Genomic DNA, 576,716 nt, shown 5'->3' with positions numbered 1-576,716 from the left:
GGTCTGGATAAAGATACAGCAGATTGACCTGCCTCAGGTGCTCCTCTTTAGGCTCCTCCAACTACACCCAAGTTGCTTTTCCCAATTATCAGTGAATTTTATTTTTGATTTTGCATAATACTTGCATGCCCTTTCTCTAAATGGTTATGTTTAAATATTTCTTGTCTGAGGGAGGTGGAGACTGATCTTAAAGAAATTAATTGAGTTTTTGCATTAGTAGCTATTCCTATTGGTCTAGGAAGACCTTGACTATTTCTTCCTGTTACAGTGGAGAATGTACTCTTGTTTACACTTCTGCCTCTTGTCAGAGCAGTTTAGACCAGGTAACTAAAATGATAAATTTTCCTAAGAGTATTAGTGTGCATGACAAAAATATAAGGGTGGTAGATGTAGAAAAAGATACAGGAGAGGGATAGCCATGTGAGGAGGAAGGGGAAGAAGCTGCAGAGGCTCTTAAGAGCTGTGGCCCAACCTTAAATTTATACAGTGTATTTCTTTGGAAAATGAATGAGATGAGTTGTTTAACACCAGTATATAGCACCCAGGAGGTAGTGTAAAGAAGTATCTTTTGGGAATCTTGTAAAATAGAGTGCCCTGGGGTTGTCTTACTTGGTGGTGCTGAACACTTGATTCTTTTTTTGGGGTGTTACAACTGAAGCTTTCAAAGGGCACAAGGAAGGCCTTTTCTCATCCTGCAACAAGGGGATCCTAGAGGGAATGATCTGTTGAAAAGATGTAAATTATAAACCTGCAAGCATGAAGAGTTGGGGTTTCTTAAACACTGTAATGGTAAGTAGGGATGAGGTACCGCAGGACTACAAAAAATTGTTCTGCTGCACAAAAGTGACAAGATCTATGGGGAGACTGTGAAACACTATTTCCCTGGATTCTAGAAAAATGTCTAAATATAATAGAAGATTAGTTGTAGAGTCTTTGACAATTCATGCAAATAATTTTTAAAGGGGAATTCTTTCCTAAGTGAATAATTTCATTGCTGACCAGTAAACTTCACAGCCACGATACTTTAATTTTCAGAAAATCTCTCTACAGAATATAGTTATCTCAGTATATCTTTGTGCCCTCAGATGAGGCTTAACTTCATCTTATCCTTGATACCAATTAATAAATCGTTCACTGTACTGCAGTGGCTTACTAAGAACTGGTAGCTGCACAAGCGCAGCTCACAGGACAATCTGTTACTTTGAAAGTCAGATAATAACACCTTCAATAATAGATGGTAACACCTTCACAGCACCTGTCTATGCAATATGCAATTTGTTAGATGTAACTGAATAGTGGTACTTAAATTTTTACACCTCTGTTAAGGAAAAAAATAAGTCCAAATGGGATGAGATGAAAAATAAAAAGATTTTAGCCCAAAGGACAAAATCCTTATGCTCATGCAGTTGGTCTGTAAATTACTGTCTTGCTGTGGGTTTTCATAAAAATGGTGTTTTCTGGTCTACTGTAGATTTTAATTGCTCTGAAAACAAATGTGTTGTGCCTGCTTGTAGACAGAGTATTTCATCAAAGTGCAAGCAGGCCCTATAGCACAATGTATAGGTAGTCATTACCTTTTGAGGCTCAGAGCCACCCGTGACCACCTGCTTTCTCTCAGCAATATGCCACGGTACCTCCAGCTGCTAATTTTGTTTTCAAAATAATCTACTGTTTCTGTTTTGTTAGGCTCTTCTCCTAATTTTGTTAACACAGTCAGTGCAATTAAGGGAAAGAAACAGAATATGATTTATTAATAATGCCAGATACATAGCGGTCTGTAAACAGGATCGATTGCATATTTAACTGATGCAAATCTTTGTAGATTAATTCCTCCCTACCACATACCTCTAACTTTCTTTTACCTCTGCTTAATACATTAACAACACTTTTTTTTATGAACTGGGTAACTTACAGCAGTTATCCTACAAGCTAGTGCATTTCTTGCCTGGGTAGCAATTCCACTGTAAAAATATATTGTATGAGACTGAACACCACACGTGTGTTGTGAGACTCTCATCCTTAGTTGCACACAAACATGATCTTTTGTCTGCCTGCGCAGGAGAGGGAAGATTTCTCTTCCATAGGCTGGCACACCCTGAATGCTGTTCACCTAGTGCAAGATGAAGAGTCTAACTGTTGGTGCTCCTTCAATACTAAATGTTCTGGCTACAGAAATATCTTTGAGTATTAAATTAGCTGTAGCTAATGACAGGTGATTCTCTTGAGCTTAGCAGAGCAGTTTGAAATCCAAATTTTATCTTCAATCCCAACAGGGAAGCTTAAGGTGTGGGAGTTATGGCCAGCTAGCTAGTTAGATTTGAAGAAATCTTTCAAATAGACAAAAGGGACTTTCAAACGGCAGAAAAATTATATGTACCTTCATTCTTGCTTCACAGATGGAGAGGATGCTGTAGCTTTTGCAGACCACTGTGCTGTGGGGAAGATGGGACTGGTGCCCCAAAGACCTTGCCTGTTGTTTACACACATGCTTCCCCATTGCTGTGTCGTGGTGTGTGCAGTCCTGCTGCGGACAAGTCCTTGGTTTCTCAACCAGAGAGAGGAAGGATGCTCAAACTCATTGTAGCAGAGAGCTTGTTCTTGCAAGAATACTGCCTTGCATCATCCAGATTCTGCATTTTGCCAGAGTTTTCTGCGTAAGTGAATGTTGCTGTGTTTGGATCTCACACTGCTGGATGTTCAGCTGCTAGTTTTAAGCTCCTCTGACTGTTTGTCTCTGGAGCAGAACCCAGACTGGAGACCCTGAATGACACTTCCTCCCCTGGCACCGGCTTTCCGTTCAGCGTGTTAGACTGGTGGATCCTGGGAATGCTCTGATCCACCAGCCTCTACTCCCTCCATCAGCTTCCCTCCTTCCTTTTTTCTCCTCACATATCGGGTACAGACATGAAGTGGCAGGACTCTGACCATGCCACCAGGCCTCGACTGCCCTGAACAGCCTCACCTGGGGCCTCCTCCCACCCCCCGCCCCTCAGGTGTGGGTGTCCGTCCCGCCCCAGCTGTGGGGTAGGTGTGCTGACTTCCAGTCCCCTCTGCCCCTGGGTGGACATGGGGCCCATGCTGTAGCCCTCTCTGGATCTTTTCTCCTCTCTGGATGGACCCAAGACTGGGTTCATTGCTCGCCGTGTCCAGGACTGCTGATGGACATTTGAACATTGGGCTCAGACTCTGAGGGACGCTGCCCTGTTGGTGAGGGTCCTGACTGTGCTGGGGCCACACCTGGCTCCCAAATCGCCTTCCCTGAGGGAGTAACTGGCCCTCGCTGCTCTTGGACAGTAATCCAGAGTTTCCCAGTGTTGACTACACGGTCTGCTGAACCAAAAGAGGGGGAGGCCTCATTCTTGACCTGGAGCAAGGCTTGGGTAGCTGGTAAGTAGATTGCTTTGTTTATAGTACACATGTAGATCTTCTCTCCCAGGACTGAGTTGTCTGAAGGCAGCAGGGCCAGGAGGTGCTGCGGTGTAGGAGTCACCCCTGGGTTTGCTCCTCATCATCCATCTGCAAAGAATCTGAGCAAGAGGGCTGTCAGGCCCACTTCAGCACAAAGCAGCCCCGCTGCACCCAGTCCGGGTGTGATGGTGCTTGTGCCCTTGTGTTTCATGCCTCCTCCCATCTTTCAACAGAGTATATGGTTTTCTTCAGAAGTGTTTAGTTATTAACCTTCAGCAGATTTGCCCCTAGTCATTAGGAGAGGCTGTTTCTTCTTGGTGAAGCTCTGCTGCATTTATTGTTAATGTGTTCACACAGAAGTGTGAAACACTCATGAAAAGAAAAGAGGCTATTGAGTGATGAGTATGTCCTTTTCCTTTGCTTTATTTTCTTTTCTCCATGTGCCTACCATCTTCATCTTTAGAAAATTGCCTACTTATCTCCCAAACATAGTTGCATTCTTTGCTTAATGTCCCTCTTCAGGAACTTATTCTGTATGGAAATTACCCTGTACAGGAAATCATTTACCTTTAACTGTCATCCTTTGCAATTTCCTTACTTTTTAGATTGTTTTCTTGTGGGGTTTTGTTGTTGTTGGTTTTTTTTGTTTGTTTGTTTGTGTTTTTTTTTTTTTTTTTTTTGTTTTTTTTTGTTTTTGTTTTGTTGTTGTTGTGGTTTTGTTTTTTTTTTTTAATCATCTCTTAGAACAACGAGGTTGGAGACTGCTGGCATCCAATAGCTTTGATAAACTGAGTGTCAGTCTGATGTGCTCCAAGCCATCTGCTTCCTGGGATGGCTGATTCTGGCCAGTGTTACTTCCAGCTGTGAAGGAGCTGCAGCCCCAGACTCTGCTTGGGAAATCAAGGGCATGAGGACAAACCCCAGCAGGGAGTTAAATTAATGTGAAATACAACAGTACCCATTTGAAGACGCTACCAAAATGGTCAGCCTGCTGCGAAGTGTTGGTTGGAGTGGCTCAGACTGGAGTTCAGGTTTTTGTGACTGTGGTTATTTTTGTTCCTGTGAGATACTGATTAATTTTTTTTAATGCTGATCAGAAGAATAGGTTGATTTATCATCTTAAAATTCAAAGGCATTGGAGGAGACTAAAATCCTTCTATTTCCAAAGCATTCCGGTTACGAAGAGCAGACCTTCAGATAGCTGTCTGAGGGATTGTATGTCTTTTCTTATGAAGCTTTTATTGGAGAGTGACCCTCCATAAACAGCAGTCCTGGGTGAGCTATGGTTGCCATGGCTGAGGTGGAGAGGTGCGAGCTGAAGCCTCTCTAGTCAGCATGAAAGCGTGGGCTTCTTTGTGTCACACTGAAATACATAACCAGAGGTATTCAGAGTTTGTGCACTCCAAGCTCACTCTCTTATTTGCTTTGTGATACCTTGTATGTGTCCCCATGCTTGCAGAAAATCAGGGGAGCAGTCTTAAGGCATTTACTACCTATCACAGAATAAAAAAAAAACCTCTTCCCAGAGATGATGTCCTGCTTTGAATGAAATGCAGCAGAAAACTCAATCAAGCAGAGATAGAGATTTGGGAGGAAATGTGGTAATAGTAAAAACGTATGTCATCTTACACTATATCAGATACATACACAATGAATAGTTAAGGAGCAGCTATTCATAATTTTGCTATTTTTTTATGATCTTCTCTTCCCCAAGTCTACTGTTAGCTATTACTTTAAAGATAAGACTGCAGCTTATGAGCTCTGTAATACTTGAAACTGCAATATGTGACTGCTTTCTAAATATGATGCTTTTCCTAATACCTCTTGAGTTGATGTTTCATCATTTCTCTAATGTGGGTGCTGAGTCAGAGCAAAAAAAAATGTTCAATTTTGGATTCCCAGTTTGATTTTTCTTAACCCTTCTCTACTGAGTTACTCAGTTTCCCTTCCTAGTTCAGCTTCCAGGTGTGAGTGTTGAAAACCTGTGTAAATCAGACCCAAGGATATGGATTTGGGCATCTTTTCCAAAACACTTGAGATTATTTTCTCTTCTGAGCATATTAGAAATGTGAGGTAGCAGGGATTTTTTGGAAGCTAATGACAGCTAACTCAAAACAGTTAAATCATGAAGTAATGTGGGCCTTGATGGAGAGGCTAATTATTAGGGACCAGGAGCTCAGTAGGATCTGGATACAGTCTCAATGTCTTGGGCTGGGTATTGAGATGGAGGGAGTCAAAGATATTTCTTGGCAATATGCCTGAGTGGCAGAGAAGTAAACTGGCAGATTCGTCTCTTGGGTTACAGTCACCTGACATTTCATGTGAGAATGCTCTTTTTACAAATCTATATTGAATGTGAGTGTGCTCCCATAGGGAGGAGGAGAGAAGATGCAGCAATTTCTGTAGGTGCTAACTGAAAGAAAAATTGTCTTGGCAGTCTCACTGTGCAGTTGGCAAAGGCTGCATGCCTCTTCTCTGCAGGCAGGGATTCAGGTACAGGTCCCTTCTTGTTTAGAGCTATGCCAAATGGAGCATGTTTGAGTTTGCTTTCCAAAATGTGAAGAGGCCTGCAAAACAACTAGATGAGACAATGGGATATCTTTAATCAGGGAAGGAAAATAAATATAACTTACATCCACAGTAGTTCAGGTATGGATAGGGAATCTGTGAGGGAGGCAGAGCCTTATTATTCATGTTGGCCAACAAGTACAGAATGAGAACTGATGGCTTTAGTCAAGAAAATGTATGTTAAGTCTTCAAATCAAACTTTGAATGTTTTGTCAGTCTATTCCTACAGCAAGGCAGTAATGCACTGCACTGTGCAACTGAAAAGTGACTGCTTCTGCTATGCTTTAATATTAGGAGAGTTGACAGTGCCAAGTGTAATTGTTAAAGCATTTACCTACACTGCCATCAGTTAAACTCAGAAAAAATTTGTCTGGAAGTACAGGACTGAGTGAAACTTCCAGACTGGTGGCAAGACAGAAAATCTGATAGTCTGTTTATTTAACATCCAAATTATTTTATCTAGCTAGGATGCAGTCTTGATGATGGATGTAACTGAATTCCTTGTGTTTCCTGTGGTTGCACTGTAAAAAGCTAATTTAATATGGTGGAGGGGGGGAGGGAGTGAACTGTTACAGATGGGATGGTTAGATGTCAAAGTGCCAGAAGGAAGGGATACCAGAATGGCAGGTGTTGATGACCTCTACGTTAGCAGGCTCTCAAGATCCTGGCACATCCACCTGCAGCTTTTCAGGACACCTTGATCAGAAAAGAAGGGGCGGCCTAAACAAGGAGCAGTCCACACCTGGGCAAGAACAGCAAACACTCTTTAAGACACCCAGACAAGGAGATAAAGGGCTTAATGATGCAGAAAGGTGAGACAGAATGGAGAGAAAAAAAGATCACAATCGCTGTCAGCTTCTAAAGGGTATGAAAGGAACATCCAAATCCAGCACATACTCAGCAGTCTTTGGAGGTCACAGGAGACAGGACAAGGACTCCTTGGCCTGTTCCCTGCATTGTCTCCAGACCATGTGGGTAAACACCTCTTGGTGCCTGGGTGCTGGCTGCCCTGCTTGGACACATGAATCTCAGTGCTTGTGAGAAAGTGACTGAACTAGGATTTGGTTTAAGATAAAATCAATTACAAGTGAATGATATTAAAATCAAATAAGCTCATGCACTGAGCTTTGCTACAATATTACAACATCATTTCCTGAGGAAAAGCTTGTTGACATCAGTGCAAAGCTTGTTAAGGAAAAGACTTGCCTCAAGTTAGAAGGAAGGTGCTAATACTCTGTTGTCTTGTCTGGCTGTTTTGTAGTGTTTGAAAGTTTAAACGGTGTGATAATGAACTCTACCTAACATAGGGAACTAACTACCTGACACCGTTAGCATTAGGGATGTCGAAGAGGGCCAGTGATAGGCGGAAGATACAACCATTTTCACTAGGCATAATATAGATAGATTACATGATGAGTATATATTTGAATAAGTTTGTACTTGGTCCTTGTTTGACTCCAGAAACAAGACAGTAGCAAGGCAATTTTGAATATTTTTTGTATTTCTGTAATGGTACTATGCCAAGGGCACTGTCAAAGTTCACAAGCAGAGCTAGCTTGACTGTTTATTGTGAACAATTTAGGAAATAGCCCTGGGGTTAAGTACACTTCATGGACTTCCTGCAGCTTACCTTTTTAACAGGTCAGGCTGTTACCCAAGAACAAGTGGGAAGGTAAAGTCCTTTTTAATTTTTTTTCCCTTTTTTTTTTTTTTCCCCTTCATTTCTACTGAGCCAAGGTCAGGTAAATAACTGCTACCAATAAAGTGAGAGAATATTGTTCACTGGTGGCAGTCACTGGCATCCTACTCAACACACTGTGTAAATGTCAGGCTTTATCATAATGGAAAGTTAAAATTGGCTGCAGCAACTGAATTATCTGTAGGGAATCTCTGCTCTTGGGTCTCTGCATATATGAATTACGAAGAGGAAAGTTAAAATAAATGGAGGATTTAGCAATTTCTGTGCTCTTGTCAGAAGCTATCCTATATGCTTTCTTAATGTAGTAACATAAGAATGTTTCTTAGATACTTTTAAGCAAAGTGCAAGAAAATTGTTCATTACACTGTTTTGATCTTGTTGCTGCTGTTTGTACTGAATGAAAGAATGGTCCTGGACCTGTCACTTCAGGCATCTATCCAGTGTCTCTTTTTTTTCTCTCTTTTATTCTCTTCCCCCATACCCATCCCCCCCCCCCCCCCGCCAATGTTTTGGACATTTCAGAAGCAGGGTAGTGCCACAGCAGGGTAACTAGAGGCTGTAATCTGAATACATTCTCCCCCATGACAAGATGAAATGCTTAAATAAAAAGCATTGTTGCCTTTGGGGTGGGGGGAGATTTGAGGAAGAGGACTAATACCAAAAATTTGAAATGCTGCTTGGAGAAGCCTGTCTTTGTTTTGGTTGCTTAGGAAGTTCAGGCAATTATAGTTGATACTGGATGTCTTACCTGGGTGGGATGAATCTAGTCATCCCTGCCTTTTTGAGGGCAGAGGACCCATTTATCATTTGTTTCAAAAGATCCTGAGCTTTGTACAATCTCATTGAAAATAAGAAAGAAGATGCTGTTATGGGCAATAAAACATTAGGAACAAAACTGTACCAAATGTTGAATATACCTTTTCAGTTTCCTATTTCTCAATCATACCCAGTTTTCACTCATGTATTTTTCAGCATGTCTTCTCAGTGAGAATCTTCTGATATTTTTTTTTTTTTCAAAATCTTTATCCCAGATTGTTAAAAAAAAATGCCTTCCCTGTGATGAAAATAAAGTTCCTTCTTCTGTCAAGGCTGGGCTTTCATAAGCATGACTGAGCCATTTTAGATCAAAACTTTCAGCAAAAATACTTGCCTTTGGGAAGGCCAACCTCAGAAACTTTTTGTATGGTATGAAATCTGGGAATATGCATTAATGGAACTTGGTGTTCACAGGGAAAACACTCATGAAAGAGTGACTTGGCCTACATGGGGATATGCTGCTTTAACAGGTTTTTGTTTGAAAAATGTGAAGCTGTCAAAGTTGAAGTCCTTTACTTAAATGTACATGACTTCTGGAGGAGTAGAGGCATATTTCTCCTGCAAAGCTCTGCCTCCTCCTAGGTTGAAGAGACCTGAGCTTGGAGCTTCTGAGTCCCTACGGCACAGGCTGCCTGGAAGGGAAGGACCTTGGGGCATCTCCTCTGTGGTAGCAGGGTGGGAAGCTGGGCGGGCGGGCACAGGGGGAGAGCTTGCCTGCCCGGCACGCTCCGGGTCCTGGCCTGGCTGCAGTGTCCAGTCCTGGCTCTGTGCCGTTGAGCCGAGGGCCCCCAGTACTGAAATGCTGCATCTTCTCTTGCTTTTCCATCTCTTGAGTTTTCACTGTCTGACCAGGATCCCCAGACCTGGCATACCAGTGCTTACTTTCTGCAAAATTGTCAGAACACGCTAATAGAAACTCTTCCATGTCCTGTTCTTTTGTATGAGTGAGTTACCAGCAAGTCCCAAAGACTTTCAAGCCAGTCTGCTTCCCCGTGGTTGTTGCTGTCCCTCTCGGCCACGGTGCTGCCGGGCTCTTGGCAGGGAAGGTCCTGAGGGAAGCTAAACCTCTGGCTTTGGACCCTATGAGCTGCAAGCAGTTTGGCATATGCAGTAGTGTTCTGCTGAAGTCAAAGTTATTACGTTGATGTCTGCATCAGGTGAGGATTTAGTTTTTTATACCTAATAGTTGGGTATGTTTTCTGGTGTGCTTGGGCAAGCAAAGTGAATTGAGGTGTGGTGGTTTTCTTGTGTTGTTTGTTTTTGGTTTTTTTTTTTTTTTTTTTTTTTTTTTAAATCTTGCCCATAGACTTTGGGTTCCTTCCTATTCCTATTTGAGGCATTTAAAACAGTACTAGCTTAACAGCCTCATGCGAAGGGGTTGTAATTTAGGGTGCAGGTCAGACTGCTGAATTTCCTTCTATCAGTTATTATTTAGGAGCGACGTCTCAGTGCTGCACTGCAGTGCAGACACAAGCAGGCATGGTTCAGTTGGCAACTTGGCATCATTAGCTATAAAGTATAACATTGGGCTTTGTGTGACAGTTTTAATCAACTTCTCCCTCAAGGTCACCCTTGGCTTTTGAGTTATGGGAGTCCCAAACCCTGTTGTGATTTATTTTGATGAAGGTAAGTCAGTCCATGTTTTCTGGCAGTTTGGCTGTTCTGTGATCTGTAACTACATTGCTTCTAGTACTAAAAATATGCTCTGGACAAATATGTGTGGATGGACAGCCCAAATAATAGCCATCCATCTTAGCAAATGGCATTAGTTCTTTTATTGCTTCTTTCAGCTGACTTGTCCCTTCATAATAGGAGAGACTCATTATTCCCATAGGAGGTACAGAAAAAAAACATTTTTGTCAGAAAAACTGTTAGCTTTCTGATTCAACACTTAGATGGTTTGGGAAGTGACAGGGGGATTTGTAAAGATTCTTGGGCAGCTCAAGTCAGAGTGAGGAAGGGGAGCTGGGTGCCTGACAGTGCTCTAGCCACTCAGGCTACAAAATTCAAAACCATTTATATCTGCTCTTTTCCCTGGTGCTCCCATTTCCACATGCACATACAGCAGGGATCAGGAAGGTGCCTTGCAAGGTCAGAGTGTCTGCCTTGGGGACAGTATATGGCTTGTATCAAAAGGGTTACCAAGTGGCTGCTGTTAAAATAACTCGGTGGACACTATGGTGAAAATCTAATTGTTACGTGTAGGTTATAACTGTGGTATAAGGATGAAACATGAGTTTCTCCTGCTGCAATTTCGAGGTAGCTGAATATCAGGGTTGTGCCTGTATGGATACCCAGCACACTTAATGAGCAGTTCCCTGGGTGGTCCAGCAACTCTGGAGCTAATCCCTGCAGAGAGGATGAGTCTGCCTGCCTGAAGACAGGGTGGTTGACTGACCTCCTAGCCAGCCTCACAGCAAAGCAACAGGCAGTAGCTCTGTAGACGGGACTTCCCAGGGACTCTCCCAGGTGGCTCTTGCTGTGCAGAGACTAACTGGTAGATGCTGCTTCTATGCTGGGATGTGCTGGTTAACTTCCCGAGCAGAGAAGCCAGGAACTCCTCAGGGTTCTCCCTGTTGGCATCTGCTGTAGACAAAGGTGTTGACCAGCCTGTACAGAGGTAACTTTCAATGTTCAGACAAAACTGCTCAGTACGAGTGGTCTTGTAGAGCAGTCTTTGTTCATGGCTAGGATAGCTAAGAGATGGTTTGTACATAATTTAAGGTAATGAATAGATGTTGATCATGTGTATGCTGAAGTAGTCATGTAGATATGCTAGTGGTATGTCAGAATTATCCAGAATGCTTCAGGAAGTCTTACCTCATCCAGCTGAAGGCACCTTTGCAAGCACACTTGCAGTGGAGATACTCATCACTAGCTGGACAGCAATCGACCATTCTGTTCTAGAGGTTTGATTCTATAAATAAGCATTACCTAATGCAAATGATACCAATAAATTAGGTCTTTTTAGCAAGCACTCTTGTCTGTTCTATGCAACAGCATCCATTCAGCACAAGTGGGATGCTTCCCTTGTGTTGCTGCTGATATCTACCCTTTACTGACTGTTTTTCAATGTGCTGGAGTAAAATCTTGTAATGTTAGTGAAAGATGTTAGTAACTGTGAAAAGTGCTAACTTTTCCAGACCCAAAGTTGATGTTGGCTGGTACAGCTTTTTGGCAGTGGTTGTTTTCAAGCCAATAGCAGTGTGGGCACTAGTTGCAGGGCCAGGGACCTGCAAGAGGCATAATTCCTGACACAGCCACAAGTGCTGCTATGGCTACATCTGCCTGTACATATCAGAAAGACACGAGCCCTTCAAAACTACCTAGGTAACTGACATTGTTAAGTACAAAGTCCAGATTACAGCTTAAAAAAAGACTTTGAATATAGGTTTTCTGCACTGCTATTCCTTAGAAAAAGCCCTTCACAGAAACCTTGCCTTTATTTATAAAACAATTTCAGCTAATGATATCTGGCTGATTCAGATGGTGTTTCAGGATTCGAATCAAGTCAACAGCTTGTCTGTGACTGTTTGTCAGAGGATGTATGCAGGCTATTTGCTGCAAGATGATATTGAAAGAAAAAAGTCATCACCACTGAGGTGATGCAGGAAGACTGCCATCTTTCTCCCATTACTTATGTTCACCAAGCTAAAAAGATGTGTTGTTGTTTTCAGTTCTAACATTCAGAATATTCAACGCTTTGTCAACTAGCGGCCAGACAAATTACTTTATTGAAAGCAGGCAAAAGCCCACTTCGGTGCAACTTAAAAAGATTGTTTCTGCCTTGGCGTTGGCCACCACATCTCCCACACTTCACCCAAAATGCTTCACATTAGAAGATTAAAACTTAAGCAAAGGGTGACCTTTTACTGAAGTGTTTCTGCTTATTGCTCCCACTGAGCCTGTCAGTCCTATAGCTTTCCTGTTGATTGCTATAGCCACTCTGAAATGGTTCTTCTGAGACTCTGCTGCTTTGCCTGCACCCTTCAATTGAAGGTATTTAATCTTCTTTTCTGGACTTCTGCACACAAACAAAGGAGTAGAATTCATACATTTAAGTAACAGCTATGGGCCAAAACAACAGGATTGCTTTTACAGAAAAAAATTACTGCCTTTATCGGGGAAAGGAAAAGACTTCAAATTTTTAAGGTTTTCCAGACTGGTTTGCAGACTACAGCATTGAGAAGCCTTCACTACTACTTCTATACAGTGCTTTGGAAAGAGTGACCTTGCCTTCATTGCTACATGTCTAGACCAAAGTATTCAGAAAATACCTGTGCAAACTCTCAAGCCTGTGGTCTTTGCACTTTTCTGGGTGCTCCTTGCAGCCTGACAGAGTTGTTTTCTTGATCGACAGTTGCTCTTCTGTGGAGCTTGGCTGTCTCTGCCATCACTGTGGATATTTGATATTCTCATCAGAGAGTCAGTGTTGTAAATATGCAGGGGTTCCTGAGTCATGAGGCCGTTTTTAGACTTTTACCCTAATGGGCAAATAGCTGATGCAAGTGTACTGCATGGTGCTTCAGAGCTGGGTTCTGCTCATTTGCAGAAGAGGTAGCTCTTCATTCAGCCTGCTGTTCTCATACAGACATTAGTGCATTAAATTAGTATGTATGTATACAGAAGTCTCTTGGCAACCCAAAAACTAATGCTTCTAACACTTCTCTTCATGAATAAACTTTCTCTAAGCAATATTTTATTGTCCAACTTTTAATAAAGTCTAGTGAAGTAACAGTAAAGCTGAATATGAAGGTATTACCTTTCGCCAGGACATCAAATATGTATAAAAGTGAATTACAGCTAGTTTAATACTTCAGTTTGACAGTTAAGCTATACTATAACAATACATGCGTATGGACCATTCACATATGGTATTGTAGCTGTAAATTACGCTACATTAAATCTTCACACATCCAGTGGGAGATTTTTCCCATCTCATCTGTCCTGAATATGCAGAGGAGTTTGGTCCAATTAATTTCTCCAGCACAAGAATTATGAAGGATCCTACTACTGCTTTTTAAATAGTCAGATTTCACTAGAGATTAGAGCTTCAGGATACAGTGTCTTGAAGAATCCCTCTGGCAGTATCTGAAAATAAACATCAATGTCATGTTCTTTCTATTTTTAATGCACTTCACTATGGAAACAGATCTGTGTTTCTCTGCTGTGTGTATGTCTGTCCATTTCCCTAGTAATTTTGAACTGTTGGATGATATAAATCAGATATGACAAAGGTAAAGGTCTTAAAAGATAATTAGCTTCCTGCAAGTTACTTTACTGAAAGTTACTGTCTGGATAGAGAGTGGAGATTCTACTTTATGCCTTTATAAACTTAGTCTACAGCGTATGTTTAACCTTTTTTAGATATAATGAATTTACAGTGAAGGGAATGTTTCTTTCATACTCTAAATGTGAGTAAGACTGGAGCTGGAGCAAGCTGGACCGGTTTCCATCTTTTCCAACACTTGCTGAACTGTATGCTTGTGGTGAAGGAACTTGGACCTGGGCAAAAAGAGCACAGCAACTTTGCTTTTTGTGAGTGGTAATAGATGTTGATTGAGTTTAGGGATTAAGTGATCGTTTTTGATTGAAGCAGTCATACCTAACTACTTGTGCATTATAGAGCGTGATCTCAGTATGACAAGCCACCCAGGCTGGTTAGCTCTGCTGATTGGCATGTGTGGACTGATGTGGGGCAGTTAGGACAATTTTGTTCCTTTTGTTTCTTTATTTAGGAGTGTAAGCTTGTGTACCTCTGCATTGTTGATGGATTGTGTGGTGTACACCTATCCTCATATCCATTTGTATTCCCTAATGCACCTAATGCCCACTGCTTTGTTTCAGACCTTGTCTGAGGTAGAATGAACTGCTGAATTTGTGCTTCTTACAATCAAGGTCCCTGTTCCACCCACCAACACTTCTGACCTTATTCAGTGGCCCAAGAGAATGGATTTCCTGCCCAGTTTCTCCTCCAGACGGTGTCTGCAGCCAAATGTAAACTGGGGATGACTTTAAGAAGGTCTAATATTATCATTTTGATTAGCTTTTAACTATTTATTAGCCTAAATGCTGGTTTTAATGCTGTTAATCCCATTTTAAAAATAATCCCTGCAGCACCAGAGTTGCAACAAAGACACTCTAAAATTGGCCATTTTTACAAGCATCTTCTGGATTCACATCTTCTCTTAATGGTTTGCCTATCCTTTGTACTCACCTGAGTAAGAGAAAACAGGAGGCATATGAAACAGTCCAGTGCTCCTATTCACCTTGTTTTACAGCACAAGAATAAAGCAATGCTTGCTGATCAGAAGAAACATGCTTGGAAAGAGTTTGGGAAACACTTATCACGACAGATAAACGGTGTGGAGCATTTGCTGTCATGGGAAATCATTAAGGCAAACAGTGTGGCAGGACTCACTGTCTTACATTATTCCACTGCTATCGGTATCTAACATTTGTAGCTGCAGCAGGCAAATCAAATGTTACTGTGCAAAGAATACCAATAGCAGAACTGGCAAAGCTGTTTTGAAGGACATCCTTGAGTAGTTTAAGATGGTTAATTTAGGTTTTGTACTTGTAACTGATAATTGACAAGAAATAAAAGGTAAAAAATGGTTTGCCATGAGAAGCTTAAAATCCGCACTTGTTCCAGCTGCTTTTCCCCCTCATTTTCCCATTTCCATCTCCAGGTACTCCCAGGAGTTTGATGGACAAGAACTGGAAGGAATGAGACACTTTTTTTGGGGGGAAGGGAAGGGATAATGGAAAGAAAGTACAATCAACTGACAGGGGGTGCTTTTGCCACCTCTTTCTCTGACAAACACTTCCAAGCTCCTGATGGACTGTCTGCCTCAAGTAGAGAAATACTTGATAGCAAGTTTAAAGGAGATGGGTAGCAAAGGGCCCTTTGGTTTTGAAAATCATTTATTGCTGTGCTCCTTCCCCTGGGTTTTTGTGTTTGTGCTTGTAAGCAATGCTGCAGAGCTATGCTGAGCCATGTGGAAAGGGGAGAACAGTCTATTCCAGCAACGCTTTAGTAGGTGGGTACCTTTCACAAAGGTAATATTTAGCTCTGGTGCAACAGGGGCAGTATTCTACCAGTACGGTATAAGTATCTTGCAAGTCAAGACCTTCTTCTCTTGGGGTGTTAGCTTGAAGTCTTCATGTCTGTTCTTTCACCATAAGGCAGGCTTTCTCAAACTGCAATGTGATTCTGGGTGGGCTGGCTGACAAATTTTATTTGCTCTCTGCTTACTCTGAAAATAACTTTCAGTAGATTTTTTGGGGAGGTGATAGGAAGGAAGAGATATGTTTATTTGCTGGCCTTCTCCAGTGCTATTTAAAACATTAAATTTCTCTGTGGTGTAAGCATAACTGGATCTAATGTCTGAAGACATAGCAGAGATGGATGAGATGCAAGAAGATTAATTATCCTTTAGTATGTAAGACTTACATACCTAACCTTTTGCCCTTAGTGCTATCAGTTACCCTGAAGAATAGGATCTCTGAACTTCTCGTATAGACTTTGCTATAGAAAAATGAAACAGAAGTGCGTATTTAAACATGACGTAGCAAGAGAGAAAAGTAAGCTATCTGTCTTTTGAAGATGAAGCATCTAAATAAACAAAATAGAAAATTGGGTCAACTATCTCCAAATACAAAATATTTGAAAAAATTAGAAGAAAGGCATTAGGCTCACGTTTGAATTTGGCTACTCAAGGTAATGATCCCTACAGTGTTAATGGAGGGTTTCTGAGGACACCTGACTTTCCAAGGGGCTCTGCATCTATGCATCTCCCTGAAGTCTGTCTTTCAAAAATTAGGACAGAGAATTGTTGCAGATTCCTTGCAGGTGAAAAGCTGTATGGGTGTGGGTTTTTTTGTTTTGTTTTTTTAGTCCTCCTGCCTTATAAAACATGTTATCTGGAACTATAAGCAATGTCTTTTGCCACTTCTGGTGGGATCTTTGTAGTTGTCACTGTGCTAACGTACCTGTGTCACCTGTCACTGACTTTCATCTCAGTCATGTTTGCTACAAACTTAGAAGTTGTGCTTAAGGTGGGGCATAGAACTTAAAACGTTTCCTGCTTTGTGTTGCAGTTTCTTGAGTAAGTATAATGTTAATGCTTAGGAAATTGAGTAAATTCATTTATTCTAAAATTTCAGTGGGGACCCAGGCCTTGATCCTGCTTTGAAATTCCTACCTGCAGAGCTCATGACAGTATCAGGACCTGTGCTTTCATAAAATTCTCTTTGTCGTTATTGGGAAGGTGTCTTCACAAAATATCTGCATAGATTGGATAGCTCCTTAAAATAATTGGTTGAATATTAATTTATGTGGCTCAGTGCAATTACATTAATTATGGGGAACTCATTAGGCACTAATGTAAATATTAGAACCTCTTCTGTAACATTCACTGTAATTTAATGCTAATTCACAGAACCATTATTAAACTGTTAATAGCCAGGACTGCAGTTCATTCAAGTATATAACATCTCACAAAATCAGTAAAGCATTTCAGTTGGTGAGCAACATGCATTATAGTCCATATACATGCTTTTGAACATAGAGTCATGAGCTGTTTGGAGGCTTCCCATCACAAGTTAGAGAAAGCTCAGTGTAAATTGTCAGAGATTTCTTGGAATATTAGCTAACCTGGCCTCTCTGGTTCTTAGAACCTCAATAAATGCCTGGTTCTGTGGCTAAACAACTTTGCATCTCATGTAATCTGGAAGCAGAGATGATTACATCTCCTATATAATTTTAAAATTTATCTTGCTAACAAAGGCAGTTTCCCAATCCTGTGTTTATTTTGTAACCATGCACTTTTGATTTCCTTGGCATAGGGATTACTAATAGTGGAGCTGTTTCTGTTCACATACACAGCTTGTAGTCATCTGATAACACCAGTGCAAAAGGGGACGACCTAGTTGTTTTCCATTAAATATTCACATCTGTTATTTTGTTAGTCAAGGGAGGCAAAAAGGTGGAAATGAAGTCAGTTTGAAATAACTGGGTGAGGGCCAATGAATTCCAGAGTTTGGAAAATGCTATCTTTTAATCCAGTGTTCTATTCTGAAGTGACAAAAACACAACCCAAAATAAGTGCTGGCATGAGATCTGTCTAGAATTGAGACACCTAAAGTTGCTGTCCTGAAGAAGTAGTTGACGTCAAACCTATGGAAGGGATTTAAAAAAGAATCTTAGCTACTTGGAACTGTGCTGGTCTCCAGCCTCAGCAGCCTGAGGGGCTGTACCCAAGTCTGCCTGGGGTGTGGAACCTGGGTGCTTGTCCCTGCTAGTGCCCTGAGGAGCACAGTGGGGTGGGTAGCTGTGCTGGTGGAGGGAGGCCACTCACAGCTTTGTTGTGGCTCCTGCTTCTCCAATTTGCTGATGCATATTTTTTTTATATTTTATGTTTGGCTGAGGGATGCAGAGGGAGGTGAATTTGACTGCCTCACCTACCTGAGAACATGTATTCATGTCCCCTGTTGGGCTGCGCAGTGCTGAAGGCACTCAACTACTGGCAGTTTGGCCTGGAGGCGTGCCCTACCCACCCCTATTGAAGAGTTTGGGAATCAGTGGTTCAAATGTATGAAAGGCATGAGGGCAAATGCCTGACAGGTTAGAAACAAAGGTTCTAGTCATCACTTCAGAGTAATTTATATATTCTCTGAAATGACTTCTGGTTAAAATTCTTGCCCCCCTCCCCATCCCTTCAGACACATGGAACTCTGAACCTCAACCTCCCATCGCGGAGGAGTGAAGTGTTGCACTGTCATGGTTTGATCTCAGAGGGCAGCTGAGCACCACACAGCCGCTCACTTCCCCCTTCCACCCCTCCTAGGACTGAGAAGGATTAAATAAGCAAAAGCTTGGGATTTGTGATAGGAAAGGGAGGGATAAATCACCCATTATGGTCCCAGGCAAAACACAGACTTGTTAGGGGAAGAAAAAAAAACCATGGATTTATTCCAGACACTGACAACAACACATAACAGATGGAGTAGGACAGTGAGAAGCATTACCACATCTTGAGAACACCTGCTGCCCCACCCCTCCCTTCCTCCCAGGCTCAGCTTTGCTCCTGATATCTCTACCTCCTTCCCACAGCACTGCAGGGAATGAGGGGGTGCAGTCAGTGCTGCTGCTTCTTAAATCTTGAGGGGGGAGGCACTTCTGGAACTTCTTCCCCCTGTTCCAGTGTGGTCCCCCTCTCACAGGAGACAGTCCGCCACAAACTTTCTCTGACTTGAGTCCCTCCCACAGCCTGCAGCATTTACCTAGCTGCTTTGGCATGGGACTCATCTTTCTCCAACTGGAGTCCTTCCCACAGGCTGTAGCCCTTTCTGAGCTGCTCCAACATGGGACACCCCCACATGCTGCAACCCTCCCAGTGCTGAACTACAGCAGCGGGGGCTGTAGCCCGCAGGGTCCCAGGTGCTTTTGGGCACAGACATCTTAATTGGACCTGTGGGCCCCCCCCCAGATAGTATATCAGTGTCAGCTCCAGCGTAGACCTCCATGGGTGGTGGGAGCAGCCGCCCTGCCATCTCACCACAGCATACAGGGGGGTCTCTGCTCTGGTATACCCCCACCCCTTTCTTCCTCCATTCCTCCACTGACCTTGGTGTTCATGGAGATGTTGCAACTCCTCCTCACAATGCCAACTCCTCCTCCCAGGTCCCTTTTTAAATAAGTTATCGCAGAGGCGCAGCTGTTTGGTTCGGCCTTGGTGTAGAGGTGGGACTGGCTTGGAGCTGAGGGAGCTGTGAGAAGTTTCTCACAGGGGCCGCCGCTGTAGCCCCTCCCGTGCTACCCAAAAACCTCACCACTCACTCGAACCCAGGGCATGCACACAAGGAGAAGAGCCTGCCTGGCAACTGCTCTTTTGAAAGGAGTGAGGAAAGGGCCTTCCTTCCCGTCTTCCAGAGAGAGCTGAGCTATGGGTTCCCAATGCAAGGAGGTTTTGTTTCTTCCCTGAATGTGGGTGTTGGAAGAATAAACTTTGTGTTTCAAACTGACTCTTAGCATTTTCCTCATCAGTGAGCTGAAGACATTGAACAGCAAATATGCTTATGCCCGGTAGCACTTCACTTGCATGTCTTGAGCTGGGCTGGAAGAAGCCTGCACGCTACCTCTGCCCAGACAGCGTATCAGGAGTGTAGGTATGTCTCTCAGGATCATGATGCTTGCTTTTCTGTGGTGATATGCTAGCTGATGCACAATCTAACTCCTAGGGCCTTTAACTGAAATTTTTTCTTCTTCAATGGGCTACATTGCTCTCAGAAATAACTTTTCAAGTTCCTAAAAAGAAAGTCACAGTAGCAGCCCTGCTGGTTTAATAAATATAGAATTAAAAGAACAGCGTTTTAAGACCAGGGGTTTTTATCTTTGTTAAATGATCAGTTTGAAATAACTTTACATACCATCTTTAACAGCACCATCTGGTGGCTCTCAGGTAATGTTAACATCAATCATGCCTAGAACTGTTTCTTAGAATATTACAGACTATGAAATGTTTGGTTTGTTTTATTATGAATACCAAAGGAGGTGGGTGGATTCTGTATGGGTAAATATGGGATAAAAGCACAGACCTTGACAAAAGCATGTTGCTGAAGTCCCACACATTCTGAATATGTGGGGTAAACCAGTGCAGAACTCCAGTGTTGTATGTGCATATGTGCATAAATATTTAACTTGCATAAATATTTGAGTACTAGAAGAGGGATATTTTCTCATTCCTGTAATATGTTTAACGACTCTTACTTGCCATACAAAATCTGTTATTAAAGATTATTTTATGCTTGCTTCTAATCTCCTTACATGTATGTAGAGTCAGGAGAGATCAGTGAAGTCAATGATTGGAAGAACAGCCTTCTGAAGAGCATGGGGAATTTAAAATATATTGAGGGCTTAGGAGTGTGAACTTTGATTTTGATTTATTCAGTCTCAGCAAACAGAGAAGGTGGATATCACAGCAGTGAATGAGTAGGTAAAAAGACAGTCCATATTCAGCCAGGGAAGCTTCAAAGCACAACCAACAACAGAATCTCTTTCTGTTATGAGCCTTTGCATAGAACGCAGTACTGATGAAGACTTTCTGGAGCTGATGGGTGATGGCCATAGAAATGCCGCTAGAATTCCTGCACAGGAATTTCTGAGTGGGCAAAGTATCCTGCTTGTCCTTGCCTCCCCCAGTTGGTATTCAACATATCAGTGTTGTGTGCTACTTTTCATTATTAATGTATGAGTAGCATTAAGTGTAAGGCCACAGAGATTTAGAGCTTTGTTCTCACTGTAAAAACAGCTGATGATTCATCATGGAGCTCTTGCTTATGTTTTGGTCTCTGCACTATCTAGAGAATCCAGTTCCCTCAGTGTTAGGTGATCCTTCTGGCTAAGTATGCTGTCAGCGATTACTACTGTTGGGTACAACAGGCCTTGGCATTAACAATTTAGCACTGGCTTCACGATCAGAAGCAGAACTTTTGCTTGACCATTTGCAAAGCAGTTTGCTCACAGCTTCCAGGGCAGAACCCTTTCCAGAGAAGAACTTCCTTATGCCTTCCATTTCCTTTGTCTTCTGCTTGCTACCATGAAATAAAGATGACCTGGAAAATACAAAGCTCAAGTGTTCTCAATTGCTGATTATTATTCCTAAGGAATGTAGATTATTTAAAAAAGAAAAAAAAAATCCATTTGGAATTTGTATTGGTAAAGACCAAATTAAAAGATTGCAGGAAGCAGCGTGGCACAGTAGGTAACAAGGTGCTTGGCCTGGCTGTTTAAAAAGATGTGTGCTCTGTAGCTAGTGGGGGCTAATAGGCATGACTGACCACGTCACTGTTGTTTCATCCGCGCCTATTCCTGCCCTCCCCATGTTGTCTGAGTTGTGCTCTCCTGACAGTAGACAGGGTTTTTTTCAGTGTCTTCCTTATTTTGTGTGGCCTAATATTGTAGTGAGCATGATGAACCGCACCCTCAGCAGCAGATGCATTGTCCCTCCACCTCTGATTGTTGCAGTGGAGTGTCATCTCTTTACAGCAACATGGAAGGTACCCTTGTCTGACAGAACTTGGAGGCATGGCAAATGTAGTCCATATTTTTTCCACAGAAAAAGTATCTATTTTGTGCATTTCCACTGAGCTTTCTGCTTCATATCTGGAATGAAAGTGAAATAGCAAGTGATGAAAATAGTGATGAAAATTATGAAGAGGATTTATGCATATAATAATTATCTGCAGATATTAAAGCTTTGCAGTATCCTTTTTCAGAGATATTCATATGAGTCAGTGAGATCTGATGACTTGCTCAAGGTCACATAGCAAGTCTGTGGCAGAGACAGAAATAGAAACTGCATCTTAAGAGTCAGTACAGTATGATATTCATGGGCTTCCATTTGTACAGACGCTGGTTGTTACAAACACTGTAACATCACTGTATGATGTAGCAAGGCCAGAGGCTATGAAGAAGGAGGAAGGCACACCCAGAAGTAAGCTTAGCTGTGCATATTGGGTTTAAAAATTCTCTATTGCATCTTCAAAATTGGCATAACTATTAACTTCAGTAAAATTAATGTCATATAAAATGTACAGAAACAGTGGTTAAAAGGTTCTGTGATTCTTTATGTCTTGGCGAAGAAACCAACAAACTCTGACCCCAGGCACCCTTGATATAACCATCCTCACTAACTGGTGATGAGTAGGATGTGTGCAGAGCTGAGCTGCCTTTCATCTCAGGAGCCAGGAAGCTATGTTTGTCCTGGATAGTTTACAGGAGCCACTCTCTGTGGTATCAGCATTCAGGGCTCTCCTATTGCTGTGTGAAAACTCCTCTCACTTTAGGCCCTGTCATAGTGGCATAAGTTCTACTTTTCTAAGCAAAAAACTTTGACTTACTGCTGATTAGTGCACAAACCTGGTTGAGAATGTCAATCCAAGAGCAGAAATAGTATAATCATGTCCAGGATCCGTGCAGGGGAAACAGAAGCCAAATAAGCTATTATAGCCGTGCTTCCCTTCACGAGTTATGTGGAAATGGGGAAATTGCTCATGACACCTTCTTAAAAAGGAAGCTGAAAGTTACAGATGGCATGGATGTGATATTGGAGGCAGAGAACAAATGTTTCCCACCTACTGAGAAATACTCCAGAAAGGGCAGAAAGGAAGCAGCATCACTTAATAGCATCACGATGGTTACTGTTGAAAGCAAGAGAGAGTTCTCTAAAAGCTTCAAGCTTTATCTAAATGAGGAAAATATAAAGGATTATAAAAACTGACAGGTTAAATGTAAAAATGCAATAAGGCAGACTGAAAAAAGAGTTAGAGTTCCGTTTGCAAAAGGCATCACAACTAGTAAGAAATACATCTTCAAAAACATCAGGATCAGGGAGCCTGCCAGAAAAATCTCTAGGGCTAGTAGATGCTCAGAAATGACAAATGAATTCTTTGCATCTGTTGCTCATCGTGAATAAATGGTAGTTCCCTGTGCTGGAACACTTCTTAAAGAAGAATTCATCAGAAAATCTCTTTCAAATTGAAGAGTTGGTAGGGGAATTTATGAATCAAGTAGAAGAAGTTGCCAAGTAATTTGTTATTAACCCATGTTTTCTGTAGGAATTCAAGAATGAAATAGCAACACTAACTGTGGTGTTGCATGAAAGTGCTCTGGTACCTGAGCAGTGAAAGATGGCAAATGTGATACAACTTTCTGAAAATGTGATACGGGAAACCACAGGCTGATGAGCTTGAGATCTGTACAAGAAAAAAATGTTAGTTGATGGTATAATGAGAATGTAATTACTGGATACAGGGATAAACTTCTTGCAGGGAGAAAAGTCAGCCTGGATTTTGTAAGGAGAGGTCAGCCTGTGCAAAATGTTGGAGCTTTTCTAATGAGTTAGGAAACATATCTGTTCTGGGACCAATGGTAGTCAGCATATGCATAAATGATTCAGTAAGAGTTGAATACTTGATGTCATTCATTACTGTCCTGAATAGTTTTGAATTATCACTGATGACTGAAGAATTTGATAAGAACCTAGTGAAACTGAGTGACTGGGCAGTGAAACATGAGAGAAATGTGGTGTAGATAAACAAAGTGATGTATATGGGAAAGGAGGGAATCTGGATGAGAGAGAGGATTAGGTGGGCTCTGAGCTGGTTCTTGAGCAAAATGTTGGATTAGAACAGAAATGTCATTTCAGTGTTTAGGAGTGGTCCAACACATATGTCAAATATTAGATGTGCTAGGACAGTAATAGAGAGCAAAATTGAAGAAGCATTAAATGCTTTATATGATAATACTAATGCACAGAATTTCTTCATCATGAATACTATATGCAGTTATGGTTCCTTTATTCCCCACCCTGTCCCAAATATGCTGAAACTGAATGAAGTGGTGAGAGGGCAGCAAAGATGATTAAAAGCTTGGAACAAGCTCTATAAAAGAGGTGAGTAATGAGTCTAGGGCTCTTCATCATGGAAAGGAGACTACCGAGGGAAGCGGTGATAGAGGGCTATAAAGTCGTGTGGCATGGAGAGAGCGGGTAGAGATTGACCTCTCTAATTCATAACAAGAGCTGGAGGACATTAAATTAAGCTGGCTGGAGACTGGTTCAGGGTAAGAGTTGTTATTTGCATGACCCATTCTTATGTTCCTTCCGAGTTACCTTGTTTTGGCTACTGTTAGAGGCAGCTTCGTGGGCTGTGTGGGCCTTTGTACCTCCTGCTGTCATGTCTTTTGTTTGGCTTGGAGTCATTTGGGAAGCCACTGCTGCAACTGTTAACAGCAGAACGGGTCTCCCATTGCTATGTCAGCTCAGCGTCTTTAGTACTGATTCAGGGTCAGAAATCAAGCAGTTGCAAGTTGACAGCTGCTTATCCTGACCAAGCAACTTGTGTTAAGATTCCTGCAGTAAATTTGTTTTTTGTCATTAATTCAGAGCGACTCCATGCGTGTGGAACAGTGGGGAAGGTCTGAACAGCATCTTCACAGCCACATGTGAGTAGCTGGACCCCAGCCCCCTCAAAGCAGAGATCCAGCCTGCTTGTGCAGGCTGGCTGGGGCACAGGGATAGAGGCAGGAAACTGTAGCCTAGGCAATGAAATGAGAATGTTGTGTTTGGGTTTGCAGTGAGCTGTGTTTTGGTTTCAGCAGTATTTTGAAAAAGAAACATTGTAGGCAATTCTAAAAGACTACAGAAACCAAAAGATAAAAGTGAGTGTCCCTCATGTTTTTACAATATTCAAACAACTGCAACTAAAGCTAGGTCACTGCCAGCCTTTATGAAAAAGGTTATGCTTTTGCATTCCAAGCAACAAAGGACTAAATGACAAAGAACATGCTGACCCTTTCTATGCAACTATAGAGAGGAAGAATAATCTTAGAATGTATTGAAATTTTTCTTTGAAGAGTCTTTTCACGTTACTTTTAGACATGAAAGGTAGGAGCATGGTACAGGTACAGACCAAACAGGTTAAGGGAATAGTTGAGAGTATGTGTCCACACATGAAAGTTGCTAGGAATGGTGTGTTTATCTGAAGGGAGTGGTGTTCCTTGTAAAGAATGATGCAGTGGAAAATGTTTTGTGGAATTGGTAAGTTTTATGTATCCCGAAAAACCTCCAGAAGTTTGCATTCCTGAGTGCCTAGCTCTCACTGTTTACTTCTACAGATATGGTTAGATTGTTTTTTAGGGTACATAGGTGTACTACTGGAATTCCTTCTTGATATCCTTCAACACCTTGCTGGTGTTCCCTTTACTTAAAGATGCTCAGGTAAAGCAGATTGCCTGGTCTCTGGTTAGTATGCAAGACTGATCTTCTTACACCTTACAGAGTTGCACCTGAGAAGTGTAGTCGTCATGTGGAATTAAGGTTTCCACAAGCATAGTCACAGTACCAAGTAGTTGTATGTGTTGCCATTTCAATATGAAACTAACTGAATTATTTACTTCCAGGAGATGGGCACTTGGCCATTCGGGTCACACTGTGGCTGCACATGCTGTGTCACTGACCAGGAATAAGCCCTTAAGGCTTTTTTCATTGCTTAAATCAATTAGAAATATTTAGCATTAGTTCTGATAGTACCCAGGCATCTAAGAAATCATCCACATTCATAAGCAGCAAACTGGCTTCCCAGAACAGAATGTAAAACATCCTGAAAACAAGAGGAGGCAAAGATGATCAGTGAAGCAGTGCGAGTTTACCCCTCTCCTACACACGCATGGTAGGAGGGAAGCCACTGAATGCAAATGAAAGAAGCCCCAGTAGCAATTACAATATTCTGCAGCTTCTTCAGAGCAGGAGAGTTAGTCCCCTAAAACAGGGAGAGAATGAACAACCTTGTTGTCAATGTATAGACTCAACACTTTTAAGGCTCAGTTTGTCTACCCCGTCCCTCATACTAGTTTCATGTAGGTAAAGATGATTCTTATTCTTTACCTAGATTGGGATTACTGAATTCAGAAGGTTAGCATGCTGCTGTGTGTCTGATCTCTGGAACTGGTGGGACATCTAGAAAAGTACTGCTGCATATCCTTGAGTTCTCATTTTATGTTAGTTCAAGTAGGTGAGAGTCTCTGCTCTGAGGGAGAATCATAGGATTATTTAGGTTGGAAAAGACCTTTAAGAGTGAGTCCAGCTGTTAACCTAACACTGCTATGTCCACCACACGTCCCTAAGCCCACATCTACACGACATTTAAACACCTCCAGGGATGAGGACTCCACCACTTCCCTGGGCAGCCTGTTCCAACAACAGTTCTGGTGAAGAAATTTTTCCTAACACCCAATCTAAACCTCCCCTGTCGCAACTTGAGGCCATTTCTTCTCATCCTATTGGTTGTTACTTGCAAGAAGAGACCAACACCCACCTCGCTACAGCCTCCTTTCAAGTGGTTGTAGAGAGTGATAAGGTCTCCCCTCAGCATTCCTTTTCTCTAGGCTAAACACCTCCAGTTCCCTCAGCTTCTCCTTGTAAGACTTGTGCTCCAGACCCTTCACCAGCTTCATTGCCCTTCTCTGGACACACTCCAGCCCCTTAATGTCTTTTTTGTAGCAAGGGGCCTAAAACTGAACACAGTATTCGAGGTGCAGCCTCACCAGTGGTAAGGAAACCTGCAGGTTTGTGAGAAGTGATGGCTTCTTACTGCTGACACTAAAAACCCCTTTCATTGTTCTTGGCAGGAGGCATCTAGTCACTCTGTAGCAGATTGCTGTACCCTGAACTTATTTTTAAACTCATTCCCTTCAGAGTAACAACCTCCTGGGACTCTCTGTGTCACAAATTCAGCCAGTGTAGAAGGAATTCTGCAAGTATTTTCAACTGAAGGTACTGTATTCATGCTGAATCTCAACATAAAGAAATGTGGGATTTAGCATCAAAAGACCCTGTTCAGTCATCACTATACTCAATAGTATATTCAATAACCTGTTGGTCCTATATCAGTGGTTTAGGCTTTAAGGCCTAAGATGCAGAGAGTTGATTAGTCCTGGCTAAACTGTCATGAACAGAAACTGAGAATTGTTAAGTGTTGAGCCTTAAGATTATTACTTTAAAAAACCCACAAGAATTCTTCTTTATTTAAAAAGAAAAATGGTATTTTATCATAATGATGGTTTTGATGTGCTTCTCTGCTATGAACCTAGAAGTGTAGATGAAGAGTGCAGATCCCTACCAAAGGTCATGACTTCTCTTGCTATATTGGAGATGAGAGCTGAGGTCTGTTTACTCCAATTCTCCTGTAACTATGCCATCTATTTCAGATGAAGAAATGTTAAAAATATAATAAATTGTCTACCAGGAATAGTTGCATGCTTTTTCTGAATTCCTGTTGATTAAAAATGGGCTTCTTTCCAATGCAGTGTGCTTTTTTTCATTTAATTTCTTTCCCACATGATAGAACTTTAAAAAAAAATCTTTAATAGCCTTGAAAATGCTTATTCATAACACTGCACAGTATATTTCTAAAATATGAAATGTAATCTTGTGACAGTAATTTCCAAAGGTATTGGACAAAAGTGGGTTCAATTTTGGCACATACCAGTTTCATTAGCTGAATTTTCAGGCAGGAAACAAATATGGAGATACAGGTATTAAAAGGTAAATCAGTGCAAATTATTTTTTTCTAATTGTTGTTTTGGTATTTTTTTCTTTTGTTGAGAAGACTAATGTTAGTTCCCCTAGATAATGTAGAAGCTACTTGGGAGTTACAGGAATAAGAGCGAGCAAGAGCAGGTTCCATATACCTTTAAATATTTGAAAGAACATTTTAGTTAATCATTAACTACATTATTTTGGTGAACGTGTAAATATATAGTTTTATGTATAAAATTAAATGGATCAGGTAGTTGATATGACATGGTAAATTTTTGGTACTTTGGTCCAAAGTACCATTTCCTGTTAGGAAAATTAAAAGAATTGCAGTAAATTCTGGATAAAATAAACCAAACCATTGTTTCTTGAGTGCTCAAAAACTGCCTTTCAGTGGTAATAAGAAATTACCCTTCTCCCTCGAAAGGTTCAGAAAAAGTTGTCAGCTGCTTGGACCAAGCTTTCCAAGGAAAAGATTTAGCCAGTGGAAATGGAAATAAGAAACACTAGAAATGTTGATTATTAGACCTAGAAAGATCAGATTCAGTAACATGTGAACTGAATACTAAAACACTGGCGTAGAGCATACGTGGCATGAATCATCCCAATTAAATGGAGGAAATTACTTAGCCATATGAAAAAAATTATTCCCTGACATTAAAAGCTACTAGTTTGTTTTACTTTTTTTTTCTGGCACTTTATTATTCCTGAAGCTTTAAAGAACTCCAGCCTCGTAGTTCCCATGATGAGTGTTCTAATTATGAACATTAAGAATGTCTTCTGATTGTTTTGAGTTAGCTAATAACTTGATATACTAAATAAATCAAGAAGTTCCCAATCCAAATGTAGCGTCTGGCTTTGGAAATAGAGTGTGCTCCTTCTCTGCTGTGTGAAATAGATCTGAACAGCTGGAACAAATGTTCTTGTCACTAAATTATAAATTACAGCTGTCAAGAATAAAACATTTAGTTCTCAGCACTCAAGAAATAGATTTTTAAGAAGTCTTCCCATTTATCAGTTTAGCCATTGATTATGTGTGTAAGGTCATTGAATCAGAGCAGTAATGAATGGGATTCTTGATTGCTCAAATACCAGACTAAATGCACCCACAGTTTTACATCCAGGAACTTGATAATACTTAAAAATGCCTCAAAGCATTTCAGGAGCTAGTGCTATATGTAGCCACTTATGTACTGCCTTTCTGATCACCAGGAACATGTTTGCTGAATATGAGAAGATCATCAATTTGCTTCCATGAGCTCTTGTCAGGTTTTCAGTGTGTCAAGTATTGCATAGTAGCGGTTTAACTTCCCAAAGGTTGTGACTGCCTTGGTGGCTTATGGAGTGGTAGGAGATCAAGACTAGGGTCAGATTGAGCTTCCTAGTGTTAACCATTTGACTGACAGCCTTGTTTCCCTTGGTGTAAGAGGAGAAAGGTTGCTGTACGTGTTCCAAAATAGATACGATCTACCACCACATTCTGCTGCTGTTCCTCAGGCTTGTCTTGAGATGAAACCTGAAATAAGTATATAGATTTACCCAGTTTATTGTGGGTTTGTTTTCTGTTTTTGCTTATTTGTTTGTTTGTTTCATATTGGTCCTTCTACCTGATATTGAACAGTTTTATTTTCCACATATGGTGATGGCTTTTGTTTTCACTAGTGTAGAGGAGGATACTGTCTTCAACCTTTTCAAGTTTTGTACCCTTGTTTTCACAAATCTCATTTAATTAAGGTTGTTTTCAGAAGAAGGTTTAGGAATAAGTGCAGGGTGCTTGTGGCACTGCTGTGCTTGCATGCTGTTTCTGTGTTCAGGATTTCTGTTAGTGAAATCATCAATTCAGCATCTTTTAGATGGCATTTCAATGGAAATAGTTAAGATGTGCAAACGTTACAGATCTTTTTGAAGAGATATGGGGCTGGGAGGAACTATAAGGGAGTTAAAACTATGCTCTTGTGCTTGCAGAAATGCCTGAAGACCATTTTTCTTAAAGATGTGTCCTGGGTTTGACACCTACTGGTTCAGATGCTTTTCGTGATGCTTCCTCCAAAGTTTTTTTTCCGGGTATTTCACGGAAGTCTGCATTGGGAATATTTTTCCAGTTTGAACACTGACGTGCTTTCTCTACCTGACTATCCGTCTCGATAAAATTCACAGGAACCGCGTTGTCTTTGACTCCTATAATGCTATTCAAGTCAGTCTTGAAAAACTGTGGGTAGGCTCAAGAGGGAGAGCCAGCACAGTCTCTGCATATGTTTCATTAAACAGAAAACCAAAACCAACTAACAGCTGTAAAGACCTTATCCATGGTTTGAAGTTGGCTATTGTTCTCTTTCCAAATGCCCTTCCCCAGACTGTTAATTCTCCATAACTGCAGAATTTGCATTGATAAGGCAAAAAACTACTTCTACAGAAGAGATGTAGATTTAACAGATGTAAATATGTTTGAGAACGTAATTTGTACTAAAATTGGTTTAGATTCCATTTCATCATAGTATGAAATCTGAGAGATGTTTGTGTCAGCTGACAGGCACTTTCTGGCTGAACAGTAGCTGGTGAAGAAAAGAGGGAAGTGCTTATGCATCGGGTGTAAGTTGGTAGCTCAACAAGTTTATTAAATGAATTAATCCTCTTTCTGCCTGAGGAATATCAATGAACTCTTTAGTTCCCTTCGTCACCTACTCAAATGTATTTGGTAAGTATCTTTTTGTATGCTGCTGGCAAAGTCTGAATTCAGCACTGTTATGGGGAATCCAGAAGTTGTGATCTGGTGTTTTTTTTCTACCTCTATTGGAAAACCATGCAAATATTCTCTGCACAGATTAGTTTCACTTGGAAATCCACTTTGAGAAAATGTTTCTGGGGTAAACTAGGTCATTCAAATTGCAGAAAACAAGAGAAGTATGTTGACCAAATGGGCAAAATGAATTTGTTAGGAAATTGAGTCTGGACAGAGGTATCTCTCTGTCCAGATGGTATCTCAGCTCCTTAATTTAGCTTGAATAACAAATAGTATTTTTGTTTCCCTGGTATGCAACGCAAATGCTTTTGGGGACGTAAATTGTGTTTCAAAGCTAGAGTGATTGCAAAGTTTAGTACAGCTTGCAAATTAAAGATTCGGTCTTATCCCTGGTAGATATCTATTTCTTTTGCCCGAACCAGGACAACCTAATACTGGCTTTTGGTGGTATTACTCTACCTCTTGCTTTGGTAGTCAGAGACACTCGCAATTGCTATGTAGCATGTTCATTATGGGGTTAGATGCAGCACGTACAATACTCTGAAATTATCTCAAAGGCCTTTATATAAAACATTTATTTGCAATAAAATTATTGCTATATGGACTAAATACTCCTGTCTTCCAATTTCATATTGTGCAAATTCGCATTTTGAAATTTACATTTTGAGCACTTCTTACTGGACTGATGTGCACATATACACACACATATATATATATGCACCTTTTCCCATGCAGTTGCAGTCTCATTCTCTGGTCTGAAAACAGTATTTACTAGCAATAAAAGAGGAAAAGAACCCAACAAACTGGGTAGCGCTCAGTGTCTCACTGTAAGCACTCTTCCCCCATATAGTCTCTTAAGGTTCAGAAACCAGAAGACAAAAAGATGAATTTTTAATGCAAACAGGAAAAATGTGAGTATATATTTATTTTACTTGTTGCTGAAGTGGTAGAAATGGGAAAAGATTCTTTTTAGATTTAAAAAAATTTTAGGTCTCCATCCTGCTTACTCTTTGCTTTCCTAATGAGATCACCCGTGACAGTAGGAAAGGTAGGTGTGGGTTCAGATGGGAGCTTGGGCGTACATGGAAACAGCTCTCACTTTCTTCTAGTTCTGACCAGAGGGAAACTATATGAAAGAGACTTGAGTGCTAGTTTCAGAAGTAACTTACGGATGTGCCTAAATTAACTAGCCTACTTACAGATCTGTATTTGTTTCTTGTCCTGTTTCACCTCTCTTCAAAATCTGAAATTTGTACATTTAGTATAAATTATGTGAACAATTAATTTCTTGATCATTTCAGAACCATGAAGAATAAAATGAGGGTACAGATAGCTGTACCCAGAAACATTTGACTACTAGTATCATTGGATTTGTGCTTATGCTCCCTGTACACTAAGAAACTCTTCTATAAATACATGTTTGTAGAAGTATGTGATTTCTGGAATCAGTTTCAGGCCTTCTTTTCTGACTGTTAGTAACTAAATAAGGGAATCCAGTGGGGATGGCTGCCCCAAACAGCTACATGTTATGTACAAACCTATCAATCTTTTAAGCTGTAATGCCATTTATTTTCTTGTAGTATGCTTCCTGAACTGTGATGTATATACTCACTATACTCCTGTACCCTACTTAAAGGGGAAACTATCCTGTGTCTATATAACAGAAGAGGGATGGGGTTTTTTTGCTGCTACTGCATTTTAACGTACTAGGAATTTCACATTTCTCTTCTTCATATTTTCTTTTGAAGTCGATTATTTTAAATTAGCTCATGAAATGTTTTGAAGAATAAATGATTTCCTTTTTACTTTGAACTAAAGGAAAAGTAATTAAGTAGTGCTGAACTGAACAAACACCCATTACTTTTAGGTACCACAGACTTATATCCCTATAATTTTTTTATAGGTCAGTCAAGCTGCAAATTAGCCAAGAAAGCCCTCAGGTAGACCTTCTGCTAATTACCTGACATGGCTGCCTGCTTTTAAACCAAGAACTAATGGTTGAAGACCTGTGATGTAGTGAAGAAGGAAAAATTAAAAGATACGAGTTTAAAACAGTTCAATATGAAAAGAACTGTTTGTGTCACAGTTGTTCTGAACATGGTCCCACCCTGAAGGCAGATTGTGGTAAAGGCTGAAAATGTTAACTTAAGAGAAGATTAAAATAACTAGATATATTTCATTTGCTGAAATGGCAGAATATGCTTAGCATATGGGTAATAGTAGATAGCTGTCTGCCTTTCCTCAATGCAAGTTGTTCTAGGTTCAAGCTGTTTGGACATGGTCAAAGAGAAATGAAACAAAGTACGTAGTGTGGTCCTCTACACTGTTAGCTCACATTTTCCTTCCTTCTGTCTGTCCATTTTCACAATCTGTGACTTGGAAGTCCTGAAGCATGTTTTATAGCTAGATGAACAGCTGGGAATACTGTGCGTAGTGTATACAACTTACATTTGTGACTTTTTTTCTAGTGAAGAGACATTATCAGCTATTGTGCCCACAGTGTGTTCTCATCCATTAATCATTCTTATGTCCTCTTTTGCAGATGTCCTTGTAAGGCATCAATTTTATTGGAATATAATCTGGAAAATTTTCATTTCATTTAAGAAGTAGAAATGTTCTTTTCACAAGTTCTTTAAACTCTCTTCTTTAGTAATGCTATGTTTTAACTGTGATACCTGAAGGTAAAATATTCCTGAATGCTTTAAATGGAGAAAAACTAGCAGCTGAAAAAACAGGAGACTTTTCCTGCACAAGATTACTGTCTGTTCTAGCATCGTAAAAAAAGAAAAAACTATCTGAATGTTAATTGGCTTAGTAATGTAACTTCAGAAGCATGAGTTTCAGTCTTCTATGTTCTGCAGTGTCCTAAGCTGACAACTAGGTCTATAGAGAAGAAAGGCCTAAAAAGGTTCAGTCTGTGCCTATTACATATGAACATTTGAAAATGAGACAATGTACTAGTGAATTGAGCCTCGATCGTTTGTGTTCTCATTCAAAAATGTGTTAGGTCCAGTGGCAGTAAGTTTGCAGTATGAAGTGTTACATGCAATAGTATGGTGGCTACATGTCCCAGTGTGACTTTAGGCTACTATAAGCAGCATACATGCCGTGCATTTGGGAAGCTGCCATTCTTTAACACAGAGATCACTGTCAAGGTTTACATTAGGATGCAAGTTGCAGGAAGCATAGCTGGAACAGGAGGAAACTGCTTTCTGGGATGCTCTGTCATGTTGAAAGTAAAGTTCAGTTGCTGCTGGTTTAACCTCATCTATCCCGTTCCTCTCCCTCCACCCAACTTCCCACCATGTCACCCTGCCCCATGTCAAATGGAGCAAAGGCAATAGCAGTAAAAACATCAGTGCATTAGGATTAATTTTCATGCCTCAGGGCTTATTTGTTGTTTTGGTTTGCCTTCGTTGTATTGCATGCTTGTTTGACACCGTTTTAAGCTCTTAACTGTTCATGTTATGTAAATCTACCTCTCTGGAGGTGCTCTGGGTCTGGTTTTGCAAGGTGCTGAGCACGGACCTTAGAATAGCAATGTAAGCAGTTGACCAGCTGTAGCTGCAGATATGGTTCAGATACGGAAGCATTTGCTACTTTAGAGCCTTTTATTGCTTAAAGGTGTGTCTGTAAGGTGGTCTTGGTTTTAATTCCGCTTAACATGTCCTCCTTTAATGTGGGGGGGGTTTGTATCTTCAGAAGAGGGTCAAATAGTTGGCTATCATTATAGGTTCTCTAGTTCATTAACTTTCCATTAATGGTGTGTAGAGTGTGTCAAGGAAAAATGTTAGTTATAAGGTAAACATGATTGCAGTTGAGCTTGAGGTTCCCTCTTTTGTCCTTTCTGATGAATTGGTCTATACAGCATGAATTTTGTACTAGTCTAAACCTATGTATGTGTATTGAATAAATGCATGTAAACCTTAGTCCATTTTAGATTCAGTGGCCCTTCTAATCCACTGACACAGGGTTCTATTCCATCCCACTAGCTATATTGGCTTTTAAATGAACAGGACTTATCACTAGCAGAAGACTTCCTACTTGCATATCAACACAAATTTGAAGATTTTTTTTTTTTTATTTCTTATGGGCATAGAGACTGTTAACTCTGTTTCCTTGCAGTAGTGGTTCCTGTTACATAGGATAGCTATTTTTTCTGATTATAGATACCTGTCCTAAGACTTTTTTGGAGATTTGCACTTGAGAAGATCTGCCAGGACAAAATAAGATATTTCTACAGTTTTCATGTCTGATAGATTCTTTTTTTTTTGGAGCAGTTTAGTATAGGAGTTGAGGGAAGTATTCCTTAGAATGCATTGTCTCTTGCTGAGTTTGACCTTCACTACACTGCTGGAGAGCAGTGCAATTTTTTAGCTGTTTTCATTCTGCTTTTCTTCCTTGGATGGTAATAGAAGTGAAGCTGTTTGCATGTCCAGCCTTAGTTCTCCACAGTCTTGATGCTTTCCTGCCATTCAGGCTCCTGCTGAGGTCAGTGTCCCTGTGCCTGTGTCTTCAAATCTTCAGTCTGTTGGCTTCTAGTTTTGACAAGCAGATAATGAAGTAGTTTTGCTTTCTGTATTGCCCTCACGCTTAGGAGCTTGTGCTGTGTATTGGTTTGCATAGTAATTCTATCCTAATTTTTAGAACTTAAAAGCTTGACAGTTCTTGCAGTCTGTGCTTTCTGCAGAAGTAGACTCCCTTGTAATCATCTTTATTATTAGAAACTCTGTTCAATCCGGTGGAGGAATACTTAATACAGCAGTGGGTTTAAAACTAACAGTTCGGTACAATGCTGGCACTGGCCTGATCAACACCCGGTCATCTATGTAGGGCCATGAAATGGGGGAGGGAGGACTTATTTTCTCTTCTCCAACTCTTAAAGTTAGTGGAAATAAGTGCCTGAAGTCTGCTGGCTATTGCATTGCATTGTTAAGAAGTGTGATTTAAGAAACACACTTGCCACAGTAAAAAAAAAAGAGAAAGGCCGCTGCTTAGCTGTAATATCCCACACTGAAAAGAACCCATTCATTTGCTTGTAACTACTGTTCTATGAACTTAAAAGTTTCACTGAATTCCAAGAGTATTAGAATTGGTGCAAAACAAGGCAAGTAAGTTGGAGTTTTCAGAACAGTTGTATGTAAAAATTTCCCCCCCACCCCACAATTAACTTTTTAATACATTGTGAAGTTTTTTCAGTTTTAGTTCAAACTAAGAAATTGTAGCACCGTGTCACTAATATGTTTAATTTGGATGGCAACTGGAGGAAGCGATTGTTGGTACTGTTCATCCTGTGTTCAGATAAGTCTTCCAAAGCCTGAATGCTGTAGTTCTCACTTAATTTACTTGGCCTTGGCTAACAAAGCAGGTCCAAGACCAACCCTTTCACATGTGGAAATACGCAGTTATGAGTAAGTTGCCTGCTGTTCGGGTGTCAGGCCTGTGTTTGGTCACAGAGTGCAGTATCTCTGTAATCAGGATAATATGTGGCCTTGCAGTTGCACTCCTGATGCTAAAAGTCTCAAATTGGAATATCAGTTATGTATCCCAGTAACTATTTCCTTTCTTTCTTTCCAAATACTTTGGAAGATTGCTGCGTTTATGCCTATAAATGCAGTACAGTAGCTCCCACCATGGGCAACTGCAAGGCAGGTCTGAGCGTATGTTACACTTCAAAATTTCATCCTGATTTATTACTGTGGTTATACATTCTGTGAACTGAAGTGAGCATTCCTGAGCTTTGCTGATGATCTTTGCAAGTCTGAGTTTGGGTCTAGGCTCAACACGTTCTTTCTGAGGCAGTTGAGGCAAGGGACCATTTTAGTCTGTTGAGTGGGCACTGGTTCTTTTTCCTTCCACCTGTGAACCTCTACAAGTGTTGCTCATCACTGATTGATAGATGAGGCTCTGAAACAGCTATAATTAAGATACTGTTCACACTGCCATAATTACAAGATACAGCCATTTTATTAACCATGATTATTTATTAGTCACAGCAATCAAAGCTACATTTCGATTAGTCACAGGAGGACCTGACAGAACATGGATGTTAACATTAAGTACCCAATGTGTTAATTTGTAAACCTGTCATATTTGTCATTGTGATAGTAAATGGTGTTAAACTGCTTTTTCAATAGATTCATTAGTGATAACCTTTTGGGTTGATATATTTGCCACAATTTTGACAATATTTCTTGATTTTTTTAAAAAAGCACATCAAGTATGAAGATTTAAATAAGGCTCTTAGAAAGAATTGGGATTTTATTAAACACAAATTAGGAAAATTCATTAATTGCTTTGGGTTATTAAATTTGGCACCTAATGTATCTCAGCCACTACCTCAGATTTCGTTGAGAAATATCTATTTTAGTTCTCAAACAAAATCTGATCTTGTAACAAAGGAAAAAACTAGACTTGAGAGGCCCTCAACAGTTTTGAAGTGTTTCCAATTCTGAAATTCTTTGCCGTGCCATTGTTTCTTTATCCTCCTCCACCAAAGAGAACATTTTATGTTTAGCTGGGAGTTCAGAATTAGCTGTGTGAATTAACACATGATAACTTAGTTAATGATCATGTAAGAAGAGAGTGTAGCTCATGACTGGATTTTAATTTGGACCTTCATTTTTTGGTTACTTTAATGACATACCTTCCATGGCAATGTATGGTTCCTGAGATAAGATTTCTACAGAGAAATCTTAAATTGCAGTTTCTTCTCTGAAGAGCTGCTGTAGTCCTCTTGATTAAACAATAGGGTTATTTCAGCTGGCATTGACTATTGCACTTTCCTGAAAATCTGTTATCATGCAGGCTCAGGCAGCAAGGTTGAGAAACACACAAGAAAGGATGCTAAAATACGCCAGTGCATCAAGGTGAGTTAGCTCTGTAATTTAAGTACGTTTGCTAGCAGTATACTAAATCTGATAGCACAATTAACAGTAGTAATGGGCATGTGGCTGCAAGGCCTTGGTGTGGGCTTGTCCTAAATGTATACAGGACTGACATAGTTAACATCAGCTGCGAGCTGTGGAGTTCGTACTACTGCGTTTGACAGTTAAGTCTGACATCTAGGTTGGTGCTGGCACGAATATGCCTATTGCACTGTGCCCATTCTCATCTTGTGCTGGGTAGACAGCCTGCGCTCTAAACCAATATATTGCTTCATATCCCTGGCAAAAGGTGCTGGACATACTTAGGTGCTACAAACCACTTGATTGTGCTGGTGAGGCTTTTTACTACTTTAAAATAGAAGTTTATTTGCACATACCACTTGTAGAAACTGAACAGCAAAATCTTTCCTGGGACTTGCAGTCAACGGAACATCCGCTGTTGTCTTTATTGAGCACAGGAGTCCTTCTGGCACTTTGATTGTCTAGCAGCAGGTTTGGATTTTACACAGGTAAAATGCAGTAAATGTTTTGAAGCCTAAACTTCTCAAGTTGTAAATTTACAGCTCGTGGCTTGTTAAGCTGTGACCAGTCAAGTGGTGACAGTACAGCACTTTCCTTTCAGTAGGAGGCAGAATGTTTCAGTATTTTCTAATGCTAATGTGGAGCAGGTCCCAGTTCTCTTGCCCGTGAGCACAGCGAAGTTAGAATTTATGTTGAAAGCTGCAAGTAGTGCAGCAGCAAAGCAGAAAATTTCCAGTCTCAAGTGAACACACACGATATTAGTTCCATGTCTTGATGCAGTGCTTCAGAGAAATAGAAACCAGGAACAGAAAATGATAGACCATATGATTTGTTTCCTTGCCAATACAAGATGGTTCTCTTGCATTTTATTGAGACTGGTTTCAAAACTCTTGAGGAACAGAGATCACAGCAGTTTCCTTGAGAGAGCTCCAAATGCTTTTCATCTGTCGAGAAGCTTTGCTTGCTATCCATCTTCATTTCTCCCTTCTAGTTGTACCTTTGGGCCAGCCTAAGCTTCTTTATTGTTGTTTATATGCTTCGTTGATATCTTCCCATCTCGTCATTTGACAAAGCTGTACATATTCATCTTCTTTTCTAACAAAATTTCTCCAATCTCCTAGTAAATTGAAAGGAATTTAGAAAACGTTTTGTCAAAATTTGTTTAGGGATTGTTGGAAGACATGAGGAGAGGGGAGGGTATCGCAGTCACTTTTGATTACACACTTCGGAAAAGAAGGACATGTTATGACCAACTCTGCCTTGATAATGAAAGTTGCACAACAGTTGCAAAGGGAGTTTGGTTTGGTTTGTGTTTTTACTTTGTCAGTTTCTAAAAGTTCGGCTGTTCCTACCTAATGTTGCAATTTCTATTTTATGCTCAAAATCTTATTTATGGGCATGGGGTATAATTGAAATCTTGAGAGTCAAATGGTTATTAGTGCAGATCTAACTGTTACAGAAAAAAATAACAATGCAGTTAAGACTGTTATACATGCCCTTGTCTGTCTCTGCCCCTTTTCCTGAGTGGTGTGCTCCCCCTTTCACTGCTCCTTGGGGTCCTAATGTTGGTGCATTCATACTGGTGCTGGAGTCGTGGAATCCTTTGCCAGGAGGAGTAGGATGCTCATATTGTTGTGTTGCTGCACAATAGCTGCTGATCCCTCTAGGATCCACTCGAGATTGTTTTTATATGTTTGCTAACATATTGTTAAACCTTCATCTTTCTTCACTGGTCCACAGCTCTGGGTTAGATGCAAATTTATTATATATGGCACCCTTTGCATATATTAGGTGCTGTATCTCTGTTCTTGTTACCACTAAAACTAGTTTTGTCCAGCTACAGGTCTGTATTTATTTTGATTTTTAAACTGCTCAGTGGTGAGTTGTTTCTAGATGTGGGGTCTCTGGTGACAAGCCTGTGCTGCACTTCTCATTCCAAGTCTGTACTCCTCTACACCACAGCCTCCATCTCCACAAGGCCTCTGCTATCACACTAGGCCTTCCGCTCTCTACACTGTGCTGCTAGCACACAAATCAGAGGTAGAAGTGATTAGTCATACGTAACCCTGTCAATTAGAGAAATTGTTCTCATGGCTAAACCAAATAAAGCTGAGGAAGGTTAAGAGAGGTGTAGAAGGAGCAGACCTGGCAAGCCTCCGTCCTGAGGCCTTGCAGATGCACTGGGAAGCTTGTGGCCTGTTACTGTATTGCAGGGATGTGTGACTGCACCAAGAATGCAACGTGTGGTGTTGCAGACCTAGTTCTTAAGCATCTGAATCTCTCCAGATATCATCTAAATACCTAGCTACTTAGATCTCACCCCTGCTGTGAGTTTGAGGCTTTTGTATATCCAACTGGGATACCCTGGAGACTATTTCCATTACATTTCAAATGTCATTTGAAGGTTGAATGCTAATCACTCCCTAGTTTTGCCTTACCTTTTGCTGTAAATGTAACTGCATCTTAAGTTTTGTCTTCTACAGGTTTCATCTTTGCCTGGTGGTATTTTGGTTTGATTATTATTTTTTTTTTCTTCAACAGAAGAAATTCTGTAATTCTTCATTGTATTCCTGTAGTCTGTTTGAAACTTAACTTCCATTTTCAGCAGAAATAGTATTACTGTAAATGCTGGTTTAGTTTGTTTCATCATACTCCATAGACCGCTTCCAGAATCCTATAGAAGGTGCTAAATTAAAGCATTAGTTACTCTACTGATTATGGTTCCATTTAGAAGTTTTAGCACAGTTTGTTCAGGTTTGAGTTTTTTTAGTGTTTTAGTCTAGTTTTTTTGAGCCTTTAACTTTAATAATGATCAAACCCAAATTCTGATGTGGTTACAGGTAAAAATTGCAGCTATGGCAGCACAATTACATTAATACAAGTAATGCCATTTGTAATTATATAGATCCCTCGTATGGTTATATTTATGTGACTGCCCATATTAAAGGAAGGAGATATATTTGTGTAGTTGGTATGAGTGGTACTTTTTGTAGGAGGCACTGCTTTAAACTTGTGCGTACATAATTACATTATATACATTATATTTTATGCAAATATAAAATGTGCATACTAACTTGCAGTGGTGGAATTAACATAAGAATACTGGGTTAGGAGGGAAAGTTTAGGTAAATCTCATTTCATAGCTATAGTAGGTTTGGCCTGAAGTCTAGTCACTAGGGTTGAAAGTCTGGCCTTCAGCTCTCTTTCAAAGGGGATTCTTAATTTCCCAAAGGCTCTGTAAAGACATAGTCACACAAAGACATGGGATATAGAACAAAAGTAACTGTTGATTTAGCTGTACATTTACTGAAAATAGCATATGGAATTTTAACTCCTCACTTGTTCTCTCCAAGGAGCGTTCAAGGTGTAAGAGCATCAAGAGATGTTTTTGAAGATAATTTCTCCATTCCTAAAGATTTTAGGTCTCTTTCCCTGAACTGCTCATCTAGTTTCTCCGGAAAGCTTTGCCATGGGTATGTATAGTAGTATGCACATGTAGTAGTACCAAATGGTACCTTTTTTTGTTCCAGCTACTTTATTCAGTGTAGGAAAAATTTGATTTTCCAGTTTGTCATTATGAAGAAAAGTCTGCCATATGTGAAGCATACACAAATGAAGCTCAGAGGAGAGAGCATTTTTAACACACAGTAAGAGTGTTAAAAGTAAGTTTTTTTGAATTATCCCATTGTCAACATGTTTTTACACTATAGCAAGGGGCTGAAGTCTAGAGAACTGCTGTAGATGACAGGACACTTGCCTGTGACAGATCCATGACTTCCTACCTTGTCCTTATACAAGTCCGTTTATCACATGCAGCTCTCAGTAGGGCCAGGAATTCAAGTTTATCTATGGTAATTTTATAGGAGGTGTGCTCACCTGTTTCTATAATTTTCTTTGCTAAAGCAGCAACTCAGATGAGCAAAATTTGAGGTGTTCACTGTTTTTCAACTTGCTTTTGTTTAGCAATATAGAATTCTAGATAAATGTCCTTGATTCAAAGTGCAGGAAATAAGTATTCCCTTGAGGCAGTTGAACTGGGGAGCTACTGAAATGAAGTTAATCCTTTGGAACAAAGGCATGGTATTATCAGGGAAAGATTCTCGTTCATTTCCTATGTCTCTTGCTTGATGGAATATCCAGTAATCCCGTAAGGATTTTAGACTTCTTGGCCTAGCTTGAAGTAGGTTGTAGCTCAGACCTTTTGTAAGACTACAGGGTGATTGGTGAGACTGAATTAGGAATATTATAGGTGTGTTGTGCTTAGTGTTGCTCTGAACTCCAATACACTCTTAAGATCTTGCTTTACTAAGGTACATTTACAGCCATAACACTTCCTTGAAGGAAAGCACACGGAAGACATAAATGCAGCATGGGTACAGGTTAATGTGCCTTGGAAGACAAAAGAGGACCAAAAAGCATGGTGGGATTACCAAGAGTAGAACCAGGTGTGAATCATTATTAGGAGCACAGATGTCACTCTACAGAAAAAAATTCTCTGTAGCTGTCTGCATCAACAAATGACCTGCTCAAGCCGTGCCACAGATTTGAGGGGGTTTACATTGCCCTGTGCTTTGAGCTCTCTGTTTCTGACCTTTGGCCCCCAAAGAGAAGGTAAAGGAAGAACGTGCCAGAAACAGCTCAAGTCTTACTCTATTCTCTGAACTGCTTGTTATTCTCATCATGCATTGAGGGTCTCTCCTCTGGGGATCAGAATAAAAGAAAATAAACCCGTCACTTGGTCAAACCTGATTTTTCGCTATGTAGGCTCTTTGTGATGCTGTGGTCTCATCACATGTGCACAGTCGCTGGGGTCTGTTCTCAAGAGACCCCGTCTTGCTTTTCGTTCTTACTTCCTGCAGCGGTCAAGGCAGGTTTGCGGTCTGGAGCAGATTCCTTGAGGGGTATACTTGGTGTTTTCACTAAGCACCCTTATTGTTAATTTGGGTTTATCTACTTGCAAGTATATATGCAGCATCTGGTAAGAACCTTTAAAACAGAGAAATTGTTCAGCTGAATATGCAGATCTAGTACTTGGAGCCTCACTGATAGAGACAGCATGTCCATTATGCTTGTGGATTCAAAGATACTAAGCAGAATATCTGTGTACAGCACATCTACTTTTCCTGGATGTGAGAGAGTAGTTGCAAAAATAGTTGTGTGACGTTTGTAAGCAGATGAGGAAATTAATTATAGTATAGCATCTTGAGCTCTGTATTTAGGGAAGCTAGAGTTTAAAGTTTCTGGACTCTTAGCTGTGGCACAGCTGTGCTATCAGAGTTTTTGTTTTGCCGTTAATACACTACTCTGTGGTACTTGCTCAGCTTACTGAATTTAAGGAAACTGAGTGACAGTTCTGCTGTTGGACCAAGGCTGTGTCTGAGAGGCCAGAGTCTGGTGGCTGTTAAAATAGGCCCACTCTTGAAAGAAAGCCGTCATTCATCTTCTCAGGATCTGGTTCTGTCACGTGAAGATGGCTTTTACAGTCCAAGTTGTTCATAACCCACTTGGACTTACTATTCTGAAGCGTCCATAAGGGAGGGCCAGCCAAAGCAAGTGAGTCCCAAAGTAGATAGCAATTGTAAAACCATACCCCAGCTCACAGAAGTGTTCCCTTCCTGATCAGCCTAGGAAGCAGATGGCTTGCTTGTCAGATCAGTGGGATTTGTCTAAATTGACTAAACCTTTATTTAAATAGATGACTGTCATACACCATTATCTTCAGTTTTCAAGAACTGACAAATAGAGAATTAAATGCAGTATGAATCTCTTCAAATGTATCTCAAAGATATATTTGAGGTTTTCAGCTGAAGCTTATTCATGTTAAAAACTGCAATGTGTAGTAAATAAACTTGGATTTCAAATAGCTACAATTCACTCACTGTTGTTTGATTATATAATTCCCATAATATGGTTTAGTCCTTGACTGGGTTACTTCATTTGGTATTAAAGCATTAATTTTACATTACTGGATACTCCAGTGACTCCAGACAAGTTCTGTTCTCAGTTTCTATCAGTACTCAGTTACAGCCAAGACCAAGTTCCCTTCCTGTCAAACATTTGTACACTCACGAAGGAGAATGAGCACTTTGGAGGTAGGAATTTCAAAGTGAGTGAGAATAAAGGGCAAGGAGGTTAAGTGACTGTCCTACAGGCAGGTAGCAGCTCAGCAGCGGGGCATGCAGTTGAACATAGGCAGAATAATTTCCAGTCCTGAGGGCTCTCTAGCATCATGTTATCTGTGAATGTCTGTGCTTTTGACATTTCTGGATTTGTAAAGTATGGGCAAGTAAATGCAATGAAATCAAAGTTCAGTTCTGATTCTTAATAAATTAATTTCCTGCCTAAAGAGGGCAAATAGCTTTGGAATGGAATGACCTGAATAAATTCCTACCCGAAGGCTCTTCTAGTCTGTGAAATGAGCTGGCAGTCCAGTTATATTTCCTAGCAGAGGTCAATTGTATTTGGGTTTCATGCTATCAAATTCAGCAGGAAATTAAAAAGGCGTGGGAAGGGTTGTACCTTCCATACTACCTAGTTGCTTCAGACCTCAGCTTAAGGAGATAGGTATCAGCAAGGCTACAAGACAGTGCCGTTAATCAAGGTGTGAGTTTTTTCCAGGCAGAGGAAAGTTTGGTGCTTTTGAAGAAGTCCAAAATGTTACCTTGAATCCCTGAGTCATGCTATTCATTGCAAGAAATTCGTACCTATTACATTTTCTATATGTAACTGTGTACATTTGAAGTTGATAGAGGCAGGCCGTATGAAGTTTTAAATGCTGACAATTATGAGGATGGTCATTAGAAAGGTCTGGTTTTATCTGCTTTTTGGTTTAAAGCTTGCATACAGTGGCAGAAAAATCAACAGAGTTCTTAACAAAATGCTCATTGAAGTCTCAGTCTTCTGGCCAGAAGAAACTTAAACATACTTCAACTTTTCTATAATAATTGAAATGTGTTGCTAACATCTTGCCACTTCTGTCAATATATTTCTCTGCAAAATGGGTAATTCATCCCTGGTTTAGTTTTGCTAACAAATATGCAGTCTTTGAAAAGTCAGATATTCAGGCTTCTGTCTTGACATTGCTTTTCTCAACTTTTACAGTAAAAATGTGTCACTCATTTATTTGTGCAACAAAGTTGTATCTTTTGAAGTGCTTACTAAACTGCAGTTGACTTTGAAATGCTGGAAGTGAATGCTGCTGTTGTAGATGTCTGTCAGTCTTCCCCTGTCAGTCCCAGTGCCTTTTTGGCAAACTGCAGGAGAACTAATGAGCTGCAAATGCAGAAATAGGAGTATGCTTGTAAACTGTAGAAATTTGATTATGCCTTGTGCTTCTGCGAGTTTCTTTAAAGATGGATGGCTATAGATTGCCAGCGTTATTTGGTAGGGATATAGATTATTTTAAAGTCCATTGTGCAAAAGGAAGTTGTTTGGTTGGTTTTTTTTTCCCACTTGTGTCTCTGAGGAAAGCATTCAGGTAAGTGCAATACAGAAAGCAGAAGATACCCAAACTCTTGTTGACATTATAAAAAGGATGGAAAAGATGTGATGTTCTTTTTTTACATAAACAGCTCATGTTTTTCAGGGGATATTGTGGTCTGTCTGCTAGAATAGAGGAATACTCACTAAACCATGCATATGCTTCTTAAATTAGGCAAATGGTATTTCACAGTAGCCCCTTATCTGGCATTGCTTATAATTAAGACAACAGTAAACTGACCTACAAAACACAGTGGAGGAAGGCTAGACTGTTTAATTTGTTTTCAAGATATTTTTCTGAATTATGCTGGTTACTTTTATTAAGAGGAGCAGAACACTGCAAAAGTTCTTTTTCTGGGGTTTAGTTTATGTCCCTAGCAGGAATCACTGTAGAATTGACAGTAGACCCTTTTTAGGAGACACACAATTGTGACCTGTGGTGCTTTCTCTCAGCCTTTGTACCCCAGCTACACTTTCTGTAGTGTATGGAAACATATCCTCATTCCCACACGTGGGCCCCTGACCCTGCTCTCCTTGGCTGAGGCTTTGGGCTGTTACTGAGCCGGCTGGAAGTGGCCATGACCAGCATGGGGCAGTTCTGGTGGCCCACACATGGGCCCCGCCAGCCTCCTGCTCTCCAAGTGCTACTGGTTCTGCCCAAATTAGGAGCTTTTCAGGTGGGGAGCACCTCTTCTCTCTCTGTAAGAGTCTGCTTGAACTGAATGCAGGCCTAGAAGCAAATTCTATTTAAAATGGTTCAATATTTAAAGGTTTGTCCATCATGAACCATCAAGGGCTGAAATTCTGCTGACTGGGTGGCACCCTGAGTTGAACCTCTGACAGACCCCGGAAAGCCCGGGCTAGCGGGCGGCTGTCACGCTGGCAGGGCATGGCGCTTCCTTCACGGCTCCCGCCGGGGAAGCTGCTGGTGGAGGAACATGGGGACATGTCTCTCGTGGGAGGAACGTGGCAGGAGGGCTGCCCATGGCCATCCCTGAAAACATGCCTGCAGCAGAATCCCTGGACAGTCTGGGCGTCCCACATTCTTAGGTTTGCTCCTTTTGTAGCGAAATTTTCCTTATGTTTTTGTTGCTCCAGGTAGTTAATATTGCTCCATAAATATGGAGCACCAGTGAAGTTATATGTGGTAGTTTATCAAATTAAAAAAAACCACCCTGTGCATCCATTAATGCAATTGATTTTTAAAAGAGAATTACTTGTGGTGGTTAACCTTAGGCACGCCTGAATGAATACCATTTCATACCATTATGCTTGTATTTCCTTTAACATTTGTAGGTTGTAATGAGCTTGAAGCAGTAAGGTTTCATATGGCTGAGGAAGTTACTAATGACGTAACATGGGGACTATAGCTTTTTTCCTCTCTTATAGGAGGCAGGTAGAATAAGATCCTGTCCTTTAAAGTTTTATCTGGGTTTTGAGGTAAACCACAGATTTACATTTTTTTTTTTTCCGTAGTGATGATCAAGAGAGTAGACATGCTGCATCCAGTGTGAATATTGACAAAAACTGATTGCAAATGGCAGAAGGGTTTGCAGTGAATTTGAAGGTTGAGCCTGCGCTTCTTAGTAGGTGGAGAAGGATTCAGAGGATGGTGAATAAACTGTGTGTACCAGTGCTAACTGAAAGCCACCAGAGCTAGAAAACAAAAGGCCTAGAGGCCAAGCACAGTCGCTAAGTTTTAGAAACTCTAGAGTATTGCAAAAGTTGGTGTGTTTCAATAAACTACTGACATTTTCCCCAATGGGAGGCAGGAGGAAGGTGATCTTAGTGCTTTGGGACTGTGACTAGTTTCTGAAACACATGAACATATGTGTGAAGTCAACATGAGAACTTTTGGTTCATACAAGTTTTGCAAAGAAAAGAAAATTGAATGCTTAGCAAAGAATCAGCTCACTTAGGTTTTTCTTTCTGTTTTTGAGGTGTTCTGATTTTGTTTTGTTTTCATAAGACCTACCTGTTCCTGCTGGAAAACCTGTTTGTTTTGTTTCAAATGGAAACAGGAGTTGGAAGTCAGAGGAGGAAGAGAACAGCAGGATTTGAAAGCAAATTGGTAAATTCAGCCTACTGTTGTGACATGTGTTTATGGTGTGTGAGTTGGACCTACAGAGCCTGATTAGCACATTCCCAGCAGATAGAGCTGTTTGCACCATAGGAGGAATGGCAGAATTAACGTTAGCTCGCTGTGTATACAGCGTGTCGAAAAAACATGAGCAGGGGGCAATCATCAAGCTGTTTTTAATGAATCTGGTAGCGGTCACTGTTTTGCAGGGAGAGCAAAAGCAGAAGCTAAGGGCTGTTGTGGTTTTAAGGCTTTTCAAGAAGCATCAAATTGAACTTTGATTCAACAGGAAGAAAAATATCAATTACAAATCACCGTTGTTCCAATGCTTGGTATTTCAGCTGCTGGTTAAAAACATCCAGCTACAAATTGGGTAAGAAATATTACAACTGGAAATAGGTTTTCTAATTACTGGGTATTGAATACCCTTTCTTTAAGGACAGAACTATTATGAAGAGTTGATGAAAAAAGGATGTAGAGGTATTTTTCATGGTAGAAGTTGGGAGAGGTGTCCTGGAGAATCCTCTTCTAGCACTTTCCCCTTTTTGGATGTGATAAGTTTGAGAAGGAACAGAAGTGGAAGAATAGAAGGGTTATCTGAAAATCAACCCACGTGCACATGTCAGGAACACCAGGCTGCAGCTGCTCTGTAAATAGTTGCTTTACTAAAGATCCATTTTAGCTTAATGAAGTCGCTTGTTACTGAGCACATGGTATGTGGAGAGCACCAAGCTCTAAATTAACTAATGATTGATCTGAGCTGTGTGTTAATTTCTTCATACTTTTGTCATTCCTCCTACCAGTGTCCCAAACACAATTAAGTGTACTCAGATCCTATTTTAGGACCTGCTCTTGAGCAATTATTCAGAGCAAATGGCTGGAACTTTTTTTTTTTTTTTTTAAAGAAAAGTATCGCAATCCCTTTAAAAGCATGTCTGTCATAATAAGAAACTATACTGCTGTTCCTTTAGGCAGTAAGCATTGATTAAAGTGAACTGGTATGAAGCATTAATGATGCAGATTCTAAGCTATACAGTTCGTGAAGGTTATAGTGTAATACATAGTGGTATTATGCATAAATGGTAACCGGAGAAGGTGTGCAGTAGCTCTTTTAGGAGGGAAGACTACATTGTTTCTGTGACAAATGGTAACACCAGCAGTGACAAATTTTACTTGTGGCAAAATGCTAGGAAAATTGATAACTAACTAAGAGAAGCTCATGTGACAGTTGTTGTCCAGGTTTGTCTCACAGCCTGATCTGGAGCGTATCATGTTATGATGAGTGACTGGGAATTGAGTAAAACTTTTCCTGTATAATGAGAATGTGATTTAGGTGCGTTTGGTTTGACAGAGATGGAGCTGTGTGAATCAGAGCGGATGCAAGGGTTGTGTAGAGGAAGTATTGCTGAACAGCCCAAAGCAGGCTCAGTGTGATGTTGTAAAAGCTGGGACTGTGACCCGCGTCTTGGACAATGCTTCATCACTTTAGCAACACGTGGACGGGCTGCATTGCACAACTGAGTGCTTTATTCAGAACATTACAAAATCCAGATGTACTACAGCAAGAACTTTCCTCATTACACTTTCTGTTTTCTAAGAAGTTTCACTTTATTTCAAGAACAAGCTCTATTTATTAGATTATTCAAATAGCAGAGTCATTCTGTGCTTACCATAGAGCTTTCATCATGGTATTCCAGTGATAGAAGAGATTGCATCCTTCTTCAGAGGTGCTGCCTTTGGCAGTTTATATTAAACCAAGACCTACTTTTATGAAATGGGAAAATGATAAGATTTCTCGGTTATGAATGAATATGATTTCAGTAGGAAAACCTCAGTATGTCTTTGTAGAGGAAGATGAAGTATTGTTGTTCTGTTACAGCTCTTTGAATGGCCAAACTGATAACAATGATCTGCTTGATGTGGTGTTTGTATTTCCAAAAGCTTGAAAAAAGTCTTTCACTGAAGGCTCCTAAAGTAACCAAGCTGTTACAGAATAAGCATTTGTAGATGAATGTAATTAGATATCCTTTGTAAATAAACAGGTTAAAAAACCCCAGACAGTTACAGGTGTTATTGACCAGATTTCATTCCTAGTAGTGTAACTAAGACTTGTAGCATTCACTGTGTTCATAGCTGACCTGGAAAAAATACCGATTTAGGGAGGAAACAGTTTGAGTTATTGCAGAGTGTTGAAATGACACTGATGCTGTGAGCATAAAGAGTTGCTGAAAATATCATGAATGAACAATACATTTCCAGATGAAACTTGGTGTTGATAGTCAAAGAAAAGTGCTGAGGGGAAAACAGTCCTGACTATCTGTGTGTTGATGGGTTTTAAATTAGCTATTATTTCTTATGAAAGAGATTTTCAAATATTTTTGTGTAATTCTTAAAATACCAGCTTAATGGTTAGGTAGCATGCAAAGAGAATATTAGAAAGTTAGGAATTACTTATGAAAAGACTAGAGAATGCAATATGCCACTCCTGGAATGCATATCTTGAAGGGAACAGAAGAGTGCCCAGAATTCATCTCAAGGATGTATTAGGGCTGGGGAAGGTGCAAAGAGGGGGAGCTCAGAAGTGTGAAACAGCTTACCTCGAGGAGAGGGGAAACACCAAGGTCTGTTTGCTTCACGGAAGGGACAAAGGAGGAGGGCATGGCAGATGTCTATAAAATTCTGGGCTGTTGAAAAGGAAGTGAGGACATAAATGTTGTGTGAGAACGAAGTCTATCCACTGAAGTCTCAGTCTTCTGGATGCTGAAAGACAGTGAAATGGCAGAGTGGGGCTCCAGTATGGGACTGCTGTATCATCCCAGATTGCTTGGGGTTGGTTTGGTGCCTCCTGCCTACCTTGTGAATACCGTCATACTCCTCGACTGAATGATCAAAGTGAAGGGCTGGGTAAAAGCCTGAGCAGCTGGCAGTGCACCTATAAGAGTCTGTTACAGTGCACCATATTTCACTGTTACCTGAGTTGTCTCTACCATCTTCTGTTTATCAGCTCGTAAAATTGTTGCTTTTTTATCACTGTCATGAGCTCTGAAGTAGGAATGCATTCCTGTAGTGCAAGAGGACAACAGCTTCTCTTTGTATTTAAGTACTACTGTAGTAATCATTAATGTTGATTGGTTGTTGAGTGACCAAGCTCTTAAAAACTCTGGATGCTTTTTCTATACTTTTCCCTATAGATCTCTTTGCTTAATTCCATGGGTGCTTTATTATTACATCCAAGTATTTAAAATGCATTGGGACACCTTTTAATTAATTAATTAATTTAAATATTATAATATATGGTGATCACAGTCTCAAACACTGTATCTGTAAGTAGATGCCCAAAGCTAAATTTATATCAAATAATTAATAGTGCAATGGGTTCTGCAGAGCAATAACACTCATGCTCAAAATCAAGAACTCATGTGGCATCTCTCAAATACTTTGAGCAGCAAAGCAGAGCACAAACCTTTAACTTCTGCTTGTAAGATTGATTTTTATTTTTTATGCCTCAGTCAGTCTAATTAAATGATTTTTTCATCATGTCACCAGATGAAGGCAATGGACAGTGCCAGTAGTGTTGGTAATGCATTACATAAGGAAAAACAGTTGCAAAGACGTATTTTCCATGTGTAATTGATATTAACAAGACTGTCAAACCTCTTTTATTTGGGGTTATGTTGTTGTTTATGAGCAGGAGGATAAAGGTTTCTTTGTCACTAGTCTTACATACCTGATGGCCCAATGCACGGAAGTGACTAGCATAATCTGTGTTTTGCCTGTAGTTTGCCTCCCAGAAGTTTTGGACTGTCTTTAGCTGCCACTTGGGACTGTGGTGTCTCATGCTTTAGAAATCACTGAGCTAAAATTAAGCCCACTGAATTCCATAACCTCATTTCAGTCCTTACTGCAGGATTAATATTTGGATTTCTGCTTCAGTTTGAATTTAGCACTTTCTTACAATACTTTAATACTTGCTTACAGTGAAACATTTCTGTAAACAGTTCCAGCAAATCGATTAATCATTTCCAGAGTACAAAAGAGTAATGCAGCTAAACTGAACTCTCTGTCTTCTGCTCAGATTCAGTTTCCTCCAGGTTTAATGTAACCTGAAGGTAAAAGCTACTGGATATCTGCACTCTGGGAACACCTCATTGCTCCTCTCAGAAAGTGGCTTTCTTGTCTGAGGTAAATGATGTAATAACAAGAGAAAAAGTGGGCTTGTGTTATAGCAACAAGATGCAGTTTCTTGTGTGTTTAAATACATTCTTGATAGCCTAGTAGGTTTATGTTTCCCATGCTTCTGCCTCATACTTCTCTCTGCGGTGCATATTTGATGTTGGGAACAATCAAATGTATCAGACTATTGGTAAGCAAAAGTAGTATAGAGAGGATGGTATTTCTTTTCTGCCAGCCCCTCCACAAAACCAGAAGTGATCCTGGAAAAGAAATTCTCTCAAAAAACGAACCCAGCCTTTGAAAGGGAGACCATGACACAGGAGAAATGAGAGCAAGCTCATGCAGCTGAAGAAACAGGGCTAGAATTTGGGTCCAAGGTTTGTAATGATGTATATAAATAATAATAATAAATAAATAATGTAAAAGTAGTTTAGCTATGGACCAAATTAATCAAGGAGGGTGGCTCTTTTCAGTCTGTGTTTGAATGAACATTCTTAGACTCAGTAAAATCCTCTACAAGAAGATTATTAAAGTAAATTATTTACATCTTTGTCAGTTATTTACCTGAATATAGAGGGACTATCAATCCTCTGAGATAACTGTTGTGCTGAGAGCAGAGGAGGAGGAGAGGAAGATAAAGTAGCTTCCTTTTTCCTTAACCCATACCTGCTGGTGTGACAAAGCCATGGGTGCCCTGTAGAGATGATTTAGGATCATTTAAGTAACATTTAAAGTTACTTGCTTGCTACAATGCCAGAATGATAATAGTTCAGCCCCCTCTTGTCAGAGAACATTTGCCTTTGCATGTAGTTGGTACCAGAGCTGCTTGTGCATGACAGTCACTAGGCTTGCGGTTTTCTTTTTATCTGGAGGTTTAAAATTTTCAATGTTGGGGTTATGCAGTAAGTGCCAGTGTGAGTTTAAGCTTGTTTTCACTGATTTGAAATATCAGATAAAGCTCTGTGCAGTAAAATTAAGTAAATGTGGAGAAGCATTAAAAAAAAAAAATCCCTACAAACCCTTAGAGTACTTAAACTTACAAAGGATTTAATTTGTATTATTAATAGAGGGCTTATTTCAGTCCAAGTCATAAGTGCTGGAACTTACTAAATCAGATTTGTACATGTTCTACCCCTTCAGGAAGGTGGAAGTCTGGTGGCTGCCTTATTCTTGAGGCTGGTAAAGATGTATAAAGATGCAAATGGTAAGGGTATTGTTGCACAGATAATTCTTAGCATCCTAGCTGTAGATGATCGTCACCAAAATTGAAAAAAAAAAAAAAGTTTTAGATATCTAATGATTTGTTATGTTATATTTAAACATAATAATTAGTTTAACCTTTAGTGTGAAAGATAAGCCTTAAGTGTGTTTACCTGAAGTGCTTCTTTCAAGGCTTGTTTCTTACTAGTGATCTTTTTATTTGCTTCTGTTTTCAAGCATCTCGAGATTATTTTTTTTTAAGTGGGAACAAGATAGAGGAAGGAGAAAAATTATTTCTACTCCAGGCTGTTGCAGTTGAAATACATCTTTATTTCTTTAGTGAAGCAACTTTATGCAAATAAAAGCTACCAGCAATATAGTACCCAAAATAAAACAGCAAGCACTAAGTCAAGTAGGAAAGTTGTAAAACAGTGTTCCATTGCTGAATGTTAAATATTCAAATAAACACTGTAAAAACTTCAGGAAGACTTTATGGGGCCATAGACGCACAGTGTAAAATCATTCGAGTGATGTTATCAAACCACACCAATTGTTCAACATATTCTTATCAGTCCAAGTTGAAAGTGAGTGTCTTAAGGAGGGGGGGAGTACTTAAACTATGGCATATGTGTAATTCATCTCTCAAACTGCATGCATCCTGCTGCTTTCCCTATGACACCTTTGCATACAGAATCAAAATGGTGATTAAGTGCACAAAACATTGATGACATAAATAACATCTGTGCAAACATACATCAGTATCTGGATGAAGGATACCGTTTATTTCACCTAAGCGTGCCGTTACTGCCCTGGGTGCATGCTATGTGTGCATTTCTAAGTGCCACAAGGGGAATTCAAGAAGCTCTGTAATAGGACTACATGGACGAAAACTTCCACGACTGCCTGCAAAAATATGGAAGAAAAGGGCAGAATAATAGCAGAAGAAAAGGTTTAACATTAATCCAGAGATCTTCCCCTGGATTAGTTTGTTTTGTTTTATTTTGGTTTTTTTTTTTCTGTAGTTGAAGTGTATTTAATGGAAAAGATGCCTTTAGGGAAGACTTCAGTGGAAGCATTAGTAGAATTTTTAATGTTTTAAAGAGCTGGCCTTATTCTCTAATGGCCTAGGATTCCGTGTCATTGTATTTCTATTGGTGGAAGTAGACTTGTCTACTAACTTGTAGCAGGGGATGATTTGGTGGTGATTTTTATCTGGTGGTCAACATGCCTGTGGTAAACATAACTCCCAAAGCTTATCGTCCTCATGAGGAAACATTTATTTGAAAATGTATTGATGGATAGAAGAGCCTTTATGTGTTCAGATATATTCTGACCACCTTCTCACTGAGTAATACTTTATTCTGTGAATAGTCTCATTGAAATCAATGGGACTGTTTTACAGGACAAAGTAAGTGGGAGTGAGAGTGGCAGAACCAGACTGGCAGACTCTGAAGTAAATGAACAAGATATTAGAAATGAAAACCACCTGTTAAGTAGTCTCAAGATAAGATCTGCTAATCAACCACATTGTCAGCTGGAGTAGCTGAGGTATTTTCATCTGTAAACTCTGCTTGTGCATGTGTCTTGTTTTTGTCTCTCAGCTGTATACTCATCTCACCTTATGTAGGAGATGACAAGGAGAGAAGACCATCTATGAGTTGTCTTGCAGTGCCTTGATGTTTTTTACCACAAAAGCAGACGGCATATCTAGGTAGCCTGAGTTTACTGAGTAAGGTTAACTGTAAAGTTAATCTGGATCCAAATACAGAAACAATGTGGATTTTACATGAAGGATACTGTGGAAGCTTGAATGTAAGCTGAGATACTGAACTGTCCAAAACTTCAGGAATATTTGGTAAAGTAGCAGCTCAGAAAGTAGGAAATGTTCCAGAGAGAAATTGGACAGGTATGATTCAACAACAATTATTGCAGCAACAGTTATTTAATTGGCTATTTCTGTAATCAAGTAATTGTTCTAATAGCTCTTTTAAGAGTTTGGTTTAGCTTTTAAATAAACTGAAAGGAAGAAGGATGGAAATCCCTAAGTGTAATCAATATTTTATTTTAAGAAATAGAATCACACCTTGTATTTGTTGTCCAGGACCTGAGTTACAGGCTGAAACCTAATTTGTCTTCTGTTTTTGGTTTTGGCTCACACAAAGGTTTTTGTTGACAGAGAATAAATGATCTTGTGGAAGAGACATTCACTTGGGACTTGCAAGATCTGTGCTTAGTTCTTAGCTCAGTGCCAGTATTCCTTGAAATCACTTAATCTGGATGTGTTTCCCATCTGTTCTGCTTTTCTAGGTGGCAAGCTTTTGTGACCATGTTTGCATACAGACAAATACAGGGGATCACAACTGTTACTCAGAGCTTCATGTTGTGTTGAAATGCACATGCCAGTGTAATTAATTCCTGGTTTATATATTTAAGTGATTATATCTTAATTATATACAAGTGCGTATTTTTCATTTTCAAGGAATGGTAGGGTACAGCATTTACAAGTGTGTTCCTCCTGTACAAAAAATTGATTAAATAAGCCTGATGGGAATGATTTAAGAAGGATAGCAGATATGGAGGACTTGTAGGAGGGAGCAGAGCGGAATAGTTTTGAGTCACCCACTTCAGCTATTTATGTCTTTGTGACTTTGCAGTTTAATTTTCCAGCCACAATAGCCTGGTCAGACATGGCCGGGCCTCTTGCTGAGTACAGGATGCTGGAGCGCAGTGTTGGAGAAGGTTGAGTTGGAATGGAAGTGCTCAGTTATGTATTAAAAGCCATCATTGCTAGTAATGAGGAGTCTCAAAGAGTTTATTCTGGCAATTAAAAAGGTGGTAGCTATGTTTTCCTGGGTTCATTAGACAAAGATGCATTTTTGCCTGATTTAAATTGATAAAGCTCTAGTTACAGCTACTGTCTCAGATAAGCTGAATATTCAGACTGGAGAATCTCAAGTATCATTGAGTTAAAATCACAGGCTGTTACTTTAGTTGCTAGGGAGAAAGAAAAACCAAACCCAGAAATTTGTCTTCATCTCCTGTATCGCTAGATTGACCCTTCCCCAATCCCTGCCTTTTGTAAACTGCCTTTGTTCTAGAGTTGTGCTCTATCGTGTAGAAGTATAGCTAACCTTTGATCTCATGTGATATGTCAACTGCTGGCTTTAAATGGAAGGTTTTTTTCTGAAACAGACATCCTATGCTGCATAACTTTACTTAAATCCAGTTTATTTGAAGACAGATGGTGTTTTAGATTTACTAAGTAGATACTAGGGCTGTGTGATATGCACACTTTTTGGCAAGCTGCCTTTCTGATCTGTCTTAAAAAACTGTTTAAAATATATATTCATTGGTTTTGTGTGCCCTGAATCCCCTCATGCCTGCAAAGGAATTGTTTGTATTTTTGTCAGGTAATGGGGGATAGTGGCTACTAAAATTACGAGCCATACTTCACATAAACTTACTATTAGAAATCCAGGCAAAAACTTGTAGACAAGAAAACAAGCTACATGAAAGAACAGCTTTAATCTGATTTTATGTAGGTTTCAGAAGCTCTTGGTAGCAGAGACACCTTCCCTGTGTGTGCTGTTCCTTGTTTCCTTTCGCCTAGTTACAGGGAATAGCAATTTTATGTTAAAATAACTGAAGACTCTCAGCTCAGTTGTGTCCATCGCTTTCAGACTTTTGTACAAACCCCTGCCTGTAGGTTTAGGTTGCAGTCCCCTAATATGAATTGTAATTCTTTGGAATGGGATTTTTTGGTGCCATTATGGAGAGCTTCCCTACGGCCTGGACTGCAGCAGAGAGCCAATGTCGTTAGGGACCGTCAGTGGGACAGAGAGAGGCCAGCACTGAGCATTTTATTGTGTGTTTTCTTGCTGTGGATCACTTCTGTTCATTGGAAGTGGTAGAAATTGAGTGAAATACTCAAGGATCCTATTTTTTTAACTCAAATATAAGATGACTCAAAATGTGCCTTTCAAAATAAACATTAAATGATTTGATTAATGCTAAAAGATAAAGGCAAAACTTTGTCTGCAGTTGTTTAAGAATGGCAAAGAATTGGTCACAAGGATAAATTGATAGTTTTTCTTCACTGGCAAGCAGCACAAATGATGTCATGGAAAGCAGTTTTGGTAAACAACATTTATCTCCGTTTCTCCATTTTCTGTGCTTAATGACAATTATTCATGGCAATTAAATATTCATTAACTGATTTGAAAATACACGATATTAACTGTGCACTAACATCTATTAAAATTATATTTTTTTCACCTTTTTTTTTTTTTTAAGTGAAAGGAGAAGTGGTCTGAATATACTTCAAACAGATGACAGGCCACTTACAAGAAACTTGCTTCATATGTTTTTCATCCCAGGATCTCACATTTAATAGACTAAACCTCACAGTTAATATGCCTACCCTCAAGGAGGTTTGAAAACAATTCACTGTGAAATATAGGGAGCTCTCTGTGAATGTGGTATTAAAAAGGGGAAGGTGTTTTTTTTTTTTCCCAAAACTTCTCAGTCTCTGTATGGGGCATACAATTCAGTGAGGAACAGGTGCTTTGAAAATACTAGCCCACTGCATACTGAGTCAGTTCACTATATCTACATTTATATTTTAATATTTGCTGTTGTATTAATAAATATTAACTAGCATATTTGGTGTAGGTGGAGCCAAGTGCTGGCTGCTATTTAGTACACTCCTCCTGAATTGGTATTTGTGGATATATTTGTGGATATATTTGATTGTACCAAATCCAGCATGGTGGATGCCTGTGTATATCAATGTGATTTTCATGTCTTAAGTCTTCCCTAAATCTAGACTAGTTGCAATAATGTTGACTCATCAGTGCAGATACCTCTAAGGGAGATGCTTCACTAATTCAATCTCATTTTATGCTAGTGCTTTTGTACATGTGGGATTATGTCATCATAGCATCACTGCAACACTACAAGTCAAAAAAAAAAAAAAAAGAGGAACAAGTAAAATAGCGTGAAAGGAAGGTGGAGAACGAGACTGGAAGACAGTACCTGGTGTGTAAGGGACATTTCCCACATCTTCCATATAACTAAGGCAGCAATATCTGCCCTGGTCTTGGTATTAAGGGTGACTCTAGGCAAAGTAAAAGTCTAGGGTTTTTACTAGAAAAGGTAAATGAAATAGTTACTGGCATATGTTATGCTAGAGTCTGAAAGGCTGTAGAGGTTGCTAGTATGGTATTGTCAAGGAAGGGCTTGGATTGTGTAGGACAAGGAGTGCTGCTGACAGAAGCCATGATTGCAACCTCTACCCTCTGCTTGCATCTCCATCTCCCTTCACGAGGAGAACCTGTGAGCCCAGGCCTCTTCACCCTCCTGCTCTGCATCTCCCAGCTGCTTGTCCTGCTGCAGGAACGACTGGACTCCTGCCAAACCCCAGCCACTCATTTCAGAAGGGACAAGACATAGGTTTGCCTGCTATGAGGGAAACATTTACCAACCGAGATGACAAGATTTATTTTTTAGTCTTTGTGTTTTGCATGGGTAACATCACAGTATGCAGGACAACATTAATGCTGGACCGTATTTTCTTTCAACCTACTTTAATTTCTCTTCCTGCAACAAGAGTCAGTTCGTCCAAGTGTGGCTTTTTCCAAAAGTCATGAGATAGGATTTGTATATGGTACAAATATTTTTGTATACGGTATGAATATGGTATATGGTGCTTCATTCTCTTCAGATAGGATCTACTGCAGCTCTGTTTCATATGATCAGTGCCTCTGGTTTGTAATCTTGTAAAAATGGCTTGATCTTACACTTGAATACAGTGAGCCTGATGTGCTTTGCCTTGGTCCATCTGTGCAGTCCAGTTCGCCAGTAGAAAATGGAATAGAAGGTGGATATTAAGGCTGTGGTAAGTGAGGAGTTCTGATATTTTCTTGCATTTTAGAATTGGCACAGAGATTGGGTAGTTGCCTGAAGGCAGTGAAGGTTGGTGGCTTTCATAGTTGAATGTCATTAAATGTATTTGATAATGGAATTGATTTTGGGCCAATGGAATTGCTTCAAGCCTCTTGCAATTGATTTGCTCATTGTGAATAACACATAGCATCTGGATATGTATTGGGATAGGTAATAAAGTGGAAGTGGGATAATTTACAGAAAATCCAGCTATTAAGTAGCCTTAAAATATAATTTCAATAACTGCAATGACTTTAGTATGTATTTATTTATTCTATAATTTATGAAATGACAATTTATGGACTAAAGAAAAAAATAATTTAAGATGATTGAGTTGGTGCCTTATATGTTACAGTAAGATCTGTAGAAGCCTAGTGTCCATTCACCCATTGTCTTGACACTGTGGATGGAGTGGCAAGTTTGCAAACAGTACCTAGGGGTTACAGAGCCTGAGTAGCAGCATCTCACGTGCACTTTGTACAGATGATGGTTGCTTGACAGGCCTCAGGGACGTGCAGAGTATGTGTTTAAATGGTATGCTTGGATTTTCTTAAAATTCTTGGGTAACTCCTAGTGCTTCTAGTAAAAAATAACTCTGCTATGACAATGGTGAAGGCCACATGAACTCTTAATTTGGAGTTGAGTTCAGGTAAATGACTTCTGTTCCTTCCAGCCTGTCTCCTGGACTGCAGAGGGGCGGTGCAGTTCCATGGTTCTACCTAGACTGAAACATCAGGAAAGCAGGGAGGGGAATATAACCCCCAAAATTGTTAGTTCTTCTGTAGCAAAGGTGCCTAGCTTAGCTGAGTCTCTGTAGGGCCATTTGCATGCCAAGGAATGTTTGAAAACAATTGTTTTAAGTTTCGACTAGCATTTAGAAGTACAATATTGTAGTTTAAATTATAGTTTGGGAGGCTAGAAGAAATTAGTTTTAAATCTCTGGCATTTTAAAGATTAACAACTTCAAGGATATTTTTTGTTCTGTCCTCAGTATTAGCTTAGAAGCTAAATTAAAATGAACAAACACCTCTCAGATTTTAAAGTTGTTTAGACCAAATTTTGACTAGTAAAATTGTCTGATGTTTTGTAAGTACGGAATTAAACAAATGCAACTTGTATGCACCTCCAGAAAGGTTTAAGCAAAATAACTTCAAATATTCAACTTTATGGAAAGATCACATCATATTTCCCTAGATAAAACTGTATGAAGAGCAGTAGAGTTGTGTTAATTTTTACATCCACAGGAAGTAGCATATTGCTTCACATGGTCTTCCCTGTCAAGTCACAGTCATTTCCCAGAATGCCTTTGAAAGTAGAGAATTATCCATCAGAAAATAGAAAATTGCTCCCTTCTAATTTCATAACAGAGGTAATTTGAGGCTTTCTATATAAAGGCAACTTAAAAATGTAGTGAAGACAGGTGTACATTTTGTGTTCTCCTTGCATGCCCAAAAGCCCTATGCTCTGGAATTCTGATGGACAAAATGTCTGTATGTCTGTCAGCTACACACAGTTGCAGTGCTGTCATGACTCACTTTCTTTTATAAGAAATTCAAGGTTTAGATTCGTTTTCAGGGATGTTTTTAAGTACGCCTAGGATTCAGAGGGACCTATTTGATGGGGCTAGTCAAAAAAATTATCCAGTGAAGTAATTTCCCTAAAGAGCAGCTTGTTTTGGCTGTCAGTCTTTCTTCTCATCGTAGCTCTTAATTTATTTGCCAAGAACATGCAGTGGTGATTTTTTTTTTTTTTAAGTGATCTGTTTAAAAAAGAAACACACACGAAGAAACTTACTGGTGAAAGTTTCTTTCAAAGAGTTACCAAAGGATTTATTGCACATTGTCAGCATTCTGTACTAATTATTTCATATATCCTTAGATCTTCTGAAATTAAGACTTGAGTCCCGAATTCAAAAAAAGAAAATAATTTATCAAAATTTTCCTAAAATGATGAGTGATATTTTATTATTAGAAAATGTAAAAATGTTCTATGTTGAACCATCTTCCCACTTCAAACCCTGTAAGGTATTTTCAAGTGGATTCAGAATCATTCAATACATTGGATTGTCTGAGGAGTTATTAGCAAGGCAGTGGTTTCCCACATAGTTATTCTTAAGTAGGGGTGCCACAGTTGTGTTGCAGCTATTACTAAGGTTCCTTTTCTTTACATGAGCTCTGCTTATCAGCCTTGGCTAATTTTCCAAGTCTGTCTGCCTGCCTAGTCTTTGGAAAGGTTTTTGTTCAATGTATTGCCACTAACAGGGCTGTGCTGAAACAGATGATTCTTTAGTGGTTAATATAAAGAACTCTCTGATCAATGGGAAGTCTCTTAACCTCTGTTTCCTGAGCAGAATAAATTTGTTCAGTTTCTTGAAGATGCTTTGGTGGTCTGGAGACTTAAAAAAAAAAAAAAAAAAAAAAAAAAAAAGTTTTATCAGGATGTTACCTGTTAAAGCAACAGAACAGGAACTTAAATCAATTAAATAGTAATGCAGAATACAAAGAAATAAATTATTTTAACATAAAAATATGCAGAGGAAGCACTATGTAAAAAAGATAGTAATCTGATTAAAATAGTGTGCACAGAATTATTTTACTGTTACATTATGCTGGAGGGAGGATTGTGATGGGAGGCAAGCTGTCAGATAGTGTCCCTGACGGTTCTATAACACTGAGTTCCAAGTTATGGAAACCTAGTGAATATGGACACCTGCTTTACACCTCTGTCCTGTATTGCTTTTGACAATCCATCAGACTTGGGTGGGATTCCTGTCATCATCTCTGTGGTTGTGCTTAGGTCTGTTCTCTGTATTCAATTACCCACAAATGCTTGTATGGATTTAACTCATGCTGTGGGTATGATGATCCCAGTTTGCACAATAATCTCATTGGTTTAATAGGATTTTTAAAGAATTTTTTGTTCACCTTGGACTTTTTAGGATGAAATGGTAAGGAACGCCCCCAAATGTAGCTGATCCATGTACTCAGTTATTCTCTGGTAATTGACAACTTTTCAGCTGACTGTTCAAGATAGACTCTTGAAATATTTCAAGTAGTAAAGCTGTTTCCCATTGGAATAACTTTGTGCTCTTTATTGATTAGGACAATATTGTGCCTTGGGGTTTGGCCAGACAAAAACCTTTCCTCTTTTTAATTGTCTGTCAATTAGCATGAGAGCAAATTAGCATTTATGTAAATGTCCATCAAGATACTTCAGTTGTAAAAGTGCAATTTGTAAGTGCTAGAGAGGGCCCAGGCCTTGCTCCTGTTTGGCCCCTGAGATACTGCAGTGCTTTCAGAGCTGCAGTCTCTTGAAAAGCTTTGATTCCTGGCTTTTCTTCAACTTCCCAACATCCAAACCCCCTCCTGCAGTTTTTATGCCAGTCATAAGTGTGTTGGTTGACAAAACAGAAATGGATAAAGTAATACAAGCTCCCATGTGTAGATGTAGTTAGATGCACATGTGTAACTAGATCTACACTGGCAGTTAGGATGGTTTCATTATCGGTGTTCCTATACTATAGTAGTATGATATGAAAAATCTGTAGTCAAGAAGAAATGTAGAGGCAGCAATTCATATTGCTAAACAGTTCTACCATTAGCTGAAATCCTTGGTAATTACCTAAAAGTCAGCTTGAGTGTCTCTAGAGTGCAAAAGGGATGTATGCATATGCATGTACATGTAAGTATACATATCCACAGAGAATTTTAAAGATATTCTTTTTATCACAATTCTGCTGGTGATAGCACCCTTATAAATGAAAATAATTTGTATTGCTTTGTTCTGTTCATAAGTGGTGATGAAATAGAGCATCTGGAACATGTCTTGCATGTCTGGTCTCCTCCAGTGCTGTCCACAGCAGGTGTCTTGGGCTGTTCACATCTAATTTTACAGACTGTAGCCAGAAGTGAGTCTTGAAAGATAAAAGCTACTCATGATTCAAATTCAGTGTATAACATGCGCTGACCTGCCTGCTAACAGCATCTGTATTGCGTAGTGCTTTTTCAAAGCTGTATTCAGTTTACAGATTGTCAAATTAACTAGATCTTGTATGGAAGACTATATGGATGAGTGCCTTCACACAGCACATACAGGACAACCAAGTGACCAAAACCAGTCAACACGGGTTTATGAAAGGCAGGTCTTGTTTGACTAACCTGATCTTCTATGACAAGGTGACCCGCTTAGTGGATGAGGGAAAGGCTGTGGATGTTGTCTACCTGGACCTTAGTAAGGCCGTTGACACCGTTTCCCATGGAATATTCCTGGAGAAACTGGCTGCTTATGGCTTGGATGGGTAAAAAACTGGCTGATGACCGGGCCCAAAGCTTTGTGGAGAATGGAGTTAAACCCAGCTGGTGGCTGGTCGCAAATGGTGTTCCCCAGGGCTCAGTACTGGAGCCAGTTCTGTTTAATACCTTTATCAACAATGTGGACGATGGGATCGAGTGCACCCTCAGTAAGTTTGCAGACACCACCACGTTGGGCAGGAGTGTTGATCTGCTGGAGGGGAGGAAGGCTCTACAGAGGGATCTGGACAGACTGGATCGATGGGCCGATGCCACCTGTGTGAGGTTCAACAAGGCTCAGTGCTGGGCCCTGCACTGGGGGCACAACAACCCCGTGCAGTGCTACAGGCGTGGGGCCGAGTGGCTGGAAGGGTGCCGGTGGAAAAGGACCTGGGGGTGCTGGGCAACAGCCACCTGAACGTGAGCCGGCAGTGTGCCCAGGTGGCCAACGGCAGCCTGGCTTGTGTCAGAAATAGTGTGGCCAGCAGGACTAGGGCAGAGATCGTCCCCCTGTATTTGGCACTGGTGAGGCTGCACCTCGAATACTGTGTTCGGTTTTGGGCCCCTCAATACAAGAAAGATACTGAGGATCTGGAGTGTGTCCAGGGAAGGGCAATGAAGCTGGTGAAGGGTCTGGAGCACAAGTTTTATGAGGAGCAGCTGAAGGAACTGGGGGTGTTTAGCCTGGAGAAAACGAGGTTCAGGGGAGACCTTATCACTCTCTACAACTACCTGCAAGGAGGAAGTGGGAATCGGTCTCCTCTCAACTAACAAGCGATAGGATGAGAGGAGACAGCCTCAAGTTGTGCCAGGGGAGGTTTAGATTGGGTATTAGGAAAAATTTTTTCACCAAAACTGTTGTCAAGCATTGAAACAGGCTGCCCAGGGAAGTGGTGGAGTCACCATCCCTGGAGGTATTTAAAAGACATGTAGGTGTGGCACTTACGGACATGTTTTGGTGGTGGACTTGGCAGTTTTAGGTTAATGGTTGAACGTGATGATCTTAAAGGTCTTTTCCAACCTAAATGATTCTATGATGCTTTTATACTTATCTCTTTATTTGAAGCACTCGGTTTTGACATGTTTCCTGACCGGTTCCTTAGCTACAGTATATGGAAGTCTGTCCCCTAAGCATGACAGTTTTCTTACCTGCAGGTCTTCAGTCTCTATTGTGGGTCTTTTTTACTTTTTTAAGGTTAGAGTCAGCAGTTGCTGTTAGAGTCAGTCTTTCTCTAGGGTCTGTTTTACTCACATCTTTAGCAATGTAATTATACTTCACTATATCTTGTTCTGCCATTCTTTCCCTTTATATAGAATTAAAATATCTCTATATTTTATGGTGCTTTATCTCAAACTGGTTTACAAAAAAAGGCTAATATTATCACCCCCTTTTGCAAATCAAATACTTAAGGGCAATAGGGACACACAAGGCAGATCTTTTGTTATCATCAAGTAATGAGGAATAAAACTAAGAATTAGTGTAGTGATGCAGTCACTGCATATTGCTCTCTCCTTGATATCAATGTCCATAAGTAGCTAGATCAATACTGATTTAGAAATATTTTAGTTTTAATCTTTTCATATCTCTTTCTTTGGAAGTTTGTTATCTGAAAGCCATGAAGTAGTCTCTCAGCTCAGTTATTTTTCTACCATCGCTCAGTTTCTCCTAATTAAGCTATTTTTATGTAATCAGGTTTATGTTTCCATATAAGAATTCCAGAAAAACCACTAGATCTTAAATTCAAGATTCAAATGATGGATTGTGTGTCCATTCAAGTCAATGGAAAAACTCCCAGTTACTCCATAGTACTTTCATAAAAATGACTGACAACATAAGACTACTAAGCAATATCTTTCTTTGAGAATATTTTTTTGATTAGTCATTAGGAAAAAAGTAGCTTTGATTGGGTAGAATGAGATACTGTAGAATCTGAATCAAACTGTTTAAACTGGTTTTAAGCTAACCATAATTTGTTATTATCTAAGATGATTGTAAATGGCTTCCTTGAAGAGGAATTCAATCAGGGTAGATGGATTAGACAAGGCTGTCCAATCTCTGACTTGCTGTATCAAAATACTACTGTCTCAAGTCAATGAAGATGGAGGAATGTATCAGTGACAGGAAAAAAGTTCAATGAACCGATCATGGGTGGGTTGGTTTGTTTTTTAACAAATACCTCTCATTCAAAATTCTGACCTTGAAGTTATGTATGAAAGCACAGCACTGTGTCTTTTTAGAAGATCCTGTGAGATGAGCAACATCTGAATTGTATATCTGCCTCTACAAATCTCCCTTCTAGAGTATTAAGAACAAAAATAGGTAATTTTCAGGTATATTTTCCAAAGTACACAAGCATGTTCTCAATCAAAAACAGTGTAGATTAGAGAGAGATATGTGTATAGAGATAGATAGATATAAATGTGAAGCCCTTATATAGGTAACATTATACAATCAGCAACTTCTGCGGATGGGAAGGCTATGTGCAGTGTTGGCAGTAAATTCTTAGGCTGGATACGTACTTACACAATACAAGTTTTTCTTACGCAAGATTATCCACTCCCACCCCCCCTGCCCCGGGCAGGGCCCCCTTCCCCCAGCCCAGGGTGCTCCCAGCCCCGTCCAACCTGGCCTTGAACCCTTCCAGGGAGGGGGCACCCACAGCTGCTCTGGGCATCGCCTCACCACCCACACAGGGAAGGATTTCTTCCCTAGATCTAATCTAAATCTGCCCTCTTGCAGTTTAAAACCTTTACCCCTTGTCCTATCCCCCCACCCCCTGATCCAGAGTCCCTCCCCACCTTTCCTGTTCCCCCTTTAAGCCCTGGGAGGCCGCTCAAAGGTCTCCCCGGAGCCTTCTCTTCTCCAGGCTGAACCCCCCCAACTCTCTCAGCCCGGCCTCCCAGGGGAGCTGCTCCAGCCCCCCCAGCATCTTCGTGGCCTCCTCTGGCCCCGCTCGAGCAGCTCCGTGTCCTTCTGCTGTTGGGGGCCCCCAAGCTGGCCCCAGCACTGCAGGGGGGTCTCCCCAGAGCGGAGCAGAGGGGGAGAATCCCCTCCCTGGCCCTGCTGCCCCCCCTGCTCTGGCTGCAGCCCAGCACACGGGTGGGTTCTGGGCTGTGAGCGCACGGTGCTGGCTCACAGGCAGTTTTCCATCCACTAACAGCCCCAAGTCCTTCTCCGCAGGGCTGCTCTCCATCCACTCTTTGCTCAATCTGTAGTTTTACAGATAAAGAATATAGTTGCTATGAAGAACAGGTAGGCAGAGTGTCTTTCCAGTAATAGTGCTGTAGTGGCTAACTCTAACAAAGCTTTGCTGTATGTAAGGACCCTTACATTCTGTCGTTGCCCACCTGATGCATTTGGAGCACAGATTTAGTGCCTTCAACTGCCAACAGATACTTCAGAAATGCATACAGTTTTGCTATTATGATAAAAACATCCCTGAATTTAGTGGTGACAGCCAAGCCTAGTGTTCCATTTGAGTTCAGCACATCATAGTTTTCCATTAAAAGCTGATGCTGTCCAGGGGACTAGTATTTCTATTCATTTGTTCCCTAACTTAGTACACACAATTCCAGTGATGTCTGAATTCCTGTGTCACAAACCAATAAGAAATTGATAGAAAACACTGTGTAGCTATGTACTTTAAGTGTAGAAATTGATGTGCTGTTGCAGATAGTCTGTCATCTGTGCAAAAGTGAACATGAAATTTTGCTTAAAGTGTTCCCATGCTTGGCTGCTTGAGATTTTGGGCTGACTGTCAGGTTGGTGGAGGAACACAAAAACAAATTTATTGTGTGGTTCTGTCTATCCCTCAGATGAAGAATAATATTCTGGAGCACAGATATTGTATGGATATGGGGTGCAAACATAAACTGGGAGTTACTGTGTTAGTCTGGGTGGGAGGAGGGAAAAGTGAAAAAGTTGCCTAGCTGCTATTATTAAAATCACTGTATTCCACACATTTTCCTGGAAATTTGTGTTCAAGCTGTGTCTGAGCTATTGGTTGGTCAGGACATTCTACTTTGGAACAGGCAAAATACATCCCCCTCTAGAAAAAGAGTTTAAGAGCTCCATTTGAAATATCTCAGAGGTATTCCCCCCAAGGGGGAGGAGATCTAAAGGCTTTGGGGATTTGCTCCATCTCTAGCACTGTCTAGCTGAGAATTCTCCTCCATTAGCTCAGCCTTCCAAGTCCTGTCATTCAGCCCTGTTCCCGTGTTTTTTCAGTCTGGGAGAGGAAACCAGAATGGAAGGCTTGCTTGTTTATCTCATAAAGACTACATTTCCACCAGCACTGTATCTTTTGGAAACACCCCAATATCAGCAAACACTGATCTTTTATTTATCCTTTCCCATGGATAAATTTTATCTTAATTTCTTATTTTCATCTGTGAGCACTACAGAGGGGGCATCATGGAGCATTTATAGACCATGTACCTGTATCTCCTTTCCTGGAGTACTAGAGAAAAACTGTCTGACCAGCCTCTCTAGCTGCCTAAACTTGTGCTAGAATCCCACCACCATTGGATTGTCTCATGTTGTAAATACGCTAGAGACAGACCTCTCCTGGTCCTTCAGGTCTGGTTTTCCTTTTAAGCTGCTGACCAGTGATGTTTCAGTCCTAAAAGAAAAATCAGACCTGGAGTGGGGAGTTCAGGGACTTGTGTCCCAACATTGTGTTAGACGGAAAGATCCTGGTGTGAAGATTTAGCTGGGTACATGGTTCTCCTGCTTTATTTTTTGGTCTGAGAGTTAATACTTTTGGCCACATGCCTAGGAGATGTGGGGCAGCTCACTGAGAGTGAGTGTACTCAAGAACATGAGATGTTACTGTAAGCAGGGTGGTGAGAAGTAAACACTCATTTTGAATGCTGTAAGGCAAGTACTAGAGGTAGTGGTCCTTTCGTAAGACACTAAGGTAGATTTTAGATTTTCCAATACTCCTATATTCAAAATCCAGACCAAATATACTCATTTTTAACTTTGACATTTGCCCTTCTGTGATTACTAATACCGCAACTGTGTTGTTCTGTCATCATGCATCATTTGGACACAAAACAGGCTTCCAAATCCTCTTTGCTGCAAGGGAATTGACCTTCTCATTAGTTGGAAATAACACTATGATAGGTAATCAATATTTAGTTGAAATACCAGCATTTCATCTTAGGCATTACTCATCCTTATTTCTGGAAAGCATTCAGACTAAAAGCAAAATGTTTAGACTCAGCTGTGTATGGCAAATCTGCCCTTATACATACAAATCAGGTGTATACAAATGTTATTTTGAATGTACAAATTGCAGGTTTGCATCTCTGAAGCTCATTGTGTGTCAGTCTGACCTTACACTCAGGAAGACTGAATCAGAACATAAAGCAGTTGCCCTGAGTGCTGCCAGGTTTGCCTGCTGACAGAGACTTAGAACTGCTGCTGGGATCTTTATGAAGAATTCATTGGCTAATTTTTTTTTTTTTTAAGCTGCTGTAGAGTCTTGGTAGAAAATCACTGATTTTATCCTTGCACTTTTAAAAAAGTGTCAGATAAAAATTGATGCAAGTATCGATTAGCATTTGGAATCGTGAAGTCAATTCAGTTTTGGCATTTTAAAAGAAAATGCACTTTCACCTACCCATTTTCTGTAATATTGAAGGGAGAACCAAGCAACTATCTGAAAATGTGGCTTCAGCTTTTAATGGAAGTGTGACCTAATATGCCCTTGTTTAGCTCAGGTCTGCTTGAGCTGTAATCAGACTAAAGGTTTTGTGACTATGAAAGCCTCTTTGTCACTTATCTCTAATGAGGCTGTGTAAATTCTATACCAATATATGTGTGTTTCCAGTCAAACTGAAGACCCTTACACAACATTGCTTACACTCTCTGGAGAATGGGTTCCCTTTAGATTTACTGGCTATGCCCTCTAGGTTTACACTTCTTGGGTTTGGGTTTTTTTTATGTAAAATTTAAGAGATACAAGCAAATACTGCAGTTATTGCAGGAGGACTCTACAGGACTGTTTCTTCTATCCTGCCTGCAGAAACAAAGGAGTCAAGGTAGCTGCTGCAATGTGTTTCCTTTTACCCCACCATGATTCAGGTATCTCCTCTATTCACAGCTTAATCCTGAGAGCTGCATAATCAAATTTGTGTCTAGGTCTGCTTATGAAAAGCTAATTGAAACAGGCTGTGTATTTAACAGCTGCAATTAAATGTGGTGGAATGCTTGAAACAAACCCCACCTCAGTCTCCCTTAGCCTAGGGTTGCTGTGTGTGTATCAGGAATGCTATAGGCCGTAGCATCAAAATTAGCTTTTTGCTTCTTCATGGGCCCTTTCATTTCTTAATGAGTATAGTAGAGTAAAAGTATACATAGACTCAAGTCTTGCTCTGGTACCAGTGAGGAAAACATTGGCAGATAGAAGCCCAAACCTTGTAATTGCTGTTACTCGTATGGATGGAAGTTCTCTCATGGAAATTATGATAACTGTGGTTCTGTGGTGTTCAGGGTTACATCCTCAACCTGTCTGGTGTCAGGGTGGGATCTCAGTGTAGCACAAAGGCAGAAGAATCCAGGCCTTAATGTGGCATATCAAAACGGTAAGGTATGCTTTGCTTTTGTTCTGGCAATGCCTGTGGTAAATAGAGGAAGAGAACGTAATGGTTATGTGTTTTTCTCAAGAAAAATGCTGAGGCCATCTTTAATTGAGTTTTTGAGCATAATCTGTACTGGAATAATTAAGCACCAAATAGTAATAATTAGTGCAGGTTAATAATAATACAAATTTCATTGGCAGCACTGAGAGAAGCTGGTCCAAAATGGGTCTCTTGCAGCCCAGACACTGGCTGCTTTGTCAGTCAGTATTATCCTGGAAGAGCAAGCCCAGCTGGGCACTAATGGAAAGTAAATCAAAGATGAAGCAGTGGGCATGTTTTATGGCCATTCTGACCAAATATAAAATTAGCTAACAAGTAAGTGTAAAATTATTTGAGAATAAGGATCAATCTATGTATCTGAAGGTTTATGTTAGTTAAAAGACAACATTTTTTCTCTCTTACCATTCATCTTTAATTATCTACATGCAGTGAAAAGTACCTAAGCATGTGGGAAAAATACATAGCTGATAATATTTGATTCAAATGAAAAACAATAAACCATACATAATGGCTATTGCATCTGCTAAGTTTAGATTTCCTTCAAATGCTGTGAGAATTGATCAAATTAAAGAAGAAATCATGCTTCATTTTGTTTGCTCTTCTGACACAGAATTTCAAATAGTTTGAAGGGATAAGAAACCCTAAACAAGTACACACACCTAAGGAGCTGCAGGCTGCATTTTGTTCCTCAGTAGTGGTTTTATGTGTTTTAAAATGGAGTTTGGACACTTTATTTTCAGGCACGTCTTTTTACTCAGTGCAATAGTGTCAACATTTTAGTGAGTGATACCTGGTTACCGAATGCAGTAATGGTTCCAGATGCACCGCTTTTTATATTCTGCAGTTGTTTCAGTGAAGAGAAGCGTGCGTTATTGTAAAACGACTTTCTGGGAATCACTGCTTTTGTTCATCCACCAGTGGAAGCCTCTGATAAGGCTGAGTTTATACAACAGTAATACAGGATTTATGATACATGGGGAAAAAAATGTCTTATTAAGGCAAATAGCATCAGAATCAAAGAGATTAGTATTCTCAAAACAGTTTTGAGTTTTGAAGTGTAAATGACTACTGAAGTAATACAAAGATTGGAAACAACCCTTTAAAATTTGAAGCTCAGCATAACTTAAGATGTGGCTTTATCTGAATAAGGTTGGAAGTTACACAAATTTAAATCTGCAAGATGCTGATGATTTTGCCAAACCTCTCTTAAAATCAAGTAACAAAATAACCCCCCATCACTTGCCTGTCTGTTCAATGCTTCATTGCTGTTGTGGGTGATGGACGTGCAACTGTTTTGTGGGAAATACTGGAACCATTGTAACTGTGGTTTGATCAGTGACTTGGCTAAACTCGTCTCTCCAATCAAGAGTCACGACCTAGATATCCTGACTTCACTAGCTTGTCAAAAAACAGATAAACCAGGGTTGTTTTTCGAGGGGAATAGTTTCCTGGTGTGCATTGCCACAGCTTTACTCTTCCAAATGAGGCTGAGGCGCACAGCTCTGCAGCAGGGCTCCTACCACAGGTGGCTGGTTTTGTTTCTCATCTACTTCTTCAAAGCATCTCAGCTTTACCTGCATTTCATCCTAAGGTGGTAATACCATTTTATTCTTCTGTTAGAAGTATTTTTGACTGTTACGCTATTGTTACTTGTTTCATTTAAATTGGAAAATTTTGTTTTAAGGAAGCTATTGCAAACAAAATAGTTCTACCATGAACTTATACGTAGTTCCTGATCTTAGCCTCTGGATTACTCTGGGGAGGCTGTTAATGAAAGGCTAGGTTCATGTGTGAAGATACTCCTTTGAGAGGCGATATTTTCCTCCCGATACTATTAAAAATGATTTGGTTTTATCATCTTTTATCTTCATACTCAGTTGTCTCCCTTTGTATATGCCTTTGGCAGTTACCTATTTATTTAATTGTTGTGAGGTGGGTTTTTTGGGGAGGATCATGTTCTGGTTTTCTGGGAGTTTTTTGCCTTTCAGACACTGGTATCTGTTTAACTGAATTTCAGATATGAAAATAAATCTGAAAAAAACTCTCATATATAAGACAATTTTAACTATTTTTTTTTAATAGTCCAAATTTTAATGGCTCATTAAAGATTATGAAATATCTGGTCTTCAGTGATCAATTATGCCTGTGTATATTTGTTCTTAAATAAAAGTAGATACTGTAAGAGTGGGCTGCTGCTTTTAAATTTATCATAAGTGGCCTTCTGTTTTTAGATTACACTTGCTCAATTAGTCTATCAGCAATGTTATAGAGCAGAGAAATATGCACGTTTTTCTCAATGCCTTGAAGAGCAAAGGAAGCATAATATAAAACATTAGCTTACATTGATGATGGATAATGTTGCTTCTTGTGGTATCTTACTCTCACTATTCGAGTGCAGATTTTGCAGAAAGTGAATATGATCCCCATTTTGCCAGAAATACTCAGTTTATCTCTTTTGAGCATATTTTTCTAGTGGTGGGGAGAGGGAGAATGCTGAAGCTGCTATATAAACCTAACTGAAAGCTTCTTAACACAGCATAGGTATCATTAAAAAAAAATAAGTACAAATTTATGTGTTATGAAAGTGTTGCATGTTGTTGTGCTAGATTGAATATAATGGATTTTTTTGTTAATCTGTGTCACAAGTGCTAATTGACTAAAGTAGTACTTTTATTCTCGAGACATCTTGGCTATTTAGTATAAAAATACATGTTTACAGTATTCTGGTCATATCTAGACAACTGTTTCACATGGGTTCATAATGGAAAGAGATTCATCAATAATTCAGGAACTATGTTTAGTTGGTATGGTAAGTGCAAGGACAGCTATAGAAAGAATATTATTAGAGGGGGGCCAATAAAAGAGTAAGAAGATCCTGGAATACGGGTATAATCATGTGTATTCTAAAAAGCAGCCAGCACTCAGTTTGATATGCAGTGGATGTCACCTTTGCAAATGAAACACTGGGAGCTTCCTTAGCAATGAATATAAAAATGTGAAGATCAGTTATGCAGAAAAAGGAAATTAAAAAGTAACTTTTATACATAGGTGTGATTAAAACTGTAGAATAGTTTCTAATCCTTTTGGGACAGGTATCCTGGCGTGTCATTTATGGATGATAGACTGTCCTTAGGATTCACTCCAGGCTTCAAGGAGTTATAGTTCATACAGAGAGTTATTTTTTTGTTGCAATTTACAGACAATTGACATGAAGACTAGTCCTCTTGGGATCAGAGTGGCTGAGGATGGGGAGGAGAAGAAAAGAATGGCTTTCATTTGCAGCTAACATTGTAGTGCCATAAGGGGCCCTAAGTATATCACACTGGAATAGATTTTTGGGGAATTTGCAATGAGGTATAGTGCATCAAGGAGAAGCTACAATACAAGCAGAATAGAGTACTTTATCTTATAGCATCAGGTGCGACCCAACAGAAGTCATTCCCTGCACTTTTAATGGATGCTTGTTGCATGGCAAGTAATTCTAGGCAGAGAATAGATCTGAAGGTTGCTCCAGTCAAACCACTATCTGAACTTAAAATGATAGAATAGATTATGTTGGGGTGCCATAAACGTATTCTCCCACATTCTGTAATCCCATGTCCTATAGCATGTCCTTGCTGGGGAAGACTGACTTGAAGTTGCAACCTTTTTGAATTTCTAACATGTTTCATGTGAGTATCCCTTCTTCTGCACCAGGATGTTGGAAGAGTAAAGGATTCATATGACCCGCTTAGCTGCCTTTGTGGAGCTCTAGGTCAAATTATGGTATAGAACCATGCCTTGTTACTGAATGTTAAAAGTGTTCTTTGATACATCTACATAGATGTCCTCCTCTTTAGGACAGCTGTGTTTTTACATGGGGGACAAATGGTATTTAAGAAGCTCAGAGACTAACTGCTTTCTCATTTGGCAGTAGTGATGAATGGAATTAGATCTCAGGTAACCTAGTTTGTAACCCAGTATTACCTGTAGGTACATAGGACAGTTAAGCATTAATTTCAGTACTTGTATTCATGAGAAGATGGGAGAGCTTTCTGAGTCATATGTCAGGCATACTAAAAGTGGGAGGCAGGAAAAAAACATTAGAGCACAGCTATAGCTCAGAAACTGTTTTCTGATGGGAATTGTTAACATCACAGGGATTAGGTAGTTAGCTATTTTTAGATGCCTATAACTTTTAGAGGCAATTTGAAGCAGTAGATATCACCTAGGGCATGTTTTTGTGCTGCCAGAGCAGCACCTTGAGATAAGCAGGACTTCTCTCCGTTTGGAATCCTTAATTTCCTTCAGGACAGAGGCTGCACGTTACGACCTCTCTGCCAAACAAGTTGTGAAACCCCCTCCGAGAAGGAGAGCCAGCTGGGCACTTAGTTGAGTGGTAAGAAGGGAAGAATTGGCATCAATTACTGCAGCAGCAAGGAGGCACATTCACAGATGTTCATTTACTTTCTATCTCCTGCAGGGCTGACATGAAAAGAAATAAAGGTTAGAATCAACAGAGGAATACACATTTTTAATTAAAACAAAGATGCAGGATATGTCAGGAAATATTTTTATTTAAAATTAAAGGGGGGGAGAATCAAGTTAATTGATCAACTCTGGCTTCCTGATGCCACTTTGATTTCCTAAAATGATGATGAAATTGGCTTAAATAACTAGCAGCAGGACCTGGACCCGTCCTCAAATGCTGTCATTCTCCAGATGTATAAACATGTGCTAGTTGTAGACAAGAGAAATTCAGAGAATAGAATTGCTCCAGATACTCTGCCCTGTTCTTTGAGCAATGCAATACAAACAAATCACAGAAACAGCACTCCTTGGATTTACATTGTCATGAATGGAAGAAGAGTTTGGTCCCTGTTGTATAGTAAGAAATATCACTTTAGTGATGATGGCATCTGTAGTATTTGTTGGTACTGTGCATTCCACCTAGCTGCAAGCAAGCAAGCAAACTGGCTGTTGCATCTCATAGTAGAATTGGTGAACCTAGTACCTGTGACACACAGGCTTATCTGTAAATAAATCAGGGTTTGACTAACAGACTCAGATTGAGATTAGGGTCTTCAAAGCGATCCTTTTAAGTTTGGCTGTATCTGCTCTATTTTAGACTAATTTGAATTATCAAAGCAGCACAGAATAATTAAATTGTATCAGGAAAACTACCATTTTGATATAAACTGGTCTTGTGCTGTAGCAGTCCAGCATTATGGAAATTAATCTGGATTTGATTGGTCAGAATCGTTTATTTAGGCACCAAAATGAATCTGGCTTGACTTTCAAATGTTAAGTAGAGTTTACTTTTAGAGAGCACAGCTTATTACTTGTGAGATGAGCAAACTTCATATGAAACTGTAGAGACAGACTGAATAAGGAAACCACTAGACTTCTCATTACATTTTTGCTGAAGTCGCTGCTATAGTTCAAATTAGATCACTTAAACCAGAAGCATATAGTTTTCTTTTCCTTAGACTCTCAAGTCTGTAGTCTGAAATGGAGTTTAAAAACTTGTCATCCAGATGTTGTATCAAAGTGGAGAGGTGAATCCAGGTGCTTCAAGCCTCATATGGTGTTATAACCAACAAACACTCCTTACCAGGATATGATCTTCCAGAAGTTTAAGTAATGCTTCTCTTTGGCTGAGTGTATGTGGGAACAGCACAAAGCCAAAGGGCAGATATTTTTAAAATGTTAAAGTGCAAGAGATATACTCTTTTACAGAACTTCAATAAAAATTCATCACCCCACTTGCTGAAGTTGAAAAGAGTAGCCAGATTATTAGAATTGATTTTCTAACATTTTATACTGTCATCCTTTAATTTCTGTTGTTTTCTTTTGGCAAGGTGGTATGGTTTTACCCCTTAAAAAAACCAACCAAATAAACACAAAATCCTGCAGCAACAAAAATCCACTTCATCAGAAATACTAGAAAGTAATTGCAAGAGTTACAGGATTTGTTTTTCTGAAGATGAGTTGCTTTATAACATCCCCAACAGAACTTCAGAGTTAAATACGCTTGAACAGCACTTGGCACTTGTTGTTATATTAATGATAATTGATTCTCAAACACACACAAATCTATACTATGGTGCAAGCTCTGTGACATCCCCAAATGCTTTGCTTGAATTGCAATACCTGAAGTACTCCAGGGTTTAAATCAAAATGTAATTATTTTGTTCCTCATAAATCAGCATCCCTGAAGATAATACCAGCTTGTATAAGAACCCAATGGCTGTGCAGCCATTCATCTTCTGAAGAGTCAGAGTGTTTGTAATAGTTGTATGAGACGTTAGTGACTCCTTGGACTCAGAGACTACTTGTTTTGTGCAGAGCAATGGTATACTTTCGCTATATTGAAAGTACATACCCTAAAAGTTGAACAGATCTCCAAAGTGTAAAACAGCTGATTCTAAAAGATTGAGTACTTTGTCTCTCTGCAGAGGTAACTGTCTTCCTCCTTCACCTGTAAAACATGAAAAAACATTTTCTATTTATGCTGTGAGAGCATGGCTGTGAGATACCCTGATACTGTACGGCGAGCCTGAGAAGTATATAAAATACAGTACTTTGGGGGTTCTATTTTCATGCTCAGCGTACTCTGTTCACATCTCCCCGTGTTGATAGGGGTTAATTGTGTTTCTTTGTTACACAATGTTGGCATATACTGGAAGTAACGAATTTGGAATTTTAAGACATCTCAATATATTGAGTAAAACTGTCTCTGTTCTTTTAGTCATTGACACCCTAATAGTGTACAGATTTCAAAAACCTGATCTGTTGGCTAAAGCAAAGAGTCTTTTCTAAACCTCTTGTGTGTGTTTGGTGTTGTGAGGGTGACTTCAGTGAGTTGTCATTGACAATAAAAACTGAGCTAAACTCTCTGTGTGAGTACTCTTTTAAATTGCAGTACAAGTTTGCCTAGAATGCATACACATTAATTATGTTCCATACCAGAAATATTAAAAGCCTATTTTATTTTTTTAGCGTAACAAATTCTTAAGGCAGACCCCATGATGGTTGCTCTAAAGCTTCATGCTTTGAAATGTGTTGTGTCATAATTAGTTTTGTGCATGCCCACATAGCATATGCTTATAATTAGTGGAATCCATATGGCTTTTTACATACACTCAAGCTAACACAAGACACATGGACTTCAGGAGGGTGAACTCTTAGGCTTGGGTTGCAGGAAAGGCTAAGCCCAAAGGTACAACAAATCAGACCTTGTTTAACATGATTACCATCTGACCTGACTTTAGCTAACAATTCTGGTGAAACGCAGTTTTTGAGTCCGAATGGAAACCAGTGACAGTAACTTGAGAATTCTTGTGCAGTGAAGTAACTGAGATTGTCTCTGCTGGTCCGTTCCTATGCTTCTGCTTCTTTCCTAAGGTTATCATAAATACAGAAAAAATACCTGCAGGCTCAAAGCATCTCTCTCAGCAGTGCATGCACCTGCAAGAGTTACTACTGTCACAATACTCTCTGGCTGAACCGTGCCTCTTCATAGTTGTGGGCTTGGAATTGTGTTCTGGCCCTGGCAAAACCAGTGGGTTCTGAGAGCCTGGGCTTGGCGCTGTAACTCCTGGAGCATTTTGGCTGATGCTCTCCGATGGAACTAGTGCTAGAAGCATATAAATCTTACCAAAATGCAGTTATTGCCAGAACAGCACAAGTAGATCTTTAGCAGATCAAGTTGCATCTGGATGTGCTCCTGGACTGAAAAACAAATTCTCTATGGAAATAACTTCCATCAGCCTTGAACTTCAAATTCACATATGATTCTGGCTCTGAATTCAGCAGGGAGGAGGACATAAGTGGAAAGCTGGTGCTGTAAGTGCTTTGCTCTGTCTCAGGCCCTGCATCCATGCCATCAGCGTTGTGTGACTTCCCAGTTTTTCGTTCCTCCATTTCCTCTGACTGCGGAGCGACTCCTGACGCAGAGCAGGTGTCCCTGAAGGCTGCTAATGGTACTTCAGAAGCTGTGGTCCCTTCTCTCACTGACCACATCCTTTCCTTACTTTTAAACTAAGACTTTTACCAGCTGCTCCTAAGCAGCTGGAATGTATTGCTTTCCGTAGCCTTTGATATTTAGGAGCAAGGCCCTGAAAGAAACCTAGTACTGGTGACATTTAGTCAGGTCCTGACTGGAATGAGACACAACTGCTGTCAGCTCAGCCATCTATCTGCATTACAGGTTTTGTAGGAAATACCATATCCACAAATGAACATTATCAAGGGTACAAAGAGCAATACTTGCAAGAATTGACATGTGCTTCCTGCCTTCATCTGGTTGCCTCTTCTGTTTATAAATGTTACTCCTATCCAGAGGACTGCCTGGCTTGCTTCATTTAAGCCTCTCCATGAGATGTCTGGTACTATGCTTTATTTATTGCATGCTATTCACACCTTGTTCTGATTAGAGAAGTATTGATTTCCTTATGGGCTTTCCTATGGTACTCATCATTTTGAGATGAGTGTTTCACAAATGCTAATTGATCCTCAGCTTGTCCATTATGTGACAGGATGGTGGGTATTCTCATTTTCCAGATGAGAATCTGAGCTGAGACTCAGATTAAGCCAAAAAAAAAAAAAAAAAAAAAAATGGCAGCTCATTTCTGTTTGCCTAATTTGATGTGACACTGCCCTGGCTTCTCACAGCAGTCCAGATCATGTAACAATTCAGATGTTGACAGCCTGCAGTCCTCTGACCCCAGCTGCAGCTGTGAGCATTTAGGGCTCCTGCCTTTCAGACCCAGGGGTCTCAGAATACCCAAAAATGAGCAATGTGATTAGTGGCCCCCATGGGAAAATTGGTTAAAACTCTGCATTTGGTCTGTAGGAACTCATACAGAGTGTCAATAATAATTGGTGTTTTCTGGGACAAGAGGCTTAACCATGAGAAAGTCCTTTTTCTCATTGCTCCCCACTCTTTGCAGCTCCGGTTAACCCCTCGTGTCCCACAGCCACGTCTCCTGCCATGTGGTATGGAGCTGTTCCATAGATCCTAACAACCTTCCCTCTCCCACTGGTAGCAACCATGTCTCTTTCCCAAATTCCTTGATTAAAATACACTCAGAGCAATTGTCCTTATCACGAGAAATTGTTGTGAGGTTCCTACAAAGCAATGCATTCTGTTTGTACTTTTAGAGGTAACGGTATTAAAGCCTAAGACGTTAAGCCATGTACTGGGCCTTGGGTAGGGATGGGAATACAAACCTGGTTTCCTGAATCCAAGCTGAGTGTTGTCTACGTCGTGTGTATCCTTGCTGTCACCTAGAATTACTGCAATACAACACTAATCCAGCATCAGCTGTTGCTGAAATATGCTGAAAATCCATACAAAATGCCTAATTTCAGGAGCAAGGTAGTTTTTATCAATGTGCTCTTCTTCTGGTGAGCTGAATTTGCATAGCCTTTTTACTATTAAGTTCCTACCTTAAACAAGTAATAAAAATGAGGCCATAAATAAGGTATTCCCTATAAGAAGGAAGCCAATGCAGCCCTTACAAGCAACCAAGCAAACTTTATTCAGAACAGCTATTTTTGAAGGCAGTTGCTGCATTCACCCTTTGTAGTGGTTTCAGGGGTATTGTCAAGCAGCACAGAAAGGTGCTGCGTATCTGTTTAAAAATGTTGTCTCCTCCAGCTGTATTACTTGGACAAAAGAGCGAGTTTGCTGGTCTTATCCCTCTAGCCATTTGTGCTCATCATGAAACCACTGTGCAGTTTGCTGCAAATGGCAAGCTGTGCTGAAAATAGCAGGGGTTGCTGCAGATAAGGATTAAGGTGCCTTGGTGGCGGGAGGGCAATGTGAAGAGGCTTGCTGCTTCTCTTGCTTGTTACAACTAGCTTTTGCCAAAGGCTGTTTATTCCTGTATTTCTTGAGCATTTGTTTCAAGATTAATTGAGACTCATCATCTGAGACTTAGATTTATTATGCCTGTTTAGATGAAAACAAAACAAGACTTTTCTTGGATTTATAGAGTTGCTCTCTTTTCCTCCTAACTAGCAAGCCCTAGGTCTGGCATCTTTTAATATGAATAAAAGGTAAATAAAGAAGTCTTTATTTAGCAACTGCAGTTTGCAGAATTTCTGACATTAAAAATGGATAGTCATTACCAATGGAGGCTACTTTCTTGCTTCGCAAAAAAATTGACCATGCTCTGCATGTGTGTCACGGTAGGAAAGAGGTCAACTCTACTGGTAGCTTTTAATTGCTACAGCATACCATAATGCCCTTCTTTTTCCTTCCTTACATGTACTTTTTCAACTGTGCAGCAATTGTGGACAGAATAGTGTGTATAGTAAAGAAAAAAATAAATGAGAGACTCTTTGTGTAGCCTGTCACTTTTCTGATATTTTGGGACAAGGATATCTCCTCCTTTATTTGGGAGAACGATAAATTGCCCATCTGCTGAAAGACCAGGGGCCAAAGTTGCACACTTGTATTTGTGGAAACAGAAATCTGTTCCTTCTGGCCAGCTACAGTCTGCAGCAGGGAGGAGTCCCTGGGGTCTGTGGGGTGCCTGGGACAGGTCTGTTATCTCTTCTTGGGGAGGGCGACCTGAGTGACAGGAGGAGGTGAGTGGGAGCAGCGCTGCCAGGCTTCTCACAGAGGCTGAAGCTGTGTCACTTCATGAATGAGTTGAGGGCAGCTTGGCAGGGTGATCTTGTTTTGATTTGATTTTTCTTAAGAGTTCAGTGGGAAGCAAGTATGTTTGTCTCTAGAACAGTATACGAATTCTTCCCACATTTATGGGGCTCTGGTTAGTGCTGACCATGCAACTAATGCAAAATCCTTCACTCTGAGAGACCTGTAAAATTTTTTAAAAACACATTTCACATTGAAACCTTGCCCTCACCAAAGAGGCACTGGTGGTGGGTGGGAGCCAGTCTGGTTATAGCACAGAGCTGATACAATTCAGATGTGAAGGCTTTGAGGGAAGAGAAACATTTCCTTGCTGTGACACTACAATTCTGCATCTAGCTTTAGGTACCTGATGGGAGTTCTTTGTACTGTTTCAATAAATGTAACTTTGTTTTTTAGAGCATCTGCAGCATAACAAGTTCGTTGACATTATATCGAAGAATCTCAATGCTTTCCCGCAGCATCATACTCTGGTTTGTGTTTAGTTTTCCCATAATGTTGTCTGCCCTTCCATGAAAATACCAAGAAAGGGGGTGGGAAAAGGTTGGGATTTTCCAGATGGGTTATTAGTGGAGAGCTTAAAATGCTATAGGAAGTGATATCTTCTTGAAGCCACGAGGGAAGGCTCAGCATGAGGTCACTGTGAGCTCTGTAGCACTCAATAACATAAAACAACTGTGTGTAAGTGTTGCCGTTGAGGCTCATTGCTCAGCGCCGGGGTCCCGGGCGCGTGTGCCTCGGCTGCAGCAGCGCTGAGCGTGGCCGAGGGCTGTTGTGCCAACTGAGGCACCCGGTTGTGTCCCCCAGCCCTCCCCCCTCATTACTCCATTTACTGATACGCTTACCTTTACTTGGTCCAGTGTTTTTCAAGTTTCATCAGATTAACTGCAACATTACAGCATGAGGGGGTTTGGGGCTTGTTCCTTTTTATTTCATGAGAGCAGTTTGTGTAAGAACCTTTGAGATGTCTTTGCACAGGACATATTATATGACGATTGGATGAAGAGCTGCTTTTTTTTATTTCCCTTCCTTGTTTTCCAGGCACTACACAGCCTTTTTTCTCCATATAATTCCTCCCGAAGCTCAGCATGTGAGTGGTTTTCATTTGTAGACTTTTAGCTTTGTTCTTCCAGCTTTCAATCTTTGCTTTTTTTCCTGTGACTGGCTGTTCAGTTTGGCAGATTTGCATCAACATTTTAAGTGTGGTTCTAGTCACCTGGACTGTACAAGTGCTCAGAAGTAAATGACTGTTCTGAGTGTGTTTTCTTGTTGCTCCTAGGCTGGTGCCTGCCAGCTTGTAGCCCTCCCAGGGTGTGAGGTGCATGTTGCACCCAAGCTTTGGATGAGAACAGAGTGACAGAAAGAGTAAGATTTTTTCCATAGTACTGAAAACCATTGATTTTATTCTGATAAATCTTACTTTTCAAAAAGAAATTAAAAAACCAAGACAGATGTATTTAAAGGTTTACAGGGTTTATTTCAGTTTCTGTCCTGCTGTAAGGACAAAGTAGGGAAGGAGAACAGGGAAAGAGTGTTAAGAGGGAAAAGGAAGAGCAAACTTTTTCTCCTTGTAGTCTTTTTCAGCTGTCTTTATATTTCCAATACATCCAATACATTTCTTTTTTTAGAGGTCATTTTTTCTGAAGCCTAGGAAGAAAAACATCCCCTGTCCTTTCCACTGAAATGATCTCCCAGTGTGGAACTACTATTTGAAAGCCCTGTCCTTCCATTAACAGCCAGTAGTGAAATGCAGAACAGAGCTGTAGGCAATCTCAATTCACTTTGCTCTTTTTTTCCAGGAGGCAATACTTAAGCTGTCAGTGGCAGGAAGATATCTACCATATTGTGTTCTCTTCATTTTGTCACTCAGGATAAGATTTACCCTGTGTAACTTTAGCAGTGTAAACTCAGGTTTCTAGCTTTGGTTCCCAGCAAGAAGAGGGGCACGTTTAAAAGCTGATTTATCCTCTCCTAAAACAGATAAACAGATGTTTGGATGAGTTGAAATCACCCTTAGGAAAAAAACTTGTCTTTCCCCACTGACTGTAGACGAAACAGTAGAAGGAATAGCTTTGGCTGTCTTCCAAAAAAACTATATCTTGCCTAATTTCAGATACTTCTCTCACATTTAGTAACTCTTCCAGGCTGTTGTCAATGCGTCAGAAAACCCGCTGAAACAACACTGGTGATATTCATTATTTGCACCTCTGGTTACAGGATGAGAGGAAAAAGAAACACCTTTTCATGATCTTCTCTGGATGATATTTTTTCCTGGTTTTGTACTCTAGTAAAAGTACTGCTGCTGGTTTCATCGTGTTTCTCCTCCACCCATAGCTCAACACATGCATTTCTGAGTTAAGAGGTTTTTTTCAACTTCAGTTTTAGATAAGTAAGAAACAAACAGGGAATTTCAAAGCACGGGGGAAAAAAAAAAGGAGGGTAGGGGTGAATTTAGACAAGGTTTTCTCCCTGTTTTCCTACATACTTTACAAAACTTCTCCATCTTTGGCAAAGTTAGGGACAAAAGAAAAATGAAATGCCACCTTCTGCCACTAACTTACTGAAGTTGGCAAAGCTTTGAAAATGGAAAAGGTGAGGCAGAAGGAAGAGAACGGGAAGGGGGATGTGAAGGAAACACAGTTTCTGCACAATTTTTGTTGCACTGAGACAAAGAAGGAGAAAATACAGGGGCAAAAATACCAGAATTCCAATTCTTAGTTTTAAAAAAAACAAGTGGAAATGTAATTATTTTTTTTTCTTTTCTTTTTCTGAAGTGGTTTTGCAAAAAAAGTCCATATTAGAAGAAAAAAATCAATAAACCAATTTTATCTTATTTTACCTAGTTGTGACTGGTTTTGTGTTAACAACATAATATGGCAGCAGTCTTATTTGTATGCTGCTGTGGATAAAATGTATGTATTTTTAACGATTTTGGCACTTTCCTCTACTGTATCTCAAGTGGTCTTACTGAGCATGTTGGGTTTAGAACACAATGACTTAGCAAAACAAAGAAAAAATCCATCCTTTTATGCAGCCCAGGGGGGAATGCTGCCATACTCAATATTATTCATCTCTCTTGTGAGTTTTTCTGTGTGTTGGATACCTTGACAAACACCATCCTAGTCTGGAGGGAACTAACAGCATCAACACTTCAACACAAGTAACTTCTAATTCAGTCTAACTGCCATACTAGGCAGAAATAACGATAATGTTTTATAATATAAACTATAATAATTACTCATTTGAGTGAATCATAAAACTGGCACTGCAGCTGTCTGGATGAATTCCGTGTAGTGATAACATTCAACTAACTATTCTGAAGCACACCCCTGGTATAGGCAACTATATTCATATGAATTTTTACATCAAGCAGTGCAGTTCAAGTATGAAGAACATTTCCATCCATTTTTAGGGTGCTGGACTTCTGCTTTACCAAGTACAGGTTTGGAATTTGCACTTTGTAGAGACTGCACGGACCACCATGTGTTACTGCTGTCTTCTCTTGCCCTGTCCAGCTGTCTTTGGCCCCTGCTCCACTGGATTTCCTTAAAGACTGCAAACACTACAAGATTGCTTTTTGTATTAGGACACCCTTCAAAAATCAAATAAGTGATTTACTGAGGGATCATAGTAAAGAGAGAGGGTAAAATAATGCACAGAGGTAGACACTGTTTTGTGTAAAGACAGCTTTCTCTGTCAGTTTGTGGGGTCTCCTTGGCCCATTCACTGTCTAGCTTTTTGCCTGTAAGATATACTGCATTTCTACAACATTTGCCCCTCTAACAGTCTAATCTCTGTCTAAGCGTGTGTATTATTGTATCTCTTTTCTTAGGTTCCAGGCTGATCTATATACACTTTTCTTTGAGTTCCTAAACACAGAATTCTGCATTTTTCAAATCAAAGATGATATTAGTTCAATAGTTGAAACATAAGAAAAATTATTATATATTTGTCATCTTGTTTTAGTGTTGACAGAAGAGAACAATGGTAAACAAGAGTCTCTGTAAAATTAAGTACAGGGCCGTTGTTTTTCAGGATAATGAGACTCTAACTCAGCATGCTAATTTTAATGGGCTATCCTCAATAACTTAAAGTTATTACATATATCTAGAGGCATATATCTGTCTAAGTTCATGTTTTTTAATATAAACTTGGGTGGATATTTGAAAAATTTTAGCCAATGTGAACAAGACCAGTTGTAATACAAGAAGACTGCAAGTTATAAATGTGTACTTTGCATCTACTGCATGAATCACTTTGGAAAACAGTGTAATGCTATTGCTAATCAATTATATTACTATCATCTTTGTGTTCTCTGAATTTTTTATTACTTCATATTTCTCGATGGTCAGAATGAAAATTTATTAATTTAGCAAGTCAAGAGTCTAAACAGCATGTTCTTCCAGGGTAGCAGGTAGAGTGTACTAGTCCATAATGTTCTACTGCAATCAAGAATTAGTATTCAATTGTTTTTCTTCTAAAGAGAACAAAAAAATCAGCAATGATAATTTTTATTTTCTTTGAATGAGTTCTGTTTAAAATGTGACTCATCATTGAAACAGAAGGAGCTTCTTCAATACAGAGTCCCTAAACCAGTGTCACAGGGGATACAGAACAAGAATGTTTTTGAAATCTTGACAATTCTCCCAAAAGGATTTGTTTTTCTTGCGTTCTGTAAGCATGCAAGAGAAGTATGAGCTTTGTATCTGCTAAATTGTGTTTTGTGATAATGATATTATGGCAAACCAGAACCTCTACTATAGGAAATAATTTTGTTGATGATCTGCTTCCAGAGCAAGTGTCATCATGCCTTTGCTGAAAACACCACTCTTCAAATATTCCCTAAGCATTTGTATCAAACTAAACCAAAACCTTTACTGAGTGTTGTAAGAATAAGCACACTTAAGTGAATTTCTATATTCTTTGAACAGTACAAGCAACTACTCTGATTCTTTTTATCATCTACTTGCACTCATATCGATTTAATTTTACAAGCCTTCCCTATAATTAGAAAATCTTTCTGTGTGTAGAGGAAGTAACGGTAATCCTTTAGTGGATGTTGTGCCTGGCAAAAGTCTTGGAAGATATTCTGAGGTGTGTATCTAAAGCATTAGAGAATTGTACCTTCCAGAGAGCATCTCAAACATTTCTAGTTCTGGAGAGCTTTGACTTGAATTGTTTTTTCACTTCATTTTATTGAGTAAAGGTTTTGTGCCTTTCTGTCTTTTGGGACTATAACCATATTTCTAGTAGACAGATAATTGTAGGTGTTATTTATGTCAGATTGGACTCAGTGGCTAACTCCCAGTAGGTCATGCTGAAGCAGTGTTATCCCTCACACACAAATTTAAGTAGTTCCCTGGCTAGCTTGTCTTCAGGATTAAGAGAGGCTACCCTTGTTAGGGGCCAATGTGAAAAGATAACCGATAATCTTTGGCATCATGCTTTGTGGCAGTTTATAAATATCTGGAAGGAATACCAAAACATTTATGCTTCTCTCTCTCAAACTTCAGGAGAAGGGAATAATTCAGTCAAAAAACCCTCCATATGTTCAAACTCAACCCTAAAAGGATGTTCCTATTTTGCAAGTAAATTTAAGCTTTTATACAGTGAAGTAGCTTATTTGCTTATTTGTCAAAGCCATTGGACTGGCATGTCAGAGATCTGGGTTATTTTCTCTGCTAGATTGCAAGTTCTTAAAATGATGTTGAAGTACACCAACTCTATTCCCATCCATAAAACAATACTTTTTTTCTGTCATTGCCTGCTGGTTTCAAGACAAGGTTTTCAGAAGTATGGTTTGTTGGGCTATTCCTGTACCTACTAGCATGTCAATGGCAGGTTTGTCTTTAATAAGTGATAGAGGAGATAGATCGGTGCCAAATGCTCTTGAAAAAAAAACCCAAAATATTACAGTAAGGAGAGAAATTCCTCTACTTACTCTAGTGGTTTAAGCCCAGAGGGCAGCTAAGCACCAAGCAGCTGTCCACTCACCCCTTCCCCCTGTCAGGAGCGAGAAGGAGAAAATGAAGCAGAAATGGCTCAAAGAATCCATCTAGGGACAGGGAGCTCACCCATTATGGTCACAGGTTCCCCTTCTGAAATACGCTCTCGCAGAGGCGCAGCCACCGTCGCTAATTGCCTCGGCCCTGGCCAGAGGTGGGTCTGGCCTGGAGCCGGGGGAGCTTTGAGAAGCTTCTCACAGGGGCCACTGCTGTAGCCCCCACCCCTGCTGCCAAAACCAAAACAGAAACAACCCAGCACCACAGAAACCCAGCACACTTAGAAATATTTAGTGTTTGTAAATGTGCAAACATTTAGTTTAGTCCATGGACAAATTTTGTAAATAATACTTTCCTCTGAGGGATTGCTGCAGATACTTAAGAAGTAGGAAATGGGTCGTCACTTCAAGCTCTCCTTGAGCATCAGAAATTGGTGCTGTCATGGTCCAATGTACTTAAATTCTTTCCAAACAATTTGGGCATCTTAAAGAGAAAACAAAAATAAGGATTGCATGATCCACCTGTATTTTAATCTTTCTTCTCCTTCTTGCATTTAAGTTTTTAAAAATTAGTTACGTACTTGGGCAAATTCCTTTTTCACTCTTCTTAAGCAACTGGATGGCTCTTTCTGCTAGTGATTCATAGCTTCATTATTGAAATGGCAGCCTAATCACAGGACTGAGAGCCAACTGTTTGGTGTTGCAGAGTGAAATATTCAGATGAACAGTGATGTTTAAAATCAGAAATATTAGTATGGTAGCTAGAAGTTCATCCTCTACAGAAGAAAAGGGGAATGGTTGATTCCTGTCTGTTTTCTTCCCCTTTTCTACTTCTTGTTCCCTCACTGACGCACTCAGAATCAAGTTGTGCAGCAACCTAATTTTATATCAGATCTTTCATTTCACTCCTTGCCATTATTTAGGATCTAGTTGCAACTGCATTGTGTATGCTTAACAAATAAAAGCTTTCAGAGAACATCATTCAATTCCCACCTCCTGCTAAGGGTTTTCGAAGTGTAATACATCACAGAATCAAAATGACTTTCACTAAAAGTTCATGCTGTTTAAATCACACCAAATGTTATATTGAGCTGTAGCATACATAATTCATGTATCATTAACAGCTTCTACAAGTCTTGGGCTGCATGGCATACCAATGAATCAGAATGTGTGGGTATTTTTTGATACCTGCCTTTACTTAAATTGTATTTAGAAGCAACAGCATGTAATTGTACTAACTTGGAAAATCAAACAGGCGTGTAATAAATTATGGTTTGTGATTGACATGGTAAAGTAAGTCTCTTTCCTTTACTGATGTTGAGTAAGCAAGTTATTTAGAACAGGAAAGACAGAATAGATTTTTGTGCTGCTATTAATGTTATAAATAAAAATCTATTTTCATTGTTTATAATGTGAGAATTCTGCAGTCATTTAATTCATTACATGGCTGATGAATCAACAGTGTCCTTTAGTAAGACAGACATGTCAGTTCAGCCGGTTTGGATCTGTTTCACAAGATGCTAGCTTGGACAAGTGAACATGGTCAGGAAGATGGCCATGGGATTACTGATGTGTTAGCCTGTTACTTATGTCCCTGAGAGATGTTTGGCTTCTAGTAACACTCACAGCTCTATGATTGCCTATATCTGTTATTCCTACCATTATCCCCCTTCTGCCACACAGGAGTCAAAGGCTTTGATTCAAGGAGGTCTGTTAGTGCCAACCGGAGCACTCTGAAGCTGCTAAAATCCCCATGTCAGATCTAGGAGTGTGCTGCAGCACCTGACTGAATCAGAACCTTAGCTTTATCTGGGTGTAGGGATTGTAATTCTGATTAAGTATCTGCAGGCAGAGAAATATCCTGTATTGTTCCAGACAGGAGGATGTTAATCTGATGTTCATCTCCAGTAATGGTGCTGGACAACCCATAAACAGCAGAACTGCTTTGTGATCTGTGGCTGCCAGCAAAAAGAAACTTTCTGTCAAAGTCATGGCAGACCATACCTTGCAGTCAGTGATCTCATGCTGGATACATGAACTTGATGACTAGGAAATGGAGGTGGCCAGGGTCTTGCAAAACATACATTTTTCTGAAGTGGAATTACAGATGTTGGTTATAGCTCCTGACTAACTGACAAACAAGTTAGAGGTTTTCTACAAGAGGTTTCACACTTAAATATGTGACTATTTTAATAAGTGTATTCTGCTCTTAGTCATTGATATACCAATTTATTTAAGCAGAACTTCAATTTAAATATGTATTTACAGTAGATTTGGGCTCCAGGTACTTGTCTGTACCCTTGTATTTAACAATCTTTAATAATAAATTACAATTTAGGAAACTTTTTGACTGGTTACCAGGAGGCATTTTTTTTCCAAAATGATGACATTTATCAACCTTCAGATTCCATTGGAAACAGCCCCGAATGGATGACTTCTTAAAATTAAGTAATCTGCATTTTGCAATTGGTACTATTTTAACCTATCTTGTACTTGATACAGTATTAGTGTTATGTTATGAAGTTTTATTAATAGTATGTTCTGTCATGATAATTGTTGCTGAAAGTTGAAGCGTGGTGTTCACCTTCAAGAAAGTAGCATGTCGCCAGTCTACTCTAGCTGACCTTTTTTTTTGATTTTTAGGACATCTAAGAACCAAATGATCAGTAAAGATTCATCAAAAAGTGCAGCTTCTAACTACTTACTATGCCCGAGAGTTCCCTGCTTGTTATTAGCACTTAACTTCCAATGAACTCAAAGTTGCAATGTGAAGGATACGCGGATCTTCCTGCCTTTCTGATTTCCCGTTACGGTAGCTATGAAACAAGCAGCCCTGATCTCAGCATCAGCTCACTGGTTATCTTGTTTTGGTGGCACTGGGGTTGTTGCCTTGGTTTTCCTCCTAGACTTTTTCTGGTTTGATTACCCTTGTGACAGAATTTGACTGTGAGAATTAGCATGTGTCTAACTATAGCCACAGCACACGGAGGTTTGTGGGGGCTGCGTCATCTTGTGGGATACTCTGGATGTTAGTGATCAGTCAACACCTTGTGATGAAGGTAATGACTGAGGCAAAGTTGCACAGAACTGTAAGGAATGTTTTCCTGAGTGGGCAAGTTAGTGATTTAGAAAGCTTAGTCTAGCTCACACAAAACAAATGTGCCTGGAGCACGCAAACCAGTAGTTACATACCTTTGTGATCCTTTGGGCATAGAGCATAAGGTGACTGAGAAGTAAAAACTCAAATGGTTCTGGTATTAAACCCCTAAATTATTTACTTCTGTGAAACTGCCACTCAGAAAATGTCCACGCCTAGAAAAATAATAAACAGTTAAAAATGTTGATACCTTCTCATTCAGTAAATGCTTATGCTAGTTTACTTGTCCCTAAAGCTTCATGCTTTTAAAGAGGAACTGAATGAGTATCACTGTTAGTCTGGGCAGAACAGAGCAGCTGAACTCCTGTCACTCCAGGGTCTTTGTTCCTTCTTTCTACTCAACTGTGGTTAAATGAGCTACAGCAAATTATACTCACCCTATCAAGAAATCTGGAAAAAAAAAAGTTACCTTATGAAAAATTGTTTTAGTTAAACATCAGGACCTACCAAATATTTTTACCAGGTATCTGTGGCATAACATGAAAAAACTGAGAATGTTCTTGTGAAACATGGTACAGTTTTAATATAATTAACAATTAGTGTGACAAACAGTTACATTAGTATTTCATTTACCTTTTAAAAATAAATCTGAAACTTAGTTTTAATGATGATTTACCACTGTTTATAACCAGAAAAAATGAAGCAGTAATGTAAGGGCTAGTAAGATACTGGAAAGCAAAGCTGGGTGAAATGTGTGAATCATGCCTAAAAGCAGTGTGTTCTGAGTTGTTGGCATTTCTAGCATGACTTCTGTGTTACTCTGCAAATAAGTAGCCCTCTTGGGCACTGAACTTTTTATTCAGGTTCTGAGGTTCTGACTTTGTATGATTCAAACTGTATTTAAGTCATGTCTGCTTAAAGCTGCAATGAGGTGTAACTGGTCTTGCTGTCTGTAAAAGCAGATGTACTCAACTCCACCGCTGGGCTCGGGAGAGCCGGGGAATGTGTAGCACTCTGGCCAGCGTGCCGGTGTGCTAATGCAGAGGGCAGCCCCGCCGGCACGACAGCGGGTCCGTGGCCAAGGGGTTAGCAGAAGGCAGAGGCTGCACCTGAAAGCGCAGCTATCCTCTCCCTAGTAAGCCTTGCTTCACCTCCTCCTGTCTGACTTCCCGTTATTTATGCTGTAAGCAAACAGACGACATGGTAGTGAGTTCTTTGTCTGGCTGGTTACTGCTGAGATGTGTGATTACCAGTTTAGATGCATCATCTCAGAATTTAAACGAAACTTTAACTGTAGGAAAGTACAGTATGTATCTACATGCAGGTGTGTACAAATACAAAATGGTTTTTAAATGCTTTGAAGCACAACTCCTAAAGATATGGCCTGTATTTTAAAGATGGAGAGATGCTGACTAGGGGTTTGCACTGCAGGATGAGCTACAAGAATACATTTGTGTGCTGAGGTGGTCGCTGCCCTGAGGACCAATAGTTTAAAATACTGGGAGAGTTGGGGAAGAGAAAAGGAAGCGTTTATGTTCATTATATAGTTTGTGTCTTCATCAGCTTTGGATGTGGTTGCATAAGTGAGAATAGAACTAGGATTTTGTGCATTTTGGAAAGGTCAATCTTCTTCTTGCAGCCCTGATATTTGGGCAAGCTTGCTTGCATGCTTTATCACAGAATTATTTTCAACTCAGTTCTCTTCTCTGTTGCTGTTTGAAGACACTTGTTCCAGCTGCAAAAAAAAAAAAAAGAAAAAAAATAATGACGAGAGAAATTGAGACATTTTCACCTAGCAGGCAAGTCCACTCTCTTTTTTTTTTTTTCCCCACAATACCTGCTTCTGTGTGTGCACGTGTGTGTTGTGTTTGGGGAGGGGGGGTGGTGTCAAGAAAGCAAAAGTTTGCCAGGAAAGTAACATGGGTGTCTGGGAAGTGGATCTAAGTGTCCCGATGGCAGACTTGCCTTTCCTCACATACCTTTTGCACATACCCGTTTGGGATTTTTAGACCATAATTTGAAGAACACTGGTACTGTGAAACCCACTAATGAGATTTTCTCAGTTTCGACAAGAAATACCAATCTCTAAATTTGGTTTCGACAAGAAATACCAATCTCTGACTTCAGAAGAGAATCAGGGGCAGACGTGTTTATTGTGAAGGTGCTCAGCCTCTAATGACATTTGAGGTTGGATCCAGTGCAGTTGTCACATGCCATAGGCTGACCCTAGTCTTAAATGCATGGCTTTGGGCTAGGTGTGTGTTGTTGTTAGTGTATGTTGTTAAAGCACACTATCCATGAGGAGGGGTGTGCTCCTGCCCATTACCGTGGCGTGCGCTCTGCACTGAGCGGTGTGGCCATGCAGCCGCTCGGCTCCTCCCCTGCCCGTGGGACACTGGCCGCTGCTGTAGCAGAGCTAGTGAAGCAGCCACCTCGGGGACACCTGGGGACAGCCCAGCTGGCTGGTGGGAGCAGGACCCCGGGAGGGAGCTTCGGTGCTCCTGGTCACACCGACTGCTGATAGAGTGTCTGGAGTGCTCATTACTGTGGTCAGTGCTACTTGGAGACAGGCTTTCCCCAAAGCTCACCACGCCTGATCTCACTGTTTCACTCCCCCCATTAGGCAATGATCAAGGAAATAGAGAGGATACTGTAACAGGGGAAGGAGTAGAAAAGCTTCCTGGGCTGGGTTGGTCCACCGATGCTGGCTGGTTTGAGCCAGTAGCCAGGCCTACGCATCCCCCAGGGAAAGGTGGTGCTGTCCGTTCGTTGCAGCTTTCTGCTTCACAGGTGCACTCACGCTGCTCCCATGGGCTTCTCCCCCCATGTCATACCTTACGGAAAGAAAACTCCCTTGACTCTGAGCTGGTACCGTTGTATCAGTGGTGGTTGATGAGATTTGCAGTTGTTGGGAGCAACTGCTGCTCGGTTTTCTGCACAGTGGAAGCAGAGGTGACAATCTGACTCACGGACCGTGATGGTAATTCCCCAAAACACAAGCCTTCTGCCAGTTGGATGACAGACCATTGGGGGATTTGGTGGAGCAGGAGGTTAAAGCCAACAACCAAGGAATGGCTTTGGAAGCATAACTCTACGCTGAGATGTTAAGTACGGGCACGGTTGCAATCTGAGAAATTCATGAATGTCACCAACACAGTCTGCTGAAGTGATAGCTATAAAGTGAAAGATTTAAAGGAGGCAATCATAATGGTTAACAGCGGTGTGAAAAAGCTTAAACATGTTCATAAATTTCAATAACTGCTGAGCAATATACTGGATTCATCTAGGAGAGATTTAATTTGAAAAATGCTAAATAGGAGATACAAAGACTGGAAACACAGACATTTCTCTTGAAGATGGAGTCTTTTGGTGAGAAATTTACATTGTACTTCAGCTGAAGTGATATTAAATGCAAGTACAATGTGGTAGAAAGGGAAATATAAATTAAATTATAGAAAGAGTTTTTAAATTTGCACATTAAGGAAAAAGGCTTTATTTTGTGTTCTCGCTTCAGAGGGTATTTGTGTCTAGATCTATAAATGACCATGCATGCTGAACAAAATGAGGTAAAAAATTTTGGTGTCAATTATATAGATATTTAATAGAAAATAAAAATGACTGAAGTCTTATCACAGGGAAGATTAAGCATATACACTTGTGTACAAGTATCCAGAACACATACATCATTTAAATGGATGCATTTGATTTAGAATACAAATACTTCAGATGAATTTTAAATTTTCTGTGTTTAAAGTTAATTGTATTCTGAGGCAGAACCTTTCATTGCAGATAGTTTTAGCAAGATGCATCAGTGCACTAAGATTTTTGAAATGGTGAATACCTTCTTTGTGTTGCTAATTGCAGCTGTGCAGTCTGCAGATGAAGGATATCCAGCATCTTATTTCCAATTTCAATCATTTTATTCCTGTTGATAAACAGCCCTTATCTTCTTCCCACACACCAGATAGATTTTACATTATTTTATAAATGAGAATTTTCCATTGTGCTGCAGCATATTGTTAGCAAGCTTGAGCTTTATTAAAAAGAAATAGAAACATAGAATTTGGAAACTTTCTCCTCATTCAAGTGACTTATTTTTAGATGTACCAATGCTTCTTGCAGTAATGATTAAATTAATGAAGGTTGTGTGGTCTGAAGCGGCAATACTAGTCATTACCACGCTCTGCTCTAAACCTCGCTGCACTCTTATCTCAGTCAGAACACCAGCCCACTTCAGATGGGCGTGGAAATGATCACAGCTCCAACCGCTGTTCTTCTGAACTGGGCGCCTGCATTTAAGAAAGACGGAACACCAACTGCCCCAGTCCCAATCGCTGCCTGACAGGTATGCTGAACATCCCAAGCCCTGGTGTCCTCATTTCCTGCGTTACGATCACAGTAAGAGGGTGAATGTTTGTGAGGTTGATCAGGGTTGCTGCCCGTGATGAAGGAGGTATGTTCTGCTCTGTGTATTCAGTCCCCTCCAAGAAGCATCACAGCCCTATAGATTGGTGTGTTGCTTATGGAAATGCCACCTCAGAAATGGTTTTGGATCAGAATCCATCTTTTGAAGTCGTGTGGGAGCTGACTTACAAGATTTGGGGAAACATCTGAGTAGTCATCCCTGTAACAACTAGTAGGTTTGGAACACTGAGGACCTTTCTTTAAAGCAAAAAGGTTGTGTTTTCAACTTGTGTCTCCCTGCAGTAGGTAAAGGTACACAGCTATTTTCTGATTTTGGGCTAAATTTCACTATCTGTCCTTGCTGGTTTTATGTATCTCCCTGATGCTAAGACAGCATTTGTTTAAAAAGAAGACAGGAATATACACAAAAGTGTACACTTTTAGCAGAGAGTGGAAACCTGAATGGCTGAAGTTATAAGGCAGGCATTATTGGGGCCAGCACAGGTAGTGTGAAGCAAAGGGAATTTCCCTTCCTGTGGTCACCAAAAGCTACTCCTAAATTCTGGAAGTCATGAGTTCCCCTCAATTGAAACAGAATGTGTTCTCCACGTCTGAGTATTGAAGGAAGGTGATAACAAAAACATGTTGTTCCGAGAGTTTGGAAAGAGGAAATATATCTACTGTCAGAAAAGTGATTAACCTGGTAAGGAACTCAATACCAATGTTTAATTCTCAACATATGTTACATTTTTGCCATGACACTTTATATTCTGAATGGCTTTACTAGTGCAGTTTCATTTGCTTCACAAACCACTCAAAATACAGGGAGATTTCTAGAGAGTGAGAATAATGATTTCCAGTAACAGAATGAAATATTTTAGCTGACAAGTTCAGTGGCATGGCTCTGTGAATCCTCCTACATTCCTTGCCAAATACCACATCAATTTTGTTTGACTTCATGCAAATCTGGAGGGAGAGGAGGGGCTCTTATCTCTCTGTGTACTTACATACACTCTATATGTGTGCATAAATATTCCCAAACACGTTTGTGCTGGTGTCTCAGCAAAGCATATGGAATTTCACATTGATTTGTGAACTCTATAAAACACTAATGGAACTGATGCTTTAGCTTTCAGTCAATTGGGAGAGACTCAGTGATGGGAAGCTGCAGGCAAATTCTCTCTTTGCTGGTCCCAGTAGTGCCTTCCTTGTAACTTCAGCTGTTCTGGTTTCCACTGTCCTCAGATTCATTTTTTTCATTTGGAAAGCCAGGTAAACTCATTCATGATACAACTCAGAAATGAGTTCTATCTCCCTACATCTGATACACTTTATTTATTTCTAAGCACAGCTCTCTAAAAGGGAAAACCAGCCACACAATTCCATGCATAATGTGTACACCTACAGTGCTGTAAAATGCTTCATCAGGAAGAAACGGGGAACATCGCTCTTCTCTCCTTTTTATTGTGAAATGAACTCTACTGCTTTCAACAGCCTACACATGCAGATTTGTTATCTCTGTGCTCTGCTGAAAATGATTCTGCATTATATATGTTTTATGTGTGTCTGTGGGTATGTCAGTGGTACCTTACACTGCTGTTTATGACAAAACCTCAGGACACCTTGATATTCGGAATCAAGTTCTATTATAATAAGGTCAGCTGCTTCTAAAGAGCTTTTCATCACCATGTACTTTTTACAAACTATTTTGGTATATCATTAGTCCAGTCACTGCTGGAGCAGTTGTTTTTGTGGTAAAATTGTGTTATTTCACAGCACAGTTGCCTGATTGTCACAGACAGTAGCTAAATGATGAAATTAAACAAGCAGAAACTTTGCTGGAATGTAGATAGTGATCAGAATTACTGACCTTGACCTCATTTGTGAGAAGTTGTGAGATCTCTAATGGCAAACTATCTTCCTCACTCAGTATCAAATTATTTTGAAAAAAACCCAATACCCTACATATGCAGCAACACGATGCCTTCCCATGCTGCACAAAGGTATTTGTGCCATAGTGAATTCAGGATAGGTGCTACCAATTGAAACATCATCTGCTGCTTTGAACACACAGAAGGCTGCTTTTCTCTCTAGAAGCTGGAGGAGGCAGTAAGATGGTTTGTTGGGGTTTGGTGGATTTTTTTGAAGAGGTGAGAACAGAAAATAAACTGGAGCCATTCAGTACTGAACGGGGACCAGTGTGGGGGCTGTAGCTACTGAGGTCTAGGGGACTTATTGCTGGACTGAATGCTGGGCTTTGCAGAGCAGCTGTCTGGCTTCAGGGGTTTGGCCTGATGCTCGAGGCAGAGGCCACTGGATCTAGTCTGACTTCTTACCGAGCGGCCTTAATGCTAAGGATGCACTCAGTGCACTTGTGGTTTCTAAAGCTAGAGCCAGGCTTTTGACATCATTTCAGAAACTGCTAGAAGGAGTGTTTTCTGTTGGCTTAAGCAGAAGTGTCCATGTGCAGGGCACTGTTAAAATGAAAGGGTTCAGACTGGGTGAAATCCAGGCTGCTTTTCTGCATACAGACCGAAGTCTATGTGTTGGGATATTTCCTTGCTATCCCCTGTGAGTTGGTGGAGAGGGAGTCTGGCACACAGAAATGAAAGGGACCTTCTAACCGTTGGGTCCAACTTCTCTCCTAGCTGCATTTCATTGTATTTTTTCTTCCTCTAATCACTTTTTTTCATTCTGATCATTTTTTTTTCCCCTGGACATAGTCCCCTGTGGGAACCTTTATCAGCTGAGTGAACTGCTGCACACATTTCATTAATGCATAAATGAGCAGGCTGAGAGCATCTTATTGATCAGCAGATGCCTCGTTATCTGTGGTACCCTTGCTGTGATGCCCTGGGGGACAGGGGGACTTTCTATTGTGAGTATATACACTATTATTTCCCTTTCTTTTCTTATTCTATGTGCACAAATAATTAAATATATGTGTCATTAGAATTTAGTGTTTTCATACTATAATCTCTTTTCCATTCTTCCTAGTAGAATGATGTATTTCAGAATCTCAGTCTCACCTTTGAGGCTATGTGAAGGCTTCTGAATTTGTTCTGTACTCTTACTCTTTGCACAAGCAAGTCTGGTGCTAGTAATGATGAGATTTGCGCAGCAAACATGGAGTGGAAACCTAGCACTGCATTTAATATGCTGAGGGTTTTGAGGCACAGTCCAGAGTCTTCAGAAGCCAGCTGGACATTCATTGCTTCCACGTAGAAGAGATTTTCTTTTAAATATATTAAAAAAAAAAAAAAACAAACAAAAAAAAACCCAAACAAACTATCTATTTTTCCAGTCCCTTGTGTTTGTTGCAAGACCTATATACCTGCTGGGAAAGAAATATCAAACCTGAAACTCCATTGATCATTGTCACCAGGAAAAATACCCTTTTCAAAGTGGAAGGTGGACGTGTAAAAGCACCAGTTCTGTTGAAGATATTGCTTGGTTTAGTTTCCATGACCTTTTGCCAAAGCTACAGTGGATTTGAATGTTCTTTAAAATTCTAACATCTAAAATCTTCACTGATAAAACATTAGGCATTAAAAGCCTCCATCTTTGCCTGCCGCTATCCTTTTTCCTGACACACTCATCTGTTATGGGCTTGCTGATGCCTGTATGGGATAGGCCTGATGAGATCTTTGCAACTGATAAAGCTTATTTGAACTACGCTTCCCTGGAGGCACAACTTGATAACCAAAATAAGTGCAGAAGTGGACCCAATTCTTACCAATTCCTCTCTTTGAACAGGGAAATCCTCATGACGGTGCCTGGTAGACCTGCTGCTATAATGGGAGAGGCTGAATCTCCTATGTGCAGCACTGTTTGCTTTTTCACAGTACTGGAAGCCATGTGAAAATCACACTAATTGCATTTGGTTCATGTTTTCAAGCTTTTCTGATTTGCAAGAGCTAGAGGCTATAATGTTAAAAATGCCAGCATGTGACTCCAGTGGTTGGTATTTGGTTCTCTCTTAGTTTGCTAGTCTTGATTTGCCTTACTCCAAGTTTAGTCATGTTAGAGATGTGCTCAAAGCCTTCAACTGTGCTTTTTAATTAAGCTGACTTAAAATCCTCTTTTATATCATAGATAATAATGGCAGCAATGATTATGAGAATTCATTTCATTCAGTTGCTTTTAGCAACTTTTTAACAAAGTAGAAAAGTTAATAGGTAAGAAATAGGTTCACAATACAAATGGAGAAATCTAATACCCAAGCCGTATACCCAGCTTGCCAAAATTCAGCTTGAAGCCTTCAGCTCCAGAATATTGTATTTTGAAAATGAGCTTTCTTTCCAACTCACTGCTTTACATAGATTGCGGAGTGATCCATTTGTGGGAAGTCAGCATTGGTTCCATGTGCACATTGCAAAATACATGGTACAGTTCACTGCAATGCGCACTTTTGCCTTACAACTCCAGTTTGCTGTCCAGAATATTACAAATAAGAATTTCCAATATGTCAGGTGTACAACACTTATAGTATTTCTTTCCTTTTTTTTTGATTTTCTTTTCAGTCTCTGTTCCTCTCTCACTACAAAAGAGCAAGGGAACAATCCACAGTGCCAGAGTATGGCACAAGTGTGGGCACAGTGTTTCAGCTTATGACATTCTTGTAAAATCTCGTGGTATGTACACATCAACTTTCTAGGAGCTGTCAAAAAAAGATTTCCAATTATAGTATTTGTATACTTGTCACAAGTACACATAAATTTGTTTTGATTTTAAGTTCACCAAGAGGTGCATTTTTCAATGGGCCTGCTAGTGAATGGCCTTTCAGTTTGTATCATTCATCAATTTACACATCAATGAAATATGTCTGCCTTTGACTGGGTTGTACAAATACAAGATAGTAAGTCGAAAGCTTGCCTTGTTAACTAGAATTAAAGTTAGCAAAATATACATACTGAAATGTTATGTTTTGCTATTAAGTCAAAGTAAAAAGTGAAAGGTTAATATTCGTAAGTTATATTTAAAGAGCATGTTTACCCAAGACTGCAGCTGGGGAGTATGTAAACTTAGTCCTTTCATCAAAAGCTTCCAGCCTGAAAGGACAAGGCAAGTGAGAGGATTGCAGAGAAACAGAGCTCAAAGAGTTTTCCTCAGGCTGCTGATTGCAGAAGGAATGGGGACAGTGCTCTGGAAGACTGTCCATGGGCTTTGTATGAGCAAACAGTTTCAGCAGGCGGAGACATGAGAGTCAAAAAAGTCTGTAACACACACAAGGGATCAGATTTATCCCTGTGGAGACCAAATTCTTGAACGCCTTGCAGAAAAACCTTCTAATACCTGATGATTCTTTAGATGAACTATACTGTGGTTCTCATTCTTGGTTTGATGGGTTATCCTGTAAATCTTTGCTACAAATCAATCAGGTTAGATTAATTCTTTTTATAGGTTCTTATGAAGCATGCTCTGCAGGGTGTATGTGTGAAACTTCAGTAGCTTCACATTAAGGTGACTTTTTTTTAAGGGACATGGACAAACTAGCTTTAGAACTGGAAATGAAACCCAAACTGATGTCTAGTCCAGAGCTTTACCAATTAGACTACTATCACAAAAAATATTTTTCAATTAATGCTGTGATCTGGTCTATCCTTTATTTTAAGTTTTCATTTCCTCTGGAGTTATGTTTCCACAAAATTTGCCCTGGATACTTGTATAGTTGAGTTCTAGTAGCTGCAGCTGTCTGATTTCAGAGTGATAGTGATAAACTTGCTTTTGCAGGTGATGTTGCCATGTGTGGGCTCCTGGAGATAACCCAGGGGTATCCCTGGCTGAGATGAAACCATATGCACAGCATTGGGTGTTTCATTGCTGTTTTAATATTCCTTCTGCTGAAATTTTCAAACATACTGCACTCAGGAGGGAAAGATTTTGAGGATATACGTAGGTCTATCTCACTGTTCCAACAGATCTATGCATTGCATAGGGTAACACAGGAGAGGTTTTTAAAATGTCATCTATGTGATAAGCTCACTTTTTGATATTTAATCTTTTCCTCTATGCTGGGTGTCACAGAAGCTGTAAAAACTCGTGATGAGAGAAATGGACAACACAGGAGGGGATATAACCCAGAACAGTGGGGGTTACAAGACGCTAGGCAAAGTTATGGGTCAGGATGCAATAAAGCCCCATTTTATATACCAGATTCAGTGATCTGCTCTTCATTTAACTTTCCATACAAGGTAGGTGACAAATACAAATCCTGATCATATCTCATGGCTCTCTTTACAAGCACCCAATTTGTGGACCAGGACATTAAATTTATTCCATGCTAACTCTGAACACTGACACATTTAAGAAGGCCTAAGAGTGACTTTCTGCTAGGTACCTTATTCCATTCTAATAATAGAGCAAGGTATCTAGTATCTCTACACTTCAAGCTGCTGTTTTTTACAGTTCACTTTAATGATCTGGCACTGGCACTAAAAGCAGCTGAACCATGGCAGCCCACGGCTTTGTGTGAACTTGCCTTTTTTGCCGAGAAGCAGCACACGAGCCTGGAATCTGCTCTCTGCTCACAGTCAAAACACGGGTGTCCAGTGCTGTGTAATAATGGAGGAGCAGCTCCCAGGGCTGGGTCTGGCCCACACCGACTTCCCAGCTGGGCAGTCCTGAGCTGTTCTTCACCCTGCTAGTTTAATGGTAAACTTCTAAAGGAGCAGCTGCCACTGTTCTCCGTGTGTGATGTCCGTGCCAGGTGACTCTTGTCCAGAATGACACTCGGGATGACTAGGTGTGCTCATTTTCGTGTAGGATTTGATAGGGATCACATGACTGTGCTATGAAGGATGCACGCCTGTAAAGAAGTCACATAATTTAGATTCTTAACTTTTTAATGAGACAATGGTAAAGAAGCCAGGGTCCCAAGTATTTTGCATTCAGAAATGTAACTGCAGATTAATAATGACAGTAGTGTGTGAAATATTCTTAGGGATTTCATTCCAGTTCACCTTTTTCCTCTAGTCTGACAGTGATAACACTTGTAAAGCATTTTGTAATAATGATCTTTCAAACCTCTAGTTAATAACATCATTGAGAGAAACCATCTGTCAGAATAAAAAATGTCGTACTGTGTTTCAGGCTTGCAAACACTTCTTGATTTCACCACAGAAAGATGATGGGAAAGGAGAAACGTTCAGTCTGATATTCTGCTAAGAGCCTGTATTCTCAAGGGTATACTGTTGACAAAGAAAAGCTAGAAGTTGCTTTTGGTTTAATTTGAATCAGCCACTGGAAATAGGGGATAATATGGTAATGTTTGAGCAAGAAAGGGCAAGGTTTATAGAAGCACAGCTCACATCTTGCGATTTGAAAAGTTCTTGCCCAGCCCATAGTTATTAATGCTTTCTCAGATGGTCTCGACTGATTTGTGGAAACATATTTCCAAACTGAGCAGGAGAAGGTCTTGATGTTCAAGTAAAAATTGGTTGCATGTGCTTAACAGTAATCACTGTTTTCAAACAATCCTATCTACCCCTCTAGAGTACCCCTAAGGTAGAGCCTTTGCATTCCTAAATCAGAATTAACAGGAAAGCAAAAAATAAAATAAAGCATTTGCTTAAATATACCAACAGCTGACCTACGTTGTATGTGTCCCTTCATTGGTAAGAAAAGACTTGATACCTATTCCTCACTTGTGAATTATCTCCTACTTCAGCTATGAACTATCCACTATACATAGTGTTATGTGCACAGTGTAACTTTGGTTGAAGAGTAAATGGGAAAACTTATAGCTAGTGTTTTAATATGCTTGACAAAGCAGCAGGACACTCTAATTAAAATGACACAGTGCAGCATAGAATGGGACAGTTTCCTATAATGAGCAGCTTAAAATGCTGATGATAAGTGCTCATCTATCACTGTTTCTGCATACCAAACAATTGGTAACAAAAACAAGCACTTGTTTAGCAGCAGGTGCTGTGCTGGTGACACTGCTGAAGAAAACTTAAGATCTTGTGATTTTACCCTTGAAAGCTTCCTTCTTAGACACTGTAAACCCACCTTGTTTCTATGCTTTTCTCTTCCAATTCATCCATAAGCATTTAATGCCATCTATGCGACTACATGCCTCTAAACAAAGCAGGCCTGCTGCTGCCCTGGAAATCTATATATGGATCCACCCTGTGTCACACTGAGCTTGCAGTCAATCACTAGGTCGTCTGATTTAGACTCCTCAGAGACTTTGCGATCAGTCACAAACAGTGATGAGTGGGTGCCTTATATGATGAGGTACTTTTTATTTTAAAGGAATGTATGAGAGACAGCTGTAGACCTCTGAGGGACTTGTGGATGTGGAGAGAACTTTGTGGAGTATTCCTAAATTCCCAGCCCTCTGTAAACATGCTTTAACAAAAGTGTGTGATCAGCCTTAAATCATTGTTAAGCACTCAGCTTAGCTTGGCATAAATAATGATATAATCAATATTTAAAGATGCTGCACCATTCAACATAGTCACATTTAACGGATTTTGGAGCCTGTATCAAGTTTTTTTATGGTGTTTGGGCATTTAAGTCTGCTTTCCAGGTGCCTAATTATTTGGGAATTTCAGCGCTGATTGGAATAGTGGCTCAACACCAGTAAGAAAATGGCCTAAAGCTTTACATTTCTTAATTTCTTACTATGAATCATAATCAGGGAATATGCAATACAGGCACACAGAAAAAGGTCTGAGCCTTTTACTGCAGAAAGATATGCTCCATTTCTGTAGTGTATCTGTTGTGCTGGTCAATCCATAACTGAAAAGCAAGACATTTTTTAATTGTTTTGCAAGCAGAAAACTGACTCTTCATAGACACTGTGTAGTTTTAGATCCTCTTGAGGTTGTCAATTCTCAGTTCCTGTTTTGAGGATTCACAATTCAAATCCAGTTTCAGGCTACAGTTAAAGTGAGGAAAAAGACTATATAATCTTTTCTTCAAAAAAATAAAAATATTTTTAAAATCTGTGACAATGTCCATGTGAGTGAAGTCCTCCATGTGCTAGTGGTGGATCTTGGCTAAATAGAAATACATCCGTAAACAGACTTACACATGTGTACATATATACATAGATTTACAAGTGGAGCAGAAAGAAACTTTCTGCGCTACATAGCAAACTAATGTGGAAAGGAATAAGTATAAACTAACTGATTCAAAGAATTCAGACTGTTAATTTCTGGTAGTAAATGTGAATATACTTAAGTAACATGCATTTACTATGACAATAGACTTATGCATGAATGATAGAGAAGTATTGTGACAGTATACAACTGTGTACTTTCAATTTATATAGTATTAGATACTAGTGTAATTTCCTCTGAAGGAAAAAAAATCAGTGTCTTGCATTATGTTTGAAAATTAGATTTGTTAGCAACTTGCAGTGAGGCTGTTGAAGCTGAACATCTAAGTCACCTTCATGTCTTGGAAAAGGTCTGTCTTGTTTATAGAACCTGGTTCCTTATTCCGTGGCTCTGATACAGGAAGCTCGTCTGGGAAAGGTTAGCTTCCCGTAGGATGGTGAGATTGCAAATGCCTTTGGGTCAGTGCCTGAATGGTTGGTTTCTTGAAGGGGGAAAAAGCCTCCTGAAGAAACCCCTATATATCTGCCTGGCACATGTAGTGGCGGGCGCTCAAGTCAGAGAAGGCATCCCCTGTACCCTGTGGATCAGCTAGGGGTATTGGGAAGTTGCATGGTGATGACGAGGGCCTCAGAGTTGGCAGCCCAGCAGCTCCAGCTAGCACAACCCGTAAAGAGGCAGTTCTGGTGCACTGGTAGTGGAGTGAGAGGGAGGCAGGGGCACTGGGCGGTGGGAGGAGCAGGGGCTGGAGCAGCTTGGAGAGGAGGCAGTCGGAGGCAGCAGTCTGTGGTCCTGTATGTTATAAACATAAAATATGCCTGTTTGGAGGGGTAACCTTGGTCAAATCTGGTGCAAATGAGCCTTCGCAGTAGCTCTTGAAAGGCTCGTTCATTGTAGACATGAACTTGAGCTTAAAATTGCTTGGAGTGTGGTAGCGTTCTGTGGTAGCCGCCATTTTGTTGAGGGGGAATGATACTCCATGCAACTCACAGGCACAGAGTCTGTAAGAGGCTTATGCTGAGCTCTTGGAGGTGTTTTAAAGCGTCATGAAAAATTATATGACAGTGTTTGAAAACAGTGGTGTGTGCTGGTTTATCTTTGTGATCCTGCACGCAGTCTGGATCTGTTCTCCTGAGGAGACACCTTTCCCTCAGGGACAGCACCGTGAGGGGGCTGAGGCCTCAGCTCCCTTCAGGAATCCAGGAGGCCCTTCCCGGAGCGGCCGTGATGTCCCATGCGAGAGGTCACATCTACTGAGAGGCTGGTCATTGCTCTTCAAAACAAAACAAAAAACAGGGCTTTTCAGGCTTGCCTTGAGGGTAAAACTTGCTGAGGAGATTTTTAAAGCATGAGGTTTGGGTAATGTAATTTTGGATTAATGGCAGGGTGGGATTGTGTAAGAGCCAAAATACTAGTGACAGTTTTAATTACCTCAGATTTAAGCACCTTGATGATCAGTAGAAAGGTAAGAGGTCTTATTATTTTGGTTACGTGCGCCAGGTTTTCAGACCTTTGTCTAATATTTGACTAAATTAGTTTGAATCTTCTAAACATCTAAATTTTCTCTTTGCTTTTTCAAGGCAGTGACTTTTTCTCTACTGCTGCCAGACATTTGGGTCGAAAATGAGAACTGTCTGTGTGCCAGGAGTTAGGGAGCATTGTGTAGTTGATTTTTTTGGTGGGGAGGTAACAAGTTGATGTGGGGTTGCTTCTCCTGGCTCCTGACTTAGCAGCATGCTGCCCCACACGGCAGTACTTCTCTGGAGAAAAGGTGAGGTAAAAACTTAATTCCATTCCACCTGCATCCTTGACTGATGCCTCAGAAAGGTGGACCACCCACAGGACAGGATAGTGCTTGTTGGGAAGCAGACACTAGTTCATTATTTTGGGGATATGAGTTATAGTAGCTATACTTCCATATATTTTTCTCTGAGAAATTTCAGGATGTGGAAGTTGTTTTCAGGGGAGAGAAAACTGTTTCTTTCATGAAACATGTTAATTTTAGTAAAACTAGATTGACAGGAAAAAGAATGGGCTTACCTCTGTTCATCATGGTTTTCATAGCTCTAGGAGTGTGATAAGGTTGTGTGGAATCGACACTTGCTCCCAAAAATATTTGGGTTCATAAAATTATAAGATTCTTTATATAACCCCAATGAATTTTCTCATTTATAGAGTTGAACACCAGAAGAGGCTCTTTTGTACAATACGTTTTCGAGTCTCCTCTGTCCCACTTCCAGACTCTTGATAAGAAGACATGAATCAAGCGAGGTTTTCCATCTTTTATTGTTATTATTTTTTTTTTTAAATCTAGTTAATTACCCTCAGTGTTGAAGGAGAGTTTGAACTTGTTAAGCATAACTTTCTCCTGCAGTTTCTTGTTATGCCACCTTTGACCAAATTAAAGAATTCTTCAGTACTAGATATTTTTCTCCCCCAAGCTGATCTATCTTCTATTTTTTAAAATTACTTTTATCTCCAAAGACTTTAACCCAGTCTTTCAATGAAGTTGTCGTCTCTGAAGTCTTTTCACGTATCTTAAAAAGCCTACTTTGAAAATGTGGGCATGAGTAGATGCAATATTTTGATAGCTGTTCCAGCTCTGCTGTGTATGAGCCTAAAAATATCTGTTGGTTCCTCCCTGCTGATGTTCCGTATACCTATGATCGTACTAGTCCTCTAGCAGCATTTAGGGGCAATAACTTTCAACTGCTATTCACTCTTGGGACTGTATTACTTTTGGAATCAACTTACAGCTCTCTAGTGTATGGATTCTCTTCTAAGTACGTCCTGTATTCTTAAATACAAAGTAGTGCTAAAATACTTCGTTTTTTTAATTTTATATAGTTAATTGGACCTATCATACTAAATAAGCCAAAGCACTCTGAAAAGCTACCCAGAATTTTATTCACATCTCATTCATCTGTCACCTGCCAACCTTTCTTTCAGTAGATTAAGATGGAAAAAAATACATTGCTTAGCATCAGTTGGTCATTACAGCTCTCACATTCCAATACGATTCCTCACTGATGATGAATTCTTTAATTCTTTTCATTATCTGTAATACTTTTAATGTTGATATTGTATAGGGTTAGGGTAGTCAGAATGTTGTGGCATTCAAGTACGTTACCAAAATCTGAGATGACTGGTTTTTACCATTTTCAGCTAAATTGCTAGGTGTACCTCATGTTACAACTTGGAATATGAATGGGATAGTTATTAAATATTTTATCTTAAATACATAATTATATGGAGATGGTAAAACCATAAGTATCAACCTTATACTCCTATTAGGATTTATTTTGTTTCTGATTTCTTTGACAAGAAGAAGTACTACTGAATATGATCTAGCCAGAATTCTTGCAAAACTTAACGATGTCTGTTTCAGTTCACTTTAGAGTTCAACATGACTCTTACATTAATTAACTGATTTTTTTGTCCTCAGAAGATAAGATCTCTAAGGTTGATTTTTTAAGGAGTAGTTGAGATAATTCACTGCAATATACTTTCTTAGGTGAGTGATTAGTAATAATAATAAAAAACCTGCAGTCCTGAGAATTCTGTGTCCTTGTAGGGAGTACTTCCTGCAGGCTTTGTGCCTCATCAACTGTCAGTCATTTAGATGTAGAGTGCCTTTTGAGCTCTGTACCTTAAGCAGCTGTTCTGTGCCACCTTGGAAATAAAAATAAAATGATCAAAGAGAGTCAAATGGGAATGCATTATCCACTGTATCAGAAAGACAGGTTTTCAAGCCTATTTAGCCACAGTGGGTAGATAATCTGGCATTTAGATAACCAATAACATTCAAAATTAAAATTACATCTACAAGAACTGCAATTAATATGAAGATCAGTCATCTGAATTGTCACTAAAGGCTATTTAATCCTCTCACACTGGCTATGCATTTGGTGTATCTCAAGAGGTGTACACCCTGCAGATTGCAAACAGAAAGGGTTAAATTTGCAACACTTGATTTCCATTAGTTTTTACTACAAGAACAGGTCTCTTTGTCCCACTTTCTCATCGTTGTCATGAGAACAAGACAACATCATTTATATCCCCAGTGTAGTCAGTAGCAAAACCATAAACTTTTAATGCACTTATAACCATATACTTTAACCTTTTTAATATGCAGTGGTTTCATTGGTTGGCCTTTCACCTTTCCTTCATGGGTTATTGAGGTGATAAACAAGGGAGTGGGGGAATAACTGGTGACTCAAACTTCAGAAAACTGAAAATGTCACTGACATATATTTTAGAGCTTTTCTTTGGTATGTATGGCACATGGAAATGCCAATATGATGGAATCAGTTCAGACTGATCAAATCCCTTTTTGCTGCTGCAGATCAAACCCGGAGCTTCCTTCATGAATCTCCAGGGGGACCAAGGGCAGCTCGACACCTGAGCAAGCAGCCAGGCGTCACCTCCTGCAGGTTTCCTCAGCGTATGAGCGGTTGAGGAGGGGCTGGAAAGCGGTATTCTTCACTGCTTGCGGTTGTTGTAGCCTCAGTGTGCTCTGGGCTGAAGTGCATGCCAATGCCTGTATTTGAACACAGACTTGCTCTTGATACAAGTGGTTTGAATCCAGGCCCACATAGGTGTTTGTATTGGACGAGCTTGGAAGCGCAGCAGGAGGGAGAGGGCAGGTGTCCCGGCAATCTCTGCGAGACACCTCTGCCTGTGGTGTGGGCTTGTCTCCAGTCCACCATACATCCTGCTGTGGCTTGCTGGCATAGCACGTTGGTGGCATTTGTCTTCTTTCTAAAGAGTCCTAAAGTCATGTGTAGTGGCATATTTATTATGGGGTCCCTGTACTGTGGGATAGCAATGGAAATGAATATGGGGTACAGAAGGTGTTCAGCTTTTGATTTTCTAGTTGGGGCATTGCTGGTGCTTGGCTCAGTAGCATGGACAGAGATACTTGCTGTATGCCTAGTTTGTAGCAATTCAGCTGTGAGGGTACTTTGAGAGTGTGTCTTTCCCTTAAGAGTCACTGAATCTGCTCATGCCTTGAAATTGCTGTTAACCCTATCCTTACTGGGCTCATGTCACATGTCAAGTGCAGTGGTGGGGTGGTACATGGGAGAGAACCATTGCTATTCTATGTGTGTGTAGTGAGGTGGCTTTAGATGGCAAAGACAAATAGTCCGAGCTATATAATGACTGCAGAGTAGGTACCTGGATTTTTCTGGCTGAGAATCCAGCTATAGAAACAGACCCATGCTTATACTTTGGGCTTAAAGACAATATAAAATGAGACCTCTAGAATTTGTCCGCTGATACAAGAGATGATGTGTTTAGTTCACTCAGCTTAGAAAAAGCTATAAATCAAAACAGCCAGGTTTCTTTATATTTTAATGTGGACAGCTGCAAGAAGCTAGACTGAAGCTCAAAGCTGCAGTAACCAGGACAACACAAAGGTTTTAACAAAATTGAACATCGATAAGGAAGGAAAAAAACTGCCCTGCCGTGTTATCTTTAAATTTGAATAGCTTAAGGACTGGCAGAAGGTTTCTTTATAATTGTTTGATTTGCATGAAATACTTGACCTTTTCTGATGAGTTACCAAATATCACAAGGGGTTTTATTTTTACTTTTTGTAAAAAGCATTTGATCCACTTCATCAATTTTTAATTTTTTAGAAGCATGACAGCACGGGATCATTCATTTAAAGTCAGGAATTTCACAGTACAAATAGTTGGACCGAAATAAGAGCTCACAATTTTTACTGCACCTTTTGTGACTGGAATGTTCTGACCATTCTGATGCCCCTCAGCATCATGAATAGCAAATTGGTCCTTAAAGATGCTTACATTTGCTTTGCATTAACAATGTAGTTTCTGATTTTATTTGGAATGTTTCTTTATGTTTACATATAGTGTGCTATACTGAATGCCACCAGCTACAAAGTACGTGAAATCTTATAGCTCATCTATTTCATAGGAAAGGGAAGGTCTGTAACACTACTTACGCTTGAGGTGCTGATACTATTGGTGAACAATGGACAGAGAAGAAGATATATGCCAAAAAAAAAAAAAAAAAGTATGTGTCACAAGGGCTCAGAATGAGTTTTGTGGCCACAGCAGACTGACACAGAAGGCTAACAATGTACAGAAAGCCCTAAAGCCAAACAATCCCTAATCTTGCAAATGATCCCATTCCCACTGATGTTGACTATTTGCCTGCAGTAAGTTACAGATAGCTCTTTTGAGAAAAGATACTTAGCTTCCCTTCTTGCTGGGTGTCAGTCTTATTGAAAGAAAGATGGAAGTTAACTTTCCTCTGAGCTTTCTGTTCACATTTAGCTTCTTTTCAGTTTTCTTATCTCTCCAGACTGTCAGACTGAAATATGGAATAGTAAACTGCAAACAAAAACCCTTGTTATTTCTCCAAATCTTTCAGCACAGCCTGCCATTAAAGCTTTTACTGTACTGAAGACCAATGATTTAATATTACTGCAAAGCTCTGTTTTCTCTAGGTATACTTTTTATGGAATAAAACGAATACTACATAAATGATTATAAAGTTGCCTTGTTGGTAAAGCTAGCCTACTTGTTAGTTGAAATGCTCCAGTAAACTGGCTTACTGATCCAGCCTGCAGCTGGAGCTAATGAAATACTTGTCTAGAGCACGTAAATGCTTTAGAGAACCCAAAATGGATGAAGCAGGTTCTACCACATTCATAGGCTTTGGAGAGTTGCATATATATTCCTTCCAAGAGAATATATATGTATACATTTTTTTTTTTTTTTTTAATCCATGGTCTAAGTCCAGAGTATCTTTAGATAGCTGCACAAGCCAAGCATCTCCCATTCAAGGAGATTAATTTTTTATTTTTTGTGTTAGGTACAAGTGTCAGTATACATGCAACATCCCTGCTGCCCTACACCCGACCCCCTGTCATACTGGCATGGGGGCAGTCCGACAGAATGGCAGGAGCTGCTGTGCTCAGCTCTCCAAGGTCTCACACCTCCTTATCAGCCCACGAACAGTTGCCCAAAGTTAAATTAGACACTGAGACTGCAAGACACATTTTGAATTCTCGCAAGAACCTTGCATGTCTGGGCTGCAGTATTTCCTTGTGGATGAATTTCCTTGCGGATGCAATGAAACATGCAACAAACATCGATCTTGTTTCGATGAAAGCCCACTGAGTTACAGAATGGCTGCTGTTGGCAATATTCTGTGGCTCTGCTCAAAATGTGGTGGTAGTACTGGAGTGGTGCTGGTAAGCACTCAGGCTACCTTTGTGGACTGTGTTCACCTGAGTGATTTGTTGGGGATTTTTCCAGCTTAGTTTAGCATGAAGTTTGTTTGAATCTACAGCTTCCATTAAAAACTAGTACAAATAATCAAAGAATACATAGAGTGATGCTGTGTCTGTTAATCAGTTCAGCTGCTCCAGGCCTCAATCCGTTCCCTGTCTCTGTTGACTGTTGGTTGCTCAAATGAGAAAATTTTAGTATCCGGTAGTGTTTGAGAGTCAGGCGTACATTTTGTCCAGAGGATCTCTTTTACTCCGGGTGGAACAGTTTCTAGCATAGTTGTCCTCAGTTCCTGTTAACCTTTTACTCATTGGTATTTGGAAACATAGGATGTGTCTGTGACTGCCAAATTTTAGAAGAGTGCTCTAACCCATATTTTGTTTGTAGAGAAAGGGTTGAGACACCTAGTTCTATAGCCACATATTATTTTTCTTTGCTTGTGTTTTACTAAAGTAAAAATAATGGCTGCTGCAACACTCATGCCAAGTCTGCTTCTCTAGTTTGTGTTACAGGTACAGTGGGTCTCTAAGAACTTGCACAGAGATGTATCTGTCCTGTGGGGTCTGATCAGGTCTGGGTGGTTCGAAAGAGATGCAACTTGACATTTGGGGTACAAAATATTTTGCTAGTAGATTTTTTTCTGGACTCTGTATGTGATTTTGACAATTGCACTATAAATGGAGCACAGAAGTCTCTTCCTCAGGTTCCTTTTTAGACAACCAAGTTCTTATGAAAATCTGGATTGACATGACTTGCTGTCAGCTGCCATGTGCCAAAGTCAATTAGTGGCAAAGCTGAGATAAGTTGCATCTGGTTGAAGCCTGTTAAGAAAGTTCTTAAGACTGAATCTCCATGGTCTTTGTTTGACTTGAGCTCAGTTTTGGCCCAAATTTGCTCTTTAGTTACAAGACTGTCCTCATTTGTCTCTACTAATATTTTCACTGTACCTTCAGTTAGCATGAATGCCATATTGAGTGCTGAATGGGAATGTTAATAAGTGTGTGGACCAGAAAGTCAAACTTATATTAGAAAACTTGCATCCTGAATGTGCAATTTACTGTGATGTCAAATATTGCATATTCTGTCCAAATGTTGACTCTTTTCTTCATAAAATTCCACTAAACATTTGGTATATCTAAGTAAATATAAAATTACCAATAAACCTAAAATAATATGGGTCTTAGCCCATATAATTATACACAATTTTGTAAATTTTCTTCATTATTGAATGAAAGCTTACCAAAGGGGCCATATGCGTCATGTGCAACTCTGATACACTCAGATGAAAGTCTTAACAGATTGTTGAGCCACGTTTCAGCCTGTCCGTGCCTGGCAGCTGCCATAGGCTGAAGGCAGGCATGTGCTGCTGCCGTTCTCTCCTGGCAAACAGATGAAAGAACAGTGCTGCCAAGCCCCTTTCAATGGGTGGTATGTCCGTGGTATATATATTGGCCCATGCCAAGCTATAGATGCCACTCTAACATCTTTAGTAGAGCTGTGCTGTTCTGTACTAGCAGGGGACCTAGTCCTTTGTGGCTGTATACCAAGGCATGCTAGCACATCAAGTTAATAGCCAAGATTAGGGAAAATGGGATAGAGTATTTCCAGGCGTTCTTAAAAGGACTGCAGCCTCTGTCGTTACTCTGTGCTGCTGTCATGTTCAGATAACATAAATCGCCTCATATCACATCTGTAGATGGTGAAAATTCTTGGAACTCACAGTCTAAGCACACACTGCATTTGGCAATCTTCTCTGTTTAGTAAAGAGTTGGTAATTTCATAGGCTAGAAAATAGTTTTTGGAATGGAAATGACTCTGTTAAATTCTGTTCTTATATTGTCATTTGTTCTTCATTGAGAATATATTTGTTGTCAGGCTTGCCGTACAGTCTGGAGGAGAGAGCAAGCTGATGATTTCATTTAATGGCAATCAGTGTGATCCAGCCGAAATCCCTTACTGTATTACAGACAGAGGTTTCTCATTAATCTGACAAGGTTTTCTCCTATGATAGATCTTTACACATTTCCCCCTTAGAGGCTTTTTTTTTTAACTTCGAAGAATTATCTTACAAGGGTTTGTGTATAAAGGCTAATATTTCTTAAACTCCTGAAATTAGGAAATTGGAGTGGTCTCCCCCAGTGCTGAGGCCATGCCTTCCATGGACTATTGAATGGCTCTGCCCTAGCCTGAAGGTCAGTATCAGGTAGGCTTGGTATAATTTCTGTTTTCTTTCAACATCTGCACTGAGGAATTGTGTGACCTTGACAAATGCCATTAGCTCTCTGTGGCTCTTTTCCTTCTTGTCCATGTCTCATCTTTCCAGCTTGAAAACTTCCCAAGGCTTGGATTATTTGTGCAGATACAGTGCCAAGCACAAAAGGCATTCTGGTGTGGGAATTAAGATACAGACTTTAAAGGACTTTGCATTAATCACAGGGTGATGGAATCAACAGATTATATCGATCATACACTGGTCTACCTTATAAAAATACCCATTCTTCACAGGCACAGCAAGACTAAAGAATGTGACCTGAGTATAAGTGCAGTAGTGATCGGTGCCTTAGCCTGCAGGCTTTCTTGGCGGCTGTGAGGCTACTCCATGCTCAGAGGAAAACCAGTGAGTGGTAAAAAAAGGACTCTCTAGTTGCCCCAGGGAGAAGGAGAACCTTAATCCATCTAGTTCCAGCTGAGGAATTTCTTTGGTGGCCTTATAGCAAGGTGACTTGCTAAACCACATGCTAAGCTCATCATTGTAATAATCCTTCCCACATTTTAAATTCAGTTAACCATCAGGAGTGGAATGAAATCTTGATCTCATTGAAATCAGCAGCAAAAGTGCCAGTTAATTTCACCAGAAATTCACACCTAGTCAATAGGATTGCCAAGTACTGGAGTTGAAACTGACATTACAGACACTTGGAAATTAAGCTGCTTTTATGGCATGTCATGCCTTTAAAGAATAAATGCCAGTTAAGGCGATAAGTAGAAATGATACATAATCCAGCAAAGCTGCTGAGTTTCTGTATTCTTAGTGATGTCATTAAGGTTTTACAGGTGTTCACTGTCTAAGATGTGCATCTAGTGCTTGGTAAGTACATCATGGCTGGATACAGGACAAGATCCAGCAATGAAGAAAAAAGGAACAAAATATGTCTTAAATGTACATTTGAAAAGAAATGTGTTGCAGTTCACAGACTTTTGAAATAGTGGTCACTGCAGAAAAGGGGGTGGGGTTTTGGGGCATGTGGGACTGTCTCTGTTGGAAGTTATGCTTTGCATATTTTACAAACAACATGAAACCTTGCGCAGAGTTGATCAAAGCTTAAATGTAAATTAAAGCAGTATGTTTTCTGGGGGAGCATGTATGAATAATAGAAGATGTTAGCTTGTGGAGAGCCAGCCATTTGGTAGGTGCCATAATTTGCAGCTAGAAAAGGAAATTAGAACATGTGTGGGTCCACTTCTTTGTCATTTGATGTTTTTAATAATGTTATTAATTCACTTTATATTAAACAGTCACCGAAGATGAGGTGAGTGACTAGACATTAAATTAGTGGACTATTTTTTCTGTTCATAAAACCTGTTTAACACTAAGCACCAAACCCAAAAGATATTAAAGAACTGCAACTCCTTCGTTCTGCACAATATCATTTTAAAATAAAGTTAATCTAAGTCATGATGTGCATCTATAGGTTTTACAAGAGCCTATAAATTTCAGGAAATTAACTTCCTCATAATCACATGTTCAAGCTAGTCTTTTTGAACAGGTGTTTTATTTTTAGGTTAATCACTGCTGAATTATTTTTTTCAGAAATCTGTTCATGTTCAGTTTCTTCCCCTCTTGAAAGGAGGAAGAAAGTTGCTTTTATTTTATTTATCAAACTGGAATTTCTTTCAGTCGCTTGTATCAGGAAATGCTTGCTGCTAACAAGTATACAGGCATACATCACTGGATATCTGCTTTCATGCTAAGAAGCTGATCATTCAATTTCTATGCAGATCAAAGAATTTGTCATAGTTTATTTTGCAAAACAGAGGGACTAATTTTGAGGTAAGGTGAACCAAGCATAATGGTATTGATTTAATTAGAGTTGGGCAACTTTCTCTTGGTTGAAGGTCTGGCTTAAAAATCATAACACAATTACATGAGGTCATCCTGCAGATGCTTTTAGAAGGTCTCAGTTGATTCTCTTTATTGATACTACTCCTTTGTGTGCTCTCTGACATTCCTGAGTTGACTTCTGAAAGTTGAACAAATATAAACTGTATCCAGCCAGTGGCATTATGAAGTTGTCTCTGACACTTTTATAAACATGCACAATTCTAATTTCCAGTAAGTATCAGATTTGTCACCTTGGTTGTTATATACATCTTAAGTCAAGAGCACTTCAACAGCAGTTGCTTTCTGCTGATTAATATTTACTTGCATGGTCTTGTCAGCTAGTACTTGAAACCCAGAAGGCACCAAAACAGAGCTCAGTTTCTGTAACCGTAGACGATAAATCACTGTTCTGAAGTTATTGCTGCAAATTTACAGAAAAAGATTAATACAATTTGCATAAATCAAGCAGTGACCTTATACATGCCTTTCTGAGAGAGTTTTTGCAAATTATAAGAACACTCTTCAAAAAAAAAAAAAAAAGAAAAAAAGAATTGTGATCGCTTCCCTACAGTATGACTTTCAGTCTCAGATGCTTCTTGACTCAGTGGTTTTCTCTGAGAATGGGAAAATTAGTTTTAAGCACAGAATTGGAATATAGTAGGATTTAAAAGGAAACATGGACACTGGGATTGTTCAACACAAAGGGAAAGGCTTACACAACACACAGCCATACATGAGGGGTTTTTTAGCAAACATCTTTTTTTATTCCATTGACAGCAAAGCCAGTTCTCTTACATGTCCACATGGAGTGGATTTGCTCAAAAACTTCCACAGATAAAATGTTCTTCACTTGCTGTCAAATATAAATGAAAGCAGGAGTTTTGTAGCCTCACTGCTGGTGCACATTACCCTCTTTCACCATTACCTCCTGTTATTTAGTGAATTGAGATATCTGCTGTCTGTTTTCTCTCTGACTGGGACTTCTTGTGTCAAATGTCTCGCTGCAGAATGAGTTTGGTCTAGCATTTCACAGGATCTATTTTTGGTGGTATTCTCCTCCATCTCACCACCAAATGAGCTACTTTCCTTTTTGGTGAAAACAGGGGTTAATGACCCCTTTAATCAAGTGTTGGATAAAGAAAGACTGGGATATTTTACTGACTAGCGGTGCGTTCTGCTGCTACTTTTGCATTACAAGGTGACATACTCAGTGCAAGAATTCAACTTGTAACTGACTGAAATGACAGTTTCCAGGGTGTAAAGGAAGAATAAGACGATGAGAATTGGCTCCAGAAAGGCAGCATTCATCCATAGTTCTTCTCTTTTTTTGTGTCACTAAGCTAATAAGGAGAATAGCTGAGACCCACAGACTGCTTCCTTTTCTATTGTCCCCCAGAGTGTAGCTTGTGGGACTGGAAGAGTGAAAATTAAATTACCTTCTCATGCTTCAGATGAGTTGGATACCAAGGGATGCTTGAATGAAGTTCTAATCAACAGCTGGTTTTCTGTGTGTAGTCAGAGAGGAGGAAAAAAAACGTGAATGCAAGATAATTATAAAGTCAGTCTCTGGCACAACAATTACTGTAAAGGAGAAGTCAAAGAGCAACCTGCTTCGTTGAGGCTTAAAAGATGGTGTCGCCAAGGTTTACTGATTCCTGACCTTGTTTGCCTTGTGTGCTGTTATGAGCAGGTATCAGGGAGTATGGCTTGTGTGTGTCCTTTCAGTTCCAGAGATCTGGGAGGCTTATGTCACCATTTATTTTGCAATAAACATTCAACTTTCCATTATGTCTTCCCAAAATCTCTTTGTCCTTATTGACCTTGTTTGGTCCTTGCTTAAGTACATACCTGTCAAGTGAAAGACCACATCTATGTGTTTATAATTGTGTAATAAAACTTTACATGATTAAAACTGTAGTGGCCAGAGTGACCCTGAGACATGACCATCTGCTTATGCCCTTGCAAATATTCTGCAACCTGTAGTTACTTGGGGATAAGCTAAGTACTCTAGGTGTCTTGGTTCTTTGTAGGTGCAGTGCAGTGCCTTACTATCTGTATATGGCCAACTGTTTCTTAAAAACTGAAGTTGAAAAAAATTGAGATTTTAGGATGAGCTGAAAATTGGACCGTAGGCATGTTTTGGTTCACTGTTCCTAATTCTTGGCTTAAGCCATGCAAAAGGATTATTTAATATGGTAGAATATGAAATAAAGAGCTATTAAAAATTGGTAGTGTATTTTGAGTCACTTCTGTAGCAGTACAAAGTGCAGCCTTTGAAAAAATAATATGCAGGGAAGTAGGAGCATACAGTTCATCTTCAGAGTGACTTTAATGAAGGAGAGGGAACTTTCCACACGGGAACAGATGTTGACTTCTGCATGTCCTGTGGCTTAGTAAACCTTAGCTGGACTTGTCTGGGTCTCACAGAAGGTTCTTCAGTATCTTCAATAGCTGCTCCTTACCAATCCAGGGGTTCACATGCCAGGCTTCTAAACTGCTCTCCATTGCAACCACTTCTGAATATATACAGTTGTGAAAGTACAGTAGGTCCTTAATTACCCAGAGGGATTGGGACCATATTGCTTCTGGATTACATTCATTCACAGTTCTGAAGTATGTTTGTTGCTTGTACAAATATGAGCTCTTCAGATATGCTGCTAAGGTGTTTCCCTGAAAATTAGTGCATTGGCATTAGACAAAGTTCAAGAAAATGTGCACATTAAATGTGATTAATACATAGAAATAAAAACCAGAAGCACAATGGCAAAAGGAAAAGCGAAGACAAACAACAAGTTGTCCAAGTCAGTGAGTAGAAAATAGTTATTTTCTGTTGTGCTTGGGTTTTAACTATTTGTATTCTTCAATACTTTAATGGCCATCACAAAGAAACTCAACTGAAACACTTACCTGAAAGGCAGGCACAAATCGAATCATGTTTAACTGGTTGAAGATGAAGGGTTATATTGGGATGTTTTGGACAATGTTATTAGAAGATGGCAGAATTGACAGTCCAGATAGTTTAAATATATGTGAGGGAGGCTTTCCAGACTCAGAAGTCACTGGGCCTTTGCAAGCACATCGATGTAGTCCATCCAATAAGTAAGCAAGCTGGTGAATTATCAGTGCAGTTTCTCTCTTATGATATTTCTGGAAAGTCCCAGAAAAAGTTGACTGTTAAAACATGGGTGAAATAAATGCTTGTTCTTTCTTGTGGTCACTGCAGGAGGACACTCTCCACTTAACTCTGCCAAACCTTGGCAGATCTTTCTATGTGCTTAATAAGAGAGCATAGCAAAAGAAGGGATTTAAAAACAAACAATATATGCCAAGACATAAATCTTTATTTTAGAAAAAGTAGCATAAAGTGAATGATGGGTCTGGTACATGTTAGGAAAAGGGTTGCAATATTAATCATTTTGAAGCTGACCCACACTAGGACACCAATCAAAGTTAATGAGCTGAGTGTACATTAAAAGGACAATATAGAACACATCTGCTTTAATGACATCTCTTCTCTGCTTTTGACTGCACCTTCAGGTAACGTAGAAATGATGAATGAGGCACTTAGATTAAAAATCTTGTGGATTATCATTAACTGAATTCAAATCAGAAAGACAAGCATTGCTTATCATAGAAATGGACTTATGGCAGATATGACAGCCCTTACCCAAACATTTCAATTTACTAACAGAAGATTTTTTTTTTAATAAGTCTTTATTTAAACAGTATATACTGAATCTCTTCTCTGGTTACCAGTCTGAAAGATATTGATCAATACATCTTTCTTTCATATCCTTGGTGGCTGAGTTTTAAGCTTTTCAGAGAAAGTAAGAAATAATAGAACCTGCTTGTTGACATAGAAGCAAAAGAAAGCAGTAAATGTTCTGGTTTTCTGTTTTTTTTTTTTTTTTTTGGTTGGTTGGTTTGGGGGTTTTTTGTTTTGTGTTTTGGTTTGGTTTTGAGGCTTGTTGGGTTTTTTTAGCTAGAATTGTGCAGCCATAAAGGTGAGTAGTGTTAAATGCAAGAAATTTCATGCAAGTGATTCCAGGGACTGTATTTTTTGTCAAGAGTGAGTATGTGAAGATGTTGTGTCTGTCTGTCTTTCATTTAGTCCAAGCTGGAGACTCTGCCCTTATTCAGTTGTGTTACACCCAAGCCTCGTGACTATGGGTGGGATGCAGCTCCTACACTCTTCAGTGCTTCACAGATTCATGGTAAGAAGAAAGGGATTTACCTTGTGGAGTGTATAGTCTAAATGAATGCAACAGACAAACTACTGGAGAGGCTGTTTAAATCTTGTAGGTCATTTTATGTTTTTATGTTGTTTATGAGTTCTCATTTGGCTTTGCTGTTCTTCCCATGCAAAAATAAGTCAAGTTTTTGAAAAACTGTTGGTTTTCTCTTTTTTTTTTTTTTTTTTTCGGTTGTTGTTAAGTTTTTAGTTTCCTTTCTTAAACAACTGTTCAAAGATATTTGAGTTCTTAATGCCTCAGGAAGTCTGGAAATGCCTCCCAAGTAGTTACTCCCAGTGTCTCTCCATTTAGAGTTTATTTCCTTAGGATTTGTTCCTGTACCTTTAAAGCCAAGAAGAACTTTATGCAGACGCTTCTGCCTGTGAATGCCATATAAATTATGTAGCATAGTCTGAGAGCCTTTATTAAACTTGAGCTGGAGATCTGAAATTGGGAATTAATGGCTTTTTAGAGTGTGGATTGTTGTATTTCTTCCTGAGGGCAAACGTTATATGGCTAGATTCATCCTGTGTCTTCTCCTGCCTTCGGCAGTATAACCATAGGCCGTTCTGTGGGGAGATGTCTTGAAAGAAGACTAGTATTACGGGGATCCCTGCCTGGGAGACATGTAACTGAATAGCTGATTCTCATTCATGCTGTGTTGTAAGAGACGTGTGCTTTAAACAACAGCAGGAAATACTGCAATGGCAAGGAAAGAGATGTACCCGGTATCTACTGATTCCAGAGAAATTGCAGAGGTGCCACTTAATTGGACAAGACTTCGCGGCACATGGTGGCTGTTTAACATTTACTCTGTTTGGCTGGGATTAAACAGGATCATGAGTTTTTAGACATAACAATATCATTCTTGTTTAAATTTTAACCTACAGTTACTGGTATTATATACAGTTAAAAACAAATGAGAGCGTATGTTCTTCTAACTAAAACTTTCATCTATAGTCTGGGGTTTTCCAAAGCACTGAAAGTAGTATCTGCGTTTTTAAGGGCTATCAAGACTTTGTCCAGAAAACAGAGGAAACTGCTAGTGCATTCTGCTACAGAGTTTTGTCTGGCTGAGTAAAAGATTTGGACTACAGCTCAGCAACCTGCTTAATCTTAACTTGAAATCTGGACAGACTGTCCTGTACTGCGGCTCCTCAGAGTGATGAGAGGCTCCACTCATCCCCTAGTGCTAGTTTTTTTCCAAGTGGAAAGCTGCACTGGTAGAAAGGCAAAGTAAAGTAAAATTTGGAAAACATGTTTGTAACTGCTTTCTTCCAGGAAAGGGGTGTCCTGTGAGAGCTAGGACCTGACCATGACCTTTGCTTTGGTTGCTCCATATCATGGCTAGTGATGTAAAGTGAACTGCAGCCCGGGTCAGGGAAGGGGAAGGTGTCCCTCTCAGGCCATGAGTTAGTGCTCTGGCTCTGAGACTAGCCTGTAGGTGTGAAGGGACATTGCTGGAGGGGAAACGGGGAAAGGGGATAGCAGAATAAACCTGAACAAGGTTTATGCTAAAGAAAAGACCTCGGAGGACAGTCTGGTGCCCTGGAGAACAGCTGGGAATGGATGGAAGCACTTCATCTCAAGCATCCTGGAGTAGTGTCTGACCAGAGAGGTAAGCTGCTGCCCAGCCAGTCAGCAAAAGGGCCTAGTATGGAGTGTTAAAGGAAGAGGGCTGAGAAATTTATGAGTTTAGCTAAAGGGCAGATAAGGCATAACCTCACCTCTCTGAAATCACAATGGTTTTGTAATAAGCAGAGGTGCTAAGGAAATGATGAGTTCAGGTCTACCAGGGAATGATTGAGCCATGGGAGAGTCAATATCAGTTAAAAAAAAAATAATAATCAGAAGGGCATTTTTTTGGTCTAGCCTTAGTGTTTCTTATGCAGGTGAGAAGACTTCTTACATTACCAATTTTTTTTTTACTGAATGACTCTCATGAAGTGATGGAACAGCAAGTTGCCATCAAGTCTAAAAAGTCACAGAGACTTTTAGTCTACGTTGTAAAGTCAGGCTGTGTGTACAGAGTAGAGTTAGTTGCATGCCTTGGTCAATTTTTAACAGCATGAAAGATTTAAGGGAATTGTTCTTAGAATTTCCAGCATTATAATATGAAAGCACAGGAAGGATAATGATATTTAAACATGGCTGTGTGTAGGCATAGCACCCTTTACTGCACGCCATTAACTGTGGATTAAAGGAGATGTAAGACTCTGGCAGTAATGAGAGATTTCATAGAAGCCTTATGGTTTTCCTGTTCATCTTGTCAGTAAAAATAACCAAGACTTGCTAGGGCTCACTGGTGGTATCTGTTACCATGGAGACTTGGGTTCAAGTTATTTCTAGGGTACAAAAACCTGATGAATGTGGACCCATACCAAGTCTTTCTCCTTTAAAGCAAATACTTTGTGTAGGCACAGTTAAAGACTCTAATTTGCAGAAGGGCTCATGCTGTAAGAAGCAGGAATGTTAAGGATCAGACCAAAGGTCACTGGGAGCTCAGTTCCTCCACCGATGGGGAAGCTAAGCAATAAAAAGTTACTCTTGATGAAGTGCCTTAGAAGGTTGTAATTACTGATGTCTGAGGAAAAGCAGTGCTTAACAAAAGCAAAACTTGAAAGAACTATTGCTCTGCAGATGATATTAAATAACACACATAATGGACTAAAAGCAACAGGGAGCCAGAATCATGTCTTAGCATGGCCTACAGAATTATTATGCCAGATTTTAGTGTCTTGGGGCACTTCACAAAAAGAAAGATCCTTGGACTGGATTTTTAGCATCAACTGCTCATACACAGAGTATATGGCACAGTCTCCCCATCTGCTTTCCTCTTCATCTGGAGAATACCTGCTTATATAAATGAGCTCGGTGCGTTAAACGTGTCCCATTCATATATGATGCGATTTTTGCTGTTAGAACTTACTGCTAATCACAGTAACCTTAACTTGAACCTGCTCTCTCTTGTGGCAAGAGGAAGTTTTCTTCCTGACTTCTAGCCTCTTGCTGAAGAGATGAAGAATAATGTTGATATTGTGCAACTTTCAACTCCGTGGTTTTGATGTGATGTGTTAAACTATCAGGTACACATAGTATTCTGTTCAGTTTGTCCAGTGCTTTTAAGTTATACCAAATGTTTTCCTGTCCTATCACAGCATGTAATTTTAGGCTGGTTGCAAGAAATGCGCGTGCGTTATAAACTAATTTATATTTGTTAGTTTTAAATCACTTCATCAAAAGTGACAGATGTGTAGTGTTACCATTCTCAAGCTGATAAAGTGTAGCAGTGTATCCTAGTGAGACTGTTCATGTAAATTAGGAAGAGTTTCTGAGGCAAATATCCAGTTGATTTTCAGTTAGCAATCGTGAGTACTATTTTTTGAAATCTATGCAAGGAATGATCAAGAAGAACATCTGGTTTTGAAAATGGCAATTTAAATTTCAAATAAACTATTTACATTTTATTAACCTTATTCTCTGAAAGTTCCTGGGGTCTGATACTTCTGATTAGGAAAATGATCTCTGGACCCACATTTTGTATTTGGTATTCATTATAGTAACAGCCCTAATGAAATTATCTTTTATTAATGTGGATGCATGTAATGTGCGATTACAGAGGAATTCCATTGTCATTTAGCAATGAATTGTCCTAGCATTCCTTTAAAGTCTGGGATTTCACCAAAAGGCGGGCAGAACAGCATCTAAAATAATTCTCAAAGGATCAAATTGAAAAGTCACTTCTTTTAATCAGGAGAAGCTCTTTTTTGTTTTCAGCTTCTTTGCCAATATAACTTGCTAAAAGGCTCACTGATGTAGGGGTAGACTTTCAAGCAGATTTATTCTATTTAAAATTTAGGCTCCTCGGTGACTTGGATATTTTCAAATACTCTCTCATTGGTGTCTATTAATCAGTGCCACAGTATAATAAGTCTTTCAACATGCAGAGAGCTTAGTATTGTTGATCTTTTGGAGGACTTAGAGTTACTATATGTGTATGTCTATATATAAAATACATCCTGATACTTCAGCCTGGAGCTTACTCTGCAACAATTGACAACATTGTCCAGTAATGTTGCCAGACAGTTCCTGTGTTAAGGTTTTACTGATTTGTAACTTTGAATGGCAAGAGATTGAAATTTTCAGTGTAAGATATTTGCTAAAGACTGATTTTTTGACTGATTGGGGTTTTTTTGGGACAGGGGGAGGTGTTTGTGGCACAGAGCCAGAAAAGCTTAACCATTGTCAAGAATGAAGCTGGGACATAACACATATTCACTTCTGCTAAAATTCTGGTGACTTTTCCTTTGAAGAGGCCTAATGCCTTGACTCTTTGAGGCAGGAAATTGAAATCTGCTAGGGATTAACCATTGGGTCAAGGATTTGCCTTTTGATTTCCTCCTGAAATTGAAATTAAGCCTGTCTGGGGATTTTTTTAAATCATTGTGGCCTACAATATGCCAACTGGGTAATGGCTTCTTTTGTTAGCCTCTGTCTATCCCTCTGCCCCAAATCACTACACAAACAGAGAGCTACAGAGAGCGTGATCATCTGTGGCTTCCTTCTGATCTTTCCTCCACACTAAATTTGTGTAATTCTTGGAGTCCCTCCTGCTACCTTGCAACGATAATCCTAGCCTCTGTTTTCTAATGTGATACTCCTTCTCTTTCTCATCTAATTCAGTTCTTTGGCATTCTCATAGGCTTAACATTTGGCAATCTTTTCTTTAGAAACTTTTAAACAGCTCTCATCAAGAGTTTTATATATCATGACAAGTTTATAACTTAACCAGAAGTTTTCAAACATGCTTAAGGAATGTGGGTGTTCTCATCTCTGATGACAAACCTTCAGGAGGTTTTCAAAATGTCAGGCTAGATTATTAGGAAACACCAATGAGTAAAGACAGATGACATGCCTAAGCAAAGGCCAGAGCAGAGAACTGTGAAACCTCTTTATAAAGTTAAGTGGGTTAAAGAATATATATCTGGTTAGAGTTCAATTAAGATTGCCACCTTGGCAGTTAGACTGTGGTGGGCAGTTGTTTATCACAACATCACCTAAAGTTTTGTTGACAGATCATCACAGTTGCCTTTTTCTATTTAAGAAATTCATGCCTGGAGCATCTGATGTGAAGTGTATTGGAAAAGATATGTGCAGTGCATCTGTCTGTACTAAGACAGTTACTAGTCCATGCTTTCAATCTAATCACTTTCAGAAGTCCTAAAAACGAATGTAGTTTTGCAGAAGCATTAATGTTTGTGAGATGCTCAAATACTGCATTTATGGGAGCCAAATGCCTAAGCGATTAGGCAGATACAACCATTTTAGAAAGGCAGAGAATCAGAACAAAGTGCAATAAATGTTTAATCATTTGTTTTATTTAGGTCTTTTTATTTATTCACTATTATAATGCCTGAGAAACTTAAAAAATACTGAATATTTTTATTTCTTGTGCAGTCATAGGCACATTCCCACCTTATGGGGAAAGAACAGAAGCCAAAATGTCCCCTATAAAACTTGTTTCAAGCTAATAGAGGAATTCCTTCCAACTTCAGTGGGCTTTGGATCCCATCCTGGGAGATATTATGGGTTGCCCCAAAACACTTATGCAGTCTGTGAGGGAGCCAGAAGGAAATCCAGTCTTAGTTCACCTTATTTCAATGCCATTTCCTCAACCACTCTTAAAATTGTGTTGACCTAGATCTGGTAGGAGAGGTGCAATCTAACTCAAGAGCACTTCCACTGCCAGGACTGAATTCACTCCAGTTGTCGTGCCAGTGTAACAGATGATCAAATCCTGCTGGGCATGTCTGTAGGGTGCAGTGGAGTCTGGTGCCCAAGTCCCTGAGCTCATGTCACTCCTGCTAGTCAGGCCTTTTGGTGTAGCCCAGCGCCGTCTCAGCTGGCCAGCTGAGCTTCAGGATTGCAGTGTTGGGCACAAACTGTTGATTTCTGCCAGGATGCCTTGCTGATACAGCTGCCCTGGAAGGTGCTTGCTGTGGGATGTAGCCAGGGCAAGAGGAAGCACTGGCAAAACCAGTATGTAATCCTCATTTCTGTGAAGGATAAGGAAGACTGAATGGTAGCTGCATGTGGAAGGAGATGAAGCTAATCCAGGATGTTGGAAACACTGTTCTTCACAGTCCCTGGTGAATTGACAATGCCTGACCCTAGTTTCATTTCAACCACTTTAATGGGATTATCCTTCTTGTAGCCTACAGGAAATGAGATGGGCCTCAGGTTCGAGACATGTGGCAAACTCATATAATATGAAACAGTATTATTGCTATCTGTATTCCACTTATACAGTTTTGAACCAGGAAATAATTTTTGTCCCTGAAGTGCAGAATATACTGGTAATAAGCTGTGGTTGTCTCGTTACTGCAGTGAATAGCACCATCTAGGGATCAGGATGGTTTTAAAGTTGTCTTTTTAAATTGTGCATGGCAAGAATGGTTTGAATGTTAGCCGTACAATGTACATACATTGTTAATATAGCCATGGTTTTTTAGATTTTTATTATTGCAGGTGCACATATAATGTTTCCCTCACTTTATCTATATAGATGCATAATAATTCACACACACATAATATTGCCCTCGGTTTATATACATATATGTGTGTGTGTGTGCCCCCAGCAGTACAAAGCTTAAATGAAGAGTATATCCATATTTACAAACACAGATATATGCTTGACATTTACAGAATTCTTTGGAGCTGTTGTTATCAGCTGGTGTTAATGCAGCAACTAGTCCCTCCTATGCTGTAACAGGCTTTTCCAAATATTTGTGCCAAAAATATAGCAATTTACCCAATGGTGTGTGGTACGTTGCACTACAGAGAAAATTGGAAACACCACCTTTGCTGCTTTCAAATCTCTTCCTATCTTGCCTATGCAAAATGTGGAAGATAGAGATAATAGCTACTAATTTTCATTATGGTGAAGCTGAGTGACTTTGGGAGAGGTCAGAGCTGCTGTTTCAAGACAAACTTGTATGTACAATAAAGCCATTTCTGTCCTGGCATTTAATGAGAGTGTCTTGGCCAGAGCTGGGATTATAATCTCTTGATTTAAACCTTTTTGGCTTTCTTGATCCAGACCAATACTTTGAAAACTGCCTATTGCTCAGTAGATCGATTGATACATAAATAAATTAGGAGACATAAGCAAATAAAATAAACCAGAATCACAACTGAGGTAGCTGTAATAACAAACCTGGATTTTATAAAATGATCTTTTAAACCCACAAAATTTATTGTGCCCAGTTCAGTTCATTTGTTTGCATTTAATTTAAATGTTTATCTTTTGTGTGCTATTGAGAATACTTGGCCTCCAAGCGGGCTCTGTTCAGGCTTGTTACTGAAAGGTGGTTCAGATTTTCTGTGTGCAGGCAGCACAGAACTGACTTCATTTCAACTGCAATGACCTGCAGGGACAGAAAGGCCTGTTACCAAGGCATAAAGGTCTTCAGACACTGTTCCTACAGACTCTGCTGTGTTTCACAGAGCAGGGGTGTTCAGACCTTGATAGATTTGGAGTGCTCTCTTCTCCTGTCATAAACCGCTTAAAGGAATACTGTCAGTCTGCGTGCATCGATAGGTCCCAAGTAGCCACAACCACTGAATGCATAGAGGAGGTATGATTTTCCTCCAGCTGTTGTCAGACTAGTTCAGCTTGTCTGCTTATGCCCATGAACATATCAAGTTGCAGCAGAAACCCAGTGCATGCAGGTTAAGCTAGCCATTGAAGTAATACTTATTCTGTGTGAATTTATATTTTAATTTGAGGAGAAAATATAAACTCCTAATATTGTTTCGGTGAAGTAGCTGCTTTGCAGATGTATCTAATTTTTGTTGAGCTATTTGCACTGGTAAATATTAACGTTTGACTGTATTTGTAAAATTATATTCATTAATTCAAATTTCATGCAGTCTTTAGTATACTTATGTAAACAGTGTTCATGTAGCATGTTCTTATTATGGATGCATCTGAAACTTAATGCAGCTCATGTTGCTATCTCTTTTAGTGCTTTTTTTGGGTGGGAGGGTGGTTGGGGGTGGTGGAGAAATAATGGCTATCACAATTGAATATGATACCTTTGGTTATTTTCTTTGAGGGTCCTGCTCTTGAAGAAATAACACTGGGTCAGTTTTCCATAAAATTCTATCTGGCCATGACAGCCTTCTGTTTAAATCAGTGGTACAACCCAAGCTGAGTTAAGATGCCAAGTGAAGTTTTTCTTTTTGCTTTTTTATGCACTTCTATTTCAATGAACTGTGATGTAAAAAATTCTACCATTAAATGTGAGCAATCAGTTTTATGATTTTACATTACTATTAAGGCACTAGTTTACCACTTCAGTACTACTGTACTATGTACTTCATTTTGTATTTCTATATTTTTGCATAACCCATAGGAATCACTGATGCAGTAAAAGTGACTGGCTTTCCAGTCTCTCTGCAAATAACAAGAGTTTTTCTTGCAGACTTGACTTGATTGAATATCATTGGTGTTTAATTTTTTTTACATCTGCAATGTGTTAGACATTGACTAGTCAAGAATCATGTTCCCATCCAAACAGTGCTCTAAGTGCTGTGCCAGAACTGTCATGAGTTCACTCCTCACCATAGTTGCCTGTAATTTCCTTGTGTTGCAAAGTCATGGAGCTGGAAGAAATCTTTTCCCATTCCTCTGTAAGATGCCTGTGATCATATAACCTCTACCTGATACTGGGAGATTAGGGATGGAGAAGCTGAGGTGTTTACTTGAATGCAGGGGCTCCATTTCTAAACTGCTCTTAAAAACCTTCATTACTGGAAACTGTACAGCCCTTTCAATCATTCTATTAAAGAAACTACACATTAATTTTGAAAGAGCTACTACTGACTCATGCTAAATTTAGAAGGAAAGTTGTTTCTAAATACCATGTTTCTTCCTTTTCCTAGGTAATAACCAGAACGCGGCCCTGGTCCTGCAATGAGTTCTTTGACAGATAGAGCTGCATAGTTCCAGGATTTCCAAGGACACAGTTACTCTAATAAAAGGAAGTGATTCTACTTCATTTTAGTGGAAGTCGGCAGCTTGACTGTTCCCACTGTGTGTCATCTGAAAGGTGGCTTGTGCCGTCAGGTAAATCAGTGTTCACCAGTTTGCTAAAATAAGCTTCTCTAATTTTGGTATCTAAAGTTGTCTAGTGAGTGCTGTCCAGTCTTGGGAAACAAGTACAGCCTAAACTTAAATGTGTGTGAGAGCAATGTTGCCTCCTGGGGTCACTGGCCTCTTTACTCACAGGTAAAACATTGATCTGAGAATTGCTAAGGAAAAAAAAAATTGCCTTCCTTGGATGTTTTATAAGTGTATAGACCTCCAATTGCTGATGACAGACTGTACAAGTGAAGTGTGGCTCCTTTGGAATCACACTATTCTGTAGCGGGCTGGCATGGCGCTCCTAGAGGAGCTTCCCTCCTCTCCTTTGGAGCTAAGCAGGGAACAGATTTCCTCTGTTCCCCTTTCTGTAATGAATTGGGCCCCCAGATGTGTGTCAGTGCTGCTCTGGAGGTCAGTCTGAGGGTAAGCTCTCTCCTCTCAGCTGTTTGTCAGAAGTGCTTTAGTATCAGGAAATTAGAGAAGTTGAGGTGTTTGTTTGAGTGCAAGAACTACAACATTTGGATCCTTCTACAATGTGAGTATTAGAGAAATGGATACAGTAGAGTTAGAGCTCAGAGTAGTGCAAAGGCTTCATCAGAAACATGGAACGTGGAATGTTTTAGGGGAGGCTATATGGACAGAGAGAGCTAAACAAGTGTGAGGATGAAGTTAGAACAGAGGTCTGCATTGTCACAAGTGCTGTGGAGAAGGTGAATGGGGAAATTATACACTGTTCCATACAGTACAGGAATCAGAAGGCACCTCTGATGCAATAATATGAGCATGTTTGAAACAAATCAAGAGAAGGCATTTTCTCATACTTTTCATAGTAATAGTTGTGGAATGTTGACAGACGCTATAGAGGACACTGGAATTGGATTTAGAAAAATAACTGACATGTTCAGGGTTGAGAGTTTCCATGAGTTTCCTTGAGACAAGAAGCCTGAGGGTCCAGACACAGCTTCTAGAAATCCCTCAGCCACTGATTCCTGGAGTGTACAGTGAGGAAATAAACATTCTATAAGTTTTCCTTAAGGAAAGAGTAAGTAAAAATTTGCTATTAGCCACTCGAAGGTAAAGTTTACAAGGTCAGATAAATCCATAGTCAGACCCTGAGTATCTGCTCTTGTGTTTGCTGCATCCTTTGTATTCCTGCAGCGGGCTTGTAGTAGGACAAAGCTTAACTAGCTACATTTATTTCCATTTGTTTTGAATTTCTGGTGGTACTACTCAAGATAATGACTGCACACGAAATCAGGTTATCCTATTAAACACAGGTACAATGGTTTCAAAGGTACTCCATGATATTTGTTACTTTATATTGCTTCTTCACTTAAAAGACGGCTGACTGTTGGAGAATGGGAAGCAGAATTCTGTCAAATGTGTCTGCCACACTCTTGTTCTTCATTATTACGCTTTGGAAGGGATTATTGTGCCTTTCCATGCCAGAGTACTGGCTCAGAGCATAGTCGGCATGTCCCATTTGTATCGCAGGGCTGGCTATTCCTGCAGCAGATGCAAGAGAAATTCAAGGTTTGCTTGCAAAAATATTACCTTTTCATTGCTGGCAGAAGCTGTTCTCCATTTCTTATGAGCTTCGTCATCGAAGGACAGGGCTAACAACAAGTGATTGTAGTCCTGCTGTTCCTCACTGGCCTGCTAAAGAGGACTGCCCCGAAGTAGAGTCAGTCCTTGTGAGTCAAATTATGGAGCCCTGGGATGATCTTTGTGCAGTGGAACAGGGAGTTACAGAATGTGTGCTTCTAAGAGATGTCTTGCCTCTGCAGTGACCCCTCCTTAGCAATGGAACATAAAAAACATTATTTAGCCCTAATCAACATGGTTTTATTAGCCTGATAAACTATTCTCAGGAACTGTAACTCTGAATTGGCTGTTTAGAACTAAAACATCAGTCTCAAAAATTGGTCTAGACCTACTATAAGAGTCAGAATTTTCTGCCTTTTTTGTGGCTTGGGGTGGAGCTTGATCATTAGCTGATTCCTTCAGTCTTTGAGAAATGTGGCAGCTGGCTATGAGATCCCCTTCGATTATTACATCTTTTCTGTGCAAACATTTTAACAGCTGTATTTTCAAAGCATTATGCAGGGATTCAACCACATGACTTGTGCTAATAACAGCAGGAAACACACAGCTAAATCTCCATCTACTCCTTTAAGAACTTGTCTTTAGCTAACCCAGGGATATCTTTTGAAAAATAACACTTATTTTTAAGTGTTTAAATTACTTTCTTTAAACTACAGCTGCTTATTCAAGAAAAGGGTAAGCCTGCTCTTTTTGTATGCCCCCACTTGGATGAGCAATGCCTGCGAACTACCACTTACAGCAATGTCAGTTTTAAAACTTGCATCCAGGCATTAGCTGGATGTTCTTGGCTGAATGTGTCTTCTTATAGTTATTAAAAGTCCGCAGAAAATAGATAATTGGAAAATGAAAGACTGCTATACCTTCTTTGTGTAAGTAAGCAAAATAGGAAAGGTGGCTTTACAGACACATTTACAAAACCTCATGCAATGAGAGGAGAGGAGTGGCTGTGAAAGAGCCTTATGCAGTTAATGGTTTTTATTGGTTAGGATTTGCAAATCATTTGGAAACTTCCTTGGCCAGAACCTGCTGGACATGTACCTTATACAGTGAGGCTTTAACTGTGGAAAGGTAGAGGTGAAGACATACAGGAGGGGAGAGTGAGGAAGACAGCATTAGGTTTGTTCAGCAGGACTTTTCAGGATAAAGATGTAAGTGGCTGTAGGAGATTGGACCAAAGTCTGTTGCACCCATCACTTTATCTCTGGCTATTGCCAGAGGTTGAAGTCTGTAAGATAATATCAAAACACACCGATGATGCACTGCTCAGACTTTCACTGAATAGTGTCCCAGCCTCCAGCAGTTTCAAATTCAGGGTCTTCCTGAAACAGAGATGATATCTCTGGTTTTTATAATCCACATTAGATTGCTTTTCTGTTGATATACTCAGTTAGTTTTGAACCCCTGTAAGCTTTATGGCATTTGCAGTGTCCTGTAGCAGGGAAATTTCATGATTGACAAGTGTTCAAGGAGGGAAGCCTGGTTTATTTGGTTTTCAGTTTGCCTTTTGCTAATTTACTCTGATTACTTAAAGGTAAAAGAGGTGGTAGTGACTCTGAGTCCTTAGTCATGTATGTAATGTTAGGATTGGTTTTTGCCATGTGTGTGACTTCATGCTTCACTACATATAATTTAGTTTCCTAATTGTTTTCATATTTGTTCAGTCTTGGAAGGTCCTTTTGCAACATTTGGTCTTTAATATCCCAGACAGCTTTGTATCGTCGCCAGATTGCACCATTATTGACTGTGTTTCCAAATCATTTATGAGTATGCTGAACAGCGTGTGCCCAAGGTTGGCAGCACACTGTATCCTGAAGAGAACCAGACAGTAGAAAGAAATGGATGCTAAATTGCCATTGCAGTCAAGGAGGACTTGGTGGATGCAAAGCAGAATAGTAAAAGCAACGTAGAGCCTGAGTACCTCTGACATGGGACCTTCTAGGTGCCAGTAACTCTAATGATGGGATAGAGGTGGCCATGGGAATAGCTCAACAGAGTGACCTCGTGGCCCTGCACCTCTCTTCTAAACCAGCAGCCAATGCCAAGCATGTCCCTTGTCTCAAGTACCTTAAGACAACAGTTCCCAAACTAGAGGCTGCAACCTTACTGGGGTCAGGGATGTTGTGAGGTGTTGGTGATGATGCTGAAAGACCCTTCTTTGCTTCGTTGTCTGTTTCAAGGTAAGAATGGTAGCTTTTCTTTTGCCCAGAGCATTGCCATGACTCCTAAACAGGTGACAGGCTTGTTGGGGCAGTACCTCTCCTCTCTTACCTGAGATAAGAGCGTGACCTGTGCTGGTGGTGGAGTTGGGCACCCTCTGACTTAGCTGTATCATTGCTCCCTCATTCACAGCTGCTGCTTGACAGCTTTCTCCCCTATATCCCCACCCATCCAGAACAGCTCTTTACAATGTGTGCAGCAAATGAGGGAACTGAGAGGTGAGCAGGTGTGAAAGCTCAGGGCTGGTGAATCTTTCTGAACAATCTGTGTTCATTTGTCATGTGTGGACGTTGTAGTAAAGACAAGGACAATGAGATTTATTACCAGAAGTAATAGAAACTTCAGAAGCATAACCCAAAATTGTTTCTAATATACTTCCAGATTAGATACAATCAGAGCTGGAATGCAGCCTGTGTCAATATGTCATTTTGTGAACAAGAAAAAAATCTTGAATATAGATGCTGCTTATGGATCAACTGTTACCGTGCACAACCAGACTTTAAAAGCAGATTATTCGGACCTCAGGCAATTTATGGTTTGTGTACTTACCGAAATCTTCATCTTTAAATGCTAGTGACAGAAGATAGGTGTCCATACACAGCAGCTCTTTTCCTTAAATTCCCTTTCACACAGTTTGACTGAGTAAGTCCAAATGTATTCTCTAACATTCAAATGCAGGACATTATTGTATAACAGGTTTCACTCTCTCGTGAGAGGAGGAGAAAGTCATGTCCTTTTCCAGGGGATCGTCTGCAGGGGAATAGCTAACCAGTGTATGTGTCCAGTGTTGTCAGTCTTTTACAGTATGTCATTGTCTTCCGGGAGGTCTCTGAACTGCATCGGGTTGGATAACTTGTGGAATAGGTCCTGAATATAACATCAAAAGATGTTCTGGGGACAAATACTTAGCTTCTGCTTTTCTTTTGATTGAAACGGTGTGCCAACAGATACCTAAATAAAGATGGCTTTCTTTGTACTTTCGTCTCTACCTTCCTTGCTCAAATTTTACACCATTCTTTATTGATAAAATATTAGTCTGCATTTTTGTCAATTTTGTAAATTATGAACTTGCCTGAAATACACAGCTGTAAATATGTGTCTTCCCTGGGTTTTTGACTAAATATGTGACAGCAATGTGAGTCCCTGCTCCTAAATTTAGCAATAGTGGCTTGTTACTAATTTCAGAGATCAGCAGTAGAATCTGCAGGGGACTGTTGCACAAACATCCTGCAAAATCAGTATGCCTTACATAAATTTACCAAATCCAAATAAACAGAAATATACCTTCGTTATGGTCACATTTGTATGCATCTGGTTGTGTTACAGCTAGCTGAACATTTATATTAGAATTATGCATGTGCAGTAATGAACATTAATCATCTGTGTCACAAATTAAAGCCCTTCAGCAGTGCTAGTCTCTGTTTTTACTCTCCAGCTGCAGTCAGAGGTTGTAGCTGATGAAGAATTCGGTGTGTCAGTTAGCACTGAAACCTGCCTGTGACTGTGTCTTACTGCATCATGTTCCTGCACTTCTTGAAGTGTGCTAGAGAAAATAGTGAAGTTACTCATTAGTAAGGATTTTTCAAGGCATTGAAATATAGTTCAGAGATTGTTACTTGAATCTCTGTGATAATCACAAGGTGTTTGTATGTGCCATCTGAAGTTCTTTTGCAGTAAGGATTTAAGTTAACAAAGAAAGGAGTATGTGAAATCAGCTGTACAGCAGAATGAGAAATCAAACATATGCCCAATTTTGAAGATGCTTGTAAACAACATGAGTATGATTGCTTGAAGGAATGACAATTAGTGCCCATCAAGAAGGAATTGGTGTAGTAAGAATAGCTTCGTTGTTAAAGCTAGAAAGATCACAAGCTGATAGTGCTGTATTCATTAATTTTTCTGTTCCCCTTATAGGGTAATATTCAGTTTTTCAAGTGTAACAGGGTATGAAATTGATTGAGGGATACGAGTTTCTGGTAGGGAAAAGGTTTTTTCGGTGTGTATAAGAATAAGGTGGTTCTCCATTATAGGCACTCTTTAAATTTGACCAGGTAGCCTGCCTCACTGCTGCCTCACGTTTCCTTCATCTTCGTGTGGAAGGTACAGTCGTTGGTAAAGTTGCTTTCAGAAAAGTGTTTGGTGTAATTACTTCTAGTTCTAAGCAGTAGCTAGAAAGCAGAGATTGCCATCATCGGATGGACAAAAGCTTTTGGGCAGCGGACTTTAATCTACCTGTTTCACAGTTGTGCTGTTTTAGCTATGGTAGTAAGAGGAGGTGCACATGGCAGGGGGGGAATATTCACAGCAGGTGACATTTCATTTAAAATTACCTTTTTCCTCAGTTTTTGTTTGCAGTTTCTTGTTTGGCTGCCATCCCATTGAAAATTTGCCTTTCTCACCTTCTGACTCAGGACAATGACAATTGTTCTAGTAGTTTCCTGCAAAGCTTCTGATTCCTTCCTTGCTCTCTTTACCTGGGAACATCTTCTAGAACTTTCTGGCAGGACAGGTGGAGGCAAGAGGCTGCTGCTGAGGAAGCAACAACGCCACTGTGAAGGACAGATATATAAGACTTTGCAACAGAGTGCAAATTTAACTGTTTCTCTGCTTTCTCCTGATGGAAGTGAGGTGAGGAGGGGGATCAGTTCAAACAGAATTTGTTCATAAATCCTTTGCACTGATGTCTGATGGAGTAGCACAGATATGCTGATAAGCAGTTGAGGGAAAAACCTTGTATCTTCATCTTCTTTTGTGCATTATTTGAAATGTGACTGTTGAAACAGCCTCTTGAGAAACATCAATTTTGTGAGAGACTCAAAAAAGCAAGTCAGATAATCCTATTCACCATATTTCAGACAACACAAACAATACATTGCAAGATACCACAGCAGGATTCATATTGTACTAGTTATTCATTAGTTAGGATTTAGAAATTATGAGGAGCTGTGCCCTGGAATGAGCCCATTTCAGTCATTCATGGGATCTAGATTTACATTCTTGTCTCAGTCAGGATAGGACTGCCATAATTTGGATGCACTGATGTCTATCTCGATGTACAGCGGTATCCTACCCTCCTGCAGTTCTCTGTTGGAAAGGAGTAGTGGGAGCAGAAAACTTCACATTGCAGCAATTGATTTTGAAAGCATAGTGGTATGTAACTACCTCTTGGGAATCCACAGGAAAAAGAGACAAAGTACAACAGCATTCTGGCTTACTCAGTTTGGGGAGTTTTTTCCCCTCCCCTCCTTGGCAGCTATTTAGCATCTGTATCACAGTATGCTTCTGAGGCCAGACCACTGGTTAAGGATATAAGTATGAAAGAAACATTAATAATGCTCCGACAAACAGTAATTTGTATGTACATTTCACAAAAGAATTGCCATGGGATTTCACCTGACCCAAGTTCAACATAGCCAGCAATATGTTGTTTCAGAGCAGGAGTAGATCTTGCAGCACTGCTGATTTTTCACCTTTGTGCACTCAATCCAGTTGTGCTAGCAATGTCTTTGCTATTTACGTTAGTGTAAGGCATACTGAAGTGGACAAGATACCGGGAAATGCCAGTTGCTTTCAAATATTTCTACTGTACAAGTTGAAGGAGAGATTTTTAGAAACTTAGATATGTATTCTACCTGTGCAGCCCCAAAGTCCCTAAACCTTTCTCCGAAAAAATTTAGTGTACAGCACACTATAAGGACATTGTCGGTTTTTCATATTAATTGTAGGGAGTTTCTGCATTGTCTCAAAGATATGAAAGATTTTATTGGCTTCTTAGGACAGCTGTGCATAATGTGGCATTTAAATGTGTGGAGATATGTTGCAGTTTTCCTTCAAGTTCTCATTCTAGTGCAGAAATGTTAAATACTATATTTAACATTTATATCAAAATATCCACCCATACTAATTTTTTTAAATGCAGAGTTGAAGTACTCAGATTTCCTAAACTGTGTTGTCTCAGTACTCCCCAGGTACAGAAGTTTGAATTCCAGTTACCTAGTGCTTGTGATCTTCTATCAATCCGTTATACTTTTTATCCTCTTCTTCCTTCCTCCTTTCCTCTGTCTCTCCTTCTATCAGTGCAGCAGAGGGCTTTGACCACATTACCATTAAAAACTGTAAGAAATTGCATTATAAAAGAGCAGTTCATCATTTACTATACAGTAAAACACTTTTATCAGTTCCTACTATGAAGTAATGTCCACTTCTAAATAATTGAAGCAAAAATAGCAGTAATTCTAAACTGTCTTAATTTTTAACTATACCTAGATTTCAGTAAGGTTTAATTGGAAGAAGCATGACACATCTGAGTTCTGTTACATTTGGGAGTAATTTGTTCTAAATTTCAGAGCCTGTTTTCAGTTTGATGCAGAAATTATTTATTCTATAAAATCTTGATACTTTTGAGGAGATCTTGATACCCTTGTGGGTCAATATCTTCAGAACAAATAAGGACATCCTTTATTCTTATCATGGAAAAAAAACAAATCTCCCTCAAATTACAAAGTTCCTTTTTGTTTTCCAGGGTTTCACACGGGGGTGTCTAGGAGGGAGGTGGATGTCAGAATATGCTTTTCTGCTCCTTTAGAGGTTTCTTAGTAGAACCATAGACTTGGAGACTCGGTCCATAACTTTTTTTTCTTTTTTTTCAAAAAAGTTTGGAGGGAGAATCTCAGCTGTGAGAGGTCCCTTCTGTTCTCTATGAAACTCATCAGTGATATGATGTGATGATATAAACCCCTGATGCTACCACAGTGTCGCATTGGTTCAGCACGTGTGAGTTGAATTGTGCCAACATAGTGCATAAATGTGATGGTTTCAGTAATGAATTGCTATTGGAAACAGCATTCTTGCTAGTAGGTAGGGAAGCGCTTCCAGTGGAAGAGGAGGAAAGGAGTCTTTCTTTCTGTTCCTTCCCTGTTCTATGGGAGAACAAGCTCTTTGCTCCTCACTGGATGGCTCAAGCCAGTTACCAGTCATGAGAGTGGAAATCCGGAACTCCTTTCATCAGAAACTCCTACAAATTTCTGCCAGGACGGAAGGTGCGCTGTACTAATAGATTGCCAGTGGATCCCAGCTAATCAGTGCTTCACACACCTTTGTAATTGTAATGCATCACCCTTTTATCTTTGGCACAACGTGTGTCACTCACATGTTGAATATGGCAGTTGATCCTCTTGAGATCAAGAAACTTATTTCCAAGAAAAGCTGCTGATTATTGAGTGGGAAACTTGTTGAAGTTAGATGATGGTTTGAGGTTTTTTCATTTTTTTTTTTCTGTAGGTGGAATTCCTCTAATTAACTCTTTCACTGCCACAATTGACTCAGTTTACTTTTTCATCAGTTCAGTGGATGGGGAGATGGTACAAGAAGATGGTTTTGCTCATGTGTTTCACCTTCTCTGCCTCTTGCTAGAGCAGACCTGCCCAAAGATAGTAGCTCTGAGTTGCTTGCTTTGAGTGACAATGTAACATATCAGGCTAAGCACAGGTTCTCTAGGTTGTTGCTCTTAGGTGATCCTCCAACCATGTGTTGACTGTTATATTTATTTGTTAAAATTTGTATGAAATTGTTCTATGTATCATTCTCCTGTGGCTATGGATTTATCTGCTAAAGCCCATCAACTCTATTCCTGTACAGTCTCCATCTGACAGAACATAGCCCTTTGCAGGTAAGAAGGTGCTTTAAATTAAACTCCTGTTTTTGTGCCTGTAAAGGTAATTAATCAGTTTGTTGTGGGATTCAGGAAGAGGTTGAACAGAAGAAGGGGAGATTTGGTGACATCTTTAACCTCTCCCATAATTTTCTGTGCGACATGAATCTGCCAGAGTAGACGACTGAGAAAGTGCCAAGCCATCGTCTAGGCAATAGGTGTCAGATGTATAGACAATGTGGCAGTGACAAAGCCCAGACAAAGCCCATCAAAGTATCTCCATGTGTTTGAACCCGTACAAGATCATGCACAATACAGCCTGGTGTAATCCTCCTTCATCTGTACATGTGGGACCACACTTTTTTTTGGAAGGCTTGGTGTCTGGACACCTCCTGCAGTATTTTTGCTATACATCTAAATACATATGTACGTAAGCCTTTAGGCAGTTGGGCTGATTTCCTTATATACTTCAGGAGAGAAAATTATGCCAAAAAATAGTGCTAACTTGTTCCTCACCATCACCCCTTTTTTAATTCCTCTGCTCAGGGTAGAAGATTGTAAAAGTTCTCTTCTTTAGGTGGAGAATTAACCAGTTTGAGGACACGAAGAGTATTATATTGGAATATATCCCTAAAGACAGAAACGATCTAACAAGCTACAAATTGAAATAATTGGAAAGTGTTGTACCACTGTTTGTAATGAAGACAGTTTCACTGTCTGTGATATTTTCTTAACATCAGTTTGTTCAGCCACCTTAAAAAAGAAAATAAAAAAATATAAAGTATGGATGGAATTGCAGCATGAATGGAGATTTGAGAATGGCACACTGCAGGGTCATTTTAGAAAATTCTTATTCCCTGTTGCAGTCTGAGGGTGGAGGAGAGTGAAATCAAATTTCCATTATATTGTCTTTTCTAAGATAATTAATCAGCATGCTTTCTCATGAGAACATCCAGCCTGTTAATAGCCAGGCATTGAGAAGCTGTTATAGTAATAGGTGTGCTTTCAGGAATTGATCTGAAGGCAACCCCAATCCTGCTCAGTAACTACACCTCCAATAACATCCTAAGGAAGATAGTATTAGGTATACTTCCAAGAATTGATCATGCTCCTCAGAAGGATTACAGCACTAATGAATAACATAGCAGAAGGGAAAATCTGTTCTGATATTATATGTGACTTGATCATTTACTGACTAGGGTTTGTCTTATTTTGGGACCTCATCTGTAATGTCAGTGGTTACCTCTGCACTGGTCCTCATGGGAAGTGCTTTTAGTTGATTTTTTTTGTTGTTGTTCTTTTTGTATTGTGAAGGGTGTAGCTGGAGAAAGACTCTTGATGGGAAAAGCGCTGTGAAGTTCTGCTCTTCACCAGTTTTAGTTCTTAATTGTGCACAAATGTTGGAGAAACCAAGCTGTTGCATATCACTTTTCATCAGCTCTTAAAACACTTAGCCAAGACGATGAATATCCCATCATTGCACAGAGACCTGCAACTGAGATTCCAGCAATGTGCTGAAAATGTTTTAGCAGCACTTGCAGAGCTGGGCACAGAGCTCTGGCTCTGCCCTGGGCTGGTGCTCTGTGCAAGGGATGAATTAAGACAGAAGTGGGATTCTGTGACTGTGGTCACAAGTGTCTGAGGGGGTTAAAAATGCCTTTGTGTGAACAACAGAAATTTTGAAGGTGGTTTGTGGATGGACCTAACTCTTTGAGGCTTACAAGTTATTTCCTCTGCTCAAAGAAGAGATCTGTTAATTGTCAGTACGTGGGATTTGGCCAGTAGACTTCCCAGCTGAGGAATGAAATTGGTAGTAGGGCAAAGCACACCCCAAGAGTGTTCAGTCCCAGTGAAATGGCTGTAGCAGAGGTGTGACTTTGTGCATGGCAGTTCTTTCTGGGCCCTGCTTTATTTATCCAAAACTGAGTTTTCTGGTCTTCCCATCTCTCTTATGTAGTTTGCCTTGCTACTTTGGGTTACTAGGCACCTATGTTTAAGTCCATCAGGGAATATTTTGAATACACTTTGCACAGTGCCATCTTTCCAAAGAAACCACGGCAATTAATCTTTGCCACAAAGGCCATACATATGGATTATATGCTAACACTAACTTGAATTTTGATAGAAACACTTGTCAGAGTATTTCTGCCAAGGCCCTAAAATTGCCAATTTTTCTGCTTTCATCAACTGGAGCAGATGACTGTTTTCAGCATTAAAAGCAATGTAGAAATAAGATGGTACTTTTTTCATATAGAAAAGCAAATGGGTTTCAAATTTTACTCTGCTTACAATGATGGCTAAGATAGCCAGGTTGGAGAGGATTAAGTACAGTTTCTTTTGTACTTACTTGCCAGGCTATATCCTCAGACCTTCAGTAATAAATTGCCCAGGGAATTATGGGTGAGATTATGTAAGGCACTTCTAAAAGGCACACGTGGATCTTTCAACCAGCAGGAATGAGGAAAATAGGATGTTATGAAACCACTTTTGTGTTATCCTAATAATGTGCTTTTTCTCTGTCTCCGATGTCTTTAGACAACCTTGAGGATCTGTTTTTTCATGGCTGCCTGGCATAGCCACTGTGATTTCTCATATCTGAGTATAACCCTGATACATTCATGGCTTGGAGCAGGGTCTTTGAAAACAGGCTTGGGTCTGTCTTCCCCCAAGACTGTGCTAAAGGTACACTGGCATTTTACAAAGAAGTTAGACTGGACATAGGCATCTTACATTAAATACTGAAGAAAACTTAGTACTGGCTGTTTCAGAGAGTCCAAAATGATGAGGTGGATGCCAGTATTGTGAGATGAGATCTTTCTTCTTTATCTTTCTTTGCGTGTTTAAACTACTGCTGCAGGTGATTTATCTTCCGTGGAAACTATGCAATTCCCTACTCTGGATGCCTCAGGAGCTGTACACTCAGTTATTCTAGATTTTGGATTCTTTCTTAAATTTGATATGGTGAATTTTCTTAAGTACTCTTCCCTTTGGAGATGCTGATGGCCACTGCTGTAGTTGCTGGTGGTTCTCTGAACTTCATTTAAGCATCCGTCATTTCAAAGGTCTGGTACAAATGCTGTCTGTAATAATTGCAGTGTTCTCCCCTTCAATGACTGCAGCAGAACTACTGTTATGATAAGCAGTCACAGCAAGACTACAGGTGTGACTGCTTGCTTAAGTCAAGAATTGTTCTCACTAGATTCAGAAAAAGCACTCTAGAACCAGCAGAACTCAACCATTAGTGTTGAGGCCAACTATTTCGTTTCTGTCTGGCAATCTTTGCCTCCTGCTTTGAAAGGAGATGTCTGCTTTTCACTCCATGGTTTTAATGCTGCAAAGAGTCATGCTGTCAACTCAATCTTTTCCGAGACTGTTTATATTTATGCTTCATACAGTTGGGGAAGGAAAGTTCCCAAAGAGTTTTCCAGTTTGCTACACAGAAGTTGAGCTGGAAGTCAAAGTGCAAACATTAGCTTCAGTCATCACCATAGAAAAGACAGTAGTTATAACTACTACATCATGTTGGATGACAACAGTAATTTTTTATTGTATGTAAGTTGGTGTAACTGTAGACCTTATATTAGATTTGTGTTGCTCTGACTGGAGAAGATTTTTTTTTTTAAATTGTTTTTCAATGAATTTCCTGCTGTTAACCATCTGATTTATTAAATAAAAGATTTTCTGGCAGCCACTTCCTATTCATCCAGGGAATCAATTTTTAGCATATTTTAGAGGAAGCTTTTATAAAGGGCCAAGTCCTATACACCTACATGTGTATAGGTAGATTCATAGCTTTTCCAAAGATTGAAGTGGAACGTTAAGATACAGACATAACTGTTCACCTTCTTCATGAGATGCCCTGTGGTTATTAAAGCGGTGGCTATATAAAGGGATCCATTCTGTTAGCGTGTCTCAGTGGATTTTCTTGGGGTGGACTCAGTTAGAAGGAGCAAGACAAGGAAGACCAAGTGCCACAAAAACTACAACGTGCAGACGACGTAGCCTCCTAGAAACTCAACAGGCACCAGCGGGGCAGCTGTCACTGCTGTCACTCTGTCAAACTGACAGCGTGAATTGAGCAATTTTTCTGCTGAAGCTGTTTTCTTGGCATTCAGAAGAAATAGCTAGTCATTTCCAGGTTACAATTTACCAAAAATAGAAAAGTAAACTGATCTGCAGGGCTTCTACTTCAGTACTAGAAGCAGAGCACTAAATAGTCTGAGTTTTCTGTAGACTGGAATGATGTGAGCAGGCCTGAATCCTGGAGCAAGTTAAAGATATTGGAGGAAAAAGAGGTTTTTAATGGTAAATATGTTTAAGCAGTGGTATATAATGTGGATTCAGACTCAAAAGATATTACTAAGGACAGGTTAGGCACATTGTTTAGGGATGGTATAAGATAGCTGGACTTCTGTTGAAGCACAAGAGGCAGGATGTGATGCCCTTTCAACTAATTCTCTTTTGTTCCCTGGTGTGCATGACTTTCTATTGCTAAATCATGAATGGTTTTAATATTCTGGTATATAAACACTGAAGAAAAAGTGTGGAAGCTGAACTGATACATCTTCTGAAGAGATGAAAAATATCTAGAGCTACAAATATTTAAAGACAGCAGTTAAGAGAAACAGGGGAAAAACCCTGTTGTTGAAGGAGTTGTTCTACCCTAGGAATCTGGGGAGTAAGCACTTACTCAAAGATAAACTTCAATGAACTGGAAATTCAGATACGCTCTGCTTTTTATTTATTTTACTCTGCTTTCTATTCTTCTTTATTTAAACATATATAAACATGTAGGAAATTGCCTCCTGTGAGTAATTTATTCCAGTCAAACTCAAAAACTGTTGGGCTGCACTGAATGCAGTGTTTTAATGCATAATTTTAATGCATTATTTTAGTCTTCACCACTTTATCCCTGATGATTTTGCTACATACAAGAAAACCACATCTCTTTGCTCAGCTGCAGCAAGGACCTTTTCTGTTCTGGTGATAAAGCTATAATGCCTCTGTCTTCACTTGATTTGGGAAGTTAGCAGGAGTATGGACCATCTCTGCAGTCTTACAGTCTTTCTTCAAAATGAAAGCCTGCTTTAAGGACTCTGCTGAGGGTCAGACTTCCCCCTTGTTATCTCATAGGCAAGAGCTCTCAGATACACAGTTAATCTGACAGCCAAACTCCTGGAAGGTCTGGCTGTCTCATGAAGCATAGCTATAAAAATCTTTACTCAAATCAGGATAAAGAAGAGCTGAGCTTGTTTAACATAGAGGTACGCTTAAGGAAAAGGGATTTCCCATGCTGGCAGTGGTAGGCAGTTCTGGTTTGATGTGGGTGAGAGACTGTGAAGAGATAGGTGAGGGATGACTCAGAACTGGCCTCTGTGATGGCAGAACAGTAGTAGGGAAGGGAGTGATGTGTTAAAAGTCCAAGTCTCATTAAGGGCAAAACCTTACCCTGACCAGTGGGAAGACTAATTGTTCCCTGTGCCTCGTGGCAATCGGTGGTAGGCTCGCTTTCTGTCCTTGCTCTACAATCTGAGTGCACAAATCACTAAGAAGGAAGATTCAAATTATGCATGCAAAATAGGAGCATGCCGGGTACTATCTGCATGCAGAAAATGTATGCTCAGAAACGCTCATCTGTACTTGTACAAACAGATGTGGGGTTTTGTCTGATCTGTGAGGATCAAGCAAGCAAGCTGCAAGAAGGTAGTTGTAAATGAAAGAAAGCAGGAGTTAGGCATCACTCAGCCTCACACTGGAGGTCTCTTGCTGGAGCTGCAAGAGAAGACTTTTAGTTTGCACCCGTATTGATGTAGGCCATAAAGGGCAGTGTTGTTTTTCTATGCTGGGTCAATATATTACTCTGTTTGATATCATGTTTTATTTTCTCATCAATGCTAAAGATCAAGACCTGTCTATGAAGTGTTTTCCTTCTTGAGAGCTGTGCAGTTGTTTTAGGAGCTGATCTGTGAAAAATATCATTATCTGGAGAGAGAGAGAAGGAGAGGGAGACAGCTATATCCAGTAGTTCTGAAACTGGAGCCCTATAACAATAAGGTGAAAAAAGTTCACTACTACAAGTGTTGTGCAAAGCTAAAATTTCATGTAGTTCATTCTAAGTAAACAGGAGCCCCCCTGGGAAGTAGTGGTGTACGTGAATAGTCACAAGTAATCCTTCTGTAACAAAACCACCAAACAAATACTTCCTGTAGCTCTGCAGTGATGAGTTTAACACTTGCTCATTAGACCTCTTTCCCTTCCCCTTGTGTGTATACACATGCATTACTTCACACAACTGTTCTTTAAAGGTGTAATGTCCTTTTTTTCCCTGAGGTTTGCTGCAGCAATATTTCTTTAGTTTCTGCTTTTCAGAGTGTGTATGTATGAAGGAAGGCAAGTTAATAGCCAACTACTGAAAAATTTACACCTGAGTAATTGTATATGGCTATTCAGGTTGCACCATGAGGAAGTCTTTAGGTAAGAAAAATTGTTCCTGCTGACTCTGAGTCAGTTATGTTAGTGTGTTCAGCAACTTTAGCGTCAGGTTAACTGTTGATACTACCTGAATGAACAAATCCTTTATTTTCTCCCAACTCTGTAAATGATGAATTGCAATTACAATGAACTCTGGCTGTGCCAAAAAAAAATAGCTGTATTTATATTTTCTCTGCATAGTCTAATAACCTCAGTACTAAATTGGACAGCTGTCATACACCCTGTCTTTCAAACTACAAAAATCCTTATGATTCTGTGAAAATGCTAATAAAACGGTTTCTGAGATTTTTGAGCTTTAACATCTATAAGGATTCCACAGAAAACACAGCATGAAAACAGTCTTCCAATTTTTCTGAGATTTTTCTTGACAAAATTATTTTTCTGACCACCTTTATTTCAGCACTTGGACAGATAAAGTGTAGAAAATATTTACCACTGTGTCATGTGGAGCCATTAAAACTTTGTGCTAGATTCTTTAGGGGCTGGGCTGTAAAAGAAGCCACAGGTGGCCCAAACAACAAAGGCTGACTGTCATGGTTCTCCAGCCTCCTGCTAAAGGAGGTAGAGCTGGCACAGAGTGGGAGAAGAAAACTCTCTCCCTTGCTAGGGCAAAGGCAGGAAAAGCAAAAAAGCAAACCCAGCGCAGAGACAGCAATGTTATTGCTGAAAAGTAAAACTGCAGGAAAGACATACACAACCTGATGTGTGATCATCACACTTGTTTTATTGTCCTCTCCTCCCTGGACTGGATAAGTGCAGAGGAGGCCTGTAGTCTGCAATTCTTGGGTTAAAAAAGGAATATCTGGCTGGTCTACAGGAAGACAGAGAAGTAACTGCAGACAATAAGCAACGGAAATAAATATGTAAGCAGGGGTTTTTGTTCTGCAGCTGAAATTCAGGACAGTGACAACCAATCTCTCCTTTAGTTTGACCTGGAAGTAAGGATAAATTGTATACGTTCCAGCTGTAGCTTAAGGTTTGGGTTTTTTCTTTTGCCTGGGAAACTCCTGCTCCTTTCCAACAAGCACTTGTCCACGTTTCTCTTTAATGGAAGCTCATCTGTTGACATGGATTGGACCTGGTACATGTTTAAGATGGAAGTGTGTGTGCAGATGTGTGCAGGATTGGATTCTGTATGGGTGAGTGACACTTGTAAACTTCTTGGACATATTTCAAAGGGCAGTATAATAAATTTATTTTACCTGTACTATTCTTTTTGTAATTTCAATATATTACTAGGTTTTTTGAGAATAAAAAGATAAGGAAGTATAAGAAAGCATCTTAAACAATTTTCATAGTTTAACAAATTACCAACTGCTTATAAATGCAAATGCAGCCAGAATTGCCTTATTCTCTGACTATGCAAACTTTATATTAACTTAATCAATTACATTCATATCCCAAACAATTTTTCTCAGGAAGAAAGACAATCCATCAATTTTATCTTAAAAAAGCCCAAAACACCCACACCAAAATTAAATTAATGCCAGTGTAACTTTGAAACCAGGTTTTATACAGAGAATCTATTCCAACTTCTGTCTCTTTCCTCATGGATCTACCAGAGCTCAGACCTACTCCTACAAAGGCCACTTCACATGACAGGGCTCCCCTTGAGGCCTGATCCCTCACCTTTCTTACGGTGACAACAGTGGTGTGGCCTAGACTGCTTAATTACATCCCCTTCAAAGTGTGCATCTGTGCTATGTATTCATTCTCCTTGAGTGCAGGATTTAAGTATCAATCTAGAAAATAAATAAAAAATTGTTTCTGCTTGTTGAACCTCTGACTTAACAAGAGCTGTTTTCCAGAGCAGAGAGGTCTTCGACTTGTACACCTTGCACTGACTCTCACAGTTGACTTGGGCAGTCTCACATTACTCTGAAATTCCCAGTTCTTTCTGATTACTCTCTTTTCTTCTACCTCTAATTCTTTTTGAATTGTGTTACACTCTATCCTTCTAATCCTGTTGTTATTTTTTGAATACAAATACAACTGTACTCAGGCTAGTTATCAGGAAGTATCAAGTACAAATTCTGAAGGACTGCCAGTCTTGATTTTAGCTTCCATCCACAAGTCTTTGGGAGAGTTTTGGATGCTGGGCTTTAATAAGTGTTTAAAAAAGAACATGTCTAAACTGGGAGCTACAAGTAGGTGGTTACACTACTTGAAAGAACATCCTGTCTCAAAACTACTAGAGAATCAAATGTCCTCAAATTGATACTGCAATGACTCAACTGATCTGGATAGTCTCACCAGTTAGAGGTGGGTGATACAGGACTGTGCACTCCAGCAGAGAAGAGAATTCCTTTAACAGGGCTTTTTGAGCTGTATGCCATAGCAAGCAAGTGCTTGTCCGCCAGACAGGAAGGGCGAGAAGGAATTTGTGCTCCAAGCAGTGTGTTGCCTTCTGGCACCTCTACAGCTCTTCCTACACAAATCTTCTGGCAAAGCCACAAACCTAGATGACAAATGGGAATCTACAATTAGCTGAATGCACGATTTATAATAACCATCATCCTCTTTCATACTGTTTTATGAATGAGTGATTTTATGGAATGGATTTTGATGATAGGATGTGTTATTCTAATTGACCTTTTCAGCTGTCTCAGCATTAGATTGCAAAATCTGGTCATGAGCTGAACAGTGTTGCTAAAATAAATACCAGTGCAGAGGAGAGGAAAGCATGCTAGTGACAAACTGGACAGCAAGCCTGCTTTACCTTGTGTAGATCTCCAGACAGTTTTTACAGCTTCTTTAATAAAGAAACAAGCTATGTCACCCCTGTCATGGAGAAAGGACCACAAACTCTGCAGGAGACCACTAATACGTTAGCATTGAGAGCGGTAAAGAATTTGCAGTACAACTTTGATGTTAGCTGGTTTGCAACTGAAAACTAGTCTAAGGGAAGGTTCTGGCTGCCAGCAATGACAATGTACCAGCAGGCCCATCTGAGATGTTGTTGTGCCTGTCCAAGATTGTGGTTCTGCCCATGATTCATACCCACTGGCTTTTCTGGTTCAATTTTGAAGGCATGGCTGCCCCCTTTTTTTGCTTGATTCTACAGTTCAGCCTAATTTTGCCAATCTTTGATAGGCAGTTTCTCCAGGTCCTAAGATATCTCTGTAACATCAGGCCTGGGTCTACAAATCAACCCCTGTTAATTGTAGGTTCCTGCTGCGATAACAGCAGACCTAACTTGTAGCTGATGCAGCTCATTGCCACAGTCCCAGTCAAAGCTCAGTTACGGGTTTTCCACTAAGGAGCAAATCTGCCATTTCTTGCTGTAGCATATGTATGTTATCTGGTTGGTCTCCCACAATTCCTTCTTGGTGCACTTAGGCACTACACCAAAGCCTGATACAGTGGCTTGTGCTGCCTAAGGTGCCAGTCCCAGTCCTCCTTTCTCCCTTGTGTGTTGGTAGCCAACAAGTTCAAACAAGTTCTGCTGCTGCTTTGACTGCTCCGTGGAATGACTTGTCTTGCTGGTCCTGCAGAAGCTATTCACTCTCTTTTTGGCTGCCCGATTTGCATGTTGGCTTTGCTCACCTGAAGTCATATGAAATGTGAATTGCAGGATGAGAGGAGTCTAGTGTCCTTCAGGAGATTAGATCAGCCAAAGGGTGTGACTGTATCCTACACATCAGAGCAGGGTTCTCAACCTTCCCTGCCTGCCTGCATTTCTGGAAACATACAGCAGGGAGACCTGCCTGAGCCTTCCCTCAGAGACACTTAGGAGGGAAGGCAATGAAAGTCAGGGCCCAGCCCTTCACATGTCCCTTACTCCATTGCTTTGTATAACCTGTACAGCATCTTTTAACCTGTACAAAGGTTAACTCCTTCAAAGCATCTTTGCTTTTGATTCATTCACAGATGATCCAGAATAAAACTGCTCACTGTGGTGCTGTTGGATCCAAGAGCAAGAAGCACAAGTGATACACCCTATTGCACAGTTAGAGGTAAGCCCTTCAGCACTTAAGTCTTTCCTACAGAAAGTACAGGAATCTCTTAATTTTATCTTTAATTCTTCATTCCGACTTTTGGAATCTTTTTTACAGAACTTATTTTTACAGCCTTTTCTACATGGGTAGAGGAATACAGAGTAGGTAAAATTCCTTCCTTGTAGCTGTACTGATCACAATGCTTTAGTTAAGAGTCTCGTGGTGTTTTCATTATAAACCTCTGGTTTCGAGGATTTATATAATGTCCTGAAAAGGCTTGGCTTAAAAATAGTCATTTGGAAGAAAAGTGTGTATATACCTAACTTTCTAAAATCAGTGGTGTGTTTTGCAAGTCTGTGGGATGCAAAAAAATACCAGCTTTTCATATGCCTTTTTTATTTGTTCTTAATAACTCTAAACTTCTATAAATGTTTATGCTAAAGACCCATGTACTTAGGCATCTTGATGCAGATGCTGAAAAATATCTTCTTTAACAAATAACCTTTTCTGTCCCTTCCCAACTGTAAGTAGTACCACAGACATTTCTGTCCCCAAAGGCACATCCACATTTCTTCTTTGTCTATGATGTTGCCTTTTATTTCACATGACTTTCAGCTTCATTCTATTTGTTTACAGTGTAATCATTGGCCATCAAAGGATTAAATTATTGTAGAAAGAAATGCAACATAGTGACATATTGTTTTGTTCAGTGTCATGCTGATGGCATGTATTTTAACAAAACTATGTATTTAAATCTTGTAGAAGCTTCAGTGTACTCTGAGCAAGGACTGCTTAGATGGTAAGATCTTGATGCACCTGCTTGAGGAAGCAAGCATCAAGCCTACACCCTTTCAGGCATGAAAACATTTTTTTTTTTAAGTGGCATACTACTGGGAAAACCAATAAGGATAACTTAAGAAATGGAGTGAGAGCTCTGTGCGGGATTTTTTGAAGTGTGAACTTAACTACTTTGGACTGGTTGTCATGTCCTGCATACTTAAATGTGAAACAATGCTGCTCTTTTAAACTCTGTAGTGTTAGAAAATGGGGCAAATCTTTCCTTCACAGCAGCTGAGCAGCAGAGCTACTGCTGATAGGGATATCTCTGCATTGACCTTTTGCTATTACATGCAGATCTGAATTGATTTGAGTTCTAAGAGCTTTGACTGAATTCTAAGATTTGAAAGATATGTTATGCCAAAGATGGTTTCTTGATTTCGAACAGAGAAATCAAAGAAAAGAAAAGTAAGTGAAAGGTAGATTAAGAGAGTGATAATACATAAGGTCAGTTTCTGATTCACCAAAATTTCTGCACATTATCCTCTAGTCACCATTTCTGGATTGGACTTGATTAATTTATGTCTGTTCTTTAGGCCAAACCTCTGTTGCTGAGAAAATACTTCTGTTAATTTAGAACAGTATTGTAGCAGATCCCTCCAAATGTTTGGGTTTGAAATTATAAGCTACATGCATATATTAAGTCTTATTTGGGTCACACTAGTAAATATACTGAGCTATATCTTCTGAACCTGAGACCAGATAAGTGTTTTCAAAATAACTCTATGACATAAATTCAATCTCTTTGTTTTGAACAGAACAAACAAATAAAAGAGCTAATTCAGAGGCTGATTTCAAAAAAATAAAATGGAAGAAGAAAGAAAACCTGGTAGAAATTCAGGCTGTAAAAATGTTACTGCACTTAGGGAAAGGTTCATGTACTTATGCTCTTTTCGGATCTTGGTACTGTTAAATACTAGTGCTTGTTGTGAATTTAAGAACACTTCCTACTTCAGTTGAACTTAGTTCTTTAGCTCATTCAGGAAAGCAGTGATGAGTTTGATGGCTGAAAATTTTGATAGAAATGAAAACAAAATCTGAATAGATTATTTTTTAGAAGTCATACCTAGAAAACACAAGCTCAGTTTAGTTCCATATGCCCCTGTAGAAGACTACCATATTGCTACCAGGATGATAATTAGCCTTAAGTTCTCTTACAGAGCTGGGGAAAAAATCCTCCCAGTTTCTATCATAAATAAAATTGCAGAGATTCCTTTGGCGCCCTATTTAATTATTATGTTCTTATTATTACACAACAAATGCAAGTACATGCAATATAGCTTTTAGGCTAAGATATATATGAACCATGTGTTCTCTCTGCAAAATTAATTCAGGCTCTTTATCAGTTGTTCCTGTCTATACACAAATTCTGCCACACTTTCGTAAATGATTTTGAAATTTAAGTCCAAGACAACCAATAAGGCTGCAGGTGGATGCTCAACTTTAGTTACTCCTTGCATGCTTTTTGCAGGTAGGATATAGGCTGTTTCTTCCAGCACTGGTACTCTCACCTTTCTGTGTGGCTATATACACATCAGCTAAACTAATCCAAGTTCTCAAGAGCCCAGTGGTAATTAGCTCCACGGTGAAGACACACCTTAAAAATAAGCAGATTAGATGGATAAATGAACCAAATGGATAGTGGATATTACAAGATTTGCATAATGCTTAAAACAGAATTATTCAGAATTATGGAAAATGGTAGTCCTGTGCAAAAGATACTATTTTAGTATTTCTGAATTCCATTGGTGAGTGATTGTAGGTTCTTTGAATGATGGACTTTGTCTGGAAAGGTCATATGAAATTGTCTCTACTGTTGATTAGTTACGTGTTCCATCTCACCAGAAAAGAGAAATAAGATGATACAGACTGTATAAAAAACCTATTGGAGGGCAGTGGTGTCAGGAAGTTGAGCGAGAAATGTGGTTAATAATTACTTTGCTTAACTTTGATTTTGAACCTGCGCTGTGTTTAGCGCTGCATTTGGGTAATCATCTGTGTCGCTTGTGGGATTAAATTACATTTTTTTTCAGTGTTTTGTGAGCCCTTATGGACCTCCTTTTCCTCTTCTGTGATAATTCACAAAATCTGACTGACTGACACATTGGTGATATATATGTGCTTGCGTTTAATAGAGTCATTTAGAGCCAAGGTAGATGGGATGTCCTTCCTTATTCTTACTGTTATATGAGAGTAAATGCACTTCAGATTTGCACTTAAAAATATGTTTAAATTTAGCATGTCTATATTTGCTTTCTTTGAATTGGAGCCCAAATTTACAAATTGTGTATCTGTTTGCTGATACCAATTAAACCCTGCTAGGCAATGAATGTGTGATTTTATTTTAAACCTGCAACAATGCTGGAAATACTGAGGTGCTTTGTCCATAATAGTGCAACAGTTTCTAGCACAGGAGCAGAAGTTACCTTTTTTTTCCAAGGCATCAAGCTTGACATTCTGGTGTTAACACATTATTTTCAATTCTGTGTTAGGCTGAGCTTTAAATGCAATGGTTTCTGACTATTCTTTTTCCCAGACATACACTATGTTTGAGACTGCAATCAGAATTTAAACTTGGGGCTAGATTCTTTCCACTGGGCTTTTTCTCACCTGCTGTGTGTCAGAGGAGTATCAGTTCCATTTCATCAGACTGTGCTCACAAGAGAAATTACTAAGATCACATGGTTTTCTGCTAATTTGGCCCAACAAAGGCAAGGGCTCAAACTTTGTCCAGAATGCCTGGATGCAGTGGCTGAACTACTGCAACCCAGACCAGCATACATCAGAGTCTCTCAAATCTTAGGTGTGTGACAAATCAGAACAAAGAAATCTTCTTGCAGATTTGAAAATGGTGCAAGTTGTGATCTGTGCCAGGCTTTTATCAACTGAGGTTATTTTTATTTTTAAAAAAATGTGTGCATGCTTTTCAGTAAACTAACCAGAAGTAGAATACCATGAGGCTGCAGTAACTCCTTATGCTTTGCAGATCCAAAGCTGAAGCACATTTATTTAATTTGGAGTTCTTAGAAGTGTAGCAAAGCCATGATGTTAGTATTGTACTAAAAAGGAAGGTTTATGTGTGATACTAAATCTGGAATTGTCAAACTCAAATGTAGTGAGTAAATGACATCATATAAATAATTCAGTAGGCTGCCAGAGTTCATAGAATTAAAATACATTTTATATCAACTCTTAAACTATCTCGTCAGTATGCACACCAGAGACTAAAAAATACATTTTATCATATATAGAAATCCTTGCACTTGCATGACAAATTGAAATCTTCAGACAGATACTCTACAAATGTTTTTCTTTCAGGAAAGAATCCAGTGGCTACATTGTCAATGCTGAGTTCACTTGGTGTTTCTCTTACAACCTGGAGTGTCTGGGTCAATGATTTAATCAGAGTAATTACATTATGTTTTATTACTAAATAACTGCAAATGAATAAAATTAAAATCAAATGTTTACCTTACATTTATTTATGAGGGTGCTCACAAAAGGGACTTTATAGTAAGAATTTACAAACTTACTTTTTTTTTTTTTTCCTAAATGTTCTTAATTGTGTAATATTTTTCACCCTGAAGAAAGGGTAAGGATGATCTTAAGTATTACAAATTACTCAGTCAGAAAGTAAGTACTTAATTCCTTTATACTTTTAGGCAGTACCTTTTATTTCCCTCCTAAAACCAGACTTAAGTACTGTTTTAAACTCTCTTCCTTTGAGATTCATATCATATGTAGTCAGCAAAACCCAAGTTTATAGTTGTCCAATGATGGGTTAAAAGGCATAGAACACCAGAATACTGCAGTAGAACTGCCAAATTTTCAAGGTAATGTTTTTTTTTTTTTTTTTTTCCCCAGAGTTCTTTATGAATTTTTGCCTCCATGTGGGATTGTGTGATACTGTACAGATGGTATGCTGAATTTTTTTATGGTTTGGTCTTTCCAATGCTGGCTAACCTCTTTAAAAGGAACAGTTTACTGCAAGCAGTGCCCAGTATGTCTGCGCAGAGGACTGGGTCTCACCTTAATAATGTGCTGTGCTAGGAAACATAGCAGCTCAGAGCACAGACATTTTGAAGGGTTAAAAAGGCGTGTGCTGTTATCATTTTGAATGTATAGTTAAGTGATTTTAAAAGCCTTCTTCAATGTCTGCAGTCTGGCAGAAAGATTGTACTAGTTTTGGACATTAGTTAGTGATCGGAGCACCTATTACCTCAGACTTACATATCTTGTGTGCTTAGTTTAAGAATCAGATTTAGCTCAGAAGTTTGCATTAGGAATTTACTGTTTTCCTAAGAGCTGATAATTGAGGGGTTTAATTAACTCCAAAGGTTTTTGTGTGATAGGAAAAAGGTTCCTGTTCTACTTACAAATGAATGACCATTTCTGAGAAGGGTGCTTCTGGAATCTGACAATACAGATTCTCATGCTCCTGCTGGGAGTTTACATGTTCGACTACCTGCATTTCTAATGCATGTTTGACCATCTTTTCTCTTTTACTGCCCTTATGAGTGCTATGGTTCACAGTCCCTGACCAGAGCATGACACATCTTTGGAGCAGAGAAAGGGTGTCTGACACAGTGGGGAAGGAATGTAATGCTGGTGTGGGGAGAGTAGTGGAGACCACGGTTGCTTGCTCTAGAAATGGTGCATAAAACCACAATCTGGCCAGAAATCCCACAGCCCCATTGGTCTGAACTACCTGTCACCATACAACAAAAGCCACAGAGCAGGAGGGGGAAAGTACCAAGTCACACAAAATGAGCAGTATGCAGTTTGTAAAGAGAATATGCTCTGCTGAAATAAGTGACTTGCAGTGCATGGTAGCAATCATCAAGGTGACACTTTGATTACAAAACATGAAATAAAATTAATAAAGTTGGATTCTGTCTCTTACTCAACTGATAGCTGAGTTTGCAGCTATCTGCATTGATTTTAGTGAGCCTATTTGTAGTCTTGCATCCTTTCTGTCTCTGCATGATGGCTGTTCTGCATTCCCTAGAGACATCCAAGATTCTTCCTCCTCTAAGACATAGGCCAGAGCAGCTGGAACAGTGTCCTGGGGAAAACAGTCTGTGCCCTTAAGGAGCTGGGTCAAACATCTTCCCTTGCCTGGGTTGGGAAAGGCAGTGCATTAGAAGGTAAACAGTGATGTTTAGCTTCACTGTTTAGTTCCCTGTTTGCTCCCAGGTTGGAACAATATTGCATTGACCTTTCCCTGAGGTTCTGCAGCAAATAAATAGCTGAATGCCAAGCCCTTAAACCCTGTGTGTTTTTGAAAGATGCCACAAGAGTGCGAAGAAGGTGAATCAAAATTTCATGTATTCACCAAAGAAAAGTTAAATGAAAAATTAGGGCATTTTTTAATAATGATTAAAAAATAAAAAATTAAACATGACTTTAAACATCCTTGGTATCAACAGAAAGTAATGTTTGCTATAGAACACACCACAAGGTGTTTTTTTTTTCTTTTTCCCCAAGTAAGTGGATTGAGCCAAATTGTGTTCTTGGCATAGGGGACAGTGAACCACTGAAGAAGAAAGCCCTGGAATTGAATACCATAGTACTCTGTCATTGAGGCTATTTTTTGAGTCAAGCACATGAAATGAACTTCTGTCTTCCATGCATGTAAACAGTAGATTGGATGTTAATTGGAAAGTAGTGGAGTAGTGGGAAACCCTGGTTGGAATTGTGATTTCGATATTTTCTTCTGTTTAATTTCTGAATAATCACTGGTAATTTTACAGGCTATTGAATTGCTGGACAGATAAGATATTTTAACAGCGTGCTATAATTCTGTACTTAAAGGTTTTTCCTCCAGCCTGCATGAGGTTGGAGAAAAAGAGGAATACTTCACCAGTGATTTCTTCACACACACACACACCCCAAGTTTATTTAAGATTTATCCTTTCCAGACAGGGCAATTCTTCAGTGGATACAAAATGGCAAAGTTCTATTGAAGCCAGGGTGTTCTATGGTTTTACAGCAATTGAGTATTTCTTTCAAGAAACATCCAGTGAATAAAGATAGAGGAACTAGCCAACTGACTTAATGCTGAATTGGAAACCTTAACATCAAAACTCTTTTTGAAAGACCCTGAAGGTTGTAAAGAAAATGTTGCTCAGGTGATGGAATGTGGCCTCCCATCACAGGCAAGATGCTGGCTCAAGGAAGGCCAAGCAGAGCTGCTGGTACAAAGAAAACTGCTTAGCTCAAGATGAAAGGCTTCTGTGATTTGCTGGGTACCTTTGTGTCTCAGGGGAACTGAAAGCTGCAGGTGTCAGAGAGCATAATGCTCATATTGGTGTTCTGAGCCTGGAAAAATGGTTCATGCATGTGTCTATCCTTTCCTGTATCATTAAAGCAATCTTTTGTAAAATAGAATGAAGCAGAAATATAAAGGCAGATTTTTCATTAGCTGAGAATCTGGCCTAGCATTATCTAATGAATTCCTGGAAAGTGTGATGTGATTTCAGCTACAATAGCATCAGCAGAACTGATGAATAGAGTCCAGTGAAAGAGAAATCAAATGGACTGAAAAGCATAACCATTCATAGTGTTTTACTCATTTTTGGAGGAGTTAGAAATGAGGCTGTTATTAGGTTTATAATAGGAACAAATTTTGCTTACATCTTCAGCTGATGAGGCCTGGAGCTTTTACATTAACATGCCATATGCTTAGGAATGAAGAATAGCCCCTGGCACAGATTCTGGACTGTCAGTGAGTGGTGTTGCCCCTGAATGGGAGTTTTTTGACTCTCTGTATAATGTGGTCAGCAGTTCCTGTAGTGAGCCTTGCATGAGGTGAAATGTTTTATGGCAGAAATAGCTGGGGAGCTCTTAATGATTCTGGCAAGGATCCAGGGGATGATAAGATGAAAATGATAAATAAAATATTTTCAGAAGTGGCAACAATGTGTTCACAAATAGGGCTTGCGTGCAACATGTACTGTCTTTATAGTGAGCAAAACTTCTTGTGCAATTGGACAAAACTTTGAGAGTTGGTGAAGTTGCATTCTTTTACTATGATAAAGCCCATATGTTCACAGTTTCACATTTGAATGCAGAAAGGTAAGAGTCTGGACTCTGAAAAATGAGCATCTGAAAATATGACAAACAGAAGAATCCCACCACAGTCACTCTGTTTCCAATTCTCTTGAACTATGGAGTCTCTTATCTTGACTGTATGGTCACTGTTGAGCAGCGTTTTACACTCCAGTGATCAACCATCTCGGTTCTAAGTAGGTCTGTTCTGTGTCTGCACCTTCCAGGCCAAGGGTTACAGGTTTTATCAAGTGTATAATGCAAGTTTTGTTTTCCAGTCAACAGTGGTAGTAAATCCCTCAGTAAATTGCACAGGATGGTAGTGCAAAAAGCACCAGAAAACATAACAGTGGAGTCATGATTGCATCAGAATTCTGTGACAAAGCCTTAAAATACCAGCAAAGTCTTCCTGGAGATAGGGATTTCACAGCAATCACGAGGCATTTCAGTCTAGTGTTCATTGCCAAGGTGCCCTCGGGACGTTCAAGAATGACACCGTGACAGGTTGCTGCCTATCACTTCTTAAATCAGAATCATTATTTCCATGGCAACAGCAAGTGTATAATGTACCCAGGGCCTTAGGGCACTTTGGCATATCTGATGGTTATATAATGTTGTGTCTAGTTCCAACTAAATTTCACATAGCAGATAAAAAGCAAAAGGTAATTTATGGTCCCAGTTTTTGATTCTTTGATAAATGAATGACCTTTCCAAGTTGTGGTTGCATAGTATCTTGATGCTGGGATGTCTTGTGCTTCTTACAAGTTTACAGTAAGCACTGATGAAATGCTTGCATTTGTTCTGGTAATCCTTTGCTCCACTCTTATGGTGGTAAGGTGCCCCGTAAGGTAAAGCCTTTATGGGTGAGACAGGAGAAACTTCCCTAAGAAGTTAATTAAGTTTTCTTCCCCATAACTGTCTACTTTTGTCTTTGCAGAGATTTCTTTCTTTGAGCTTTACTTATTCGATAAAACAGGCTGACGTTACACTTTTCCTATAATATCTTTGTGCTTCTGCATTTTGTTATTTCTGCCAGGATCCCTCTGAATGACAGTGATTCTGCTTTGCCAAAGTCGGATGATAAACTTAGGCTCATCTCACTGATAGTTTCTACCTGGAAGGGATGGTTTTAGTTAGCATTTAAGATAGAACAGTTCAATTTTCTTTTTTCTTCTAAGCTACGAAAAACCTCTTTTTTTTTTCCTTTGGTTTGGTATTAGCAAAGTAAATTGCCTTCCCAGTTTCTCAGCTTAACTTACTGTGTTATATTTAAACCAGAGGGCTAAGAGGGGAAAAAAATCTGTGGAGATTTCTGCAGTTCCATAAATCATGAGAGTGAAGCTGGTGTGTTTGAATGAAATCCAAGCAAGCAACAGCTTTCTGGTAATGTGTAATGTGATTACCTGCAAGCTCAGAGCTTAATTTTATTTCTCCTAAGCATTCGTCTGGGCAGGTGACAGTTTTGAATTAGTATCTGTGGAGCAGTTCTGGATTTTCTGGTGCTGAAATAATTTTTCCTTCCCACCACAACAAGTTCACTGAAATGTAGCTGATTGCAGCTTATCTGCCTTTGAGGCAGAATTGGATAGGAACATATAATAAAACCTGTGGTCTACCTGTCCTTTCTCTTCAAGTCTCTCAAACTGGTCTGTATTGGATATTTCAGAGGCAGCTGAGAGCACGTCCTCATGTCCCTCAGCTGCAAGGGAATGAGATAGACAGGGAGTTGAGTGGTCAAAGTTGCAGAGTCAGGCTTAATTATGAAGTATTAAAGAATGGTATTTTTCATTTTTTTATTTTTCCTTTTTGTCTTTCATCTATGAGTGGCCTTTATTTCATTAAATGATGATATCTGTGTATGAACAAAATAAAACCATTGTTTTAAAGGAGAGGCAGGAACCAGTTAATGAAGAACAACTTTTATTTTCTAGCATAAAACAATAATTTATAACTCAGAGTAAGTTGACAGTATTTGCTGCTCTGATCTCTGTGTGGCAGTATTTCAGTTCTAAATTAAATGCAACTTGAAATGCCACAGTAAAAAGCGGATAACATGTGTTGCAAATGCCATATTTTGCAGCTGTCCACACTGTCCATTGTGAAGGAGATGAGACTTTTGTCGAAGCATTATCAAGAGGTGTATGTTGCATATAGTCTTTAAAATCTCTTTTTGTGTATAAGAGGAATATGCAGTCTGGAAGGAAATACTACTACATTGCTCATTACTACTGCGTCAGTTTTGGTTGTGGTGGAGAGAGAACAAGTAAGCAGCAAGACACTGTCATAGTCTCTATGACGTTCTATTCTTCCCTGTGCATTTATTTGCTACATGTAGGGGAAGAAAAACATCAGAAATACATTCTAAAAACTCCCAGTAGAGACAGATCTGTGACACCATTCAAACATGGTTACCACGAGGCTGGTTTAGCCCTCTCAAGCTCAGGTAAAATAAGAGTTCATTCAATAGGACATAGACATCCTCTACCAGTCATTAAGGCAGCCAGCTAGAAATTTGTGGTAACATTCATTAATGTAGGTCTGTGCAGCAGTATTTCGGTTGCTTGTCCTACAATCATTATTGTAATGCACTTTAAATATCCACCCATGTCTATCAAATGGCTATGAATAAATTTCAAAGAATTTGAAATCTGACAAAGCAGTGGTGGCTTGAGCTTGCACTGCTCTCTGGCTGTTGCTGGGAAATAGTCAGATTCAGTAGTGATGGATGGGTTGGAAGACGAATTTTGCCCTTCGTGCTCTGAGAGGGTTGGGAAAAAAGCTGTAAAAAGCAGGTGTGTGCACTGAAGTGCTCAGGTGCACCCAAAAAAAGCACAGGTAAAAAGATTCTCATCTTTCCTACAGGAAACTGGACTGTGTCTGTCAAAAACATTTCAAAGAGGCCTGGTACTGTAAGATTCTGCATTTGTTCTGTTCTCATGGTTAGTGAAGTGATTGACAGTGTGTCAGGGGGAAGAGGTGTGTTTGGGTTTTTTTTTAATGTACCATTCTACACCAATATCTTTCTACTTTTGTCCCCTGAAGAAGTGACCAGGGTTACACCGACAGTGCCTTGCCTCTCTTCTGTACCTCTTTGTATCCTTCCAGGGACCAAGGACAATTTGCTGTAAAATCCATTTGACACTTGGATATCAAGTCAGAAGTTTCTGAGTGGTCACCAGTACAAAGTGTAAATGGGGGATTATTTAATTTGTTACTGTTAAAATCTCACTAGATAAATTTTTATGACTTGAGCTGTTGAAGGACAGGTTAGATAACACATAGGACCTCTTTTAGATTTCTAATCTGGTCAATTTATTATCCTTATGGGTAACCTAGGACTTCTGGGATTCTTGAGCCGCAAAAACTTGTCTTGTTCTCTATATCTATATTCAGTTTTGGTTTTTGAAGCAGGGATTTCTGTCAGTTTTGCCATCTCCAGTGCAACTGCAGAGAATAAGCCTGTCAATTTGTTTTACACTATCACTGTAACTATTGCACTTGTAGGTATTTTATTCTGCATTTTAGATCAATTTCTTACCCAAACGACTTTCAGGAGGTTTCTTCCTTGTACCTGATATTTTCCAAGCTCTTGATGTTGGCTTAAGTGGGAGCAGAATTAGATCAACAGCTGCCTTTTGGAAGCACAGAGTCAAACCAATGCCGAGCATGCTGAGGTGCCTGCTTGAGCATGTTCTGGAAGCAACTGGGCATTTTCATGCTTCTGCCTGAGAAAACTGTATCACCTGCAGGGTAAAGAGAAACACTGTTCTTCTAGCAGCTTATTCATATGTCCTTGTGTTGATCACGTAGTCTTGGCAGCGTTCCTCAAACTTGCTCATAAGTATTTGTGAAAGTTTCTAGAATATTAAAGATACCAGTAAATCATCACTAGTGGACTAAGAGTACATGCTATGCAGTTTCCACACTGTAAAAGTCCATTAAGATGGCTTTTCCTATAGTATCTTGAAGTGTATAAAACACTCAGCACTGCTAACATCTCCTGTGTTCTTTCTACACTAGAATTTACCAGGTATGATAGCTTGAGGAGCACTCATGTCTATAGGTATGTCACTGTGACAATACCTGTTGACCAGATACGTTTTCTGTGTAAATGACAGCTACTTATGGTTAACTGCCTGTACTCACTTAATAACCAAGACGATTTATTACATCTGTCAGATGTAGTGATGCGGTATCACGAACACGGATCACAAAATGTTGCCATCAGAATCCTTTTCGGACTGAAGATGACTTTCACATTTCCATAATATGTGCTATTACTCTTCTCCAGCTGGCACTTCTACTGCTAGTGTCACCGGCTCCCATCACAGATTAATGGGGCACACTAACCTTTCTGGTCTCGTAAATTGAAACCTGACTCCTCCATATTTCTTGTGCATAGTACACTGTCATTAACATCAGCACCATTAACACCAAGAAGCAGCCACTCTTCTCTTTCCACTTTGAGTACCGGTGTGTCCGGCTGAAATAGCCATTCATTACTTTGAGGAAGGGCCATGTGATGATTTCTGCATAGTTTGTGAGGCCTATAGGGAACCAACACGTAACAGGGTGGTTCAATAGCAGATAGATTTCGTTACATAATTACTTTGCTGTTTTTGTGAACAGAATGATTTTTTTTAATTAAAATTTACATTCCATAACTTATCATTTTGACTCTATTGCTCCTTATCCTCTATGGGCATTCTGAGTGCAGATAATTTTAATTAAAAAAAGCCAACAGATGCCTAACATGAAAAATATGAAGGAATGATATTGTATTCTTTTTTAAGCATAATAATCGCTATGCTGGTATTTTGTACTATACTAATACTAGACTATTTTAAAATATTCTTTAGAGCAAAAAAGATTTTTGAAAAGAGAAAAATTAGCTGCTGCTTCTAAAGTCTGAAACACAAATTTGCTGAGAAAAAAATTCTATTGACTTCAAGGGCTTTGGATCAGACCCACATGAATAAATTCAGCAAAGCATGTGAAGTACATGATTAACCTTCAGAATGTGCTTAAATCACTCTCCTCAACAAAGCATGTAAGCACTTGCTTAAATTTGAGTATTTGATTAGCTGTCTGAAGTATTTGCTGAAGACCAAAGCACTACCACTTTCAGCTAATGTTATCTACCTAATGCTGTCTACTCGATTGCATCCACATGTGAATCTATTTTGTGCCAAATGCCAAAATGTCAATTTTTACTTTCAGTCTTCATGGAGCTTCTAATGCAGCGACAATTTAAAAAAGTAGGGGGTCACAACAGTTAATACATTTTAATTAAAGCTATTAATTTTGAATTTGATTTCTAACAATTTTTTGTTTATAATGGGAAAAAAAATAAAAGTAAGCTTGAGTCAAAATATTGGAATTTAATTTAAAAAGTTAATTTTATCAGAACTCTAAATTTTATTAAAAAGCAAATCCAAATCACAATGAAAAGCTGAAATAAATTTATTTCTTTTGAAAGTTTATACTCATTGAAACTTTTCAGCTGGAGAAATGCTTTACTTATGTCTCATCCCAGTCGGTGGGTTAGGAGGGGGGTGAAGGGCCTGTGTGTACTGGGGGACACTCCAGTCTCTACTCGGCAGAGCCGCAGGGCAGGTTGAGTCATGACAATGACCCAGAGGAACAATATATCTGTTACTTTTATTAACTGACAGGTTTAGTGAGTGAAAGAAGACAATTTGGCATCATCAACTGATAACCTTTGGCACATGATTAAAGGCACTTTGGCATAGAGACTATTTTCCTAACAACCTGTTGCAATTCATACAAAACTTATATACCTCGATATATGTAAGAAGAAGGGGAGAGAGAGAAAGAGGAAAGAGAAAAGAGAAGGGGGGGAAATAGGAAGAGGGGAATCATCACCCTTTGGATCCCAGGTTGTCGTAGAGGAGCAAGCTTGATCCCTAGGTGATGGGTCAACAAAAACACAGGTGGGGGGTGTTGTCTTTATATAGTCTTTTTTACACCTGCACAATAGGGGTTCCAGAGGGTTCTCCTTTTCTTCAGCTTGCCCCGGCATAGCTGGGCAGGGTCTGTGTCTGGGCAGCACCAGGCGGGAGGGAGAGAAGAATGACCCACCACCCCACCTCCACAGAGCTCACCCTGCTGCTGCCCCACCACAGGGCTCCCAGTCGAGTTGTTTGAGACATCCTCTTTATGAACAGAGTATGACAACTAAGAAATGTCTACTTGACTCTAATGCTGATATATCACAAAACTGTTTTGAAATGAGAGCAGGCAATTAATGTTATTCACTGTATTAAAACCAGAACAAAGCAATTGTGTTTAATTTTGCTTGTGACATTTGGGCACTCACTTTATAGAGCTAGTTAAGAAATGTTTACAGTAAGAAGGTGCCAAATATAATTATTTTTCCCTTTGCTTTTTTAGAGGATTAGTGTTCATTTAGAGTTCTGGAAATGATTCTGTGACTGTAAATGCAGAAAAGAATGACAGTTTGTGCCTGAAGAGACCTCCCAGATCACAGGGACACAATTTGAACTAAGCTGTGTGGAGTGAGCAGCTCTAGCCCAATCCAGAATACATCTGATCTCCCAACCCATAATTTACATTCTAGTGTGCTCATCAAGGCAGCATTTTTGCCAATAATATTTGAGATGGGCTCAAACCTGCAGGTCGATGTGGAGCCGTAGAGTTTCACCTTTGTGTTTTCATAGGGAACAAACAGGTGGAAAAAACCTGTAGGTGGATGTGGACTTGGTTAAAGAAGTCACTTGCCTTCTAACTCTTCCACATCCTTGTAATGCCTGCAGTTACATCCATGCATGCTGCCTCAGTGTAATGCTCCCTGCTGTCCTACAGCAAAGATCTGACTTTCCTGAGTGAAAGCAAGGCATGTGAGCTGTTTTGCTGGAGGAGAAGGCAGCCAAACAGCAGTACATTTGTTCACCGTAGGTATCCTCTCCAGCACTTTATTTGCATTTGCCTGCTCTAGACAGAATTTGCATCTGTTCCAGAGGCACCATGCTGTGTATAAAGTATTCAACAGACAGATGTTTGTAATAATTAGCAGATTTTGACTGCTATCCGTTAGGCACACAGCAGGTGAGGTATCTAACGCTGATGTTCAATAGCCCACTAAGCTTGCTCTAATGGCCCCTGCTGAGGAAACTTCTATAGTCTGTTATCAGGTAAAACAGGACAGCAGTCCTACAGCCAGTACTTCACTGCCAGCAATCATATGGAAGACTATATCCCCTGATCACAAAGAACCAGCCTCTGCCTCATTCCGAGCTGTCCTTTCCCGAGTCCCTGTGAACCAGTGTCTCTTCCCAATGCAGGTATCGGTGCCTGCAAAGGCTGTTACAGAAGTTGCACCTGAGTGAGTTTGGGTGGAAAAGCTGCTCCTGAGCGCGGAAGCTGGGAGTCCCTGAGCTGTGCTGAACACAGCGATGGGCTCGTCCTCCTGGGGAGGAGCACGCCTGGCCATGACTCTGGGTGCTGGGTCCGTAGGTTTTCTATTGCTTGGGATTGCTGTGAAGCTAGGACCAAGTGACATGAAGGGCACACTGACCTGATTGCTGACAGCATTTTAAGTCATTTGTTGTATTTTGCAGCCTGTCTTTTAATACTATTGTGCTATTCAGGGATGTGAGAGATTAGGCAATCAGGCCTTTATACTCCAACAGAATCGGTTAAAAAAATTACAGTTACCAGATTTGTTCTTCCTCTGACTTGACCTTCTCCTTTTTCACTCTCAACTTGTCCTATTGGCATGGAAACCACATTCTTACTTTTGTTGCCTGCCTCTCTCTTCCCTCCTGCCCTTATTAATAATTTCCTAGTTGTTTAGTCTAATGTTCCAGGTAAGTATTGCAGACAGAATGACTTGTTAAAACCCCAGCCCCCCAGAAACCCTATTTTTCCCGAGTCTACTGAAAGAGAAAATTTGCTTCCCTCATTTCAAGGAAAATTCAGTGCTGTATGGCAATATAAATTGAGTTTCTTCATCTCAGAAAATGAAAAAGCCTCAGTTTTAGATCATTTGAACAGATATAACTTGGACCCACTAGTCAGTATAGGTCCCACTATCAGTACCCACTGAGGTACTGATATTCACACAGCAAAAAAGGACTTATCTGGTACTGAGTGGAAAGCTTCAGCCATGCAATTTCATTGGGGTATCACCTTTGATATGTAACATAAACGTGTCTTGATAAAAGGCATGAAGAACTGTAATTGTTTCTCAGCAACTTCTACTCACACCCTCTTGTAGAAAATCAAGATTAAAGAATTAATATATTAATCTATTTTGACTATCCAACTGTAGTTCTCCCAGAGGGGAAATCTTTCAGGATCAACAGCTTATATAGTAAAATAGTCCTGAAATTTTTGTACAAATTTGTAGATATTTCTACAGCTGTCTGTATTTGGAGGTAAGAAGGAGAGCAAGTTGGTCACCAGAACATTGTGATTGCTCTTCTCCTTTTGCTCTACTACTATTCGCATAGGAATTTATCAGCTAGTAAATCATATGTTGCTAGGTTGAAAGGCCGTTACATTAGTCCAGGGTCTTAATTTTTCAGATGCTCCAAAATACTAGTGTCTATCCTTAGCAGACATTATGAGAAAACCCATTACACTTCCATCTGGCTACAGGAACATCTGGATTTCTAATATCCAGAGGGTTTAAGGTCCTTTCTATTGTTACCTTCTAATGCAGAATTATACTTTCTGTGCTTTTCAGTGAATGGGAATTGTTAGCGAGGCTCTTTATCAAGGATGTAAATTGGAAAAACCTTTTGGTGCAGAAACTCTTGTGAACCCACTTGTCTTTTGGACCCGAGATGAAAACAATGTCTCAAAAACTGCTGATATTGCTACATTAATTTCAATTGTTTATCTGTGAGACAGCCTGGAGGGGAGAGGAGGGGAAAATGGCTTTGTAAAAAGTTTGACAAAACAGATTTAAATATGGCTTCTTGTTTGGTTGGATGGTTGGTTTTTCTCCTAGAAGATTTTATTCTGCTGCCTTTAATTACATCTCCATGGGTTCATTTCCTTGGCAAGCTTTGAAAGAGAAAGAGTGAGGAGAGCTTTCATGCCAAGATGGTTTCTCCAACTTCTTACTAATCCATACTTCATAGTAGCTTTATCAGTAATTGGTTTGGGTATGTTGGCAGTGCTTGATAGCTTTCAGCTGGGTTTGTACAGTCAAACACATTGTGATAATCTACAGAATATTGTTCTCTTAGATCTTGTTCGTTATTCCTTTCCAAAATAACATTTTTTTTTCCCAAACATTGCGGTGTCTGATGTTTGCTGTTCCATTGTAATAAAATTTATGGAGTAGCTTAGATAATGTTTAGGAGAGTAAACCCCATACGTGTACTGTGCTTCTTACTAATTACAGAAGGCTCAACTCAGTACTTCTGAGACAAAACAGAAGAACCTAATTAAAAAGGGGGAAGTCATCATGAAGATGGTCTGTGCTTATTAAGATTAATCCTTATAAACTGACATTTGATAAATATACTTCTGGATCCAAAACCCAGTGTAATGTCAATGAATCATGTCATCAAACTTATTTCATCCTCACTGCTGGTAAGGTGCTTAGCCAGCAGGTCTAAAGAGTGCTGTGGCACACAGCAGTAATTGAATTTTTCGGTAATTTCCCATTACCTACATGTGTCAGCCTCTTTCAGTGCTCTGAAAATTCTGCAGCTCAGCAGGAGGAAGTAGCAAAATGCCTTTTGCCTCTGCTAAATTTGATGATATGATGGTTTGGGAGTAGACATTTCTCTCTATTGCAGATTAGGCCGTGACCATGAAAATTATTTTGGAGAGAGCCAACAATGCAAAGATGCTGTAGTGATGAGGGTAGATTTGGGATTTGAGAATCCAGGAAAAGTAAAACTGAAGGAAGCCACTAATCTTCATGTATATAAAGATCCTGAATATACAAGATAAACAAACAGCCCTGCATATTGGCTGTGCTAGGGATAAAAATGTTAGGGCTGAGAGCAGGGGAGACCTAGACAAAGTGTCGAGCATGAGAGCTGTGTGCTGAAGTAGATTGCATAGGAAAGCGATGGAGTCTTCAGTCAATGGAGATTTGTAAGAACAGGCTGGACATGACGTTTTAAATCCCGTTTCTGCTGACAAAAAGAGGAGATAACAGGTTCTGGTGGCAGCAGCAGAAGTCATGCTATATCTGCTGGTTTTCTAAGGTTTGTTATGTCCCTTGAGCTCCTCTCTATAAAACCGTAATTTCAGACTTTCTGTGGGATTAAAATTTTGCAAAAAGCATGTTGGTGAGAGGCAGTGGCTCTCCTCCCGAGGGCCTGTGATTCTGTCCGGGGCAGTGTGGCTGTGAGGTCCCCTGGACGGTGTACAGCCATCACTGCCCAGCTGCCCAGCCCTTCCCCAGCAGCGGTGTTCCCCAGGTGACACTCCTCTGCAGCTCTGCCACTGCTGCGCTGGTAATGCCACCACGGAGCGTCGCGTGGGTGCTGAGTGCGGTGCTAAGCACCGTGTTCAGTGTCCCCAGGTCTCCTGGGCTATGCCACAGACGTGATGGGAGCGGTGACCACAGCACACTGATGAAGCCTGGGGTGGGCCAGGAGGCAGAAGTCACTGTGAAATGGGCTGAGCTTCCTAAAGAACCAGGAGCCACCATTTCTGGTTGCCCCTGTTGGATACCAGAGTTCTTACATCCCTGTAAAGATATTCAGAGGCTAGAGGTGGATCAGTGAGAAATTCAGAAGTATGGGAAGGCCTGGCTCTGAGCTGCTCCCTCCTGTTAGCTTGGGCCGTGGGTGTTATCTCATGCCGAAGCTGTACCCCCAAGATGTCAGTTATGTAAGAGGGGAGAAACATGCATTCCCTGAAAAAAAAAAAAAATACTGTTAGCTGTCTTTGCAGTTATAGAAGAAAGCCTATTTTTCTTCCGAGTTTTGTCATTCCTCTTTAAATTTGACCATTACTATGAATAATGTAAATGAGCATTTGCCACCTGGGGTAAGGCTAACTAAAGTGTTAAATGTGACTTTAAATGGCCTGTCTACCAGCACTTTGTCATGTTACATATTACAGCCATTGCTTGTTTAACTGAAAAGCTGCCTCCTGCTGCTTCACAGCCCTTGGGGTAGCACAGACAGAACTGTATGTGCTGGGGATGTGAGCTGCATGCTGCAGTTAGCGGTGATTAATGGATGCAGATATAAATAAGTGTGTACATCTGTATAGTAATCTTTGTAGAAGATTATAAAGTGCAATGTCAAAGTGAAAAATCTAACACTGGGACATCTCTGAAGAGGTAGCAAGCCCCTTTGGATCCTTTCACTGTTGCTCCTTTGTATCGTCAGCTTCTGCTGCCTCGATCTGTAACTGCTAAGTGTTTATAGGAACACTACGCTCAGTGGGAGAGGCTCTAAAATGGTGCTTAGTGTTTGTGTGGGGAAAAAGATTCATGTCTCTTCAAAGGGAATTTTGAAAATGTGCTTGTCAATATGCATGAAGTAAATGAAGAAGCAGATATGTTTAATAGGTTACTTGTAGAATGAGAATATCGTTCCCCTCTGAGACAGGCTTTATCAAGGCTGCGCCTGTGTGTGTAGCTTTTTTTTCCCTGCCATAAGAGCAATGCAGTGATACCAGTACCCTTGCAGACTTTGAGTGCAAGTACAGGGTGCTGGAGGGGACTAACTGTGGGAGGATTTGCCGTTATGGAGACTTTGCACAATTCCCTGAGTCTTCTGTGCTGTTCCTGCCATCCCTCCTCTATTCCCCATCTCACTTTGAATCTTACAGCCACACACACAGACAGATCGATTCACAGATGCACATGGCAGGCAAGAGACAACAGACATCAAATGAGATAAGAGAGGATCTGACTGATTATAAGGAGAAACTTTTCCCCCACGAGGACAGTCAGGCCTGTTGTCCAGGGAGGGTGTATCATTGCAGGTTTTCAAGCCTGGTTCAGGTAAAGCATCGAGCAACCTCATCTGATCTCATTGTGGACCCTGCTTTGAAGCAGAAGGTTCTTCCAACCTGGATTACTGTGTGACTATATCCTTCCAAGCCTCAGAGGCTGCAGGGACTCTTAGGAGGGGTTGGACCAGAGGTTTCTGTTGCATAAAGGTACTATGGCCATTCTGGCCACAAGTGTAAAGATCTGATTGTAGGGTATGAAACCAAAGGTAACCACGCAAAGAAGTATAAGATAACATAGGATGGGGAATCCCCTTGGAAGGATACTGGATATGGAGTTTCTCCACTAGGAACTATGTCAACAGCCCAGAGAACCCATCCCTTGTCAGTCAGCCTTGTCTTTGCAGGAGAGCTGAGCAGATCTTCCCGTCTCTGTGTGCATGCTGAGCAAACTCTGCTGTAACGTGCAGTGAAAGCACAGGCTCACTATGGGAACGCCTGCTACAACGTGCTCCCTGTCCCTCCGTAAATCTGCCCAGCCCATCTGTGGCATCACCACCAGAAGGGAGGAGGGGCTGCCAAGACAGATCTAGGTCTCCCACCTTCAACCAGACTGAAAAATGAATGAGATTCACAGAGGACAGAGCTGATCTGTACCCTAAAGAACACAGCACAGTGGGACCAGGAGGAATCCCTGTCATGGATCAGGGGCTTTCAGGACACTGGCACTGAGAGGGAAGCAAGCATGCTTGCGCAGGCTCTCTGCCCACTCTGCTATTACCCCTCTGGGGGCAGATACTGTGCTCCTTCACTCTGCAATAAGCTGGAGACTTTTAAGAGAGCCTGAGTGACTTAAGGTACCCCGTGTAATTGAATTGGGTTCCTTTCGGCTTCTTGAAAATTCCCTGTTGCTCAAGTCTCCATTTAATACAATTGCTTAGCTGATACATACTTGAATTCCTGGCTGTAGAGTGGTGTGCAGGCAGTAATGCAGTACACAAGACACATTACCCCCAGGTGACTTTGGCTGATGAGGCTCCCATCCTTTTTCTGTTTAGAAAGGACTTAATGGGCAAAAAGGAAGGAGGAGCAGTGCTCAATACGGAAATTGCCCTCCCAGTTAGTGAATCATCAAGACCTCAAAAGAAATTATCATGAATGCTGGTAAATCAATGTCCTAACAGAGGGAGCAGAAGATGGAGCACTAGTTAATGGCTGCTACAGCCCACCCACTGGCATTAGAAAGCAAGTTGGCCGGCTTCTCAAGCAGCCATCTGTCATTTCGGTGGCAAAAAAGACTGCGTACTCCTAGCAGACTCCAGTCTGAGTGGTGCTCATGCTGCTGGTGCTAAGACACTTTGCCATTTCTGACTATTCTCACTGTCAGAATAAAAATCAGAAAGTCTGGCAACCAGTGGGGAGACACTTGTGAAAATGAGGTCATTGTAAAACAGGTATTTTCAGTGTAAGTAACTGTGATTGGATCACGCTTCTTATCTGCAAGACTGAAACCAGAGGATATTCCCTGGATGGTTTAACATTGCGTGTTTCATGGCATTGCAGGTAATTTTGAGGCATAGCGGTAAGGAGTTGGAAGTAAAATTGAAGAGCACATAAGGCGTTTAGGACTGTTTTAGCTCCTCTTATGAGCTCCTCAAAACATCACAGTCAAAAAGAGGGCCACTAACACTGAGAAACCAGGAGCCTGATTTTGGGGGAGAGAAAGGCAACTATAAAGGAAAAAAGTTTTAAAGTGTCTGACATAACAAATGGAAGAAAGGGGAAGATGATGTGTCGTAAAGCAGTAACTGGAAATTCAGGGAGAGGAAGAGTAACAGAAGTTGAAATCTAAGTCATCAACAAGACAACCTGAAGACTGGGGGTGGGGGGGAGGGAGTCAGTGCTGCAGGTATATTAAAACACAAGAAATATGTAGCAGTTGCAATAGTGCATTCTAGAAAATGGTAACACTGCCAGTGAAAGCATAGAAGAGGCAGTTTTCAGTAGATGTTTCTATCTTCTAGTTGATGAAAGGCAAGATCATGTATCCTTTTCATATGAGAACACGACACTTTCATCTCTCACAATGAAGAGTATGTTAAACCTCAGGTACAGAAGTTACACTTCTTGAGTTTGACAGATGTAGGTTAATTTGCATCCTGTAGTTGTAAAAGAGCTGGCCAAAGACTGATGTTATGGGGTGTTTTGTTTGGTTTGTTGTTGTTTTGTTTTTCAAAATGCTTAGAACCCTGGGAGAGTTTCAAGGCACTAAAGGGAAATTAATGTTTTGGAATTTGAAAAGCAGAATTGGATTGATCTTTGTAAATAAAATTGACATAAATGTAAGTCAACTTGATATCAGACTCAGACAAGACAAAAGGAGGACAAATACATGAATCTCGTAATAAATGGTTAAAATATTTAAGTTCTTAATACTGCTTGGTATTGGCTTGTGGAAAACTGGATCCTGTTAGACTAGCTTTTTGATAGTATTATAAACTTATTTGATTCAATTAATTGTGTTTGTATAATGTACTTTTGCTTGGTACCTTGGAATATTTTGACTGAGAAACAATACAAGATGACCTTTATTCCTATAAAGTTTTATTTCTGACTGATAGGTGTTGAACTCTAAGAGCAGCTAAGTCATTACCATGCTGGTGTGCTTGTAGGGAGAGTCTGCAATATTTTTTCAGTAACCTGAGAGACAATCTGAAGTTACTAAACAAAGCTTGTGGATGTTATGGCACCTCTGGAGCTATAAATAATTAAAAGACCAGATCACTGTTGCAGGTGTAAGAGATAGAGACACATTATAACATGGCAAAATGTAAATTTCTGTGCCTAGGAACAAAGAAGGCAGCAGACCCATTTGAATGTGGACAGAGGCCTTCTGTTTGTTCCCCCCTCCCTCAAATCTAAAAGTTAAATATAACTGCTCAATATTTGAGAACCCCTCTCCCAATGAAAAGTTCTCTTCCCTGTTCAAGTGCCAGGAGCTTCCTTGGCTGGCCGGAGCAGGCAGGCACAGCCTCCGGAGCCAGCTCGCTGCTGGGCTGTGGGCAGGTGCAGGCAGGGCATGCTGTGCACAGCCCTTAGGACTTGCATCAAGAAGAGTCTGAACTGGGGGGTAAATCCAGATTGTTGGACAGACAGAGCTCTGGGGGAGGAACAACAGAAGTGGGTCCTGTTTCGAGTGGGTCAGAGTCACAGTGATACTTTGGGGGCGTTGGATGCCTCGCTTCTCTTTGGACACCTCTCTCAGGCCAGTGCCACCTCCTGCTCACCACCATGGCATTTGCAGCTCTCTTCCACAGGGGCAGCTGCAATGAGCAGGGGTCACTCCTCTGCTGCCTCCAGGACTTTTTTCTAGCAGGGAAAGGTAGGATGGGGGAAGCAGCATTGAAACGTCCCTGAAAAGACTGGAAACCTTGTCATTATGTTGTGATTCTGGAAACTGGAGCTTTTTAGTGAAATGAGGAAAAGGAGGACAATGTCCCTTGATGAGTGGCTGCATGAGGATCCAGTCTTGATAACAGACTTCATTTCAACCAGTAAATGTATGAGAAGACCAAAGATTTAGTAGGTGTAGCTGGATATGTTAAAAATTTAGAAGTTAAAAATGGCAGACAAATATTTAGCAGTAGGGATAAGTAATACCCAGAAAAATTTTTCTAACAGTGTGCTTTGACTGTTCACTGCTGGCATTTTGAAGACTATAACTGACTGTCGTAGTCCAAGGTATGAACTGCTCCAGACAAGAATTGAGCAAACTCTAAGGCCTGTGTTATGCAGGAGAACATCTCAGTGATTGCAGCAGTCCTTCCTGGCTGCACGATCAGTGATGTCAGGGTAGTGTGAAGCCAGGCAGATGCAGTAGTAAATGAGCTGATCATCTGAATGAATCCCCTTTACCCACTTGAATTATGAGGATAGGATGCTTCTCACTGTGATGACACTCAAACTTGGCTCATCCTCATCAGTGTGTCTGATGTACTGTGTGCCTATTTGCAGAATCTCAGGGGATGCTAATCAAGTTGTCTTTTCATCTCCTAGTTAGCAGCACTTTTAAGGAGGCACTAAGGCAATAATTCAACATGTCATTTCACTTCATTTTTGGGGGAGGTGATATGGGACACTAAGTCACCAGTTAGTACACAGCAGTAGATCTTGAAGGCAGTTGTCTTCCCTCTTCCAGTAAAAGTAGTAGCAGAATACCAGTTCCATTGGGAGCTACATGAAAACTAAATAAGAAATTCATCCTTTTCTTAATTCTCAGAAAATTAAATTAACAAAAACTGACTCAGATGTCTCCTGAGCAAAGGACTTAGTCATTGCTTATTGTCTAGAGAGCCAAAATAGCAAGGCATTACTCCCTCTGCGATCAATATTCTCAGCCATTATAGATCTGCTTCTGATTCTTGGCTCTGTAAACCCTTAACAAGGTAGATTTCTAACTCCCAGTTTTTACCAGCTACCACCACTGCTATTTTGCAAATCAAGGTTAGCTTCTTCAGTGCATTCAGTGCAGCACTAGAGTCAGCTCTGGCCTGACTTCCTCCTCCCTCCATGTGGGCAAGCTTCTAACAGGGAAGGTGTCTGGAAAATGCTTGAGCTTGGTGTTTGCTCAGGGAAAGTTTACAGATATATATATATTCTGGGTATTAGGGAGAGAGGAGAACACTTCTACTGGTGTTGAAAAGCAAGGAGATAAGAAATCATCTGTAGTTTTCTTAGGATGACAGTCAGTAGAAATAAAGTACAGTAAGCAAAACAAGTGCTGTGGAATCTCAAACTAGTTAGACACAGCTGTGTACTGTGTGACTGGTAACACCTGCAGTGTGTTTGGTTGCATGATAAATATGTATATAATAACCTAGCCCTTCCTTCCTTATTACTAAGCTTTAATAAAAGTACTGCCGCAAAATCTGACCCTGGCCTGGCCACCCTTACCCCACCCTAACACCCTCCCCAGTGGATTCAGTTGTCAGTGTCTGTCATATAGATTTGTCAGAACAGATCACTCCTCAGTCACAGGCCCCACTTCTGCAAATTCGGTGGGTTTAGGCTTAAGGCTGGTTTTGCAGCAGTGGAGCGAGTCCCCTAGGAAAAGCATATGCGTGTGTTTTTGCAGTTTTGGAGGAACCCAGAGAGTCCCTCAGCAGCACAGGCTGGAATGTGCTGATGCTCCATTTTAGGGCCTGCATCTGTAAACTGCATTATATAAGCTGTTGTAATTTGATCCCAAGGTCAAATGATAAGTCATCATCAAAATAACCTTGAAGAACCAGGAAAGGTCATTGTGACTACTTCTGTACATCTCAGATTCTGCTGGGAGAGGCTTCCTCCCGCATGCTCTAGGATGCTGTGCTGAGTATGGGGCACTGTTATGTCTAAGCAATAAGGAGCTCCTCAGCTGTGTACTTAGTATTTCACAGCACTCTTTGCTCTCTTCCAGTTTGTTTCTCCATTGGACACCGTGCAAAGAGACTTGAGCTCGACTAGACCTGGAAACCATGAGATGAAAGCTTTAGGCACTGGCTGGCACATATGGCAGGTGCGGTACCTTTGCTCTGTATGTCATTAACAAAGCACCTCCATCATCCCGGCCCTCCACTAGGAAGTGAGGGCTGGGGAGAGGGGAAGATAATAGCTGAGCTTCCGTGCATGGTGCCAGATGCAAACCATTGAGAGCATAAACCAGATTAGGTTTATTTGCAGTGCAGATAGAACAGTATTAGAACCCTTTAATTTGCCCTTTAAAAAATATACAGGTTGAAAAATTGAAAACCTAGCTTTCTATCAAACTACTTCATCAAGGGTGCACAACTGAAGGCCAAAACCTAGGTTGTCCATTCAGCAGAGCCAGAAATACGGGAAGATAAGATGTTCCTTTGCTTCCCTGTGACACTCATCTACATGGAGTGGCCTCATCACAAGGGTGAGAGGGGAAGAGAGAAAATTAGCCACTGAGTCCACTACTATCTTGTCAGAGAAGTGGCCAGCAAAGTGCCATGGAGGAGGAGGCAAGCAGGAGACGAGCATTTGAACTCATACCATCTTGTTCAGCCCACACAGGTTAGCTTGAAACAGGGGGCAGTAACTCCCAATTTGGCAGACACCGATTGCTGCTGCTGGTCCTCTGGGTCAGGTAGAAACCATGATAGCTGAGACACCAATCCTTCCCGGGCAGGACTGCAGCAGCAGATCATTCTTTGCTATGGGCCCTGGCTGGATTCTTAAGCTTGCCATTAAATCTTAACACTGTGTCTGCTTTTCTTTTTAATTTTTGTGTCATGGTATTTGCTGGGCTTTTCTTCTAGTAAGTTCACATAACCTCCACTGGGGTTTTTGGACCACATCCTGCCACCTCCTGAATTTGGATGAAGTGGATTAGTTTCAGTGCAGGTTAACATGTGTAACGTGGAATGAAGGAAGCCTCTGAACCCTCTGAATCGCACCATTGCTCCTTAACAGTATTATGCAGTGTAGCGAGTCATTAATCACTCCCAATTCTTAAATTATGAATCATTAATGAGAGTGCAGAAGAAACAGAATACAAATGAAAAGTGGATTTCATTATTAAAGCAATTTTAACTTCATCTCTGAAGATAAGGAAATAAAGCCTGATTTACTATAATAGAAAATAATTACAAATCTCAATCATTAACCTGAAATTATACATTTACATACATCATTCTCACAAAAAGCACAAATATTCAAGGTTTGCTATTCTCCTTATCTTTTATTTTAAACACAAGAAAATGTAATGCAAGCACGTTCAGAAATTGATCAGTGAGCCAAAATTTGATGGGCCTACTGCCCTGAAGTAGCAATTTACCCTTCGAGTAGCCTCCATGATATCAGTGGAGGCTCTTGTCCTGGAAGGATACTGTGATATGTATAAAATTATTAGACTTCGGATATAAATGACTTGATACACTTGAAATAGTTTAGGTCACACCGTGAGTTCCCTTTGGCCATATATGAGAATAGGTCCCAGCATATTCCTTAGATGCTTTGTGTGAGTAAGCACGCTGTAGAAGTACCAACCTTCTTTCTGAGCATGACAAAGCTTCTGTACAGTGTACACTGCTTCTTAAAGCATTTAAAATATTTTCCTTCTTACAGTGATAAAAGATTTGTTATGATCACAGCGGTAATTTCAGTGTTTGAAACCAGAGGGAAAACAATGCAGCAAATATGCACTTCCATTCCGTTGCGTGCACATTCACGCGTGCAGAGGTCGCATTCATCACCCTGGGTGTTCCTGCACTTCCACTGCCATAAACCAGAGCCTGTGGAAAAGATTCTGTAGGAAAGGAGGGGTAATAGCAATGCGTGAGCCTGGGAGTAAGCCTACAGTAAAACCAGATTAGGCAGACTTGGCTGCTTTAACAGAGAGAACTGGAGGAGAAAAATAGAAATTATGGGAAAAGATAAGGGGAGTTTATAATAGACCTGCGGGATGGAAAGTGAGGGCAGAGCACCCAGTGTTTTTGCAAGTTCATAAAGAGCCCAGCACAGTCCATGGGAGGGTTTTAACGACCCTGCTATTGACTAGAATAAGAATTACAGAATGACTGAGGAAGGATGAACGTTTCTGGTGGTTATTTCAGGACTGTTTTCTTGCTGCTTTTTCTTAAGCAATCAATAAGATCAGAAGCTGTAATGGTTGGAAACGAACACTAAGTGACAAAAGATAAAGCCTTCATCTGAAGGAAAATGGTGATTATACCATTGGATTTGCTTGAGTTACCTATGAGGAAACGTTCAAAGGCAGCAGCACAGAAATATTGGATTTTTAAAAGGTAGATGTGAGGGAATGTGAAAAGGCTGGGATGAAAGCAATTGAAAGAACTATTGTCCAAAAATTCCACTCAGGAGCAGTCAGATCTAGGGCCTGTGAAGACTAATCTCTTCATATAGAAGTTCTTCTGCTGTTAGCAGTGGCAAAGGAAGCCACCTTTGTTGAGCAGGAAAATTAGTGTCTAATCAGGTGATAGGTCAGACGGGTGGAAATGGAGTGAAGAAGGTGCGGGAGGGTATTTCACCACAGAATAGCATCAGGAACACTGAGAGTGGTCCTTGCCCGTTCTCACAGAATTACAGTGATTTCAGCCTGCATGGGTCCTCCAGCAAATGTGGAAACTCTGGGGGATCTACAAGACACCAGGATCACTAATGCTAATCTGCTGCTCCCTGTGCCTCTACTCACTTTGAGGACTTCAGCTGCCACTACCTGCCCCCAAATACCCACTGAGTGGAGATTTTGTAGTCTGCAAGGCATAGCCTTGGACTTTTTTGTACCTTTTCAGCAGATTCTCGCCCTTGCCTGCAGCTCTCTGCCTGCCTTTTCCAGCTGTCTCCCAACACAGACCTCCAGGACCAGCTGTTTCTCTCCTCAAGGGGAGCAGTGAGAAAGAACAATTCCCTCAGCAACTGCCGTCCCTAATGTGCTGTGCTATATCCTGCTTTGTCCTGCTGCGCAGGAAGGAGGAAGGATATAGCGGAACTCTTCTCAATGTGCAAAAGAAATGAGGCAAAATACATGATACCCTTTTTATTAAAATAAATGGTAGTTAAAAAAACAAAGTGAAAATCAAGCTTGCAGATTTGAAGATGTACTGAGTTCCTTTTTATGCAAGATTTCTATTTATAATAATTTAATAAATTAGAAAGAAATGTCTAATGTTTTTATAACACGACTAGTGTGTGTTTATAGACTGTTTTAAGATGATCAAGAAAAAGTGTTGTGGATGGTTACCCGCCGAGGTTATGATGCTGCTGATCATTTTTTAAACATCTATTCATTTTTGAATCCTTTACAAACCCTCTGCAGAACCTTCACATGAAATAAGACTAGACATTGAGCAAGGTACAGATGTGCCACTTGCTGCTGGTTCTTGCACACTGCAGCCTGCCGTACCCTTGGTTCCTGGCAAGTGGAGCTGCTGCTGGAGGCAGACTGAGGATGGAGTGGTGTTTGCTCTGCAGTAGCAGTGTGGGGATTTGGAGTACTGGTAGGGGAAAGAGGGACAGGAGTAAGCTATACTGGTTCATTAACCAAAATACTGTTTGCAACTTAGACCTTGGGGGGCTGTCAACATGCTTGAGGACTGATTGTGCTCACCTGGGCACACTGCAGCTTCTGCACCACTGTTCCTGCTAGCAGTTTTTTGTCAGAGAAAACATGCAAAAAGGTTTACATGGGAAAACACTCACTTTCTAATTATCTCTCCTCAGAAGCCTGGATTCCAAAGGAGTAGGAAGAGGGAAGGAGATTGCTTCTCTTCCTTTTCAAGATCAAAACACTTTTTGCTGGCTTCACTGACTTCCACCAGCACGTGTTCTCTTTTGTCTTCCTCAGTGGTGTCTACATCAGGCCCCATGTTCTCTTCATGGCTGTCTTAATGTTTTGTCGAGACCACAAACTCTTCCCCACCCCCAGGGCTTTGGCTGCCTCTAATCAAGGCCAGCCCTGATGTGGTGCAGCTGTAACCTGGGATCAGTCTGCTGGGGCCCAGCTGTGTGAGACTGAGCTGGGACTTGCCTAGGTGGGGGCTCAGGACCTGTATTTAAGCTCAGGGCTTTGGCCCAGGTGTTGCCTGTGCTCAGCCGTATGCTTTGCTGATCCCAACTTTGTCTTGCTGACTTGACTTCCTGGCTTGACCTTAGATCTGACTTCTCCCTGCAGGCTGGCTGCTGCTGGGCCTGCTCTGCTCCCTTTGGTGCTGTGGGACCATTCCCTGTCCTGAAGAAGATACTACTGCCTCGTGCCTAGTTGTTGTTGTCCTCGGCTCACCTCCGCTTGCTGAGCAGCCCACTCATGATGCTTGTGGAGATGATCAAGGTAGGAAAAAACCTGTCTGAGACTTCATCTTTTTTCACCTTCATAATTTTGAGTGCTTTCTTTGGTTTGTGATAAGATCCTGGGAAATGGAGATCACCACCCATGTATTTTCTCAATTGTATTTTGAGGTGCTTTTGTGGTATGGGATGACTTTTCTTCCTGTTTACATCTTCAGAGATTCTCTTTTAAAAAAAAGTATACTAGTTGTGGACTTTATCTCTCAAATTATTCTGAATTTTTTTCCTTCTTTCCCAAAAGAGAAAGACTGAGATATTTTTGGACCGGTTGTAGAACAAACAGTCTTTTGTGCACCAGCAGATAGTCCCACCATCTGTCAAGTAATTAGCTGTTCTCACTTAAGCACCTCTGCTCTGTGCTCTCCAGGAGGAGACTCAGGAGTCTGCTTTTCACTCCTTCCTGGGCAGGAGATGTTTCTCCTTTGATTCTCAGTTGATAGCAACTCTGTGTGCAGCCAGTTTTAATAAAGGCAACTGGCTGTGTAACGCTTGCTCATTGATCCAAATCCCTGTTTCTCTGGGTCAGTCCTGCTCTGCGTGGGTTGGTGTTCCTCAGCTGCTGCTGGATGCCAGTTCAGGACTTAGTGCGGTGTTTTCCAGTCTGGGCAGCAGGCTCTACCCAAGACAAAACCCATCAGATTTCCCTGGGAGCTGTTGTAAAGAGGGCAGAGCTACAGCCAGTGTGTCCTGAAGAGGCTCAGCCCCAGCTGGGGGCACTTAGAGAGGTGATTGGAAGTGAGGGAAATGCAGGAGCATTTTTCCAGCTTTTTTTTTCCACAGAAGCAATATGTATGCAATGAGGAGGGAGTGCTGGTGGGTGGAGTGGCAACTTCATCTATCCTTGGCCTTCACTCTCTGGCTGAGTAAGTCTGCAGTGGGTCTCTTATAGGGTATATGTTTCTGCCTACTGCCTCCTCTCCTCTGCCATTCTCTGCTGTCTCAACAGCCTTCTACTTGAAAGGTTCAGTAGAGTGGGTTGCATTTTGTGGCTCGTATTATGTGGAAACAAGTCAAGCACCACTCTTTGGTTTTGTTTTGTTGCTGTTTTGTGTTGGTTTTTTGTTTGTTTGCTTGCATTTGTTGGCTTTTTTTTTAATATATAGCAGGAACAGGTTTTTTAACATGTAAGCTAAGCAAGTAAATCCCTATAAAATGCTAACCTTCCTCTGGGTATTTCTTTGTTCATTATTGCCTATAATATGGAGTGGAAATTGAGTAGCTTCATACAAATGACTGTTTCTTAGCCCCCATAATCTCAGATGGTAAATTTCTTCTTGTCTCCAAATATTTCTTTAAGGCAAATTCTAGGCTTAATATGTCAAAGACTTTAAAAATAATAATAGTCAATAAGTGCATCTGCTGCACGCATAGGATAGTGGGAATGTTTGTTTGAATGTAGCGTTTCATACCCATACCACAGCAGTTTATAAAACCACATTTTTGATGAAGAACAGTGTAAACAGGAAAGCACTAATAGTTATCGGACTAGAACCTTGGCTTATTTAACCAAGAGGAGAAATCCTTACCTGGATACTGCCAGCTCTTTTACTTCTCAGAAAGGAGAGACAAGCTTTCAAGTGTCAGAAGTCAGTATGGCTTCATGGAAGTCAGTTTGCACAATCCCGCTTGTATTTTCCACCTGTTTGGGCACAGAGATGGACAATGGGGTTTGAAAATATCACATGAAAATTTGTTCTCTGTTTGACTGCGGTGTCATTGCGGAATATGAGCCTCTGTCCCAGTGTGGGAAGTGACTTACCAACAAGTATGTTTCCCAAAAGAATCTGAACAAAATTGCAGAGCATGATTTAATGCAAGAAAGAGGGCAGGCACTGAAAGGTCCATGTGATGACAGATGATATTTCACTCTGCTTCGAGTTCTGCAGCTGTTTGCTGTTGCAGGAGGGGTGACAGGGGGAAGGCCAAATCCCAGTAGCAGTATATTAGGAGACCATGACTGTATGTCATGTGGAGGTGCTTGCTTATGGGGGTGTCCACCTGGTACGTAGTGATGCTTGCAGGAATGTTTCCACTGACTCTGCAACCCTGGTAAATAAATGATTTTATGCTGTCCCAAGCTGCAGGTACTGTAGTGTGGATTTATGGAGAGGCAGGGAAGCCAAAACAGGCTAAAAGCCTTCTTCCTCCCTCCTTTCCTGTTGTTCAAAATGATTCCCATAGCACATGATGGAGGAGGTGCCTTGCAGCCCTTTATTGTGACTCCAGCTGTATGGTGTAAGAGGTACAAGGTATACAAAGCTGGCTGATGGTGGAACTAGTAGGGGACTTCCTCCCAGGAGCTGACACGAGGGTAAAGAGCCCCAGGTTTATCTGTCACCAACCAGCTTTCTTACTTCAGGGAGGCAAGAAGCAAGCATATTGTCCTGCATGCCATGGCTTTATACCAGGTCCAAGGTTTAGGAAGGCATGAAAAAGATGTGGCCAGGAGAGAGGGTCTCTTAATTCTTTGCAGAAGCCCATTCTTCAGTCTGCTCTGTGTTCTATCGAGGTCTCCTGCAGATTTGTCCCAGACTCTGCTGTGCTTTAGAAGAAACTGGTGTCATTGTTCCTTCAGGGTCAGGGAACCATGCCAGTGTACAGCACTTGGGGTCTGCCTCCAGCAGGCGTTGTGACCCAGCATGGTGTGCAGGGGTTTCAGAGGATTGATAATGGAAGAAGTTTGTGCTTGACAGTTCCACGGTTTTGTACACAGCTTACTTGATGCATATTTTCTTAGAGAAGAACAAGTAGCTGCATTTGGGTGAGGCTGCACAAGTGATTCTTTTTGTAATTATCATTGTCTATCCTAGTCTGCAAAATCTGGTGATTATCATATTAATCAAAACAAATGACATCTTTTTCGAACAGATTAATTAAGGGGAAAGGCATAAGTTGGTGTGGTAAATCACTCTTGCAAAAATGTGACTTTCCTGTGCTGCTCTGACTTATGCAGCTTTTATCATTATCATAATTGAAAATGCAGAAGACATTAACCCTTGAATACCCTCAAATTATTAAGCAAAGAGGACACAAATTATTCTAAATTCCCCTGATTCCTGTTATGCACAATTTTGGCCCTGCATTCTTTGGAATGAAAACAGAATGGAGAATGCACTACAGATAACAAAAAATATATTGGGAATTACTGCAGTTTGGAAGGGAAAATAAAAGCCTCTGTCAATGGTTGAAGATCTAATCCTGCTCAAATGTCTTTTGTAAGTAACTCTAAAAGTGTGTGATTTGTGGAAGGGAAGCTCTGGAGGCTTCTCTTGAGATTCTTAGTTTATTTTTAGTCTTCAGCACAATGCTCAAGTAAACTTCATAGTTTTCTTAGTATTCATGCTCTTATCACACACAAGCACAGGGGAAACTAATATCTTTATGTTTAAAAGTGGTTTCCCTTCTCTGATTGGCATAATTGTATTTGATTCCTGTGGTATGAGAGCTAGGGAATGCCCCTGACCAGGAGGCAAAAGAAAATTGACTAACAAAGATAGAGGTAGCTTGAGGTGCAAAATACAAACCAAGAGCTCAGACTGGCATGAGGAATCCAGGCTTCTGCTGGCATGGTCGCCTACCTGCCTGTCTAGCAAAGGCATCTTGATACCATGATCTCATGTTGTCAGGTAGGAGTTGAAAGACACACAGGGCTGTATGATGTCCTGGGAAGGGGCATTTTTCTTCTATCTCTTAAAGCTCTTATGTACAATGCCATTACATATTCTTTGGGCTGTAGGAAAGGCCAAGACAGAAATAGTCTAGCATTGGGACGCTCACTTGGACTTGAGGTGGGAAGGTTCCCCATGCCCCATCTCCTCTGCTTGGTCTGGGAAATGACAGGCAAAACCTGCACATTTGCAGGGTGAGGTGTCTGATCCCCAGAGAGGAGTGGGCTTGACATCTCTCCTGAGCAGCTCCCATCGGGTGGTGTAGCTCCCTCCATGTCAGACTGCAGAAACTCTGCTTATGTTTTGCTGTGGCTGGTGCAGGTGGTCTTTATGTCCTTGTGTGTGAGTGAGACCCTCTCCACCAGGGTGAGGCTCACAGGAACGTGAGGCAGGAGATGCCAACTCTGTGCCTGGTGGGTCACAGGCTGGGTCCCAAACTACTGGGCTGTCCAGACTGATTGGGCATTTGGATGCGACCAAAGCAAAAGTTTGTTGGAGTTTGGGGAAGGCTAGCATCTTAAACCCAGAGATACCCATGGTGCAGCAAAAGTTTTCAGAATTGCAATTTTGGACTGGAGTTAAATGTAGGCACCACATGTGCCTCTCTCTTTCCTTTCTTAAGTCTCCAAGTCTTTTTTTGTGGATGTAGTTTTTGGCCTTTCCTGATTATTTTCTCTTGTTCTCTGTTAGGTTGGTGTGTCTGTTTAGAAAGGTGTGTTCCTGCATACTACCACGTGTGTTGCTCTAGGGAAAGTACTGTCATAACAATTGTACGTATTTTACTCAGATGTATTTGTGCATATAGGACCAGTAAAAAACTATAGCTCAAAGTACTGAGACTCACCTTCCTACATGTATTGGTGATCCTAAATAAGTAATGAAGCAAATGTAGTTAAGATGCAAATGTAAAGTCTCTTATTTTCAGCTTGGCTTGCATTAAGCTGTTAATTTCCATTAGCATTAACAAGAAAATACACCCAAAGGTTTTCCCCAGGCAAGAGTTCTTATCCTCCCAACAATAATTTCCCTTTTACAGTGTCTTTCAATCAAGAATATTTGTATTTTGCAAACTTAATTAAGAATTAATTAATTAACAATATCCCTGGAAGGAACAGCAAATGACATTTTCCTTACCAGTGAGTGAATGGAGATTGCCCAGTAGGATGTGGGACTCCTGGCTCTGATGCTGAAGTCTGAACCACCTCTGCCACCATGTTCAATTGACTGGGGACTTTCACAAGTTTATGACCAAGGTGCATCCATATTGATCGTCTAATGTACTGCTGCTTTGATACCTGTTCACTAAGTTGGTGTATGCGAAAGCTGTCCTCCTCAGCCAAGCCTTACTGCTGATTATAAAAGAATCTCACTTGCATGCAGCAGTTCTCTCTCTTGTTTGTTACGATTGCCGCTTCTGTTAAATACCCGACCGATCTGTTAAGACTTTCATATCTTCATTTGTAGAAACAGCAGACAATTTTAATAGTTATCTGCAGAAACAAATTACATTTTGGCTGTAAACTGTGACTGACGCTCTGAAACAGTACACTGGGTATCTACCCTATGATTTCCTACCGGATATGCTCTATCTGTAGGAACAGCCTTAGTGTTGTGCATACTGGCTAGCTAATTTCTACATATTCATTTTATGTAATATTTATTCCTATCACTCAATCAGATTTGTAAACCAAATTCACAAATGATGGGGGAGTATGTTCTTCTTTGCAATTAGGATGATTCACCAGTGGCATAACTAATAGGAGAACAGGAAACTGAGAAATTACACCCTTCTGCTTGAGACTGGGAGTAGAGCTGGGGAACAGAGACAGTAGGAAACATAAAGATAGAATGAGAAAGAAGGGGAGAGGATCAAAATACTGAAAAGAGGCAAGGAGATGGGGAGATGAGAGACAGTACATCGGAACAAGAGAAGTGATTGCAGCACACAAGACAGGCTGGGGAAGCTGCTTTCTATAAAGAAAGATAAAATAATGAAGAAATACATAAGAAAAGTATTTTACTTTCCACAGAGGGCAAGAGATGATGAAAAGGGAGCTAGCAGAGCTAAGCACATGTGGTCTAGGTGAGAGGGGTTGTGGGTTTGTGCGTGTGTGCTGACTGTGCAAGTGCCCTGTCAGTAGGTTCCATGCAGGAAACCCCAAGGTGCTGCAAATGCCTTATAAGGCTGTTCCCAGAGGAAGAATCTGCATTATTACCACCAAAGGCAACAGGGAGAGCTGGTGTGTTAGGAAAATATTGTAATCTACCTTTCTTGTAATTAAGTCTAGGCATAATGGCTGAGACTTATTTGCACAGTTCTTGATGTTAATAGCTTATCCTTATAGTATCTCAGAAGGTTGTTTAAAAAAAAAAAAAAAAAAACCAAAAACAACTATGTACACTTCCTGTTTTGAATTGAAAGCTCTATGGAGACTAACTTTTTCTTCAAAGAACTTGTCAAAAGACAGTATCCCTAGCTGTGTGTACAGAAACAGCCCCCTTTTCAAAGTTGAGGATTTGGTCCACCTTACTCTTCTGAGATTTCTTACCTTGTGCGTTGACTCCAGGTATATCTGAAAGATAGACTCTGGAAGCTATTCCAGATTGCTCAAAGTCGCTCCTGGATTTTCCTCTTCCTCCCCAGAAAGATTCAGTTATTTAGTGTCCAGCGTAACCTCTTGACTGTTACTGATTAACGCCTGTGAACTCAAGGAAATTAGGGTAATGGAGTTCCAAGGACAGAAATCTGAGAAGAGCATAACTTAGTTAGTGAAAGTGGTCCTAGAGGTAAGTGAGAAGCTGAGGTCCTTACACAGATAATCAATTTATGTAGTTTGGTTTGAAAATGCCAAATGAGAGAAAAATCAGTCGTCTTTTACTTACTTTAAATTGAAATAGAGAAACAAATCCTCTTTTTCCCTAGTCATAGCAGGTCCAAAAGTGTTCTTCATCTGGTTTCTTACTGTTTGTCTCTACCTTATATGTTGTTTATTCAATGCTATGCAGCTGTTGGACAATATCGTCACTTCAGTTGCATTTTTGATCACTTTTTTCTTAGTTCCCATTCACAGAACCATAAAATCACGTGAGTCTCAGCTTTCATTTTAAAGAGTCTAGCTGGCATTGCCTGGTCAGAAGCTTGAAAAGTGTACCCTAAGGACTCAAACCTGAAAGGAAAAGAAAAAATAATTGAAATTTGTTCCTTTTTCAGTTGTTCAATGTAAAGAAACAGTTCATCCTTTATTAAGACAGTCATAACTTCTGTGGGTAGATACCCTTCCTATAGCTCTGGATTAACATTATTAAATTAAATCTTTCCATTTTCATCTTAAATTTGCATCTTAAAACTAGTAGAAAAAATAAAATCCACCCCCTTTTCTACTTGTACCTTTCTTTATTCATCTCATTTGAATTTTAAAATCTTATTTGGAGAAGAAACAATTCTAAACTGTAATAAACATGTCTGTGTGCAGTTTTGTGCTGGTTGGAAGTCACTAATTCTTTTATGTCATCCTTTGTGAAGATGATCCTTGTCTAGTTCCATATGTTGATTAAAATTAAGCATTGCACAAGACCTTTTTAATTTCAAAGGATTATCCTTTTATGTTTTTCTCTCTGCCTTCTTTTTTGAATTAACATTTTTGTACCCCAGCTGATCTACTAGCTGTCTTTTTTTTTTTTTTTTAATTTAAATGCAAGAAATGTTGCACAGTGAATTGATTTCTTATTTTACTTATATTCAGCTTTTATGAAACATGCTAGTGGACACTTCCAGGGCACCATTCTGTGAATATGTACCTGTAGGATAGGGAGCCTAAGTGCATTTATGTAAATACTCATTAATAGAGATGATCACAAAAAAACATTTAAATTGGTTCTTGTCCAAACCATTTGTTGTCTTGTATTGGTTTATACCTGTGCAGCTTTGCCAATTTGGGTAATTATTCTCATACACAGCAATGATGAGTAATCTGTGTTTTGGGATGTGGGTGTTTTGTTTGTTTTGGTTTTGCATTGTTGAAGACAAATTGATTAACTGTATCATTTTTGGAGATTCAGGCCAAGTAGAGTAGGATTGAAGTCATTGTTGTGGTTTGAGCTCAGAGGGCAACTGAGCACCACACAGATGGTCCCTTTCCCCCAGTGCTGAGAGAGAAAAAATAAGCAAAGGCTTGGGATTGAAGATAGGACAGAGAGGGATAAATCACCCATTACAGTCATGGGCAAAAGGCAGACTCATTAGGGGAAGAAAAAAATAACATAAATTTAATACAGACAATAAGAGCAACAGCACTTAACAGACAGAGTAGGCCAGTGAGAAGCATTATCACATCTTGAGATTCCTACCACCCTTCCCTTCTTCCTGGGTTTAGCTCCGCTCCCAATATCTCTACCTCCTCCCCCCGGGGGCACAGGGGCAGGGGATGGGGGGTACTGCCAGTGCTGCTGCTTCTTCCTTTTTTGGGGGGAGGGAAGGAGTGGAGGAACTTCTTCCCCCTGCTCCCAGCATAGTCCCCCTCTCACAGGAGACATTCCTTCACAACTCCAACTCCTCCTCCCCCCAGGTCCCTTCTTAAATTCGTCCTTGCAGAGGTGCAGCTGGTTGGCTCGGCCCTGGCCAGAGGTGGGTCTGCCTTAGAGCCAAGGGAGCTTTGAGAAGCTTCTCACAGGGGCCACCGCTGTAGTCCCTCCCGTGCTACCCAAAAACCTCACCACTCACTCGAACCCAGGACAGTCATACTTGAATTTGGTCTGTGTGGCCTAAACTGTATGTAATTTATCCTAGTCCTAAAGGAGTGCCACCGTAAAACTGCAGCTCCTGAAACAAACAGTTGCAAGAGGCAGCCCCAGAGATATATTTTCTAAAATAAACGCTAATGAACTGTCTGGACACATTTCCCCTAACTCAGCAGCCCCTGCAACCCTGGGTTTTGCTTCTAATTTTGAAAGTGCTTATCTGATACCTACTGACCCCTAAAAGCCAGTATGCTGCACTAACCTTCAGTTTACTCCAAACAGTTCTTTCTTTCAGGCCTAGTTCCATCTGGTGGACATTAGTCCTTCTAGACTGATCCTGCACCATGTTTAAGACTTTGAGAAAGGCAGTCGAGCCCAAAGTAAGAACAGCAATCTAGCCCTTGTGAGTAGCATGTCTGACGTGTTACATGGTGATTCTATGTTGGTAAAACTGAGTCATCCAGTGGCTTTGAACCCCAATTTTGGTCCAAGTTGTGATGAGGAGACTGAAGATCTGGGAGTTGATCCTGCCAGACCACTATCAGGGGGTAGGGTTTGTAATTTCTGGTGCCAGGTCAGGTAAGGAGCTGTATTTGGCAGGTGGAAGCCAGCACCTATCCTGAACAGGAGCAGTCATACAGCTGAGAAATGCTCTGTAGCAAATTCTGAAAAGTCATGACAACCAAACAAAATGTTTCAGAGAGGCAAGTAAGCAAAGGTAAACTACAGGACTGTTATCCACGAGTGTGTGGACTGCTGTGCTCTAAACAGAGGTTTGTTTATAGGGAAACAATAACACAAGCGGGAAGATGGGAATCCTCCTGCCTGTCAGGGATTCACCGTCGCAGGGCAGAAGGCAATGACTGGAATAGTCAGGCCGTGTGATGCAGTTAGACGGATACTTGCTCAAGATGTTCTGTGTGGCCTAGAGAGTCACTCCTACCCCCTGCTCTAGACTGGACATTTGTCAGACCTGTGAATTTGTATAGCATCTTACCTTGGCTGGAGTCTCAAGGTGCTTCCATAGCATAAATAAAACAATAGTGCATTCACTGCTGTGCAACAGTAATTGTGCAGTGCCAGTAATCAACATAAACAAGTTGGCAAAATGTCTCGAGTGCTAGTTAAAATTACCACTCTGAGTGCAAGATGGGATAGTTATGACAAGGTTAATTGTCTGTTTAAACACTGAGTTTCTGCTTTGCCTTAGAATGATGCTGCTAACGAACTCTTTCCCAGGATACCACTTAATTACAATTCCTATGGTTAAAAGGTTAAGCAATAAACTCTCATTTGGTCTTTCATTATTTCATTAACAACCTCTGGGCAAAGCCTAGCCAGCTCATGTGCTTAAAAACAAATTAGACTAATCCTTGGTTTTACTAAGTCTCTCTTTGGTCTTGAAGGTTCAGCAGCAAAGTTGGAGGGAACTAGATCTGCAGTTAGTCCTTCAGGGCTACACATTTCCCTCCTTCCTTCTTCAGAGTTAGGGCAGGACTCCTGATACAGGTTCAACTTGTTAGATTCTTCCGTATAGTTTGTCTCTCTGTACTTAAGCATCCACTGACAAAACTGGCTTCAAAATAACTAAGAGCTTTTTAACAGTGCTTTTTCTTCTGGTGTGTTTCCTATAAATCTTTTTCTAAGGTTTTTCAATGAAAACCCAAACTGTGAAACTTACATTCTCCTTTCTGATCCTTCCTACCTACTTCTTAGTAGCAAAAATTACCAATGGTTATGCATTTATAAGTGCTATTCTACTCTTTAATTTATAAGTCAAAACCTTATAAACCAACTTTTCCATCAAAAACTTTGAATAAAAAAAAAAATAAAAATTCCTCTCATCTGAGTTCTAGACTTCCCCTTCCTTTGCACAAGAAAAATATTGGGGGGACAGTAACTGAACCCTGATTCTCTTCAGGGCCTCATCCACAAAGAGTTGAGGTTTTTTTCTTTGCATCTGGATTTTGGCAGATACAAAAACATTGCTAGCAGAACAGTCATCCCCAGTACTCCAGAGTCCAGTGTTGTCATGGGTATGTCCCAGGGCTTCCAGGTTACTAACCATGAGCCCAGTAATCTCCCTTTTCCTTGAAGAACTGTTAAGTACGTTGTTATTTCTGTTAATGTAGGTGACCAGTTAAATGGATTTTCTTTATGTGAATTTTGTCATCAGAATAGAATTTATAAAATATACAAAACCACTCAATGCTAATATAATAATACTACTGTGCTACCAGGTAGAAGTAGCCTTGAGCTTGTCAGGATTGTCTCTTGAGGAGTCTGCAGGTAGCAGGGGCTAGGAATATCCCATGACTCTGGGAATCAAGTAATTTGGTAGGGGAACCAAAAGTAAAATTACATATTGTGGTTTTACAAGAAAACTGACATTTTAATGTAATAATCTAATGCAAAATGGCAGCTAATTCCCTAAAGCAATGTAGCAACTTCAGTTTACGGAGGCTGTTCAACTTCAGTGTGACAAACAATGCTGCTGTAAAAAATGAGAGTGTGAGATGTTAGATGCACTCCCTGTGAGCTGAGAGTGCACATCCTTCTCAATGGGAGCTGGTAACAACAGAGAATTGGCACTGTCCTACCTTGGCTCAGTGTTGCAGTGTCACCCCAAGTGGAGATTTCTTATTCCAGTTCTGAAATTGCAGTTGAACAGGGAGAGCAAAAAGCCGTTTTTAAAGGACCACTGGCCTTCTCTATAGGAACAGCTTGTTGGTTGTAACAGTGAGAACTTGGACTTAGCAAGCTTTGACTACACTCTGTAGTACAAGTGAAAATAGAGCATGTCTCCTTTTCTTCTGACAATGAGTGCAAAGTGAAGAGGAGCAATCTTCAGCATTTAACTGTGTTTCTAGACAAATTGAAACGGAAGAGACAAAGAGAGGAATGTGATTCCTGACACACATCCTGAGGCACCCACTCAGCAAACACTGTGCAGTGTGAAAGGAACCTTTTTAATTCCCCTAAAAAAAAAAAAAAAAAAAAAAAAAAATCTCTTCCTGACTGCACTTTTGTCCATTTATGCTTCAAACCCTGTGGTTTTATTCATTCTTGCTTGGGAATCCATCAGAGCTCTGTCTCATTTCCTAAAAGCACACATTCTGGTTGCCCTTGTGCTTCTGCTTGGAGACAGAACCAACTCTGTCACTCTTTCTCTGGATGACAGTGCTGAACCCAGAAATTATTTTGCCGTCTCTTGTGTCATAAAGTTCCTCCCATGTCTTTCAGGTACTCTGTTGCTGGTGTTCTTGACCAAAAGCACAGTTATATTGCTTGTGCCCTAAGGGACCTCCACCCTCTCCTCTGTGACTGGCTCTGCCTTAGCAAGCACTACAGCACAGGAGTGGATCTGTACAGGGAAGAATCTGAAGCTGAAAAGCAGGCATCCACTTTTTGTTCTGGGGGTGGGGAAAGTTACTGCCCATTTTCTCAGAGAATTTTTATGGACTGAATGATCTCTGGAGGTTGAAGCACATTAAAAGCACACCTGGAGCACAACTTAGTCTACGGTGACCTAAAGTGCTCCCCTTAGTACCATCTGAGACAGTGGCATGGTGCAAACCAGAGCAGGGAAAGCAGGGGTCCTGAGAGGTTTGCTGCAACAGTGCTTTCCTCATCCAAACTGAAATGCTAATGTAGATGTACCCCTTCAGCTCCTCTGCAGAGGGAAGTGTCCACATTCCCTTCCCTTCCCTTTGGAGCAGGCTGGTTAGTCCTCTGCCTTAGCTTGTAGGGATGGGACAGACAGGCTGGTATGGAGGTTGCTAGGTAAGTTTGAGGCAGTAAGAGAAAGAAAGGCTTTAGAGGAAGCACTAGAATATTTAACTTTGATGCAGTTACAACTCCCATTAAATAGTTCTTTTAGTAAAGGCAGATGTAAAACCACCTCACATGATTATCAAAATGAAATATTGAAGATAAGTAGGGCAGGAAAAGATAGGTAAGGATAGGTAATACAGGAAAGAATGTAGGTCTCATCAGCTGTATGTTTTAAGAGGAACCCAAGGAGATTTCTTGGTCACTTCTTGCTATGACAGCACGTGGGAGGACTTCTGGCTTCTTGGAGTCAGAATATGAAATTTTTCTTAAAGCAAAAATTCTGCCAAAATTCTCTTCACAGATATAGAAAGATTTCATTTGATTTGTCTAAACAAAATGTTTCCATTTTACTAAAGTGGTAAGAGACACTCAAGCTATACACTTTGATTCCCTTGTGAAAACATCACCAGCATTGTCATATTCCTGCAAAACAATTTGAATCTGTCTCAGCTGTACTTTATGATAGGAAAATTTTCCCCTTTGATACCTTCCAGCCAGTTCTAGCTGTACATGGTGTGCCTTAGCTCTCACACTGGCAATGATACAGAAGCTCGAGGCAGGCAAACAAGACTGAGCAACCCCGTTGCTCCTGTGAGGAAGGCTTCCTGCAGCTTGCAGCTGAATGTAGTTGGACCATTTGTGTTGTCCCCAGTGTCAGTGCTAAATGAAGACAATCACTTACTGATTAAACAGTGTAGGTCGTCTTTTCTTCTGCAGGAAAGCTCTTTTTGTAAAAACAACGTTATGGATGGGACTTCCTGAAAGCATTTAGATTTAGTCTGTCAAGCTTTTGTGTGAATGGATGGAAAGATGCAGTGGAAAAGGAGCTTCAATGCAGGTATCTTCTGTAAGGAAAGGCTCATCCCTGTTTTGGTTCCTGAGTCTCCTACAGGCCTTAACTTTATAGCTTCTCAAGACAAAGGAGCCTGAAGGATGCTGGAGGAAGTGCTTTTACTTCCTTTTGTGTTCTTACTGGCTATCTTCCCAGAACGTTGGTGCTGTGATTTTAATTTGCCTCTTATTCTCTTTAACAGCACATTTGTGCTTTTAATATTCTGGATTTACACCATTTGCTAGTGTGAATTAAAAGCCCATTTGCAACTGCTGTTGTATTAAATGGTCTTATAGCTGCCTTCTGCGTGTGTTTCCTTGCTGTAAACCAGACATCTGTTGTAAGAGCGTAATGCATGAGAGCCTGCAATTACCCTATGGTTTGTAGCCATAGGTCAGGTGAAAGCTTGGGGTCAAAAGGCCCAGTTCTGTCATGTCCACAGCATTTAAAAATGATGGCTTTAATAAGGTGGGCAAGATAGAGGGAAAATGTTGCTGTAAGACAGTTAGCTGTCCAGGAGCTGAGGAGCTGACAGCTCCCCACTAGTGACAGCAGAAAAGTGCCTCTGTGGTCAGGGTGACGGACCTGACAGGCTCTCTGTGCGTAAAGGACTGGCACGTGTTTTGATTCTGCAAACGTGGTCCCTGTACAGACAGAAGTCAACACCTTACAGAAAAGGGCCTGTGACTGCACTGTGCTGCAGGCGTTCCTTATTTCACCTTAACTTTCACTGTCAGCATTCAGTGTCTGCTCTTCTGGCATGTGAGTACCACAGTACTCAACTCTGGTGCTTTACAGGGAACAGTCTGAGACTTGAGGGGTTTGAAACCACCAGTAATTTAAGAAGGACTGTCCTGGTGGTTGTGTTATCAGTACACATTTACTGAATTAATTCAGGGTGAGGAAATGCATGCAGGAGTGGAGGACAGGGAAAGGTCCAGGTACATATTTCTCTGCAAACAGTGCTTATGTGTCAGGGAGGAAGAAAAGAAAAAAAGAGAAAAAAACCACTAAAGTGTATTTTAGCAACTTTTAAGAACATTTGATGGTGTGAATTACTTCAGTGCACTTTTTAAATTATTATTTCATCTCACATTGGCGCTTACCGAAGGGAGAGCCCAAATTAGTACAGTAGCTTCTGTAAGACGGTTTTTACCCTCTGCACCAAAGAAATCTTGTGCATGTACTATAATAAAGAAGTTAGGGAGACTTCTAGTAACACACATTAAATGCACATTACATTACATGTAAGGAGGCAAGGCTGAAGCACAGAAAAGGGAAACTCTCAATGCCAAGGCAGGTGGGAGAAGCTTCTGTTGTACTGTAGGGTAGGTCTGGAAGTCGGAGGAACCACTTCTGCAAAGGTCTGCAGCAGGTATCTGACTGCTTGTTTCTTTAGAAGCACAATCAGGCAATTGAGTGAAGTGCTGCTGCTGCTAACTTTTAGAGGATGCAGGCAAGGAATAGAAGCTGAAGTCATAAGTGCAATAATGGCTTAAAACTAAAGCCAAAAAAAAAAAAAAAAAGCAAACCTCTTCCCAGCTGGACTCTTACACTGGATTGAGTCTAGTGGTATTTCAAAAATACCTGAAAGACACAACTATGACTTTCTGCACTCTTAGTCGAAAGAAAACTAATTTGGAAATTAAGTATTGCTCTTAATGCTTATGATTTTGATATGTTGGTTTACAGAAGGGAGGCATATATTAAAAATAATGAAGTAGCACTGGCATTTCAATGCTGCTCAATTACTGCATGTGTCTCTTGAGGATGACAGTTATTAGACTGCAGGTGTGACTATAACCAGCATTTCTCTGGAGATGATTTTTTTGTTCATGTTTGAAAAAAATGTCATAAACCTTGTTGCCTTTGTCTTCCATTTTTTAGCTCTTAGTTTTATGGGAGGGAGGAGGACAAAGGGAAGACAATAAATGAGGAGAAGAGTGATGTTTGCTATTCCAGGAAGGTAAAGAAAAAAGAAGGCCGTTACTGGCAGCATCCCAAGAAGTGCCACTCAGCCGTGGCTGATTCTCCTGAGGAGAGTTGCTTCCCTTCTAAAGTAGTCCCAGAAGACTGCTTTGAGAACTTGCATTCACAAGTTATTTCAAGGATGTTCCTTATCCAAGATGTAATCAGGACTGCACATCAGAAACTATATAAATTAACACTCATTAGAGCCCATGAATAGCTGCAGTTTGTCTCTTAAGAGTCACTTGAGAACATCCCTATTTAAACGTCAGTGCCGCCGTCCCACCTGGTTACAGGGATTTTTCCCACAGAAAGCACAGAAAAAAAGAGGTCAACTGGAAGGGAACTCTTTTGCAGACCAGACCTGAAGGATATGGATTTCTTTCTCTCCAGGTAAAACTTGTTACTTGTGTACTTTTCTGTCCTGTGAGTCAGTAAACCCAAACCCAGACTGAAAACCGTTATGTTTTAACGTTCTTTCTCGGCAGTGATCACAGTGCCTGTCTTGATACTGTATTGCCTCTAAAAGGAAAAACAGTCTTTCAGGAACAAAGGACCTGTGTCAGAGCTGGGTCAAAATTCTGGTGTCAGCTGGCCAGGAAACACAACGATCAGAAGTACAGACAGTCGTATTTTGTATTTGCGTCCCTTTCTGCTGGCCCACTCGTGTTCACACGCTGCTGTGCAGCAGCACACACTTAGCAGCAGCCACAGCTTGAACTGCTGCAAGGCTCCCGTTTCCTCAACTGCTGAAAAGAACCTGTTTGTCTGGTTACCCAAAAAATAGAGACTTTTTATTTGGATGTTGCAGAAGACATGCCAAACGCAGGGCTGCCCAGGACTGTAAAGCAGGGAGGAAGGAATGGAGGCAGTCCTGTTGGAAACCTTGTGGGAGAACGCGATGGTAAAGCTGCCTCCCCTGCCAGGGGAGTTGCACCATGAAAAGGACCCATGTGCAAGAGTGCAGTTGCATGTGGGAACACTTGCTGTGCAGAATTTAAACTTACCTATTTTCTGATTGGTTATTGAGCAATTGGTGTGTAGGCTTTGAAAAGCAAGTGCAGAGCTCCCTTTGAATAAACTAAATTAACTGGGTCGTTGTGCTGAAGGCACAGCTTGAGCTAAAGTGAAAGTTGCCCCAAAATTGGCTGTGCTGGTTATCAACATAAATGCATTCATGTGCTTCTACTGGAGGCATCCTTTCCAACTTCCTTCTGAGCATGAGGAACTCGTAAGTATTTTTTAAACCAATTCTGGTCATAGATATTGGCTGTTTTTTTTCCTAGAACTTCAGGGTTGTGTTTAACAGGCTGCCCCTGGGTGTCAGGTCTCCTCTTCACTGTCCTTATCTTTCTTTATGACATTGAGCAACTTTATGACATTGAACAACATTTATTGCAAGGGCTTGATCCAAAGCCTGTTAGACTTTCTGCTGCCTTCAGTGGATTTTAGTTTGTATACCCTAGTTCGGGCTTGAGGATTCCCTTATTCTGTTAGAACCTCTAAAAATTGTTTTAAGCCCACTGACAGTTGGCACAGCTGTTCTTTGAGTCCATTCAAGACCATTAGAAACAGCCCTCAGTGGATCTGAAAACCACAGATTAAGAACCACTGAACTAAATACAATTCAAATAATGCCTCAAGCACTAATAGATACTTTCATTTGCTTCTCCCTCTCCCAACTCTGATGTAATCCAGCCTTTTCTGTTTTACCTCAAGGGTTAGAAAAGCAGTTCAAGCAGTGCACTGACAAATGGATGACTATAGGAAAGCACAATCGCTTCGAGGAAGTTACCCTTCACAAAATCTGTTTAAGGGGAAAAAGTAAAATTGTTTCACATAAAATTACATAAACTCCATGGTTTATTGCCTAATCTAGGAAAGGGTAGTAAAATAGTACTGAGTTGAAAATTTTTTAATTAAACTCACGCTTGTTGACTTAAAGTTTGTTTATGAACTCTAGCAAAGATTAATGTACAACAGCAAACCAAACAATTTATTATAGCAAAGCTTGTTGTCATGTAATTTGTAGAACTGAATGAAAGAAAGATTATTACATTCAAACAAATTTATTGTTCTGTAGCTTGGGGATTTTCTTTTGGTCATTGGGTTTTGGCTTTTGTTTCATAAAGTAAAAGTAAATAAATTAAGTACTGAAGCTACTTTTGGAATTTCCCCGGAGGAGTAGGATACTCCCACAGGCTTCAGACCAGCAGCTCTGGACTCTATTGATCAAGGCAGAAGGCTTGGGTTTCTGCAAAGCTATAGTCATGCATTATAGATGTAGAACAGAAGTGGATAAATCTTTAAAATAGCCTGTTATATTAAGGGAGAGATCCGACATATAAAATTGTATGAGAACAGCTACCTTTATATCGGTCTTGGGTTCTCAAAACCTTATTGAAGAGGGTCAGCTACAGTACTGCTCATAGGAAACAGTATTAAGTGTAAAAAAAGTGCAGAATCCTTACTGCCAGCTTCATTTTTTCTAATGAACCAGCTACAACCACCTCATTAAGGAGACTGTTCTTGACCAAACTTTTCTGTCAGTTTTTTTAATGACCAAATTGAATTTAACCTCTCTCAACTCGAGAACTACTATTCTTCACCTTAATGACAGGACTTGATTTAAACTATTCCTTTTCATTCACTACATTATTACAGTACGTATTAAATGTTGAAAATAAGCCATCCCATAACCTCGCTATACTAAAATGGAAATCTTAATTTCACTAAAATTAAATTACTCAAAAACTCTGAGGGTATGACTAAATGAATAACCTCTCACCTCATCTGAAAGCAATTTATGTGCTTCCTCCAGTCATTTGTTCCTGACCCCATATGACATTAGTTCAGGAGCCCTTCAGTTCTAGAGGGGTGTGCTATGAGCCCCAAAATCATTGCTTTGATGCAACAGAGGGGTCAGTTAAGAGCAGGAGATGGGGATGGGGAGGAATGGGAGCAGGATGAAGAACACCTTACCCTAGCATTTGCACAGCTGTACCTTGCCATGGTGCTGCACACAAGGAATGCTCTTACATTATGGTGCATGAGATTTTCCGTAGTCTCCTGTGGCCTTGCTGCAGGAAGTGCTGAACACAGTGTGCTGAGTGCCATACAGCAATCAGACCTGGTTTTTAGGCTGCGAGCAGGATTTTACCCTTAATGCTTCTACATCATAATTTGTTGACGGTAAATGATGACTAGCTCTGTGGATGTCCTGAATGAGACATCCGGGGCATGATTTTTGCCAATCTTCTGAAGTGTTGGGTGCGGCTCTCTGAATTTAGATGTCCCTAAGGGGAAGTTAAGCTGGACACTGACTGTGGGATCTTTTGGAGTTGTAGTATGTTCACTCAATTGAAATTTTGCAGGAAAAATATGAAATCACTCTGAGAGCTTTCCCTTTGAAAAGTAGAGGCCACCCTCAGCAAAGCAGTGGTTCTTGGGGTGAGCGTTGCTATTGAAATGGAATTTTGGACATTCAGAGGAGCTCTCTTCAAAATATTTATTCTGCAAAACCCTGCCTTTACTGGGACACGATGCAACATCAGAAAGAAGATTTCATGAGACAGTGAATATAATCTTTTGTTTGTATTATGGTTTATTGTTTCTTTTGCTCTTTGTCATAAAGCTGGAGTAATGTTCGTGGCATTGGAAGACATTTGCACAATAAACAGCTCTGTGGTTCTCAAACACCTCAACTTTGCTTTGGTACTTAATCACTCAGAGAAAATGTTTATTGCCATGCACACTCCTCTGCTGTGAACATTATCCTTTTAATTATAAACCACTGTGCTGTACAAGACATACAGCACAGTATACAGAATGAAATCTGGTATCTCTTTCTCAGGCAGGAAGAGTTCCACTTGGTGGGATCCTTATCCCTTTGGTCTGCTTATCTTGACCTGACATAATATGGACCTAACATACCTTCTTTGACTCCAGTAAGCTTTGGGCTGGCATCCTCTTTTAAATGTGGGGTCCTCCTGTGGAAGCTCAGCTCAGCTTCCCCCTCTGGGGTCAAGTCCTGAAAAAGCAAGTTCTCAAGGGCCAGATTTTACTGTCTTTATTCAGTGAAGAAAAGGGAATTTTTGCAAAGTAAATGACAGTACAAAGTAAAAATCTGACAGAATTGGACTTTGCCACTACTGTGGCTAGCAATAACCCTTGCTTTCCTTGGACTTGCTGAATACCACTTTTTGTGGTATTGTGTCTTGTTTAACTGTTGCCTTTTATGCTGGAAAAGATAAATTCAGGAAGTTAAAGAGCAAGTTTGACTTAAAAGGATGTTGCAGCAAGTATTTTTATAGATTCTCAGTACCATGAGAAAAAACCCTGCTGTGTCTTCCCCCCCCTTGCGTTGATGCGTAGCCGAGGCACGACCAGGACACAGTGGGTGGCTCTGGGAGGGGCTGTGCAGAGGGCGTGGGGCTGCCCCGGCCGCCGAGTCCGCATCACCCCCGGCTCCCTGGGAACAGGCAGCTGCAGCCTGACTCATGTACATCCCCCTCTGCAGCAGTTTGGCTTGTCATAGACTAAACAGGGAGGAAAACGCTGTGGGAAAGTAGCTTAGCACTTCCCTCGTGCCTCCCTCCCCCAGGGCCCACTTCCAGGTGTAAGGTACATCTGTACGTGCTGGAATATATCTTGCACCTATGTGGCCATACAGACAGCAGCACAGTACAATCTCCAGACGTCTGAGCTTTTCACAGGCAAGCCTGGAGCAGAGATGACATTCTTTGTGCAATTACAGGGATCTGACCAAACAAGACATAGCCATAGCCCAGAGAGGCTTTTTTGGGTACCTATATGTTAAAGAAAATATAAGTATCTACTGTCATTCTGTCCCTATACAGATCCCAGTGCAGTATACCGGAACTCTGCATTGCATGTTCCTACCTGCTGTATTTTGAGTGCAAACATGTAGAGTGCCATGCGTTTATTCAATGTTTTCTGTGCTGCCTTGGACTGTGAGGCACCAAGAGAGTGGTGGGAGGTTGCACCTGATGTAAGGTCCTTTGCTGTTCAGCTCCTTAAGACACGGGCTTTCATGGCTGAGTGTAAATGCCCAGCTGCATCCCAGAGCTCATGTGCCAGACAGCTCTGCAAGGAGCTCCTTGAGCAGGGGAGAGCCTGTGGCAGTGTAGTGACAATCCATTTGTTGGGCAACAGTTGTTGCCACCAGTTTCATGCATAACGAGGGAGAGCTGACAGGTTTCCAAAGAGCCAGAATGGCCTTCAGCTGCCACTTCTCGTGGACTCCGGGTTCCTTCTTCTGTCCTCCCCTCCTGCAGAGGACTGTGGGGCAGAAGGGATTTATCCATCGCCACATCTCCTTTGCTGGAAGACCTTCCTCCCATTATTTCTGATCTGGTCATCAATCTGACTCAGTGTTGATTCTCCTCTTGTGCGTGCCCTGCATCCCCTGGAATGAGGCACTCTGCTTGAAATGATTAGCTGTCACCTCCACTTTGTCTCTCCAGCAATTTTTCACAAAGGCGGTGGAGTAATGGGACCTCAGAGTTTTCTTTTGAAGTGTTTTCATCTAAAATTTCAGCATCCTGGATTCCTCCCTCCCTCCTATCAGTTGTTGTGCTAGAGGAAAGATTTTTACATAATGATGTAGATTCTGAAGCTCAAATAAGAGACATTGGTAGGGGATAAGAAACAATGAATTCATAGGACTGGAACAGAACTTCATTGTGTACCCAAAAACATACCAGATGCTACCTAAGAAAATAGTAATGTTTCAAATTAGTATTGTCCTTTAACAACTAAGAGTCAGACTTACTGCTGTCATTTCCTGATAGCTCTTCTGGAAGGCACCCAGTGTGCATTACCTAGTAATGTAACTTTGTCTGATGTGCTTCTCTTTTATGTATAGGTAGTAGAACAGCTACAGACAGCTTTTTATATTTAGCAGCAGGTTTGTAAGGATGAAGAAAAATGCCTGCGTACCTCTATTGTTCCCATGGCACTTGAACACTTAAATGTCTTTTTCTGTTTGACATCCTTTGTATTTTAATAACACACAGAGGCATCAACAGAGATTGGAACTATATTATGTGAGGCACTAAATGAACATGGAGAATGGCAGCACCTGCCCCAGGTAGCTGGCTGTCTAAAATAGACAAAACAGGCACTGAAAGTCCTATTATCTCCATTTATAGGTAAGGCCACGGGATAAATTAAGACTCCTATGGTTATACACAGTCTATAATAGTCATAGTTGTTGAACCCCGATCCCTAGAGTCCCAGACTGCTGTTTTTAAAACAGAATAACTGCTGCTTTCTTGGAAACAATTTAACTCTCTTAATAATCAAGATGTAAAGTGAAGTAATACAGGTATTGAGACAGAAAGGTAATATGTTCAGATATTGCTTCATGGGGATGTTGCCATTTTATTTCTGTAGGAACAGACCATTAAGAAGCAAATTAAGACTTTTTCTTTTCAAACAGGCAAAAAAGTGCAACATAAAACTAAAATAGAGCCTCAGTTGTCCTTTCACCACTTTCATGCCTCTGGTGTTCCATAGCTTGACTGGAGTTACTTAGTTTAAACTACACTAAAGAAAAGAAGTATATTGCCCTAACCACCCATCCCAGAGACTTGTGCATTTAGGGATAAGGCCTCAGTGCAGAGTCCATTGCTGGATTGCCTAGATCCCAGCAGCAGCTTTCCCAGCTTTAAAAGAAATCTTCTGGGTTTTAAATGTATTTACATTTAGTTGCAGTAGTCAAAACAAAAGAGGAGAAAATACACTTATTCTTTCTCATTCATCTTAAAATGCTAAAGCTAATAAACCCACTATTTCTTCAGGAAAGAGAGTCTTTTGAGATGATCAGATGCACTGCCCACTATTTTTAAGTCAGATCTGCAGCTCTGACACTTTATTTTCTGCAGTGGATGAGTAACTGCATGTGGCAGGTTTATAGAAAACGAATTTCTCACCTTCAGTGATACTTAAGGAGAGCATTGGTACCATCTGCACTGATCCCATTACAGCCAGCTTACGGACAGCTGGGATGTCTAGGCATCCACTCTCCTCATTAATCCCCCATTCCACTACGATAAACTTCTGCAGAGATGGCAACACATTGCAGATGGAATTAATCCACCATGGCAGGAGCTAATTAAGAGAACAAATCTGAAGCAGTGCCTTATGGCTTTAATTCCCTTTTTATACCTGCAGGGCAAGGACTGTTAAAAATGAAAAGAAGTTAAGCGTAAGCCGATGCTGGCATTAACCATGTCTGCAGTCTCAAATACTATTTCTCCTGCTCATTTCAGCAAAGCCGTGGATCAGACTTTAAAAAAAAAAAAAAATTAATGAACTATGAAGAGAACAGAGGGAAAAAAGCCATTTTCATTAGGAATGTTCAAAAACCAACCTGATCACTCCACTAAGAAAGCTGATACAATTACTCTCAGCATCAAAGCAGAGTTTTGTGAGGTGGCATGTATTTCTAGGAAACAGTATTCATGCAGATACAAAAGGCATTTTCAGAAGCAAGTAGAAATATAAATTATCTGAGATTGTATCACTTATAACAAGAAATCGTCCTCTACAAGGTGTTGATGTGTCAAGGTAAAAGCAACCATCTGTGCTTCTGTTTTCCAAAGAGGAACTCACTTTTCATGGGGTTTGGAACTTACGATCTTCAACCAGCAAAAAAAATAAAAAATCCTGAAGCCTTTCATTATCCACCAGATCAACTCTCTGATGAGCCCCCCTGTCTAAAGCCAAGGATGAGGGATGGTGAAAACGAAAACCTCTGCACATGTTTTTGCAAAATAGGAATGCCAGCATATAAATGACCAATAGCAGAGGAAATGAATGAAATGTGCACAGGAGCATATGGGAAATGCAGATCTACTGGTGATCTGTGCAGTATTTACATGAAAAACCTTGAAGTATGTTTTCTGGTTCAGAGCTCTACAAAATGTGTTATTTCAAACTTAAATAGCTCTATAGTGTACTGAAGCATGTGCTTGGCTTTCAGCATATGTTTAAGACCCTTCTCTGCTTGTCAAAACGCTTTGGGCTATATATACAAAAGATACAAGCCTGACAATTACTATTATATGGTCTGTCTTAGGGACCCTTGCTATCACAGAGGAATTCCTCATCCTGACTTTAGGCTTTAGGTTTTCTAGGCAGTGAAGTCACTGGTACCACAGAAACAAAGGAGAAATTGATAAAGCCAGTTGTAGAAAATGTTGAGTAATTATTTTTTTCCGGGAGCTGAGGCATCTCATTCTGCAGAAAAAGCTAATGGACTTGCATCTTTTCCTGGAATTAATTCCTTATGCCCTTACTTACGAAACTGGAGAGGTGAAAAAATAGGTCAGAGCTTGCTTTCGCTCCTGACTAGCGATAGCACTGGAACATCCACTCCATCCCAGATCAGTGGTCTGAACATATCAGCTGAAATAAAAGTAGCTCTAGACCTACAGGGCACTCTTAATTGCCTTGCAGCATCATCCAGAGACATGTCTGCACTGCTGATATTTAGGAGATAAGAGATGTTGTTAGCCCAGGAGTCAGCTGCAACTCAGTAGCATTTTTGTTAAAGATGGTGGTTCCGTCTTGAACATTTGCTAATACATGAGGCTTGATCACCTTTGTCCTTCTGTGGATCTGGGCAGGGGTTCCCACTGGTAAGGACCGCGAGCCTGAACAGGGCCACGGCACTAGGAAGTGGTGTCAAAAATTCGCTGTGGAAATTAGATTTAGAAAGAGAATCGTGAGCCCAAAAGTGGACAGCCAGGAGGGAAGTTGGGGGGTTTGCTGTCCTAGGGGCAGGAGGGTGATTGTAGCATCACTGAATAAAGCACCGTGCAAATGGATCCACACTAGAGGCATCCGAGAGAGATAAATGCAGAGCGGTGCTTCCCTCACCGGGCTCTGGGATACTTTGCACGCTATGGCTTGACATTACTACAGCTTTCCTGTCTGTTGGAATCAGTGGGACTTCTGTATCCCCTCCAAATTCAAGGTTGCTCTTAAGCACAGGCATTAATCGGGTTGGTAGCGTGTCCTTTGCTGAATTAGGGTCAGACAGACATTCTGATAACCCATGTGCAGAGCATCTCATTAAAAGAATGTGTCTGATCCCAGAAAAATAACAGCTTGGGAGAACATAATATGTGCTTTTGGTCAGGGTATTTGTCACTTGCTGTGTGTCTGTTACTTGCAATAAATTAGAATAATGTATTCTTAAATTCAACTGATAGCTGGTTCTGGACAATTAAGATAGACTTTATGTATGGATCCTTGGAGTCTAATAACTTATATAGGAACAGATATCTTAAATAGTAAGAGGCCTCATTATTTTCCAAACTATGCAAATGTCTTAAATTTTACTGCTAGATTATTAATGTCCAGTTGTTTGCATATGAAGAGAAAAGTCTGGATAAATTTTTTAAAATGTGCCTCTGAGCATTGATGCTACAGAAACATCAAAGTTACTTCAAAACCTTCAGTCAGTCAGGGCTCCTAGAGGTTTGGATTGTCTCAAAGTGAGCAATTAAGCTTGAACTGCTAGATTGAATTTTTAGAAGAATTGCTATGGGGAAGAGGAGAAAAAAAAAGTAACAGTTTTTGGTCTGTACTCTTTGGTTGTAGCTTAAGGAAGACTCTGAGTATTATTGATTGGGGTTTTCAGTTTCAAATTGCGAAAAAAAATTGAAGACTTAATTTTACTTGAGGCAGGTAAGCATCAACCCCCTGCTTCTGTAACTGTGTGTGCTCAGGCAGGCTGCTGGGCCAGCACAGCTTCGTTCCCCTCCTTCAGACTCCACAAGAAGAAATTACAGAATGCTGTCTCAAAAGATTGGACTGGAAAAAGCACCAAACATTTGAATACTTACCGAAACTTTACAGAGGGGAATGTTGCCTGTGTTGCAGAATTAGATTATTTTTCTAGACTGACAAAGTTCCTTCTTTCCTTCGTATGCACCAGATTTTTGCCGGGTTTGTATTTTGAAACCCTGAGCTCCAGTGATGCATGCAGGTGAGATATAGGAGGTGAAGGGGACTCTCCAAGCTCTTTCAAATTCCAAAGAATCAAGTCAGACTTAGTTTTGATTTGGGGTGAAGTTTTAATCCTTAGATTAGATGCAGTACGCTCTTGCCTTACTTGTTAATGAAAGTTTACTCCACAGCTCTGTATGATCATGGAGAAATAGCCTCTAAATCAGATACACATTGGTTAGGAATTATTTAAACAAATGATTTGCTATTATTTGTGTAAATAGTTGGTCAGTTTATATGAGCACCTTTGAATGAATAAGAAATTCAAGTCAAGGGACATTTTGTTCAGAACATTTCAGCTTATTTAAAAACAGACCTGTCTGTCAGAGTTGCCGACTCCAGCTCCTTTTTCCCTCATGGAGAGCAAGGGGGAACAGCACTAAGAGGTGGTGTTGTATGGAAATCCAAAATCAACAAGCATCTGCCTAGAGAAGTTGTGTGTCACCCTAGATCCTCCTAGATCAATTTCTGGTTGACAGCGTACATGCAAGACCACTGCATGTGGAATCAGAAGCATGCTGGTGATTCCTGCCAAGAAGTACTAGCCGAGGGGCAGGTAATTCCTGCTAATCTCAGAGAAGTTGTCTGATTCATGGGCAGGCGGAGCTGCACTCTGAATTCTTCTGAGTAGGCAGCTCCTGTGTTGAAGAGATAGGAGTCTTGAAAGACATCTTTAGGAAGAAGATTCCTATATTTATTCGTTCTGTAGGTGAAAACGAATATTTCTGTAACATTTGGCAATTCATGCAAAGGCTTTCAACTTAATTTTTCTCCAATGCTTTTTTCCCCCACTAGTTCAGATGTCAGGTTACTCTTTTATGTTTCCCAAACTGGTACATCTTCAGAACAAATACAAAAGAATTGTCCAGCAAAACAACCTTGGAATTCTTCAGAGAGTCATGGCAAGTGTCAGAATGTTTTTGTTTTAACCAGTTTTGGTTTTCAGAGTCTGATGTTTATAAACAATTTTATATGTAACTCTGTTATTTCACTTGGTGACCTTAGCAGTTTTGTTTTGGGATTTTGTATTTTTTAAATCAAAATACATTTTTGTAACTGAGCAGAGCAAGTGTGGACTATTTGGGGTGTCATGGATAAATAGCAAACCTGATTTAAAACAGTATACAGTGGAGTCATTGGTGGGGGGGAAGGATGGAGAAGTCTCAGGTGCGTTTTCACCTGCTGGTGAAGGAGCAAAATTGGGAAGGGCTGTGTTTGTCTTCCTTTTTGCCCTCATGTATGCTGCCTGGTCAGTTCGTCCACCCCCACCACCAGAAGCAAATGTCTCCCTGTAAAACCCGAGCAACTCTCCTGGACTGTTCCATCAGGTGGAGGGTGATGGCAGGAGCTGGAGCGCAGCCCCTGGGAGCGCTGGTGGGCAGGTCACGGGTGCCAGGGCCGGCTTGGTGGCCACTCGCTCTGTCTGCCTGGCCTGGAGACTTGGTGTCCTGAGAGTCCTGGGGGCAGGCATTCATCCCAGACACCACCATGCCTGGCTACAACTCTGACAGAGTAAACTTTAGAAACAGCAGAGGCTTTGAATGGACAATTAGCTGTCCACCAAAAAATCTTGAAGAAGCACCCCAGGGAGTTGAGTGGGTACTAGAATTGGGGGGAGGGTTGAGTTTCTAGTAGATTCTTTTGATGTATCAAGAAAAAGATTTAAGAAGAATTTAAACGCTTTCTTAAAATAATGCCTTTTGTTGTGTGGGTGGAAGTAACAAATCTTTCAGCTTATAAAACTGATGCTTCATATAATTTCCTGATGTTCACTTACCTTGGCTGTTAATGGAAACTTGCATTCCAGCATAAACTTTAATCATCCCAGTGAAAGCAGCAGGAAAGATTTGTCCCTGGTGACAGCCATGGGCCATTAATGCACTACACACGGTGGATGTACTCTCCCCTTCTGTTCACACTCTTCAAAGCTATCATGAGCAGTACAGTGCTAGCTGTTCAGAAATGTACAGCAGGGCTGCAGCAATGTGCTCCTACCCATGGAGGGAGGTGAGCCCATCTCTAAGTTAAAACAGGCAAACCACCTCGCAGGCCATGCTGCTCCTGGGGTATTCATTTACATTTGCATCCTAAAGCATACTGCGATGTTCCGGTAGAGTTCAGCACGAAGGGCTGGCCACCAGGTGACACCTCAGCTGCTGAGCTCACCAGTGCTGAGGGCTGCCACACATACATTTTCCAAGACTCCGTCTTTCCATGGAAAGATGGGAGGTGCAGTACCTCTGCGGTGAGTCTTCTTGACTGCGTGTGTGCTCTACAGCCGGTCTGTGCCGGCACCATGGCTGCATCACTCCAAAACCTGCTGTGTGTGCTCTGAGCTGATCTTTGGCTAGCATTTCGGGTATGAAAATCAATACTCTGATTACAGAGCTTATTCTGTACTCAACAGTTCACCTGTGGAAGAGTCTCACAGCACCGAGCATTAGCCAGGGTAGTGGGTAGTGGAGTTGCCTGTACGGTTTGAAGGGAGGGCGTGAGCAGAGGAGAGCTGGGCACACACTGGGCAGCCGGGAAAGGTGAGAGATGCAGAAATGCTGGCGTGGGAGTGCAGCAGTGTGTGCCAGGAGAAAAGCTGCTCTTCAGTCCGGTCTTGGGGAAGGCCAAAGGGAAATGTTAATTAAAGAATTTGGGAAGCCCTGAAGTTTATCTGTCCAGGTCAGGGTAGAGCCATACCTGTTAGCTAATACGGAGGAACTTGTCAGGATTTCTCTTGCAGCTGTAACATCAGGTGGGAGGTTACATATGTGTGTGTATATATGCAAATGTGCGTGTGAGTATACATATATATGCTTAAATCCAATGCATAGTTTGTGCACAACAGACCAAAATTTAACTTTCTGGCATGGTTGCTAATTGTACTATGTTGCTGTAAGTCCCCTTATTCTTACTGTAAACTGCTGCCAGGAATGAAACATTGTTCTTATTTTCTATTTCTTTCTTGGAGGCAGTAAATTAAGAGGAAGATCAGAGTCACTGAAGGCCTAATTTGCAACAGAGGGCTTAACTGCTTGTTCCCAGGATTTAAAATGCATTTTGCAAACTTTTATCCTGTTCGGATTGAATTTAACTGATTGGAAGTGGCATGAGCAGTCTTGTTCCCTACCAGAACAGTGCAGTAAAGCAGATGGCTGGCCGAGGCACTGTTCCATTATTAAACAGATCAGTAAGGAGCCTAGAAAGAACGACACTTACAGCCTTTATATCTCACAAGGCCATATATTTTCTCTAAGATGAGGGAAAATTAATATGGCCTCTTTATTGGATGGAAAAGGCTTTTCAATTTAACCTTGAGCTATTTCCCTTTACAAAGAAATTGATAAAAGCAACAATGAAAAATTTTAATCTTCTTACAGGATAATAGGAGAGAGATCGTCTGGAGTTTATAAAGCATCTTAGTTAATGGATTCATTTTAATAATGACAGGTTTATCCACCCACATTGGCAAATCTTGATTTTTATTTTTTTTTTTTTCCTGAGTGCATGCATCTAGATTACTCATCTTAAAGTACAGAAAGGAAGTATCATTTTAAGAATAATACAAGAACCCTCCTGTCTCTCCTTTGCTAGTTCAGATGGAAAGTCCCAGCATTCTCCCTGACACTTGGGTCCATAATTTGGGCACTGTTTCTGACCATCTTTTCTCTAAATCTTAATGTCTATGCTACATCTGATTCCAGTCTGAAGCGTAACTCCTTTCCACTTCGCCTCTGATTCTCATCAGGGCTTCATCAACTGAATTCCTACAGCATTGGCTTCTCTAACTTTAACAGAGCTCCCTACTTCCAGCTAGTTAAAGTGCTTCCTCCAGTGCCATTTGCTGGCAGGTTTAGCTGGGTAGCCTCTCTCTGTGTGTCCTTCTGCTGGTTCCTTTTTTTTTTTTTTTAACCACCACCAGCATTAACTGCTTGCCTTTATTTTAAAGGCCCTGCCTGATCTCATCATGTCCCCATTATTACTTCTCTCGAGCTGTCAAGACAGTGTCTCCCTTTTCCATACAGCCAGGGATGCAGCTGTGCTCACTCAGCCTTAAACACGTATCTGTGTGCTCTGTAGCTATGAGGCCCTTCGTATCTCGAAGGACCCTCCCACAGGCTGTGCCATTCTCCTTCCTGTGATTCCCTGCTTCAACCTTGTTTTGCTAAAATGGTTATGAAATTTCTGACTGCTGCTAACACCACTGCTGTTATCTCCTTGCCTCCTTGACTGCCTTTTTGCCTTCAGGTACAGGTGTCCTGTTGGTCTGTAAGCGTGTGGGGGAAGAGATTGCCTCTGCTCTGTCTGCGCAGCATGTAGCTCTGTGTGTTCCTGGTCTACCATCCCGGCTCCTGGGCCCTACAGTAATACAAATAATTAATGACAGTTCTTTTCACCATCATCTGGAAATGCTTGTCGGCTTTGTGGCATTTCTTGTAAAAGTTTAGTGAGCCTTATGAAGCAAATCTTGCAATTGAGGAAGAAAGCCTAATTGATTATCAATCCAGGAATAATGCAGCCCTGTCCTATGTTGAGTGTTTGTTTATTTTTTACTTGTTGAATACATTGGAATTCTTTAATTAGGGCCTAACTTGGCCTCAGTAGATACCTTATATGCTGTGAAAGTCTTCTCTGTCTTGGTTGCAGCTGTTTACCAAGGCTGTTGGAGTCTCTGCTGTTCTGCTTCTTGCTTTCTGTAATCAACAGGCATCCTAAGATGCTTGCTAGATTAATTGAAAAGTTGCCAGCTGGGAAGCAAGCCTGTGCTTGTGTCTGACCATTTGGTTGGATCTAATGTGAAAAGGGGAAAAAAAAAAAATCCTCTTACTGTTTTGGGAAAACTCCCTGCAAAGGCTTTCTAAGGCTCAGGATTAACAAGGGCTCCTTTGCTCAGCAGCACCTGGGTGGGTATTGGGAGCTTTCTGGAAAGATCCCCAATGCCTCCTTCAGGACATTAGGAACCCTTAGTACATCACAATAGGATACACCCTAAGCAAAAATCTTTGTACATGTTACATGTACTGTAAGTGGTCACAGAAACTTCTCTCCAGTGTATTTTATTTTTTTTCCCCTTTCTTAGCAGTGCCAGTAGTGGTAAAGTCAGAGCATTTCTGGGGGATTCCACTTGTGCACACCATGCAAATGTCCCTATACCCACCACCCTGTAGCCTTAATTTTCCCCAATGGTCTGAGAAAGCAGAGATGCTGGATACTGCTCCAGGTCTGCCTGATCTGCTCTTCTTAACCCAGCAGTTCTGGAGGAAATAGGAGATTGAAAGAGCAGCTGAGTCACTAAATTGAATTTCTGATCATGTTCCTAAACCTCATGTAATGCAAACTTCTCAGGAGCAAATGCTCACTTGGAATTATTGGTTGCAGTTTTTTCAAAAAGAGTGAAATAAGAATTTTGAAGGTGACTCCTGTGCTGAGAATAATACTCTAAAGTAACAAACCCAGGAGTGAAGAGCTCAAATTTGCTACTCCTATTTTCACTTTTCTTTTGGCTCAGTTTCTCCATTTCCTCTGCTTTGTCTGGATCAAGGAATTCTACTTAATAGCCCTGTTCCTGTCTTTTTTTCCAAAAGTAATAAGGAAACGTAATGTAAGAAAAGTAGAAACAATCTTTGCAATACCAAAGATTTGTTTAATGTACTGGTCTATTTATTAACAGTATCTTGATCCATCATTATCAAGCTGTATCTTCCAAACATGCAGAGTAGGAAGAGGAAATCTTAACCTTGTTTTCTTCCTCTTGGGAAGTCCAAATGGACCAATTCTGAGAGAACTTCCTCTCTCTTCTGTGACAAATTAGCAAGATTTTAAGAGTATAAATGGGTGGGTTGTAAGTGGTTTTGTAGCAGCTTCAAATCCCCCTGAATCTACTACAGGCAGCATGAGAATTGCTTCTATTAAGTCCCAGATGGGGATATGGAAATTTAAAAGTATCCTCAGGAATCCTGCAGTGCCCACTCACTCGGAGCAGTAGCTGCAGTTTCACCAGTCTCCATCACGTTAAATGATTCCCACAGGTTGGACCACTGAGTGTCCCTTGCACGTAAAGGTTCAGATCCATGTGAGCCCTAGATGTGGAGACCAGTGTGACTTTATTCTCTGCTGATAAATGGCTTCCAATTTTAAAAACAGGAAGTTCATCTTATTGTGGATGAAATAGCACATTCTCTTTCACCCATTGCACAGGCCATTGTGTTGCTCATTTGCGTATAAGCTCAAGTACTTGTGTGGTCATGTACCAAACCCTACAGTGGAGATGCCAGTAAACTTCCTCATTTTATGTCTACTCTCTTGCCTTTAAGGCAAAAACAGATCTCAGAAGAGTCCCAGATCAGAAACACAAAGAATGACAAGCCTGTTTCCCCTGTGATTATTTTATCAATCTCTCCTGGAGTGTTGTTCATAAATGTTAGCTTTTTAATATACGCTAAAGAAACTTCTTCATTACCAACTGATGTCAGACTTCATTGGATTTCATCTGCTAAAATGCTCAATCAAGAACCAAACTCTATTCTCTGGAGGTTGGGAAGACTTATTCGTGCATTCGGAACAGAGCTTGTGGTGCCCTGAAACTCCTGCAAGTGCTGACCAAAGAAGTTATTTTATATTTGTTTTGCAGGGTGAGATATTAAGCTGAAGGGTGTCATTCTGCCCTTTTAAGTAATAACACTCTGCTGTAAGGAGCAAAGACTCACTCTGTGGGCCAGGGGCTGGAGGAGCTCTCAGGCTGATATAAAAAAGCTGTTCTACTTCATGTACTGTTATTAAATATCCACTGGTCAGGAGACTGCAGCGTGCACGTCCCAGGTGACTGAACCCAAAGTTACAACTGAACCATTCTCACTTTCTCTTCTTTCCTGATCCAGCAAATTTACAGTTACTCCATATGAGAAAAAATACTATCAATAAGAGAGATAATGAAGTCTGATGTGGATATTCTGTGCCATAACGATTAAGACTTCATTCTCAGTATGCAACAAGGCAATGAATTTGAATTCAGATTCTCCACGTCCCCAGGCAGGTCTCTTACTACCAGGCTGCTCACTGACAGGCAAAGCTCTGCTTTGAGAGCCCCTTGTATCCATTGCTTTGGGAAGAATATCCAACACAGGTGGGTGGGAGCTGCTGTTGGATCATCAGTATTTTCATTTTGGTTCAGTTGACAAGTTTGCTCATTCATGAGCTTTTTGGAGCGATGTGTGTTTCTGCCACCAAACTGATAATTTCTGCATGCAATTCTGTTTCTTTTTACTTCTCTGCCAGTTTTAATTCATGTAGAGAAAGAAAGGGAAAAAAAGCTTAAGATACATAAAGTAAACAGCTTTCATTTTTCCTCAGATGTATTCATTAGTCAAAATTAGTCACTGAATAATTTACATGAATGATTCTTAGTTCACCAATTGTTTGTGAGCAGTTCGTTACCCATACTCAAATTGCAGATGTTTTGATTAGGTACATGAAATGCGTCACAGCTGTGATCTTTCTTTTAGGGTAGTTTCTCTGATGTCAGCAGAGGCACTCCCTGTTTATACCAGCAATAGACCTGAATTAAGCTCAATATATATCTCTTGGTTGCAGAACTTAAGCAAAGCTACCTGAAATCTTTGTTCGTGACTGTCAGCCTTGGGCCACGCATGGTTTTTCAGCCATTTGGGGAAAATAGCAGGGGTTCACAAACCCAAACAGAGATGCCAAATCCTGCAGAGCAAGTATGAGGGAACAGCCTTGCTTTTCTGTATGACCTTTCATAGGTTCTTGATCAGTAGCCCATAGAGCCTTGGTAGATCCTGGGCTGAAAATCATGGGATTAAACCTTTAATTGGGCATCTCAGTTCTTTACTCTTTTTCTCTCTGCAAACAAGCTTTTCTTGCAAACTCTGATTTCCATGATGGCCTCTGGTTTGTTTAGAAAGGACCATACCTCCAAGGACAGCTTCAATTGTCGTTCTGCTTAAGCCCTCTTGGGACACAGTCTTAGTTCACCATTGCCATGGACAAATGTAGTATTCTTATTGCATTTATTAAGCTGAGAAAAAGGTGAAATCATTATTGTTAGTCTACAAACAAGAGTTAAATACCTATCATCAAATGTAAAAATGAGTAAATATGGTATAAATTATTCTAATAGGTTTGCACAAAAAAGAGCAATTAAACTAATGCAGTTTGACTTCTTTTCAATTAATAATGTACCCAATCATTTCTACATTGTTTGGAAAGACTATGTGCAGATAATATTGTCTTATGGCCTAATTTTTTTCATGCAATTAGTTGCATACATTTGCTGACAGGCTAATTTATGAGCAATTGCTTTAAAAGCAGAACTATTTTGCATTTAATTACATTGGGTTGTAATCCATCTGTTGACAAATTTGTGTGTTTTGCTATTTATTTGCTAATGCGTTCCACTACTCCAACATGATCAGTCATACAAGTTGAATATTTTTTTGATTATATAAATACCATAGGGTAATTAAGGGCCAGATGTATGGCTGGTGGGAATGACTAGTTGCGGTATTTCTCCTCTCCCCCTCCTCCCAAGCTGAACCTGTTATTACTGCTCTGTGGAGAGTGAACAAAACTATGATTAAAACTGGAATTCTGTGGCTGCTGTTTCTCAGCAGCTGCAGCCCAGGAAGGTGGGGAGAAGTTAATCTGATGGGGCCCTCCAATGCTTTGTGCCCAGGACCTGCCTGCTGTTTGCTCACATGCAGCTTACTTCTAAAATGTCATGTTCATGAGCAAATCGATACCTTTGTAGTGAGAAACAGAGGGGCAGCCTGGAAAATCAGGCCAAGGTTTCTGGATTCACTGTTTTCACGGCTCGTTCTGAGGAGGAGGAAAGGTGAGTTGGGTGGAACAGCCTCTCAGGTGACGGCCTTTGGATGGCAGGTGTTTGGACATGGAAAGCAGGAGCACTTTGTTTCAGTCAGGTTTCTTGCTGAATTGATTGGCAGTGGATGCCTGAACTGTGGGTGCAGCATGGAGAATGGTAGTTGCTGGGAGAACGTTGTTTCTCTTGGCAGTTACTTCTTGGACTTACTGAAGAGTGGTGTTGTTTGGGTGTAAGAAATATTTTTTTCCTAGTACCCTTGAGAGAAAAGAGAAGTATTGATCTGAGGGATTGCAAGACAGGTATGGTACTTAGACTTTGTGTCATTGTTGGGGGAAGAAACAGGAAGGCTCAGAAAAATGTGGCCTGAGCAAGGGATAGGTGTGTAGTGGCCTGTGGGTAAAGGAGTTTGCTTGATTTTGTTCATTTAGTGGGTAGTTCCTTCAAGACCAGTTGAGTTTAGGTTGCTCTTGCAAAAAGGACAGCAGCAATGGATAAATCTTAAGATAAAGTCATGGCAAAGTCAGTTGGATCTGGACACCCCATAGCACTTTACAGAGCAGAGTGGGACAACGGACAAAGCTTTCTGCTTACAGCACCAGCTGCAGGGTGCAGTGTTGGATTCCTTCTGTAGACAAAGCACTGTCATTCTTTCCCATATTGACTAGTCCATTACCCCCTAAGAAACCTCTTTTGTTTGCCGGATAAATTGAGGTGAGCTGCACTATCCAAGAAAGTGAAGGGCAGCAAAATCTGGCTCTTGATAGAACTTCTAAGAGTATTTAGTTCAAGGCCCATCAAAATAGCTCTAGTGTGCCGTGCAAAAGTGACAGTAAGAGTGACAGCTTCTTGTGTATCAAAAGCAAAGAGTGAATAATGTGCATTGAAGCCTTTTTGATGGTGACGGTGGCTGTATAAATGTGTATGAGCATACATATGCTCTGACTGGTTCATTTGCACTAATGTGATAGAAGTGCAGGCTATCGATTCTTTTGGCAAAATAAAGGTCATTATAAGGCTTGTGAAGGTAAGTGTTTGTACAGTGGGTTTGTCTGTACTTAGCTTAGGTTCAGATACACATCAGCTTTCTCAGCCTCCGAGTGGGTTTGAATTGAATCTTGCAATTACCACATTTTCAGGCAAACAGTTTCTTACTTTGGATTAAAGGCAAAGGTCAAATTAGAATTCTCTTTGTATGCTTTGCATGTTGGATTTTTGTTTTTGTTTCTTTGTGGTTTTAACTGAATTTCTGTTTCTCCTGAGTATTAACAGCTGGCAGCTGTACATATTATGAGAGTTCAGGCATCTCTAAAAACATCACTTCCTTCTGAAGTGCTTTAAAGCATAAATTATATTTAGATAATATCCTCAGATGACAATATCAGTCTGTGAAAAAGGATTTTCTTTCCCCACCTCCTCCTGCTTTTAATCTAGAAATTAAAGACAATAGGGACTGCAATTATCAAAGACAGCAAAAATATTCCCTCTTAGGGGCTTCACCTACAAGTTCTTGTTTCTGCTCAGTGTACTTTGAGAAGCTCAGTTTGTTGTTAATATGCTTTTGTAGAGCTGTCTAACAGTCCCCATAAAGCATGGTGAAAATAGAGCTTAAAGGAATGGGTGGACACTTTGTGAGAGTCAGACAAATAAATTGCATGCTTTTTATTCTCTGAAGCATGGATGACTAGAATTGTGACGGACTGAATAGTTCACAGTGATTATTTTGAAGAGATTTTCCAGGTTTTCAGTGTTCTGTGAAAATCTGTAGATTTAAGCAGAAGTATGGTTTATTTAAACATATTTCAGTGTAATTGGTCTTGAGACTGCTAGCAGACAATTGTCATTTGAAATATTCAGTGTATAGATAAATTCCATAAATTCTGTGGTATTTTTGCCTTACATGATAAGGAGCTACATGGAGATGGTTTTATTGCTTAAATTACAAGTCACATGTTTGATGATAATATTTGCCATTCTTGCCATTTTTGGCTAATCATATCAGTTGGTCAGGGAGAGGAGATGATATCATATAATTCAGGTAAGTAGCAGGCTGAAATGTGAATTTTGCAATTGGATTTATTTATTATTGCTATTTTTATGGCAGTGGTTCCTAGTTACTGTTACAAATGGGGTGAATGACTATATGGGTGTTACAGGCAACTGGCATCCTAGGCGGCTCCCCTGCGCTACCTCAAATCATACTTTCCCTGCCATTATCATCTTAACTTCTCTTTAGGAGCAATTTTCTCATTGCAGTTAATAATTGTTTTGGATATTATCTTGTCCTTGTAAGCTGAGATGATTACGAAGAAGAGCAAGACAAAGGTTATAAGAGAACATGAGCCCCACCCTGTGCTTCTGAGAAAATAAGTCATTGATGAGCAGAAGCCATGGGGAAAAAACCCAGCAACCTGCGCATGTCCCTGTGTTCTCTAGGTTTATTTGGGATCAAGAGCTGAACTAATATGCTGTGAAGGGCAGGGGGAAGGGGAAAGCAATATAGAGGGAGCAGCTCTGACATACAGTACATCGGCCCATGTCCATACTCTTGGTATGCCAGCTGAGGGTGTAGGACTTTTTAAGTATTTAACACATTGCGGTTTCATGTTGCATATTCAGTTTCAGAACTGAAGATAAGCATTTTCTCCTGAGATCTCTGTGCTGGTTTCCCATCTGAAGAGGTCCAGAGAGAGTTTGTAAAAGTGGAAGTATGGGAATTCTGAAGCGTGATGAGACTCAGCTGAAACTTAATCACTGTTGGCCCTGATCCTATGTTCAAAATCCAAATAACTGCAAATATGAGTGTGGGAAACAGCAGTGATTCCATCCCATGTCTTTCATCGCGAGATCCTAGTGCCCCCCAGAGTCTGACTAATAAAATCACTGAGATCAAAATCCGGTGAATGGGCTGTCTTCCCTGAAACAGATTGGAGTATTTCATGGTGTGGAGCTTGGACTTTCCCAGTTGTCCTATTAGCTGTCCAAATTAATTCAGTTCAGATGACCAAGACATGGATGTTGCAAAGTCTTCCTGAGTGGAAAAAATAACTTGTTGGCTGAGCAAGGGCAGGAATTTACTAGTGAGGAGCAAAGGCATAGATCTGCAGAATTGTGAGGAGTGAGGAAGTGATTGCATTGCAACTGCCTTGTTATTTCCTACAGCAGCTTACTTTAGGCTACTCAGGTGTGAGATGAAGATGGTGTTTACACCATTAGCTTTAGATATCTAACTGAGGTACGGTTTGGTACAGTTATGGTTAGCAGTGGATGTTCCCTCTGGAGTTGATGAAGGGACAGGCACTACCTGAGAGCCGTTCAGAACGCAGAAGTTAGGTGACAGAAATACCTTCTTCACTCCTTTACCTGGTTCTTCGTTCACCCAGTTCCCATCTGCTTCCTTCAGACTCCCTTTGCAGTTGCAGCTCGTGGGCCTGGGGCAGCTTCGCCGGGCAGTTAGAGCATGAGGAGGCAGCACTCCTGCATGACGTGTCGGCTTTGCTCTTGGTGAGTGGCCCCTCACTACCCGCTTGCTCGGTGTTTGCCTCTGAGCAGCACTACAGGCTGAGACATATCCCCAGGGTTGCGTAGCAAAGGGATTGCTTCTTTGCCTCCCCGAATCTCAAGGCTGTATTCCTGTGCACTTACTTCCCCTCAATTGATGTGGCACTACCTGTCCAGCAGCTCTTTAACCAGGAGGGTAGCCTGCTGCTCAGAACACTTTTTTATGAGCACAAGGACCTTTCCTCTGCTACATCCAGCTAACTTTCTCATTACGCTTTATAGCAAACATTAATGTCTAGAAAAAAAAGCAGATTTTATCTGCTCCCAAGATAGAACATAAAACAAACATCCAAGGCTCTGTAATGCCAAGACGTTTTTAGGATGCTTTTCAGAAAACGCACTTGACTTCAGTCATTCCAAATCTATTTTGTAATTACAAAGCCATTTCATGTTCCTTTGAAACCAATTCTAAAGCTATTCTACAACCATACTGAAGGTATCTTATGTATAGAATTTACATAAACATTTATTTTAATCCTGTCTTTTTTTTTTTTTTTTTTACTGTATTGATAATCTTTACAGTAGAAAAAGGAGTCTTCACAGAACCCAAAGTGCTCTTGAACATCTCACCATGACCTCTATAGAAGGCTGCTTAAAGGAGTTCCATTCATCTGGGTGATGTTAGTCCAAAAAAAAGGAAAAGAAAACCCACCCAGTGTGAAGTTTTAAGGCCAGATGGAGCATTAACATTTAGTTTCAACTTCTCCTATAGCACAGGCCATACTGCCACACCAAGGATTCCTTTGTCAAGGTGAGCAGCAGAGGTTTACTAGACCACAAACTTTATTACTGGCTCTAAGGTTTCATCCGCTGGCTGTGGCGCATGGCAAGCTGGTTCACTTGCTGAACAGGAGAAATTCCTATTCTCTCTTGTCAGATGGTGATAATAGTAAAGACAAGATTAAAAACCACTAAATAGGCCACACACTTTAGGAATATCAGAGAGGTTTGGATCAGCACACTTGTCTATTATTATATTACTTTCTCCTTGACAGTGCTGTGTGAGGAACATGATCAGATTTATAAAATTGTTCACTGTCCAGCTGTATGTAATCCTGATACTAAGTAGGTTTTCTTTGACTACAAAATAGCATTGGCAAAGCACAGATCATCTACCTACTAGATAAAGCCTATCTCGGACAAACCAGAGCTTTATTTAGAAGCAGCCATGTTAAAGCACGTATCCCTCATCAATGTGTAGGGTCAGGAACTGAGTGATATGTGTTTAGAGCGCAACCTAGTCATAGCCTATATAATGCCAAGTAAGGAAAGCACATAGCAGAGGGGAAGGTGAAGAGCTGCTTCTGCAAGTGTGTGCTGTATTCACAGTGTGAGAGCTTGTGCACTGAGTCAAAATAGTATGAATTATCAAGTGTTATTATGTAACATTGGAAATAAAACTGACATCAAATAAAAAGTGATATGATACTGATATAGTAATCACTCCAAAAGCAGAGGAAGAGATTGTAAACAATGTGATCTGGTTCTGATTAGAAATTGGTGGAATTTGCATCCCCTGAGCGTCCTTTTGGGCCCACAAGGGAATGAGCAGCCTTCCCGCTCCCCGTGTTTATGGGAAAAGCAGCTGCATAGCTGTTCTCTCACCCCAGTCTCATCAATACTGGCTTTCATGTTATTAGTTCTCAAGATTGCTCTTGCAATGATTCAGCCTTTAAGATGTGGTTACTGTGCTTTTTATAAGTGAATGGAAAAAAACACAAAGGTTAGCTATATTTCTTCCCAGTTAATCCTTTAGCAGAAGGAAACGTTCAATGATCCCCCTTTCTGTGAATGTGGTCTGACAGATCAATGCATTTTCTGGGTTCTGTTACCCTGCTGAGAATTTATAACAGATTTTGAGGCCAGACCACATCTTCCCTTCTAGCCAAGAGTAAGTTAATTAGGTAAACACAACCACACAGTCTTGCAAAGTTCCTGGATTGTCACTCTCTGCAGGGGGAGAGGGGCATATTGCCCCCCGTTACATAGGAGAATCAATGAAAGGCTCAGCATGTCTGTGCGTGGAGGTGCCATCTGCTTATGGGCCTTTTCCCAGTTTGGGAGGACTTTCTGTGCCGGGGGGCTGTAAGCCATTTACCTCTTGTGCAAGAGGGATACAAAGTGCCAAGGTGAATATTGATGAATGATAAATGGGTTTTTAAAAGTTTTTACTACAAATCTATTCTCTGGGGTTTTTTTGTTTCTTTTAGTACAAAAGAAGGTATGATTTTGTTGATGATTTCTACTTACTGACATAACTAATGACTTAATGGAGGGCTTCTGCCTTCTGTTTAGAGATAGCTGAGATATTAAGAGATCGCACTAATGCCCTTAGAAACACAGTGAAACTTGAGAAATCTATAAAGATACATTTAGTGGTAAAAATTATTCCATGATAATTTGTCAATTATAGTGTTCTATCAGAAATCAGATGCTCGAGATGAAATCTGCTCCAGCTGGGAGAAGGATCCATTTTCTGTTCTTCCAGACGTGTCTGGAAAGAAAATGCCTTTACTTAAAAAAATTTTCTCATGTTTGCTGGGTTTGTAGGGTTTGGGTTACGTTTAGTACCAAGGCGGTTTTGTATAGGGCTAGCAGATGGTTCATAGGTGTTATCAGCATGGTATAGGCATAAATTGATGTTTTCTGGATTGGTAAAGGATGCCGTAGAAAATACCTATAAGTAAACCTCCAATACTTGTTCAGAGAGTCACGGAATAACTTAGGTTGGAAGGGACCCGTGCAGGTCATCTGGTCCACATGCCCCTGAAAGCAGGGCTAAATCATATTAAAACTTTACAGACAGAACCATAACAGAAAATTACTTACAATGCCCTCAGAGTTTTACTCAGTGTTTCATTAACATGTCATTTCTGTGTACATTAATGCTCTTTTTCATTGAGAACAACTGCAGAAATGAAAATGTTCTAAATTTTTCCACCATTATTACTGGTTTAGAGAAAATGACATCTGTCCTTTGACAGAGGGGTATTTGCCCATGTTCAGAGCACACAGGTTTAATAGCATTTTGCTGGTTCCCACAGCAGAGTATCAGATTCTTTGTTTCTTGTGTAACCTCACCTCTGATGCACAGATAGTCCATCGCTCGCCTCCACAGGAAAGAGAAATCAGCTCTTCCTCCTGTTATAACTTTGGGACAAGCCAACCACCCCTCTGAGTGGGAACCCACAGTGCTGTCCTCACAGATGCAAGGTGGGACCTCCTGGTTTTTTAAGACCTCCATGGAGAGCAACTGGTAGAATAGGCTACAAAGTCGCCATAAGTATCTGTTATACATGAAGTCCTTACTCTGATGTGTATAATATGTGCATACAGGGTAATATATTGATTTGCTTTGTTATGATTTCTGTCACTGTATCATATCTTACCCGTTAGCAATACAAAACCATAGTCTTAGTGACAGAGAACCCCACACTCTGCCTTGTCTCTTGTTTCAATAGGAAAGCTTACTCAAGGAGGACTAATGAAAATTATAGCTATTTATCCACCAAAGCTATGAAATGATACATTATGATTCCCAAAGTGCTGGGTTACTGTACTGTGACAAATAGAATAGTTTCCTAAGTACCCTTGAGTGAGAACAAGTGTGCAAAAAGGAGACTAATATTGGAGATTTATTTCTTTCAACCACTTAGTTGCCAATAGAAGGAGTTATAAGTAAAGTTTATATTTCTTAAATATCTGTCTGGTGGGCGGGTTTGAAAGCTGATAAAGCAGGGGGTGCTTAGAGCCTATTGTGTTTGAAGTGGGAGGAGAAATAAATGAGATTTCCACACAGTGAATGTTTTTTAAGAATTATTTCTGCAGCTGTTAATCTGGGCTTTGTACAGCCGCTGAGCCCTGGAGCAGGACATGCGCTGTGCCCCACAGCAGCAGCCTCGGGCACTGTGCCGCAGTGTGGCTCAGCTGCTGGGCACCTGTGGCAACTTGCCCATCGCTTTTGTCACTTGTATTGCAGGTGATCTTTTTGTTCATTTGCTTTTTGTGCCTGTAGCAAACACCTGACCTCTACTGGGGTCACACCAGTCGAGTCTGGGCTGTGGTGCTGTCGTGCTAGGGGTGGGCAGCAGTGGCAGCACACGTGTCAGCGCAAGCCTGGTGCCAGAGCATATGGAGAGGCTGCTGAATCAGAAAAATTTCCATTTTTCTTTGTTCTGCTTAAGTAGCATTTACAATAAGGCATTATCTAAAAGGAATTAGAAGCCAAAAGCTGGATTTGTGAAATACCTGCCTCTCCTCCTTTCCCCAGTGCAAGCAGACCACGTGAAAGGATGACTTTGCTGCTGTTGCCAGCAGGATAGTTCCAGAAAGGGTGCTGTTTTCAGCATCCTACTCAGTGGCCGAAAGATGGCTAACACATGGCTCACTGAAAGCACTGTCCTGTGTGGGCTGTTAGGACTGCAGCTTCCTGGGTCCTGTATCTACAACATGCATGTGCTGAGGGCAGAAGTCAGGGCAGGGGCAAATGAGAGGTCCGGTTTGATGTCCTTCACATCAGAAAGAGAGCACCTGGCTTGTCTTTGTCCAAGACTTGCTGTATTGTCTTGGGCAAATTATATCAGACAAGTTTCAGTCTGGAACTTATGCTTTTCCCTCCCACTGACACTCCTGATGATGGCTCCCTTGTTGTCTGAGATTTACCTAGAAGCAGGTAAGTTTGCTGGATTTGGGGCTGATAGCTGTAGAGCTGTTGGCAGCCAAGTGGGAGTTTCCAAGTCCCTATGTCTCAGGCCAGGTAGGGGCAGATCTTGTGCAAAGCCATCTGCAGTGTGCACTCCTGTTCCCTGCTGCAGAGCTGGCCGGGCTGCCCTGGGCTGGAAGCAGTGGGAACCAGCACGTACCCTCTGCGGGGATCCCGGTAGGAGAAGGGAGGCTGTGTGCAGCACATCCCAGTCTGCACAGGGACAGGGACTGAGCAGAAAGGGATCTCCCCACTTCTAGACCCCCTGAGAGGGGCTGAGCCCCGCTGGCGTGCTCCCTGCCACAGAGCAGGGACACTGCAAGGGCCTGTTGTGCATTTTGGGTGCTAGAGGTTCCTCAGAAGAAAGGCAGTGTAATAGTTGCCCTACATTCATAACTATTGATTGTGTCAAGTTAACTGTCTCGGCAAATTAAACTGTGAACTGATCATTAATAACTCAATTCATAAATGGGTGAGTAAGCCAATGGATTAAGGAAGGTCTGTAGGCCTTGTAATTCAGCTCTGATGCAAATCCAAAACTGATGCATGGAGTAAACTCTGAGTTTCACCACATTGGCTATAGAGAACAACAAGGTGATGTCTTTTAGTTTATCTACCAAATGGTCTACTTTGAATTATAATAAAGCTATATGCTTTTACACCACCTGGGGCTAAAATCAGGGCAGCTGAAATCAAGAAAAGCTTTCTCATTATTTTCAAAATACCTTAAAACTTGATAAGGATGTACAGAGGAACCCCATTCTGTCTAGTCTAGTCTAGGTCCAGTTATCTTAATCCATCCTGCTTTGCAGTCAGACTCTGGCTCCTTGTCCTCAGGGAATGTCCAAACTTTCCATCATGTGAAGAGACATTCAGAGTTGCAGCTGGGCGGTTAAATTACGTGAACTGCATGGTGACCATTTTGACTGTTGTTTCTTGATTATTTTTTATGTGCATGGTATGTTCTTATGAATGCCACTGCTCACTGAGCAGACTGCTGAACTGGCCGCCTCACTTGTTTTCCTGAGCCATGATCACTGGTTTTAGGACATGTTAGTGTGCTTGTGTTGTTCATATTGTTCTTTTCAGCCTATGCTTTGTTGCAAAGGTGATTATCGAAATTAAGAAAGAGGCAATCTGTGAACAAACATGCTAATAATAATACCAACACTCTGAATGTGTGTTTGTATTTGTTACGCTTCTCAAATCTTACCTCTCTTACTATGCCTACAAAATACCTGAAGTCTAAGCAGCTGATGAGCTGTGACTCCAGCTCATCTTTCATTTTCTGGTCTGGTTGTTTCTTGCTGCCACCACTGTTTCCCCCTGTATAAATGGATTGAAAGCCTGCTGAGGTACAGATCTTTTTCTAGCATATTTGGTTCTCACCCTGGGTGAGTCACGCTAAAAGCAATATGAAAAAACAGTGATCTTGGGATTACAGTGTTTTAAGATACATTAAGCAGTACTCTCCACCCTCCTCTGCAGAGGACTTTCAAACAAACTTTTCAGTGAGACATTAAAGGACATCGGTCTTTGTCGCTTGCCAAGCTGGGCTCAAAGGCAGGAAGTTTGCAGGTACCCATGCATCAGGAGATTTCTGACTGAGGGCTCTTTGTTTCCCCCCTATAAAGTCCAGTAGCTGGAAATTAAAGTGAAGTGAAAGTAAGTACTTGTGCCACTTGTACAATGAGAGAAATTAGGGAATTATTTAGGGATGAAATAAGTACTTCAGTCACTTCAGGTCAAGATGAGATGTCTAGCTGACCAACACGTTGTAGTTCAATCACAAATGGACATGTCTCATACAGAAGTGACATGGTGAAGTTCTTTGTATATAGTATGTCAGAGGAGTGCCCCTTCTGACCTTAGGCTCTAAAGAGATATCCCTTCTCCTTTACCCTGTGGATCCATGAAGCATTCAACCAGACAAGGAGAGACAAAAAACCTGGGAGCAAGGTCTTTGATAAGTGAGATCTCCTTTCCCTACATTGCACCTGCAGGTAACTTTGTTGATTAGTGACTCTGACATGTGGCCTTTTTTTTTTTTTTTCGTAGTAATGAAGAAAAAAAAAATAGGCATCATTTCCTGATTATGACTGTTGTGCAGGGTTTTGAAATAAACGGTATGTGGCTGAACCTGCCTGATAAGAAGTTATTAAAAAAAAAAGTAATAATGTCTTCGTCACAGCAATGAGCAGATAAATTATATGTTAAATGGCAAAGTACGGCACTGCATATTTCATGCTCTGTAATGACTTAAGAGTTCATCATGATAAATGTTATTAAAATAAGCACTCAAGGAATTAAATGTGATGCTCTACTACCTGTGCTAGGATGTCTTCAACTTGCTTCATTCTTGCTGCATTGCCTTTTGCGTAGCTACTCTTCAATATCACTTTTAAAGAACATGAAAAGGCAAAAAAGTAAATTCTTTATGGTGAAAGGCTGCACAATTAACAAAAGGAAAAGGGGAGTTGCATTGAAGCTTTCCCACTGCCTGTAAAAAATGAGCTTTAGGTTTTACACGGGTGGCATTATTTTTAAATGTCAGATCTGGGCTTTGTTCCCCCCTTTAATATAAATGTCAGTGGCATTTTGCTGGGAAATCTTTTTGTTTCACCTTCTGCTTTGATAAATTCAGACTGGCTTTCAATCTTGCCATCTACCTTTGTATATTAATAACTCTGTTGACCGAAGTTCTGTGTCAGGTTTTTTCCAGAAGCCATGAATAAAACACAAGTAGTTGTTCAGGCATATTCCAGAAGAACAGTAAGGTTTAGCATGAAGTGAACAAGTGCTGTAGTGACATTGAGGGGGAAATAAAATACCATGAATCCCTAGAATCATAACCAAGGCAGAGAGCTTCGTTACCACTTGGGCCACTGGTTGATTATATGAACAGAGTGTGTATTCCTTTCTGGATAGGGAAAATAGAACCAATAGCACTTCCATCTGGGGTGGGTAAAGAAGGCGTGGGTAATAGGATACCACAGGGAGAAAAAATAATCAGAAACTGCAAAATACTACCTTACACTGCTCTTAAGTGAGCTAGTTCTTAGAAAGCTGTATAAACTTTGCAGAAAAATATAGTGGTGTCAGAAGGACTACTCTTTGGCACCCAAATTATCTGTACTTCCAGATCAGTTGTCAGGTGTTGCTGAAATACCACTGGGGGAGGAAATCACTTCATCCATCATGAGTGCATTAATCCTGTCCTAGCTTTCTAAGACAATTCAGTACCCTAGTACCTTCAGATGCTTTTATAGCTACAGTTCATACGGAATAACACACCAGTGGGAAGGCAGGAGTGGACTATTGACAATGTTACTGCTCACTTGGACTGGAAGGTTGGAGGAAATGCTGGGGAAAGGATTCCTGTCTGCTGTCACTCACCATAGCATCTGCCCTGGGTCCTGGGCTAAAGGGGTCCCTTGGTCTCTTTCAGTAATTCCATCTTTAATCTCTGAGTCCTTAGGAGCTGGAATTGCTCCCTTTGTTTGTATTTGATACATTTAAAAATGGTATCTTGATTTTCTATGTGGGTTTTTCCTACCCAAAAGCGTAGTTTGTTGCATTTAATGCAAATAGATTTGTCTAATCTGAAATACCCACAACTGTCTGTCTGTATGAAATAAAGTAACTGTTGGCAAATCCTATGCTTACCATATCAGATTTCTGCCCTACCTTGCTAATGCCAACTATTTCACTTCCAAAACCCTCTCAGGTTCACAGTGTCATTTATGTCATCTCCAAATGATACTAAAACGGCCAAGAGTTCTGTCTCATCATTCTTTGAATAGTTGACTACAAGCATCTGAAGACTGAAATATGCTTCTGTAAAACCTTTTTAAGATGTCTGAAATGATGCATAAACTGAGAAGTAATGTTCTAAAGATTTGCATGAAAACCCACTGTGTTCATGGTACATTGTCTCTGAGTTAGCTTTTATAGCAGATTTTTAGTGTATTCAGATACTTAAAGGTGTTCAACTATATTCTGTCAGAACTTTTTAGACATGTTAAATCTCTACTTTTTCACACCTTAAACTCCTGTGTCTCTGTCATTCATGAGAAGCCAGCTTGAAACCAGCTCTTTAAAGAGGCTGCAGAGCCTGTGCAGCTGCTCATGCTGCTTTGCATCATGAGCAGAAAAGCACCTTCAGTTGGTTACACGGATATAAGTGCACGTGGTATTCTCAGCACTATGGTATCAAGTACCCCTCTGGTACAGAAATCACTACTGATAAGGACTGGGTCATCAACCCAGAGACAATGAAATACCTTTTTTGGGTTTTCTACTGGCTCTATTAATGTTCCTTTAGAAACTTTTAATGCACCTATTTGTTCAGTGTCTAACTTCAACCCAAAAGGCTCTGTTGGCATGTCCCTTGTCCTCATGTTATGTTTTATCTCACGTCCTCACTGAGTAGAAATACGCATGTGCTAATGCAAGTGACACACAGTAGTGCAAATTAAGAAGACTAACAGCTCGCTCTACTATCCTATCTCATCCTATGCATATCCTTTCTGTCTTAGTGGCAGCATCATGTTAGGCCAACAAGTCAACCGTGTGGGTTTTTTCTGGAAAGTTTCCTAGGTATCAAAACAACTAGGATTTGTAGGTAGTAAAGCTCAGGCTTCCTTTTTGCACCTTGAATTCCCAGAACTGAGTCAATACATGCACCAGGTTTGGTTTTCAGCCTACCCTCTGGCTTAGTCTGTTAGGATGAATGTTTAGTGAGTAACATTGTCACTGTGATTTGAATTAGGACAGGGTTAGCAACAAAAAACATGCTGTCCCCTCAGGCGTGCTCTTTAATCCAGTTCCTGGAGGCCTCCAAACAAACCATGTTGCACCAGAATGCCTCACTGAGTTTGAAGTGGACATCAGGTGCCACCGAGTTTGGTGAGCTATGCTGAGCTTTACAAACAAGCATAAAGAATAGAGAGTTAACAAGCAAAGATACATCCCACATAGCAGATTGACATCCATGGACATTTTGAGGTTGTGCAGATATCTAAGGCTAAGAATGGAGCAAAGGAGTTTGGATCTAATACTCTAAGTATGAAACCTCAATTTTCAGTGAAGCAATAGAGACAGGAGAATAACTCATGGCATCTAGGTTTTAAAGCACAATGTATGAAAATAGATAAAGGCAGTTGACTGAGTGGTGACAGTTACGGTTTGTATGCTGTGTTGTGCTGTTGTTTGCTTTAGGACCAGACACTGATACTTGGAGAATTCAGGGAGATGTCCAACGTGGAATTCGGTGGGATACTTTTGTACTAGGGTACCAACAAATGAGAGTGACAAAGTCTGTTGGTTAAGGTACAGTTCTTGGTTGGAATGACTGCTGTTTGCTGATAAAGGGTAGTTAAACTTGTAAGCTTCTGTAGTGGTGATAAAAGCTAAAATATAACAGTACACAAGGAGTTACTTTGTTCTCAGATTCTTGTAATATGGCTAGCTGCCAAACTCCTTGCAAAAGTGGTGCTGGCAAGGTGTGTTCTCTTTTGCAAAGCAAAGCCCAGGTCTGAGCTGGCAATGCCTGATTCACATACAGTCTTTGAATGTATTGAACAAAAAGCAACTATAAGAAATTGCTTGCTGTGATCCAAATGTGGCTGAAAGACTGCTCTGAATCAAATTTGTCTACTTCCCGTAGCCAGTTTTTGAAAATGTCTTTTACTATTAATTCATTGTCTTTAAATATTTTTTTAATAACTTTCTTCATTGACTTTGTAAAAATCTTTGATCTCATGAGTTGAAAACATAACTAGTAATACAAAAATAGAAAAGCTTATGATGTTTTTATTAATGTAGGTTTATTGAGTAACTTTGAAGGCTGCTTTTCCAGGCTGGTAAGGAAATATGATGCCAGTACGGCTGCGTCTCCTTTTTCTCCACTGATGTTTTTTCTTCCCCACTTTTTCTTCTTTCTAGCAGTTGCTCAAAGCTAGAGTTCCCACTTGTCCCAATTCCCTCTCCTCTTCTTACATCTTCCAGCAGCTACCAAACATATCACATCATCCCACCACCTCCTTTCAATGGATTTCTCTCAGATCTCCTCCTTTTTTATTGCATCAAATTTCTCATCTGTATTTCTCATTATGTTTTCTTTTTGTTCTCTTACTCTGCATTCCCTCCATTCTGACCATGGTGGCAGCCTCAGTGCCCTCTTTTGCTGATTTCTTTTGTTTTATACCAGATGCTAACTAGAAGCACCCCTTTTCCTCATGTTCTATGTGACAATATAAAAACCTTTACTAGCAAATGGAAATTCCTCCTTAATAGATAAGGTAAAAATTGCATTTTTTTTGGCTGGCCTCTAAAGCACTGTAAGCTCAGGTTGTGGTTTTGACTAAGCAAGCCACCTTGCTCTCCCAAATGCCTTTGTTGTTGCCAGCATTCCCAGTGCACAGGCTGGCTTCACCTGTGAGAACAGGAGCAGAGTAGAGGGATGAAGAGAGACAGCCATGCAAAGCAGATGTGTTCCATGAATTGCCACTGCCTCTGTGTCTGTCTTCATGCTCTGCAAGACATGTAACTTAAACACTGACTTGCTGTTTTGAGGGAGCCTGAAGAATTTTGGTTACCTTTTATATCCCCAAAGTACTGACAGCCAAACTCCTCTGGCAATTAGGATTAACCATTGTCATAGTTAATACCGGTAGAGGATGGAACAAGTTTGCAATGTCCTTGGAGCAAATCTTACTCACCAAAGCAGGAGGTTGGGACAGTCTCTGCTCTGGGTCCCCCACAGCCGAGCACGGTGTCATTCTGGGCAGCCACTCTCCATTTCAGAGCTGGGCATTCCTGTGGTGGGTGTGAGTGAGCAGAGGTGGCTGCAGCCCTGGGTCTTGGTTTGTGAATCTGTGCGATGCCACTCAGAGCCATTCCACTGCTCGGGATCAGGGCTCCCACTGCAGCTGGTCTGACAAGTGTCACGGGAAGCCAATTCATTAGATAAGATGTGTGAAGTTTTCATGTTGCATAAAGGTTGGCAAGGCAACATCTAGTAAAGGTTAAAATAGGGAGAGGGAGAGATACAGAGTCAAGAGGAAGGTGTTGGACAAATTATTAGTGGGCTTGAGCCTGGGATATATATGGGGAAGTCCAAATAGCAGGTTGGAAATGAATTTTAGACACTGCTGAAACCTCGCTCCTCTCCAGTGCAGCGGTGATGGGGATATAAGAATGGCCAGCAGAAGTGGCCATGCCCCTGCTGTGGATCCACCTGAGCAGACACCCGCCCATTGAGAACCAGCAAGACCGTGGGTAGCCTAAAAGCTCCTTCACCTTGGTGGGGAGTTGGCCCATTTGTCAGCTCTGAGATTTGCAGTAGAGGACAAAAGTGGTGAGGAAGCACCTATTCCCTCTCCCACCACCATTTCCTAAACACAGGTCCTTTCCCCTTAGGGACTGGGGCCTGTTTGTTGCAAGATGGGAAGGGAGGTCTGTGACCTGATAGCCATGAGCAGGGAGGGAGCAGACGACTCATGTTTCAGGCATCCTCTTGATGAAAAGGGAAAAAAAAAAAAAAAAAAAAAAAAAAATATCCAAGAGAAGTGTTATAAGCCAGAGAGAAAACTATTGTAAGAAAGCAAGCCTTCAGTGGGGAAATGCTCATGCATTCTGAGGTTGCAGGTCACCCAGCATATGTACAATAAAACATTAGATCCTGCTCACAGGATCTGGGCTGAGAAACCATGGGGCTGGAAACTCTGGACACAAGTTATAAAGATATAAGTTAAAAGGAAGAGTCTGGAGAAAAGAAACTTCTTTCCATTCACCACCCTGCAGATACAGGAGCCACATGGACACTGTCCTGGAACAGGGATGGGAGCCGAGGGCGTGCAGGAGGTGGGCAAGGCGCTGCACAACGGGCTCCAAACTCCCCGTTTAGGTTGACGGTGGCTGCGCGTCACTGCCCGCTGGGCTCCAGAGTGAATTCCACCTTATTTAGATCTGGGTGTCCTAGCGTGCAGTTAGCCTTTTGTTGCTCTGTGGTTTTCATTTTGAAAGGGGGAAGGAGAGAGGCAGAGAAGGAGGAATTTTACCTCAAAGGATCTTCCACACTAAGGCTGAATTTTTTAATAAAATGTAACTTTCCGGCCTGGTTTCTGGGAGCCAGTGGATGAATTACAATTAGCTCTGCCACCGGCTAGCGGGGCTCAGCGGCTGAGTCATGGCAGACCAAAGGGAGTGATACATCAGGAGCAAAATCAATGCTGGTCAGCCTTGAGTGCTACAGCGGAGGAGCCAAGGACCACTCACTCTCCATGACGCTCTTCCATTTTGCTACATTAGTTTTAGTTTCTGATAATGTCCTCTCTTGACTCAAGGGATTATTTTTTTAAGAGAAATTTCTCTATTTAAATTTCATGCATCGCAAGTCTACTCAGATCCTGTGAGATGTTAGTTCTACATTTGACTAACTTGCTTTAAACAAAAATAGCCCTAGAAAATTAACCCCTTCCTTGCTAAACCTCTGTCTTGTGAGTAAATGGTAGCTGTTGCTCGAAAAGGAATTAAGCCTTTCGTAGGAGTCATGATGCCAGGAGAAAGCAGTCCTCGCTTTTCAGACCTCACACAGGTGCTGCAAAAATAGTAGTAACAGCTGTAAATAAAAAGGCTAATCAATTGTTGGGGAAACTGAGGATGTCTTCACCCACAGCATGTTTAATTTGCTTAAACAATCTTCCCACATAGTAGGCAAGACTGGGGGAGAGTCATTTACCAAACCAGAGACTGGAGCAGTTCAGAAATGTGTTAAAAATGAAGTAGCAATTGGTGTCAGTGGATCTGCTGTACATGCACATGAATGTGCTTCCATGCTTATTTCTGGTATATGCTTCCCGGTTCCTGGAGTTAGAGATTTCTGTAGTGTGTTTGCTTTTGTGGAGGCCAGTTAATCGTGGCCATTAACTTCAATAAATTGCAGTTTCAGTCTTCCAAAGAATCTTGCCTGTGTTTCTGCTATCCCACAGACATGAGAACAAAAGCTGTGATTTCCTTATATTTTACTTCAATAGCTTGGCAAGAAGTGATCTTATATTCACATCTGACAGTTTTGGATCACTTGAGGACACAAAAAAGAGGCCAGAAATCAGTGGTGATGCTCGCAAGCCCTTCCTTATTGTTTCAACAAGCAGTTGAGTTTTGTTTGCTTCTACATTTGTCAGACTGAAATTACTGTCTCATTCTTTAGGGAGTACAGTGAATCCTACCTGACTTACGGCTGGCTCTGAAATCCATTGAAATAATTAGAAATGTCTTGTGGATTGTGTGTGAGCAGTCCTACAGACCGCATTTACTACAGTAACTTATGTCCTACATTGTGCTCTTGAACCAAGACAGTATTTCAGTGCATAGTGCTCCAGGGGAGTCCTTTGTTTCACTTCAGTTCCTCTGTCAAACCCTTACCAAATGGGTTAGTGTAGACATATTAGGGAGGCTTTTGTCCAAATGTGGCAAGAAATGTATTGTTCTTATTGTCTCTACTTGCTTATTGTTTGTACTTGCGTGGAACATCTAAGGTAATCAAGCTTTGCTTTAGCCCTTCACAGTACTGAGCAGCAAAAAATATGCACACCAAGGTAAATGACATTCAGAGTTAGACTTCGTCTGAAAAGCTTTTCAAATCAGTGTTCTAATCTTGTGATCCAAACAAATAATCAAAGGAAAAATCCTCTTTCTGTAATTGCTAATCTGAAATACTCAGCCAAAACCCTCTTCTATCAACTTCAGCAAGGGGGTAGACGGTCTTCAAAGGTGTTTCAACTTTTTAGATCAAGGTGGTGTTGGTTTTGCTTCTGAGTTTCACAGGAGGGGGGAAGGGTTGTTGGTTTGTTTTGTTTTACAGTACTTAGATCTTTGCATGATGTGAACTTGCAACTACTAACAGGAACGTCAAAGACTTTGTTAAAGCAGGAAATAGTTCTTCTAGTTTAACTTGCAAAGGCACCTTTTAATGTAGCTGCTGAATTGGATTCATCAGAAGTAAAGGCTAATCCTCCCCTTGACATTTACAGAGTTGGTTGATTATTTCTCTTATGAACCATCCATGTAGAGCATGGCAGGTTTTTGTAAATTCTTTCCTGGAAATGCTTAATATTAAGAGGTTTTTCCAATTCCTAATTTAAGCTCTGCACATTAATAATTGAAAGCTTACAAGGGAAAGAAAAAAAAAAAAGGGCAGATCAAACCTGGCAGAGCACAGTGGGAGAAAAAAATATCACTGAGACAAAACCCTTTTAACTGCAGTGACCAGAATTCTCTTAACCATCATAAAACCACTTCCTGACATTAGCTGAAGGCTAATGTGGCAGGAGGGCAAGCTGGAGGCCAGTGCAGCAGCTGGTATTGATGCAGGGCTGTGTGCTGACATTATTACAGTACTTACACTGCATATAGAGGTGGAACTGAATGAAGGGACCCACCATGTATTCTCTGCTCCAGATAAACCTTTTAATTTCTTCTACTACTTACACAGTTTATCTGAATTTACTTTATAATTGTTTTGGAAGTGCTCTGTACCTATGAAAGGGAAATAGCTATTGTTATCTATAAATGTGTATATATATATATATATATATGTTTGTTAGAATAACAGTAATAGCTAACAGTCCCATGAGAAGTCAGAGTCCCACTATATATAGACTCTAGATTGAGTAGGAATTAGTCACTGTACCACAGAGTTGACAAATCTATGAAAACAGACAAAAGAATAATTTCTGTCCCTATTTTTAGGGAAATTGATTCAAAGCAAACAGAAGGACTGAGATTTCTCTATGGTACAGATATTTTATAGGACTTGAAAAGCGATCAAATTTTCAGATTAGTTCTCTCCTTTTGAAAATCTGGGCATACATGTTGTACTGCAGGTACTAGATTAAATGTTTTCTTTAAATCCTGGCTCATATCTAATGTTAGCCAGGCTCTCTGTAGGAAAACAAGCAAGCAAGCTCCTGTCCCAGAGTTACTTCTAAAATCTTTCCAGTAGTGCTGGTGCAATGCAGAAGCAGGTATCTACGGTGGACCTTGTGGGTCACTGTGTCTAGCTCTCTGCTACTGCCATCAATCCCCTCTAATCCCATCTATAAGCTTATCAGGCTTCATCTTAAAGCTAAATAGGTTTCTAGTGGCAAAGCTGTTACCATTTTCTCCTCCTTCCCTTATCTCAGAGGAGGTGGTTGAAGAAAAATCTAGTTTCCAGCTTTAATTTATCTGCAGTTTATTCATACTCATTTATTCTTTGTCAGTGTTGTCCTTTAGCATAGATAGCCCTTCTCCTTCCCATATGTTTACCCTCCTTCTTTCCCAGCCACTATGTTGAATTTACTGGCAGCAAGTTCAGTCTTGGCTTTGTGAGGTTACATGAGCCTTATTCGTGTACTCTCTTATCACCTAACCTGTCCTCAGGCCATGTTATTCCAAGAGCCCTTCTACGCATCTGTTGCATATTGAATAAGTTTTTCCCCAGTTGGGGTGATCAGGCCCAGAAATGGTGTTTCAGATGAATTCTTATCCAGGCACTCCCTTCAGAAGCGAGAGATTCAAGTTTAGTTCCCTTCTCTGTGTGAGTGAATCTGAATAGTTATTTCACATAAACTAGAGACAAAACCATAAGGTATTCTGACCTGGTTATATTTTCAACCACTTGTAGGTACTGTTTCACTCACTAGAAGAAATTACGTGTTAAAATGGAGAGGCACTATCCCATAGCACTGCTAAGAGTCTTAAACATTAGGTTAGAAAGTCATTCTCTCTTTTCCTGTGTCAGTACTGTCATAATTGAGAAGAGCCTTGCCTCTCCTCCCTGCAAAACGTAAATCCTGAAACTGTCTGGAGAGCTTCCTGGGAGATGTGTCCTCCTCTTCACTCAAGCAGAGGCAGGAACTTAACCCAGCTCTCCCTATTTTGAGGAAAAGATAGATGCCACATCAAAGTAAGCAGCTTTTTTGAGGTTTAATGACATCAAGAATAACTGAAAATTGAAAGCTTCAGATCAGTCTGGACTGCTTTTTGTTTAACTTCAGTTAGGTCTGATGCACTGGGGAAGAAAAGGTGGGGAAAAAAAAAAAAATAACTAGTGCTGCTTTCCCAGCAGTTTGCCCCCTAACAGCCAGTGGGGAAGACTGACTTTTTGCTCATTTGCAGGCTGCTTGATCCCATTAAATAAAGATAAATGGGTGTGAACAAAGATGAAACATAGCTTCAACCTTCATACGGTGGAACAATGCAGACATTTGTTAAGAGGACTTATAGCGGTTTAAACGCAAATGGCTGGAGTCAGCTCATGTGCTTCATATTCTCTTATTAAACAGAGTTATTGCAGTATGCACAACTTACTGTTTTCACATAGATTGATTCCATGATGATGAACTAGAGATATTGTTCATTTTGAACAGTGAGAAGGCCAGATTTTGAAACAGTTTTCATTTTTTTTTTAGGTTTTGGAAGTAACACATTCTCCTACAAACTTAGCACCAGAGAAGTAATAGCACAAGGTCAAAGTTAAACTTGTTATATGAAAATTACACTTGGTAATGATTTGAACTTTAAAAAATATCTGCTTCCCATTTCAGAAATGAGACAGCTCAATTCCTTCCTACATTTCATTTGTTTTAAGGCAGAGAATGGAAATGGTATCAATTTTTCTGACAGCATATTAAAACATGTTTTTATTAACAAGTAATTGCATTGAGTCTTGGAAAGCACTAGCAGCAGCAGCAGAAAATACTTCTGGAAAGCTGAAAAATGTATTTCAGGTTACTCTAAATAAAAATGTGAAACTGCTCCAGCAGGGTATTTCCCTTCCCTAAGAATAGGATGGGAGAATTTTGTATAGGTTCTGCAGCTGAGAGCTATTTTAAATCTCATTTTGAACTCAAGTAATCTGAAGTGAATGCTCATCTAGGTGAAAAGACACCCTGTACACTTTTTTTTTTTTTTTGAGACAAAACAAGTACGAAATACCTGAAAGCTTAAAAACTTCAAGTGAAGTTCAGAAGGTAGTCCACATTTGAGCCATATGTGGAATAATTTTCAGTTTTGGATTGATACGGATCAGCAAGGAAGGAGGGAGATTGATCTTCCCTATGGTAATTTTTCCAGGAGAGTCTTCTATGTGGATATAGTTATAATCATGTAAAGGTGCCAGTGGATTAGAAAAAAAAAAGTCATTGGTTCTTGAGACTTAAATGTGATGTGATTAAATGATCATCTAGCTTCTAAAAAATAAATTGAGAAGTGACTTTATTAAACTGCATAAACACAGTGAAATGAGGGAGAATACTACCTGAACTATTTGGTCTTGCAAAGGAGAATGAAGCAAAAATAATAGTTGGAAGCTAAAGTCAGATACAAACCCATGAGAAATGTTTTTTCAAGTGTGAGTGACTGGGATAATCTACTGAGGGATGCAGTGGATTCTGCATCTCTGGCGGCTGCATCTGAGCTGTGGTTGCTTTTGTGAAAGGGACAAGGTCCTGAGCTCAGAACAGGGTGAGTGTAGGTGTAATAGCCTGAAAATAAACAGGATGCTGACTGGACATGAGACAGTTCCTCTCGGTCTTAAACACTCAGAGGGTTACTTCTTAAGTTTAATCAAGCACATAGCTGCTATTCCTGCAGCTATGAGTTCAATAAGATGTTGTGGCAAATGTGTTATTAAAACGCAGTGACAGGATTATGGCTGTAAGCAGCTGGTGGTCAGTTCTTTTTAGAAGGTGTTAAAAATAATGTCTGGGATTTCCAGGTGGCCCATTTAGATCATGTGGCAGAATATCAAACAATATTCATAAGACTTTCCTGGGGAGAGGGGTCTCCCCAGGTTGCCTCAGGGAGCCAAAAGAATAAAGGAGGTTGGCTTATAGTAATGGTGAACAGCGCTGAAAATTCTCTTCAGCAAAACCTGAAAGGCAGGGATAGGGATGGAGGCACAGCTGACTTTGTGCAAGGGTTGTCAGGGAAGCCTGTACCTTCCAGCTAAATTTACCAAATAAAACAACTTGGTAAAGCCCAAGTTCATTTGAGGGCATCATTTCAAGCCAGAAGCCAGCGTAGAGTGACTGTGAAGGGAATCTGAACAGGACGGTGCACTGAAGCCTGTCCTCTTTGCTGCCAAGACTATAGGCACCATGCAGGCTTCTTCTCACTGCCTGAGGAATGTTTTAAAGCCCTGGTGGAGGGGAGAGAGAAAATCCCAAACCACCTGTCCTTTCATTTTTCTTTTTTCAGTAAAACTTCACGTAGTGATGTCTTTGAAAAGTGACTGTCTAGTGACTGGCTGCGTCCAAGCCCCTCTGAATCCTAATGGTAAACTACTCACTGCCCTGGGCAAAATCAAGATTTGATCCTTGCTTTTTAAAAGAAAAGAACAATGTCCCAGCCTAACCAAATAATTCAATAAGTGTTTAAGACCCAGCTATCCCATGGAAACAGTTTCCTCCTTTATCTCTTCCTCCTCCATCCAAAGGTACAATTTTCTTTTAAAAGACTCTGCAGGCTGCTGCAGCAGTTTTGTAATTTGAGGCTAGAAGGAAGCTGGACTTTTCTAAAGGACTAAATAAACAGTTCAATTAGGACATGGCAAACCTCCCAATATCTCTTAAAATAGGTCTTTTGGGGAGTGTTTATATCATCTGATGGCACAGCTGGGACCTTGCAGGTTTGGATGACCATCCATTCATCCTTAGGTTTCTTTAAATCATCCTGATAATAGTAAAAAAAGTTGATAATGTTGGAAGCCGGAGCTCAAACCTTTCAGACTCTTTTTTTTTAACCTGTTATTACAGTGAAGCACATTCACATTAAGGCTAATATAGGAAAATAAGCGGATGATGAAAACGTACTTTAACCCTGGATTTTGTGGTAGTGGAATTTAACGACTTTTCATCCACAGCCTGACTAAATGTGTGTGGGTTCCTCAGTCTGATCACTCAGATGGAGTGCCCAGATTTGGCAAGTGGTCACATCAGCAGAATCAATCCTGAACAGAGTGTGTCATTTAAGGAATAAACCGGACTTCGTGTCCTTCCCATTCACTGGTGCAACACATGTTCCTTGGCCACTGAATGCTGGCAGGAAATAAGGAGGGTAGAGGGGAAAAGTGCCACTTAAAACAGACAGATGGAAAAATTTAATCTATTGAAAAAAGATGTCTGTTTTGTAGAAAACAGGCTGTTAAATATGTTTGTTATTTTTAGCCAATAATGCACTTGATGAAAGAGTGTTCTTGATAAGGAACAGCCTCTGATGGGAGGGAGGGAGATAGGACCATGGCAGGTAGTTATTAAGGCCAGTTTTGTTGGCAGCTGTAAAAGTAAATAGTAGTGCTGCTCTTGGTTAACAAGCAGCAAATGGGGGGATTGAACAAACTTTCAGATCATTAAACAAATGGAAAGTTCACTCAACATCAAAGTGTGGCTTGGTGTTTAATTTGTACTTTAAAAAAAAAAAGGGAAAAAAAAAAAAAGCTGGGACTAAATATTTCTGCAGGTCTTGTGCAGTCTCCATCAGACCTGCCTTGGAGCAAGACTGGTGCCATAGAGAGGAAGGTTTTATTTAACTCCTCATTTGTGTGGGTAGGTCTGCAGTGACATCTGTCTCATTGGACATCATTTCTCCACCCAGGTTCCACCTTTTCTGTAAAATCCTGTCATTCAGGGAGCTGGGGACATGAATCTATTGCTCAGGCAAAGGGCTGCAGCCATTGGATTACCCTGAAAGCAATCCTCAGTCAGGCATCGTGCCCTCATATCCAGCCTATTTCCATTAGAAGGCCATGCAAGGACTGCTGTCAGTCACATTGACTAATTAGTATATTATTGGAAACTGGATGATGTTGATAGAAAAAAAAAGAAAACTTCAAAAAAATCGAAGGTTGAACAAAATTGCAACTCACATAGGGCTGTTTGTGGCTTCTATGTGATTTGAATGTCAACCATACCCCTAAACTTAGGCTCACATGGGCGCAGACCGTGTGCTTGTCTCCTCTGTCCAGGGATGAATTTGAGTCCATGATCTTCACATTTACCCATTTTAAGTGTGAACATAAATTCTGTAACACTGTCTGTATCCAATCTAAAATAGAAGAAAGCTCATTATTTACATGGGACATCAGACCTCCCCTTGATGTTACCCAGGCATCTTTGTGCTCTTTCACTCATATTAAAATCTGTCTGAGCTCCCACTCTCTAGCTCAACACAAGGGGAGAACACAGTAAAGATGTGTAACTTATAGAAAGACTGCTGAAAAAAAGTTTGTTATGAAGATGCTCTAGTACTTCAGGGAAAAGTAATTTTTTTTAATAGTGTTTTGTAATGCAAATGTTCTGTAACAAAGCCTGTGGAACCTTGTTTTATTAATCGCCTTGAGTATCCAAATTTTCTTTTTGAAGACTTGGTCTTTTAGCTATTTGGAAAAACCCGTAAATATGTGATTTAAAAGGGGAGGGGGGAAACACTTGTATACAACAAAGGAAAAAAGCCCTTTAATTTAAAATGAAAAAAAAAAAAAAAAGGTAAAGACATTTGGTTTCCCCTCACTGGTCACACCTGTACAGAAAGATGGCCATCTGATTACCTAGTGCTTTGAGATGGCTAGATCAGCTGTGCTGGGGTTTTTTATTATTATCTTTTTTTCCTCTTCTCTCCCCTGCCTCTTCCCTATAACAGAGATGAAGGAAATCATTCAAATAGAAATCAAAGAACTATTCTGTTCTTATTTCAGAATCAAGGGGGAAAAAAAAATCATAGTTCTTTTTTTCCCCTGTTCTCTGCTCTTAATGTAATGCGTTATGGCCACCTCTTATGTTCTTGTTCATTTTGGGGTAGATCATGATTTAGGTGATTGATTGCAGGGGGAGCAGGAGTTCCCCCTTCTGCACTCAGTGCATGCACACTGAGAAGGACAGAAGTCTCACAGCCACTTTAAGCCAGCAGCAGTGTTATATCTTCCTCTCCCAGCAGCAGACAATCACGGTGGGAATATTGCGAGGTTGCTCTGCTGGGCTTGGCTGGGTTGGTGCCACCCAGCCTACCAAGGCTGCTCTCTGCTTTGTCATGACTCACATTCCTCAGCTGACTCTTTTTTGCCTCTCTTCTATTCCACTTCTCACACCCAAAATCACACTACTTAGTGATTTCTTTTAAATTGGAATATCACACCTCATTTAGGTTTTCTGCAAAATAATCTAAAGAATTTGTGACTTCCTGTAATAAACAGAAGCCAAATAGGAGAGCGGACTCTAGGCGTCTGCTCATGGTGTCAGCATACAGGCTTAAGTCTTATTTTCCATATTCTACCTTCCCCAAATATCAGTAGTAGGAAGAACCTCAGTGCCATTTGATTCAGATGAGCCTGTAAAATACAGATACTTACTTAACCATTTGAAAACTTCATCTTCCTTGCTCGGTTTCCTTCACAGCCTCTAATTTTCCAAACTCCATCTATTCCAGTCTGTGTGTCCCAAAAGTCCTTTATGCTTCCCACTGTGCTCAGGTGCAGCAGATATCCTTTTTGCATCCTGAAGCCCTGGCATGCCTGTGCTATCAAGTGTCCCGCCATTCCCAGCACTGCCATCCCCTTGCCAGCTGCCCTGCCTGGCTACCCCTGCTCCGTGGGTCAGAGCCAGGCTTGTCCCAAAACACTCTTGCTCTGAGGTGGGGCTGTGAGTCCAGCCACTTTTCCTTATTACCTATTTTATGACAGATGTATCTATGAATAAATCTCATTGTATTTTCCCCAAGGTGGGCAGCAGCTCTCTGGGGGCAGCTGTGCGGTGGGAACAAGGCCATGGCACAGGCCAGGAGGGAGCGTGCCCCAGCTGCACCCCGCTCCTCGCCTCTGGGAACCCCGGCTGGGCCCAGCCCCTGGTCGGGTGTGTGCAGGGGACCGGTCAGGCTGGAGCTCTTGTGGAAGGGGGGGGGGGGATGGATGTGGGTCCAGGTCCTCAGTGAGAGAGCTGTGGCAGAGGCCAAGCCGTGTGCGTGTACCTATAGGAGTTCAGCCGGTCAGAGAGCCAGGGAAGGGGCCAGGAGGGAGCCGGGGGTAGGGGGAAGTAAGGCAGAATCTGTGGAGGAACAAGGGGGCCAGGCATGGCTAAGGAGGGGAGGGAGATGTGCAGAGCAGAAAGCATCTTCTGTGGCTGCTTGGCCTCCTCTGGCTTCTTCCTGCAGGGAGTGAGAGAGCCCACCCTGGTGCCACAGGGAGCCTATGCTCCCGCACTCCCGCCCTGGAGCAGGGCTGTTCATTTTGTTTTATCATGGAGGTATTTGTCCTGGATTTTTCGATTACCATTTTTTCTATTCCATTATCAGTTGTGGTTACAAGGCAGAAGGAGCACTGTTGCATCCAAGGAAGATCCAGAATTAATAGATGCAAGAGCAGCAGGTCCAGGATACTCTGCTGAAATAATTATGCCCCAACATTTCCTACAGGATAGATTTAAGGAAGCCGGTGGCAGCTGCTACGGTTTGCAAGAAAGTTGAAATGCTATTTGTGCAAATTCTTGTGGCTAAATTTAGTCTGTTAGGGCTGGTTTTGAGGCCACTCCTTCTCAATCCCATTCCCATTTATAGTTCAGAACTGTGTTTATTATCTTTCAGCAACTGCACAGCAGTTGGCCCTGGGGACTGAAGAGAATAATCATTGTGTTTTGATCCTCAGCTCCTTTTTAGAGCTAATAAATAAGTTAGCTGCTGGTTTATGTAACTGTTTGGAAGCACACACCATTCAAAGGTGTATTTCATTGGCAGGGGTAATTAGCAGACATTACCCCAGCACTATAATTTGCTGTTTGTTTTCCCTCTGAAGCAAATAAATATAAATTGTTTAAAAGGGCAAACCTGTGCAAGAGAAAAGGGTCCAGGCACCCAAACACCAGCTTCTAGCAATTAAGGAGATATTATTGGCATCAACAGGATTATTGTCATTTTTAAACTATGCAGCTGCTTGTGATTACAGTGCTCTCCTGGAAAGGCAGCTGATCACCAGTATGCCTGGCTAGCGGGCTCTGGGGCGGGCTGGGAATTGCCCGCTGCTATGCTGAGATTGTTTATCTTGGAGGACTCCGGTTGGGTTTATCTCTCAGTACCTGGTTATCGCTGCTGGGATTTTCAAGTCAGCCCGTATGCCTTGAGCCGAAATTGAAGCCTGCCTGCCTGCATGTTGCAGTGGGTATGGCCAGATGGGGATTGTTCAATGAAATCGCTTTTTAACTAGAAAGAGCGCCTTTCAAAAAACTGGAATTGCTTTGTATGAATGCATCCCTTTCAGTGTATTTCTAGGAGGCTACGCAGCTTGTGACAGACTCTTGCTGATCCCCACACACCAGCTGGGGCCCCGGCCCCAGGACATGGTGCTGCTCGAGGCTGTGGCACTCCTGACCCCGGAGCAGGACTGCCCCAGCTCCTCCGTCCAAACGTGTAGGGTCGCACCGCAACGGCTGGGCACGGGGCTGCACCGGGAGAGCAGACAGACAGAGGCCAGACCTCTGAAATCACAAGCCCAGCCTTGAGTTGTCTAACCTCCGTTAAGCGTTGGAGCCCCTGTTTTACCAGGCTTGTTTCAGATTTTGACATCCTGAAACCAGGGCTCAGATAAGTCTTGAGATGTGAGTTCATTTTCAAAATTGGAAAAAGAAAGAAGTGGTTTGTACATGAAAATTACTGAGTTTTCTCTGCTGTGGGAGACATCAAAGCTTCTGTTTTGTTCTGAAAGAGAATAATTTTTCTACTTTTGAAGCAGTTTTGGACTTCACACTGAACAGACATTCCTGCTTTCAGCCAGCTGGCTGTTGCTCTCTGGAGCCGTACTGGGGTCAGTGCCCCCTGCTCCCAGGCTGCCCCGCAGTTCTGCTCCCCGGTATAGCCGGGCAGAGCCCCTGTGCTGCTGCAGCAGAGCTGCCGGTGTGAGAGACTGACATGAATGTTTACACAGTTTTAGCTGAACTGGGAAGGAGACAATAAAACAATCACCAGCCTCGTTTCTAATTACTCAGTGGGAAGGAAATTAAAATGACAGTATTTGAGTTTTCTCTCTTTCCTGGTGACATTTAGACATGGGGTCACACTTGGCAAAGGCGAAGTAATTGGCCAAGTACAAAATCTCACACAGCCCCATTTCTTGTTTCAAAGCATTGCCAGTGGGCTATTCATTCCTTTTCTCCCTTATACAGGTATTCATTTTATTAGTCCCTGGTGAATTCGGTTGCAAACAATGACGTAACTGGATTTAAACAAACTAGACTAGGCTCTCCTATGGTCTAGTGAGCATTTATGTCACCGAAGCACCGGGAGACCTCTGGATAGGTTTGGGGTTTTGTTCTTATTTTTTATTTCCTTAAATACTTCAGAAAAATCAAATGTCAATGACATTTTCTGGAGTAAATATTTCTAATGGTACTGCACAGAGATTTCCGTGGTCATATGCTTTTTGTGTGCAACAAAGAAACAGGATTAGTTTTACCTGAAAGGCAGAGTCATGGAGCTCCCCACAGGCATCTTCAGAAATGCTAATTCTTCTTGACTCAGGTTGATAAAAGATTAACACACATGGTCACATTTAAAGGAAATCTCTCGTCCCCAGAGAGCATTTTTTTCCTTTCCTATACTGTAATACTAACAGATTAACAATGTGTTACTTAGATTGGAAAATCTGTATGTATATCATGTTACATGTTCCTCAGGTAATTGGGAAGGGATGGCTTGGGATGCTGTGGCTTCCACCTGTTGTGTGGAAAATTGCCTAAGCTGCCAGTGAAGTAGGGCTAGATTCTTGGCTGCATAAATGTGTGTGGTTACAATTTACAGCAGGAGAAATATGGCTGCATTTACTTGGCCTGGAGTTGAACTTTGATTTGAACAATCATTTTACAGGGAGCTTGTTCTGATGGGGCTTCTCAGCCACAGACAGTTCTCGTTGCCATCTGCAGTACCTAAAGGGCTTCGTTCCTACCCGCAGTAGCACAAAGACTAAAATGAGTCTGCTCAGTGGCTGAGGTTGACCCTGAGCATGGAGAATCAATCCCAGACTGACTTCAGCTCAGAGCTGAAGTAGCTCAGAGACATAAACAACCTGTATGACCTGTGACCTTGACCTGTGATAATTACGGGATTCTTTCTAGAGAGTGCTTAAGCTTGTGCTGAAACACCACCGTAGGCAGGCACTAAACTATAGTAGGCTCCAAGGAGATGTTAAAGTTAATCTTATGTCTAGATTGTTAGAAGAATTAGCATTTAAGAAGGTCTTATGGTTTTTTTCTTTCTTTTCATTCTTTTTCATTTCACTGCAATAACCATGGCTAGATGGCTAAGACCAGGCAGTGAGAATCACCTCCCTGTACAGTTCTGTTAGCTGAGGCCTTCTCCCTCCGCATTAAACATTCATGATATTTAGAATAACTGTTGCATGCGTTCTTGTGTTGAAATAAAAGTCAAACTTCCTTAGTGAAGTAATTAGGATGTGGGTCACAGGTTTTTATATAGCAAGTCAGACATTATTTAACTTTGCAAAAATCCTGCGCTAGGCCTTTTATCAAGTAGGTCCATTTGTTTTTAAAAACCCTTAATCAATAAATCCTAATTAAAATCATATGTCAGATAACTAGTAGTCCTTAGGATTTTGGTTTTATACCCAGGAGTGTTCTAGCTTACTGATGACATAAGTGTATTTATTTACTGACTAGATCAATAGCCTGTTCAATAATTGTTTTTTGCCAAGGTTACAGGCATTTGGCTGGAAATAATTAGAACTGTTTGTGATGATGGATTTTTTTGAAATTTGCTGTAATACCTGAAGAAACTCCTGCCTGAGTGCCTTCAGGCTCAGAGTGAGCTGTGTTTAGTTCCACGTGCAGAGTCGTCCTCAGCCCTGTCTAACAAACAGGTTGTCTTTAATTTTCTATGTCCTGGCTTCCAAAATTTTCCATCCACAGGACCATAGTATGTGTCCTACAGTTGATATGTAGAATTATATCATATTTACAACATTTCCAGTTTTACATTCGGTGATATTTGTCTGCAGTGGTCTGTGGGAAATGCTGAGGTTTGGTAGTGGGCTTTGATTTCAGAAACTTTGGAGCTTCAGGCTTTCCCTGCAGTGCTGTCAGAATAAGTCCAGCAGCAGTAGAGGTCTCAACTCTCCAAGACCACTGTGAGGAGGGACAGACTGACTATGAGAAGTGAAGAATCTGGGGAAAATGGAAAATCTAAATAACAGCTAGTCTTTATTTTATGACAAAGAAGCTCTAATAAAGATTAGATGTTTCTCTGAATTGTTGTTCCAAAAATCTCTTCAAACCAGCGAAGAGACTAAGAACACATCTGGTTTTACCTTAAACACGTGAGAACGTCCATTTATGTTTTTTAGAGCTGACTAATGTGCATGGGATTTTTTGTCCTGGATAAAGTTCCTTTATGGTTAATCCCAGAATACCTTGTCACGCAGTGGGGCTCACACTTCAGACCTCCTTCTACTGTCCTTGCACTACAGCAGATCAGCAAGGTCCCCTTTCTCTGGTGATTGCTGTGCAATGAGTCTTCACTAGTCAAAGGTTGTTATGCTGGCATATGCCTTTGTCATGTTGCACAGCTCAGTGATAAATAAGTCTGACTTCTGCCTCCCATCCTTTTCCCAGGGTGTCTGTTTGCCTTTTGTGCACAGAAGCCAGCCATACTTATTTATTACTGGGATGGAAAAATAACTAGTAAATTTTTCATTTGAATTATGTTTTTTATGCTGTTGCTTGGTGTTGTGCACAAATATTTTGGGGAGTAAACACAGCTTGATCACAATGACAAAAAAAGAGAAGAAATATTTCTCTTCAGCAGAAATACAGTCTCAAAACTGATTATAGTGATAGCTTTTACCATGCTCTTTCTTCATCCCTTTTCCCGTAGGTTAAGACTCAAGTCACTGATGCAATATCCCAGAAATAACATTTCAGTTTATTCCCAGATGGCATTCTCAGCTGTGTATTTGGAGCCACTTGCATATAAATAACAGGGAAAGCTTATAGAAGAATAAAGTATTTTCAGTAAAACCTAAAACCTTTGACTTTTAAGCTTGCTTATGACAAACATCCCAACTACATGAAAACTAGAGCACATCCTTAGAGAACAGAATCTTTCAGTCTTCATAATCGTTTAAAAAGAGAAAGATACCACAGATGGGATGGTTAGAAATGAGCATCCTCCTGAAAGTGAGTATATCGTGGCATCCAAGTGAGTAGTTGACTTTCACAGATTTAACCTTGCATTTTAGGTTGTCCTTAACTAAAACTGGAGGATAAAACATAGACTTTATGCTTAAAATGTATAAAATATATATATATGCGCACATATGTTTATTCACACATTTATCAAAAATAATTTACTTGAAAATGTTTTTTCCAGAGGAACTCTAATATTGAATCGCAGAACGGTTTGGGTTGGAAGGGACCTTAAAGACCATCTAGTTCCAACCCCCCTGTCCCGGGCAGGGCCCCCTTCCCCCAGCCCAGGGTGCTCCCAGCCCCGTCCAACCTGGCCTTGAACCCTTCCAGGGAGGGGGCAGCCACAGCTGCTCTGGGCACCCTGGGCCAGCGCCTCACCCCCCACACAGGGAAGGATTTCTTCCCTAGATCTAATCTAAATCTCCCCTCTTTCAGTTTAAAACCGTTACCCCTTGTCCTATCCCCACACCCCCTGACCCAGAGTCCCTCCCCACCTCTCCTGTCCCCCCTTTAAGCACTGGGAGGCCGCTCGAAGGTCTCCCCGGAGCCTTCTCTTCTCCAGGCTGAACCCCCCAACTCTCTCAGCCTGGCCTCCCAGGGGAGCTGCTCCAGCCCCCCCAGCATCTTTGTGATACCTTCAACAGGAAAAGATATAAGGTTCTTGAATCATCTTTCCCTGACAATATCATAAACCTAAAGAACAACTTAGACTAAGTGCTTGCTTTTAACTCACTAAATTTAGGTAGAATATTTCACTCTTAATGTAAGAGTCAGATCGGCATAACAAGGCAATGACAGTTAAATGTCTAAATGCCTAGAGCAGACTTTTCAGCTTCCTTGTGTTGCAAAGCTGTCACTGATCTCAGTGCAACATGTATTCTAGGAATTCAAACTCCATTTGTGGATACAAGGCATGTTGCAAAGACATGGCCCTAAAGTTTAGTTTAAATCGTAAGAACAACCATGTGGCACCTGATTGGTATTTCAAGTCTGAAAATGGACAATAGCATTTGCTTTGGGAAAGAGTATAAGCAGCAAGGGAAAACGGTATGATCCTTCCCATGGCATAACCTCCCAGCTCACGGTGGTCGGCTCTTCAGGGAATTTTTTGTACTCAGGGCTGCATCTAGACCATTTTTTGCTTAGTAGCTACTGATGAGTCTGCCTTCCATCAGTTTTTGAGTCCATTTGTGAACCTTCCTCATTTTGAACCCATTTGCACTTTTGATCTCTAATACACTGTGGTGATGGTTTTCACAGTATAGTTAATAACTGCCCTCCTCAATGCAAGACCCTGATAAAGGTCTGCTCAGTGGAAGAGTTATGATGGGAAAATAGTTAATACAACCTTGCTGGAATTAAATTGCCACAAAAGCATACTAAGGAATCTTTAGTTAGAGTCATTCTACAATATATAGGCCAAAAGCAAGGCAAATCATTTTTCTTGAAGAAAAGGAAAGTAGAAACTGAACTTTATGTGCTTTGAATATGTGGCTGGTGTAGGGAGAGACAGTCTTCCTTTCACTGATTTCATTGAGTTAAAAATAAATACTTTCTTTGAAGTGTTGCTTGGCATGTCTGAAGTTACAAGATTCTTTTGTAAAAGCTGATGCAGTCAAACTATGCATCCACTGCTTGATGCTCCTTGCTTTCAAAGACTCGGGCATCCTCATGGGAGCATGCCTAGTCAAAGTGACACTTTCTCCAGTTAACCAGAAAATAGAAAACCAAGGACAACCCTTCCAAAACCAGCATCAATTTCACAGGATGACAACTTATGTATTTGGAAGGCACTGCTTTTATACATGTCTGTAGGACTGACAAAGTCAAACTAATAAATAATCATAAATCAGCTTATGAATGGTGTTTCATCTTTGCATTCTCTGTAACTACTGCTGGCTTGGTGGCAAACAACTGAGCTTTGATACGGTTGTGAGACCTTGTGATTTTCAGCTCTCCAGGGACTGGCCAAGGCACAGGCACTCTTGTTCTTGAAGTCTTCAGGTTTACTTCTTGGGTTCAAACAGTCTATCTGGCAAAACTTTTCAGAAACTGGCTCCTTTACCTCTTAAGGCATTACCCTCCCTTCAGACAACATGTTCAAGAAGAATTCATAATTTTGAAGAAAACATGCCACAGTCTGAGCAGAACATTATCTAAAACATTCTCTTTGTATTTTAAACAATGCAAGAGCTACGTGTGAATCCTGTTCTTGGTTTCCTCCTTATTCAGATGCATCAGGAGTTGATCCTCATCCTCTAAGCAGACCAAGACATGTCATCTCTTCTCCCATCTTTTTCTGTGTAGCTTTGGGTTTGGGTTCAGGTTTCCATAATATTAGTAGACCCTTTTGTAGAGGCAGTTGGTCCACTCTGTAAAAATATTTTGCTCTCACTTTTTGCTCCCAGGCTAGCAATTACGTTTTCTGTCAGGAGATTAGTTGCTCACTTGTCCACCTGAGATTTGCTCTGGGCAGTATCCAGCTCTTTGAACAGAACTGTTTCCTTTTGACTAAAAGCTTATCAGGGCTTTACAGCCCTCCACTGTGAGCCTTGTGCGAAGGAGGGGTGTTTCTCCTGGCACTGCCAGGGATCTCCAGCCAAATGGGTTTTCAGAGGTTCCAATGGAGATACGGGGTAGATTTTTCACTCAAAGGTGGCCAGGTACAGGGCAAAGCACAGAACAAAGTAGTGTAGTAGATGGAGAACAAAGTGTATATAAACATAAATATATTGTCACTGTTCATACTTACATTTGCATTAATTTATTTAAAAAGAGCATCTGTTTCATAGTAGCAATTTTTTGTGATAACATTGCTGAGCATTTTTGTGCCAACTCCTTTTTCAAAACTTAACCCTGCGCCATCCCAGTAAAGGGACTGGGACAGTTCCTTTTTGCTCACACAGCACTAACGTAGGCTGGGCTTGAGTGAAGATGTGGAGAGGAGTATCAAAGGGGAGTACACAGTATATACAACAGCAAACAAATTCACTTGCTACCAAAAAGGAAAATATAAAGAACTTTTGCTGAGGAGGTGTAAGAAAGCATTTAGTACCTAGTGCTTTTAAAGTCCAAATGAAAAATACTATAAACATCCAAGTTCATGTTTTTCTGGTCCAGCATCTGTTTCTTTGGCAGAGAAGTTGTATTTTCCCCCTGAAATCTGTTCTTGTTACTGGATTAGATCCTTTCCCAAGAAATTTGTAGATGGGAGCACTAAAACTATGGATTTGTCCCTGTCACAGAATAGGTGTTGTCCCAGTGAATTTACCATTTATGGATACTGGAAAGACCTGAATAAACCTTAAATCATCTCAGAAATAATAAGGGATATGAAGCCTGTGTCCTTCATAACCTACAGTAGTGAGCTCAGCTACTGCTTCTTTAATACTGAATATTCATGAAGTCATTAAATGAATAATTGGGATACATTTACACTTTATTACTGTTATGGGATAGCCTGGGCACCTTAATAAGATGCTGATGATTCATTTTGGCATGACAGGAAGAGGGTGCAAAGGGAATTTGTCAGTATGACTTGCTAATGCAAAAATAATTGTTCCATTTTCCAACTTTAATGTCAAGAAAGACACTGATGTTTAAGAGTGAATGTGCCTAATAGTCCTTTTCGCTATGTATTAGAGATTTGGACAGAGCCAGTGCTCTGCAGCTTGCTGCTTCTATTTCTGTAGTAAATGAAGAACTGAGGAAGAGGAGGCAGAAATAACTCCCCTCAGAAACTCAGAAATAATAAGGGCTCCTGAATGTTGCAGATCAATTCTGATGCACTTGATAAACGAGGAGGATTAGATAAGTAATCTGATTAGAATGTAATAGTTATGGAAGGAGCTTTCCATTACACTGACCTTGACACTCGAAATATAATGAAGCTTTTGTGGGTCAACTTAAATATATTAGAGCTATACAAATATTTACCATGACTACATATTGAAAAGTTACATTCCTCTACTGTAAGTCAGATCCATGAATACGTCTGTTATAAAGATATAAAAAGATGTATAAGGGTAGTAGAAATGAAAATTTAAATGAAAACTAGGTTTAAAACCTGCATTGACTCTATCCAGTGTGCTCATTTTTATGATTTTTTTTTTTTTTTTTTTTTACTCATGGTGATCTCCCACATGGTGTCTTCCCATTTAGTAACATTGATGTCCGTGTTGCCCTGAGGTGTGCTAGCTGGCACTACAGAGCTTGAGTTGTTCAGTGTGTTGAGCCTGGGGCTGACCTGCCCTTTTGCACAGGACCTGTGTTTGCCTCCAGAAGCATGGGATGAGACTGTGTCTTGACTGTAGAGGGGAAGAAAGATGCCACTGGAAGAAGACGGCCTTGGCAGTGTGTCTGTATGTGAGGAGCTTCCCCAAGATCTGATGGTTGTCAGAAAGTGGTGAACATAGCAGACATAACACACAAATAAAGGCAGATGCAAGCCTTCAGGCAGCTCATATACAGGAATTTCCAGACCATGTACTCTACATCTGGCAGATGGTTCACATTATATGTCTTTGATAAATAGTGCTTATTAAAGAGTTAGAAATTTCTCCTTCCCCAGAGAAGCTGTTTCATACATTTTTCAATCTTTAAGCGAAATGAAAAAGTTTAATGAAAAAGCCCCTATTCAGCCTCCCCCGATGAGCCTCCAGTCAAGATTTTCCTGAAGTATATAAATTCTTAATTTGCTGTAGATAATGTCTACCAGATGATAGTACCAGGAGCACAAGTGGAAATTAAAGAACAGCAGACTTGGAACAGACATTAATAAGCACTTTTTTATGAAGAGAAACATTAGTGTGTTGATTTAAAGCAAGAGAAACCAACTGAGGTCATACAGAAGGGCTTTAGATGGCTGCCTTCTGGAGCAGGTCAGCCATGCAGGTGTGGACGGGGTAGGGTACGAAGCTCCCTTTCACTGGGTCCCAGTGTGAAGTGTAGTAAAATACTCCTGTGAGAATGAAAGCGCACATTTCATTATATCACATCTACAAAGCAATGTTGCTCCTCAGGAAGGGACGGGCAGCCGGTCATCGTTCCCGATGGGTGACAAAAATACCTTGTTCACCTGAAGCACTGTGTGAGCTTCTTATGTGAAGATTCTCAGGGATACAGAATGTGATTTGTACATTGAATTTTTCTAGTTAGCAATGTTGAAAGCCTAAAATATGGATTCTTTTCATCTTCCCTTCTCCACTGTTGATGGTGCTTATGTGTGAAACAGCAGTAGTGGTATATCATATAAATCCAAGATTTATGAAGGAGTTTTTAATCTCTGTGGTTTTGGAGAGAGGATCTGTACAGCTTTTCCAGAACGTGAAAAAATGGCCTAGAATATGATGTGTTTTAGTGGATGACTAAAAAAGCAGAAAATAATATAAGAAAATAATAATAAAACCTTTCTTGTCATATAGAGAGGCTCATCAACAGCACTTATATGACTTTCCACAAAGATTTGTCATGTCACCTCTCTTTCATAGATGAGGAAACAGAGGCTTACAAGAAGAAAGCAACTTGCCAAATTCAAATAATGAATCAGTGGATGAGCGGGGCATAGAGTGTAGGTGTTGATTCAGCACTCCATCCGGGAGGCCTCAGGCCAGAACAAGAGAATTTGAAATTGACATTTTAGCAATTAGAACATATGATTTTTTTCTTTCTTATATGTTTAGGGAAAGGACTGCTTATTTTCAGATTTTTCATTATTCTTTTTTTTTTCCTATGACATGAACATTTCTATAGGAGACCAAGCAAAATATTCATTATGAAATATGTGATCTGAAACAAAACATCACATTTCCTTGGTGTGGGCACTTACTGAAACAGCATATTGAAATGAAAACTGGAACGTCTAACTTGGTTTGAAAATAAATGTTCCAGCTTCTATGAAAATCATAGCGTTTTGAGTCTGGCTTCCTGAGGAAGACCATTTGCTATATCCTGAAAAATGCCTGATTATGTGTGTGCCCACCTGCACATGAGCCTGTCTGTCCTCAATCTCTTTTGAACTGTGCATCTTTCAGTTGAGAAAATTTGAGTGATCTACCTACAATATATCAGTCAAGTGGGGAAATACGTTCCTTGTTTTTATGTTTGGCAAAATAATAGCCGGTGCTGAATCCTGTGCCTGCTTGTTCTGACATCCTCCTTATACTGCAGCTGAAATTAATCTTAAAGCAATCTCTTCTATTTCCAAATGAAAAGAAAATCTTCATATTCTGCAAAATGCAGCTATTGATCTGACTCTAACCAGAGAAATCCTTTTCAAATGAATTCCCGATAAAGCAATAAAACTTACTGCTTTAATAAGTTTACAGTGCAAAACTTATTCGACAATGCAATAAAATATTACCTCAATCACAGAACAGATTCAAGGGTACTTGTTAAATGAGGCAGTGTTTCCTCTTTTCAGAAACTCCAGTGCCAATTTAGATGCAAGTTTGTTCAAAATATACAGTTTTGGTGAAAGGTTATCCTTGTGAAGTATTTCCAGCAGGGACCGTAGAAACGATTATTCTTTCTGGGCTATCAGTAATTTCTACTGTAACTTCTCACGATGACAGTAAGCTTCAGTACTGGAAAAATTAGTGGATGGACTGAGATTGAATTTAGTTTTAAAATGTATATTAGTAACTTTGAAGTGATTTTTCTGAAAAAAATTAGGTTTGTCAACAATATACTTACATGTTAAAGAGAAACGTCCTAGCATTAGAAAACTTATTACCATCGTCTGGATTTTTTAAATAAAATATTCATAAAGCCAGATCTGAATTTCAAAAAGAAAAATAGCTTTTAAATTCTGAAGTAATATATTCTCTCATCTCATTAAAAAAAGCAGAAATCTATCTTGGATCTTATATGCTCTTCCTCATTACATGGCTATTTATATAACAGTCTGATAGACATCAGCTCTTCTTGGGCTTACAGCCCTTGAAAATCATATAAAATACTTTCCTCACTGTTTTTGCCTATATATCTAATTTTTCATTATTTATGACATACAACAGCTCGACTCTCAAGGTCGCACTCCAAAGAAGTCAAAGTACATTTCTTTTTAGGTTTTGTTTTATCTCAGAATTCCAATCAGCTGAAAGAAGAAACACCACAGAAAATACAGTGAAGGCAATCAAGAACATAATACGGTTTCGGTAAATGCTTTTCAAGGGTGGAGAGTTACTGAGGAGCTTTTTAGCTAACGCTTTACTTTAATGGTACATTTAACTAATGCCAAATTGCAATGGGGCTCGAGTGAACGTCCATGTGATGTGCATGTAACTACCCAAGAAATTCATTCTGACAGTTCTTTTTTTGCAAAAATACTCTAAGACAAAAGGAGACCTTGGAGCTCTCCCTGCTTTGTATTCTGAATATTGCTTTCCTGAGTAGCGTGTCCAGGCATTAATCCCAGGAAGGGTTTCATATCAGTGCATTATTCCAAGAGAGCAGAGCAAAGCTCATGGTGAGCAAGGCAGGCAAAACTTATCCTGCAGTCACTGTCAGTTGTCAAATGTTTGCCACTGTGCACCAAATTTTAACCCTGTTGGCAGTCTGAACCTGCAGGCAATCGCATGCGTTTGTGAGAGGTGGAGGAGGGCAGAGGACATGAAGTCCGGTGTACATTAAGGGCTGGCATTTGGGGAACAGCTCTACGCTTCCCACCCACATTCCATATTCTCTTAAAGGCAGAATAAAATAGAGAAAGAGCTATGTAACATTCTGTGGAGTTTTGGAAATTTGTATCAGAGATGTAAACTGGTTTGCACGTGAAGTTGGCTTTGCTCTTGATGTATGTTAAGCGTTTGTTTAGCCAAGGGGGAGCTGTGCCATTTCAGAACATAAGCGTATCTGCAGCCATCACTCGGCCTGCTCAATGCAGAGGGTGCTACAGTTTCCTTGGAACATCCTCCAGGTTCCATGCATTTCCTTGTAAACCAGACCAAGACACATTTCACTGCACCCTGGGAACAGGCACTCATGTCACTTGCGTGAGCTCTCAGAAGAGGATGGTGACACCCCCTCTCCCCAGGCACTCTGACCCCATCACTGCTGCGCAGATATACGGGCTTCCAGTCAGAGCAACTTTGGCGCTATGTTCATACAGTGGAGTCAGAGATGGTGACCGACGGTCTAAGTGCTGCCACAACACAAATCAAAAAAGGGCAATGGGAAGGGCCAAGCATCACACTTGCATTCATTCAAGTGTGAATGAATGCAGAGAACAGGAACTGGTTAGGGACAGGACACTCTTCCAAGGTCCTAGAGTGGCCAAAGCCGCGTGTCACCCAGCAATGATGATACTGGTAGTAATGGGCCAGCAGAAAAGTCATCGTAATTTCTAGTGATTAGAGATTGGTTTAAACTTTAGGCATGGCTCATGGTATAATTTCTAAAACAAATAATTAGATAAATAAACAAACAAATAAATTAAATTGGATGCTGTTCTCATCCCTATAGATACCCCAATCTTCTCTTTCTGTTAAAATTTTATGCTAGCATAAAAATGTGTTGTGGACTGCTGGCAAAAATGCTAAATATTCAGAATTAGCTGATTGTATATTTATGGTTTAGAACACTGTATTATTTATTCCATCCATTATCCACTTAAAGGCTTCATCACTTATTTGTCTCTTTTACTGGTTAGTCTGAGAAGGGCACAAAAATGGTACCCTGTAAAGAGGGCTGCCCTTCCTTCAGCTTAGAAGATTTGCTGGCCTGAGCTGTGTCTGCAGAGCTGAGATGATTTTTCCCTTGCTGAATGTAGGCTTGCAGCTCTTCTAATGACTTGCATCACATGTACCCAGTGGAAATTAGATGAGAATTTGGCCATTGCATCCTAGTGCTTCTCATCTATCTTTTCTGATAATGTTATTACTCTAATACAAAGGGTATATTGCAGTTCAACACCTTATCTTCAGAAGGAGTCCCACAACACTGCATAGCATAGTTATGCACTACTGCTGCCCATAATTCACCTGCATCCTACTAAACACCTGCTAATGAGTTTGCTTTGGATTTAAATTCAAACCAGGTCCTTTACTTCTGCTACTCATCAGTAATAATGCTTACTTATGGGAAGGAAACCAAATATATCTTATGTGAGAAAAACAAAGCATATGGTGCTAGGACAACTTTATAGGGACATCAAGCTCAGTGACTCTTTAACAATTCATTCCCCTATCTTCCTCAAAATCTGTTTTCAGTGTATTACATGTGTATCTCAGGTGTATGAGAGTACTCTTGTGAGTTCTTCCTACAGCCTGTAGTTCCCATGACATGTGGCATATATGCTTGTTCTAGTTAGAACAATGTCCCAGTTTTGTATCTCACTACAGAATGTCTAGTTCTCATTAACTGAGATTCCCTGCATTTTGCATATTTTTTGTCTAGAAGCATCACTTCTTTGCCATAGGCCAAATCCTGATGTCATTGAGAATTGTTTCTGTTTGCAACAAATCTTACATATCTTCCTTTAAAACAAACATTACTTAGTCCTTCAGCTTCATCCTTGCTGTGTGTACAAGTCCTGATGACCAGGTGGTTACGGATTTCACCACGAGAAGTTTCTTGATAGCCTTAATTTTCCCCTTCCTGTAACATATCATGGTGAGAGGTCCTGAGTTTGCAAAGCCAGCTGCTGCCGGCTTTGTGTTATATGCACAGCAGTTGTACAAATGCTGCCAGCTAAAGCCCTGGGTTGCCTTCAGCCTCACACCAGGACTGAGGAACTGGCAGCCCCCAAAAGCCTTGTTTCATGTTTATCTCTTTTCCCACCTCTTGTTCTGAATCATCCCACAGGGGTTCAACAGGGTTCCTATTGTGTAGCCCCACACCTTCCACTTGTGGGAGATTTAACAACATTTCCTAACAGTCGCAAGTTTTCTGCTGAGTCAGAATGTGCAAACCCAGACCAAAAGACCATTTAGACTGAGGCTGCTGTGAGACTGTTGTCAGATCAACAGCTGGGAAAGAGACTCCCTTATGAAGGATAGGGAGAGAAATACCTCCCCGTAACGGTGTGTGGACAGAATGCACATTTTGGCCTAGGGGAGGAGGGGAGGATGTCAGGACATGTTGTGACAGGTCCTTGTTTGGCAGTACATACTTCATACCATCTGCACACCGTAACTAACAAAGTACCATGGAGCATGGAACAGTCTGTGTAGACCTATCCACGTGACGGAGGGAAGCTCTGCAGAGAAAACTAAGGTAGTTGTTTTTGACAATAAAATAACTATGTTGGGGATTGTTCACAACCTGTTTATGCAGTGCATCTTCCTAAAAATTAGTGTAACTCTGGGCACTCATCAGCTGTATGAACATCTACCCTATGGCTGAGGTCAATACAGAGTCCCTGATCCTGAAAGCAGAACAGACTCGGTTCTGCTCATTGAGAACTGCTGCTCCCATCACCTGGATAGCTCCCACTTGTAAGAGTCTGAAGGTCTTCTCAGCCCAAGTGTGGTGCCAGAAGGCTGACTTGTGAACCTTGATATTGCTGCAGCGATCTATTTGCCTTTGGTAATAGAACTTTATTCTAATGCACAAATACGTTGTGATACCTCCCACCTGGAAATGTCAAGGCTACTTAGAAACATTAGTTAACCAAGACAAGAAGGTAACTGTATAGATGGGAAACCTGAGGCTTTTGTCATTGAGTCATCTTGTCAAAGTCAAATGGGAAATGAATGCCAGAATTAAAACAGAATTGAGGGCTAGCTGCTAGCCCTGCCTCCAGTTACAACTCCAGCTGTTAAATGCCTGCTAACAGCATTTAAAGCATTAAAGGCTGAATGGGAGATCTCTGCAGTGTAATTGTTAGCTTTCCTTACCGTGGGTATCAAAGTTACTACATTCTGGCAAGTCAAAAAAGTCAGATTCAGTATGTGTCCAGCTGTGATTTTAACTGGCAGCTTTTGAAAACAAGGGAGTAGTAAGATGCAGTCCATCACCGTGCATATGCAGTATCTCTGGTGATGCACTTACCAGGACAAGACCAGCCTTCTCTTCTTTACAAGTTTTTGTTGACTAGACATTGTCCATCCACTTTAAGCTGATAGTGGTTAAGGCCCAATGCAACTTGAAATGGAAAATAAATTAGTCGAAATAATATTTTTAAAAGGAAGAGAGTGTTTCAGTGATTTGTAATAAGAATTGTGACAGGGAAGAAGAGAGGTCACCCTGAAAAATTTAAGGACTTTTAAGTAGGGTTTAATTTGTACAAAAGGATCTGCAGTGCACCTTGAGGCAACTGAGCCATAAATCATGCCTTTCCAGGGCTCATTTATCACCACGATTCACCCCAGGCTTTGGAAAAGGAGGTAGAAGCATTCCAGCTGTTCCGTGCAGCAAAGTGTCATTGATAAACGCAAGTCTTCAAAGTAAACAATAAAATATCAATTCTAAGTAAAACATTTGCAAGGAGGCTGCATGGAATTAGGTTTCCTGTGCATTGCAGAGTTGGCTAGATAGTGTCTCCTTCCTCACTGGTGACACCAATTCCTGCATACTGGAGCAGTTCTTGCAGCTGAAAACAGGTGACCCAGACTTCACACCCACTTTCTTATCAGTAGCAGGTGGGCAAGGGGTCAGCAAGGTTCGAGCAAGGATCCAGTCACGCCGTCCTTCTGTCCTTGCCATGCGCCTGGCAGTGCAGCTGAAGCCAACATTAACACTCACAGCCATTTGCCGTTGCAGAGGCGTCTCTCTTTTAAAGCCTAACATTTTCTCAACAACTCTGCACCCCCTTACCCAGGCAGGGCATGATAATGAAATTAATTCAAAATATATACCCCCAAATAAAGCCACTGATAAGCAAAGTACCTTCTGGCCACTTGGGTAAGGCAGTGCTGATGTTGCTGCCCTTGCACAGGCAGAGGTTTACCGGCCAGGTGGTGCAGCGGTGCCGAGCTGGGACCCGCACCAGCATAGCAGCAGTGGGCTGGGGGAGCAGCCCAGGGCTGGGGGAGCTGGGGGTGACGGTGCTACCAGATGTGCCCATGAACCCCCTGCTCCCTGCTGACTGCGCTGCGTGACAGTCAGCCATTAATCATTTGCAGAGCTGCTGCTGACTGTAGTCATGGGGAGAGCAAAGCGGCATTTTGAATTCACTTTGTGGCATACAGTCATTAACATGGGGGAGGGGGACACCTCACTATATTAATTTTCCAAAGTAATGTGCAGGAGTGTAGCTACCTAATGAATATCAAAGATTTTAATAACATCTCGTGTGACTAAATCACAGCACTGTGCCCTGAAGTTCCGCATGCCCATGCATTTGTATAGCACCCAGCACAGTGAACTCCCGCTTCTATCTCAACAACAATAATCATCTGAGAGTATAAATTCAGTCAGAATAGTTTGTGGCATTTTCTTCAGCAAAGGCTTTTTGTGTTTATCCAAGGTGTTAGTTGCCATTGCCTGCTAGAAACTCTTGTGAATTCCCTGCAACTCATTTAATTTGTAACACTATGTAAACACACTGGATAGGAGAAAATACATGGTGAGGCAGGAAGGCCTGATGAGAATAAGATTGCTGTGGTAACTGTAGGAAGGTAAGATGTTTCCAGTGTGCCTGGAGATGTGTCAAGCAGAGTCCTGCAGCAGAGCGTGCCGCAGGCAGCCCCCAGCCAGTATGGCGCTGGCGGGGAAAGGACTCATCCTGAACAGCTTCTGGCTGCACTGGGCACAGGAGCGTGCTGCTGAGCCTGCGGCACTCCCGCAGTGAGTGCCAGCTTGGGGGGAGCTGCATGGAGCCTGCCGGGTGCCCAGCTCCCAAGGGTCTCTGGGTCCAGTGCGCCTCCTGCCTCAAACTGGGAGAAGGGCTCTTCCCTGGCCGCTGTTGTGGCAGGGGGCTTGACTGTGATCTTTAACAGGGGGTGGTATTGGATTATCCTAAGCTGAGTCCCTCCCCAGACCCGTGCTGGCACGGAGAAACACTGTTCTAGACACATGCACTCGAAGGGGAAGCAGGGTGTGCCAAACCTCGCTTGGTTTCCCGCTGGAAGCCCCAAGAGTGAGCAGCCCTCCAGGGCCACCTTCCTTCCCTGGAGCTTCTTCTAAAGCCAACCTGTTTGACACCACTCTGTCAAGCATGCAGGCACTACCTGTCCCTGATGGTTTGAAGAAATCTATAAAGAAGATTCTGCCCAGCAAATCAGCAGTGACCCATCCGGAGAAGGCCTCACACTGGCCATTTAAGAGACATTGTCTCTCACCAAGATAACAAATTTTCATAGATGTCCCCTCGGAAGAGGTTTGCCTTATGCTGCTCTCCTGCTACAAGTGATATAAACCTAGTGCAATAACATAGCAGCAGTTTTCTGAATTGATGCTGGTGCAACAGAGCAGACTAAGCTCAAGGAAATAGCCAAAGTCAAAGTCAGTTTAGTAGAAAAAAAGCAACTTATTTATCATCAATAGATAATAAGAATCCTATAGACTTTCCTCAGTATCTATTTGCTCGGGGGGAATTCAGGCCACAATTTATGGATGATCTCTTAATTGCGAAGATTTATGATAAAAAAATTACAGTAGTTTCTCTTTAATTGCTTGTAAAAATTCATGAATATTGTTAAGCAGCATAATTTTTCAAAATGCTTTTGGACATTATTTTTATTAGGTATTATTGTATTGTAGGACTATTTATGTTTTGCCAGCAATCTAGTTACTGCATTATTAGTTAAGCTCATTAGCCTAAGTGACTGAAGGCAGACTTGTGTGCTACTGAAAGCTCCTCTGTGTCTGCAGCTAACCAGCTTGTTGCAGTCCAGCTTGTCTTGGATGCCTTCTGCTGGCCAAATAAATCCAGCCCATTTTCAAGACACCATTGTTTTATGGTGGTACTGAAAACCATAGGAAAATAGCAGGAATTAATGGTGGTTTTATTTTTAAAATTTTCACTGTTAGGTGGGTAGTGAAGTTGTGTTTGATCTGGAGTTTTTCTGTCATCATAGTTCCAGCTGAGTTCTGATGAGATCAGGGCTGCTTTCTGCTAGGTGCTCACCTGCACTGCCTAAGACTGCTGTTTAACTAAATGTATAGGAGAAGGGTTAAACTCCATGGATGTGTAGGAAAGGGAGAAGCTGCACAGTAATCCCTTGGGCAGGAGCTGATAAAACCATGCTCCCAGCTGCTCTTGTGACTGCTATTTATACCTGTAAACATCCACTGATTCACAGGCTGTGATCTGAGTGCACCCTTCAGTGCTGGTCCATGCAGTCACCTGAAATACAATGTGAATGACATCCAGGTGGTCACCGTTCACAGTGGTCTCTGAAAGGTGTTGAGGTTCACATTCAGGGGTTTGTGTCTGGGCCAGCTTGCAGCATCTCACTGCAGAATCTTTAATAGAGTTGTATTTCTGGCACCAAATTTGTCTGACAAGGACCCTTAGTCTTGACAGAGCAGCTTTTCACTTGGTGTAGAGTGGCTGGAATGATTCCCCTGCAGTAAAACTGCCCTACCAATTGCATCACTTCGTTACAAACAATTGCTGCAGTTTAAACTCATCAAGAACAAAACATGTCTGATTTTTCAAGCCTTTTAAACCTGAGGGCAAGTGCATGTGTTGCTGTTTTATTAATTTAGCAACATCTTGTGGAAATCCCATGTTTTCTGTGGCAGCCATCAGTTCCTCTCCTGGAAATTACAAGATACATAACCACACCATGTAGCTAACCCGAGTAAATAATAAATAAACATAGGAGTATTCAATAATTTAAAACACTATACTCAGAAAGGATTAGGTCATTTCAGAGAAATCAGCCTGGTTAAATGTGGCTAATGCACGAGAACTAAGCGCCTTAATGAATTCGATCTGGTTCAGCAGGACAGAAAGGTCTCCAGGCCTGAATCTCCCCATGGGCAGGCACAGATGGACCAGGGACAGGGGGAGGCTGCGGCTCCGTTAGCTTCCCCCAAACCAGGGGGGCTCATGGCTGCTCACAATTGCACATCTTCACTCTTACATGTTTAGATCAAGGGTTGCTGATCACAGTCTTATTTTATCTTGAAGAGGCTGCATATATATTTTTTTCTCTTAGTCCTCGGTGAAATTAGGGGTGTTTTCCTTTCTGTTTTGCCCCTAATTTTTATTTCTTTCTTATAAGGAAAATTGATTCCAATAGTTACTTCCAGGGAATCCATTAACTACTGTATCAACTAATTGGCCGTTTCCTTATAGTTCCTCAGGCTCTCATTTGGTTTACAGTTGGACAGTCCCAGTCAGTAGACCAGGTTCAGCCCTGCTTGCGAACCTCAAGGCAAAATCATAAATATCAATTCTTGTGTGTCTATGTCACCAAATAATTTCTGCTTGAGTTGTAGGGTCTTAGCATCTCACAGAATTTGGCTGGGAGGTTATACAGATTATTAGAATTTTAGATATGATATTAAAAAGTAATTACTTACCACCTTACTCTGAATTATGGTTTAGGAGACAAAATGGAAAATAAACCACGCCAACTTTCCTCTGCCCTCTTCATTGAACAGTGTCTTCACTATTGCCTTCCAAAACAACCTGAGCCTGTTGTCCTCCCAGCATTAGTTTCTATCAGACTTCTGAATGTCTACCAGGCAGGAGTTAGAGGCAGCGTTGTGGTGCTTTCTTCACTCGCTTATTAGAGAGAGCTGTACTAATTTATTTAGTGAGGTGGAAGCCCAGGTAGCCCCAGCTGAGCCAAGGTGAAAGTCGACAGTTGTGGCTGATGACAAGGCTGCATAAATTCTCCTTTTTTCCCAGCTGGATCCCCCTGTGTTGGGGCTTCCCAGCCTACAGTTCTCATCTGGGATGTAATTTGTTCTTTATGAAAGGCTCACACTGTCTTAACTCCTGCTCAGGGTTGGGTTTCAGCCTGGGTGAACCCTAATCACTACTTAATGCGCCAGATCTGGGGCTTTTGCTGACCAGACTGAAAGCTGTGCTGAGTTGTGCACTGGTGATTTTCTCTGGCTCAGGAAACACCCCCCAAATGTTTCCTGCATTGCCAATGAGTCCTAATTTTCCAAAGGCAAAAGGCCAGAACATCCTTATCCCAGTGTTAGCCAACCTCCTGCAGGTCCCGATGCTCTGCTGCAGTCTGTTATATTCGTTGCTTCCCTCTTCCCATCACTCTCAGGGTGTAAGTTATTGATTATTCTGCCAGGGGTTGCTTAACCAGAAAATTTTGATATCTCAAGTGAAAGCGTGTATCACAACTTATTTACTGAACTGCAGCCAGATTATCCAGAACATTTTTCTATTATATGTGAGCAAGAATGACTGCCATCAGGCCTGACAACAAGTTTTGAAAAATAATTGTGTTGTGTTTCTTTATCTCATCTTAGATAGAGGCTATGGCTAAATTAAACTCGACCTTCATTACTAACGGGGACTTGTAGCAGTCTGTTCTAGTTCTGTCCTCTGTGATTCCATAATTTTCCAGTTCTGGTTAATAGCCACATTACGGCGAGGTAGTTGTTACACTGCAATGGTAGCACCCATTTGCACAGAGATACCCAGCTATATTCCTCCTATCGCCTTCACTGCCTTGCGCAATGCAGGGCACAAAGAGGCGTTGCTCCCGAGTCCAGGGCATGTTTGCAGCATCCCGAAGGGATCTTGGGAACGGTGTGTGGGGCATCTTCTGATCACCAGACTCCAGGCATGGCGAGTCAAATTTTGGTGCTTCTGATGCAACCCAAAGTTACTTTTGAAAAGCTTCTCCAGACAGGATCAACTGATTTTGAGTGGGAAAAGTTGGAGAAGTGGCTTTTGTGCTATCTTGTCACTGGCTTGCCCTGACTTTCTTAACTGGGACAGCCGGAGCTGTCAGGGCTAACCTGGCCTTGGCTCTTGGTTTAAAGCAGTGACTATACTTTATGGACTTGTCTGAAGGTGTATTAACTCCTACTTTCTAGTTTCCCATCTGCATTCTCTACAATCAGTGACACATTAACCACAATTCCAAAGCAAAAAGAGTGCTGTGTTAAAAATTACGGTGCTTAGTTTGGGGCAAAGCAGCAACTTGTGCATTTCCTTTAAAAACATAAAATTATTTTTAAAATCTTGACTCATTTTAAGTGGTGACTTTCAGAATATATTCTACAAATCAGGGCAGGTATCTTGGGTGTTTGACAAATAATTCCAAGATTAATACAGATATATATCCCTGAGTGCAAGGACTTTAATCAATCCCTAATCTCCCAGAGAAGCAGTTTGACTTTACCTGACAGCACTGTGAAAGATGATCTGCTTCTATGTGACTAGTATAGCAATAGCAAAAGCCATACCCCTTTTTATTATTATTCATTTTTTAGTAGAGATAGCCCACAGTTGCTCAAAGCCACATTCAGAGACTTCCATCAAATACAGGAGGCTTTGGATCAAGCCCTTGGATACCTTCCCACTAATAAATTAGACCTAACGAAGTGGACGACAGCCCTCCAAGGCTACAGGTCTTTGAAACTCCTGTAGTCCCAGCAGTTAAGCATTAGTCTGAAAACACCTGAAAACGAGCGAGAGCTGGCAGGGAGCAGGGGGCTGGGGACTGGTAGCTAAGATCTCCACTCTCAAGCACTTTGCCTTTTTCCCTCTGTGCAGAGGACAGCTGCCCTGTTCTTTATTCTTCCCAGGTCTCTCACGGCCCATTTAATTGGCTGCCAGTGGCTCTTGCTTTTATACGTGCGGGCTAAACCAAGTCAGATCGTTTTCACACAGCCTGTTTATGCATTGTCCAAAAGAGATTTACGGCCGAACAAAACCAAACCCGTATCGGGCCAGGCCAGAGGACGCGCGTTTGCAGCGAGTGGCACGGCGGGGGCTGGGAGCAGGAGGTGGCCGCGGGGCAGGCAGCCGGGCTGCGGGCTCGGCGCGGGCCCCCGCGGCTGGCTCTGCCCGCGCCGGTGCGTGCCCCGAGTGCTCCGGCAGCACGGCTGTGGAGGCAGCACAGCGGAGGGGGATGGATTGCCTCCGAGGTTTTTTCACAGCATTGTTTTGCCACTGGGCTAACCCAAGGCAAACTGCTTGCTTTATTAGATAGCTAATTAAAATGAGAGACCGTAACATATAATTCTGTACAAAAATAATAACAAAAATGTAACAGGCAGCTCTGTGAGCAGAGGTTGTTTAAAACTCTAGCATTTCTGCCTGATGAGCTTCATTAATAACACACCAAGAGACCTAACCTATCCTCTGATGAGACACACCATGATGACTAAAAATTTAATAACATATTAATAGAAGTTTTATGTGTTGGCTCATTGATATATTCTTATAATGGTACATGTTATTTATTATCTATTTTATTCATATATTAATAAAAGCTTTTTACAACAGCACTATAGAGGATCTGAGAAAATAGCTGCTAATAAACATTTTCACTCTGGTTTGGTTTTCTTGGTTTAGAGTGTGAAGCTTAAGATATGCCCACAGACTAAATTAATGGATCCATATACTTGTGTTCTGATCACGCAATATCCAAAGTATATGTTTAACTTTACGTGCTATGCATACTTCCCTTGAAACCAATGGCATGATTCAGTGTCTATAAATTCAGCCTACAGTGATATAACAGCATTGTGAATGCTTACTCTTTCCATTTATTATGATCATGGCTACATGCTAGCTGAGAACATGGCACCACTGTGCTTAGCATTTGATGTGATTGAGAGATTCCTGAAAGTAATTTATCATTTAAATAGAGAAGATAAGGGTAACCAGACTTAAAAGTAGGAAAAAAACAAAGCAAAACAGGGAGTAAGGAGAAGTGTCCGCTGTGTCAGTCGTGCTGTAGAGACAATTCCTTTGCACTAGGGCATGTGGTATTTGACTGCACCTCCAGGTGCTGCTGCAAGAAATACAGAAGTGGTAAAAGCTGCCATACCCTGAGCAGGAGCCTGGTCTTTTGTCTGAAGAATCCTTCTACATGCCGTTTCTGTGGGGTTACCCGCATAAACCTATTTCAAAACCACATTTTGCTGAAGAGGACTTCTGAATTTAAAAGCTAGCATGACAGTTAAAAGAACATGGATAGATGCATTTTAGCATCCCGATTTGTATGGAAACAGGTATCTAATGTTATTGAACAGTTAGATTAGCAGACACATTTTCTTTGAAATGAAATGTCCGTATTCTGTTCTGAGAGCAAGCAAGGGGAAGTTATTCTCTTGAGATACCTGTAAGTGACTGAACACAGGGTTTTCAGACAAAAGTGCCAGGATCTGCAGTGTAATTACAGCCTTGCCACTGCGCCAGGGGAACACTTTGCAGCAAACCTGAGATTATGCATGCATATTTCCAGCTGATTGGAAATTTGCATAACCCATCCATAAACCACCCAAAAGCTAATAAGGAATCAAACCCAGTGTTGGCTATGGCCACTATATCACTGTATCGGAAAATACGGATCTGTTGTACCTTGACCTTTTGTGTTTGGAATTTGGTTTTTCCAGCACCTCTTCCATCAGTTTACAGAACCAGCCCCTCTGGGAAACATAAATAAATAAATCTTTTCCCCTGTGCATGCTCATGACATCAAATGATGTAATAAAATGAAATCTCTCTCCTTCTTCCCTTTCAATATTTATTCTGGGGATTTATTGTTTTCCTTCCTTTTCAGGCTTCAAGGTTTCCCTCTGATAGATCACCTCACCGTGGAGCATTTCTCATACTCTCCATGCAGTACCTCTCAAGCTATTATTTTAAAATGTAGTTGGGAGCTGCTCTAAGCTGAAGACAGTGCAGGGTTTTCATTTTTCTTTCTAGCTATGCTGGACCTGCTCCATGAAAATTTCAACTCCATTTTTAATCAAAATATTTTTAACATTTAATAGTTACTTCAGTAAACACCTGAAGACCAAAAAACTTCTGTATGTTTACATATGGGTCCTGTTCCCACAGGGTTCTGTTATTGTCATAAACATTTATGCCATCCTGAACTGAATTCTCAGCTGGCATGAGTGGGAATTCACTTTGGGATAGAGATGGGCTGATTTAGACCCTAGGAGTATCTAGTATTGTGATGAAAAATCATAAAGTTGAGTGCACAAGCATCCAAGAGGAAGAGCTTTAATTTTACTTTCTGTGGTGTGAAGAGTTCCACAAAGTCAGTTAAAGCTAATACACAGTTCAGGACACGCATGTGCCAATGCAGGGTGATAGTAACGCCAAAAAATCAATGCACGCCCTGAAAATCCAAAGTCCCCTAGCAGAAAATGGCTCAGATTATCTCACAGGTCTTTTCTACTTACAAAATTGTCCTGAAATTCTGAAATTAAAATACAGCATTTTCCCACTCAGGGTATTTTCCCAGCAATTTCCAGTATCTATGCCACTGGCTGGCAGAGGTGGTGAGTAGCACAGGCTGACGGGCTTACTGCATAGGAGCAGTGGGATATAGGCTTATACCAGAGAAAGCCGCTTCAGAGAATATGGCACCTAAAAGGACACATCACTGAAAGGTCATTCAGTGATGCCATTTGTTCACCTTTGAGCTGTCAAGTCTCAAATTGAAGAAGGAAGCACCAGTGCTGCAGACCGGCTTCTCCTTTCTGTCTCCTCATTATCCTTACTCTGTAAAATACAAGGTTGGCTCTCCCTGGATGGGACAATGATTTTTTAGAGGCCAGAGCAAGCCACAGTCAACCAGATTTCTCATCTGCAACATCAATACAGCAGCAATTCAGGTTATTCAGGCTTTATTCTGCACCCTCGCCTCCCAGGGAAGCGGAGTGCAGGGGGCCTGTGCTGCTGCCTGATGCAGGAACGGCCGTGGGGCTGGCGGGGGTAGTTTGTGCAAAATGAGGAGTCATGCGTGGCCAGTCTTCAGTGTTCATGTGCTTTACAGGAATGCTAAAACGAGATTGTTGCTGGTGTAGTACTGAAGCGTGTGTATACATGCTCACTTTCAAGTGTACTTCACTGTTGCTTAATCTCAAGGGAGAATTAATCAGCAAGAATATATAGTATCTTAGATCTAGATTAGATCCACACTGAACGGTTTAATGCACTGCATCCAAAGCACAGGAGGAGAGAAGCTACTTAAAACAGGATTTCTGTAATGTTTGAGCATCAGCACTGCAATCCATACAATTCCGAGCGCATCGGTGGCCTGACCCCTGAGGACACCTCACTTTTCTCACCCCCCGGGGCGGGGTGTCCGCCTGGCAGTGCCCGGGGTTGCTACAGCTGCTGCTTGGGGAGTGCTGTGGGTGGGCTCACTGGGTGGTTAAGCCCTGCTCTTGTCTTGCTTTACTGCAGCTGGGGAGCCTTGAGAAGCTTTCTGCTGCTGAGGGGCCTGGGCTGGGCTCTGAGCACACCAAGGGCACATGGCTGTGGCCCTTCACTGTGGACTTCACGTTGGAGCTATCTCTTACAGCACAGGGAGGAAAGGTGCCAACTATCTGTAGAGGTTTGGGATCTTCTTTTTTCCTTTTTTCTCCTGCGTACTTGCTGAGTTTTTCAGTGGAAGTGCCTATTTCTTATTGTTGCTTTTAAACCTGTTGACGATAGGGTTGTTTTTCATAGTGCACTCTGATTGCTAAGGCGGGCATCTAGGAAAGAGGAGAGAAACCTGACTTCCCATCTCTGCCCAAGAGGTTTCTCATAAAACAGTAGCTTTTGGAGTGCTGTTTCTAAATGCATTCAAGCAAGTTTTAGGGTTCCCTGAGCCCTCTTACACTGACCAACTTTTTTTTCTAGAAACTAGAAGATACTTTTATCCCATGAGTTAATCATTTAGCCATATCAAAGTTTCAAGCTTGCAACAGCAGGTCTATTGTTGAGTTCAGATTTTCTGAATAATCCCCTGCAATAATAGCTACTGTCTTTCCCTGAGAGCTTCAAGACAATGCAACAACAGTTGCTTGGCCAAAAAATAGTTCACTACTATGTAATTAGAAGCTCATACAAGAGATGATCTTACTGAAATAAGGATATAACATGGGTGGTAATAAGAAATTAAGGCAGGGACATATACAAAGAGCTCCTTCAGAAATTGAAGCGTATTGCCTTTCATTTGTAGAACAGCTTATAAAAGTAATACCTGTGTTACAGCTGCATTAACACCACAAATATATTGCAGCTGAGCTGTGCAAATAAGCAGGAATTTGCAATAGCTTTGTTTACACCATTTTTTACACAAACTTTGTAATCACTCGGAGTGTGTCCTTGGGGGCTACTGGAGAATACTGAAGATGAAATGTTGAAGTTCTGCATACTCGGGTAGAGACATGATTCTGAGAATCTCTTTAGCCAGCCAAGATGCAAACAAGTACTGGGACCTCTCTGTCCTCTCAGAGTTACTCATATAACGGGATATGAGAAAGCAACAGACCAACAACCTGTTCACTCAGTGAGTTCTAATGACAAGTTAAAGGCAGTCAGAGGCCCTTTGCAGATGAGTCATTAGTAATGAAATAGGAGACATTTCTTGGGTGCACATAATTGTTAGCCTGCTCCAGCTGGCATCATCTCCCCATTCCAAGCTGATGATGGCTGAATTGTGTATTACTGAAAGAGAGATGCCTGGCTGAAGATTACAATCTTCTCCTACAATAAATATATTTTCCTATATTATCAGCTCTTTGACTATCCATGTATTGAAATCAGCACTGGAAAACCTTGGAAACCTGTCCTTTCTGATAGTGGCTTGCAAACTGAGCTGGTCATTGACATGTGGCCAAACTTCTATTTCTGGCTCACCAAGAAAGCACAAATCTGCATACTGCCTGCTCACATGGGTAGACCTCACTCAAGCCCATATTTCAGCAAAAATCAATGGTGCATGGCCATCTAGATAGCTCCCGACATTTCACAGTGTTTCTGATCTATAATACTTGCCTGCAGATGTTGGCTAACAAATATGATTGTAAGCTCTGAGCCTGCTGTCACAGTAGTTGTTCATTCTGTAATATCACCTTCTCCTGAGAGTGCACAGCTTTACTAGTTTAATTCACACATGCACTTAGATAACACCATGGCATGTAAGACAAAATACAGAGACAGGAATAATTTGTTTCGCCTGTATTTTTAGGTCTAGTGGTTTTCACTGATGTTAAGCAATCTTCTATCATGAAAGATTTTTTTTCCCTGACTTTCTTGGTGCTGTCAGGAAAGCTTGCTCAGGCACTTACAGTCTAGCTCATGATATAATAAAGGACCAGATTCACGCCTGCAATAAATCGGCATTGCTCTGTCTGGAATCAATAGAGCTGTATTGATACACTCCAACCACAGAGTGCCCCACTGGTGCAAAGCTCAGCATAGACCAAGAAGTGAGTTTTAAAACAAAGCAGAAGGGTTTAAAAAAACGTACTAATTTTTCTGCTGTGTACCCTAAAATTTAAAAAGAAACATTACCTACCAGAGCCAGAACTAGAAACATTTATTGGGAAAATGTGGTAAGAGCAGGGAGGTGTGCGTTTGATAATTAAGATCAATTTCTGTGTCAGGGCACTCATATTTTGACTGAAAACCTGCAAAATATCCAGATCCTGGTGCAATGTTCTCTTCCAAGGTATTCATGCTTATGCTGGACATGGGTAATTTTGTTGTTCTATCACAAATTTCATCCCTGTTTTCTCTTGAGTGTTTGTGTTTTAGTATGTTCCATATATTAAAGTTTACTGAATGTGAAGGCAGTCAGTGACACACTGGACATCAGCTGTGTTTTGTTAAAGAACGTTCAAATTAATAAAAGTTAACATAACAGTTATTTGTAATACCAGATAGCTTTAATCTTTGACCTTGATTTATGTACTTTTGCCATTGGTGCTGTAATGCATAATTTCTGTGATGGGGTACGTAGCAATCCCCTTGTTGTTATCTGCCAGGAAAACTGCATTGCAACAAGGCTAAAGTATAGTAGCTAGATACACAGCTTTTTATCATTTAGCAAAACAGAAAAAGATGAAGGATAGGTGAAGGGAAAAAGCACGTTAACTGGAGCCACGGGGGTTGACCCCAAAGTCGATGAAGGTTAATAGAAATTTTTCAAATGGTTTCAGTCCACCTTGTGGAGAAATGCAAAAGTCTTATGTCCAGGCACTGCTTTGTAAGATTGCACTGATACATGCTGATGGGGCAACATCAGCATGGATGAGAGCACAGTGGAATAAAAGACAGGTGTGCCTTTTTTTTTTCAAACCATGTTATCATCTGTGTGAAGATTGAGTTCAATGTGAATCTTGTCTTCATATCCTGAATATTATTCCTCACCTTACTGAAAATTATATAATTAAACATAACAGAGGACATGCACTTGTAGTCATAGTTTCTAACCTTGTAGGTTATTTCACAGGGCATCAGACAAATGGGATAAAAGATGAGAAATTAAGTTCTAAAATAAAGTGTGAGTTTTAGAAATGCAGTGAGCATGACTTAACTCTCCTTGCACTGGAAGTACAATGGGAACAGATTCAGGCCACATCTGAGAGCTCCTGAAAATCTCATTATGTGTGTCCTTTTTATTATTTACATCTTTTACATATATCATGTAGTGCCAGTCTAATAGCAGTAGATAAGAATTACTTCTTTTTTTACACAGATCCTTTAATTTAGAGACACCCAGCAGTATTCTAGTGTTCACATTCTTTCCTCCACTATTTGTAAATCAAAGTCTTAAGCTGTAGTGCTTTATTGAATACAGTGACAAATAGGGATGAACTGCATTCTCCCCTATAGTCATAAAATTGATTTAATATTTCAATTAATCTTTGCTACACCTTCTCCAAAAATTTATGTGAATACATTCTGAGTAAGTCATCTTCAGGACTTAAATAAATACTAACATAAATATCACTTAATTTATTTGTTCTCTATAAAATTCCTTTATATCACTCTTGCAGTCAAATGCAAGTATTGCTTCCACCAACCAGAACACAGGAATACCAGATGAGATTGCCTTAACAAAGGGATTTTCACATTTTCATTAAATACTTTTGCATTCATAGTCTCGTTTCCATATCCAGTGAGATGGTTCTTCACATCTTTGCAGAGGATGGAAATTATATCATAATCTCTCCTTTAATATCGAATTAAAAGATTATTTTAAAATAAGTGAAATTTTTCATTCCAGAAAAGAGAAATGGACGGGCTTTCATCATTAGGGATTTTCTTAATTTCCCTCTGATACAAGACCACAGAAAGGCTGACAAGATTTCATGAAGCATTTTTGGTGTATCTGCATTTTTTGATGTGAAGTGCTATGGTTCATATTTTTTCTGTGATGATCCTTCATGGTCATAATTTGATGAAGAGGAGACACACAACTCCTACTGGACTGTGCTAAGGTAGTCCAGAACTGGTGGGACAAATGGGTATGTGGATGGATGCCTTGTTAACATAAGATTTCTGAAGTCTAATGCTTTTTGCATAAGTACTTTTCCACTAAACCAGAATCTTAAATTCACTAAATGTAGCAAGCAATTAACTGTGCATTAGCAAGCTATTTGTGGAAGCGCACGGTATGAATCCTTCCCCCCCAAGCTCACCAACGGCCTCACCCTGCAGTCATTGCAGTCCTTGGCAAGGAATTTACTGACTTCAGTAGATTTTAGATCATTCCCCAATAGTCTCCTATTATGAATGCTAAAGAGTTGGATTTAAAATTAGGTTCTGGGTGTTTTGTGAATTATACTACCCTGAACAGTAGTCGCTAACGAAAATAAAGAAAATAGTATATGGGCAAAAGGGTTTCTTTCTCTTTTCCTGGGTCTGCCCCTCAGGATATTCTTTCAGTAGTAGTTGTGACCTAGTGATGGCTTTAAACTAATGCTATTAGAGATCCTAAGGAAGGCCTCCATTAGGTGGGGACTTCCACAAACAGCAAAGCCCTTGCTCAAGACCTCCACACCAAGTTCCAGGCATGGTTCAGGATTCATTTCTTCACATTTTTCAGAGGGAGTCAATTAGAAAGATGCTTTTTCTCTAAAATCAGCACTGATCCTATCTGCATGAGTCCTCGGGAAATACTCTGGTGGTACAAAGATACATTAACAAAAAAGAGGGTGAGCTTTCCTATTGCATGCCATGCACTGAGAAGTGGTCCAACGGCCCAAATAAAGATAATGGCACTTCCCTATGCTTACTCTGAGCAGCAGCTACTGGTTTTCCTTACTACATTCCATATGACTTGTAAATGGTACTTCCCTGTGCACGTGACTGCAACAGATAGTTAGACATATTTAAAACACTGGAATGAAAAGGTACCCAACATACAGGGTTGAATAGAGGGGTTTTTTTCCCTCATCTTTTTCCTCACAGTCCCCCCATTTTGCTAACTTTGCAGTTTAAGAAATTGAGTTAAGGCCATTAATTGCAGTTCAGCTTTTTGAGCTCAGCTGTAATTGAAAAAGCTGGCTGCTCGCTCAGGCTGATGGGGGAAGAAGATTCTCTTTGAAGTGGACCTGGAGGGGAGGAGAAGTACACTGGGAGAAGTGGTGGAGATTACATCTGTCTTCTTAGTAAAAGCAAGCACACTTAGTGCTTATTGTTCCACTTTACAATGTAGAGACATATTAGGCTCTAAAATACTTGTGGAAACAGTGGGTATAGCTAGGGTAGTTTTTTCATCTATCACTAATGATAAATGTACAAAAATGTTCAGGGGCAGCACTGTTATCTGTGCATCTGAAGCTTTTAGAGTCGTTAGACGATTATGAGGCTCCTAACAAGGAGTCTAACTTGGGACCGCCATCTGTAAACTTCAGTTAATGCACGGTGTATGTGTCCATTTATTAAGGAGTGCTTTTACACTTGGGCTCACTGGTCTCTGCTTTCCCACTGTTGGTTGCCAGATGGAATTTAGGTCTTGCTTCATTAAGCCCTAAATGGCTTGGGCCACATTTGACTTTCTTGCCTTGTGGTGCCATCATGCATTCAGCAGAGGCACATGGAGATGTCAGTGCCATGCTCCAGAAGCTCCTGAGACCTTTGCGGTCACTCTGCTATGAGGAATAATAGGTTCTCTCTCCCTCTCAAACCGGAACCTCAGTGTCTTGTCCCTCCTGGCACAAGAAAACATTCTTCCCTTCTTGCACATGTCTAAAGAAGAGATGGGGTGAGCTAGGTCAAGATTGCATGGAGGTGAATCTTAACTTAGGGGGACAGCTGACCGAAGCTGATGGGGAGACTAGTCTGGTGAAGAGCTGGTGGGCAGGGAGAACCTGTAGTATTTTCAATTGTGTGTGGAATATCTGAAGTGGAAGGAAATGCAAAAGGAAATGAAAAGTTAAGTTCCCAAGAAAGGTAAATGCTGATATTCTGATATTCAGTAAACATTCAACTATGTTGGAAACATGGATCAGATGTGATATTGGCACAACATTAGTCCCATGAAGCTAATGATAATTCTGTCATGCTGCTACCAAGTTCTGTGCACAATTATAGAGGTCCAGCACAATTAGCATCAGCTAAATTAGGTTAAAAATAATCAGTAGGAGACTGTCATTTTGTGTGTCAGTTTAGATCACACGGGGGCTTTTTATAAATCTCAGCGGAAAGAAAAATATTTGGTTCTTTTCCATTTTGGTTCACACAGTGAGGGCACAGATGTCTGGCATTTTTTCAGTTGCGTTTTTGCAAGTGGCACCACGTTGCCGCAGGGTGCAGTGCCAAGCTGGCACCCTCACACTCCTCTCTCCCAGCTCAGGGCTTTAGCAGTAAATGAAGTCCCCACTTGTTCCTCCTCTCACCTGCCAGCATGGGCTGGCAGTGGGCAAACATGGGACAGACCTATTTAAACACAGAAAATTGTTCTTTTCATGCCTTCTTCTATGAAGCAATCTGCAGTATGTGCCAGGACTATACTCCTTTTTAAACAGAGCAGGGAACCATTCTGACTTACATCCCAGAGAGCCCCAGCAACCTCAGGAGGCTGTAAGGCTGAGAATGAATTTGGCCTCCTGCCCTCACGTGACCTGGGCACTATGTCCGATGCCTCAGCGGAGGCTCTGGCAGCTTCCCCTGGGTGTTCTTGCTGCAGAAAACAGGACAGGATCCATCCTGGAGCTGGGCAGGTAATGAAGGGTCCCCAGCAAGCCCTGCCTGACGTGAAGTGGAAGTACCAGCGTGGGATGCACAGTGCAGGCACGGGATGCTCTGCATGCAAGAGATGGATCTGATCTCTGTTTCTCACTTGGGGCTAGCTAGTCTTTAGGGCTGAGGAAAGGGGGGGCATGTACCTGCTCTGGCCAGCTGAGACCACTTAGCCTCTCCCGGTACCCCCTGCAATCTGCTTTGAGCTTCCTTCCTGTGATCTGGCTGGGCCTGGTGCCTCCTCCCTGCTTGGCTCCCTGGGTAGAGGCACAACGGGGCTTTACATTTTGGAAACACAGGAGGGAAATCCCAGAAGGAAGGAAGCCAAGGAGAAGAGAAGCCAAGTACTGAATGGGAGGGGAGTGCTACCCAAGGCTGCAGCTCTTGTCCCAGTCGCAAGCTTTGCCCAGTTTACCAGGTGCTTTGTGTCTTATCCCACTTACTCCACTCTCCATCTGCACTGGTCTGAGCCAGTCGGGCCCGGCTGCCTTTCCAGCAGCCTTTCTTGCTCTGTATTTGTTTTGTTTTCCAGCAGTTTTTTTCCATGCTATGTCACACTAGCAAAGATCTCCTTGGACTTATGCTGCCTGCCTTCTTCTGCCACATAAATATCTCTGCGGAGCAGTGAACACTTTGCTGCTGCCAGAGTAGGGCAGGGGACCCGGTCTCCAAGCACCCCTCCAGCTCTGCACTCCCTGCAGAAAAGCCAGTTAGTCGCTGGCCACATGCACCACTGGTGAGCACCAATGAGAGGCCTGAGCCCTGGGAACCAGCTGTGACCACCAGCTCATCTCTGAGCAGATCCTGAGGATGTGCCCTAAGGCAAAGCCATTGTAGATGATGAGAAGCAGCATTGTGGTTGCTTTTTGTATATGCCCTCTGCCAGGAAACCACTCTGACATCGTAAGAGTGCAATCAGACTGCAGAAGGGCAGAGGAGTACATTAATGGATTAGCTTTTCAGTCATTTACATGTTAAGGGTTAAGCATGACATGAAAAACCTGTTTAAATGTCCTTTAAACATCCCTTAAGCTGCCTGCTCTCCCCTCTTCTTGATGCATAGCCAGGGCTTTGCCCTGCTGAGAGACCAGCAGCCCGTGTGAAGCTGCCGGCTCTGCGTACGGCGCAGGGCAGAGCAGGAGGGCCGGGGCGGGTGGCTGCCGGCTGCCTGCCCCAGCCTGACATCGGCACGCTGCCTGCGACGGGCACGGCGGCCAGGCTGGGGCACGGTCACGCCGCTCTGACTTGCCTTTCCAATTCTGCACGAGCAGCGGGGATCCCCTGCATCCCAAGTGGGTCTTGGCTGGAGTGGGGATGTCGTGTTATATCGCGGGCTGCCTGGGTGGTCCGTGCCACGGGGCTCCTGGAGAACAGACTTGGTGACCTCTCATGGTTCACACACTGAAACAAAGCAAGCCAGTGCTGTGTTGACACCGACACAGGTGAGCAGTGCTAGGGATCAGTATGCTCCAGTGTATAGTTGAAGTGTACGCACCAGCCTGGTATTTTCTTCAGAAATTTCTCTGCATCTGGAAGGGCCCCCTGGCACTGGAAGCCCTTGTCTGGCCATGATGATGCTTTGCCTGGGCTTGATGCTAATCCAGCCCTCGGAAAGGAGGGTCCCCAGGGAGGACAGCAGCATCTGTAGCTTACGCTGAGCTAGAGAGGGGCCTGAGGTCAGTGTCGGTCTGCAAACTGCTGGGGGCACCTGCTGGGTTGTGGTCTTTTCTTAAGCTAGTTGTTACAGGAGCTGAGCATCTGAGATTGCCTTTGAATCTGGAACACTTCACAGAGGCCAGCTCTGACCAGTACATCGGTGTTAATCAATCCATTGTTTTGGTCATGCATTACTTGTACAGCAGCAGAGACAGACCCACCTTTCCGAATGAAAAACAGCTTTGAATTTCCTGTACTGAGGTGGCCAGGCTTCCATATTGATTCTGACACCTTCCCCAAGCACCTGGAGTAGTGGAAGCAAATAGTTCCTTGTTTTACTGACACAGGAGAAAAATCAGTATCTCCATGCAGATTGGATCTTTTTTCCTTTTGATTAAACGATATTGCATCCACAAAAGTCATTAGAGTTCCAAATACTTTGCAATTAATCATGAAGAGAGTAAATGAATCATTGATTTAACATTAAGAGAGCTTTTTTTTCTTTTTGGCAGTGTATTCTCCTGCCAACTTACGTTACCAGTAACTATTCAATAAAGAATAAAATCATACATTTGGTCTGTTTTAGCATGTGCCTCAAACTTCATAAATATCAATACAGATACAGCCAAGCAAATCATCTTGCTGAGTGTGAGCTCTAGCTGACAATATATCTAGCAATAAATGTTTTTAGCAGAAAGCAGTGATGGATATAGCTTTCTGATTTGTCTGTTGATACAGTTTGTGCAGTTGCATATATATTTGCATGGTTTAGGGATAGCTCTTTGGGTCAGAAAGGGTATGCATGGAGGTGGCAGGCAGGTACTATCTGGCCTACACTGGAAGACGTGTATGCATGTGTGTGCATGTGTGCGAAAAGCTGCTTATGAGCACCTGCCCAAAAATCTGCAGAGGTATTGGTGCTGTTGGCTGAGTACATATTTGTGCCCATATGTAAACTACCTTCATTGGAAAGGAAACCTAGACAACGTTACAAAAGCTGCATATGTACATAAAAGGTGAAGGTTATGAACTTAAGCACTCAAGAATTAGGAATGTGCTCAGTGGTCTATAACTGACCTGTAGATTTGACTTCTCTGTATTAGTGTGACTTCTGGACAGTGAAGAAGGCTGCAGCAGGAGAGGGTGGAAGAGAGGTCTGAGTCTCCCACTCCGGGCTCTGCATCTGCCATGCCCAGTGGCTGTGCAACCACATGCAGTTGGATCAGCTTGCCAGTCTGGAGGAAAATGTCATTTTTATTTTGGTGAGTTACTTTTCTACAAGCTCAGTGAGCTGGATCCATGCACGGCACAGTTGCACAACCTGAGGCAAGGGAGGTTGCCAAAGCATGTGGCAGGAACAGGAGAGAAGGGAGAACAGGGCAGTTTCTTTCAACAGGAGCCCACAGCTAGAATCAATGTAATGAAATCCAAAGCCATAGCCTTGAAAGGGAATATCGCTCATGTGTCTAATGGAGCATGAAGTCATGTGGCAGCCTTTTCTTCATTAACATGGTCTCTCTATTCCATCCAATTCCCCATCCTCAGTTTACAGAAACATCATTTTACTGAGATTTTTACTCATCTGTGAAATACAGACTTGGGCCACTGGTTCACAGTGGGTTAGTTCCAGTGCAGGTGCAAACACAGAGAACTGTGCACTGTGAAGCAGGCTATCGAACCAGGGCTGGTTCGTTTCCTTCTTTTTCCTTGTGAATAAGATATTATATATAATCACTGGATGAGATAAAGAAGCAGATCAGAGAAAATACTAAAAATAACAGAAAAGGTGCCCTCAGTTTAGGACAGAAGAGTGAATATTCGAACATCTGATGTGCATTTGTATCAGAGAAAACTGTTAAAAGGCTAGAGATTTATCCAGTGTAAGAAAAAAGTGCATTAGCCTGTAATGTGCTCTAGTAAGATCCTGTAACTCCATGCACATGAATGTTCACCCCTGAAGTTAATGATACTGCTTTTAAAGTTAGGTACTTGATTTTAGGTACCTTGCTCAATCAGAGCCCATTGTATCAACTTCTTTTAATGACTGTTGCTTGGATTTGGTCATAGAAAGTTTTTATGGGTCTCCAAGGCTAATCTACCAGTACCTTTCTTTTCTCCCATCCCCAAAGTGCTGTAATAACTTCAGGCTTCCATTGAACCTTGTTTTATGTTTTTGTCAGCCTTATTGGTTCTTGAGCTTAAGAATATTCTCCATGACTATAACACATGGGGGGGGGGGGGGGGACGGACAGAGGGGCAAGCAGGGAAGGCAGTTTGCGCCAGAGTATAATTACCCTCTTCTGTAGCTTTTGGTGCATATCAACTCCCAGTATCACCTACAGGTAAACTAAAATGTCAGGCTTAAAAAAATATAAAAAATGGTAAAATATGTATATATGCATAAATCTATTTAAGCAGAATCGGTGATGGACGAGTACGTTTAAATTTTAGAATCGTATTTCTGCTAACTTAGTGGAAGAGGAATCCCATAATTCACTGAAGAGTCTCATTCTTGTGAATTATTGTCTTCATCATTTAAAGAATATTTCATCTCCTGAAGATGATCTCCAGCCACTGTAACCAGTATTTGGCTTTCAGCTATATTTCTTTATCTTTCTTAATGTATATGATCTTGTACAGTTCAGTCCAAAAAATTGGAGTCCTTGCTTTCTAGTTTCTGGAATTTGTTTATTCAAGAGTACTATTTAGTAAACATAGTACAGCAGTATGACTAGCTTCTATCTTCTCCCTCCTTGCTTGCGATCATCACGTGTTTACTTCACCAGCATTACCTTCAGCTCCTGAGCAGGAGTGTATGTATCTTACTTCTAAAAGAGGTGACCTGGCAGTGCCCCAAGCATACATAATGTGCAAAAAAGGAAGCCATTTAGTATGCCTGAATGTCCAGTCATTAAACTAGTGACAAATGGTTTGGTCTTACAGGTAAAGCACTGGGCCTGGTGACAGGATGACAGCTAAATTCCTGGCCCTTCCACACCTTGGTCATGTTACGGGTCATTCTGTGATCCCATGTTGCAAAGTGGAGGATAATGTCTTCTGCCCTTTGCCTGTTTGCATTAGCAACTGCAGGGCACTTTAGGCTGTGCAATTACATCTGCTGCACCTGCCACAGAGACCACAGTCTTAGCTGGGCTTCTAAAGGCTGAGTAAAGTTCATCCTCGAGGGACCCATCAATAGGTTATGAAGATCTGCCTTGGAAGTTTTCATTTTGGTTCTTCCCCTGAACTTCTTTTTTTTCCAACTGTGCCTCTCTGAAACTTCTCACAAATGTTTGCATCTGATGAGAAGTGGAGCCATTGGAGATGGGTTAGTGGGCAGAGCAAGGATATTTAAAACGGATGATAGATGAACACCATTACAAAGCTATTACCATCATACAGTGCGTAGCTTAAATATCTTGAGGATATGCATGGTTTTGCTAGTAAAGAAATGACTATGTGAGTAGAAGACATTAGTACGGGAGTGATTATGCTAATGGCACTGTGCCAGGCTTCTGAGCGAGGAGCAGAGGAAGCTGAGGACCCTGGAAACCTCAGCACCCTGCCACTCAGCCTCACCATTTGTGGTGATTATAAACACTATTGTGTCTTCTTGCAGGCCTGATTTCTAATTGCTAATCAAATTCTGTGGCTGAAATTTTATTATTGCTTAAGAGAGTGCCACAGGGTTACATAAAAATGCAATCACCAAACATATACCCTGTGTGGTACGCTATCCTGGGTGCTTAGGTTAGTGCACTGGCTGTCCTGGCAGTGACAGGTACAAAGGTTGGTGTGAGGCAGTGAACGAGGTATGTTCCTTCTTTGCTCGTGCCTGACTCAAACCGATGAGATACTTTTTAGAAAGGATGGGCACCTTGTTGGGATGTAGCCATGGGAAGCTTCAAGGGCCAACAAGCACTGTACCTACAGGGCCACCTCTGAGCAGCAAACGAGCGATTTCCAGTTTAGCTGGCTTCTTGCTCTGCCCCCCGACGGCCCTGCCCGCCATCCCACAGCCCTCGGTGCCACTGAGTAATAACACAATGTTTTGCTTCTTAGTAAATATCTTTTAAACTGATGAATTCAAAAAGCACTTTAGATGACATTTAAAATTTAGAACCGAATGACTGAGCCGTGAATAATGAATCTTCCCAAGTAGATGGATGGCACGTTACCGTGCAATTCTCTCCCTCTCAGTCATTGTCAGCTGAAGCATTTTTCTCTTCCACTTGGTTTCCCTCCTGTCTTCCCTCCCTCACCCCCAGTGTACACAAGGCCTATTCATAAATGCTTTATTTTGAAGAGCATGTGCAGAGGGAAACTTTCAAAGCAATCAGACCTAATCACAGATCCATTTTTCTCCTTCTTTCAGTCCTTACCCAAGGGTTGGTTATTTATGATGCCCAACTGTAAAATGGGGCTTTCTCCACATATCAGCCCATCCTCACCCAGACATTTGCCTGCAGAACCTCCCAGGTGTGGAACGGGGCAACACAACCGCCCGTGCCCCTGCCAGCCCCTTGGACACACTGCCTCAGTTCCATGGTGGAAGACAGTGAACAGGCAGCTCCCCATTATCCCACAGCCTGTAAGGCCAAATTAGAGGTGCCACCTTCAATTCCCAGCAGCAGCCAACATTTTGGGGTAGCACAAGGTTGCTGTGGCCTGTTGGCAGCTCAGCTGTACAGGTGGTGGCTACAGTACGCCAGTCCCAGCCTTCCCCATCGGGGATGGCACTCCCTGGCCACGGCAGCTCATGCCACGCTGTCCCCTGGCCTCAGATGTGTCTCCTGCTGCCCATCACCCTGCCAGACCCACAGCTTCCGACGGACATTGCGACAAGGTGTTTCTTTCCTGGCTGGCTGGCCCCTGCTCAGCTCTCTCAATCCTTTACCTGGTTTACCCACGTCCCTTGCTGCAGAGCTTTACCCCCAACAGCCAGGGCAGGCACTGGTCACAGCATCCCCTCCGGCTCCCCGCTGTGCCCAGGCCTTCGCACCACTGCGGGCAACGTTCAGCTGTACCCCTGAGTTATGTGGTGAAACCATCGGCTCCTGCTTCCTCCTCCTGGCATCCGGGAGTCCCTTCATCACCAGCAGGACAGGGAGAATGGCAAGGAGAAGGGGGGTGATTAGGGAAGGGGTGCTCAGGATGCAGCAAGCAGGCAAGTATAGCATCCTCTGCATGGGCTCTGAATCTAAATTCTGGCATCTCAAATTGAGCTGAGTTACGGGTGCTTCAGGACTGGGGAAAAAGAAGATCCGTGCCCTTTGTGTTGCCCAGCCCCACAAATTAGGCAAAGGGGGATAATGAAGGAGGCTCCAGCTGATGGGAGGAGGTGATTAGGCTTGATTTTCTTCAGCTGGGAGTTCTTTCTGATTGCCTTCAGCTGGGAGTCAGTTCTATAACGGCTGTACTTCTACCCTAGAAAGGTCAGGGTTTGTCAGCTTTTCTTGGTTGTTGTGCGTGTGTTAGCCTGCTGCCTGGATAGGGTGGAGGAAGAATCCTTACAGTGTATAAGAAGGTGTGCTAAAGAAGGTAAAGTCTTTTTGTGTTTGTTATGGTATTAGTTTCTTTTTGAATTCTCTGTTTTTATTGATTGAATGTTTCCATTCAGAGACATTTTCAGCATCATATTGCATGTGATCTCCCAGGGTTATCATCTTGTCCCAGAAGGAAGCTGTGGAAAGTGCTCATTTTGGTAATTGTTCTTGGTTTTTTGAGATGGAAATTATTTCTGGTGAAGGATGATCAGGCTAGGTGGGCTACTGTGAACATCAGCCACTGGACTGACCAGTCAGACTGGAACAAACCAGCAAGGCTTGGGCCTCACTACCACATTGCTTTTAGGTGCCTGGCTTCTTCCTTGCCTCAGCCTGGCAGTTTCAGTACTGCTTTATCAGTGTTTGAATACTGACACCAGTAAAGTCTGCCCAAGGACAGCACTAGCAGCAGGATCAAGCTGGCTCACACACAACTCAAAGCAGGAAAGGTTGTGCTTGTTTCCATTCTGCTAGTTGCTCTGCTAAAAGTAACTTCTCCAAGGTAGAAAACCCGTCTGTCTATGCCTACTGAAGTCTACTGTTTGCTTGTGCTCCTTGCTTTATGATTCTTGAGAGTTTTTATATGATTGAATTAGAAACATTAGTGAGGAAATAATGTTTTAAGACTAACTTTTTAATTGACTCCCTTGGTTGCTGTATGGTTCTTAAAACACTTTTTCTCTCTTGTAGGGTTTCCTGTTGTTTCAACGCACAGATTAAAGTCTCTTTCATGCAGGAAATGCTGCTTTTTCTATGAAGACTTACAGAATATTTGCCCAGAGCAGACATGAAGGAAATGCCCTTGTGTGGTAAGTACCCTCTGGGAGGCTAGTGTTCTGTAGCAGGACGAACTTCTAGTTCTGTGTGGCATCAAGCAGCAACCAATGTCTATGTTGCTCTGTAGTTGTGAGGAAGGTAAATGAATGTTGCAAACTAATTGTTTACAAACCCAGCTTTCACATCAAGGAGTAAGGTAAAAAGGGAGGTATTTTTTTTCAGTATATATTAACTAAATGTCAAAGCTGCCTCTCCTTAACTGCTTTGAATGCAAAATAACAATGCAGAGCCAGACTAGAAGATGGAAAACTGTTTTTTGAGACAGTTATTTGAAACAGTAGCAAAGTAGTATTGACCACACCTGAACCTCAATCCATTCACACCCTGCAAACCTTTGTAAATAATTAGCCTCTGTAGAGTTACAAGAAGAGAGATAAAGCTTATTTTTGTGATCAGGGATCAAAAAATTGGGTGAGCTAGACCCTGCTTTCAATGTTTAGGTATTCCTGTGTGGTTACACCTTCCAGGTGGATTTTGAGTTGGTTAGAGGAAAGATTTCACTTTGAGTATGATATAGCTGAACTGACATAGGGAAGGGTGACTAGAATAAGGCCTGCAGTTGATTGGAAATGTCTCAGTAAAGATGAGGGAGAGGCAGTATTGCAAATGCTGTGATTGTTCCAAATAAGGTTATTTTTTCTAAATGAAAACTGGGAAAACTTAGCTGAGAATTGTAAGTTGTGAAATAGCTTAGTGGTAGGCCCTGGATTGCTAATGAGCTGTGAACTTGACTGAACCTGACGTAGTGATTAAGGTAATATTTTTCCTAATCTTGTTCTTAATCTTTATTTACCCTTCATTAAACTTAAGAAAAAGTACTTCTGAAGATATGCATTTAGGACTTAAGGTAGCAACAACTTTCTACTGGTCAACTCACTTTGCACTCAAACGGAATAAAAATGCGTAATGTGGTACATTAAATATATAAGGCAAACTGTTATTGTGAAGTGGGAAGAGCCTCAGGTTTTGGACTATATACTGGGGTTACATCCAAATAAATCAATATTCTGTGCACGTATGACAGAGCATTGCATCACATTACTGAAATGAAGTTTATTGTCATGGCATGTAGAATAGGTAGCGCTTTTATGTCGCAAACGTAGCAGGCTGCAATAGCAAGTGCAAATGGGGTGACTGCAGTTATCAGTGCCTCTAATAGTGTCAGAGCATGATGTGGGAATTGCATTGTGTTCAATAGCTATTTGCTAAGGCCTCAGGAGTATAAATAAATAAATGGTTTCCAAAGGCTAAAGAGGCTGTTCTGCTGAATGGGTCTTTAACCAGCAGTGTCGACAGAGCACACAGGACCATGTGCTAGTCTTTGGATCACTATTCAAGCTGCTTGGTGAAATCTGGCATCTTTCTGTAGGTGGTCTTTATTCCATTTGTGCTGGCAATGCTTGGAATAACAGATTACTAGTGTTAACATACTATTTTTATATTTAATCTTGTGTAAACTACAGAAAAAGCAAAGGAAGAAAGATAGACGTTAACCAGAGATTTTTTTCAAGGTACTGATTTAGCTCGTAGGACTACAGTCCTTTTAGACAAATTGACTCCTATTTGCAGCTCTCTTGTTTGGTTTTGGTTTTTTTTTTGTTTAGTTTGGTTTGGTTTCTTTTCTTCCCTCCCTTCAAAGATTCTCCTTTCCTAATTCCTTTCCTCAGCTCAAAGGAGGAAAAAAGGGCAGGGTGAATAATCAGTGTCTACAAGAGATGGTGCGTTCTGAGCATATATAAAAGACATTGTATGTCATTGGAATAGATGCTGAGAACGTGACCTTTATTTGAGAGTGATTAGAGAATGTGAGCCTTGGTTCAGCATGGCACTTAAGAGTTTACTTCATTCGAGCAATTGCCTAACAAATTTGGTGGCTTACATGCAGTCTGTGGTATGTCAAGGCCTAACACGCACAACTGGATAAGGTGTTTTCAAATATTAGTTGATTGATTTTTACCGAATTTTTCTTTTGACTTGGAAAGTGTTCACAACAAAAATGTTTTATTGCAACATCAAATGTTCTGGAAACGTGATTAATAAAGACCTTACAGGAATTGAATTAGCAGGCAAGAAATTGCTTATATTGATTTATTCTATGTGTATACAAAAACTTCTGTGACATGAGCTACTTCTCATCTCACCACAATTCCTGGCAGCAGGTAGAAATCAAATTTCCACCAGATGGTATGAGGGCAGTTCAAACTTTGTGTTTTGTATGTGATGGCACAGGTGGGGCTCTAAGAAGACAGAAGGACTTACTGATAAAAGCCAGGGCATTGCAAGCTATGGCTAGGAACCAGGATCTGACTCTTCCTTGGGCTGTTATTGACACTGGAATTACTAAAACCAGTTTTGGAGCATATTCTGTTACTGGCAGGTGTGTATCAGCAGTATAGCTTCTAATCCATGTGAATAATGGATGTGAAGATCTTTCCTGAAATATTTTAAAAATAAAACTGTGACCGTAAGAGAAAGTTTTCTGTTATTAACTTTCCTTCCCTGTGAGTCTATGTGAGTTTCTAGCTATGCTGTGAATAGTGTGGATTGTTGAAAAGCTCTTGAGCAGCACAGGGCTGTTGCTTGCAAACCCAGGCTGGGCCAACTCAAACGTCCCCTTCTTTCAGAGAATGCAGCTGACATGGCCAGTCTCAGCCTCTCACTGAGAGCTGCCACAAGCAATGGAGAATGCTTGCTGTGCATTTTTGCATAACCAATCCTGTGAATGACTTTCTATTTCATAGGAGAGCTTGTGCTCCCTGAGCTTGGACTAAATACACAGGACTGTTTTGGACATGCCTGCATTTCCATTGACAATTTGTTTGCATGCAGTCCTGGGTGCTCATTTAAACACGTGGCAAATGTAATAGAGGGTGTAAATCTTCATCTTGCTTCTCATCCAAACCATAAAAATTAGATAATCTGGTTCATCTATATCTCATGCTAAAATGAGTCATATGTATGCGTGTATATACTTATATAGGGGTCGTTACTGAAATTCCTGCTGTTAATAGGGTCCTACAAAATCCCTCCCAAGGAAGTAAGCCAAATAGCTTTGCGCTCTCATCATTCCTACAGAGGCAGCCACTGCGTCCCAGCAGGAATGTTTGCATCAACCAATCTGTGTTTTGAGTAAGACACCAGGAAGCATAGTTTTTTTGGACCAGTATTTCAAGAAAACATATGGCAGTCTGCTGCTCATGAAAAGCAATGGTGTAGTCCAATCCTGAATCAGGACTTTCCCACTTTAGACATAGAGGAATCCACTTTTCCCCACACCACTGGATTCTAGTGCAAAGTTAGTTCTCATTTTCTACTGTAGCCCTAATAGAAACTTTTTTGCAGCTACCCTGTGCAGGGTTTGAACTCTCTATCCATCAGCATTGCAGTCTTCGGGCTAACAAATCCCAAGTTCATCAGCTAGCCTCAGGAATAGATAAGTGAGCTTCTTACACAAGGAAACAACTAGACTGTCTTCTATTGTAAGCTATATTTTAATTTCAATGTTTTAACACACGTCATGTTAGATGGAGTTACTACAGGGCGAACACTGTTTCTAATACCCTGTTAGGATGATGAATGGGCTAGCACTTCAGAGCAAATCTGGGGGAAAGGGCACTTATCACTGGTGTATCTTTGCTGTTTGAACTTGCATTGAAACTCATTTTGGATTGCCACCCTGAGCTTTTGACATTTCTGCCTCATTGCTATTGTGCTGTCTGCATTGAGCCTGTTTATAATGGAGTATTGAAACAGAGGATTCACAAGTGTGCCTCGACTTGTGGGATAAGTTTGAAAGTGTATTAGTTGCCTTATTCTGTAATACAATCATGTTCTGACAGCTCTTAACAGGATAAATAACTCTGCCTTATGAGAACCTCTTGATTGTATTCTTTTGCTAAAGAGCACTTTCACCACCAGCATTAATGACTTGACTTCTAGCAACAGGCTATTCTGACTCTTTTGAGATCTGTAGCAGTTTGGGCATCAGGTGACTGCAGGAACTTTACTTTTAAGCACCTACCATAGTGTTATCTGGCCTAGCAATTTTTCTGTTGTTTAAGACCCAGGTGTAGAGTAGATTTCCTTTCAATGCGGAATGACTTTGTTATACAAGGTAATTATTTTCTTCCTTGAATTTCAAATGATGTTTGTTTTTTTTGGTTGTGTTCTTTTTTTTTTTTCAACGTGTAACCAAAGTACCAGCACAGTGTCAGCTGTAGATGGGGTGGCAAACAAGAATTGGCAAAGCCTATAAATAATAAGTATGGATATTCACACAGTCAGATGTTGCTTGGTGGTTGTCTTCATTAAAGTACTGTATTAGTAGCTTCCATTATGTTGCTCTCCTGCAGTGCAAGCATTCTGGATCAGAGGAGACCTGCTATTTCACATGCGCTCCAGCTGTTCCCTTCACCCACCGCAGTCAAGCCTAGTATTTTCTTACTTTTAATGAGTTGTGTGTGTGGAAAGCCAAAAAAAGAAAGCAGAGGGAGATTGTTTCCAGCATGAAGAAGCTGGGTGAGATCACAGAAGGGCCCAAGAAAGTTTTTCACAGCCCTGTGAAACGCAGAGCTGCAAGGCTGACTAATTTCCTTGACCGTTCATTGTGACAGACTGACAACAGGGCAGTTGCCTTTGTCCCTGATGCTTTTGTTTCTGAGAACTGATGATTTCTGCCCCATTTTTCTAGTATCCTGTTCTTGCTCTTCTGTTTTCTGGGCTCTTAATTATTCTGTTTTCATTTTGGTTTTGCTGTCCTCCAGTGATGTTTGCCATCATGTTTTGTCCTAGAACTGCATGTGGTTCAGGGCTCAGGCTGATGTCCCTGAGATGCCTGGTCATGGCTTTAACGCATGTCATAGTCAAGCGAGCTGAAATCCCAGCACAAATCAGTGCACAATCTGACACAACTCATACGTTTGTCATGCAGTGAGGAAAAGCTGTGCCCAGTGGGGCCAAAGCAACAACAAAAATAGAGTCCCTTCATAAGGACTGCTCCAAGCACACGCCCCTGTGACAGTACACATACTGCGTGTGTGTGCCCTGCCTGCCTCTGGAAGCCCCTTATCTGCACTCAGTGGTACACCTGCACTGGAGCATTGTGCTTTTGTACCTTGTCTTCTGCCAGCATCATGCCTCCTTCATCCAGCAGAGCCTTCCCAGAATAGGTGCAGAATGTAGAATCCTGTAGAATGTTATGACAGTGGGGGTGATGTATGAGTGTCGTACCAATGTTCAGAAGCTCGTACGTGGTGGTGTTTGGATCCTCTCAGCCCATGTCGCATTTGAGGTATGGGCTTGCAGAGCAGGACTCCTGCTCTGTTTTGAAAGCCTGCTCCATTTTACAAAGAACTAGCATAATCATGACTGCAAACCTGAATGCCAAGCTGTTCCTTGTGCTTCACATCCCTTCCAACTTTGACTAGTTGCACAGCAATCTGCAGAAAGCTTGCTGACAATAACACAAACACTTGCTGGCCTGCGCGCAGGAATATCCCAACTCTGGGCATGGAACCAACAGAGCATGTAAGCTTCTGTTTCTCTCCCTTCTTTCAACAATCTTTCTGCTTCAAATAATCTTCAGAGAAAAGAATTCAAAACCTCCATATCAAAGTCATATACCCAGTGGCCATGAGGAACTGTAGAATAAACAAGATTTGTCTTGTAGCAGGGCTGAGGGGAGGGGGTGGGTGCTGTTTCTCCCACATTGCTTGTCATACTTTCAGAATGGAATAGGGCCTGGGAAAGTGGTAGAGCTGATACAGGTAAAGCAGAGTGACATTTTAAGGTCCCTACCCTCTAGCTATGTCTAATCAGCCTTTACAACATTAGTTGCTTCTGTACTGCTTCAAACCATGTTGTAAGGGAGTGATCCAGCCCCTGCAGTATCATCTGTAACGGATGGGGTAAAGCTCTGGTGGTTTGATAGCAGACTACCAGTACTTACAAATCTGAGAACTCTGTATAGTCTGGAGGCCTTTATAGCTGTGCTGAATTACTACTGGCCTAAAATATTGGCAGAATGCATTACTTGTCTGTGGAAGCCATTTGTTTTCATTTACTGCACTATGTAAAACAGGCCCAGGGCTACGAACAGCTCAGTCTGTACCAGGGCTGTAATTCTGTTGCACTGGTAAATGCCGTTGTCACTTGTAACACAACCAGCTCAGGTAGCTTCTCCAGCTTGGTGGCAGAGCGTAGGGGTTTGGGTCTTACTGAAATGGATGTTCAGATCTGGCCTGGCAGAGGATTTGAGGGGAGGTTGCAGGGGGGTGGTTCTTGTAATAGGCCTCGGAGGGAGAAGATAGGGAAGAGACAGCAGAGAGAGGCTTCCTGTGCCCTGAAGCCTGCTTCTGAGAGCATCACCTGCCTCTTGTGTTTGAGTAGTCTGTTCAAAGACCAAAGCTGTAATTGGAAGGAAGGGACTTAGTGTGTGCGGTGAGAAAATGAGCACTTAACTAAGAAGTGTGTATCCACAACAGAGCACTGCTTTTTAGGAGCCCAGTGCTGCCCTGGTGTAAGGTTCAGGTGTTACAGCTAGCAATTTGCTGTGTTGTTCAGCATCACTAGTACCACTGGCTGAGAAGCTCAGTGTGTTTCATTTTAAATAGCACTATAAAGCTGAAATAAAGGGATAACATCTTTGCTTAGCAGAAGGGGACACTTAAACTAAGAAGAGCTTATTTAACCATTTTCATGGAAACTATTTTAAAAAGCAGAATGTCAGCAGGTGAATGGTTAACCAGTCCACATGCACTGGATGAACACAATCATTTAATGGGTAGGATCTGTACCTAAATTCTGTGTCTCATGGAGAATTTAATTCTTAACCACCACAGTAGTCCCTAATGTGCTGAAGATTACATTTTCCTTCCTCCAGAAGCTTCCTTAGTAGAGGAGGATGAAGCTAGAATACACTTAAATGAACTGGACAGATGCAAGTCCCTGGAACCTGGTGGGATGCACCCACGAGTGCTGAGAAAGCTGACCCATGTCATTGTGAGGCCACTCAATCTCTGAAAGGTCACTGCAACTGGGGGAGCTACCTGAGGGTTGGAAGAAATCAAATGTCACTCCTATCTTCAGGAAAGGCAAGAAAGAAGAGCTAGGGCAATACAGGTCAGGCAGCCTCACCTCAATCCCTGGGAAGCCAAAAGAGTGAATAATAATGGAAACAATTTCCAAACTAACTACTAATGAACATACTAATACAAACATACTAATTAACCAGAACATGTCTGGGAGAGGTCAGGATTTACAAAGCGGAAATCATACCTGACCAACTTGATAGCCTGATATGTTGAGATGACTAGTTTGGTGGACAAGGGAAGTAGATGTTGTTTATCTTGACCTTAGTAAAGCTCTTGACACTGTCTTCCATAACATCTTCATAGGCAAAGTGATGAAGTATGGACTTAAAAAAATAGGCAGTGGTCAGAAAACTGGCTGAACTGTCAAGCTCAGAGGGTGTGATCAGCCCACAGACTCCAGTTGGAGGCTGGTCACTTGTGGAGTATCCCAGGGTTTGGTACTGGGGTCAGTACTGTTTAATGTTTTTGTTAATGATATGGCCGACAGGACAGAGTGCGCCCTCAGCAAGTTTGCAGATGATGCCAAACTGAGAGGAGTGGTTGATACACCAGAGGCTTGTGCTGCCGTTCACAGGGACCTTGATGAGCTGGAGCAATGGGACAACAGGGACTTAATGGTATTAAGCAAAGGGAAATGCTAAGCCCTGCCCCTGAGGAGGAATAACCCATCTACCAGTAAGCTCTGGGGGCTGACTTGCTGGAAAGCAGCTCTGCAGAGAAGAACCTGGGAGTCTTAGTGGACACAAAGTTGAGCAGGAGCCATCAGTGTACTCTAGTGGCAAAGGTGGCCAACAGCATCGTGGACAGCATTAGGAGAAGGCTGAGGGCAGTGATCATTTCCCTCTATTTGGCACTGGTAAGGCCACATCTGGAGCACTGGGTGCAGTGCTGGGCTTCCCAGTACAAGAAAGGCATGGCCTTACAGGAGCAAGTTCAGCAAAGGGACACGAAGATGATGTACGGGCTTGGAGCATCTCTCATAAGAAGTGGCTGAGAGCTCTCAGATTGTTTGGCTTGTGAAACAGGAAGCTCAGGAGAGGTCTTATCAGTGTGTTTAAACCCCTGATGGGATGAGTAAAGAAGATTGAGCCAGATGCCTCTCAGTTGTTCACAGTGAAAGGGCAAGAGGCTGTTGTGGTTTAAACCCAGCTGGCAGCCAAACACCATGCAGCCACTTGCTCACCCTTCCCGCCTGGGGACGGGGGGAGAATTGAAGGGGTAAAGGTAAGGAGACTCGTAGGCTGAGATAAAAACAGTTTAATAACAGAAATAGAATAAAACAATAATAACAACAATAGAAGGTACAAACAGGTAATGCATAATGTGATTGCTCACCACCCGCTGACTGATATTCAGCCCGTTCCCAGCTAGCAATCCCAAAAAACCCAAGATCCTGAAACTGCAATCCCAGGAGTGAGAGAGAACCATCCCCTTCCTGGCTGACTCTCCTCTATATACTGAGCATGATGTTACATGATATGGAATATTTAATTTCATTGGCCAGTTTGGGTCTGGTGCTCTGGCTGTGCTCCCTCCCAGCTTCGTGTGCACCTGCACGTGGGCAGGACATGGGGGGTTGGAGAGTCCTTGATCTCTTAGGAACAACTGAAAACATCAGTGTATTATCAACGTTCTTCTTGTACCAAATCCCAACTTGAACCCAAAGCGCAGCACTATTCCAGTTACTAAAAAGAAAAATTGACTCTATCCCAACTGAAACCAGGACAGGGGCAATGGATACAAACTGAAATTCAGAAAACTCTGTTTAAACGTAAGAGTGCTCTTTTACCGTGAGAGTGGTCAAATCCTGGAACAGATTGCTGGGAGAGGTTGTGGAGTCTCCATCCTCAGAGATTCAAAACCTGACTGGCCCCAGTCCTGAGGAACCAGCTCTAGGTGACCCTGCTTTGAGCAGGGTATTGGACTAAATGATCTCCAGGGGTGCTTTCCAACCTCAGCCCTTCTGTGACTCCCTGAGAAGGCTGTGGTTCAGTGCAGTAGTTGGAGCACTGTCTTTAACATAACAACATAACTCAATGCTCTGCTCTTATTCCGAGAGGCCCATCAGCAATCTAACTCCAAAATTTGCATTTCCTGGCTTATGAGATCGCCCATGGAGGTAGACTCTCATTTCCTGAAATTGTAAGAGCCCAACAGATAAGCAAAGGGCAAAAGCTTGCTCAATCTGTTAGTTATATAACCACGTAAATATAACAGTCACTTTTCTTAGCATCAGGTACTTACTCTGTAATTGGTATCGCTTAATGTAAAGCGTTGTTCTCCATTTCCTTTCTCAGTTTTTAATGGTTGATGTAATTGCAGTTTTGCAAACTGTTGTAGCATACCAATGCAGTTGCTTCTGTATCAAGTAAAGTAGTTGGTGCTATTCATAATATATTAGTGTAAGACTCTGATCACAGAAATAGGATCAAATTGTGGATGGTATTATGAAATGAACAAATAGTGAGACAGTCCTTGAGAAAGAAACCCATAGTACTTAAAAAAAATAAAAAATAGTAATCTCTTTCTAAATGAATGATGGATTTTATTTCAGGAACAGAAATTACTGAAGCATTAACCCAACTGCCTGAATTTTCATATGGGATACGTAGAGAATTACACTATAGAGAGAAACTCTGTTGCTAGTAGGATGCCTAAAAGTTATAAAATTTATTAAATAGTTTAAAAATTCACAACTGCTGTAAGGTGTGTGTGTCAGGTGTTAGATCCAGCTCTTCAGCTACAGAGCTTGCAGGGAGTATCTGGTTTCACTGAACACGCTCACCTGTGTAGTACCTGACTTGCATATGAGCTCCACCAAGCTTTGGGGCTGCTCCTGTCTCTGCTTTGTTCAGAGTGGAAAATGAGCTACTTTATAAATAGTGATCTGATTAATACTGACCATGATAGAGAATGAAAATTGCTCCCTCTTATGTAGTCGTGGCTGTAGTGCCTAGCTGGTTGCAGTGCCAGTTTGCTGTGTTTTGTATATGTGCCCACCCCATCGTATACAGTTAACATTGGCAGGTCACTCACCAGGTGGCTTCTGGATATAAATGAGATGATCATAAACTCAGTCTGAAGCTGTGTTCAAATGGCTTGCGCCTGATGCACTGAGGACAACTGCTTAATTAAGGGAATATCTTAGAAAAGATGATGAGATGTAGGATGGAAACAAAGGTTTTCATTCAGCCTTGCCTCAGGAGTTGATCAAACTCAAATGTTACTTACTTTTTCATTTTACTGTGTCCTGGGAGAACCCCTGCCTGCCACCTGGCCTCCCACTGCACAGACGAGCAGAACTGAAGATGCAGTGGAGGCAGCAGACATGACAGCGGAGGGGTGAACTGATGCCTGTGGATTTGCCACTTGGTGTTACAGTTATCCCCTTAAGCTGTGAGGTAAAAAGCTTGCTGGATAATGAGAAAGTAAGCTTAGCTGGGGGAGTGAGGATCATCTCTGAAACACCTGCATGTCTGAATCATGCTTCGGAAGAGCTCGTCAGAAATAGTAGGAGTTTTCTTGCAAGAAATACTCATAAAATGTCATCTCTGTCTACTTTGTACTGGACACTGATTCCAGTTTTGGGTTGGGGGAAGAGGAAAGAAATTGCTGTACTTCGTTGAAAATGGTCAGCAGAAGAGTGAAAGCTCCTGCTTGGAAATGCAGGCAAGGTCCTTCATGAGAGCTGTCCTTTGAAAACTTTCCACAGACAAGAATAGGGATTAGCTCTGGTCCGAATAGTAACTCCATCAGTTTTAGTGAACAAAGTATGCTTTCACCTGCAGTGAGGTCCCAGCTAAAATGCACTTGCAACTGTTTGTAGCAGCAGTATTTAGGACCTCACCATCAGTTCAGCACAGGGCCAGGACACTTCCCTTCCCTGGAATTGCCTCACCATGACTCATTATCTCAGGTTTACTGGGATTTGATCAAAATCGTAATCTCACCTCTCTGCCCACAGCACCTTACTGTCTTTAGCAGAAACAATCAAACACAGTTCTGAGCTTCTCATTTTCCCCCTGTGCCACTAAAATATAGCGTGGTGTGCTGCAGTATCTGTTGGTGATTCCATGCATGAAGGAATGTATTGATGTTTCTGCAAAATACTAGATTGGGGTCACTTCTGAAGCATTTGGTAATACTTCTGTTGAAGGGAGAAGCAGACTGTTTTGTTTACAGCACAGGCATTTCCTTTACTTAAAATGGATCTTTGAGAGCCTTCATTAGCTGTAAAACCAGGGTGCAAGCTAGCATGTGGATTCATTAATGTTCTGCTCATTTACACTGGTGCAGATTTTGGCCTGTTTTCTTGCACCATGCATAGACAAATCCAGCAAGTTTGGAGGGCTCCCTCACTTCTCCCCACAAATTGCTAATACATTCTTGGGAGCTTTGTATTTTTACGAAACTGTTGGCCTATCCAATGACACAAGCACTTGAAGATGCACGGTGTGTATGCTATTCACGTCAATGCAGTTATTTCTGTGCCTGAAGTTAAGCACACTGACTGCTTGGGCCAGCACACTGACAGCTGGAATAATGGAAATATTTCTGGTTTTCTTTTTTGTGGTGAGGACAAAGCATCAAAAAATGTTTGTTCTGTTAAATTGACATATGCCTATCCCAGAAGGTAGTTGTATTTTGCATGGTTTGAACTTATGTGATCTTTTCTATTGCAATTACAAAAGGAAAACATATCCTAGCCTGACTGATCATAGGTGCATAGCTTTAACAGCAATTAGTTCCACTGATAGGTTATCTGAACAGCTGCCAGAGATATTGATCAGGAGAAAAGCTGTTTGGAATAGTGACATCTAAAACAATTGGTTTTAAACCAGTCAGAAATATAGCTATTGATTGACTGAAGGGGATTCTTCTGGCCTGTAAGTGTACGATTTTGCTTTCTTAACTCAGCAGGATGCTGTGGTGTGAACTCTGAGAATAATCTTTAATTTTTTTAAGGAAAAAAAAAAAAAGCACAGCAGGAGTGAGCATCTTTCAGAGAAAATTATGGAAGAATATAGGAAGTCAGGGTTATTTTCCTGATTATTTCTCGGCCATCCAAATAGGAGACTGAAAACATTACTTAGATTTAATCAGGAAGATGTAAAAAGGACCATTGTTCAGAATCTATTTGGAAAGTCCATATGCACATCACTTTCCTGGGAATAGGAACTTTCCTGTACCTGGGAGATGGCTAAGTCATATTTGCAAGCTGAGGAACACAAATTGAAAGTGGTTTGTAGTGTTGAGCAGCTGATTGAGAAATCAGTACTAGGATTTGTTCCAGCACTAGGCAGACAGTCCTATGCTAGTGGGAGGGATTTTACCTGGATGTGCTTCCTTCAGGCCCCCAATTATCTGCATTAATTCATGCCTGAATAGAAGGATGGCACATGGCACTATATTGAACCTCCACATCAGGAGAAATTTCAGGTAGTGAAATGATCGACTTCAGTATTTTTCAGGGTACTTAAGGAACAAATGTGTCTCTGTTTTCCCCTTTGTCAGCCAGTCACTGCAAAAGCAAATAAATTCACAGTCTGTAAAGACTCATGATCCAGACATTCAATTAATGTATTCAGAGTCCATCTGTTATCATGCATGGTCTGATATGCATGACACAGTTGCATCTCCATCTGCTGAACTAAGCAGTTGTTTGAAAGATGGTAACAGAAGTTACATGTTGATGATGCTTATGTTGCTATGAATTGAAGGTAGACAGTTTCAAAATTGATCCTTCCTGTGTATATAGCTAAAATGAGCTTGAAACGGGTAAACTGAAATGGAACATTTCCTTTTAAAAATCTCTGTCCAAAGAGAACTGTTTCTTTCCCTTTCCCTCCATTACTTTGGAATACTGCTCAGTCTTTCTTTGTCCTGTTCACCTGCATCAGGTGGAGGTTGGGTTCCTAGGGCTTGGGCTTGCTGCATGTGTTGCAAGGTGGTGGAGCTGAGTGTGCTTTGGATAAGGAAGGGTTAAAATATATTCCAGTCCTTGTGTCCTATATTCTGTGCATAAAGAAACATGATGCCATTCTTGAATTACCAGCCCTTGTCCTCTATATTCTAGGCTGTTTCTTATTTAAACACTGGTAATTGTTGTTGTTTATGATCATATCAAAGGTCTCTGAAAATGTCAGCCAAGATGGATATCTCCATGTCCTCAGTGCACACACAGAGCAGAACAGTTTACAGCTTTTCGTGAACACGTCCGTTTCTTTTGTGTCACCGTCTCTCTTTGGGGAATGAGGGAAGTGAGATGTAACCATGTAAAGTGGCTTTTTCCAACATCGCGCAAACTGCCTGTGACAGAGCTGGGAAAACTGACCCAGAACATCCCAGTGCCAGGCCAGGGCTCTGGGCCATCCTCCTGGTTACAGCGCCGGCTGGGCAAGCCCAGACCCCCGGGAAGTGCCCCGCTGGCTTGTGTTCACCTGGGGCGCTCGGCCACCCAGCCCTGCGAGGCTGCGGGGGACCGATGCCAGTCCCTTTCCAGCACAGTGGGAGCACTGCAGTCGGGGGGCTGGCAGTTCCTATGCGTGGTAGCTGCCCAAGGGTTAGACTTTGGTTGGTGCAAAGTCCGGTTCGTCTGCTAGCTTGGCAGAACAAGGAGGAGAACCAAAATACCCCTTCATTTCCAGTAATAAAAAAATCCTGCGACTTTATCATAAACAGCTCTTCAGCTGAAGCAGCTAGGGATTTGAGCATGGAAATTTGGCATGGAAATAGCCTTTCATTGCAATCACGTCTCTGAGCATTCCCATGAAAAACTGGTTTTGATCAGCAGCAGGCTTGGAAAGCCTTGCCGAGAGTGCAACCCTGCCTGCAAACCTCAAACCTGCAGGTTTTTTCACTGCCCATGAATAAGATCGTTATCCCAGACTATTATTTGGCAGGGCAGGAGCGCTTCCGAGCTCCTGTGAGGGCTGAGACAGCACTGCTATACCCATTTATAAACGGGGATGAGAAGTGCCGCCGCTTCCCCGCGGGATTGTGCTGCTGAGGCGGAGGGGAGTGCGGCCCGCTGCGGGGGGAGGGCGTGTTGGGGGGCAGCTGCACGCTGGCGGGATTGCCAAGAACGCCCTCGTTTCTTTCTGAAACTTGACACTGGTTGCCCAGGGACCCTTCCCCGGGGGGTGTGCGGGTGCCGGCCCCCTCCGGCCACCAGCGCCGGCTGCTCGGGGGTTCCCCGCGCCGGCCCCCGGTGCTTTGCAGCCGGGCGGAGCGGGCGGCGGGGGCCCCGGGGCCGCGCCGTGCCGTGTCCCGGGGAGGCGCCGCCATCTAGCGGGCGGCCGCGGGGCTCCCCCGCCGCTCCGAGGGGCCGGGGCCGCAGCCAGTCCCACCGGCCCTCGGCAGCCCGGAGGCGCTGGGCGGCTGGCAGCGCCCCACGCAGGGTTAAGCTCATTTTAGCCCCTCCACGTACACCCGGCTGCTGGGAGCTGTGGGTGCTCGCCAGGGATCGTTTGGGGTCACTCTCGACTCGACCTGTCCTAGCGGAAGACTTACCACTTTGCAATATGCGTGGTTAACTTCAGTACCTAAAGTATGTGGAGAACTAGGCGGTATTACTTTTGTATCCACCGTATTCAGACAGATTAAGCCCAGTACTGTCAGTCTGAAACTTTTACGCTCTGTGCCTTAAAAATCACCTTCAAATGGATCTTAAGCTTTAAATTATTAATGCAGATACATTTAGAGCCTTTATTCGCCCTGTGAGTTGGAGCCTTTTAGAGATGCCTCAAGAACTCTGAAACCTAGTATGATAACCAGTGGTAATCAGGAGACTCCCAAACCAGTGCATCAGTGTCAGTCTGTTGTTACAAGCTCTCATCTGTAGTAAGTGCTCAGAACATATGGGGTGGGAGGATCACTTTCAGCTGAAATGGAGGGAACAGTAAATGCTCCACATTCACTCCAGTGTGTTGTAATGGAACTGCAATAGGGGAGGGACAAATAAAGGTACTTTTAGGAATATAACACGTGTTAATTACTGTGGTTGCATTTAGTGACCGCAAACAAGGCAGGAAATGCAGTGGGAGAAGGGAAAGGAGTAACTGAGGCAAAGCCCATTCTCTAAGCTGCTGCCAGTTCAGAACATGGCAGTTCAGGAAGGGATGGAGCTGCTAAGCCTTGCACAGCAAATTTAGTTCCTGAACTTGTTCTGGTACAGAAATTTCAGTAAAAGTGGTTTCTCTGGTGGGCAGGGTTAAGTGTGCATAATGGTCTGCTTAGCCTAGGAAATCCATCATGTGGAACTGATGACTGATAAAATAAGTGTAGCCAACACAACATGCTGGAGGGAAGAGCGATGTGTATGCCCGCATTAACTGATTGGTTGAAATAGCAGCTTTGGTTTTGTTCCTCCCCCAGATTAGTGGCTAAAAAAAATATTACCACCCCTCAACAATAAGGAAAAAAAGTGCATAAAGCAAGGATAACGGTTTACAAAATGTGCTGTGGTCCTTCTGGCAAATAGTCTAATTCCCAGCAAATATGTGAGGAGGTGGAGCTAACTGTGGTCATTTAGTGCCCTTGTCTAAGCAAACTTACTGATTGTACCCAACTCCACTGAAGCAATTCATAAACAGGAAATACCAATACAGCAACCAGTAGCATTTTGCCCAGAGCAACATCTGTGCTCCAAGCTGCTTGCTGTAATACTAAACAGTACAAATCTGTTGATTTGATAACGCAATGTCGAATGATAAATCTGGATCAGCATTGCATATATCCAGGGTTAAGCATTTCTGAGTCAAAGCCTTCAACTCCATTAAAAAAGGAATAGGTCTTAATTCTAATATTGGCATAGTGGTGTTAGTGTGGTGTTACTCTGCTGATTTCACAGACATTACATCATCTTTATTAAATGGTAACTGAGATGACTGAAGTATGTCAGCCTGAGCTCTAACTCCAACAGCCACGGTTGTCTTATTTCATTTTCCTACCAAGTCAAGTCACCCTTGTAATTTCTTAGGAAAGACTGGAGGTGCACAGAATTCATCGTGGTACTGCCTCCTTGCAAAGGAAACATCCTGCAAGCTGACTATGTGTTGAAAAACATATACCAATCTACAGACTAACTAAATGAGAAATGTTGAACAAAGTCTAGTAAGTATGTCAAGACAAAACAATTACACCTAAATATTAATTTTATTGCTAAGGGCATTTCTCTACAAATTATTAATGAGAATGAGTACATTATGTAGGGAGTGCAGAACAACATGAAGGATCCAGGGACAAACACACACATATTTGCTGCATGCTACCCTCCATGACTTATACATATTTATCTCAGTCCTATCACAAAGAGGAAAAACCACAAACACATCTGAGGAACGTGGATGTGAATTTTCTCCTTTACTCAACTTGCTTAGCTGGTTCCATCACCTATTGAATCTCCACTGAAGAACAAACAAAATGAAGCCAGTGCTGTGTCACGTTTGGGGTAGCTGCATCTAGACACAGCTCAGAATGTGCTTCAGCACTAGAAAAGATGCGTTTTTGCCAAGTCAGTGTGCTTACTCCATCTGTAAACACTTCCCACCCCCTCCTCCCTACTTCACAAACCTTTACCCCACTCACTGGAAGAGGCTGGCTCCTTATCCCCATCTTAATGGAACTAGAATCTTCAGCTTCATAATTTATTTTTCCCTTGAGAAGGGGTAGGGTTATCTTTTTAATGGAGACTTACTTCAAATTGAACTTCTAAAAAGATAATTTCTTGCTTTGAATTCAACATTGGGAATGTTTTGCAATCAACAGTCTTTATCTTAAATACTTCACTTGAAGAAAGTGGGGACGTAGATAGTGTTATCTCCTGAACATGCAAGAGACATGTTCCCTGCTGTGATCATGTGATCAAAAGCTCTTACAAAAACAAACAAAAAAAACCCCCCAAAAAAACAAAACAAAAAAAAACCCCACACACTAAAACTCTGAACTTAAAATAAATTACTAGCTGATTCACTTTGTGCTATTTTTTCACAATCATTATGAAATTCAAAAGAAATTGCAATGATGTTCAGTTGTTTTATTCTCCCCCATCCCTTACAAGCTAAATATCACACAGGGAGAAGAGATGGAGGCATTCTGCAGAACTAGTTATATTGTAATGCACAAACTAAATAGCAGTGTAGACCTGTAATCAGCTTCAAGGTTATCTCAAGGCTTAAAAAGAGTAGAAATGTTTGTTCACTTAAGTTCCAGACAGTCACCATCTCCTTCTGACCTCAAGGGTACCAGGCTTCTAAGAGAACTTCAGTAGTTTAATTTCTCTTGGTTTGGACTAGCAATAGGAAACTTTTTCTTTAGTTCTCTTTTGATCCTCCAGCAAGTCCTTTCAGTACATACCACTGGCAGAACATGTGCAGCTTGTATTAATCTGTGAAAGGACATGCATGCACATTTGTATATGACTCCAAACCAAAGTTTCTTCAAACAACTTTACATTCCCTGGATTAGTCCCACTCTTTGTAATGCAGCCAACGTTACATCTGTCTGTTTACTTCTGATGATTTCAGTTTATTGGGTTGATTCTAAGAGTCATGAAAGCTTAGTGCTCCCCCTGGCTGCTACCCAAACTCTTGTCTGAGACCTCTATTGCTTAAATATGTAGGATAAAGCCAAGACAGCTTTAGGATGAAATGAAAAAGGTTAGGGCTTGATCTAAATTGATAGAGGTGCAAGTTCTCATCTCTTTTCATCTTTCCTGAGATACCCTGAACCCCGATGAACCTTAAGGAAATCAACCTACTTCTGAATGAAAGCATAAGAAAAGTCTTAACATATTAAAGCAACATCAATACAGAAAGCTGAAAGTGGAAGTATAAAAATAAGTCCTCTTACTATAAAGAACTCAACTTAGGCACCCTGCCTGTTTCACCTGAACAAGAAAGCATATGCATTTCTTCTTTCCCCCGCCAAGCACAGCTCAGCATGGATTAACACAGGATCAGGTAACAGGCCACATACATAACACATGTAACAGCTGCAGTCCAGGTTATAGCCCGTAGCACAGCAGTCTGCAGGAGCACACTGTGTAAGGAACCAGACATACAAGCAAAGCCAGCCAGGTTCCTTGGTGTGTTTTCCTTAACAAGTCATGGAGGCAAGACACCTGCTGAATGTGAAGGGGGAAGAGTGCACAGGACAAACTGAAGCTCAGCTCTGCTCAAAACTTAGTTGCAAATAATGAACCTGGTTCAGGAGACCTTGGAGGCCAGGAGGCAGACATTCTGTCCTAGCCAGGGCAAGGCAGCTAGCTGCTACCAAAGTGCCTGTGTGCCAGGTCTACTTGTGCTGTTTGTCTTTCCCCTCTTGACTATTACTGCCTGCAGAGGAGTGCTGGCAAGCCCAGCACAGCAGAGGATTGTTCAAGTTTTCCTCCTGCAGACTCTGCACAGAGATAGCAGTACTGAGCAGAGGCACTAAACAATGGCTTCTTCCTCAGCAATGCAGTTGGTACAGTGTCTGAGGTGCCTGTTCTACAGGCACCTTGCAATATGAAAGATCCGTTACTTCCTTCTAAGCAGAGAAAAGAAATTCAGGATGAGGAGGGAGATGGAACAACAAGCACTGGTCTTCCTTGCCACTGGTCATTCACGTTTCTGGGAGAATAAAAGAACTGAGGAATGCTGCCACTTCTTAGTAGTTTGCTTATATGTTTCTCAAAGACAGCTTCACCTGGATGGTGTGAGAGACAGGTATAGGACTCCATATAAGAAAATATGCTACCATCTGCAGGCAAGTTTGAGAACAAAAAAATCCTCAAGCATGGCAGACTACCTAATGCCAAAGAGTTTTTGCTGAGCTGTATATTTGTCCAGGGAACGTTTAGAAGCCAGTAGTACATATGCACTAATGCAGGGCTCCCGTAAACCTCCTATTTGGACCAGATTTTAGACCCTCCAAAAATCCATTTTTTCTGTGGTGTTTACAATAACAGTCTGTTCATAAAGCTAGTGACTGCTACCATGTTATATTGGTGCTCATATTGATCCTTATCAGTACAAATCCTTGTAACTCCGAACATCAGAACAGCATTTGAGAGCAGCACATGCCATCTCCAACCACTTAACTGAATGGTGCCTTTAAACTCTCCTTAAGACTGTGAAGAATCAGTTATTTAGATGTCACTACTGAAAAATAACTATTGTATTTCTTAAAGTTTAACAGTAAACAACGTTGCCAGTATATTATTGCACACAGTAAAGGGTTTTGGAACTACAAAGATAAGGAACGGGTAATCTAGAAGACCCAGAATAATGATCCGAGAGCCATTCCAGTCGCTGCTCCAGCAAGTATGCCCAGTGCAAGATCTCCATCACTGTCACGGTAACGCTCTCGAATGACGACATGGTTTGCAGGGGGCTGGCCATAAGGTCCTAGGTAATAAGAGGTTGTTAGGAAGAGGGCAAAAGTAATGTGTATCTTAATACCATGCATTGCAATTTCAAAACATGCCCGTTCTTTCACCCTCTTCCACTGAATACTAAGATGATGTCAGCTATCAAGGTAGAATACAACTCTGCTTTAGATTCAGCCTCCACGTTTATTAAACAAAGCCAGAGGCCTAGCAACACTTCTAGCCTTGCAAGAGTTTAATATCTGGGAGAAAAGCTCATCACAAATGTAAAACTGAACATTGTTCTGCATTTATATTAGCAAGGAACTTGGGAATTACTTGTATCATTCTATTAAACACTTGGTGGATTTAATGCAAGAAATGGGTCTAAAAATTGATTCAACCTTGAAGTTAAGGCAAATAGTGTAGTTCCCGCTCCAAAAAAATCTTTGGCAGCTCTTAAGCCAGTGGTTCACCAGAAACTGTGTATCAGTTATTTCCTCTACAATTACTGGCTACTACTTCAATTCAGCCTTCACATCCTGAACTGATCTGTTGTGTGGCGACAGCTGCTATGTTTCTTTTCAGACAAAGACTGACCCAGTAGTTAGGAATTAACCTAGGGTTCAAGGAACCACCAACTGACCCTTACTCTGCAACAGAGTTGTACAAGCTCCACCCGTCATGTTTTGTGACTTAGCTCCTACATGCAAAGCAAACATAACAGTACTGCTTTCCCTTCCAGACACTTGAGGTAGATTAAATATTCTTGAAGATACTGCAACGCGTTTTCTAACAGATACCAAAGTAATACAACTAATACAACTGGAAAAAGCTCTCACTGACTTTCAACGATGCATGACTGGAAACCTCATGGAAGGATTATGTCAATACAGAGAATGAGCAATGAAGCCAAAAGTAGGTTGAAGGGGGTGAACTTGACCCCTAAGATTTAGTTGCAGTAACCCTAGTGAAGGAAGACATTGAGGCTGGGTTACTATGCCCAACCTGTAACTAGTTTCTTAACACACTGGATGTGCGAACTGTTCAGGAGAGTTACTGTTTAGTACTGCATTTTTATCATACAGGTTTCTTAGGCTTGATTTTCAAGGCCTGATGGTAGGTTTTTAAAAATGTTTCTTGGGACTTTGAACAAGCTGCTGCTTTTCAGCTGCTGAGAACCAACAGAACCCACCTTCCTCTGTGCTTGCATATCTGTATCTTAGGACTTTACTAACTTAGGTGAGGAAAGCTTTAGGCTGATGCACGTCCTTGTAACAAAAAATGGAAAAGGCAAATGAAATAACCTAACAAATGTCAAAAGGAAAAAAAAAATCTCCCTCAAAACTGAAAAAATTCTGAAGAGGTTCTTGTTTGCAGAGCCAGATCATAAACAATTATTAAGTTAAATCTTCTGAATGACATTACCCATACTAAAGTCACAGTTCTGTAGGATTGGGGCTCTCTGTGCAAAGCTAATCCTAAATTAAGAGGACTAAAATTAAAAGCACACCCTAAAATGTTACTCTCTTTCCTCTTTTTTGGGGATTGAAAGCTATACAAACCTGAACAGAGTAACAGAAGACTTCACAAGGCTGAAGGTACTGCCTTACAGCAGTTCCATCATGAGGGGAAGGAATCAGTTACAGCTGTGCTTTGGGAGTGGATTTACCTTTGAAACTTGCATTTAATTCTGAGGTCACAGCTGAACATCAGTGTTGAAATAATTAAGCTAGGTATAAGAGCAGCAGATAAATCAAAAGCTCCATCAATGCCCAATATGGAGTACTGAATCAATCTTGTTCTGGCTCTTCTATCTTTCCTTAGGAAACATGCTGGCTACTGTAGTTAGAGAGTTCTGTGTGCTTCAAAAAGAGTTTAAGTATATTTAAATAAGTTGGGATCACATTGGGAAGGTTAAATCATTTAATGCAAATTTCACTGCACTCGCTTGTTTTGAAAGGGTAAGAGGATATGGTTCCTGTTACAAGTCATGTTTCTTTCTATCACACTGTTGTACAGGAGTGGTAGGTGGTAAAAGATGGTGATTAATAGAATTAAAGCCAGAAAGGCTGACTCAGATAGCTCTTATAGGAAGGTGAAGGAAATGGTTGATACTGATTACCTTGGTATGGATACTGATAGGGAACAGCATAAGCTTGTCCACTGGAGTCATAGAAGACTTGAGGACCAGCAGGAGGATATGCCCCATTGTACTGATCGTAGCCATAGCCATAAACCTGGTGAAATTAAAAATACCCATTACAAAAGCATTGTTTGCTATGTATCTGATTATGTACTTTGATTAATTCTCCCTCATTTCTACTGCAGTCAAAGTTTCACTAAAATATCCAGTCTGTACTGATACAGTCTATCTACTCCCTGGAAAGGATTTGGAACAGCTGCTTGGAAAAATAAGTGCTCCTAAGCAGCCTTCACTCTCCACCCATCCTGGATGGTGAATGGCAGAGGCAGTTGAAGTGCCTGAAGGATGGCCACTTCTGCTACCTCACTTACTATAATGCTTCCTGACTGCAACTCTTACCTCAGGTGATGGTGTGGCATAAGCTGCATAGGGAGGAGGGGCTGAGGAAATGGCTGTCTCATCGTACATCACATCAGATCCCACGTAGCCCTAAACATGATGGCAAAGTAGCAGTTACCACCTTTTCCTACAGACAGCCAGTTAGAGTAGTGCAAGATTAAAACTTAATAACCCCAAAGAAAGAGTAACCTTTAGCTGTGCTGCCTGTTAAGAAGGCAATGAGTACCTTGTAAAGCGCTGTAAAACTACTTGGAGAGCAGACCTGGGAGAATACAAATGCCTCATCAACCACAGGAAGGAGCCATAAAATTTCTCACCAGTGTGCGCGCGCACACACACACACACACATGCATACGTGTACATGCAAGTTTCATAGCCTCAACAGAGAATGTTCCTATTGTGTCTTGTACTTGGACTACAGAAAGACTTCTAAGGATGTACTATGGCCATATCCCAGGTCAGACTTGTGGTGGAGATTCTAAGCATTGCTGGACACACACTGTAGAAAGCACTGTATGAAGAGGCAGGTACTTCCACCACCTGAGAAAAAGTCCAGCAAATGCTTACATCTTAGCAGTAAATGTATTCTGTTCTGCTACAGGAAACTCTGTACAGGCATATGACACAAGCCTGCAAATATCTATAAATGACATAGTTCTCAAAGCTAGAGTGATCACCCTGCAATTCCAGTGAAGTTATGAAGCGCTGCTGGATACCTGGTGTTTTTGAAAGCTGTGTCAGACACCTACAGACTGACTCGAACACAGCTAACTGGTTAGTTCAAGTCCTTCTTGGAGACCTTTAACAGCTTTGTAAAGTGCTAATTTGTGATACTACTTGTGCAGAGAGCTACCTGCCCTACTTTCAGTAGCAGGGGTCTGGCTTGGCTGACAAAGGTGATGCACTGGCAAGTTTTGAATGCCATCTAGCAGGGCTGGCAGCTGCATGTCAGAGACATGAAAAGCAGCAGCTCCCAACTCCTGAAACCAGGAGTTACCATCTCACACATAAGCAAGACAAAGCCCCTAAAACTAGACAGACCATGAGTGTTGGGTCCTCTGTGTGAGGACAATTCCTTGACTTCTCATTTAACACCACGAAGCAGCATGGCATGGCTGTAGTCAGAGGCAATCGCGTCCAGGGTACTTCTGCTATGACAAGTGTTTGCTTTGGGTATCTGCAGATCAAAGTTCTGTCATATGACAGATGCCTCAGTACAGTGGCAATGTTAATGTGACCCATCAGATACTGAGATAAGATTCTACAAAACCCAGCATTTCCCCATGAAACAGAAACGTCTCAGGTTGGTTCAGTATAGCCATCTAAGAAAAGCTAGTGCTCAAGAGTAGTCTGGAGGAAAAACAAATTAACAATACCCATACGTGGATGGATGTGGTTCCCCACACACAGTTCTCTGGAGAACTCCAAGACTCACAGAGAGGCTTTTATGATTCCTGAGCTCTTCACTCTCCACATCTAGCATGCCGATTTAGAGGTAATACACTCCTTCTCGGCATGCCTGCACTCCCTTCCAGGCACCTCTTGCTCCTCCCCTAGTCTCTGCCAAGAAGCATCCCACAATGTAATGGATCTATATTAACAGCTCCTTGGCAGTAAGCTTCCTTTAGCACTGTACCTGGTAGGCAACAAACACGATGAGTAGAAAGTGCATTTTTACTGGTTGCAGAAGATTTACTTTTTGCCCACAGCTTCAGTGCCTGCCTCCCTCACAGACCACCTTCTCAAACATTATCCTCCTCCCAGAGAAATCATTCCCTGAAATCATTCACTTCCACCCAGCATGTATTTGCCTAGACTTGGCTGCAAGGATGACATGCTTGTCATCCAGAGGATCATTCTTTTCCCACCCACAAGCCTTACCATCATGCTCAAAACCCTGTTCTTTTCTAGCAGAGAAGGATGGAAAATGATTTCAGAAGTAAACTGCTGGACCACACATAACACTGATGTGCTGCTTCTCTATCAGTATGAAGTCTAGGTAGTACACTTACTGTGTTTGTTCTGGCATCTTGGAGAGCAATCTTCCATGCCCTGCAAAAAAACAAACATACATTGTTTAGTGGAGCACTGATAAAAATTAATGCCACTTTTTATTTTTAGGACTATGAAGAAAAGAAGGTTAGCAACTAGATGTACTGCAGGAGCAGAGTTTAAGATACTGCATATGTCTAGGCCTAATGATATAGTAAAATGAATGCACAAAGGTATTACACCAAGAGTGAGAAATAATTACTTTCTTTGCAGTGCTGAGAAGGAATGAAGAGGAGCACAAGAAGGCACAGATGCGGGATTGAAGGTTCTCACTGCAAGCACAACAGCCAGGTAATACGCAGCCGTGCTCGGGATAAGGTAATAGGAAGAGATGCACCAGGGAAGTTGTATCTCCTGCCTGAACAATTGCATCTGTGCTGACTAGAGAGTGTGGGTCTTGATGCCATTACAGTTCGAACAGAAGGCACGCATATTTTACACAGATGCTCCCATGCCATGTGGCTGGGAGCATGCTCGATGCACCACGCATGCTTGGCAAACACTGATAACAGAAGTTATCTAACTATACATCACCAAGCTCTGTTGAGAGCTCACAATAATGGAGTATTCTTCCTTTCACTACTGATTGGGAAGTCCTTGGGCTATGCGGGGTCATGTACTACTTGAAGAATGAGAAATGTGAAAAAAAATCTGTTCAGCAACCCTTTTACACCTCCTCACCCTTCAGTGTTTTCAGTGACTTAACTTGCAGTTAGTTTGCATGAGCTAGACAACTTTTTATACGAGAGCTATGCTTTTTGTCACTGAAAGCCTGCTTTTACCTGTTTGAAAACTTTCTTAAAACATGTCTCAAAGTCCAAAGGAAGAAAAATATTTAGGGAGAGAGAAAAAAAGAAAGTTAAGAGAGGAAGAGGCAGCAAACCCAGTATTCTCTGGCAGACTTACAGGCAGTCATCTGCACTCTCTGCACAGAGGTTGACTGTCTTCCCATCACGGCAGACAATCTGCAGTAAACAGTCTCTCTGCTTCCCCTCTGGAGGCTGGAAATCTGAGTCAGAAAAAAGAGTTGAGTTATGAAATATAACCAGAATGTCATGATTGCATTTACAAGAAGGGAGACAGTTTATGCAAAAGTCTGGACAAAATAAACTAGAGCCTGTTGTAGCTGCTTTCCACGTCATCAGAACAAATTACAAAAGGAAATAACCTGTTTTTGCTCTTCACAGTGTCCTGAAAGTAAGTAGCTCTGACCATCATTTGTAAGAAAAGCAAGTGTCTTACAGCAGAACCAATCCATACTTAGCAATAAGTACTCCCCAATGCTTGTGTCCTTCACTTGTGTCAGCATCAAGTGCAGTACTAACAAATGCTAGAAGTGAAGTCAGTAATACTTAAAAAAAACCTGCCAAGGTTTCCCATTTGTGGTCCTGGCTCTCACTCCAGCCAGCACTGTACTTACACCAGGAACACTATAATCAGACACACAAGTCTGCTGTGAACACCCCGTTCTCACGTGCATGCCTGCCACCTGCAGATATGGTACACTGTCCTCACTGAGTTTTAAAAGTACTTATCTATCACATGGTGATAGTGTGTCCTGGGTGTATCTATAAGGGAATTTAATAGTTGGTTGGGTTGGGTTTTTTCTGGGGGGAGTATGTGTGTGAGGTTTTAGCAACAGTGAAATTGCATAATTCTTGGACATGTTTACTTCTGCAGTAGTGTTGTAAGTGGTTGTAGTGGTTTAAACTCAGACAGCAGCCAAACACCACGCAGCCACTCACCCTTGCCAGCCCAGGGGATGGGGGAAGAGAATGGGAGGGGCAAAGGTAAGGGAGATACATATGCTGAGATAAAAACAGTTTAATAATTGAAATAAAACAGGCTAATAATAATAATAGAAAATACAAATACAGTGCGATTGCTCACCACCCACTGTCCTGTGCCCAGCTAGCAATCTCGGAGAAGAAAAGATCCTGAAAACTGCAAATGCTGAAAACCCTCCCTTCCCGGCCGACTCGGCTCTATATACTGAGCATGATGTTACATAATATGGAATATTTCGTTGGCCAGTTTGGGTCCAGTGCTCTGGCTGTGCTCCCTCCCAGCTTCTTGTTCCCCTGCACACTATCAGGACATAGGAAGTTGAAAAGTCCTTGAATTCTTAGCAACAACTGAAAACACCAGTGTATTAATCAACATTCTTCTCATACCAAATCCTACACTGAATCCAAAACACAGCACTATTCTAGCTACTAAAAAGAAAAATTAGCTCTATCCCAGCTGAAATCAGGACAATGGTATGCTGGGCAAGCACTGAAGTTGTAAAGAATCTCTGAATATGCAAATCCTGAAAGTTTCATTATTACCTCGACATTCATTCCCCACTCTGAGGTTGATGCAGTGGATTCGCATGTGGATTTTATCTTCTACATCATGGCGATTTTGATTATCATAGAATATTAAGCAGCCATCAGACCACAGGTCAAACCAGTTCTTCTTCCAACGCCGTAAAATAGTACCTTAAAAATCAGACAGTCACTTTTGAGGGCACATATTGCGAAGTATTTGCGTCCCAGAGTTAATAAAAAATAAAGCAAGAAATCCTTCACAGTTGCCCCAACATTCTGAGGTGCCAAGCAAAATCCTATACTACAACATCCCCACTTCAGAATATTACAGAATTGGGTTCCATATTTTATCTAGTATTCAAAGTCCCAACTGAATTTATTTCAAGTGCATAACCTGGCACTTTAGTTTTAACTTGCTACAAGAACAGGCAGAGGGCATGACTAATTGAAGACATTAAGTTAAGGTGTCAGGTAACATTTCCAAGTCTCCATTTATACAGCACTAATTACAGAGCAGCATCTGAAGCTGAATGCCAGTCAGACACCTCAGATATGGCACATCCTGTTTCCCACTGGTACATCCAAAAGGTCACCTGGAAATGCTGTCATGACAGGTCATTTTGTGAAGTGTCCTAAAAAGTCAAAACAAAACAAAAAAAGAAAACAAAAAAAAACCCAACCCACCAAGCTAAGAGACTTGCTTTAGGAAAGACCTGGGAATTACTAAGTTACCCTAATGTTTTTTGAAGTTAGACACAGTGGGGAGAAAAGTAGGTAACTTACTTTGCCGGAGCAGCCATCCACTCTTCACAAATGCCATTGTTGCTTAATCTAGGGGACAGAAGAGGAAGGAGAGGGGGAGAAAAGCAGTCTTCAGTATTTCACAATAACACAATAGGAAGAGGCATCTTGAGGCATAATATCGTATATTATAGCTGTGTGTACCCAGCTAGTATTGCAGAGAGATGTGGTAGATTGCAGCTGAAGATACTCAGTAAGGCGTAACTAGTATTCTAGGACTAAGAAATGGAACAAATGTGCAATTGTAGCAATTCAACGTGACTATCAAAGACCACTTCTAAGTTTAACTGGAAAACGCATAAGCTTACAGCTACCACTCTTGCAACATGGGGAAGAGACAGACTGGAGTGACTGTGAGTCAGGAGACTTGCCACCAGTTCCTTTCAAAGTTGTTCTCCTGACATGTGTGTGCATCCTAGATTCTGCAGTCTCAAGTTACTAAGCACCCTCACTTCCTCCCTACCTCCCTTTTTCTGTACTTCCTCTTCTGTTTTTTTCATTCACTGGCTCAAAGTCCAGCCAAAACAAGAGCTGAAACAGTTTAAACAGGAAGAAGAAAGCTGGTTTTATGACTTGCATTTCTTCTAAATGACCCCTAGGTCTCTCCAAGGTGAAATAAGTTAAGCCTATACCGTGAGATTCTCGTTTATCTGCAACTTTTAAATGAAGCTTGAAATGGCGTGAGAAGGACCCTGCATTAAATTCAAGTTATCACGCATGATATTAAACGCTTGGCCACTGCACACTGGTTTATGAGCATGCTAAAGAAAAGATATCAAGCATTGGATATATTGGAGGAAAAGTTTTTATTATATACCATAATGGTGTTCTGATACTGTTCTAAAATGGATTAATAAAAACACAACTATCTGGATGCGATTGAACTAGAAAAGCAAGAAAATAAGTGTTTTAAGCCTCCCTTGAGCGGGCAGCCTGTTTTAGAAATTATTTGTGGGGTTTGTAAGCCAATATGAGACAGAACCTACCAGGTAACATTCTACTTATAGCAGCATAAGAAGAAGGGGAGAAAGGTGACACAGCTGATTTCATAGACAGAGGAACTCCTCCCAGACAAGGGATGTGTTTAAAGCTGAGAGGGGGGGAAGGGAGGACGAGAAGAGAGTTTTGTTATCTTCTAGTAAAATACAAAGTTAGTAAGCATCCACTTATTTTCTGATAGATGTATATATGCTGTCTATTGGATATTACTCGTAGCTCTGTCCTCTTCACCGTACTGGGCAAATAGTGTAACATGCAAGTAGAGACTATAGCTGGCAGGATTTCACATTGAAGGAATACCACATCCAGCGTAGGCTTGGGTGTGATGGTGAGAACCACCTGCAGATAAAGTTCAAACTCCAAGATAAACCTCTTACTCTTGGCTTTTGTACCAGCAAGCTGGGAAAACAAACATTTAGCTGACAGCCCACTGAAAGGGAGTGTCAGATTCCTCTCCTGCTTTGATCCTGGTCACCTGGTCCTGCTCTGAGGCCTAAGCATGCTGTTCTCACCTGCCTACAGAGAATGAGCTTCAGAAAGAGAAGCCAATTTATTTTCCAAAAATAACAAAGCAGTACGAAGGACCTAAGCCTCGTTCTCCTACCACACCGGTACATGCTCCTCTCCCCCTAGATTCTCCTTTACAAGGAATAGTCTTCTTGTTCTTTGTTTTCACCAGAATGGGTCTCTCCAGTGGTGCTTCCACATCTTCCAGTTTGCCCGCTAAGGTGAAGTATTTTAATAGTCTAAGAGCCAACAGAGAACTTGCATGAACTTCAGTTCTGTTTCAATTGCTAGATTAGGCCATTGAATGTTGCTGCCTTTAAACCTACAGCATAATTAGATTTAACTTAGACACATAAAGGGGAAGAAATGAAGAAGAAAACATTTCTCTTGACAAATTAAGTTTTGCCTGTGATTACAGAATATCTCACAGCTCTCTGGGGCTACAATAGTGGAAGAGGCTTCAGCAGCTCTACAGCACCTTGCATGTAATCTCATGTGCAACAGCTACGTTTTCACAACACAGAATTTAAGTGCCCAAAACTTCAGCTCTGGATAAAGAGCAAGGAATCACATGGAACGATCTGTCAGCACTCAAGTAGGAGGTGCAAAAACAAAGATATTCTTCTCTGATCCTTTTTAAGCACAAGCGCTCACTTGAAGGTCCTCTACAGTATTCACAATCAACACACATTATGTAAAAGAGTATTTGCAGAGCTAGAAGATACTGGTAAAACCAGTTGCAACGGAGTACTATTTGCCTGTTAAACTAGTGCAACCAACATGGAAAATGGGATTTAAATGAAGACAAATCAATTTATTGCCAACGTCAATAGAAGTTCCTTGGTGAGTGAAATCTGGAAGTAGGAACACACTAAACTGACGTTGAGAGTTAACGCAGCAAAGAGGTGAGGCTATTCCTTCCTGCTCCCTGGAACAGCGGTTTTCCTTTTTTGTACAGAATATAATGTGGAATATCCAGTAGTCTATTCCAGTTCACTTGTTTTCAAACCCAGCTGGCTGGTAGGAAAAGCAAACTTCAAAACAAATCAAGCCTTTCTACCTGCAGCTTGCAGTTACTAGAGCAGCCAACCTTGCAAAGGGCCCGATTCTGCAACCCCCGCCGGCGGAAGGGGCTGAGCCGAGCCCAGCGCCGGGCGCCCGCGGCACCTCCCTGCCCCGTTCTCCCACGGCTTCGGGTACAGAACCAGACCGAGCTCAGAGCAGGGTTCAAACCCGATTCGCCCCTCTCCCCCTTCAAGCAAGGCAAGTTTTCTATTTGGGGAACTTTCTGGCTCGACAACAAGCAGGCCATTTCCCCGTGAAGTTGTGTTTATTTTTGACCAGCCCGTGCTCTCCGCCCCGGGCCTGTCCGCACGGCAGCGACTCGGTGCTGAGGGGCCGGCGGTTCGGGGCAGCACCCCACCCGCCAGGCCTCCCGGCGGCGAGCTGCCTCCCACCCGCGACGGCGGGGGGGCAGCCAGCCCACGGCTCCGCGCCCCCTCCCCGCCGAGCTCCGCGCCCCGAGCAGCCGAGGCCGGGCCCCGCCGCCCCCCCCCCCCCCGCCCCCGGCACGTACCTCCCGCCCGCTGCGGCCGCGCTCCGACGGCAGCGCCGGCCCCGCCTGACGTCAGCCCGCCGCGCCGCCACGGCCCGCCCCCTCCCCCCCACCCGCACGGCGGGTCGTCCGTGGGGCCCCGGGACCGCTCCGGGGGGACCGGGTGGCCGTTAATGCCTTACCCCCCGCCCCAAGGCTCCCGCTTCTCGGCATGGTAAAGGCGTCCCGTTCCGCACAGGGACGCGGTCGGCGCGGCGCCCGCGCACCAGCGCGCTTGGACGTTTTGGCCTCCTTAGTTACGGTTGTGAAAGGGACGTTTCCTGATCGCACGCCACGGGGCTGCAACAGAGAGCGACAGGGTCGCCTTGTTCAAGGCGTCACAGGAGTAGTCAAGGCCAGAAAAGGCCGGCTGGTCTCTGACCTCGTACATAAAACTGCCAGAAACCGCGTCCTGGTGATGCTTGTAGGACAGGTCTAAACTCTATCTGGGTCAGTGCTGCCCGCACGCTGCAAACTGAGCTGATGGAGAATGCACTGTGTCGCCACTTGATCATCTTCACAATTCAAATGGTGTTTTCTATTTCTGACCCAAAATAAATGAGATGGTTACAGTTCAAAATGAGGAAAACCTCCTATGGAGATGTAATGTTTCACCGGGGTGATGGAACACCCCATTAGAGCTTCTCCCAGGCTCATCCTGGTAACATAGGAGTGAATGTGACTCCTACCATTACAGGAAGTAAAAAGAAAAACTAATAAATCATTAATTGGTTTGCTTCAGCCAATCTCATTTTAAGACTGGACAATGCAAAAACAGTATTCATTTTAGTTACAATCTCACTTAATCTGTCAACAAGCTCCTAAATTTCCACCTACCTGTCTATTCTTGAACACAACAGCAATTCTAACTAGAAATTACATAGAAACCCTGTGGTAGCGTAGTTCATGGCTGCGGTGTAGTTCATGCTTTGATATATCTTTGAGGTACTATGAAAGTGGTGAAGGCAGAACAGGCAGGATAAAGAGACATCGTCTATTTGTGAATAGAGCTGCAGGTTTCAGAACAACCAGTAAATTAGATTTGTGTAGATCAAATTCTCTTTATGTAGGAGTACTTCCTCTGAGGCTAAAACTGTTTACCTTTCACTGCTGAAAAAGTATTTTCAGAAACCTGGAGGTATTTGGCTCAAGCTGGAAGGCAAGACAAGGGGAGGGAGCAGTTTTCTGGAACAAAAAATACTGCTCTTGAGGATTTGGGAGTCTCAGCAGATCCCATCCTTGGCAAGTAGTTGCTGGGGGACAGCTGCCTTTCTGGCATGTGCTCAAAGCGTTGGCTGTCTGAGTTCGTATAAAACTTCAGTCTTCAAATTAAGTTTAAAGCCATTTTTAAATTAATTGAGAAACTGTCATGGTGTTTCCTGAATTAATTACCTCCATGGGCACAGAACATCAAGATTCTATTTAGTAGCTGTTTGAGACCGTGTCCTGTGCTGTGCTGCCCTTGGAAACTCAGTCGGGGCTGTGAACCCAGAGTTGGGGCCGTTGTGATGGAAGTTCTGTGCCACACAGGTCTATGAGGGTGCGCAGCAGAGGCACACACCCAGGAAACACCACATCTTCACTCTGCCAGAAACTTAAGCTTATGCTGGAAACCCGTGCAAACATATATTAGGCTTATCATCTCATTAAATTCTGAAATGTTTTGAATTAAATACATTGGGCTCTCCATTTGCTGATGAAACTTTTATCAGGAAGTTTCTGACTAGCTGTGCCGCAGAGCTGAAGGCCTGAGCCTTAGCATCCTGAGCGAAAGAACTAGGATATTTAGATGAGTTACAAATGTGGATTGTTTTCAGATTGTTTGCTAGTGAAGTGTGGAGGCGAAGGCTTTTGTTGAAATGTTCAGCCTACTCATAATTGCACCTTCAGTTTGGTCACATTCACAGCATGGTGTAAGATTCAACCCTTACTAATAACTTTAAAAAAAAAAAAAGTTTGGAATGTTTCAGAGTTACCAACCCCTCTTTTTTAACTCCCATTCTTGTCCAGAATCAAAGAAACCAAATCTGAAGTTCAACTCACCAGTTCTAGTTAGAACATAGCCGTTAAAATTCAATTGGAAAATTATAATTCTAAATGCCTAAGAAATTGCTATTTGGAAAAAACTGAGCCATATGGTGACTTCTAATTCTTTGTCATAATGCAGCTGACATAATGCGGCTCTTCAACACGTGCTAAATTTTGACTGCCACCAACATAAGCTTTTGAATTTTCAGTCATTTGAGGGTCTTCATAGATTTTTTATATGCTGCTGAAATTTAAATTTCAAATTTCCTACTTTGGTTTTTAAAATATATTTCAACTCTAAACCAAACAGAATAGACATTTTCATTAAGGATAAACAAATTATTTTAAAGAAAATATGTGTCAGCATTATTAAGTACTATAATTAAAGCTATTAATGCTACTACAAGTAATACAGTGCTCAACCAGGCTAAAAAAAATCATATTAAGAATCAGCGTTGCTTACAAGTTAGTGAAAGATATTATAATCAATAAAAATATTAATAAATGGACCAAACAACCCTGGTCACAACAGAAAGATCAGGAGAGCTGCTGCTGGAGAACACCTGAATAAGGAATTAAAATTACTAGCACTCCAAATTAGTTATATAGTTATTACTGTATTTATTAGTTTTCCAAAGCTTAAATATGAGGGTTATGGGCAACTTGAAAGTAGTTAGGCATTAGGTGAGAACAGCAGAGCAGAAGATAGGTACAAAAGCGAGCTTGAACAAGTGTTTGCGAAGCTATGCAACTCCACAGGAGTTTGTACGTAGCCTATAAAGTTTCCCCAATGAGAGGGAGATGGAAGAGAACATACTTCTAGTTTTCCAGAAGGCTCTATTGTCTTAGCCATGTATATAACAGTCCCAACAGAAGGTGAATCATAGACTTGGACAAAAATCTTTATCCAGACTGCTTTAGCATACTTCCTTCTCTCTAGTGGAAAAGACTCTTAGCTCCTGCCATTCCTGTGGGGAATTGACCTGCACCCAGGATTAAAATTCCTTGGCACATTTTACCTGCAAAAATGAATCTCTGTGATCAATATTTGTCATGTTGTCACATGAGATGAGTGTCTACTCACTGACTGAAGGGCGTTCTTATGGTGTTGTATGGAGATCCTGAACAGGACTGCAGTATGTGGGCAGTGCAGGACAGCCTGCCCGCGGAAGAACTACAGTCCAGGCAGGTTTTCTAACAGGAGTATTCTCTTACATGTGAGGAGCTGAAGCGAAGGGCCCAGATTTTTAAATCACTTTGCGTTTTATTCCACTCAAATTTGCAAAACATAACGTATTGATATAGCAAAACATAACATGTAATTGCAAAACACAGCATATCTGTGTAACGTGTCTGGAAGACAAAGTTTTCTTGCAGACTGCACAAACATTCTGCTCCAGCTGAACGTAGCTAGTGATAATCCCCCAGCCTGCAGCGTGTGCCAGCAGCCAAGCTCCCAGGGATCGTGGAGGCATATGGTGATTGCAGACACACAGGAAGGGCTCTGCTGCTTGTCCTCCCAGCGCTCGTTAGCCTTGAGAGCTCCATTTTCCTCAAGATGATGTGAGCAAAAATCTACTGTGTTGACAGAACAGATGATAAGTGTTTTTGGAGCAATTCAAGAATTTAGACACCTATGTCTTAAGAAAATCCATGGGGTAAGGCTTCAGAGTTGAGAAGAGCCTAAACTGTTTGTGTAAATGAGACTTGCCTTTAGGCAGAACAAAGCCTGATTAGCTCTAGCTTACTGAGAGCAAGATGGAGAGACTTGCCCAAGTGCGTGGGGAGGCTGTGGTAGAGGTGGAGGATGCTCCTTCTTGACCTGTAACTGAAAGCGTGCTTCCTCTCCTTTGCCTCCGTCTGGCCTGTGGTTTGTGGGGCACTCCAGACACCTCAGTATGCTTCTGCAATTAAATAATCTCTGCAGACACTCTAGAGGAAACAGTATGGAGAATTATATGCAAATAAGATTGTGTCTGCAGCTTCCTGGTGCGAGGCCAGTGTAGCTCTCCAGGCAGCAGATTGCAGAGTACACTGAGAACAACAGAGAAACAAAAAGTCCAGCCAAAAGCTGAGGAACTTTCTGGGTGATGCTCTGGGATTTCATTGTCAACTTCCATTGTTCAGATCTGATTAAAAACAAACTGCAGGAGAAAGATCACGTGCTTATCAGACATCCCTGCAGGTCATGCCACTAGAAAGCCGTTTCACTATTAGCGATGTCGCCTGTTTGGCAGGAACTGAGTTTTGGATTTCATTTTCATTTGTAGGCAGTTTTGAAAAGCACAGGATTATCAGGGATGGGCTAGGTCCTTTGCAACTTGCAGAAAAGTTCCTGTCTCATTGCAGCCATTTTGAAGAGGGAGAGGGAAAAAAACTTGTACAACACATTTCTGTTTTCTGCTAATAGCTGTGTTTGGGCCTGACAGTCAGCCAGCATCAGTGGGAGTGCTTTCTCTGAATTATCTGGGCTCTGACTCTCACCTCTACTTTACATTGGCTGTACTATACAATTAGCATTTAAAGACAGTGCCACATGCACAAAGGAGAGGATTTATACTCAGTCGAAAGACATGGCAAGGGAGGAAGGAGACATCAAGAGTAGTTACACTCCATTTTCATTGAAGGGACTAAAGCACAGGGATGGTAAGACTTAGACACGGTCACTTAGAAAATCTGTGCCAATGTGGTGGAACAGATCTACACCTCCCATTGCCGAGCCACCATAAATTGGTGTTCCCTCATCAGACCGCCACAGACCAGTGGTCACCACCATAGAAGCTCCTGATCTGTGTTCTAGTCTGTCATTATATTTGAACCTAGGTAAGAAAGCTTCAGTTGCTAGTCAGTGAAGATTTGGGCTTAGGGTGGGAGTTGACTTTGGAAGAACTGCTGATGAGGGGGCATCTGATTTGCCTAATTTAATTCCTGAAGCTCACTGGAACTGGTAAATTAAAAGTCAGTTCCCTCATCTTGCTCTGAAGACCTCTCTCTGTTGTCTTCAAACATATATTGAACCTGCCCTCTTAAGCCCAGCCTGCCAAACACTGGAATCAGTGGAAATCATCACATCTTTGGAAGGTTTTGCATTAGGCCCCATATTTTTTTCCTTCTCTTCCAGCAGTCAGACATTAAAACACCTTGTCACAAAGTACAGGACAACTATCCGTTGTTTCTTGGGAGTTACTGTGCTGTGTACTAGCTACACCGAAATGTGTAGGACGTGCTTGTGTTTGACTTTTGCTTTTTACAGGGACAGACTCCAACACCTGCACCTCCCAGCAGCTTCTGCATGCCTTTTGATTAAGCAGCAGGAGCTCTGGCTAAGAGTACAGCTTCTTGACTGACAGTGTTTTATTTCTACAGCTGAGATCTGCTATATAGTCCCGAGGTGTTCTGGTTTTCTCTGAGTGAAAATAGAAAATCTGACAGCTACTTTTCAGAAGCAGTCCTGAAAGAGGGCCAGCACATTCTACACACCCAAACCTGGGTACTTGCTTGGAAATCTTTGCTAAGAATAATTTCTGACAGGCTGTATATTCCCATGAGATCCTCTGACCGTGTTGCAGTAATAGGGCCACTACACAGCAGAGTGCCATTTGTTACTGCTATGACAAGACAGAAGCAAATTATCTCCCGCCAGAAAAAGAAGGCCAGCATGGAAGTGTGCCTCAGAAGTGCCTCTCCTTGTCCACCCCTTTCTATTTAAGTCTCCTGAATGATCATTTTCACTTAAATCTTGTTCTTTTCAAACCTCCACTCTGTCACTTCTGGGACTGGACATTTATCTTGCACATACACAGACATTGAAGCAGAAGCATTTTAGGCCTGTGGGCTGCAAGAGGAAGAGCAGAGAACTCAGCACCTAGCATCATCATTCAGCTTGCAGAGTTAGTAGAAAGAGGTGGGTACCTGAGGAAATACGCAGGAAAATCTACTCTGTGTCTAAGCAAAACTGTGGATTGCATATCAAGATGAAATGTTCCATATATGGATCTGACTGGCATGTAGAATAGTCCCCTTCCAGTGTGCACCTAGGTTTCCCTCTTCTAGAAAGGCTACAAAGAATGGAAGTATGTGCCTAGGCTGAACTAAGAAACATCCCTTCTCTCCCTCCCCGCTAACATGGTAGCACAGCAGTGCTGCAGGGTCTGGCAGCCTAAACTTTGCGAAGATAATCATACTGGATTTGACTCAGAGCAGAAATATTGTCTCCTTTTGTTTCTTTACTGTGTCAGGTCTGGAAGGGTTTGCAGGTTGCTATAAAACGCCATCAAAATGGAAATTGTAAAGATTTCTATTTAAAGCACTGAAGGTATTTCCCCTATGTTAATGTGTTGGGCCAGCACTGGAAGAGACAGCCCTTAATCAGAATGTGGTAAGAAATACTACAGACAATGCCTATTTGTGTAGTAGTTGGTAAACCTAGAGAGGCTAATGCTCTCCATATTGTACATTCTTTGCATATACAAAAGGTTAAGTGACAATTACTTGACAATTTCTACGTACCTTGCAGAAAGCATTCACCAGAAACCGGTGATGGGAACAATGAAGCTCCAGGCATGGAGCCAATATGCAACTGATTTTTAGTGTGTGGATCAATGGATGATAAACCTGATCTATATATAAAAGGCTTCCAAGTGCATACTAAAAGCTCTTCACAGGACTTGACCCATGATCTAACAACAACCAGAAATTGAAAGTTCTGTTGTTGTTTGTATCACAGCAATTACAGAGGCTCAAGCATCTCTGTATGTATGCAAAGAGGCAGCCTTTTCTCTAATAGTTTATCATTTAACAGACATGGTACAAAAATGATTAACACAACCCATTTCTGAGACCAGCTCACCAGATAAGGTTCTGTTTACTTATTTTGAACAAGCTGATAAGTTGGCTCCAAAGAAGAAAGCTGTTTTCCAAAACCATTCAAGCAAGAAAAGCAGATAGAGTGATTTCAGGGATTGTGGTTTCACTGCAGTTTTATTGCCAGCTGTGTCTGTATTTCAAGGTACACTGTCTGGTTTCTAACTCTGCAGTAACATTTGGCCAGCATCCATGTCTTCAAAGAAATTATTTCAGCCAGACATAAGAGTTAAGGCGGTATTTCATACATTCTTTGTTCAAATGTCACTCGACTCTGAAAAAGCTACAAACCTTCAGAAAAAAGTAAGATCTGTGGGACGTGAATTCTTCCTGCTATGTTTTGTGTGGTACACTACACCACAGGTTTTGGTCTCAGCTAGGCCCTACTGTAATATAAGTAAGAAAAAAAAACTATTGCAGAACCGGCATTTACAAAGTTTAAGGCATATCAAGAGAGTTCACATTCCCTCAGAATTAGCACAGCCTGAGATCTAGTAGTCCTAATTCAGTGTATAAAATGTGTCTACTTCAGGCATTGACTTTGCTGGGACTGTTAATATTGATAGGCATCTGTGCTGAATCAAAGCATTATGCCAGCCCTCATGTTCAGCGGGGATTGGCTCCTGTTGTCTGGCATTCGACAACACATCAGAGACTTGGAGCTGACAAGGGATCTCCATACAGAAAATCCAAGTATCCGCTTATTCATGTTCCTTCTACAGCATTTCCAACAGCACATCAGCATATCATCTATACAGGTCCCCTAACTGTTCTGGAGCTCTAAGGTGTTTATATCTAACCAGATCAAGTTTTAAAATTATAATATTCTACTTACAAATTAAATTCCTGGTATATCAGAACCTCAAAACCCTTACATTGGTGTTGAGATTCTTGCATTGCAGAGAAAATATTTTAACTGTTGGTTTTGATGCAGTGGTATAGTGAGTAATTTCTGAAACTAACTGCTTATGCTCACTGGTCATTCTTTAAAGTTTTAAATTCAAAGTGGGACAGCTTTCTGGAAGATGTGCTGTAAAGGTGAAGGAAAACGTATTGCCTATGTAGGTGAACATGCAGTGGACTCGGTGTGTGGAAATTCAGATTAACTGAGTGTACTTTTGGCTTCAACCTCAGTGAGTCAATGAAGATAATCGCTAATCTGGAGACATTTCATTACCGAGTCCTTTCATGGTGTCCTTTTCTTTGCCAGCCACTGAGCCACTGTAATGTGATAATTCCACTGCTGACAGAGCCTAAATGAAGCCAGCCAAGTTATAATGTGTAATAGGATTTTCTGGAAGCTTCCTCAGACTGTTCCCATTTGTATAGCTACAAGTCCAGATTTACCAATTTATTAGGTGCTGTCATGGTTTAACCCCAGCTAGCAATTAAACACCACACAGCCATTCGCTCACTCTCCATCCCCTCCCCAGTGGGATGGGGGAGAGAATTGGTGGGGAAAAAAAAAAGTACAACTCATGGGTTGACACAAACATAGTTTAATAGGATGAAAAATTAATGGAAAATAATAATAGTAATAACAGAACATACAAAATAAGTGGTGCACAATACAATTGCTCACCACTTGCTGACTGATGCCCAGCCAATCCCTGAGCAGCAGCACCCCCCCAGTCAACTCCCCGCAGTTTATATACTGGGCATGACATCCACATGATATGGAATAGCCCTTTGGCTCGTTTGGGTCAGCCGTCCCGGCTGTGTCCCCTCCAGCTTCTTGTGCACTCCCAGCCTCCGCTGGCAGAGCAGTATGAGAAGCTGAAAAGTCCTTGACTTAGCACACTGCTTAGCAGCAACTAAAACATCAGTGTGTTATCAACATTATTCTCATCCTAAATCCAAAACACAGCATACCAGCTACTGGGAAAAAAAATAACTCTCGCCCAGCTGAAACCAGGGCAAGTGTTTAAAGAAGTAGTTAGGAATCAGGTTTATAAATTATCTAAGGAGGTGCATCATCTTGCTTCTTAACTTTCTGAGGCACTTTTCAAATACTTCTATGGTACCAATTCATCCTCTCAAACTTCAGACACTTCATTTAGGCACTGGGACAGTGATGTAGTTGCTTTAGATTCCCTCTATAAGCTCCAGAAGACAGAAAGGCCTCTCCAGGGAGCACTTCCACCCATCTCAATTTCAGTCACTCTTTACAGGTGACATTATGTCTCCACTGAATAAACAGAAACCCAAGAGTGATCATTCTCCTAATGTAGGTATATGAGGGGCCTACCACTAAACAGAAAAAAATCTGCATCTAGGGTTTCTCACTGTATCTTGAAGCATTTTGAAAATGTGGTCCAAGATGGCTTCTTCCTTGAGCAGCACAGAGCACAGGGGTTTGTGCATTCACTTTGACTAAAAGAGAACACTGGCTTCAACATAAATAGTGGCTCTAACACTCACACTGTTGCTCACCTGAGGTGGTTGCACTCATAGGAGAAGTCATTTCTCCAGAGCTTGCGTAAAGACCTGCTAGCTCTTTCCTTGGGGAAGAGAGAAGGGCTGAGAACTATATATAGTACTCCCATTAATATTGCATTGCCTTGCAATAGCACTGAGCTCTGCCCCATACCCAAATAATGCTTGTTCCATTAAAGAGCATGGGTACATTAAAAAAATGCTGGAAGGCCTTAATATTTGTATTACCTTTGCGATGCACATAAGCAGGTGATGACAGCAAGTTCTCTTTCTTTGTCCGAGTCTAGCATGCTTTCCTTTTGTTGAGCTGAATTCTCTAGCACTTGTGCACTGCAATAATAACTCTTGGAAACTTCTGGTTTTGAGGGCTGGCTGCTGTCATTGCCAAGTTGTGCTGCTAATTGACTTGCATGCTTCCCTTTTGTTTTTATCTGTTGAACCTCTGTATGTCCTTAATGCTCTTACCACTGGATGCCATTAATGCTTTCACCCCCAGCCTTTGTGCTTTGAATTCAAGGGCAGATGATGACAGAAAGAGCTGTAAATTAAATGACCTACAGCAATGCCCTTTCCTTATAAGACAGTAAAAGCATCACCAACAGTTTACTCAGGTACTCATCAGTTTTTATACTTCATTCACAGGGCATGTGTGGGAATAAAACACATTATTTCCATATCTAATACAGCCATAACAGAAATACAACACAGATGTCAGGTTTTGCAAATTAATTTTTTCCCATTTACCTCCATGCACTTGCCTTCATCAAAACTTTCCTTGACCTCCTGGGAGCCCTTTGCTTTCACACAAAATGGAGGCAGAAATGATGCCAAATTGAAATAGGACTCCCATTTTGTACTTGTGTCAAAAGACCGTCAGCTGGGAAAGAAGAGGGTATCTGGTTCCTGGTGTCACTCTTTATACCATGAAGCTGAAGAAAAAATCATCACTGCTGGAATCATCTCTGCCAGCCTCAGCTGAGGGGACTGGCAAGGAGTGAGGTACACACTGAGGAGATGGAGACAGTAGCCTAATTATTTTCATGTCAGTGGTACACTGAGTGCACTCAGTTTACCAGGGAATAAACAGAGCTTTCAAGGGGATGGGGACAGCTGAGGAGAATACTCGTTTGATTTACATCTTCCAGCACTCTTGTCACATGCGTAAGTGCTATGAAAGCAGCATGTATGTGAAAGCTGCTTATTGCAGCTGAGAAGACATTACTGATTTCTTTAAAAACTCAGTTTCACAGGAAGAATAGTGTAACTAAGCCCATCATGACTCACTTGCGCAAAGAAAGGTTCTTGGTTGAGGAGCTGTTCGTATGGTGAGATACAGTTGTTATGAGCTAGCAATACTTCAAAAATGCCTGACTGCCTATCTACATAGAAAACTTGTGGAAATACAACCTTCAGAGTATATGCAGTCTACCAGTATGTGCTTCTCAGTAGCTTGTCCATATTTGCTTTGTACTTGTTTGAAAGGAATTGTTTAGGGGGATAACTGACCAATTTGTTTCTGTATTTTGGTTCACCTTAAAATCTGTACCTGCTTCAGGCTCTGCTTCGTCAAAGCCCAGCAAGGTGCCGTGTCTGCAATATCAGGGCAGTTTTTATTCTCTCTACACCCCTCGGTGCCTCCATCAGTCCGTCCCCTGGCTGTAGCCTGGAGAGAGCGGCCGGCTCCCCGGGCCGGGCAGCGGGAGCGCAGCTGCCTGCGGTCATGTGGCTCCAGGGACAGGAGCTGAACTGAAGCGTGAACCGAGAACAGTGTGGCTGTAGCCGCTAGGTCTGTCACAAGGATCTCACTTTTGAGGGTTTTGGTTTGCTCTTAATCTTTGCTGCTGAAAGCTTCTGCATTGGCAGAGAAAAAATCTGTGGCACTGAGGTCAGCCAGCTGAATTGGGAGGACAGGGCCAGGGAAGCTGCTGAGAGTGATCAGACCTGCACCACACGGTCACGTACCGAGAGGTTGTTTAGATAGGCTGTATCTGGCATTTTCTGGATACTTGCAGAAATGCAGTGAGCTCATGGTACTCAAAATTACTGATTTGTTTGGGTTGGTTTTCTTTTTGAACAGAATTGAAATTTATCATATATGTTTCGTAGCTTTGTCCTGTTTCATTTAAGGTATGGGTTACATGAGGGAAGAAGGATGTTAGAAAGAATACCAGACATAATCCAGTTTAGAAGAGCTTTATGTAGTCATTAAGAAACATAAAATAACACAGATTCCACAAGAAGTATTGTCCTTATGCCTCTGAAGGGCAATACAGAAAGCTGTGAATAGCATATTGTTTGCATTCCTATGCATTACTTATTTTCAGTGGATTTACTGCCTTCAATTTCTTAGTAAACTGTTTACAGAAGTTTAATGATGATTGTGAGCCACACTTCCATCAATATGTGGTGCTAAAAAATAGTCTTTATTTGCATTATGTTTCTGCCTGTCAAAATACATTTAAGTCTTACTGTTGCGTGATGAAGTTGATATTTGTAACATTATTTTTGTGACTAGATGATACCCTCTTAAAGTGATAGTAGGAAAAGAAAGTGAAGTAGGTTCATCTGAAGTTCAGCATCCAACCGTATAATTATAGAAAGTTGACTTCACAGTAAGAGATTGGCTGTTAAATTCTGTAAACTACCTATGCTGAAAAGTAAAATTTTATTAGACAGGCAGGGTTGAATGCCTACTGTTAACCCAGCAGCAAAGCAGTTACAATACAGCAAAGAGCCACCTAGTCCAGAATTCAGTTTATAGAAGTCAGGTACTACTTTCATGCCAAGACCAGTTTACAAAATTGAGGTACTTCAGAAAAAGAACCTAGGAAAAGGAAAAGGAAAGGAAAGGGGGAAGAATAAAGGAAGGGAGGAGGGAAAGGAGAAAAAGGAATATGGAAAAAAAAGCATGATAGCAGCATTACATACTCCAGAGGTTTAAAAAAGCATAAGAAATTGTGGTTGATCTGCAAGTCTTCTTGTTGCTAGTTGCAGACTTGACACATCAGTTATTCACATGAAGCCTCCGGAAAAGCAGTAATGTTCCGTTCTTATCCTGAAAATGTGACATGCTTTACTTGGTAGAATGCATTGTATTCTAGGCACTTCATAGATCCATAGCCATAGGAAGAGTTTCTGCTTGAGACTTTTAACATATCTGCTCACAAATTCAGAAATTGAAATGTAAAATCCAAGGCGTCATGTAGATTTGAAATAGTCTTTATGTGGCAGTTAAATATCAAGTATCATAGAATGCAGTTGAAAACACTGCTTATATCAAGATAAGCAATACAGTATTTTTATGTAATTAATGTGTTATGGATCAGTCTCAGTGAAGTGCCACTCTTTGCTTATTCGCTAAACAGAGCCACAGTGCAAAATAGCATATGGTGAATGAAGACATCAACTGAGAACTGTATTTTCTCGTGGTAGAGGGCTATGAAACATGAGCTGTTTCATTAAGTGTAGCCTAGTTTCATCATTAAAATGTTTTCTGTACCTGAACAAGTATTTGTTTAATGAGGGAGTTAGCCACAATAGGATTTCACAATTTCACAGCATAAGAATAATGAAAAATATCCCTACTGAATCTAGTTTCAATATGTAGCACTTCCCTGGATATTACTCAACAGTAAGAAAAAAACAGTGCAGAATGTGGTATGGGGGGACTATGCTAACCTGATAAAGGCGGTGTGTAGCTCAGACAGCGTGAGATTGGTAACTAAAAAGGAGAGGGAGGCCACCAATTCGGTGGCTTTGCGCCAAAAAGTGAAATGTATTCAATATTGTACAAACTAGACGTAGCTATACGCCATTTGCCTGTGCTTACTCACATCCTCACCGCTGTGGTCAGCCTCGTGACAATTAAACAACTGATTCTTGCTGTTGGGATTGGTGTTACAGGAACAGAGGCTTGTCCATGCACGCCTCGAGGCCTGGCAGTATAGGAGACTAAAGAAAGGTTCAGGTACAGGCTTGATAGAGACTGAACACAAGGAAGAACTGTTGAATAATTCTGCATGAATATCAAGTTCTCCTAATTCTAATAAAGTTCTGACAATAGTTCTTGAAGAAACCAGTTCTCTGTAGGGCTTTATTATTGTCACATAAGTGTCAGCATTTGGTTGTATTTCTTGAACTTTCTGAGCAGAATGTATTGATAGGCAAATGGAAATCACTGGTGAGCATTATCACAGAGGAGGTGCAAAGAGCACTGAGCGTTCACTTTTTCTTTAAAATGTCATGAAAATGTCTGGCAGATAATTATCATTTGCTTTTCTACAAAAACTACTCAAGACTTTCATCTTTGTCATTATAAGCACTTGGACTAGGAACTGTCAAGCTGAGTTTATTAATCTTAGTGGATGTTTCTGCTTTAAAGTGCTTCAAATGTGTATTTGAGTGAGACAGGTATCTATCAGAGCTGAAGTGTAGAATCATTACCATCTGAAAGTGTCTCAGTGCAGTGTCTTACTGTTGTTAATTTTAATAATTTGGAATAACTTTAAAAACACTGTGAAAAGTGACAAAGTCGGAGGGCATTCAGCTGTCAAATAGAACAGCTTTTGGAAAGGAATTTGTCCCCAAAAGAAGAAAAATAACAAGTTCAGCAGTTTTGCAAATGGTATTTCTTGCCATATAGCAATAACGACACTTCTTCCCAATGAAATAGGTAAGATCTGCAACTGATGTAAATTGGACTCTCTGTGTCCATATAAAAAAACCTACTGGCTTGTAAATTGGTGTATATAACAAAAGGAACAAGCTTATTGTATAAAAGAAGAAAAAGTAATATCAGAAATTTAAACACTTATCGTAAAGTTTCAGTGCACATCCACGTGCCTGCAGCCCTTCTTTGAATGAGAGATTTTGTGGGACAAGTGGAGCTTGTCATCAACTTTCACCCCGAGATGGGGACCAGGATAGAGGTCAAACGGGTACAACGTTTACTGCATTCAAACTCGGGCTGGAATCAGGAGTTTAATCACATCTTTAATGGAACTTCCAACCTATGGTAATAAGACCTTTCCCTCACTGCTTGTCCAGCCTTGGCGCACTGAATATGCCAGCTCCATTTGTGTACAGGTACCTGGCGAACACTGGGGATCCAACACGGCATTGCCGGGTGTAGCATGTGTGTCTGTTAGCAAACACTTCTGTGGCTCTGAGCATCTGTCTCAGAGGGTTTTTTCAGCCCCAGAATGATTCCCAGAAGACAGACAGATGGTACCATCTGTGTAGTCTTCTGATTTCCAGCCTTAGCGCTTGCTGCAATCTCACTGGGTACATCTTTTATTTAGGAATAACTTGTTCGGCTTATACTGCCAACTAATTCACATTTAGAATTGTCCTAAAAATTTCCAGGGCCAGTGGTCATCTCCCTGCCTCTTTTGTGGTTCTCAGGAAGCTTGTTTTAATGGAAATGTGTCACATTCTTAGAGTATGCTTCACTCATTATACTGTCAAAGCAGAAACACAGATAAGGAGAAAGTGTACTCGGGGAGAATTACCAGGCCATGTACTTAGATGTGACGCAGAATCACTTGAAGCAGACTTAGAAGAGAAAATGTTTAATAGTTACCATTTCAGTAAATAGCATAGGAAAAACAATAAATCATATTGTGCTGCAATTCTTAACAACATATGTATCTATTATCCTAGCCTTATCTTCATTTGGTTGCAGTTTTAAAACTTTGCATAGTAGCTAAAAATATGGAGAAACATACTGTACATTCTTTAAGAGGGGCAATTAGTCTCCTACAGGAGGAATGTCAGATATTGTTTTCCTCCCAATCAGGGCAGTTTCAAGATGAAGCTAAAATGGCTTTCTATTTTCCATCCCAAGTTTCCATGGTAACAGTATGTAATCATCATATTTGTAAATAGCAACTACCCATTTAACTTCACAGCAACTTTGAACATTTTTTTGCCACAATTTTAACATCCTTGAAAGGTCCAACTCTCTCTTCTTACAGTTTTACTGCCAGTATATATAATTATTTGGGGATATTTCTGTTTATGAAATCTTCAGTGACGTAGTAGCACTGTAACATATATGTGTGTGTGTTGTGTACAGGCATACACACATGGACATACATATTTATGATGAACGTTGTCTGGCAATGGAACATCCCATTATAAATCTTCCTTTTTCAATGTCTTTTGACTTTTCCAAGTTGAGGCCACTCAGGTTAAATGCCATTCAGCCCAATTTATATTCCAGAGATTTCTTCTGTGCTGATAATTTGAAGCTTCAGCTAACTTTTTTCAATTATAGCCAAGAATGTGGTTATGGAAGAAAACAACATTTTGCCTTCTTGGGGAAGATTCTTACTGTTTTTTTCGGCAAGCCCTGGAACAGGGCTGTAGAGCACATGGATGATGCCTTGCTGTCACAGGCACACGTTTTTGCTGTCCTACTAAGAATTCACCCAAATTTGGGCAAGTTTTAATACTCTGAGAAATTTAATCTCTCATATACACAATCTTGCCTTCCTAAAATTCATAGCTTGAATTTGCTAATGTTTCCATCTGCATAAAGCACAGTTTAGAACTCCTACGTGCCGACTGACTGCATGTGCACCATCCCCGATTGACTGAGCATCCACTGGTCTGCTGCTCCAGGGCCGAAAGACCTCAAAGAAAGGTCTCCAGTTGCCTTTGCTTGGGTTCAGTGTAGATGGGGGACAAGAAGTGGAAGCAGAAATGGAGAGAAAGAGCAAGGGAGAAGGACTCTTCTGTGAGACCTGCACATATGGTTAACATTAAACAGGTATTTAAAGGCTCTGCAGAGTAAGGATGCAGCGCATGTTTTTAACAAAGCCATTTCCCTGAATCTCTCAAATCGCATTTATTGCAAACTGTCTCTTTCCCATTTCCATTTCCATGCCATCCATCTTACATCCCCAGAACACTGCTTCCTGTGGAAATATAAATCACGAATATAGCTTTTCTGCACTAGTACTGTTACACAGTTTCAGTAGGCTGTAACACGGGTAACACAAGCTAGCATCTGGCTGCAAAAGTCTCTGTAAAGCTCCTAACTTCCTCCTGCTTGATTTCAGTCGTACTTTTTTGAAGTGTCTGGAGAAACAAATAGAATCAGGAATTGATGACCTTAGTAATAAATAAGATCAAATACACTCTTTCACTTTAGTAATGAACAAATAAAAAAGGGTCCATAAATTGTTATTTTTTTGTTCAATATATCAAAATTATAACATTATTTTTCTTTCCTCCATCACAACGCTGACTTAATGCTACTTCTCTGTCTTCTGTAAAACATTGGCATCAAATAAAAAGCAACAGGTCAGTGACAGGGAATGCAAACTGGCTTCCTTTTCTAAGTATTCTTACTCTTGATTCTGACAAATATAGGACAAAATTGTATGCAGCATTTCATAACACTCCCTGGGAATTGTAAAATATTCTACTGATACCAGTTTGAATGATGTTCAACGTTTATCTGTAGCCGTTTACTTTTCTTGAGGTTGGGGGGGGGGGAGCAGGATTCTAACCAATTCCATGTAGAATCTGTATTGTTAAATTCTAACAAAAGAATGTCAGTTTTATTTGTAGAGGCTCACGGTGACTTAGAGCACTATAAAAACAGAGCAGGTGCTCACTCTGCCAGAACAACTGCTAATGGCCTATAGGTCTGGGAAGTATCTCTCTTCTGCTTTTGAAACTAAAGGAGATTATTACAGTGCTGTCAACAGTATTCAGCAAAACCACAATGATGATTTGCATCATTAAAATAAGTCACAACAGTAATGAACAGTTGTAAAGCCCCATGAAATGCCACAATGCAGTGGTACTTATTGTAAACCCTTACTAACAGAAACATAGGAAATATGTGTTTCCTTATTATTTGCTCCACCTTTTAGCAACTATATACCTAGTCTACAAAAGCTGTCCACATGTTTATCAATAGGATACAGTGGCTTAAAATCTGCCTCCATTTCATGGAAAAGAAATCTAACCAGTAGATTAAGGATTTTACCTCACAGATTTATATTTATCTGTGTAATAACAGAGTAGAGTTGAGCTGATTTATGAGACCTTGATATTTACATACATTCCAAATTCTGTTTAATTTCATGTTGGTCTTTAATTTTGCAATTCCTGGCTTTCAGACGTTTGTTTGGGATCATTATGAAGTTGTTACCATGTTTTCTGTCACACATTCTCAATCTCCACTATGGTGGAAATAGTATTTTGTCTGGTTATTTAACTACACATATTAATTACTTTTTATCATAGTGTGCTTTGAAATTAAGAGCCAAGTTGACTGCCTGTAAAAAACCCCATGTATATTATGGAGAAGGAAATGCTGTGGCATAGCATACTTTCCTTATGTTAGCTATGCATAAAGTAGGTATGCACTGAGTGAAAATACTTCTGATGTCCATAAAACAGAATCAAAAGCAATGGTTCTGCTGAGTAAGTCTTTCATGTCTGAATCTGAGTTTGATCTGTACTACAGCTGGTGTCCACATGGACTGTTTTTCTCAGAGGCTTTTGTGTACCTGATGAAGATACCTGTGATGGACTTGTCATTATAGAAAAGCATGTGTCCTATACAGAAATCCTCATGGAATTAAACTCATATAAAAAGGGAATACGTCCACTACGGAGAGTCGGGAATAACAGCGTTCTGAGATATTTTCATATGGTTGATGTGTCGGCAGGGTTCTGGCAGATATCCTCAGAAAATCAGAGCACATTTGCATGTTTCTTCATCCACATCCCACCCTTTGAATTATGTTTGTCAACCAAAGTGTTTGATCAAGAAATACATTTTTGAAAACTTTTAATGATGGAGAGAGTGACAAGGCCTACAGAGAAGGCATTCTGATCTTGTGGAAAAAACAAAGAAGGAAGAGCATGAGAAGAGCTCCTGGATGGTGAAGAAAAGAGTAGAAATGGAAGAAGCCAAAAATTATAAATGCTTATGAATATTTTATAGCATTTACCAGTCTTATTGAGGGCAATCAAAATTGCCTAATAATTTTCAATCAAGATACCAACTCTTAGGGGTATTTTTTAATTACAGGCTCATTTGAAACTGCTAAACAATATAGACAAACTATTGAAATGTATCCTGAATTAACATGACCTTCCACACATCTCCATTGCATGCTCTTAGTTGCATGCCAGTAAGTTTTGCTTCCTTTAGAATTTGTATTATGGCTTTAAAATACACAGACATCACAATTCAAAACCACCAAAACCACCTAAGTATTATGAAGACAATAAATAACTATCCATCTGCTTATATACAGAACTGGAAAACAGTTACCCAGATAAAAAATGTCATACTACTGCAATAGCTTCTAACTGCCACTGGGTGGTGGCTGCCCCAGGCCATCATCTGCCTCCCAGGGCAATTCCCTGAGCACTGTAGATGCACAAATTTCCAGAACAGGAAATTCTCAACAGTGCAGAATAGTGGGGGGGGTGAGGTGTTGGCTGTTTCAAATATCCTGGAATAATCCACAAAACATAGGAATGAATTTTGGAGCAAATACCATCTCACTGTAGATGGTAGCTTTCCCTGTACTGCTTTTATTGTCACTTCCTCATTGCTAAAAATTGAGTCCCCTACAACAGATATATTGAAGTGTCTGAGGCTGCATCTTAAACAATTTTTTGAATCATTAGTGTGGTTACAGCTGTTATGACCTCTCATCCCCCCAGATAGGTCTCTCTCCTCTTACCCAAACAAACCAAACTCAGAGAAGTATCACATTGTAGTACTGGAGACAGTATTTCTGAGTCACCATTATACTCATTCGTGTCTAGATATTAATGGTACCATTCTTTTGGTTATGTAGCTAGAGTCAGTCCACCAACTCGCCGTTTGCTGTAGTATTCCTCTGCGACTGACCAGCGCGATTGAGGAACCGCAGTTCACATTTCTGGAAAGCGTATTGCAGTAAGAGGGAGACATCTGAGGAGAATTAGAAAAGAGCAAGCTGGCCTACCTGCATAAATGTTAGCAAGCTGTAAATCAATTTGAAAGTCTGCTACAGAGAACGTTATCACTTCTACACTTGACTACTGAAACTATGACATTGTACAAGAGAAATATCAGCAGGTCTTCAGTTCTATTAGTTTTTAAAAATATTTTCCACCTTTTTGTAATTTTTTCCAACCCCATTTATGTTTGTATTGTACTGATTGACAAGGGTTGCACACCATACAACTGACATATAGTTAATATATGAGACTATATAGTAACTGCACAAACCAGAGAGTAATTGGTTTATATATGTGCTGACAGTGTGTAAGAGTTCAGACTGTTGCTTTGTCATCTCTTTGGTATCAGATTTTTGTTTGGGCTGGAATATTTTCCACCATGGTGTATGGTATTACACCATGAGACAAGTTTAAACTTACAATTTAGCCATAGTTTGCAGAATGCTATCTAGCATAAATAGTAATACCCCTATGGTTTTTAATAATGCATGGTGGGATAACAGGAAAGGGTGTTAATCGTACTGCATATCCCTAAGCAAGGGAAATTGTAGTGAAACTAATTACCTGAGTTGAGCAGGTTTCTGGGGCGCCCTGTAACACCAGGTAATGGATGCCAGGCTCATTTGTGCAGGCTGTGTATTGGCCAGGGCTCAACCTGTTGGAGACCTTCTTTACGAAAAAGCTGATCTGCTATCTTTTATTGTCATCCCTTTAGGATCTAAGGAATTGTTGGTTTATCCCCATTTGTCCATCCAGACTGGCAGTGTGTTGCAGCAGCAGGGTTGCTGCTCAGAATACCCCTGCAGTGCACGACCGCCGGCTCTCACCAGAGGTAGGACGCTCGGCCATTTGTCTCCTACCTGTTGTGGTTTGTTTGGTTTTGATGCCAGCATCACTCTCTCCAGCAGCACGCTGGCTTATGGGTTCGTGTGCAACCTAGGATCAATTAATAACATATTTGCTGTCACGCTGGCAGTCCATTCTTTGGTGGCATTGGTCACGGCGCCTGTTCAGAACACCTCTGAACTAATGGCACTGTTTGTACCAACTTTTCTGGACAAATCCAGTGTTCAGGCTGCCTCCACATGCTTCCAAAGTTATGTTTCCCTGACCGTTGTTGAACAGTGCTGACTGTTGTCTCAGCGTAGGCCTTTACCCCAAGCACATGCAGCTTCATGGGTCGTTTTTTTAACGACTGGCAACATGAATTCTGCATGGCTGTTGCTTTGGTCTCTTTTGCTGCATGTTCAATAATGTCCATCGTGTCTGGGCAAAATGAATCTACCATACATTGCTGTCTTGTCCTGTCCTCAGCAGATAGTGCTTTATCAAAAGGTTAATTTGGATCTTTTAAGATGAGGAGTCTGTGTGTTTTGTTAGAGGATCAAATTGTGACCTCGACAGGTCTGGTTAGGTCTAAAGAGTTGCAAGGTTGGCTTCCACCCATCAGTGGGAGGATGGACAGCGAGTTAGAAAGCTCCTTGACCTAAAATCGTAAGATCTGTTTAAGTTTGCCTTGCTCATCAGTTTGCTTTGCTCAGATTTCTGAACAGTTTCATGGGTTTGCCTGTTCTGAGCAAACAAAAACGACAGAAAAGGCAAAAATTTTCACGCGGAGTTACCGCGTACACAGAACTACCACCCAGGCGCCTTACGCAGCTGCTGCTGGCACTCTCGAGGTGCTGCTTAAGCCACCTCTCTTCTTCCTCCCAAATTTCGGTTTAGACAGATCTCGCCGCTCGCCCGCGGCGCGGCACCGCCGCCGTGACCGCTCTCCCCGCACGGCGGCCGCCCCGGGCGGGCCCGGGCCCGCGGCGGTTTGCTCCCAGCGCTGCCGCGGGGCTGTGCCGGGGACCGGGGCTGCGCGGGTGCCCGGCCCCTCCTCGCCGCCAAAGCGGGCACAGCCGCGCGGCACGACCCGCGGCGCCGGAGCGAGTACCGGGGGGCGGCGGGACCCCGCTAATGGCGGCGGGGTCACGTGCTGAGGGCGCGGGCGGGGGCGGTCGTGCCCGCGGGCTTCCGTGCATGTGACGGCAGCTTCCGCACTCCCCCCCCCCGCCCTCCCCTGGCGAGGTGCGCGCGCCCCCCTCCCCCGCGGAAGTGACGTCGGCCGCCGCTCGCTGCGCAGTTGCTCGGTGCGGGCGGGCGCGGAGCAGTCGGAGCCGCCCGGTGACCGCCGACCCCCCCCCCCCGCCCCCCCTTCCCCCCCCGGCATCATCGCCCCGCTCCGCGCAGGCAGCGCCCGCCGCCGACCGACCGACCGACCGACCGACCTCGACCGACCGACGGCCGGGCGCAGCGAGACAGCCAGCGCCGGCCGGGCCGCCACCACGAAGCGCCGTAGCCCGGTGAGTGCGGGGCGCCCGGGCCCGCCGCGGGCGGCGCCGGTTTCCGGGGCCGCGCCTTCCTCCCCTCCCCGCCGCGCCGCGCCGAGCCGGGCCCCTTACGTAAAGGGAGCCCGGGCCCGGCGCCTTCCCGCGGCCTGGCGCCTCGGGCCTCTCCGCCGTTCTCCCGCAGCCATCCGGGCGGCCGCTGCCGAGGGCAGAGCGCGGCGGGGCCTGGGGCTGGGAGGGCTCCCGGCAACAGGTGCCTTGGGGCGGCGGCAGGGGACGGGCGAGCTGGGGGCGGCGGGCAGTTGCCAGCAGGGCCCGGGGCTCGTCCCCTTCTGCTTTCGGTCGCTGCCGGGAGCTCAGGTTACCCTGAGGGAGTGAGTTGGTTCTGAACGCCCGGGATGGTTGTGCTGCCGTGTTACTGGGGTCCGGTGGGTAACTTCGTAAAAATTCAGTATAGCGTCCCGAGGGGATCAGTCGGTTGGATTTTTAAATAGTCTCAGTAAGTTTCAGCTGCACGCAAAGAACTGTGAGCGGCTTGCATGTTGTATGCTGCCTCATCCCTTCTATACCTGTGAGCTGGAGGAAGGAATAAAATTTCAGTTGTCCGTGGATTTTAGGAAGAGTCCCGAGACAAAAAGTCAAAAAGGCCCGGTGCAAACTGTGCTTTCAGTGCTTTTCTAGAACGTTTGAAGCCAAACCATAAACACCAGCCAAATGATGAAATCTGTGCTTGAAGAAATGTAAAAAATTGGGTTTTAAGTGTGGGGAGGTATACGGCTCTTAGCATGAGGAGAGGTGGACTTAATTTGTTCCTAAATGTTCAGTAGTAGTGTGCACGTTACCTAATTTGACTAGACTTTCTGTCTGCTCTAATGTGATTTTACTGTAAGACATATAATTGTTAGTGTCATAAAACTTCTACGCTCATATAACACACACTTCATGACTTGTACATTTGGGGTAGTAATTACACGCTTTACCTATCAGGTTGAAAACCAGGAGGAATTAAGAGGCTTTTGGAGATCCTATCTCAGTTTGGAGCTTGTGACAGTTTCATATTATTTCAAAAAGGAACGTGGAATGCACTGAAAATGAACTTAATGAAAAAATGCTTTGTAGGATTAAAATGTACCAAGAAGCAGAGCTTTAGGATTTAACTAAAAAGTTGTGAATATGATTCCTTCATGTACTAAAGTTTTATTCTTCCAATTTTATTTTTCTTTTCTGTTTCTCATAGTTGATTAACTTTCCCTAAATTTGGCAATAGGCAGGCCTCTAAGATTCTTACTGTGAGAAATTGGCAATTTTGGTGCATTGCTCAGCTTCTTTGAAATAAGTATGTACAAGTTCTCAAAGCTAGGCAGGAGCTTTAAGCATTGGAGCTGACAACTTTTATCCTCTTGCGCAGCAGCAGAAATTGTAGACTTCAAGAAATGCTGGGCTGATTGTTTAATCTTTCCATAGGTAGTAGGGTTTTTTGAAGAAAGGTTTTGGTGAGGTTCTGGGTTTTTTGGAAGAACAGAGCAGTGCCACTAATGTACAAATAATGTTGGTTCACGAGCAGGATATTAGTATTAAATTTTAGATATAGACTCTCTTTTTGTGAATGGCATATAGAACTAATTTTGTTTTGTCTTTAATATAATCATATTGTCTATGTCCTTACTGACACTGGGTACAAGTAGTATTGGTGTTAATGTAAATGTGTTTCAACACAAAAAAACCTTATAACAATAAACCACTGCTAGAATAGGCTAACAGATGAGATTTGTATTCATTAGAAAGGATTAAAGAGTCTGAACTGCTCTGTCCTTTGTAATCTTTAAAGAAGATGCATGTACACAAAACATAGAAGGGTATCTCATTGTTTCTCTTTTATGACGAGGACATCTTATAACTTGAGCAGAGGAAGAAGACTTGCATGTGAATGATGTTTTTCAGCTTTGTATTTTACTTTATGGATGAACTTTGGGCAAAGTTGTTAATTGTCCTTTTCCAGGCTGTGGTTCTGCAGCCTCTATCTCTGCTGCCACTATTCAGTCCCACTACCTTCCCTGCACTGGAACTGATGCTGTCTTGGCCATTTGGAGATGTGTCTCGGCTCTCTCAAGCTGCTAGGAAGAAAACATAGCAACCCTCTGCTCAAAAAACTCCAGAAAACCCCAGAATTCTGCCAACCAGCTTAGGTGATGTAATTTACTGGGAGGCTAGAGTGGCAGTGCTGTCCTAGTGCAGGGAGTGGGATTGCTTGCCTGAAGAGTGGCAGTTGTGGGTATGCATTGGTTCCTGCTGGCTTCAGTTATGGGCTGCCACAAACCCATGCCCTGTTCAGAGCAAGGGTAATAACTGCTTCCTGGTAAAATTCAGTGACCTTTTCTGAGGTCTTGGATGAATGGAAGAAATGAAGTACACGCTACCTACAAATACCAGTGCAATGTGGGTTGCGTTGCTTTAGACTTCGTGAAGTTTTGAATGCCTGCTGATATGAACCCTTTTTTTTTTTTTTTTCCAAGTAATCATGACAAAAGGGCCCATTTTTGGCCTAGGGTTTGTGTCAAAGGGCCTGTTTTGGTGACTGAGGTTTTAATAGCGTAATGCAACTGTGACTTTAATCATCATCAGTTATTTGAAGAGCCGAAGTGTCCTGAACTATTTTCTTTGGCAGTGGAAATGACGTTTTCTACATTACAAACCACCAAGCATTTAGAAATTGTATTATACTTCCATTAAGCTTTGAGTGGAAATCAAATGGGTAAAACTTAAAACAGTACTAAGATGGTAATTAATTTTGGTAAGGAATTGTATGTAAGTGGAAACTGGCTCGTTTGTATTGTTTCATAGCAAACAGCATTCTGAAAGTATTCCAGGATGGATAGATGTTAAATACCATAATGACTTACTGTGAGTCTGCTTAAATTCCAAGAACGAAAGCATTAGTGGACCACAGTAGTGTGCTTTTTAGGCAGGGTACTTGGGGATTCTTCCCCAACTCTTGTGATGGAATTGTGAAATGAGCACAAAGTGACATTCACTAGATCTTGTTCTGATAGCGTTTCTGCACAACTTTGAAAATAAATAGTAAGAAAACAGATGTTAAAGGAATGTACAGTTTGTTTTACAGGATTTGCATTGATCGTGAGTTTTTTGCCAGTATATCTGTAGAATGATTTTGAAAAGAACTTCCTAGAAACGTGCTCATTCTGAGTGTAGCAGGAAAAGCTACGCACAAAAGAGTATCTGATTTGGAGTGCTAGAGCTTCAGCATTACCAGCGGTTGGCCTTTGTGCTTAGCTTCCTGAAACGTAGATTTAAGAGGAGGATGATTGTCCTGGTATCTGTACCAAGATGAGATTTAACAGGCTTGATCAAAACTGAGTTTGATTGTTTGGCTTTGGCAAGAATGAAAAGGAGAAGCATTTGCGCTTCCCAGGCATGCTTGCATAGTTTTTAATCAGAGCATCTTTAATAAATATGATTACCTTCATTTCATCTGAAAGAATTAGTTGACTGTAATTTATATACAGTTGACTCTGTGAAATTTATATACAGATGATGCACAGTAGACACTTATTTACATATACATTAACATGAGAATGCTTTGGAGGGGGTGCCAACAAAAAGGTTGAAAGCCACGATCCTTTGGGTTCACTCTGTACTTGTTTCTCTACTGTTTGATGTGGACTTGAAGCCTTACAGGGAAGTGGACTGAAAGGTTCCATATTTCAATATAACAGATGCCCTTCCAAGTAAAATTACGGTAAGAGCAGGATGATTGCAACCACTGGATAATGCTATATAATTATACTTACACATGTTGGGTCCTTCAGAGAAGACCTAAAAATAATTGTTTTTAATTAGGAGTGACCTGAAGTTTTGTCTGCATTACAAAAACTAAGCACTTTTTCTATGCTGGTGGATCTTTGCTTCTATTGCAGTGGTGAAAGATAGAGTGTGAAAGCACATACCTGTTCAACCAAGGTTGAATTTGTGTGTGTGTGTGTGTGTGTGTGTGTGTGTGTGTGTATACACATGAATTTTGAAGTATGGATGCATTTGAAGTGGAAGTTGACATTGTTTCCAGTGAGAGGCAGCTTGCAGGCTCCCCATGCCATAGCTTTTTTTTTTCCCCTTTCTTAAGTGGAATTCCTTTCTTTTAACCTGCACTTCCTTTGAGATTGTCTGCTGAGTTGTCTGACCTTTTCTACTCATTTTCTGTACGTTTTCAGGTTTGTATGCGTTCAGTTTAAGTCATCCCACAGAACATATGCCCTTGTGTTCTTCTGCAGTCATTGACTACTGATACTTCTAATAGTTGTTTTTTTTTTTCTAATATTTTACCCAAATATTTGCAGAATGCTCTTGCTCATTTTCCAGTCTTCTTTCGTCCTTTTTATTATTATTCAGAATGGTGGGAGAGTTACAGTCGTCTTCCTCCTCATTGCTGTAGAGACTACAAGGAGGAGCAGCATATTTGTAGGGATAGAGGGGTGTGGGAGCATGCTCTTTATATTTGGGTGGAAGGGTAGATCCACCTCCCTTAAGACTTCTACCCCACAACTCGGAAATGCTAAGACTGAAGTGAAGCTTGAACTCTTACGGGTTTTGTAAGCTTAGAGACAAAATGTGACAAAATCAACATTGAAAGAGGAGCAGAGATACAAATGAGAAGGAAGTGCAGGGAGATAATAAAGGAAGAGACTGAAAGTTTTCAAGTAAATGAGAGCCCTTATTTAGGGAGGAGGATACACAGAAGGAAGTATGGGAGAAAAGAACAGACTCGTAACAGTGAAATACTAGTCCAGTAAAATATGCCCGTTGGTTATGGCACAGCAGAGTTAATGCTGCTAAAACTCCATGGAGCTTCAGTGGAAAATGATGCTTTATACTTGAAGACAACGTTTCCAAAGAGACTTTTGTCAAACTGCTTTTTTTGATGTTGGTCAGGTGATGCAAACATGCTGCTCTGGGGAACTTTCTTCATACTACGCAATGTAAATGGCAGGTGGTTTGGTTTTTACTCATTCTTAATGGGATTGTGTTGGCTTGATATGTAATCAAGTATGAAGCTGGAAAAAATAAAACCAATTCTATTTAAGTTACTATTATTGCTAAGTGTGGGTATGTGTGAGAGAGTCTGAGAAACTGGTGAATCTTGTAATCTTCTTGCATTGAGTTTGGGTGTTTTGTGAAAACTGATGATAAACTTTCTGACAGCACTTTCTGATTTCCTAAATTTGCACAAGTGGTTCTGTTACTTTTGTGTACTAGGTGCTTCTAAAACTCTTGGCACAGAGATGGTTATAGTGTTACTTAAAAAGCAAACTACTTCTGTTTTATGCAGTCACTTAACACAGGTTTACCAGTGCAGCTAGACTGATAAACATAACTCAGATTCCTGCCATAACGTATTCAGTAACGAAAGTTAGTGCATGTGTAATTATGACTCTTTTGCTTCATAAACTTTAGCTACAAAATTCTGTTAAACTGTGTTAAACTGCTTAACACACTGCTCGTTTAAGTAAGACAGCTTCTCAAGGTGTAGAAGAGGAAGTGACTCAGATATCAGATACTAACAGTTAATAAGAAAGTCTGGTTTCATAGTGTGCCCACTTGTCTTGCTGTCGGAGGCTATTTGTAGTGAAAAATGGGCACTTGCAGGAAGAGAAGTGGTAAGTCTTGTAAATACATGCAGAAAATCAGATGATCGAAGATATTGGGGTTAAAATACGGGGATTTTTTTCTAAAATAGTAGAAAAGTAGTTGCGAGCAGCACTCTCATAAGAGGCACGTGTTGGGTTTGCTTGTGAGCTGTGATGCAGTGATTTATGTTCCTAGAAATACATGGGCGTACTAGAAAAACTGGAGAGGCATCTTCAATGACATTTTATTTTCTGTGGTGTTTACATAGAAGATACTTCGTAAAACAGGGGATTTGGTTTTGTTCCAGCCAGTGATGCTAGCTGTAGGTGCCTTGTCGGTCTGTGGATACGTAATTCAGAAATGACTGGACCCAACTGCCAGTGTGTCATAGGCTCTGAAGAACTTAGTGGCAGGTAAATAAATAAATAAATGTGAGCTAGCTGTCAAATACAGAAAGTCTTTTGCCAGTTACTTCTGTAATACTTGGACTGTTGACAGCTGATGAATTTAGTGCTGGTGAAGGACTGGAATCCCAGGCTTGAAATGCCAATAGTAATAGACTGCAAGTATTTGCATCCCTTGGCTACGTGCTTCAAGGAAGAAATGGGAAGAAACCAAGATTGATAGACGGTAGATAGGTGATAAGTGATTGATAGATGATAAATGACTGGGGGGAGAAGCCCAGCACAAGTGAACTCTCCGGTAGTGGGTTATAGATTTGCATGCCATGGAGGAACTCTCAGGGATGGAAATATTTTGAAAACATGCTCCACAACAGAGAATGTTTCATTCCTGAGACAGTCTCTAGCCAGTTGAGGGTTGTGAGGCTTTGAAACATTTTTCTGCAGTGACACTCTCTTGTTACAGCTACAGTTTTCATGTTGATGAGTAGTGGGATTGATGCTTTTTTCTCTGTTACTTTTTCAACTGATACACTTTCCCCTGCTCTCAGTTTCATTTTAGTTGCTGAGATTTCAAGCTTTCTCTACGCTTGAGTAAACACTTTTTTCTTCTTTTTTTTTCCTGATTCAGTTACTGAAATCATGAATCCTGTGTATAGCCCTGGATCTTCTGGGGTTCCCTATGCAAATGCCAAAGGAATTGGTTATCCAGGTAAGTAACTCTGCTTTTTAATAAGTTTCAGTTACACTGATTTTTGTAATCCAGAATAAACAGTCATTTATGAATGCCTTCATGTATGGTAACCTGTTTTGGGATTTGAGTGTTTTGTTTTTTTGTTTGGGTGTTTTTGTTTGTTGTTGTTTTTTTTTTTTTTTTTTTTTAATTTAAAAAGTGAGGTTTCAAGAGTGATCTTAGTTCAGTCAGCTATCTAACTTTGGTATCTCTTCCAAAGCATCTTATTTTAGGAGCTCTAATAATTACACCCTGCCTGCAAGAAGAGGAGTCAGTCTATTTCTGCTGCTAGCTGGCTGGCACTGTTAACCTTTCTGTCCTCTAATTTTTGTTCTTACTCCCTGTTTTATGACTGCCTGAAGCATAGCATCAAAGGTGGGACCAAGAAAATGGCCAAAAAATGTTTGTAAAACAGAAATTAAATTTATCTCTTGGTTTCTCTGCTTCTCATTTGGCTTCAAGTTTTGCACTAGGGTTTTTTCTCCTCATCTCCTAAGGTGTGTGTGAGCCGGCTTCACTTCTGATGTCCCCATAGTTCAGAAGTTGGGTAAGGCAATAATTAGGTTTGGATAGAGCATCTGGGGAAGGGTGAAGGGAAGGGCTGTGTGCCTCTGTGAGACATTTCAAGCAGTATGTCTTGATGCAGTCTTCTGGTATCTGTGGGGTAAGGGAATTATTCCATCCTGGGAGATGTGAAGGCTCTTTCAGCTCAGATTTTATGTATCGTAACCAATTAAACTTCTGTAGCTTTTACAGGGAGACTGTTTTGTGATTTAGTTGGTGTCTGTGTTGGAAAGTAGAAGTTGTTCTGTGCTGTTACTGTTTACATTCTTTGTATCTATACTACATTTTATTAGTATTTACAGTTTTAAAATTTGTATTTCAGCTTAGGTAGTACACCGGAGTTCCTATTTTCCTGTTCCACTTTTCTCTGTTCCATCTAAATACTGGTGCATAAATTATTTTTTTTACTGTTAACTTGATTACCTCAAAAACCTGATAACTTTTATTTTTGTTTTTCAGATACTTTTAATTTTTTTCTCAAACTAGTGTACCTTTCTTGATTTCTACAGTATGTATAAGGGGAAAACACAAACTGTGTTGCAATGTCTATTGAGTGACTGAGATGGTGCAGTAATAAATTGTAAAGCTGATGCTGTGTAACCATAAGTCCTGCAGGATGGTTTTATTTTCTGTAACTGTCTTAGTTATATGGACTACAGTAATTTTATATTAAGGCAAGCAGCAGTGGTTTGCTAATTAATATCAGCTACAGCACAATTATTTCTATATTTGTAATTGCTTTTTCAAGGTTTTCTTTAGCTTTAAAGATTATTATGAATTATTTAAATATAACTTTGTATTTTTATCTTTAGTAGTTTTCTAAACACAGATTGATATTAACTAGGGCTTCATTTGTACTTACAACCATTTGCACATTGAAGCTCTTGTTTATACTAATCTAAGTAGTACCTTAATTTGCTTAGAAAGATACACTATTGTAGATTCATAAATAGCAGTTTAAAAAACATTACTACTTCTAGTCTTTTATTCTACTGTTAACACATATTAGACTACCTATTGAATTATGCAAATACTGTATATTTGCCAGTCTTCACTTGGTTATAAATTAACTAAAATATATGGAATTCAAGTAGAATTGTTAGAGAAGTGCCTTAAATGTCATGCTACAAGTTGATCACTCAAAATTCAGCCTTAGAACAGCAGGTTTACACAACTGTGACCCTTAAATTCACCTCAGTCAGTAAGGTCTACAGTGTTACACTGCTACAGGTAGTTTGCTGAGCTGCCTGGTTCAGGCTTAAAGATTTCAGGATAAACACAAAACACTTCCTCTAAAATGAACAGTAGACTTGCATTTTCTGATTTCCAAAACACTTGCATGACTAAGTTTCCCTTCTTTGCCTCTCCTAATTTAAAGCTGCAGATTCTCCATTCAGAGTCATTGAATTTACATGGATTGCATGGTAATAGAAAGTAATGAACATATTGCTAGGTGGAATCTATTATTTAAAGGCACTGTGTTTCTAAAGCTGTTGCATATTTAATAGCTGTCTATATTGTACTACACCTATCAAGGAATCAATAGCCAAATTTTCTCAAATGGATAAAAGTTCTGTGTAGAAGTTAAAACTGCTGCTTGTCATAGTTACATTTTTCACAAACAACTAGTTTCTCGAGTAGTTCATAGTGCTCTGCTGTAGAGCTAAACCTGTGAAGAAAGAATAGAGGACTGAAAGCGTATACACCACAAATAATGTTGCATATATATATATACACACATAGCTGGAGTAAGATGTGAAGCTGTACTAAAGCTTTTAACTAGCAGCTTCTGAATTTGAAAACTTGAGTATTTATACTCTGAAAAGTTGTTTTGAATTGGATATGCTATTTTTACCTTTGATTTTTAAGTCTACTGCATTTCTTAGTCTTATTCATGCTGACCACCTAATAGTAGTGCCAAGTATATGTCACTTGATAAGTTTACAGAGTACTTTACAAAACTAGGTTGGCAAATATAGTCATGGGCTAAGGAATTTTTATTGTTAGGAGTAATTGCTAAGGACTCTGGGATTTATAGCGAAATAGAAACCCTTCAGATTAGAATATAACAGTTTAAAACTAGCAACTTTAAGCCTGATAGTGAATATACAAATAGTAATTGCCTTTCATCTGGAGAAGCTGAATTCTTTATATGTTGATAACAAAATGTGGTAGTAAACTGTCTTTCTAAATACAGACATTACTCAGTTTTACAGTTTGGAATAAGGTAAGCAGTTCTAGAAAAATGAATAGGATGATTAATTCAGACATTTCACTTACTACAATCAAATCAAACTTTGTATCTTTCAAGTAACTGTAGCTTTTGCTAATGCTGTTTTTTTTGCCTTATGTTGGCTGCCAGTGCATTGTGACGTTCATTCAGCCATAGTGGTTCTTGTATTCTGGTGTAGAAGTGCTTACCTATCATTTTGCCGACACCTCAGTGAATCACTTGTTACTGTTAACTGTCGCAGTACCTGCCTGAAACTGGTGGGCTTTTTTGATATGTGTCAAAAGCAACAAACGTTTTGGACTACCTGTGGTTGCTTTGTACTCTACTTGGGATATCTCTGATCTGGAGAGTCAGAATCACTCTGACTTTTAGGGATTTGCTTCTGCGGAAAAAGTTCCTTTTCTTCCAATAAATGTTTTATGTACATCGGGTCTTAAGACTCAGGGGGGAGGAGGGTTGGATAGTTGCACAAAACTTTGTTGTCCAACTAACTGAAGAGGTACTTGGCCAACTTTGAGTTTTTCTGAAACGGGGAGATAAAGGGAGAATGGCACTTGTGACTCCTTAGCTTATCCCTTCATCTAGCATTCAACTTTGGGTGGCTTGGGAGGAGCCCACTGTTTTAGTTGAAGAGGTGTGATTGAAGGTCATCTGTTAGATTATCTCAATTAAAAGATGTACAGTGAAAAATCTTTGAGAATAAAGTTAGACTGCAGTCAGTCTAGAAAATAACTTTGACATATTCTTTCTTCTAGCTGGCTTCCCAATGGGCTATGCAGCGGCTGCTCCTGCCTACTCCCCTAATATGTATCCTGGAGCAAATCCTACCTTCCAGACAGGTATGTGTAATAGGTATGTCAAAGCAGTAACCCAAAGTTTGGAAGTTGTTAGAACCAAAAATGAGGAAAAGCTGCAGGGGCTTATGGTAACGCTATACTGTGGGATAAGTGTTGCATTACTTTGAATGTGACTCATAAGGAATCATCTGATAAATTGAGTATAATCTTGTTTTAAGTCATACTGCTTTCACTTTCAGAGAAGGGAAAAGCTGAGGTTTTAGCTGTAGTTTCTATGTTACAGGCTGATTCAGGCAGAATCCTATTTTGTCTTCTGTCTGTTTTCAAAGCTCTTCTTTTTCATCCTTTTCTTAAATCTTATCTTTCCAAGTTCAGCTTGCTGCCTTCTTTCTGCCCTTAGGATTGTCCTGCACAAACTAACTATCTGGAAAGCTGGGTTGCTGGGTAAAGCTGTTTTGTCCATAGTGGATACTCAGGGGAGGATTTAGGTAACTGCACTTGCATGCTGGTCATTTAAGAGAAAAGGGAATGTGGTGGGCCTAGGAAAAGGGAGATGGAAAAACAGACAGGAGAGAAACCAAAGCACTCACCCAAGTTGTTTTCATGTAGTTCTGCTTTCGCTAATAGAAGACAATTTTGATATGCAAATGCATGAAACAAAACAGAAACTGGTAGCATTTATTTTCCACTTAAACTGGGAACATATATCTGATAGAACAGTATTCTCCCTGTGGTTATTTTGCATACTAAGGAATTCCTTACATTGCTTTTTTAAATGTAGACCCGGGCCATATTCAGGAACTCTTTCACTTTCATGTACTATGCCAGTTTTTCAGTGACACGTGTGGCACAGAACCGAATTTGTCCCTGAATGCCCTTGTGTAACTTACGGATATAGGAAAGGATGCTGCTTGAAATTAGGGAGGTCATGTGGAAGCCTGCCTACCTGCAGGATTGAAGTTCAATATATGTTATGTATGGCATTTCATTAACTTCCAGGAGACATAAAAGGGTGTGGCAGCAATTACTGAGGCAAGAGAGACTAAGTGATCTGAAACACTTGTCTGCACAACATGTTGAAAGTGTGTAGCTTTCCTGTGGAGTATTCTAGTTGGTACAACCTGTGTCTCTGTTCAGTTTGCTGTTTAGAGGCATAGCGAGTGCAGAACTGATTTTGGCTGGTCTTTGGTCTTGAATTGAGGGCAGGGAAACAGATGGTTATTGCGAGTTCCAGTAATTAAAAAAAATAAAAAAAAAAATCAATCTGTCCTTTGGATAGGGTATTGCCTCAGTGCAAGTATAGTATCTGGGGGTACCAGCTTGTGCATGCACTGCATTGCTTCAGAACTTTTTTGAAAGTGATGTTCAAGGGAGAGCAGTTCCCATCGGGGGTATGACTCGTAACATGGGAATCAAACCCTATGTGGGTTTTTATTATCAGTTTACATTACTAACAGGCCATTCAGCTTCACGATTGAGATTACCCCTGTGGTGTGTCTCTGCCTTCTGTGCTCTTCCTCAGGGTTCCTGCAGCTGCACTGAGGAGTAGCTGTAATTTTTCATTCTAGGATCAAATAACTGAAAGAGTTGCAGTTTGCAAATCCTGCTGCAGAAGGATAAAGATAAGCTGCATGTAATCAATTTACCAAATCACAAGACTGATGTTTTTATTCAGTTGATTGTTTTTTTCCTCCATGTCAGTTATGTTGTAACAGAAGGTTACATTTTCTGAGGAAGATTCTTGACCTGTTAGATTTAATCATGTTGTAAGATTAGTTTGCACTGATTAATCTCGGAGTATATCTCATGCTATATAACAAAGCTAGAGTAAGAAATGTTTTGCTTTTGTGTGAAGAAGGAATAAAGACGTATAGAAGTTGTATACTGTCTTCATATGTCCTTAATTTTTTTAAAATTAAATAAAAAGATTTGATATCAGAACTAAGAATAGCTTTAATTTTTAGCTACTCTTCAAGCTATGAACTGAAGTTCACAATGTCCAGATCTTCTAATTCAGGCAGAAAACTTGAAGTACTTTGTCATAACAGCAGGGATTTTTATATATATGTACTTTTTAAAACTTTTCTGATGTAACTGCTTGTCTGTAGAATCAAAGCTTTTGTAAATTCACATCACAGCAGTATTTGAATGTGCTGTGCCACTGCTGTTCAGAAAGGGTAACTTTTTACAAGTATCTTTCTTAAATGTCTGTGGTTTTGAATAACCGTATGGCTTACTTTTAAGGTCTTTACTCTCTATAAAGGAGAAAAAAATTAAATGGGAAGGCAGAATACTTCGTGTACCACTTTGCAAGAATGAAAGTTAAATTGGCTGTGCAGCTGTATTAGTGGGCTTTTCAAATGAGAGTGGTCTTGACTGAGGACATAGTCATAGTTCAGTAGTGATGCTTTGTGTTCAGATTTTGTAGCTGAGTTTTTCAACACAAATAGCTCCCCATACTAGAAACAGAAGTTATTCCTCAGCATGCCCTATTTGTCAAATACTTAGGATCTCTAAAAACTCAGGGTAAGTGCTGCAGTAGCTTTCTTTAGCGTCTCTAAAGGCGTTAAATTCCATTTAAAAAAACAAAACATAGTAAACCTATTTCTTCATTAGCATAACAATTTTTGGTTTGAAGGGTGGAATAAAATTGGAAAGAAACTCAGACTTCTGCAAAAAGAGTGAAGGTCATCTGTCATCACGCTGTCTGCACAGGCTGATTTTTCACAACACAACTGTCAGTGTTCTCTCTGCTATATGGCTTCAGATCTGTTCTCTGTATTGAAGTCAGCACATTCTAGATGGTTTTTAAAGTCAGCTTAATCTTTATTCTGATAGTCTCATGTTTTTCTATAATTACCAAGTGGTTTTTCTTCCTTGCATTGCCCTAGTACTAGTTTACATAATTCCAGCTACATAGAAATCGTATCTGCGGGTGCTGTGTGGCGAACCTGCATGAAACCCAAGAACTTTTCAGTGTAGCACAGTCTAGGACCATGATGCTTTCTCCAGAATAGATCATGACTGTCTTTTACTACCTTAAATGTCATTACTCGTGGATGCTGCTGCTAAGGTATTTGTATTCCCACTCTGGCCGTTAAGCCGGTACGATCTTGGGAGTGTAGCACACAGCAGCAATGATGCTTTTCATAGACCTCCTCCATGAGTCATCAAGCCCTTGTTCTGTTATCCTGAGACCTTGTCTGATGAGGGCTGGAGGAATTACAGAACTGTCTTTAGGCAGGGTCTGAGCCATCACTTGCTACTTAGCCCAGTAAAAATTGAACAGTTCCCAACGCTTACAAGGCAGACAGATTCTGGGGGCCTTAGTAATGCAAAATTCTTTCTGAAGGCATCTGAAGTCTTACTGTAATGTATAAAAATAACTCTTAAGTGATGATTAAGGGTGTGTCTATATATATAATACACAAAAAAGAAGATTTTAAGATATTGAAGTGCCTTCAAAGTCTAATTTGCAGTTGCAGTGAACTCTACAGTGTTTTAAAGGTATGGCCTTTCGTATTTATTTTAGCCAGTTCAGAAAATGCCAGAAGACAAATATGAGTAAATGTAAGTTGAAGTAGAGGTTGCAGATGGTGTGTCTCTGTTCTCTGAAAATCCATCTTGAGCTCTTTACATGATTCTGACTTTTGAAATTGTTATACTTGTGCTGTATCATCGTCTACAGAAGGTAACTGAGGTTAGTTAACCGTTACTGTGTTTTGCCAGTGCAATTTGGGAAGTGTTGAGAAGTGGGCTGATATTAACATGTGCCAAATCCTCCTGTGGAGGAATGCTGCCTAATATGCTGAATCCAAATATTTTATGATATTACTGTGAAAATCCAAATCCACATTTTTATCCCATATCCATAGATTTGAAAGGCAAATTGTGCAAAAATACAGTTAACGTGATGCTTATTTGACACAGTCAGGTATTATTTTCAGACTGTTACCAGTATTATTTAAACTCATGCTTGGATATTGAGACTAGCCTACTAAGTACTCATATGAAGATTAAGGACTTTGTAAATTAAGAAAATTGTTACCCCTGACTTCAGAATGCAGTGTACTGACACTTGTTTTTCATGTTTTTAATGCAGATTTACCTTTGTTTCAGGTTATACACCAGGCACCCCATATAAAGTATCTTGTTCACCCACTAGTGGAGCAGTGCCACCATATTCTTCGTCACCGAATCCCTATCAGACTGCTGTGTACCCAGTTCGAAGTGCCTATCCACAGCAGAATCCGTATGCACAGGTAAATGAACAAAACCAAAAAACTGTCTGTTTGGATAGTATTTTGCTTACCTTGTAATATCTGCTTGAACTCTTCACTTTACATCGCATTTATTTCTTTGTGGAAGGAGAGAACTTTTAGCTGCCTGCAGTAAGAATTCTTAATACAGTGAGGTACAGACTGTGTGTATACACTTTTACATTCTCTCACGTGACCGTTACTCTGCGTTCACTGATAACACATTCAGTCTTTGAAGAGACGCTAGATTCAGTAGTTTAAAAAAATGTGTGCTGGAAGCTTGAACTACCACATCCTGATTTAATTTTGTTAAAAATGGTCATAAACTAGATTTTTTTTTTTTTTTTTTTAAGGAAGCCTCTGTTGTGATTCAGGGATTTACCAAATCTCATAGTAGGCAAATCTTTGAAAACTGTTAGAAAATACAGAATTAAGACACTTCAGTAAACATATTTTAGGGAAACGTTTGGCCTTCTTTTTGCACAGAGGAAACTTGCCTGTTTTGTACACATTAGTTGAAGGGAATTAATAAGCAAGTATTGAGGTTTATCCAGATTGGATTAATTCCTTAAAAAGTGGCTAAAAGTTAAAAAGTTTGCCAGTAAAACACAGTTGGAACGGTTGGAATGAATGTTTTGGCTTCTGCTCTGTAAATACGTTGCATCTTCAAAATAATGCTTTTATTTCATGAAAGATGCCATCATTTATTTTCCCCACCAGATATACTGTAATTACTTGATTTACTTTTTTCTCCGACAGCAAGGCACTTACTACACACAGCCTTTATATGCAGCACCACCCCACGTAATTCACCACACCACAGTTGTGCAGCCTAACGGCATGCCGGCGACTATGTACCCTGCTCCGATTCCACCACCCCGAGGAAACGGCGTGACCATGGGGATGGTGGCTGGGACTACTATGGCAATGTCAGCAGGTAGGTGAGCTTATACATCCCCAATGTTCTCTTGATGAAGGTCTCCTTTCAGTTCTGGACAGAACACAGCTGCGTTACAAAAATGTGATGCCAGAGGCATGCTTGGCAGAATCATAAAATTGCTGAGATTAGAAGGGACTTCTGTAGGTTGCCTAGTCCAACATCTTCAGAGTGGGTCCAGCTAGATCAGTACTTGCTCAGTGATACTGTGATTGTCTCTAAGAATGGAGATATATCCTCTGTTCAGATACTAGTATTATGGTAAAATAGTTTTTCTTTATATCTGTATGGAATTTCACTGACATAAGAGCTTCTCCTCTTACCAGTGTCAAGAGACTGACTTCCTCTTCCCAATACATTTTGCTATGCCTAGCTGAAAACAGCAGCCTCTTAAGGCTGAGGAAAAAGCAGTGTTTTGAGCCTACCCCTCATATCACTGGCCTCCTTTGTATGTTGAGATATAACATTTTATGTGTTTGTGCTACCCGTAAGTCTTCTGTGTCATAGGCAGTGGTTAGGGATGTTTAGTTCCTGATTCCATACTGTTTTAGTGGTAGTGCTTCGGAGAAAGTGTTGTTTAACCAATAATCTAGATGAATCTGTGAATGTTTACTGAGGGAGTGTCGTGCTTTGTTACTCAGTGGGTCTTAACTTATGAAATGTCCACATTCAGCCAAAGGACACGCAGATCAGTAATCTAAAAAATCAGAGCCATGAGCTTGTTTTCAGATTCTGGTTTTTATCTTGTCAAATTTACCATTTTATTTGAGGAACCTGAAAACTAGAAAAGTTGTGTCACAAGCTGAGCTAACACTGGAGTTTCATTTGTGGGCAAGCTTATCCCAGGTGTTTGTTACTGTTTCTACAAAGCGCTGTAGAGAAGGACTGTTCAAATCCTGCTATCTTGGCCTGTTTTTCTGAAGTCCCTTAGCCTTTAAAAACCTATCTGCAATAATGCAATCAAGAACTAATTTATTCTCATTCATCAGTCAAGTTATCTCTACCATCAGATATTCTTATGGCATGTAAAGCCTGCTGTGGGAAAAAGTTTTGCAGTGAATAATGCTTATGTTGCAGGGTTTCTGCTAGAGCTATTTTTGAGTAATGAGTATATTTGTGTGCATTGGACTAAACATCAAAATGATCCCCTTGCATAAATGTTTGAAGGAAGATTGGGGCTGGAGTGCAAAATGATACTGGTAATTTTAGATCAGAAGATGAGCAATCTGTAATTGTTTTTAAAGTTAACTTTTTTTTTCCTCCCACCCCCCCTGTTTTTTTCCCCTCTGTACTAGAATTTGTACTTACTGAAAAAAATGTTCTCTTCATCCTAGGTACTTTGTTGACAACTCATTCCCCAACTCCGGTAGCCCCTCATCCAGTTACTATGCCCACATATCGGGCTCCAGGAACACCAACCTATAGTTATGTGCCCCCACAGTGGTGATCATCCTGGCAGTCAGTGTAAGTTACCAATTGAGACTGAAAGCAGTTAATCTTTCTTATAAATGACAGCATTGCAGGTTCTCTCGGGGAGCTTTTTCAGAAGGTAAGCAGTCTGGGCTACTTCTACAGTATTCTAATTGAGTAAGAATGCACAAAAATTACTGCTTATGTAATAACTGTTCCCTGCAAAGGAGAGAAGCCTAGTGAGACTTCTTCAGTGGTCTGTATCTTCAGAAATCACGAATCATTTTCATGGTCTGTGTTTGTTGAATATGAAAGAATGAGCCTCAGGTTTGTCTTACTACAATACATCTGGACTAGATGTATTCAGTATTTTGGATTCAGTGGTAGTTGTTGAATTCAGCAGTACTGTGATTCCTGAATGAAGCAGTATGTGCAACTTCGTAGTTTTATTTTTGATTGGCTAAATATGTAGGCAAGGTGAGTGTTTTTGCTTGCTCTGAGGGTGAATCTTTCTCATAAGCTGCTGAAACAAATACAGAACCTTGAGTTAATTTCATCTATTTGCTCTGTTTCAAGTACATATCAGTTCATACTTCTTGCAATCAGCGTGGAAAAATCATTTATAGTGCGGACCAAAATTTATATCATGGGTTTTCAAGAAAAGGAGTTTAATCTTGAAATCTAAGGTGGGATGGATTTTGGGGGCATAATGTGTGTCAAACTGACACAAAGCCTAATGTTTTGGGGATCCTCCCTTCTGTTTCTGGGGTTTTCTTTGTTGGGGTTGGGTTTTTTTAGCATAAATTGAGAACAGTTTCATTTGAAATAAGGACTCGTCAGGCAAACTGAATTAAAAATTTTCACTTTTAGTCCGTTTAGTTTATGACAAAGTCAACTTTGCTTTAACTTCATCTGGATTTCTGTTTCAGCAGTTAGGAGTCCAGAGTTCTCTGATTACAGGTGACAGTATCCCCTTGGGGTTAGTAATGCAACATCCATTTCTCATTTTGCTGTGATGCTACGTATCAGTCTGCAGATCTGAAATGTTTCACATACAATATTTTATTCAAGAATGTCATATTATGCAAGTATAAAAAGTGAGAGTTTTGCTGTGACTAAACTCATGACTGCTCATAATTGAATTTAGCATAAAACACCTTTTTAATATTTCACCTTTACTTAAGACAAAACTACTAGTGATGACAGAGAGCTGGAATGGACATGACAAGAGAAAATCAATGTAGTGAATTTTTAACCATGAAGCCTATAGATTTCAGTTGACTGGATAAGTGCTAGTCTAGCATTACATAATACTTAACATCTATTGTGTGTGCATATCAATGTGGTGCATGAAATGTTAGAATGTTCTGCCACACTCAAATAGTATTTCAAATAACTGAGAATATTTCCTCCTCCCCTCCCCCCCCCAATGTAGGTTTGAAGATGGGAGATATGCAATCAAGAAATTGAGGTTTAAAAGTTGGTGCTGAAGCCCTCATGCCTCCAACCAGGACTTTTCTTCTGAATGCTTTCAACACTTGGCTAAACACTACTAATTCCTGATCACTGAAGATTTTCCAGTGCTGCATATCTTACATCTTGGAACTCCAGCAGTTAGTCTTAAAGCAAATCCTGTTTTGTGGACTGTCTTGCAATTTTTTAGCTAATTATAATGATAAAAAGGGAGTATAAATTTATTCTGATCCATATCTAGTTGAATGCATGTTAAAACACAAAAACAAAGCTTGCTCAATCTACCTGCAGTGACTGATGCAAAAACCATCATATGCAAATCCAAAGGAACCGAAAAGTATTTTACAACTTGTATCACTAATGCACTGTTGTAATGTATGCAGGGTCTTAAAAGGTAGAATCATGAAAGTGAGTTTCTTTATAGAATACCATAATATACATTAGATAAGTGCTTCAGCCTTTTTCAGGTTGATGGAGTTGCCAGTTTAAAAGGGGCATATTTTTATTTAAGTGATGTATTCTTTTCGAATTCAACTACTAAATTGGAGTGACTGGAAAATGAGTCAGACAAGCTGTAGAAATCCCGCACACAATTACTTTACTTCATACCTTTTCATTTTCATTATACAGATTCAGTGTTATACAGATGTTCTTAAAGATCAGAATGAAATGACAAAGGTAATGCTGTGTGTGCCAGTAAATAAAGCATACTTCCTTGAGGCAAAACTGGCTCTTAGGAATAGTAGGAGGTGACATCACCTGCATAATTAATTGCATGTCCTGGGGAGATACATATTCAGTACTATCTTTCATATGATGCAAGATGTGTCAAAGTGAGACTGCCACACAGACTGATAGCAAAACACTTTCTTTTAGTTCTCAGTTCAGGAAATCCATGTTGTTTTTCCTAAAGAATGTTGTAGTCAGTTGAAAACGTATGTGCAGTTGATCCAGCTTGCTTTCCTGAAACTTAAGAAATGCTAGAGCTTTCTACAACAAACAGTTCAGCTGCATGTTGTTCTGAGGAAAGCTTGTGTGCCTGATGAGTATGTTAAAGGGGAACAAATCATTTTAACACAATTTCCTTATTAGCTACTTGCAGTATGGACTGTGGATATGCTGTAGTAGGGCTGCCAGAATATAGGTCTCACATGGCTGTTCAGTCTTTTTTTTTTTTCTGGTCATGAAATTATCTGTAATTGAAGTGGGAACCATTTGTTGGTTACAACATTTTGATGTGTTTTCTTGGTATTTTTTTTTAACTCGGAAGCACGTAAAATAAGACTTGACTGCAGATTAGCATTTCATTACAATGAGTAATTTCTGATATTCTTTCTTGCAACTTCAATTTTTAAAAAGTACCTCAAAGCAAATGCTGTGGGGATAAAGGGCTAGCCTTGCAACCCATTTGTATACCAAAATTGTTATGGGGGGAGATTTTAAATTTTTAAATTTGAATATTGCACATAAAATCAAGGTTTTTCTTAAACCTGATTGACTTACGATTCCAGAAGGAGGCAGTTTTCTTTTTTTGGATACATTCTGCCTGCAATAAATTATGCAGTAAATGGTTATAAAATGTTGTTCCCTTTTAAGCGTTTATACAGAGGTATATCAGGCTGTATTGTTCCTGTAGGTTAACTTCCATTCAGAAGTAATTTTTTAAGTTGTGTATCTAGTTGTGCTTTGTTTTGGGGTGTTCTGCTCCTATACAGATTTGGCAGCTACCTCAGGGTAGCATCAGTGCTGATTTAATGCTGCCATTCCAGTACTTTGCCCTGGTGGGAGGCTTACATACCTTCATGACCCATTGGTGGTTAGAGCCTTCAGTAACTTTATTTTTTACAGTAAGCACTCTCCATATTTTGTACTTCCTCTTTTTTTTTTGTTGTTTGTTTAATAAAGTTAGGTTTATTTTGCATGAATCACTGTCAGTGGACAGCCCCCTTATTTCTAATGCCATGAACATAACTATGTTGTTGGAATAAGTACTTTAAATCTTACTCATGAGCACTTACTGCAGCTTAGGGATTTCCATATGTTTTTATATGGAGCAGAAAATTACCCCAGATGAACTTATTTGAATCTGTACTGCTTCGTTCAAGTCTGTTCAACAATTCCATTTGTGTAGTAGATTTGCAGCTTTGATTAGTCAGGTGTGCCAGAGAGTACAGTGAGCATTAATACAGGCCATTTGTCCATTTTAGCTGGTAGAGAGTGACATTTTGTTGTCTTAGCATGATTTTGACGAAGAGCTGAGGTATGAAACAGTGCTATATTGGGGAGAAGCTGTGAAGAACAAGCTCGGAGCTTTGCTGTCTCCTGTCTCATCACCCAGTAAACTAAAGCTTTGAAAATCATAGGAGAGAGCTTTCATGAATGCTGCAATAGATGGATACTTAAGGAATGAATATAACTTCCTATATACTTGCTCTAACTTCAGATTCCTAAATGTCATCTTGGAATTGGTCTCTGTATAATATTCCATAACATTTAGGCAGTCTCACTTAACTTGAGCACTTTTTTTTCTAAGTTGCATTATGGGATTCATCCACGAGGGGGAAACTTGTACCTTTTTTAAAAGGTGCTGCACCTTCCAGTTTTGATAGATTATAATCTACTGGGAAGGTGGAGCATGTCTCCAGTAGTTGATAAGGAAAGTAACCAAAAGCACAGTGCAGGGGGACGGGGGGAATATGTGTATATATAACTATCTTAATGGTATTTTGTTGCAAATAGTAGAAAGCATGGATATAAAACTGCAGTGGGGGAAACTGTACATCATTAAATAGGCGTTTACACAGTGAGGGTCTTACGAAACATTCTCTCCTGCTTTTTATATAACATTCCCTATTTAGAATTCCTTTATAAATAAATACACAGTATGTGTTTGCACTAGAGCTCCTCAGCAATTGAAAAGAGCTAGTGCAGTAGAGACATTTCAGATCAAGCTTCTCTTTAAAAAAAAAAAAAAATAAAAAAACAACAAAAAAAACCAAAACAAAACAAAAAAAACAACCAAACAAACAAAAATCTTTGATGGCAGCTTTATATGATTAAAAAAAAAGTACTACTTTAAACCTAGAACTGAAAATAACTGTTGCAGCAATAACAAAGAGAAGTCCAAGAAAGATTTTTTTTTTTTTTTTTGTCTTTTTAAATTTTTTTTTAATTCAAATTTCAGGTGTTGAGTTTAGATAAAGTATTTTTTAAAAACTGAGGTATTCCCTATGCCAGTAACAACTGATGAAAATGTCTTTTAAATGTAGCAGCAGCAAAAGAAAAAATGGCTCGTAATTGGCACCAAAAACATGTAGCCCTAGTCAGTGGTGTGGTGGTTATTAATGAAACACTAGGAAGGAAAACAGAGAACCTACTACTAGATCTTGCTTATGCTTGTTGTAACCATCTCCTGTTTGAAGTTTCTAGGGGATGTGCAGGAATGCTGTTCAAGAAAGCTTTTTGCATGTACTGTGCAAGCTAAAGGCTTAGATGCAGTGGTAGATGAAGAAAATTCTTTATTTTAGTTGAAGTCCTTCCTTGTATCACTTCATCCACTGGAGGAAGAAAAAGAAAAAAAAAAAAAAAAAAAAAAACAAACAAAACCCCAAACCACCATCACCACCTGTAAGTACCAACATGTCTTAGTGTTGTCTGAGAATAGTTCATGGTACAGAGTTTATACCAGGGTACTCGACGGTGACTACTCCTCTTCACTGCTACTTGGTAGTATGGCCACTTAAGGTATCGGAGCAAGAGATGGTCAGAATTGACTTGGAATCATCCCCCAGGGCTTGAGCACGGTATTATACACCATTCATTTGGGTTTAAAACATACTTCTGCTTGAATAGATAAACACAGCGATCCGATACCACCACTGGACCGTAGGCTTAAACTCGTACCAGGGAGCGGTGAATACCGTGTATGTGAAACCTCTCATCTCGGGCCACGAACAAACGCGGTGCTTCAGCTGGAACTGGTGGGCAGAGGGCCAGGTGCTGGGGTGGCTGCAGGGCGGCGTGTGCAGCAGTGGGGGCGAGGGAGGGGCCGGGGCCAGGCTGCCGTGGGCGTCACGGGCCGGGCCTGGCGTGTGCGGGGGGCAGAGCAATCCGTTCACTCTCACATCCCAGGGTTTGTGAACACCTGTTCAAAAGACGCGAAGATTCAAGCTCGCTTGGGTTGTTCTCATTAATAAGTTTCAGCTTTCTAACCGTGTATTTTATCAACTCTAAGCTTCCTGCAGAGACCCTCAGATCGGATGAGGTAGAATGCCAATTAACAGGAGCAACTGCAGCAAAGTTAAGATAGTTTTGTGCATCAAGCCTCGCCAGGAATCAAGTCCATTCTGAGATCTCCTTTGAAGTAGCGAGGACTCTTTCAGCAGGCTGTGTATGCCTCTTGTTCGGGAGGGTGTTGAGAGAAAATCAGGTGTGTTTTGTAGACAGAAGAGACAGAAGAACAGTGCTTATCTGGGGACGAGGAAACCTTTTCTTGTGTGGGTTGAATATAACACTGAAACATCTGAATTCCGCAGGTAATAAGGGTCCATTTGTGATTTTAGAAAACATTCTAAACAATTTATGGGCTCTGAAGTTTCAACAACAAGAAAGTGAACGTGACTTTTCTAAACTGTTGTGACTTTTGGGCACTTAGCAGGCAAACTGGGAAAGCTTTTTTAGCTGGCTGCTGTACAGACTTGTTTTAAGTAGAATGGATTTGTTAGTGTGTTTTTTTGTTTTTGTTTTTTTTTTCTATTGTAATGCTATTATTGGCTGCCCTCCTGTCTAAGATTTGAAAAAGTGAGTGCATGCAATGGAAGTACAAGAGGCCCCAGTAATAGTTTTCCATGTTCGTTATGAATAGACACAGGTTTCCTTTTTATGACTTTTTTTAAAACTGTCTTACAAACAGTTGTATTGGTACTTTTTTTAAGTTTAGGTCAATGTTGTCTTCCAGGATAAGTTTTAAGGCATCACTCACTCCTGCATTGAACTATCGCATCAACACAAAGAGTGGAGATTCCATTCTGAGCCAGTTCAATTGTGAAAATTCATACTTTTTTATTTTTTATGCAATTCAATGAGTAGATGAGCTCAGATTTAAATTCTTAAAAGCACGTTTATTGTAACAAGAATTGTTATGTATTAATACTTCAGTTTTCAATAAAGATTGACTTGTGTTGCTTATTGTGGTTTTTTCCTACTGTCTTTGGTGACATCCTTTTAGACAAGAGTCTGTTGCCGGATAGCAGTAAGGTATGTTTAAACTCTTAATGAAATCTGGTGATTGATAGAAGTTAAGCAAAACATTTAAATTGGTTTAATGACTTTCTCAATAAGGTTTCTTAATGATTAACAAAACAGTAGTAAAGGCTTCCCAAGGGGGTACAAGCTGCCCTAAGTTGCCCTGCCTTCAGAGTATGGTAGAGATGGTGCAACCCTGCCTCATTCCCATTCGATGCGTTTCCTGGGGTTTTCATTTTTTACTACTTTACTTTCTAGCTTAAAACAAAGAAAATGGATCAGATGTAATATTTCACAATGCTCTAGCATTTACTTGATACCAAATCAATGCTGTTTCAGAGGTGACAGGCCTTGAGCAGAAAGCTGTTGTGAATTAGTGCTTTGAAGGTTCCCCAGAAGGAAAAGAGTTGAGTAGGTGTGAGGTGTGGGTAATTATCCTATTTCTTTAGAGAGTGGGTGGCTCTAAATGACACTAACGTTAAAATGGAAGTATGTATATTTGGGGGGGACAGGATTATACTGTTGAACTAACCAGCTATTTTCATTTATCGCAGGTCTCCAAAAATAACAATAACTTGCCTCGTAACGTTCCTGTGAAAAGCAACGCGTGTGGAAGAGGAAGGTATAATGTCAGTAACTGCATCAGTCTGCAGAAATAGCAGTTTGTTTTTGAGATTATTGCTACAGGTGTGTTACACTGTTTAGACAAGCAGCTGAGCTTCTAAAATAGTAGCCAAGCTCTAGGTATCCCGTGGACAGATTTTTTTCAGTGCGTTTTTACCTCAAGCTAATTGCTGGTCAGTTATCCTGGGGTCACTTTTGTTTTACAGGTCAATAGGTTCAGGAGTTGTTTTGCAGATCACTGGAGCTGATGAGAATTCATTATCCTGAACCAGTGGGTTGCTGGAATCTGGGAGGATATAAAGGGGAAATTAATACTGTTCTTCAGAATTATGCTGATCATTCTTGGGTTAGGGGGATTCTGATGTAGTCCTTGTGACGGTCTGTTGTTGGCGAGGATTACTTTGTACTGTATCTGACACTCATAACATGATACAGAACTTCTAAGTCTGTATATGGGACTTCTTTGTTGTTTGTTTCAAATGTATCTATGGAACTTCTCAAATGGTGGGTCAGTAATGGTTTGATTTTTCCCTCTTCCCAGATACATTTTGCAGGGACATTGTGCTGCGCGTTACTCTCCCGCTTCCTTGCTGCTGAGTGGCTTAGTTACTTTCTGTGAAGGTTAGATGCATTGAGAACTCCCCTCATTTTAGAGGCAGCTTTGAACATTTGATAACAGCCAGAGCCCCTTCCAGTAAAGTAACTGCTAAGTTCTATTCTAACTGATTGTTAGAAATAAGGCAAGAATTTTTGAGTTTCAGGTTTTCTTGACAAAAAGCAAGCTTGCTTTTTCTAACATCTAGCTTTAGATTCCAAACTCCACGTAGAGTTCGCTGTAGACAAAGTCAGGTGACACAAATAGTTTTGCTGGTGAGCTCCCCTGGAATTGGGAGTGATGTGTTGATGATTATTGAGATGGTAATTTGCCTTTGTAGGAAATGTCAGTCACAGTGCTGAGGTAGACGGTGTTGCTGCATTACGTGGATAAAATGTCTGATTTGTGTGTGGGAGGCTTAAGTGCTCTCCTGGATTTTATTTCAATAATCCCTCGGGCTATTAGCTATCCTATTTTAATCATCCAGAGTAGAATGGAGTCCATGTGACTACTTTAAAGAAAGTTTTTAAAAAACTGCACAGCTGTAAGAGGTGCTTGGTAGCTACGGGAAGCTGTATCGTCTGTGTGACGGAGGGAATGGCAGACCTCCAGGGAAGAGTGCTGAGCCTCCTGGGTGCGAGTAACCCGTAGCTATAGACCTTGGTGGACTAAAAGATACTTCAAACACAAACTTGACAGAGAAAACTTGGCACCGAGTAGCCCAAATGCCAGCTTAAATTAGTGTAACTGGACCTTCATTTTTGGGCTATATGAGTATATTTTGCAGTGTTTTACAATAGCTTGTTGTTTTCTGGGCAAGAAAGGTAAAATATAGGGACAAAATAATGCTTCAGAAAGAGGGAGGGGGAGCACGCCTTTCCGCAGTTTCGCTTTTACCAGCCTTATTGTAAGAATTGTGATCATGTGAACCTCACGGTGGAGACCAAATGCTGTGCCCGCTTTCAACGCACGAATGCTAACGTGGCGGCTGCTGGAGGTGAGGATTTTCTTGATGGTGTGATTTAGACAGCAAGTGTATTGTTTGAGGTTGCTGGAGGTTAAAGAAAATACTGTCATCAAGCCCAGCTAATAGATGTGCAGGCAGGCTGCTACTTCTAAGAAAGGGGGGAAGAAGCAGGTGTGGAAAGATAGAAGGAACTCTTAGGCAGAATACTGTTACGTAGCTCCATTTGATTATGGCAGGTATAAAGGCTTATTGTGTATACCTGGTAGTTAATGTTTTATGGGAGGATTACAGAATTAGGCAAAAGTAAAGTTGATAGCTTGTTTATTTCCCATCTCACAAATGTAAACAGTCACACACAAAGGTACACAAGTCGGGGTTAAATATCACAGGTATTCCATTTGCACAGGCTGTAAAACAGGGAGCTGCTTTGGTAGGAAAGTTGTGCAAAAGAAAAGCTCGCTGTGTGCAGAGAAGAGTGGCGTAGTTGCAGGGAAGGAAGTGACAGGAGTGTTGTGCAAAAAGAAAAGAACAAGCAGCCTGTATATTTCCCTAAAACCACCAGCACTGCCAAAGCCATGGGATTTTAGTAATGTAGCTTGTTGTTCAGGAAACGTGGGAGACGTGAGAAATGAAATGTGGTGTGAGGTGTTAATCCCAGGGCAGGGCAAGCTGCGGTTGCTGCGTGGCTGGGAAGGAGCGAGCGCCCTTCGGCCCCTCGCGAGCCCGAAGCTGTGTGGCTCTGAGTGTAAAGGCAAGTGAAATCCAGGTCGCTGGTGTTCTTGCGGGTGCGGTAGGCCATCCTCAGATACCCAACCCTGATCTGTGTAGCACTCGGTGGAAAAATGCAGGGTGCATTGTGGCTGCTGCCGTGCCATGGTTTTGACTGCCACCTCGTGCCAGCTTAGCTCTGAAATGGGTTGCCTTGATTGGTCTCTGCTGCTTTGAAAATGGATTCCCTCCCCTGCACTATCAAACTGAATTAACAACACTGTAACTTCAGTGGCTTAAAATAATCTGAAAACACCTCAGATTTTTTTCAGGTAATTCCTATCCGTTACCAAAGCTCTTATTATTTAGCCTGTTACTTACCTGAAGACCTGATCCTACTGCTTTGTGTCAGCAGGGAGCTCTGGGGACAGGGACTTTCTACTGGTGGGCTGGTACAGGGCATCGTAGGTGAGACATTATGATTGTATGGATGTGGTGCTGCTACTTGTCAGTAGCAGTGGCAAGTCCTGCTAACTTTAGTAGAAAACTTGAGTAGCAGCAGGTACAGGCTGAGGCTCCAGCAGTTGAATGAAGTGTGACCAGCTCCGTTCTTAAAGCTTCAGGAATTAGTGTACTACTGTATTAGCTGTCCAAATGGGTACTGCAGTGCCATAACCCTCGTTAGCAGGTATGTGGGGAACTTGACGTGAGAACTGAAAACAGTTAAAGTAACAACAGTAAAATAAGAAATTAGCACTTGCTGTAAGCTGTGCCACTTCACAGATGCTGATAAAGTTCTAAAGTAGTCTGTGTAGCAAGTGGTAAAATATTTGTTCAGAAGAGCAATACTAAAAATCAGTGGCAAGGTTGATATATTTAACTCTGCTGTTAGAAGAAGACACGCTTTCACTACAGTAAATCTGGAGGAGCACAGTCATATTTTGACATATATTGCAAAAGAAGAAAGGCCTTTTTCTTAAGAAAAACTCTTTCTGTCATTCTGGCATCCCAAGAAATGCACCCTTTTCAGCCTGCAGCTGAGATTCTCTTGGCGTGTCTGTTAGTTGTAGGTCCCTCATTTTCAGCTGTCCCGGTCACGGGCAGGGAGCCCTGGCTCTCCGGGGTCCCGGGAAGCTGTCGGGGGCCTCTGGGTGGCAGAGGGATGGGCTGGTTTTGCGGAGCAGCGTCCTGGGCAGCTGGGATTTCCCGCAGCGTGTCGCCGCGGGGCGATGGACTGTGGACTAGGCCGGAGGGAAGGGGGGCTCCTCCCCCCGCACCCCACTGCTCTTCAGGTAATGGATGAAACAGGAAAGGTTCCAACGGCTGCTTCATGGGAACCTCTGGCTCCATGGGAGTTGATCTATTTGTCATTTTGATTTAGTACAGTGACAGTTTGTACTGCTGATTCTAACAAAACTTGAAGCATAGGCATTTTTCTAGTGTATACACCCGCATTTTCTGACTCAGTTATTCCAAACTAATAGTTCAACATAGATTTTTTTTATTATTATTTCTTTTGGCAGAGCAGACACTAGATTGTCTAGCAGCCACTGGTTCTGTTCATTTTACTGATAGCTTCAGCAAGTCATTCTTCTGATTGATTCACATGCTTTACGTAAGTCTGTGTTCTTACTTGTCCAAGTGAAATCTGGGGAGATTTTACTCATTAAGAAACATGGTGGTTTTTCACAAGAAGCTTCCTAAACAGATATCTACAGAACGAGAGGAACAATTAGAACCAAAACCCCTAAAAAAACCTCCAAACCACCCCTGGAACCAGTCATCTTGTCCTTTTCATACAACTCAATAGCAGAAGTATTTTTCCGAGCAGATAGGTGGTTTCTACTCTGAAATCTGGAATGACTGGTGCTGTTCAGATTCATGTCAGGAACTTCAGTTTGTTTTGCATGAAAATCTGTGTCTCTGGCCATGTAGAAGGTTCATCTCCAGAGGAGAGGAGTGGGTGCTGAAGTCTCAAATCTCCGCTTTTTCGTATTTCAAACGGACTCTTGTTAATCTGGTAAGATTGTGTTGTCCTTTATCTCAGACAGCTTGACAGAAGCTGTACTTGAGTTGTTCGTATGCCAGAAAGCCCGTTTATTACGAGTTTAGATGATGATCTTGTGAATCTATGTAACATGTACATGAACGCTTTGTCTTACACACGTGTTCTCCCTGATACTTTTAATTGACGGTACAATGTGAGTAACTCCATTCAAAATCCACATGCCAGGGTGAAGAGGAGGGAGATTCAGTGTTGGTTAGTCTGTTACCACTGTGACACACGCACATTTTACCATTTAATCAGTAACTTAGGAGATGAAATGACTTTTGAGTGTCTAATCACTGAAAACCAATGGAGGTTACACATGATCCGACACACAGTTTGTTCAGGAAATAATAGGTTTTGTGGTTAGAGAATCAGGAAGTAGTGCTGGGTAGAAAAGAAGGGATTGCATTTCTTGATGACAAATCCTCTTCAGATTTACGGAGTGGTCTGTTCACATGCCGATGTGTGGGTAGGTATGTTGAGCAAAGTGAGTCTGCTCTTGTTTATCAGTGTCATTGCTGTAACTCCACCTACTGTGTTACAAGGTTTCCACCTCTTTCAGCGTGGTGAGCCTTTATACCTGATTTCAGGCTTGCATAGGGGATCGGATCCTAGCTCCAAATGTTTCTTGCAAGACTAGAATCCCAGCTGAAGACACTTCTTAGGAAGAGTAACAGTAGGCAGTCAAGTAGAGAATGTATTTCTCTACCAGAAATAAACAACTTTTCATTGACGGGTATACTGTTTGGCCAGAGAAGTCTGTTTTGGCACTTAGAATCTTTATGTAGGAATCTTTCTATAAATTGTTTGTGTGCACTGGTTAGATATGTAGTAAGTTCTGGAAGAGGTGGTAAATAATCTGGTAATTTAAATAACGTGATGCACATTTAGTGTTCAGAGTATTATTACATGGATGATTAATAGTAGCCAATTCTTATGTCTGTTTTAGCGGGGGGAGGGCAGGGGTGTTTGTTGTTGCCCTTCAAAGCTGCTGCACTTCAGGGTACTGTGCCGCTGTCACCCCACTTCGTTCAGTGGCATAGGTCAGGATTTGCACTGGAGTGACTTCAATGTAAAGCTGAGTGTATAAAGCAACATACAAATTAAAAACAGGTTGGAAGTTGCAGCAAGGGAAACTTTGAACAGACGTTAAAAAGTGGTTTTCGTAATGGAGACAGTGAGGTATTGAACAGGGACCCAAAGAGGTTTTGGAGGCAACTCGATCCTTAAGCACACTTGGACTGCAACTGGACAAGACCATGAGCAGCCTGATGCGGTTGGTCTTGCTTTGGGGGGGGGGGTGTGTTGTGGGGGGACTTGTCCAGTGGTCCCTGCCAGCCCTGGTTCACTGGCCCAAGCCAGCATTCCTCCCCACTTACTAATACGCTCAGCAAAATTGATCGTTCCTGTCCCAACAGATTTTCTTCCTGGCCAATCAAAACAAACACACCATGGATAAGGAAAGGAGGGTGCAGACACCGAGGGTAAACACAAAAGTGTGACCGTTGCCTTCTGTTACTGAGGGGTGCTGGCTGGGATGACGCAGCCCTGGGGATGCTGCGGCGTCGCACGGGAGCGTGGCTCTGCTCAGGGCGAGTGCAGCAGCGCTTCTTGGGCCAACGCTTGTGCCTCGGGCAGGCAGCAAGCACGGGCGTGTTCACCTGAAGGGGCTTGCGAAGGCTTAAGCTTGTTGGAGGGGTGAATGTTTGTTGTTGCAAGGGGCATTATGCTAATCTTGGGGTAGCTGTGGGAGCAGGGGGGGCTGGTGAAGCCCCGGCGCCGAGGAACGCTGTTTGCCAGGGCTGGGTTAGCTCAGTGCAGCTTCTGCCCTCCCCCTGCCAGGGCGTCAGGGCAGACTGGTGGCAGCCTCCGGGATTTAGCAGAGGCCATGCTGGGGACAGGCAGCTCTTAGTAGCATTTAGAATGGGGATGGGGGGGCTGCGGGGGATGTCCAGACCTTGTCATGCTCATGGCATGTACAGTACTGAGTAACCTGGCATGGCTCTGGGAGGTGTCGCTGTTAATTTTGATACTTGGCAAGAAGTATGTAGTGGAGCCTCATCTCAGTGGCTTCTTCTAGAAGCTGATTTTTTTTATTCTGCACGTGTCCCCAGCCCCCCTCCCAATTATTGACACACTGTCTTCTCAAGTGTAGAGAATGGATGTTCTGTATCTTAGTTCAGGTTGGGAGCCCCAACTGTCAAAAGATCACGCTGGCTGCTAAAAGCCCAGGCTGTCACTGTGCCCTGGCCCATGAGGGGAGTTTAGCCAGGGCTCAGGGCGGGTGTGGGGGGGTGAAGGGACAAGACGTGGCTGTCACGTGCAAATGAGGGCTGGTTAGGGGTTTGGTTTAGTGTTGGTTGGTTGTTTTCCCCCTCCCAGTTCTAGTGAACCACCTCTGTTTGTGCAGTGTTTGAAGGCCCTTCCTGCAGCGTCCCACTGGCTTGTTTTCCCAACTCCTGCACCCATCTGAGAGGCCTTTTTGGCAAAGGGCAGACCGGACCTGTAACTGACTGCTGGTTCAGGCAGCACCTCGAGGCTCTGCTTCCAGTTTGGTAAGCCCCATTTTCCTCCATTGCGTGGGGTGACGTGGCGGAGGGAAGTGCTAAACCTGCCCTGGGCAGCCATCTTTTGTGCTTCTGCCTGAGAGGGAAGGTTTAGGGGTTTTTGTGGATTTTTTGGGTGACTACTCTCTGCAGGACCATATTGAATGGCTATGTCACTCGTGGTCCTGCCTAGGAGAGCGTGGCAGTGTGTGTATTCCAAGGAATAAGGGCAGGGGAGCAGGCTGCAGGCTGTGCGGGTGGCCAGGGCCTGGGAGGGGAAGCTGGCTTCTCTTTCAAGTACATTTCTTATTTCTCGGTGTTCACTAGTCCTCTTTAATTCCATATTGCTCAAAGTGGGCTCGAGCATCCCCTGCAGCTTTTTTGATGTTTCCTAGACATGTTTTCCATTTAAGTAACTAGCAGCAATCTGGGAGCTGGAGGCTTGCTAAACCTTCATGAGGGTTCTGACTGACCTGCACCTCTCTGGTACTGTCTCTGCTTCACCAGTCTTCCATCCAAAGGATGGCTTTGAGCGTAACCTTCTGGCAAGGCTTGTACTGATAAGCGGCCACTTTTTAAGCTGCAAGAGCAGAATCTCTACAGTGACTTTGAAGAGAAACAAGTTCACACAGATAGACGTGCTGGAGACAAACACAGGCTGAGAGTCACTTTTACAAGTTTCTTTATGAAAGTAAATGTTGCCCCTGGTCTGGGGGGAAGATATAGTGCAAGAATGACTTTGTACATGCTACTGAATTCAGATATCCCTGGATGACCAGACTCTGGTCAGCTACAGCATCAACAAACACTGGATTTCTGAGCTTTGCAGACAGTGCTCACTCACCCTAGCATCGTGTTGGAATGAGCAGGTGTCTTCCTTCCAATGTCACAGGATGTTTCCTAAGCTAGGGAATTCAGTCAGTATGGCTTCTAACTCTTGCTGTGGTAAGGCAAATCTTTCCTTTTGCTAACCGAGGTTTAAATGAATTCTTTTTGGCCACAGTTTGAAACTTGGGTACTTAAAGTGAGGCTCTTAATGCCAAATTTAGGCCTTTTTAAAGAGACTTTCAATTTTTCAAAGGTAACAAAAACCTGTAGTAATACCCCTTGAATTGAGGCTCTGGGGGAGTTTACATAACAACCATGGTTTTAGTCTTTCTGTTTGAACTGTACACTCTGACTTCTGGGAGCTAGGTTTGCAAATATTGACCTTTCTTTAAAAAAACCCCAAACAAACGAAAAAAAAAAAAGAAAAAAACAAACCAAACCAAAACAGACAAAACAGGCATCAAGTTAACATCTGACAAGAACAATTACAGACTTACAAAATACACAGTTCTGATTTTTACCATAAATAAACACATTACAAACAATGAGCATTTTCATTGGCCAGGAAATATGGCAGAATGATGGAGAGACGAGAATCTAAGGAACTGAGTACAGTATTAATTAGGCACATTTTTCTCTAACTTATGTAACTCAAACCCACTAGAGAGATTCTTGAACTTTACTCATGCTGCAGGTTGCTTGGCATGGTTTAATGTACTATATAGTTCATCAGTGGTGTTGAACCTAAAGGAAAGGAAAAGGTCACAGTGCAGTACTCACTGTTGCCTTGTCTGAGCGCCTGCAAAGGCTAACTGAATTAGTTAGCCATGCGTAGGAGGATCATGTCATGTCTGAGAAATGGGGGGAGGGGGTGGGCAGAGAGCAGAAGGGTTTATCCCTCCATGGGAAATGCATCCTGTCAGCGCCTGAGCTGCTGCTCCGAGCGTGGCGGTGGGCAGGGAGCCGCGGGCGCGGGGTCTGCCCTCCCCTCCGGCGCCTGCCTGGCAGCAGGAGTGGCCACAGCGGGAAGGAGCGAGGCCGGGTACAGCTGGCAAGCAGGATCTTTTCAGGTGGAAGGTGTCAGGCTCCCTCCCCGTGATCTCTTCCTGGAGGTTTGCCTCTTGGGCACTGTGCAAGGCTGGCTCGATGGGACTGGCACAAACGCACACGTGTGTGCAAGCACCCATGCGGTGTCTCACCTCAGGGCCAGTGCGGTCAGTTGGTCTGGAAAATAAATAGGGAAGTCAGGAGCACATGTGCCATCCTCTGTAAACAAAGGATCGGGAGAACCTGGGCTCCACCTCCCAGGACTGACGGATAAAGTGCTTTTTCTCAGAAGGGGTTCAGGCACAAACACGGGGCTGCCCTTATTTCCGGAAGGGCGTCAGCCTGCTGATGTTCTGCCAGAAGTTCGAGGGCTTGCGCTTGGGCTCTGCCAGCATGAAGACTTGCTGCTGAGGGAGCGTAGTAGGCAGGGTGGGATGCTTCTGACGCATCAGAAAGTCATAGTATGGCCTGGTGACAGCTGTGGTGAGGAGGAGGAGAGGGGAGGCATGTTAGTTGAGCACAGCTCCCTTGCCCGACCGCTGTTAAAGGGGCACGAACTGGGTTAGTCTTAGTGTTGTTACCCTTGGTTTCAGCACTGCTTTTTAGGATTACTCTTGATGCTGTGGAAGTCCCAGAAAGGTGAAGCAGCACTGACAGCAGTTCTGCCAACATGACAGCAGGGCTAAATAGCTGTAGCACGTCATTAGTGACAAACTTAACGGGTGCCCTTGGTTGTTTGGGCAGAAGCAGCTGCTGTGCCTGTGGCTGCTGCTGCCTGCTACACCTGCCTGCACTGCATGGTCGGTGCCTATGCCTGCAGCCAGGGCTGGCTCCTGGCGCCTCTCTCCTGCCTCTCCCCGAGGGCTTTGCGCTCTTCCAGAGCTCTGGCCTCCTTCCGAGCTTCCCCCTGTTTGCAGCCAAATCTTACTTCTGACTGACTTTGAAATTTAGCCAAGCTTTCTTACTGGAGGCTTGGCTAGGATTTAACTGCTGGCTGGTACCACCACAAGGAAGCGGTTGCCTCGCTGTGAGTCCAGAGGAAAACAAGTGACATCTCTTCCTCTGGATATAAAGAGGTGGCATCACAAAATGAGGTAGCAGGAACCTTCAGCTAACAGCGCTGTGCGCACGGGAACCTTCCTTTCTGTTGCTTGAGTTGATGCCCCCCCCCGGCTGCTGCTAAATCTTCCTTATCTCTTAGAGGTTTAACAAACAGCTCTGTCACTGAGCGTGGTACCTCCCCAGGGCATTCTGCTGCCAGCGCAGGTCTCAAAGCATCTTCCACAGGCACGACTGCCCGGGCAGGAGCAGTCCCTGCTGCAGTGACCTTTATGACTCTTTGCATCATGGGGAGCACTACAAAACTTAATCTTTTCTTTTCACAAAGGGAATGCCATACTGCTTGGAGAGCATGGTTTCTAGGGCAGGGCTGTGAACTAGCTTTTGAACAGAAGCTGCCAGCATGTGTGTAGCTGGTTTCTGGCAAAGCAGCTCTCCTGTAGTTAGGAATAGTTTCCTGACTCCAGCTGTCTGAATCTACCACGAACCACACTGCAGATTGTCACATCAGAGCTCACCATCTGGCCACTTCATTGAAATTATTCCCGTATAGTAAATATAGAACCACCCTCCACCCCCTGTTCTAGCACCATTTGTATGTTCAGGTGTGACTCACCCTTGGGTTTCCCAGTATGGTGCTGCTTGCTGGCATTCAGCATTGCCTGCTTTTTCTGCACCTCTGTGATTGAAAAACCTTGAAGATAAAATAGAGTTTGTCAGTGGGAGGTCTTCATTTTATATCTTGTATAGACAGCGAGGGAAATACAGGGATAGGACAATGTGAGGTGAGAGGCCACAAGTTAAAGTTACTCCCAGAGCTGGAAGGGGCACATACTGCTCCCCCCAGCCTGTGCTGTGCTGCCCCATTCTCTCTACCTCTCATGCAAAGTTTCCTGCCTGCCCTCCCCCCCTGCCAGTCCAGACCAGTTGTGGTTCAAATCTCATTAGATCATACAAGTCTGAATTAAGCAGGATTTGGTCAAAACAATGAAAACCCTCTCTCACAATGAGAACCCTTGACTGAACATGTTTTGTATGGATATTGTCAAATTGGGCACTCACCCTGTACTGCAAAATAATGGAAGCTGTATGTAATGTATTGACTATTTTGTCAGCCCTGCCTGAACTCATTAAAGACACATCACCCTCCCTGAGGACATACTGCTGTGTCTGTTGGGGTTTTGGTTTTTTTTTTTTTTTTTTCTTTCCAGTTGCATGCATTCATTCAGAATGTGTGATTCAGCAGCCCAGAGCTGGACTGGAGCATGGACTGACTTCCCTGCCCTTTTACTCCTAGGCATTGGCTGGTGGGTAAAAAAAGAAGAACGAACAGAAAGGCCAAAACCCCCTGTCTCACAGCACTGCTCTTTCCATACCTGTCTCCTGATCGAGCTGAACCTGTCTCCTTTCATTCTCAAATGCCTTTAGCCAACGCTGTTTCTGCTCAGGCTTTTTTGCACAGAATATGTGGACTTCCTCAGTGTCTCGGCAGTGCAATTTAAATGCATTTTTCACACTGATATTGAAGTCCTTGTCCTTCCCGTCTTCTACATCCAGTATTTCCATATCATCCATGTTGATCCGACTCTTATAATACAAGATGTCCCGGCGCAGAAGGTCCTGTAAGAGAGATCACAGAGACTCATACAGACATTACTGTTTCCTGTCCTGTCCCTTCCTTAAACATTCATTTGCTTTGATATGATGGAGTATTTAATCTTGTCGGTCATTGCTGTCCTGTAAGAAAAAACTGATACTGATTTGAATCAGTGGAATTGCAGAGTGCTGAGCTCCTGTTGACACCGTTGGCGCTCAGGGGAGTCGCACGGTTTCTCTGAGTGGTGGGGTCAGGATTGGCTGGCACCCGCCGCTGTGGGCTACCAGCTGCCCTGAAGAGCTCGGAGTGAGAAGCAAGCTTGTGTTATTGCATGTGATCCCAAAGCTTCACTAAACCTGTGTCAGAGAATTGGGTTTGAATCCTACAGTCCCAGTTAGAAAGCAAAAAAAACCCAAACAAACAAACAAACAAACAAAAAAAAACCCCAAAAAACGAACAAAAAAAAAACCCCACCCTAATTACTTTCTGTAGCTTCTGGTTTTTGTGTTGACAGTGAAAAGTAAATTTGAGAGCAGTGATCTCACAGTGAGGATCTCGTGCCTAAGTAACCTGGAGCTACCTCTATGTCCTGGATTATGCAAAAAAAAATTGGCATGTTCCATTCTGAAATTCCAGTGGAAGGTAACTTTCATTTGCTCTGTGAAAGAAGATTTCTTTTATTACTTAGGTCATGAAAAATAGCATGGGCTGTACTTAAGACTTAAATATGATGTTGATTATGGTCTTATTGACCGTCAAGGCCCACAGCTCTTCATCAAAGCTGCAGTTACCTTCTGAATACGATAGAAATCTCACATGAAAGTGCAGTTGAAAAAGAGAAAATGGGTGACAGTTGCTCATATCTGAGTTGTATAAAATAAACCCACTCTAGAAGCAGTGCAATGGTTTCCTCTCTTCCTGTAAGAATTCGGCCCATAGTTAGTTCCTGTAGGTTATTGCTGTGGTCAGGTGCACAGACCACACCAGGATATCAGAGAAAAGACTGCAAGGACTGCACACAAAGATATCTGTGCCACAGGCACATGATGCCAGCAGGTATTAAGAAAACAAAGGGGTAGAGGGGGAGTTCACTTAAATTCTTCAGCATTGTAATAGATCGCATTCGTGCCTGGCTGGTGAGGTTACCTTCTTGCAGCAGACAAGCTGGTGGTCAAAGAGGAAGAACATCCTCTGTTGGCTCTTGGCTTGAGGGTGGGAGATCTTGGTTAATTCTCCAGAATAGATGAGTTCTGAGCTTCTGACTAGGACATCTTCACCCTGAGAACAGCACAAAGAACAGGTTGGTCTTGGCCATCATGAAAACAGGGGAGAAGAAATAAGCCTGTAGTCTCGTAGGAGAACCTCAGCTTGGCTGTGGGGCCTGAATTCCTGCTGACAAAACTCTTCTGGGCATGAGGGGGAGCCTCTGTGCTGGACGACAGTCCTTGTCACAGCAGGGAGGCACTGTGCCCTTGGCACCCAGGGAATGGGAACTGAAGTTGATATGAACAATAGTGTGTGAGATGAAAAAGAAAAACACCTCCTTTTCTGCTCAGGACAGCTCATCCATCCCTGACATTAAAGGAGGCACATCAGCAGAGAGCTGAGAACTTAGCCTGACATCCTTGGGGAGGGAGCCAGTCTGCTTTTATCGAGTCTAGGAATTAGAAAATCAGTAGGTTTGTTTCTTTTATTTAGCAATTATTTTTTTTTTATTTAATGAGTCTACAGGGAACCTTGGCTTCCTGTATCGCTATATCAGAGCTTGCTTTCTGCAAGAATAATGTGGTTTATTAAGCATTAAGGGGCAATTCAGGTCATCCTGAGAGTTTGAAATCACTCAAGATAAAATGAGGCAAGAGGAAAATAATGGGATTTCACTAACCTCCATGCTAATTTTATTCTACAAGGAAAATGTGGAAGCAAAAGTCCCAGGAAGATGCAAAGGCAGCTGGTCAAGCTGGGTTATGTGCTAGACCTTTGCCATTGTACTAAAAGAGCACTTCTGTTTAAATAAAAACTCAAAAACCAAACAAAGAGGGGGAGCAGCACTGAGGTAGGGCTAGATAGCAATCCTTACGAAGATCTCGCTGTAGGCAGAAGCTGTTGGAGAGGGCGAAGAGGGGCAACACAGAACATTGAGTTCATGAGGAAAGTCTCTTACCTCCCAGTCTTCTATGGAACTCTGCCACTGAGCAATTTTGTCAATGTTCTCCAGCCGCCGCTTTCGCTCATTGATGAGCCGAGCAACGTTCTTCATGGCATTTAAGGCAGCTTCGACATCTTTAAAATCCCTAGGGTGGGGCAGAGGTGTTAGGCATGACAACGTGACACGTGCTTATTGTACTTAACCCCCAGAGGAGTGCAGTCTAGCATGGCCTAGGGCTGGGGAGCAGAAAACATCAGTTCCACTTGCAGTGCTATCCCGGCTGCTTTATACTGGCGGTGCGTGTTTCTGTGGGCAGCTTTTCAGGTGCAGTGCTGAGGCACGTGCATTGAGGCACGGAGTACAGTTTTGTAACAAATCCAGGCTCAATATGTGGAAGGGAAGGAAGGAATAAGCAATCAAATTCAGCCACAGAAGGATAAACATGAGTTGGTGGAAGAATCTCCAGGAGTTTCCAAGCCTCGTTTTTTTAATCCACAACATAATACAATATATTCATAATGCCACTGTTTTCATATGGGGACTGATCCCGTCACGCACGGGTAAGGCAGTTCAGCAGTAAGTGGCTTCATTTCAAATAGGAGCCAATGGTTTATTTGATAGGGTAGGAGAGACGCTCATCTGCCCTCCCCTACACCCTGTCTGCTGCCACCAGCTACTTCTGATGAGCTTGGAGTACCTGGGAAGGAGCTGTTCTGCAAAACTTCTCTTAACACAATTTTCAGAGCATCTGTGTACTGCATTAAGGAGCTTTCTGCTAAGAGGTAAGCTTCAGAACATCACTGTTACAGATTTAATAAAACACGCTTAAAACCATTCTGAGAAATGGCAGTGCCCTAATTAGGAAGGGAAAATTAAGTCAAGCCACAATGGACCGATATCAACGCCTTCCTTTAATACAGATTTTTCATGTTTTATTGCTGTAGCTAATTATTTCAGATGCTTGATTAAGTGACACAGTTGTTTGAACTGAGGGCAGTGCCTTCACCCTGAAACAGAGCAATGGATGTGGAGGCTTCTGGGCGAGCGCTGAAGAGGCACCGAGCGTGCGTGGCCGGTCTGCTGCCCGCCACGACTTCCCACTGGGGAAGCACTGGGCAAAGCTCGTGACTGCCACTCAGCCCCGGCGTGCTGCGGTGTCGTTACAGGGACACTTTTGGGTGTGTTCAACCAGTGCTTTTGGAGGCAAAGTTTTCAACATCACCATCAGAAACATTTAACTCTGAAGTATGTATGTGCTGGTGTCACAGGTACCTGGGTCAAATAAAATAGAAAAGGACCATTATAAGGTGGACCTCGCAACTCCAGATCTGTAACAGACAGGAAAGCCCAGAGCTACTGTAGTGGAAAATGATGTATTTGATAGAAAAACGCTGTTTTTTCCTGGTTTCTACAGGGTAGCACAGAAGAACTGTGGTAGCAGCCGCTCTGGGCAAGCTGCCCTCAACACGATTCTGCATTAGTCCATTTCCATGAGACCAGTCTCGCTCCTTCCCTCCCCACCACGCTGACCTACCTGTGTTGGGGGTTGGTGTATTTGAGCAGTTCAGCCAGTTGCAGTGGATATTTGCAGATTTTCTGCACCGGCGTCAGCAGAAACCCATCCAGAGAGATGTCAATCATCTTCTGCAGCAGGCGGCAGGCTTCGAAGAAGTAGACATACTTGTTCACCTTGGTGAGGCGGGACAGCTCCATGCAGGCATTGGGGTGGTTGTTGCAGTATTCAGAGTATATCTGAAACTCTGTTTGCTGCAAGGGAAACAAAGGGATTTACTGTCCGTGTTCTTTAGGGCGATGGCCTGGCTCAGACCACTGCGTGTGAGTTCCCTGTGTAGATGCTACTCGTGTATCACATGGGGCTGGTTGGTGGTTGGTGTCCTCCCCGCACTTTGAAGCCTGAAGACCTAAAGTTGGGGATGGGCAGGGTATATTACACGTTACAGCACGTGCCGCTTGTCTGAGAGACTGAGACATTTCCATGTATTCTGGCCTGTGCTCAGCGGAGTGTTTTTAATGGCTGGGTAAGCTGTTGCTGATCCTACACCAACCTGAAAATATCATAGCTGTAAACTAAGGTCCAGCTCCACATTTGGGAATCTTCCTACATTTTTGCCTCAAGTAGCGTGGTCTGGCAGGGAGTACAGTGATCAGAAGCTGAGGCGCTGTGACAATGTTCTTTCCACAGCCACAAGAGCTAGAGGGTGTTTTGTTGGGAGGTGGGTAGTGGTTGAACAGGGTGGGGTGGTGGCATTTAATCTGGTTGGGGGGGTATTTTTAAACTGAGCTTCAGTTCTGTCAGATCAGTTTTTATATCCTCTAGCTTAATCCGTGCTCAGCTGCCCCTTCCCCATGAAATCAAATTTACTTACATATTCCAAGAAGCATGAGCCAACCTCACTCAAATGTGGGTGGTCTTTGTTGAATTTCTTCTCTAGTGCTTTAACAAATTTCTTCTGGCACCTGTAGATGTCCTCAATATTCCCAAAGATTGTCTTCAGCTGTTCCTCTGTAAACATGTCAGCTCTCTTGCGGCATTGCTTAATGTAACCCTAGGAGGAAACCAAATTGGAAAGCTTCCTGAGCGTTTGCTCTGTGGCCTTTAGGTATCAACAGAAAACACCGTGGACTATAGTCAGTTGTACAGCAGGTTCCTGTACCCCCTTCCTGCATAGGTGCATCGTGCTTTAGCTATCATTTCCTCTAATGTCACCCAAAAGCTGGTACCAATAGAAACCAAGCCACAGTTACATCACTGCCTTAAAGGATACTGTAATCCACACCCGAAGGAGTCTCAGAGCTGTTTTCTCTCCCATTAAAATCACCTTTATCTGTCTGCAGGCTACGGGGTGCTCTGACCCCAGCACGGATCCACTGATAGATTTAGGCCAGTTAAATCCAGCTGCAAATCTGGTTTGGGTGCACAAAGGACAGGGGGGACACGGCAGGACAAAAGGCCAGGTTGGTACGTGTGTGCTGCTTTGCCCCAGCTGGCTCTCCTGGAAGGCACTACATTTTTGTGTCATTTCAGTGAAGAACTATGTTCCTGCAAAACTCTTATCAATTACTGTAATTTACCCCAGTGTAGATGACAGTGTGTCTCTTTTAGAAGAGGTGTCACAATAGTCAGCATATTTGCAAGTGAAAGACCTAATTGGCTGAACATCCCCCAGTTGTTTTGATCTGAGCATGACTTGCCTGAAGGCTGGAGTTGCTGACTATATTACCTCAGAACACATATTAAAGAGGACAGGAATGCTAGACATTTACTTTTCTCTGGCTTGGGAAATCCAATTAATTCCATTTAATCAGAGCCCAAGAGGGTGCTCCAAATACAGAGGCATTTGGGATATTGCTGTAATGAATTGTCTTCTGTTTTCTGAGCATGCAACACCATTTAGCAGAGCAGGTTCTGGTGGAAATAAACACAGCCTCATGTTCAGAAAAGAAAAGTTACCTGCTTAGGGTCACTCTCTGGCCAAGAATGGGACATCCTCTATCATCCTTCAAACAAGTTCTTACATTCACTTCCCCCTTTTCCCATTACCTCACAGATGTCCTTCAGATGCTTGATGTAGTCTCTCTCTGTGCTGATGATCTCATTAATGACGTTGGTCCTCATTTGGTCTTTGGTGGTCTGCCCCATCCCAAAGCGGCGGGTGCCACTGCTGGAGTCGTCCTCTTTGCCACCCTCTACCTTCAGGGGATAATCTTCCATAGGCTCATCCTGGTTTACTCGCAGCTGTGCCAGACACACAAGATGCTCACCGTTTGTATTGCTACTTTTCCAAGGAAAAGAAGTCTGGGACAGTTGACTGAATGGCAGACAAAGCTTAAGCGAGGGCGAGGAGTGAAGAGGGCTGCTATGTGTATACTACCTGTGAAAATACTTTCCCCTCGGGGAAGCTAAGGCCAGATAGTCAGTTTGGGGAGGGTATTTTCAAGCCACATGCCAGGTGCTTCCACTCTGTGACATGGGTGGTTTTAAGCAGGCATCTCTTGTGGACAGAAGTCACAGGAATGATGTGGAGTCCTCCAGGGAGAATAAAACCAGGACAGAAATTCTGCAAGTACCTACTTGTGAGGGGGCGCTTAGGGAGGGAAGGGGGAAACCAGCAAATAGTTGCTTTTTTATATAGCTTTACTGTTGTTCTCATACTGCAAATAACAGATGGCCTCCCAGTATCTGCTCCCCAAGATCATGTAAAGAGAATTTACTGTGAATATAAAAGCAGATACGATGCCAGTGGGCACATGACGTGGTAAGGAATGGCACTGCATTACAGGGCTGGGTGTGGATCTCGCGGTTCCTCCCCGGTGCCCATCAGATGGCAGCACAGCCTGAGCAGCAGAAGGCACCGGCGTGCGGCGGACACACGGTCCTGCAGCCCGAACTGTCAACAGCAGCAAAGTGCCTTAGTTAACAGCAGGCAATTACTGGTGCGCTTCACTTACGAGCTTTCTTTTATGTCGTAGCATTGTAGCTCTCAGAGTGCCCCTGGGAATATTTTGCACAGAACTCAAATGATCAACCGCAGCACAGAGAGGTGAGAAACACTGAAGCAGGAACACTCAGAAGAGTAGGCAGTTTTAGTACAATGACCCAGAGCTGCTTTCAGCTTTTGATGCGATTTCTTCTAGACAGGTTTACTTACCACTTGATACAGATATATCTACATATAAAAAATAGTGCATACCCATCCCTTGTCATCACAGGCATAGATTACATTTACTCACTGTTTACAGCTGGTGAAGCCCTCAGGATGTGCAGTCTGGGTTTTCCTTTGCTGTGAGCAGAACAATGGCTAGCTTTAAACTCAGACCTTGGCCTGAAACTTGTGTGGAGTAACTGAGGGACCTGCAGATTTATCCAAGTCCCCAAACATATCAGCCTTCCCAGCAGTAAGCTTGAGACCCGGTGATAATTAGCAGGAAATCCTCACTCAGACTCTTGAATAAGTGTTGTAATTACTCTGCTAAAAGAACTTGGCACTCTGCATCTCTAATGGCTAGCACTAGTCTGCTTTCCCCTGAAACATCATCACAGGTTTTTGGCAACTAGGACAATTCAACTTATCAGTAACATGAAAGAAAAAAAGGCCTGAGTTTTGACTGTGAAAAAGCAGTTCCCTCCCCACCAGTGCTGAGAGTTTGGTCCTAGTAATCTTACTTGCTAAAACATCCACGGGTTCTAGTAGTTACCCAGCTGAGACTGCCTCCTGCAACTGTAACAAAGCATTTCAAAACTTTTACAGCACTATCTGCCCCTCTTCTCCGAGGACTTTTGCTACAGACTCCGGATCACCTTGGATCACCTTTTACACTTCACCTGGTTTTGGGTCACTTGTGAGCTGAAGTGACCCGTATGAAGAGGTAAAGGGCTGAGAATCTCTGCCCTTGGGCACCCAATTGCCTTTGCAGTACTCAGGAGCCTGCCCTGAAGTGGTGAAAGCAGAGTCAGGCATCCACACCAACAGTCACAGCCCAAAGAAAGGAAAAAAGCCATTCTCCTCACAGCAGGAAAGAGGCGCCCAGAGTTGTTTTACTCCCCACTTGCACAGGGAATGCAGATGTGTTTCAGAATGCTCTGTTGGAAATTAATCCAACCTCTGCAGCATACAGCTGGGACTGTCCGGGCTGTTCTATATAGCTATTTCTGTATGGTCTTTGTAGCTGGCACCAAGGGAGAGCCGTGGCCCAAAGGCATCAGATGTTTCCTATCTCCCCCTCATCAGTTGTCCCACTTGACCTCCAAGACATTTTTTGTGGGTTTCTCCTCCATTTTTAAATGCCTGGAATACAGTGCTGTGTGGTAGCCCAGCAGCCTGATGTTTTTAAAACACCGGGACTACGCGAAGGTGGTGCATATGTGTGAGTGGGATTGTTGCACAGTTTGGGACACGGCCTTGCCCTGGACCCAGCACCAGAAAGCTAAATCTGGTGCCGTGCTCATCCATACTGTGTGGACAGTAGAGTGAAGACCTGCCAGCTGCATCTGGGATTCCTCTAGGAGATTATCTGTTGCTCGCTCTCCAAGGGGATGCTGTGTGCTTAGGCACAAACTAGCCAATATGGGTAAGCAGGAGCTGTGCCTGTGTTGGCAGGGATAGTTAATTTTTTCCATGGTAGCTGGTATGGGGATGCGTGTGGATTTGTGCTGAAAAAGGGTTGATAACACAAGGAAGTTTTCATTACTTCTAAGCAGCACTTACCCAGAGCCAAGGCCTCTTCTGCCTCTCACCCCACCCCAGCAGCGAGTGGCTGGGGGTGCCCAAGGGGTTGGAGGGGGCACAGCCGGGACAGCTGACCCCAGCTGACCCCAGCCCATAGGACATCATGCTCAGCACACAGAGCTGGGGCAGCAGGAGGAGGAAGGGAGGACACTCGGCGCGATGGCGCTTGTCTGCCCAAGTCACCGTTACATGTGACGGAGCCCGGCTGTCCCGGGGACGGCTGAACCTGCCCGCCCGGGGGAAGTGGGGAATGAATCCCTTGGTTTGCTTTACCTGTTAAACTGTCTTTATCTCAACCCACAAGTTTTCTCACTTTTCCCCTTCTCTTTCCCCCATCCCACCCGGCGGGAGCGAGCAAGCCACTGTGGGGTGATTAGTTGCCAGCTGGGGTTAAACCACGACAGGCTGCAAATCACCATGCAGGGCAGCTCCCAAGCTGGTGCAGCTCAGCTTAGCTCCAGACCCTGGAACTGAACCACCCTTGCACTGATTTGCTCATGTAAAGAGAGCCTTCTCCCTACTGCTGGCAGATCAGCTGGGAGGGCCCGATGTACCATAGCCATGTGTAGAGGAATAGTGACAAGACACGTTGAACCAACTACCTCTAGCTGTGAAAGTGCTGGGGAGTCATTACAGAACACTAAACCTGGAGAAAAAGAAGGAAAACGTGGTGCTAATGGAGAGGCATAAAGAAACATCAAGCTCTTACCCGTACAAAGCTGGCTGGAAACCAGCCTTCGCTGTCCAGAATCCTCCCCCACCACCACTCCTTGTTGGTGGCATCCATTACTTCAATGACATCGCCGGCCTTGAATCCCAGCTCTTGGTCATCCATCGTGACATGGTCCCAGAGGGCTTCTGCGTACACCACGCTGCCATCGCTGATGAGCTGTGGACAGAGCAAGTCAAACTGTCAGCTCCCTCCAGGGAAGCAGCACAGTCTGCCAACGTGGCCACAGCTTTGGCACCGCTGCAGCTGAGCCCAGCAAGTGTTGATAACTGCTTACTCCCCATGAGCACTGTGAAAAGGTGCTAGTCTGGCAGATGCTTCGGCTGACCTTGCTCTCATTAGCTTTCACTCAGAATCATTTCATCGCTTGAACACGGTACGTCTACTACCACAAAAAACAAATTTGATGCTCTGGAATTTCTTACTGGTGTCTTTGCCTCATCCAGCAGACAAGGCTCAGGGATACATTGTTAGTGGAGGATGCTTTTGTACTGCCAGTGCAGCCCTGCTTTGGAAAGCCTCGAAATAAAACCTTGAGCATCTGTTTAGAGAGATACTTCAGTACAGAAAGTATTCTGAGGCCTCAGAGCTAGTCCAGGATGGACAGAGCCTTAGGTTTTTTAAGGTGGTTAAACTCGGCACTTAAACTGCTTAAAATAAGTCTCCTGGAGAGTTTAAGTAATTATACTGAGCAACAATGGTTATTTGCTACATGTCCCATAGAGGGGCTATTCCAGGAAAAAAAGGACCCCTAACAATTGAAAAAGTAAACCAAAGCAAAAAAACCCAACCAACCCACATGGCTAGAGGCTGTGAGGGGGCTCTTGTCTACAGTGATGATTGTGTCTATACGTGCCTGATGCCACTCTCAACCATTCACACCCTAGCTACGGTGTAGCTAAGTAACACTTAGGACCTGTTGCAGTGGTGTATTTGTAAGCTCATCCTGCTGGCCACTACAACAGGAGTACCTGCCCTATGCCCACAGGTTTATTGTGTCAGTCTCCTTTGAATTTCAACAACTACAGAGTACATGTACAGACTTCTTGGAGCCTCAGCATGACTGAGACTGTCTGAACACTAAGGATTTCCCCAGGAAGGCAGAGTGCATACTGGGGTCCTGCTAAAAAGGACTTCGCCATTCTGGAGTGGCTGGGAAACCCTATTTTTCTCCAGAAAAATGGTGCAATGATAAATTCTGGGAAGGCAACAGAAAGAGCAGTCTATAAGGCAGAAGGGAGAAAGAGAAAACCTGTACAAATGCTCCTGTCCATGGTATATCCCACAGCCTTGCAGCAGTATCAGCACCACCACACAACGCACGTGTCATTCATGCTGGGCACCTTAGGCTGCTTGGTCACATGGTCATCTACTGCTCTGGGTTAACATTTTTGCTTCTCTCCAAAGAAGGAAGATGTATATTGTATAGGAACTTCAGAATAATTGTGTATAGAGTAAATCAGGGAGAGAGTTAACGAGGCATTGGAAAGAAAATTCACAGTCTGTCTTTGGATAGCAAATGCCCCTTCACTGAACCAGAAACAGCTTAATGCAGTGTTTCCCTTCTGACAAAATCAATGGGATGATGGCGAAGGAAAGGATGAGAGGGTCCCTGGCGCTCCCCACGCTGCCTTTTCTCAGCTGCAGCACCACAGGGCTGGGTGCCTCCTTACTGCAGGTGTCTGCTCTTCAGCGAGGCGAGCAGTCCCTGTGGTGAGGCCCAGCAAGCAGGGAACGTAAGGGACATGCTGCTGTCATACAGCCGGCCAGCGGCATGACAAGAACGCAATCCAAGGGCCCGAAATGGTGTCTCACTGGCCTAAAGGCTTTGATCACAAGGCAAGTAGAGAAGTTATATCGTTAGTCTTGGAAAACCAAACATCAAGAGAGAGTGATGAATGCACCATACAGCAGAGGCAGCTACGCCCAGTCAAATGGCAGGTATTTGTCCAGACAAGCCGTGGAGGGAAGGGGTATTTGGGCTTAACAATTAAGGCATATAGCTGTTACAGCTACGTGTATCTCAGTGGAGGCAGGGGATGGAGAGCCACACAACTGCAAAGACGCGAGGGTTATCCATGTGTTAGAAACCATGGAAGTGCCAGAGAACGGTCACGTAGGAATTCGGGCTTCTCCCTCCACAGAGGTGGTGGGATCAATAGCCCGGCTGAAGTGCATCCACACCAATGGGCAACAAAAGAAGGAGGTGGAAGCCCTTGTGCAGTGTGAAAACGATGATATAGTTGCCATCCCAGGACCATGGTAGGATGACTCACACAACTGGAGTACGGCAACGGATGGCTCTAAACTCTTCAGAAGGGATAGGCAGGGAAGGAGGGCTGGGGTAGCCCCGTATGTTAGGTAGGGAGTGTTTTCACTGTCTAGAGCTTAACAGTGGTGATGGTAGGGTTGAGTGTTCATGGGTAAGAATCAGGGGGAAGGCCAACAAGGCAGATAGCATAGTGGGAGACTTATAGACCACCCAACAAGGATGAAGAGGCAGCTGAAATATTCTATAAGCAGTGGGGAAAAGTCTCACAAGCCCTTGTTCTTGTGGTGGATTTCAACTTAGCAGGTGTCCCCTCGAAATACGCCACAGCAGAGAGGAAATACTCCATGAGGTTCCTGGAGTGCGTGGGAGAGAACTTCCTGACACAGCTGGTGAGGGAGCTAACAGTGAACAGAGAAGAACTCGTGGGTGAGGTGATGGTTGGAAGCTGTCTTGGGCATAGCAATCACCCAGTGATAGAGATTTTGATTCCTGGAGAATGAGGAAAGCGTCAGCAGAACTGCCACCTTGGACTTCCAGAGGGCAGCCTTTGGCCTGTTTAGGAGCCTGGTTGACAGAGTCCCTGGGGAGGCAGTCCTGAAGGGCAAAGGAGTCCAGGAAAGCTAGACAGTCTTCAAGAAGGAAATCTTAAAGGCACAGGAGCAGGCCGTCTCCATGTGCTGAAAGATGAACCAGCAGGTAAGAAGACTGGTCTGGCTGAACAGAGAGCTTTGGAAGTCAGAAAAAAAAAGAGAGTTTATGACCTTTGGAAAAAGGGGCAGGCAACTCTGGAGCACTACAAAGATGTTGTGAGGTTATGCAGGGAGAAAATTAGAAGGGCCAAAGCTCAGCTACAACTTAATCTGGCTACTGCCATAAAAGACAATAAAAAATGTTTCTATAAATACACTAACAACAAAAGAAGAGCTGAGGAGAATCTCCATCTTTTATTGGATGCAAGGGGAAACATAGTAGAACATGAGGAAAAAGCAGAGGTACTTAGAGCCCTCTTTGCCTCAGTCTTTAATAGTAAGACCATTTGTTCTCCAGGTCCCCAGCCCCTGAGCTAGAAGACAGGGACAGGGAGCAGAATGAAGCCCCAGTAATCCAAGGGGAATTGGTTAGTGACCTGCTACACCGCTTAGTCACACACAAGTCTATGGGGCTGGATGGGATCCACCCAAGGGTGCGGAGGGAGGTGGCAGAAGTGCTCACCAAGCCACTTCCCATCATTTCCCAGCAGTCCTGGCTAACCAGGGAGGTCCCAGCTGACTGGAAGTTAGCAAATGTGACGCCCATCTACAAGAAGGGCTGGAAGGAGGATCTGGGGAACTACAGCCCTGTCAGTCTGACCTCGATGCTGGGGAGGGTTATGGAGCAGATCATCGAGTGCCTTCACACGGCACATACAGGACAACCAGGTGACCAGGCCCAGTCAGCACGGGTTTATGAAAGGCAGGTCTCCTTGACTAAGTGATCTCCTTCTATGACAAGGTGACCCGCTTAGTGGATGAGGGAAAGGCTGTGGATGTTGTCTACCTGGACCTTAGTAAGGCCGTTGACACCGTTTCCCATGGAATATTCCTGGAGAAACTGGCTGCTTATGGCTTGGATGGGTAAAAAACTGGCAGATGACCGGGCCCAAAGCGTTGTGGTGAATGGATTTAAACCCAGCTGGTGGCTGGTCACAAATGGTGTTCCCCAGGGCTCAGTACTGGAGCCAGTTCTGTTTAATACCTTTATCAACAATGTGGACGATGGGATCGAGTGCACCCTCAGTAAGTTTGCAGACACCACCACGTTGGGCAGGAGTGTTGATCTGCTGGAGGGCAGGAAGGCTCTACAGAGGGATCTGGACAGGCTGGATCGATGGGCCGAGGCCACCTGTGTGAGGTTCAACAAGGCTCAGTGCTGGGCCCTGCACTGGGGGCACAACAACCCCGTGCAGCGCTACAGGCGTGGGGCCGAGTGGCTGGAAAGGTGCCGGTGGAAAAGGACCTGGGGGTGCTGGGCAACAGCCACCTGAACGTGAGCCGGCAGTGTGCCCAGGTGGCCAACGGCAGCCTGGCTTGTGTCAGAAATAGTGTGGCCAGCAGGACTAGGGCAGAGATCGTCCCCCTGTATTTGGCACTGGTGAGGCTGCACCTCGAATACTGTGTTCGGTTTTGGGCCCCTCAATACAAGAAAGATACTGAGGGGCTGGTGAGGGGTCTGGAGCACAAGTCTTATGTGGAGCGGCTGAGGGAACTGGGGGCATTTAACCTGGAGAAAAGGAAGTTCAGGGGAGACCTTACCGCTTTCTACAACTGCCTGAAAAGAGGTTGTAGTGAGGTGGGTGTTGGTCTCTTCTCACAGGTAACAGTTGATAGCACAAGAGGAAATGGCCTCAGATGGCACCAGGGGAGGTTTAGATTGGATATTAAGAAGAATTTCTTCACCAAAACTGTTGTCAAGCATTGGAACAGGCTGCCCAGGGAAGTGGTGGAGTCACCATCCCTGGAGGTGTTTAAAAGATGTGTAGGTGTGGCACTTAGGGAGAGGGGTTGGTGGTGGACTTGGCAGTGCTAGGTTAATGGCGGGACTCAACGATCTTAAAGGTCCTTTCCAACCTAAATGATCCTATGATTCTATGCTTTTTATGTATAGTTCACTTAACAGACATATTGCATATCCTTTGACAAGCTTGGACCATACTCAGCATTATGAATAAATCCTTTATTCATATTTTTGAAACACTTGTAGGTCTTGTCAGGCTTCTAGAAAGTTAGAGGTTTTGGCTTTCTAGCATAAAGTAGTGATGGCTGGAGTAGAGAAGACGGTGGATGTAAAAGTGTATATTTTTCCCAAATCAGCTCTCAGACTTCAGTTACAACAGCCAGGCTGCGGATGACGGTGCATGTTAGCTACTCTCAGAAAAGAGCTCTGCTGCTGCTTTGAGCAATCCGCCTGTGCACAACCCGTCCATTTGCTTTAACAGTCTGACTTCAGTGACCAGTGACTGTGTGGACCACGAGCTGAGCCCAGCTCCTCCCTTCTGCAGGAAGAGCAGAGCAGTAACGGGGTGATGGGGTGGCTGGAGCTGAGCATCTGGCCACCCCTACAGAGAGGAGCCGATTCAATACCCTGATCCCACACAGAGTGCTGGGGAGTCACTTGCACTCAGGTAAGCCCCACTGCCAGGTCATGCCAGAGGTAAGGGGATGTGGGTAAGGGATGGCTGTTGCTCAGGAAACAGGCATATGCTAATAAATCTCAGGGAAGAGCAGCATTCAGCGTGCTTTTCAATGTACAAACTGTGACCAGCATATAAAGAACATGGCTCTTTCTGAGATAAAAGACCTTTGCTGTGTGCTTCAATATGCCACCCTGAATCAGTGCTCTGAGTGTGGCACGTGGTAGCTGGGGCACACGCCATGACCATGACCAGAGAGAGACTAAATAGACTTCCTCTGTAGCACTTTGATGATCACACAAGCAGAGCCTTGATGATGTGAGGGCGTCAATACCTTATAGTACCCAGCTGTCAGATCTCAGTATCTTAATGAGAAGACAACAGACCAAGACTGACCCAGCATTAACAGCATGTTAGAGTTGATACACCCAACTCACAAGGGGACAGAGCCGCATGGTTCTTCTCGGAGTCACTGAAAACCATGGGGCTGACTAGTGAATCTTCAGTTGGTATTTTACTCCATCCAGTAATATTAATATCTTCAAATTTCTCTATGCAGCAACAACCGTATTGTGAATATGATTTAGCAAATATAGAAAGTCACAATTGACCGATCACCAGCCTGGCTGAATAGGCACAGGCAAGCAGACAACCCACTACCAGTTCCCATGCACAGAAGTAACTAAAAATATACCAGAAATACAGGCCAGGATTTGACTAATTGACACCAAACACCATGTTTGTAGAGAGGAATGATCAATATGGAATAAAAGCAAGAAATAAAGATTTTTAAAAATACTTTATATATGCTTTGGATCGTCTCAGTTAATTTAGTACAGCAGCACTTGAAACACCTCCAAGATCGCGAGGTCTGCCTGGTCTCCTCCCTGCTCCACTTCAGTCTGTGCAGACACAAACACTGAGAAGCACTTAATGATCCCCATGCTCAATGCCCATTTTTCTCTTAGCCCTCAATCTGTACCAGTCTGTACCTCACACTAATTTTTTCAACTGTATCCAGTCCAATCCCTAGGCTGAGGCAGAAATATCAAATACACCCAGTCTAACAGCCCCTTTCCCAGAGCAAATGCTGAAGGGCAGCTCTGAGCCAGGACTGACATTTCCATGGCACAGAAGCACCTACGGTACCGTGTGTCACTGCAGCAAGCAGAGCTGTTACCAAGGAAAAAAGGGTTAGGACTCTCACTCCCTACCCCAAGGATAAAACACAGCAGCAGATAAAAAGGCTTTCTGCAAAATGTGTTTGAGCATGGCGCGATCAACCACCTATATTGTGAGAGCTGCTTATCTTCCAGAGAAGCGTGTACTAAAGGGAATGCTTACCATTTCCAAGCATGGCAGCTCCTCAGCTCAAAAGGCTCATCTTACCATAAGTTTTGATCTTTGCAATTAAAGCAAGGTTTGAAAAACAACTATTAATTTCCATATGAAACAACATTTATGAGCTGGCTTTGCAATATCAAGAACAACTCAGTACATGTTCTTGAAGAGCCCCAAACCAGCCTCTAGAAGAGAAACGTTAGAAGACAGAGAATGCAAACCCAGACACCCTACCGCTGCTCTAACTACAGCTGGCAGCATGAAAACAAACGTAAAAAAAGGCTATTTTTCTTTGTCTATAACAACATTTAAGTTTGTAAACAGCAGTGCTTGCAACCTATAGGCTGCATTAACACTGATGCTTTGAATCGATTGACTCCAGCTCTAATACTGCACTGGCACTTCTGTGCACGTGCAGCCACAGGCTCACTGCTCGGTCTCACACGGCGGATGCTCAGGAGGGCGCCGGTAAAGCAGTGCTCGTGCAGGTTACTCCGTGTGTCACAGGAAGATGGAGGGGGGAGGACTGCTGCATTACTGCTCCAAGCACTGTCTGTGCACAGGCTGCGAAAGAGGAGACACAGCCAGGGCTATCGCCATAGCTGCCCCCAGGTTAGTCCGTTACAGGTGGGCAAACAGATCCGGCATGCCAAGGCCCACGTCTGTGGGCTTGTTTGCGTTGCAGCTACTTGGTCCCTGTTTGTCTCAGGCTGGACACCTTGACAGAATCGCCTCATATATCCCTGGTCTTGTTCTGACAGGAGCTCCAGGCAATATTAACAGAGACAAAAGATCTCAGCAACTTACTGAAGGAGGGATGAAGATGCCTTTAGGAAATATTTATCTTTGACCTACTTGGTTCTATTTGAATAAAATTTGAATAGATTTCTCTTGATAATGCCAAGTACACTGGATCACATAGAGCTAAAAAATTAACCCAGGAGCGTCGGAAGATACTGGCAACAGGGCAGTTCAGGGAGAACATGGCAATAAAACGGAATTTACTTTTCAGCTTTGTGACCCTAAACCAGACACCTTCCATGAAGAGCACGTGAACCCAAGCCCTTTCTGGTGAACTCAGATGGTTGCTGTGAAGCCTGAGTTCAGCCCTCTGAACTTGTGAGTTACAGACTGAAGCTGAACTGGGTCAGCACATCAAACATTTAAACCCTGCAGCAGTCTTGACCCCAGGGGCAAAGCCCCTCCCTCCCAGCTCCAGCTCCTTCACCTGTCACTTTGCTTCCAGAGCTTCTCTTCTGCTTTCTCTCATGCAAAATACAGAGGAGTTAAAGAAAAATTTTACTTCCACTCTTGCCCCAAAGTAGTGCTTCATCCACACAAATACTTACTTTTTCTGAATGTTGGTAGAAGCAAGCTAGCCTCTCCCTTGAACAGAACCCATAGGATAGTTTTCAAATACTCCTGACAGCTTGCTCTTGCTTCCTCTCAAAACTTTAAGTTTCACTGTTTAATGATGGACAACAGAGATTAAATTTATCTCACAGAGCTTCTGTCATCTGAACAGCAGGCATTTAGTCTGAACAAGTACTCTTGATTGCCTTGACGAGCATCTCCCCTTTGTGGAGAGAGACAGGCACCCCCGGGAAGGGTTCATCATCTCAGGCATCTATCTTAGCATGATGAATTAACCAAGGCCCTGGGGGTCCTGTCTCCCATCACTGCCAGGGAGGAATCTGGGCTAGCTAAAACTTGCTGCCCAGCTGTAGGGTGCCAGAACCACCGACACAACTCCGCAGCCACAGCAAACACTTCATTGCTTCTTGCTGCTCCTCCGTCTACGTGTTTCAGGGCAGCACAAGCCGTCCTTGTGACGGCATTACACCAGACACGTGTCCCCACGCGGGCAGTGGGTCGCACTCACCGCTTCAGAAGCGCTGACCTGCACACCATTGCCCCCAGCCGAGCCATGCCTTCGGCATTTGTTGCTGTTTTGCCTACTGTGGCAGCTGCATATTTTTTCAGCACAGATTTTAGAGTACTGATTAAGGATAGTGGAGGACTCTGAGGCATTTACCAAACACTGCAGATCTCCATTCAAAATATTTTAATTTGACAGTGATTCTGCTTAACAAATCTGAGATGTCAGTCAACCAAGATCTTAATCCAGTTAAGTGTGCTACACTGATATTCTATAGTGCTGCTTTTTTAATCAGTGCCTGTAGTCAAACTCCTCATGTGACATTAGTACAGCTGCCTCCATTTACCAGACATTCAAAATTTGTCATCACATTTATTTGGTAAGAACTATTTTCCACAAAACCATTCTGACTGGCATTAATTACATTATTCCTTTTTATTTATATCATCTGAGTCCTGATTCCCCCTCAGAAGTGGTTTAAACAGATGGGAAGAGGAGGAGGGTCCCCCCGCAGCAGGCAAGGAGAAGCTTTGAAAGCTCCCTTCATCAAGTGCTACAGGAGGAGGGAAGCAAGCCTTGTAGAAAACAGAGGCAGAGCTGTGCTCCTCGTTATTTCGACCTGCGTGTGAAGAGTATAGCATGAAAAAGCATGTCAGGTGCATGCCCATCTGAGCCCAGTTAAAGGTGATTTTTCAAACTCCAGAGTGATGCAAGAAGTTCTCAGGTCCTCATCTAAGATATGGGAGCTGATTATTACAATGCAAAACCAATTAACTGAAATTGCTTTAGACCATTTTACTTTTGATTGAAATAGGCCAGGAAAGCTCTTATAAAACAGTGGGGATAGTTACCTGTAGCTGAGGAAGACACCTACTCATCTAAATCCTGTCAGTGCCCTCAGTAACCCAAGCATCACTCTGTATATCAAGGGAGTCTGCTAATTTTAGGAACTAACATCCTTAATATTTGGCATAAGGAAACAACAGGAGCAAAGCCCTTCTCAAAACTGTTAGTACTCTGCAAAAGGTTGCCTTTGTATCACACTTTATAGTTAAATGTTGCAGCTGCTGGTAGTGCTTACAGTAAGTAAAGCTATAAAATAGCTTCCTATCATACAAGTTTCCAGAGAATACTTATATAAAGTTCTGTCTAGAAGACATTTATTTTCTGGTATAAGTGAAATATATTTTCGCTCTTTCTAAACAAGCAGATACAATGCTGAATGACAGGATGACAAAATGGCAAATGAAATTCTCTGCTGACAAATGTAACACAAGCTGTATCTAACACAAATGACTGATTAAACAAGCTACTCCTCAGGAATGTCTCTGCAGACAGATTTAAGAAAACATCAGCCTGCTCCATCAGGGTCAGAAAGTCTGCATGTCAGGAATGACTCAGAAAGAAAGAGGGAAGAGGAGAACTAGACAAGGCACAAGGAGCAGCACGAATCACAAGTGGGAAGAGTTTCTAGTCCTGTACAAGCCAAACAGACCTTGAAGCTGCAACAGAGAAAGGTGGATGGAGGGTGGCCACGAGAGGAAGGCTCACAAAATGGTTATTCATAATGCAAGGTTGATGGGTGCCCGGGGAAATCACCAGACAAGAAGTTTAGTACAAAAGCAGTACATTTTCCCTGTGGTGTATAACTAAGCTGTGCCACAGGATGCCATGGAGCCAAACACATAGGTGATTTTAAAAGAGATTAAGCAAATGTACGTCCTTCAAGGCTCTTTAAACATGTCACATCTGGATACAGCCCGTCAAGAATCTTAAACATACCCAGGAAGGCACACAAGGGAAAGAGCCAGGCCATACTTTCATCTATTCCGGAGCCCCCAAGTCACAGACAAAAGTGTTACTGGCTGTCCCTACAGAGCTGGTCTTAGGACATTAGGGTAGTAAAAAACACAAAAGAAAATAAATGTTGTCTATTGATATTACCCACAAATACTTCTTGAAAATGGTGAGCCCTGAAAATATTAACTTGACAGGGACAGATATGTTCCCTGAGGTACAGCAACACTCTCATTCCAGAGGACAATTAGCAATTGCCAACACAGTAATTGCAAGGACGTTAGGATGTCCTCTGGTGTAGGGCTGTCACCCTCCTGGCTGGGACTCCCTGGGCAGAGGTGAACTCAGCACTCCCACACAGCTTTGACATAACAGATCCCACGCACTTTATCCTACCCGCACAACACTTGCCAGGCACATGGAAGAAGGTCGGTCCACACACCTGGAGTATCCATTCATCCCTACAGCATGGATGTCCAGCTCCTGGCCTTTTCTTTTTTCTCCCAAGAAAGGGAGGATGAAAGTGTACCCAGGGAAACCTGGCTGTTCAGACACTGCCTGGGAGGCTTTCAGGGAGAGAGAGTCCCTGCGCACAGGTCACAGGAGTGGGTATGTGCAGCATCCTCACTCAAAACGTTCAGAAAGACCTTTACAATTAAGAGCTCAAAGGACCTCAAAACCTCCTTACGCACTCAAAGCCAGAGAACTTAAGTCATTCTAAAGCTCTAAATCAGCTTAAACTCATCTAAGGCCTTAGAGTGTTTTAAACACTTAAAACCCATCTAAAGCCTTAAAGTGGCTTAGGAAGCTTGAAACACTCTGAGGCTTAAAAGTGGTTTAAGTATCTTTAACCTTTGGCTAACCCACTCTCATACCTCTCCCAATAGTGTCACATTCATCACTCTAGGTTAAGGCAGGATCCAAGCACCACAGTCCTGTTTGCCCCAGACAGCCCAGACCTCTGACAGAACCACTCTTTTTAATCCCCTTTCCAGCTATTCTGGGGTGCTCTGGGGAGTGCTGAGCCCCTTTCAGCAGAGATCCCACACCTCGCGGCCGACAGCCCTGACAGCCTGGAAGTCAGCCACACTCTCTTCTCCTATTTTCTTTGGTTTCAGAGACTGGAAGGGAGTGAGGCCTGGGGTTGAACTCTCAGGTTTGAACAAGACTTTGACCTAGGGCTCACACATCTACAAAGTTTCTAGTTCCAGTTTGGCTGTAGATGAAAACAGTGTCAGACTGACTGACTCCACTCTTCACCTTACCAACGGTTTTGAAGTCTACATTTACTACAGAATATGAAGCACTCGTGCTTAATGCAATTTTTACATTTTCTGATGTCTTGATTTTAACTATACATCCTGGGAATGGAAATAGCCCAGGATGTTTCTGTTCGGTTGGTCTCACATTTAAGGGTGATTGCTGTTGCATCTTTTGTACACTACTGCTCCTCAGGCACACAAATTAAACTATTTTCTTTAGAAAATTTTACTTAATGTTACATTAACACATTTTTCTGTCACTGATGCTACAAACTCACCTCATTCCCCTCTTGCTGCTGCATGCAGCATTACCCTTCCTCTGTGCACCAGCGCATCCCCTTGGAACATTTCCCATCCCTCTCCCTCTCTGCAAGAGAGCTCCCAATTCCACTGCCCCTCCCATGACTTAATTGTGAGATTTTTCCTTTCTGTTTCTTTTTTTTTTTTTTTTTGCTTTATTTTTCACCATTATTTCTTTGGATGAGTGAGGATTATATACAAAGCAGTTCAGCTGCAGCTCATCTTGCACATGGATTTATTGAGGATAAATGTTGCATCCTGGCTCTTTGCAGAATAAAAGGAAAAGGAACCATCTATTTCCCAGAGCTCTCCGCCTGCTGATGATTGTTGCTATTCCCTTCCCTCAAAAGATACAGCAAGTTACAGAATTAGTTATCGCTTGAAGGCAAATTAATCTCAATTTGTTTTACAAATAAGGTTAAAGAAAACATTTTAAAGCAGATACAAACTGTGTTGCTAGCAAACCACTCTGAATCATCAAAAGGTCAGCATCTCTTTGGGCAGTAAGCCAGAAACAGAGTGCACAGCTTTCCTTCTCATGCGTGTACATGATTTCATTTTAATGGAACACACTGCAAAGAACACGCTGAAATGATTTTTATTGCTCCTATCTCCTGTGAAAACATCTCCCCTGGATTAACAGCACTGTGCTAACGTCTGTACAACACCGGTAGGCGCTGGCAGACATGCTGGGCCAACAGAGACTGTTTAGCCATTTCCATGACCTGGCTCTCCAAGATGGCCTCCCTGCCCCAAAAGAACCACGCAGTTTAGTATCTGTTTCCTTTCTTCACCTTCTCCTGAGAGAAAAATCCTGCAGATTTTTGGTGATCCCCAAATTATGATTTCCACACCCCTGACCTGGCCACCTTTCTGGTGATCTCCTTCCCAGTGCACACACACTGTTTTAGATCCTTTCTTCACTGAACTAAGAATTGATGTCTGTCCTTTTCTTTGAAAACGGGGCAGAGAAAAATCTGAATATCTACAGAACAAAAGAACAAAAAACCTTGATAATGTCTCACTGTCAGGCAAAGGAGGCTGCCTAGCCTTTGTTTTTTGTTAGTATCTGTAAATATGAGTCATTTCTTTTGTAGTTCTTGCAGAGGGATCTTCAAGCTAGGTACACTCAAAAAAACCCACCAACCAACCAACAACAACAAAAACACCCAAAGCCAAACCAAACCAACCAACAAACAAACAAACAAAAAACAACAAAAAAACCCAAACCACTTTTTTGTATTGCAAGTAGCCTGTGCTAGGTAAAGACGATCGATTCAAGAAGTAGCAGGTTCCTGGTATCTTCTGAGACCCTGTACTATGATGCTTTTGACTATATCCATTTTATTCATTTGTCTCAAGTCCATATCATCTGGATGAAGAGACCTAATGGCCTAAACAAAGCTGAAGTCTCAAACCAGAACCTCATTCCTGTTTCCAAGACCACATTGCAAACAAGCCCTCTAACTACAGGAGACTGAAGCACCTGCTGTTCCTCCTGCAGAACAAGGCTTCTTTGGTCCGAACAGGAAAAGATCAACCTATCTCCTGTTCCTCACAGGTTCTCATTTTAGTCACCTTGACTCCCTGAATGACCATCCCATAGTGGCCACAAGGTTTTCAGTATGGCAGAGTAGTTTTGCAAAAGTGGCTCAATGCAAAGCACATTCTAGCAAACCAGGCAGCAAGAGGATGCTGCACTCCCTGGCTTTCCTCTCTCGGTGTCTGGTGCAAATCTTCTCCCTACACAAATATATATAACAGGTCCTGACTCCTGGGTGCTACAGGTGTGAATTGGGATACTAAAAAATACTAAGTCATGACTCCTTAGCAGCCCATCTTAATCTCCTGCTAGAACTATTTAATTTGGTGAGGTGAGGAAAGCTGTGTTAGGCTGCTGCTGAGACATCTTGGTGCAGCTCTCTAGATTCACGCGTGATGCCTATATACAATGTTTATATTTCCATACAAAGTTTGCCACAACTCTGCAGATACTCAACATGCCAAGCCTGGAGAAGATCATGATTCAAAACAACCGCAAGCAGTCAAATCCAGCTCTGCTATGCTGTTCTGAGCCACATTACCAAAAAGGCTATAGACACTGGGCCTATAAATAACATTCATTTACTGCCCCTGCACAGTGGTCACTACAAACCAGCACAGCTTAGTAGGAGACAACTAATTCCATTCCTGTGTTGATATCTTAAATGGATGCAATGCTGAACAAGCACAACATTTTTAATCGTGGATGCTATGGCGCTTTGCTTCATGTCCTCTGACACCTTGGCTTTTCCCAGCAGCCTGCTCTGGACAGGAGCTGCTGCAGGAAGGAAAGAGGGAGGTGAAGGCAGCCCCTGTTCCCCCCAGCTGGTCAAGGCTCTACTTGCTCTGCCACCAAGGGACAACAGAGATTCAGGTGCCCCGTGTGAAACTGGTGCTCTCTGGAGGGAAAAGCATGCTGGAAGGGACTGCGCTAGGGTCTCCCTCTCTGGAGGGAGGAGGGGAAGACATGGGACCTCGGTACTGCAGCAGGATGGTGAGACCAGAGCCCTGCACCAGGCCTGTGTTCCAGAGGGGCAGATCAGCTGCTCAGATGCTAGCCAGAGCAAACTCCCAAATTTTCCTCTCTGTAGTCCTCCGCACCTGACAGCCTCCTCTGCGGAAAGGTTCAACAACATCCTCTTGGTGCTTGGGGAGACATTTTTCTTTTAGCATTATCAGCATAGCCGAGCTGACTATCGCTCTTACCAACTGCAAGCACAGAAGGCTTGCACGCATGCGACAGGAGGGAGGCTGCTGTGGGCCTTCAGCAGGTCTGTGCTACCCCTGCGAGTCCCATTTCTACCACTGCCAAACACAGAGTGGGTGCACTCGGTGCAGCCACAGTCATGCCAGGAGTAATCCCAGCCAACGAACAGCTACAAAGATTCAAATAAGACATAATTTTATTGCAGAGTTTTCCAGCACATTCTGTAGTTAAGCCCAGTGACATGGCATAAATAACAAGTACTCCCCGTCTTAAAATCTTTCTTGAACCTGCGTAATGGGACGACTTTTTTTTTTTTTCTGTAAATCAAAACACTGAAAGCATTAATTAAAAGTAATTGCTGATGGTATCATCCTAAATGCTTACTGTGTTTCTTATCTGGCCAGCTCATGCCTTAGATTCCAAGAATAAATCACAAAGACAGCAGATACCACATATCACCACAGAAATGAGTTTAGCCTGGGAGAACAAATTAAGAAAAGATACAATCTGAAGCCTAGATCTCCCTTTGGAAATGATGTCTTGGTCTCACTCCTGTTCATAGACGCTCTTTGCCCTTGTGAGGCTCAAAGTAAAGCAGTAGCAGAGCAAAGCTCTTGTCTGTTAAATGTTCTGGTGAACTTGCCCCACGCAGGGGCAACAGAAACTGCCCCACCCCTGCACGCTGCTTTGTCACGCACCTGGAGGACACCAGCACTGCAGGGGCAGCACGGGGAAAAGAGTGGAGGGCACAGCTCTTCTGCATCCCAGGGAGGAGGACTCCAGCAGCCCCAAAAGGGCCCAGCTGCCATGACCTGATCCGCATCAGGAGCGGAGAGCACCGTGGGCACCAAGTACGCAGAGTACTTTGCAGAGGGGCAGTGACTCCCCTTCCCTGGCCGTGCTGCTCCCTCCCTGGGGCTGCAGCCCAAATGCCATGGCAGAGCTTGACATTCAGATGTCTGTAGGGGAGGCAATCACAGCCTTCCTGCAGAGCACCAGGCTCTTGAGTCAAATCAGAGCACTGAGAGCAAAGAAAAAAAGCCAGATTTGTATCCAGAAATACCAGAGGCTTCTCCCTCCCCACCATCCTTCTATCACCATCTATAGCTCCTGCACACAGTTCAGGGATCCTTCACCAGCTTTATTTTTCCTGGGCTTTATCGGCCATCGCAGGTTCTTCAGCCAAGATCCAAGGCAGGCTTGAAAGATCCAAGGCAGGCTTGAATGAGTCACAACTAATATCAGACTGATTAACGCTTGTGTGTCAACTGCAGCTTCCAGCTGAATGGATACAGCTGTACGTGAAGTTGAGGAAGGAGAAAAACACTGGGTTCCCCATAACAAAACTCAACACAGATACTTCAGGATTAGTCAGGTATCAAACACCAAGACAAGCAATAGAAAGAGAAAATTAAAATTCACCTAACATTAAGAAGAAAATGGTTCCCAGGCTGTTAGCAACCCATGTTAACACCTGCAGCAGACAGTCCTATTACACATATCTCCAACGAGTACCCTGTAAACTTGCAATTTGTCTTACTGGAATTTTAAAATGCAAGAACAATTCTACTTTTTTTTGCTCCCAACTATTCTGGTACAAATAATCTGGTGAAATTGCCCTATGCAGAGGTAACGCAAATTCCCCCAGACAGCGAAGGGGATGGCAGTTTCACCAGGGGTTGCATTATTTTTTTCTATAACATACTTTTCTTCCAGGTTATCTCTCACTGTCCTGGACTCCCCACAGCTCTTGAAGAAAGGAGTGCTTTGCTTTATTCCTCTAGCAGCTGGCAGGTCTTCTCACACTGGGGAAGTCTCAGGTCCTTTGTGTCAACACCTGCAGCATTTCCCAGAGAGGAGAGCTGCCTGGCAGAAAGCAATGTGGCAGCTCTGTACCTCAGAGGCATTAACTGCCCAAACTCATGCTATGCAAGACTTATGTTTTCTCTCTAGTATCAGCAGTGAGCCTTTGGGGGCACTGATCAGCTGTTAGCAAGCCACTCCTCCACCTCCCATTACACGCACTGGCTGCTTCTGCACAAGTTTTGACGTGTCAAAGCAGCAAAGACAAATGGCTCTGGCTCCCACAGACACAGCTGCTATAGCTGGGCAAAAGGAGCTCTCTGGAAATAAGGACGTCATGCCAGGTATGGTGGTAGATATGGTAAAAGTGGACCACAGAGAGAAGGGAAGCAGGAGGCTGCAGTGCTGTGGGAGCACTTGCCTGCTCACAGCAGGGCTGTGCCTGCCCTGGGAGCCCACCATCGCCAGGGTTGGTATTCGATCCTTTCCAAACCCAGCAGAGTCCCTCAGCAAGCAGTGGGAGTAGGGAGTCCCCAAACCGAGCAAGCAGGAGCTAGCAAAAGGTGAATTACTTCATCATCACGAGAGCAGCTCCAGCTACCTAATCAATTCTACAGGACACTAAATAAAAAAGCTCCCTGGAAACTTCCCTGAAGCACCTTCCTAGGCAGTGTGTAACAGGAAGCTACAGTCTCCAGTTCAGTGACAAAAGCCACCCAAGGAGCACTTCAGTGACATGACACCAAGCTAAACAAGAGCACGAGTGTCTTCTTAAATCTAGGATCATTCCTGGCTGGCAAACTTTTGTGGGTTCCATGCACTGGGCCAAACGATTGGATTATGGAGTCGACCTACCGGATACTCTCCAGAGCTACACGCAGGCCCTGTGAATAACCACAGTTCTCATCTAACATCAGATACATTTTGCAGTATTTCAAGATACAGAGCAGGCAAGACAGCAGCGACTGACAGTTCCAACACATTTGCAGGGGCTGCAATGATGCTGAGGCCTGTTACTGCTCCCACAGCTGTTGGGAGCAAAACACCCACCCACTAGATGAGAGGTAGGAGCTTCTGAATACTCAAGCACTTTCAGAGCCTGCTCAAACCTTGTGCATGATCTGCCCTCACAAGCAGCTGCCAAAAGCTTTCTGTCACTGGCACATATGAACCCAAAGCCATACTTTGGTCCCTCATCTGTCACTTGAAGATGCTTTCACATCTTTCACTTGTCCTTTCCAATAAACAATCTTTTTTCCACCTTATGTCATGAAGTTCTGATTCCAACTAAGACCACAGGTGAAGTTTAGAGGGGAGAAGACAGATTTGTTTGAAAGCCAGTGTTGTGTGCTGAGGTTTGGTTTTGTTATTTTTTAAACAGTAACTTCAGAAAACAACATATTCCGGATGCTTCCAGTGGCTGTTTATCACAATGTCAAGCTAACAGAGTTAACAGCCTTGTTTGAGATTTTTAATAATGCAAACCTGTTCATTCACATAAGAGATTCCCAGAGAAGAGCAGAGCACTGGGGCCTGCTGCTGCCCCACACCCATCACTGCAGGAGAGTCTCCTCTCACATGGAAAAGGATGTTCCATACTCAGCAAAAAGAAACTCATACTGAGAAAGGAGCTCAGCAAGTACAAATTTCATTTCTTTGTGTGCTGAAGTGATGTGGTTTTGTATAACACTAAGGTATCACACACAATCACATAAATAACTGGTACAGCGTACATCACTCATAATGACAGAGACAACATCACCATCAGGCCTTTCTCAACATCAGATCAGACTCCAGGAGCCATAAACATTCAGGTCTGAAAGGACTGCAGTAACTTCAACCATTAGGGCCAGTAAATGCACTACCCCTGTGAAAGCTGTACTTAAATTGCAGATTACCTAACACACAAAATTAAGGATCCTGCTAAATTTTAAGGTCTTGGATATTTTGCAGTCTCTAACACAAATGCAAGCAGTGTCATTAAGAACAGTGCACTGTGGCTTCCTCTCCAGTCTGTCTTCCTTCAGGAACCAGTCTCCTTCAATGCCATCAAGTAGAGGGTTGCTCCACTGAGGTGCCAATGCCCAAGTCTGGAAGTGCTGTGATGTACTGGGCTGCTGATAAAAACATCATCGAGGTGAACAGGCCTGGAGCGAGCACTCTGCTTTGCTGCCCTTCCCTCCTAATGGGTCTATGAGAGTGCTCCTTGAGTCGCTTCCCCGCTGTGCGTGGCTACTACTGGCCAGTGAGAAACATGTGGCCTGCAAGCAGTGTCCTGTGCAGTGGTTCTGCCAGCCATTTTAATACATGTAGCAGATAAGCACTAAAATATAATAAAGGAAATGGGATAAAAGCCAAGAAAACATTCCTTCCACACTGCTGCAGCATTTATTCAGCCCAAATTCCCAACGCGGTCTATGGATCAATCACTTTGGCTAATTGGGCATTACTCACGCCACCGCACAGCGCAATGTTCACAATGGCAGAGCAGCGGAGGCATTATGGGGTTCAGCTTTTTACAGCAGGTGTTTACATGTAGTAGTAGGTCCTTGTGTAAGGGCTCGTTATGGGATGACTGTCCCTCTGCAGACAAAGCAGCAGCACTTTGGGTTTCTCCAGGGCTGAGAGGTGCTACGTCTAGGCACATCGTCATCATTAGGAATCGAGGCTGATTAGTACCACGGAGAGCAGTCACGATTAAGCAGGTTGGCTCCTTTACCCCTTTCCCTTTCTCTGGTTTAATGGTGATCCAAACCGCAAGGCACAGGTGATGACAGGAGGAGAGTGAGGGGAGCAGGGTGGGGAAGGAGGCAATGATTAAAAAACAAAGGAGGGATACTCTGAGACACACAGTTACCGTAACGGCAGACAAGCAGACCAGAGGCAGACAACGACAAGCTGACCTGCTGATTTGTTGCCCAGTCCTGGAAACCCCCATGCACCACACCACTACCGGCAGTCCTCCTTCAGTGAAATGCCAAAAGAAACATCAGCACCACGTTGACGATGATGAGGAAGAGCAGGATGACAAAGACCACTACCCGCTGGGTCTCCGGGTTCATGTTGCAGCGGAGGAAAGTGTGAAGCGCACTCCATTTGTGCCTGCTTCGGTCAGGGACCTTTGCCATGGCTTCAGCCCCCGGAAAAAAAAAAAAAAAAAACAAAAAACACCACCACAAAAAAACCCAAAACAACAAACAAAAAAACCCACACGCAGCAGGCTTCTTAAGTGACCGCTGTACAGCCCACAGCAGGGGCACAGATGGGGGCAGAGGGCTGTGAACAAAAGCTATTTTGCAGCTCTCAAAAGCAGAAGTCTAAATGGTTCGACACAGCCATAGCTGGTTCCGCACAGCACGTGTGCCAAAACGCCCCCTCCCCACCCCCTTATCTCAGGCGGGCGCTTAGCAGCACATCCGTGGGTTTCCACATCATCTTTGCCGAAGAAACTGTCGCCATCGCTTCAGCCGAAGGAAGACACTGAATTCCTTCTCACAGAGAGCCCAAGCGTGCTGGAGCACTGCAATCCGGGCTGCGATATTGGCTTTCCAGAGAGCGGCTCAGCTATTTGCTGGGCGCCGTCTCCAGGATACATGCAGGCCTTAGCAACGCGGCAAGCGCCAGCCCGACGTGGCGGAGTGCAGGGGAGGCTTTTAAGGAGGGTCAGGAGTGGATTAGGCGGCTGCTTTTTTAAATCCTTCCACCCGCACTAAGAGCGTGCCAGCAATAGAGACAGGTCCTGCCGGAAGGCAAATCCCGCTGCTCCGGGTGGGGCTGGGGGAAGCTGGCCGGGTGACAGTGCAAGGGCACGCACGGCCTCCCGCACACCTGAGTGTGCAACCAGCTGGCAGAGGACGGGGGGGAGATGCAGCCCTCTGGCCTGGGGGTGCAGGAGAAGCGGCTCCTCTTGGCCTCTGCTGTCTGCTTCCCGGCAGGATCCCGGAGCCAGACTGTCTAAAGGACTCGGCTACCTCTGCCAACGCCTGCGTGGGACTGAGGCACTTAAACCCCAAATCTCTGCAACCAGAGAACCTCTAGTCAGCTCTGCAAAGCCCTGAATGTGTTTTTATGAACTTCACACTTTGCTGCTGGACTGTGAAGTTCACTGAGCATCAAGCTGCCCGGGGTACACTCATAGATGCCCCTGCCTAAGCATAGCTCCCACCAACGCCTGATCAGGAACAGGATGAAAAGGCACCCCTCCTTGGAAAAGTCAAGGATGGTTCATGGAGAGCACCCACCAGTAACAAGCTCTTTGACTACAATTGAAGCCCTTTTCTTTCCTCTAGCCAGCAAAGCAGAGCCCATCTTTATACTCAACAGTCATCAGTAATAGCACTCCCCAGAAAAGGAAAAAGACCACCCAGTATTCAAGTCCTTCATTGAGAGAAGGTAATTTCACATCTTCCAGTGAGCATGTGCTCACCCAACACACACTCTTCTGTGAAACTGAGAAATATGAATGGAGCAATCCAGCCCCTGGAGCTAGGGCTAGATGATACAGTAGCTAGTGCATGGAGCTGGGTGCAAAGACAATGACCCTGCACTTTACCCCATAGTTTCAAACATGGGAAAAAAAAAAAAAAGTCTAAAACCCCAACGTGTATATATATACACACATACATTCCTAGGAGCAGGAAACAGAAGTCATGGCTCCCCCCTTAAACATACCAACTGCTAAACACCGCTGGTAGCATCCATCTCTGGGAAGGGCAATGAGGGAGCAGCCGCATGATGTGGGTATGAACAGAATGCACTCAGCTGCTCTCACAATTGAGAGAACGCGTATTTTAAAAGCTGTCTTTTCTCAGGTGTTTGCACATCAATGCCTATAATGTTTCTTGAAGATCTGTGCAGCTCCTGTATGTATTCAGGAAGTCAGCAGGTGAGAGATGTAAAAGGGAAAAGATTTAAGAGTTATGGGTCTGGCTGGGTACTTTTTGTTTTTTCTCAAATCATGTCAACCTCAGCAGGGGTCATACAGAAAGTGCTAAGCAGTCAAACAACTTCCACTGTCTCCTTATCCTTCCACAGTGTTTAAGATATCTGCCACTTTTAGGCATTATAAAATAAAGTCTAGAATTATTTCAGTTTGCTGGTTAAGCTGGTTAGGCAGAACTTCACATATGGAGCAGACTATTGGGATCCACAGGCTGCCCAAGGTCCCAGGTGTTTTTGAGCTTTTTGGCCTGCATTCACTTAATGGCTTTGAAAAACCAAATCTCCCTGCCATATGTGCCACAGCATAATACTTAGATCCCTAAGCTTGCAGACTTCAATTTAATGAAATTTCTTGAAGCCCACAGTTGACTCACATCTTTGCATTGTTCAACTCCTGGGCATTCTGCAAATCTTGTCTGGTTTTGAAGACTTTTCATGAACTGATTGAGTTTGGGCATAAGCCATTGAACAGTATTTGGGAGGGATGTGGATCTTCAGGAGAAGCTAATCATGGTGAATGGGAAGCACATGCTTCTTTGAAATCTGCACAGCAGCTACCATCTTCTCTAGTAGCTTAGTACGCTGAAAAGAAATATATAAATTCCAGTGACCCACCAAGACACACAATGGTGAGTCAAGCTGGCAGAGGTACACTGTTGGTGCCACAGGATACTGAGCAATTTCTAACATCCATGATGATGTAATTCTCCAGTAATGTCCCAAAATCTTTGCCACTCATGAACATGCTCGAGCATTTGAAGGTGAAAGCACAGAAAATTTGACCAAATATCTATAAAGACATCTTAAAGGGGAAGGTAGCTTACCTCTTGGACATTGCTTTGAGACCATCTGGAAGGAGAAGTTGGGTGGAAACCGATACCAAGATGAAAATGCAGAAAGAGATGCAAAGCTGTAATGGAGGGCACATTTTCACCTAATTTTGCTGGCGCTGTCTCTTAAGAAACTTCCTAAGCCACAGCTATGTTCCTTCGCTTTTCTAATGTACAGACCTAAATGCCCTCCTGCACTACATTGCCTGGGCACATATGTTTACCTGGTGTATACCTTGGAGCATTACACAATTACCAATGAGTTGCAGCCACCCTTCTGACCCCAGAGTGAATAAGCAAGCATAAGTAGAAACGGGTCTCAACAAGGACAAAAATCTGCAGAGTGACTCTAGCTGTGACCTGGCTTTTGTTTTCACACAGCAGAGTGAATCCCCCCACACAGTCCTTTAAAGAGTCTGTTCATGGGGGTGTTACTTCCATGGTAACTCAAAGTGGTTTGGGGGGTGTGTGTCTCCAGCTTCTGCCACACGCTGCTAAACACCATGTGGCATTTTTTTATGACAGAAATAAAGCTTCATTCTTATCCCTCACTGGCTTCTGTGGTAGGTGGCATCAGCAAGAGATGAAATAGCTGAAGGTTTTACCTCGTGGCTTGCAGTAGAGTGGGACTTGGTTTGTATAACTGTCACTGAGGGAGCATATTTCAAATAAGTGTTGCACAATCTTCATTGCAATCTAATTTGCAATTGTAATAATTTACTTCCAATCCTTCCTCTAAGAGCCATTCTCAGCCAGGACTGCAGCAAGGGAATAATGCTGCCACTCAAATGGCGGGAGCAGTGAGCACAGAGCTGCCTCAAAGGCCTGATCGCACACAAAGTCATCCTGCAGCCACAGAAGTTGGTCAGTGATCGAGCCTTCAGAGAGCAAATTATTCAAGAATCCCCAATCTAATATTAGATAAAGCAGAAACAGAAAGACACTCCTTTACTTTTCATCAAAATGATACTAATTATTGTCTAGCCTGTACTTGTCACCTTGCTTGTATGAACAACAAAAGGGGGCCTGAGCTTGTGAGGGCTGTTTTAGGAGGCCAGAAGCGCACTTGTCTGCCAAGTGAAAAGAGCATATTAATATTGTAGCAGCTGAACTAGGAAATGAAAGACACATGTACATAAATGGGAAAAATTAATAACTGTAATAAGCAGCACAGGTGCTGCAGTACAACAAGCAAATAACTGAGGAGACAAGCAGTGAAGTTCTACCCAGTGCACTGGGAAAGCCAAAGGCGTGTGCCCTAGCGAGGCCCCCAGGGCAGCTGTGCAGAGGGGACCAGCCCCACCACCAGCACCCTTGCCCTCTCTTGCGAGACAGCAGAGTAGGAAAGCAAGGCTCTGAGTTGTAAGCTAGATACCATGCTAAAGCACATTTCCAGGACTTCCTGGAAGCACAAACAGGGATGTACGTGCTACAAGTACAAGACACACAATGCAATTCAACTCCTCTTAAAGTCAAGGATGCATTAGTATGGCAGGCACAAATAAACTGTGCTCTAAAAATCACTAGAGGAAAAAAAGAACACTCTGAGTCATTTATCAACACCCTCTCTCCAAGGAGGTGAAAAATGTGTCAAAATATTAACAAGTAACAAGGACAGGAGAAGTGGTGCTGGAACTGAGCCTGGATTGGGCCCATCTGACACTCAGACACATGCTTTTTGCCCCAGATGCACTGCCTCACTCTGTGCAGGGCACAGACCACAGACAAACCAGGCAGGCACCTCCTGGTGTGTTTGCCTGCTCTGCACAGCACAGCTTTGCATACCACACAAACATAGTGCACAGTATGCAAATACCAACTTCTCTACAAGTATTCCTAAAATGTTCCTAAGTAGAGTATGTTCCGAGGTAGCGTTACTCTCTCTTTTTACACCAGTGAAGCCACAGACACAAACAAGAACTTCCCGGTCCCTCTAGTTGGCACCACTGGCTGTTTGAACGCTGCGTATGCAGAGCTACACAGGGAGAGAACATGTTCAGTGCACACAGAAACCTTCCACAGTTCAGTAACCAAAGTAACAAATTTCACCTGGATCAATATGACTGGGTTTTTTCCCCTTTAACCTTTCTTTGACATAGAAATCGCTAAATTATTACTGCCCTTTTCATAACACAGAGCTGTTGAAGAGCTTCCCGGGGAAGAAGCTCTTCTATTAATTTTTTTTTTTTTTAATTGGGTGATATAAATGATTCCACCTAATAACAACGGGGTGATCCAACCATTTCAAATGCATCTTTCAAGAAAGAATCCAGGTTCTGAGTGGACATTCAGTGGACAAATTTCTACTCAGTTCAGCAACTGAAAACAGGGACTGAGAATGAAATTGTGAAAGGGGCAGGCATTGCTACCCGCAAATCAATCCATGAAAATCAAGTTTCCTTAACTCCCAAATACCCCACTATCACACTTTGCCCAGCATCCAAACTAAGCAACTGTCAACCCTGTTGTGTATTGAATTAACCCTCAGTGACAACTGCAGCTAACACCTCCCAAAAGGATGTCATTCACTATTGAGCCGTGGCCAGAAAACATCAGAACAAGTAGTTTCTTAAACTGCATATGATCATGTATTTCTAAAATGGAAAACAGTCTGTCAAAGGCCCACAATTTGCTCTGAATTTTACAGTGTGTAACACCGTGTTACTAGAACACAGTTACTCCCACTGCGTGTTTCTCTAGCTAGTACTGCACGGTTTAAGCCCACACAGCTTCTACAGCCAGTACTTCCCTGGACAGTTTACTCGCATGATTCTGCCAAAACGTTACAAGCTGTTCTCTTGCTTGAGTACTAAGATTCATGAGATAATTATCAATGGAAAGAAAATTACCCTGACAGTTTCTGTGTGGCGTGCATAAATTACAGCACAGCCACACTGGTGCACTGCAAGAAAACCACCCATTTAGATGGGCCACCCCTGACAACAATTAAAAAAGACAGAATCTGCTTAGCACCAATCTTTTGCATTCAGACTCTACTAAAGCTAGAAAGTCTTCCAAGTTCTCCTAAAGCAAGTTTTATTTTCAAAAACAGCAACAATAACTCTTAACACATTGGAAGCATCTGGGAATTTTGTCATGGCCTAGAGTGTCAGAGGAGCCACGTTGCTGCTGTGAGCCACGTACTGAGACAACACATCCCACGCACTTCTGCGAGCAGAGGCAAGGGAGCTTCCAGCATCACACACAGAAGAAGATGACACATTTCCAGGATGGGTTGGGCTAGTGCTGGGCATGCATTTGGGTTTGACTGAAGGTGGCAAATTCTCTCGCAGTACTGAATGGCAGATGACAAGCAAGGAATACAGACAGGAATGGCCTGGGAAACAAAACAAAGCATGTTATGATAGATGTGGTGAAGCAAGGAACAAGCAGAGACAAACAAAGACAAGCTGGCACAGTCCATGTGTTAGCCTAGGAAAATGGGATCTTTTCAATACAAGATTGGACACAAAGGATGCTGTACTAATTATGCTCTGAAATAAAGACAAGCTGAATGGGATATACAGTAAGACGGACTGATAGGAAAGGAATTGATGCATCTTAGAGACATGGCAAGATTAACAGCTTGAACGCAATAGCTAGAAAGGGGTCAGACTAGAAGATGACGCTCTTGTTACAGAGCTGAGAAACAGACAGGGTGGCCATGATATCCTTAGTGACCAAGGGAGGAGGTGTTCAGGTGGTACTAAAAATTATTTTAATGCTCTTTTTTTTTATTATTATTTTTTGCTATCCTGTTTTTTGAGCTGAAAATTTGACAGCCATGGATGACACAAAGAGGGGGGAATGGTCTTCATTTGGGCTCCACATGGTCTGGAACAGAGAAATAAGGGAGAAACAGAGGCAGATAAATACTCTGACAGAAGTCAGGGAAAGGAGAGAGGGAACAGGCACAGGTAGAGTTGTGGGACCTGAAGCAGGTGAGGTCAGAGGAAGCTGCAATGAAGCCCGCGAAAATAGATAAAGTGGATGAGAAGGGGATGAATAACAGGGCAGGGTGAGTGACAGGATGAATGTGGTGACTAACACGGGGTAGAGGAAGATGCATAATGTACAGAGCTGAAAAAACACTAAAAGATAATCCTTATAAAAGCTTTTCAGAGAGTTGGTTGGAGAGGTGGGGGGAACAAGGGCAAACTATATTTTAGTTGTTTCTAGACCATAAGGACTCCTTTCTTTCTGACTACACAGGAGTCTTCAAGAAAGCTGTGGTTTGGGGCTATCTGGCATATTCTGTTGAGCCCACACATTATAAAATGAGTACAGGGTATCTTTAGCTGTCATCTTTAAAAAAAATTAGTTTGGCTGCAGAGCAGTGTTATGACATTTCTCTGACTGCTCAGCCTCCTCACCTCTTACAGAATATACCAGTCTTGTGGATGTAGAAAACAGGAAAACTGCTTACAAGTAACAGCTCTGTAAAGTTCTTCCAAGCTGGCATGTAATAATGTTAATTTAAGAACCCTCCTTTATTGTCTTCTGATGCAATTAAAGGAGCCATAGGAGGGCTGGGGAGAACAACAAGCTTCATGGAATATGAAAATAAGAAAAGCTATGAGAGGCTAAAAGACATATATAATCTGTGCATAAGAAACAGGCTACACATTTTTATGTCCTACACAACAGAAAAGCAGGGCAGAAATTTGACATGGTCAAACAGCCTTCTGAGGCCACCTTTTCCTGATACTTCTGTTTTAGCCAGCAGGCTGGGAAAAAAAGGCAGCAGAACAACACACCCTGAAGAATGAGTCTTGATGGTCTGTTCTTCGAAAGCCTGCCCCATTAACCAAGAAATTAGTAACAACCTAAGATACAGCTCAGAAGCAAACTTGGTAAGTGGCTGTCAAGATGATCAACAAAGCAAGGATGGGAAATTGATAGCCACAATAGTAAATGAACAAGGTGCCCCTCCGCTCTAAGCAAGGCATCCATCAGGGACAGTGGAATGTGAAAAAACAGGACATTCAGTCCATATTAGATACCTCAAGCAGCCTGCTTTCTTTCCACAAAAGCCACTAGCAAGTCTTCATGTCAATGAGAAGTTAGTGGAATAGTTAGAATCAGGATCCTCTCTAAAGTTTATAGATAAAAAGAGCTAGAAGTAGGATTGAAAAAAATAAACCCCATCAACACCTTTCTAGGCCACTGTTCCCTACAACTGCACCTGCCCCTCAACCCAGCATTTCAAGAAAGAAGCAGAACTTGATGTTCAACTGCTGTAAAGCAGCACAGCTCTGCTCCTGCCCTCTGAGGCCCTGATCACACTCCATGCAAATCTGCCTGGCAAGTATGTGCCACGTGGAGGTCGGCCACACCGCCCCACGCTGCTAGGGACAAAGGCCATCCTGTGTGCCCGAGCGTGGGAGTACTGGGGTTAATGCAAGTAACATTTCCTCCTTTTGTTGCAAGGAGCAGGCGTATGACTGACCCGCACTGGAACAGTGGTTCTCCCCAGGCCTGCCCAGGGCACCGAGCAAAGACTGGCCCCAGTGCCCAGGGGCGGGGGAGTCCTTCCATGAGCCTCAGGAAAAGCGGGGTTGGCACTTCAGCAGCTTAGTTGTTCTCACTGGTCTTTCTTCCCTCTACAGCTCCCACAGTTTTGCTGCTTTCATCAGAGTGATAATACAAAAATATGTCAATGCCTTCACTGCATTAAAGCACGACTGAACCTGCTGCTAACTCTGCCCCCCGGTTCAGCAAGTGTAGGCCAAGGGGCCTTGGTCACAGGACAAGGCTGAAGCTGACAGGGAGGATCTTTTGAGGGATTAACAGTGCTCTCTGAAGGGCCAGAAGAGTCAGGAGGGATTTTATTTTTCCACCACAGGGTTCAAATGTCTTCTGGGGATTAAGGAAAAAAGAAAACTTTGCAGAGAGGAGCTGCCATAAATCAGGATTTGGAGAAAGGAGAACAAATCCAAGCAACGTTCTGATATCAAAACCATGCTGAGAGGAACCTGAGGCACAAGTACGGTATAAACCCAGATATATTCAACTCCTCTGTCTCTATGCAAACCGTTAAACCTGGAATTGTCTCTATAATAACCTTCAGCCAGCACTCCTACTCTGTCACATTCCTTCTTTATCCCTTGCTCACCAGATCTTTGTACTCCAATATCCACTTTGTTATTGTGCTGTTATCCTTAACAGGTGTTTCTTGAACTAGCGAACTGGGGCATGGACATCCCAGAAACTATTTTTTAAAATAAAGACATTGGCAGAGTGAATTTTAACAGCACGATTCTGCAAAACAGACTTGTCTTTGCACACCATCAGGCTACCATTTCAAGCACGAATAACTGCAGTTTAATTTATGCTACACTTCTGAAGTCAGATCTTAGAAGGGGTGCAAATATTGCAGTGCTTCTAATGCTCTTCCTCCCATAGAACAGCAGTGGAGAGTTAGGCACCAAACCAAGGATCCATGAAAGCAAAGCAAGGAGCTTGCAAGGATAGCTAGTGACATGCATCAAGGACAGGGGCAAGTTCCTTCTCTGTATCAAGCGGAGGGCAGGTTTGAAAGCAAGGCTCCCACTTTACATACGAATAGTGAAATCTCTCATCTTCACCTGCTCACCGGTTATCCTTGGCTGTTGTTGCACAGGGCCTGATCGAGCAAGCGCATGTGCTCCACAGTCAGATCCTGCAGGCAACACAATGAAGGATGGGGGATTAGGAAGCCTGTGATGAGGTGCACGTGAGAGCTCTCAGCAGGCAAGGACCGTCAAGATCTCAGAGGTTTTGAAGATCTCAGTGGTGCCATGGTAGATGGCCCTCATGCTAGAAGTGGCAGGCAGGAAGCCAAGACTTTCTGCAAACATAACCAACCCCTAGCCCTAGCCATACAATGACACTGGTACGGATCAAAAGCTCTTTAACAGGATGCTAAAGTATTGGAAGTTGGTTGCAGCCTGCACCATAAAGAGAAAACCACCTCTTGTGGTTAGCATCTGTAGACACACCACGTTTTCTTTAAGTGGTGGGGTGCATCAGAGTTCTAGGAACCCATGGATACACTGGATAAAATACAGGCAGGCTTTGAGATGATTTGACACAAGTAACTTCAGGAGTTAAAACACTGTTGGACTGTTTTTCTTCTCCAAGGGGAAAACTATTTGTGCAGCCAAGCCTCCCTCTACACCCCAGTAACTGGGAACACATTTAATGCCAGCAAAAACCAGACATTTATTAAGAGTCCCCCAATACTCACAAGCTATCATTAACAAGTGTTAACAGAAGCTGTTAGAGCCTTTACAATTTAATAGCTGGCAGGGCTGATGTAAGAACTCCAAAATCATCATGCTGTCTCCAGTTACTTCCTTTGAGTGGTGTCTTTAGGTCTGTTTTACAGCCACAGATGAAAGTTTGGGCAGTACCTTCCCCTATTTAAACATGTCGGTATGTATGTGTGTGGGGACACACCCATGCCCGCAAAGAAGTGAAACACAGAGGATACCGCTCCTGTTCTGCTTCTTCAGTTTGGTTCCTGGAAGGAGGAGTTAGGTCCATTCAGAGACCAACCCCATAACCCAGTCATTCCATTATGCATGTGCAAGGCCCCTTCCACTGTAACACCTCACCAATTTTGTTTAGGAGTTAAAACTGTGACCGATGCCCATGTGCTATTCTTGCCCCTAGAACTAAGATAAGCCTGGGGTTTTTTTTGTTTGTTCCTAATGAGTATCAGATTAATAGGGCTATCCAGAGAAAACATGGGTCTAGCAAAAAATTATTTATTTTATAGAAATGCTTCTACATGGATTGAGTCCTGCTGGTGGTCTGAATATATGCTACAGACCACAGACTACATGATATGGGAGCTATGTACCCCCCCACCTCACATGTACGTGTGGGAACAGGCACTTGGATTGCCAAGGGCTCACCGCATGACAGCCAGTGTGAAATCTTACCCCATTTCTCCCACCTTTCTAAAAAACTCCCAACACCCACTTCCAAGATAGTCTTTCTCCAAATAAGGATAATCCACAGTGCTGAGCGAGCTACACTGGCTTCCATCACCCTCTCTTCATCTTCAGCCTGCGGGAGCAGGATCCCTTGGTCAGGGGATGGCCGTGTCCTAATGCTGACAAGGACATGAGAAAGTGGCTCAGAGCGGCCCCAGATGTCCATGGTAGAAGGCAGAAATAGGGCTCTGGCAACCCCTGGGACCACTTAGATCCTGATCCTGATGTTTGATGAGACATAATTGCTACAGAGTATTTGAATATACTTATTTGCTTTAAATCCATTGCAAAAAAGCCCTCTGAAATGACCTTAGAAGTTTGCAGGCTGTAAAAACTAAATCCACGAAGCTGTAAAAGAAGTTACAGTTCTGACTCCATACTCTGAACATTCACATCTGAGCCCCATACAAAGTTACGCCAGCACTTGGAACCTGAAACTTGGATCCAGTAAAGATTTATGTCCATGGGGGAACATTATTTCTTGTCCTTGACACCACTGAGCTTTATACAGGACTCTGCAAATAAATCGTAATTGCTGCTTCTGGACCACAGTTGTCAGCCTTGGTTGCAGAAATACTTGAGACACAAAAGCAGGAATTAAGCCCTTGGAAAAAACTAAAAAAGGGGGGGTATTTGTTAACTGGTTTCTATTTGCTTTAGTGTCAGTTGGGAGAGCAATATACTCACATTAAGACATAAAAGTGGCAATAAATCTCTCCCAGTTTACACAGGAATGTTATATATTACTTCCATATGATCAATAATTTTAAATTCTGTTTTCAGTCTGGAAATCTGCTGTGACTATAGAATTTTCAACCTATTCTGTACTCTTAAAAAAAGGACGATACCATTTTGTGGCACTATTTTATATTTTTTCTGTCTTCTGAAATTTGTCCTGATATAGTACAGAAGGTATTTCTATTAATTGGAATGTACATAGATAATGCAAAAAATGCTGAGAAAGATATTATTCATGTTTAACAAAATTAGAATATGTTCTTCTGATTTCATCTGCATTAACATTTTATGAGTTTGGGGTTTTGTTTTGGGTTCTTGTTTGTTTTTGAAAAAACAGTTTATGCGTCTGTCTTGTTTAAAATTGGCTGTGCTTGGAGGAGCACTGGGTGAGCCTAGAACAAATTCCCAGGGAGAGATCAAAGAGTTTAGCACAAAAATAATGCTTTAGTGACTCAACAGTCCCAGCTGTACGCTGCCCAGTAAGACAGAGAGGACTGCTACAATATCTGCCACCTTTGGTACATGGCAGATGTATTGGTTTGCACCACTTCCTGAACATTTTTCTGTATTAATTACTTTGTTACATCAGAAACACATATGTTGGAACCAATTAGCTTAACTGCGTGTTGCCAACAAACACTGGTTAGCACAAACATCTGTATCATACTACAGTATTGTCACTTTAAGACATAAGGCAATGGTGTTAGAAGTCTTAGATAAAATCCTGGCCTGCTGAAGCCAATGAGTAGTGCATTTCCTCAGAAACAAGACTTTACATACCAAATTCCAAACTTATCAAACATAGAGCCATAAAAGATAAGGAAAAAATAGGTAGTCTTGCTGTTATTTTCCAAACGTTTAGTGCTTTGATTTCACAAGATGGGGACAGTACTGTTCATCCACAGCTGCAAGGGGCTAAACACTCCACATGTTGAACTGCAATAGCATTTCTTCTGAAGTACAGAGCCATATGGACCCTTCTTGCACAGCAGGACAGAACAAACCCTTTGTACACATCAGATATTTCCAAGCAAACAGGACTAAGCCTACTTGACGAGGCCAATTACTTGATAGTTTTCCTCCTTATCACCATGATTGCTCAAGAGCTGGGCAGGCAGGATTTTTATATGCTTAATCCCTCATGTTCTCGACTTCAGTCTACATATAACACATTTCAAGCATCTTGAAGCTATGTCTGACCTACACATAATATTTCTTTCTGCACTGGAAGGACAGAACCACAATGCATTTACAGTATTTTTAGTATTTTTCTCTTGCTGCATTTTACCTAATTTTACTGTGGAAGCAAAAATGTACAAGGATAGGGTCTTCATCTGGAACAAACAAAAAGCAAATTCCACCAAGTACAATCTAAACACAAAAATCTCTTTTCATGAGCATCAAGAATGCATTTGAAAGAATGTCGAACAGATGCCCCAAGAAAATGACTTTCTTTGCCTCTTTTCTCATCCCAAACCCTTATTATTACTTTTTGATTGATTTTTCTTGGCTCTTACATACTCTCATGCTGATCTTCTTAGGTGGGCTCTATACAACCTTCCCAGCTTTCTTTTATCCCTCGAGTCTTCTTGCCAATAAATTATTCAAGTTTTATGAAAGTTTCTCTTTTATTTCATAACCATTTTCTCTTGATCCAAAATGAACTAAAAGTCAGCGGTTGGGTGTTTTGGTTTTTAATACAACACTTGGTCTGCGCCAAATGCCTTAAAAATGTATTTCAACCTTCTCTGTTTATTTGAAAGCTGTTTCTTCCAAGAAGGCTAAGAATAATGCAGTTACCATAGTTTCCTTATCCACGACCAATAAAACACAATTTGGAATACAATAAAACAGACGAGACTACTCACAAAATACGACTAAATTATTGGACATTGACATCATCACCCTATATCACTCCAAGCACTACTACGGAAAATACTCAAGACTAATCAATACCCAGATTTTGGTCCAGCAGGGAAGATGAAGATAAGCTTGTTTGATCGCCAGTTATTTGAGAGATTTCAATTCCAACACTTACGATGACTGTTCATGTGAAATCCATACCTCACAGATTTAGTATTTCACCTCAGAGATTTTGTATTTTACTGTAGTCTTTTGTTCCAGGAAGTGATTGTGTAAGAAAGCACTTTGCTAAGGCTCAGTGAAGCTAAGTGATGGATTAATTACCTGCAGGAACCAGTTGACAAAGTAAATAATGTACTGCCTGTTCTTACAGTTTTGTTGGCCCCTGAACAGGCAAGCTTCTAGAGAACAAGCCAAGAATAACCTTTTTCTCTTCCAGTCAACTGGCCAAAAAAACCCCACATATGCTTCAAAGACTATACAAATTACACCTGCTTTGGACACATTCATTTGCTTTCCTTATTAGAAGTTAAATGATGGAATTTTACTCTAATAAAATGAACTTTTAAGAAAATAAAGGAAAACGATTATTCCCAATAATAATGAATGATGAAAGAGAAAACCACAACATACATGATGGATATACAGACCCACTGTATATCTTATTTTTTTTCCTGATTTTAAGGAGTTGTAAAGATTTCCTTTAGAAAAGTAAATTATTTTGCCTTTTTCCTTAAAAAAAAAAGGAAACAAAAATCCAGAGGATGTTCTGGTTGATGAGACAAGATGACTTAGGATAAGAAGACTTACCAAGGCAAGCACCTGAACTGGAGGGAAGCACAATCCTCCTCCCACGCCCTCAGTACACTCTATGGGACTGACTCCTGTGGTGCCTGGGACTCTCTCACAAACATACCAGGTAAATATGGGAGAACACAACTCAGGATTTTTTGGTGTTCTAGGAATGTTTGCTTGCCAGTGACAACAGCCCAAAATAGCTGAGGTTAAATCAAAAAGCTCTGGCCATAGTTTGATAACCCCTGGATGCAAGCAATAGGGAAAGAAAATATAGCAAGTCTCTCCCTTACCCCAGGGCTGTAGTGAGGAATTCTGAGTACTAGGAGCAGGAAAACTGCTAGAAGAGCATTTGCTGTTGTTGTTATCCATACTGTGCAGCTTTCTGAGGCTTTTGCAGACCCCAGAAGCACCATCACCGTACATATCAAGCATACAGGCACAGAGCCTCAGTCAACATTGTTTCAGTTATAGCTTAGCCGTAAGAAAATACAATACATCTTTTATCCTTGCCTTCTCATTTTGTGAAGGTCATGTAAAGGTAACAGAGTATAGGGAAGAGAGAAAGAAGGTGTGAGAGTGCAAGAGATCACTCCTATGGTAAACAAGCTCCACTCTTCCAGTGAAAAAGCTTATTAGTTCACCCCACCAAAAAAGCATAATGTGTATAACAGGGCACCAGTTCTAATGCATTAGAAAAAGCCATTGTATTTTTGCAGAAAAAACATCTTAAATCCTGTTAATATGTTGCTCATCACATCAGTTTAGGTAGTACATTTTTTAAATGCTGATCTCAAGTTAATCAGTGTCAGCACTATAATTAGCTAAAAGCACTGACTAAAAAGGCGTGTTTTTCTCATCCATATAGTGAATTTACTGGGGAACAGGAAGAAGCAGCAAAAACCAAGCCTACATTAAACTTTGCACACTTCTCATCTACCAGTAAAGAAATATGTAGACCAGAACTTTTCTCCAACGTTTCCTTTATGCCTTCAGTAGACCACATTTCAAGTCTCACACCAGCCCTGACAATGCAGCTTGTTAATGGTTTTAAACTTGCTGTCCAAAAACACTTAAGAGGAGCATTACACTGATGTCCTCTGCTATTGGGGACAGTGCCCTGATGGAAGGCCCAGACCCTGCCATCACCAAGTTCTAAGAAGTACCCACAGTAAAAAACATTTGAAGTCCCACCCGCTTTGCCATTACGACTTTGGTGGTTGACCTCTCTTACGGTTCACGACAGGAGCCGGCACCCTTCCTCGTCCTGCCTGTCAGGACCGATCAGCACCATACCTCATTGATGGCGAGCTGCTCTCCGCCTCCCCCAGGGTGGCCGTAGCGGTGGTTGGCGCTCCGGAAGTCCTCATACAGGTCCTCCTCGCTTCCCACATCGTCTGTCAGAGCTGTCTTATCCAGCGCCCCATCAGCAATCACTGCAAAAGCAAAAAGAACAAATCCGTTTAGACCACAAGATCCTCAGCAGGACTGCATCAAGTCTATGAGCTTGGCTGGGGTGAGGAACACTATAACACAGCATAGAAGAAAAAAGACAAGGAAACTATATAGGCAATTTCAGGGCACAATTCCAGCCCGGTGCATGCCCATTTTTCAGATAACTTTTCTCCATTCATGTTTTGTTACCATATATATGATTGTGTCTTTTTCTAAACTGGAAAGTATGATTTTAAAAAATTCAACAACTGCTGCATGTTGCAGAAAGAAGATCAAGTGAGAATAAGAAAACAGGCTCTGAAAAAAAGGTGCAGGGCAAAGATGATGCAAACGTGATTTCATTATGACATTGCTGTGTTGACGAGAAACTTGACTAGGTAACAAGTTCATGCCTGCCAATTTATACCTGGATGATTATGATTTACCAAATCCTATCAGACTACGGAAACAGCTTTTGGGAAAAACATTCACCTTCCTCTTTGTCCGCACATTTATTTAATCTGAGAACCCTTTTTGTTGCCTAAGAGAGTGTTTGCTACAGAAGTATCCATTATTACCACAGGAGGGCCATTCTGATCAGCACAGCCCCAGATAAACTGCAGATAATTGAAGGTTAGCAGTCTGTAGCTAGAACAAGCACTGAAGTGTCAAGATATAAGCATAAATCTGAGAGAAATAAAAATATGGCATTTTATACTCCTTGCACATAAGAAAATGGAACTTTATCTGTTTCATGGGCAGGAACCTTTTCCTAAGGTCTCCTCAAGGAATTAGCAAATTCCCTTCAGTGGCATGTTGACCAATCATTCATTCATCCCATATCTGTATAGGCTATTGAGCATAAACTTTCTGTTCTCAAAATCTGTGAAAACGTCAATGATTAAAGAAACCATTTGCTGACATATTCATCTGGATTAGCAACTGCTAGAACAACAGTTTCCATGACAAAGAAGTGGGCTTCACAAAGATTGCTGTGTATGAAGTAGTTAACACAAACATGATGCAGAAAACGACAGCTGATATAACTAGTAATTTTAGTTTAACGGAGTTGACATGGCTGCAGTAGTAGAACTGAATGAAGTGAACACACAGATATTGTCACCAGGAGTGCTGATAGCTGTCTTGACTGTCCAAGTTACACATGATATCACACTCAAAATTTTTGCAGAACAGGTGAAACAACCTTTGAGCTTGGTCTTGTGCAGCTTGGATAGGAAAAGCGCCAGTCAGAGTCTGGGGACACAGGCCTCCTCCTGAGCCCTCATGTCACTCCATAATGCAAGTACATCTTATGAACCTAATGATGTCAGTGGGCCAAGAGAAAGTGCCTAAGGGTTCACTAGCTTATTACCTGAAAGCAAAGCTCCCCAGTAATACAAAATAAAGTGCTGTCAGAGATTACAGCAAGACCTGCAAAAATTGTCCTTGTCAATGTTTTCATGAAATGTGATGTTTTGTTACGGCCGCATCACTTGATTACTTCTAATAACATGGTGAGGTATAAATTCAGCGTAGCAGCAATCAGTTCAGTGCGGTAACGTGACATCAAAATGAGCTGGTTTTGAACTAAATAATTTGTTGTTGATGCTCTGAATTCAATAAATATGCACAACATATCAAAGACATATTGTCTAAACCTGGAATTCCACTCAATATTAATGGCAGTTCAGGACACGGAGGTGCATCTGAGCTTACGATTAAAGCAGAATTTTTTGTGGAAGTCTGTAACTACCCAACCATTCAACTTTAAGTGACATTTCACAAAAAAATCAAGCATTCTCATAGCTTCGCTGTGACACATCATATCATTATATAGAAGTTCTCTACTGAATACATGCCAGTAGTATACATTACATATAAAGCACTTCTGGGGCCAAGACCTAGCCCATTATTATAAACTCAAAAACATCTGGAATGCCACCAATATTATAAGTTTATGCAGAATTACCATGGTTTGCACTTAAATTTGGTTTTCAGAAGAGCACTAAAGTATCCCTTTTTGCTCATACACTGTCTTGAAAAACATTTGTCTGATAGTAATGAACAACTTCAGTGTATTAGTACACCAACAAAAACAAATTAGAAACATTTTTCCAGAACAAATAAAAATAAATCATTTAGAAGAAAGTAGCAGCCACTTAATTCAAAACTTTCTTTGCATCCCTCTGATGTCATTCTTTTCTCCTATTTTATGCATGGCTTCATTGCTTTTGCCTTATGCATATCTTCTGCTATTTTCACTGCTAAAAGTAATTTTCAGCTTGAAAACTGTTCATTGACATATTTAAAGCTTTTGTTCCCCACCCACGCCCCTTTTCCTATTTGTTCTCTGCTCTGTGCTTGGATGAAAAAGCAAAAGCTCCAGGGAGATATTTATCTGTATTACTTAAAATGCTCTATACCTCTGCTAAGTGCCTTGAAAGCTGTGTTTGCTTTTACTAGAGATCTGTTTTTCTTCTCTGATCTTACCAAGCTCATCAATTTTCTGCAGTCTCAAAACCTGCTACTGCATTTTGGATTAGTTTTCCTGGCAGAAAAGTCCTCATGGACATATTTCACCAAAAAACGCAGTTCACAGTCAAACAGAAGTTCTCAATCCTTGAGGAAGAATGGCCCAAGATAACCATTATACGTTCTCCCAAACTAATGTTCCAGGGAAGAATAAAACTAATGAAAAATAAGAACTTGCTCTGAAGCAGCTTACATGGGAGACATGATTACAAATAAACAAACAGTAGTCTGTAATGGTGACCCAATGCACTAGAAATCCATCAAGGAAGTAGGAGAATGAAGGCTTTTAATGTAGGTGGTGACTCAACATGCACAGTATAAACTAGGTCAAGTAGAAAAGAAGCAAGCACTATACAAAAATCTTTAAAGACAAGTTAGCAGAGATTGCTGAAATAGTCTATCTGCTTCCTCAACGGCACAGCACTAGTCAGACAGGCAACTATTAAGCTGCAGTTGACTTAGATGCCTCAGTCCCACCCGCCCAAATGCTCATCTCTAACACTGAAATCCATTGGTATGGTCACAGTTGACCTCTCCGTGTCTCACCAAAACCACTGATCTGACCTGTCCCTGGCAATCAGGCAACACCAAAGAACAATGTTCTATCAAAAAAATAACACCAAGCAACCAATTAGCTCAAGCAAATTTCTCCATATTTTATATGACTGTCATAATAAATTTCACTAAACATGGCAACAAATCCCATACATAGGAACACAGGGAGGGGTTGTCACCAACATTTAGTACTACAGCCTTCTGTGCAATTATTAGAACTCTGCTTTATACTGTTGTTAATCCAAGCCCAAGCTCAGGATTTATGTAATTAAAGTACAAAAGCAGATGGATAATTCTAGCAATAGAGGCTCATGAAAGAATGCTGCACAAACCCTTTTTTATGCATTTGAACAGCGAATTAGGTGTCAAGAGCCTGACTCCATGAAGAAATATCTGGAGGATATGAAGCAGCAAAAGTCATACAAAAAATGTCACTGAAAACAGTGACTGGCACAAATGGTCTGCATTTAAGTGCCTGAGTGGACAGCACAGTCGCAAAAACAAAAGGAAAGAATTCTGTAAAAATCAAATAAAGCTTGATCGAAATGGTCCAGAGGAATAAAGTTCACCCTTACACTTTCCAATGGGCTGTGGGATGCAGGCATACGCATTCAGCTCTGGGAACGGTCCTGGCTGGGCTCTGCCTGTGTCCCCACCTTGCTGAAGGGAAGCACATGAAAGGTTGACACCAAGCAACCATAAGAGGTACTTCTGCACAGTTGGAGAGCTCTCCATCTCCTCAGAAAGCCACTGGAGCTGTTACTAGCCCTGTGGTTTCACACAGAAGAGCAGTCTGTGCCTGCAGTGAGAGACAAGCCATGCAACAGCCGCAGTATAAAGCGCCGCTGCACAGCGCAGCCACCCCAGCCAGGGGCCTCCAGCTACAGCCTGCTTATATGTGAGTTTGGATAATTTGAAATGCATACAGGCAGCTGCCTGTACGGTAGGACATTTACTCTTGGGAGCTGCAATCAAGCCTGTCTGACACTAGAGAAAAAAACAGCTGGGCTACACTGGGATAGCCTCGATCTTAATAACCAACAGAAGATGGTGGAGAGGGAAAAATAAGAGGAGACTTGTGGTGTTCATCTAACCAGTGGGAAACCAAAACAAGTTGGGATTAGATGATCTACTGAAGGTCACAGACTGAAAATGAATATTAACCATAGTCCAGAGTTCAGTTAAGAGTAGTGTCACCTCATACAGGTGACATTGTTTGCCATGTCTCAGCTTCAGTCCTCTCTCAAAGGATGGACCTGCTTCATACTTCATTCCAAGTGCCAGGAATTAGCTAACACAAGTTGTTGTTGGCCAAAAAAAAAAAAAAAATACTACCGCCACAAAGATCCCAGCTTCTCACTGGAGAAACACAGAATAAATTTCTAGAACAGTTTCCTCAGAGCAGCTGGGCACTGCAGCCCTAAATCTAGTACAGCCTCTTAACAGAAATCTCTCAAAGTCACGTAGGTTTCTGTCTCAGCTGGAATAAACCCCAGTAAGCTCCCCGTTGGCAAGGAGCTCCAGCCATGTGCTTGGGTCAGAAGCCTGAACAATGACCCAGGACTGAAGGAAAATGGGCTAGAGACTGCTTCCCCAAAATTTCTGTTATCTGTTTTCACTTGACTTATAGCCTACAGCTTTTAGGGGTAAGTCAGGGACAGGAATCCATGACTACAGACAGCTTTGAAAGCCAAGACCATTGATAGTTTATTAAAAGAACATTATAGGAATGACAAAGGGAACAATTTTTGTGTATTTGAAGTGTCTCTCTTTCAAGTGTGCCTTTTCAGTACCACATCCACATATTTAATTTGTCTCTGTAGCATTTACATTTAAAATAATTCACCGAAATAACAGTAGGAGCCTGATTTACACTCACAGAGCAAATTAATTCAGAGCTAACAACATCATTCCCTCTGCCTCACTGAGCAGAGATTGCTGTGGTTGTGTGCAGTGCCCACAAGAAAGTGCATTGCAGCTGGTAAAGAGAGTAGTTCAAGAGATTTAAGATGATAGACTAATGAAAAGAGTGCGTGGAATGGGGAAACCAATCCCAGACTACATTGCCCAGGTGAAAAGAGCCCCCTCCAGCCTCTTCTTCGCCCATTCTGAATTGCTTCATGTCCCTTAGAAATAGCTGCCACAGTGGTGCTGCAGCCTCCATCAGTCCTGTTCTGAATTATGTGCTTCATTTATCAGCTGCTTGATATACAGAGGTCCCTATGCAGCTGCCACAGTAAAATCCATCAGAGTGATGTCATCCCACTTCTGCCCCAGCAGTGCAATTCTCCAGCTCTTTACTGTGCTGATGGACCCTCTCACATCATGCTGCTTATGGTTGTGGGCCAGTTTAACAGGAAGAGGGAAGTCTGGCATGGAATTAGCAACAAGGGAACAATGACCAGTTAGTATGAGCTTTGTGAGGGGAAAAAACAAAAACACAACCAAATACACACCCCTGAAACCACCCCCCTTCCCCCGAGGACCACCAAGGACATAGGCCTGCAAAGCCAAGCCTTTAGAGGGCTAGGGTCCTCATGATAACATTTCTGAGCAGGTAATGAAACTGTGTTCAGTGAACCTTTGAGGGGAAAAAAAGAACACAGAATGGGGAGGAGAGGTAGAAAATATTTAAGCGGAGAAAGCAAGCTTCATTGCCTCCATTTTAAAGAAACATTAAGTAGGGCAGGGATTGAACATAACAAAATTAAATTAACATTCTGGTCTACTGCCACAAATGGAATTGCTGTTGTGAATGAAACCAGTTCCTAATTAGCTGAGGCAAAGAGCAAATCCATGCTCGAAAACAAAAAGGACACAGTTCTTCAATGGCAAGCTGAGCGCAGGTCCTCTGTGGGTCTGCTGGGTGCATCACCCAGGGTAACAACATTCATCAACAATAATGCACTGAGCCACCCACTCAGGTTTCAAGAGTTTTTAAATCCCAATTAGAATCCAAATGACTTGCAGGGAGGCTTAAGGGAGTTCTCAGCTCTCTTGGGTAGTGAAGATAATTATGGGGAAGAGAGCTGTGGATTACGAATGGCTCTGCAGCTCTGACTCCCACATTCCCTCTTGCTATGCACTCGCAGCTTGGTCTGCTTTGCCTTTGCAGACATGTGGCAGAGAGCTGCCCCCAGTCCCTTCCTTGCTTGTGGAGTGATGTTACGAGTAGGAGAGAAGAGGGGAAGCAGTTTAACTACATTTGAAGAAGAGCAGAAACGATGGGAAAACACGTAGGAAGTCACATAAATGTACTTTCTTGATCCAAAGCCTGATTCTGTGTTGAAAAGTCCCTCTGTTGTACTGCATACCAACTATTAATTCACTGGCCGTGTTCCCGTCACAGCTACTGAATTGGAAAAAAGCAGGCATGTCCTCCTAACTCTTCATATTTGTTGTTTATTTGCTCAGGTCTGATTACTCATCCATACTGACCGGTTTGCTCTCATTTTTCAGATCGATGTCTTTGGAAATGCTATTTACTTTATGTCTGGACAATGTTGAACATGACGGGGCCAATTCTAGTTTAGTCCTTTAAGCCCTATCACAATCTAAACATTAAATCAATCATAGCAATCAAAACTAGCAGACAAATCCCTTCCAGTATCCAGGCACATGCTTTATTATATCCTCAGTAGAATGTACTGGTTGGAGTATCTGGCACGTCATTTACTGCCCCAACAACAAGTCTTATTCATTGATGTAGCTGCTATTTAAAGGAGAGGGGGTGGTGGTAGATGAAACCATCCATCATAATTTTTCAAAAGCTTCCTCTGAAAGACTAAAATGGTTACGTTTCTTGTTTCTAATGAGTAACAAATACTGACATTCCAAACCCATGCTGAATTTTCACCTGGTCATTTAACACTGCTGCTTAGCCCCATGCCTGATATGCCTTGAAGTAAGAATCCAACCCAGACCAAACTTCCCTCCCTTGAAGTGAAAAACAACAACAACAACAAAGCTGCCCTTTCATCAGACAACTGCCTCCCAAATTACTGACAGGCCGCTGGTTGGGAAACCACATATCTGACTGTATGGTAGAGCATGATCAGAGTCAATTCAGATCAGCAGTAACCTCAGATGGGCATTCAGCTCACCTGCAAAGATGAAAATACTATGTGCGTGTCCCCACATCCATCCATTCTTACCCAAAGGTGTAACAACAACTGAGGAAATTCAAGCAAATGTGCGAGGAAATCAGAACAATAGTTATTTACAGTGGACAACATCTACTTCAGCAAACATAAGAGGTAAAAGCAACATCAAAGAGTGTTAGTGCAGCTGACAAGCCTCACAAACATGAATTTGAAAGGGCTTTGTCAATAAGATTTCAGGATTTTTTTTTTTTTTCAGGAGAGCATCTGCACCAGCTTTTCAAAACCTCACAGGTACATCCCACAAGTTGGAAGATCAGCAATTTAGCAGAAAAAGACACACCGTTTTCTTAAAGATTATCCCTACAGATTCCCCTATATGATCTCAACACCTGCCACTACTTCAGTGCACGGTTACATGTGGCATCACTCCTAAAGCTCACCTTTGGGCTCTTCTCATCTTTTGCTTGCACAAGTATATGAAACTTGCCTGGGGGAACATGCAAACAAAGGAGCCACACCATCTTACTGCTACTGAGTCTTACTGCTCTGCCATTACTTAATCTGAGTTCATCTGAACCAAAGCCCTTGTTCATACTCAAACATACTCAAACTCTCTGTGCTAATCTTTTTGTTCCTCCTCCAGAAAGCAAACAAAAAAGCCTCAAACAATTTGGATGTAACCAATGCTTCTAGTCATCACCAGTCTTCAAATGAAGACCTTATATAGAAAATGTTACCCCATATTCTCTCAGGAATAGCTATTCCACCTACTTCTGCAGCTACCTTCCAGGGACTTAACTGGAGTTTTCTTAATGTAAGTGCTGTTACCTCCCAAATCTCACTCCGCTCTTGTCTGTTTTAATTATATTGGTTTAGCTGTGATGTTTGCTTCACCTCTAAAACAACTTCTTAAGAGCATTCACAGGAGAGTGTTCAAAACCCAAGCTATCACAAGCTCTCATCATGCCTCCTTTCTTGTACCTGTTACTTTATTAAACAAAGGAAAGAATGTAAACACGCTGTAGAAAATTCCAGTTGATTTATATTTCCAAAGATTCTGTGCTTTTATTATGTCTTTATAGCCAAGTACACCCTCAGAAGACCAAGAGCTTGGAAGCTAAGTCTTTGCTAAAGATTTTGTTGCCAAAAAGCATAGTTTTCTTCAGTCTTAAGTCTCAGTCTAGAAACAAGAAAATCCACTATACACTAAGCTTTAACTACTGGCCTGGAAAAGACCATGCTGTAAAGAATGGTTAGGATCATTTTTATGAAGAATTGTCACTAGGAAGTAAAGCAATTAAAATCATAAAAGTCTATAAAATGTTGCACCGAGTCATACCAACTTTGCATGGAAAAAACAACTTCCTTACGCTATTTTCACAACAGTCAAACCTGAAGCAGGAAAAAAAAAAAAAAAAAAAAAAAGATGGGTCTTTCTTATAATGGAGTAATCTGCATTATAACTTGAACAATTAAGAATGAAGAATCATCTTGATAATAATTAAAACTCATTTGACAATACAACCACCTTTGGTTAAGGCAAAACCATTTAACACCAGAACCTGGAACGAGGCCTGCAAGCCTACAGCTGGCTAACCAACATGATGAACAACACAGATGCACAGGGCGCGTACTGTTTCCAGCAAAGTCAGCACAAAGGGCCTCGGCTTGGCACTTCTGAAAAGCAGGCTGTTTATATAAATGTCTGAAGATGGATTTAAAAGGCTAACTTTGAACACTTACATTTGAAAAATGTGACCTTTGTTTTTTCCCAGAATTCTGCATAATGCTATAAATCTAGTCTTTATCTCTGTGAAGCTATCCAGGCTGACAAGTGGCTTATATCTATGACCTTGAACCACAGAAGTAATTAAAAATGAATGCCATGAGAAGACTTTCAATTGCTCTTGTGCATTATCAAGTATAAGTCTCAAGGGGCAGCAAGATTGTTTTGTTGAGATTATTTTGAATGACCAGTCTTCATGTAACATGCAACAGATCTTCTAGTTTCATACTGGGGCTACAGTCTTTTCATTACTGGTAAAACTGCTTTACCTTTAGGAAATCCCTCTGTCTCTATATTTTAATCTGAGTTCTAAGAAAATCCTCGAGATCAAGCTATCAAATATTTCTGAAGGGAAAACAGGAAATCAAGGATTAATATTATTTAACTACAACTGCCATGATAGCTAAGAGATCAGGCTCTTTGCAGCATGCATGTTTGAATTACACAACACTACAAAAACAAAGGAGGCAAAGTCAAGCTCTGAGTTAGTCAGAGTGATTCTTCTTTGGTGTTATTCAGAATGAATTTGGGAGATCAGCTCTGAGCAAGCTACAGGAGAGATGCTGAACATGGCCAAGTGTAATGCAGTCTTTATATTCTGAGTAGACAAAGACCCAACAGCATCTGCACTGGAAGATGGGTGCAGAATAGGAGGGTGCCACATTAGCTCAGTTTAGAGCGACCTCACGGACAGAGACAAGGTGGGAACTTCAAACTTAAACTCACTAAGACATTACATATTTACAGTTCTGTGAGCATAAACTTTGCTGCCAGAGTTCAGGACTGACTGGTTTTAATATCCAGTACTGCTATGTCACCTGTGTTGAAGACCAGCTCTACAAACTGATGTAAGAAGGTTGGAGCACAGAAGTGACCTGGATGAGAGGATGGTACAGCCTCTTGCCCTCATTGCATGGCTGGGAGTGTGCTTCACACCAGCTCCAATAGCCGTCCCACCTGCCTGCCCTCACTGCCTCTCCTCACCAGGCCCTCCAGACTCCCCACCAATGACATACATGAAAGTGAAAGACTCTGCACCAAAATAATTTCAAACTGTGCATGGACAGACATATTCTCATGAAATACATTTAAGAACTCCTTACAGCCTATACATTATACATCTCATGAAATACATTTAAGAAAACCTTACAGCCTTATAAATTCGATATTGTTTGTACTATAGTAGGAACAGAGCTGCCCACTGTGAAGTATGTTTCCTGGGAATCTGAGTGTGAAGGTATGATATATTGCAAACCAAATTTAAAGAATGAAGCTCGAGATACTGAACCTGTTGACTGATGCATCTCAATAAATTTTCAGATATTACAGGAAGAAAAAAGAGACTTCACATTCAACAATTTTAAGTTTCCTAGGAAACTGGTGTGAGAAGGTACCTTATTTCAGCGTGTTTTCATAACAGTCACCTCCAAGTCCAAATTATAGCTGAACGTGTCAGATGCAATCTCATCCTACAGCAAGAAAATTCTTCCAAGGAAAACATTATTCCTCTTGGAATACATCAAGTATTCAATTCAAAGCCATTATTAATCACCCCTTTAAAAGGAGAAAGCATTCTGGCAAGGTCACATTGGTCAGGGTGCCTTTAATAGTTAAATTAATTATGTGGGATGTTTACTGCAGGCTTCAACACGGAAATAAGAATAGCAGAATTGGTAAGATCAGCATTTCAGCAAATCATGAGCCTGAGATGCTAAGTGTGCATTTTGATCTATGCACATGAATCCAAAATGACACATTACCACTTAGACATCTCTGGATGCAACACAGAATATTTTGGAACCTTTGGAAACTGATTTAAAAGTTGAACCCATCCCCAGCTGGAGACAGTAAAATTAAGTGACAAAAGTATATTAACACAGGCAGCAACATAATCTCAATATTAACTAATAAATGAGCATTGCTGATTAGCGATGGCCAAAGTAAACATGGTCTTTTGAAAAGGTAAGAGAAGATGAAGCCATTTCAGAAGTCACATTACTTAAAGCAAACCTATTCTTCTTTTGGCCAGACTTTACAGCGTACAGTCAAATGCAGCTCTACCCAAGGCACATGTTACAAAAGGGACATTGTTCTAGAGAGACAGCTGAAGCAGTCAAATTAATCTTTGCAAATTTGACGCTAGTGGTGTGACTTGCAAAATCAAAACAGGCTAAGACAAGGACAGTTCCTTCCAGAGCAACTCTGTTTGTATGTTCTAGTGCACAGCATTGATCAACAAACCTGCAATACTTTATCAATTGTTTGAACTTATAAAACAAATATAATCATCCTTTCACTTAAAAGCAGATGTCAAATTTGACTTTTCCTGGGATTAGTCAAACTTTAAAACATTTAATTCCCCAGTGCCGCTTTTATTGTTTCCATTTATGAATTCTTACTTCGATGCCATATGCCACCAATGAGAATAAGAAAATGCTTTGTTTCTGAACAGAAACTGTACATTTACTACTTCCCAGCTCTTAGCTTTTCTAAAGCAGCTAAAAAATTACAAATAACTTGCTTCAGACTCTGCTCTAAACTCCAGGCTCACAATTCCAGAAACACCTTCTACTTTTCCAAACACCTCTCCAGCTACACTGTATCCCACTGAGGGGCAGGGGAAAAGAAACAACGAACCCAAACGCTATGCCACCTAGCTTTCAGAAGTCCTCAGTGTATAAAATTACCCTGATCCTCAAATACACTGAAGAATAAAGTACAATGATTTGGTCCCTCAGTGTCTATAAGTCACCGTTTCTCGGAATTAAAGCAAATGTTGAAGGAATTCTTCCAGTAACAACTTGCCAATTTAGAGGTAAAATTTAAAGTAATTTTATTTTCCAAAGGTCTCAAACCTGATGCATATTCACTTACGATGACAAATCTAGGTGTTCAGTTTCTCCTTGCCCTGACAATTTAACCAAACTGATTTCTCTATCTTTGCAGCTCATTTTTTGCCTATGAGCTTTACACTCATATATCAAAATTTGATCTTTTGAACAAAGCAAATTCTCCCAGCTCAAATCCTATGGGCTGGTAGTCTTAGTACCCTTACTCCATTTTCAAATGAAGTTCCAAGGAAAACATAAATAATTCCCGTATATTTACAAATAGATTATTTTCCCCAAAGAGCAAACTACTACAGAGCAGGACGGGATTGAGGTATATTAAAAAAAAAAAAAAAAATGCAATGAAAGGGCTACTTGTAAGTATCTGTTTATTTTTATGTGCATTTCTATTTGGCTGATGGCATAGCCTGGATGAAGTGGAAAAACAAAATCTGTCAGTTTATATTATATTTCTGTGACACCAAGCTGCTGGCTTACTTTTATATTCATCATTAATGATTCTGTGCAGTAGCATCTTTCTTTAAGTTAAGGCATAGTTGTTGTCTCTGTCTTGTAGATTTAAATAATTATTTTTATTTTCAGCTTTGGTATTCCCCTGTACCAGAAGCCCAACTTCATCATTTCTGAGTGACAGACTATGCAATGCAACATTATTACATCAAAGGACAACACTGAAGTATCAATCAATAAGAGTCCCCCAGGAGACTACTGTCAAAAGATATAAATTTCTTCCTCCAACATAAAAAAACCCAACAACCAACCCCTCTAAAACAAATTCTCAGGAGACATCCATCCAGCCTGGAAAGCCTTTGACAGTGATCTTTACTTTGACAGTGATCAGTGCTCTCAGCACCAAAAACATTTGTTTTATTTGACAAGTATGTAGTATGTAAAGAGTGACCTAGAGAGACCAATAGGAGGAAAAAAAAAAAAAAAAAAGGCAGGGCAAGGCACATATCGCATGTCGGACTGCCGTGCACACAAGGGCAGGTCTGAAGTGTCTCTCCTTAACATTCATTTAAGTTCCCCAGAATTTTCCCCAGAAGCAATCATGGGAGACAATGTCTACTGCTTCTGAGTTTCTGTAGAATTCAGAGTTCAGGGACAGAAGAGAATAGTAAGAGTACTGCAAATATATTCTAAAGGGGCTTTAAAAGAGGATTATTCTCATGATTAAAATCAGTGAGTGAGGCACGTAGCCTGTACTGGGGATCATGGAAGTTTAGTGTGCTGCAAAATTCATGAAAAAATTTAGGATGCATTCTAAGTCCACAAGGCCATATGGGTGCAGCAACGACAGATATTCCACACACATACATTTGGTATTTGGCATACTGCATTCAGAGCGTATGGCTAAACTGCAGCACACAGTATCAGCCTGACTTAGGGGGTGATGCCGCAATGCAGCGTCTTTGTGATAGCCAAGAAAAGCAAAATGATTAACAGACCTCATCCCTTACTCTTGCTGGAGGTAGCCAGCACTGCTAGCAACCGCAGTCCTATATAGGACAATGGCAGACAAATGCAAAGAGGATTCTCTTTAGCCATTCAGGTCTGTCCACTCTACTGACAAACTAGCCCAGAGTAAACTCACAAATCTTAAAAAATTATCTTTTTGTTTATATCAAACTGTGTTGACCTTCTGTTCTCCCCTTTCTTCTCCCAGTTCTGCAGTGATCAGAACAAAACCAAAGGAATAGGGAAAGAGGGACCCACATCACCCTGTAGCAACCTCCCCTTCCACCTGCCTCAGCCTTGTAGAGCTCTAAATTCCACCACGTTAGACAGCAGCCCCTTCACAGAGCATGTCATGCAGCTGACACAACCATTATACATGCAGATGACGTATATAAATCTCTTTACAATCCTGTTTCCTCACACCTTGATTAATTACATTTCTGTCTGCCTTCTTTCCTTTCAAACACAAATGCAAAGGACAGGCCCTGAAAATAGGACTTTTTTCCCATCCCGAGTCCCTTTCTGAACTCAGCAGGTGCAATTCCACTGAAGGCAGGAAACTACGATTTCTAGACTATGTTCCTGGCATCTGCTTATCTTTCCTGCTGAAAACGTGGCAAATGTCATCAAAGTGTATCAGAACTTAAACAATCCCCTTGACTCCAGTATCCCTTTTCTGTAAATACAGTCTGAGCTTGTTTGAACTGAAAATTGTTGTTCTTGGGAATAACTTCTCTGTACAGAGCACTGTCTCCAATCAATTCTAGGACACATTTTCTGAGCTGTGTGAGTTTTCACTACTAACCTCACAGTAACCTTAAAGGTTTGAGCTCATTCTCTTCACCAAACTGCACAGATCTTTCATTGCATAATCTCAAAAATGTCAACAGCAAAACAATTGAAACAGGCACAATGGCATTTGTCTTGTTTCAATCCAGCATGGCATTTCCAGTCTGATAAAGTTTAGAAAGCTCTCTCAGAGGTGAAAGAAAAATGCTCTCCATGTACACATTTCTTTTAATGGTGAACACACTGGAGCTAGATGGGAGGGATAAAAAGAAAAGATGAATTCACAACTAGGCAAGGTATTAGCAGAGAGATTATGAAAAGTATTATACTTAGTACTCCCATTCCAAAAGCAACAAAATAGCATCCTTTTGATTTTAGCCTTCCCAGATTTTGGCTGAGGTGAAAGCAGTATTGTATGCACAATATGTGAAGTTTTCACTTGTACCCATCATTTCTCACTACATTCTGCATTGATTGGCATCACCAAAGGTATGAGTTGTCACTTAGGAGTGAGCTTGGGTACTAACAAGCAAAATCCAGGAACATTTGGCACTTGGATACTATAGTCATGGATTGTCATAGTGCCAGTGACTACACCACTAAATGTAAAACTTCACTTTTTAGCCAACTCCAGTTTAATCCAGCCTTTTAGGATGCAGACAAGAGTGTTATCAGAATGTTACTCTAAACAATGGGGTTTGGGACTGGTCAGAGACTGGGGTTGATGAAGACATCAGTAGGTTTTCTCAGCTCCAAAATCATAACATCTGCAGAACTGACCTGGAAATCATGAGGAGAAGGCTTCTGCACTCCCAGTGACAGTGCTGTGGGCAGGGCTGGGTCCAAAATACATTTGATTCTCTGGGCCCTAGATAATGCTAGAACATGTAAAAAGCTGACCTGTAAATCAATCAAACCCAAGCGAGAGCCGAGTTTGGTCCATGTGAGGATGGCTTCCTGACTTGGCTACTATCTTCCTCTCTGTTTTGGGGAATGGAAATAGCGTGAACACCATCTCACCACAACTGATGTTACTTCCTCAACTAAGCACCCATCTTGTTCCTTAGAATAATCACAATTAGATCTCCCTTTTGAAAACAAACCAAAATACAACTGCAGGAAGAAGAGAAATTTGCTGTGGTTTGTTTGGGGTTTTTTTGTTGCTGCTGTTGTTTTTATTTGTTTGGTTTTTACACTTGCATCTAATTCAATATTTTCCTAGGCACAAAAAGCAACATCTTCAGCACAGTCACAGAATTAATTACCTGGAAATAGGAGTTTTAGGCAGAAAATTCTCACATTACAATTAAAGATATCTCCACAGCCAAGAAGACAACAAACCCCAAAATAATACAATGTGAAAAGAGAGTCCAGAGCAGATGCTCTCTCCAAGCCACCATAAAGGCAAGATCACCCCAGGAGTTAGCAGCAAGGAAAGTAAGCATGCAGGACTGCTCAGCGGTCTCACAGCCAACCACCTTGTCTTCCATTAGAAAGGAAGCAGCAGCAGCTTTCTCAAATATTACAAAGCAAAAAGGAGGAAGGGTGCAGGCTGTATCACATCATGAACAGATCTACCTTGCCCAAAAAGGACCTGTGCTGTGAAACAAATTTTCCCCCAGTTAATAACTTATACTTCCAACGTAAGTGAATGAGGCTATTATTATCCATACTCAGGTAAATTCTCACTATCCTCTGTGTGATGTGGAAAAAGCAGAACAAGACCAAGCACACTGCTGAATAGGAGGACAAGTAAACAGAAAGTCCTGAGCATCATAGTACTGTTTTAATCCAAATCACTACAATTACATAATTTTCCTTTCCCACACTAAGGCATATCTACAAACAGAAAATACTCTTCTGCTTTTAGGAAAGGAACTTTTAAATTTTTACTCAGCCTACAGCCCTCTCCACTCCTAGTCATCTCCCTGTACTGTCCCTATGACTCAAAGTTATTTTTCCCCTGTTGAGGCAGGATCCGTCTCCCGACATACTGGCAGAGCAGAATCATTAGTGCAGTGCAGCTACAGTATAAACCTGTAAGAGTATGCCACTCCGCATCTTTCTATTGCATTTATTCAATTTGTTAAGAAAAAAACCCCCAACTCCTAAAGCTTCAAGTACTGTATCTGAATTTGAGATGTTCTAGCAATCCTCCTAAGCCACCAGCTTTCCTTCTTGGAATCACCAGTTAAACACTGCAGGGAAGACAGGATCTTTGACCAAATTGACACCTCTTTATCCTCGCATCATCCATAGGCTTTTACAAGGTGATAACAGCAAGATACTCTGCTTGTTTTTCTACTCTCACACCAGGAAGGGGAGCATGTCCCTCAGCCCTATAGCCACAATTAATATGCTGTAGAAGGGGCAGATTCCCTCTTGCTGCTACTGAACCTCATGTAACTACTATCAACCTCCACTGTAGCGAGAAGAGAGGATTTGGGCCTTGGAAACAACATATGAAGCCACATCAATTTGTTCCAGAAATCAGTTTGAAACATTTCTATTACTGGAACAAGCCTCTTCAGTCTCTGACTAATGGATTGTATTTATCCAGTGAGAAGCAACAGGCAAATTCTAGCTTGAGAGAACAACTTGCAAATTGTATTTGCATGCCCCACAAACTGCCTATGGTGGGTTCTAATGAAAAAGACATTGAAAGCCTGCTTCTATTTTTTCTCAGTCCAGCAGTTGACTTACATCTCCTTCAATCCTTCCCCAGTTATCTCCCTGCTGTAAGATGATCAAGTCTGCAGCCAAATGCAGCTACTTGGAGATAATACTCAATAGCATAAACAGGGCCCCACAGGCATCACAGCAGAATCTGGAACCCTCACTCCCAGGGGGTGTACAATAACATTTTTAGTAGCTGCTGATCTCTGTTAAAGAAAGAATGGGGTCGGGAAGGCAAGAAAACAGACATAGCACAGTGCTGCTGGCATACAGACAGTACGCAAGACAACCCACCAAAAACTGCACGTACCATTAACTACTGAGCAGCGCTTCGCTGCTGAAAACACTCCCTGGTAACGTTTTGGCATCTGGATTCTGTCTTCCACACACCAGGAACTGATGATGTCAGTAAAAACATTAAGTGCTATCACATATCTACCTTAGTCAGGAATGATGGTTTTGTTCATTTTTGGAACAGAACAGAGACTCACCAAGTTTTCCAAGACAGGGGTACCAAACCTCCTAGAACCCTAAACTTTATCTACTACTTCCTCCCTACATGACTAATGCAGTTTGAATTATCTGTGAGACCATCTAGATGTGACTGCTGTAGAACTCAGTAGGGTAACTCAAACTTCTACACAACACACCACTGAAAGTGGAAGGGGGACCTGTAAAGTCATGTTAATCCTTTAAAAATACATAAAAAGTTTTTAAATACATAACAAGTAGCAGGAAATATCTTGAAACCATGGCTGTGCTCCTAACTGTGCAGAAAGGATTTAATCCAACTTTTTCCAGAGTAAAGAAGATCAGAATGGAACCAAAGTTATTTACTGCTCAGCAATAAACCAAAAAGATCAGTGAAGGCAATTACATGAATTGCACTTCAAAGCATAGATAATGACCCAGTGTTCATTCTGACTTTGACTACAAAAGGCAAGACTGGAAGGAAACCTCACAAATTCTTCTTGCCAGTCCATCTGCTCCAAAGGTGAATCAACAGCCATAGTAGTTTTGGGGAAATGTTTCTCCAACCTCCTTCTCAAGACCTTCACTGATTCAGACTTCACAGTCTCTCCAGACAACCTTTTCCCAGGGCTTCTCCTAGCATCCAATCTGAGTTGTGTTTGCTACAGATTTCCCTGTCCCCCCTACCCCCCAACTATTCCCATCCCATGAATAAGAAATAAATTATTCCTTTCACAACAACTTTTTTAGGTATTTCAAGATTTATGTCTTCCCCCATTCTCCTCTACTGCATACCCCTAAAATCATCCAAACTTCTGTAGATCACACTCCCCAGATTACTCTTGTTACTTTCTTCTGGATCCTCTCCAACTCATCCCACAGCATTCTTATTGTAGTGCCCAAAAATATGCACTATATTTCCTTCAAACAGCTACATGTACATTTAAGTCAGCCTACACACTGTTTCATACTTAAAGCTAAACATATTCACATGATAATGTTATGAGTTCGAGTCAACTTTATTTTAAATTATAGAGAAGATTAACACAGCACATTTTAGACTAGACTGGGCAACAATAATATATTTACTGTGAACTCACTCAAATTTAGTTAAATTAAGGGCACTATGTTTCTGTGCACCAGTAGGCATTGCTCTCTTCACAGAAGTTCAGTGCCATTCCTTGGGAAAGGTGCTAGACTGTTACACACCTGCTCCATAAACACAGTGCAACATGTTCTAGCACAATCATGCCCTCTAATTTGGAAGTCCTCTTATTCCCTGTGCCTCTCTTGATCTGCATTGAGCACACAAAACACAGTCATTGGTATCCACTTTGGCCTGAACTTCCCACACACCCCTTCCAAGAGCTCTGCTGAACCCGAGTGTCTCATTTTCTCTTATTTACTGCAGCTCTGTCAGATCCTAGAAAGAGACCTGTCAGTTCTTGTGTGCAGCTCAGTGACCTTCAGGAGACATTTGCTGCTGAGCATTTTGTTTAGCAAAAAACTGAAGAAAAAAAAAAAAAAAAAAGCAGAGCCAGGTCCCTCTCTTGCAAAGTGTCACACACTCCTTGATGATCTCTCCCTAATTCAAAAGGGCAGACGGAGTATTCCTTCCCTTTTTTTCTACTCAGTTAGCTTGACTATAAATGTGATTGAACTGATAAACATCCACAGCAAGAGATCATTTGCCCAAACTAATTAACTGCTGCCACCAAATCACCATGTAATATTTTCACTTGAGAAGTGCAGCCTACACTGCTGTGTGACATTTAGCTTTTAATTGCGCTCAAGTCACTGACAAAAAAATTTCAGATATTATTATTTGTGTTGGTTAAAGTTCCCCCTCTAGGTAAAACATGGGCCCTGTCAAACACCATCAGAGGAGCGCTGGTGCACTGGGTTAAGAAGCTGCAGCAGAGGCCGAGGCCAAGGAGAGCTGCGTTCACACCACAGGCTTGGTACACACTGGCTCCCCCAGCCCCCAAAGGGAAGAGGACATGGGAAGCAGGGGATTCGGACAATCTGATGCAGCGCAGCAGATCAAGCAGTCACTGGGGCACAGAAGCGAGGGAGGAATGCTTAGGGCAGGCGTTCGTGCCGAGCAGAATACTCCCACTCAGCCTTGTCTCTGGCCAAGGGGAATCAGGAGCAGCTCAGTCAGAGGGAGCAGGACAACACGCTCTCAGCCTACTGCTCTCACTGGATTTTGAAAGACTTTGACCAGCAAGGTTTGCTCTGAGTTATAGTCACCTGTGCAAACAATGACAGAACAGCTGCACTGGATAATGCTGTCTTGCTCCAATTAGCTTGTGGCTGTTCATTAGCCAACTGTCCTGATAACAGCAATCTGCAGTCAGAGCATGACTTCTAGCCTCACCTCAAGCACCGTTAAGAAATTGCTCTGGCCAAGTTGCAGTTTGCATTTTATTCTCTCAATAAATCTGCCTGTTGATTTTGCTCTGATGCAGCACCATGCCCATGACGTGGAGACCAGAGGATTCAAGGACCTGAAGCCACTTAGCTGATGCTGGTAATTAGGACCAGCGAAGGGTTCAGTTAGGCATGCACCAAAATTTGAATGCTCTCCTCAATCCTAAAATGGGCAGTGCACCAGGGCAGCAACAACAATAGCTTTTTGGGTTGTATCACATGTAGTATCTTGTGGCAACCAGAACAGTAAGGCTGCACCGGGGTCAGGAACAAAGATATTAGTTAAAGGGAGTGTCTCAGCTTACAGTAACAGCACATGCACCAGGAAGAAAAAGGCGATTTTAAAGTTCTGATTCAAGACTGGAAGGTTCAATACCCAGGTTAGCCCACAATGGCCTAGCTCCAGAAGGAGTATGGATACATCAATCTGCTGTTTCAGCCAGGTTGATCAGCCAGGCTGTTAATCACTGTCCCTGTCACAACCTGGCTATGAAGATCTAACCCACACAGACATATCTGTTCATGCATAACTAACTTGCAAGTCTTTTAACAGTGCTCTGTTTTGACAGGTAGAAGCTAACTTTCAAACTTTCTACCCACAAATCTTTCCAGGAAAGAAATACCAAAATCCACTTAAAGTTTTTGTAAAACAGGGCTCACAACAAACTAGAATTGAATGCCAAAGCTAAACTGTGAATCCTTTGCTCACCTTGGTACATAAATCCTCTCTGCATTTATGCCTCGTAAACCAGTAGCACATCACAATGAGTAAGAGCTCAGTGGTCCGAGTAAGTGGATCCCAATTCATCCTGTGCCACAGCACCATCCAGAGCAGAATGCGGCCAGCCTACCTGCCTCCCAGCCCTAGCCCCTGGAAACACAGCCTCAGGTGCCCCCTTTTACCCTGTCTTGAACTTGACTCCTGTTTTCAGTATAGTCTTGTAATCAAGCACAGCAAGTGGGGACGGACTGTGAGCTTGGAAGATGTAATAGTTTACAGTTTTCTGATTTTGTTTAAGCAAACAAGTGTTTTGAAAGAACTGGGAGTTGCATACCAGAAAATGGTGCTTAAGCGGCAGATGAACTTTAAAAATAATTTAGGAAGACATTCCTCTACTTGCTCATATCATTTAGGCCCTAACTGCAGCATCGCTCTCTTCCACATAGTCTTTAGTAAGGACAGAAGTCATCAGCAGCACAAGGACTCCGACATTTCCTGGAATTGTTGGGGTTTAATGCAAATGCATCAAATCCAGGCATCACAGAGCTTTTTGCATTATAATCCCAAAGCTGCTTACAAGCCAACTCAAAATAAAATTGTTTTTGTGCCTGCCTGGTTACAATGAATGGGTAATAACCTCTCAGATGCTGATGCCAAAGAATATGAATTTACTTCAATGTATGTGTTTTATATACAGCAGTATATTGTCATTAAAACAAAGCTCTGCAGAAGTTGTATCTTAGTCATGGTCTAGAATCTTCCCTTGGAAATAATTTTTCTGACCATTTACTCCAAGAATATGATTATCTTTTGCTGCACAAATTGCTCAGTGATGAGCATGTTCCAAAACTGTAGCAGGAGTTTTTTCATAAAAAAAACATAAAAAAAAAAAACCAAACCACAAACAAACCAACCAAACAACCAAAAAAAAACCACCAAAACAACTTTTAATAGCTACTTGTGTTGCTAGCATGCAAAGAGACTTCAGAATGGATCATACCACCACTCTGTCAGGCAATTTAAGGACACAGACCCTCTGCAAGGTAGGAGTACAAAAGGGGACAAACTGTAATACATGCTCAACAGTAGAAAGCAGAGACAAAGCAATGAGCCAGTAACAGTACTGAAACTGAAGCAAGATCTCCTCATTCTTAATTCTGCAGGTTTTGATGCCCCACTAACTCACCTGTGTCATTACCTACACTCACACTCAGACAGGACTAAATATTAATTTCTGCCAATTCCCCTGCTGCAATCCCCAGGAAAATAGCTCCTGGAGCTCTTACCACTGGGAGAAAGATTCACAATATCATGGCTTTTTTAAACTGCCCTGAAAGCTTACTTTGTTTTGCAATCATCTTATACAACTGCTATCCGCCATGACAGCATCCTTTCAGATTATAATGTCCTGAGACATGCAGATAGGAAAGACTTGCCTAAGGCTATTCTTCTACCACTTGTAAAAATATTAATAAAAATATCTAAGGCAAAGGCTTGTCTTTATTGCTATAGATTAAATGAAAAGGCAACTTTGCAAGAAGTCTGTCCAGAAGGATTATATTTTTATTGATCTGGTTATTGTCTGATCAGATCAGGAGCAGGACTCACGCTCGTTCTATACAGCCCAACCATTTAGAGAAGATTTGCCCTCGTAAGGCAGACTTGCCTCCACTGTCTGCTTGTACCACATAGACTGGAATAAGGCTGGGGATTGGCAGGACTCCACTGCTACTGCAATACAGCCTTTGCAGTGGACTAAAATTTGCTATTCTGGCTGCACTTTTTCAAGCTGCAGAAGGAAGTCCAAATGGGGTAATGGCTGCATATGTGGTTTGCCTGAAGGGAGAAGTGCAGCAAATCCCTGAACTTATTCATAGAAAAAAAAGAAGCAAAAGCTGAGGTTTGCAGCATTTGGTGGTCCTTTCATTGCTGTGCATATCACAACTTTGCTTTCTCATTAGCAGCAGACACCCAAAATGCCTTCTTATTCCACTGTATGCACAGAAAACAGGCATAACACCAAAGCCAGCAAGCTGGATCACATACCCAACAGTAATTACAACAGAGAAAGAAAACAGAAGGGAAAAAGACAATACCCAGAATGAAGTGGTGGGATGCCAGAACCACACACTTTTGTACTTCAAAATACCCACAGAATCAGCGCTCTCTAATTCAATCTGCACATTATTCCTTCAATCCATACTTGTACCAGGATACTCCTCTGATTTTGCTTGAGAATACAAGTGTCTTGCCAACTGTCACGTTCGGGATGTGCATCACAAGCTTCCTAAGGCACACAAGCATGCTGTTTTGCTAGCAGCAGGCCAGGATGTTATTGTTCTCATGGACTCATGCTGGCAAGAAGTCCCCCCTCCACCCAAACCCACAAAAAACTCTCCAAGTCAGAAACTTGTATTTCCCAGTTTTCAAATCCCTCCATCCTAGACACATCACAGACACTGAGCAAGCATCAGACTTGTACATTCTATAACGCAGCACTTTGTGGCCTGGTGGTCCTGTGCTTTGCTACATCTTGATTGTGTTGGAACTCAAAATGCTTTCAGTGGTCCCAAGTTTATGCTGTCCCCATCCCCCACTAGTCAGGCAACTTTGGATGAACGAGGAAAACAAAACATAAAACAGAAAAAATAATTCTGAAGAAGCCTTTTCAAGGCTTATGGTAAATGCATCAAGAGACTGTGGAAACAGTTAGGAATAACGGAAAATTGTGGAGGTTTTACTTTAAAAGAATTCGTTATTGTCATCCAGAAGAAATAGTTTAAACCAGATTGTAAGTCTTGCCTATGGCTTTTTGAGAATGGGGGCCAGGCAACAAAAGAAACCCACAATTTATCTTAGAAATCCTGGTCTTAAAGCTGCCTCACTCTAGATATGCAAAAATTTGGGGTCACAACTGCAGTCTCCAAGACAGTTTAACAAAATATTTTTCCTGGATCAATCCTTGGTGTATATAAAACAAATCTTATACCTGTTGTGGACATATATCTTTATTGTGCACATTAGGAGACACCGTCCTATCTTTGCTACTGAAAGGGTGAGCGCCTCTCCTACAAACCAAGGGTCCAGGAAAGAGCCTTAAAAACAGAAACAGCAGAGTGTTTGAGAGCTAGCAGTGGCAGGTAGCTCCAGGCTGAGGCCATTACTGAGGTGGAGGTGATTCTTAGCCCGTGCTCTCTATTTTTCTGACCTTGCTTCAGATTTTCAGTATCTCAGCTATAAAAACATTCCTCTTAGGAGTAGCATGGGAGCGAGAACAAAGAAATCTCCTTCAATAGTATACACACAATAAGGAAATCCAAAGCAAAGGAGCTCAAACCCTGTTACATTATAGAGCCTATAACATTTATGCAACAGTTAATGTCATGTTACCTTGGCAGATGCAAAAGACTTGCTTTAAATTTCAGCTGAACATGAAATATGGCTAAAAACTCAAATGGACTGGTAAACTGCAAGTCACAGTTTGTATCTCAACCACAGAGGAATCCGTCCACAGAATCTATGACCCTGTAACCTGGCTGGTATAGGGTATGAATGCAAATGTCAGCTGATGACTAGTCCCATCTCCCGTTCTTGCTAATGGAGATTTCTTGCTTAGACCACAATACAGAAATGAATTCTATTCTTTTTAGGAAATCAAACCAAAAATTATATCCAAGTGTCCAAATAAATCACCTAAACATGATGGCTGACAGAACAGTAACTAGAATCTTGAACACTGCATGAGAATTACTCTTTCTGAATTGACTTCCTAGACAAGGTTAGTCCCTTGCTGATCTCAGCACAAGTAACCAAAGATACGCTGAGGAAGGCTGGAATTCAGTTCTCTCCCTCCACAGCTTAAGCTAATATATAGTCTCTTCCATCACCAAATCTGTTTAGCCTCCATAGATATAAACATATCTCAAGGAATGTAAAGAATTAGACAGGGCCATTAACACATGGCCTAGAAGCTCCAAATATTCCCTTCAGCGTTAGCTATAATTGTTAGAAAAGCATGCAGGATAGAGGCTGCCAGATGCTTTAACTCAAACATCTTATTTGTTCACAGTGTTTCTGGAAGAAATTTGCCCTTATGATGCAAATGCAATGGCAAGAGTCTCTTCAGTGCAAAAGGACCAATAAATGATGGTAGTTTTAATTATTGCTTGACTGTGACATCCTCAAATCGCTGGCGCTCAAGCCTTTTTGGCTTGTGGGTTACCTGAGGATCCTCTTTGCTATACAAAAGCTAACAAGAGTCTGAAAATTCCCACATGGAGGATTTTTATTTAAGGATCTATTCTGTGAGAAGAACTCCCCCAGGTCAGAGGAAGTTGATGTTCTTTTCAACTGCTGGCATGAAATTCACAAGGCACAAAGTATCCTTGTCTGAGGAAATAACCTTTAATGCCAAAGCCCAGTTCTCCTGGCACAGAGAAGGCCCCCTGTGACAAGCAGAGCAATAGGGGCTTCTGGGAAGAGAAATGCCTACATAACTTGGGGGTGGGGAGGCAGAAGCTATTCAACTGGAAGGACAACCCTGGCACAAGGACAAACACGTACAAACTTGCTGTAAGGAAATTTAAGACTGGGAAGATATTTTGGTTTCAGAAGGCTTGTAACTCTCAGAGCAGTAAGGTCATGGAACAGCCTCATCAACAGCAGTGGTGAGAGCAGGACAGTCAAGTTGATTCAGAGACACTGCTGGAAAATCAGTTATAGAAGTAGTCCAGAACAGAGTTGGCTGCAAGATAAAAAGGACTATTCTTATTTGAGACTGTAAGACGGTGACTCAGCAGGTCCCTAATGGTCCTGTATTTTCTTTTAAAATAAACACTAAAGATGACAAATTAAGGCTCAGTCACCACTGAATAAAAAAACCAAAGAAAACCAAAAAACCTCATAAACAAAGAACCCAAGTCAGATACCTGTGCTGAACACTACTGTCTGTAAGGAGGCTGGTTCTGCTCTGCTGCGTGTTATGAACAGTTCCACAGACCTGTCAGGATGCTAACTCCACGTGCATAGGAAGAAGTGTAGGGGAGCCAAGTGTACAGGCAGGGGAGTTCAAGAATACTCTATCAAGCACTCTGTGGTCAGCTGTACCCTGGGCTACCTTTCTGACTGCATACAAGACATTCAAATCCCTGTCTTGGCACCCTGAGGTAACAGGTGCATAAAATCCCTTATCAATCAAATGTTATTGGACAGCGTACAGGAAAGGTTCATTAACTGTAAGGGAATCTGGATACTTCAATATGCCATGGTATGGCTCCAGCTTCTTTAAAAATAGTATTTTAAACTACTTTGCATACCACGCTAAATCAATAAAATGTTATGATCATGTAACCCTTGTAAGGAAACGTACCCTAGAATTTAATAAAGATGAAAGAAATAATATCCTCTTGTCATTTTATTTCTCTGGTCTAAATTGAATTGATAACATTTCCTTTCTGCAGACCTCTTCACGCATCCAAGGAGATGTTATAGGATGGGCTATAACTCATCTGTACAGCTCTACCATTTACCATGCCTCAGGGTGCAATATTTCTGGTTGACTAGGGGCTATGAATCCGGAATCTTCTTCAGCTTTTCATCCAAGCCTGTGAGGCACTGCCTGCACTACAAAATTTTGTTCAGGATAGCTTTGCCACAGCCATTTCCTGGTTTGATTCAAACCCAGGAGTTCTTTCTTGCTTCCTTCAAAGCGACTGACAAGTTCCACCTTGTAAAGGATAGTGGCAAGAGGAGAAAGAGTACCAATCTTCTATTAATCTCTCTCTGTCCTACTTCCATTGCCTTGTCCCTCATACAAGGCTTTCCCAACTTCCCCTGAAGACTACTGGTTAAGGACTCCTCTTTCTATTAAGTGGCCTTTTGCTGCAAGACTGCTGGCTGAAGATCAGCGCTTACCCCAGTGAGCAGAAAGCAGAAAAAGAGACTTTTCCTAAACTAGAGAAGAGGCACAGCTTGCTTGCTGCCTCTTCAAACTCTGAGTGGGAAGCACTGGCAAACAGAAGCATGCTTGGGCTGCTGTGGGACTGCCACTTGTGGGCTGAAGCAATGCTATGCAAGCATGGAAACAATGGAGCCTTAATTACTGCAGCTGTGCAAGTGAAACAAGGACTGGAGTTTGAGAGCCTGACTGATAAGCAGCTAGATAACAGACTGACGAACAGACCATCTGTAGTTTGTCAAAGAGCTAACCAAGGTCCGTACCAAATATGCCCAACGTGCTACATGCAGGCTGAAAAGTGTCCAAATATGGTATTCAGAAATGTACAACACAAACAGAACACAGTCACAACTAAGGACTGGAGCTTCATATATACATGAAGCAACCAATTCAGAAGTGCACAGCTGAAGGTGATAGCTTATAGGAGGAAATACAAAGAAACACTAGGTAAAGAACTGACAGTATACATATAATAGAAGACCAAAGCTTAGATTTAGGCCACTGAACTGAAGAGTTTCACTATGCATCATTTGGCCATCAGCACAGTGTTATCTTTCTATCCACCATGCTACCTCGAATAGGAAGGCTGTGTTCTGCTGAGCTTTGGAGGTGCACAAGGCTAAACCACAATCCCCAGAACTTTAGAGCAGACAACTACAGCCAGTAGGCAATAGACACCACTCTGAAATTTGAACAACAAACAAGGGAACAGAAGTAAACAGGAGAGCCAGACACTCAAAGAAGTGGCTACTAGAGATTGAATGTCTGTAGTCTAATGTCACTTTTCCTCCCCTATTAGTGTGAAAGCAGTAGGCAGTGAAATGACAGAATTGTGAAAAAACTTAATTTCTATTCAGAATTTCCTCTGTTGCAATTGAACCTACAAACTTATGCAGATGTTGTTAGGCAACATAGCTGAAGAGATTTTCTTTCCGCCCCATCAATACAAATGATAAATGGCCCAGCTCTGGTACCAGAGGAAAAAAATCCCTCTGAGCATCTTTACGTTAGTCTTGTGAAACAGCTTCCTGATTCCCTTTCTATCTCAGGAGAATCATTACCTATTTGCCAGGATCATCCTGTTAGACTCATGAATGGACTCACAGTGTGGAACAAGGCTGGTGAGAAGATGCTTTGCAAAAACTTCTCACACACAAGAAATGTAAAGAGGTCCTTGAGGCTACAATCCTGTCTGTAGAACAGGGCACCCATGATAGACAGCTTCATGACAAAGACTGGATTGGAAACACTAACTTATTTTTCAATGGACCTGAGATTTTCTTATTTCAATAGGGTGAGGATCTACTGAATTCTCCACAGGGATTAATGGAAAACAAACCATAATTTTGCCTGAAAAGATTTGAAACTTACTTGGAAAAAATATTACTATACATTACTACTTTAGGTACGTTATATAGCCCTGATTAATCAGTCCCCTTGTTTGGAGGGAAATTTTTATCCCAAATTTGCCATCAAGTTTACAGTTCTTTAGGCTGGTAATTTTGAGTTCATTAAATCACAAACCCTATGTTGAATTTACTTCAGTCACCTTGTTCTGTATTCATACGTGCATGTGTGCACAGCACTGGCTAACCTTGTGATCTCAGTGTAATAAACTCACTGAAGGTATGCATTTCTCTAAACACAACTATGCAGTCTTCTTATGCTAAGTATTTTAAGACTTTTTTTTTTTTTTAAACAGGGGATTTTAATCCACACTATTTTTAATGCACACTACATCTAGTTTCAATAGCCCATTGTAGGCATTTTCATATCACAGTAAATCTTGTAACAGGAATGCACAAACCATGTGACCATAGTTTTTTATACAACGAAGAATTCCAGTGTCTGATTAGCTGTTTATAACAATGTTAGTTGTGTATTTATGTCTAACAAGGAAAGATACCAATAAATTTCCGAAACTGAAAACCAAACAAGAAAATCCAACAGAGAATCCCAATGTTTTCCCAAGTTACAAGAAAAATATTACAAGAAAACTCAAATGAGGAATTTGGGACAAAAAAGATGGAATTAAATTTAACATTAACTTTTAACAAAACCCAATATAATTATGTTCTCATATCCTGATGGTAAATATGATACAAATGTATTGGTGATAACAGGGTAGGCCACAAATCTGTGAGATTTTGTACTAGCCAAATTCAAAATTCCTCTGATCTGCTTTAAATTGTAATTTGGATCAGGAGGTTACATGCACACAGTGCTCCTGGTATTTCTCAGGTATAAAATCCTTCTACAAAACTTGCTAGATGAGCTCTAAATTTCCAAGAAGAATATATTTAGATCAAAACAAGACAACATGAAAAATTAAGGGATATTTTTCTTTTTTTTTGGTAGAAAAGATTACTATCTCAGAGATAACACATCAGCTCTTTAGGTAAAACGGTAAATGCAAAGGCAGATTTTGATCAATATCTGAGCAGCACAGCTAGTAAAAAACGTAATGGTGTTGTGGTTTCTGTTCAGCAAGGTTTTGGAATGCAACACTCAGAAGGTGGGAAATGAAAGTTAACTCATTACTTACTATGGCATTGCATTCATCTTCTCGCTTCTCCAAAACAGTCTGCCACAAGTGCTCAGAAGAAGGGTATAGCAGCCATGTATCACACATAACAAAAGCCTTGCTCTGAGAAAAATGGATGTACCTCTGATTCAAACAATCTCATACAGAGAATAGATTGAAAAAAATGTGGTATACAAATATCATGCTATAGCCATCTAGCAATAGGCCAGCGAGGAATATGGAAGGGACTTCTCAGCTGAAAGATATCCAGCCACAAAGAGCCGTACAATGGGACACAGGCCATAGCCTGCTATGCATCAGCCAGCAGTTAGTAGCTTACTTCACCAAGATGACACAAAACTGCATTTCTGGCATTATCTTTTCCTTCAGAATCCTTTTATCATCAAAAAGTAGAGTGAAATTACAGAACAAAACTCCATCACCACGTTACTTTAGTTAAGAGCAGACAACAAATGAGATGACAGAATGATGTAAACCATCGCTTCTCCCCAGTGAAGACAGAGACATCAGGCTGTGTCTGGAGAGAGTGAAACATTGTAAGACACCTGTAGCTTAAGGAAGTTTCACAAAAGAAAAACATCTGAGTTCAGCAGATTTATAGAACTGGGTCAGGATTTATGATTTATAGAGATGCTACTACTAGCAACTTCTTGTCCTTGCCTTCAGTTTCCACACTACGGCCAACACTGCCTTCAGAACAGAATTGAATCACATAGTTGACTGATTAAGAGCCCTCAAAGCAAGTCAAAAAGGCACTGTCGGGCTGAACCCTCAATTTGAAAAAGAATGAGATAAATAGTTCTAAAATTAAAAGAAAAGAAGGGAGAGATTCACTGTAACAGACAGGTAGTCAAATGAAATGTGACACGTCATCCCTAGAGAAAGGGAAACTGGCAGCCTGGCTGGCTTTTATTCCTGACAACCCCAGGTTATATGACTATCTCAGCAGAGAATAGAAAGAGGTACTATACTTGTCTGTATCACTGCAGCCCAATTCAATTAGCAGTCTGCTAAAGAGCTAACTTTCATAATTAATAGTGATGCAAGGGAGCCAACAGCACAACAGAAAAGAATTTGCAGCGCTCTTCCAGAACTAGCTGACTAATCCACTTGGGGAATCATTTTAATGAACATTTCCAGTGAACATTTCTGGCTTCTAAACAGTTTCCAAAAATATGGGAGGCAGCAAGGAAAACATTTAGTATTCATTTCTGCCTGCTGACCAACCTGCTCTTTTGGTTTGTTTGCCAACCTGCTCTCAGATTAGGCATTTTATTTGCACAAAATGTTCATGTTAGTTACAGACAAACTATTAAATTGTTCCCTCTGGACATCTTGGATATCACCATCTAGGGGAAGAGGAAATAAGCATTTCTCTCCCCACTAGCCATTACATCAATATGCTAGGTTGGGATTACTATCCTGCTCTTGCTGAAACCAACAGATTTTTCGATTGGATCCATAATCCTGGAAGCAAAGGTATGCCAGTATCAAAACAGTAAACCAAGGTCTAACTTGCTCATATAGCATAAATGATACTTGATTAGTTGAGGAAGAAATGCAATCCAGTTGCCCAGGGCCAGACCGCGTCCAGCTTTCCTTTTTCAGACGACACAGGAAAAAAAACTCTTAAGAGTGCCCATCTTCATAGCTGTTTTCATGAGGCACATCTGTACATTATCTTGTAGAGTCTGACATCATCTCTTGTTTTAATGCCTCCTCCTATTTTTTCCTTCTTTTGTTTTTAAGATAACAGGTGTTTAAATTTGGTTGAAAGGCTGTTAACAAGTGCTCAGACTTATGTCAGGAGACTTGTTAGTTCCCTAAAATAATCATCACAGAGGTATTCTGAAACAGAAGAGGAATACTTCTCCCCCCTACCCCATCAAATGATGTATAGTCTTTCAAAGAGATTCTGGATTGTATACTGCTGGAGTGACACAAAGAAATGTCACAAAGCCAGCATAAGCAATGATGCAGAACTTCTAATTCCCAGTTATTCACACACACACATCACCTGGCAAAAGAGATCAACCTGGAATAGCATTTCACCAATTACTGAAGAAGTCTCTTGGTGTGATGCAGGCAAAAGTGTGAGAGAGCAGCCACAAGAACCCTTGAAAAAGTTTAAGTTAGCTTTTAATCTGAAAGGCAGCCCAATACTGAATTTTTGTACTGTGATCAGCACAGCAAACTACAAAATCATGGCCAATGTGTGGGAATGAGCTAGTGAAGTTGGTCTGTTCTCTAGGGGAAAGAATTAGTCCATTTTGACTTCAGACCCTTTGTATCCTTTAGTCTGTATAGACTACAGAATATTTCCCATTCCCACCTTCAGACTTATTAACAAGCTGCAGTGTGTCAGACACCACTTTCAAAAAAGTGGGTTGGTTTGAAGTAGGGCAGAATCATCACTGCTAACAGTGTCACAGCAGCCATTTGCACAGTCATGATTTCTCTTTACTACCACTACTACAAAATGGAAAAGCTGTTATTTTCTAGAGAAACAAAACTAAAAGCCAACCTAGTTTAAAAGTCTCCTTCTGAGCAGTTCCCCTTAGACCTCCCTTTTCTGCAGTGCTAATTAACACGCTCAGCCTGAAGATCAGTCCCAAAGGAAGCTCACACTCCACAAATTCCCTGTAGTGTCTGACAGGCAAGCAAGGGATGTGCAGTCAGCTTCTGGAACAGCATTATTAGTGATGTGTGCAGGAAAAAACTTGACATACTGGTTTAGGCTGATTCTGCAAGGAATGGAGAGAAGGATAAACTCTACCAAAAGCAGCACTAAATCTGCCTGTTCTGAATCCAGTCTCCGCCTGGAATTGCTCACGGTGTTCGTGACAACTGTGAGCGGAAGTGCTTACACCACTAGAAGGATAACCTTGTTGAAAGATGGATACCAGACCCAGGCGTGGTTTTGCAGAATAAGCCCTCTGGAAAGCTGTATGTGCTGCCTCAATCACTAAGAAATTCAGTACTCAGAGTTCATAAATACCTGGACAGACCTGAAAGTTATTCCCCAGCAACCTCTTCCAAGACAAACCAGAGTGATTTTAGCCCCAGTGTTTATAAGAACTCTGTTTCAGCTGAAAGTCAGCACTGGTTTGAACAGCCTGAAACAGCCACCTGAAACGTCACTGTTTTGTGAGACTCCTCTCACTACTTTATTTACCACTGACAAGTCTTGTATGCATCAGTCTCACTTTATTTCTAGCAAGAAAGAATTTGCAAGGAAGTACATTGTCCTTGCTTTACCAGAGACTATGATATTAATGTATATTTAGCCAAGACTTGGTGATAAAGTAGTATGCCTGTGAAACTGCTTTAAATTATTCTGACTCAAAAACACTTCACTGATTAACAGCCTAATCAATTTGACTAGATCTGTGGTCAGAATCACACATTCTGACTAAAAACAGTAAGAGCGCTCATAGGTAGGGGATGGGAGCTATAAAACTCATGCATCATGTTAATGGACTGTTGATAAATTAAAGTCAACAATGCCGTTTAGTGAGAAGTCTCAGTCACCAAGAAAGAAACAAACCACCAGAAAAATATAGAAACACTCCAAAATTGCCCCCTCCTTTTTTTTTTAAGAAACGAAGATACAAGTTTATATTTAAGACAATAAAACCCTTCAGCCATCTTTACCACTGGATATCCTAGTTTGTGTTGTCTTTTTACTCAAAAGGATACCAGCATCGTGTAAGAGATGTCTGTGCATCTTTCTAGAGCGTGCTCTGTGGAACAGAGCTGTCATCTCCACATTTTATAACACTTGGCAGCAAACCCATATTCCTTTTGTATCACAGACTTCCCCTAAGGCCACCAAGTGTGTTGGATATGGACAGCACAGGGTTAGGTCTTTCAATTATAAACCCAGATCTACTCACACTTTCTGCGGTTGAGAGATGCAGATCCCATGAAAGGCATGTAAACTAAATGTATACAGGATATAGTAGCTCTGCATACCTACAGTATCAGGGGACCCTCACCAATTCAGTAAGATTTTTGACCCATTTTTCCCTGTGAAATCATGACCTACATTCTATGTAGAATTTCCAGAGTAATAAAAATACCTCAAAACCTCAATATAAATCTTTCTGATATCCAATTCTGAACCTTACAGAGTCACCTAATCTGGTAAATCCAAAGGAAAAAACGGTAAGCAACAGTATAAATTTGTACTGTACTTGCTGACCAGCTTGAAGCAGAGGGCACAGAAGATGCCTGGGTTTAGACATGCAGTGTTCAACTTGGGTTCAAAAGCACTTCTCTCAAGAAACATTCTAGAAGAACCACCAGTCACCCAGGACAGGATGAAAACATTCTGGCTGCAGATCAACACTGTAGATTGAAACTGTCAAAAAGAAGAGCCTAAGGCATACATTCTAAAAATAATAAAGTAACGAGTGACTAGAGATGTAAACTATAAACTCATGGAAAATACTATAGCAAAAGGCTGCTCCCCAGATTTAATGGCACCATTAAATAACATGCCTACTAAGCAAAGACTGATCAGACAACATATTTTTCTTCAGTGCATCTGAAACGTGCCAGTGAGTTGGTCTTGACAAATGGGCTCAAACATGATCAACTAACCAGTTTTTGAAGGAAAAAAGCCAGTTGTTCTGATGTCACAAAGCAACATAATTAAGGATTTACATAATACTCAGAAAATAAGATATGGCTGTAAATACCATATTCTCCCTCTTCCCTGTTTCTTTGCTTCATCAAAATCAAGGCAGGGGGTGGAAGGGGAAACAGTAGTAGAGAAGGGGTGACAACATAGCTCCATCATCATCTTCTTCATTATTTAAAGAGATCAGGTATGATTTTTGAAGCCTTCAGGAATTAGTGCAGGAATCAGAATCCAGCTTAGAATAGCTGTTTGTTTTCTTTGTGAAACACACCTTCTAGTGCAACTACAGATATTAAAATAAAAATTCTGATTCTACCCCAGAAGTGCAGTAGAATTGCTACAAATACCATATTATCTTGGTTATACTGTAATGCCAACACTGCTTCCACTGTCTGCATACTACCAGGGATATGAGAATGGATTTGGGGAGTTTCAGACAATATACGGGTATACCACATGATCCATCTTTAGTGATCCTGAGATTAGTTTGAAATGCACCCTCTTACTCTCAAGTTCCTCAGATAACTTTTTTCCCAGCACTAATCCAGAAATAGCAAGTGATTTCTAGGTGGCCAGAGAATGAAAGGAGCAAAGAACTGTGGGAATTTCAGATAGGGCTTGTCTCTGGCTATTAGACTGTGAAAGAAGCTGAGAAGCCAAAAAGAGGTCAGCTAAAAAAAGAGGTATTCCTCACTCCATTATGCAAACTGAATTTATTCATGTAGAAAAAGCTCTGAAAAAACCCCACGCTTCCCTAGCAGGGATGCTGTTGCCTACTGCTACAGCCAACTCCTCTGAGTCTGAACTCTGACCACTGGGAATTTCATTCTGCTTCACAATAAAACCATGAATAGTTTGTGCCACTGAATAGTCTGTTCTTCAGCAAACATTCATGCTACACAATACTTCACTTTTTTCTTTCTTTTCTTTCTTAAAAGAAAGGCCATGCCTACCTCTTTCATCAGAGATTCCTTTCTTTCTCTTTCAGAAATCAAAATCTAAATAGCTAAAAATGAAATAGGATAAATGTGGATGAAAAGGAAAAAGACAAGATGGGAAACAGAGCAAACAAGCTGCTGTCTAGCCGTGGACACAGGGATGTCATACAGAACACTAAGAAGTAAAAGGAATTAGTTCATATTCCTGCTGTAATCACTTCATTTCAAGGTTAGCAAGGGCATATCCTCAAATAGCACCTTCAGCTCTGATGGGAAGTAAGCACTTGAGAAACATTAGTAGGCTGCCAAATCCTTTAAAGTGTTCATTGTCTGTTTGGAGAGCAGGTGGAGCAAAGGCAGAGGCCGTCTGAGCTGTCTACAGGAGCTCACAGTTCTTTAAGCCCTATTTAGGAAGGAACCTCTTGGGGTGAAAATTGATGAACCTACTCCAGAACCTGACAACAAGAAACCACCGTTTGTGTTTGTCCACGGATGTGGACACTTGTTCCTGAGGATAGGGCTGAGACAGTAAGCATGCTCTGCATAACATGGTTAAATAAAGTTTTCTTATCTACCTGAAAAGCTGACCCAACTGAACTCTTCCATAAATGGTACCAGACCTAACTGTGACCCTACAGTAGTCACAGAGAAAAAAAAAACCTGCTCTCGCTCTCCCTGAGAGAGTTGCATCCTTGTAGCTCAATTACCTAAAGCCCTGAGTTGCATTTTAAAGTTAAGAATGCAAGTACAATCTTAAAGTCGGAATAATTCTTATTGAAAGGTCTGGTAAGCACATTTGATCAGACCTATCTTTTTTGATTAAAAGATAATATTCTCCCTTGTTAATTTTGCACACCTAACACAACCATGGGAAGATGGGATATTGCTGATTAGTACATACTGCACACCAAGAAATCCCCTAATGTCTTCAACTGATGATCACAGTCCAAATCTTTATTGCCACCTCAAAAATTGGAGGTATCTTTTTTTAATCATGTATTGAAACCCTGCTGTAAAACCCCAGTTACAAGCACTGAATTCCCCCAGTCTTAATTCAGGTCAGGTTTCTGTTGATTTTGGTCAGTGGTAATGTTATAATGCCCAGATATATCAGAATTTTTACAGTTATGCTCTGTGATTGTAAACCACAGTCAACTAGGATAGTATATTAACCTAAAATCAAGGGTAGTGCTTTCTTCCTCCAGATAGTTGTCACTGTCAGTAATAAGAACTAGAGATAGTCACTGACCCAAGACAGCAAGACATTGTCTATTATCCATGAAACACGGCACTAAGAGGTGTTTGAGGCATAAAGACAGAGACTCCTGGGTAATATGCAAACAGGAGAACCTTGTCTTCTTATAGAAAGACCTTTGAGTTTAGAACCAACCTTTAACTTACTGTGGTGATGTGTTCTGAACAAGTGGAATCTAACTGCACATTTCACTGCTCCCAGTGAAGACCAGAGCCAAGAACAGATGGGAGCAGGACAGAACTTGGAACAATTTTTTGCAATTCAAGCAAACCTACGAAATAACCAAAAACAAAAATACAGAAAAAGTTTACACAGCTTGTCCAATTTCTAAATTTAAAGTAACTCCCTCTGTGATGTACAAACTGGGTCCTGAACTTCTCATGTTCTTGTACCCTTATGCTTCATAGGTCACAGTACAACAACATGTGACAAAAAATTTAGTGCTTTCATAGCGAACAGCTTCTTCAAAGGAGTGGGGAAAGCAGAAGTGGTATTTGTCACCTTGGGTTACATGGGTTTTATATGTAGTAATAAAATTTCTTCAGAGAGCCTTGGATTTACAATACACCTCCTGAAATCTTTGAAGAAAGCATATGGTCTGTAGCATTTTCTCAAAGATAATAATTTAGTTCAGGCTTTGAGCTAGCTGATTAATTTTTACTTCATTACAGTTATTTCTTCCCAAATATACTTTGAATAAAGATTCCCAGGCTCCTCATTTTTCAGACCCAAGTAGTAAAGTAGCTTCCCAGGTGCCAAAGTGATTAATTCTGTTTTCTGCAACTACTGCAGCCAAAGTTCTGGAGTTCTGTCTGCCATAACATCTAGACAAAAAGAGTTGAATAGTTTTTTCTATTACTGAAAACTGGAGTGATAAGATATCCCATGGGGTTTCCTCCTGCCATAAATTATGCCTGTTTCTAGATCAACCCTTTGGATTTTTTTTTTCATTGTTAGTATAACCAAATTCCATAGTACTAAGGAAAACAGTATGGCTGAACTTGGAACATAAATTAGTTTCAGAAAATGAACAAACTGAGCAAGTAGATTTTAATGTTTACTTTAGAAACAAAGAAGAAATAGAAAAAAGCTGTCACAATGGCTTAGGAAGCTAATCCTTTCAGCTTCTTTCATCTCTGCTCTGGGTTTAGGAATAATAGCCCTTTTCTGTACTCCATTTTAGGTGTCAAGCTAAGATTTTAGAGATGCTCTAAATTCAGTTCCTCGGATAAGTGTCATTATCATTAAACATTACTATTCTCCTAAAAACAAAATGGCATAGAATTATTCAGGAGTTCAGCTGGCATCGGTAAAAAGAGGCACCAAAGATCGTTGTTCTTGGTTAGACAAAAATCCCATTTGCAACAAAAGTTCTAGTGCCCATTTAAGAATGACAGTGTGCCCTTTACAGGGACTTTCTATCTGTCCCCCTCTCATCCCAGCTCTGAGCCTAGGGAGCCCATTGGATCAAAGACAGTAAGAGTATGAACACACAGGTTGTTCCTTTGTCTCCCAGAAAAGATGTCCACGTGTGGCAAGTATACTCTGAAAGCAAGGCATTCCATATGTTCTTAATCAAAGATGAAATAGAATTCACTCGAAACACAAGTACCACTAAGCAATTACAGTCCTACTTCTGTTCACGGTAAGTGTCACAGAAAAGGTTACACAAACTTAGGTGGGTTTACACGTCCCACCAACCAAGGTCACACAACATAACCAGTAAGAGGACAGAACCTCCTTCCAGCACAGACTGAACCTAACACAGAGATCCACCAATCTACTAAGAGCATCTAAAGTCTTTTGGTTATGGGTCTCCAGATAGCACAGAACTGGAAGCTCATGCATGGAAAATAAGTGTCTTCAATCTCTTTCAGCATTAATGACCAAGACCTCAGCCTTAGCACATACAGTAATTTATACTGCTAAACCACGGATGAGAACACCAAGGTAAACAAGGATTAGCACCCAGGTTCATCCAACTTAATTCCACTCAAGTTCTCATGCTCTGAGTTTCTAAACTATCTAGCTCAAGGCCTTTGTGAATGGCCAGCTGCCAGGAAATACTAGAGGATTTTCCATGGTAAGCAGTGGTTTTTGTAATCTAAAGTGCACGTGAGACATCCATCCACTGGCTTGTGGCACCTGGGGCTGAACTATGTCCTTCCTCTGGCAAGTGTTCCAACATGAAAAGCTAATGAATAGCTAATTCCTGGATTTGTAAGGGCTAATTAGAAATCTTAAAGAAATTACATTAAACACAACATTTAATGCCTTCACTTTTCAAACACAGAAAACCCCCCAAACAAAACTCAGTATTTTTCACTACCTCACAGTCTCTGCTACTGCTGGAGAAAGAATGCACAACACTTGAAAATCCAGCACAGGCATATGAGACATATGGGCAGAACTGAATTCCTGGGACATCAATCTATCTCCTGCTATCACTAATAAACCTCCACTAATTCCACCCATACACGGATGCTTCATTTTAGAAATGAGTTACAGTCTTTGTCTGACATCAAAAAATAGCATCAATATAAATAAGGCACAGTCCTCCTAAGGAACTTACAGCTTTGAATGCTAGCTTCTGTATTTATTGCCTCATCAAGTGTGAAATGGATACCAACCACTCCTTGAATGCCTTTCTGCATGAGCAATGCCAGAGGTTAAATGCCTCTGTCTGTGAGTCTGTAGGAGGGGATACAACTAGCTATGCCAGCTCGACAGTGAGCATGTCCACTGTTAACCTGAGACACAAGATATTCACCAGGAAGGTCCACTGACAGAGAGATATTCCAATCTGAGTCACCAAACCCATGCTGTTTTACACAAGTCTAATGCTTGTTTTGTTTCATCCTTCCTTTATCCACTCTTGCAAGTGAGAACTGTCACAAAGCAGAGGTAAGATCATTTTAAGTCATAAATTAGCATCAGCTGCAAATAAACTGACTGAATATCAAGTCTTTGCATTACAAAATTCTTCACTGGATGCAAACCAAAACTACAGGCATAGTTGGCATAGTCTAATTAATACTGCAGAGTACTTTTCTCTCTAGCTCTAAGTGCTATACTTGCAATTTTAATTCTGCATGTTTGCCTCTTTTTTTTTTTTTTTTTTTAATTTAGCTTCCAATTAAGAGTGTCTTCTACCCCTAGCCAATTAATTCGTGCCTATTTGCATTATAATAACAGTGAGAAGTTGTCCACTGTAAGTTATTGGTAGCTCCTGCTGTTTCCACGGAAATTCTTCATTTCTGTGTGCTCAAGTGCAGCTAACTCATTTTTCTGATACCTCATGCTGATTGCTTGTTCACAGAGCAAGTCACCAATTTCAAATTCATTTCCTTGAAGGCCAGCAATAGGAGATCCATAGATCAAAAAACTAAATGGATTTTACTTCATGTGGTTATAAGTCTATGTAAGCCATCAAAATTAGATTCAAAGTACAATGTCAAAGACTAGCATGAATTGTTTTACGTAAAGTGTTATTGCATAAGAAGAAAGCAAGTACATGTAAAAAAGACACTCCCAACTTATGTCATATGTATCACAATTGATACTTATCTACAACTGTATTCAGCTGCTGAAGGAGAAAAAATAATATAATCAGTCATCAGAAGAGCTAATCACAGATTCACCTTCCAGAGCATGAGGATCTCAGAATGCAAGTGAGACACCTGATGTGAAAATCACTACTTTAGTTAGTTTTAAGAATTGAGCAGAGCAAGATTTAGTGAGTCAGAGCTAACTTCTCAGGCAAATTAGCTTTTAATTTTCCATGTCACTTGATATCACACAACTGTTTTGGAAAGTTTCTCTTTCCTTAAGATAGCATCTTCTCACCTGCATACTATTCTTTCTTGCAGGAGGCGATTTCAGTTCATGGCAATACAAGCAGAATAAGAACCACTGGAAAGACTGCATTTTCATTCCAGATACACTTCTAAGATTTCCTTTTGGAAAAGTAAAAGCTAATTGAAGTCGGCTAGCAATAGATACAACTTACTCTGAAAGATGTAAAACACAAGGATTGGATCCACTCTGAACACACAACACCTCTATACTGACAAAGGTCTGATGCCCTCCAGACAGCAAATTCTGTCTCAGTTCTACCCTCTTGGTAGTTCATCTAAACCTGAAACTGAGGAAGCTGCACACATGCAACAACAGAGGATACACTCTAATGCTGTTTACAGCAGTGGAAGCCAGAGGCACAGGGTTGAAACACGAGCAGAGTCAAACTCCTGCAGTAAAGCCATAGATTTATTACAGGATGACCGATAAAGAGTTTAAGGTACCTCCAACAGACGTGGATGTGTCTGGAGAACAGAGAGAATAGATCTGCTTGTCAAAAGCTTTCATGAAGCTTAAGTAAGATTCAAGGGTCTCTTCCCACATACCCTTAAATAATCAAACTAAAATGACAGATCGTATTAGAAGCATATGAGATTGATGATCAGCAATGGGAAAGCAATAATGGAGAAAGTTTGGGAAGAGAAGAGAGCTGATTAAAGCTGGTCATATATGGGTGACAGGAAGAGGAAATCTGCATGTCTGAGAAGAACTGAAGATGGATCCACAGGAACTGTAGCAACCTGTGAAACTACAGTAGGCAGACTGGTGAGTGACTGTGCATGAAGAAAATGTCGGAGGACAAATGAAGTAGACCTTACGGATACTGTAGGGGAGGACATGACACTGACAGAGATCTAGGACACATTATTCACAAATGCTAAAGGACAACCAAGAGCTCACCTGCGTGAAAACATTCATACATTCAGTATTTCTATTATCATCTTCTGCACATTTAACTTCTCAATCAGAAGTATCTAACCAGCCACCAAATCCCCTTTCCTTGCTGATGTGACAAGTCACATCCTCCACAGAATATATCAATTAATTACTCAGAAGCCAGGGGGCAGGGAGGTCACAACAGAACAAGACAGTAAAACACATGGCTGTTTTAACCATAACTAGTTGCCTATGTGAATCTGATCACAAAGCTTTATATGGCTCCTCCAGAATAGGCCTCCCAACCCTTAAATTCTGGCTGATAAAAGTGTTTCTGAACAACTTAAGATGCCTACCATAACTTTAGCCAAACACAAGCAAACTGGATACACCGGTAACAGGGTGAAAACACTGTTTGAAACTGGTGACAGTTGCAATGTGTAACTGAGCAGGTTTCAGCCAAAGTAGCTTGTGTGTCAAATGCCTCATGCTGCTAAATAATAGAGTTGGACTTTCTGTATTAGTCAAGTTGGCATCCTACAATAGGGATGATGACATTCTTGCATTTGGCATTTTCTGCTTCTGCACTGTATCAAATTTTCCATTACAGCCTCAGGAGAGATTTCTATCTATTTCTGCTGAAAGAAGCCAGATAAGGACAGCAGTTCTATACCTTTGTTATCTTTATAAAAAGGTCAGTTTGAAAACTGCCTTCAATTTCTACCAAAGCCAGTATACAGCTCAACAGAACATATTAGCCAAGTTCCCAGTAATTTCTTCACCTTTTCCACTGTTACAAAAATGGTGAGCATGCTTACAACAGTCACTTGATATTTGCCTCGGAGGTGGTCCCAATCAAAAAAATAAAACAAAAGTGTTTGATATTGCCATTGTGAGACACAAAAAGTTCACCAGAGAGACAAACTGAAAGCAGCCAATTACGCCCCCTTCTCTGGGTGAGGTTCCTTGATCTGGAAAGATTACTTCATATGGTTAGGAATCTCTGCAGAAGTCCCTTTGGTCCAAGAAAATGTATATAAAAACGGCTTCTTAATGGAAAATATTTTGTCTTAGGTCTTCCTCAATTTCTAACATGAAAAGCTGACTGGGAACTTGTTCTGACTATACTTCATATTTTGTTCATTCCATTATTCAACCATAACCACATCCTGCAGACAAAAGCCATTCAGGGCTCTCATCAGCTGTGCCCAGGGCAACAATATAGATGTGCTATCACTAATCAAGATAACTATCACCCTAGAAAGGAGGAGAAATTAAGATGCACTTCATTTAATAAATGATATTTAAAAATAAATAGATAATGGCATCTAATAATAAATATTGACCATCTTTCATTTCACTTGTCATGACAATTAAAGGCCATGTTTACAGAATATTTTTCAGTATTTGGCTTTATCAAAGATAAACAGTAAGTTCCAAGTTGCTGCTGTTGATGCTTCTTTTTTTTTGAACAGCAGCCATAGCATGAGTTCTGTAACCCTAATCTGCGAGTTTTTACTGGATGACCAGTTTGTGCTAAATTGTGCTTCAGAATCCTGAATGAAGCAGAAGTTTTCTCAGACAGAACAGCTGGCACAGATGTAAGCAGGTAAAAATTAATATGATGTCCTTGCAAATTTCTACACAAAATGAAAATCCTTCCTAACTGGTTCCCTTCATATACACACACAAAATAAAAGCACCCAGAAACAAACTATTGCATCAAAACCTTAAACAAAACAATAAATTTTGTTTTGTTGTTGTTTTTTTAACCAAATATGCAATATAAAATTTGAAAACTTGGGGTTTGGGAAGCTCTAATTACAAATACCTTTTACCACCCTAGTATGGGCTGCTCATATATGACAGAATCTGGAAAGTTGATTAATGAACAAACATTCCTGAAAGATGAAATCCATTAGAGCACTTAAGAGTGGTTGGGAACACAGCAGGGGTGGATTCTGTAGAAGTCCTACCCTACCTGCTTACAGGGGGATTTGGAGGGCATGGGACAGTTGCCATGCAGGGACAGGAGCTACCTTTACTCACATTCTGTCCAATCTGCGTGGGCCATCATGGTAAGTGAAGATTTTTGACATGGAACCAGGAAAGCCCATCCTTATCTGCAGTCCAACTCTGATGATTTTTGGATCATGATGCATAACCAGACTGCACTGGAAACAGCATGGTTTTTCCTAAGCATGTACCAGCCTCTATTTTCATGTTTAACAGAGAAAAAAATACACCAAGTATCTGATTAAAAGCATTGAAATACACTCCCACCACATTCAAGATGCACAGGAAGGGAGAGGAACCCCTCCAGGCACCAGAGGAAGGAACCCTGCAGAGCTCCGTTCTGAGACGCAGGATGCAGCTTCCCTCACTGCTTCTGAAGTTTCTTATCTTCTGACTCTTCTTGGCATGAAGCTGAGAAGCTCCCTGTAGCAACAAGCTGTGAAAATACTCTAACATGAGGGAAATAGATCCAACACTCATTCTTCTATTCCTTCCCCTTCTCACAGCTGATGACCTGTCTTGGGGGAAGTACAGGGTGGCCTGGCGACAGCAGCAGCAAACACACTAGGTATGAAATCTGCCAATATGACTAACTTCTACCCTTTAAGTTCACCTTCGTTAAATCTTCAAATATTACTCTTTTCCATGTGTTGAGAAAGAAATATCTGGCTACAGTCCCTGATGCTTCCAGCTACAATGTTTAAATGGAGAGCACAAAGGGTAAGTGTTTTTCCCTACAATTTTCAGAATAGTATGTGCATTTAATCTTTGTAGGAACATGCAAGATCTCACACAAACTAGAAATACAGGGTAAAAAGAACGGAGCAGGGATGTTACTGTACTGCAGTAGTGCTAACTGGTAGTTTGCTAGCTATGTAGAAGGCAGCTGTTGTAACTGGGGATCATATCTTGTGTGACGTTCAGTAATGTTCTGTATTAAGATCCAAATGTTGGGTATTGTTCTACATAATTCTTTCAATACTGACTCAAAACAACTAATCCAACAGCTGTATGCCTTCCAACTGGAGCTAAGCTGAAGAACAAATATTATTAATGCCCGAATGCTGAGAACAGGCCTCTTCCTTTCTCACCCACTGTCCTTCTGATCCTTCTGTACAGAACAAAGCTGCTCTGCTATGGATGTGTCAATACAACCATTTCCATGACAACAGCCTAGGATGTGACAGATATAGACATTGAACTTCAACAAACAGAGAAGGCAAAGACACATGACTAGAGGGCGTTCCGCTGCACTGCACTTAAACCCAGTTCCTTCCTTACGGCTGCAGGCAAACACTCGGAGAAGAATTAATGGTGGCCCTTTGAGATACTAATGCTCTCAGTTGTTGATCACCACATTTCTGCCACCCATGCTCTCTCCTGCTGCAGAAGGGAGGGAACCAGCTGCCTAGCTTAAGTTCTCCAGTACAGAGCCAAACAGCTGAGCATCAGCTGCTGATGAAGGAAAGCTTAAATTTCCTTTCCCACCCTCATTTTGAAATAACTGAGGCTCATACACTCATTTCGCTTCACCAGCTCTGCTTTGAAGGTAGAAGAGTCCGGCAGAAACAAAGAACTTGTTAAGTCACAGCAGAAGGACTCACCAGTGTTTTCTTTCTCACAACCAAGCAAGGTTCATGCAGCAGCAAGGCCTCCTGCAGAGTACCACAGACAGCATCACCCGTTGAAGAAGCCACCTTACAGTGCAGGACCTGACCTGAGGCCCCTCTCGCCAGCTGCTGCCTGAGCACAATACACTGCATGATCTAAGACAGAAGATGAGCACCTTGCTTTTCTTGCTGTACCACAGGCCCCTAAGTAGTAAATATCATTCTGGTATAACTAGAGCTACACAATGTGTGAATTGCTTGGGGTTTTAACATCAATCCATTTAAAATAGTGAATGAGTATATACATCTACTGTAAAACTCTGAAAATCCACTAAGACACTGCCAGTCACATGGCTCTGAGATCCTGGATCAGTGCTGCACAGGGAGCCAGGAAATTCCAACCTGCAGCAGAGTTAGAGCTCTTTCTATGGCCCTTGTAGGGTACTTGAAGCAATGTTTTTCATCTATGGCCCAGCTCTGTTTCCCTTTTGATTATCTTACAGACAGTGCTTAGCAACAACCCACACAAGCTTGTCCCTTGTATTTAGGCTTTGTAGGAGAGGAAAACAGAGCAGGAATGAAGTTAATGTGCCTGCCTGACACAGAGAGCACACAGTAACTGCCAAAACCCTTTTCCCCCAGCATTCCTATCTGCTTGCAGAGTCTCTCCAGAGAAACACTCGAAATCTTGCTACCTCAGGTGCTTTGACAAGAAGCAGGTAGTCTGGATCAATGTTTACAGGAGAAAGCTCTGTTTTAACTGTAATGCTTTAAATTGTGTAAGAACAATTGCTAGATCGACACCCTTTGCGCACCATGGGCTGGGTGACAAGAGAAGACATTCACAACTGAGGGATGCCGTGTTTAAACTGGGTTGTCCATGGAATTTACTCACAAGTGCTCATTCTAACAAGCACACTGGCCTCTCACATAGGTTGCTGGGAGCAATAATTGCAGTACTGCAGCAGTGAAACTGTAGGCTGTTGTGTCCAATATGGTAGGTCCTTTCTGTGCCATGACTTGTACTTATTGAGTGCTATAAATAGAGAGGCCGAACAAGTCTCAGTGTATACAGTACAGAAACCACATACAAGGCTTGAGAGAAGAACACATAACCTCAGTGCTTTCTAGAGATACTTCAGACAAGGCTTCACCTTTGCATAAACTATTTGTGCAGTCAGATCCATTTCACATGCACACCAAAGTCTGGCCTGGCACACGCCTGAGGCCATGACACAGTTAGTATCTGAAATTACTATCAGAACAGCAAAACCAGGACTGACCAGATGTTAACTCTCCCACTTCCCACTGGCACACTTGGCTACGCATTTCTGCGGCAGCTAAGAGGCCACAAAAAACCCCCACAAACAAACAAACAAAATGTACCACACCATGCAATTCATAGTATAGAAGAATCAAACTATTTCAGAGCTTTAGGCACCAAACACTGTCTGTACAGGCACATGTCACCAGTGAACCATCAACTACAAGATCTGCTGCAACTAAGCAACTCCAACCTGTCTTATCTCCACAAAGCTTCCTCTCCAACTATGTACTCACCTGATAAATAGGAGGCAATTTGTGAGGCCTGCAGTAATCCAACAGTCAGTGAATCCTGGCCCTCAGGACCAAAGCAGAAAAGATTTGCTTCTGCTTTGTGTTTTTAGAAAATTCCATCTACCTACCTCCCTTGCCAAAGAAAGCCCTTGACAGGTAAAATTTCAGATGTGGTATCAGTTTCTCTGCTACCCACAGGGAAAAGGATGATCATTAAGGTGGTTAGGACTTAAAAAACCCCAGCATATTAAACTCAGCCAGGACTCAGGTGACAACCAATGCCAATGAGACCGCAAGGAAGATACAGATGTACTAGAGTGGGACCAGCAAAAGGCCAGACATGATTAAGGTGTTGGAACACCTGAAATACACAGCAAGACTGAGTGAGCTGGGACTGGTCAGCCTGGAGATGAAATGGCTCATGGAGGTCTTGATGTGTATACATACCTGATGGGAGGGGATGCAGAAGACAGAGCCAGACTCTGCTCAGTGGTGGCTAACAAAAGGACAAGAAGAAATTGATATAAACTGAAATACACTAAATTCTATTTAAACATAAAAAACCTTTTTTAACTGTAAGGGTTGGTCACAGTCTGGAACAGGTTGCCCAGAGAGGTTACGGAGTCTCCATTCTTGGAGATTATTAAAAGCTCGATTGGCCACCCACTTTAGGTAACCCTGTTTTGAGCAGCAGCATGGGACTAGACAGTCTCCAGAGGTGCTGAAATGATTCTGAGATTCAGGGTGGGAGGAAGACCTGCTTCAGAAGCCCTGAAGCAAAACTAGAACTTTGTACCACAGGTAATGTTTTCAGGAGCAGCCCACTGCAGAGTCTTCTCCAGGACTCTGAAACAAGAGCATAAGAAAACCAGTATCAAACATACAAGTTAGCCCCCTTGCAAAGTACAGTGGTGCAGGGGGAAGCTTCCATCCCCACCTACTGCCTGATCAGACAGAGAAGAAAGGAGAATCACTACTCCAGCCAGCACACTGAACCACACAAGTCAAGGTGCCATTAAAAACCTTTGTTATATGTAAACCCTAGGAAGTAACTGGCAGAAATTACTTCTGCCCTTATTTGCATACAGTTTGCATTTAGGCAAGTCTCATTTTCCTCTCAGCACTGAGAACTTGCTGAACTGCCCCTTCTTTGCTCAGTATAAAGGAACTGGGTCATAGTCAGCTGCAAAGTTAAAGCACTGGTGCCACTACACATCAGTGAACACCCTAATAGAAGTGTAAAGCATAAGAATAGGTAACAAGTCCTCTGACAAGTAGACAGAATGACCTTCCTCTTCCCTGTATTTGCACTATATTCCCATTTAAAAAAAAAAAAAAAACAAAAAAAGAACAACAACAACAAAAAAAACAGAAGTCATCCTCATCTTTTATTTTCATTGCAACTGGAAAAATCTTTGCAATCAAGATGCCTTTTCATTCTCAAAAATGAAAACTGAGAAAAGGAAAGGCAGCGCCTGAGAGGAAGGCAGAATGCCAGGCTGCTAGTCACCATGTAGTCCCCAAATACAATAAAATAAAACTTGTATTTGGCCAGTCTTTCAGGAATTGACCTGGCAGCACTCACACCCATCTACATTTATGATTTCAGAGACATTAAGAATGATATAGATAAGTCAAAACTAATGACCTGGCCATTATTAATTCAGTGGATTTTCAAATGATTTTGTTCAAGTGACAAGTCACAGGCTTGAAAAGCTCTGACATGGCTTTATCTTACCCTTGGAAGCATATAGTTTTTCTTCAGAAAGCCAAGGTCTCCAGATCAGAGGAGTTACCTAGAGCAGACCATCACAAGTGGCTTCCTTAAAGATGCATAAGCTGTCCTACATGCAATCACTTTAGAGACTTCCTCCAGTGGCTTAGATATGATGGTCAAGTGGTATGTGGGGGAGGACAAGTGGAAGTCCAGGCTGTCTAGTACATGGTCTCACATGAACCAGAAAAAGCAGCAGCATGAATACAGCTGAGCATTATACCACCAACAGTGACCACAGATGCATAGGAGAAAGCTTGACCAAACCCCCAGAATTCAGCCTATGGAGAATAGCATGAAATAGGACTGCCAGGCCCTAGATTTACAGCAGTATAGACACTGTGGTGAAGCTCAGAACTGGGACCAAAAGTAGCCCAAAATAAATTATTTTGCTCTCTCTAAAGAAATCTGACAGATCCGATCAACAAGTTTCAGTACAGATGGTTTCTGCATATTTTTAATTTATTCAGGCTTTTAAGGCTGATAAAAATGCCATATTTCAAACTAGTCCAAATCCACTGTTTTCAGGGTATTAGTAATGCTGTGTTTTCATAATAAACTCTCTTAAAAGGTTTATTGTCAAAGCTTCTCTCGGGCATGCAGGGTAGGTTTTTGCCTTGAGCAGGATGTGCAATCAGTGACCTCAAGCTGACATGCAGCTCTGCTCAGGGAGAATGCTCTCCTGCCCGAGCACCAGTCGAGTCAGGAGGAGCTGAGCCAACTGAGAAGCTACTCAGTGCTTCAAGCAAAAGCTCCAGAATTCATGCTATTGTTTTCTTTTCCAGGTCACTCTGTATCATCAGAAACAGAGAAACTTTTAATGTATCCATACAACAAAATCTGCACAAGAACCACATGAGCAGTTTTGCCTGCTGTAGGACTACAAAACAAGCCAGGCCTGGGGCTCAGAATGCCTTACTTGGACCGTGCTCCTGCCTTCAGCATCCTGCTGTAATCTTACAATTGCAGACACTTCACAACTGAAATCAAGGTTAAGTCTGAACACTGCAGGCATATGTTTATCGGGTGAACTCTGAACTGACCACCTGGGCGCGCAGCACTGCAGAGGGCTGTTGACTTGTGTGATTCTCTCAAGCCCTGCAGCCGCACTGTGCCACAGACTACCCAGCAGAACACAACAGGGCGTGGGTTACGCGAGGGGACTCGCCTGACAGAAGCAGCCCCAACAGCCCTCGGGCTGTGCCTGTTCAGCAGATGAGACCCACTCACCTTATTGCTACAGCTGAACCTTTAGTTTCCAGACAGCTTCCCCCCCCGCCCCTTTTAATTTGATAATTACGTAGACAGCTTTTCCTCCTCCAAACTTCTGTATGCCTTGTTTTTTCTAAAGATCACTGCAAGGAATAACCTCAGTGACATCTCCAAGAACAGGGAGCCATGTCCAATTAGTGTATAGACACTGTTTGTAGTCTTCCTTTTCTTCTTAAAAGAATCTATGAACTGCAGTTTCTAAATGCCAAGTATGCTTAGCTGAGGGCTTTTAACACCTGGCATGGAAAGATTTAATTGTCAGCAGGAGAGCATAGATAGCTTAATCCTACCCATTAAAACAGATCATTTGGCTTTAATATTAGGCCTCCTAGCATATCTTTTTGCCTACCTTTTTAAGGACAGACTTCAATAAAAAAAGACTCTAATTAAAAACTACCTCATAGAAACAAAAAGGGAAACTCTTGCTAATTCACTCCCACACAGAAATAAACAGCTGTTATGAAAACACAGCCAGTCTTATCTGTATTCTCAACACGAAACATTACAGTGTTGTTATAATGGTTCTTGATTTGGAAAACAAAAAAAAAAAAAAAAAAGCAAAGCTCTGCATTTTCCTGATGTTCCTGAATCAAAAGTTTCTTTTTAGAGTTATTTTATAAATATGTGTAATTTACCTTCCAATACAACAGGATGGCACCAAATATCTTAACAGTACTTTTGAAATGGATTTCAGATTATTATTTAGGCATTTATTAGATCCCTTAATAATGGTTTTGAAAGCAACCTTATCTTTATCCACTGGCAGATAAATAAATTTAGAGCCCAAATCTAGAAGTGCATGTTTTTGAGAAAGCTCAAAGTTTTGATAATAAGTATGTGGAATTTTCTAAGCTTAACCAGTGAACAACTGTATATATACATACACACTCAAATATGAGATACAAAGAGAATTCAACAGAGTAAGAATAAGAAGGACATTCAAAACAACTGATATGGATTTATTTCTTTGTGTACTCAGTTGCCTTCCACACATAAATTGCCTCCTGTTCTACTACCTCTTGACAGCCTTCCTCATTCTGGGAGGCCACAGAATACAGAAACTGGCCTATGCATGGGACTAAGGCACCCGGGCTTTCCTAAGTGTTTCTTGGGATACAGCACAACTTGGGAAGGGGTCAGTTACTCTAGCAAAGCAGGTAGTTACTCTTTGTCTGTACTCCATGGCAAAAAAAATGTTACTTGCACTCTTATAAGCCAACATCAGGGAATCTCTTGCTTTTTGATCAGAAGGGATTGAGAGTAACAACAGCAAAGCTCTATACCTGTTCAGGCAAATATACCCTGAGGTATATTTATAGTGACAGCTGCCAGCGCTTGTATGTTCACACAATGTAATCCAAAACAGTTAACCAGGTGCAAGCTATGCTGTGATCAGTTTACACTCAAGCTAATGTCTTGCTTTCATGTGCAGACACCCCACTTTTAACAGCAGCTTTGTTTGAATTACACAGCCACTGAAGGCATGGAGATAGCTCAGCTTCAGACTTTGGGCTTGCTCAGAACATTATCCTGTGCAGTCTAGTGCACCCAGCCCGTTCCAAGCACTTTTAAGCAAACTACTGGACTAGTTGGTTTAACAAACCTCAGACTCTGAAGGATTTTGAGATGAGGCAGGAGTCAAATTAGAAAACTCTACAGATAATTACTGGTGCTCAGAAGAGGGCTAGATTTCTCTCATCCTTCAAACATACTTCTCACGATTCAGACGAATTGGAGAACAAGATTTTAATAGGGAATAATCTTAGTTACAGACAAGCTTAGTAAGTTAAAGGGTACATCCCCACTGCAAGGAAAAGGCATGACTTACCTATATTGTTTGGCCTAACTAACTGCTAAGCAGTAATAGTGAAGCTTCATCATGCGTAGGCAACAATTATACACATTCTTCATGACCACTGGGCTTACACAGTATTTGCCAGCACATGCTGTAACCTATTTTTTCACTGCTTTTTTTACCTACATGAAGTAGGTCCACATAGCCCAAATGAAGAGGCACATTCAATAGTTACCTCAAGCCTTTGCATGTTTACCCAAAAGGCAAAGAAAGGAAGGGTCAGGTAGGCTTCATGGTACCACCTCATTCCCCCTTCCATTTACTCTCTTGGACCATGCAAGTTCCCTGCTTCAAGAGCTGTGATGCTGGTAGTATCAAAATCAAGTGGCTTAAAGCTATTTCACTTCCATCTAGAAGAAGTAACAGCAGCTGAAGCATAGACATACCTGAAAGAAATGTTGGTCTGAAAGGCCACTCTAAGAGTATCTGAATCTTTGAGGAAATACAGCCTTGGAAGATGTCATATTCCTCAACAAAGGGAATAGCAATTGCAACCTAGACGTTCCTCATGGGAGTTGTTTTGAAAGCAGAGAAAGAAAAGAATGAAGATGACCTGGGGAAGCATCACAGGTAGTGCTTCCAAAGATTTACCTTTTTCCCCCCTGCAAACACAGCATCAGCAAAGATGGGAATGTTTATCTCTTGGTAGGCACAAGTGATAATCTGTGCCTCACAGGGACATGACAAGAAGCATATACTCCTTTTAAAACAAAAACAAAAAAAATCTCAAGGAAAAGTCAACTAACACTGCCCTACCTAATACATCAAAATGTGATTAGAACTACAAAATAGCTGAACTTACAAAAACAGGTTCTGCTGCAAACAAAGATACAGAAACACAATCAGACTTTCTACCTACATTAACACTATTTTCTATTCCTTTTTATGGAAAATCACGACACTAGAGGGTATTTTGCACTGAAAACATTTCTTTAAGCATACTAAATGTGTTAGGTGGCCAAGTTTACGTAAACTTAGCATTACTGAGGTTGCAATCACTAGAAGGAACTCAGCCACTATTAAATGTAGATGCCCTCACTATTTGAGTATGATGCCATGTCACAGTTCAGTAACAATCAAAACATTATTTGGAAGATATATTTTCAAATATGAAATATTTACTCAAGCTTTCAGGCAGCTCATTAGTCCAGCAAAGAGATGTTGTTAATCTTGTAATTCTTCCTCAAAAGTTCAGGATCTCCCTTAGATTTACTTAACTGTATCAGTCATCATTACAAATGAATCCATGTAGAGAGAAAAATCAAAGTTAATTTAGCATAGATTGTTGGGGTTTTTTGTTTGATTATTTTTTAAATTCATTGATTATTTGTTCAGAAGATGAGTGGAAGTTGTTCTGGCAGGTGACACAGGAAATATATGAGGAGGGGGAACACATTGAACATGCTACAATGCAATCAATGAATCCATCTGAAACATCCTAGCTCACAATTTGCCAAGTCAAGGGTGAAACATAACATCAACATGCTGTATAGTGCAGGCACTAACTTTTTTTTTCCTCCCCACTCTCCTTTGGAAGCATTCTGAAACTCTTTGAACCTTAAATCAATCTCCTGTTGTGTGACCTCTTTAACTCCTGCTGACTATGCGACCCTAGAGAAAGAAGGGTCAGTAGAATTATGCACTGCAGTTCATGAACACAGCTGCAGACATCAGTACCAAAAAGGCAAGACTAGGGAATAAAAAGGAAAAAGAAAGAGCTCAAAGGAAAATCTCTCACCAAACAGAAGCTCTTGCCACAGGTCTATTACTGGCTCCCTAACTAGCCACAATAATGGAATGTATGACTTGAAAAACCCTTTTTTTAAAAAAAAAAAACACTTTTTTTTTTTAAGCTCTGAATGAAAGGAAAAAAAAAAAAAAAAAAACACAACACACAAACCAAACACCTCCCCACCCATACTCTGTTTTCTTGTTTGTTTAAAGACCATATTCCCAAGGCTAGTAGATGAGCATATCTGCGTATTAGGAGGCACAAAACTGTGTAGAAACACACCAAAGTGTAGTCTGTTCAAATAAATTGCTACATATGCACAAATACACAGAGGGTATCTTCGGGAAACTATGGCAACCACTAGTCCACCAAGTTGCAATTCACCCTTTATCCCTACCTTTCTTTGCTCTTCTAGTCCTTCCCAACTTGGACACGCAAAAGAATAAACAGAAGTATTAATGAGGTCGGGACTGGACCTGCAACAAAGGAACTGGAAAAGCAAAGAGACCTACTCACAATCTTCAATCTGGAAATATTCTAAAGGAAACAAACTTTTCAGTAGAGCTGAACAGCAGTAATGAATGGGATATAGACAGCAATAGCCTGGGATACAAAGTCTTGCCTAGGAAACGGGGTTAGAGTGCCCATAGTGCCATTGAATCACTTGCTGGAGCACTGTCACAACTGACCTTTAATTTGGATGCCTCATATCTTTTTGTCTAGCTGAGATACGAGGCCTGTTTTTCAGAACTGCTGAGCAACCCCAGCTCTCAGTCATTCTCTCACTGGAGCACTGCACCAGCCAAACATTTGGAAATTGCTCATAAGTATTTAAAAATAGCAAGGCTACTATCCAACTATCAAACTGTATGCGTCTCTTTTTCTATCCTAAATCAAACCTTGAGAGCCTCTCAGACCCTCTGTGAGGGTTACCGATGCTCATGAAGTCCTCCAACATCCTCAAATGGAGAGCCTAGTAGAACTGCAAAGCATTCCCTCTTTTCATGTTTATATTTAGCCTCAGGGAGAAGGGCCTCCTCATGTAATGTAATGTATATTGATATTTAGACCAAAAATGCCATGGACTGATGTTAAAAAACAGAAGAATTTTTTACTTCATACAAGTCTGAACTATGGGTTTTGCATAGTTTTTTCAACTGGTATTTGCACAGAAGTTAGTGCAATGAGTTGCACAACAACTTTTGTTGAATTAGACAATGAGTCTTTTCTCTTTCAATTCTGTGTCATATTTAACTTCCCCTCTCAGTCAGTACATTACAAGAAAGTCAACTCCAAAAACAAAAGGAAACATAGTTCATTACTGATTGCAGAGGAAGATTATTAACCAAAGACAGCTTTTTCCCCTTGCAAGCCTGGGAAAATACTACCTGTCTTTTCTACATAGGGAATGTCAGTTTGTGTTTCTGAAGTCACATGTTGTCAAATACATATATGTGTAACCATATATACATACACATCTGTCTTTTCACTCTCGAAATCTAAATCATATAGAAGAGAAGCTCAAACAGCTGCATTCCAATTGTACTGAAGACCTCTCACTTCCCTTCCACCTCCACTTTTCAGTCACTTAAATCTCATTTCTTTCTAATCTTCTCTGAAGTCTTAGATAGCAGCAAACTCAATATGAAGATCCCTACAGACAAGTTCATGTGCACACTGGGAGAAGAAAAGCAAAACCCTGTCTGCCAGGTCCACCTATACAGCCTTAAGGCCACTACTGGAAATGCAGAACCCTTTTAAAACAGAGAAGGAAACCGACTCTTCTTCCAGCCCCTTTTTAACGCACCATCAGGCAGTTCATAGTGTTTCCACACAGTCTCGTGCTTTCTCCCCCCCACCCCAGCTTCTTGGTGTGACATGTGCCAAGATGCTGGAGACTCCCTGCTCCTCCAAGGTGAGCACATTGCCATGCATTCTAGTTACTGCTGCTGTCATGCACTGCCAGCTGCTATTGCTCCTGCTGATTGGTTTAATTGTTTTAAGCAGTGTATTAAATTTTACCAATCAAATATGTTATTTAGTACATGCTTTAAAGAAATTCTGCCTCACTCCTCTGACAGCCAATTGGCCTTCCTGGTGAGGAGCAGTTCTCCTACCACAGCTGCCTTAGTTTAATCCAAAGAATACTGATAAAGCAGAATCAAAGGAAAATAAATTGTTTTGGGAGATGTGTTGCTCTCAAGGTTTAATCTTGATTATGATCTGAATTTTGTTAGTAGTTAGAGGCAAACTGCTCAGACATCTTTTGCACATGAGAAGACACTTGCCAACCATAGCATTTTAAGGCAGCAAGGAGCCTAAAGTACAGCAACCTGCCTTTATTATTGTATTGATATATCAATACTGTAACTATGAAACTTAATTTGGTTTCTCCTTGTCCTCAGTCTGTCTCCATACCATCTTCTATTCTATTCTATTTCCTCTCATCTCTGCATTTCCTGCTAAATGCATGCAGCATCCACAAAATGACACCATGCCTCACAGCCTTTGGAACAAGAATATTGTGGAAATGAAAGAACACTTAGAAAAAGAGATTTAGCTTCAAATTTTGCTTTTGCTATCAACCTTACTTCTTTTATACCGCTGTACATTGTTTGAATCACCTGACTTGATTAAGCCCAAGAACACATCTATGGAAGACAGCTGACAGCAAATCCTCCAAGACAGAGCAGCCCAAACTACCACTACTGCCCCATGTACAACTCTGAGTAGTAGTTTGAAAAAGGATCCTCTGCCAGGGTCACTTCATGTGAATGTCAGAGCTATGCCGGGGACAATTTGCATTCCCAGTTACAGCAGAAAATGAGCCAACAGATGCTACTAAGATGCAGAATTGCATCCCCTTGCATTTGCAGCCCAGATCTTCCTCAAAACAGAACACCAATGGCCTGATCTCACCCTTAGCCTTTTTTCCTGCCCCTGGACTCTCAGGACACACTGTAGCTGTTTAGTGTTTCTTGGCCACCTAGAAGGTCTGGTGTGTGGGTTGTAAAGTCAGATAGGATGGCCACCCTGCTGTAATCCTTCCCCATATGATAGTGCAGTTACTCTCACTTCAGCATAGGACTCCAGAGCAGCAACAGAGATTTTATTAAATAGCCCCAAATCTACAGTAGTAGATGGAATTACAAGACCTTTCAATAATTAAAAGTATATGCAATTAAAGCAGATTACACAGAACTACACCTAAAATTCCTCCCAAGCCTTGCCTCTAGCTGGTAGCACTGAGCATTTTTACTAGGGAAATGGCAGTCACTGGTGGCCTTGAAGGCACTTGTCTGAATTTATCTAAGAGAGGAACTAATTCGCTGCAGCTCTTCTAAAAAATTATCTCTAAGCAGCAACAGTCAAGAACCAAACTGAACAGCTCAGCAATCGCTGGCCATTAAAATCATTGCCAACCTTCTTTGCTAGTGTCAGTGGGGAATGAGAAGGCTTCTTTCCCATGTTTTCAGTTCAAACATCCAAACCCTAAATAAGCATATCAGTGAATAAAAACTAGAATGCCAGATCCAGGCAGGCTGAGCCAGAACAGATCCAGGCTATATGGACATGCCTCCAAAATCTCTGGTTCAAAAAGGAATTAAATGAAGGATGGGAAGGTGGAAACTGAACTTGAGCAGCTGGCTCAGGGAACTGCCTTTCCCTCTTTCAGTACACAGCAGTGCAAACCCACCTAGCACTCATCTGCTGCACAGCACCTCGCTTGGACATTTTCTAAAGACAGCAATAATCTGCACTGCAATTTACACAGAGAAATGTCAGCTCTAACATTGGGCTGTATATAATTACACTGAAATAAGAAATGCTGTTCCAAAAGAAAAGGATAGCTTTAATCAGGTAGAAGCCTAAGCACTGTTTCCAAAGCCATTAAGAACCTATTTCTTGCCTTCTGACTTAAGAAGTATATTAAGGGTCTATGTCATTCTGTTATAGCTGTAAGTCTGCAGGGGGTACAGCTAGCAAACACTGAATGGTTTGGTTATTTCTCATATTGAAGAAACTGCATTTCTAGATTATATACTTTTTCCAGAAGGTTTGATTTGGTTTCCCAAGGTCAGTGCAATATCACAGAGCTGGGTTTCATTGTGGTTTTTTATTTTTTTAAAAAAAAAGTAGTCCCTTACCTGTGGCAGAGTGCAGACTCTCCAAGCTCCAGTATCTGGAGAGGATGCCTCTCATCCCACCACCGCCACACACCACCCCGCTGCTGTCTGAATCCGAACCCGGTGAGAGTCCAGAGCTTCCACTGCTACTGCAGTTTTCTCCACTGTGTGCCCCACTGGACTCACTGGGGCACTGCTGGGTCCTCATGCAGGCAGGTAAGAGGGAGAGCCAGGGGCTCTGCTCTGCTGGGGGAGGAAATGTGCAAAGCGCTCGGTAGCTGCTCCCAGGGCAGCGGTACCTGGCAGTGCTGTCTGAGGACTGAGCTGGATTCCTATCCTCCTCTCTGCTTCTCTGGATGCATCCTGACATCATAGGGGTCCACTAAGGAGGCTCCCTCTGTGGCAGCTCAACTGCTCTCAGCTGCAGCTCCTAGCAGCTGATTTTTACTAAAGCCAATTTCAAGGCATTAAAAAAGCAAGGGTAGGACAGAGATCCTTCCTCCTAATGTAGCAGAACTGTCAGATTAAAAATAAATAAGTGGGAATAGCAGAATTTCATGCATTTTAAAAATGCCCAAGTGAGAGAGACCTTGTGTTATCTGCTTCCCCTGAGAACTCAGAAAGGACTTAACATACAAACTAATCATGTTTAGAACTGGCTGCGGCTGCTGCTATTAAAAAACTATTTTTGTAAATTCTCAGAAAAAGAATGCAAAATTAAATCAAAGCCGGAAAAAACACAGATTGAGATCTGGGGAGGTTACAGCTAGAAGCTTTGAAAAATCATTTAGCATCCATTCCCAGACTGTAGACCTGGGATGGTCCCTATTTCAGTGTGTGATCTTTGTAAGAGACCTCAACCCCAAGTGAAACAACATTGCTATCTACTTTTTAATTAGAAAGTTTTATATTCTCATTACCTAACACATGTAACCTAACATTCAGCCTGTTCCTGTAAAAAGAATTCTGAAGGAATACTAGTTTCCCAAGAACACAGAAATACCTGTACTATTTAACAACAGCTTTGAGACATCACTGAGGTTTTTATGCTAAAGGACATTTCTGGACTGCCACTCTGCTAAAACACCTGCCTTACAACAGCAGATTTGTCAATCAAGATAATTTAAGAGTAGCCACATGGTTTGTATCATGTGCAGCAGAAAACCTTACAAAACTTCTTATGCTCGTTACCAGAATGAGTGAAAGACCAGAACTGGATTGCTTCCGTGTGAGATAATGCAGGTCAGCTCCAAGTTAGCCAGGTGAAACTCTGTAAGCAGGGGGTTGGACCGAAGTAAATGAGGAGCCCAGCTCCAGTGGCATGGGTGGGAGGGTGACAGCCACCCATAGGCGGGACACAAAGGAACATGCTGGGCAACATCACACTGCTCCTACCATTTACAAACTGAATGTGTGTCTAGGCACCCAAACCTAAAACTAGGAACCTAATTTCACACAAGAATTCAAAATGTTTGTTTTGATATTTCTATGACAGGTAAATCTGTTTTAAAGTAAGTAAAGCCACGTTATTATATGGCCATCACAGCCTGCTCTGAGAGACCCCTTTGACTTTGCCCCACTATCTGCAATAGCAGGGAATATTTTGTGAATAATTTATTGAAATAAGACTTCTGTTTTACTGAGTATTTCCTAAAAGAAATAACCTTTTCCCTCCATCACTGCAGGTTACTATACGGCATCCAACAATACTGAACCAACTTTTAAGTCCTTAAATATTTCAGCTATTTTTTTACAAGGAAGGTTTCTGTAGTAGTATCAAAAACAACATTTCTACAGTGGCCTATAACAAAAAAGTTCCTTCAATCATCTTCTGAATGTAGCTACTTAGACCAAAATATCTTCCTGTAATGTCTCCCAATACAAAAATGGAAATGTGTTCTTTATTTGACTGCAGTAGAACCACTCTTCTGCATTGATCTCATCCTTCCAGGGCCTCCTAGAACTGCTTGCATCAATGTACCAATGGAAAGAAACACTTCTTGATCATAATAATGGGGGAGAAGGCAAGTTGAGCATTAACAACAAAGATGAATGCAGCTGTTCTGTGAATGAGGAACATAGAGCATTGAGAATAGGAAGGGATGGTGCAGCTCTTCACACACAAAAGGGGCTAAGGAGAGGCTACAATTCAGTCCTAATTACCCTTACCCTGCACCTTGAAATCCACGCTTGATACATGAGAAGTAAGGAAACTCCATGTGCCTGTATCTCTCCTTGACTGAACTATTAAACTTGATGCTAGTTACAGAGGCTCTGTAGCAACTGCCCTTGCCTGGGAGATCTCTGTCCTCAGCCTGCCTAAATCACTCCATCTGTTCCTTTGCTAACCCTCCCATTCTCTGGACTGAATGCTCTTGGCAAATACCAAAAGATGTTTATTCAGTGCCAGAGACAATGGTGCTGTAATCCCGGCTGAAGGTGCTGCAGAGGTATGCATACTATATGTATGTTCTGAATAGGCATTTTCTAATAGAATGGAGAGAGAGGAAAAATACTACAAAGCCAGGCTGCGAAAAGAACAGTATTATATCAGAGTTCAAAACTGCAAGCCATCACAGAGGGGTTCCACCTGACTACAGATTTGTCTTGTTAAACCTACACAGAGATTTTCTTAGGTGACACTAGAGAGAGAAGTTAGCTAAAGCTGCTATAGCAGCAACTGACTCCAACTACAGATTAAAGATCTCACTCTGCAGCCCGACCAAGGTAGTCAAGCTAGCCTGAGCCTTGGACAGCCTGATCCTGAGTATCTGTTGAATTTTTTAGTCTCTATTTGGTTCTCCTGTAGTCTGGTAGCTTTGAACAACAATTGCTAGAATCATTCAGGATTTTCTAGGATCTTATTTTTCACTCTGTCCCATGGAAAGTTTTTATTGGTATGCTAAACCTTTCACCTCAGTAGCTAATACATACAATCCCACTCAACCTGCTGAGACACTTTCAGGAACTCAGCCATCACTTGGCCCAGCTTCTAAGGCTGGATGCAAATCGTTGAGTGAGCACATGTTATCAGAGACCACACAGAGCACAAATATTTACAACTGTGATTAAACAGAACCAAGATTAACATACCAGGTCTAATCTTTCTGTGATTCAGAGACAAAGTGAAAAATATACAGTAGGCAACATGATTACTTTTTAGCCACTTAAATTCAATGGTACTTCCATGGGTTAATGAGGATAGCATGGACATTTCACGCTACAGCTACAACGATACACTCCTAAGGACTTGCATACCACTTGTTTCTGTGTCCCTTCAAGAACTAAAATGACAAAAATGGAATAAATGCTCAGCTTCTTATTTTGCTAAACTACAGGACTGCTAAATATTTATAAGACATAATGAAATCCTGTTATTAAGCTAATAGTTTCCCTACTGAATAGATTTCTCCAGTGGCTGTCAAAAATCTTCACATTAACTGTTGCCAAGTGTGAGCTTAACAGCCCATCTATATCTGGGAAAAGAAGATGAAAGTTGGCCACATGATGTTGAGTAAACAAACAGTCCCTTTGCCTCTGAGAAATACTTTCCGCTATACCAGTGAGGTCAGAGGATAACTCAGTATCACTAAATGGTCACTATTTTCCAGACTATCCACAAAAGACCCAGCCTTTGAGAACTTGGCTTTATTCTTACTGCTTATGAAAGATTTCCAAGGCCACCAGTATGTTTATCATCAGTACACAACAGTCAGAATGAATTCAAGCCTCTTTGGTTGGCATAACCAACACCAGCACTGCGGTGGAACTGCAGGGCATCTCTTGCAGATACCTGATAACAAGAAACTGAAAGACCTTGGGCTGTTTAAATCTGACAAGACACAGGGAAAATTGCCAGAAAAATTCAGTCTGCATTTAAATAATACAGGTTTAAGATCTGTTATAGCACAGCTACAAACTTGATCTTGTAATACACTAGTTACAAGTTTCTCCCTCTATGAGGATACACAAACCCTGAAGGTTTCCAGTCATATGTGTGGCCCTACCCAAAAGTTTCACAGATTCTCTGAGAAGCAGCGTGGGGGGAAACGTCTAGGAGAAGGTAACAAGGGCAAGCATGAGAATAGAAAAGCCTCTAGCTGAGAAGCACAGATAGCAGAGAGATCAGGGACTTCAAGGAACTACACACCTCAAACTCTCAGACAAATACCTGTGTCTGTCTGTCACTGTGTCATCTTGTGACTGTCTCCTGCTGAAAAGTCCCTATGGAAGAGCTCAGAGATGGCAGCACTTCTCCAGAAAGTTCCCTCTGCTCTAGACCTGTGGGCTAGTAGCTCCCATGCCCAGAACTGCTCATCTCCTAGCTTCAGCCCAGCTGTAGCTACATTCTCACAGCTATACCTACCGTCCATCAAACAGCTTCCCAGCAACATCCCCAATTTTAGGCAATGTCTTCAGGTTACAAATAAACAGATACCAGACTCAACGGAGAGATGGGGAGGGAGAGGATAGGCAAGATAGCCTAAAGAAAAACATGCTGGTCCACTGCTTTAACCCAAAGCTTGTTATCCTACCACTGCTCTTTCCAGAACATTTTGGGCCCTTCCTTCTCATCCCTTTCCTGGGTCAAATGTTCTCTCAACATCTTCAGAAGCTACCAAAAAGCAGGAAAACATTCCCATATCTACATTAGGAAGTGGCTTGTTTTCTGCTCTGCTCTTTCACTCTAGCTCAGCCTATTCAAACACAGCAGTAAACCAGGCAGTAAGGAACAGACACTTATTGCACGGTACAAATGAAGACATGGGCATAACCAGAAACCTAAAATGGGGAGACACTTTATATACATCAGTACTACCTGCCAAAGCGTGTGGTGCAGCCAAGACAGTCCTTCCAAAGTATTCAAACATTCCCAATGTTTGAACAGGACAGTTACCTTTGCTAACCTCAGGTGTGCGTGAGTGTGTGCACACGTGTGCTGGTGGGGGTATTCAAACTCTATACTTCTCTGGAGGAGGCTCAAGACTTGTTCAGTGAAGACTGAATGTAGAGATTAGCACCTCAGCTGCTCTTCATTTCACAGATGGTAGAGCCATCTACTGGCTCCTTACAGTTTTATCAAGACTCTGCCCTGGACAGAAGAGGTGACAGGAAGGCACTCTGCAAAACCTGATCAGCAACCAAGAGCACCACCGTATGCCTGATCCCAACTGCTGGGATATCCAAATGACAGGTTTGAGCCTGCCTCATTTCTCCCAGCGTGACACAAAGGCAGTGAGAACAAGTCTCAGTACTCTAGTGCCAGTGACTGGTCAGAGCAAGCTAACAAGCACAGCAGATGCAGCATTAAAATTAAGCTTTTCTCCCAGCACTCAGGTACATTCTAGCTGGGAACAGGCAGCCTCACCAAAAATAGTAAGTTTGTGCCCAGCTAAGCTCTTGTCCTCAGGTAATGGGTAAGTGCATGACAGAAGTCTCATAGCTGTGCATGGCACCTTTTGGGCTGGGATGATGATAGCCACCCTTTCTTACGTGAAGAACTGGGGAGGGTTCCTAAATACCCTATCCCCACCCCTCCGGTCTCTGCAGCATTCCCTGTACAAGGTGACCAGGTGCAGACTTGGGGAACGAGAATTTTATCCATATTTTCAACATGCAAGTATATAGTACCACTGTGTATTGCACAGTACCTTCATATCCAGTGTCTATTATGACTAAAGCATACACTAGGATATAATACAGGTAGTATAAGTAAGATAATACAAGTAGTTGCAGCTTTAGTTAGGAACTTTAAAATTAAATGGACTCATATTTTAATTTTATATTTAATTTAAATGACCTACAGCTCTGTCAAAAGCAACAGGTATCACAACAAAGCTGTGCAAGAATCAAAGAGGTCATTCTGCTGCACTACTGCTGCCTCAAGGACATTCCCAATCCTAAAACTGATCCAACAACTTAAGAGTATTGCTTCAGTAACTTGCAGTTTTCTTTCCAGCCATGTCCTACCACAGGAAAGACATGCACACACTCATCACCCCCAAAATGCTTCACATGAAGCCCACAAGCAGCAACTAATAGAAATGACTGTGATAGAAGCAGCATTACAATGCTTCCTCTGTTCATCAGTTTTCTCCCCCATTAGCATGTTTTTGGTGGTAGAAAAAGGGTTCTGCTGCATTTCATTTGTTTTGATATATTTATACAGAAATTCTTGAGGTCTGGGTTTAGGTCATAGTATGAAATTCACTTGTACCTACCTCAGGAATATTGTGTGAATTGTAGATTATTCAGGTTTCGTGCCCCATTTCTAGACAGCACATAAACAGCTACAGCACTATCAACTGGTCAGTCTATATTTACTCCCCCTATTCACGCTGTGAAATTCATGTATTTTTTAACTCTCTCAGGTCCCAGCTGGGAACTATCATGAAATTTGTATCAGCTGCAACTCAGAATTTACTTCTATGACAGTGGCACTTAGGGATTTCAGCTAATGTCAGAGATGCACAGACAACTTGACAATGATGGGTTTCCATCTGGGATTTCCAAGGAGTAAAGCTGCAGCTTTTTTAATTCAGCCAGGGACCTGATCCTAAGTCTTGGGGCAATACCAGATGGTTGCGACGGCAAGTGATCAGAGCCCTCAGGTGCTGAGAGAGCAGAGGCAGGGTGCCTGACACCCTGATAATAAGTAATTTTTTTTTTTTTTAATTTCCAGATCAAACCTCATGACTGTGCATGAATTGTACAAAGTGTCAGAAAGCAAACCAGTTTTGCTTGACAAAATATTATGACCATTCAACTCTGATGTAACTAGTACAATGTTATGGTCCCTTAATTAGGTAATTCCAGCACTGCTTAATCAATGGTACAAAGAGACTTCCTGAGGCAGAAATGGCAGCTTGGCACCCAACTGTGGTTGGCTTTTCCTGGCTAGATTCCTAACTGCCAAACAACTCTTCTCCTGTCTGCTTTTCTTATCCTACCTCAAAGTGCTACAATAGAGATATTTGCAGCATTTGGGCAGGCGCTGTCAGATCGAGAATTAAAAAACCTGGCAAAGATACATCTCACTGTTTAATAATCTGTGCAATTTACATTTTAATTCTGAGAAAGTGTCAGTCATTGGAAATGAAGCAGACAATACTTCACGCACATTCCTCAGGAAAATACAGCATACTTGTTCTTTAAGATAACTTACTTAAAGTACAGGAAGATTCTACCTCTAGAGGCTCATTTAGTTGCTCTAGTGCCTAATTAGCAACTTGAGAGGAACCTCATCATACCCACCATAGTGATCTCTAGCAAATACAAGGCAGAGTTTGTTTTGTCTGCAGAAACCTAATTCAAGATTGTGATATATATGACATCATCCTAGGTGAGACTGAGTTCTCCTGAGACAACACAAGGTTTTTACATCAAGCACACTATCATTGCCATTAGAGATCTTTTCTTCACTAAAAAGCTGATCACTGCCTTTAAACAGCACCCTGGTTATTTGCTCAGGGAGAAAACAAACCTGAATATGAAAAGCACATGAAAGAATTAACTCCAAAGCAGATTTCTGCTCAGACATTGATGCAGCATTCAACATAAAAGGTTAGAATGCTTATCACATAGTTTCCATACTCAATAAACCAGAGCTTAAATCTTTCATTATTCATGTCCAACTAAGACTAGTGTACACACCAGGAGAGGAGATGCACCGTTTCCAGCCCACGCAGTCTAAGCCTGATGGAGTGCTCTGGGAAAATGGATGCAGCTTCAGTGGTAGGATGTCAAAGGCAATAGCAGACGTGATGGATGTATTTGCTACAGCCTGCAACAACAGAGGGAAAACAAAGACAAACATTAAATTTAAATGCCCTGCAGGACAAAATATAGCACTCATCATGGAGCACCTCTTTCCACCTCTGATGCCTGCTCGTGTAAGTAGCACATTAGTAGACACATGTGGATGATTATGGCTAGAGAGGTTAGAAAAAAGTGAGAAGATGGGGAAAACTGCAAAGTAGTAAGAACAGAAGAAGTGGATAACCAGGTACTGGACTCATACTTCACATCCTACCACACATACCTACATTTGCAGAAAGTTTCACTCCTTCCTATGAAGTGTACCTAGTGGGAGGGGCAAGATACTGCAAGAATATAGATCATTCGACAATGAACAACAAAGACTGTAGTCAAAGTCACTGAAACTTGTAGCACTTAATGCAGATATGCTTTTATTTCTTCTTCCTTCTCTCACTTTCCTCCCCCATACCTCCTATGGCTGGCACACAGGGAAAATATCAGTGACTGCAGGCAACTGGGAGATCAGCTGGTCAGTAAGCATTGGTCCCATGGACATCACCATTTTTCATCTCTATATTGCTACTGCTCCTTCTTTTTGCTGCTGTGACATTCAGTTACAACATATCCATCCTTCACTGAATCAAGAGTTTAGTACATTGAGGCCCAGTAGTTTATCTAGGATCTTTCCTCTTTCCTATCAGGCCACGCTATGTCCCATCAGCATCAAATCTGCTGACTAGCCTTGATGCTGAAGGCTCTTCTAAAGAAGATGGCAGTTAATCAAAACATCCTTCCAAAACCAAAGAGCAAACTAAGCCCACTGAATAGCCACACACTGCTCAAGCAGCTGGGAGTGCCACTGTTCTGTGCTTGTTTGCTTTATCCTTCCTGGGCTTACTTTCCTAAAACAAAGAGAACACAGCCAATACTTTGGCACAAATCACCATCTCCTGAGGGATAGCATGAACCCTGTTCAAATTAACCTGAGCAGTGCCTTTTTTTTCTAGAAAAGTCATAGCAAAGCCCCAGTGGAAGCACATGCTCTTCCAGTGACAATGAAATCAAGCAAATCAGGCAACTTACTGGGCTACAGCTCTGAAAATGCCAAGGGCAAAGTCTAGGTTATTTACATGAAAAGTGATAGAAAGCATTATTGTTCTGTTTAAGACTAGGAAGCAGAACACTGCCTTAGGGCTGTTAAAATAAAAACTGAAGGCTTCATACTTATTAATCCCTAGGACATCAGAGCAAATTTCAGGTACAGGCACCATTTGATTTCTATAGCATGGGAGCCGGGCCTGCACAGCCCAAAGTCAGGAGAAGCAGCATCTTCAGAGATGTTAGTAACATGTGGGCAACCTACAAGGGAGAGTAGGGGAAATGAGGGACAAGAGCATAATAAAGATCCTCTTTTCTACATTTTCTGCTATAGGCTAAGGGGGGTTATTTCTATGCTCTTACGCACAGCAGTTCAGTCCCTGGGAGAGGCATCTATCCCCATTGTGTGTCTGGGCCTTGTAAGGTGCACAATGAGCAGACTTATCTCATTCAATCCCCTCTCCAAAGTGTGTTCATTACCCTCTTGATGTGTATCTGAGGTGCCCACAGTGCTCATCATCATGGTAGCACACATCAAAACTTAATTTTCTCTTATTTCAGATGTGGTAAAATCAGATTTCCAGGAGTCATATTCAGGGCAATAAGCTAAAGATCTATTTTTCACTGCTTCTCATTTCTCTTTCAAAATAAAAGAGAGAGCTTTTTCTGCACTATACCCCCTCTGGGTATAGTCCCCTGATGGGCCTTTTAGGAATCTCTCTAATTTAGCAGTACAGAAGCTGCTCTAACAAATGCATGTAGAAGCTGTGTCTGTACTTCTATTGCTGTACACAGGAGAGTCATCAAGCTTAATCATCAGGTTTTAACTTTTTGTCAAAATAGGAAAGAACAGGTTAGAAGAGACATCACTAAAATAATGTTTGCAAAAATAATTCACAAAACAAAGCACATTGCCATTACAGCATTACATGTATCAATGATTTGGGGCATTGACTCTGCTCTGGCTATCGAATTTATACTGCATTAAAAATAAGAGGACCCCAGGTGACACCATGAAACCCATCACCATGAGAAGGACAAAGCCTATGACCAAGCAAAAGAAAATAGATCCATCCACAGCCATGCTAGCTTCTCTTCCACTTCAGGGTGTGCTACCTTCAAAGGCTTGCTATGACCAGTCAAATGTCAACACTTTAAGGGACAAGATCAGAAGCAGCTCAGCTTGTTACTGGTCGCATTTCATTATAAGGGACAGCTGGGTCAAGCTTTGAGTTTGACTCTGGGAATTTACACAGACTGTTCCCAATTAAAGCAGATGAGCAGCTTACTGGACTTAAGCAAAACAAAGACCAGAATTGTTTAGAACTGGTATTTCAAATGTTGTGGGGTTTTTTGTTTGTTTGTTTTTTATTTTTTTTTTAGTTTAAATGTAGTTTATTGACTGTCCAGCTCCCTCTGAATCCCAACTACCAGCTTTCAGAATAACATCTTATTACCACTATACTCATTTGTGTATGTTGATCTGAATGATAGAGTAGTATCAGAAATTAGCACTTGAAAAATCAAGCATTCCTCCCTCATCTGACCTATTGTTCCCCTAATATTGCAGCATTACCTCACCTTGTACGCTGACCTGATCTTGACTTAACACAGTATGACTAGTCATAACTGAAGCCACACATCCCAAGGCAGCCATGTGTCAGAAAACATCAGACTTGCAGTTTCAGGTCTCCAAAGCCCCATACAATTGCCTTGTTCCAGTCACAAAACCACAACAGACAATTAACATCTTACAAAGCTTCTTCTGTGATAGTTTCTTTCTCCTTATAAAAAGGGATTTAGCATCCTTCTAAAACTGCCCTCAAACACTGCAGCTTGTGACAGCACTCCCACCACACTTGGGAGTATAAGCCAGCATTACTACAGGAACAGAGTATCACAAAGACAGAATAAAACAGTAAGAACTACATGAGAACTACTGTAAATAAAAAATACAGGCCAAGAAATGCAGTTATATCAGCATACAGGAAGTAGCCCTCGAATCCCAACAGTTCTCTCAGTAAAACTTAACATTGTGCTCTCTCATCCTGCCTACAAAAATAAAGTGTTAATAAGCTCATAACACACAGAAACAGTAAAAAACAAACCTACCTACTTGCTACTAAATATCTTCTACTCACCTCTACCACCCAAAGAAGAATAAACCAGAAAACTAACTCAAGCCTCACAGGCAGGAGATGTTAAGTAAGGGTACCTCAGCTGCAAATCATCACACAGCTGATCACAATTTAGAGTTAAGTTTGCACCAGAAAATAATGGGGGAAATGCTTAAAGGAGAAGCTGTTTTCTGGCAGCATCAAAATGTGCAGTCAATCAGCAAAACAGACAGCATTCAACCTGTGTAAGCTGATGGCTCTAGGGGAAGCTACTGAGGCACGTGGTTGCTCCTCTCAGAAGCACTAATGGTCTCAGTGCTGGCCAACATACCCTGCAGCATGGGCTAGATTTTCATCTCTAGTCGTGCTTGTCAAGGAATTGTAAGAAATATTTTTAGCGTGTTTTACTGGCTTCTGTTATCACTGAGCCTATGTAAGCCAAGGATTCATTTTCCCTAGCTTGTTTCATGCCTGTACAGCACTAAGCACTCAGAACTCTGCACAAGGCAGAAAAGTAACACGATTAATTTCTTTGCATTTTTTTTAAATCTTAACACACGCATGCCTCAGGAGCATTACTTGCTGTCTTCAACACATAGGTAGTAGGGGGCTGAGCCAGCAAATCCTCCTCGCTGAACTGAGAGTAGGCAGCATGTCACAGAGTCATACCCAGTACTCACCCGAGCATCAACTGGCAATATTTTATTTTGAAGAGACCTATAAATACAAAATAGCACAGACTTTTAGCCCCTTTTCTTGAGGAGGGGAGAACAGTGCACAGTTTTTCAGAAACCCTGTTTCTGGAATTGGTCTGTCTTGGGTATCTGCCAGCTTCGATGGGGGCCTCTCCCAGGCAGACAGGGATGTGGCAGCAGGTTTACTCCCGGCAAGCCATAGCGGACAAGCTGAGCTGTGTCAGGTGAATGTTTCCCCCTCACCATCCACAGAACCACTTGTGCTATTATAAGCCCAAGCATGTGCCAAAATGGTGACAGGACTGGGGCCTCAGCTCCCCTCAAACATTTTTATTTTGATGCAAGAGCAACCAGAAACAGGCAACCAGGACAACAGAAAGAAAAAGGAACAAATGCAGATAGCAGACCAAAACAGGAAAAAATGAAGAAAGCCTTTATTTGAATATCTGCTACTTGATTTCAAGCTTGCTCAGAAGCTTCCTCCATATCATCATCAGATGATACATGGAGTGTCCTTCTATCTCATGCCCTTTTTCACCAGAAGTTCTTTTTCATGTTTGAAGGCTAAATTTGTCTCTTGGATACAGATTCATTGCTCTCCCTGAAGGGAACAGACCTTAGCTCTGGATCCAAGAGTAACAGATGCCATCAGTGTGAGTCACCACAGCCACAAAGTTTGTCACAAGCAATCATAATGCTGATCTAAAAGTCTCCCCCAGTAGAGAGGAGAATACTAATAGCTAAAACTCCAATGGCAGTGTTTTCTAGAGCACTTCACAGCAGGAATTTGCCTCAGTAGGAAGTGTGGAGTTGGCCTCAGATACAAGAGAAGTCTAATTTAAAAGTCCTTTGTTAAATTTATATAGCAATGCTGCAGGGAACTGAATGATATTTCATCAGTTTAATTTATATTGATTTAAGGCAACTTTGATTTGCTCCCTGCCCTCCCTATCTTTCAACTTGCAGAGCAATCTGATGCTCTTGCATCCTATTGTCCAACATGGCACAGGGCAAGAATTGCTCACTTACAGTGACTAAAAACCCACCACCTTTTGAGGTCATCACTTATGGATCAGTTTAGTGTTTAATGAGTCTCTGAAGACTACTGGGCCCGAAGAAAAACAGACAGAACTGGAACTGGTACCAGGCAAAGTGCAAGGAGAGGAATATAATAACAGTAGAAAGAAGCAGCTGGAGCAGAGAGGAAGACAGTGCCAGAGAATGAGGGGGACGGTGTATGGTTTCTTACTTTTAACTGGTCCTCTGGGAGGTGTCGCAATTGAATCCCTCTCTCTGGCTGTGTCTCCTTCTCTAGCTTCCTTTTTTGGTTCCTCTCCATCCAAACATCATCGAAGCTGAAGCACCTATAGAGAGGTTTAGGTCTTTTCCTCCTCCTCTCTCGAATCTCCTTGGTCTTTTCATCTGGAGCAAGGAAGGAAAGCCTCCAGGCTTTGCTCTCAAGGGCGGAGATAGGACATGGGGATGGTGGAACCTGGGGAGGCTTCCTTTTGCGATGGGGAACCCATTTCTCACTTGGCCTCTTTTCAGGTGGTGTTTGGCATTGATGCTTAGACTCCTGTTTTACAAACTGCAGGTGAAAACACAGGGTTTGTTGGCTGGAAGTTGTGTTTGCTTCAAACCAGTTTGAACAGAAGATGGCAAAGCTCAGTTATCTAGCCCAAGAACTATTCAGAAGAAAATGCTTTCCCAAGAGTACTGGCTGCCTGAAACCAGCCTTCTCCATAGGCTTAGGGGTACTCCACCCTGAAGCAGCAGCTTTGCTATCCTTTGAGAATGTAACATACACTCCCTCTGCACAGGACAATGCCCTTTTCACTCATATTCTAAATGGCATATTAGAGTAACATTACTACTGGGATTTAGGTCACTCTGTATATTATTATTTACAAAAACAGACAGTGTCTCTGAAAATAGAATAATGACCTGTCTTGTCTGTCTCTGCTCTTCCAGCTGTACTTCAGTTGTACAGTGTGAAAAGGCTTCCTCGATGCCTGCAGGTCTGATATTAAGCCCTGTGCTTCCTGATGTGCTCTTTACGCTATCCATTTTATTTGCTTGATATTGGGCCGAGAGCAAGGAACTGCACAGCTTTGCCCTTCACTCTCATTTGCTTTTAATGAGTGGTTACACAAAATTACAGCTTTTGTACTGGAACAACTTCAAATCAGGTGTGCCCTGAGGCAGCTAACTACTACTCCAGGTAACATCAGTGTTAGAATCAATAATATTTAAGGTGAGAGATAACAACACTGAGGAATGTATGATCTCAGGAGTCTCTTTTCATGCCAAGAAAATGTTGTGTCCTGACAATATTATCTCTCCAGTTTCTCACAGTTCTTTTGAAGAACCCAAACACAACAACCCTTAAACCACTGCAGGCGCATCCTATCTCCTCTCAATTAACCAAGAATCCCAGGTCAAATCTTCCCTGCCACTGGTAAGAGATTCCACAGTCTAGCAACACTAGATGCTATGAAAACATAAGTGTCTCCTGCTGGTATTCTGTGCCAAACCCCATCATATTGGAGTGGAGCAAGGAGGAGAACATGCACAGATTCCAAACATGGGACATATTAGGACAGTTCACTCTTGTCTGCTGGGTAACACAACTATGTAAGTAAAATCATGCCACAAACAGATTAATTAAACATGTAATTAAGGCCCTAACACATGGACAAACTGGTAATTGTTATGTCATGCTGTTTTCAGCATAAAATCTTTGTCCTGGATGTAATTTGGAGAATGTTAACCATTAGCAGGTAATGAGAGAGGGGCTGGTCTGTGCTCCACCAGGCTAAGAAAGGTTACTCACCTATGTGGTAGCCAGAGGCATCAGGGGCAAGCTGATCCAGTGCAGTTTGGTACAGCACTATAACACAGATAAAGCTGATACCACTGGAAAAATACCTGGCTGGGGGCTTGGGGAAAAATACACATATCCCCATAGTGGAGGGCACACTGGGAAGTGAGCTCAAGGAACTTCACAATTATGCATTTGTTTTGCAATAATGTCTTTACTGATGTGGAACAGAAAATTACTTGTCATCAAATCCAGCATTAAACTTAATTTTATGGCCTTCTCACTTAGCAACATACATAAGGAAGACCATGCTTAGTGTTTAAATTATAATTATGTTGGAAAGATTTAACACTGCAAATATACTTTGCCCAATGTCTCTGTTGCATTTGCAGAAATTCCTGAAAAAACAACTTCACTTACAAAATCCAGGGTACAGTTCTACTTCATTTCACAATGTCATAAAAATATAAATAAATAAAAGCTATATCTGCTTTAATAAATTAGATGTTGTGTCCTGAAAACTGGGACATTTATACTAATTTCTAGACTACAGTTGCATTTATCCAATTTCAGGTATCATATTCTTCAGCCTTCAGAAGAATCAGGAAAAATAAACTGGTTTTATATGGCTTAGATATCATTTAAATTTTTCACGGTTTTCTTTAAATTATTTAATCTAGCAATCAATTTAAGTAATTATTTATTTGCTCCTAGTGGTTACATTATAGGATGTGGGCCTGCCTGTTCAAGGCTTTACACATGCCTATCTCTCCAATCTTTTCTAGCTGCTCTTTTGGGTTATCATTTACAGGTCAATGATTTTATTCATCCTCTGAGAGGCTTCATCTGTTGACAGTGTGTATAGTCCAAGTATCTTGCATTTTCCTAGGCTGGTGTAACACTGAAGTCTCTTGTTTAGAATCTGGTGTCCAGTATTAAGTTTGTAAGTTAAGTTGATGCCCATGAAAACAAAAGATTTTGAGTAAAGCATGAGCACAGAAGAGAATAAAGCAAATTTTCTTCCCCTTCTGCCCACAGCAATTCCAGTACTACAGCTCTCACTTCTCAAACTGCCACCCAGATGGTTCTTTACATTCCAGACAGCATTAGTTAAAAAAAACAAACCAATCAACCAAAAAACTTTAATTGGGAATATGTGAGGAGGGGTTGAGGGAACTGGGTTTATTCAAGCTGATGAGAGGGCACTAAAGGCAATATAAGAGCAGTCTGCAACCATTTTGTAGTTTCCTGGATGATGGATTCAAACTCTTCTCAGTAGTGCCAGACAATGCCACAAGACAAGGGCCAGAAATTATAGCTTGGAAAGTTCTGGTTGGGCATTAGGAAAAAAATTTTCCTTAGGAACATGCTTCCCAGACAGGTGGTAAAATCTCCAGCAATGGAGGTTTTCAAGACTTCGTTAGACAAAGTCATGATCTTGTCTATCTGGTGTTGCCAGTAGTCCTGTCTGAAGAAGGAGATAGGATTACATGACCTCCCAAGGTCTCTTCCAACAAAGCTTTTTTTGTTTCTATAAAAAAAGTAGGGAGTTTCTATTTTAAAAAAATAAGGAGAAAGGGTAGGCTAACACCATTTTGGAGGGTATCTCAAAATATAACCTGAGATATGAGAGACAGCAGCAGCAGCAGCAGCAGCAGCAGCAGCAGCAGCTGTGCAAGGGCTCATTTGAGTTGAACACAACCAGCCCTCAGCTGCAGAATTGATCAAGCAGTTCCAGACTCATGAACTCTCTGAAAAATGTGTGCTTAGGGTATGCAGAATCTCATACCCTCTCACAAGCGCCACTTTTGAAAATCTGCACAACAAGATTATTTTTCCCATTTCTTAATGTCAAAACTCATCATCAGCAATACTGAAAAAGTAGCATGATCAAGTCATGTTCTGGGATCTCAGCTAACAGATTAATCTCAATCACTCTTGTGTTTGTGCTTAGCCACTGAAAGAGATTCCTAAACTCCCAGACACTTACAACTTGGGAAATCCTCTCTGGGATTAAAAGCCTACTGCTTTTAAAGGCCTCATCCAGTCAAGAAATCCCTACTGAAGATAAAATCTTTTCTGTGAGATACAGCCTATCACAAGGAGATTAATATTACCAGGAGTAGAATACAATGCAACATCAAAAGGACACCCTGAGTCCATTTTTTTTTTTTTTTTTTTCCTGTTTGCTGTAGAAAAGGACTCAGTGGCAAAGGGTAGTTATGGTGTCTGCAAAGGATTCATGGTACTTTGAAAAACACTCATTGTATGAAGAAAAAAAAATTACTTCTTAAAAAGTGATTGCTAGCAATGGGAAATGATTTCTATGTTGCCTTTCACTTTGAGAAACTTATTTACTATACACCAGTTACAAGGCACAATTCTGCCCTGTCTTAAGAGGGGTAAGACCCAGCTAAAAACTGGAGTTGAATACAAGGTAGTGTCTGTGTAGCCTGTCTGAGGCATATTATTCATGTTGTGATGACTCCATTCGTTTAGATTTCTGTGATAAATCCTCCCTTAAAGAGTGCATCAATTCATATAGTCTTGAACAGAAACAGAAGTAGTGCTACCCATCTTAGACAAAGAGGAATATTTATGCACCCATCTAGCCAATGTGTTCATTAAGCCATTAAAGAGTTTCACCGGAGTTTCTAAACCATATTGAAACAAAAGACTTTCCAAACCAAACCACCACCCAATCATTCCCAGACAACAACTCACCTCATCTCGGAGCATGTCACTAATGGAAGAAGCTGTGTTTAAGCTGATCTGGGATTGACTGCTTATGCCACTGTCATCCCTCTGGTGTTCATTGTCCAATGAGTGTACTGAAAGTAAGAGACTACCTCTGGGTTTCAGTGTCTTTGGTCTCTCAGGAGCCTCCAAATTGCTTTCAACTGCAGAGCTGTGCCCAAGAGAGATCATTGAAGTGGCACATATTCTTCCAGGATAACGGAAACTCTTGTGTTGAGAAGTGGATCGTGGACTCTGTGGTTTAGGACTCATGGGCCTACAAGGCATGTCTTTACCATCAGAATTTGAGAGCTGGGGACATGATGGACTTGACTGACTAAATGGCAACTGCAAGTCAGTGGGGCTAAATGGAGATTTCACCCGGTATTCCTCTAGAGAAGTATTTAAACTGTTGCCCAGAACCTCCTGTTGTTCATCACAGTCTGAACTCTGCAAGTATCTGATGCCCATGTCCTGGGACTGTATTCGTTTTCTCCACATACCTGCAGGTGAAGAGACATCAACAGGCTCCACCAAGGTATCAAAATAGTTGGTGTCTGCTGAGGAGCTGTTAGCTGTTTCTGTTTTAAAAAATGTGTGTCCACTGGAACTATCCTGTCGCTCTACTGATGTTCTCGTTACATGGCCACTAGTTGCATTAAGACTCTCCTGTGTTGGTGATAAACTTGCTAAGACTGGCCTTTTTAGTCCATCTGCCTCCTTGCTTTTTAGAAAAGCTTTCCAGGTGCTCTGGCGAATTTTGGCTTTCTCTTTTTCATTTTTCAGTGATACTCTTGAGCTTTGCTCGGTATTTTCCTTTTCTGGAGATCTGTATTCAAATAAGCTTGAGAGGGATTTGTGTGCCAAAGCCAACCTTGTCCTGAACTTCTTACCCTCAGGGTTTTTGTTTCTTTTGTATTCATTTTCAGGGAATGATTTTCTAATCCCAGAGTATTCCACAGGTTCACTGTCATTATTTTCAGATGAACCTGAAACTTGCCGATCTGCATATTTGACAGCAGACAGTGTGGGAGAAGTTGAATTTGTGTCTGTATCTTCCATCAGTATCCGACCAGAGCCAGAAGCCTTCCTCAGGCTCATTCTGTTGAATAATCCTGCAGGTCTCTCATAGAATAAATCATCGTCGTCAGAGTATTCAGAGGTATAGCTTTCCTTCCTATGGAAGGCTGAACCAGATGAACAACTTTTGAAAGACTGTAAACTTTCAGTGTCCTCATCCTCTTTCCCAGCATCCAGTTCTTCCATCTTTGCCTTGCTGCCAAAGAAGCTGTTACTTCCCTGATTTTCTGCTGTGGCAGGCTTAGTTTTCCTGAAAGATGTCATTTTTGAGAATACTAAAAACCTGGAAGCTTTCCCACTATTCCCATTCTTTGTTGGCTTTTGTACAGCTTTATAGAGACTGCTGTTACTTCCCAGCATGTGGAATGAGTTCTCATCCAGTTCCTCGCTGTTAGTGCTGCAGGTACTTATATTATCTAGGCCCAGCATGCAAGCATTATGGGTCTCCCTTTTCACAGAATAGTTAAAGACATCAGACACATCTAGATTCAGTGTACTGTCTTTGTTAGGGCTAGCTGTGTCTTCTGCAGGAGAGCCCTCCCTTCCCTCACTAGGAGAAGGTTCTTCACAAATACCTAGTTGTTCCTTTGAACCATTACAGCCTTCACTTCCTTGCCTACCTGCTGCTTGTTCAGAGATGATGCTAGGCCCTTGAAGGTCAACATCAGCACCATCTTCTTGACACAAATTGCTTACACTGCATATTTCCAGTGTTACTGCACTAGTTATATATAAACCTTCCTCTCTGCCTTGGTGTGCTTTGAATTCCTCTTCCTTAGACACCTGGTCATCTCTTGTTTCAGCCCATGACTTTCTGAACTGTTCTGTCTGTAATTCAAAACCAGTCTTTGTTCTGCAGGGCTCTTTCTTCAAGATCGTAACACCACTTCTGCTATGTGATTTTAAGAGCACTTCTTCAGACTGATCTGCCTGACTTTCTGCAGTATCATTGCCCAATGGTACAGTAACACTCTTGGTTTCCTCTTTTGCACTTGTTACCATGGAATTACTACAGGTGAACCCTAAGGATGAAACTGCATCTGTTTTCTCTATTTTCTCTTGAGAAAATTCCAGTTTTTCTTCAGCTGTATCCCTACCAGGGAGTACCTCTGCACTACCAGGAATGAGGTAGGTGGCTGGAATTTGTTCTTCACGGCTACAGCTTTCACTCAGAACTTTCTCTGACTCATCATGAACTTTGCAGACAGTATGAGGAGACATCAAATCCTTGCTCACTACATCTGTCAGTGTTCCACTTACCACTTCAGTAGGAAGGTTATAATTCAGTGTCTTGGACTGTAGTCCTTTCTGCTCTACAGAAACTATAATTAGGGCAGGCTTTAACTCTGGAAGAGTCATTAAATGACTTCTCTGGCTTATATAATCTGATCTGGGAGTGATTTCAACAGCAAAGACACTGTCTTCATCCTTTCCTTTATGAGTGGGATGTTCATTTGTTACTAGCTCAGAGTGACTCCTTAAGGCACCAGTTTTGCTCCTTGTATTTTGCTGCACTGACTCTGCGTGCTCTGCCCCAGTGTTACTGTCACCTGGCTGCAATGTGGTTTCCAGGACTTTCCAACTGAAGTCAAGATTAGAAGAATCATCTACACATCTCTCCCCTACTACAATCTCCATACCTGACAGTTCAGATTCAATGCCATTCTCCTTCAAATTTCTTTGCTGTATTTTACCAGTGGAAACACAGTTTACAGAACAATCACAGTCTCGATTTTCCACAACAGCAGGAAAACCTACGTGACAAGCTGCTAGGTTCTGTGTGTCAGCAATGCCAGATTCAACATCAATATCACAAGGAAATCTGTCTGCTTCCAGATCTCTTTCAGCTTTGTACTGGTCACTTTTTATAAGTTCTTCAGTATTTATGATCACTGGCTCACAGTCCAGGGCAGATGAAGTCTCTTTTTGTTTCAGATTACACTCATAGGCATCAATGTGTGTAGAAGATAAGCTATCAGCACATGTACCTACTGCTTCTGGGCTAAGGCCACACGTCTCTGATTCAGAGTGCAAATAATAATCAACACACGGGGAGGAGCCTGATGGTTGAGAAAGTTGACACCATTTTGAGTCTATGTCAGTATTAAGAAGAGATTTTCCTTCTATTTTTATTGTCTTTTCAGGGCTTACAGGTACCCTTCCTAAGTTTTTCCAAGTGTATTCAAAATCCAGCCCTTGAAGATGTATTCTGGAACATGACCATCTAAATTTGTCTGCCAGATGAATACAGTTCCCCGCATATTCTGTCTTGCTTTGAACACTGATATTTTCAGGTACACTGTGCCATGTTTTACTTTCTGTAATCTCTGACCTTGTGAGTGATGGCTGAAATTTTGGTCTGAAGCAACTCTGGTAAAAGAATGAATCTGATGTCAACATGGTCTCCGTACTTCCATGTTTTATCCTTTTACCTGTAGTTTCCTCACTGTCAACTGAGTTCCTCCTGCTGCATTTTATACTGGACATAGAATCTAATTCACACTTACAGTCAGATGTCTCAGTGTAACTTTTACGGTTAGGTCCATTTGTTTCAAAAAGAAGATCAGGTAAACTACAGCTTGATGCTGCATCTGACTGGAAGGAAAATTCCTGTACCTCAGGAAAAATCAAGCAACTTTCTGAGTTTGCTTTGAAACAAGCAATGCTTAATACTGCAGGATGTTCCTTCTGTCTTGTAACATCATCTTCTGTAGGTACTGAGTTACTACAGGACTGCACTTCACTGCTTTCAAACTCTACTTTATTTTGCAATACTGCTACAAGCTTTTTATTTGTCTGTGATATAATGCCTTCTTCACTGACTTGGTTGTCTGTATTGGAAATATCACTAGTTAGTGTTAGTTCTTCATCACCCAGTTCTTCACCTTCTGACCTCACAGATTGTATGCACAATTTGATTTTGCTTGGTGCTGCTTTTATTTTGGAGGACACTTCTAACTGAACGTGCTGGGTAAATTCTGATTGCTTTGAGCACTGAAGTTCATGGAGGGCTGTTTCTGCCTTTGCTTTAGGAAGACTACAGAACAGATTTTTTTTTTCCGTAAAAAGGCAGTTTGAATCCAAACAAGTTTCCCCAGTTACATCACTGGAAATAGATTCTGTGTCTGATGCACTCTCATAAGGCTCAGTTTTTACATCTGACAAAGATCCACTCTGGTGTGACAGGGTCTCAAAATAATCTTCATCTGTTTCTTGGCTGGATCCATGTATCTCTAGCTCTATTGTGCTCGGAGTAGAAGAACTCAGATCATCTTCAAACTCTCCTTCACTGATGTAGTTTTCAACTGGCTCTGGGGTCTATGAGTAAACAGAAAAAAATGATTTAGCAAAGATTTCCCACAGCAGCAGGGTAGCATGAATTATTATCAGAAAAGGAAATTAGGAACACAATTAATTTAATATACACTAATGTCTTTGGAAGTTATACTTGGTATTTTACTTATTGATGGACTTGAGGTCTTCCTATTTCTTACTTTTTGTGTCTTAATGTTTTTTAATTAATATTTTTTAAATTTTAATATGTAATTATGCAGAGGCCAAAATGTAACTTTTGGCCATGTCTTTCACAGCCCAGACGTGTTTGACATTCAAATAAGTCAAATAGAAATCATCCCTTGACAGTAGATCTGAAAACTCTAGTGAGCCCATCTTCAAATCTGAGGAAGAGGTTTATGTGATAAACCTCAGAAGTAATTGTTACTGTTCAAATTACAGAAATGTGATATGAATATATGCAGAACAGTTTCGCACTTGAATAACTGGACACTACCCATACCAAAGCCTGAACCAAAGGGGAAATAAGTCTTTGATCTAATTTTCCAGAAGGCTTATACCAGGAGTACTACATATATCACTTATCAGAACACATCCAAATCAGTGGCTGAGAGCAGAAAGATCAAAACCACACTGTCAATATTAGGAAATGTCTTTGTTCCAGACAGCTACCCTGCCTGGGAGAGTATCAGTCTTCTTTTCTTTAACCATCAGAAAGAAGTCTGGATATTTCTTGAGTTTAAAGTAGAAAATGAAGTCACAGCAAGCTTTCCAGAGGTAAAAATAGTACTCACCATCTGTCAGCATCAGGTACAGCTATTGTCAGAAATTCTACAAATGTACCCAAGAAAGATATTTAGCTGATTCCAGCCTCAGTCCATTAATATATAGAATGAGAAGCTATATAAATATAAATGGCAGCCTTTAACCCTAATGCTGGATGCCTCTTTAACTAGGTTTTGATAACAGCCATCACAAGAATGATCAGCACATTTCAAAATCTAAAAACTGAGATAATAAACAATGAAAGACATTTCTAAAAAAAAGCAAACCACAAATGCATGGCAGCCATCAAATTAGAACACAAAGTCCCTTGGCCTGAGTTGCATGTCACCTTCATCAGGATGCTTTGTCACAGAGGAAGTGTGAGTCCTCATACAGGAAGCCAAATTCCAAATCACATCAAAGGATATGTCACAGAGTTTCTGATTCTAGACTCCAAAACATAGGGGGTAAATTGGAAAAAGGAAGGCACTAGGGTTATTTCCAAAAGGGAGTCTCAATAAGAAGATTGGTATTTTGTCTTGACAAAAGGAAAATACAAATTGAATGGAGGAGGGAGGAGGAGGATTCAGTGCTTCAAACCAAGTCCAAAAATCACTTTCACACCATTAAAACTGACCAAATTGCACTAAAATGACAACATAAGTCATGTAACCAGCAGAGCAATGTGTCCTTTACTGTGTGCAATCAGTGATACATGTAATTGAGGTCCTTCAATAATGTCAAATCCCACTATCACCAGGACAGAAATGGCCAGCATTAAAGCAGCACAGACTAGCATTTCACATAATGATCAAGCAGCATAAACCGTGAGCAGTTGGCTCACAGCAGTGAGTAGAGCAGCAGCTGTTCAGCAGTAACAGCATTGCCTCTTCAACAGTGTTCTGAACACAAATTTACAGATGGTAATAAACTAAGATAAAAACTGTTCAAGCAAGTAGGAACAAAGTAATGAAGATGCCCAACTGTCCCCAAGGATAATTATGAATTAAATTACAAAAAACTTGGAGCAGAGATCTCCTACAGTCCAGCTATCATTCCAAACAGCTACGCCAGGATATTTATACTGTGGCCCCTCCTAAATTAATTATTTATTTTTAATGGGTATTATACAAAATTATGCAATTAAAGCAGAAGCACAGACCCCACAATTGCCTCCATACCTTGTGGGAAATGGGAAAACAAACTCTAGGCATGAAGGGCACCAATTAATGTCAACCACCATTCCTGGACTGGGGCCAGGACTGAACACGTGTCCCCAGTGCTGCTAAGGGGAAGAGCTGGTGTTGGGATCAGCCTGGTGGGGTCTACTCTGCCCAGGTACCCTGGGATGGAGTTCCCGGAGGAGGGAGAGGACATAGCAGCTTCAGTCCCTGCTGTGTCTATCAAAGCCCTCTACTAGCGGACAGGGGAGGCCTAGAGCTGACCTCCAGCAAACCTGAAATTCATAAGCTCACTGGACTTCCCGTGGCGACTGGGGAAGAAGTCCTAACAGGACGAACAACATGCAGATCGTGCCATTTTTACTTCCTGGTTCTATGGGTCTTTGAATTCTCAGTGCCTCCGGGAGGCCAGGCCTTTGCTCTGACCACCTGTCATATGTAGTTTAATTTCCTCCCAAGCCATGGTGTTTTGTTAGGATTTGTGGGACTACCTCTCTTTCCGTTTTACTGTTTTTTTTCTGTAAAAATTGAGTCTAAAGGACTCAGTTGAAGAAGAAGGGGCTAAGTTTACAGTGGGCAGATCCTTTGATGTAGCCCTGTCTTCCCAAAACAGTCAATCACATGCTTGAGAACTGAGTAGAGATGTGGCAGTGATCCTCAGCGAGGCTGCTCATTAGACAACAGTCCTTATGTCTTTAATTTCCATGAGATTACACTGAGAATTTCAAGTCAAATTATGGCTCCTTCCTGGGAAGGGTTCCTGAGAAAACCCCCAGCAGCCATGGACAGAGTTGTGTGTTTATACATCTCTTCAACCTCAAAGAAGATAAACAGTTGGAAGACAAGAGCCTGGAATAAATAGGAAAGAAACTACTTCTGAAATAAAGGCTTTTGTACTTCACAGACAATAGACAAATCAAAGCAAAGCTCCCCTTCCCTGCTTTTCTCTTGCATCTCTTTTCACTGTCTCTAAAATGTGCCAAGAAAATAGGATGAAATTGAAGTTACTGATCTGTCTTGCTATCATTGGATGCAGCCATATGTAATCATGTCAACCTAAAGTCACAGAAAAATAAAACTTGTGACTTCGATGTGTGAAGACCTCTACCTCCATAACATAAGACACCTTCCATCCAAATCACCCTCTAACTGAGGACTGACAATGCTCATACGTGACTGCTCTCATGGGCCCAGCCACTCCTGTCTTGTGAAAATTTTTTATTTGCTGGGGAAATCATGTATAATTTTTTTTCTAGATGAGATTCTGTATTTGCTTAATTTTCTCACATTTACAATATTATATTGCAACAATTGTAAGCTTCTTGGGTATTGTATTTCCCTAATTTTCTCTGCCTAACAATTGGTAGGATAGGTTAAATATACAATTGTATTACTTCAAGTAGTCTTTTAATGAATTATTTTATTCTTAAATCTCACAACCGTAAAAAAGAATCTGACTACTTATATGGTCTTTCCTTTTACTTTTGTTTTTGTTTAATCCTGCAGGCAGCTAAACACCACGCAGCAATTTGCTCACTCTCCCACAGTGGGATGGGGAAAAGAATCGGGAAAAAGGATAAAACTTGTAGGTTGAGATAAAGACTATTTAATAGGACAGAAAAGGAAGAGAAAAAATAATAATGATAAAAGAATATACAGAAGAAGTGATGCACAATGCAATTGCTCATCACCTGCTGACTGATGCCCAGCCAGTCCCCAAACAGCTGGCCATGACCTCCCAGTCAACTCCCCCTAGTTTTATTTTTCAGCAGGATGTCATATGGTCTGAAATATCCCTTCGCCAGTTGGGGTCAGCTGACTCAGCTGTGTCCCCTCCCAGCTTCTTGTGCACCCCCAGCCTACTCGCTGGTAGGGCAGGGCAGGGCACTGCTCAGCAACAACTAAAACACCAGCGTGTTATCAACATTATTCTCATCCTAAATCCAAAACACAGCACTGTATCAGCTACAAGGAAGAAAATTAACTCTATCCCAGCTGAAACCAGGACAAGTTTGAATGCAAGTTCTCTAAGCAAGCCTGACCTGTATTCCTTACTAACTTGCACCTGACCCTAGTTATTACCTCATTGTCAGCTCAAGGAATATCGGCACAGTTTTTCCCTGAACTCAAGACAACGTGAAGGCATTTTCAGTTGATATTTCAAAGGATTCAGACAACAGTTTTCTCCATAGGTGATGGTAACAACAATTTTTGAGTTATTAATATATATATTTCATAAATCTCCATTTACACCTTGTTTGACTGAAAGACACAGGCCAGTGTCTTTGACTTGCAATGTGATGAGACTAAAATGCAGTTTCCATTAACACAGGTGAGAGCAAGTCAGCTGTCCTCCCTGCTCAGTGGGCCTCAACGCTGCTCATTACATAAAGGAAATGTGCAACTCCCAGGGTAGGCATGAAGGCAACATCTACAAAAGGTCTCATCCTGCAGAGTGCTGTATGCTCTCAACTCCTGCTGATGTAAGTATAGGTGAGCTCAGGGCACTCAGGATTCAGCTGTGCCTACTTCAGTGCTCTCTGCTGGGATCATGTACATGCTCTCTCTCCATTACCGTCTTTGAGAAGGGCAACACTAATACAGTCACTTAAAAAGGGGGAGCAGAGAGAGAAAGATAGACAAAACGAGTGGTTGAAACTGGCCACTTTACTGGCAATATAGGATTGTTAATACAGCTGCTTCAGAATTCAGCTGTAATGTCATCTAGGGTGCCGTGATTTGAGCCCAAAGGGCAACTGCTCGCTCACTGCTTCCCCCTCAGGAATGGGGAGGAGAAAATAAAACAAAAGGCTCTGGGATTGAGACAAGGACAGGGAGGGATGACTCACCAGCTGTGGTCACAGGCTAAAGACAGACTCAACTGGGGAGGAAAAAGAACACCAAAATTTGAAATTTGAACACCACCACCACCACTTAATTTATCAATCAGAGTAGGACAGTGAAAAATGCAACCACATCTTAAAAATACCTTCCTCCCACCCCTCTCTTCTTCCTGGGCTCAGCTTTTCTCCCAATTTCTCTCCCTCCTCCCCCTCAGAGGCACAGGGGAACAGTGAATGGGGGATGCGGTCAGTTCACCTGCTGTTTCTGCCACTCCTTCCTCCTCTGGGGGGAGGACTTCTCACATTCTTCCTCTGACCTAGCATGGGGAGACAGTCCTCCATTAACTTTTCCCACGTGAGTCCTTCCCACAGAGCTGCAATTCTTCATGAACTGTTCCAGCGTGGGTCCCTCCCGTGGTCTGCAGCCCTCTCAGCAATAGCCTGCTCCAGTGTGGGCTTCCCTCAGAGACCCAGCCTTGTCTGGGTGCAGCCCCCTGCTCTGGTGTGGGGCCCTCCATGGGCTGCAGGTTGGCATCTACTCCACTGGTGACCTCCGTGGGTTCAGGGGCACAGCCTGCTCTCTCACCACAGGCTGCAGGTGGAAGGACTTCTTACACTCTTCCCCTAATCCAGCATGGGGTTCCCTTTCACAGGAGACAGTCCTCCACGAACTTTTCCCACATGAGTCCTTCCCACAGAGCTGCAATTCTTCACTAACTGTTCCATTCAGCATATTCCCCCCCGGCCTCCTTTCTTCAACTGACTTCAGTGTTTGAAGAGGTATTTCCCTCACAACTCCTGCTCCTCTCAAGTTCCCCTTCTGAAATCCATTATGGCAGAGGCGCAGCCACCGTCACTAATCAGCTCGGCCTCAGCAGGAGGTGGGTCCTACTTGGAGCTGCGGGAGCCACCTCCCCTGCTACCAAAACCCTGCCACACACAAACCCAACACCTAGGGTTACATATATTGGTCTGTGTCCTATACATTTAAATAATAAGATGAATGGGATTACTGAAAAGACACTGGGTCTCTGGAACTCCTGCTTGGCTTCCCAGAGATAATATGGGAAGGAAATTCTTAAATCTTCATGATAGCTAAACAGTTAGTATTTGAAGCGCTCTAACATGGTAGCATGAAACTCTTCCAACCTCTGTGCAATCAGAGCTGTGAAAAGCTGTGCTTTTTCTACATCTAAGCAGGGACTTAAGTGACCTACACAGGTTTGAAAAATGCTGATCATGGAACTGTTATAGTGATTACTGATACCCTGAATTGAGGGCAGAGTTAAAACTAAAGGTACGTTCAGGACAGAAACAGCATTTGAAATACCCAGGTTCTCCTGCACCTTTGATACACCTCTGCTTTGAAAGGGACAGCCTTGGAGCAAGAGAGAGGAGTCAGTCCTCAAGGTCATACTAAGCCTTGGTCTCCAATTGGGCAGGCAAAAGTCGCCTAAGGTAATGGCACTTCCAGAAACTTGGATGTTTGCCAGGTTGGAAATGCCTGGGAAGATCTGAGACCACCAAGACTTTCCAGAAGAACAGTCACAGAAATGGCTTTTAATGTACTAAATTATGTTCTTGGATTTAAGGCAAACAGAACAAAAAGTGTTCCCTTCACAAGAAGTTCTGTCACAGAATTCAGAAGTGGTTCATGGCAACAATGGACAGCTGCCATCCTGGGGAACCAGTCACACTCCCTCCCTCAGTCACTACAGAGCTATAAAGAAAAAGCCCCTCAAATACATTTGTGAAAAAGATACAGACTCAGAATTAATGGTTTCAACTTACCTACTCTCTTCCATACTTAATTAAATGCAAAGCATGTCCAGAAATCCTTAAACCAAATTGGATGCCAGTCAGAGGTCGGATTATACGTTGTATAGAGTCACAGGCCTAGCTCAGGGTAACTTTGTCTGGCAAATGAATTCACACATAAAGTTTATTCTCTGAATGAAAAACATAAAATTCTTTAGGAGAGCCCTCCCACATGCCCAGAATTGTGTTTTTCAGTGTTTGCATAATACAGAAGCACAGAGCTTGGGAAAGGCTCTTCAATTAATGGTGACACAACCATCCCTCAAAAAAGCTACCATTGGGAAAGGACTTCAGACAGTAGGTGACAGTGTAGGGTACAGAGCAATATCTACAACCTACCCAGAATCTACTGCACCAATCTACTAGAGCTTGAAAATTTATCCAGCTTAGAAACTCTAAAGAAAACAACACGTTCGATAGCCACATAATGTCCCAAAGGCCGCAAATTATCTTCCCGATCAAATCTGGCTATCCAAGTCCTTTTTTTAAATTGCCTTCATCATGAATAATGGAAAGAAGGGAATAAAATTTCTACCTCCTTGTAAAAACAAACCTTCTTACACTTAATGAGTAAGAAGTAGATTTAAAGACATTAACCTCAGGCAGAACTTTGGTTTCTCAGTCAGCAGAAAAACACTTTTTCTGAATCGTCTGTCATTTCAGTGGATATTATAGGTGCCACAGATGTTTATAAAGAGCAAAATACATATAAGAGCAGATGCAGCACTGCACCTTGATAAGGACTGCTGGGAAGTGATGCTGTTGTCACCAGTAGTTCTGAACCTTCAGACTGATTCTGCTCTGCACAAATGATAGTTCGACAGGCACTCTGAAAGATGCTAGAAATTAAACCCTCTGCAGGTAGTAAGGGAAGTGCTCTATAACCACTGAATGATAACATTTTACTTGCAAAACATTCAATTTTTGATGCAGGACACAAACATTTGCATCCTAACTGCACAAAAGGAAACAAAATTCACAGATGGGTGAGAAAAACAGAACTTTCCCCGGAGGTTCGTGCTTCAGTCAGTGCAGCAACGTACAGGCATCCAAAAGTAACTTTAGCACTAATTCCTTTAGCAGTTTGGTGACACAGTTGTTTCATTAATCATTTATACACAGTAATAGCACTATTTGCAGAGCACTCCATCCTTAAGCCATAACATTTTTATATATAGAATCATTCATATATAAAGTCACTAAAACAACACATCGCTCTCTTCCGCAAGGGATGGATAAGCTTTTTATTGTTCCCAAACAGTGCAGTTACTTTTTGCTGAAAAAGATCTCAAAGCCAGTTCTGTTGATTTGTGAGAACTTGCACTACACCAACAAATGGTGGCATGACGAAACAACATGCAGACATCTTCTGCATAAGTGTCCCGCTCTAGCTGTATTTTGTTCCTTCACTGGAAAACTTCCAAATGGCTAACCAACTCCAAAATCAGCAGGACTACATGAGCAATTGCATAAGGCTCTGTCAGCTACCATCACTTGAGGTGGTAGTGCCAGATGAAGGCACGAGGGAGAAGGGGTTGGAACCAATGGCAAAACAATGCACAGAACCAGTGAAATATCTAAACACCATGTGAAATATCTAAACATCTTAACAGCACCATAACTGTCAAAAACTCAGTGCGTTTCCTCTTCCTGCCAGCTTGAGTGACCATGATGTTTCTGTTCAGTGAGTGCTTTGACATTACAGCCCAATAATCTGGGCCCAGAGGGAAATCCAGGCCTCCACCATGATGTTGTCTCATGACATTTAGTAAGTACAGGACTGCATCAGAAGAAAAATGCTCCAGAGGGCCTGCTGCAATCCACGCAGCTTCTCTGATTCCTTTCAACAATACAATTCCAACATGAAAACACTTTTATAGCCCAAAGCCAAAAACATGATCTCCCTCATTTGACGTTAACACTCCTACTACCACATATAGCCTGGCAGAAATGTTGGCCAAGATAAAACATGTTGGCCAAGGTGTAGTAGTTTCCAGTAACAATGCATAATCCAGGTGCCATCTAGAGGCTGTGATTAGGTGCCTGGTCAGACTCAGCTTGCACAGAAAAATACACACTCCCTTCAAGAAATACAAGCTTCATTCCAGTGTCCTACTGTGCTGCAGGTCAGGCACCTCACCAACAAATCCCTCAGAACTGCTTTAGCTCCAGGCAGATAAGGACTGCCCACCAGATGAAGAGGAGAAGCAGTGAAGAGGTATAAAGATCCATTGTGTTAAGTAGAAGATAAATATGCAAGATATGTCATTTGTACAACATGACTGCACAAAACTGAAAACTTGATGGCTCCCTTTATCTTATATTTGTGGTTTATTTCTTCCATTAAGTTTTGCAAAGTGCAGTCTGCATCAGAAATACATTTTTATTAATGCAGTAATATCAGACACAACTATGAAAATATTTCTAGATTTATTCTTATAAGTACATTAAAAACTGACAGCTTATTTGTACCAAAAGAAATCCTACATTTTAGCCAAGGCACTAACTATGTAAGTTCACTCTTGAAATGTAAAGTTCAATCTGTATCAATAATTAGTATTTTTACTGTTCTGAAATATAAGAAGATACTTTTTTGGACAACACAACAAAACAATATGTCAAACAAAATTTGGAATATGAACAGCAGAAATTCAGTCTCAAGCAACTTCCCCGCTCTTTGAAACTATCTATATTTATTGCATTGCAATACTCCCTCTGCTGGCAAATTTAAAAGGGAATATATTGTTTCATTGTACTTCTGCCTTCAACACATGGAAAGTTTACATTGTTAGATTTCTGGTTATCTTTTAATGAAAACAGGGATATATTTTGCTTGTCTTATAATACCAAGTGAATACTCTTCCCCTCTCCCTCACATCCTTCCCTTTTTTTTTTTTTTTTTTTTTTTTTTTTTTGATAACAGAAAAAAGCTCAAGACTGCCCCAGAATTAAAAAATCAGAAGTTACAGAGTCACGGAGGCAAATGTACGTGTGCCGCTGTCTAAAGTTTAACATTAATCTTTCTCTAAGGCAGACGTACTTACTTGAGGCTGAAGCTGTCTGGCAGAAGCAACACTCAGCTCTGCACAGACCAAAAGTCTTACCCAGAAACTACATGAATCATCCTCCAAAGACAGGTCCCAAGCTGAACTCTCGTGCTATGCAGCTAGGGGACTTCAAGTACTAACATCCTTCTACCAGTGGAAGTTTGTTTAAAAGATCATCTTGGCCTGCTACTCTCTGCTAAATGAACACAGCACTCACAGTTACTTTCCCTTCAGAGTGTTTTAGGACAGGCTTGAACACTTTTCTGAGTGGGAACCTTTAGGATTCCTGGTGAAAAAAGCGGAGACTTCTGCTTTAGAAGGCCAGGCAGAGAGTGCTGTGGTGGTTTGTCTTTCCACTGTAAACTTGCTGAAATCACTTTTTTGTGAATACAGTTTAGCACAGACATATTTAGTTATTTAAAACTCAAGTCTTTTTTTCAGAAGTCATTCTGTTTTCTTGAGTGCCATGGAGAAATTAGACAAGGAATGCTGAATTGGAGGAGCAGAAATATGGAAAATACTTTAAAGACAGGACAAACTCCTATGAATAAGAAAACTATGGGCAAAAAGACTTCATTAAAGACAAAGAATGGCCCAAGAAATCCAAAGTGTATGTGTGCACTTGTAGCCATGAGATGTTCTGATGTCCCCTCAGTGACTAGCAATTCAGCTTTCAACTATGGGACTGCAATGAAGTTGGAAGTCAAGTGCAAAGTCATGAGATACATGGCTTGTTATTCTTACAATCTAATCATTCAGCACATTTTTAGAACCATAGGCTTTCTCTGTTTAATCAAGAAAATTAGTCTGCAGACAGTTATAATACAGACAATTAAAAGAGCACTTTGAAGGAAAGGGCCTATATGAAGCCTAGGAGACACAAGGCAGTGACTGATACAAAATCCTGCCTTTCTTGACCTCCTCCCACCATGGCTGGAAACCCCATCACAAATTGCCCAATACACTCAGCCACTGCATCTCCCTCTTGATTATGTTGTTTGCTTTTAGACTAATATTTCTGTGGTCATGCTGCTCCTTTTTATCAGTCTTGTTGCAATATTATTACGCCAAACACTTCCTCTGGCACTTCATACTTCTGAGTTCCTAGATGCTACAAAGCCCATGACCTAATTGTGCTAAGTGCTGGATAAACATGGTGAGAGTGTCTGCCCCATAGTGTTTATAGTCTAATTATGTAAGATAAAGGGAGGGCAACAGGGAGAGGGAGGAAGTACTATCTTCATTTTATAGATTCAGAGTAAATGACTCACTCAAGTCATACCAGAGCATCTGCAGTGGAGCCAGAAATTCAACCACCTCAGCCTCTGCTCATTATTTTTATCTTTTAATTTCTCTGTTGAGTCTAATGTTTCTCTGAGGGTTGAGGTCTCCTCACACAGACCACTATGTAAACAGAGGAGAAAACCTCAAGGACAGTAAGGAAAGAGACATGACTAAAAGGTATGTATATACATCATCTGGGGACTCACAGGGCTGACAGAACAGAAGTGCGCCTAACACTTTTCTAGACTCTTTCTTACTGCATTTTAAGGAGGAATGGCCTCAAGAAGGCAGAGGTGAGATGGGCATCAAGGGGAAGAAAATAAGTAAGAAGAAAGAACAAATATGGAGGAAAAGTATGGTACTTTATTTTGCATATTTGGGATGTGTTTAATAGGGCTCTGTGGGACACTGAGTAAAACATGCACCTCTATCATGAGATATGAATAGCAAAGGCATTATTCTTTCATATGTCTCAGTCTGACTTGCCATTACTAACTGTATGTTCTTGATAGCTTTAAGTAAGAGCTTTGCTAACAAAGTCAGCCTGGCCTTTGATAGTCAGACAAGTTTTTTCCTCCTTTTCTTGTCATTGCCCTTCATCTTCAGGTTAACTCCTGGTCTGCATCACTCCATATGCAAAAATTACATGAGGACTTCCCCATCCCAACTGCCCCTACTGACCTTTAGTAGTTGCTTCTTACACAATTGCCCTGAAGGGTATAACCTGGCCTCTGGACCCTTCCTAATGTTACAGAAACAGAAACTCAGTTGACAGGTTTTGCAGCCAAAGGCAGATCTTACAAGCAGACTGCATCAGATCTGGAGTCAGCAGTAAAATGAGGAGCATAGGAAGGATAATTTTCAGACATGGGACAAGGACAGGCTAGGTCTTGCTCACAAGTTCAGGAACTGAATTGAATCCAGCACAACTTTGCACCCTCACACCGTATTTGAGTTTAGCCTGGCTGGGTGAAATGAGATATTCCAGTGCCAACAATCTGTTCACTCTCTTTCTTCTCTCTCCACAGTGGTTGAGAAATCTTCTCAATGAGCTTTGAAAAGCAGAAGAGATCAAATAACATGCCAATTCATATAAAATAACAACTTTCAAGAAAAAAACTTAACTAGCAATGCTGTTGCAGAGCACGGATTAAGGTCTGTGAAGTTGTGCCATTTGCAAAGACCTTTTCTGCCCTACATAACAGAAAGTAGAAGAGTTATTTACAGGTATTTTAATGCCTTCAGTACAGGCACAAGAACTGCATTGGCACTAGGCCAAATCTGCATCTGAAACATGCGATCAGGGTGCACTGCTCCTACTCAAGCTCAAACCCTTTCTATGTCCACATGGCACACTGCAAAGGAGATCAAGCCTTTCTTGTTGAGTGCATGCCAGGGTTTTAGACCTGGACTGAGGCTGAATTGTACTGCGTACTATTACATGTGGCGCAAGCCATTCAGCTTCTGGGGCTTAGGAAGTGACTTAGGTGCCTTTTTTGGTGTAGCTGCTCAGTATCCAGCTTAATGCCTTACTTCTCCTTTGACCTTGGATACCTAATTTCACCTATGTTCCTCCCCTGTAAAACAACGGTAACACCTCCTGACCTTAGAGTTGCACTGTAAATACAAGATTAAGTGACTAGGCACAGGGGAATGATATCTCCTGACTCATGAGATTAATTGAGGCCACATAAACCCCGCCTTTATTTCAAGATCCGCAAGGGTTGTATGAATCTGTGACCAAAATGCCACCTTCTCTCTCTGCTATCCTGCCCATTCTCAGGAACTTTTTATCCCAGGGATGACTTCATTTGATGTCTTTTGATGTGATTTAGATTAAATATGCTAATTCATAACATGGGTGAGTTAGTATAACTACCAACCGTGCTTCTGCCACAAGACTCCTGCCTCACTGATGTAAATGGCTTCCACGGGTTTTCTGACACTCCCAACAGTACACATGGCTACGACAACAGATAGAGTAGTTACAGTGGCACGGGGAACTTGAGCTTGGCACAGGTAAAGCATCAGCTGGAACCTTCAAGAAAGGTTGATGTGTATCCTCCATCAGGATCCATGGAGAAAGTGGCAACAGTCAAAAGAAGAACAAGAATGATGTAGGAGGAGTAAGATATGGGGCAAGATGGAAAGTATAGTGTGTAATTCAGAGAAAGAATACAACATGAAAACAGTTTTTGACTACTGATACAAGGTAGTAGTCTTTTCTCCGAACGTCTGACAGATAAAACAAGACTTAAGGGATTGAAATTGAAGCAGAGAAGACTGAAGTTAGAGAAAATCAATAAACCACCAGCAGTACAGATAATGAAAAAGTGGGTTGGATTGCCTAGGGAGTATCATGGAGTCACCGTCACTTTCTGTCAGTAGCACAGATTAGATACACATCTCACAGGAATGACACAGGTACAGCTGATCTCCAATGGAAGGACAGATGAGAAGACATTTTTTGGCTCCTTCCAGCCCTCTAATTCAGGAATTATTAACTTGTAGATGCTCATTCAGTTATTTTACTGTGATACACAGGCCCAAGGGGACATGCCATTATAACAGAGGTGACACAGAAGAGCAGTCATAAGCAAAGGACTCCTGTAGCAATCCAGATCTACAAGCAAACTGTGTTGTTCTCTGCAACTAGAGGCAATCACGTCTTAGGTGCAGAGCTCAGAAAAGGCACAACTATGTCCACTGAACAGATGAGAGGTCTAGAAAGCATGACATATGAGAAAAGAGTCAAAGAACCAGACCCATTAATTAGCTAGAAAAGACCTCACACTGCAAAATGGCATGTACTACCCAGTCCTTATAACTTAAGTTTTTTATTTCAAGCCTCAAAACTGCAATATGATAAAGAAGACAGCAAAAGGGACACAAGTTGTCCATAACCTAGGTCCTTTGGCACAATCCACCGAGACATATCTGCCCCAGGATCTGAGTTGTGCCTCTACCTCATGGGAAAATGGATAGTATGGTGAAGATGGTTTCACTGACAGAGAGCATTATATATCCCTAATTAGAGTAATGAATTATATCCATTTATTTCTTAAAATGTAGGAATAGCTTCCTGGTCTATCATGCCTATTTAATATCAAGGGAGATTCTAGGATTTTGACACTTCCTGTATGACATCCTTGTCTCTAAATTGGAGAGACATGGATTTGACAGATGGACCACTCGGTGGAAAAAGAATTGGCTGGATGGTCGCACTCAGAGGGCTGTGGTCAGCAGCTCCATGTCCAGGTGGAGAGCAGTGACAAGTGGAGCTCCTATGGGATCAGTGTGGGGACCAGTTGCTGTTTAACATCTTTGTTGGTGACATGGATAGTGGGATCGATGCACCCTCAGCAAGTTCACCGATGGCACCGAGCTGTGTGGTGGGTGACACGCTGGAGGGCAGGGATGGCATCCAGAGGGACCTGGAGGCTGGAGAGGGGGGCCCAGGCAAACCTCATGGAGTTCAACAAGGCCAAGTGCAAGGTCCTGCCCATGTGTCGGGGCCATCCCAAGCACAAACCCAGGCTGGGCGAGGAGTGGATGGAGAGCAGCCCTGCAGAGAGGGACTGGGGGGTGTTAGTGGATGGAAAACTGCCCGTGAGCCAGCAATGTGCACTCACAGCCCAGAAACCACCCATGTGCTGGGCTGCACCCAGAGCAGGGGGGGCAGCAGGGTGAGGGAGGGGATTCTCCCCCTCTGCTCCGCTCTGGGGAGACTCGGGGGCCCCCAACAGCAGAAGGACATGGATCTGCTCGAGTGGGGCCAGAGGAGGCCACGAAGATGCTGGGGGGGCTGGAGCAGCTCCCCTGGGAGGCCAGGATGAGAGAGTTGGGGGGGTTCAGCCTGGAGAAGAGAAGGCTCTGGGGAGACCTTCGAGCGGCCTCCCAGGGCTTAAAGGGGGGACAGGAAAGGTGGGGAGGGACTCTGGATCAGGGGGTGTGGGGACAGGACATGGGGTAACGGTTTTAAACTGAAAGAGGGCAGATTTAGATTAAATATTGGGAAGAAATCCTTCCCTGTGTGGGTGGTGAGACGCTGGCCCAGGGTGCCCAGAGCAGCTGTGGCTGCCCCCTCCCTGGAAGGGTTCAAGGCCAGGTTGGACGGGGCTGGGAGCACCCTGGGCTGGGGGAAGGGGTCCCTGCCCGGGACAGGGGGGTTGGAACTAGATGATATTTAAGGTCCCTTCCAACTCAAATGATTTTGTGATTCTATGACTTGGAATCTTATCAGTTCAAATAGAGATGTGCATATTAAGCCAAAATCCATCCTTCATCACTGTAGAATCAGGAATACATCATCTACAGCCTCCAACCTAGTGATTTTGCTTGGCACAGCACTCATTTGACTAGGTCAAAAAAAATCTTGCAAAAGTTGTGTCTCATTTGATACCATCTTAAGATCAGTTGAAGAAAAATGGCACACAAACCTGCATGAACGTCCAAAAAGCTGTAAACTTTAGTTAACAAAACAGACCTCAAATTTGCTCTTAACCACAAAGATCAAGTTACATTTAAAAGGAACCGAAAGGATGCAAATCATACATTTTCAAGTCTTTGAAGGTCCTACTGGCACTGCTCCAGGACAGAGTACTTTTCAGTACAGTTAATTTTTCCTCAGTCAGCCTTTTCACTTGCTTCAATGCTGAATACCAGACATTTTTAACCTCAATAATTTTTTCATTACCTGTCAGGAATAGCACTAATAACAGGCATTAGAGGTACAATATTCAATTGTTCAGGAAAGCCTAAACATTTAATTACATTATGGTAGCTAATCATAAATAATTGCCTTAGGGCACAGGGCAGCTGTGAGGGGATGAAGCTTGCCTCTTCAGCTCAAGGCAGAGAATTCAGAAAAGACAAAGCAAACAGTACCAGGAGAAATGACTCAAAACTGCTCACAAACCCTATTTCTTCTTAGTCTTTTAGAGAGAGGCTACTTCAGCTTGTTTCTATGGAGCCCAGTGATGATCACCTTGTTTGAAAAGAGCCCAATTCCACACAGATTGTGCTTTGGGTTCTCTTATTTTACTGTCACTTCTGCTAGCAATTGTTCTTTTCTTGGATCTGGCTCCATCGAGTTTCCTTATTGTTTACTTTCTTCCCAACCCTGTTATCAAATTATACAAATGGATAGTTCCACTGACCTACCAGAGAGAAATCAAGTAGAAGGTGATTGTCAGCATCAAAGATGATGTTGAAATCATATGTCTCTTAATGAAAAAGAAATAAATAAAACCAACCAAACAAACAAAACACCAAAAAAGAAAAAAGAAGAGAGGAACAGAGCCTCCTTTCTTCTGGCACTATACATAAGTAGGAAGTTTAGACTAAAATGGAGCAGAATACTGTGGACAGAGATACATTACAGCAGAACATCTATGACTCAATCTTATTTCACAGGTACCTCAGATATAGACTCAAATCTGAGATGCCCATTGGCCTGTCCCCTCTTTATATGTTATTATTTATTATCTTTATTTACAGATAGCTATTTAAATCTGATGCTTCATCACACAGCCATTATATTCCAAAGCACAATGGCTACATAGCAAAGGAGGTTTCCACAAATCTTAGCTCTTACAGATATGAGTTCTATTCCTATGTTATAAAGTGTTAAGAAGATTTTCTTCAAGCAGCAGGCAGCCTCCTTTAGTACCAAGTTTAAAACTCCATTTAATAACATTACTTCTCTGCCAGCTCTTTCAGTAGAAGCCTCCAGCCAACACATCAATATACCAGAACCAATGCAGAACACTGCTTTCACAATTGCTAAGACTTCACCAAAAGCTTTCACGCAAGATTTAAGTCTTGCAAAAGACAAAAAGCAAAAGTCATAGCACATAACACCACATAGCCAATACCTTCATTCCAGAGAGGAAAGGTTTTTATTTAAGTGATAAAGTACTACAGTATAACCTGGGGGACTGCAACTTAGTCTAGAGTTAGGATTCTGTATAAGCAATAGACCCACAGTTTGAACAGTCCGGTCCCAGGTGCCCTTGTTTAGTTCTCTGTCACTCTTTCCCAGTCACTTTGCAATCAGCAGCCTACCTGCAAGTTCCTGACTCTCCTGTCTTTTGTATCTGAAGTGGCGGGACATCTCAGGCACCAGCCCAAGTGCTGTCTCCCCATAACTGGTCCAGATGACACTGGGCTGTTACAAGATGGGATGAATTGATTTTGCTTCTCTTGGTCATATTTTGTTGTGAGGGCAGGGGATTTTTTCTGTCCCCAGCAGTACCGTTTGTTACAGCAATTATCATTTCTTATCTTCCATATTTTACTACTGCTGCTCCAGTTCTTCCATTGCTTTGTCAAAACTGAAATAAACCCAGGGCAAGTTTTCTGTAACACTCTCTCCATCTGCGATCCCAGCTCCACTGCTTGGGCCAGAGTCAAGGTATCAAGTTGCATTAAGAGCTTCTTCCGAATTCGGCAGTCTGCTGCTTTGTCAATTAGCTGATCCAGGATCAGCTCTTCCTGCCAACAGCCAAAAGCACAGGCTGATGCCAATTCCTGTAGTGCCAAAGCAAAGGTTGTAAAAGTTTCACCTGGCAGTTGTGCCCGCTGCCAGAACAGGAACCTCTGTAATATCACACTCTGTCTGGGCTTAATGTGCCCTGAAAGCTTCTTCATTGTTTCTTCAGAGGAGGCAGATGAAATCAGGGTTGTAAAAATCCTCTGATCTTTCACATCCAAAGACTGGAGAACAGTCCTCAGGGAGTCTTCAGGTTTTGCTCACCTATATCAGCCAAATCTCACAATCAGCTACTGACACCAGGGACCTGAGAGATTTCACAGTTCCAGCAATATGTAGAACATAAACCAGCAGCAAGATGCAACTGGAAGTCCTCTGTCTTCACTATCACCACTGTGTAGGTCCACTGCTATTCTCACTACCTCTGAACAAGAGCATAGAACACATCGCAAATGCTTTGCCTCTTGTCACGGGAAGCAATTTCTTGTCACCCGAAAGACAAATTATTGTCTGGCAGGGCAGGAAATACAGTGTTCCTCCCATGCAGGCAGCGAGGGTGGGGGCAGGTAAGCGTGAGAGGAGAGAGAAAACAGAATGGGAAGGAGAAAAGATGAGATGGAAAGACTGTCTCCCCTACTAGAAAGTTTTTGTTGCATGCCTTAACACCCTAAACTAAAGCTTGTAAAATGTTTAATGGGAATCAAACACAAAATCCAGGTTTAATGGTTTTACACACATGGCTCACAATAATTAACAGCAAAATCTTCACCAGGCAAAACAACCCTCCCGTGCCACCAAGGCGTACGCAGAAAGCGAGCAGGACTACAGCAGCAATGATATGGTGCTTAAAATCAAGGCTGACCTATGTGTGCCTTCATAGATGCAGGCTGTCAGCTCTTTATTCTTCAGTGTCTAACAATCACGCCTAAGAATGGCATCCTCCTTTGCCAGAGCCTATTGATCTGTTCCAAAGTGGCACTATTTCACTACCAGTTTACAGAGACCAGTCCCACAAGCATGTAAGAGCAGCAGAACTGTAGAAAGATCTTTGTACAGGCAATTTCTCTTCTCAGGGCTGGAGTATGGAGCTGCCTCCACTTTGCAGCTTTTTTCAGGGATCAACTGGTACAACTGGAAACACAGCACCTCAGAAGTCTGTGTTGTAGAAAAGATAATGAGAAAGAAGGAGGACATATCTTGCTTACCCTGCACTTTTGTGAATATGTATGGTACTAAGAAACAATTCTTAGCCCTTTTTCATATTTTGGTGGGTGTCTGCTGTATCCCAGCCAAAGGGTATGGAGGTGTCTATGCATCCCATCCCATAATCAAGGAGGGTTAAGCAGTTCTCTGCAGCATATCTCTATATAGACCAAGATAATCACAGCTTTAATTTCTCAATTATTCTCTTAAAAATCACAGCTGTGATTTCTCAATGAACTAGCCAACACCATTAGTTCATGAGTGCTGATCAATTTCTTAATAGCAGTAACATAAATCACTTTCTTTGGCTAAAAAGCAATTCCTGAACAACATTGGAGAAGCTCATGGATTTACCTATACCTGCCCACTGCTTTACCTTTTCTCTTTCACAGGAACATACTAGCTGTTTCTCTAAAGGCTTGATCACACAACAAGCTTGGGTGGAGGCGGAATGCTGAATTACCCAACAGCTTTTGCATTTTTCAAAGACTTGAACTTTAAGACGATTAAAAAGTATTGTTCCAACACTTTAATAGAGGAGGATTTTGGTTAAAATTAATGTGGATATTAATAAAATTAATATGCCAATAATAAAATTAATGTGCCAATTCATTTACAGGGTCAGCTGACTCAAAGGCAGGAAGTTAAGTGAAAAAAGGAAATGAAGGTGAACTTCCCCCCAAACTATGCAAAATTTAAAAGGCCAGAGTGCCTTGAATGGCTTTGCTCAGAACACTCCAGTGTGCATTTGGGTTGTAGTCACCAGACATAAAGCATAGTAGAAAAAATTCTGCCCAGGGGAGGCAAAACACACATCCCAAGCGTTGTACCTGCCTTTCCCTTGCAGGGGTGCTGCCACAGAAGACACCAAGGAAAGAAAGATGCAGGGGACTACTCTTCTGTGCCACAACAGTTCAGGAAGGCCACTGAGGCTAGAACTAACTTGGCAGCATGTGGTCTAACACCCTTGAACATGGGTTTAAATTATTCATCAGTAGTCTGTGTGCTGGTTTGATTTCTTACTTCCATTTAGTTAATGGAGTTCTAATTAAAAAGTGAATGTTGTCAAAACCTAGCAACAAAAAAGACATGGGAAGAGTTGGGCTGTAGTTAACATACACAAAACCAGTGACAATCACTTCATTCAGTGCATGGAGGAGCAAAAAAAGAATAAGTATAATCACAAAGCCTTTCATCTGAATTCTGTGAAGTAAAACTCTTAATAGCTCTTTATTAGAGCTGAACAAAACTATCAGTGAAATACACTGATAATATCAGATTGTGAAGTTTCAGGAGCATAAGTAATTTTTAAAGCATTTTCCTTAACTGGAGACTGCTATTCATGCACATTGGATGAATATGAAGAAATGTTTCCTTTCTTAAAAGATTAGATGACCTAGGAGAATAATTGTGCAGAAGGGAGGCAGAGGGGATGGACTATGAATCTTACTGTTACAAATCTATTTCTGGAATGAATGAGACATCCTGTAACATATGAAGCATCTTCACAACATGCTTCATGCCATCCCTAGGTCAGTACTCCCCTTATCACATACAGAAAGGGAGCTCAGAGACACTATGATCTGCTCTTGACAGTAAATGAGACAAAGACAGGATAATGAGTTAGGGCTTCAGTATCCCATGCCCCTTTCTTCAGCAGCTCATTAACCCTGTAGCCCCACCACAGCTCTAATTCTGGAAATGAACATACTAGTCAAAAGATAGTCAAAAGCTACTGCCACCCCAGCTCTTGATAACAAGCCATATATTTGACAACAATCCTATTTAAAAGATTTCTCTGACTGAAGAAGAGACTGAGCTACAAATTGTTGGCAGCTGACAATTCTCAAGGGAAGCCTCACTATATATCCGCTATGTTTTTATACTTTTTCCTGAACATCTTATTTTGATCACTTACAGAAGCAAGATATTGAGCTAAATGGAACAGACCACAGATCCATCTGGCCACTGGGGCCATTGTTATCTTCTTACTTCACAAATGTGGAAATAAGTTCAAATAGGATGATGACAAAAAGTGACCTCCTTCATGAAATTTCAAGACAATTTTTTAAACATGGAGACCAGAATCCTGATGTGATGCTTCCTTTGGAAAACTTGTCTGTAAAAATCAGTATTCAAAGTCTTTTGCTGTGAACTATGGAAAGTCAAATAAAGTAATCAGTTTGGGTTAAGAGTAAATACACTGCAGAGTGACCTTTTCTATTTAAATTAGAACTACACCATCTCTTCAAATCAAGAGCTCTTACCCTCTGCAATGTCAAACAGATGCCATCTGACCTGGGTCAAGTATGACTGTAAATAATTGGACATACTGGGGAATTCCAGAAAGACTGTCCTGTACTCATGGAGTGTGTTGTGCTCCTTAACCATATCTAAGTGACCCTTCAGGAGATCATGCCAGGAATGAGTCATTCAACAACAACATTAATTTGGCCATCTCCATCCACTCTCTTTCCTCAGAGCTCAAGAAGCTGCCTTTGTAGCAGTAGTTTGCTCCCAGCCACCCACTTTTCCAGGAGCCATCAGCCTGAGAGAGAAGTGCCAGAAAACCTGCCCAGAAACAGAGTGGTCATAGCAGGCAGCTGCTGGCACAGCTGGGAACAGACAGAATAATTGACGGGTCATGCCAGATACACTCCCCAACTGTACTCAGACACCCCTCATTTAAACAGCCAATGCTTTGGTTTGTTTCTTGGTTTTAATTATGAAAGTTGTTAGAGCATTTCTGTGGATTAGCTATAAGGGTTCATATTTTCTCATGAAGCCACCCAAAATGCCTAGTAGAACATTTCGTTACTACTTAGTTGTTAGGAAGTTTGCTCCTTTTCAAAGTGTTAATTATCTTCCTGAGAGCGCTGCATTCGAAGTCCACAGGGATGTGAGGGTCTGCCAATGGAAAGCAGAGCACCCCACCCCCTATCTGACTTAGGAGAAAACAGATGTGCACATGTGCCCATGGCTTGTTTAGAGACAGGTGTTCAGTGAAGAAAAACAGTTGACCAAACAGAAGAAGGAGACACTTCTATGAGCCCCAAAAGCACGACTGCCCTGGTGATTTACAGGGGAAGAGAAGAAAGGGAAAGAAGATACATTCAGCGGAACTCCAGAGAGCACCTTCAGAAAACCACCCATCTAAGAGTTACACCTATGAGGCAAGCAAGGTACATCAATAAGGCATAGTCACCGACTGTGCATGTTCTGCTCCACGGCATAGAGCAAATGAGCGGCGGCAGAAAGGAAGGCTCTGGGTGTGCTTGGAGTTCCCTTGTGTGGGCAGGACGCCACTTATACAGGAAACTGTTAATGCCATTGATATAAGTGATAATACTCCCAACAATTCACGCAGGCATGTCATTGCCAACAACTTTTCAGTGTTATGAGCAACACTGTGAGTCAAGAGAAATGATGTTAGTATTCAGGACACTTACCTAGGCTCTACTTATTAACAGTACAAGACTGACAAAGTATAAAGAGCTGGCTGCACCCTGAGCTTCCATTTACTCTGGCTTCACTGTTAAGACATGACTAAACCACACCATGCACCATCATGATAAGAACTCTTGTGGGACAGAAATATGCGAAAAAAACTTTGAGTAAGATTTAAAAATATGCACAAATAACATTCTGAAACTTCTTGTCTACAAACCATGATACCACAAGACAAACCCGAGCAAGCAGATCAGATGATCCTGCTTTCCATCACACTCCAAACTCCACTGACTTGGGAATATAAACAACCCTATCATATTGCAAAGCAGAAAAAAACCCAGCTTGAACAAAAACCATGATGTTTTAGTCAAGTCCTTCCTTTCTCTGTTACTTTGCTATGCACTGGTGTGACTGAACATGAGTTTCAACACCAATTACAGCTGCCTTGCATACGAGGCATTTTCTCTGTCATTGCCCACCCGCTTCTCAGAGACTGCCCCTGTTATTGTTCAGAGGAGCGACTGCACACTTGCTCACATACCAGAAGACATCACACTTGAACCAGAAATACCAGAAACACACAAAAGTGCATTACTTCTAATACATGCCGTCACTGATTAAAACCAAGAACAGGGATGTTTATTGGCCCTCCCTGTAAGAAAGGCACTAGGATTGTATAAGTCTGTGACAGAAAATTGAAGAACAAAAGCTTTTCCTTAAAAGATTTCAAATTCTGTTGTGTCTGATCATGTTAAACAAGGCTCATGAGTATAACATGATCAGGCAAGGGTAAGTCGCATAGATTGCCTCTGGATGTCCTATTGGCTGAAACACAATGCTGGCTTGTATATCTATAGGACTTTGTGGACATGGAAATTTTCACATGGACATATTTATCACTGCACATTTCACTAACAAATCTGCACTTCTTTTTAAATTCATGTAATGTCTCCTCTTTCATCATCGTCTTTATTTCACCTGCCTTCCCCACTTCAGCAATTTCATTTTGGGAGGCAGATTTAAATGCCATTTGGAGTTTGTCACAGATTGTGTCCTCAGTCCCTGTGGTTGTAAACTGCACACTTCCACAGGCTGGCCTTAGTGTGAGAAGCATTTCTCCAGTTCTGCCCCAGGAGTCCCAGGTATACTATGCACCCTCACCGCTATAGAAGTCTATTCTTCAAGCAGGTTGGCTGTGGAGCATGCTCTTCACTTTGACAACTATTGAAGGAAATTTGGATCTCTGGAATAATTCTGACATCTCCTGGACCTCTGTCTTCTGGGGCACCAGAGTTTCTGAGACATTGCCCATCTTAGCTTGCTGAATTAACTACACGATAATTATAGGTGCCAGTATATAGGTTTTGCATCAGCTAAGCCTGTTATTTTAAAAGAAATGTCTCTGCACCTCTGCACTCAATGCTGGATAGCCTTAGGGAAGACAGATTCAATACTAAATGCCATCACATTTAGTCAGCACTCATATATGTTTCAAAGCAATGGAGAACACTATCATGCTCTCCTGTTGGTTTTTGTCCCAAGGCACAGTGCATGAGTAGTATTTGCAAGATCATTGCCTTTAGGATCCCCTCCCAACCAACACTGTTAATGTTATGTATCCCTGCTCAGGCATTAAAAAGATTATCACTGTAAACAGTGTCAGGATTCCATGTGACTTGCGACAGCAACAGAGGTTTCCCAGTCAAGAAGTCTCAGACAATAATAACCGAGAGTCTGATTTGCTATGAGGTCAAATTCCCCCTCTAGGGGACATTAGCTGAAAGAATTACCACCCTGCAGTTTATTGGGGCTTCCAGTAATGTTCCAGATGGCAGCGAGCTGGGCAGCCTGCTGTATCAGTTTATACCTGGATCTACAATTAGACAAATTTTTTCTATCAGTGCAACTTCAAGATCAGTTATACTTTATGAGTACCAAACAAAAAGTTCTGTACAGCCAGAAGTTTGCTTCTGTACTGATTACTTTCAAAGCTTGACAAACATCTCCCTTCTATTCATGGAATGCAGAAAAATGCATGAGGCTTCTCTTGGATGCCATAGCAAAATTACTACAAATATTCCCCTGTTCCAGATTTATGCCTTCAGAAAGAGTTGCAGGTTTTCAGAAGTGCTCATTTCAAGGTTCGCAGAAAGCAGATCTGACCTTCCAAAGTAGTTAATTCTCTGAGAAATGCTGCAATCTCTATGGTGAAAGGATTACACAGTATCTACAGATAAATACCAAGGTTTTCCTCATTTTAAATAGCAAATTGACACAAAAAAGATCTCTGAAGTATGTAATTCCTCTGCTCATGGTATAGATTAAGTTTTCAATGGCTGGTTTTCCCATTCATTGCTTGGCTGAACTCAACAGCCAAGAGGTGAAGTACTTGCTGTATTTTGAGAATATTTATCCAGTTCCTTCAGGTTTAATCAGGCACAGAGGTATCTGAGTTCCCTGAACCAGCCATAACACAGACCTACCTGCAGGTTTCCTTAGGAAGGACAGACACCCAGGTGGCTGTGAACTGTGAAACCTCAGTGATATTGGAATGCAACCAGAAAAAACAATGACTTAGAGCAGAGAAAACTCAGATCAGTCAGTCAAAATGGACAAAAACAGAGATTGCAGATGAAGTTTCCCATGTCCAGTATCCTAGAAGGACAAGTCCTTTTTACTGGACTTCTCAGTCCAGCAACAGCTGCCAGGGCTATAGTAAACCTATGCAAAAGTTCTTCTAGGAACCACTGCGTATTTTCTGTCATCTGTTAGGTGCAGTGGTTTGTCTGATAGTTGCTCTCCAAGCCCCTGCCATGCTGTAGACTTCTACTGGCTGTATCTCTGTCCTTGCACTCTCCATCCTTCCCCTCAGCTGCACACATGTAGTTACTTTTGTACACTCTTCACTCCAGCTGTCCACCTAACCCAAAAAGTAGAGCACCTCTCCTGCTGCTCAGCCACTGCCTTTTCACAGAAGAGAGGAGGACATACAACACACTACAACCAACCAACCAAAATATTAAACCAGCTGTCAGAGAGCCCTTTTCAGTAAACTAAACAAGAGGTTGTTGCAACTCAGAGTTCACATGCTAACACCACCTTGGTTGAATCTAGCCAGATACAGACATTAGAAAACATGAAGTGACCATCTCATAGCACAGCATCATGACATCAGAACTTTCCATCACATGCAAGAAAGGAGGCTGCACAGCCAGAAATCAGAATTTGAGATAGGAATGTGACTCTGCCATATATCCTGCTGAGCTCAGCAATGTACTTCTTAATCCAGAAGAGAATTTAAAGATATTAAAGAGTATGGAGGCTGCCTCTGCCACAGAACTATCTCTACTACAGCTGAGATGCCTGTCTCCCTGAAGAAAGAACACTAGGATTTTGAAGAAAGAAGGGGATGTCTGGATTAAACAGAAAAGGAAGACATCCGGAGCCCTATGGAGCAGGAAATGGGTATATGCAAGTATTCAGTAAATAACAGGAACCAGGTGCTTCAAGAATTTCTTCACAGGTTTCCCCCCAATGAGAATTATCTAGCTTGTCCAGAAAGCCTAAACTTTGTCATTACGAGTGGTGGATGGAAAGCAAAATATCACAAAGCAGCTTGATTTGCCCCTTCAGCACATGCACCATGCATTCAGGTGAAGGAAGATGATGCAGCTAGCACCCTACAGCACTGAAATAGGTCCTATAGGATCAAATGAAAGGGACTTTCTCTAACCACATACCTCACTGAGCATCAACATTAGGAAAGGGGGGAAAAATTTCACATAGCATTTTCTACAGCACAGGCAAACTTACTATTAAAGCTTCCACCGCAGAACCACATGTTGATATTGGTGTATAAAATAAAGATAATGAGATTAAAAATAAATTTAGGTTTGTATAAATTAACAAGAGTGAATTTGGAGAAGGCTGGCATTGTACCTGGACCTCAGTAAACACTGGGAGCTGCAACAGTAACTGTCAAGCTCACAGAGACTGTCCAGTTTGCATTTCACAAATTCCTTGTATTGCTGACTACAGATCACTAGGGGAAATGTTCAGCTCCTACTGAAAGCAGTGGTATTTAAAGGAGGAGGTACTGGCAGAATCTACAGTGATATACATATACATAGTTTTATATATATATTTCTGATTTTAAAACTAGTTGTGCATCTTAGCAAAGGTATGAACCCCACGGTTACAGGACAGACAGGATGATTGTGATATTCACTAGAGAAGCAGCAACACTAAGAACATGACACCACAGTATGATGTCTTTCTGCAGTTCCACAAAGCTTTTAATATAAAATGTCAAAGCAGTTAATATGAATGACCTAAACCTACTGCAAGCAACAGTTCCCACGTTGACAGCATAAGAGGACATCAGTACTGTTGCTTATAGTCCAAAAAATCCTTTATTACTATAAATCCAGGAGCTGCTACCTGACCATAATCAGTTCAATAGTCTGAACTGAAAACCTGGATCAACTATTTCACAATTGCATGGATTCCATCAGTTTCAAGACTGTAAATATATGGGGCTGGTTCCCAGGAGTGTTACACTGCCATGAAGACCTGTATCTGTTAAATGGCTCATCCACTTAAGTTATTCAGTATGGTATCACTGCATCAAACAAAGTTAGCAGGAACAACACTTCACACAGATTCTGCCTTTTTCTTGTCCCTTAATAAGAGTAAGCAACTAATGGATCAGGCCCAGGGAGTATAAGAGCTCATGCCAGTAACTGCTGCTGAGGAAGAGTTGTACTGATTCAATTCCCACCTACCTCTGTAGATAAAGAAGATTATTGTTCCAGTTCTTCAGTGACTGCTGGACGCAGTGTGCCAACTGATCATTAAACACCTCAGAGAGAGAGACAGTATGGCAAGCTTGATGCAAATGACTGCCTTGGCAAAACAGTACTCTTTTCACCAGCTGTGTTTCATTGAGCTATCACAATAAACACGCTGCTCACTAGAAAGGCTCTCTGATGAGGCAGGCAGATTGTGGCTCCAACAGTCTTACCTAGAAGCTTTTAGAAAATCCTGTTCATTACTCATCAGGCACTTCACAGTTTCTGGAGTGAGTACTTCTTACAAAAAGTGTGAATCAGCAATACTGGGGATAGTTGAAAGACCTCCTGGGTTGGGAGAAGCCCCTTCTTTTTCTTCTTTAAAATGAAAAAAGAATCATGAGGTAATTGCTTGGTACCTCTTTTACCAGTGAACCTTGCACAGTTTTATGGAGAAATCCCAGTGAAATGTATATGGCAATAGGAATAGGATCACTTAACTTTAGGTGAGGCAAATATTCAGATTTGTTACCATACAGTGGAATTTGCACCAAGTTTGCAGCACTGAACTAGGTACAAGTGAAGCCATGCCACTCTGAAAAAAGATGCACATTTTCCCATGCCCTAATTGCCACTTTTACCCATGCCCTCTTTTGTTTTCATTAGTCACTGGAATATATGGCTTCTTTCCAAAGCAGAATGCTCTGTCTGCTTCACGGCTCAACTCTGTGACCCAAGACACTTTAAAGAACTCTAATTCAGTTGGACTTGGCCTGATTTCCAGCATTGCCTTGGCCTGTTGCATGTTATGCTATAATGCTTCTATCTGTAACACGAATGCAGGGTGAGTGTGAATCCACTGGTATTCACTGTCATTTGACATAACAGGATAAAAAAGAATAGTTTTTTTTAAAGACCTAACCATTGTGCTCTCAGGATTTCCTGAAAATCCCTGCCTTTTTTTTTATTTATTGTATGTATATACTCAGTTCTCCCATATCACTTTAAGTGTTGAAAAGATGAGGAAAAAAATCTGACCAAGAAGCAATGGTAGTGCCACACTCGTAGCAGCTGAATAAGACTGTAGTATTGAAATATTAAGAAATAATATTTTAACATTCAAATGCCAAAAGCTGCTCATTGAGGGAAACACCTAAGATGTGCTGGTGCTGGTATTTTGATGAATGCCAATTGTTTGGGGGTAAACCTGAAGTTGTTCCTTTTTCATGTGGTAAAATAAAGATAGAAAAGCTTCATTTTTTAGCCTTAATGGGTATCCCATATTAAAAAAGCAGAGACAGAGAAACCAATGTTATTTTCACAAACAACAGTCCAACTATTTATTTCTGATTTTCCCAGGGAAAAAAACTGCAGTGTCAAAAGAGAAAGAGGAAAAAAGGAAAAAAAAAAAAAAAAAAAGGAAAAAAGGAGAAAAAGAGAAAAGGGAGAGGGAGAGGTAGATAGCTATGTGATATTATCCAGGTTACAGTCTGAGAGACAACAAATAAACTCAAAAATAATATGATATTCGTATCAAGATCAATACCAAGATTAATGCACCTGACCACAGTTGGCCACTAGTGCAGGATCAGCTCTGATATCAAGGTGATCAAGTATACATTTAGCTCCCACCTGAAGTCTAAGGTATAGGTGTAGAATTTGTGCTGTCAACTTTATCTGCTATGGTGTAAGACAAGTATGGGGAATTAAGATAAAACTGAAATCTTGAAAGTGTTAATTTCCACAGATGTTGAATTTTTGAACAAGGCCTTGGCTGTAGCGTTCTTGCTAGAGCTCCCAGAAGATGACAAGACATGTGGAATATATCCTGCAATATTTCATTGCAAAGCTCTAGTATCAGAAGTTTCACATAACTGAAATGTATGGGTTTATTCTTTTCATTTGAGAAAAAAACTGTGCACCAAGCCAACAGTTGGAGAGATTAAACACATTTCCTGTAGTGCACCAAATCCAAGTACATTCCTTTTTTTCCCAGTACAGAAGTCGGAGGCCAAAGGCAATCATCAGGCTTGGAAGAGGCTGATGGCTGATGAGTACATGGGGATTTGTGTCTCTGAAGTGATCACAGACCAATACCTTTCCTTTCCATCTTCATGACAAACAATACCATTGTGCAATAGTGATGAGCCCAGGGAGCAAGGCTCATTCTTTCAACAACCACACACTGGGAGCTAATTAACTTATTTGACTGGGGCAAGTATAGAAAGGCTTCAAGAACATCCCTATTTCCAGAGTATTAAGAAGACTATGATCAAGATTGTGTTATGCAGAAAATTTTAGTAGATCCAATGCTTGCTGCTGCTGGGGAAAGCACGGTTCAGGAAGAGGAGAAAAATGGACCCTCACACTGTGTGAGCTGAAGGAAGTTACCTTTCTCAAGCAGTCTTGAAAGCTCCACCAAATTAGGTATTGCGAGAGAGCACTGAGCTTTAAACTGTGACTACTTGGGAAAAAAGCCCTTGAGAATTAAGAGTGTGAAAGCCTTCCCACCCCTATGAGTAACTGTGTAACTATTATTTCTTTTGTCTCCTATAAAAGAAAAAAAGCCTGGCACCACAATATAAAGATAGACTGAAAACATGTGCTGACTTGGCATCTAGTTGCGTCACACAAATTTTAAGCCACAACAATGCAAACACAGGAAAAATTTGGATACTATTCAGCAATAACAGGGAACATTGCCAAATCAATTAGTGCCCTCACAATGATTAATCAGGACAGCTCACTGAGGGAAGTGCGTCTTATTTATGGAACCCTTGTATGATAATGCAACATGAGTTACCGTACTGAATCCACAATAGTAACCAATATAACATGAACTTTATAAATCATGACACACTATACATTTAGACATATACATTTGTGTAAATTTGCTTAAGTCAATGTATATATTCTTAAGAATTACTTTACAGGAATATTAATTTTTTGGCACTGCACAGTTACTCCTCAAACTCTCTCAAAAGTATTGTATCCCAAGGTGGATGCTAACATTTAAATCCCTGTCAAAAAAAGAAATGGAGATACTTTTTCCTTTTCAAGGGACACTTGATGAGACTCTCTTAGCTCTCCTTAGTTTTTTTTGTGTAAAGTCCTTGTATTTCATCCTTTTCAGGATGAAGTCGGTGATGCAGAAAGAAGTTTCCTATTTTGATAGCATCACTGAACAATGAGCACTGAATGCATTTATTACATCTTGGTTTCTCTTCTACTAGAATAGTGACTTACCCTTACTGCGTAAGACATCACTTTTTTTAAGGACCTTCAGACACAATATCAAGTTGTCAAGACCGAAATATGTTTCAAGAAATGTCAGATACAAAATCTGATCCTTAGCACAAATGTGGAAGACTTGCAGTCCATCTGTCTGGCAAACAATATTACTCTTAAAAGTGCCTCTACATTCTTGCTGCCACGGCCTCAAATAAAGGCACACCAGGCCATGGGTTTTGCTGCTACAGATTACCACAGCTTCTTTGAAACTTTGAACATCTGAAGCTGGAGTGTGTCCTGCCCATTGCCTTTAAGCAGTTTTATTCACATTGCATATGCAAACCCACCCACCCATTTCTTACAAACAACACACAAATGCGTGATGCCCACAAACGCTTTCCCCAAGGTATCTGCCTCTAAATCACTCATGCAAGTAGCCCTGAATCACGGGAAGTGCCCGTCAGGAGTTTCAGCATGCAATTTTCAGTCAAAACCTACAGAGCCTCTGAACCAGGGATTCATCATAGGAGGACTTGTGAAGGTTTTATGCTAAAAGCGAAAATCCTACATACACACCTCATGTTTACATGCAGGGGGCTTGCCCCCTGGTAATCTTAAACCTCATACAAGATCCAAGTGGGTGCGGTTTTTCAGTGAGCAGCACTACGTAATCAGCACAAGGAAATGAAGGGAGTCCCTCACATGTGAACCCTTCAAAGAAGGGAAGGAGGAAAGTGATAAGGGTGGGTAAAGGAGAGAAACTAGCAGCTAGTGAAGATTGCTAGATGAATAGCAGCAGCTCAAAAGCAACCAGAGAGAAAGGAAAACAACTTTTTATTCTTCAAATTGAGCTTTCTATGTGAAGGACTATCTTTAGCCTATAACAAAAAGCAGTGATGAATCAGAGGAAACTGCTCAGACACAGACTCATCACTTGGCACCATGAAGGAGGTGACATGCTCTGAACTCACCCCTGGTTTCCACCATAGGGCCTGTCAGTGAGCCGACACCCCTAGCGACTGCACATGGGATCTTCCCACTCCCCATCACTACGGAATGAGGCCTGCCAGGAACTATTCACTGCCCAGGAGAACCGTGCCCACAGACCAGATCTACACTAATCCAACTCCCCAAGTACAGCTAACATTCATCCACAGTTTGATTTACCCACACTTAATACAAATACACATCCTCAACAAACAGAAGAGTAATCTGATTTATTTAAAATAGCAGTTTCCATGGAAAGCTTGTCTCCAAATGGGGCTTTTGCAAGTTCTTGAGGCTAGTGAAAAGAAAGGCACTGTTACCTCTCCACATTTAAGAGGACTACTCCCTTTGTCACTCTTTTCTTTTGGCCACCTTTGTGTTCAGAACTAGAAACTGAACAAAAGCAAAGTGCAGTTGCCTGGTATCTGGAAGCCATCCTTCGGCTCTCATCCTCCAGCCCCTGAGAGATGTTAAGCTCCCTCTGAGGCACTGCAACCGTGGTTTTACTTTTAAGCTGAGGTGAAGGTATGCACCCAAAGACATTTATCTAGTTCTCTGAAAACCTCATAAATTTGAGATTATATGCCAGTACAACAATAGCTTGTAATTTCTGCAGTTAATAATCTCCCAAAATGGTTTTTTTTTTTTTTTACAAAGTGGCTGTTTGCACAACTTCTTTGTGCAAAGCCAGCCTTCTAAAAGTTAGGTTTCCTTAGGTGACAGAATTACACTGGCAAGGGTTCAAAATTAATAGAAATACAGTTTGCTGGTCAAAAGGACAAAAAGCAATCCCACTCTCAACTATGGTTTATTTAAAAGTAATAATAATGAATTAACCATAATAATTTATTCAGGGATCAAAAATATATTGTGAAGCCACTTGAATTTGAAATATATGATCAGTCTGGAGAGCATAAAATTAATGGTATTGGTCAAAGTTGAGAAATGGAAATGCAAGATGAGTGCAGCAGGAAATAAAAATGAATTCCTTTTGCTGTACAATTGTTTGATCAGCTGCACCACCATTCCCAGCAGGGTACTGTGGTGTTCAGGCTGGGCCAGAGTCTCCTTTTCACTTGAGAAGGAGGACAACGGAGGATAAGATTATCTGTCTCAATGCAGAGAGACTTAAGGAGATAATGAGAAGGTCTAAAGAGGTTATGTTGAACCATCTGAAGTGAAAAAAGAGAAAAGAAAATTCCCAATACAGAATAAAGATTAAATCTTAGGGGTGGGAGTGATCAGCTTCACACTGAGAATCACTCATTCATCTGAGACTCTCCTCAGCTTCAGTGGCAGCTCCCCCTGTGGCACCTGGCCACCACAGGGACAGGCTCTGGAAAGTACTGTGACAGCATGGGTGACAGAAAACATAGAAAATGACTGAAAGCAGGCAGTAGTAAGAGAACAAGAACATTTATGGTTTCCCATTATACCTCTCAAATCCTAATTCTCAACATTGGAATGTGTTATTTGGCAGGCACAAAAGACCAGGGAACAAGGACACTCACTCTTCTTAATGATCGTAAGTCAACTCAATTGATAGACATGTCCTGCCTTTCCCTCTAGATTTCTTCTGTTTACTCCGTTTCAGGAGTGTGTGTGTGTGTGTGTGTGCTCTTTGAAAACAATATTCATGGATTTTGTGTACTTCAGAGTGTTAGCTTTACTCTGTTAGCTTTTCCTTTGTTAAGAGCTGGATTCAAGCCCAAGTTCGTCTCAAATAAAATTAAGTGTGGGCATTTCATCCTGCTCGCTAGTAGCCATCAAAAAACCAACTCAGAACTGCACTGAAGCAGAAATCTCTGCCCAAACAAGTCCTAGAACTGGAAGAACAAGTGTGGGTGCTTTGAAAATGTTTCAGTCCTGAGCAGTATGTGGGCAGTCCAGCCAGCACCTGACTGTGATGTATGCAGCACAGTCTACTACTAAGTGCTCCGCTTATGGTTAAAAGAAAATTGTAGCATAATAAAGAAAACTGAATGAGGGAGGGGGACAACTAAGCTGCTTATGCTGCCACTTTATGGTTTGAAACAGCATTTCTTGCTCAATGCATCAATCTAGTTTATACAGCCTCCAAACTTTCACAATCCAGCCCGAGTCCTGACACCTTATTCAGAGACAGCAGAAAAATAAAGAATTGATAAGAAACAAAAATGGAAACTCCATCACATGTGAAGAGACACAAAGCCTGAACTGTTAAGTAAGCAGCAAATGCCAGCTCATCAAGTTGCCTAAGAATGTATTCAATGTGGCAGTACTAGTGAATATTTAAGGACAGTTTTCTTTTTGGCAAAATCACACTAGCACAAGAATTATGATTTTTTCCTTGTTTTGCTCTTTTTCTGTGTTTCTTGCATTGAGCACTTCTGAAGAAAACATGTATTTAACTACAGCAGTATTAAGACCAAAGTTATTTAACATCACTAACAAAAGGCACTGACTGATGCTGCAAAATATACAGAACTCAGCTTTGTTAATCTTTCCATGCTCAGTGGGAGAAATCCTGAAGATTTCATTCAGATGACTGACTGTTAACAACCAAAGTTCAGGCAATTTCCAGGACCAAATACTGTACTATGTACAGATCTTATTAGTACATACAGGTCACAACTGATCTGTAGAAACTGCTGCACATTTACATCTCACTACACAAGAGAGAACCCTAAAACAAGTTACATTTACAGCTTGGGGCAGCAGCCCAGTGCAGAGTCCCAGTCAGCAGCAGGTGGAGCCCGGCCATAATGCTCTCCCGTCCAGGGAATTATTCTCTTTCATCTACACTTCCTAATTGTTCTTGTAGCTGATTTTGACAAGCAGAAGTTGAGAACTGGATTATTCTGACACAGTAAAATTATACTTACTTGTCCTAGAACTGCATAGTACAGAGAAAAAAAAAAAAAAAAAAGCCCACCCTCTAATTTTAAAGCATCTACACTCATAATGTTTTCAAAACTCCTTAACTCCTTCCCCAGATGATCTGAAGGAAACCAGAGAAGCATGTACTGAGCACAGTTTCCAGAGATACATGGCTCCTCACTTCAGTATAGCTAGCCAAAGTTGTACCAGAAATCTCACTCCCATGTTCAACAATTTTGCAATGACTCCAGACCAACAATTTAGACATAAGAGGTTCAGACTGCTTAGATAAGGAATTCTCAGCATCTGGATATACATTTGGAATTTATAGGACCAGAAGCTAAATCTCTGAAGAACCTTTCAGGCCTAACATCACGCATGCTGCATTTTCCTCCTGAGAGACTTCCTCATCCTTACCTGAGCTCTACAACAAAAGAAGAAAAAGAAGCCAACATTTAATATGAAAAGGACGTGTACCCCTCATGCACAGCTCAGCCCAAGCCTGACCTTTACACCTAACAGCTTCCTGTTATTTGAGAGTACCTCCAGTGAACCTGACAGTCCTTCTTTTACTAGCACCATCTGTCCAGAAAGTTTGCCAAACTAATGAAGGCAGAGTGAGCATTGTGTGGAGCAATACTATGGAGTCCAACTCTGTTTCTGCTGTTGAATTACTGGGACTCATCAGCGGTTTGATGTTGCTGACTTCTTGTTTTCCTCCAACACTACACAGCTGAGTACACTGACTCTTTGCTTGTCTGTCAGAGAGAAGATAACTCTTGTTCTGGAGCCTCGTCCGTCATGCTGGAGATTAAAATTGTAATCGAAAATGCAAAAAACCTGAGCAGTTGAAGAACAGTTAGATCAGGCAGGTCTCTTGGGTGCAGCCAGCGAGTGTCCCCAGATGTGCCCAGGGCGGGGTCTTTACAGAAGCTGCAGCACCGGATGGCTCTTCCCCCTGACAAAGCATGCTGACTTGTGGAAAAGCTCAAGAGCCAGCCCTACCTTAGCCTACCCTGACTTGCTTCAGGTGAAGCTGAGCTTCAACCTACAGAGTAGAAATTCTGTTTCCTTAGGCTATTAAGTGTAATAGAACTCGTTATTTTCTCCCTTTCCACAGAAAAGAACAGTATTTCAAAAACAAGTCCTCCACCCACAGAGGCAGAGCAGATCTCCAGGGTACGAGAAGATACTCAGAAGGAAAAGGGCGCCTTCTGCCATATCAAGCACTCAACCCTTTCTTTATCCTCCTCTCCCCACAGCTTCCTTTTAACCTTGCAGCTGCATTAGGCTCTCTGGACCTAGCCTCACATGTCCATCCCCAGATGCCCCTCTTTTCTTTATCCCTGGCCTGCCTTGTACTAGGCTATCTCAGGTTTCATTTGCTCCCCTTCTGCAGAGAAGCAAATTTCTTTTCAGTCCATGCTCAGCTGCCTTTCCTGGGAACAAGAGCTTCCTTTCCAGGCTAGTATTCTCTCAGCTTTATTCACACTGAGAAGTGTAAGCTTTTCATCACACTTGGAGGCCTTAGAAGGCTCTTAGAGATATATTAGGGCTCCCAGCCTGCAGGGAAGTTAGGTACTTGAACTTAGTCTGATTTACATTTTGTTTAATCTATTTAGACTGAAGTTTTGTCAGTGTTAGAATAGTACCAATCAGCAGCACAAACACATATCCATACACAGCCACAGAACAGACTAATGTGAAAGCCCTTGCCATAGCAAGTTGGTTTTGACAGAAGCATTGTTCCCTTGCTACCTGGGCAGGTAGATCTCCCTCTATGCACAAAAAGGCTCACACTGTAAGTGTAGGATGAGATCAGCCCAATGGGGAAAGGGAACGATTGTCTCAAATGGCAAAATTCTCTCAGTTTGGGTGGCCAAGGAGTCTAGATGGAAGAATCATAGAATCATAGAACAGTTTGGGTTGGAAGGGACCTTAGAGACCATGTAGTCTCACCCCGCTGCCACAGTCAGGGACACTTTCCACCAGCCCAGGTTGCTCCAAGCCGCGTCCAACCTGGCCTTGAACCCTTCCGGGGAGGGGGCAGCCACAGCTCCTCCGGGCACCCTGTGCCAGCGCCTCACCACCCTCATAGTAAAGAAGGAAATCAGTAATCTCATAATATTTCAAATATCTGCTGACCAATCTACAAATCTTATGAAACAGGACTGCATTACCCTCCAGTTCTGGAAAAGAAGAGTCAAAAATGGTCCCTAGTCAGGCTCTTCACAAGGAACATCTGACCCATATGTCACATCATATTGGAAAGCCCTGAGCTAGCTGTACCTTCACTGTAACATGGAGATACTAACTCATTTCCCAAGAAGTGCATTAGCTCCAAGCTACACCACATCAGAGCCACCTCCTAACAGAGGTGATGAGCACATACAGCTTCAGAAGCTGGCTTGCCCAGAACAGCTGCTGCACAGCTTTCCTTTCAGGGCAGAGGCAGATCCTCAGAGTCCCAGTACTCTCAAATCCCAAAGCCTATTATTGTCTTTTGGGGAACAGACAGATGCCAAATGAAGGCAAGCAGCCAGACTTCCTCAGTCAGAGCTGACAGAGGGGTTGAGTATCTGTTTTTCTCTCCAAGCACACCAGCTGTTTTAATGAAAGATAGTAACTCTCCCTCTGAGCCTTGGCTCATAGCAAAAGTTAAAAGATCAGGTTTTCTGACATTGTAGAAGGCACAGGATAGGGCTTGGCAGGAGGGAAACATCTTTGGACTGGATCTGTGCAAGTCACAAGTGGTTTGGCAGAATTTCACTTGCTCAAACATTCAACTCCAGGTGAAATGTACTGGGCATGAAGTTGAAATTCAACACGGGGTAATAATCTGCTAAATCACACTATAAATCAAAATACAGCATGTAAAAACATGAAAGATTATGCAACAGTACTCCAGAAAACACTTCCTCTATTTCTCTGATAGATTCACTTCTTTTGTGGGTCTCTCAAGTAAGAGGAGTCTACATAGCCCCTAGTTTCCAGACATTTATCAGCAGAAGGAATATCTTTCCCTATTTGAGAAAAATCCAAACCAAAAATGTGTTCATGGGCAAATGTCGTACTAGCTGTGTGGCTGTGGGTGGCAGGAGTAAGTCATAAAGTAACAGAAACACTTCCTCGGGCATCCTGAGGGAGTTAGGAGCTCCAAGGCAAACCACACGCTCAGTGGCTGGGGTTGCAGGGCTCCATCACAACCCAAAGAACAACTCTGTAGCCAAAGCCAGCTCAGCACCACTTTTGCCGCTCCATTTTTTTTTTGTTGCCAGTCATAATTCTTCTTGCACAGGTAATCAAAAGTTCAAACACAACCCTCAAGCCCTTTTCTCAGAAATGGGCTCACGAGCACTTCTAAAACGACTGCTACCTCTTTCACAAGGGAGGCACTGTAACAGTACCTCTTCCTCTGGATTCAACCCAGAGCAGCTAAAGCCGATGCTTCCTGTCTCTTGCTGCTCCCCTGGATCACCTCCAAACTATTCTCTTTCTTCCTTTTTCACAGCTTCTCTAAGCTCTGAGACCAAAGCCAAAGTTTTAGCCTACTGCCCCCAAAAAGCTTATTGCTCTGTTTCAAATCAATTGCTTGATCACCATCGTGGTGATAATTAGCTATTTGATAAACCATGTCTGGATAGCTGCCATGTGAGACACTGTTCCATCAGGATTTCAGGTAGAATTTCGGCCTACCATGTTGACTGGCAGAAATGGGCATGTCCATGAAGTTTATCAGCTGGTGACTTTGCTATGCAGAAAAGAAACCTAGAAGTACAGTTATGCCAGCATGTTATTATTGCACTCATCCTGCTATATCTCTCTTTACCATATTTACCAAAGTAGAAAGGCAGTATCTGCCTGTCTTCTCTGTTGTGTTTTTAAAAGAACAGGCTAAACAAAAACACCCCACAGGATTATATTTGGACTCCAGTCTGTCCTTCTTTAAAAAATGGTCAGACACTTCCACAATCCTATGAACACTTCGGTTTTCCTGCACACATCTGTGATCCTGTTTCAGTGGCAGTCTGCTCCTTTTCCAAGCAGGGACCATTATGGTTCAATTGCTGTAGTCTGTAGATGACTCCAGTATACCTGTGCAACTTTAATATACCAATATACCTCTGCAACTTTCATCAGCCAAAGAGTCATGGGAGCAGTTCTTCAGAGCAACACTAAGAATCACTCCTCATCCAATATTTACTATTATGCCAATACAGAAATTACTGAATTTTGTTGTGATCAATCAATTCACCACCAGCTAAAACCCCATTAAGCTCAGTCATGGGCCCACTTGCCCATCCTCACCCCCTTCTCCCTCCCCTGTTTCACAAAAAACCCAGAATAGACATATGGAGGTGTCTGTAACTGCAGGGGCCACACTGAGAACATCTTGCAGTGAAGGTCCCATATCCTGCACTAAAAGACATCCACAATATCCCTGACAACAAGAACAGAGCAAGGAAGATGACTGCAAAAGGATAAAACCAACGATTCTACCCAAAGGACACCACCAGCTGATACACTTATACATGGGATACAACCTCCCACTGAAGGTTTCCCTCTGGCAGCCAGGCTGCTACTGTCTTGGTTTTGACTGTAAAATCCAAATGGTTCAAGGAGTAATCCAAAAATGAAAATCCAAACCTTACATTATTCCACTGTTGTCTTCAACTTCAAAGTGGAGGGAAGACAGGTTTCAGATACAAGTCTTATCAGTGTTTCCTGTTAGTTAGCTTACATTTCTGGTACCAAACTTTGTAGGAAAGTTAGTTCATATCTGTATGGGTGGGTGCCAATAGCTGTGCACGATTCATCTGTGTTACAAGCCAGGATGTACTAGTTCAGACTCAGTTTTATGGTAGTATGGCTGTGAAGTGGGTTGCATGCTTCCAGATCAGAGATCCAGAAAATGGAGCACAAAGTTTTCTATATAACTCTGAAAAGCATAATTAAGACATCCAAATTGGCATATCAAACTCGCACATGTGTGCAGTGTCCTCTAAGGACCTGTCTCTAAATTATTTGGATCAGGAGTCAGCAATCTAATACACTGTTCTTGGAAGAAGTAAGAGAGGCTTAGAAAATCAGAGGAGGAACCCAACATGACTTTTTCAAAAGAAAAAGGCACTGACAGCATATTGGAGCTTCTCACTTTGGGCAATGATCTAGACATAAACCAAACACAACTACTGCATTTCAGGCAGAATCCTTTTAGCAGCTGTACTATGTTTCAAGCCACAGGGATTTCACATAGATGAAACCCATTACTAGCATCTGCTAAAGGGATGTGCTTAATAACAAGCAGTATGCAAAAGATGTCTTTGATATAAATCTGTATTTGGCTATGCAGCGAGAAGGAAGATCTAAAAACCAGGCACCTGAAGAGCATGATCTGCTATTGAAACATCCAGTTTATGAAACATCTGTGGTCAGAGCCTTCTTCATATTCTCCAGAGACAAGAAGTAGACGAGTGTCCCCTGGTGCTCAAAATGTGAGAGTCTATTTCGCACTTATACTATTTAGAATCATTTCAGTAATTGTCAAGAGTCAAAACTCTTGGTGCAGTGGTTTCTATCTGTGCCTGAAAAAGCTGGATGAAGTATCAAGGCCTGTGCTATGATTCAGCAAGAACAGAGAGGGCAGATTCACTCCAAAGTCTTCAGTGGCAGAAGTATGCGCAGAGGTAGAGTAGCTCTCTGTCAAGGCATTCCCAACATCTTTTCTCCCTTGAAGTTGCCAAGGAGACAGAGTTGTTCAAGGAGGGTGAACTCATTCAGGTCATGTTTACAAGCATAAACTGAAAATCCCAAAGGGGGAAAGTACCAACATCACAGTTGCTTTCTCTGTCAGAGGGACTTCTGCCTCAGGGAAAGATGGATACCAATAAAACTGGTAACAAAGTGGTACAACATACGCACATAACCTGGCACACAGAAACACAGAGTTCTGTCTAATTTTAAGCAGTTAAATACAATTTTCAAATTCTTCCCACAGACTACTACAGTTTTGAGTTATTCCTTTCCAGGGCTTGTGGACTTGTTTTCCAAGAGCATGGCAAAAATAATTCCCCTGGCATCAGCTTAAATTTACAATGTACACGTTGTACAATGTGTAAGCTGTACAACAAGCCCTAAACATTTAGGAATAATTTAAAAATAATGTTATATCTCTGCATCAAAGACAGAGAGTGACTAAGAGCAAGATCTGAAAAGGTTCAATTATTTCCAAAGCTGAATTCTTGCTTCAGTGGGGTTTAATAGTATCCCGCTTGCAAGAATACAGCCTTGTGTTCTGTTCCCCTTATTTTTGGGGCAAAAAAGGTCCCTATTGATTCAGAAGTAAATGTCGTATTTCTTCTTTCTTGAAAGCCTCATTTATGAGAATGACTGCAATGGGATGAATACTGTTCTCAGAGAGCAAAGGTTATTCTACTTCCACAATTAAAGGTTTCTTTCAGAAAAAAACAGCGAGATTGAGAAATTTTGTTGCCTACGACAAACTTTTCCATAGATACTACCTGTGAAAACCTGCACACTTGTCATTTTAAAGATGATAAATACATATTTAAACATCGATAAAAACATTGCTTAGATTTATCAGTGCTGTGCAAGCGTGAATAATAAGAGATTTACTCCAAAGACCTTTTGCCCACTGGCCCATACTCCAGATCCCATATTCTTTGCTTCCGGGCCTCAGTTGCTCCGTGTGCCCGGGAGCATCACTGCCTACTGCCAAGGGCCTCTGCCTCACAGTCCTCCCTGTCCTCGGGGAGGAGGGTGTCACCTGAGGATTCAGGTTACCTGAGGAATTGTTTTCAAGCACAAGTTAGTCTGAAGGATGAAATAGTATCTGAGGTGCCAGACCTACACATGACAATAATTCATGCTGATAGTGACCATTCGGCGTTTTTTATATTTTCCACTGTGTCATGGTTAATGCCGTAGTTTTTGATGTTTAAATAATTTCTAGACTGCTCATAAATTCAAGCTGAGAATGAACTGAGCATAGAAATGAAGCCTATTAACCCCCCACCGCTGAAAACAGTCTCTTTTGAAAATCATATGTAAATTGCCTAAATATATCAGCAGGAGAAAGTGTTCATTCTTAACACACTTTGAGCCAAATTTCATACCAGAGTATTCATCTCCCCAGAAAGAGACTTGTGCTTACAAGTGCTTTATTTACTTCAATGTAGCATTAGCCCCTCATGCTCAAACCTGTGCCTTTACTCTTGTTTGAGAAACTGATTGAAAAAAGACCCCTACAAAAAGAAGCAGAACACATTCCAACAGGCTAAAAATTCTTAAAGGTGGCAGAGTTATCTATCTCCCACCATAAGAAAAGGCAGAATAAGTATTCTCACCCGTCTACAAAATGAGGAAAAGCCTCTTTTTCAAATAATCTGACACAGAACTTCTAAACCTGTTAAATTTTCAGTACGAAGTATTGGGGATGACCTTTACAGTCCAGTAGTTGAAATTATGCTGTCAACGAAAACATTTCCTGCATATGTTTCTTATCTTTTACTAGTTTTATTTATTAGTTTCATACTTGGCTGGATTTACATTAACCTCTGCATTTTCACAGAGATCCCAGCTCACATAGTTCTTTGAATGAAGCAGTGGTGCCATTTCCTTTGAAACACCTAACTCCTGCAGTTAAAAACAAGTGGAAAGTCTGCTCCTAAAACCAGCAGAGATATGTCAAAATAGATACAGAAAATATGAGAGGGAGGAACAGGAGGATGACAGTCACATGCATTGTGAAGCAAAAGCAGAATTCATACATTTTCAAGTGACACCTTACAAAGTATTAGTCCAGATCCAGTGCCATAAACCCAGAACAAATATGATTCATTGACATAGACCCATATTGAAGTGGAGTCTGACAGGTGTGCTTTAAGATACATGAGAGGTTAGATTCTCTCTTAGAATAATTGCGTTCTACACTGATATCTAATTCTCCTGGCAAGACAGGTAAATATTTAGCATGCTAGTTCAGGATTTTAGAGGTATTGCTCAGGCAACAAGAGCACAAAAGATGAGACAGGCTGGACCACAGCTCATCTAACTTGCAGTTGGGAAGTGCAAGTGTGTTTGTTGTCACCCTGCCCTGGCATTGGTACGGGTTTGGGTGTAAATTAGCCCTGCTCTCTCACTAGTGTCACAGCAGTTCTCCACAGCACCCTCCCTGCTGGCTCAGAGACACCAAGATGACATCTCACTAGAATCAGCCCCTCTGTGTGGCTGGCGCAGGGAATAACTCCCAGGGCTGGAACAGTTCATGGAGGGGAGCTTCTCCTTTCCTGGCCCTGAAAGGAACAATCCAGCAGTGCACATCTGCAGCAAGGCAACTCAGGCTATTCCTCAGTTGCTCTCTGTTGACTCTAAATACTGATGCAAAGAAGTGACTACATTTGATGTACTGAAAAGCAGATGCTGAGAATTTGGCAAAAGTCAGACCTTTGTGCTACAGCTAACAACATGACTCCTGACAGCCTCATTCCTTATTGCCGTTCAGGCCAGCTCCCACGTTATCACCATTCTGCCCAATGCACTGTGCCATGTTGCTATATGCTGCATCAGTTAATTTTCAGTTTGCAAATGCACGTTTCCTCCTAAGCGTGGGTGGTCTTGGCTTATGTCTCAGCTTTCAAGAGCATGGTCCTCGTTCCCAAGGCACCAGAAGCACTTGGCACAGTTCATGCAAACGGGATGCAGCACTGAATGGCTACAGAGAGACCTTGTAGAAAACTGTTTTGTCAGTCAAGCCTCGATTATTGCATGCAAGCTTAGTGAGAGAAGCTGTTGTACTAAAGGAAGGATAAAATAAATCTATTCAGGAGACATTTTTTCAGGTCTTATTAAGACTAGCTTTTCATCAAAGGATTTATGATAGACAAAATGGAGCTCAATCTATAAGCATGTCAGAAAGCATCTGGTACCTGATGGCTAGCTGAAAGATGCACCCAAAACAAGTCTATAACTAAATGTCAGCATTTCACTTGCAAAAATGCTTTGCATAATAAGAAGGTACAAAAGTCAAGGCAAAACAAAGCATCTTGCTGAATTGTAATTCCTGACTACTCACTGGAGTGCTACCACTCTTACGCAGCTCTACACTGTTATTACTGGGAGAATTTTCTCATTGCTTAATATGGGACTGATGAAACCTCAAGAGCTGCAAAGTAGTATTTCACTGATTCCAAAGGTAAGGCACGGGTAGAAAGGGAGATCAAAACCAAAACTTAAGATAGACTACCATTCTTATTTTTTTCTGTTTCTTGATACAGAAAGACAAGAAATGCATGGATGTACAGCTTATATTTTCAGGTTATAAGAAGCCACCATCTTTGATTTAACCTAAAACTCTTCTAAACCCCTTTGTCTTAGCAAACAAAATGAGTTTCAGGCTGGTCAGATATCCAAGTAAAATCAAGTGTAAACCATCAGATTATCCCTGGCTCGCCCTTACACAAAAACAAACAGGCTTCCATTCAGGCACGTACCACACAAGGGTGTTTGAAGCATACAGTGGATGTTGCCCAAGTACAGCTGATCATGAAAGTCCTTAAGAATAAGGGAGCTCTGATGCCTGTCTTCGCTTTTCCCGTGCATAGAAAATACCAGCATTGTTAGTAGCTTCACAGTTGAGAAAAGGTTGAGTATGGAACCAAATATCAAAGATCAGAATTATGTCATATTGTACTATGATACCTCTTATGTTATTAGCTATATAACATCATGTATTTCACCTAAATACCTTTGTTTTAACACAATTTAGCTGTCTGTAGACTTAGGTTGTTCTTCAGCTAATTTTAAAGTTAGCAGAAGTTAAGGAGTGTGGTTTCCTCCTAAGTCCTTCAAACCAAAAGTGGCTTAGAAACTCTCACCTACTAAGGCCAGGTAAACAAACAAGCAAGTGGACAAATGTAAGAACTGGGAAAATAAAAGCTATCAACAAGATTTCACCCTTAATGGTCTTCCAAGTCTGGCTATATATCAGAACAGATTGCCTGTGGCATCTCTTTGACAAGATCCAGTCTCCAAAACCAGGTCGAGAGATTATCTACATCACAAAAGAAGATGTACTTGAGTCTTATGCTCTATAAGAAAAGCTAATCTTTATTAATTAGTTGTCATAGAAACTCTCAGCCTTGGGAAGGCTATGAATGGTACACCAAGATCACATACAAATTGCTTTTAGTAAATGCCTACATCATGATTTGAATAAACAAACAGTAAGCAAGGCAAAAGTTGGACTATTTTGGAAGTCCTGCAGAGAAACAAATGGCACAGGGGTTCAAAAAGAAAAAAAAAATAGAAAAAGTTTAAGATATTACAAAAAATTATTCCAGTTCTTTCAGGCTTTCTGTCAAAGACCTGTTATATTAGCTAATGGCACCAGAATGATGAACAACTGCAAATATCAAACCAGCAAGTATGAAACAGCACTCCAAACCCAGGGTGTGAAGGCCCATGCTCTTACCGCCTGCTGGATGATGCATTTAACAGAGAGGCCAGGTCTGATGGTAGAAGGCCAAGGATCTTAGCAAGAGTCTTAAATTATTTCTTCACAGAAAATAAGACTTCTGGGAGTACATTATTCAAGCTGACTTTGACTTCTTTCCCTCTTTTTAGAACTCTCTGTGTAGACCATATGTTTCCAGGAGTTTAAGCCCCACACCCAAGAGAAAAAAAGGTACAAGACTGATTTCTCCCAGTACTGAGACACAAGACCTCATCGTCAGAATAAAGCTGAACAAAACAGAGCAGCTGCACAGAGACCACAGTATCCAGCTGAACCTGCCGAGCAGGCAGAATGCAATGGGCAGAGCTGAGCTCTCACCAGCAAGATAAAAAAAAGCTGAAGAAGCAGATCATCTGATTCTGATTTCTACGTGTGGCTGGTTTATCTATTTTCTGTTGCATTTGGGAGGTGAGCGAAGGAAGGAGGAGAAGAGGGCGAGGCACAAAAATTTTTAGGCTTCTGGTTGATTCTACTAACACGGTGATACCAGCTATGTTATACTGGGAGTAAATTCAGAAAGAAAAATAACTGTGGAGAACGCTATGACCATAACTGCACCCCTCTGCAGTAACAGTCCTCTGTCCCGCTACTGCAACACCATGTCTCTGGCTTTCCCACTTATAGATGTAATCTGTCCTTTGAACTGTCTTTTGTTGAAATGGTGGATAACAGGAATGTAGAATGTATAATATGTGTATCACATATATACATATATTATTATATGGATACTGTTATAGCAGTGCAGAATGGCTAGCTTTGCTACAAATTTTTAAAGGGAATTTTACAGATAATTTCCATTTTCATTCAGGAAGCATATGACACTACCTGTAGGATTATTAAGTGTTTTATTCTGGATCAGGAAACTGTTTCATTTTATGAATAAATGAAGGATAATCAAATAGTTTGATTCTTCTGAAGATGGTCAAAATCAGAATAAGTTAGCATTTACATGTCTCATCAAACAAATCAGCTAGCTCTTCCAAAAGGAAAGAAAAGAAAAACAAATTAACACCACTGTAGCTTACTTGGAAGATGTTAATTTCAAAATTTAGACTAACTTTTGTTGCAAGAGTTGCAGACATGAGCCAAACCAGGAGCTGGCAGTGGGTGAGAGCGCGGGCATGGCAGCAGTGGCTCCATACAAACTCACGGTTCACTTGTTTACCCAGACACTGAAACAGATTTTGCTGTGCCATCAATCCCTGTGTTGTCCCATGCTACTTTGCTGTCAGCAAGCAAGCTAGCTGAGGTGTTACTGCATGATCTGCAACTTCTGAATACACATTTCCTCAGAAGAAATAATTGTCTTTATTATAATTGGTGACAGATATTTAAAACCACCTGTTTCAAAACAGTCTCCTGAAGCTGAAATGAATCTTTTTACCATGGGATGTTATTATGATTCCATTGCCAGGGCATTAAGGCAATTGTTTAACTGAAACCTAGAAAAACCAAAAATGTATTAGTGTTGATAGGGAGGTTTTACATGGTTGTGTATAGAACGGAATGAACTTATACATTACCTTCATGCACACTTACAGGTACTGCAATCACCTGTCAGCATGCACTACAGACAAACTGTGTGTGATAAAAAAATGTTATAATTAATAGTGATACGGTATCTAATACCAGCTGAAACCATGTAGTAACCATGAGTACTCTATAATAACTTTGTGCCTGATGAAAGAACGGTATGAAAGATATCTGTCTTATCCATTTTGTGATGATAATTTCAGCCAGCTGGTAATTTCAAGTGCATTCCAGTTCTTTTCACCACTTGGAAGTCACCTGAACACTAGATGCCTACATTATACCTAACTACCCAGAGCAATCAATCGAGCTGAGAAGCTCAGAGATAAATCTACAGAAGGGATAGTGTCAACTGAAGACAGAAGGATCACACAACCACGTGCTGGGCTGCACTCAGAGCAGGGGGGGCAGCAGGGCCAGGGAGGGGATTCTCCCCCTCTGCTCCGCTCTGGGGAGACCCCCCTGCAGTGCTGGGGCCAGCTCGGGGGCCCCCAACAGCAGAAGGACACGGAGCTGCTCGAGCGGGGCCAGAGGAGGCCACGGAGATGCTGGGGGGGCTGGAGCAGCTCCCCAGGGAGGCCGGGCTGAGAGAGTTGGGGGGGTTCAGCCTGGAGAAGAGAAGGCTCTGGGGAGACCTTCGAGCAGCCTCCCAGGGCTTAAAGGGGGGACAGGAAAGGTGGGGAGGGACTCTGGATCAGGGGGGTGGGGATAGGACAGGGGGTAATGGTTTTAAACTGCAAGAGGGCAGATTTAGATTAGATGTAAGGAAAAAGTTCTTCCCTGTGTGGGTGGTGAGGCGCTGGCCCAGGATGCCCAGAGCAGCTGTGGCTGCCCCCTCCCTGGAAGGGTTCAAGGCCAGGTTGGACGGGGCTGGGAGCACCCTGGGCTGGGGGAAGGGGGCCCTGCCTGGGGCAGGGGGATTAGGACTAGATGATCTTTAAGATCACCTGCAACCCAAACCATTCTGTGACTCTATGATAATACCCAAATACCACTTAATGACCTATATGTGACATTTAAATGTCAAAGTAAAAACTGGAATATATATAAGCTAGAATTTGAAATAGCAGACAAGAATTCACTTCTTATGTAAACTGCAGAAGTTTACCTCCATTAACAGGGACACAATGTGAACTGAAAGACTTTTTTCCCTTCCCAGAACTGCAGAACTACCCATTTTTAACCCAGTCTCAATTTGCTAATTTTTGAATGCTCATCTGATAATGCATCAAATTGCCCTTGTTGTTGCTTTTTAAAGCATGTTAATTAAAACTTTGGTTTCTTCATACAGCTGCTTATTTGCTTCTTAAATCATTATACTTGACCTCTTTAATAAGCACAGGGAATATACAGGGCTTGATGCTCACCTTCTATAAACAGATTTGTGAAAGTTGTACATAAAACTGGAAAGGTCATTTTGTAGGCTTGATCAGAAAGTTCTCTATTGAAAACGTTAAATCTCAGCCAGTAGAGAGAGCCAGGCTCTGCAAACAAGGCATATCTGGGCCCTCCATGACCACAATAATGTTTTTAAAAGGAGAATTTTTTAGTACCAGAGAAGCAAAGATGCGTATGAGACCCCAATGAAGAGGAAAAGCACTTATCTTGGTTTTTTTTTCAGAAAGGTCACATATATCACCATGTAGAATTTCACTCAAATTTTAACACTGTCCTCAACTTGCCACACACAGGCACTGAGTGAATGTCTGTGGCAAACTTATCATGGGAGATTTCCAAGAGTGACAGTTTGTTCATTAACCCCCACCTATTTAGCATCATTGTAGAAAATTCGCTCAGCAGAGGGGGTTTGAGACAGAAGTGTTAGAAGAAGGAAGAGAAGTCATCCATTGCTGGAGCAACCATTGCCTGAATTTCCACCTTTAATCTGGGCAAAACCTGTCCTCTGAAGAGCACATCAGCCTTTCACCTTTATTTTTATGTGTGTGATTGGAAAGATGCTGTTTCAGCTGTGAAGCATTTCAGCTAATTGTTTAAAATGCCTCCATAAGATCCAGCCCCAGTTGGTTAAGTGGCTGGAACAAGGCTGTCCTATTCAAGGAGTGCTTGTGCACTGCAAAGAACTCTTCATTAATTTAATCTTCTTCTTCCATTTTGCATAAAACCACAAAAACATTGTCATTGACAATTAATCTGATGCAAATTCTTGTCTTGTCTCTTGGGATTTTTATTCAGGCAATAATTCTTGTGGGGTCAAAAGTTGAACCTAAGGCTATATATAGGTCCTGGTAATTTTTAACTTTGTGTTGTGGTTTAATCATACAGATTTTCATTCTTCATTTATAGGTTGTGTACAGGGTGAAGTCCTTTTCTTAAAGAACACTGTTTAAGTGCTACTAGATTGCAATCATGTTAATTGAAACTGCTTATCTAACTAATTATATACTCATCTGTATGACCTCAGTAATGTTACTGGAAGTTTCTCAGCAGCAAGCCCTATTCTAGCTGTGCTAGATTACATCTCTGAAGGCAAAAGAAGATTGTGACTCCCAAGCAGCTTGAATTCTTTGGAGCACAGCCAACAATGTCAGAATTTTGGTGATGTGAGAAACTGTTGACTGGGTACCAATGGCCACTTTGCAGGAAATCTTGATCTCAACATAAGATGAGCTTTGATTACACAAATCTGACCAAGACTTTTCCCACACTTTTACTTGTAAGGAAACCATCTTCACTCTTGGATGTCACTTTTCACACGTATTCTCTTAATAGGCCAAGTTTTCTTTTCTAAAACATAAGATACTACTTTTATCGGAACATCTAAAGCCTACAAACATTTCATGTTCTCACATATTAAGATGCAATTTGTAAATAAACCTGGTGGCCAAGAAGTCAAAGCGATTCCATCAAATGTAATCTCATTGAGTACCTTCTCTCAGGTAAAGGTCTGAGCAAATGGATGTATTTGTTAATTCCTGTCAATGGATGCATTATAATTGTATCTGTTATTACACTTGTAATCTAGTGGACATCCTCTGCTATGTAAGTCATGGATCAGTCTGTCCTGCCTTGAAGTGACAGGCATTACTATATACTGAAATAAGTATTAATCACAGATATTAATGATTTGGATGTAAAATTTGCTTTCACCCTCCTAGACTGATAATAGCACTCTTGTGTTGAAGACAAAGACAACTTAACTCCTGCAGCAGTGTATCGCGTGGAGAGTGTGTATGTGTGTGTGTGCATCACCCCTTCTAATTTACATATATACAAGCAGGTTAATCAGGAATTACCTGGCTGCCATTAATTCCAGTTTCCATTCCTGTCATAGACTCATTAATGCTTCAGAGACTCTGTCTTTTAATTATTCAGATACTTTGAATACTAAGCAGTTCTACCTTTCCCTTTATATCTCCTTAAGCCTCTTCCAGGCAAAATGCATTCCCTCATTAAAAACAGTAAGTTCAGTTGATACTTTGTTTCCTTAGTGGTATATCATCTCTGACATAATAGCTGTGAGTAATCCAAACCTCATTACATTTTTCAGTTAATAGCGTTTTCAGGCTAATTCTTTAATCTTCCAATATGTGAACTAGCTTTTAGTTTAAGCTCACCAATTTATTTGCTTTTGATACAGAAATGGATTGCTCCTGTACTCTCACCTGGTATAATGTTCTTTCCCATACTGCAGCATCTTTTTCTCCATGAAGACTGCCCATTCCCATGCACTATGCAGTATTTTTGGTTTAAGAAGCTACAAAATAACTGTCTGACATAGGAATTCCCAATCCTGATGATTTGCCATACACTCTGCAGCTTAATTCAGTATCAGGAAACAACTTCATGTTTTTTAGATGGCAGCCATTGCAGGAATAAAATATATGACTTTCCATTCTTCCTTATTATCAAAACAATTATTGGAAAATGTAACTAAGGCCATCATATTCCCTGTCTCAATGGAAAATGTACTTCAGTCAAAGCATTTTACTTTCTGTGGAGAAAATTAAGGGTTCGTGGTTACCTCAGCTGAAAAGTATTTTTCTACAGCTACTTCAGTTCCCCTGAAAGAAAGGCCTTCACAGAGGCATTTTAAGTAAGTTCATGCCCCTAACATAGCTGCATTTTTAAAGCCATTTAAAAACCTAGGTAGATTTTTTTTATATGTTTGCAAGAACAAATATTTACAGCATTGACTACAATGCCCATTCTACATGTATATGTAACCTAGGGGTTCTTACAGCCATATATGCAATCATACAAGTTTGTTATTTTGCATATTAAATGAGACATTAGCAGCCGCCCTCTGAGTTTTTTATGAAGAGGTGTGTTTTCAGGTATTACTTGCAGAGTTGTTACTCAGGTAGTATGAGTTCCTATAGATGGTACTACAAGATCTAAACTGACATTGTTGGTTTGTCATTTTAGCTCCAGCTCAATATTGGCTTGGTTTAATTTATGCTACAAGAAGTTCATTAGCTAAACACTAACAGTCTTCTTCAGCCAGTTTTGCAAGAAAGCAGTTCCCACCCAACACTGAAATGTTCTGTTTGACTGTTCTTTGTACTTTTTGTTGCCGTTTAGAAAGCTGCAGCATCTGTGCACAGAAATCCCACTGCACAGGAAGACCTTGAAATCTAGAAAATTGAATCCTGAGATTCCACACACTCACAGGGTGCCAAACGTCAATGTACTGTCAAGATAACTGCAACATATCTGCTTGCCTGACAGTTGAGCACACTTAAAGATCCCATTAATACACCACATCATCTAGATTAGGTGACAAACAATTCATAAACAGCTGCATGTTACAGTCATTCCTTAGTTTTAGGTGAAATCTGCAATATACACAGTCATAATTCAGCTAAATATGGTACATTCAAGACATGGCCCCATGCAACAGCAGCATTACAGCTGCATACAACAGAACCAATGCTTCTGCAGATAACAAGGTATATTTTCAATGAAACAACATTCTGACTTTCCAAGGGCATGTCTAGTCAGCAAGGACCCTGCCTCTACGTAAATGCTTGGCACAGGTCCACCTGAAATCAGAACTTTGTTTAGATATCTCTGCTGTAGTTTCACTAGAAAGAAAAAAGGAGCTGACCCCCAGAACAGAATAACCAGACATTATTTTAGTGCTCATTTCACAGGTATCTTACAGGTGCCAAGACTGAGACTAACAAAGATTAGCACAGCTAGAAGACTGATGGTCATAAAAAAGGAACTAAAACACAAAGTTTATGGGGGAAGCTAACTTTCAGGATAGGTGAATATCTAGTGAAAAAGGTGCAAGACCTAAAACTACTATAAATGTGGTGTTTGATTTCTTAAATCAGAACAAAAATCCTTTCGAGAAACACATACATTATGAACAAACTTTTCAGTCCAATTTATGTAAATGCAAGCTTGGCATATTGTTTAGAGAAAACTAGCAAAGTTAGGTTCAGATCCAAAGTCTAAGCTGGATGGGCTGCAAAAACTAACCAAGCAGATGACACAGATTTCTGAGCAGAATTAAATGTAAATTGTGGCCAATTAGAGAGAGAAATGTATGACACTTTGAACACTGAATCTGATACAAATTTAGGATGTTCTGCAGCTGTGCAATGCTGTTGCCTGTGACAGCAGCAGCAGGGCTCCCAAAAGCTCTGCCTGCAACTGGCAAGTGTAGCAATCACTGCTCAGGCATACACTGGCCTTTTAAAGTGGCCAGGAATTGTTTAGCTGGTATTAGTGGCCTGGAGCTTTGGTTCAGAGAGAACAATAGGTGTACTATTTTAGAGGCATTAAAGGTATTAGTAGCAAATCTGCATTGTGCCTTGTTTACTGCTGTACCAGTGGTATTAGACAGGAATTGAAAATGACTGCAACAGGCTGCTTCTTTTGAAATGCTCCATGCCATAAGTGAAAATGTGATTCTTATTGTGGCCATCATTATAAAAGACAGCAGTATAAATCAGCATTTTCTGGTTTTGAAATGAAAGAAAACAATAATATACTTCCATAAACTTCACTGTTGCACTTCTCAAAAACTAATTATGGCTCATGCGAGCCATATGGTTTTTCATTTCCTAATGAGTTACACTTTGATATCTGCACATTTTCTGTGAAAAGCAAGTATTTTCACACCAAGTGAACAGACACGTCAAATATTTTAATTAGAGAATTATCGAAATTAGTGAGAAAAAAGAGCAGCTAAAACCAATGCAGTTGTGCATCTATAGCAACCTCAGTATCTCTATCCACTTGTCCTGGCAGAATCAAGGATAAACATATTAAGCCTTTAAATGGATCCTTATGGGAGATAAAAATCTCGACTGGCCAAGATACAACAGGGTATCTCTGCTGACACCTCTTCACAAGATCAGATGTGCATGCAATTTTGGGTCTACTTTGAACATGCAGTGAAAGGAACCATGACACCGTCACATCAGTGACGCATCAGAGCTCTGTGCTGAAAGCCTTGCAGCCAGAAACACAAGGAGGGCGGGCAGGGAGGCCCGAGCTCTTCCTCACCGACCCTGCCCTGCCATCTGCACCCAGCCCCAGCTCTCCCCTGCAGATGCAGGGTCAGGTTTGTGCTATTCCCACTTCCTCCTGCTCCTCCCATCAGCAGTGACGCTGATGCAACTTCCAGAGGAGGACAAAGACACCACAGCAACTCTCCTACAGCATTAGAAGTGTTTATCCCAAAGCAGGTTTATTACCTGTTTGGCCCAGGCTACACTTCCCTTTCCGTAAGGTGAGGGTGATACTTTAAAGTTCCCAGCCATGGATACGGGGATCTTAGGAGCTAAAATGCTATTGAGGAACATGGCTAAAACCTCAGACTGCATTTCAAGTTATCGGAGTGCAGCATGGTGCGCAGGACCTGTAAAATACTGCTCTAGATACACTGTGTTTTGGCCAGCTTTCAATTAAGTACTTTCTAGTTCAGGAAAACTTCACAGAAAACAGCGAAGAAACTGTAATTAAAATAGTCTTATTTTTATCTCCATTTTGGACAAAGTTTGATTTAGCTGACTCTTAGATTTACGTCACTGAATGCAAAATGAAATGTCTAGACATAAACTGACCCTTGCCAATCTCTCAAACTAAAACCAAAAGAGATGGCATAAAGCTGTTTCTAACTAAAATTATCATCTTCAGAATTAATCCAGTAATCACCATAATACAGTTGACAGCTACAGGCTTTACTCAGTCTTGTTTTTCTAAAATACTAGTGTCTTAATGCTATTGCAAATGCCTGATCCTTATGTAAAATAAATACTTTTAAGACTGAGAAGTATATACTCTCCCACCTTAATGTAAGATATTTACATACACTTTAACAGCATGTGTTACGCTAAATTTTTTCAAAGTCAAGGCTTGTCGTGATAAAACAGCAGTACAAGTATGATGAGTCAATAGCCATATCACAGCAATGGAGGAAAACCTTCCTATTTCATTTTTTGTGTCTCTCGCTTTTACCTCCCAAAGAACTCAGTGTTTAGAGTAACAAAATAATTCAGAAAAAGCTAAGTAGGTATTTTCAACCCAAATGTAGACAAGTTTTAAGAGCAGCTCTGCACAATCTCCCTAACCTAAAGGAAGGTTGCCAAAAATGAGGCCCCCTTTCTACTTAGAAGAGCTACTGGTTTTCTATGAACCATGAGGTTGTTGCAGGTGCTAATTGTTTTAGGACCAAAATGAAACATTTTCTCACATGTACTTCAAACAGCAGTTGGTCTCCACAGAGCAAGCCTGGGTTGAGACTTACTGCTGACTTTAGACTACAGCTGCAATCCTGCAGCATACTTTACCAAGTAGCTTGGCATGCAGATGTGTAAGTGACAACATAATGGGAAGCTGGAATTCAGCTGATTACAGTTATTCTATTCCCTAAGTATTTTTCTTCTAAGTTAGCATCATTCTCTATTGTGCTACTAATTCTAACATTTTAGATCACGGAATAATCCAATATTTGCTAATCTGATTAAACTTCCATTTCCTTTGACCCACACCATCTACATATTTCACAGTGCTCGTTTCTAAGGAAACCTACAGCACATGTTCCAGCTGCAACACTGCTGTGCCATAACTCTGAGCAGGGTGAAAAAAGCCACAGCTGGGACTCGGATCTTAAACAGCTGTTTCAGTCCAATGGCAGACAGCAGCAGGAGCTCAGTCATAAAACTGCAGAATTTATTAGATTCACAGAAAATGAAACTGTCCCCAGAAAGTTACATGCCCATCGCTGAAGATTAGATTTTTGGTCTGGTTGTTTTAATAATATGAAATACAAACATACTTATTGGCAACATTTTCTAGTTTATTGTGTATCATCTAAAACGTTTTCAGTGATGGTAGTGTTCAACTGCTCAGTTTGGCATGTTTAAAATACAACAAACACTTCTGGAAGACATAATAAAAATTAGTTATAATTGGGTTTTGTCTCATAAAATGCATCTTCCACTGGTAAGAACTCCCTGTTGATGGATGTGGCTTACACCACAAATATGAGGATTTTCATGGCATAAGGATCTCTCAACATAAATCCACAACAAGTGTTTCCTTTATATTCTAGCAGAAAATAAACACTTTCTACAAATCAAATGTTAACATAGCAAAGCAAATTGCAAACCTGGTGAGTGCACGTACTTGTGGGGCATCAGTTCTCAAGAAAACTACTTTCTACATTCCTGTACAAACACTTCAAAACTAAGATCCTCTCTTGTCAAAACAAAACTAAACCAAACAAACTCCCACACTCAGGAAAAGTTTGAAATTGCTTACCTTGAAGAAGCTCCGAAGAAAATACATTATGCTTAGCATTTTGGAAGGTTTAAAATGAAGAATTGTTCAGTCTTTAGAACATCCAAGGCCTGGGTGAATTCCTACACTCCTGCTGTGTCTTTAGTTACATGCTTTCTTGTTGCTATTTTGGACGGTCTTAGTACAAGGGAAGCATATGAGCCATGCCAGGAGCTTATGCTAAGGAGTTGCATAACAATTAGGGCTTATCTGTGCTGTGCTGTACAGTACAGCAATGCAAACAGGTTTGTTCACAGTTTACTAGCCCCAGAACACTTCTACTAGGCATGCCCAGAATGATGCCATTGTATTTGCTAAAGAAACTAAAGCTATTTGTGAGTGCTTCTAAAAGAACTGAAACTACAAAGGACAGCACATGTTCCCTTACATCCCCCCCAGCTTTTGCTTTCGCCAACTGCAAGTTCAACCAGTGACTATTACGCCTGATGCAGCATTTAAAAGCAAAGGCTCCCACACTATGAGCTTTCTAGTTACTATCTTTAAAGGTAAGGAAAATCTGCAGAACAAGTCTTTTGAAGTGCAAAAGAGTAAATGCAATTTCAGTTTCTTCTTCTTTCTCATTTAACATTAAAGTCCCTTAAAGATCATCTGTGCTTCAGTAACATTCAGCAACACAGAGATGCAACTTATGCCCCTTAGTAAAGAATCTATCAACATTTACTGGCCAGTACTGAGAGTTACAGGTAGTCTGCTCACAGTGCACTTAGAATTAAAGACAATTATGGTGTGCAAGCAAGTTCTCAGAGAGGGATCACGCTGCATTACAGCAACTGTCAGGTACTGCCTGATCCTGCATGCTTTCATTTCTTAGTCTAACTATGGCTTATATTTGAATTATTCAAACCACCCGCTATTAAAATCTTTACACCAGGAAGAGGTGTTTTAGGGAGTTCTCCAGAGTAGCTTCTGATGCTCCACGCTGCTGGACACAGGGGAGAAATACAGCTGTGCAGCACAGCCAGCACAGCAAGGTGGGAGGAGGGATGCAATCCTCCACCATGGCTGATGCCCCAGAACTCGCCCAAGACTAACAGCAGCTCTAACATGAAACATTCTCTGACTCGCTCTGTGCAATAGGGGATCTCTGTGCCATCACCCCCGCAGTAAACACATCACCCACTTGCCGTGCATTTGCCATACTGCAAACCATCCATAGACTCCAGCAGCCATTCTTCTTGTTACTCTATTTCCTTTGGTAGTACATGAAAATAAGTCATTTATGCATAAAACAAATACTTTAGAGCGGGAAGCTGCATTTTACCACGTACACAATTTTTCTGCCATTGTGGGAACTGCGTAAGTGAAGTATACACAGTTATAAGGAAGGGCACACCTAACTTGTTAGAAACCCTGCCAATAATTTCTAAATTGCAACATAATGTGCAAATGCAATATAGTCTGAGGTTTGATTTGCCAAATGACAATACTGCTTCAATGAAGTTTGATCCTACCATCTGTTATGATGTAATGGATAAAAAGAGTGTTTTCCCTTAAATCTTAGTTCTAAGTGTCATACATATGTCAATATTATATACACACAGCAATCTTTTTTAGCAAATGTTTGGCCCACAATTTGGGAGGAAAACTGCAGATAAAAATTCTCAAAAGTCTCAAAACAAATAAAAATCCAATGTTAGTTTTTTTAAAAATCTCCTTGGAGGGAAATGGGCCTGGCTTATGAGTTTTCAATGCTTTTATTTGTTAATTCTTCAGTTTAAATTATTTTGAAGGATTACTTTTCATGATTTATTCTGAAATGCATGTTTCCTGCATGCTTCTCCTGGTATTGACTCAATGGGTTAGCTCACAAGGTTCAGGTGAAGCCTTCTGTGTCCGAGCCCTGACGTCAGCCTCTTCGAGCAGAAGAAAATGCCCACCAGATCTGTGGTGCCTTGGCATTTATTTTTCACAAATGAAAAGGAAAATAAAGCTTTACTCACATATGAATTAAAGGGTTTCTAATACGAATCAACCTATGCATTGAAAAGCCAAATTTTTGCTGCCTGATTTTTATCTATTACTATTTCTAATTTCTACAGAACTGCCTGTGTTGCAAACAATGTGCCAGAAGCAGGTCATTGCCACTGGCCAGGGGGCTTGCCCCAAGGGCCTAACTCCCCTTTCAGTTGCTTATCTTTCCTGAAAGTACAGTTAAAGCTCAACTGACCATCACACACCCCATTCTTCCACGCTTTACTTGTTCTTGGACTGGAAATAAGGACATTCCTTTTCTGTAAATCAGCTGAGAACTTTCCCTCAGACTGGCACATTTCTTGGGCTAGTTTACTTCACCACATAGGATGTGCAAATTGCACAGTATTCCCTTAATCCTGCAGTTCATTAAAGACAACACTACTATTACTGGAAATCTGCTGGTCAAAACTTCAAAAAAATAGCAAGAAACTTTCTAGAAATCAGGCCTTTGTGAGTATGAAGCTTAACATACCATTATAGAGCTACGTAAGTCCTTTTACATTCCTGAAAAACACAGGTCGTACCAGGTGCCCTGCCCGGGCGCTGGTGGTGGGGCTGTGGGGTCTCTGTGAGGCGAGGCCGGGGCTGCCCTGTGCTGGGCACGACCGGTTCCAGCCGGTTCCAGCCGCCTCATGGCGGGACACAGCCAGTTCCGGCCCCCTCATGGTGGGGCACAGCCGGTTCCAGCCGGTTCCAGCCGCCTCATGGCGGGGCACAGCCGGTTCCAGCCGGTTCCAGCCGCCTCATGGCGGGACACAGCCGGTTCCAGCCGGTTCCAGCCGCCTCATGGCGGGGCACAGCCAGGGCAGCCAGAGGAGCCGGCAGTGCCCCTGTGAGAGGGTCCTTAAGAAAGGGCCCGACGCTGCCCGGCAGCAAGGGGTGAAGGCCGAGGTGTGAGATCCAGCCCTGCGGGCAGCAGGGTCACAGCAGGAGGTGCTGCCAGCACCTGGGCAGCGGCTCCCCTGCAGCCCCCGGGGAGTCCATGCTGGAGCAGACTTATCCCGAAGGAAACACAAGCCCATGGGAAGGACCCACACTAGACCAGAGAGGAAGAGTGTGAGGAGGAAGGAATGTCAGAGAGGCACTGTTACCGGCTGACTGAAAGCCCACATTCCCAATCCTCTTCTACCAGTCAGGGGAGAGGTGAGGGAGTCGGGAATGAAGGAGTGAACTTCAGCCTGGGCGGGGAAAGAGGAGGGGTGGGGGGAAGGCATTTCAGCTTTTGCCTTTGTTTCTCGCCATCCAACTCTATTTTAATTGGCAATAAATTAAATTAATTTTCCTAAAGTTGAGTCTGTTTTGCCCATGATGGTAACTGGTAAGTGTCTTTATCTCAACTGATGAGATTTTTCATCTTATTTTCTCCCCGTTCTGTTGAGAAGGGGAGTGGGAGAGTGGCTGGGTGGGTGCCTGGCAGCCAGCCAATGCCAGCCCATCACACAGGTGCACTATGACTACAAACAGACCTAACAGCATTAAAGAGAGTCTGCAACCTGAATTAATTTCTGATACATGCAAATATCTAAAAGATTTCCCCCTTTATCCTATGTCTGATGAAGAAGTCCCTGACAGCAACTTTGATTTGTAAAACTATAAAAAGCTTTCTGATGCCCAAAATTTTGCATTTTCTAGAACATCACCCTACTGCCAATAAACTGGTTTTTTTCATAGCTAAACCTTTCACAGTTTTTTTGCCCTCCCCTTAAAAGCAATCAGTGGGTTCTCAGGAGTTCACTACTACCAAGTCAGTTTTCAGAGTGAGGAGTTTATCACTTAACAAACTTCACTTGCAAAACTGTGGTGATCATTTTTTCAGTATATGATTCTGAGGTTTCATTTGGTCAATGAGAATTTATTCTCTTTGGTACGGACAGAACTGTTACTCCTCAAGTGCCCAAGGCCAGCCACTGTTGACATTTTTCTTACTGATGCACTATTAAATTTACATGCCTTTTCTACTTTTTTAAGAACAGCAGCTGAAAACTGTCACTGACTTCATAGAACAAAATATCCATTTTGCCTTTTGCCACCAAAGTAAAAAATTATTGTTTGAACTGACACTGCCTTCAGCAGATCAGGCACTATGGGGTGCCTCAACCAAAAACATCTGGCTAAAAGTTAGGTACCAAAACCTCGCGGAGCACTGAGACTAGGATTCTCTAAAGGCAGACAAGGGGCACTGAAACTCCAGTACTATACTAGTGGAAGGCTTTTCTTCCCATGAGTTCAGCTATTAAACTACTTCATGTACCATTCACTTGGGTTAGCTTAATGTAGTTGGGTATTATGTAGATTGTATCATGTTGGCTTCCAAACCAACTTAATGTTAGAAAATACATCAATGTCATTCCAGCATTCTGGCTGCAAAGGTCAAATGTGAGAAGTCTTGTGTGCATAGTGCATAACTTAAAGTGAGGATGGGGATTGGACCTGCCTTCTTGCCTCTTCTGAGACCATCATATGCTTCTGTAATATTCCTCTAAGGAACAACAATTTTGCCCTGTGCTGTCTTCCCCTTAGAGTACAAAGCCTAGAGATTTCATTGTTTTCATATCATTAAAGACATAACTATCCTCTATTAAAAAAATGCATTGCATATGGCTTAGTGGAACCTTAATTTATATCCCCAGAATCTCGTATTTTGAAACAAAAAGTTCCAACAATGAAGACTTTAAGCTGTCACCCTGACCTGGGATGTAAGAGACATTTTGCTGGCAGCCATCACTAACTGCCTGAGCAAGATGACTTAAGTGACCGAACAGGTATTCTAATTTCTGAATTATAATGTCAGACACTTTCATCTCTGGTATAATTGCTTATTTGCCCTTAGGCAGTTCATTTGATTACCATTATCATAAAAATATACTTCTTGATGCAGCTTAACATGTTGGTTCAAGTACTCTTCAAATCCTTCTGAATTTCCCTCCTGTAATCAAAGCATTAAGTTTTCTGTCTTCATAGAAGGTAAGATATTCTGGGCTTATAATGGGAAACTGCACCTTTGGGAGCTGTAAGAATTAATTCTGTGCTTTACGACAGCATCAGCTCTCAGCTGGGTAAACATCTATGCTGCTAAACCAGAAATCTCTGTGCACCAACACTGGCCACCATTGCCCAACAAAATCCCACTACTTCCAGACATCAGCAAATAGCAACTAAGTAAGAACTTCTCAGTCTATGTTTTACATGACAGGTCAATTTAAGAGCTGGTTTTAATTATGAGCTTCTAAAGAAAATCTGAGCAGCAAAAGCTGTGGATTGAACACTGAGAGGAATTTGATCAGTAATGGCACAAGCACTGATTTCTGTCAAAGCATGTATGGGGAGATGCTGGTGCTGCCACAGGGAGAAGAAATGCCACTGCTGTCACCACATGGTCAGTCCCTTGCCCACAGACAGATTAAGATATTTTTACTCCAGTTTGACACCTTCATTCAAAACTGAGCCCATACTGGGAGACAGAGAAGCCTTGCTATGAATCTTGCAAGGTTAATTCAGAGCTGGTTAGATCTCCAAAATTCTCCTTCTAGAGACATAGGTAACACAGAATTAGATGCCTGGTAGCCTAGTACAATAGGGACCTCTTGCTATGGGTTTAGAAAATACCTTATTCATGCTCATTTAAAAATCCCCTGCAATAAAAAGCTAAAAACCAATGCAGTAGTAGTTGCCTTTGACCCTAATAAAGCCAGTGAAATGAGTTCCAAACAGAATTTCTTGAAGGAATTTACTGGGTCCAGAGAAAGTCCAGAGTGGGAGTACTGAGGTCCCAAACTACAGTTCTGCCCTCAAATATGCTTCATACAACTCAAACAAATGGAAATTCAAATGCATTGAAGAAGTAAGCTTCTGTGATTTTTTTCCTGTGCCTGGAGAGAAGTCCTGATGGTAGTAAGCTAGTTAGAAGTGGCAGGACTGGCTTCTCCACCTACTATTCTCCACAATCTCTGGGCCAGGGGAATGGCAGAGGGGTGCTATCACAACGTCATGAAAGTGACAGGGCATAATGAACCAGAGTTCCACTATTTTTATTCTTAAAGTTATTCAGAAACTCACAACAACTGTCTCAAAGTTATAACCATTATCTCAGATTCAAGTCTGCCACTAAAATCTCCTCCATCTGGTTGGAAATATTACTGTGGTGCATATAAAAACCCAAGCCATCACTCTCAATGTAGGCTACACTGGACACAAATCCATTCTCATATCTTTGCATCAGCACCAGATACACAAATAGTGCTGGCACCAACAGTAAGGTGAAATGCAGTGATACCAGAAGAAGTGCTAACACTGCAATGTCAAGCCATTAGGTGCATGGACAGAAAGAGGTATAAACCAGTGTTAGGTATTACCAATCTGATGGAAGACTGAAAATTAAACCAGCCAATATCAAGGCTATTAGAAGATTGCTTTCAGGTCAGAGTCCTTGTCTCACTTTAAGGGTCTGACTCTACTGGAACCAATCAAAGGAGGCCTCTGGGGAGGTCCGATAAGACAGAGAATAAGACAATACTCTTTAATTAAGTGATAGATTCTGGTTAGGACAGTGATACTATTTCCAAGGGCTCGTGGCATTCAGATTTCTAATCCAGAAAGTTTAATGTGTGTGGCAGAGGCAGAGTACTGTGTGGAGAGGTCTGTCTGTAGGGAAAGCTCTTTGAGAAGCACTGCAGGAATAGACAGTGTACACACAACAGAGACCTTCCCACAAACTGCTGTCTCCTTCTCTGATAAGATCCCACAGCTGATCACTGGGGAGTGAGAAAGTCTAGTGCTTTCATCCCAAGCAGGTGACATCACGAGGTTAGTTATTTGAGATGGGGCCAGTTCTTCAGTCAAGTACTACTTCAAAACTGAGAAAAAAAAAAAAAAAAAAGTACTTGTACTCTTAGTACAATTATTCCTTTGATTAACATATAAATGCTGTTCTTGTTAACCAACATGTTTCCAATCAAGGTGGTGTTAGCAATAGTATGCTTTCACGTGTAGCACAAGTAATTAGATCATGCATACATAGGTAATAGCTACACAATACACACCAGATTCTGTAGCCACAGAAAGAATATACCATCATTGTAATATATTGCTACACTTTACAGTGGAAAATATTAAATGTAGATTAAGCCTGTGAGCCTGTAAGCACACAGTCCAAAGTGTTGTGTATACAGGCAGAAGAAACAATATTCCTCTGCATTCCTTTCATACATAATGATGACCAAGTTGGTTTTCTGCTTCCTGCCTTGCTGATCTGCCAACACTCCTCCTTCCAGGAAATCACGGCAGACATTTCCTAAACTATCTTCAACATCCATTCACTTCGTCTGCCCTCTTGCATGTGTTTATCCTGCAGTATTGTACCATCATTATGATTTCCCAGGTTTTCTGGTTTTAACTTCATGTTAGATTTAGCTCTTTTGAGTAGGTAACTTTTTCACAAATATCTTTAAAACCTTGTCTTGCAATCAGTTCATTCTATAGGATAGAACCCAACATTTTTTTCTACCGACAGAGAATCCAAGTGATACATGTTCAAGTCCCCTGCTTCTAGTTTCCACTCTTCTACAGAACTAGCTGTATGCATAAGAACTGGGCACACCCCACCTCTTAGCTGCATACTTGTTGTTTGGCACTGGTGTTTACCCACCACTGGAAAACCCAGGTGTTGCTCAGCCTCTACCAATAGTTCTTTTCCTGGAAACCCCCCCAGACACAAACAGCTCAATGAGGGCAAGAAAGTATAATATTAAAATAAGAAAGTATGCATCTCTTTCCTAGCATGGCATGGCATTTGGCAAGAATTAAAGACACGTAGTTACTACATTGCTTCCTTGTGACAACTTACCACCAGTTGTTATGCAAGACGTAGTATCTGAGTTACACTACAGATGGCAAACAGCAACACCTCCGTGGGCAGGTGTCAAAAGCCCCCCCAAATCACATTAATTTGAGTATTTTAGAATCCTGAACTCATCGGGCAGGATAACAGTCTCAAGCAATCCTCATTAGTTCATGTCACACAACTGTAATGCACCCTGTGCAGCGCAAAGGACTGGAGACGGCAGAAAGGAAGATTACAACTAGAACATGAGAAGCTGCTGCAGGCTTGAACTGCAATGCACAGCAAGAAGGGAGGGTGAAGTTCACAGACTACTGGGCCTAGCTTGCTCCTGTAGCCATCGCTTCCTCAGTTCTGTATTCAAGATCAAATTAATGAATTTGTGACACAAAAATAAAGCTCTATTAATGGATTAAGCTGAACAAATGCAGTTACAGCTGCAGAACTGATACTGCACTAGACCATCTGTGAGGATCTCTGTCTCAGCCACCAAAACCTCCTGCTATCTATCTTTGAGCTGTTCCAAGTCACTGTCATATATTTAATAAGTGTTCCAAGCATTAACTGTGTGTGTATTGACTCTGCAACTGGTATCTATTAAATCAATACCTAAGAATTCAACCTTAGCTACTGATCAGTACCACAGGAATTGCAATGTATTTCTTACTGGGGTCATAACTGGTATTGGAGGTGCATCTCAACTGCTGATTTCCAGTTTGTTGTGCTCTAAAGCATTTGTGCATCCACTGGAGTGATATGGCTGGGGACTGCAGAAGTCCATGTTGCAATTTGAGTATTAACAAGCAATGCATGTGTCGAAAAGAAAGAGACTAACCATAACCATATAAGTGCTGCTAATCTTTCATCCCACCAGGAATTTTACTCTTCCTCTACTTCCTCTCTGGGACATGTTCATGTTAGATGAATCTCAGAAAACTGAGCAGATCTGTTGAAAAGATACCAAATCAAATACTCAGACCTCTACTCAGCCTTTATAATACTGGCCTGCTTTATATGCCAGTAGAGTTGCACTGTTTAGGAGGCTGTACTGATGCTGCAATAATAATACAGATAAGACTACATGCACTTCAGCACAACCTGTACAAGCCCACTGCAAAACTCAGGATGGTATCAGGCAGCTGCACTTTCATGGCTATTATTTATTCCAGGTTGGATAAAGCTACCATAGACAGCCAATGCTGTAGCTGCAATGCATACAGGCCCTTTGACTGATATCTGCAAAAGGAACAGCTTGGGGATATTGATCTGGTTCTACACAGCTCTAGTTTTCACAGTGGCTAAGAAAAAGCCAGGGCATGTACAAATCAAAACAAGCTGAGAGTTGCTGCTGTATGACAGGTAGCCCTGTGGAAGGGAGACACAGTTGCCAACTTCTGCCCAGGTGCAAAACCATTAGCCAGCCCACTGTACTGTAAGAAGCAAGATACAGTTTTGATCTAGTTACCTTCCTCATTTTAGCTTTCAACCTTTCTCGACTGTGGAAAACAGTAAGGAACAGAAATGTTTTCCCAAGTAAATCAAAATATTTCACATAATCGCAGTTCAAAAGGTTAGGGCTTTAAAAAACAATGTAAGTAAATCTTGCAAAGTCTTGTGACACTTCACAGTGCTCTATACCTTAGAAGGTTCAGCATGTGCTGCTTTCCAGAGGTGGCAATAGTCGTGGGTAGCCCCTCCCTCCTCATGCAGACCATGCTCTCTGATGACAGGCAAGGCTTTATCAAGGAGTCCCAGCAAGATCAGCAAAGACCTGCTTCCTGCCTGCTGCTAGACCAAAGAATTAATATGGTGAGGTGTGCGCTGGCCATGTGATGCTTCCAGGTTCATTATGAATGATGCTAATGGAAGCATCGTAGCATCTTTTTAGATAGACTTTGGACAATCAGACTCACCTGAAAACAGATACATCCATTCCTGCTCAGATTTCAGAACAGCATGTTTATCACAATGCAAAAACTATCGCACAGTCCTAAACTGCTAAGCTGCACACTGAGCATACAGTTGCCCCAGAACATCTGTCATACGATGTCTCTATATACTCAGCTTTTGCAGTGTAGGAGTTCCGTTAGTTTTGTCTTCTTTTATTGTCACTTGCATTTTACTCATATCATAAGGCCTTGTCAATGTATTCTTTATTCTGCCTGATGAAGTCCAACAGATATTTGCACTTGTTGAATGCCAAGCACAAAGCAATAGACAAAATTACATTCCTGACCTACAGCTGGCATTCACTGTCTTGCCAGATATTTGCATTGTTGAGTTTTATGTAGATTATTTTCAGTCTGGTAAAATATTATGAAGTTTGAGTGAACAGAAACAGTTCAGGTAATCATAAGAGCTCATGTACCTATCTATGTCTATTCACAGTAAGATCTTTTTAGATATATGCATTTGAGATATTTCAGATAGTAATTTTTCATATACACCATGGGCAAAGTGACATCCTAGTCACTGGCCAAATACCCAGGCTTGTCACACTGACTTTAAGAGAAGGATGAAGTCTTGCCCAAGGCAGCTGCAATTGCCAGAAAACAGAATGTTCACTAATGGATGTATACAGCTACAAACTAAGCTTCTTAAAATTTTAACCTGCCCCCCAAAATTTGAAAGCTTCTAAAGCTAAGAAGACAATTATTACACCTGGAGGGACAAAAACATTGATTCCTCCTCCTGGATACTATGGGACTCCAACTATTTGCTGACTCTTTAATGGCAAGGCAGAGTAAGATATGATTTATGTTCACTGTTATGTTCTGCTATCAAAACACTGAACATGTCCAGAAGAGCCCAAATGGCAGGATGTTCCAACAAAGAATGACAGAGAATTGAAAAGGGATACCATAACCAGGTAACTACTATTTCTGTTCTTTGAGGTAAGCAGTTGTACAATAATGGTGGAATTAAGCATAGCAGGGGAGAAAAAACAACACAGGAACTTGCTAAGTTTACCAACTGAATATTCTCACTGAGACACACATACCACAGAAGTCCATGTACAGTGTCATAACTTTTCCAAGAACAGAGTCCTTGTGCTTGAAAAGCCTGTAAGTAACTCAGGGAAAAGGTTTGGAACAATAAAAATTGATTTCATTTTCCAACCTACAAGCCTCTTAATTTTTTGGCTTCCCAAAAGAGCTACAATAATTGCATTGACTGAGACCTTAGAGCAACTTTCCATAACAAGAAATGGAATATCTGAGAAAAGCTGACTGTGAAGTAATAGTAAAATAGTTATGACATCTCCAGAGAGAAAAACTGGATCTGGATGATCTAAGCAGTGTAGAAAGAGATGCAGAGCATTATACACTTGAATGAACTCACATTTGCCAGGCTGTTTTGTCTGCACAGCTCAAAGAATCCAGACATGAATGCCAGTAAAAGAAAGGGTGATGAGACTCTCTGGCTAAACACCCTGAACAGCAGCACTTTGTTAGACAAAACGCTGAAGATATGGCAAATCTATATTCTAAAATGGGCCAAGTGTAGAAGATTAATTGCATTTTATTTTTTGCCAAACATTGCTATTGAATGTTTCAGATCCCTTCAAGAGTTCAAGGCATAAGGAAAAGAAATTCAACCACAATATCTCATGAAAAATAGTTTTAAAATATTTTTACAGTAATGGGCCAAATTTTACACAGTGTATGTATAAGACAACACGAATGTTTTGGCTTGCTTTTTCCTATTCACTAACACAGTGCTATGTATTTGCAAGTTCAAGCTTGCACACACCCATCTGTAAGTACTAAGCCTGCTTTAATCATTACTTCTGCTCCCATCCACTGCACTGGGCTTATCTTGCAGAAGTAACCTGCAAAAATCACTTTCCATTTGGCAGTAAAAAGAGGGAAGATGGAGATAAGGGAAAATGCTGCCCCAAAAGGTGCAGTTCAGGCAAGAAATGGAAATGTTTCAAACTTGGAAGATGTCACTGCATCCCAGTCATTATGTTGTTTGTGTATGCCTGGCATTAATAGCTGGACTGAAAGCCTGCTTGATTGTCTATGAGTTAGCAGTAAATCAAGGCAGGACAAGAAGCTTTCTTCTGAGTCATTAAGGGTTAGCTACCAGTTTAATAGCCTGCCAGATGCTCCCTTTGGCTTGCACAAAACCAGCTTTCTCCTATGAAGTATGATACGGACTAAAAAAAGGTTCCAAGGAAACACTCGTGTGCTTGCAGAAGATACCAAATCAGAAGAGCTGGTTTTCTCAGGCTGTCAGCTATACACGGAACCATTCTGGAGACAGCACTCTACTGACTTACAGGGTAAGTCATTCCTTAAGCCCTTTCAGTCCTTGCTGTTTAGTCAACAGGCTTCAAATCACATGTACTAAAGCTCAGGTGAGTCACCAACATCAAGAAAAACAAGATTAAGCCTGTCATATCGCATCTGCTCCATGAACACAAAACCAGTTGCACAGCTCCAGGACAGTGAAAGCCACAGAGTGTCACGGAAAGAAGCCAACTTCCTTTTTGCTGTATTCACCATTTGCCATCTTTCCTTCAGAGCAAATTCATTTTAACAGTATTTTCTCGCTTTTTTCTCACCTGAGCTATGTGCTGGTTTTTAGGAAAATTTCACCCCAACAATATTTTCTACAAATAGATGTTTGCTTTAGTTTACACTTCCCAGGACAGCGTTGCTACATCAGGAAAGTAGCATGCTGTTTCATGTCTTGACAACACTATGCCAGCTATTAAAATAATAATACTTAGAACTCTTCTACCAACTATTGTGCTGAACTACTGTACAGTAGAAAATAAAGGCTTTCATATATTTGACCTAAGTCATTCAGGATTAAATTAATTCTGGATACTTCCATTTCAAACTGGGAAAACTGATTCTGATTTGCAAATTGACCAAGGTTGTACATGCACCTAGAAAAACATCTGTGTCCTCTCACTGTCTCATTACATTAAATACCTTCCAATCATCTAATGCTAGGACACCTTCCTCAAGTAAATAAATCCATCTTAGTTGTGGATAACTCTTCCGTTGCTCTAAATCTGCTGTTTTGCTTGAAATCTGCAAGCAACTACATCTTCACTTAGATGATACCTCCAAGTAAGTCAGTATACTTATTTTCTAATGAAGGCGACTTTAGTGGAGCAGTAAAGCTATCTGTATTACACATTTCTATAGCCTAATCATTTTTATGTCAGTAACCACAGTACAGCTTTTTATAAGGCTTTTTACTCTCCTACCAGTAGTTCAAACCACACCTGAGACTGATTTACTTCCATTTTAACTCCATGAAAGCCTTATCTTAAGTAATAGCACTTGTGCTTCTACTTCCAGGGATCCCACTGTTTTGTAGGTAATAGCCACTGAAACAATGACTAGGAAAAGGAGGATTGAAAAACAATCTAATTTCCTCCACAACCTTTTCTATATCACATAAGCCTATGTGGCACATCTCATCTTTGAGCTATCGCTGAAGTCCATGCCTTCCATTTCCTGAAAATCAATGAAAAGGATACAAGGATATGAGATATAGTTTCAGCATATGTAAATTTTAATGTAAGGTTCCATCCACTGATGATCAGCATTACCCCAGGAAAATTCGTTTGCTTAGGGAGCCCTAAATATAAATGAAAGCATAGTTCCCACAGGAACCCTAACTTTGGTAAACCATAAATATCCATGGTGGGTTTGAATTAATACCTAATTTATTTTTGCAACGAGAGGAATCTGTAGAGACTGTATCAGCCAAAATTTTCAAACAGGAGTACTAAAGACAGGCTCTTAAATCTATACTAAGTAACTGATCACCTCAACTGTCATTTCAGTTCACTTTTAGGTCCCCTATTTTCAAACAGGGATGTTTAGGATTTTAAATATAATGTGCAGCTCTCACCAGGAACAGTCTCCTACTCCATTCTTGAGATGTCAGAAATATCAAATAGTCCTTTTGAGCTGAAGGGATTCTCAATGCTGTTTGCAAGATCTCAACTTGCTTACAAGTCAGCACATCAGCATACTTTGAATCAGGTAGAGGAATTGAGCTGAAGCGGTTCAGCTTCTGAAACACTGAGGTCCTCACCTTCCCAAATACCTGCTATACCTTTCCAACAGGAAAGGATCATCAGCTCTCATGTTTAAAGCAAACAGAAATTACTTCATTATGTGAAAAAAAACACATTTTTAAGACTGTTTATAAGTAGGCAACTCACTTTCAGCTAGAAGCCTTCTATAACTGGTTTCAGATATACACAAGCTTGTTTTACTACTTAATTTCCCAGGGAGCAAGCAGAAACATTTAATATCCAGGATGTCTGAAGAATGGTATTCTCTCAGACAGGAACTCTATGAAACCAGTTTTACCATTCTGTCTTTTGAAAGGTAAGTATGTATAGGGTGTTGCCTGATGTTCTTGTTCTTGTTAGGAGAACACAGAGAAGGGGACACATTTATGCATCTGCAGCATGAAATTCCAGAGTTTGGCAGAGTATTTCACATGTATTAAACTGATAGAGAAAATTGCATGCTGTTTAAATTTCAGTCAAATGAAGAGACTGCATATTAATCACTTTAAATTTGTGCTTGCTAGAAAAGGACATAAGCTGGCAAACAGGCCACTGACAGCATTGGCTAGCAAGCTTTCCTCTTAACCCTACTCAGAATTAAGTGAATAGGTTTATTTTTCATTTTTAGTTGTGTTCTGAATTGGGCTTCTTCTCAACTTAAGCCTTCCTCCCAAGACTCCCACACAGAACCACACACAAGTACAGATACAGTCCTTTGACTTGCTTCTCCCTAAACAGAGCAATTTGCTTTATATGAGGAGTCAGTTTTAGCTACAGAGGAGACATTTGCAACAAGAGATGTGTGAACTCCTCCATGGGCAGGCTTGGGAAGGAAGGGAACCTGGCAGAAAGGAGCTTCACTGGCCAGATGCTTTTATGGTCCTACTTGCTTTGCCACTTTCATTGCCTTTTTGTTTGTTAGAAAGTTAATTTATCGCAAATTGGAAGAACAATACATAAGATGTTGTTTTAAGTCTCTTTTACAGCTAGGAAGCTTTGCTCCAGTTTATATGCCACACTTTTGGGAGCATACAGACAAAAGGCAGATTAGACGAAGCAGGAAACATACACATATGGAAGCTGGGGCACTTTATGACTTTGGAAAGAATGGAGATGTAATACATAAGCAACAGAGAAGCAGCAAACTGGGAGACACTAGACCAAGCTTTTAAGCAGAACAATTATGTGAAAAGACAGAGCAGCAACAAGCCGTGTCATAGCTGTTGCACCTCCCTTCCACCTCTACAGTCCTAATAACTAAAGAGTAATGTTCTCTTTTGATCTTTCTCATTTCAACTGATCCTTTATTATACTATGAACAGTAGGACAGTTTCAATGTGAAGGGAGAAGAACAGTCCTGCTGCAAAAAAGTTCAACACATGGTTAAGCTACGAGGGGTGTGGAGGAAAAAAATGAAAGGTAAATGTCCTGGGTTCTGACTGAGTGTTGTAACTACTGAGCTATTGTACAGAAAGTGAAACCACCATCACCTGACAGGTCTTTTACTGTATGCAAAGCCCAACCCCATAAAAATATTGACCAGATAAAGCACCTCAGGTAAGATGAATAGAAGAATGTCTAGTTTACAAATTCCACTATATCCTGAAGAACTGATGAACTTACCGAGCAATCCCAGCTGCACAGTAACTGAGCAGAAGTTCTGAGGATTTATATCTTGGACTTGGGTATTTATTCCCACCTAAGACTTCTCTGGATATAGCATTTGATTTCTACTCTCCCAATTCCTCAACTTTTCCTCAAGGATGATTGTGCCTCCCTGAATTGCTATAATGGAACAGCAAACACAAAGAATGCAAGGCACATCTCCTGTGACACTGGTGGCGCACAAACTATATAGAAAGGTGTGAGGGCTTTGTGATCATTATTAACCCTCATAAAACAGGTCTACATAATACCAGGAAAACTAATTAAATGAACTAGTAAAACTAGCATCAAATAGGGCCCCAGGCACAAGGTCTGAGACATTGACTTATCCAAAATCAACTCTGTTTAATATGAAAAAATAATTCCATTTTAGAAACTCATAATTTGACAGAATCAAACAATAGTTAACTCCCTGTAGCTGATAATCATGCATAAAAATTTACATTGCTGCTTTGAGCTTTTGAGCTGTTGTTATTGTACATATGTGGGACACAATCTTAGGAAGGGCTGAAAAACCTTAGGTTGCATTGTCTTCAGATGAATCATTAAATTACATTCTGTTATACTGTATATGATACTTAGTGCAGTGTTATATAATTTAAAAACATATCATAATTCAGTATAACACATAAGATGAATGAGTGAATTTACAATTGTATACTTGGTATTGTCAGAGCCTGGTAGAATGATTATGCTATAGAATTAGCATTCCATTAAAGGATGAGCCTGAAATGTCTTTAAAGACAGCTGTAAGGACTACAAACTGTCAGCTGCTATGGAACATGTTGAAATAGATCTTTTTCTGCACATTTTCTTGTGATGCTCAAATATTCTCACTTAAAGAAACCAGAATTTGTTTTAAACTAGTAGAACACATATGATTAGTTCCAGTCCCTGCAGATACAAAGAGCCCTTCTGACTATACCATGAATGAAAGCATGTTCCCAACTCATATAGGAGAAGTGACTCTGCACCTGGATGTGGAGCTGCCTCTCCTCAGAAGCACTCTCCTCAGTTTCTCCAGCAGTCCTTCTTACAGCACTTCCTTGGCACTCCTGTGCAGAGATATAGGAAGGAAGAAAAAAAAATTAAAGAAATCAGACTGACGTTTAGGGAAGGAGTCATCAGTACTATTGCTTTCAGTTTGCCTGTCAATGGGGAAAAAAAAAAAAAAGCTTTCTTGAATTAAGTGAAAACTATGCATATAAAATAAGGCTAACGGAACATCACTCTGTTTGCAAAATCAAGCGCTCAAACATTAAGAATCACCAGAATTAAGATTACTGTGTGACAATAAAGCAGTTCTCTTATGTATTCAAGTGCAGTCTTTAGTTATATAACATAAAGGATTTTTCACAGGTTCCCTGCTTCACTCAACACAGGAATGGACAATAGTCACTTAATACTTGGCTTTATCATAATTGTTCAGGGTACAAAGAAGAGGGAAGAAGCAACTGTGATAGGCACCAAAATGCCTCTCTAGCTTCGTGTGCTGTGGAGAACTGAGGGCATGCTGGTGGGGAAGAAGAGCACAGCCCGTGCTCCCTTGCCAGCAGCCAGCCATTGCATAAACTGTGCCTTCACTTGGCTACCACTGTGGATTTCCAGGAGGAGAGAAGTTTCTGCTGTTTATAGCTCTGGCAACTCACAGGAGCTCACTTCCTCACTAGTGCAGGCACTCTTCTGCATGCCTTAGAGGTTAACTGGTTCTTCTCTTATCTTCTTATCCCTCCACTCTTCCCATATCCCATCTGTCCTCAACCTATAGCCATCTGGAGAGATAATGTTGCTGCCCACTGTCTCCCATGTTTGTCCCAATCATCAGACAACAGCCACACAAATCAAGAAGGATCAGGGGTATGTAAATGTGAGGTTCCAAGTCAAAACCTGAAAAGGTGGCAACAAGTGTCAGAATGCCTTCAGCTCTGAGACTACATAGCCCCTCTCAGTCAATGCAAAGTCTTAATTACAACTTTGGAAATAATGACAAACATTCATGTTTAACATGAGTGACACCTCCAGAGGGAGAGGAACTGGTCATAAGTAAGGTTTTGCTATCTTTGTGGAAGATGAATACAGTGGGTGGAGCTCCTTTATCATCTGGCCTAAGAAGAAAGTCTCAGTGTCTCACCTATCATGGAAAACTACTTCTGTGAGCATCTGATGAGGGTGAAGATCATGCATTTGGGTTTCCATCTTTCAGGCTTGTACTGTGGAGATGTCTCACTTGGTTTGTTTATGCAATATGATTGTTTACGACTAAAACATGAAAACCTTAAAATGATATTTCAATTGCAAGCATCATCAAGCTCCAACTTCTCCCAAGTCCAATTTATTTCCAAAGGAAGAATTACTGCTTAGTGTAGTAGAGACCTCACTGACTTCAGCTGAATTCAACCTCAACATGAGACAGAGGAGCAAATTTCTCTCCTCAGAAAAAGTAACAGTATACATAAAAGGGAAAGTAAGTGAAAGAAACTGTGAAAGAGAGAAGATGAAAAGCAAGAAACAAAATTAGACGCAGTTTAGTCATTATGGAGTGGTCAGAGCTACTACTTGTCTCTATTTGAAAAACATTGAATCTCTTGTCTCAGACTTCAGTGATTATCTGGAACTTATAACAGTAAAAGCACACATCACAACCACAGGGAGTGTGGGATATGCTAGCACAGGCGGATCTCAAGTCTGGTAGCTGATTTCCTACTGCACTTTTCTTTTATCACAAGGGAAGGCAAAGTAAGTACTTAGCACAAGTAGTTTTGCTTCATTCCTTATATTCTCCATGTACAACTACACCAGGAAGCAGCACTCACTTATTTTCATTTGTGATCCTACAGTAGTTTTTCACCATAGGCTTTTTATGTCTAGACACCAAAGTGGCTCCATACCATTCATAAAGGGAGGAGATACAGTGCTGAGCTCTCTGTAAATAGCTATTCCCACCTTAGACTGCAGAAAACATGCCAGATCTGCAATGAATGGAGCTCAGGGATAAGTTGATCACAAACACATCTTTCTGATGCATTATTGGATTCTTAAAGCTTAGTCCTTTGCTAATTCAGGAACACAAATAACTAATTGTACCGTGTCGAGCTCAGATTACAGCTGAGGATGGTTCCCGTGGGCAACTGGGAAAGAACACTGACTTTGCTTTTATTGTGGGAAGCATTCCCTAAGTGTAATGCCACTGGAGATGGCTGAAGGGGATTGCATCTGGTTAGGGAGGAAATTACAACCATAATAATTAGCAACAAATTAGCTGCTGTCTCATCTTGAGCCAGGCAAGCCCATCACATTACTTTTACCAGCTGCCCTCTGGTGGAAGAAGGTTCTGAACAGGCCAGGTGAGGGCCACAGGTGGCTTCCACATTTCTGCTTCATTTCACTGGAAAGCGGTTATGGATGGGCCACTTGTGAGTTAAGCCAGGAGGGACCAAATTAGGAGGAACAAACTCTGAGCAGATAACCCCTGTCCAGGGGCCCGAGAGCTTTGCTAAGCTGAGTTAGAGTGGTTGACGCCCCTTTAGCGTAGCATCTCTCTTTATGTGGTGACCTTGTTACTGACAACTGAGTGGACAGCACTTGCTGTATGTATGTCCAAGAGTTCTACAGTTTTGACCAGAATCATGTTTGCAAAGCTTTAAGGTAAGGTCTCCATGTTAATTTAAAATGGGTTCTCTAGTTGCAATTACTATAGTATAATAATTAAATTGAATTTTCTCTGAGTTTGGCTACATGCTGGTATTATTTCACCTTCAGACTGGGCAGCTCTATGCTTGGTGGTCCAAGCTCGAGTCACTCACCAGCCCATCCCCATCCTCCCTGCACTGGTGATGGATGTGGGGTTGTGTCTCAGGAAGACTGCAGAAGCTTGATTCAGAGTAGAGGATTTGACAAAAAACAGAATGGAAACCCTGCCCAGAGGCATGCCAGGTCTGCAGGTGAGAGGCACAGCCATGCAAGGTGAATAAATGGGTGTTCAGGACAGAGCAAGGATGGGTAATCAAGCAATAGGCTCAAACTTAGCATAGAAACATTTGAGGTGAGGCATCAGGAAAAAATTCTAAGCTACAAGGTCAATTAGACCATGGAATAATCTTCTCTGAGAAGTGGCGGAATCGCTGGAGTGGTGTGCGCTTGGTCTAGGTGAGTCACTTGGGATGTTTGAAGGGAACAGCTTGGCACTGGCAAAGGAGGTGGGTTTGATGGGGCCAAAGGTCATTTTTCATCTCTGCATTTTATGGTTCTACAAATTTTTGCTCTGTTAAAAACAGGAGAAAAGAAGGGGAAAAAAATAAATAAATAAAAGGAGCCAAGGCCAAGCAACAGAGAGGAAAAAACCCAGCAGCCAGGGGACTGCTCAAATGGCACTCGACATGGCGGGAGGAATCACAGACTCACTGTGGTGGGAAGGGATCCCTGACTCCAGCTCCCTGCTCCAAGCAGGGCTGGCTAGACCAGCACCCTCCCCGGGTGCACCCAGACAGAGCAGCCCTTTGGCAGGGTCAGCCCAGCTCTTCCACCTCCCTGGAGGCTCACACACCCCATGAGCTTCCCCTCCAGGGAAACCCCCATGAGACTACTGAGCCTTGGTTTTGCTGCTGCAAAGCAGAGGGGAAAAAATGTGCCACTTTCTGTTGGCCTGTGTCAGCATGTGGCTCCAGTCTTGGTTCTTTAACTGCCGTAGATGGGAGAGCACTGTAAGCCTCTGGGTGTGGGAACAGTCTTGGGGTGCTCAGTGGGACGCTGTCACCCCTGTGACCCACCATGGTGCCAGAGGTGCTGTGCTCCTGGAGAAACTGCTGGGGCTGAGACCTGGACCAGGTTTTGGTGCCTGTGGCCCCACGGGCCACGCTTGGCTTTGCAGAAGCAGGGGAAGAGGCTTGGGCCAGAGTTTTGTCCAGGGAATGAGATTTGTGTCTGTCAAAATGATCCCACACCCAGTCTTCCTCCTGCTTAGCAAAGCCACAGGCTGTTGGGGGAATACAGTATGTCTTCTACCTTAGGTGCATCTTAGAAATGGAGAGTTATGTTGTACATGTTTATTGGGGGGACAGAAGGACTGCCAGAATAAAGAGGCAGGTGAGTGTTTAGTTTTGGAGAGGGAGGGCCCACTTTGCACTGTTGCCATCAGCAGTGACACAACTCCTGTCCTGTGTCCTGGTGGTGCCATGTCCCCCTGCACCACCCCAAAGCCCAGAGCTGTTCTGGGAACTGGTGTCCTATGCCCACATATATCGACACCAAAAAGACAGACAAGTAGCACTGCATCTCCTCCCTTTATGAATGGTATTGAGCCACTTTGGCATCTAGACATAAGGAGCCAGTGGTGAAAAATTATTGTAGGATCACAAGTGAAAAAGTAACACAGTCTCCACGTTTTCCCACAGTCCCATAAAACCGGACAGGCAGAACCACATGAAGCCAAGAGGTCAGGCAGCGCTTGGGGAGCGGGAGGAGTGTGAGATATGGGTTGCAGTAACCTCTGTATTCTTGGCCACTCTCCAGTCACTTCTCGCCACACGCATTTGTGTGCATGATTAGTGTTCTTGCAGTCTCTGAATGCAGGCCAGATAACATGTTCAAAACTCTTCATTAAAACATAATCTCTTCCTTGATTCCCCCAGTCACACATGCACCCACACAGCCCCAGGCTACCTGATTGCCCTTCCTGCCCAGACAGCGCTAACACTCTCCCAGAGCCGATTCCCCTTGGAAGGAACCGCTTGTGTCACACGTGCTCAGGATCAGCAGGGAAACTCTGCGCTTGGCCTAATTAGCTGTAATGGAGGGGCAGAGCAAAATCCAAACCATGTGCTTGGGCCCTCCTCTGAATTCAGTGCGAGCACTTTCACACTGACCTGCTGGCTCCTCCACCCGAAAGCTTTGGTGCTCAACAGTCTCTGCATCTCTAACAGCTCCCTGCGTCCTTCCACACGCCCCTCCCCAGACACATGAAGCCTGGCTGGGGGTGTGGGTAGGGCTTTGTTTCCTTTCCCTATGGTTTTACAGGGCTGCCTTTCTTTGCTCCCCTGCATTCGGAGGCACTGGGCATCCCTGGGGTTGTGGGTGGCTTGGGAGTTTCAATGAGAGAGATTTATTACAGAAATAAAAGAGTCCTGTTTGACACAGACTCTGATGATGATTTCCAGCAGTATTTCCTCATGAAAGTACTGGAATGCTTTTCACAGAGAATGGATTTCTAGTGCATTACTTTCATGAAGGATTTCAGTAAATTGCTCCTGAGATTTAAAACACATGGAAGTTTAGCAGTGAAGAAGTAAATACTATACTTGTCTGCCACACCTTCTACCTGACTAGAGGTGGGATGAAGATGTTCAGATTTGGTCCTTCCAAGAGCTTTATAACCACACTATGAAGTGATAACGGCACTTAATGGTTTGTATTTCAGTTTTTCATGTTGGTATCATATGGAAATGTTTCAAGTAAGCTATTCCCAGGCATTGACACAACATGTTTTAAATCTACACACATAATTCTATAACATATCAACAAAATTCCCTGCTACATTTAGACCACAAACATGGCAAGAATACAGAGAAAGGAGAGCATATTTTTCACCACATGTTTTCAGCAGAACCAAAGGGCATGACTCAGTTTCCCTTCAGTCCTCAGGAGCACAAAGAAGCCTGACTTGCGACATGAACAATAAAATGGACTCAAGTCCCACACTCACAGCACCACCACAATGAGTCCTTCATTAGCTGGCACTTCCCGTCAGACTGTTCAAGGGGACACAGGTTTACCAAACAGCTAATCCTTGATAATGAAAGGTTTCCAACAAAGCCATCTTTCCAGGGAGTCTGGGCACTTTCACATTAGCAAGAAGTGAATAGACGAAGTGGTTCAGGAAAGGTGCCAAACAGTAGCTCATACATTGAAACACAAAGACCTGCAGTCTAAAGGGAGCTAAAGAAAAAATACAGTAGTGTTTTTTTGAGTTGTTTCTTGTCATCATAGTTACTTTGTTCTTCACTTTCTTTCATATTATTTCATTAATAGTCTTCAAAATATAAAATATATACACATTTGTCTCTTAAATTTCACTTGCAAATATAAATCTGTCTCTGCACTGCCTTATCCCACTCTCCATGTGAGACAGAGGTTTCCTCTCTTTGCTGTGGGCCTCTTCTGGACATATGCCACTTTTCTTACTATCAGTCCCTAAGCAACTGTAACACCATTGAGTGCTACCCCTTCATTTCCTCAGGGTTTTGTTTTATGTTGGTATTTAACAGGGCAACAATTGGATCTTTTCCTTTTGGGGTCTTTTTTAAGAAGGCTTTGTTTAATCAGATGCAATTAAACATTTAAGATCCAAGATAAGTATTTTTCCTTTAGAATTGCAAAGGCAGTGCATATTATTTGGATTTGGGTAAAGAATGTCTGGATTAACATCAAAACATTAATAGAAGGGTTATGGAAACAGCTTTTCTTTTTGATAGAAGGACATGGCAAAACAAATTCAGGGTGGCTGAAGAAGCAATTCACAAAGGCAGAGAAGCTGTAGGGTGAACAGATTTGAGGAAGGAAACACAAGGTGTATATAACCCGCAGTGCACAGGGGAGCTCTGGAAAGGACCCTGCCACTGCCGTCCACCTCCCCTGCAACCACTGAAGGGAGCAGGAGGAGAGCACAGCATGCGTGTGTTGTACCTTCTCGTAAAAGAGAGCAACACTTCAGCATGCACAAAGCAGTTCTGGCCATTCCTGACTTATCCATCTCTCTCTTTATTTTTCCTCTCCAAGGCAATATGAAGGAACCGTGGACTTCACTGGGAGCACCTGCCTCTGTCTAGTGTGTATGGTGGGGCAGAGAAAGGGAGCTTGTTGGGATGAAGATAACCGGTATAACCCAGCACTGAAAACCCTTGAGACAGAACTAGGCTGACACCTGATGGTTCAAGTGCAAGTCTGAGGATGATTACACTGCTGCTCATGCTGGTTTGTAGATAGACAACTCTACTTCCTGTGGCAGTCACTTTAAACAAGGAGCTTTTATGTCAACACCCATTTGGGTATAATCAGTTTATACTCCAGCAGAATTAGCCAGGTCATGATTTCAACTGAGAAGTCACTGGCCATGCTGCCGACGGGCCATGGGCCACCTCGGTGCTGGTGGCCACCGAAGGGCAAGCTGCCCTTGAAGCCCTGCAAGCTGCACAGGGATTTTTCCTTGTGGCCTTTTTCTGCAAAGTCCTTGGGACTCTTATGCTGGCAACCAGCCAGCACTTTTCAGGTCCACATCCCCCATGTCCCTGCGCTCCCATCCATGCGTGCAGACCAGCAGTTTGCAATATCTGGAATGTCTCTGCTTCATGACAGAGATGTACAAAATTGCATTAGTGTTTTGACTAAATACAGCAGAGAGTAAATCAGGTATCTCGGGCTGGTTGAGAATGACCCACAGTCCAACCAAGATGAGTGTATCCTTGCCTTAAAAGTTCAAGGCAAGTAAGTGAGACCTGGGTCTCCATTCTTCTACAAGATTCTCTACTGGAGGGAGGGGGCAGGAAGAAAAAAAAAAAGCAGCATATAAATCACTTTAAAGATCTAGGGACTATGTCTGGGCAAAGAATGTAAGATAAGGCTTATCATCAGAGCAGTATGATTTCTACAGCCTATGTGAAGTTGAATATTTGCTGTATTGGAGTCCTCTCCTTCTTGTTTATTTGTCACAGAAAACTAATTGAACCAAAGAAATTATATCATTTGCTCTTCTGGACTAAATGAATGGATAATCCTCATCTGCATTTGGCAGGCTAGCACAGACCATTCTCCAGTCTTGACAGATATTACATATAATGGTCTCTTTTTTGTTCAGCACCACTGTCCAAATGTTGAAAGAGTTTTACACATTATACTCTGTTACTAAAAGAAAAAAGCTGAACTGTAACTGAGGTTTTCCATCTATGCATCTCTGTGCTCTGCTAAACAACAGCTTGTTCCCTAAGAGGCAGGACTGATGAAGCCTGGTTTCCTACCGATTTTTGTCCCCTAACATACCCTCTACTCACCACAATAGCTCTGTTCCCACCCATACTCCTTACGTATTGCCCTGTCAATACAGAAACGCTGAGTGGCCAGATGGGGTTTGTCAGTAAAAACACACATTAGAAGAGTTTCCTCAGTAGAAGCACTAATCTGGATGTTCCTCATTTATTCAGATGCTGGTGCTCGTGAAACCTGCACAAAGCTTTGATACTTCTACCTCTCTTCAATTTGGTTAAAAACTGTCAGCAGTTTCAAAAGTTACATGCAGGGAGACAGACAGACATAGATCTCTCAATCGCTTCACTCCCTTTGGAATTACGCTAAAAACTTACTAAAAAGTGACTCTTTGAGTTCTTCAGAACTATAAAAGATGATCCTTTGCCATTTCAGAAGTTAGAGTGTTCACTCAGATACTGGGTACAATTGCATTCCCTCACTGCCTGTTTAGGGATAGTTAGGAATCCAAATAACCCACTCCTTTCACAGATGTGATGGTAGCAGAGGTTAAGTTTCCATGGATCAGTATACATGTAAGGACAGAAACACATCCATAGCCTCCAGAGATGCAGATTTTGATAAAAAGTATTCCAACCCCACATGGAAAAAAATCCTACTAAACTCTGAACGCTCAAACATTTTCAATGAGTGTCAAGAAATGATTGGGAAGTTTGAAAGACCAGAAGGTGGTGTATAGTAAAGTGTGTGTGTTGTGCTTGGCATGTAAGTTAGAAAGGCTGGGCCATCTCAAGTACATAATACCTTAAACTAGCTGTTGGAGGAAGAGTGCACTGAATTCTTGGGGATTCTCTTTGTCAAATGACTGAGGGAGTTAACTTTATACACCTTCATGTATTTGCTGCAGTATCTGTTGCAGTACCTCAGTCTGAATTTATTTGTTATGCAGATATGCCGCAGACATCAGCATGTAATGAATAAACATAAAGAAGGTATAAAAGTGTAAGTATGCTCACCAGATACAGACTTATTGCAGCAGAATCTTCCAGGTCAGTGCTGCAAAGTGTTGCAATCAATTGTCCTAACGAAATGTCTCAACAATGAAACAGATCTAGGCCTTCTGAATTACCTTTTATCCTTCAAAATGTTTCCATCTGGATGGTGATGATTAAGCCTGGTTTCCTGATACATCTCATGGTGTACACTACTCCAGAAATGTTTACTGGACTGTAAATCTGTATTTGGAAAGCAGATTCCCTGTTCTCTTTACAACATAGTGTGAGTAATTGCACAGACGGTAGCTGCAGTATACTTGCTACAAACAAGCAAATAGCATATGAAATATATGCTTTAGCACTTCATCTTCCAAGGTTTGAGCTCGGTTATTCCCTATTATAATTTGAAGTACCTCACATACTTTTACATACATGCTGTGTACAGTCCCAAGTCTCACAAACTGTTTCCCCAAGAAAACATGGTAAAAATAACAGTTGAATAGCTCCATGTATTTGACTTAAAAAGCAATATATCCTGCAGAATATGCATCTTAATAATGATCCTCAATCTGCACTGATAGTCCCCAGTGGGAACTAAGAGTGGGTATGAAATTATTCATCAACTTCACCTAACCAAGAAATTTCCAATATTCCATTCCTCACTGTTTCTGCTTCCCTGAATGCAAACCACAGACCAAGTTTAGTTTTATTTTAAGGGGAGGCTGAAGCTGATAATCTTGAGTCACTGGGGCAACAGGTAGAAATTGCAGAATCCACATACAGTGCAGTCATACTCCTCAGCAGCATGACTTGCAATGGACCCTGACACCTAAATCCAAAGCTAGTGGACAAATTCTGATTTGAAATCATTCTGGATCAGGTGAAGCACCTGATGGGAGCACAACTTCCCCAGGGGCCTGTTCACTTTGTCACCTGAAAGAAGACAGGAACTGAGTTCAGGCAACAAGAAATAAAAGTCTGGACTCCCAAATTAGCACAATATTGAGGGGATGAGGGATGTCTTTAAGCCATGCACTTTGCCCTCACTGAGGGACACTGAGATGAAAGATGAAAGAACAAGTTAGGCTCCATACTGCTGCACAAGTGAGTCTTGCTATAGACTAGAGAGTGAGAAAACCACCACCAGAAGCAGGCACATACCATGAAAGAAGTATCTTTACAAGCAACCTAGTGCTCTTTATTTAGTGCCTAGCACAGCCACCAACAGACATGTCAACACTAATGTACAATGGGGATACTGAAATGCACTTTAACCCCGTGCTGAGCTAGGAGAAGCTAGGCCAGGTTCACCCTGAACAGGAGTTACTGTTTGCATAACCTGCAACAATGGGGAACATTTCACAAATAACTGAAGAACGTCAGAGCAGCGATACGTAAAGGGAGTAGCCCTGTGCTCCCCTTAGGCTAACACCTTGTCCTCACTGACCATAAGCCCAAGGGTTTACAAGACAGTTTCTATAGGAGGTGATGCTCTGCACCAAGCAGGCAAAGAAGACACTGCACAGAAACAGTTATAACAAAAAAAGAGGCTACAGCAATACAAGCTCAAATGTCATGCTGTAAACAAGGGCTTACTGTTGAATATATCTGCCTTATATCTACTACTTTGAATGAATGTCAAGGAAAAGCCTGGGTGTGAGTCAATCTAAACTGAAAATATTTATAAGAAGTAATATTGTGGGTTGCTTTCAATCTTTGGGATACATTCATTCCTAAAATAAAGGATAGACATTATACAAGTGTTAGGTTATCTGTATTCAGCTCCTTTCTCTGTCTCAGACTTTCTGAATGACCTTGAACAAATAATTCACTGCATCCACCCCTGTCTCCTTTTACTACATCACAAAAGATACTGGAAGACTGAATTCATGGAGAAGGCACTCAGACACCATGGTGATAAATTCTATACAAAAAAAAGTTCTATACAAAAACAGTACAGCCATATTTAAAGGAAAAGATAATGTTGTCCTGACTTTCTATAATAGAAACTATATCCTCTCCTGAAAGGCCTCGTCCTCCAAGCTCTTTTGGTTTTTGTTCTTTACCATAAAAAATCTTTAACATTTGCAAAGTAACAAGTTCTTTTTTATCATTCTTTTTTCCTTCTTTGCAAAGGACATAGTCATCTTCTAAGTGCTTCTTTACAATAAAAGTTAACATAAGTTATCAGAAAGCTAATGGTGAGTTTATTACATACCAATGCCACATTTAAATTGTTTGGGCAACGACACAAACTCATTCTCTTGACTGCAGAGCAAGTATCTGAGAAGTATAATCATTGCATACAACAATTTCACCTGTCATTTAGTAACACTTATCACCAGAAAGAGTGTACTCTTTCTGCAACAGCTTTGAAGTACCAGAATGAAAGCAAGTTCTAACTGCAGACAAATGAATCTAGAATCTCTCTTCGCTTTCAGAGGTTGTACTGATGGCAAACAGTGAGTAACCTACATTATGCTTCATCAACTCAGGAGAAAATACTTGCACAACTCCAAAGTGGAAAGCAACAGAGATCTGTAGCACCTTCACAATCACAATTCAGGTAACAAACACACAAGACAGATTACTTAGCGGGCCTTTTTACTGGTATTTAATCAAAGACAAAAAAACCCAGAAGACAGTATTTGATGATGCAGGGTAATAGCTCACCTCTATCTAATAGAAATATATTTCATTTGTAATGTGAAATGCTGACTTTTGCACAAATGGTTCACATAGTCTGCTGCCTGGGGACAAGGATTACTGAAAATACTTTCTGGTCAGTCATTTTAAAGACAAGTACACAGCAGGATCCTAACTGGCATACCTGCTACTAAAGTCTGCATGGCCTCCCATACATTTCAGGGATGATGGAGTTTTATTATTTCCAGACAACAGTATATTAATTTTTTTTATGGAGTTCTCTAATAAAATGAGGTCCATATGGGTTCAGTGACCATAGCTATCTCCAGTATGAACAGACACACTGGTTCAGACCCACACCAAAGTAGTCTGAAAAGTCTGTAGACTGTTAGCCACATGACATACAGTTGCTCTGGGAATCTGCAGAGCCCAAAATATCAGCCATTACTTCACATCTATGCTCCTTAAGGGAGGGATTTTCAAAAACACAAGAATGACATTCTCACCAAGAGTCTTCTTGATCTTTCAAAATTTTATTCTACACTCATGAATTTCAAAGGATATTTAATTTGCTACACTGCAAATATGAGAACTCATGCTCTGCACCCACCACTCGTGGAGGTCAGTCCTACAGTTATTTTGACTGTATGATCACACTGACATGAGATTTTATAAAAAGTCTTTACGCAGTTAATCTCTCCGTACCTCCTTCCATGTTTGCTGCCAAGACAGAAACACATACTCTTTCTCCACTAAAAGCCATGCTTGAAACAAATGCAGGCTTCTCATATTCAACATAATACATACTCAGGACATCATTATTTCTATGAGATCTTTCTTTTCTGTGTGCAGCTAGAAGGCACAATCTGCATAATGAAAATCCAGGAGGAAAAATGTGAATGTACTCTGTGGTTAAATTTGACTTGCCAAACACAAAAGATGGCTTCATAGGCATTTCACGTCTCTTTGGAGTTTTTTCATACAGTGTTTCACAAAGACGTTACTGCTCTTTAACCCACTGGCTGTCACTGCACCCCTGAGAGGACTCTGCTTCCCTAAGAACATACTACATCCCAAAGCACAAGTGGTATGAACAATAAGAAAAGGACATACAGAAGACTGATGTTTGTGCTGCATCAGATAGATTTGCTGGTGATTGGTGTGAGCTGTTTGGTCCCAACAGGCTAACTTCCTTTACTCTGTCTGCTGCAATAGCTAGAAACACATTCAATTCAGTATTTCCCTCTAGGACCGCAATGATTACTACAGGGTAATGTCAATATAAATGGGACAGAGAGAGTTCTGCCTAATAGAGGAATGGGAACAGTATGCTCTCTGTTAAGATTTCCTTTGTAATACACTGATAATATTCTCTGACCAAGGCATAACATTAGTCCTTCATCTCAACCTTTAAATACATCTCGGGTGTGTTAAAGACAGCTGAAAGCCAAACTGCATGTAAATGATGTCTATTCTGAGCTTATTACAAAACTGTGAGCGATCCTCACCCTTGAGTAGCAACACAGTCTTTTTGCAGAAAATAGCCAAAACCTTAACTAATGTCAGTGGGCTGACAACTGACACCAGAAAGGAAGTACTTCCTGACAAACAGGATGGCATGTGGAGTCACTCTTCTCCCAAGACAGGGACTGCTCCCTCTCTGTCAGCTGAGGAACTGTCTCTCCATTGTCCACTTTACTTTAACTCCTGATTTACACTTCACCAAACTTTTTCTGGCAATCAGACAGATCCATTGTGTCACATGCCTTGATCAGGAAAACAGGGAGCTGGCAGGAAACCCTCTTGGCTAAACAAACCCCACTTAATGCCAACTTGACATTTTTCACGTCCCTGTCATCTCTGGTATGTACTAATGACTGGACAAGATCAAATTGCTGGCAATGGTCACAGCGCTGGCTTCTGCCTTTGGAGACATGGGCTGCATCATCAGCACCTGACAAGCGACAGCCCACTCTGTGAGATGAACCAAGACACACCAGTGCAAGGTGCTAACCAGGTACAGCCTGTGTTTTGTTCCATCAGCAGCAAATACTGCCATCCACTACAGGAGTCCCACAACATTAATGCAGTCTCTGGCTTTCTGTTCCCTAGTAATATAGCACTTTGTATAAAATCAGAAGCAGACAGCAGGTCTGCTCTCCATGCAGCAACAGCTCCTCCTTCAGTGCCAAGGGCAGGAGAAGACAAGATGCTCACCTTCGCAGAGTGAATAACTTCCACTGTGCTTTGACTTGCATTGTTGGATCTACTCCTGATCAGACAGAAGCATCTAGCTTGAATTTAGGGATGCCTTAAATCCAAGCTGAGACAAGCAGGATAAAGCTTGAGAGCTATTGTCTTTCAATCCTCTTATTACAAACAGAAAGTTGGACACTGAATTACTACCCATCAACTGCAAGTTCAATTTTTCTGTTAATGAAGTCACACTGTAAGGTAGATGGTCACAGCACAGTGCAGTTTCTGCTCTTTGGAGAGGGCACTAACTTGAACTGAGCAGCATAATGGAGATAAATATTGTCTTCTCTGCCACCTGCCTTTCTTTTACCCATCTGTCTCTTAGCTCCAGCTGCCTGTTTCCCCTCCTCTGAGACCTCAGACCTTGCCTTTTCGACCTGTAATCTCTGCTGTGATTATTAATGCTATATTTACAATCAAAGTAACCAAATCAAATGAACCAAAACAATTGTTTTAGTAAGTCTTTTGTATCAGTCTGTTTATCTGGCATCTACTCTATCAGTCCTAATAAATTTGAGTGTTTAGACTTGCTTATTTATCTCATGATTCTCTACTGCTGTGTTGATGACTGAATACACTCTTAGGCAGACAATTTACATTTAAAAGGAGAGACTTTGCTATGATTTTTGCCAGACCAGCTTCAGGGTAATGGGCAGGTATTATCCCACACAAACCTCACTGGCCTCCCCTCTTGTGTTAAAGAAGAATTGGCTGTGTACTGCACATGGGCATACTCTGAGCAGAGCACACCAGCAGATGAGGGCTTGCACCATGTTTTTACTTTCCCATGAGCCTCCCTGTTGATTTGCTTGTGAATAGCATGGCTGGCACATGAAACCATGGCTCTCCCCTTCTGTGTAAGAGGTCAGACAGGTCAGCTACAACTGTGTAAAAGATGTCAGTTATTTTCTTCAGTCACAGGAGATCAAGGCTCAGCGGAACTCATGCAACCTGCCTAAGTCAAATACAACAAACACTTCAAGTGCCACAGCTTGCAATCATTAGAAATATTCCAGAAATTAAAAGTACAAACCTGGTATAAACAAAAATCTGGCAGCGGGGAAATCACCTTCTTTCCAAAGACTGTTTTGACATTTGATGACAAACTATTCAGATCCTGAAAGGGAACCTCATTTCCATCCCAGTACTCTGTCCTCTTGAGAGCCTGGGATAGGGGGGTGGAGGGGGGTAAAGGGAAGAGACTGAAAAATGACACACACAGGGGGAGTAACCTTCCAGAGATAATCAATGGCTTCGTAATGAGCAGCCGACTCTACTGAATATTGATTAGCTAGTGCTGGCAAGGCTCTGCTTGGGGGAGGTCAGCACTCCTGCCAGCTGCCTTGTGTGAACACAAAGGAGGCCTCAGCAAAAGGCAAATTCTCAATGGCAGGTTTTATATGAGAGGCACCATTCAGGCCCTCAGTAGAGGAAAAAACCCCAAAAGTATGGCTACAGCACTAGCAAGCACAAAGCATCAGCAGTCCTGCAAACTTTTGCTATTACACTGTACTGTGAAGTGCAATCCCAGGTCTGCCTTAATAAACTTGTTTTAAAGATTACCACTTGCAAATGTGCATGATACTATGAGTTGCCACAGGTTCCTCTTCCCTAAAGATTTCACTGACATGTGAAATTGGATTCTTTCACAGACAACTGCCCTCAGAAGCTCTGTCCAACATTACACCTCAGGACATGCAGGGTATGTGTATACATTTCAAGGTGATACCATATGCCGATATCGAGGCCAGCTCTAAGCACACGTCATGTACTTGAAGCAGCACAGCTGTGTTAGTACTCCATCCCTCACATAGTACTCTCTGTTCTTACTGTCCCCTTCAATAAATATGATTTTAGTTTTTTAGTATATTTCTTTTTTCTAGAAATATTTAGATATTAATTTTATGATTACAAGCATTGGTAGATACACACAGAACTCATACTGCTGAGGAAATTAGAGATTAGTGAATAAAAGGTTATCCTACCTTTTTAGAAGCAGAGAGTCTTTTCTCATAGGCTTTCTGTGGAAAACGAAATTGTAACAGTCAGGAAAAAGAGATCTGAAAACTGTTCTTTAAAAAAAAAAAAAAAAAAAAAAAAAAGAATAAGAAGAAAAGAAAAAAGTTCCAGTTCCCGCCTGGTGTAACTCATCTGACTTCAGTGGGGCTGTCCCAGGGTAGATTCGTCCCTCTGTCTTTGCCAAAAAGAGAACAACAGGAGCCAGCCAAAGGCATCTGCTTTTGCATTTCCTCAGTGAATCCGTTCATTATACTCTCCTGATAGAGAAGCTGTAAACAAAGGCACTTCATGATGTTGTATTGTGCTATCCATAATTACACTGTATGTGCTTCATCAGTATACATGCTTCAGGGCACATTGCAAAAGCTTTTTGTGTATTTAGGACTCTTTCTGAGAGGGTGGGTTAAATGAAGAGAGGGAAAAGCTAACAGTTAAAACAGAAAAGGAAAATCTAACAGTTACTTAGAGAGTTCAGCGTAAGAGAGAGGAGGCTTTATATACACACACTCCAAAAAAAAAAAAAGTAGCTAGTAAAATTCCTGCCTAGAAGTATCCCAGTAAGTTTGTATGCTTTAATACTTTCACTTATTCTTTAAGATTACAGGTCCTCTAAAATAGTAATCATATTTAAACAGTACTACCACATGAAAGCCTCAGTGTGGATGGGTACTCAGAAGAATTTCTGTAAAGTTCAGTTTGGAAGCTCTCTGAGGCTAACTTTATATAAATGACCCAACTGTGCTCTGACTTCAGAGTGATATAAGTCAGGTGCAAATCCTTTATTTGGGAGTATTAGAAAATTGTAGTGTCAGATCATAAGTGAGTCCTAAATTCTTTATTGCCTAGCAGATTACCTTAAAGTGGTTGGCAGTATATGGTGCAAGTCATTTTGCCTCTGAGAAAGAAATTCTGTTTATCTTGCACCATTAACTGCTCCCACTAACACTGTCTTGAATGTAATAAAGTGCAGTGGGAATATAACACTTCTGCTGGAGCTTTGCTTTCAGAGGTCCAGAATCTGCCACCAGAAAGTGTATAATCCACACCCTGTTTAGAATTATTTGTGTTTGAAAAGGACTTGAAAAAAAAAAATCCTTAGATAACCAACACCCAGATGGGCAGGGGAGGCAAGCATTTGAGGACTGGAAGCTGAGTGTGGTCTGGGAAGAAGAGCACAGGCAGAGGTAGCAAGCCAGGGTGAACACAGGAGTTGGTAGAGGGACAGTTTTGTGGTAAATTCTACCTCGTAATTCCTGTATGAACATTTAACATATTCTGCTGCAAAATCACAAACTTAGGTTTATTCAGTTTTTAATAGAAGTAATTCTTTGGAAGTGAAAAGAGATAACAGAATATGACCTATATCAAGATACACTAAAAATGGCACTCAACAATGTCAAAATGTTTTAAATGCTATATTTCACTGTGGACTATGGAACAAAACAGTTTCAAAGTGCATATATCAAGGAAGCATTTGGATAGCTTAACAGCAAACCAAAAGATTTCCAAACTGTGCAATCCCACTTTTTAAAAAAGTTACTGCATATCTCAGGTTTTCTCCTATTATTGTCAATTACTCCTGTTAGAG

The 576,716-nt window shown here is 41.5% G+C and overlaps 3 protein-coding genes across 6 annotated transcripts; 1 reads left to right on the top strand and 2 right to left on the bottom strand.

The window, feature by feature from the left end:
- Positions 1-294,280: 294,280 nt before the first annotated feature.
- PLEKHB2 (pleckstrin homology domain containing B2) lies at positions 294,281-308,596 on the bottom strand. Of its 3 annotated transcripts, none has more exons than XM_033001627.2 (8): positions 308,446-308,596; positions 305,185-305,232; positions 304,420-304,572; positions 302,996-303,098; positions 302,050-302,089; positions 300,038-300,127; positions 299,618-299,732; positions 294,281-297,532 (listed from the first exon to the last, which is right to left on the bottom strand). In XM_033001627.2, the coding sequence occupies exons 2-8, from the start codon at positions 305,219-305,221 to the stop codon at positions 297,396-297,398; spliced, it is 675 nt and encodes a 224-aa protein (XP_032857518.1). In that variant the 5' UTR covers positions 305,222-305,232; positions 308,446-308,596; the 3' UTR covers positions 294,281-297,395. The 3 variants fall into 3 exon arrangements, with proteins under 3 accessions (XP_032857518.1, XP_042652325.1, XP_042652332.1); XM_042796391.1 differs by lacking the exon at positions 308,446-308,596 and adding an exon at positions 308,285-308,361; XM_042796398.1 differs by lacking the exon at positions 308,446-308,596 and adding an exon at positions 308,285-308,361 and having other exon boundaries at positions 299,618-299,708.
- A 21,104-nt stretch (positions 308,597-329,700) lies between these two features.
- Positions 329,701-353,577, top strand: FAM168B (family with sequence similarity 168 member B). Its single transcript, XM_042795632.1, has 7 exons — positions 329,701-329,958; positions 336,616-336,696; positions 340,270-340,353; positions 344,431-344,573; positions 345,330-345,507; positions 346,842-346,971; positions 348,353-353,577. The coding sequence occupies exons 2-6, from the start codon at positions 336,627-336,629 to the stop codon at positions 346,952-346,954; spliced, it is 588 nt and encodes a 195-aa protein (XP_042651566.1). The 5' UTR covers positions 329,701-329,958; positions 336,616-336,626; the 3' UTR covers positions 346,955-346,971; positions 348,353-353,577.
- ARHGEF4 (Rho guanine nucleotide exchange factor 4) lies at positions 353,267-575,130 on the bottom strand. Of its 2 annotated transcripts, XM_033001625.2 has the most exons (15): positions 575,095-575,130; positions 559,217-559,297; positions 483,540-487,949; positions 479,244-479,582; positions 473,980-474,109; positions 409,800-409,939; positions 374,762-374,941; positions 371,367-371,561; positions 370,192-370,371; positions 369,339-369,571; positions 367,820-367,949; positions 366,802-366,933; positions 365,435-365,678; positions 364,675-364,752; positions 353,267-363,477 (listed from the first exon to the last, which is right to left on the bottom strand). In XM_033001625.2, the coding sequence occupies exons 3-15, from the start codon at positions 487,116-487,118 to the stop codon at positions 363,320-363,322; spliced, it is 5,718 nt and encodes a 1,905-aa protein (XP_032857516.2). In that variant the 5' UTR covers positions 487,119-487,949; positions 559,217-559,297; positions 575,095-575,130; the 3' UTR covers positions 353,267-363,319. The 2 variants fall into 2 exon arrangements, with proteins under 2 accessions (XP_032857516.2, XP_032857517.1); XM_033001626.2 differs by lacking the exons at positions 409,800-409,939; positions 473,980-474,109; positions 479,244-479,582; ... (1 more) ...; positions 559,217-559,297; positions 575,095-575,130 and adding an exon at positions 394,258-394,878.
- Positions 575,131-576,716: the final 1,586 nt, after the last annotated feature.

The sequence above is a fragment of the Tyto alba genome, unplaced genomic scaffold (genome assembly GCF_018691265.1).
Source record: "Tyto alba isolate M040663 unplaced genomic scaffold, T.alba_DEE_v4.0 Super-Scaffold_10, whole genome shotgun sequence".
Classification (NCBI taxonomy): Eukaryota; Metazoa; Chordata; class Aves; order Strigiformes; family Tytonidae; genus Tyto; species Tyto alba.
This window is presented reverse-complemented; position numbering and strand designations above follow the sequence as displayed.

What these genes read in the sequence shown, in the direction of transcription:
- PLEKHB2 (XM_033001627.2), bottom strand. Translation starts at nt 305,221, where the DNA reads ATGGCATTTGTGAAGAGTGGATGGCTGCTCCGGCAAA. An exon ending in GAGAGTGCAGATGACTGCCT is followed by an intron (nt 302,090 to 302,995) that starts GTAAGTCTGCCA and finishes GTTTTTTTGCAG; the next exon opens with GGCATGGAAGATTGCTCTCC. An exon ending in CTATCAGTATCCATACCAAG is followed by an intron (nt 297,533 to 299,617) that starts GTAATCAGTATC and finishes CTTATTACCTAG; the next exon opens with GACCTTATGGCCAGCCCCCT.
- FAM168B (XM_042795632.1), top strand. Translation starts at nt 336,627, where the DNA reads ATGAATCCTGTGTATAGCCCTGGATCTTCTGGGGTTCCCTATGCAAAT. An exon ending in AAATCCTACCTTCCAGACAG is followed by an intron (nt 340,354 to 344,430) that starts GTATGTGTAATA and finishes CCTTTGTTTCAG; the next exon opens with GTTATACACCAGGCACCCCA. An exon ending in AGCAGAATCCGTATGCACAG is followed by an intron (nt 344,574 to 345,329) that starts GTAAATGAACAA and finishes TTTCTCCGACAG; the next exon opens with CAAGGCACTTACTACACACA.
- ARHGEF4 (XM_033001625.2), bottom strand. Translation starts at nt 487,118, where the DNA reads ATGTCCAGTATAAAATGCAGCAGGAGGAACTCAGTTGACAGTGAGGAA. An exon ending in TACACCAACCCCCAACACAG is followed by an intron (nt 367,950 to 369,338) that starts GTAGGTCAGCGT and finishes GCCCCACCCTAG; the next exon opens with GGATTTTAAAGATGTCGAAG. An exon ending in GTTCCATAGAAGACTGGGAG is followed by an intron (nt 366,934 to 367,819) that starts GTAAGAGACTTT and finishes TGCTGTTCTCAG; the next exon opens with GGTGAAGATGTCCTAGTCAG.